We start from the raw sequence: 551,210 nt of genomic DNA, 5'->3' as shown, positions 1-551,210 counted from the left end.
TTATCTAAAGTGATCACTCTCCTTACAATGTGTATGATAATCAAGTTGGGTCATTTCCAGCACAAATCCAGGTTTTCTCCCCACCCCCCACAAACCCACTCTCCTGTTGGTAATAGCTTATCTAAACTTTAGCTACTTGCCTCAGGTCCTATAGTTATGTGTATTGAGGCAGCAGCTAGGTGACCTAATCATGGAGCAGAGCCCAATTGAGCTGGGGGGGTGGGAAACTGTCCATAAATTACATAATACATTTTTGGTGATTTTTCAAGACCCACCCCCTTGTAACACTGAAGCAAATACTCAGTCATGGAGCCCACCCATTCCCCCTTATGCAGTACACAATTTATGGACAGCCCCTTGACACTGACCAAACACAGCACAAAAAGACACCACTTTCCCCAAAGATCTTACAATCTAAGTATAAGAGGAGGCAATGTCTGGTTACAGACAGATGGGGCAGTACAGGAAAACAATGAGAAAATACTGGTCAATGCGCTAAGCAGCGGTCTCAGTTTTCTATAGGCATCACAGCAAAGGCGATTTGAGGGAGGAAAATAATACAGCAGAATGCAACATTCTTTACAAAGGCAGACAAATATAATTTTATGGGTAGGCAAGGCACTCTGTTTTCATGTTTTATTTTGTTAAATAGTTCCCTGGAATTTATTGGTGTTTGTTCAAAACAATTAAAGTTGTGTGCATATTGGTGCATAAAATTAAGTTAATAGTTTTCTGGGTAAATAGTGGGAGAAAGGAGCACAGGGAAAAAAGCAACAAAGAGAAAGGTAAGTGTACAGCTACACAGCAAAAAAAAAAAAAAAAAAATTCCCATGGTAGCAAGTCTGAGAGCCTGGATCAACTGAGCTCTGAGGCGATGGGCAAGGGTCTCAGTGCTTGGACTCCAGTCTGAACCCAAAAGTCCAAATAGCTATTGTTAGCCCTGTAATCTGAGCCCTGCCAGTCCAAGTCAGTTGACCTAAACTCTGAGGTTTGCTGCTGTGGGATTTTTTTTTTTTAGCTGTGTAGTGTTCCCCTAAGATTATTGAAAGTAAAAGCAGATAAATGCCATAGTTTATTTGCACATCTCTTTGTGTGTGCGTATACAGTAGCTTCTGCTACATTTCCTTACTTTAGTAGACAGCCTGGCATTTACACTTAGACTAATTTATTATTAACATAAACACAATTTCCTAATGTAATGTATTGGATTTTCTTAACATAATCAATATTTTCATGTACTTAAGTGGTCGAAAATTAAGGTGAAAATCGGTGGAAAACTAATAGCTTTTGTAAATTTTCTTTAAAAATAGGTAAAAACCAAAAACAAAGAGCCGTCTTAGGAAACAGATGCAGAATTTGGGACTTGCCCAGTGTCACAAGTGAGTTCGGACTAGATCCACAAGGGAACTTAGGTATTGGAACGCTGAGCATGCCTACCGAATCAGGCCCACATTCAAGATAGGTGGAGGAATGCCTATTTTCCCCTTGCTTTATGGATTGCTCTGGGGCTTCGGCATGAAATCGGCATCCAGATGCATAGAGTGAGACAGCAGTGCACATGCCCAGAGGCAGCAATTTAGGCTCTGAGATAAGTGTTTGCTGTAAAAGTTAGGTGGTGAGTGAGCTTTGACACCAACAGTGTTAGGCAGCAGCCAAACAAGGGTATGGGGTTCTCAGTGGTGCCTAAAACTGAGATTTGGGTGCCTAAATCACCTAAATCACTGTAGGTGTTTTTATGATAGTACTATACTCATCCATCTGATTATATATTTATTTAATCATTCTCACTGTTTTTATGATAAAGGCAGAGGTGGATTTACCATGAAACAAATCTCATCTGACGACCTGCTCCTGAGTCGCAGCCGGCAGCGCAGTAGGGCTCAGGCAGACAGGCTGCCTGCATTCCGTGGCCGGCGGCCCCATGTCATTCCTGGAAACGGCTGGCTGCTGGCTTGTCTCTGCATGCCCCAGGCCAGGGGGCAGCAGCTCCATGCACTTCCTCCTGCCCCAGGCAGCGCACGGAGAGCCGCTGCTCCCCTCCCCCAAAGGGGCACGCAGAGACATGCCAGCACCAGCACAGCAGGGCTAAGGTGACTCCCTGCCCACACTGCCTCCCTCCCTCTGTGCCGCGCCGCTCCCAGAAGCTGCTAGCATGTCCCTGCAACCCCTGGGGGTGTCTCCGTGCATTGCCACCGCCCCGAGTGCCGACTCTGCAGCTCCCATTGGCCGGGAACTGCAGCCAATGGGAGCAGTGGTGGCAGCACCTGTGGGCAGCGGCTCACAGAGACCCCCTGGCCCACCAGCCTAGGAGCCGCTGCCAGAGGGATGTGCCGGTCACTTTGGGAGCCATGCCGCCCAAGGTAAACGCCACCATCTGACTCCTCCTGCACCCCAACCCCCTACTCCAGCCCAGAGCCCACACCCCACAAGCAAACTTCCTCCCAGAGCCTGCACCCCTCACCCCCTCCCACACGCCAACCCCTTGCCCCAGCCCAGAGCCTGCACCCAGCACCCTCTCCTGCACCCAGCACCCTCTCCTGCACCCCAACCTCCTGCCCCAATCAAGGTATTTCACTTTATTTTCATTTACTTCCTATTACTTATAATATAGGAGGAGGATGAAGGAAAAAAAGAATGAAAAATGGGGAGAAGATAAGAGAGAATGTTCTTTTTCTTGGCTGGGTCCCCAGTGGGAGGGCCGAAAATGAAGCTGCACACAGGGCCCCACAAACTGTAAATCCGCCACTGGATAAAGGACATTTACTAACAAAAGTAGGATGTTGTCACCACTATGAAAGAGTTTAAGAACCTCTGTTCTGTGCACTGTGCATACAGAAACTGTAACATAGAAACTATAAATATAGCAAGACATAGATCAGTTACAGGAGACTTTAGGAGAAAACAAATATACCAGTTAATGGTGGCACTCTCTAGAACCCAAATCTGTCAATTATTGTTCTAGTGAGTCTTTATGTGGGTGCTCAATTTGTTTCATTTGTTTTTCTGTGGTCATCAGCTCTGAATTAAATGACATTTTTCTGCTATCTTCTCTGATAGTCTTAACATTGGAAAGCAAAGAATTTCCTGCCTTCGCCAAGAGACTCATATTTTAATTTCTTCATATATCTAAGTTTTATCTGCCGTCCCAAATCAAGAAGGCATACAGCTTCAGTTGAATGGGAGTTGGCCTCAGTGCCTCTTGTTATATCAGTCTGATTCAGTCCCACATCTCTCATAATGCTCTGTAAAATCTCCTATTCACTGTGGGTAGAAGCGCCAAAACTTGTTGGAGATTTTTATCAGTCCTCTTCCATTGTTTGCATTAGCATAGTGCCTACGAACCCTAGACATGGAGCAGGACTCCATTTTGCTTGGCACTGTGCAAACCCAGAATAAAAAGATGGACACTACTGGAGTTTACAATCTGACTAGATATGAACTTCAGTTTGACTTCCTCCAAACCATACCTTGATAACAAAGTCTTCATTCATCACAATAACATAATAATACCAAGACACCCAGTGAATCATCCAGTTTTCTCCCCAGGCAGTTCTTTTCTCTTACAAAGTTTGCTTGACTGAGTATAAAAGATCTTATTGATTTAAGGTAAAAGTGACAGATGTATCAGGACGTCAAAGTAATTTAGCAACTAAGTTTACAGTGTCTCTCGTACTAATGAGAGAAAGGATGCAGCTATCACCAAACGTGATATATTATTGCCACTTAAAACTATACATACACATACAGCAAAATAGTAAGATATATTTTCCCTTTTAACTATAGCAGTCACTACTTGCATTCACTATCGTAATAAACCTGTGTATTCAATCAGAGAAGGCAAGCAGGAAATAAGAAAGAAAGGTAAGGAGAACAAATGGTCTTCCTCCACATACAGATTCTCTGGATAACATCATGGCCCCATTTAAGTCAATTCTACAATTCCCATTGATTTTGGTGAGGCTAGGATTTCATCCTCTTGGACCAAGATGATTGCTGACTCTGGAGTCCATTGATAGCACATCACCTAATATTGATACCCTGTTCTTATAGGATTCTTTTCAGAATCCTTTGTAGATGTCAAAGTGCTTAGTAGAATCTTTAGTAGATGTCAAAGTGCTTTACAAAGGAGATATCATTATCCCATTTTACAGATGGGAATATCAAGGCAAGAAGAGGTGAAGTGACTGGCCCAAGCTCATCCAACAGGCTACTAGCAAAGCTGGGAATAGAACCCAGGTCTTCTGAGTCCCATGGTGGATGTCTTGTTTGCTAGGTCACACTGCCTCTCTCTAATTGAGATTATTGGATATGCATATTGCATAGTGTTAAACATGGAATAATTGTCAGACTACTCAAAAGGATTATTGTGATTGAGCAGAGAAACCTCACACCAGCAGAAAAGGGGATGAAGAGAGCCTGTGGGCCTAGGTGCCCTGCTATACCTACAGCCAGTGCCAGACTTGGAGAGGGAAGAAAAGGAGACAACCTGGTTTATTCAGGGAGAAAGGCTAGGCTGAGGTGGCTGGGCTGAGCTGGCTGTAGGAACAGAAAGGGAGAATATGGGCTGGCCTGAGTTTGGAGAGGGGCTGGCTGAACCGAAGTCATGCTGAGTGCGGATGTCTGGCTCAGAACAGCAAGGCTGGGCTGCAGGAGCAGGCTGGCTGGAGGGCCCGGCAGAAACAAGGCTGAACATTGACACTGACATGAAAGAGGGTGGCTTGGGAGAGAAAAGAAAAGGAGTCCTTGTGGCACCTTAGAGACTAACCAATTTATTTGAGCATAAGCTTTCACGAGCTTACAGCTCACTTCATCGGATGCATAAAAGTGGAAAATGCAGTGAGGATGTTTTTATACACACAGACCATGAAAAAATGGGTGTTCATCACTTCAAAAGGTTTTCTACCCCCACCCCATGCTCCTGCTAGTAATAGCTTATCTAAAGTGATCATTCTCCTTACAATGTGTATGATAATCAAGGTGGGCCATTTCCAGCACAAATCCAGGGTTTAACAAGAACATCTGAAGAACAGCGGGGGGGAAGGGGGTAGGAAAAAGCAAGGGGAAATAGGTTACCTTGCATAATGACTTAGCCACTCCCAGTCTCTATTCAAGCCTAAGTTAACTGTATCCAATTTGCAAATTAATTTCAATTCAGCAGTCTCTCGCTGGAGTCTGGTTTTGAAGTTTTTCTGTTGTAATATCGCAACTTTCATGTCTGTAATCACGTGACCAGAGAGATTGAAGTGTTCTCCAACTGGTTGATGAATGTTATAATTCTTGACATCTGATTTGTGTCCATTTATTCTTTTACGTAGAGACTGTCCAGTTTGACCAACGTACATGGCAGAGGGGCATTGCTTGCACATGATGGCATATATCACATTGGTAGATGTGCAGATGAACGAGCCTCTGATAGTGTGGCTGATGTTATTAGGGTCTGTGATGGTGTCCCTGAATAGATATGTGGGCACAGTTGGCAACGGGCTTTGTTGCAAGGATAGGTTCCTGGGTTAGTGGTTCTGTTGTGTGGTATGTAGTTGCTCGTGAGTATTTGCTTCAGGTTGGGGGGCTGTCTATAGGCAAGGACTGGCCTTTCTCCCAAGATTTGTGAGAATGATGGGTCGTCCTTCAGGATAGGTTGTAGATCCTTGATAATGCGTTGGAGAGGTTTTAGTTGGGGGCTGTAGGTGACAGCTAGTGGCATTCTGTTATTTTCTTTGTTAGGCCTGTCCTGTAGTAGGTGACTTCTGGGTACTCTTCTGGCTCTGTCAATCTGTCAATCACTTTAGATAAGCTATTACTAGCAGGAAAGTGGAGTGGGGGGAGAAAACCTTTTGAAGTGATAAACACCCATTTTTTCATGGTCTGTGTGTATAAAAACATCCTCACTGCATTTTCCGATTTTATGCATCCAATGAAGTGAGCTGTAGCTCACGAAAGCTTATGCTCAAATAAATTGGTTAGTCTCTAAGGTGCCACAAGTACTCCTTTTCTTTTTGCGAATACAGACTAACTCGGCTGCTACTCTGAAACTTGGGAGAGAAAGTTGCCAGGGACTGTGAAGGAGAAGCAGCAGGGGATGAGGAATGGTCTCAGCTCAGGAGAAAGAAAACAAGACTAGGTAGATCAGGATTTAAAGAAGAAAGAATGCATAGGAATGAAAAAACAAAAACACAATGGAAGTCAACGTTTCATAATTGTCAGATCGATGACAGAAGATTTGAAAACAGGAGATGTTAACCCCCTGAAAATGGCAGACTGGATAAAGTGAAGTGTTGGTGACATACAAAGAGCGTAAAGAATGCAGGAAGAATTGGCAGAATGTACAAATAAGGAGGGAGCTAAAAAATTTAAAACTCTAACCTTAGGGAAAACGGAAGTTACTTGCCAACTGCCCTACATTCCTGACAGAAGTCAGAAGGGTTGTGTAAGGATGATATTAAAAAGAGTAAGATAAAGATGAAGATAAAAGGTAAAGATAAAGTATTGTTTGTTAAATGGCTACTTAGTGGGAGAGAGGGAGAAAAACCAGCCATCTATGGCTGCAGGCATGACACTTTAAAGGTGGGACACTTCCAGATAGGATCGAAATGGGGTATCAGTCTTTCTGGGTTAAAACATATATTCCCCCTCCCCCCATGAAGTATATTATTTGTTAAAGGTTTAGACATGCAGCAGCCATTTGTAAAGGAACAATGAGGTGTATGAGTTCATATGAGAACTGTGTAGAAGGAACAGAACCTAAATGCAGCAATTGCAGGGAAAAGCATAATGCAGTGTATAAAGGATGTGCCGTAGCAGAATGAGCTAGAGAAATACAAGAAGTTAAAATCAGTCAAAAAGTATCATATGTGGAGGCTAGCAAAAAGGAACCCACTGCAGAAAATAGAAAAAGAAAAAGACTCAAGTAAGAAAAAAGATGTACAGGGCAGCAGAACTCATCTCTGGTCAGGGAGGAGAATTTAATGCATCTTGAAGATTGGGGGGGAAAATTGAAAGGATTAAAATCACAGCAAAAGCAGCAGAGAAATATCTAAAGATAGACACTCTCATGATAGACTGCATCCATTTGATTTTAAATGAAGGCAATAATACAGCTTAAATAACATGGCCTTAATGATCTTTAGCTGGAATGTGCATAGTGTAATAGTCATGGACAGGAATTTAAGAAAGCCATCACTGAAATGTGGGGGGAGGGGAAGCTTGATGCAACGTGTGTGCAAGAAACATGGCTAATAAATAAACTTGTGTTCAATCTTCTGGGATATGATAGCCTCTTGATCCCTCCAGAGTATGTCAGAAGAGGGTGAGTGGTCTGTATATTTATAGAAAAGGGACTCAGTTATGTCAAAATAGATGTGCCAAAACTAAATTTTGAATATAATGCTATAGAGATTCCCATGCAGAACAAAACCACATATACAGCTTTACTATATTTATAATTCATGTACAAAATTAATTATTTTAGAATTGGAAAAACTAGGTAATGTAAAAAAACCATTCATAATTAGCACAGACTTTAATAGTCATAATGAGCTATGGAGAAGTAAGAAAACTGACCTACATGGTAAATGCTTAGAACAATTTACTGATATACATAACCTAGAAATATTGAATACAGGAGCACCTACTAGATTTAATTCAGTGGATGAATCCTTTTCTCTTTTGCATTTGGGAATTACAACAAATAATATAGCTAGTAAATGCAGCTGGGAAATTCATAAAGATGATGAAATGGGAACGAACACTTCACCACAAATATTGAGTACTAAGGCAAAGGAAATGTCAAAAACACAGAAAGAGTTCCTAGCTGGAATTTTCAAAAAGCTGACTGGGGCCTCTTCAAGATTAAATGTGATGAATATCTATGCACAAGTGAAAACCTAGGAGAATTCTATGACAATGTTGTGACCGGTTGGATCACAGAAACCACCTTTGGGACTGCCACCTGATGTGCTTTGACTACCTCCGAGTCTGTGTTCCCTGCCAGCTTAGGACTTCAGTGCCCTGCCTGGTTTGAGCCAGACACACTTGCCTGCTACAAACACAGACCTAGGTCTGAAGTACGTCCCCTAAAAGCTGCAGGCTTAACTGAAAACGGCTTAAGAAGTGTTCCTGTCTCTAACACTCAGATGCCCAGCTCCCAATGGGGTCCAAACCCCAAATAAATCCGTTTTACCCTGTATAAAGCTTATACAGGGTAAACTCATAAATGGTTTACCCTCTATAACACTGATAGAGAGATACGCACATCTTTTTGCCCCCCCAGGTATTAATACATACTCTGGGTTAATAAGTAAAAAGTGATTTTATTAACTACAAAAAGTAGGATTTAAGTGGTTCCAAGTAATAACAGACAGAACAAAGTAAATTACCAAACAAAATAAAATAAAACACGCAAGTCTAAACCTAATACAGTAAGAAAGTGATTACAGATCCACTCTCACCCTCGGAGATGTTCCAGTAAGCTTCTTTCACAGACTAGCTTCCTTCTAGTCTGGGTCCAGCAATCACTCACACCCCTGTGCTTACTATACTTTTTTCCAATTTCTTTCAGGTGTCCTTTGTGGGTGGAGAAGCTATCTCTTGAGTCAGCTGAAGACAACATGGAGGGGTCTCCAAGGGACTTAAATAGACTTTCTCTTGTGGGTGGAGACCCCTCCTCTCTCCTATCCAGAATCCAAGATGGAGTTTTGGAGTTACATGGGCAAGTCACATGTCCATGCATGACTCAGAACTACAGGTGGCAGTCATTGTTCACATGCTACCTTGAACGTCCTCAGGTAGATTTCTTATGTGGATTGGAGTCTTCCAAGATCCATTGTCTGTTAAATGTTTCTTTACTAAGCACTTAACTTGCAAATTCCTTTCTAGAGAAGCTGACCAAATGCCTTACTAAGGCTACTTAAAAATCAAACAAATACACAGCCAATATTCATAACTTCTAAAACAAAAAAGATACATGCATACAAATAGGATGAACATATTCAGTAGATCATAACCTTTACAGAGATATGTTACATGGCATATGTAGGATAAAACATATTCCAGTTATGGCATATTTACATTCATAAGCATATTTCCATAAAGCATTATGGGATGCAACGTCACAAACGTAATAAAAAGAATTACAGCAACAGCTGATGTGGCCATCTACGAAACATCAAATTGCCCCAATTTAGAAATCTGGTTCCCTGATAGAATGAGGATTGCAAATTACCAATCAAGGAAAGAAATAAGGCATACAGGCAAGCAAAACACACAATGAATAGTAAAGACTTAATGAATTATAAAAGATGTAAGGTGGCGGCACAAAGATTATCATAAAGACAAAAAAAGAAAGTTGGAGAAATTTCTGTGGGAAATTGAGCAAATATTCAGAGCTTTCAGATGTGTATAACCAAATTCAAAGAATGAATGGAATTCGAAGTAAAAGTAAGTGTATACCTGATCTTATTGTAAACAATGAAATGGAGGTCTCCAACTTAGGAAATACCGCCATTTTAGCAAAAGAATTCCAAAAGGTCAGTAGTGACATGAATCAAAACAATGAGTGTCATGAGCAAAAAAGGAGGTTTATTGAGGAAAAGTGTGAACTATTAAATGGCCAGGAAAAAAATACTGATGATGTGTTAAACAAAAAATTTAGTATTCTGGAGCTTATTGCAGCCATCAGAAAAAGGAATAACACAGCTCTAGGTAAAGATAATACAAGTAATGAAATGCTTTAACACTTGTCAGAAGGGCATCTAAAGATTCTTCTGCAGTTATATAATGATATATGTGGAAAAGGACGGCTGCCAGTAGAAAGGAAACAAGCACTGGTGTGTACCAATTAGGAAATCAGGTAAGGTACAAATGAGACCTGATGCTTATAGTCCTACTGCCTTCATATCATGTATAGGAAAAATGAAAAGGGTAAGATGAGTGGAGTACTTGGGGAAAAATGATGTTATGACTGAGGTACAAAGTGGTTTCAGAACAGGAAGATGCACAGTTGACAATAAGGCACGACTAGAAACTAAGATACAAAAAACAAGAAAGACTAAGAACCTTATGATAACAGTCTTCCTGAATACTGAAAAAGCACATGACATGCTATAGAGGGAAGGGTTCCTATATAAACTAGCCAAGATTGGAATAAAAGGGAGAATTTTTTGATGGATAAGGGACTTTTTATGTGGCAGAACTATACAAGTCCAAGTAGGAACAGCTTTATCAAAAGCCTACATGTTTACAAATGGAATTCCACAAGGCAGTATTATCAGCCCTACTTTGTTGTCCATTATGATAAATGAACTACCAGAGAGTGTGCAGACAGGTATAGGTATTTTCCTTTTTGCAGACAACTGTGCTATATGGACTACTCATAAAAAGCAAAGTAGCCATGCAAAAGCTAAATGAGGCACTCTAGAGAATTTCCAAGGATTTAAATTCTTACTTGCAAAAACTAAGGTAATGTTTTTAACCAGGAAGATGATCAGGGAAGACTGGAACTTACTTCTTTATGGTGAAAAAATTCAGGTAATTCAAAAGTTTATGTTCGTAGGAGTAGTGTTTGATTATAAATTAACTTGGAAAGGTGACATAGATAATATCATACAAAAGTGTAAAAATAGGGTGAATAACTTAAAAGTGTACTTGGAAACACATGGGGTGCAGATAAGAAGTTATTGATGATGATGTATAGAGCATTGATAGACCAGTTTTAGACTATGCATGCCAAGCTTTTGGTTCAGCTTCAGAGAACTCTTGGAATTGCTCCAGGCTCAAACCCCGAGATTGGCATGCAGCACAATGATAACAACACCAGTGCTCTGTGTGTGCTGCCACTGGAAAAGCACCTATAAATCTAAGGATGAAACTATTAGACCTAACCTTTTGGGCAAAGGTAAAAGGGAATCATGAAAATAGAAGTTCACAACAGATTTATGAGCATTGGTGGTTGCTTAGTAGACAAAATTATATATATCGCCACAGACTTCCTCATACTATCAAGGTCAAAAAATGGGTAAAGGAGATAGGTAAAAAAGAAAAATTGAGAGAACTAAAACTTTTAAGTCATGGGAAATTAAATTATAGTTGGGCAGATATTCCCCCAATTGTGGATTTTGAGTTGTATGAAAATAACAAGGGGAAAAAACCACACATGCACATTATGACTAAGGCTACATTTTAGTGACGGGTATTTTTAGTAAAAAAGACATGGACAGGTCACGGGCAGCAAACAAAAATTCACGACCTGTGATCTGTCCATGACTTGTACTATAAACCCCTAACTAAAACTTGGGCCAGGGGTGATCTGGGGGTGTCCTGGGACCCCCGTTGGCAATGGGGGATGGGCTGGCAGTGGCACATGGCCCAGGATCCCTGCTGCAGGGGGGAGGCAGCAGTGTGCAGACCGGGACCTCCACTGGTGGTGGAGGGCAGGTGGTGGTGTGCAACCCAGGACCCCCACTGGTGTGTTGGGGAGGGGTGTTTGGTGGGCTGGCAGGCTCCCTACCCTGCTCCGCATGTCCCTGCAGCTCCTACGGGAATGGAAGGCCAGGGGGGCTCTGCACACTGCCCCATCCACGAGCTCTGGCTCCGCAGCTCCCATTGGCCAGGAACTGCAACCAATGGGAGCTGCAGGGGTGGTGCCTGCAAGCAATGATAGAGCACAGAGCCCCTGGCCACTCCACTTAGGTCAGGAGCTGCAGGGTCATGCCAGCCTCTGGGGGGGACCCCCCCGGGGTAAGTATTGCCCTGCACCCAACCCCCTGACCCAGCCCTGAGCCTCTTCCCACACCCAAACTACTGATGCTGCTGGCCCAGGGGCTGCCCGAGTGTTCGGGCAGCCCTGGAGCCAGCCATACTGGCCACTGCAAAAGTCACGGAGGTCACAGAAAGTCACAGAATCCGTGACTTCTGTGACCTCCATGATAGATATGCAGCCTTAATTATGACCAATGACATTTCTGAATTTATTTGTGAAAAATGGGGCCAGCTTTGTCAAGACTGTACAGACAGATGAAAAGATGACAGCACGAGTAGAATGGGATCAGCCTTCTGTGTTCCCAGACTTGGAATCTAGAAATCTCAGAAGCTATCAAATTATATGGCTGTTCTGATGGCTGAACATATGGGGATAATGTTGGCACTAACCTGAATTAGAGATATCTGACTGGCTGTAACAGTAATTAAGTAACTAAGACTTTTGCTACACTCAGACTATGTGCTTGCGAGAGGGGAAGTATTGCCTCTTGGAGGCTGGTAATAGCTCAACCTTACCTGATCACTCTCGTTACAGTGTGTATGGTAAAACCCATTGTTTCATGTTCTCTGTGTATATAAATCTCCGCACTGTATTTTCCACTGAATGCATCCAATGAAGTGAGCTGTAGCTCACGAAAGCTTATGCTCAAATAAATTTGTTAGTCTCTAAGGTGCCACAAGTCCTCCTTTTCTTTTTGCGGATACAGACTAACACGGCTGCTACTCTGAAACCTGTAGATTGAGTAAAAGGCTTTAAACAAACAACAAATAAAACTTAGCTAGAAATGAATGAAGAAAGTGGTGGTCATGGACTTGTATGATGAGTCTGCTGCACCAAAAAAACAAAGACAAAGATCAGGGCAGACTGGAGAAGAGGCAGGAGGTAACTGTGCCTCTCTACATGAGGGGAGTCTCACTAAGAGCCTGAAGGGCATGGATCAGTGTCCATGTCATGTTCCCTGTCACTGCCCAGCCCAGGCCAGGGAAGCTAATGATCCAACCAGTGGACCAAATTCAGTGATGAAGCCTGATCACATGCCACCTGGAGCACGTTGCACATACACTCAGAAGAAGACTACGAGCCTGACAGCCAGAACAACCACCTGGGGAGAAGCACTGTGTCCCTGACTGAGAGAGAGACAATTGAGGGGACTGGGAGCACCCAGCAGTAAGTGAACTTTACTGCTTCATCATAAGGGCATTGTGGGGCTAGGACCCCTCCAACCTTACATCCATAACTACCCAGAGGGACCTGAGGCTATGGCAGAATGCTGCAAAACGTCCACAAGGGGGTGCTACTCCAGGCGAGACACTACAGACTGTTTGGACTATTGGGGCTATGCCCCAAACAGAAGGGACGTAGGTAGAAAGTAGCCCAGGGCAGTTGACTTAGACTCTGCCTGGCCCTGGACTGGGAACCAGTGGACAGGAAGGGCCTGGGTCCCCCTAGCATATTCCTTTAAGAGCTGAGGCCCAGATGTGGGTGGAGAAAAGAAGGTTCCCGGCTTAAGGTCAGGAACCAGACACCTCTGCTGCCCCGTCAGTGAAACAAGCGGCTTGAAGTCAGGTGTATTAATCACTAGGCTGCCCAGCCCTCCAAGCACCCTATCACAGTGATCTTACTGACTGTAGCAACTGGAGAGGAGTTACACTACTCTCTGTTGTGGAGAAAGTCTTCTGCAGTGTGATACTATACAAGATAAAAGAGACAGTGGATGCAATGCTTACGGAAGAACGGGCTGGCTTCCAGCCCAAGAGATCCTGTGCAGTTCAGATAGTCACACTAGAGCCATCAAAGAAGAATGTATAGAATGGCAGACTCCCCATAATATCAGTTTCATTGATTTTCAAAAGGCATTTGGTGGCCTGCACAGGCATACATTGTGGAATATTCCTTAGTGTTATGGAATTCCAGTTAAAGTAATCAACATCATCTAGGCTATGTACTGTGATGCAAGGAGTTCTATAAGGGTGAACAATCTGAGAAGTGAGTGGTTCACTACGGACACTGGCATGAAACAGGGATGCATTCTATCTCCGCTGTTGTTTGGCATTGCCATAGACTGAATAATTAGCATCACAAACACTGGTCTAGCATAGGAAGATTGCAAAGTAAGACCTAGACTTTGCTGATGATATCACACTATTGAGTGACACCCCCGAAAATTTACAAACAAAAACAGACAGCTTGGCAAAAAGGGCCAACCAGGGCTCAAAATCACTTATACCAAAACAAATACTTTTGAAAACCAGACATCACGCAGTATTATATTAGAAGGCAAAAACATCAAGAAAGTAGAACAGTTCATTTACCTGGGCAGCACCATACTAGCCAATGAAGACCTCAAAAAAGAAGTGACATCCAGGATAGGAAAGGTATCTGCAGCATGCACTAAACTAAACGTATGGAAATTGAAGATACACAGCAGCAGAACAAAACTGAAAATTTTCAACTCAGATGTAATCTCAGTGCTAACCTACAACTCTGAGAGCTGGAGATCTATTAAAATGTTAAACAGAAAACTAGATGCCTTGGAAAATAAGTGCCTGTGAAAGACTCTGGGCATTGGATGGAGAGATATTATCACTAACAAAGAGATCTTAGAAATCACCAACTAGCAGCTCCTCTCCACTAGAATCAGAAGGAAGCACTGGACTTATCTGGGGCATGTACTCTGGACATTAACATACAGACTCCCATATGAAGCTGTCAAGTGGAAATCAACTGGTGTGAAGAAATGAGGGTGCCCAAGAGAAGCCTTAAGAAGAACCCTTAGCAAGGCAGGGCAGAACAGTTGATCAGAAATATGCTTTTAATATAAAACTCTGTTTTATCCTGAACTAGGTGAAATCCCCAATAATTGGCCAATGCTTTTGTAAAGCCCTTCAAGGAATTTCTGAGGAAAACTTTATGCCAATTCATAATAAATATACTCCTAGCTGTAATCATTCACAATCCTTAGTGAAGAACTAAATACAAACTTAACAATAAGGGCCAGATTCTGATACCCTTACTTATCTTGAACAGTATTTTATTCCACAAGTACATACATTGATTTCAAGTGGACTACCTGACGAAATCCCACTCAATGAGTACTTGAGTTCTACTCAGTGTGAGTATGGGTGGCATAAATTGCTCCCACCTGCTTAGTTCTAGCCTCTGCCCCACCCCCAAACCTGGAGCCCCCTCCCACATCCCTGAACCCCTCAGTCCCACCCCAGAGCCCACAGCCCCACCTGGAGCCCTCCTCCCTGCACCCTAACCCCTTGCCCACCCCAGAGCCCCCACCGACACCCTGAACCCCTCTGCCCCACCCCCCAGCCTGGAGCCCCCTCCTGCAGCCCAAACCGCTCATCCCCAGCCCCACTCCAGAGCCCTCACCCCCAGTTAGAGCCTGCACCCCTCCCACACCCCAGCCCTGTGAAAGTGAGTGAGGGTGAAGGACAGCGAGCTACTGCGGGAGGGGGAATGTAGTGAGCAGGGGGCAGGGTCTCGGGAAGGGGCATGGCTAGGGTGTTCAGTTTTGTGTGATTAGAAAGTTGGCAACCCTAATTGATGCTTGAAGTTAGTGAAGTAAGTTAGTGAAGTTTTTTTCTTTTGAACTTACTAAGCCTTGAATTTTTCTGCTGTATTGATTGTTGTTGTAGGTGATCGCTTGTCACAGCAGAACTGTGTTTAAAATTCTCTAAGGTGGGGCTCTGCTCAAACTTTATTAACTATATTTTACTGTAGAGAGGCATTTTATTTAGGTCTTACTGAGTTTATGTGGGTATAGTCTCCTGTGCTTCTGCACCCCCAGGACCCTTGGAGCAGGGGGACTGTGTCAGGGGCAGGTCCCCAGTCTCCTGGCCAAGGCTTACTCACAGTCCCGGTCTTCTCCTTGCAAATTGCTCTGCTTCAGGAGCTACTGACTATCTGCCTTCCTGCAGCCAATCTATCCTTTTCTCTTTCTCCCTGCCTGACTGCCTGCCAGAGCTCCCTTTTAAACAGATCCTCCATAGGGAGCATACCTGGCAGCTGCTGAGGGCTGGGGCCTTCTTGTCCAAAAACTTTTCCATCACTCCTTTAACCTTAGTGTAAGGTCTCCAAACCCTATCACAGCCATCTGCAGAATGGTTAGAGTAGTGGTTCCCAATCTGTAGTCCGTGGGCATTTGCTGTGATGCACGAAGAGCTGTCTGGTCACATAATGCTGGATGTTCTTGTTTCCTGCTGCTAAAATCACATGAAAAGAAGCTCAAGTCACAACTCAGAGCTTGAGGATGATATAACTTATTAGACCTATAGACAGAGAAGAATGAAATAAACGTGAACCAAATTGGCAACATTTGGGCCTAATTAATAAAAGATTGAATTTCAAATACACTGAGCATAGAGACTCTTTATGTGGTAGTGGAATCAGAGGAAAGCAGGCAATCGGACAAAGGAAGGGTCTCTGTAATCAGAGCATGCTTGTCCTTCAACAGTGGTCAAATTTATCCATACTATTACTTGATGAAGTCAGTGAAGTTACACCATGAATTTGGCCCACGATGCCCGGCTACCTAGCTATCTGTATCCATGGCAATTCCTACATTAGGAGCCTTTGTCAAACCAAGCGAGAAGCAGACAAACAGACTCTCTTTACTACATTTAAGCCTGTCTCATTATGGGCTAAATGCTACCCCTGGTGAAGGTGGCCATTGTAACTAGGATCAGAAGGGAAGCTGACACAAAAATGTATCTTGATGATGAGCATGTGTTGGGGGGGGGTTGTGCTTTGGAGTAGATTTAAAAAAGCGTAGCTAATGTTTAAGAATAGGATGCCACCACCGTGACTGGAGAGGCCAAAATGCTCATGCAACATCTGTTGGTAGGCAGCCTGCAAAGCTTATTTCCTGTTGGACTTTACTCGATTTCTTGCTAGTTATCTCAAACCAGACCTTCCCCTTTTTGCCTATCAGCACTATGCAAATTCTTCTCTCAATGGATTATTTAAATAGTGTGACAAAGTTCCTCCTCTACCTTGGTGGGTCTTGCGCTTACTGGTGGATTTGCTCGCCTTGGAGATTCACGGCAGCCCTCAGATTGGCCGTTTTCGTGAATCCACAGTCCAGGTCAACTTCTCTGGTATCAAGTAGGGAGTTGTGGAGGATGGAGGAACCCGGGCCCGCCCTCTACTCCGGGTTCCAGCCCAGGGCCCTGTGGATTGTAGCTATCTACAGAGGCTCCTGTAACAGCTGTGTGACAGCTACAACTCCCTGGGCTACTTCCCCAACACCTTTTTTATTCTCACCACAAGTCCTACCTCCTGATGACTGATAATGCTTGTACTTCTCAGTCTGCCAGTAGTACGCCTTCTTACTCTCAGCTTTTTGCACCTCTTCTCCCAGCTCCTCACACGCACACCACAAACTGAAGTGAGCTCCTTTTTAAATCCAGGCGCCCTGATTAGCCTGCCTGTCTTAATTGATTCTGGCAGCTTCTTGATTGGCTGCAGGTGTTCTAATCAGTCTATCTGCCTTAATTGTTTCCAGAAAGTTCCTGATTGTTCTGGAACCTTCCCTGTTACCTTTCCCATGGAAAAGGGACCTACTTAACCTGGGGCTAATATATCTGCCTTCTATCACTCTCCTGTAGCCATCTGGTCTGATCCTGTCACAATAGTCACAGTTCTGTCATTACGAGCTGCTCTTCTGCTCACCGCCCACATAGAACAGTCACACAAAACAGAAGCTGTGGCCAAATGAAAGGCACAGGATGTAGTATCTTAATGGGAGTGAATCCAAGCATACACACAGGTGCAGGGCTAGTGTTTTTTACTTGCAGAGCTCCAACACTCTACTCAACTTTTTCAAGTGCATGGACCAGCCTAAGATACAGCACCCATTATTACACAGGTCATCTGAAGTTACTTATGTTTTATGATCCACTCTTATCACACTGGAAATTATTTCCCCCGTTATTTATGGACTCCTAAAACCTAGGTTTCAACAGTTTTAGTGTGGAAATGGTGAAATTCACCCCAATGGTGAGAGCCTCCATGGGTATTCTACAAAACTAGATACCTGCAGCTGGCCCATGCCAGTTGACTCAGGCTCATGGGGTTTACGGGACTATTTCATTGCTGTGTAGACTTCCAGACTCAGGCTGGAGCCTCAGCTCTGAGACTCTCCCACCTCACAAGGTCCTAGAGCCTATGGTCCAACCCAATCCCAGAAGTCTACACAGCAATGAAACAGCCCTGCATCCCCAGCCCGAGTCAGCTGGCATGAGCCAGTTGTAGGTTTTTCTTTGTTGTGTAAACATACCCCATAAGTCCCTCCACACTTCTTGAGTCACATGGCATGTCAGGGTTTTGATATCTGAGCAGCTGCATGAGGTGGCCTCTTTACCTCATGTGTGCTGAGATTAGGTATCTCTATATTGGCAGTCCACAAACTGGTGCAGAGGATGGCAAGGGAAAAATAATGGTGCCAACTCAGGAAAAAGGGCCACAAAACCAATCTTTATGAAGAGCCAGCAGCCCAAGCACTCCTTTCACTTGCCATGAAGGGGATATGGTTGCTATCACAGCCCATAAGCAGGAGCCTAGGCCTCAGGTTGGGGGATGGATTTTTGTTTCCCCAATTCCTACACACTTCCTCCACCTGATCATTTAGCTGCAGAAGAGGATGCATGCACATTCAACTGAGGTGTGTAAAAGCACACACACTTCATGCATTTATGCACATCCAGTTTTTTTTTAAAAAAACCTAGTTCCTTATTTTTACGTGAAAGAGACAAATTCATCCTGCTTCTCTTAGGTAACTGTCTAGCAAAGTATGGTACATAGTCCTCAAGTGGGTGATGGGGTTGGGTAGTGGTGGGGAACATGGATAGACCTCTCAATTTTTCTCCAAAGTCTCAGTTTTATTTATTTATTTTTAAAGTGACTCTCTAGCTGTTACAGTTGTGAAGAAAACATTCACAATGTGAAACTACTATAAATGCTGCACTTCCTGAGTTTGCAGTAAGCCTGAAACAATAGCTCTGAGGTACAAACTATCCCATTCATTTCCGTGGGTGCTAATGGGGATACCAGTTATGATACCTTAAAATCAGAATTGTTAAGTAAGGAGAAGTAATATTATATTATGATGGTGTACACCAGTGCTTCCCAAAGTGTGTGTTTGTGGGGGAAATGTGAAGGGGGTGTGTGCCCCGCACTGGCCCTGAAGGGGTTAATGTGGACCCAGGAGTCCAATTAACATACCTGACAGCACCTTTAAGATAGGGAAAGCCAGGCTTAATAGATGCTAGAGCCCAGCTGGGGAGGGGCTGGGTGGTGATTATAAAGCCAGGAAATTTGTAGCAGATAGGGGCTTATGACACTGAGAATTTCAATGTAACAAAGGGATTGAGAGCATCAGCAGCTACTGTACTCATACCTAAGATTTTTAAGTACCCCAAAACTATGGTGGACTGAGAAGCGCAAAGTGACAGTTAAATAAAGGAACAAAGCCTATAAAAAAGAAAAAGAAAAACAAAAGAGACCCCTATAAAATAGTAAGGCAATAGCACAAAGAATTATTTAAAAAAAAAATCAAAGAAAGTAAGTTGTAGGAAGTGCTGTGGGCAGATAAACAAAGATACCAAGACATCAGAAATATACAGGAAAATTAGAAGAATGAATGGAATAAAATGGAATAAAAGCCACATCCCAGGTCTTACAGTGACTGACAACATCCTTAGAATTCTGGAAATGAGAAAAGCATAAGTTTTAGCAGAAACTTTTCAAGGGGTGAGTAATGAAGAAGCCAAAGTGAAGTGTTCCACCAGATTAAAAGACAATTAAGTGAAGAGAATCATAATCAATGATGTAGTTGGGCATAAACGTGAAGATACTATACTGAATGAATGGTTTTGTATGTAAGAACTTAAGAAAGCTATTGATATCAGCAAGAATACATCCCCAGGTAATGATGATAAATGTAACAAAGTTTAAATATCTCTGTGAAAGCAATTTGAGGGATGTCTTGGAATTATTTGACATATATGGGGAAAAGGAGTGTAGGGCAGAAACATGAAATAGTAATGCAATATGAAAACCAGACCAACTATCCAAGTGAATTTCTACAACAAGCCAATTGCCCTCACGTCCTTTCTGGGTACAATTATGGCGAGAATGGTGAATGAAAGATTGGTTTCCTTTGTGGAAAACAATGGCATTATGGATAAGGTGCAGAGTGGTTTTAGGAGAGGAAGATGCACCATTGATAACACTGTTAAATTAGAAACTGAAATAGAAAAAAGTATGAGGCACAAAGGTTTCATGATAGCTGTCTTTCTTGATGTTGAAAAGGCATATGACATGCTATGGAGGGAAGGCCTATGGTACAAAAGAGTTGCACTAGGCCTAAGGGAAAGAATGTATCACTGGATTAGAGATTTTTGAGTAAAAGGACCATGCAGGTCAGAGTTGGGAGGGTTATGTCAAATACATATACAGTAACTCCTCACTGTTGTTTCATTGTTACATTGCTGATCAGTTAGGAAACATGCTCATTTAAAGTTGCACAATGCTCCCTTATAATGTTGTTTGGCAGCCGCCTGCTTTGCCCACTGCTTGCAGGAAGAGCAGCCTGTCGCAGCTAGCTGGTGGGGGCTTGGAACCAGGGTGGACCAGCTGCCCCCCTATCAGCTCCCCGCTCCCCTCAGTTCCCTGTGTGGCAGTCACCCAGCAGGCTATCAATTGCCAGCAGTTCAGCTGTCCCTCCCCCCACTGCCATGTGCTCCTCCTGCCCTCTGCCTTGGAGCTGCTCCTGGGAGCTTCCTGCTTGCTGTGTGGAGTGGGGTGGGGGGCGAAGAGGGGGCTAATGTCTGGGTGTCCCCCTGCTCCTGCCCCCTCTTACCATATAGAGCAGGGTAGGGGACACGACAGGGCTCAGGACGGAAAGAGTTTGCTGGCTGCAGCTGCTGTCTCAACTTCCTGATCTACTTAAAAAGGCAGTGTACTTAGAGTGGGGTCAGCATACTTAAAGGGGCAATGCGCATCTCTCTCTCACACACAGGGTGTGTGTCTCTGTCTCTGTCTGCTATGCTGTCTCCCCTCCCTCCATTCGTGCTGCCTTGTAGAATGTTAGGCTACATTAACAAGAATGTGTTAACACTTGAGGGCTCAGAAGAATGTAGTTCATCATTTAGCAGTAAGGCATTCCCTGGGAAATATCCCACCCTCTTCCACCCTCTAACTTCACCATCTCAACCAAGCTTCACAGTCATCATTGCTGTGTACAGTATTAAATTGTTGGTTTAAAATTTATATTGTCTGTGTGTGTGTGTATATATATATATATATATATAGTGTATAACTATATATAAAATATAGTTTTTTGTCTGGTGAAAAACATTTTCCTGGAACCTAACTCTCCCACCCCCCCCCCCGGCATTTATATTAATTCTTATGGGGAAATTGGATTCGCTTAACATCGTTTCACTTAAAGTCACATTTTTCAGAAACATAACGACAACATTAAGCGAGGAGTTACTGTAATATTAAAAATGGTACACCACAGGGAAGTGTTATCAGCCCAACCTTATTTAATATTATGATAAATGATTTCCCAATACAAATAAGTTCTGGGGTAGGTTCACTCTATTCAGAGATGATTGTGCTCTGTGGGTTAGGAGCAGGAATACTGACGTGGCAGAAAAGAGAATCAATAGAGCATTAGAAGAGTCCTCTGCCTGGGGAAATACATGGGGTTTCAAGTTTTCCATTGCTAAAACCAAAGGATTGCTCTTCACAAAAAGGAAAATTACAAAGGAATGTAAACAGTGTCTGTATGGAGAATAGATATAGTTAAAAGGTTCAAATTCTTAGGGTAATATTTGATACTAAATTATTTTGGAAAGATCATATAAACCGGAAGGATTAACCTACTTAAAAGGCTTTCCAGGACTAATTGTAGGATGGATAAGAAAACACTGGTGATGGTACACAGAACCTTAATCAGCCCATTGTTGTCTATGGCTGCCAAGCTTTTGAGTCATCATGAAATTTTCTGTAGTATCTGGCTGATGAATCTTGCCCATATGCTCAGGGTTTAGCTGATCGCCATATTTGGGGTCGGGAAGGAATTTTCCTCCAGGGCAGATTGGAAGGCCCTGGAGGTTTTTCGCCTTCCTCTGTAGCATGGGGCATGGGTCACTTGCTGGAGGATTCTCTGCTCCTTGAGGTCTTCAAACTACAATTTGAGGACTTCAATAGCACAGATATAGGTGTGAGGTCTTTTTTTGGAGTGGTGGGTGAAGTTCTGTGGCCTGCATTGTGCAGGAGGTCAGACTAGATGATCATAATGGTCCCTTCTGACCTAAATATCTATGAATCTATGAAAATTCTGAACTTAAAAAATTAGATTTAATAAAAAGCCAGGCACTATGAATTGTGTGTGGTGCATTTCTTACAACACCTATGTGCACACTCCAGGTAGCTTCTAGTGAAATGCCAGTTACACTACAAATTAAACTACTGGACTTAACTTTCTGGGCCAAAAGTAATAACAATGGCAATGATGAAAGTACCAAACAAACTTATGAGGATGTGGTGGAATTTGATAGGCCAACTATAGCATACTATATTGGAACTGCACATGCCATTTGACTTAAAGTGTGGATGTAGGAGTTGAACTACAAGGAAAAGCTGAATGAAGTCAAAACTTTCAGTCATTGGTAAAATTAGTTATGGATGGAAAGTTGCATGTCCAAATGTGAATTTAGATTTATTTTATAAATTCAAGGGGAGAAAAGAGACCGTAGGTATTAAAAAATGAAATATACCAGTATATATATGAAAGGTGGAGTCAATCTTGTCAAATATATATAGATGGGTCCAAAAAAAGAAAAATAGGCAAAATAGGGATGGCATATTGTATACCAAAATTACGAATTAGTATATCTAAAAAGAATCTGCTTTTGCAGTGGTAATGACAGCTGAACTCGTAGCACTAATGCTAACCTTAAATTGGATCTGGGATGTACACCCAGCAGCAGTGGTCATTTTTCAGATTCAGTCTCAGGCCTTATGGTGACATAACAACAGAGTTAGTACAGCTGGGGATACAAGTAGCAGTACCTTGGATCCCAGCACGTCGGGATAACGGAATGAAATGGCAGACAGAGCAGCTAAAAACCCTGTAAGAAATGGAAGGGTTGACATAGAAATATTGTTGAGTGAAAAGGAATTCAAATGCCTAATATAGAAAAATTTAAAAAGAGGAATGATAAAAAATGTGGATTAATGAAAAAAGATGAAATATATATATATATATAAAAATTGTGCTCTAGAGTTGAGGATAATGACACACTTCAGGGCCTGGATAGGACTAATGAAGTGCTTTTGTTTAGGCACCTCAGTGGCCATGGTGGCATAAACAAAAATCTTTTTTAATAAAAAAAAGACACAAGGATGGACAATGTGCACTCTGTAAGGTGGAAGAAACAACTGATCCCCTTTTATGTGTATGAAAGGGCTTTGCTAAAGTAAGGGGAAAGTTTTCTGAGGCATTCAAATGTCTGAATTATGTTATTTAGTAAAACTATCAGGAAAATGGGGTAGCATAACAAAGTCGATGTTACATTACTTGAAGGACACGGTGGAGTGAAAGAATATAAACCATTAAATATTTAGGAATGATAGTTCGTGGCAGCTATAAATGTTCACTCAAGTCTGTTTCACTATTAAAAATAACGAAAGAAAAGACAGAAAGAAAAGGGCTGCAGGGAGAGAGTCTGCAGTCACTCTCTTGGAGGTAGAAGAGGTAGGAAGTGGTCCAGAGAGGCTGCAAGGCATCTGAGGGAGTAAACCTTGGCTGTCAGCTACAGTGGCTGGAATCCTGAAAAGAAGGAAGGCCTGGGTTCCCCTACCAGCCACCAAGAAAGATAGAGTGAAGCACCCTGAGTCAGGGAAGACCTGCTGTAAGGTCATTGGACTATAGTTTGGTTGAACTCTGTTACCCTAGAAGGGGTGACTAAAGTGTGATGTGGCAGACATGAGGCAAACTCAGGCGGCTGCCTCAGATGCCAGACTGTGGTGGGGTGGGGGGGCGCCACTAGCACCCAGAGTCTAAAAAATTGTGTCTGCTGCTGGTGCATATGTATTCTCTCTGCTCTAGATGCACAGAGATGGTGGAGTGCTGTGCTGGAGGAAGGGGAGCAGAAGAGATAAAACAGGCAGGCAGGAAAAAAGGTGAGAGGGAATAACAGAAAGCTGCAGGGAGAGAGAGGTTTCAGAGTAGCAGCCATGTTAGTCTGTATTTGCAAAAAGAAAAGGAGTACTTGTGGCACCTTAGAGACTAACCAATTTATTGAGCTACAGCTCACTTCATCAGATGCATACTGTGGAAAATACAGATGATGTTCTTTTCATACAAACCATGAAAAAATGTGTGTTTACCACTACAAAAGGTTTTCTCTCCCCCCACCCCACTCTCCTGCTGGTAATAGCTTATGTAAAGTGATCACTCGCTTTACAATGTGTATGATAATCAAGGTGGGTCATTTCCAGCACAAAGTGATCACTTTACATAAGCTATTACCAGCAGGAGAGCGGGGGAAGGGGGGAGGAAAACCTTTTGTAGTGATAATCACCCATTTTTTCATGGTTTGTGTGTATAAAAACATCTTCTGTATTTTCCACGGTATGCATCCGATGAAGTGAGCTGTAGCTCACGAAAGCTCATGCTCAAATAAATTGGTTAGTCTCTAAGGTGCCACAAGTGCTCCTTTTCCTTTTAGGGAGAGAGAGGACGACGAGCCTCTTATCTACCTCTCTAGCACCCCCAGGAGCCTGGACTGATTAACACCAGCTTCTCAGGGAGCTTCCTGTGTCCTGCTGCTTCCCTGAAGCCACTTGAGGAGAACAGGCAGTCAACTGAAGTAGTAGGAACCAGTTAGGCACTTAAGATGCTGATATCTTCCCTCACTCAGGCCCTGCTACCAGCCTGCTTATTTGTCCCCTTCAACTGAGTGTTGAGAGCCAATAGAGCTGGCGCAGGACAACAGTCATGAGTGAAAGAAGAAAACGCCCCTCCGGGGCAGCATTCAGAAAAAGAAAGCAAAGGAAGCTTTTCTATCTAAGCGGGAAGGAGCTCTCTTGAGATACATAGACACAAATGTTCACGGTGAGCCTTCCAGCCCCAGTGAGGATGTGAGTGGTGAGGAGATGCCTGATCTTCCAGTTAGTCAGAGTGCAGGTGACTAGGCAGCTACTGCAGCATCCATATCTCCATTTCAAATGGATGTAACCATGCACATTCCTGAAGAAAAGTGTAGATCAGAGAAGAGTGTGGTGGAGGCGCAAGAAACAGCTGCTGCTGAGTTTAGTTCCTTAAGTCAAGATGATCCAGAACTGTGGACCCACTTGAGCAGTAGCCTGAGGGACTTCCTTGTACTGAATGGGCCACGGCAAGTGAAAAACTTCATGTTCCCCAAAGACAATGAAAATAGAAGTTTCCATCCAACACATTACTGGCGTGAAATCCCCAATGGTGACAAAGTGGAGAGGGCATGGCTTACGTACTCAAAAACCCAAAATGCTGCATACTGTTTTTGTTGCAAACTCTTCCAGTCTAATGTTCCAGGCACACTGGTTTCTACAGGAACAAAGGACTGGAAAAATCTAGCTAGAAATCTGGCATGCCATGAGAAGGCAGCAAATCACCAGAGAGCACTCCATAGGTGGAAAGAGCTTGAGATGAGACTAAGGTTAAAGGCCACCGTAGATGATCAGCATCAAGAGATGATTGCATCAGAGTCTCTTTACTGGCAAAATGTTCTGAAAAGGCTCATTGCCATTGTGAGAATGCTTGCTGCCCAAAACTGAGCACTGTGGGGCACTTCAGATCAGCTGTATATGCCAAACAATGGTAACTTGTTTATTCCCCCACCCCCCACTGTTCCTCAGACGTTCTTGTCGACTGCTAGAAATGGCCCACCTTGATTATCACTACAAAAGTTTTTCCCCCCCACTCTCCTGCTGGTAATAGCTCACCTTAAGTGATCACTCTCTTTACAGTGTGTATGGTAACACCCATTGTTTCATGTTCTCTGTGTATATAAATCTCCCCACTGTATTTTCCACTGAATGCATCCGATGAAGTGAGCTGTAGCTCACGAAAGCTTATGCTCAAATAAATTTGTTAGTCTCTAAGGTGCCACAAGTACTCCTTTTCTTTTTGCAAATACAGACTAACACGGCTGCTACTCTGAAACTTTCCTTAAAATTGTGGAGCTGATGGCTGAGTTTGATGCTGTACTCCAGGAGCATCTAAGAAGAGTCACACCCAAGAAATGAACACACACCACTACCTTGGAAAAACAATTGAAAATGAGATCATACAGTTACTGGCAACAAAAGTCAAACAGAGATTGTGGCAGATCTGAAGTCTGTTATTCTGGATTGCACACCTGACATCAGCCATAGGGAACAAATTACTTTAATGGTGCATTTTGTAAGCACAAGAGAACCTAGTGAAAATGTCCCTGCAATGGTGACTGTCAGAGAGCATTTTCTAGAATTTAATGACATTGATGATACTACAGTACCTGGTATGACAAATGTGCTTCTTATAAAGCTGGAAGATACGGGAATTGCGATAGCTGACACAAGAGGTCAGGGCTATGATAATAGTGCCAACATCAGAGGAAAGAACAGAGGATGGATCCGAGAGTTAAACCCTCAAGCTTTTTTTGTCCCATGCATTCATGTTCTCATTCATGTTCTCATATTTTGAACTTGGTGGTTAGTGATGCAGCATCAGCTTCTAGGGAGGCTGCTGAATTTTTTAATGTAATTCAAAGCATCTATGTATTTTTCTCTGCATCAACGGCAAATTTTGGAGCAACATCTGGGAACATCCTCTCTGACAACGAAACCACTGAGTGCCACACAACGGGAAAGTCAAGTGGAGGCGGTAAAGCCTATCAAACACCAAATTAGGAAAATAGATGATGCCATAGTTGCCATTATGGACGATACTGCTATGACAGGAACTGTTCATTGGAGAACAGTGGCAGAGGGAAATGGAATCACCAGAAACATACATAATTTCAAATTTCTGTGTGGCTTAGTGTTGTGGCATGACATACTGTTTGAAATAAATGTTGTAAGCAAGAGCCTCCAAGGTGTTGACCTTGATATATCTGGAGCAATGGAACAAATGGACAAAGCAAAGTCATACCTACATCTTACCGGTCAGATGAGGGATTTCAAAACGTTCTGAAGAGTGCACAGAAGTTGGCAGAGGAAGCTATTTTCTGAAGCTATTTTCCCACCCATTCAAGAATACAAGAGTCACCGAAGAAGAAGACATTTTGATTACGAGGCACGGGATAATCCCATAAGAAACCGCAAAGAACAATTCAAAGTTAAATTCTTTAACCAGGTGCTAGATTGTGCAATACAGTCAGTTGAAGAATGTTTCATGGAGCTCAAGGAACACAGCAATATATCTGGGATGTTGTATGATATTCCAAAACTCCTCACTATACCTGAAGAAGACCTACACCAGCAATGCAGGGCACTAGAGACAGTGTTGACACATGATGACATGCGCGATATTGATGTGAGTGATTTAGGTGATGAACTGAAAGCCCTTTCAAGATACATTTCAGCAGGATCAACTCCAAAGGCTGTTCTGGAATATATGTGCACAAACAAGATGACCACCCTCTTTCCAAACGTTTTCGTTGCTCTGCGCATACTTCTAACACTTCCTGTAACAGTTGCCAGTGGAGAACGCAGTTTTTCCAAGCTGAAGTTAATAAAAACACATCTACACTTCACAATGACACAGGAGAGGCTGGTCAGTCTTGCAACCATCTCAATAGAGCATGAGCTGGCCCAGACTGTGGACCTTGCAGTTCAAAACTTCGCAACCAAGAAGGCAGAGAAAGCACCAGTCTGATTATTCAAACAGATAAAAATGCCAGTGTTTACTATACAGACAAGAAATGTTACATTTGCTGTTCAGTTCCTTAAAAGTGAAGTGTTACTTAAAATTTTTGAACAAGGCATTTGAAGTTGTTAGTTCTCCTTTATTGGGGTAGGTAGCAGAGCAGAACCATGAGAGAAGTAGAACAGGAAGAAGGCAGAATTGAGACCTTTCAAAGTTTTGGCCCAAGCGAGGGGGAATGGGGGTGTCATTTGAGCTCCCCACCTCAGGTGCCAAAATGTTGTGGGCCGGCCCAGGTGGCAGAAGGCCAAGTTGTGGGAAGAGATACCACTGCAGCAACTTAGTGAATGTTGGCACTGGGGCACCATGCAGGAGGCTGCTGCTATGCCATGCCTAGTCATGAGGAAGAGCTCCTACAGTGAGTGAACCACTTCACAGGGGGTGAGCTGGGGTACGTGGAAGATGTATACATTTAGATGGGTAGGCCTTTAACATCACACAGCAGGCCTACAGGGAGGAGTACAGTTGGTTTAGTTTTTCTGAAGGGAGACTCAGCTTTCATAAGTTTGGGAAATGCTGTCTCAGGTAATGAGCCCAGTTGAGGGAGGGGGAGACAGCATGAATCAACTGAAGAAAACACCAGCTTTAATATTTATAAGTTAATAATGGTCTTTATGGAACAGCCTTGAGTACTGGCAAAGATGCTATGAATAATGTATAAAAAGATCAAGTAAGGAAGGTGCTTCTTTCACATTTTCCTTTTACACTATTCCGACATTGTGGGTCCCTTCAATAGATATTTTAATTACAGTTTGCTTTGCACACAAGCATAAACCATGCTGCACTCATTAATAGTCAAGGACATTCGCCTCACATTTATATGTTTTAGCAGCCTCTTTATTCTCCTTTGGGACTTGGAAAGCCAATATTTCAGCTTAATGATGAAGGTGGACTGAACTGAAGGTTGGCTTTCCAGGTCCCAAAAGAAAAGAAGGAGTGATTTCTGAAATACATGTATGAAGAGAATGTGCTTTGAGGAGCACACAGTGGCAGATTAGGCACTGGGCCAATGGGGCTGGTGCCCAGGAGCCCCAGAAAAATCGGCACCCCTCCACGTCCCAACCCGCTCCGCTTGCCCGGCACTCCTGCCAGGGAGAAGGGGAAGCCCCTGCGCCCCGACCCTGCTCCCAGGCAGGAATGCTAGGCGGGCAGGGGAAGTCCCCATGCCCTGATCCCATATCCCGTGCAGGTAGGAGGGCCTCTCACTTGCTCTGGCCCAGGGGCCCCAAAAAATTGTTATCCGCCTCTAGGAGCACAGCTTCTCCACTTCAATATAAAGCTGTAAATGCATAAAACAAAACTGGGATTTTTTGTCATGCAATGTCCTAGTTATACTTTATACAGTTGTTCTAATGTCCTATTTATACTACTTTGCTTTTTACTATGCAATTTATACAGTGTCTTGCTTCTCTGCTTGCTACGGTATCTCTCTATGGTCCCACAATAGCATATGCCTATTTATGACACTGTTAAGGTACAGAGAAGAGATGCATTTCATGTTTATGGCGCTGATCCAGCATCATCAAATCTAATGGGAGTTTTCAGTGAGAATAGGATCAAGCCATTGGTGCTGGAACTAGGGTGCTGGAGTGCTGCCTCACCCCTTGGCTTGAAGTGGTTTCCATTATATACAGGGTTTACAGTTTGGTTCAATGGCTTTCAGCGCCCTCACTAAAAAAATTGTTCCAGCACCCCTGGATCAAGCCATGAAACAATATCTCACTTTTACTGGCATACCACATGTTGTTCAATTACAGGCAAAAACACTTCTCTGTTTACTTACTGTTTTCCCTTTCCTGCCTTTTTTCCCTTAGGCTCCTAACTCTTAAACCCTTATCTTCATAAACACAACAGCCCAAATTATTCTCTGGTGTAATATCACTGAGCCTGATTCTCTGGCCTGCTCTGGCTCCTCCTCTGTATATTTAGACTGGTGCATGGAGCTCAGAAACTGGCTAGATCTTGCCAGCTAAACATTTCCCTGGGATTATGGGGGGGCCCAGAATTCTGGCAGATCTGTGTCCCAGCTTGACTTAACCCCTCCCATGTAAAGGCATCTTTGCATGTGCCCTGGCACCTATCCATATATCAGTGAGTCACTTCATTTTCTTTTTGAATCAGATATGCCATATGTGTCCTGCCTGCAGCAGGAAGGATTCAGTAGAGAAATCATTTACTCCATTTGTAAGTAATTGTTTAATTGAATTAAATCCTTGTATAAGTATAACTGGGTTCATAGAAGAATTAGAGAAGTTCATGGGGGATTGATCCATCAATGGCTATTAGCCAGGATGGGCAGGGACACAACTCCTTGCTCTGGGGACCCCTAAACCATGGACTGCTGGAAGCAGGGACTGGATGACAGGGGATGGTTCACTGGATAAATTGCCCTGTTCTGTTCACTCCCTCTGACACAGGCCACTGTTTGAAGTCAGGATACTTGGCTACATGGACCATTGGTCCGGTCCCATATGGCCATTCTTGTGTCCTTAAGGGTAGTGGGAGAGAGGCTATGAGGAAGTTTTGGGGCTGGTTCCCACTCACCGCCCTGACAGCACCTGCTGCCCGGGCACCTCTGCACACACAGCCTCAGGGAGGGCAGAAGCAAGGGCCAGAGAGCAGAATGGCTGCATGCAGTACTGCTCCTCTGCTGCGGGGAACTCTGGGATACATCTGGAGGACTTCTGGGACCCAAGTCAAGCCAGGGCTGCTTGCACATAGGAAAGTAATAGGGCTCGGAACCTAGGTCCCAGCTTAACATGGACTTGGACCCTTTAGTCCTGCAGGGTTCTGCGACCCTCGGTCTGAACCCTAGGTTTGCACAATTGGTGGGTGAACGCAAGGGAGGTTTGTCTTGAGCCTTACATTGCTGTGTAGACATACCCTAAGCCTCCTGAATCTGAGGCCAGGCACTGCCCCTGGCTGGGATATCTAGGTACATCCTTGGGGTGCAGAACCTCTGTCTAGCACTCCCTTCTTAGAGCTGAGATCCCCATGGTCCAAGTGTCTAGGCCCCGTGATTAGTGCTTACCCCTCAGATTTAAGCTTAGGCACACCCTCCCCCAGAACTCCATCCACATCTGCATGCTGTGACAGCCTATATTCTTATGGTTAGCCTATACTCTTATGGTCACCACTTTTACAAGACTAGGATAAATTTTGGACAAAGTGTGCCTTGTGAAGTATCATTTGAAAACTCACACTCTTCTGAACATTATTGTCCTGGTAAAATATTTGTAGCAACATTCTATGAGACAGGAAAGTAATAAGTTTCTACTGTATAACATTGCTGTAACACGTTCCAGAGCTAAAAAGGCAGGCCCAAACCAGCTCTTCAGTGATAAAGACACACTAGCACCCCCAACCAGGTATCAGCATAATCAACTGGACAATCACCTAGTTAAATGTCTATTCCTTAGCAGGAAGGAAGATGTGAATAAGGAATTTACATTGCATCACAGGAGTGTTTCAAACCTCATGTCCACAAGAGACTACACTCTAGCTTGGGTTAATCTTGGAAGAAGGGAGAGGGATATAAAAATGATAGACAGTGACCTCCAACTCATCTCTCATCCTCCTGTCTCTCTGCTCATGGCATCAACCACTCTTAGAGAACTGAACTAAGAGGGGAGTGGTCCCAGGCTGAAAGGAGATGCAGCCTGTGAAATTTACTGCAACGTACAGTGAGCAAAACCTTTGCTTTTAAATTAACTTAGCTTGTTAAATTAGGTATTTGCTTGAATATTACTCTTATTTTCTTTTGTAACCAATCCTGACTTTTATACATCACTGATAATCTCTTAAAATCTACCTTTCTGTAGTTAATAAACTTATCTTATTGTTTTATCCTAACCAGTGTGTTTGGATTAGAGTGTGGGGAAACTCCATTTGGGATAACAAGGCTGGCGCATTACCATTTTCCTTTGATGAAATAATGGACTTTCTGTGGGCTTGCATTGTTCAGCAGTGTGCTGGACGTACAAGATGCACATTTCTGTGGGGGACAAGTGGGACTAGGAATTTGCAGGTGTTGCCCTGTATGTAATTCATGAATGACTGGCCAGAGCGCTCATGTAACTTAGCTGGGAGTGACTTTACATGCTGAAGGCTGTGTGAGCAGGCTAGGAGTGGATGTTCTGACAGCAAAGAAGTTTAAAAGGGACCGCAGGCTAGAGAATTAAGAGGACATACCTGTTCAACAGTCCAGATTATACCCAGGGGAATGTCAGACCTACCCATTGCTTTAGCAGAGTCATCATATTTCCAAGAGTCTCAGATGGAAAAAAGGATGAAAAATGTAATAATGAAGAAAACCAAACAGGTGCGAACGTAGCCAGTGACTGCATTTTTCACATTTTCTTGAATAAGCTGGTGATATCCAAAATTCAAATGTGATCCTGATCTTTTTATCTTTATGTATACATAATTCCACTAAGCACAATGGCAGCTTTGTGTGCACAGGGACATTGTATGCTCTCAGGCATACAATGAAGCATGAGATCAATACTACAGACTCCAACGTGGCATACTGAGATATTCTATAAAATTTTTCATACAGCTCTGCCAGCGTACCAATCATGATTATCCAGTCCTGAGCCTAAGTGTATATATTACATTGAATTGTGAGGTCATTTTATCATGTAGAAAGACTTCCTCTATGAGCTACAGTGAAACCAAGAAAATCACTTTGTTTGTGACTAAGCTAGATTTGAATATACTGTAGATGTCCGCTTGTGAAAGTTGTCAGTACATTGACAAGTAAGAATTACATAGACTTTCTTTTGAAATTTGCTTTTCCTCCAAATAATTTCTTCTGTTTGCGTTTTGCTGCTGCTGTTCTGACAGGAAAGATGCTTGTCTATTTTGAAGTGGAATATAATCAAACAATGCATCCGTTTTTCCTTGTTCATTTTTGTGCTCTATAGGATGTCCACAAAATGGTTAAAGTGTGACCGACCGTTGATGCTGAGAAGTTTGGCAAAAGTGTTATGCTCTTAATGTACTACTCCTGAGGGATTTTGGCATCAAAAAATTAAAAATTCTGCACACAATATTTTAAAATTCTGCAAAATTCTGCAAGTTTTGTCAGTAAATAAATGTGTAGGCTCCAGCGTGGCAGTGGGGAGCACAGGCCACTGACTGCGTGGAGGTGGAAGATCACCCTGCAGCCCCCTCCCCACCGAGACACAGACTCGGCAGTGAGACTGCACCTGACCTTGACACACAGCGCAAGGGCCAGCCTGCCCCAGAAACACCCCGGGGCCCTGCCCCTCCATGCCAGGTGTAACAAGCAGGCAAGAGGGACAGAGTCTCAGTCCCACCCTGCCCTGGTCCCCAAATCCAGGTGTGGGGCAGGCAGACTTAGCCTGCTAGGATCCAAGTGTGGAAAGGCTTATTGTGGGGGGATCCAAGTGTGGGTGAGAGGGTTTTGTGTGGGTTAATCTGGATGCGGGCAGCTCAGTGGGAGGAGAGGGGCCTGGATGCACAGGGGCTTGTTGGGGGGTTCTGGGTGCAGGGGTAATGGGACTCTGCAGGGGAGTCCAGGTGAAGGTTGTTGGGGCTCAGCAGCGGTGGAGGGATCTGGCTGTGGGGGACTCTTTGAGGGAGGGTCTGGATGCTAGGGGAGTGGGGCTTGGTGGGAGTCTGGGTGCAGCTGGCTGAGTCTCAATGGGGTGGGGGGTCTGGGAGCAGGGGGGCTCATTGGGGTGTCCAGGTGCAGGGGGTGGAGCTCAGCAGGGTGAGGCTCAGTGGAGGGTGGTCTAGGTGCACGTGCGAGGGGTTTGGTGGGGATCTGAATGCAGACGGTGTGGGGCTTGGTCTGGGGGGGTCCAGGTGTGATCCGGATGCAGGGGTTCCAGATGCAGGGGGTGAAGCTTGGTTGGGTGGGGGTTCTAGATGGGGGGGTGAGGCTCAGTGCGGGAATGTTGGTATGGGGGGGGTCGAGATGCCTGGGAGTTAGGCAGATGAGGGAGCAGTTCCTCGTACAGTGACCCCTCCCTCTGTGGCTGAGGAGCAATGGGAGCAGGACATGGGAGAGGGGGATGCGAAGCTTCGGAGAGATTTCTAGGGGTGGGTCTGACCCAGCCCCAGATGTTCCTTACAGGGGAAGAGGAGGTGAGCCTAGCTCAGGATAGGAGCTACTGGCTGGGACATCCCCTGTCCCGCACCCTCCTCCCTGCAGTGATTTACCTCTCAGCTGGCTGCTCTGGATGCCTGAACCGACATGCCAGCACTGCTTGGGAGGGATGCATGACCACTCTTGAGGCTTCTCTTTTCTTCCCCATCAGAAAGTCATTTTTTTTCTGTGAGGAAGCAAAAAAATATATGGGGGACATGAATTCTGCATGCACACAGTATCACAGAATTCCCCCAGCGGTAATGTATGACCAGTCAATGAGAATCATTTTGGTAATGTGATGCTTGTCATTTAGGGCCAGAACTTGCACCACTTAAAAAAAAAGGGTCAGATTCTCATTTGCATTCAGGCTTTCAGACTTCCAGAACAATGCCAAGTAGTCTCAAACTGGGAGTACATTTACACTAAATTTAAGTCCACGTTACATTGTTAGTATAATGTAAATTGGTCTTAGTTTAAGTGAGAATCCACCTGAATGGAGTATTTTAGTTTTTCCATTTACGTATGCAAGTCAAACCAAACAATACTGCTCAAATTCTGAAGCTGGGCATATCAAATCCTTGCAAAAATAAAAAACTGCTCATGAGAAATCCATAGCCCACAATTTTTTCACTGCTGGATCAGCCCACAGCGTATATATTGTTTCATATATGTTAAAACTTCCCAAGTTCACAGTTTAAAAGGGGTTAAGAATAATAGCTTTAGCCTTGTTTTTACCTTCCTGATTCTATGAGTTAGCATTTCTGATTTTAACGAGAGAGGTGGATCTGAGGAGTTGGGTGTGAATTTAGGTTACCTCCTCCTTTTCCAAAAGTCTGGGAGTGCTTGGGTTTGGACCCAGAGCTCAAGTTAATTTGCCGTAATTAAAGTACAATGTGTGGGATGGGGTTAATTGGGGGCTAAAAGAAAATCTAATGCTCCTACCTTGGGGCCTCGATGCTTATCCATTTTACACCATCTTCAGTGCTCCGAAGGGCTTAGTCCTCCCTCATCATATACTGTGCAAGCAGAAATATCGGAGTGAACTGTTGCCAGTGACTCAGAGCAGGGACGGGGTATGTTTCAGATTACAGTGCAATGGTGTTGTTCTGATCTGATTTCCTTTCTAGGGAGAGGCTGAGAGAGGCAGCTTCAGGGGATTTAGCACGAGCAGCAGCACATGATCCATCAGTCGCGTGATTCTCACCACTGAAGGCTAATGGGAAGGATCAAGTAAAAGCTAAATCTCCTTTGCAGAAGCAACAGCAGTTTTTTCTGCTCCTTATCTTCTACCACCACCCAGACCTCCCATGGCTTCTCCCAGGCTAGAGACCTACTGCTGCCCCAACCGGGATGCAGCCACGCAACTGGTGCTGACTTTCCAGCCTGAGGTTTTCTGTGGGGTTTGCATTGGCAGTGCCTCAATCAGTCTGTTGCTCAGCATCCTGCAGCTCCTTCCCAAGCAGGGACAGAGTTCCCGGAAGATGCAAAAAGCTTCCTCTTCCACCACCATTCTTCTCTTCATCTCCGTTTGTGACCTCCTTGGTGACCTAGGTAAGGACCAGCTTGCTGTGCCTTGCCCTAGAGTGGATTCCCTCTGCCTGGAGGCAATGTCGCTAAATGGATCCATTTAGCAGCCGAAAGAGCTCTGGAATGGAAGTGTGTTGTTTCTGTTTGGCTGGAGGATTTGGGTTAAGGGATGCTAGGAAATAACGGGTCTTTGATAGAAGAGAGATTTTTTTGAATGTTAGGTTTAAAAGTTCAAATTTAAAATCAAGCACTCTTCAAAATCTGCACCTAAAACTAACAAAATCCAATCAGACAGATGTTGGAAGTTTTTTCAATGGCTGACAGCTCCAAAATTTAAACTGTCCCTAAAGACTAACTTTTAAAAACATTCTTTTGATCCTTAAACACTCCAAACAAAGGCTGTAGCATTATGAAAATGCCAGCTTCTCCACTAGGCAAATCCACAAGTACTCCTCGTTTTTTTTTTAAACCCAAGAGTGCTGGTTTAGATTGTGCTATAGATAGGGTATTGAAATCTATAAGAACCTTGCTCATCCAATACCCTGCCTGGTCACAAGGACAGAGCAGGCTGAGGAAGTTGAAGAATGAGGCAACATGCATGGGCACCCATGTGTCAAAACTAAAGTGGTGTCTAATTCTAACCTGCCAGACTATGAAATGTGCTGCCAAAGTATAAATGAACACTAATCGCACCATATCCAGAGCTAAATACAGAACTTCCTCTTCGTCCAGGCTTTGCTGCAATCATATCTTTATTTTCACATTTTATATAAAATGATGAAATAAATAATATAAATACATAAATAATAATAATAATAATAATCTGAAGTCCTATGGCTGGGAAGAAGGGAGAGACACCTATAAGTATTGTTTTCTACCTTTGAGATTTGCTCAGATGATACAGTAAAGAGCACCTATATAAGAACCTGGATAGACAGCCTGAAAAGTGTTCCTTTAATTTGATGAGGCCAAAAATGTGATAGAGGTTTTTCTGTTTGAATTATATTGACAAATCAGAACCAATTGTCTTGTATCATCTTTGTCTGAGACCCTTTGTAATCTTTCCTAGGCAGGGGTCAATTCTCATTAAATGGTATATAAAGCATCATGGGTAGTGCTATCACACTGTAATAAGAATAGACATCTTCACTGATTGCAAGCTGTGATGTCTTTTAAAGCAGTATTGGGAAATGTTATTTGTTTCATTCATTTGAAAAAGAAGAGAGGATTTGTTTGCAAAAATGAGAATAGATTAAGAGTATAAAATACCTTTAATACTAAAATGTAAAGAGTTAAAGAGAAATGAATGTAAGAACATTGATATATGCAAATATAACAGTGAAAAGAAGTAAAAAGAAAGTGCTTTAATTATGAGATTACTTTCATTTGATGACAGCCCGTGAGACGCTATCCAGTTCATTTTAGAGAAATGTGTGTCAATGTTAATGAAATGAAGTTTTTTTTTAAATAGACAGAACATTTTAGACCACAGCAACTTTAAACTTTGGTGCAGCATTCACTGATAGATTATGGTGGAATTTAATAAATGGAGTTGTCTTGTGCTCAATTCAAGCACAGTTCTTGCTTTGTTCATGTGTGAAAACAGGCTAGTGCAAGTATGTGACTCAAAACATATTAACACACCCAGAACACTAATGAATTTTCCCGTTAGGTATCATCTTCAGATCAGCAGTATGGATAGGCTTCCCTGACTTCATCGCAAACATCTCTGTGGTGAATGGAACTGATGTGCTGCCTTCTGCCTTCTGTGTGGGAAGTGCCGTAAGTACAAAACTCTTTTTTTCTTGTTAGGGACACTAATCTGGTAAAGGAAGCCTGCAGGACAAACTCTTCCTGATCTAAAGAAAATGGAACTATCATTCAGATCTATAAGTATAATGGGTTTCTGTCTCTCCCAAAGCCATACAAGTCTTGCAGGGTACAAGCGATAAAATAAGAGGGAAATGTATTAATTGCTCACGAGGTACAAGTATTGGCACGCCAGTGCTATGCAGCACCAGCTTTGAGTGGGAGGAGTGCAAGCTATTTCCTGAAAGCTGAGGCCAAAATGTTCACATGTGGGTGCTTAAAGGTAGGTGCTTAAATCATAAGAGAGGTTTGATTTTCAGAGGTGCTAAATACACACAAGCCCAGTGAAGTCAATAAGGTAATTCAGATGTACAGTGATTTAGGACAAAATCAAGCTCTGGGTTTGTATGGGACAAAGATAAATGGGTCTCTGAGTGAGGTACTTTGTAATTACATACTGTACTGTATGCTGAAAATCAGACAGGAAATCTCAGGTGGGGAGTTTATCCTTTTTGTGAAATGAAAAATATGTTTGGCCTGAATAATTTTGGAGTGCTTGAAAATCTCTTAGGAATCTCAAAGTGACAAAACTGTTTGCACGGGTTTATTACACTGTCATTCATACTTTAACTGAATGTGGTTCAAATATGGGCTGATGTATAAACTTAAATGGAATATAAATGCTATATCTGACCAATAGTCGTTCAATTCACAGTTTTTACAGTAATATGGAGTCTGACAAATAGGACAGAACAAAGACTTATGAAAAGCCAATGAGAATATTGAGTACCCAAGGAATTTCTGACCACGCACGTATAATTACAATCTAAATGTTGCTAAAGTATCTGTTTCTACACTAAAACAAAAATCTGATTAGGTTTCAAAAGGCATAATATCATGGTGCTGTACAGAAGCCTGTAACCAACTGCTACAAATCTGAATGATAATTTCCACATTGAACTATATGTACCATACAGCCAAAAAACAATCACACTACAACTTTTTCTAATCCCCCTCTATTTCCCATCACACACCTTCTCATCCTTGCCAGGTACAAGTAGAAAAAACGAGGGGGAACCATTATCCCTTGTTCAGTGTGTACAAGCTTGTATCATAGTCCAAGCCTGATTTTTTTAAATAAAAAGAGAAAACTTTGCCAACATAAAAATTTTGCAACAGTGAAGTGCCATTCCTAAAACATCGTAATTTCACTGTGTTAACATTGAATGAATACTTGAAACAATTTTTTTTACCATTGATACTGTTTATTTTTTGTATTGACAAATAACCTGCTTCCTCCTCCCCTCTCCCACCTTATTCACATTCGAATTCATGAAACCACGTATAGTCACGTCAAATGTCTTTTAATCCTATTCTTGTTTTTGTTTAAAAAATAAAATGCCATGCATTCTGGCCTTAAACCAGGTACGCCTTGATTCGTCCCCTGAGGAGACCCCCCTATACAAGTAGGGGAAAGTGACTCCCAAGTAGATACACCCCCAAGAAAGAACAGATTGTGTTTACAATGCCACATTCCCAGAGGTTTCCGCCAGGACTGGTGGTTCTACTTGGTAGCCAGCAGAGGCTACCCAAGGGATGAGTAGAATGAAAATGCATCCATTTCCTGCTGACTTTTTCCCATAGATTCCAGGGCCAGAAGGGACCACCGTAGAGCAAATCTTTTAGAAGAATCACCACCAATCTTGATTTAAAAATTGCCAAGGATTGTGAATTTAACACAACCCTTAGTAACTTTTGCCAATGGTTAATTACTCTCATTGTTAAAGATTTATGCCTAATTTCCAACCTGAATATGTCTAGCTTCAGATTCCAGTCAGAGGCTGTGGAGCCTTTCCAAAAGTTGGGGGCGGGGGAAAGGGGGGGCGCCCTCCCTGCCCCTTCTGTCTGAAGCCCGCCCCTGGCCAAGCTAGAAGCCAGAGCAGGCCATGAACCGTGGACCCTCGGCCTCAGAGGGAAGAGGAGAGGCAGGGGTGGGGCCCATGGCAAAAAGTGGACAGGTAGAAAGTGGGAGGGCCATGGCTCTCTGCCCCCCCCTCTTCTGGCACCCCTGATTCCAACTATTGGATTGTGGTATACCTTTCTCTGCTAGATTGAAGAGCCCATTATCAAATTTATATTTCCCATGCAGACACCCTTAGTGTTCTCTTTTGTTAAGCTAAATAGATTGAACTCCTTGAGTCTGTCACTGTAAGACAAGGCACTAAAGGCACGAATCCTTTCATCATTCTCATTCTGATCCCGCTCCAATTTAGCAATGTTCTTCTTAAATTGTGGACACCATAACTGGACACAGTATTCTAGGAGCAGTCACACCAGTGCCAAACACAGATTCTCCTGTTTATGCATCCAAGGATTATGTTAACCCTTTTAGCCACAGCATCACACTGGGAGTTCATGTCCAGCTAGTTATCCACCTTCCCTGCCAAAATCTTTTTCAGAGACACTGCTTTCCAGGATAGAGTCCCCCATCCTGTAAGTAGGGCCTACATTCTTTGTTCCTAGAGGAATACATTTACAATTAGACAGATTAAAACACATATAGTTTGCTTGCGCCCATCTTACCAAAAAATCCAGATCTCTTTGAATCAGTGACCTGTCATTGTCATTTACAACTCTCCAAATTTTTGTGTCATCTGGAAACTTTATCAGTGATGATGTTACATTTTCTTTCAGGTCATTGATAAAAATGTTAAATAGAATAGGGCCAATAACAGATCACAGTGGTCGATGATTCCCCATTTTCAATTACATTTTGAGACCTATAGTTAGCTAGCTTCTAATCCATTTAATGCATGCCATGTTGATCTTGTAGTTCTTTAATCAAAATGTTGTGTGGTACCAAGACAAATGCCTTACAGGAGTCTAAGTTTATTACATCAACACGATTACCTTTATCAACTAAACTTGTAATCTTTATCAAAAAAGATGATGAAATTAATTTGACTGGATCTATTTTCCATAAATCCACATTGATTTGCATTAATTATATTACCCTCCTCTAATTCTTTATCAGTTGAGTCCGGTATTAGCTGCCCCATTATCTTGCTCAGGACTGATGTCAGACTTACCGGCCTATAACTACCCAGGTCTTTTCGTATACTCTTCTTAAAAACTGGCACATTGGCTTTCTTCTACTCAATGGGAACTTCCCCACAGTTTCAAGACTTATTTAAAATAAACATTACAGTCCATTTAGCTACTCAGGCAACTCTTTTAAAATTCTTAGATGCTAGTTATCTGGGCCTGCTGATTTAAAAATATCTAATTTCACTAGCTGCTGTTCAACATCCTCCTGAGATACAAGTAGAATGGAAAGAGCATTATAAGATGATGGCTACATCTGCTTTGTTCCCTAAATACAGAAAAAATATGTATTAAACACTTCTGTATTTTCTGTATTCTTATTGATATTTCTACCATTGATATCTAGTAATGGATGAATACCATTGTTAGGATTTTTTTTGTTCCTAATATATTTTTAAAAATTCTTCTTTTTGTGCTTAACTCTGCTGGCCGTAGATTTCTTCTTGTGTCCCTTTGATTCCATCACCAATTTTCTACAATTTCTAACTTCTCATTTGTATTTATTACTATCAACTTCCCTTTTCTTCTATTTGTTTTAATATATAAAATGGCTGCCTCACTTCCTTCCTAAACCAGGTTGATTTTTCAACCAATATGGCCTTCTTCCTCAATTGTGGGATTGTGGTTTTTTGGGCCATCTAGAAAGGCGTTCTTAAACAATTCCAAATTATTATTAATCTTTTCCTGATTAAATTCTTCCTCCCATCTTATTTGGATCATAATCATTTTCTGTTTTGTAAAATTAACCCTTTTAAAGCACCTATTATAAATATCATTGATCTGGACTTTATTCTGCTTGCACATTATAAAGATGATCAAGTCATCGTGGCTTCTACCTAAGTTACCATTAATTTTTATTTCTGTGATCAGTTCTTCTGTATCTGTCAAAATGAGGTCTAAAATAGAATTTCCCTATGTTGGATGCCACACTTTTTGCCATCTGTAGTATTTAGAAATCCCAAGGATGTTTGAGTTCTAGTAGCATGGACCTCCAGCATATGTCACTATGATTGAATTCCCCCAGGATCACAGAGCTTTTCCCCCCTACACATTATAGATAGGTGCATAAGGAGCCAGTCAGTCTCTTCCCAAGTGTGATTTGGTGGTCAGTAGCAGACACCTACTAATACCACATCTTGGACAGATGAAGCACAAATCTGTTTGAGGCAGCATTGACTAGCTCCATCTTCCCTAATGAAGTGGAAGAAGCCAGTGCAATCTTGAGCGAATCAAGCCCACAGATTCTTTTAAATGGAATTTTAAAAATATTATTTTTCAAATGGAAATCTTACAAAGAAAAAAAATGTAAAACTAAGCTCAAGTTATACACTGAATGCTATGAATAAAGTGCATTCCAGTGATGAATGTACTGGAGCCTGCAGGTGTATTGATTCATAGACTCATAGATATTAAGGCCAGAAGGGACCATTATGATCATCTAGTCTGACCTCCTGCACAATGCAGGCCACCGAATCTCACCCACTCACTCCTGCGATAAACCTCTCACCAATGTCTGAGCTATTGAAGTTCTCAAATCATGGTTTAAAGACTTCAAGGTGGAGAGAATCCTCCAGCAAGTGACTTTAGTGACTGAGCAACATCTCTCGGGAAAGGGAGTATTTTCAGATTGTGGAGGAGGGAATACCAGGGATTTGTTTTCAGAGCTGATGTTTGGCTTAATAGCAAGCATGTTGGTCTCTGCCTGGTAAAGGGTTGCTACTATGGACCTATGGCAAAGGATATTCAGATGAAAATGGAGCCAAAATGAAAGAGGGGCTCAGAGGAACATTAAATTGAATAGTAAAAATGTTCCAGACTAATGAAAAAGGGGGGGAAAGTATGCTGTAAAAGAACCAGTTCATTGGGGAAAGAATTTTGGAATGTGCAAACACAGCAGAAAAGGTCAGATATCTTTCTGTATACTCGTGAGAAAACATGAGAATTCTCAGCTGTCAAATACAGTGGAATGTAGCTTGCCTTAAACCTGTGCACATTTCTTTGCTTTGGGTCATTAGTGAAAAAAAACATCAGAGTTAAAGTGTGGACATTTCACTACCACTCTTCTCTTTTTTTGTTCCTCTTGGGAACAGAGATTGTTGACTAGATAATAATTTCCTTTTACATTCAGTTCCCAGAATATGAAGGGACAGTATAGCTACAATGATTAAGAGATACAAGTCCTTCTCTCATGTCTCAGGGGCTGGTCTACACTAAAGCTGTAAGTCGACCTAAGTTATGCTACTTCAGTTACATAAGTTAGGCCATGTCTACCGGGATCGGCGGGTAGTGATCGATCTATCGGGGATCGATTTATCGCGTCTAGTGCAGACACGATAAATTGATTCCCCGATCGCTCTGCCATCGACTCCGGAACTCCACCAGGGCAAGAGGCGGAAGCGGAGTCGACGGGGGAGTGGTGGCCATTGATCCCGTGCCGCGAGGACGCGAAGTAAGTGATTCTAAGTCGATCTAAGATACGTCGACTTCAGCTACGCTATTCTCGTAGCTGAAGTTGCGTATCTTAGATCAATTTCCCCGCCCTCCCCCAGTGTAGACCAGGCCTTACTTAACTGAAGTTGGCGTAACTTAGGTCAACTTACAGTGGTGTCTACACCATGCTGTGTTGACAGGGATGCTCTCCAGCTGACTTACCTTCCACCTCTCAGGGAGGTGGAGTACAGATGGTGACAGGAGAGCACTCTGATGTCAACTTAGCTTGTCTTCACCAGACCTGCTAAATCAACACTGATGCATCAATCGCAGCAGTGCTGATTTAGCTGTAAGTATAGACAAGCCCTCAGCTACAGGAGCGGCACTAATGTACAAATACAGTAATTTCAAACATTCTCACTATAAATCTCTTTATGAATGGAGCAAAAGATGGTTTACTTTTGGATGCACACGTAAAATTCAGAGTTAAGGTTAGGCAAGGTTAATATCTCTTCTGGGCAGGAGTAAAACAAGCTTATCAAAAGGGGTCAAATGCTGCTCAACCTACTCATGTGAATAGACCAGTTGGCTTCAGTGAGACTACTTCTGTGATTCTGAGCAAGATTTGTCCCCTCATGGATCTCTGTTGGAAAAACACACACATTCCATTAAACATGTTTGAATGAGGCCTCATCAGAGCTAGAAGTAACAGGGAGTTTTATTTTGTCCTGGTCACTTAGAGACTTTATCAGCAATTGTGACACAATGGAATCTTTTTCCTTTTGCAGATGTGGATCCAGCTCTTGTACAGTGCTGGCTTCTGGTGGCTGTTTTGCTATGCTGTAGATTCCTACTTGGTGGTTAGAAGATCAGCAGGGCTAAGGTACCAAAGTGAAATTAACTAATTTTTAATTTGAACTAATTAAAGATCTAAAAGTAGCTTTACTTCCTACATTAGGTGCACATGTTTGTATGCATGTATTCAGGCACATAAATGAAGCATGCACAAACATTTGATGTGCATATGCAAATCACGTATTAGTATGGGTGCATGGTATGCTAGGTGCTTAAAGGGCCATGACTATGCTCCAGTATTGATTACGAACTTGCATGCACTTGCATTCACCTAAACTTTGAAAATCTGGGGTGAAATCCTACCTCCATTGAAGATTCCAGTGGACCCAAGATTTCACCCCAGTCCCCAATCTACACCGTGAATTGAACCTTGTAGCAATAAAATGTTACTCTGAAAAAAAAAGTGTTGAAATACACCTAGAATTTTTGCTTCAGGATTTGAGGTTTTGTCTACTTTTCAAAGCTGTTGTTAGTGTCCTGTTGATATTTTCATTTTATAGAACATCTTTTTCAAGAAAAGAAAAAAATAATCTTATGTATTATATGTCTTCTATAGTGCCCATCCCTGGAGTATCTAAACACTCTGGCATGAATAGAATCATAGAAATGTAGGGCTGAAAGTGACCTCAAGAAGTCATCAAGTCCAGTCCTCTGTGCTCTGGCAGTACCAAGTAAACCTAGACCATCCCTGACAGGAGTTTGTCCAACTTGTTTTCAAACGCTTCCAATGATGACCTCCCTTGGAAGTCTATTCCAGAGTTTAACTACCCTTATGGTTAGAAAGTTTTTCCTAATACCAGACCTAAATCTCCCTTGCTGCAGATTAAGCCCATTACTTCTTCTCCAACCTTTAGTGGACATGGAGAATAGTTAGTCACCATCCTCTTTATAAAAGCCCTAAACATATTGGAAGACATATCAGGTCACCCTTCAGTCATCTTTTCTCAAGACTAAACATGCCCAATTTTTTCAACCTTTCCTCATTGGTCAGGTTTTCTAATTTTTTTTTAAATCATTTTTGTTGCTCTCCTCTGGACTCTTTCCAATTTGTCCACATCCTTTCTAAATTGTGGTACCCAGAATTGGACACGATACTCCAGCTAGTGCTGACTACAGCAGTGCTGACTACAGCAGAACAATTATCTCCTGTGGTATACATACAACACCCCTTTTAAAACACCCCAGCATATTAGTCTCTTTTTGCAGCTGTATCACATTCACAACTCATATTCAGTTTGTGGTCCACTGTAATCCCCAGATCCTTTTCAGGAGAAACACCACCTAGCCAGTTATTCCCCATTTTGTTGTGGTGCATTTGATTTTTTTCCTTCCTAAGTGAAGTACTTTGAACTTGTCTTTATTGAATTTCATTTAGTTGAATTCAGATCAATTCTTCCATTTGTCAAGGTTATTTTGAATTTTAATCCAGGCCTCCAAGCGCTCCCTCCCAATTTTGTGTCATCTGCAAATTTTTTAAGCATACTCTATTCTATTATTCAACTCATTAATGAAAATATTGAACAATACTGGGCCCAGGAGGAACCCCAGTAGATATACCCTCCCAATTTGACAGCCAACTTTTTGAGTACAATGGCCATGCTGTTATACTAGAGACAAAATATAAAGGTTTTTCTAAATTGGCTGCCAGTTTTTGGAGTTAGAAGAACAAAAAGACCTTCAGTTTGCTAGTACTGAGCACAGAATTATGTGATATTATACCCAGACAATATTGAGCAATCAGATATTGGGGACATAGTGCAATTGGCAGATGTTATTATGTGCATCTCCAGAACAAGAAAAAAAAATCTCTGATTTAAACTAGTATTAACCCTAGCCTGTGTAGGACAAACTTGAATTTTATTTGTATAGTGAAGCTTTGATGCCCAGGAATTATGGAACTGTTAAGCAGTAACAAGCTAGACTACTTGATTTCTAGTGTTTATTATGAAAATTCTTCACATATTTTACCCTAATTATTTCCATCAAGGTTATCTAAATTCCCAATGCCAGACAAGGCTATGCACTGTAATGACATTCATATTATTTCCTATGGGCAGTGATTCAAGTGTTCATAGACATGTATACATAAGTCACACCATTTTAACCTGAGGCAATATGGGCTTGATTCTGCTCTCACCAAAATCAGTGGCAAAACTTTCAGGTCCTGACTCACAGCCTACTGAAGTCAATAGAAAAACTCCCATTGACTTCAGCGGGGTCTGGATCAGGCCCTTGTTGATGTGGATGAAGCAAAATGTGATCATAACTGTTAAAATTTGTGATTTCCAAATCCCCAAAAGGGCTGACCATTCATGATGTTTGGGGAGCCCTTCTTCCTTCTCCGTGTAGCTTGTCCCACCAAGCTCCCCCTCCATGGGTCACAGGAAGGGAGGGAGCCTGGAGGGACGACTGAACGCTTGTGTGGGCGAGAATCACTTACAGCTCCGTTGAGAGGGAGGGACAGAGGCAGGGTCCCTTATCTCAATCTGAACAATTGCGTTGACTTAGCCCAACTCTTATTTTTCCCAGCCCGCTTTACCATTTCCCAGTTACTGTACGGACGGTGGAGCGTTGTTCTACTTGCATTTATGTACAATTCTTTTCCAAATGCACATGATGAGTGATATTAACAGCTTCTTTTCCATTTCATGGGCTTCCAGTACAATTGTGTTGTACCACATGATGACATGGGGCCTGGCAATCCTGCTGTGTGTGGAAGGAATTGCCATGCTTTACTACCCTTCCGTTGCTAGGTAAGCAAGGCATTAATTAAAAAAATCTAGCTCTGTGATTACTTGAATGTCTTTGTCAGTTTTGGAGACGGAGGGTCAAGTTTTTACACCAATTACAAGAGAGTAAATGCCAAATATTGGAGTCAATGAAGTTACTCCGGATTTACAGTAAGGAATGTCAGAGCAAATTTGGCCCTACATGAATTAAGCTATGTCTACATTAGAGACCTTATAGTAGCACAGCTGTACCGATGTAGCTGCACTGCTGTAAGATCTCTCATATAGCTGCTCTATGCCGACAGGAGAGAGCTCTCCCATCAATATAATTAAACCACCCGCAACGAGCAGTGGTAGCTATGTTGGCGGGAGAAGCTTTCCTGCTGCCATAGCACTGTGCACACTACCACTTATGCCAGGGAAACTTGTCACTTGGGGGGGCATGTTTTTTCACACCCCTGAGCGACATAAGTTTTGCCAACATAAGTGGTAGAGTAGCATGGCCTTAAAAATATTATATCCTACTTCTCTCATGCCCTATGCTCTGTCCATCCAACTCTTCTACTCATGACTCTCCACTTCAGTATCAGGCTAACTCCTATGCCTGAAACAGCCTGCCTATGCTTGTGTGACCCCTTCCTCTTTTAAATTCCTCCTCAAAACTCACTTTTCCTTCAATCGCTGATTATGCACCAGCACCATCTACTCCTACTTTAGGTCCCAATCACTGAAAAACCAACAACTAGTGAAGTCCCAAAGATGTTCTTATACTTGTTGTGTATGGTTTGATCACTGAATAACTTAACTTTGGTAAGTATCAACTTAAACGATTTATATACATAACTCAGAGTCAATGGCTATGTCTACACTGCAGTTGGGAGGCATGATTCCCAGCGTAGGTAGACAGACGTGAGCTAGCGTGCTAAAATAGTGGTGTAGACGTTGCAGTACGGGTGCACATTCACATTGCTATTTTTAGCATGCTCTCTCAAGCAGAGCTAGCACAAGTCTGTCCAGAGTGCTGAAAAAAATCACATCTCCCAGCTGCAGGGTAGACATACCCAATATGACTCTGCAGTTATCTGTTTGGGTTTCTGCCAGGACCAGAGGGAAACATGCCACATAAAATTGGTGCTTACTTGCCCCATAGCCCATCCCTGACATGGCCATGGAAAGTGGGGGCATTAAGGCTTCCACAGGCTCCTAGAGAGGGAGAAGATCATGCCAAAGAAGTCCTGTGTCCTATTATCCCTTCTTCTCCCATGCTGTCTTAGCTTCTTTTTTTTCCTTCCACCTAAATTGTTGGAAGGAAGCATTGGCTCACAAGGGCCACATACAAAGAAACTCGACTGTATTTCAATAAGAAAAGGAGTACTTGTGGCACCTTAGAGACTAACCAATTTATTTGAGCATAAGCTTTCGTGAGCTACAGCTCACTTCATCGGATGAAGTGAGCTGTAGCTCACGAAAGCTTATGCTCAAATAAATTGGTTAGTCTCTAAGGTGCCACAAGTACTCCTTTTCTTTTTGCAAATACAGACTAACACGGCTGTTACTCTGAAACCTGTATTTCAATAGTCTACTTTGTGACTCACTTGAGCTGGCCAGAATCAATGTGTCACGACATTTTTGGATCTGTTTATTTCATTCCATATTTTTAGCTAAATGTGATGCAAGTAGAATAGCCAAGACTACAAGGTGTGAAGAAGAATTAATCTTTTAATGGTCTCTTCTCAGTTGTGAAAACGGCCTGCAGCATGCAATTCCTCATTACATCACTACCTATGCTCCACTTCTGCTAGTTTTGGTGGCCAATCCAATCCTCTTTAGGAGGACGGTAACAGGAGGTAAGTTCCTAAATGCAACATTAGTTAGTATATGTGAGGTAAAAACATAATAATCATGTAAAAGCTATGTCTGTATATCCTGTTCTGTGGGGGAGTCTTTTATGAACAAAGCCATGGAAGGATGCAGCTAGTCCAGGGAAAGAAATGCACCACGCTTTTTTAGCATAACAGCTAGGTACCAAAAGCAAGGCTCTGTTGACATTGGGGATTTGCTCCAGGTATGGCATTGGTGGCCAACAACACCATCAACGTAGATGTGCTGATACAAAACACTATTGTAGAGGGCCAAAACTGCATTGCATCTTCTTGAACTTTAGCAGTCTGCCCTGGTACTTGTAGCAGTCTGAACTGTCTATGCTAGGGGCTTGAACTGGTGCAGCTATAGTTGGCCACTGAGAGTTGAAGTCAGGATTATTCTCTAGTGTAGATAAGGTCTAAGTCACTAAGATATTGTAATGAAATGCAACTCCATTGGCTTCTCTGCAGCCCTCTCATTAATTGCACCTGGAGTCAGTTATTAGTTTTATATGTGGTCAAATATGATTGGAATTTGGTTACTCATGACTTTGATGTTAGGAACAAAGGCCTGAAATTGGGCTTGTACACAACTTCATCAGGGGCCTGATGACCACATCTAACTTATTTTTACATTAGAGAGAGGAGCCTGAAATAAAACCTTGTAGCCAAACAATCCCAGACTTTGTATTTAATATTACACCCACCCAATGCTCAGTGTATTACATAATATAAATCCACAAGTTTGCATCAAAATATACACATACTAAAATATATAAAAAAACTCCTGAAAAACCACCAATCCCATTCCAAATGCAATCTCTGTCCCATCTTCCCTTCCATCCCTCATTCCGTAATCCCCACTTCCAAGAAAAGGCTGAGAAAACAGACAGGTTTTTAATAATAATAAAATAAATAAATAATAATAATATTTTGTATTGTGTATATCCTAGAGGCTCCAGCCAGAACCAAGACCTCATTGTTGCCAGGCACTGTACACACAGAACAAAAAGACTGTTCTGCCATATTCACCATACCAGGGTTCTGGTGAACCACAGAAGGAAGTGCGTTTCAGAGCCAAGAGCCCTCACCGAGAACATAGTCCATTTAGATGAGGAGGGGGCGCTCAGCTTATTAGTAGATCATAGCTACCATGGTACCATATGAGAAGGAAAGTAGTCTCTCTTTCTCAGACAGCCAAAGCCTTTAAATGGTCAAAAACTCTTTAAACCTCACTCAGAAATCTGCTGATAGTCAGAGCAGAGCACAGATGTAAACTGTTGTCTGATAATAAGCAAATAAAAGGGGACAAACTCCTTTCCAAGCACAGATGACTGACTTGGCAACTGCAGCTACCTGGGCATCCAGGAGCAGCTACATGTTGATCAAGGTGATGAAACACATTATCCACAGCCAATAAGGAAGTCTATTCTGCTGTTGCCTTCGTACCTGCAGTTCTATAGGTATATAGAGGCTACACTTCTTTATTTTCTCTTCAGTGAATACAGGTTACTTCAGGCTGCACCTTAGGCTTCCATGCTGTAAAGTGAACCAATATTGATTACTAGAGCAGCCATATACTTTCAGTCTCCCTATTTTACATTAATCAAAAGCAACAAACAAGACTAAAGTCTTCATGAGAGCGCACAAAGTGTGCCTGTGTCCCCTATGAATGTCTGTATTGTACACAACCTAGCTGCCCATCTCTGCAGGGGGAGTCCTAAGTGACTTACAGGTGCAGAACTCAGAAAACAAAGGCATAGGAATTGCATAGTTAAACACACTATTGAAACACTCGTTTCATGTTAAGTTTTTAAAAGGTAAAACGGTTATGACCCCTCCTGTTACTTTCCATTTTAAATGGGGCTGATAGAAAGCCAGTGGCAAGTTCTGATGCCACCACTCACTTTTGGATGACACTGTTTTCTTTAATTGTTAAATGGATAAAGGAGATTATTTAATGAGTCACCCTCCCTCTTCTAAACTATCCTACATAGAATTATAGAAATGTAGGGCTGGAAGAGACCTTGAAGTCATCAGGTCCAGCCCCCTGCGCTGAGGCAGGACCAAGTAAACCTAGACCATCCCTGGCAGGTGTTTGCCCAACTTGTTTTTTTAAAAACCTCCATTGATGGGGATTCCACAACATCCTTTGTAAACCTATATCAGAGCTTAACTAGCCTTTTGGTTAGAAATTTTTTCCCTAATATTTAACCTAAATCTTCCTGCAGATTAAGCCCATTGCCTTGTCCACCTACCTTCAGTGGACATGGAGAACAATTATTTACCATCCTCTTTAAAACAGCACTTAACAAACTTGAAGGCTGTTATAAAGATCCCACCCCACCACCGCAACTTTCAAGACTAAACATACCGAGGTTTTTTTAACCTTTCCTCACAGGTTAGGATTTTTAAACCTTTTATCATTTTTGTGCTCTCCTCTGGACTCTCTTCAAATTGTCCATATCTTTTCTAAAGGGTGGTGTCCAAAACTGGACACAATACTAATAGCTGGGGCCTCATAGTGCCAAGTAGAGTGGAATAATTACCTCCTGTGTCTTATATATGACGCTCTTGTTAATACACCCCAGAATATTAGGCTTTTCTGCAACTGCATCCCATTGTTGATTCCATCACTTTATGATACACTATAACCCCCAGATCCTGTTACCATCTAGCCAGTTATTCCCCATTTTGTAGCTGTTCATTTGATTTTTTTCTTCCTAAGTGAAGTACTTTGCACTGTCTCTATTGAATTTCACCTTCTTGAATTCAGACCAATTCTCCAATTTCTAAAGGTCATTTTTAATTCTAATCCAATCCTCCAAGTGCTCACAACCCCTCCCAGCTTGGTGTCATCCACAAATTTTATAAGCATACTCTCCACTTCATTAATGAAAATACTGAGTAGAACTGGACCCAGGTCTGACCCCAGAAGGACCCCACTAGATACACCCTCCCAATTTGGCAGCAAACCATTGATATCTACTATTTGAGTATAGTCGTTCAACCAGTTGTGATCCACCTTACCGTAATTTCATCTAGACCTCATTTCCCTAGTTTGCTTATGAGAAAGTCAAGTGGGACTGCATCAAAAGCCTTACTAAATTCAAGATCTATCATGTCTGGTGCTTCCTCCCTTATCCACTTGGCCAGTAAACCCATCAAAAAAGGAAATTAGGGTGGTTTGGCATGATTTGTTCTTCACAAATCCTGCTGCCTATTCCTTGTAACCCTATTTTCCTCTAGGTGCTTACAAATTGATCATTTAATCATTTGTTTCAGTATTTTTCCCAGTGTAAAAGTTAGGCTGACTGGTCTATAGTTTCCCAGATCTTCTTTGTTCCCCCTTTTAAAGATAAGTGCTATGTTTGCCTTTTTCTGGTCTTCTGGGACCTTACCTATGTGCTCCAGGAGTTGTCTAAGATAATTGCTAACATTTCTGAGATTGCTTCAGCTCGTTCCTTAAGTACCCTAGGATGATTTTGATCAGGCCCTGCCAACCTGAATACATCTAATTTATCTAAATATTCTTTAACTTGTTCTTTCCCTATTCTGGCTTGTGTTCCTTCCCCCCATTGCTTTGTTTCGACTATCTGGTCACCATTAATTCTTTAGTGAAGACTGAAGCAGATCAGGCATTAAACACCTCAGCCTTCTTCATGTAGTCAGTTATTAGTGCTCCTTCCCCACTAAGTAGAGCACCTACACTTTCCTTCATCTTTCTCTTCCTCATAATGTATTTAAATAACTTGTTCTTACTGCCTTTTATGTCCCTTGCTAGGTGTAACTCATTTTGTGTCTTAGCCCTTCTGATTTTGTCCCTACATGCTCATGCTGTTCTTTTGTACTCCTCCTTAGCAATTTGTCCATGTTTTCACTTTTGGTAGGATTCCTTTTTTGAAATTCAGCTTATTAAAGAGCTCCTGACTGAGCCATATTGGTTTGTTCCTATTCTTCCTCTCTCTCCTTTGCATCAGGATAGTTTGCAGTTGTGCCTTTAATATTGTCTCTTTGAGAAATAGCCAGCTCTCCTGAATTCCTTTTTCCCTTAGATTTTCTGCCCATGGAACCTCACCTACCATTTCTCTGAGTTTGTTAAAGTCCGTCTTTTTAAAAGTCTGTTGTCCTTATTCTGCTACTCTCACTCCTCCCTTTCCTTAGAATCATGAAATCTATCATTTCTTGATCACTTTCACCCAAATTGCCTTCCACCTTCTGTTGCTACCAATTCCTCCCTGTTGGTCAAAATCAAGTCCCACCACAGCAGGAACTTTACCTACTCCTCCTCCCTTTCCCACTCTCTGGATCCTTATAAATAAAAAAAATAAACCCACAGCCATGTACTCATTATACAGTTCTGTACTTTCCAGTTGCCTCATTGCTCAAAGGAAGACAAGGAATCTACACAGAGAATGAAAGACGCCTGGGGACGGAGATTCAGATCCGCTTTTTCAAAATTATGCTGGTGTTCATTATATGGTAGGAGGCGTATTTTTAAAAAAACCTGAATATTTCTCCACTGTGGAAGGTAGGGGGTGTGAATGGTATTGGTGGGCTTGCTATATTTGTTTGTCAACCTGACAGTTTCAAGGGGAGGAATTCTCTAGAAAGGAAAACGTTCTACATTATTTTATTTAGTAGCTGAAGCATTAAGCTGCCTCTTGCAGCTGGGACACAAGTTCCAGAATATATAGAAAAAAAAGTTTGAGCAACTTGAAAACAAAAGCCTCAAAGAAAAATGGCTAAAAAGATGGGTAGGCAGCCGCCTAAAGCAATGTCTGAAAAATACAGTGCTATGGTCACTCTCCACAAGAGTAGCCTCAATATGGTCTGGCTGTGGAATTTCAGATCACTTATTCCCATCTCAAATATGGTATCCTTTGAGAGTTTTCTTTGAAACACAGTTTTGCCTTTCTGCAGTGGCAGCTTCCTTATAAAGTATGCTTCAGCTAGTGCAAAAGATTCTGGAGTACAACTGGGAGTGACAGGTGTTGACTGACTGAACAAAAATAGAGCATCCTTTCGGAGGAAGAAATTATTATTTGCTATTTGTATTACATGAGCACATTTGAGATGAGATTGGGAGGCCATCATGCAAGGCACCACACAAACACATCGCAGCGGATGGTCCCTGACATGAAGAACTTGCTGTCTAAACAGACAAGACAGAAATAGGGAAGGAAAGGAAACAGTGTCAAAGAGGGGATGTGACCAGGGCTGGCCTTACCGTGAGGCAAACTCAGGTGGCCGCCTCAGGTGCCAGACTGTGGGGGGGGGGCGCCACTAGGACCCAGAGTGTAGAAAATTGTGTTTGCTGCTGGTGCACATGTATTCTCTCTGCTCTAGATGCACAGAGATGGTGGAGTGCTGTGCTGGAGGAAGGGAAGCACAAGAGACATAACAGGCAGACAGGAGAAAAGGTGAGAGGGAATAACAGAAAGCAGCAGGAGCTGCAGGGAGAGAGAGGACGAGGAGCCTCTTAATACCTCTCTAGCACCCCCAGGAGCCTGGACTGATTAACACCAGCTTCTCAGGGAGCTTCCTGTGTCCTGCTGCTTCCCTGAACCCACTTGAGGAGAACAGGCAGTCAACTGAAGTAGTAGGAGCCAGATAGGTCCTTAAGACGTTGATATCTTCCCTCACTCAGGCCCTGCTACCAGCCTGCTTATTTGTCCCCTCCATAGAGTGTTGAGAGCCACTAGAGCTGGGACAGAACAGCACTCATGAGTGAAAGAAGAAAATGCCCCTCTGGGACAGCATTCAGAAAAAGAAAGAAAGCAAAGGAAGCTTTTCTATCTAAGCGGGAAGGAGCTCTCTTGAGATACATAGACACAAATGTTCACGGTGAGCCTTCCGGCCCCAGTGAGGATGTGAGTGGTGAGGAGATGCCTGATCTTCCAGTTAGTCAGAGTGCAGGTGACCGGGCAGCTACCGCAGCATCCATATCTCCATCTCAAATGGATGTAACCCTGCACATTCCTGCAGAAAAGTGTAGATCAGAGAAGAGTGTGGTGGAGGCGCAAGAAACAGCTGCTGCTGAGTTTAGTTCCTTAAGTCAAGATGTTGTAACAACAACAGTACCTAGTGAAAATGTCCCTGCAATGGTGACTGTCAGAGAACATTTTCTAGAATGTATTGACATTGACGATACTACAGGAACTGGTATGACAAATGTGCTTCTTAAAAAGCTGGAAGATACAGAAATTGCGATAGCTGACATGAGAGGCCAGGGCTACCATAATGGTGCCAACATGAGAGGAAAGAACAGAGTGCAGACATGGATCCCTTGTCTCATGCAGTTCTCATTCATTGAACTTGGTGGTCAGTGATGCAGCATCAGCTTCTAGTGAGGCTGCTGAATTTTTTAATGTAATTCAAAGCATCTATGTATTTTTCTCTGCATCATCTCATCGATGGCAAATTTTGAAGCAACATCTGTGAACATCCTCTCTGACACTGAAACCACTGAGTGACACACAATGGGAAAGTCGAGTACAGGCGGTAAAGCCTATCAAACACCAAATTAGGAAGACAGATGATGCCATAGTTGCCATTATGGAGGATAATGCTATGACAGGAATTGTTCATGGGAGAACAGTAGCAGAGGGAAATGGAATCACCAGAAACATACATAACTTCAAATTTCTGTGCGGCTTAGTGTTGTGGCATGACATACTGTTTGAAATAAATGTTGTAAGCAAGAGACTCTAAGGTGTTGACCTTGATATATATGGAGCAATGGAACAACTGGACAAAGCAAAGTCATACCTACATCTTACCGGTCAGATGAGGGATTTCAAAACGTTCTGAAGAGTGCACAGAAGTTGGCAGAGGAACTTCACACTGAAGCTATTTTCCCACACATTCTAGAATACAAGAGTGTGACGAAGTGGGACTGTACTTAATGTTCTCACTGAATACTGTGTGGGTGCGTCAGTTTCCCCTATGCATTTCTTAAGTATCTAAGTGGTGGGATAAGGGTGTGTGATTGTTGCAGAGCCCTTGAGGGCCAGTGTGATGGTGTTTGCACAGAGAATGGTCGACACCCTGTCTCCTGGCAACTGATGGCCTGGGACCCTCACATGCAAGATGCCAACTGAAGGTTTTGGAGAACAAAGAGATCAGGTGGCCTCCTGGCCCAGGAAAGAGACAAAGGCCAGAGGAGGGGCAGGAGAGTTTCAGTTTGGAGCTGGCTGGGGAAAGCGAGGGAGGCCCAGACCCGGGGTCTGGCCTCCCTGGCCCCAAAAAGGACCTGACTGAGGGGTCCTGTTCTCTGTACCTACAAGCTCTGTTTTGGATTGTGTTCCTGTCATCTAATAAACCTTCTGTTTTACTGACTGGCTGAGAGTCACGTCTGACTGCAGAAGTGGGGTGCAGGACCCTCTGGCTTCCCCAGGAGCCCCGCCTCTGTGGACTCGCTGTGGAAAGCGTATGGTGGAGCAGGGGATGCTGAATGCTCCGAGGTCAGACCCAGGAAGGTCGAAGCTGTGTAAGCTTCTTGTCCTGGAGACAGTATGCTCACAGAGAGGCGGCTCCCCCAGAGTCCTGACTGGCTTCATATGGAGTAGTTCCAGAGCATCGCTTGGTGACCCTGTGAGAAAGAGTCACCGAAGAAGAAGACATTTTGATTACAAGGCACGGGATAATCCCATAAGAAACCCCAAACAACAATTCAAAGTTGAATTCTTTAACCAGGTGCTAGACTGTGCAATACAGTCAGTTGAAGAATGTTTCATGCAGCTCAAGGAACACAGCAGTATATTTGGGATGTTGTATGATATTCCAAAACTCCTCACTATACCTGAAGAAGACTTACACCAGCAATGCAGGGCACTAGAGACAGTGTTGACACATGATGACATGCGCGATATTGATGTGAGTGATTTAGGTGATGAACTGAAAGCCCTTTCAAGATACATTTCAGCAGGATCAACTCCAAAGGCTGTTCTGGAATATATGTGCACAAACAAGATGACCACCCTCTTTCCAAATGTTTTCGTTGCTCTGCGCATACTTCTAACACTTCCTGTAACAGTTGCCAGTGGAGAACCCAGCTTCTCCAAGCTGAAGTTAATAAAAACACATCTACACTCCACAATGACACAGGAGAGGCTGGTCGGTCTTGCAACCATCTCAATAGAGCATGAGCTGGCCCAGACTGTGGACCTTCAGGAAGAAGTTCAAATCTTTGCAACCAAGAAGGCAAGGAAAGCACCACTTTGATTATTCAAACAGATAAAAATGTCAGTGTTAACTATGCAGACAAGAAAAGTTACATTTGCTGTTCAGGCATTTGAAAGTTAAGTGTCACTTAAAATTTTTGAACAAGGCATTTTAAGTTGTTAGTTCTCCTTTATTGGGGTAGGTAGCAGAGCAGAACCATGAGAGGAGTCGAACAGGAAGAAGGCAGAATTGAGACCTTTCAAAGTTTTGGCCGAAGCGAGGGGGCATGGGGGCATCATTTGAGCTCCCTACCTTAGGTGCTAAAATGTTATGGGCCGGCCCTGGATGTACCTTAGGTCATGCATGGAGCAGCTTGTTAAAGTGGACAGGCTGGGGGAATGGAGCAGGGAAGAAATGAGGGGAGGAAGGTGGAGGGAGAAAAACATGAGGTTTTCATATAGAATGGGAACTTGATTGCAAAAAGAAAATGGCAAAATCCTTTTTTTTTTTTTTTAAACAAATGCTGGACTTAGGAAACCAGCCTGACCCATTTGACTATGCAGGAGAAATACAGAAAAATTGCACTAAAGTCTGTTCACTAGGGCTAAAACCTGGGCTTTCTGACATAGCCTCTCTTTGGCGCTGAAGATTATTGATTCATTTAACTTGATGTTTGCTATCTGACCATGAGCTGCCCTTGTTGGTAAGAACTGTTGGTACATTATGGCAATTTCAGAGTCATCTGTAATCCTCTTTTGATGTCACTTTTAAAGTCCATTTTAATTTAACTTTGAAGTTTGTGGTTGTTTAGGAAATGATGTGCAGCAATGTAGCAATGCTATATATATTTAGCGTATGTATGAACATTGCAACTCTACTTATGTGCCGTATTATAATGTGACCTTGATACCAGAATGCCCCCTTGTGTCAGGACATAATGTTGCAAGACTCTTCCTCTTTAACACCCCTTGTTGTCCCAGTTCTGCAATGGTCAGCTGCCTCCATGGCCCAGAGGCCAGCTCCTCAAGTCTCAGTCCAGTCCCCTTCCAGGGTTAACAGAACACAAATTAAATCCTAACTCAAAATAGCCACCTGGGCATTAAAGCCCACAATATAAACACTAACCCTTCATAGAGACCCAACATTGTCAAGGTTGGGCCTCTGACTGGGTCAGGTTACTTGGGTTAGGGCAGGAAAAGCCTTCTTTCCCTTTTCTGGCTTCACCCAGAATTGGCCTGTACTAGATACAGCCACTGCTTTTTATCTGGCCTGCTGGGTCGTGATTGGCCTCTACCTGCTTCCGGTCCTGCTAGATCTGGAGGACCAACTCTCTCTGGTTTTGCCTGCAGCTGATCATGGCAACCACTAAATGTCTGAACTCACTACCCTTCCCTTCTGGCAAGGCACCTTCTTCTGCCAGGGTATGCCAAGGCAGTGAGGCCTTTGGCCGGAAGCAACAAATGCCTGGTACACCATGTCACAGGCTGCAACTATAAGAAGGTGCTGATGATGACATTCTCCATTATAGACTGTAGTACATTCTAGTCTTGTATTTTCTAATCAACCTGATTTAATTCTGCATTTTATCAGCCTGCAGCAGGGTGGAATGCTAGGATTTCATTCTGTTTGGTTATGTCTATTTCTTTGTCTCAGGCTGGGTTAGGAAAAGGATTTTGTTTCCTGATCATATTCTCCCAGACCTGCTGCTCCTTCATATTGTTGGCCACAAGCTTTAGCATTTAAAAAAACCCAACAGATTTCTCCCTCTCCCTGCCAACAATCACCACAATTATGCTTTGGTAAAGAAACTACTGTATATACAAAAAAAAAAATCTGTCTTTTTCTTTTTCTCCTCTTTATCCCTGCAACAGCTGGTCATCGAACATCATCAATGAGAGCCTGTTGTTTTACCTTGAAATGCAGCCAGATATCAATGGAAACCCCCTGAAAAATGTCAGAAATGCTGCACTGATCACATGGATTATAATGGTAGGTCAACCATGATTTTTATTAGTCTTGGAAGTAGCTTTTGTCTGACAGGAAGCAGCACCACTGTAATGATTGTTTATTTCTTTCAAAATATAATCACCACTCCATACAAAAAAAATTGGAGAACATTTTCCAAGTCACAGGAACTATTCTTCATATGAAACTCTGCAAGAAGAATGAAGGAATGCATTTTGCCCTGACTGACCCTTCTGTGCATCCCTACTGAAGTCAAGGTGATTCATTCATTTTTAAGACCAGAAAGGACAGTTATGGTCATCTATTGTGTCTTCCTGAATAACAGACTACAGAGTTTCCACCAGTGATTACTGAATACAGGCTAACAACTTGGGTGCTTACTAGCAATTTCAGTCTGTATTTGTAATGAAGGTTATTTGCTTTGCTCCTTAAAGCTGCTATGTAGAAAACATCTGTATATAGAGAGAATAATTACTTGAGAGAAAAATATAGTGGTCTTTCAGAGCAATGATCTAAAATACTGTAGGAACACTACTAAAGCATTTTGGACCATTACTGGACTGTGATTTACCCATCCCCCCATAGCGTAATGTTCCTGGAATAGTCAAAAGGGGTTATTCTGGAGTTGATGATGCAGGTAGCTTCTTTGGGGAGATCTTACATATCTGCAAAGCCTCTTAGTAAAAACATGCTCTTTGTTTTTCTTTTTGAAATGACAGAACAATTTTCTAGAGGAGGGTCAAGGATATATTTGGATGAGTGTTTTTATTAAGTGGACATTAAACATGTGAAAGGCACTAAAACTCTTTTAGTTTGAGTTATGGCATAGCTCTAGCTCTGAATAATTCCCTCCCTTCCCACTTTCTGGGATTCTTATAGAGATTTAAAGAATCTGTGGCCAGACGGGCCCATTTGATCATCTAATCTGACCTCCTGTATATCACAGCCCATTACATTTCACCCACTTATCCATGTACTGAGCCCAATAATTTGTTTGGCCAAAGTGTATCTTCCAGAAAGGCATCCAGTCTTGATATGAAGATGTCAAGAACTGGAGAATCCATTGCTTCCCTTGCAAGTTTAACCCATGTTACCACCAATTTTTCTTCTCTTAAAACTGCCTCCCCTATTTTTGTGTCTATGTGCGCCTTGGCTACAGCCCTCTGCCCACAGAGGACTCACCAGGGCTCCTTTACAAGCATTGTTTCTAAATCTGCCAGTCAGTGGAGCATCAGTATTCACCTTTCAATTTTTGCAGCTGAGCCTGGCTAATCTGGCCTGCAGTATTATGGATGAATGTACGCCTCTTGTGTATGGAACATGCCCCCCACTCCCAGAACACACATGATACTCTGGCACCTCCATCTCCGAGGACCTATTTCTCTCTTTCCAGATTTTATCCTACATTAGTGTTACAAGGGTTAAATTACTCTTCCCACTCCCCCAGCACACTCTGCTTCCTTCTGACAAGCAACCAGGCACCCCCAAGTACCTACCTCTCCATTTCCAGGTTTCATCCTGTATTAAAGGAGTAAGTGATGCCACTCACATGGTGCCCCCTTCTCTCCCAAGGGCTGAACACACTCATGTGACACAGCTCTCGGCTTTTGCTGGCCTGGAGGGCAAGAGGTCAAGTCTAGGAATGAACTGTTTGTAGGCTGGCTATGAAAATAAAGTGCTGATTTCCCAGGAGAAAAATAGAAACATCCAAATCATTTACTTGCCAAATATCCAAGGAAGTGGGGACAGAAGTGATTCTTGAGAGACTGTCTCAGCTGGCCAGTTTTTTAATCCAACCATGATGGACTGGTTCATGAGTCAGCAGCAGTTACAAGCGGACTGATCACTGTTTAAGAACTTGGTTATCTGTGAGTGGCTGCTCTCAATATGTTTGGCTCTGCTTTCACTGAAGTTTTATAATTGCTCATGTAAAATAAAATTCATAAGACACAGTGGAGACTGTTAAAGCACATTGAGGGCCATATTTATCCCTGATACAACTCAGTGGAGTAGCTGAGGTCAAACCAGGCAAGCATTTGACCCCTTGTGTTCTCAGTGTTATTGTGTACCAGAACAAGGCCTTTGGTTTCTTACCTTGATTTGCTTGTGGCTAGAAGAAACATAACATGTACTTTCATCTGGATGCAGATGGGTGAGTTTTACAACATCTCTCAGAGGCAGCAATTTGTTCACTGTGAGGAAAGTCTCTCTGTCTATGCTGTAATAAAAAACCCGAGGCATGGCCAGGCCTGCAGAATTGGGCTTGTGGGGTTTGGGCTATACAATAGCAGTGTAGACATCTCCGGCCTGGTCCCTAATGTCTATACTGCAATTGTATAGCCTGCAGTCCTGCGAGACCAAGTCAGCTGACCCAGGCTTTGAGACTTGGCACCGTGAATTTTTTATTGCAGCGTAGATGTACCCTTAATGCACAGGAATGGTTTCACTTGGCTTGAAATTCACCACTCTGTTGATTTTAATTCCCATCACAATTCTCCTTTCTTCTCTTTTCCAGGGAGTGCTGAATCCAATGCAAGGCTTTCTCTTCACACTCGCTTTTTATGGCTGGACTGGGTGGAAACTGAACTTGAAGTGGCAAAAGAGAGAAATACCGTGGGAATCAATGTCCACATCAGCTGTTGCTGACAATGGCTACCCTTCTGCTGTTGGATCCTCTGTGAACTACCAAAGCAACATCCACAACTCAAAGAAGACAACAATAGCCAGCAGCCAGCAGACCGATGAGGCCTTAAGCATGCTGTCTGAAGGTAACACTATCAGTGATGACAGGTTATCCAGAAACTCTCCTATCTATCAGGGCTGGTAGTTTGCATAGCATAAAGCTGAATGTTACCTCTCCCATTGCCATGACCCTTAATTAACGACAGCACAGAATGCATCACTATTTGCTCCAGGGCTTGGCTGGGGCCTTGTCATCTGTCACATCCTACATATTTCCTGGAGGCATAAAAGATAACTTATGTCTTCAGTCCCCTTGTAGTGAGTGTGAGAGAAGATGATTCTGTTTGATGAATGCCTGATTGCTTTCCATTATGTTGGCAGCAGTCTTTTTGAAGCTCAGTGTTTCTTAATTAACCTCATTGATTTCTTTTCGTACATTTTTGTTTTAACCTCTCTTGTAAACTGTACTTCAGCAGAATATTATTTTGTTTAATAAACAAATTACTATTGTGTTGGGTTTTTCTAACTCTGGCCCCTTGCCTGACTTTCAGGAGAGCAGCTCTGTATCTGGAATTCTATCGCTAGGATTGTAGGGACGCAAAATTGTCATCCTTAAAACAATGTTCAAATGTTGGAAAGACACAACTTTGACACAGATATGAATTTGCATTGTTTGCATATAGAACCCTGCTTAATAACTCTTGTTTTACCCTGCCCATTTTAATTTTAGTGGGATATTTAACTGTGCTTTTATCTAAATGCGGTTGCAATTAATAGGAATATAGTCTTTTCGTACAGTGCAGTCTGGTATTTAAACCATTAAGGGATGCAGAGTATAATTTTCAGTCATCTAAATGACTTTGGTGCCTAAATCCAACCAAAAGACAGTGAAATGTAACCTGCAGTCCAGAGGAATGGTCTATTTGATTTCCTAGTTTACTGAACTCCAGGAAATTCAATCAAGAATATTTATTTCCTTCCTTAACTATTGTGCTCAGCACTGTGGTGTCTACGCACCTGTGCCCAAATACTTGTTAAAACAGGTTGATTGTTAACTAGCTATTGGGACTCAGTCTACAGTGCTTGTGCATGGTTTAAACAAGGGTTATCACTGAATGCGATGAAGTGAGCTGTAGCTCATGAAAGCTTATGCTCAGATAAATTTGTTAGTCTCTAAGGTGCCACAAGTCCTCCTTTTCTTTCTAGGTTACTGTGTGGTTATACTGACCAGTCCAAACTGAGCACCAGTTTTAAAAAACATGGTAGTCCAGGCATAGGTTAGAACAAATCTTTAAGTCAATTCAAACAATTTTGTACTGGCTGTCCAAACTGTGTTATAACTGATTCTAGTACAACCATGTTTAAGCATAAATAGATCATCGAAAACCGGTGTAACTTTTTTTAAATTAAAGAGTAGAATGATAATAGCCATACTGCTGAGAGTTCCAGGAAGGTCAGAAAAGCAGGCTTAGTTGGAGCTAAAAAAAATGTGATCTGACTATATTCAATAAAAAGGAGATACAGTAAATTGATAAATGCTGGGACTGATCTTTAAAGAGCTGCAGTTGCTTCGTAGAAAATCTTTAAAATCACACTCTTTAAAAACAATCAGTCTATCTTTTTTTCTCCCCAGCCCCACACCTTTTTTCTGTTAGTAGGGCCATTTGCATGTAACAGGATATTTTATTTTGTAAGAATTTCCTCTCCTCCAGAAGTTAGTTAGAAGGAAATTCAAAAGTAACATTAACAACAAATGTTTGAGAGTCAGGAAGCTAGAATGTGGGACCAGTAGTGTAAAACACCTACCTCACAGCAAGTCAGGAAATACAGCTATGTTTCCAATGCTGACCTGAACTCTGCTTATCCACTCTCACTGGGTAGGAGACCCACTACTACTTATCCCATGATAAAGAATTGTCTTCCCCATTTTGTAGATGAATTACAGTTGTATGGTCTTGGCTTTTATGATGGTAAATCATGCAGCCAGCCTATATCAGGTAGGGGGTTGTCTCAGGCTCAATTTGGGAGCACACTGGGAGTATTTTCAGGTTGAATGTGGAAATATTTATTGCTGGCCTATGTCTAGAGTGTTTGGTCTCAAATTAGTATTGGGAAGGTGGCTCAGGGAGAGTGGAGATAAAATCCAATCCACAGTAGGACAGTAGACTGAGTCAGGGTCTTGTGGAACACACATGAGATGTGGCTTCTGCCTTAGACCATGTCGGAGCAGGGCAGTCTGGGCTCTAATTAATAGTAATATCTACAGTTTACTGGCCAGTCAACACTTTTCTCTGGGACATTGGGGTGTCCGTGACTCTCAGTTGAAAGGTAGATGTGGAATGGTGATTGGGCCAGGGACCAAATTACCGAGCACTTATACATTCAAAACAATTGTCCAGCAAGTTACATTCAGCTCAAACAACATAGGTTAGGGACATACCCACAATTAATTGTACATGATCGTATTTTGCACACACCAGAGCATAACAAAGCCCAGCTGAATGAACACTTGAATAAATAACATTGTAAAATATATAAATAATATAACAAAGCTAGAACATAATTTGGAATAAAACGATTAATGCAGTGGAATCCTCATGATATGGGTATTTGTGCATCATGGTAGATGATTAAACTAACTATGTTCCAAAAGCTATATGACAACAACAAGCTGGATTATTAAACACAAATACACAATATATGTTCTCTGCACAAACTCGACGTTTGGTTTTAGGTTGTGTTAATTATAACAGTAAAATGCAAACGGTCAGGAACACAGTGTATCTTATCCCCTGCTATCATGGGATGTGCTTTCCCAAACCAGCCTGAATTTATCCATCGGGGTAGAGTGGGGCTACATTTTGCCCAGGCAGTTTCATACAGATGATCACGCTAATTGTATGGCTGAAATGCAAAGAGGTAAAGTTCTTGCACACCAAAGCTACACATTTGAGGTTCCTCTAGCTGTTAATTGTTTACGTGTTCTGTACATCTCTTAAATCCTTCCTCTGATCTCCCCGATTATATATACACTGAAGAGGCATTAGAATCTAAAATGCTTACTATGGCTTTGGTCTAGGATGCCTATTTCTTCTGCCATACTACAAGACTTGTACTCCTAAAGGCAGCATAATATGTATGTGAGGAGAGGTGCATCATCTTCCAAGATTCAGTTGACCTTGACAGGGGAAGGGTTTATCAAGATCAGATATACAGCAGTTACACATGGGGATGTTAGGGCAAAGGGTGGATAAGTTGGGAAAGTCTGGATGAATCCAGATGGTGGTTTGGTCACTCACCTGTTAAAGAGGTTTGCATTCTGTTAACAAACAATGTTCCTAACATCCATTTGTGCCTCTCTCTCTCTCTCATCTGAATGGAAATCACTCTCTTACTTACATTCCCAAGTTAAAGGATGGTATTCTTTTAGCCTGAGTAAAACCTCAAACCACAACAGACTTTAGATACATAGGATGGATTACACCAGGATGAATTTGGCCGAGAGAGAAAGGAAATGATTTAGCCTTTCATGGCCAATGGTAAAAACCATGACAAAAACAAAACTTTGGTTTGATTTAGAAATTATATCAATTAGCATGTAACTGTCAAATAAAAATAAACCCAACAGCTTGTGTTTCTATGGTATTCAGGCAACAAACAATACTGTTAAGTGCCACAGAAAGGTTATTTCAAGTTTTGTGTATGAAAGGAGCCTCCATCTTCCATTTATAAATGTGAAGATCTAGTTAAAGATGAACTAGAGAGTTAGTTTCCAAGATGCTGTTCTCCTTTGTAGTAGCCAAAGAGCAAATGTTATCATGTTCTACACCCCACAAAACACATTTTTTGCTAGGACTTTAGCAGTAGGAATATTGTTACAACTCCAATGCCACTGTTAAGTTATCTAGCAGTAGGAAATACAACAAAACAGAGCACTTTTACAGTGAGAATCTTCCAGTGGCTGGATTAATTGACTTCAGAACTACTTTGCACCACTCAGGTGGCATGTGCTGGATAATGGGGTTGATAGTATTTTGAGAGTGCAATGCTTTAATGCTTACCTAAAGAGAGTGTTCCCTTTGCGTAAAATTTACCTCACCTCAAAGCATGGATTAATGGGCTTTGAGCAGGAGAAGTGTGAACATAAGAACAGCCATGCTGGGTCAGAGCAATGGTCCATCCAGCCCAGTATCCTGTCTTCCAAAAGTGGCCAATGACAGATGTGTCAGAGGAAATGAACAGAACATGGCAATTATCTAGTGATCCATTCCCTGTTGTTCACTCCAATTTTCTGCCAGTTAGAGGCTTAGGACACCCAGAGCAGGGGGTTGGATCCTTGATCATCTTGGGTAATAGCCATTGATGGACTTATCCTCCGTGAACTTATCTAACTCTTTTTTGAACCAGTTATAGTGTGTGGGTTTGGAAAGGTAATGCCTCATCTCAGTCTGTGGGTGGGGAATTGTGGAGCTCTGGATCCATTACTCCAAATAGCAGGCTCCAGGCAGTAGAGACCATAACATCTATCCATCCATACAAGTTGGACTTGTAGCCATTGGATCCACAAAAACACAGTCAGTCTCTTATCCCACCTCCTATTCTAGCTTCTCACTCCCTTTCTTGTCTTCCCTGGCCTATTTGAAGCTGGTGCAGAATCTAGCGCTGATGTGTACAGGGTGTGTGGACAAAGGCCCCTGTACACCTGTTCTGCAGCATCCTGAGAAACCATGGAAATGTGTAAAGAACCTCTCTCTCTCTAAAAATAAGATAGCATTTTAAAACCATTTAGCTCTGAGACGTTTTGTTCAAGAAGCATAAAGAATAAATTCCATCATACCTGCATTAGATGAAGTGTTCTTGTCCTACTTGTCACACTCCCAAGTAGTACCAGAGCTAACAACAATATCTGAACCTAGGTGGATGTTAATTTCAGCTAGGAAAATGTACAAGCAACTGGCTGCAATGCGCTGTGGCCTATTACAGCAGATCTTGTGTGAACTTTCTTTTAAAAAGCCAACTATCTCCCTTCAGGCTACAGTGTTCAACAAAATACCACAGTTTCTGTGGAAATGTCATGAACTTCATCCCTCCTCCCCCATCATGTGCCCCCATGTGACAGGGAGATCCGCATATTTGTTGCTTTAACAAATATCTTTGCTCAAGGCACCAGAAATTATTGGCCAACGCTCACAGACTCTCCCACAATCACATTAAGTACTCTAAGTTTAATAACCTAGCTCCCCAATAGCTCACTGGGCAATGCAATCAACCATTTCTCTAGGAATGCAATTACACTGAAAGCAACAAGGCACAGGATAGATAAAGATAACTTTTGCTGGCCTCACATACTGTCTGTCTGAATACATAAACCTTCTGGCCAAAGAGCTCTGTGGTCTGAAAGCTTATGTGCTGAGACTCCTACCGTATATTGTTAAACAGAACTAGCACTTTGCCATCTTATTTTTTTAAATAACCCAGTCAATAATTATTTCCACCTATTCCTGAAAGTAACAGAGTCCTTTCTCTTTTGTTTTGCTAGGTTCTGATGCTAGCACAATTGAAATCCAGATCCCAAGTGAGCTACATGACTTAGAGGAGAATGATGCTGATGTTGAATAACTTGGAAAACTGTGAAAGGCATAAGTTGGGTATCTGGAGACACGAAGACGTTCTCAAGGATTTGCCTGATTGTTTCCCCTCTTTTATAATTCACGTATCTTCCTCCCCTGCCCCCCAGCGACGCCCTCAGTACATGTATGATTGCTGAGTTCACTTGCTCTTAACAATTTTCTAGCATTCAAATTGAAAGAGCACTTTTTTGATAGATTTAAATGGCCTGAGCTGTGGACTAGACACAGAGGGTCAGATTCAGAGATAATGTTTAAGGTGGTTTGAGTTAGACTTCTTTACATTCACTCATCCTTACACATGGCTAGAAAGTGTAAGTTAAAGTACAGAGTAACCACCTTCAAGAAGCACCTGCTTATGAGGTGCGTTCTCTGTTCAGCTCTCTCTTCTCACCCTTCAGTATGTGAACGTAACAGGGTTGCCACTTACCACTAGTGTGCCTCCTTGCGTCTTGGTCTGGGAATGTAGCTCTCACGGCATCCGGTGCCTCCTTGCTGCGTGTTGATCTGCGAGTTGCTTCTGTAACTTGGCTCTCTGGCCAGGTCACCATTTAATCCACCCCTTCTAGAGTTACAAAATCCAACAGGACAAATGACCCAAATGCCATCTCCTGAGGCTGTTCATCCCCAGCTTGGGGCTCTATGCCACTATACCAGTGGCTAGCGGGGGAACTCGAGCCTGCCCACTACTCCGGGTTCCAGTCCAGGGATTCTTCAAGCAGCAGCCTAGATCTGCTCAGTCCTACTCCCAGTTGCTGTTTTACTGGGCTCCATCCTACCCAGCCTCTCCATCTTCTTGCCTGTTTCTGGGTTTACCACTGGAGCTTACTCTATTCCCTGTGACTACTTCACCACCCCTAGCCTCTTGCCAGACTCTTTACTCTAGGGTAGGATATCCAGGCTTACTCTCTGCCTGGACTTCTTCCTTATCCCTGATGGTCTCCCTCCTCCAGGGAGTGACTGCGGACTCCTTCCCCTGCATCTCCCTTCTGCTTTCAGCCTCCTGGCTTTATAATGCTGTCCCAGTCCTTCCCCAGCAGGACGTCACTCTTAACTAACCCTGACCCTGCATCTTGCCAGGTAACTAATTGGCCTCTCAGGCCCTTGATAACCGTAAAAGGGCTGGTGTGGGGTGCACACCCCAGTACAGTGAATTATACAAATTAGGCTCCCTTTGACTCAGATTCTAAGGTGGTGTGCAAAGGGACCTGTAAATTACATAATAAGGTGGTGAAAGTCCAAGCAAGTAAATCAAGGGAGTCTAGATGGAATCTAAGTTGATATAACATATACATTGAAGGGCTGGATGTAAATTATACTCACTTTTACTCCCTCTTCATTTACTTAAACTCTCCTCTGAATTTGGTCCACATGGTCCAAAGAGATGATTCATTTGCCAAAAAAATAAAAAATAAAAGGCTAGGCAAAGACTTATTTTGAGACTGATGGATGTAATTATGATGATGATTGTGTACTCAAGGAAATTTAATGCAAATTCCTGTCGAGTCTAGATTAGCATGACCTAGGTTGTTTTAGGGTGACAGATTAATTCAGCATACTGGTTGACTGTAAAAAAAAAAAGTTTCTGGCACAAGCTGGGTGTATTTTTAGTGAGAAAAATCTGATCATTTTGAATTTGTACATCATGCACTGTATGTACGGTATCTTTCCTGCTGGTGGAAAATGCCATGCTTTTATTGATATAGCTTTGCTTCTTTTTGTTTTGTTAAAACCCCATGGGCCAGATCTTCATCATGAAGTCAATTAAACTATTCCAATTTACACCAACTGAAGATCTGGCTATGTGAGACATTCCTTCTGGTTAAGGTCCTTTTAACTAGTTGTTATAAAACTAACTGCAGCTTTTATGTATGTGTTGTCCTTTAATGTCCACAGTAAGACTTAGAACCTTACAAAGACTGTAAGCTACTTTGACCTATAGCTATCTGAGCTATAGTTCAAATTCTGTTGTCAGTGTATCTCAGCAGAGTTGATGGAGTCAGTGGAGTTACGCTGGTGTAACAGAAACAGAATTTGGCCCTACGTATTGAGTTTGGACTCTTCTTTGAAGATAGTTATATTTTCAGATTATAACAGGAACCATTCTTTTGGCCGAGTAGAAAGGACATATTTTTCCCTCTCTGGACAGGATGACTCAGGAAGAAGTGAAAAAGCCAATAGCTGCCTTTTCATTTACCTCATATCCCTAACCAACCAAATGAGTATTTGAAATAACTGTAGGTGTCACTTTGTGATGTTAGAAAGAACTCTTCAGGAAAACACTTCTTGGTGTAGAGGCAGAGGAGATCATATACCTTTCCCAAGATTCAGGTAGAATCCAACTCACTTTAGGAGTGTTTGCAGTGGGTTGGAAGAGGAGGTTAATCCCTAACAATCTGTAATCTGCATTGGAAATCACCACACTGACTTTAGCTCAGCCGTGCTTAAAACAGAGAAATATTGAATAGAACTGGAATAGTGACAGTCTCCTCCTGGAAACTTACCAGAGGTTGACTCATGAATGTCCTCAGATTCACAGTGCATCAACAGCAGTATTTCATCAACAAGAAATCTATCCACTGCTGTATAGAAGATCAGAGTAAAAGTAATTCACTTCCACAGATTGAAAAACAATATACAACTTCTCTTCAACAAATTGTACTTAAAATAGGCACCTAGCCACTGTACAAGACAGCTTCAGGTCATCTACCAATGACACTGGTTGAAGAAAGCCAGTGAAAACTAATTTGAACTTTGCTGTAACACACCTGTCAGAATGGCAGACATTTGAAGCTTTCCAGGACATGGACTGTGTATTCATCTGTGTTTGTAGTGGGCTCCCATCCTGGTTTGGGACCTTTGGCGGCTACCATAATACAAATGATTAATAATGAGTTGTTTCACCGTGATCCACGTGTCTGTTTCTTTACTGAAAAGTACTTTTTGAAATGGTCAAGGGGGAGAAAGCTGTATGACTGTGTGTTGCAGTAAGCTTGGCAGCCAATGTGCAGAAACTTCGCAACATATAACAAATTCCTATTACTTGATGTTCCTCTCAGTCACATGACAAGTTTGCCAAATAGAGATCAGCCTGCCACAGTCCCTCAAAATGGAGTAAATACTAATTAATATCAAGATGTTAATGATCTACAGCAATACTCCCCCACTGCAACCTGTTGCAGAGGAAAAGGGGGTCTGATCCTCCTTACTCTCCAGGCTGCCACCGCGACCCTCACCAGGAAAAGCGGCATAAAGAAAGAAAGAAAGAAGTAGTAGTTCCAATATGATCCTGAATCTCTTTAGAATCGGTTGACAAAGGGGTGGGGCTAACTCAGAGACAAAAGGGTTTTAAAAAGCCAGCTCCTAAGCGACCAGAGGAGTTAGCGAACAAGGGTGTTTTGTGAGGGAGTTCTCCAGGTCATAGGCAACGACTCTGTGGGTGCCTCCTAGGCAAGGCTGAGAGCTTCTTAACCAGGCTCTAGCCTGCCATCCTTTGATCCCTAATCCCTTTAGGATACTTTGACAAGGGGATGGGGCTAACTCAGGAAGAACAGGGGTTTAAAAAGCCAGCTCCTAAGTGACCAGAAGAGCTAGTGAACAGGGGAGTTTTGCGAGGCAGTTTAGAGAGGGAATGTGAGTACCAAATATACCTAATAAACAGTCTCTAAATGTAAACAAATAACGCCCCCCTCCAAAAAACCCCCTCCTCTCATGCAAAGAACAAACAAAACAAAACCTCTGCAAGAGTAAAAACAATGCAGGCAGAAGTCCAGCAGCACAGTGGGGGCTATCCAGTTTATTGCGCTGAACACAGCATGTACGACTACCTGCCCAGATGAACTGAAAGCCCTTTAAGACCGTGGAGCTTCAGGAAGCAGTTCAAATCTTTGCAACCAAGAAGGCATGGAAAGCACCACTTTGACTATTCAAACAGATAAAAATGCCAGTGTTTACTATGCAGACAAGAAAAGTTAAATTTGCTGTTCAGGTGTTAGAAAGTTAAATGTCATTTAAAATTTTTGAACAAGGCATTTTAAGTTGTTAGTTCTCCTTTATTGGGGTAGGTAGCAGAGCAGTACCATGAGAGGAGCAGAACAGGAAGAAGGCAGAATTGAGACCATTCCAAGTGTTGGCCCAAGCGAGAGGGCATGGAGGCGTCATTTGAGCTCCCCGCCTCAGGTGTCAAAATGTTATGGGCTGGCCCTGGCGGTGGGGGAGGGGTGGGGGGAAGGGGGGTTCAGTGAGACTCCAGCAGCTCCTGTCCACCACTGGGGGGTGGGGGAGAGGGCAGGGGGATCCCACCAGCTCCCCTCCGCCACAGGATGGGGCAAGGGGACGCTGGCAGCTTCCCACTATGGTGTCGGCAGGGGGATTCCAAGAGCTCCCTGTCACTGGGGAGGGGGCAGGGAAAACCTGCTGCTCCCCTCTGCCGCTGGGGGCAGGGGTACTCTGGAGCTCTGAGTCCCCATGGGTGGTGGGGGCCCCAGCACTCTCAGCCACCCTGCAGCCGCCCAGTCCCTTCCCATTTCATCATGGATATTTTTAGTAAAAGGCAGGGACAGGTCACGGGAAATAAAGAAAGTGTCACAGAAGCCAGTGACCTGTTCCTGCCTTTTACTAAAAATATCCATGATGAAATCTTAGCCTTACCGATGATTTTCTTTGTGCAACTGAGCTGTCTCCCAACACAGGATATTTGGACTTTGCCTCTTTTTGTGCAAAAACCAACACACTTTAGACTTGTCCATGGTGTTGAAGAACCTGGGCACCCCTCTTCTTCTCCCTTGCAAGATGAGCACTGCCAAAGCTGAATGAACACACTACAATTTTCAGAGGGGTAGCCATGTTAGTCTGGATCTGTAAAAGCGGCAAAGAGTCCTGTGGCACCTTTAGACTAACAGACATATTGGAGCATAAGCTTTCGTGGGTGAATACCCACTTCGTCAGATGCACGTCACATGCATGTGACATGCATCTGATGAAGTAGGTATTCACCCACGAAAGCTTATGCTCCAATAAGTCTGTTAGTCTATAAGGTGAAATTTGCATGTGACATGCATCTGACGAAGTGGGTATTCACCCATGAAAGCTTATGCTCCAATACATCTGTTAGTCTATAAGGTGCCACAGGACTCTTTGCCGCTTTTACACTACAATTTATTTTTGATTAACTTTACATTTCTTGACCATAACAAGCTTATTCAACTGAGTTAGCAAGGGATGGTTAAAGTTTCTAAATTTCAAAGTTGGTTTCATTTCAAAGTTTTTTTAAATGTTTTATGATTTTCTTTCAAGGATTTAATTTTTTAATCAAAAGTATTGAGATTATAAAAAATTAATATTACCCAAATCCTAATTTTTGATAAACAAAATACTGTAATGTCCTTTTTGATAATGTTAATCAAAATTTTGAGAAAAAAGATTGAAATAATGGCACATTTTTATGCCATTTTCATTTTTGTGCCATTTCAATTTTGTACTCAAAATTTTGATTGACAATTTGATATAAAAATATTAAAACTGTTGCTTGAAGGAACAGTACCACCTTATCTATCTTGTCCAATTATTTTTTTTAACAACCAATTTTTCAGCAACAAATTTATTTCCATGTACCTCTCAATAAAACACAGGCCTTTCTCTTTGCTTTTGCTAGCTACTGATGCTAGCACCATTGAAATCCACAGCTCGAGTGAGCTACACGGCTTACTAGATGATAACACTGCTGATGCTGAATCATGAAAATTCTCATTTTCCAAAGGCCAATGTTCAACAAAAAACACTTTCTACCAGTGCTGTTAATCTTATACATGACCCCTGAAGAGGCCATTGTAAAGATACCCAAGGAACTTATCATCAGGAGGAGTGGACTGAGAGAGATGTCAGCCCCAGAAAATAAATCAGGTAAACTGTTTGTTCTGGATAATAACCTCTCCCTTAGCCCATGACATATGAGGCATAGCAAGGAGCAAGAAAATATTAGTTGGGTGGGAGAGCTAAGTAGGACAGAAGGCAAAATGTTCATCCCTCTATCATATTAGTGGTAATCTATTTTGGGGGCACTGCTTTGGATACATCCCCGCTGAAGGATATTTCTGCACAAGAATGAATGTCAAGTATATTTTGCTTTAGAAAATGTCGCTGAATGGCAGCTTCAAAGATTTCCTCTGGGGTGGCGGATGCCCCTTCTGCCAGGGATACTTCTCTGGGCTCTGGTTTCTTCTGGAATCCACCTACCAGTGTCTGGTTTTCTTCATTTATAGACCAGCAGCCAGACAATCCTCTGAAGTGGATCCAGGGGTCTCTTCTTTTAAGTTGATCACATCCCCATGTGCCTAAAGAGTGGAGAAAGTCCGATGGGCAATTTCCTATGAAATCTCAGGGGACCATGCTCTGTGTAAGAATGGATACACAGGAGTCCCCTGGTTTTCTCAGCTGAGCTGTGGTAATCATCAGTACTAACGTGAATATCATAGGGTACAAAACAGGCTAAAGGGTAACCTTTTGTACTGCCAATTTCCAAAGGTGAACCAAAGGAATTGCTAGTAACGGGGCTTGAGTGGAATATGCAGCTAATCTTTTGTCAACTCCATCAACCTTAGGTCTCATGAAGCGACTGTAGTGATAGCAGAAAATATTTCCCTATCCGGAATTTTATTTTCTTCATTCTCTGGCTCATCCTTTATTGGACTGAGATACCCTGGACCCTTCTTGGTCTTCTTCTGACTCTGAAGATGGACTCAAGCCCTATGTATCTTTTGTCTTGAGGGACAAGCTCTATTGCCCCTACCTTTAGCAGGTGTGAGATTTCCTTCAAGAAAATGTGATGTTTCTTATCTGAGAAATGGGATATCTCACTTTATTGATACAGGCCTACACTTGGATGGAAGCAGGCCTGGTTGCAGTTTAGAAAGTGGTGATTAAACCCATACCTAAGCTCTGTAACTATTCTGTGTTGCCCTCTGGTGTAGCAGGTCCAGGCCATAACTGTGGAGAAAGAGAATACCCTTCTCTGCTGCCTTTGTTGTGGGTAGGAACAAAAGGATCTTTTGTGTATATGGGGTTCGTAGTCCTTGGGACTTTTGCTGGAATGGAGGCTGAATGGTTTGGCCTGTCTGTGTTACTGAGCACCACTTTCTTGAATTTCTCCCCAAACAGGATCTAACTGAGAACCGAAGCATTGTTCAAGTATCCACTGTCCAGAATTTAAAACAAAGTTGACACCTGGCCACTGAATTTTCTATCAGGGCTCTCACTACCAGCCTCACAGAGTTCGTGAATTGGTCCACGTCAAATGCAGTAGTTCAGAGTATCTTTTTCACAGTGCTGACTTGAATTAGTCAGGCTTATTAGGTCTTTGTACCAGGACATTATGGCTTTAGAGGCTGCTCCTGAAGCCTCCAAGTCCCTTCTCTGGTTGAATTCTATCTTTCTGTCCATGGGATCTTTGAGAGGGAAAATTCCCCTAGTCTACGCTGTCAGGATGCAGAGAGAATCTTTGGTTTCTCAGACGCTAGGATTTCATCAACTAAGTCTTCTCCCCTTTGTTGTGCATTTATACACTCGTCTCTAAAGACCTCTTTGAAGGAGTGGTGTAGAGGGACGGCGAATTCTGTCTCAGTGCTTGAGAGGAGATTTTTGCCATGGGCTTTAGCCACTTGTTCTCTCTAGGTAGATATCAGTAGCACCCACCATGGTTTCTTCCCCATTGTTTCAAACACATCTCTGGGTCTGTGTAAAAACCTCTTCCTGTTCTTCTATCTCAGTGTTATTATGGGCTGAAGTCAAAAGTTCTGCTTTCTGGAGAAAGGTGTTAGAGCTGATGTCAGGAAAACAGGACCTAGATGGATTTTTAGCTCTTTTCCTCTGGTTTTTAGATTTTGTTCTTTGCCTTTTTGTGAACATTTTTGTCATCTTTTGAAGAGATTTTAGTTGTTCTCTTTTCTTGTCTGGTGTTCCCTTTTTGGTAACAACCTACATAAAGAGAAATATCCCTGTTGCGAACAAGGGAAGGCAGTAAGGATGACAAATTCCTTGCCAAGTGACTCATTTACTCATGTAAGAATCTGGAATGGGCCTTAAAACTTTTAAAGATGCTTTTGGGGAGCTTGGGTCTTTATCCATGAAGTTGCATGAGATCTTAATGGGTGAAGATGTTCTTGTCCTTTCATTGCTAGTGTTACTGAACTATGAAAATGAATGTATATTCAGAGCTGGGAAGAAAGCATGGGTGGCTCTGGAAAGGCCACTACATTGAGTGAGACAGCTGCACTATTACATCTTCATAGCCATAGGTATCACAAATTACATCTTTTATTCTATTGCTTTAAAGATATGAGCATCTGCCAGAAGTACCTTTTTTATGAGGGCTCATTGTTGTAGGTGCTACTTGTAAAATGGTATTTTTCTTGCTAAGCAGAAAAGCAGAAACAAATTACATTTTTAGCTTAATAGTAATTAATTTCTTAAAATTTCTCTGAAATTGTTGCTCAAAAAAGTACTAATATAATATAGTGCTGACTAAAGAACCAGCTATAGTGCAAACAGGTATTGGGCAAACTTTCCATACTGCTGCAAATTACAGATTCAGACCAAACTTTCCACGCTGCCCAGATGTTATATTCCCAGTCCTCTCTTGAATCAAGAATGGCAGCCAGGCCTAATTTTTGGAGGAGTATTTGTTATGTAGACTATTGGCTGCTAAAGAGACTTCTGTGAGACCCACTGAACTCATTTTCACTAGTAGTCCAAATTAATACATTTCTTGTTTTAACTCATGCCATACTTCTTAGTATGGGTTGAAATAACCTGTGTGAAAAACAATATAACAAAATGTTTGAGGACATTGTTTGCCTTTTCTTGAGTGTCTATTGATGGGATGAAGGGTAAATGGACACCAAAGAAAAGTGATTAATAGGTCATGCTTACTTCTTGGCATCTAGAGGGTAACTAAAAAAAAAAAAATTACAAAAAAATTCTAACTGTAAGGGTAGTTAAGCTCTGGAATAGGCTTCCAGGGAGTTTGTGGAATCTGTTATTGAAAGTTTTAAAGAACAGGTTGAACAAACACCTGGAATCAGGAATGTTCTAGGTTTATTTGGTCCTGCCGTAGTGCAGATGGCAGGACTTGAGTTCCTGAGGTCTCTTCCATCCCTACTTTTTTATGATTCTATGAAAATACACCATATCAAAACCAGAGCCCAGGAAGGATGTAACTTGTGAAAGGAGGTCATTGGGCATGACAGTTAGGGTAAGATGGACGTCATGATGGACTATGAGCAAGATGCATACCATGCCCACTAATTGTAGCCTCCTCCAGTGACTAGGCAATGTGTTGACAGAGAATATTAGATAACCAAGGACAGGCCAGATAAGTGAGCATGCGGCTAGAGATGGTTGTGAGTTGTTGGTGCTGGAGTTAATGAGTTAGGCAACTAATTCCTTTGGCAGGCTTCTGACAGACCTTTCGCTCGAGTGAACAGACAGTGCAGTGAGGCTGTCACACAAAATCTCTTACTGATTATGTTCTCATACGTCACGCAGGGGCATCTTATGTGCACTGCAGGTACCAGCTTGCATGGGATAAAGCTTTTCAATATCCTACATCTCTCGCTACTATATGTACATTTTAAGGCTCTCCACATATTCGGAAAACCCAGATGGGTTAACATATAGGACCCCTCAGAGATTAGCCGCTAGGGGAACCATTAGAAGGAACTGATAGGAGGATCAGAACAGCTCCACTCTGCTTGAGCACCAAGTCCATTGGAGCACCAAGATGCTTTTCATGTAGTGGGGGTGGGTAGATAAACAAACAGCTCTGCTAGCCACCTCTAGATATAGCTAACAGAAAAGAATTTACACGCTTACTGCATGAACTTAAGTACTGTGGTTACATTTTTTAAAATCATCTTGGGGATTTATACACATCTTCTCTTAAAATTAATGAGAGACACAAGGTGGGTGAGATAATCTGTTCTAGTGGACCAACTTCTGTTGGTGAAAGAGACAAGTTTTCGAGAGCCACAGAGCTCTTCTTCAGGTCCATGGAGGTCAAAAGCTGGTCTCTTTCACCATGTCTCTCATATACCCTGGGACCAACATGGCTACAACAACACTGCAAACTTTAAAACTAATGTAAGATGTTTGTCTAAATCTTCTAGAGAGCTGTGAAAACTTCAACTGGCACCTGTAATCAAGGGCATGTCCCAGCTGCATTTATGACATCTATACTGGTCGTGGTGCCACACCTCAAGCAACGTGGTGGATTTAAAGCCTTGTCTATGTGAGAAAATTATACAATTTAACTAAATTGATTTAGACACTTATTTAGTTAGCCCCTTTTTATGGACACTTACTCTGGTATAAAAGTGCTTTATATGTATTTCACTTAAATTGATTCTTTACCATCTGGACTGCTCAATATTTAGTTATGCCCTTTTGGAAACAGAGTGTTTTTAAATAGAAGGGCCATTTGGGGAAAACAAAATTCTACAATAAATATGCTGCATTTTGACACATTCCTCCCAGCTCCTGAGCGTGGGAAGCTAAAAGTTAATGTCCGAAAAAGGAACAACATGCACAGAGTTCTCTAATATCAAAATATAGCAATTTATTCAAGACACTGAATATGATCTGTTGATTCTCTCCTTGAAACAAATGAGCTACAATACACAAGGTGATTTCTGAGAGTGTGCAGGTGGAGGGGAAACAAAACAGGGGTTGATGTTGTTTCAACAGAATCTGGGAAATGCTGAAATGAGAACCAAAGTCTGGCTGCAAGTCTGACACAGACAATAAAAACTGCAGAAACCAGAATTCAAAATTTCAGTGAGTGGCTGAAAGAACATTTCTGCAATTGACAAAGAACCACATTTTAAAAAAAAGTTAAAAAAAAGAAAAAGGAAAAGTAAACCGCAAAACCAAAGCAGACCCTTACATTTGACAAAGTGCACTTCACTTGGCTCTAAAATTACCTAGGTTTATTTTTTCTTTTTTTTTAAAAACAAATCAAAAGGAAATTCCTAAGATGTAGCATGGGGTTAGTGCGTGTTTAACCCTGTAACTGTCAGGCCCTTTAATGCCCCATAAGGGACCCAGTGTTTTCTACATTAAAGATGCAGTAACCTACATTAAAGAAGCAAAGCCTGGGCACGTATTCAAAGGTTGCTATTTTATCTCAAGGCCAGTTCCATGCAGCCAGTAAAGGTAAAATTCCTGTAAGCATCCAGGAAGGTTAATGGGTCAGTCTGCAGGAGGCTAACAAAACGTGTATGTATACAGAATTCTTCTTTGGGACAATAGCACCTTTCACATGAGAGAATTTGATACTTGCCAAATTCTGAAACTGTGCTTTACTCGCTTTCTTCTTTTTATGTAACTTAGCAGAGACAAGATGGTGTTAATTTAGATCATTTCAAAAATGAAACATGTTTCTTTGACACCCACAAAGTATCTCCCAGTTAAAATTCCTGGAACAGGCTCCATCAGATTTAGATATGTCTGTGTAACAAGAAAGCCAGGCCAAAAAAGCAACTGAACTAAAATCACCTATCCTGTCATCACATCTTGATGTTTGGCCTGTTCAAGAGTCACACAAACGGCAGACCCAAAAGAAGCACACTGCTGAGCATGTCTTCTGAGCCCCCCTAAATAGATGCTGCTTTCCTGTTATCCTTGAAAATTCAACCCAAGGCTCCTGTGCATCATAGGCACAGGCTTAAAATGAGAACCGTCAACACTCACAATGACACTAGTGAGTAATTACATCAGCAGTCCTTTATAAAACCTCACTGAACTTCTGTAATAAAGCTCAGTTCTCTCTTCTAACAAGGACTCTTTTTCCTATCATGAGCTTAAACAGGTCAGCCGAGGCAGCTATTATAAAACAGTTCAAAAATGTCATCTGGGCATCTAAAATCCAATGCTCTATGGATTTGTTACCTCAAGGAAAATAACTTTCCTTCTTCCCACCTTCCATTCTTTGGGGGTAAAAAAGAGCAATAGCAATCAACAACCAATATTCCACCTAAATGTTTCTACTTCAGGACCGAAACATCTGAATAGTTTAATTGTTTTAATTACTTTCTGATCTCCAATCGTACATCACAGTGCTTGTGATGAGTGAGCAGTGGTTAGTTCCTGTGAAAAGGCCAAGATAGTGTCAGCGTGTCACAGTAAAGAGAGAAAAACATCAGATGAAATAAAATATTAATTCCATATACTAAGTAACTTGGGCATTTTCATACCACTTTAAGCATTATGGGTCAGGGTCTTACAAATTACTCCTGTTGGGCAACCCCACTGAAAGAAACGGGTGAGATTCTGTGTGGCACCTCTGAGAGGCACAGCACTCAACTCGCTATGGAGGTGCTATGGTGGCTTTAAGCCACTTTTGCACTGTTCTGATCCTGGGCTGCTCCATGGGATGGAGAGGGCCCTGGCATGGTTTAGTTCTTAGGGCCTAAGTTATGGCCACCTCCTTGAACTACTCCATGGTCTACAGCACTGCCGGGAATCTCCACAGCACTGTATGCTGCAACCCTGCCCACGGCACACCTTTTCTGCCCCTAACCCTGTGCCCTCTGTCATCATGATTTGCAAAGCATCCCAGAAGGCAATCTGATAGCTGTCTTCTGCAGTGCCTATACTAGGGGAATCCAAAGGGGAAGAAGGGATCCTATTAAATCAGTGGTAAAAGTCCCATTGACTTAATGGGAAGAGGATCAGCCTAATGTGATGACTAGTGGAGTGAGGTATTATCTAGTCAGCATGGTCTAGATAATACTTAGTCCCCCCACGAGTGCAGGGGACTGGATTAGATGACCTCTTGAGGTCCCTTCCAGTCCTATGAACATGACTGAGAGTGACAGAATGCAGCCTTAATATGAATTTGGGACCATTTCTCCAAGAAAGAGCATATACAATTGTTTTCCTTTAATTACTACAGGTATTTGGGTATATGGACCCAAAGATATGAATTCTGTATATATAACCTCAAACTTCTGTATTCTTTTAATAAATGTATTTAGTTATACAGCCACAAAAATAAAAATTAGCCCATGTAAACTTCTGACTGCAGGAAGAGGTTATTGTTGTTTAAAACCTGATATTTGTTGTATGAATGACATTTTCTTACAGCACTTTATGAGACAAAGGAGAGGAAAATGATACTGCATCTTTAATGTACCGTGGATTCCACTTGAGTCATTCTTTTGCTTGAATTACACAAAGCAGTCTACGTTTGGTGGCTATTTTAGGCTTTTAAAATTATGTTTAACATAAAAAATATTTTTTTCCAAAAATACACTGGGTTCTCTCTCTTAAAAGTCATCTTTTGCCTGTAAAAATCTTCCCCAGCACTGCATTCTTATATAAAGCACTTATTACACAATTTGCTGAAAGTGCCCTTGAGATGCTAAGATCTGAAGCATGGAGGGATTTTAAAAAAATAGGCGGGGGGGGGGAGCGGAGAAAGAGGAGAAGCAGACTGTCGAAATTTTTTGTTGTCATGTCCAACTGGCTGCATCTACTGTGGGCACACAGGATGGGGAAGGAGGGAGAGAGAGAGAGAGAGAAACAAGAAGGAGAAGGGAAGGAAAAAGAAAAAGAAAAAAAAAATCAGTTCCAACCTAAGCCTGGGATACTCCAGGACATAATATTCCAGCTGATAGAAAAACCACTGAACAAAAAAGTAGTCTAGAAAATAGAAAGTGTTGTGATTACAAAGTTGCGCGTTTCATCAGTACAAACTGGTCTTTGAATGTCCTTTGGGAGAGCAACTGTAGTGTCCAAATTGGAAGGAAAAAAATACACCACCACATGGAGGATGATTTTTTTTTTCCCTTTTGGTTTATCACAGCATTTCGCTTAGTTTGTTTCTTTATTATTATTTTTTGGCACAGCTTTTTTTTTTTTTCCAGCCATCAAAGCAAGTTCTCAGATGCAAGTCAAACAGTGCAGTCTCTAGTTGGTGGCTTCATGCTTCCAAGGCTGAATATTCCAGGTGAAAACCATCCTCTCTCCCTCTCAAGTGACTGTGTTTTTACTCCTTGATGAAGGTTATGGGCAAAATACTAGACTTCTGTGGCCAGGGAGAGTTGGTTTCATTGTACATACTAACTTTTTTCAAGTTTGTACAGTTCTGGAGCTGTTAAGAATAGTTTTGAAGAGTGCTTCTCCCCACACATTCACTGCTGGTCCATTTGAAATTTCTCCTAAAACACTTCACCTTTACTTCCGCAGATCTAGAACACAAACCTAGAGGTGGAGAAAGAAAAGACCCACGAGTTAGAAACATTTCTGAAGCTTATTCCGAATTCTTAACATGTGTGTGCTCAGGTTCTAAATTTGTAGTAACGCAATTTACCAATAACTTAGATAATGCATCATGGAATACTGACTGGGGGAGAATTCTGCATTCACTAGCTAATGAGTGAGTTGTTTCTCATCTCTACTTGTTATGGTTCTACATGATAATCTGCAGGATTTACTCTTTAAGGGTCATGGTGGAGAAAGAAACAGTAGTGTTTGTATTTCTTTAATCATAAATATATTTCAAATAAAAGGTGGCAATCAAGGAAATGTGCGTTGAGGGGCCTGATACAAAGCCGCTTCAAGTAAATGGAAAGACACCATCTACTTCATGGAGCATTGAACTGGGCCCTAAATAAGGGAACACACCCACCCACCTCTGAGCTTTGTCCAGAGAGGGCAACAGTGCACAGAATTTGTGTTGGCCTTTGCACAGGATTTTCCCCAAAATATTTACAATGAATGAATACAAATGTTTACCGATCCGTCTGATGCACTTGCTCCCACTTTGTCTCCTCTAGCATTCCAACAGACTTCAAAGATCCCTCCAGTGCCTCTGTAGCTATGTACTAGAGTTCCGCTCTAGAAAGCAAACCAATTTGCAAGATTTGACGTTTAAAATATTTTATTTTTATGTGGGCACTTATGGTTGTGGGTTTGCTGTGAGGTGCATTGGTGCCTACACTGTGAGGCACAAATACCAGGGGTAAAATCCTGGAACTATTCAGGTCAATGAGAGTTTTGCCATTGACTTCAATAGGACCAGGATTTCACCCAGTTGTCCTGTGAAGAGTTGGGATCCATATTGTATACACACTTGTCTGTAGCCCCATCCCAAATCCACCATCCCCACTCACTGGTGGGAACCACACCAGTTTCACTGCCAGGAGGGTCCCTGTGGTTTCTAATAGAGAAAGAAATATTGAAAATTCATGTCCTGAACATTTTTACTTCTTAGGAAAAAAAGAACGCTGTATATAAACAAGCATAGCTCAAATCGTTCAGCTTGTTCCTGGAGCAAGCTCTGCTAGGAAGTCACTATCAGCCCAAAGAGCTTTCTGGGCATTAGTCTGCAAAGTAGTAACTCCAAGTATCCCACTGTTTTACAGAGCCCTGTTATCCTGTACAACATCAGATCCACGTATCTTTGTGATGATAATCTCTTCACAAATATGCAATACTCTAAAAAATTAGTCCTGTGCATATCTGAATCTCAAATGAACCCAGCTTGCTGCGTAATAGGAGCATCAATCATTTCTAAAGGCTGCTGCACTGGCAGCTTGACACGCCTCATATGCCCAGTGCAGTTTCATCTGCACACCAACATCAAATTGAGACAATTGATTTTCTTGGCACAGTTCCACATTCAATGAACCTTTGGCAAAAACGTGAAAGGACAGGCACCTCATTATCTCACACCATCAGCTCAAAAGGTTTTCATGTCACGGTCAGGTTCACAAATTCAGTACATACAGATACATACATTTTCCATTTATCATTTCTGTTATTAACGTTCCAGCTAAACCGCTTTTCATTAGTGTGTGTGAATCGAACGAGTACCTGAGTATTCCATATATGGACACATTTGTCAAAGGACCCACTGGCCAGGTATTTCCCATCAGGACTAAAAGCTACACTGTAGACAGGTTCTTGATGTTTGGTTAATGTATGAATGCAGACTCCTCGTTCAACATCCCACAGCCGAACAGTAGAATCGAATGAAGCACTACAGGAAAGAGTCAAACACAAGTGGGTGCTGACTAGGGAACTAGTTTATCTGCAGTTTGCAAAGATACTGTAAACAACTCGTGAGGACACATCCCATCTACAAACAAATGTGCACCAATACTTCCAACAGGAGAGGTATGGAAGGACTGAGATCTATCAAACCCTCTTAAGTGAAACAAATTTATTACGGTGAATGTGCATATTTGGAGCCTTTGGCTTCATGTGGGGGGGGGAGGGGGAAGCGGGTTGTGGGTAGAAGTAGGAATATAGGAATTGCCTTACTGGATCAGACCAGCTGTTCATCTAGTCCAGTATCTTGTCTCTGACAGTGGCCATTACCTGCTACTTTGGAGGAAGGCTGAAGTAACTCTATAGTGGACAGGTTTCGGATAACATGCCCCAGGGAAAGTTTCTTCCTAAGAGGATTTGGTCTCTTATCTAACAAATGAATTTTGCTTCATATTCTCTAGCATAGTGGTCCTTTACCTTCTTTCACCCTCTGCCAGAAATTACTCATCGTTTCTTACCACAATCCACCTAAATCCAACGTTGTGGACTAAGGGAACACAGGAGAAATCCCCTGTATTGTATAAAAAACCCTCAAACCCAACAATCCTCCCTCCAAACAAAACAAAACTACTTGACCAACAAAATAGATAAATTTAAGAGGCAACCCCGCTAGGATATCATACAGAAGATATGGTCATTATGTGCCAATTAGCTAATCAATCCAGTGGTCCAGGCATCGATTGACATTCCTAAGATTAAACCGATGTCTAAAACTGGACGAAGTTAAATCTTGAATGAATTTCTTTAGGTGAAAGTTTAACAGGCATCCAAGTTGTTCCACACCACTTACCAGAACTATAAAAAAATATCAATATCTATGCAGTTTTGCTTGATGGCTCTCATTAGAGTACATCCAATTGGTTTAATGGACTGCCAGATCCATACATTAGAGGGCTTCAATTAAACAGATTCATTTACATAAACCAGATGCCTGGGTGTTGGGTGCAGTGGCAACTGTATCCTTTTTTTACTAAAGTACACCTCTACCCCGATATAACACGACCCGATATAACGCAGGTTCGCATACAATGTGGGAAAGCTCCGACACGCAGCTCTGAGCAGCGTGTTGAGCGTGCCGGGCTGGGGCCGAGGGGTTGGATAAGGGGCAGAGGGTCTCGGGGGCGGTCAGGGGCTCCCCCCCCCGCAGAGTCTAGGAGGCAGGAGCTGTGGGGGGCACTTTTGGGGGCCCTGCAGTCCCAGAGTGGCCCAGGGGATTAGTGAGGGGCTGGGAGCAGCCTGCTCCGCTTCCCTCGCCCCGGCCCCAGATGTGTCACTCAGGGGAGGGGGCTTGTGGGAAGGGATCTCCCCCCGCACTCACCGGCAGTGGCGGAAGCGGAGCAGCCCGGCCCCAGCCCGCTCCACTCCACCAGCTCCCGGCCGTGGTGCTCTGCTTCCTGCTGCAGGTGAGTGCGGGACCTTTCCCCCCCCCCACCCCCCCCCCAGCGACACAGCTGGGGCTGGGACAAGGAAAGCAGAGAGGGCTGGGGCCGTGTCGCTCCGCTTCCCACTGCCGGTGAGTGCAGAGGACGACCTTTCCCCAACCTCTCTGTGCTCACTGGCGGTGGGAAGCAGAGCGCCGCGGCTGGGAGCTGGCAGAGTGGAGCGGGCTGGGGCTGCATCACTCCTCTTCCTGCCGCTGCCGGTGAGTGCCTGTCAGGGGGCGGCGGGGGGGGGGGGGGGGGAGTTTGGATAGGGGTCAGAGCAGTCAGGGGACAGGGAGCAGGGGGGTTGAGTAGGGGGTGCGGTCCTGGGGGTATTTAGGGATGGGGGGTCTCTGGAGGGGGCAGTCAGGGAACAAGGAGGGCCAAAGCAAGTTCGATATAACGCGGTCTCACATATAACGCGGTGAGATTTTTTGTCTCCCGAGGACCGCGTTATATTTGGGTGGAGGAGTAGTTTAAAAATTAAACACTATCTGGCTTAATTTTCCATGTTTGTTGTATGTTTCCTCCCTCTTTGGTCAATCCCCGCTCATCCACTAACAGAAATGATTTTCAGTCTTATTTGCAGATAGCCCAGTAACAAGCATCAGCAGGAGAGGAGGTGGTTTTGTTTTTACCTGGCTAACATGATGTTGGAGTTTGGGTTACTGGTGCCTGGTCCTGTAGGACTCCATTTGATAGTATAAATCTCTTTGCTGTGAGCCTGAAGGTCATGTACACATGTATCTTGCTTCATACTCCAAATCTATGCCAGGTGAATCGGAAAAAAATCAGCCAGGTATCTAACTTTGCAATCTTTTCTCAACTCCTGGTTTTCAATCCTTCCTTTTCTGTTTGTATATGACAATCATATATATATATTGCACACGCGCGCGCACTTACAGCATAGCAAAGGAATTTAAATATAGCTTATTTACATAACAATTTGCTAATTGCCATACGTACATCTACACACTTTACATTACATATTGTGAGAGAAAGGCCTTGCAAATTTAACTGTGTTTATTCACTAGATCAAGAAAGGCTGACAATTGTTGTCCTGGCCATGGAATCTAACCTGAATTTATATTACATGTTTCAATCCTAGTGTGAATTTGTCAAAACCATTTTAAGTATGGCTTAGATAAATCTTGATTGTTCCAAGCATCCTGCTGGTATTCTGATTTGTTTTACTGATGTCTTTAATAACATGTCTGATGGAATCAAATCAATAATTTATGCACTATTATGCAAGTCAATATTTCAATATCAGAGAAAGAATAAGTTGAATGGAAATGACATGTTTTATAGTGAAACTGCTCTGCAGCTGCCTGACAAACCAAAACCCCTCAACTAATTTTTAGGGGGGAAAATAATCCAAAATTACAGATATTCAGTGGTAGAGAGATGCTGGAAAAGCAATAATGCTCAAACTCACTGGATATAAATTAGCAGCAGGAGAACAAGCCAATGTGTTTGTGAGCCACATATACAGCAGTGTAGAATCAATAATGAGGAATATGAGACCACAATTTGGAAACAGCCCATGCTTTTGGGCATCTAAGTAACAGAAAGCTGTGGAGAAATGGGGTGAAATTCAGAGAAGAGCAACAGAAGTGATTAAGGAACTGGAGGGATTGAGTTCTGAGAAAATCGTTAAGAGAAATGACTAAATATGGATAAATAATTTATTAAAATGTATATGGGTGTGGGTGGACAGAAGAACCATCGAACAAATATCTGAGGTGTATAAAGCACCAAGGAGTTAGAGGGTGAAACTGAGCAAAATATTATTTAGGCTGAACATGATGATCATGATGGTCCCTTCTGGTCTTAAAGTTTCTCAGTATAGAATTTATAATTGAGAGATCCTTTCAGGGTTTGTCTGCACTTAAAAGTTTTGCCTCTTTAAATATTCTGATGCTTATACTGGTACAGTTTATTCTGGTTTGGGAACCAAAATAAGCTACACTGGGTAAGGCATCTTTACACTGGTATAACTCCATCTGTACTAGGGCTTTTGCCAGTATAACTACGTCAGCAAACAAAAACAAAAAACAAAAAAACACATTACTTACTGACAATTATATTTTTTAACTATTGAGTGTGGATCAGGCTTTAGACTGGAACAGTTTTCCAGGTGAAATGGTGAAAACCTTATTGGCGTATTCACTGTAAACTATGGTGATTAAACACTTGTTAATGTACAGTGAGGATCAGTCCTGTGTTGGCAGTGAGACAGGATGAACTAAAATATGGTCTTCAGTTCAAACTGCTAGAATTCCATCACAGTGACATATTGACAGTAGATCCTAATTGAAATAGTATGCTCAAGTTTTCTTTCTGCTTCTCTTTCATTCTTATTTCACTCAAAAATGGTAAGATGAAACCACCATTCATGCAGAGAGTTTTAATAGTATGGTAGCATCAGGCTGGGGAAAAAAATGTCAACTGAGACGAAAAGGTCTTTTTTAACTACATGAATGGAAAACCTTATAAAGTAAATTTCTCCAGGGGAAAAATACTGAGCAGTCTGGAGGCAAGCCATCAAATTACATTACCTTTAATGTCATATCATCAGAGCAGGACGCTAGTAGCATACCAGAAGGGTCCCATTTAATTGCATTGACTTCATTCTGAAATAAAGATTGATTTTCTAAGTGAACATTCCAAGTTGCCTGCATTGTGCCTGGCACCCAGCAGAGGGCACTCAAGTGTTATTACTCCTACAAGTGAAACTATTGAAAATTACATTCCATTCTTCATTACCTTACATGTGAAGACATCCCTTTTCACATCCCACTATCCAAATACATATGAGGAAGGGAAACCAATTTTTTGTGTCAATGAATGATCCACACAATTAGCTACCATGTTCCTGACATAACTGGTGTCAGGAGCAAAGTCTGGCAATCATCAGATTCTTCCTACACGACAGAATATTTGACAAACCCTAGTCCCAGACCATTTAATGGTGCAACAATTAGATAATTTAAAATAATTTCTGAGGTTGACATTCCATTAATCTAACAAATACTTTTCCTTAAGAATATATATGTATATACCTACGCACATACACACACAAAGTTCTACGGACTAGTCTCAAATAGTGCAACTCTTCAGAGGTGCTTTGTCTATACCAGTGTGTGTACTAATGTACTAAGACAAAATGCAACTTGGAGCATTAGCTGGTTTGTGGTCCTTAAACCAGATCAACTTCAAAACCACCTTTCAGTCTGAAAACTTTGTTATCCACTATTTGTACCAATAACACCTGCAGTGACGATAACTATATGAAGTTAGAGGACATTTTTTTCTTTGTTTTTCTCCAGTTTACTTTGTGTATTTGACTACACTTGGTGTGTAATCAAACCCACTGTTTCCCCTATCTAGTCAGCCAGTTCCCCTGTTTCCTATGGGTCTTTCACATGCTAACAGGGGGGAAGAAAAGCATTTTTAAAAGAGAAAAATGTGTTGTGGGAACATAGTAATTGGGCGGAGTACTTGGTGGCAGGGATAGTACCTGTAACTATTTTTAACTCATTTCCCCCCTCAGATACAGACACACAATTTCAGCTGTAGTTAACAGGAGTTGCACACATATATTTGAGGGCAGGATTTGCCCCATGTGCAGAACGGAGCAGTCAGTCCACTCAATAGAAAACATCAGCCTATGGATGAAGGCCTAATGTGGAGGCAGCATCACCTTTTGAGAAAACATCAGCTTAATTGAGAACTGTAGCCATCGTGATTAGCAACCAGTCTCCATGTGGACCAATTCTGCCTCAGGCAGAGGTGGCCACCTGAGGGGAGTTACGAAGTAATTTCATATGGTAGAATAGCTCAGCAGTGTTCTTGTGAAAGAAAATCTGCAGCATTAGCCTGTGGCTACCATTAAATAGTCACAAAGAGAGATAGTCAAGAAGAGAAAAAAATGAGGAGTCTATTTAGGTATATAGGCAGGTGGGGAATGGAGAGAAGGATGAGAGAAGTACCTATTAATGGATCTTATCCTACTCAAACCAATTCATTCTACAACTGAACGATGGTTAAAAGTAAATTGTTCCCTTCCTCCTTGTAATTCACATCACGTTGTTAAAGAGACTACAAAAGCGGTAGATGAAATTGTACTGATGTATTTTTGAGTCCTTAGAGTCGGTTACATGTAAATACCCTCACTGTGTAAGCTGTGGGTTTTGCCTGCATGTTGTGATTTAGAACAGTGAATCTCTTTTCAAAGACAGAGAGTCATTTTTACAGAGTACGTCTTTGGGGAAGGAAAGGGATAGAAACACTGTTGGTCCTAGAACACAGATGCTGTTTAACATCACCAGCTACCACCATGCTCACATGCTAGTAATGACTCCTAAAATTTCAAATTCTTTAAACCTACTGTGTGTCCTTGAAAGGTTTTGACTGGGCGATCACAGCCAAGTCTGCATACGTGAATGCACATGTCAGTACTGCAGGAGGCAAAAGTAGTGTTGTTCTGCCAGTCTACATCCAGAGCAGGGGCTGTGAAGCACAAACAAAAGAGTGAATGTTAGGAAATATGGCAAAGAAACAGCTACCCAAATCATTCTCCCCATGCCACCAACTTGACCAAGGGCACCAGTTAGTGATTGGCCTATTATAGATCTGGAACAGTTCATTGCTATGTGGATGTCAGATATGAAAAGAAATACACAGTAGTTCAGTAGTTGTTCTAGGGACTCTGTTTATAGCTACCTAGCAATGGGTACCATGGATGCTTCATATGGCACCTTCCTATTAGACTCCTTAGGTGATGACCAGATTTAAGCCTATAGTTGTATGCACTTTTGTTAATCTGGTTTTAACTTGTTTTATATATAGATGTAGTTTAATTTGGTAAGGAACCAACTTAAGATAAAGTGATTAAGTCAAATTAAAAATGTCACAAAGGTTTTTGCAGTGCCTTAACTAAATTGTTTTTGAAACCAATTTAAAGTTAAACCAGTACAACTTTGACTGTAGACAAGGCCTACCACAGTTGTTTTTTTTGTTGTTGCCGAAGACAGATTTTAGCCACCCCTCTGAAGGATGGAATGAGATCTGTTAACAGAGGTATTAGTTTTCATTCTCAGGACACTTATTATGTATGTGTCAGTAACAATGACAATCTAACAGGATTTAGGAAGGGGTTAAAGTTGAATTTATTTGGGGTGAGCATATAATGTAGATTTATCATTAAAATGGTGGCGAGACCGCCGAAATTTTTTATCCAATGTTTTTTACGTATAAAGATGGAAGTATGTCTCCTTTGGAAACCAAAAAATCTACTACATTTAATATATTTTGTTTTGACTTTATTCTCATGAAACTAAGCACCTTTGAGTAAATATATGTAATATCTAAAAATGACAGGAGAGCACATGCCTCGTGAACCATCATGGGGCTTTCTTCAACCCTCTCAATTAAAAAAAAATACAGCTACACTGGCAAGGCAGAAATGCTTCACAGAAAAACATCACGTATAGAATTAATGATGAAACGGAGGAATTCTGTGAAAGAGGGGAGGCATTCTGTTTGATGGAAAGCATGTGTGTTTAAGAGAGATCACTGTAGAGATGAGGGCTCAGTGTGATTAGAGAGAGGATCATGAAGCAGCCCAGGATTCTGTTTACACAATGTTTCTCTGCTATTATTTTTCAGCTGCACAATTTTGCATCATTGTTTTAAAGTCAATAAAATGTATCCAAATCAACATCAGTACCCTTTTTCTGGGGCTAATAGAAAGAATGAGAAATTGCGGTCCAAAAGTAATTTTCAGAAAGCTGGGTGCACCTAAAGTTATGGAATTACAAAGGAAGTATCATTTGAATCATAAACGTGTTGCTAGGGTGACCCCATAATATTGGTAGAATTTCATATTCACTGGTGGGGTTTATTTTATTTAATCATATGTTTACTCAGAATATAAGTAAATAAAATGTACTGGAAATAATAGCCAACTATGCTGTATGAAAATGAGTAACCTGACTATCAAAACAGATGTCTGTAATAACCACAGCGATTATTAGCCAACTGCTTAAAACAAAAGGTTACAACAACATTTAATAAAAGCAACAACTACACATTTCAAGAATTGCAGTTAGAAAGCAACAACTTCCTCATAGTTCAAGGCATTTGGCTTCTGCCCTCATGCCTCATTGCACATTTAAGCCATATGGGTATTCAGAATAAACACACACCTTGCTATGCATTACTATTTACACAGTGTTATCAAGGCATTTGGGGGTTTCTGCATGGCACTGAAAATGACAAGACCAAAGCTTTTCCTTGTACTCCTAGCTATGTGTTTAATACTGCGATTTATATGTTGTGTTAGGAATGACCTTTCTTAAATATGGGGCAGGCATTCACTGAAATTTTTCCAAATGAGCACCCAAAACAAAAGTATATTTGCTATTATAAGGCTACCCATGATATACTGTAAAAATCAATTAGCTAAACTCTTCTCATTAGTGACCCAGTACCAATTTATGCTTGGGTGGTGCTTTGTATGTGCGTCCAAATAGTGATCCCTCTGAAAACAGGATTCTCTCACTGAATGTTAATGAAATGAACATTGGGACCGGGTTCGAGTTGAAGTCTGCTCTGGTGGCTGGGAAGAATCGTAGTAAATCTTTATAAAAGGGCTAATCAAATCCTGGATGCATGCAAGATACCTACGAGCCCATTGTGAAAGTTATGGGAGTTTTAGGTTTGGAACTATAAAACTTCACCAATCTGTCAGGGAACTTCATGGGCCTTGGATTAGACCTATAGGTTATTGGTCAGGCAATAGTGGAGATCCCAGCAACATCCAGTATTCATAATTGTTCTATTCCATTTTGAAAATTAACATAATCAATCTGAAATGAATAATATTAGCGTCCACACAACCATAATTCATTCACACCTCATGAGCCCAATGAAAAGCAAAGCACAGACGGTGGAAGATATGTCCTGAACTCTTTGTAATGCAGCTAGAGATTATTACATTATGTTGGAAGACCTAATCAAGTTACCAATTAGCATATAAGGAAACCACGAGGTGTCTGTATGATGCAAATCATTCCTGAAGGATGACTTTGTTTCAAATGTACTCCTATCCAGTAAGAACACTATCCTAGGGAGCTAAGAGGGTATAGGTTTTTCATCAGTACATTGCTTTACAGTGCAGAGGGTGGTTCTACAGAATATTCCTAACAAAAAATAAAATTCCACAATAAATATCATGAGTTCATTTGCAAACAGAGACTGCTTTTTCCATGCAGGCAGCATAGTGCACAGTTTTATAAGATGAGTGGCAAAAAGCAGTGAAAATCTGATCGGAACATACACTATCAGAATACTTTGTATTTTCTGAAGAATAATAATTTTTACCTGCACCGGAGGCCAGTAATGTTTATCCGTTTGTCCACAATGGGAAAATGAGTGATGTTTTAAATATGTTAGCAAACTAAATGTTAGCTATTTAGCAAACTAAACATGCTAAATAACATGTGTTTAAACATCAACTTAGCACCTAGTTTAGATGAAGACAGTGATGTTTAAAAATGCATTAGCTAGCTGTGGTTAAACCCAAGGGAACTATAACACTTCTAGAGCCAGAATTTGGATTTTGTTACTAAACATAATGCCAGGTTGATAACAAGATATATATATATTTTCAGATTGCCAAAATTAAGGAAAAAAATATTTTGAAACAAAATGTAAATGGTAATTACCTGAGTGGAAAGGAAACTGCTGCTTAGCTTCCCCTGTGTGAGCATCCCAAATTATTGTTGTCTGTGTCCAGAGGAAGAAATAAAGATTAGTTACCATTCCTCTTGGAAAGTAACAGGAAAAAAAGAAAGCTCACCACAGAGCAATTCTAGAAGACACCCTGATAACATTATTGACTGTTGAGAGCCTTAGCTATTGCAAAGATGTATACATATATATCTGTTCCAATACACCTGTTATGAGAAAATAATACAACTGTAGATATTGAACTGTCACTACTACAGAGGCAGCAATGAACCCAATGAGCGTGGGTTCCCTCTTAAACGTATTAGCCAGAAGATAGCTCTGAGCAACTTTATGAGGCTGATCTTTCTGAGCATTTTGCTACAGTTATTTCAATTAGCACCTCTTTTAGATGAGACTTCCCCCCCTTTTACATGATGCAAACTGAGTTGTATTATGAAAACCCAACAGATACTGTACATATCATTACTAAGTCACCATGTGAGAAATTCATCTAGCAGAAAAATATAAATGGTATACTGCGGAGGAGGGATAGCTCAGTAGTTTGAGCATTGGCCTGCTAAACCCAGGGTTGTGAGTTCAATCCTTGAGGAGGCCATTTAGGGATCTGGGTCAAAAATTGGGGATTGGTCCTGCTTTGAACAGGGGGTTGGACTAGATGACCTCCTGAGGTCCCTTCCAACCCTGATAGTCTATGATTCTACTGTCATCATGGTGGGCCAGATGAATGTAGAAATTGCTTCCTATGGATCCATAGCAGAGCAAATTTAAGCAAAATCCCTATAGAACTAAGCACAATCTTTTGAGTGAATTGTAAATGTATTAGAAAAATATACTTCCAGAACATAAACATGGGATGCCTGATTTCACTGATAATGTAACCATCTAAAGGACTATTGGTGTTACAGAGAAAGTATGTCCACTGGATTAATAGTACTGCTGTTGGGAGATAAAAGTTACTCTAGCAATAGGAGTAAAACTCTAAGTTTCCGTTTACAGGGATTTATGGGAGGTTAATTCCCAGTTACAGTTCAAATGGGTTTGTGCCCCCCCTTCAGTAGTAATTTGAGTTTTCAATTTCTAACTCAAACAGGACACTCAGCTGAAGTTGTCACATTGTGCCTGATTTTGAGATGACATCACCAGATTTTGCTTGATTTGCAAACAAAACCATAAATTCTTTACTCAGATTTGTCTGATTGTTGAAATGAACTAGTGGGCACAAGAGAACTTAAAACAGATTCCCTCTCCTGAGGTATTTATAAGTGCTAGACTAAATGCATATACATAAATTGGGGGATGAGATTTTTACTTCCTTTGTCTGAGCAATGCTTGGGATTCAATGCAACAGACAGCAAAGTGAGGATTTGTTAAAAACATGTGTCACATGGTACAAATTTATCCAGCCACAGGAGAGTAGTTAGTCACTTACTCTGATGAAATCAAGACCCAACAAAACAAATTAGGCAAACTTTGCTGAATTCCCAAAGCAGGAGAAGGAGATGTTGAAATTCAAACGATATAAGCTCACAGCATCTGCATGTTCACACATCAAAGTTACATATTTTTAATACTAACTTTATCAACGCCAGCACTTAAAATGTAATTCCCCTTTTTGTTCCATTTCAGAGCAAATATGGGACCTTTGTGTTGACCTAAGGTGCTCGCAAGGTTACCTAAAATGTAAAAACAAAAAATGTTAATGTTATGATTTGTCTGGGAGATGGAATACAGTACTATTAATCATTTGTAATCACTGAAATGTTAAATGGCTCACCATCTTCTGTCCATATTCTTGCAAAACCATCATATGATCCTGTAGCCAATAGCGTTCCATCACTCTGTTGGATGTGGAAAAGCCAATATAAATGAAAGGTTACTACAGATTATACTGAATCAGCCCTGATTCAGTCATCTATTCCTCAAGTCAGTGTTTTCTGAAGTAAGGGAAATTTGACAACCCACAAAGAGAGAAAGCAAGTATCATTACTCAGTTACATCCTAAATTAGAGGTTAGTATTGCTGGCAACAACGAGAGAATAAAAACTGCAAATGAACCATTAAATATTGAGTTGCTCCATCACATAGAATAACTTAGCCAAAACGACTGAGACAAAACTGAGATATAATGATTTTTATGGGAATCTTTTAGTTGAGAAACAGGGATTTTAGGCATTTAGCAAATAATTTCTAATTTGCATGTTTCTTTATAATGTTTCTAACCCAATTCATATGAAAACAGAATGCAATAACTACTGGTTTTTAGACATTAATCAGTGTGAAAGTTTCTGGGCACTGGACGATGATGAATATTGTGGATTTAATTAAATAATGATGGCAGATGGTTTTATTAGCATCCAGAATAAAAAGTTGTTAAGAAAAGCATAAAGTAATCATCAACAGATGTGTCCATTCCTATTCTCCAAAAAAGAGTGAGACAGAATAGCTGTGCACTTAAATATAGAAAGATGTAGAAAAGAAATCAAAACCTAGGTTAGGTTTATTGGGACATACATTCAAGTTGCACGCTAGCTAATGCATAAGTGACAATTACAAAAGAGAACATGAATGAGGGGAAAGAAAGGTCAGGTGGAAGATGCACAAATACTGTCAAATTTGCATCTCATCGGATATCAGTTTCCTGTGTTTTCACTTGCCTTGGAAAACTCTATAACAATTTGGGATCACATTGAGTGTTTCATTAGAAAGGCTTGCTTACATAAATACTAGATAAATAAACTTCAGGATAAATATTGGCATCACAATAGGTCTGGAAATTAAATAAGATGATTGCCCATTGAAGGAGGCCCCTTCCTATTCATTTCTCCTACTTCTCTCATAATTGTCTCTGAGCCTGTTTTCATGCTTCCCCCATGCATTGAATTCTCTATTTCCTTATACTGGTATATCAGGTCACCACCATCTCTTTATTTAAATCCTTCCTGAAAATTCCCCTTCGCCACAGAGCCCACAGCAAAGGAATCAAGAACACTCACTATCTTTCATCTTTGTCTTCTTTCTTAACCATGTTGAACTCCCTGACCTTCCTCTACTATGCATCACCTTCATTCATTATGTCAAGTCTCCAATTTAGATGGCAAGCTGTTTGGGCAAGGGCCTTACCCTTTTCTTCTGCAGCACTCCTAGCTCACACTGGGGCACAATAATAATAGTCATGATTAACCAACAGATCAAGCTGGGATCTTGTGCTGATAGGGAGTGCCACTGACATTTCCCTTTTTATTCCCTCATCCTTAAAAACAGTTGAGCCATTTTTACTCACAATCCCCAAAATAAATATATAAACACTCTAATTATTAAGCCTAAGGAAAATCAACAGCCTTAGAAAATTTCAGCATGACAGATGAAAGTTTAGTCTATTATGAGTTTCTGAAAACAAGAAGGACGTTACTAGGGTAGGGAAGAAGTTCTGACCACCTTAACTATAAAGGCATAGTAACTATGATTGCATCTGAATTAAGTTTATTCAGTTAAAAACTGCAAATGGCCCAAGAAGTTAACTCACATTCCAGTCCAATGAAGTCACATCCTTATTGCTGGGCACATCATGTCCTCCTTCTCTTATACAGTGCCTCAAAACTAGCTGAGTGGAACCACCGTTGCTATTTTCATTGAGATTCCATATTCTGGCAGTTGAGTCTCCAGATCTACAAAAACAAACACACTGAGATGAACACTTTGTAATGAGATGATCTTACATAGCAGGTAGAAATCTCTGGTTACACTGAGAGAACACTGTAGGCTTAAAAAAAAAAAAAAAAAAAGAGCCACAAGTGGTGAGTTCCTCTGCTCTTCAACTCCCCCACCCTGCACCCTGATTCATTTATTTGGGATCTTTTATGTTTTTAATGAGAATAATCCTCATTCAAGTTCTTAAACTAAAAGTAAAGAAAGCTTTTTTTGAATCAGCTTCTCATGTCACCAATGTTTTTTCCAAAGCATTTTGCAAGCAAGACACTCTCTTGCCCTCAATATTTTGCAGCCCACGGGCTTATATCACACACAATCTTGCAAAAGTTATATAACAAACAAGTAACAATTTGTGAAAACCTGAATAAAAAGCCAATGCATACAGGCGGTCAGCTCCTCAGTCCAGGCTAAGTTCCCTTTACAGGCCACTGCAGTGGCAGAAAGGGGACTTAAAGCTGACAAATCAGCATTTGGAAATTCCCTTGTCATACAGCGGAAATTTGGTGATATTAGAACCCCAGCACAGCTGACTCTATGCCACTCATTCCTCCCCCCTCTATAAGGGCATTCCAAGGTATAGATTGGGGCAGGAGCATGCTGTGTTCCAGTGATGCCTGGCTGGCAGAATGGTCCATTTGCTCTGATGGGATTCAATGCAAGCAAGCCCCAAATCAGTCCCAGAATTAGGGGAGCAAAAAGGTGGTTTAGCTCCACTTTTCTCTCTCTGCTGTCTGCAAGGTGCTGTGCTGAGTGCAACTTGGACAGACCTGGTGATCTGTTCCATAAATTGCAGCAGTAAAATAGTTATTGTTCCTTGGTGCGGGATGGACAGCAAGCTAGGGACACTCATTTGCTAGAGACCAAAGTAAGGTGTAAAAGATCCATTGGATGGATTGAGTCTTATCTAATTTGGTCATTTTCCTGAAGTTTGAAGTCTTGACCCTCTATCTTGAGAAAAGCATGGAGAGGAAGTCATACTCTATACTAATCCTCACATTTGCATTGGATTTACATGAGACTATCTTCCAGTGGGAGAAAGTCTCTGAGGTTGGAAATCAATTTACAAGAAGATAGTAGAGATACCTCTTTCAGTTTATTGGGACTTGTCCTTTTTGCAATCAGTTTGCACAAAGAATTGCTCGTATTTATCCACTGGGTTATTTGCATTTATATGCAGAAAGTAGAATTTGATACAGAATTAGAAGATTTCTTATACTTTCAGGAATTCAGACATGTAAAGTAATTTTTATTGCATATATCTCCAGTCTGTACCTCATGTTTTAGGGCATCTTTTTAATCACGAAGTTTAGGAGATATATTGCTACGGGGAAAAAAAAGTACGTCTCTTTCATGACCGAATTCTTGAGATAAAATTCTTCTCTCCAAAACCCATGCTTTTAAGTACATTGAAAAGAAAATCCCACCCAACTGAACTGAATGCTTTCTTGGAGTTGATAACTAAAATGTTTTCAACATTTTTTTTTAAAAAAAGAATAAAGTACCAAATTAAGTTAAAAAAACGTCCCAAGTGACCAATATTGATCTAGCTAGTTTGAAATCTGAATGATGAAGGTCAATTGCTATATTAATAATTTTTTTTCATTATTTTTTGGCCCTGATTTCTAGATCAGTGTTTACAAATGCAATTAGTCTATAGATTCACATTTTGTTTAAAATTTGATTTACATAGAAGGGCTATCTGTGTTTCACTCCTAATTCATCACATGGCCATGTTAGGGCCCTGCCATCGGGCCCTATCAGACTGGACCACTGACAGACAGAACAGAACATTTCCAGCTGTCGCCTCTGCATTTTTTGTTTCTATTAATGACTAGTAAAATTTTTGGGTCAGGAGTTTTGCCCCCAGGAAGAACTGAGATTGCTGTGGCAAGAACTTCTAATGTAACTTCTCATGTCTACAGAGACACTGAAAATAGAGAATCAAGTTTAGGAAGATTAGCTAGATTACTTAATGAAGTTTAAAAGCGAAGAATCATTTTTAGTTCTGGTGCTTTATAATTGTTTATAGGATATAAATAATTTATTAATAAGAGTTGGATAATGGCTTAACATGCAAACTAATTGGGAAATTGCCTCAATGCTCCTGTTGGCTTCTCCATTATGTAAGATTCAGAGCTAACATTGTCCTAATTATAATAACCCAGTTTGTACCAATGTTTGAAATCAATTTTTTAGCAATATTGCTATCAAACTCAGTTTCCTATTTGCTAATTCTAGAAGAGCTGTACTTTCACTTTCAATGGTTTTATTTATTCAGTATTCAGGCTCTGCTTGGGCAATTATACTTTCCAGTATTTTAATTTTGTTTTTCTATTCTGTTCCCCCACTATATAAGCTATTATGTGTCCCTGCAGAGTAGCTCCATAGGCCTATCAGTGTGTGGCAGGGGTATTTGTGTGTCTTCCCTTTTGTTGCTGGGAGAACAGGAAAAGTATCACTATTTCTGCTGAATGATTCAGTGAACCCTGCATTATTAGAGGACCATGGTTCAAGCACGATTTGGGAAGATATTTAATCTCCTTAACTGTCGAGAAGTTGATTCCAGCATGCAAGTCCTGAACACTTGAGTAATATGAGTACTGTACTGTTTTTCTCTTGGGTGGAGTATTGCCAGACTTTAGGGAAGCTTAGTTCTGAAAGATTGTCTTTTCTTTTTCTTTTCTTTTTTTAAAATTGCATGTTTAATTCCAGTCCCCGTTATAAATCAGGGAAGAGGATCTCTCCAGAATTTTACTTATAGGGCAAATAAAATCCCCATTCCACGGCTGTCAGGATTGTATTAAAATAGCTCTAGATGTATGAAGAAATTGGCTTTTTAATTGTTTTGCCCAACCCCTTCAGATTTTGTTATTGCTCATCTTCAGATGCAAGTTTTGGGATAATTTTTGTTGTATTGTAGCTGACTTATCTGATTTAATTTGACTTGTGGTAATTGACAGGTTAGATTCCTTATTCGTTTATTTTTAACATATTGGCCAGGGCCCCCCGATCATTGGATGGACGCTCCCTTACTGCTGTTTAGTAAAAATGTGAATAAATAAAGACAGAAAAAATAAATAAATAACCAGATACAACTTTTTTTGTAAAAGTGAAAATCAAGTGTGAAAATGAATTGGTAACTCACAAACAATCAAAAAATGTCCTGAATCATACTTAGGAATAACTAATAATCACAGTTACATTGTCCGATAGCTAGTATGTAACCACATGTGCCTCTCCCTATTTTCCTTGTCCCCACTCTCAGCTGCCTGTTATAAACTTTGTTGTAGCTGGTCCTAATGCCCTGATCATGCAATTATCTGTCCTTGGGCAGACTTTTGTAGCCGTCACTGCAAGGTATTTATGTGCCAGATATGCTAAACATTTGTATGTCCCTTTGTGCTTCGGCCACCATTCCAGAGGACATGCATCCATGCTGATGACAGGTTCTGCTCGATAACAATCCAAAGAAAGTGCGGACTGACGCATGTTCGTTTTCATTATCTGAGTCAGATGCCACCAGCAGAAGGTTGGTTTTCTTTTTTGGTGGTTGGGTTCTGTAGTTTCTGCATCGGAGTGTTGCTCTTTAAGACTCCTGAAAGCATGCTCCATACCTAGTCCCTCTCAGATTTTGGAAGGCACTTCAGATTCTTAAATTTTGGGTCGAGTGCTGTATCTATCCTTAGAAATCTCACATTGGTACCTTCTTTGCATTTTGTGAAATCTGCTATGAAAGTGTTCTTAAAACGAACAACATGTGCTCGGTCATCATCTGAGACTGATATAATATGAAATACATGGCAGAATGTGGGTAAAATAGAGCAGGAGATATACTATTCTCCCCCAAACTGTCAGTCAATATTTAATTAATGCATTATTTTTTTAACGAGCGTCACCAGCATAGAAGCATGTCCTCTGGAAATGTGGCCGAAGCACAAAGAGACATACAAATGTTTAGCATATCTGGCACATAAATACCTTGCAGTGACGGCTACAAAAGTGCAATGAGAACGCCTGTTCTCACTTTCAGGTGACATTGTAAACAAGAAGCAGGAAGCATTTATCTCCTGCAAATGTAAACAAATGAGTTTGTCTGAGTGATTGGCTGAACAAGACGTAGGACTGAGTGAATTTGCAGGCTCTAAACTTTTACATTGTTTTATTTTTGAATGCAGGTTTTTTTGTACATAATTCTACATTTGTAAGTTCAACTTTCATGATAAAGAGATTGCACTACAGTACTTGTATTAGGTGAATTGAAAAATACTATTTATTTTATTTTTTTACAGTGCAAATACTTGTAATCAAAAATAAATATAAAAATGGTTTTTTTAATCGCTTGACAGCCCTTGTTATTTTTAAAATACTGTCTTCTGCAAAATGCCCCCACCTTCTGTAAAAAGTTTAGTAGTAGTAATATTGCTATAGTGTTTAGGAGCCCCAGTCATGGCCCAGGAGATGCTGTACAACACAGAACAAGAGACTGTCCCTGTCCCAAATCTAAATATGGCCAAGTCTATCTTAGGAGTGCTTTACAGTATAGGACTACTCATCTACTATGCTGGCAAAGGGCTCCTAGTGTGGATGCAGCTATACTGGCAAAGTTCTGCTACGTAATGATAGTAAAATCACCCCTTGTGAACAAAACAAGTATACCAGAAAAAAATGAGTTATTTTAGACCCCAACAGTTCTGTATTGGCACGTTGAATTACCTGAATGATCTTCTTTGGAAAGATGAAACTGTGAAAGAGAAAGTGCACTACTATTGTACAGTAGTCTGGGGAAATGTCTTGCCTCATATTTAATAATACCCTATAGCATAGCTCTTACCCATTCACGACAAATTTCATCATTGTGCTGAAGACAGTGTATCCTAATTGCTGAGCCATACTTTTTGTGCAATGGCACATTGTCAGACTCAAACCATCAGATACATAGTTTTACAGCCTGGTATTATTATTTCCATGTGTTATATACCAGTTATCTCACCTAAATTTTTAATACTGCACTCATCACTATAGTACCTGAATGCTGGCTGAACGGAGATGTACTATTTCTTGTGTAGGCTAAAATTGTATTTTTAAATTAGAAATCTAAATTACTTATATGCCCTATATTATTGCTATTAGTAAGCATGTCTCAGTATTATTTGATCGTATTCGCAAGTTATCCATGTATATGATTATGTGCTTCAAAAATCAGTGACAAAATTTATTAAAAAAAGGAATTGGTTTTACTAGCCTGTGGAGCACAGATTGAGTAAAAGACTATTTTTTCACTTCATCCCAATTGTATTACTAGCATTTATCTTCTAACTGAATTCCTTGTGATTTCAAATAGATGAAATGGGAATCTTTTATTTAAAAGGATGTCAGCGCCTTCTGAGTTTAAGCCTCAAACAACTTGTCCATACACATTTTCCTTAATTTGCAAGCCTGGAACTCAAGAGATGCTTTTCCTGTAGTAAGCAACATTCTATATTATTTCAAAACTAGAAGTTTAGGAATGTTTAGATCTTTTTATTGGGTGTCCTGACTATACCAAATTATATATTTAAAGCAGCCAGCCCCAGTTTTATATGAAGACTTTTAACTTTGATATCTTAAGCCCAGGAAACTATGCATTTAAAATTCTCATCTGTTTCCCCATTTGAAAATACTTAATACCAACTGTGTACAATTGTAGGTTTCTATGTTACAATGGTATTTAACACATATAGAACATCTATACTTGGAATTAATCCATACTATCCTTACCCTGGACTGATTTCCCTAAATGAATTAGTACAACTCCATTAACATCCAAAGATTGCCACAGAAATCAAATAGATGCCACTCTGGGTAAATTTACCAGTAAGAGAGCATTTATGTTTGGTAGATAGCCATCTACCAAAACAATAATTTTCTAAGGTTAATTTAAATTCTAATAGTTGCACCTTAATCCTAGGTTTTTCCTCTCTTCAAACATGCACTGTTAGATCATGGTTTAACTTAATGTTACTCATGGTTACCCACAGCATTTAGGTAAATATTGAGGTACTATCGCAATATTTCTGAAGAATTTTAATTCAGGTTCATTTAATGTTGTGAGGTTGATAGCTTTAGGTAAGTAACATTCTATGTACTTCACTGCTTCACTGGCCTCGCTAAAACCAAACCAAACCAAACCAAAAAAGAAACTCTTGTTTCTTGAAAATATCCATTCCGTTTTCTCTGGGAATACTCTGGTTCCTCAATACCAATCAAGTATTTTTGACATTGAGCAAGTCTCCTTTTCTGCACCTCTAAACTATACGCTGGGGGGCGGTATACTGAGTGGAATAACAACACAGGTCTGGGTTGGTCCTTGCTAGACCTGAGATCTTATCCCTACGTTGATAACTGAAGTTTTGGAAGGTGAGTGTGCGGAGGAGGCAGACTAGGGAGAGTGCTGCGAACACCTTATATGGGCACCCTCCTTAATTGTTATTACTATAGTGTATTATTTGTATTGTTGTAGTGTCTCTTATAAGTGCTGTACAAAAACATAACAAAAAGACAACCTCCACCCCAAGGAGTTTACAATCTAAGTACCAAGAACTTGGTAGACTCTAAATATGAGGGGCTGGTCTACACACAGTGCTTGTACTTCTATAACTGTATCAGTTTAGAAACCAACATAGATAAATCAGTAAAACCGTATAGCATGGACACAGCTATACCAATGCTTATAGCAGTATAGCTTACTCCTATAATCTGTAAGTAGATAAGCTGTCAAGTATTGTTAAGGCTGAGATCTTGAATTCTTTAGGAAAGAAGGGTTTTCTGTGGATTCCTCAAACTTCATACCTTCTGAACTGGCTGGTTTCTATCTGCACTGCCATATATATGTATTTTGTTCAGTTTCTCCCAGCCTCATATTTAGTTTTCTGAAATCAAGTTAATACATGTATTTATTTTTTTCCCTTCTAGTCCCTTGTTCTCATGTTTTATGATTGCAAGGACTCAAAAGAGGAAAGCTCTGATCCTCCTGAAATTCTGCTTCCTGCAGATTACAGATTTCCTCTGTCTTTGAGTGCAGAGGGGAAGAAGGTGTCAATTCTGTTTTCTAATATTCTGGGATAGGAATCTTTCATGCAGATTTGCCTCCAATGTCTTCTCTATGCCAATTTTCCAAAAGTGCCCAAGTTTCTTCAGTTTGGCATACATTATTGAGTACTGAGTGTGGATAAATAAGGATTTTGGCAACAGCTGCCAGGGTCTTGTCAGCATATGGATCTTACACAGAGTCTTACTTCAAAGGGTCTTGGTTCTTTTCCTCCCACTTAAAGCCTGGATGAACAAAGAGCTTTTCTGAGTAGTGAGAGTGCTCATGCTTGTGTAATAAAAGTGAATATGAGCCCAGTGAGAATTTTCCAGAGACATCTTTAAAATGTACTACAATAAAGTAAGCCACATGGTATGCACAAATGTAGAGTGGCCTCAAACCCAGTACATATTAACTCTGCAAATGTTTGAAGTGCTGGATCACCTCCCAACTCTTTCAAACAATGTATTGATACCGTTCTAGCGTGAGAAACTGTAGAAGTGGTCCATCAGACTCTAGTGGTCTCATGTTTTTGCATCTCTAATCTTAATTGTAACAGATGGTATTTTATACATCTGGAAAGTGGTTTCAGTCATTGTCTTACCCAGACGCTAGTAGGTCACTGACAGGGTTCCAGGCACAGATGAACACCTCTGATTCATGGCCCCGAAGGACTGTTGCTTTGTTAGGAGGTATTTCAACATCCCCGTCAATTTCCATTGGCTTTGAATGATTATCTGTAGAAAAAAGAAGTATCAGAACGTAAGTGCTCTGTGAGTTTTTGTTACAGACCATTCTCTGAGCACTGTCCATGCTTTACACTGGGACAAAACAGTTTCAGATCATATAATTGAAGGGTGTATCATAATGCACATGGGTGCTGAATTAAGGTTGGATGGGTGACGATAAATCTGGCTTTCTAACTTTTGAGTGCTTGGCTTTGCAATTGAAAGAGCTTTCTTTTGTTTTTGTTTATTAAAGAAAAACAAGCCACCCCCAAAAACCCAAATTATATTATGTGTAACTGTAACAACCATCACGTGTCATCAGCAGGATTTTAACCCCAAATGTTCAGCATTGCAGCGCAACCTTCTGTACACCAGCCACTAACACTGAAATAGTTGGTTAAAGTAGGTTAAAGATGTTGCATATGGAGGAGTAGCCCCTTTTTATAGAAAACAGAGCCAAGAGCAAATATTTGTCAGACTCTCTCTGAGAGACAGCATGGCTAAGTGGCTGAGATTTGGTCTGTCGTATTATAGATCTGTGTTCTCTACGCTGTGTGTGCGGAACCCATAAGGCTCACTAACTACTAAGGTTTGTGAAAGGCAAAGCACTACTAAAATCAATTAGGAGAAGAAATTAGCCTAGAACCCATTTTCTCCTGGTTGCCAGTACAGCACATATTCATCTAGGCCAGAGGTGGGCAAACTTTTTGGTCTGAGGGCTACATCAGGGTATGGAAATTGTATTGCGGGCCATGAATGCTCACGAAATTGGGGGTTGGGGTGTGGGAAGGGGTGAGGGCTCCGGCTAGAGGTGCGGGCTCTGGGGTGGGGCTGGGGATGAGGGGTTGGGAGTGCAGGAGGGTGCTCCAGGTTGGGACTGATGGGTTCGGAGTATAGGAGGGGAATCAGGACTGGGGAAGGGGGTTGGGGTGTAGGGCTCAGGGGTGCAGGCTCTGGGCAGTGCTTACCTCAAGCAGCTCCCAGAAGCAGCAGCATATCACCCCTCCGGTTCCTACACGGAGGTGCAGCCAGGCGGCTCTGCATGCTGCCCTGTCCACAGGCGCCGCCCTGCCGCTCCAATTGGTCAGTTCCTGGCCAATGGGAGCTGTGGGGCACCACTTGGGGCAGGGCCAATGTGTGGAATCCCCTGGCTGCCCCTATGCATAGGAGCCGGAGCGGGGACATCCCGCTGCTTCCGGAAGCCACGCGGAGCAGGGCAAGCCTCTGACCCCACTCCTCTGGCTGGAGCGCCAGAGCAGGGCAAGCCCCAGACCCTGCTCTCCAGTGGGAGTTTGAGGGCCGGATTAAAACATCTGGGGGCTGGATGCAGCCCCCGGGCCATAATTTGCCCACCCCTGGTCTAAGCCAACGGGTATTTTGTTGGTGGAAAGCAGCGGCGGTATGATGATGGTTCATTTTGTCTGTGTCCCATTCAGAGTTCAAATTGGGGTAAAAATAAGCAAAAAGCAGTGCTATTTTCCTGAACTCCACCCACTTGGGAGGATAAAATGGGATGCCATTCTTAGGAACCTGTGCAGCTGTTCAAAGTATGAACGTATTCCACCCTGCTAGGCTCCTCAGGCTTGCCTGCTTTTCAGTGTGGTTCAGGTACACCCATGAACAGGATGACATTAAGGCATAAACACAACGAGTATGTGCTTAGGGCCCTAGGTTTGAGAGTCATGTGCTGACATCAGAATCCCAGTTTTCATTTAAAAATATGATGTTTCTAATGCTCACGGTTGTGAAGAAAATCTTGAAAAAACTCTTTAAGTATTATTAGTGAAACAGTGTCTGCCTCAGTCTAAACACAGACTGCAGCAGAGTTAGGAGCAGCAACCACGGGGGAGGAAGGCAAGTGGCCTCGCATTCACTGCCAAAGCAGAACATAGTCCCCCACCCGCCTTATATCCTGAGTGTCCAAATGGGATGAGGGGTGAGGAGCCTGGCTGGGTGTACAGCTTGGCCTATATAAGCAACAAAGATTGTGACCCTCTCATTACTGCACTTGAAGAATTTGGTTTTTTGGTTACCATTATCGCTACAGAGACAAATACAATGGTAGGAGCACTATTTAGCCTCTAATACAAAATTGCCAGCTAGAATCTCATTATAAAATCTTTATTTCTCGTGGTGGCCTGTAATTACAGTAACTTGGATGCAGGAGTCCTGAGTTTTCTCTCTCAGTGTTTGTTGTTTGAACAGGTCATGAATGGCTGACAGGGCCAGATCAACTAAACAGGGATCCTAAAGTTTTGTGTGCCTCTCCCCCATGTATTCTTACACCTTCAGTTCTGAAGATGGCATATTGTGAATGGCTCGGAGAGAGCAAGTTTGCAGCATCCCAAGGTGGTGCAAGCACTTGTTTCACAGAGCCAGCTGTCCCCAGGTTGCTCTGCAGGGTCTCCCCATAGCCTACGTCTTCTTAACTTTCAGGCCTCAGCTCTTCTCTCAGAATGAGCAGCTGGCACAGCAGCAGTTGCTAAACACATGCCATCTGGCCAGCTGCTCCTCAGGGACCTTCTCCCCTCCCAAACTGTTGCTGTTCTTTTTACTGTCTGTCCGGCCAGCTGCTTATCCAAAACTAACCCCCAAATTTGCTGCATGCTAACCCATGCCCTGTTGGTTGATACAGCCCTAATTTGGCCTCCTCAATCCCTTTGTGAAATTTTATTGGAGAGCACAGTACCAGGTATTACCACTCCCCAACACAGAGAAAGCCAGAACGGCCACCTGGCGTGCTGTCTGACTGCTTCTTGGGTGCCCCAAGAAAAGGCTACAATTGTTAGTGAAACTCCCTCAGTTTAAAATCACTGCAATAGTTATGCAGCTAGAAAGCAGGGAATGGACAAACCGTGGCTCAGAGACCAAACGCAGACTGCAGAGATATATGATGTGACTTTTGTGACTTGCCTCATTTCTAATACCATAATGTGCTCTCTTCTCAGACCAAGAGGGAGGTGGCATGAGAAGATATGTAGCCTCTTCAGGCCATACCTCCATACTAAAATTGGGACTTGAGAGACTTACACTCGACTAAGGGATTTAGCCACACAATTTCAATGGGAGCTGCAAAATCCCCTATATAGCTTTGAAAATCTAAAGCAGGGAAGCCGCACTCTGTTTCATTGATCTTAACTGGGTGCAACCTTGAGGCACCTGGCTCGCTGGTAATGTGGGCAAAGCTTTGGCACCCTGCTCAAAGCAGAAGGCGCACACTGCTTCATTTTACGATGTCTCGCTGAGCTTGCAGTTTGGTAAAGCTTGTTTAGTCTTGTACCGGGAGATGACAAAACACTGACTATGTCAGCACTGTAGCATGCACCGCCGATATGTAAGGTTTACATAGGAACTGTTCTGACTATGCCCATGCTTTAATAGCTTCCAGGAATGATACCATCACAGTTCTGTCTTATTACAACTGTTGGGTGAACATTATGCTGCTGCAAGAGCATTATTCAAACCAAAGTCCACCTGAACACCAGACAACGGGCGCCGTGCTTTTGCTTACTTATTGCATGTGCCCCATTCTCCTCTCCATTCACAGTGGCTTCTCCGTTCTTTGGTGTGTTGTGCTGGGAAACAACTGTTGTGGTTGCTGCCGTTGTCGCCGTCACGGCTGCTGCTGCTGCCGTCGCTGCTGCTGCTGCACTGGCTTGTTGCTGAGCTAGTTTCTCTCTGAACGCCTGTTGCCTGGTCTGTACCACGTCAGGCATCACAGCGTCGATCAGAGACAGTGACTCTATGGGCCTGCCGTCAAATACTGTACCATCCTGGGGAACAAAATAAACAGGGGGGGAAATTGCAGGCTTAGAATCTCCCCAGTGCAGAAAGGTCTGTAGAGAGGGGAACATCAAAGAGAAACCAAACATATGGGTAGCGTGAGGTTACAGGACTTGGATATGACCAAAAAGTCAGAACACTAGAGCTCTCTCTTATGTAGAAATACCGTATGTGGATGGATAATTGGTTGAGAGGGTATGTAAATTCAGGCACATAAGCATTTGAATTTATAAAAGAAAACAGAGTTATGCAAAGCTTAATTATCTAAATCTTGCTAGAAAAGTTTCCCTTGATTTTATATTCCAAAATAAAAGGGTCAAGGGGTATGTGGAGACACAGACAGGGGTCCAATTGAGAGGGTATGTAAATTCGGTGTGCACTTTGATAAATAGTTAATGTTGGCAATTATATTTTCATAATTAGACTTCTGGGATACTGCACCATTGAGATTAATGGAAAAGTTCACACTTCTCTGAGCTATTGTTTTAGGCACCCTGCAGACTCAGAGAAAAACATAATTACATCAGTTAACATTCGGTTGAAGGTCATCTTCATAACCACAAGTGGGAGAGATTTAATTTTTTTAAATACCAAAGCAAGGTTGCAAGCCATCCCAGTCTGACTCTTGGAAATAGATGTAACTCATCAGCAGAAGGTTTCTAAAATGGCACTACAAAGTGGTGAGAGATTGGGTAGGGGAGGTGGTAAAATGAAGTAGCTGGGAAACAATTCTCACTTTATAACACCCGTCCACTACCTCAACAAATTAAAAGCTGAAATCTAAAGATAATAATTTGGCTGGCTAGTATGGACTTGTTGGAACTATCATTTTCAGCCGACGTCTTCCCCTTCTCCTCGCAAGATACGCGCACTAGTTCAAACCAGATTTTCCAGAGACCAACAGAAAAAGAAAAGACTTTTGGATAAATAACCTGAGTTTAAACGGACTCAGGGCCTTTTTCCTGATCCAGCAAAAGAACAAGATTTCTGGTCCACTGAAGGCCCCAATCCTTAGGGAAGATTGGAAGGACTTGGCCTACTGAGGCCCAATAAGACAGGGTGCTTTTTCTGAGCTGAAGCTGTTATGAATTTGTAACCCCAAGGTAATGCCTAAGGTGGGAGGGTTGAAGGACTTATCCTGCCAGAATCCTATCCAGAAGGCATACATTCCTGGTAAACTCATTAGCATGCATGCAGGTTCTTTTACTGTTTTTAAAACGTTTTTTTCTGAAGTGCTTTTTATCTTAAGAATAAAATGGGCTTGCTTAGCTATATCTTTGCAGTACATATATCTGCTCACAATCACTATCAGTCTCTGAAGAGAAACGAACGGGTGTCCTTGGGCAACCTGTCCATGCTGGGACAGTGAAGGCCGGGAACTGTGCAGCCTGGAAATAGCTCAGTCAGAAGGGAGCGAGATTTGGGTCTCCAGCCAAGAGAGGGAATAGCTGGGGAGCTAGAAGCCTGAGAATGGGTGCCCTTGCTGGACCACAGAGGGGAAATACAGGTGCAGCTTCCTTGAACTGTGACACATGGCATATGAAACTTTTAACTAAAGGCACATAGGGTTTGATTCTGTATTTATTGAAGGCAATGGCAAAGCTCCTATTGACGTTCATTGTGGAGGATCGGTGCTAAGTAGGGTTGCCAACTTTGTAGTCGCACAAAACCAAATACTCTAGCCCCGCTCCTTCCCTGAGCCTCGGCCCCCCCCACCCCCCGCTCACTACCTTCCCCCTCCCTCAGTGGCTCAGTCCCCTCCCACCCTCACTCACTTTCACTGGGCTGGGGCAGGGGGTTGGGGCATGGGCTTACCTCGGGCGGCTCCCGGTCAGCAGTGTAGCAGGGCACTAAGGCAGGCTACCTGCCTGTCCTGGCACCGTGCTGCACATGTCCTGGAAGCAGCCAGTAGGTCCGGGTCCTAGGCGAGGACCTCCATGCACTGCTTTCGGCCGCAGGCACCACCCACTCCAGCTCCCGTTGGCCAGGAACTGGCGAATGGGAGTGTGGAGCCAGTGCTCAGGGCGGGGGCAGCACATGGAGCCCCTTGGCCCCCTTGCCTAGGAGCCAGACCTGCTGGCCGCTTCCAGGGCACAGCGTGGTGCCAGCCAGGACAGGTAGGAACTAGCCTGCCTTAGCGCTGCAGCACCGCTGACTGGACTTTTAATGGCCTGGTCAGCGGTGCTGACCAGAGCCGCCAGGGTCCCTTCCGACGGGGTGTTCCGGTTGAAAACTGGACCCCTAGTCACCCTAGTGCTAAGAGCACCACAGTCTTAACTAGGCCTCTGTTTCTGCATGCAGAATATTGTGGGCACAATAATAGTCATTACTGTAGATGTCTAAGAACTTACTAAATACTTGCTGATGCAGTTGGACACTTAGACATATATGTCTAGCAGAACTGCAGGCATAAAAAATAAAGTTGGAATATAAAACTCAGGCCCATTACTGTACACAGAATTTTAGAATCAGATCGTTGTCCCTGATTTTGTGCCAGAATGGAGACAAGGGATTTACAAGCTGTAACAGACAAGAAGCTGAGGATTCCCCATAGCGCAGGGGTGTCCGTGGCAGGAACAAAACAGTAGAGAAGGCATGCTGGCTTGGGTAGGAGACATTTCTTCCCACCACACATTAGAGAAGGTGCATATTGGTTGCTTTCTTATTACTTTTTGCTTGTGTTGCCTTTTTAGATTGTAAGCTCCCACTCTTTAAAACAACCACCAGCAAAAATAGGTGATCATTGCTGGCATGAAAGAAAATGCTGAGGCATTTTAGGTCTAGCTCTAACCTTCTTTGAATGGCATAATTGGCAAGGAAATGCTTCCAAATCCCTCTAAGTTTTGTCTTCTATTGATCATTTCAGAACTCAGTGTCTTTGTGTGAGCATTTAAGTATGAAGTGCAAAATCAATTCATTAAAATAAAGGTGGAAAAATTATATTTGCAATTATAAAGCATAATTATATTAAGGGACATGAAATTGGAGATAAACTTATTAAGTAAATTAAATAGCACAATTGGACAAGAGAATTCATAATTAGTGTTTTCAGTTTGAATAAGTTAAAACACAGTGAAGCATACAAAAATGTGATTATTGGTGTTTTAAAAAAAGTATAAAAGCACCATAAATCTTGCGACAATGAACATATTTTTAGGGCATTTTCCCAATTTGGGCTGCGATCCGGAATAAGATCCACTTGGAATGACTCTCGCATCAGCACAGAGGCCAAACTGTCAATGATGATGTCCATAGGTGCAAGGGTCCACCCACCTGGATCCAATTACAACATGTTTTGCAACATCTAATTGCAAAATCTTAAGTGGCAGAAAATCAGAACAAATCCCTATGGGTGTTTTATTATTACAAACACATCAATGAGTAATCTGGCATTAATCTCATTGCTTTTATATTAAAAATATATATATATAACTGCTAAATATTGCTGGTTCTATTGAGAGAGTAAAATAAACATAACACTTTACCTCAAAAAATGAGTGATATACAACCATGCCCTATCTTACAGAATACAAGCTCTTCCTCACCCTCTTTCCCCCGTCCTTTTGTTCTCACCCTTGTGGCTCAGGCACAAATATTTTACAGTCAAAACAGAGGATAGCTTTCATATGAATTAATATATATTAAAGATTCCCACCACCCACGTAGTACCTGATAGAGGTAAAAATGTTCCCCTCCCTGTTTTAAAAAAATATTTATTAGCTTGGGTATTATAATGGATTTTTCCATGCCTGCTCAAAGTGCATGGGGTGGGAGAGTGGATGTGCACACGGGAAATTATTATTTATCTAGAATCAAGATCTTACTTAATTAAAAGTATACATGGTGAGTATTGTGTAATATAGTAAGACCTGGCTTGTCTCATTTCCTTTTGCTGTGGCACCATGTTTTTAAGTTAGGCAGGGCAGAACTTTCCTGTCTAGTCCCTTTGTTTTACTGAACAGTCCACCTTGTTGGGAGCTTGCAGCTTGATGGATTCAACAGTAGAGTCAGTATTAGAACTCAGGAATGCCTTGATTTTTGTGCCTTGCTCAGTCACACCATTTGGCCACCATTGGCCATTTGGTCTTTCTAGGGCTTGATCCAAAAGCCCACTGAAATCAATGGGAATCTTTCCATTGACTTCCATGAGTTCCCTAGCACTTGCTGGTAGTCTTCTCTGCTAACAGAGTATGCAATCGAAGTTTTAAGATACAATGCAGATTTTCCCCATTGAATGCTTGTGGTTTAGAAAACAAACACTTTTTTTTTTTAAAGGACATAAAAGGCTCCCTTGTGTATTTAACTTCTTTACTTAGGCACCAGTAACATCAAAAAAATCCATCCTCCAAGATACAATTGCAAATGGAAAGTATCTTAGAGCTTTTTCAGGTGCTTCTGTGGGGGGAAATGTATTAAAATGAAATGATCTCCAGACACCTCAGAAGCTGTCTCATGTTCATCTGATCTGTTGAGTTCAACCGAAAACGTGTGATTTCATATGCCAACTTCTAGCACGTTTGTAAATTGCAAAAGTGCACTTCCCGCTTGTGGCAATGAGTGTACTTACTTCATTGATGCTGATCTCAGCCTCCACATACTGCAGGCCTTTCTGAAGAATAGAGATGAGGGCAGCAGGTGGCACTAGTGTTCCATTGATGTTAGACTGACTAATGTGGCTTTCGATACCAAATGTAAAGGCCGAATGGGAGAAACCTGAAAGCAGGAAAGGAAGCCATGATATGAAATCTGAACTCATCAACGTGATAGGCACCCTTTTCAATCTAAAAATATACTGTTTAAAACTGTGAAAGGCACTGACACAAACGGAAAAATACAGTTTGATTGCATTGGGTCAGTTAGGTTAACAGAGCCATCTTACTGTTTCTTCTTCCCCTCCTCTCCAGCCACATTTAATTTGTAAACAAAATTTATACAGAAATGAAAAGCCTACATGATCAATGTTCAAGCAAAAAAATATACCATTTACAACAACTCATGCTGGTGGCAAGTGCAGCTATTAAAAACTTGACTCAAAGCTTCTGTTTCCTCTCTAATTTAGTATCAAACCTTTCAGAAGCCAAATACTTAAATCTTTATCAATGCACAGGTTGCATTTGGCCAAGGCATACTTGCAGCTCACACAGGGGAGCCATTCTCTTACAGAAGATAAGAAATAATCACTTCTCTGCCCACAGCTCTCATTACCGGCTATAATCTGACACACAGAGCGTAGTCATTATAATATGAAACAACACCAAAAAGATGGAGGCCACTCTCCTGGATCTATTTTCTGGAAGTGAACAGTAATAGCAAAAATAATGAATTGGAATGTATCACATCACAGATGACAAGCCAGTTCACTGGCACCACTCCTCTGTTAACTATAAGCCTTTCTCGTCCCCATTTAATTTTTGTCGTCTTCCTAGGAAACAGCTGATAATTAAGCACTCTGCATCTCAAATTAAAGTCTTTATTGGATAAACGTTGAAAGAAGGAGCTGCAGTTTAATCACAAGGGGAAACTAGTCCGAAGTGTTGCTTTGTGCAAGAACAAGCATTACAACCTGGAAAAGTACCTGGACTGTGCATGTGAGTGGACGTGCAGGAGGGGGAAGGGAGAACAGGATGTAGATATAACTGTAGGAACCCATTTATCACCGCATTGTCTCCAGAGCATTAATCTCACATTAAAAGCCTTGAGGAAACCACCATTGCCATGTCTCAAACAGGAAAACCCTCATACTCTCCGTCGACTAGACGAGTGGGAGAAGAGAATAGCAACTCTCAAATGAAAATACTTCCGTTATATATATCTACACCTCTTCCCCCTGTCAACAGCGGTTTAATTTACAGTTTTGTCCGTTGAGGGATTTCCCCCCATACCAATGCTCTGTCCAACTATGTGTGGGGAGTGGGAGGGGACTATGGAGTTATTCCAGAATTTCAGGAGGGTTGAGCGCTCTCTCTCTCTCGTTGAAAGATTATTTTGGCAACCAATCCAACCAACTATGATCCCAGTTAGTTGGATCAGTAGCAAAAAGAAACTCAGAAGTACAATCTCCTCAGCCCCCTCACACACCCACCCATGAAATTGAAATATTTGCTTTTTAAAGTTCCTTGCCTTTCCCCTCCACCCCCATTCTGTTATTTGTCTTTCCTTCCCCCACATCTTGACTTCTGCCATTGTCTCCACATGTTGCCCCATGTTCCCTGTTCCTTTTGGGTGTCAACATGTATGCTGAAGAGGTTCAGCTCTGGCTACAAGCCTAGTTCTGAAAAAGAATAATGGGTGAAGTAAATCACAGAAATGAGTAAGTGTGTGATCTTATTTATATCACCTTGGTCCTTTGCTACTGTGTCCTGCCCTTCTTTTGTTTATTTGCTGCCTGGCTGCCCATCAGATTAGATTGTAAACTCTGCAGGGCAGGGACTTTTTCTTATTTGTTTCTTCAAATGTGTAAAGCATATTTCTGGCTGGTGCAAAAATAAGTAAATAAGTGAGCACAGTTAGCCTGTGCTGGTGTGTGTCAGTCCAGAGCCCTGGTTTCATAACAGAGTCGCTTAACACTGAAATCTCCATATCTATGGTGTGTGACTATCCAATATTACCCAAACAGGTCCTACTTTATTTTAAATTTGTGCACATTATAACATTATTTTTTAAAGTAGGCTCTTTTCAGAATGGTGTCATTGATTTCATGGCCAATCTACTCATGCACTCATAAATGGAGAGTAATTGGGTGATTAAACTGTGGGTCAAAAAGCATTAAAGTTCACACAGAAGTTACTTTGTGATCCTGACAGGTAAGGATTTTTTAAGTGGTCTCTGGCGCAATCAAAGGACAGGTGGCATTAAAATTCCAAACCACCAAACTACTGCAGCAACAGATGTAAAGCTACTAGTGTAGATATACACTAGGTTTCTTTTTAACTACACTTTTGCACCTGTTATTGCAGCCCCTTCTCCGCTGGCTGTTGGCAGGCTGAGGGTTATACCTTGGGCCAGCAGACTGTAGGCTTTAATTTGGGCCTGCAGCTAATCACCTTGCTCAATACTGAGGGACATGACACATCACTGAAGGCTGCTAACTCATCATCACCTGCTCGAACATGAAAATGCACTTATTCAGCATGCAGAAGTCACATTAATACAGACAGCTGCAAGTTTTTCATTTTACATCCTGAAAACATTAGGCAGGGGAAGGGACTTGAAACCTGGATTTAAAAACAGATGTTTGGCTTCTAGCTTATATGAATATATAGCATCTCTGCAGATGTTTAAATAACATACCATTACAAAAGCAACTGCCAGACAACAAAAGTCATAGCTAGGGCATCATTGCAAAGCAATATTCAATCTTTTGAGCATCAGCCATATTAAAGAATCAAGACAGCTTTCCTAACCTTTTAACAAAGAAGACTGTAGTCTGAAAATCAAGGAGTTTATCAAACAAAGGTTGGCTGAATGAACAATGTCTGATGTCATAATCCCTTTTAGAACCGTCTTGAAATTAAACTGTATGTTTTAAAAAAGAAAAAAAAATTCTCTCCTCCTATACTTCTCCAGCAACATTTTATAAAAGTAACAGGGAAATGGACATTTTATACAGTGTATGCTTTTGAAGTATAACTCACACAACAGGAAAACTGAATGAAGCTGCACACACGTCAGGTTTCCAATGACATCGTAAATCACTTGAGCTTTGCTTTTATGGTTACCAGATGTCATCAGAGCTCTTTGATGTTTGTGTGCAGTATTACATAGTAGTGTTGTATCTCTCTATATTTCAGCCACATACAGAGATGATCTCCATTAACCAAAGGAAAGTTTCAAAGGTTAGCTATTTAAATGGTCATGTTATGTGGAGTTAACTTGGCCCCTCTTCTAAGATTCAGAAACCCATATTAAGGAGCTAAAAGCCAAGAAACTGGAACACCACTCCCTCTGATGACTGTATGCAGATTGTTGAGGCAGTTGGGGAGGGGGAGAACAGAGACAGAATGTGCTCTGCAAATGGTAGGTATGATTTGATGGGGACAATGTGAATTTGTAATTGACTGAAACCAGACACTGTAACAGTACAGAATAAAGCGGGAGAGAAAAGTTGTTGAATCTGTGGGCTTGGCTACATAGTGACACTCAGGAAAATCAATCCAAATTAACTAAAGGTGTGAATTTAAAGTGGATTAGTTAAACTGCATTAAACCCCTGCGGACATACTCATAAGTAGCCTTAATTTGGTTTAGCTTAATTGATATAAAACTAAACCGAATTAAGGCCACTTAAATTCCGAATGAGGCCATGTCTACATTACAAAATTAAGCCAACCTAACTTGCATCGGCATACAGCTGCCACAGTAACTACATCGCTTGTGCATGTCTACACTTTGCTCCTTGGGTCAGTGGTGTGTGTCCTCACCGCTCATGGAGGTGGAGTTAGGAAGTTGCAGCAGCAGGGCATTTATATTGGCAGGAGCAAAATTTAAGTGTAGACACTTCTATAGTTAGTTTGACATAAAGCTGCCTTACTCTGTAGTGTAGACAAGACCTGAGAGTGTCCACACAGGGTTTAATGCACTTTTCATTAATTTGATTAGTTTTCCTGAGTGTCCCTGTGTAGACAAGTGCTGTGTCTCCATGTGTATTATTTCCCATAAACTGGATTTAATTTTCATCATTGTAGTAATTCCACATTGTTCCATAAATTATTATTAATTTGTTATCTTGTAGCACCAAGGAAATGGGACCATGTTGTATTAATTCCTGCACAGACACGTAGCAAGAGATTGTGGACCCTCTGAGGTTGTGACCATCATTAAAGAGGTAAGAACAGTCAAATGGAGGGAGAGGGGGAACATAATGCCACACACGAGTTTCTTTCCTCCTCTCCTTCTCCCAGTTGAACTGGCTTGTCATCTATGAGTGACACATTCCAATTCATTATTTTGCTATTACTGTTTGCTTCCAGAAACCAGACCCAAAGGAGTGTTGTCCAACTCTTTTCATTTTTTTTTTCGCCATATTGTGAAAAGAGGAGAAAAGGTAAACAATCAAAATATGCGTAATTTATACATACATTATATACCTTTTAAAAAACACAGCAGCTCTACATTGGCAGCTCCTTAATATAGCCATTATTAGTTAGCTGATGTCTTGTAGGAATCGTGGAAGAACTGGGCCTTGAAAAAGGATTTGATGGAGGACAAGATAATGGGCTTAGAATGAATGCAATGGAAACAGAATTAAAAAAAAAACCCTAAAAATGTTAATATAAGGGCTACTTTGAAACAATGCATATTCCCTAATTCACACCAAAAACATATGTGTCTGACAATTTCACAAAATTCATGTTTTAGGCATTTTGCTTCATCCTCAGAAAGTGAGATAAACACGAATTTTCCTCTAAATTGGTTATACATTTTCTCATTGAATATGGTACTTCTTAAAACAGTTTTTGTATGTAATATTAAAGGGATTGGGTATGTCAATTAGCTGTTGCCTTTTTAATGAACACAGTTCTGTTCTTCATCGGTAAACTGTCCATGTTGCAAGCTTTTTGGGGCAAAGACCTTGTCATCTTAAATTTCCTGTAATGCACCTCGCACACTTTCGGAACAGCAGCAATGCATTTCCAAAACACAGAGAGAATAGTGGGAGAAAGTGATGCTGCCATGGCAATCTAAGTGAGAATTCCCTCTCTTCTGTGGATTTAGGTCTCAGCTGAAATGTGAGGTAAGGATTTTTACTTATAAACATACAAATGAGGTGCTGTTGAGTATTATCTGTCCTAGCTGATCCAGTAATCATAAATTCAAGTAGCTGACATACATTCAGAGCACCTTGCTCTTTCTGACCCCTTTAACTCTGTAAATAGCTGTCTAGTGTGCAATACTATCTTACGCGACAACAGCTATTGTACATTCTGCCGCACTTGGATGGGTGTACAGGATGACACAACTGCTCCTTGGAAGCAGTAGCTTCTGAAGCATCACAGGCCAAGCCTGCCATCGTGGGGGTCCTGGTTAGAGCTGGCTGAATTATTTGCTTAGTTTAGTTTTTATTTGTGTTTGTGAACTCCTCCAGAGCAGACTACATTTATTTACCATAATTTTCAAATAGCTTATAAAAACAAGTTTTAGCCTCTAGGTTTTTTGCAAACTGTTCATTTTAATTATTCACAGCGGGTGACTTGTCACCTCAGCACTGTTACTGCTCCCTGACTGAATGACATGGAGAACGAGGAATTATGACCACCAAACTGTGCATCGTATCTACTGAATATTCTTGTGACGGACCAAATCCCAGGTGTTTGTATGAAGAGCAGTCATTCTCCAAACATTTGGGAATAAAAACCCATTCTCACAAATGTTTATATAACTCATACTAACAAGGTGGTTCCTCATATGGAGATTTGTGTGGCTGTTCCTGCTTTTGCACTCGTGATCCTAGTCCTGTAGCTGAAATAGTAAAGGCTGATTGATGCTTTTAGATCCAGAGGTCCTGGGTTCATCCTATAGAGACCACCTAACAAGTGAATTTGTTACATTTGTTAATAATGGGGAGAGGAAAGGGGAAGAATGAACCCTGTCAAACTGAGCAGCCACTTGGAATATAAATGAATATTTGCCACATTCTTTTAGCAGGGTTTAACCAGCTCTATTCATAGTTAAGATAGCCAACATTTTAAAAATTTATTTATTGAGACCATGCTTTTTCACTGAACCCCCATCCCATTTCTTCCTTTTCTCTTCCCCAAAAAGCATTTTTGTTCCCTTAAAAGCTATTTGACAGGTAGGGGATACAAAAAAGAGCAGGGTTACAAAATGGTTTTAAACTAACTCTGGTTTTAAAATGGCTCTGGTTTGCATGATCCTGGCAATTTGGGGATTCTGAGTGCATGAATATTTTTTTAAGCAGCATAAGCACTGGCACCAAGACTGTGAATTTAACTGTTGTAAAAAATTGTGTAAGAGTGGAATGTGTATTAGGAAGTTGGCTAGTACCACAGGCTGCAGAAAAAAATTATCTGGGTATGAGGGGGTAAAAGAGCCGTCTTTATTTCCATAAATAGGCCTATGTGCAAATCTCACGAAGGATTTAGACGTATCAAGTAGAGGCATTCTGTAGAATTATAAGTGAATCGAAAGAAAGTGGCATTCAGAAGGACAAGACATCCCACACAGTCCCATCTGCAGCTTAACCGTGTCCCCAAACCCTGAGTAACTCCAAAGCTGCCAGCACAACCACTTGCGGAGCCTGCCAAGGGTCCAGATGTAACTTCTGGAAAAATATCTTCCACATTTTGACATCTGGGTCTTGGGAGTTACATCTCAGAGGAAGGAAAGGAAGGAAGAATGGTGTGATGTGATGCTTGGAAAGAAATAAGAGTCTTGCTACCACAAATGGGATGAGGGGAAGGAGGCACTGAAAGAATAACTAATTAGAAGCATGCACAATGAGGATGAAAATAAGTATTTTGAAGGGTTACTGGGGCAGGGAGGTGAAAAGCAGGTATATCAACTACTTATTTGCAAAGTACAAGCCAGGACCCTAATTAGAGCTGGGCAAATAATTGATTTTTCAGTTTGCTGGCAGTTCTGATTTTTTTTTTTAAGCCAGTTTAGTTTGAACTGGAAATTCCTAAAAATACCAGTGAATTGAAAAAGTCCATTTACGGGTTAAACAAAACCTGTCCTTTGACCCAAAATGTTTTGCTTCTAGGCATTTTTAAAGCACTAGATTCACAAAACAGCTGGTGGAAGCATGCCCAGTGGTTAGGACACTCACTTGGGATGTGGGAGGCCAGGGTTTGAATTCCTGCTCTGGAGAAGGGACTTGAGGCCAGGTCTCCCCTCTCCCAAGGCAGTGCCCTGCCAGTCTATTCTGGGGTGAATCTCTCTTCATCTCTCCTGGTGAAGCTGTTCCAATGGAGCAGGTCTTTGTAGTTGGGTGTTCCCCCGAAGAGTGACCGAACTGCCAGGCGATAGTCATTTGCTCTTTTTCCCTGACCCAGTCATATGTTGTATTATCGATGACATTTACGAGCAGAACTGTGGTTTTGATTCCGATTAAATCTCTACTTATCACAGGGCAATTCTGAATATACTTTTGTTCAGAGCCGAGTGTCAGTAAATTGGTGGCATCACAAGTGGAACCCTGGTATCTCTAAGAGACTATTTACATACGGTTAATATCATTCTGCTGCCTCCAGCCACTGCATGCGTTGTGTTTTAATGCAGACAGTTAAAAGGTGGGCACAAATCCTAAACCACATCTTGTTTATGATTCACAGCAGACTCCGATTTTTCTCCAAGTTGAGCTTTTTTCATTCTGTGTAATATGTCCTAAAGTGCCTCCCTCTTTTTTGGCAGCGCCTGCTTATTTTTGAAGACTTACCTTAGTGATTACATAAAGGACTTAACAAGGACACACATTAGCAATGTAAAATAAGAACTGCAGTCAAAATATATTTTTAGAAAATCAACTGAACAATAGGGCCTGCACATTTGTATTAAGATTAGGGTTACTGAACCATTAAAATGATTTCCAGAACCCTGGGAAATGGGTCCTGTATTACAAGTTCTTTCATAGTTCCTGGGAAATATAAAGAAAGGATCCTACGCTGTAGTTTATGTCAGCTGCCAAAATTACAGTGCGCATGGTTGCCTACTAAGTTTTGTAGAAGCAATTATTCACAAATATTAAAAGTTACACCCTTTTCCTTGGATATCTGACCTGCTCAGCATCTGCCAAGAATTCAGAGTGAAACTTTGCAACCCCAAATTATTTTATGATGTGCCAAAGAATGCTTTGGGCAGGGATTGTCTTTGTGAAGCAGGAAAATATGTTGGAAAAGATTAATAAAACTTGGAAATGATCTTTTGATGAGCAGTATTTGGCTTTTACCGTTTAAATCTATTTGAGAAATATGATAGGGGGAGAAGGCAGGACAAGGAAAATGGAAAGAGGTTTTTTTTGTTTTAAAAAATAAAGCTTGAAATAATTCTCTCTTTTAATCACGCCATATAAATTAGCCTGACAATCTGTAATTAAATGTCAACACTGATCTGGCATTTTAATGTAACTATTTATGCAAATCAGCAAGTTTTGCAATCTTCTCCGATGGCCACTACAAAAAAGTCATCTTCTCTTACTACATTAATAATATCATCGTCTTCCAGACCTGTCCTCTGAACCAAAGGTTAAAGGAGAGGATGTGTATCATTTCAAGACTCATTTTTAGGCAAGGGAGATCATATTTAGCAGGTTTTGCTCTAAGCTGTGTTCTTCTGTCAGTTACAATAACCACCTGCAAGCAGCAGTGAAAAGGACATTGCTGTTGACGCTCAGTAATGAACAAGCAAGGCTTTCAACACTGAGATGGTTTCTACAGATGGTCACCTTGGACTTTTCAGTTCCCAAGATAGTAAGGCCAGATCTACACTACAAACGTTTGCTGACATAGCAGAGGTGTGGTGACTTGTGACCAACACAGTTGTGCCAGCAAAAGCCCCTACTATAGATGTAGTTATACTAGAAAAACTGTGCTTCTGCCAGTATTTTGGGGGAAGGGAGGGGTGGGCAAGCTAGCTGGAATAAGATATACTGGCAAATGTGCATTATTGCAGGTGTGAGCTGCATCCAGACTAGGAGAACCTTGCTGGTATAGTATAGCTATGCTGGCAAAACCTTCCAAGTGTAGGCCCAATCCAAAACTTTTTCCCAGAATTGATACTGTAATTACCCCCATGCCTATGATATTCAGTAAACCCTTATTTATTCAGCAAGTCCTTCTAGAATGTGTCACGTCAATAATTTATTCAATACAACACAATAGATACATCTTCATTATAGACTAATAATTTACAAAGTCTAATTTAAAAACATCTATAAACTTTTTTGGAATTATGGTAAAAACACATCTGAAAAAGGGTGCACTTGTTTGCGTTCTTCTGTCTTCAAAATGACCATACAGCTCATATATGACACTGTATGCCAAGACACAGGCCAAAGAGAATTTAAAACAGCCAAATTTGTAAATCTGTGAAATGATTTAGAAGGAAATACTGACTAAAAGTAGGGCTTTGAGGATGGCAGAAGAACAGGATACTCAGTGTATTTCTTTTCCTTTTCAAGAACTTGCTAAATTCTGAATTGCTTTCCTTACACTACATTTTAATATGCCTTCCTGATGCAAAATGGATAAGAGTGAACGAAGACATACAGCAGGACAGGTTTTTAAAATTTGCAAAACATGTATTTACACATATGGGCATTTGTGCATATGAAATAAATATTTGGAACATAAGTAACAGTTTACGTACATAATGTTGATTATTTTTCACTCCAATACATACAAAATGCCAGGGTCTACAGTTGATTAGTTTCCTCTGAAAACTTAACCAGAACAAGGAATGACCAAACTGCTCTGCTTCTGTATCTATAGACAAAAAAAAATTGTCCTTTGTTTTGTTAAATGTGGGGTTTGGATTTCATAACAGGACTATTGATATATTGCCTCTCTATGTTGTCAGCCTATGAGAAAAGCGCACACTGAGATCATGATTCTCACATTATTTCATGTGACATAAAGGTGCTGTCAACATGAAAGCCAAATTGCTTTTATCTACAAGAGGTTGGCAAAACGCATTAGAGAAAAATTGCACATTTAAACCAAACCCTTTCACATCTGGATCCCAACCTGACTTTAATCTGGACCCAAACCTGACTTTGATCATAAGTGAAATGAACTTGACTTCTAATTATACTTCTGGATCTTTTAAATGTATTTCATCTTTTCAGAGTGAATAAAGACGGTGGCACGCAGAGTGAGGAATTATGGATGATAATAAAGTTCTAAACTGAGAAATAATGTTTATTCCCCATTAGTTATATAAATAAACTATAAATTAGAACGAAAATACATCTGGAAGGGCCATGTGATGTGCCATCAAAATTTATCAGGAAGTGTAATGATGAAGTACTCTTTTCATTTAAAAGGGACATCAACTGAAAAAAATCACATTTCTGCCTGAAAAATTTGCGCTGCTACTCATACAAGTAATACCCAAGATTACTATATTGGGGGGGGGGGGGGAATTGAAAGTTTTTCATTTTTAACTATGTACTTTTGACAATACTTTGAATACAGCCAGTTTCATGGTCTCCAATGTACTGTATAGTCAGTTTCCCTTAGTTTTAAAAAAGATAATAGAAGCAAAGGAGGGGATGGGGAGAAGATTTGTCAATGTTTTCAGAGAAGTTAAAAAAAGACTATATAAAGCATAATCTAACAGAAAATATTTCTTTTTAATTAGCCAATTTATAAAAATCCAATTGACAGTTTCTCTTTAAATAATCAGGTCAGTTATTGGGAGACATATCTATTTGAACTAATGCTGATTTTGTTCAATTTCTCAAACATTGTTTTCCAATATAGCAGATGCAACATCTGTACTAAGAACACTAAGGGCTCTGTGCATCTGAAATAAGCCCTGGAAGGTCACAAATCTTGGCTCTTAATCGAGCCGCCTATTCATCAGAAATTTGGCTCATCTGCAGAAGCAATTCTCTTTTCACTGAGTAGGTTGGGCCAATGGAAAATGAGACATCATGTAAATAAGCCTGTGCGCTCACAGACCAGCTCTCTGCTAAATCATGACAACTAAAAATTGACTTCACATTGCCACGAAGGCTCGTTTTAACGCTTGAAAAGTTGGATTCACCACCTTATTCTTGTTGTCCAGATACTCAGAATAAGTAACAAACTCCTGGCCCACTCTCCACCCTTATCTCACACTTTGATCAAATAAAATAAAAGCTACTCAACATTTCTGCAGCGCCTTCAACTAGAGGACTTCGGCGTGCTTTACAAATATTAATGAACAAAACCTCAACACTCCGTGTGAGGTGGGGTAAGTATTATTACCCTCAGTTTACAGGTGGGGAAACTGAGGCACAGAACAGTTTAGTTCTGGTCTAAACACAGTTTTTGTACAGACATAACTGTCAGTTACAGGTGCACTGTTTACCAAAATAATAAACACAGCATAACCCCTAGTGTGGGTACAATTATACTGGTTTATTTATTTATTAATTATTATGATGATCTATTTGCATTACTGCAGTGCCAAGGAGACCTAGTCATGGACTCGAAATAGGCTACGCATTGTACAAACACAGAATAGAACGATGGAATAAGCTATATCAGCATATAAGCACATTTATATTGGTATAACTGAGCCCATGCTAGGGAGGTTGCTCTGCTGTAACTATACTGGCATAGTTAAAATGGTAGGACTTTTGTGTGTAGACAAGGCCTAATTGAAAACAATATGTAATTAAGTTCTTTTCTACTGAGCTCCCTTGTCCTTTTCACTGTAATTTGAAGGCTTCAAAAGACGTGAATAGTACATGTTGAAATATAGCAGCTGATGTGAGCTTTGTACATGCACCAGGTAAATTCAGCAGCACTTGAGGGACATTGTTTAAAAGCATATTCCTAGAGAGGCTCTTTAAAAGGTCTTTGAAGCTAATGAATAGAATTGGGGGGGAAATCATCATCATCAGACTTCATACGTATGAGAATAGTGCACTATTTTTGTTGTCAAAGTGGTCCAGTACCTTGACTGACTTACGCTTCTTGTATAATAAATTATTCTTCAAGGTGTGTATTTGAATAATTTTGTCAAAACCCATACGCTCTATATTTCCTGTTCAACTAACAGCACAGTCTTCCTGATTTGCAAAGGATGAGGCAGGTAACGATGAAGCAAATGTAGCTGTCCTACATACACCAATATTTTTATTATTATTCTATGCTATGCTTCATCTGAAGTATTTTGAGGAAGTATGCACTTTTCATAAAAATGACAAACTCTGTGGTATACACAGTAGTTCACAGCACTCTGAATGCTATAAATATGTACCTAAGCATACAGAAAAAAAGTATGTTCTTTTCTTTGAGAAACTGTATGTGATCATGTCATTTAAGATTGTGTCATATGACATATATTCAAAAGGGACAGAGTATTAATCTACATTAAGTATTTTCTAACTTTCAATATCTTAGCTGTTCAACCGTAACATTTAATTTTTGTATAAAATGTCAAAGTTTAAAAAAAATTAAAAGAAAGTTCAAGACTTTGAAGTTCTGCTGGCTTTCAAGAAATTGTAAGGAGCACATGGAAATACTATAATCTTGAACTATTTAAATTGACAACATTAGAACTCCCTGTTCCATTAACTTTATGAGATCTGTAAAGAAAATATTCCCGTGCACCTTAGGAACTACAAAGGGGGAAGTGTGCCCCTCCAGTTCACCTTAGAAGATTTGCAGGAAGGAGCCCATCTCCCACATATACAAGTTTAAACTAATAACCGGGCCTTGTGGTTTCTATGATTCTGCAAAATCCCCTTTTATTGCATAACTTTTGCCTCAGTCTAAGCTTTAAATAACAGAGAATTTCCTAGCCCTTATAATTGCAAAAAAATCTCTCTAGCATGAGCCAAACACACAACACATTGCTGTTTTCTTGAGTTTCCAAACAGAAAATTTAAAACAGCTATTTAAAACAAGCTGTCCCATCCACCTTCATTGAGGAGGAGCGAATAACTATTCTGAAGTTGAATGGTAAATATTCAGACGTCAGCACCTAACAATTTCACTGCTGATCATTTTAGCAAAATCATCCAGTGAATGTTTCAATCCCACCATCAAGTTGGATGCAGTGGCAGATACTAATTGTACTCCAAAGAGTCTGCTATCCACCTTTGGAAGCATGGAAAACTTCAAGTTTAAAGTTTCAGAAAGCTATAAGTGTAAGAATGGAAACTGTTATGCAACCTTAACTACGACAGGCACTGCCAGGCAGCTGCTATGATATTTGTTTGTTTTTTAAGCAGTATAAGCCAGAGATAGATAGGGAGGTAATTTTCGGGCAGCAAAAACATATTGTGGAAAAAATTGAAGTGAAGGAACATCAGAAAAGAGCATTAGAAGCCAGAAGAGGAACACAAATCAATAAATAAAAATTATTAATTTTGAAATAGTTTTAAGAAATTGTAAGTGACAAGTGGCTGGGCCGTAGGGACAAAAAAAGTTTTATTTTGCTGCATTTGTGCCAAGTATGGATTTGTCACTCATATCTGAAGGCTTGTTTCAGTTTAGAGTATTTAGATTATACATATGAGACAGAATTAATGCAAGTCTCAGATATACCAATGCACCTGAATTTTCAATTTCTACTTCTTCTCACCATTCAGTTTGTCACTGGAATTCTTTTAATTACAACATGTTTCTAATTGCATTGTTCTGATGTCCTTTCTGGAATGTAAATAATCATCTGTTCTGTTTTGGACAGTCATGGCAGCATGTGGGAACTCTATATTCTGGATTCTAAGTGGTTGGGTGGTATTGCAACTCCTTCATTCTGGAAGAAACTAATAGCAAGTCTCTCTAACTTTAGTAAGCAAGGTCAACATTTTCACTTGTGGGTACATAAAGTTAAGCCCTTAAATTAATATTTAGGCACCTAAACATAAAGTGACCCAATTTTCTGAGGTCCTGAGTACACACAAATCCCAGTGAACTCAACCAGGGCTAGCGGTCTCCAGCCCTTTTGAAAATCAGCTGCCTAATTATGGATTTAGAAACTTTGAAAATTTTGGCCTGAACTTTTCATTCTCATGTGCAGTTCTCAGAAGTATTTTCTACTGGATAGGGGGAGAATAATACACACACAGTGCCACACTTGGAAAAAAGTAATGGAGGAGTGTGGAAGCACTAGAAATTTACTGGGTACCTGGAGGGGAGCAGAGCTGCAGCTAAATATTTTTAGAATCTGTGTGACACAGAGTTTAAGCAGACACTATCCATTCTGGGAAAAGGGGAAAACCTATTAAACATTAAAAAAACAAACAAACAGGGATTCCATGAAAAGGTTAAGACAAATATTTGAGGGTCCTATTAATAAATTTGTTTTCTGGTAAAGATAAGCAACATGTAACAACACTAGTATGCCACTGATGAACCATCTCACAGATCCAACACTGATAGGACAGCCCCTAGAGAAGCACTTTATGCTCTATATTTTTAGATACCATGCTTTCAAAAAAGAACTGAAATGTCAAAATGTGATTTCCTGGGAAATTTTACAAGCCACAGAAGTTTACTTTTTAATTTTTGGTAAACCTACTATCAAATGCCTGTTATATATTTAAGGCAACTAGTGCATTGGAGGGTTGACAGCGTAATTTAGGGTAGATAAGACCTATATGTTTTTCATAATAAGAGAAGAAATAAGTAGCATAGCATCTCTAAGATACAGCCTTTCATATCCATTCACACAGCCAAAGCCATTGTCCAGGTTCTCATAATCTCAAGTCTCAATTACTGAAACAACCTTTTTTCTGGCCTTGCCCCACTCATATCTGTTCAGAATGCTGTTGCAAAGATCATTCTTCTAGATCATTGTTTTGACCATGGCACCCTCTCTTTGCATTCCTCCACTGGCTCCCCCTTCTCTAGAGCATCGAACAAAAGCTACTTGCCTTCACCGCCAAGACCCTACATGGTCTATCTCCACCCTATCTACCATCTCTCATTCACTATCACAATGTCCGCTCTCACCTCTGATTGGCCAACAATGCTAGCCTACATCACCGACTTGTTAATTTTCAAGCAAGCACCCCTTTGTGTTTTCTCTCATGCACCTCATGATTGGGAGGTTGCTCCCCATAAACATCCGCGTAACTAACTCATTACTCTACTTCAAAATCCTCCTTTGCCATGAGGCCTACAAAATCCTGATAACGGTTAGGCCACTGGTGTGCACATATTACTGCCAGTCATGCTGACCAATATTGTCTCATTGTTTTCTTGTATCCCCCCATCTGTCTGTATCCCCCCATCTGGCTTACTAACGCCATATACAGTGGTAATATCCCCACCCTACTCTTATTTGATCTTCCCCTGCTTATACATCCAATAATTGTGTTCTCTTTCTTAGCTACATCACACAGGGAGATCACGTTCCATTAGTGATCTCCCTTGCCCCCTAAATTCTTTTCAGTGTCACTGTATTCCAGAATACAGGCCCCATCTTTGAAGCATGAACACCTACATCCTTTGTTTCAGACGTATAACCTTGAATTTTTCTGTATTAAAACTGAAACACCTGTTGTTTAAATGAGCCCACCTCACCAAGTTATCCAGATCAGTGTGTAAAACTGACTTGACCACATCCTTATTTACCACTTCACCAATTTTCAGGTCATCTGCAAATTTTATCTTTTCTTCCAGATCATTGATAAAAAAAGATCTTGAACATTGGTCCAAGAACAGATCCCCATGGAACCTGACAAGAAACACGCCAGTTGCATGAATATTCCATATGTATAACTTCTTTTTGAGCTGAAATTAGTTAACCAGTTTTTCAACTATCTGGTATGGGCTACACTGATTTTCTGTAGTGCTAATTTTTTACTCCCATAGAATCTCATGTGGGAGTAAGTCAAACGCCTTACAGAAGTCTAAATACATTTTGTCAACATAGTTACCTTTGTCAACCAAATTTGTAATCGCATCAAAAATTATATCAAGCTTTTTGACAAGATCTGTTGTCCATAAAACCACGTTGACTGACATTAGTTATGATTCCATGCTTTAATTCTTTAGCGATTGTGTCCCTTATCAGCCTTTCCATGAGTTTACCAGGATCAATGTGAGACTAAATGGTTTATAGTTACCTGGATCATCCCATTTGCCCTTTTAAAATATTGGCACAAGATTCACTTTTTTCCATTCCTTTTTGGAACTTTCCCAGTAATCCAAAATTTATTAAAAATTAACAATAATGGTTAAGAGAGATCTTCAATCAATTCTTTTAATTCTCTTGGGTACAAGCTTTCCGGTCTAGTAAGGTATTAAGCAAGAGAAAGTAACCTTTGAGGTTTATTGATGAATTTTTCAACTTTAAAAGGCTTGAACTTCCTCCATAATCATGTCATTAGAGTATTTTCATGAGGAAGTGCACAGTACCTACAAGTACCTTTGCCATGACAATGTTTGAATTAACCTCAAGCAACCTGCTGCCTCACAGCTGTGAAATATTTGTAACGATCCAGGAATATTTCTGCTTTATATGGCTTTGCCTACTTGTCTTGTGAGTGATTCCTTTTGTCTTTTCCCCCTACTCACACACATTTTAAGGGCAAAAGCTTAGAATTCTCACAAGAGAACATTAAAGGAGAGAAAAGGAAAATTGAGCACCTGTTTTCTTTTTAAATTACTCTGATGTTGCTATTTGATTTATATTCTTGATGTTTTGTGAGCTGGGTGGATGCTCACATTCCAACATACAATACCATTGATGGAAATCTAAAAAATTCCTGGTTTTGCAGACTCCATCAACTGTAGATGACTGAACTCAAACTATATTACAAAAACCCACAGGATATCAAATTTACAATCATTAGAAACTCTTGTTTAGACATTTTTAATTTACTATCTCGTCTTTCTATATTGTTTATGCTAGAAGGTGGCAAAGCATCTTACAAGCTGAGATTTCTTTATCTGTGTTATAAAAAATACAAATTTAAAACTCCATAAGGGAAAAGAGCATAAGCATGGCTCAGAAAGTCAATACCAATTGTATAGTACATGCTTCTTAAAAAACAGATCTGCTGGCACAGCATTACTTGCAGTTTCCTTTTACTGTACAACATTGTACCTGTATACAACTGGGTCAGATACTTCTACTAGGACTATGCATAGTGTCCAGGCCCAAATGGTTTGGTTTGAGCTAGTTTTTCCTTTAAATTATTAGTGCCAACTTCTGTTCTCAACTATATAATTTATATATGGAATAAATCCAGTGATGTCAGTGGAGTTATTCTATATTTACTCTCACGCATAATAAAGTTAGGGAAATATAACTTTCTATGTCAAATAAAAGTATATGAAGTAGAAACACAATGGTTTCCCCCCAGTAAATGGCTAAAAAATACTGTAAAACAGTAGAGGAAAAACATCCAGAAGAGCCTTATTCCACCATCGTTTCGATCTTGCCATTCATCGGGAGGTCCATAAAGTTTCCTTTTGAATCATTCCACAGCATTAGTGTGAGTATTGAGGGCGAGCAGGAAGGCGAAGACTGCCATCTTTGGTTTTTGCTGTCCCATAGGGGAAAACTATTGCACAACACGGTGATGTGGAATCATTTACATTAAAAACAATATATCAAGGCAAATATACAACAGAAAGTAATTTTAAGGATTCTAAGGTATGGCTGTATCCTCTATGCACCTTTTTCAGATGTTCAAAAGCCTTTTAGAGTGAAACCCCAGTCAGCTTGTTTTTCAAAATGAAGTTTTAGATCAAATTTTATTTTTCTCAGCCCTTGCTTTCCATCACCAGATCACAGACAGCAGCCATGTCCAGTTCCAATGAGCCAGATGATTAGAGGGGAAACAGGCAGTGAGTGCTGTGCAGATGGGGGAAAGAAGGCTGGTGCTAGCCTCTCAGAGGGCCGAGTATACATAGAAATTCCAATAAGCCTCAATGAAATACATGGGGGGATAACTAACAGGGGCACCTTGATCTCTCCAAACAGTGATCCAGATTTGAGTTTCCACTCCAAATAGATGCTGAGATTTTGATCCCATCTGCCTATTCTAATGGGGCCAGAAAGTTTTTTCCTAGAGCTGTTTTTTTTTTTAAAAAAGGGACGTTTTGCTAAAATGTATGTTTTTTAAATTTTGAAATCCAACAATTTTCAACTAACTCTGGTTATCTCTAGCCCAACGCAGAGACCAATTCTAGCCCCTGTTGGGACAGTGGGTGTCAGTTCCTGGACAATGCAGTTGCCCTACACATCAGCAAAGCAGCATTCCTACCGGCTGGTGTTAGCTAGGAAGTGGACGCAGGCTGGGAAAAAGAAAATGGATCCTCTAAAATTAAACATCAATTTGAAGGTATCTTTTAAAAGCACAGATTACAGTTTTACTCTAAAAGACCCTCCTATGTTTGAAAAGAGAGCGGTCAGAAGAGCAGAGGGAAGGGAAGACAAGGACAGAGTTCCACTTTCACCATTAGATTCATATACAGAGTGACATTGATTAAGCACAAAGATCAGATATTTACACACACAAATAACCATTTAGAAATGTACTTATCTGCAGCCCAATGAAAAGCTTATTTACAGAAAATCTCACTTCATTTGACATTTGACTAAAATATTCTTAAGTGGCTAAAAAACCCCAAGGGATTAAGTAATTGTGCTTTGTGCATAGGTTGCCAAAAATTACTTTGGCTAGTATGATATAATTCTACTCGACATTGTTAACATAATGCTATTTATTTTCTTGTTTTGCCTAACTACAATATTTACTTTTGTACCTTTGTATATCTGCCCTATTACCATGGGGAATGGTTTCAAAGACGTGGTTTTGTGCAGAGAATATTTAGCCTGGATTTTTCATTCTCTAATGCTCAATGCAATTTTGTTGACACAACACAATGCAATAAATTGGTTTTCTTCTCTCCCTCTCTCCATCTGTGACGCGTGTTCTGATGAAAGACAAGTAATTTACCTGACTCCTGGAGATAGCGATACACCAAGAAATTCACTTCGTCACTGGTTATGCTCATCTTAGCCCCACCTCAATATGATGAGGTTTACAAGAAGTGTGATCCACGCTCTGTTCAAAGAGGGGGAAGAAAACAGAAGAGGTTTTGTTCTATTTTGATTTACTATATTATTTGCTACCAGAACTGAGGAACATTATTTAAAGGGACACAGTTAATATTTTAAAGGCTAAAATATTTACATTTATTACAGTTGTGATTTAAACTGTATGTGAGAGATGCAAAGACAGCGTTGTTAAATGTTGAAAGTACTTTAGCTTTACTACAGTTCTCTTGGATACTTCCTTCAGTGTATGAGTACACTCTGATCAGCACTACTGGCAATTACAGTCAATGCATCGTACGCCACGCCACACCTAATCCTTTCCAGGCCAAACTTTATAATCTAGTTTTCTGCCTAGTGGTTTATCCATGTGAGAAACAGACAGTAACCTCAAAAAATAGCACAATGTTACTCAGAGAACTTAAATAAAATAGCAGTAAAATTACAAGCAACTCCAAAAAAAATAAAAGAACAAATAGTAAATGTATATTTATAGGGAGTTATGCAGAACACTTTGTGCAGAACAATGTATATGCACACATCTCTGCATAATAAAAAGTTGTAATGTCTCAAGTATTCGGTGGTTCATAAAGCACAAGAGTCAAGCTTGGATGATTTACTAAAATAACCATAACCTTTAAAAAGAAAGACAGCTTTGCATGACTAGTTTGGGTATACTTTGTGATAAAAAAAAGAAGCCGAATGCTATATATTAAGATGTTATTTTGTATTTGACTTTCTCTCTCTCTAAATCTCGATGACAATTTTTTTTTGTTCTGGTTTAGTTGGTTCAGAAAATTCACCATAACAGCTTTAAGTACTTTAAGTGAGCCTTACAGCTCTGACATCCACACCGAACACATAACCACCATGTAAAGGTTTGGAAGTAAGAGCATGCTTACACATTATAAATGAAGAATTTTGTAGGAGTCTGCTGTTTGTTTTAATTTCTCAAATGTCTCTTCTTGGCAGGCAGGATGGTCTTTGTTCACTGAAAACCTCTTCAGTAATTCCTGTTGCCTAGAGTAGCACCTGCTACTGTAGGCAGTGCTGATTAACTACAAGTTTCCCCCACTGATGATCTAAACCAGCAGGTCGTTCATGACTGTAACAGATGTCTTTGCATATTTATGTAAATAGAATTCTTCTTATGTCTTATATTCCCCTTCCCTGCTCTATTTCAGCAATGGCTCAGATGTTGTGTTTCCACCACAACCAATACCTTGGATCATTTAGCAGAAGTTCTTCTCAAGTATTTGGTTCTATATTACAGGCGTTTGCACCTCTCATGCAAAAGATAAAATACATAGTACATTCTCCTCCTCCTCCTATGATTTTGTGCTTAAAGCACTGGACTGGGATTCGGGCATCTAGGTTCAATTTCCGTTATGCTACAGTCTTCCTGTGTGTCCCTCGGAAAGTCACTTGGTGTCCCTGTACCTCAAGTTCTTCCTCTATGAAGTAGGGGTAAAACTTCCCTATCCACAGCAATGTTGAGAGAATAAATTCATTACTATATGTGAGGAGGTCAGACACTAAGGTGATGGCTATCATTGCAGACAGATAAATCTACCTTTGTAAACTACAGCATTTTGTATTTAATGGCAAAAATGCACATTAAGAGAGCACTTTTTACAAATCCCTATAAAGAGCCTACTTAAAAAAGGAGACCTTTAAATACAACTTTACTGCTGTCTACTAGCATAAATAGTATTTGAATAATTCTGAATAATTCACCAAGCGTCCCTTTTGTATAATACTCTCAAAACACTCAAAGCCCCCAAAGACGTTATCGATGCCTGTTAAAGCCATTTTTAACTCCATCTATTTGATTACATATAAACATATATTCCTATCACAGATGTTCATTCCTACAGCAATAGTGTAAGAAACTGTGACAGCGCTGGTTTAAAAAAAATAACCCACCAACCCTTTTTTTAGTATCTTAAAAATAGCACTTTCATTTCCTTGGTGGTAGGAAAGATGGTAAAGTTAAAACCTCTTACAAAAATTCAGTTTCAGTGATGACGTACATTATGCTGCTTTGAGTATTATTAATAATATCTCAAGAAATTACAAGAGCTGCTCCTGGGATGCATCTTATTAGGTTGAGTTATTAGTATCATAATCTTTCCTCACACAGAGGTTTTTTTTTTTTTTTTTTTCCCAGACAACACCTTTGTTAAATGAATTAAAAGCCAGAGGAAATAAGTCTGACTGCAAAATAAAGAGTTTGGCAACCACAGAGAAAGCCTCCACAGCAGCTACCTTTCTCCCTTTTGTATTAGAATTCCAAGCACACTAAGTAGCTGGATTTATAATGCATTTTTCCTGAAGTCAGTGAACAGGAATTACTTTGACGTATGTGTCAGATCATATCTTTATACACATTGTTCCCATCCCATAAATAACCAGATGATCCCCGCTCATGCATTTAAGCTCTCCCCCTCCTGCAGATGCCAATGCAGCAATAAGATACACAACCACAGGCTCCATCCATCTGAAATGATCCAGAGATCTTGGCTCTGCCCCAGAGTAATCTATTCATCAGAAATTCAGCTGAGCCATGAAAGACTATACTAAATTTCATTAACCCTGCCTTTTGACTTCCTCCATCCCCACACAAAAAATACCCCAAACCTGATATCAGACTATGGAAAAGATAGTCAGGAGGAGAGGAACATAATTGTCTCTTGTGTCGCTCTAAATCGGATTCAGGAACAAAGGAACAAAACAAAAAATCCTCCTCCACCCCCCCCAACACAATAAAACTCAGTCCATCTCTAAAATCCTGAGAAAACCTCCAGCGGAAAGCTGGGGTGGAGTGGTGTGTGTGTAGTAACCAAATGTGTGTAGTAACCAAATGTTCTCCTCGCATTAGTGGAGATCAATATTGTCTAGATTAATACTCCTGCTCTCTCCTTTTTTTAAAGTATTGCTCAGAGACAACATTACTGTGCTTATGCGGCTGTTTCACATTTAAACTGAAGTGATAACATTTGAGTTCACTGTGACATAATTAAGTTCACAACACACAACAACAGGCAGACGGTCAAAACACATCCAAGCTCTTTTTTTACCTGAAACACCTTTTCTCATAATCAGTTACATGTTATGGAGGGTTTGATTAGTTTCAGCTATACACAGAAAAAAATGGGTCCTCATCCTGCACATATGCATGCCTGGGCTTAAAGTGAAGCATATGAGTAGCACCAATAAAGTCAACCGGACTAGTCATATACTTAAAATAAGCCACAGTTTTGTTGACCCCACGCGTTTAAGAATAATGAGAGTGTGTTTGTAAGATCAGGGACTTACCTTGCATTATCAACAGGCAGGATTATTTAACTACCTTCAGTTATTTAAATTATAGAACTTAAAAGGGTGGTTATAATTTTTTTTCTTTTAAAGTGAGAGTTGGGGTGAACAAAGTACCAGGTTTGGGCCTTTTCTTTTCTCTCTTTTTCTCTCTGTTTTTTTAATCCTTAATTTGTATTTTACTCTTTTGTGGGATCCTGGAGGGCTGCACCCTTGCTCCAGGATGTGACCAGGGGGCAGCAGAGGCTGCCTGAGGAGAGGATTTGGGATTTGCATCTAGAAGCAGAGTCAGCAGCCTGTTAAGGGGGATGAGCGTAGGAGAAGCTAATCCTCCTTCCCCTTCAAAATATCGACAGTGATATTCACCTACATTGCCTCAAGCAGAAGAGAGATGAGCCAGCAAGTGAGAAGACCCACTAATATGGCCCCCTTCTATTTCCTTTCCCTTCTCTGATGGTGGCTAATCAGAGAGCCAAACGGCAGGGCTGAGGCAGTAGATAAGCTGGTCTGGCACTTACATGGCTCATTGAGGGAGTATGGCAGCTCCAGGGTGCTTTGAATGCAAGCTGAACATGTTTAGCTCCACCGGGCTCTTCCTTCTCACTCCACACCCCTCTGTCTCTCATTAAGTGAGGTTATACTGTTTATCTAGTTACCTAGTAGAGTTGGTTGGGAAATGGCATTTTTCTGCATGGAAACTTTCAGTGACACAACATATTTTTTCATTTTCTAAATCTTCCAAGGAAAATTCCAGATTTTCAACACAAATCTGAACACGAAAGAATTTCAGCCAAACATCAAAATATTTTGATTTGGAAACTCTGCCTTAGTGCCTTATGGAGTCGAAGTTCAGGTGAATCCTGCTCCCATTCTCCTCTATAGGATAGGTTCCCTGGTCAAGCTACACCTCCCTTGATGCACCACAGCCAGCAACACCCATGATGCTCCTCATCTCCTCTCTTGGAGGAGGGGAGGAAGTGCATCATGGGAAACAGCCTGGCCAGGACACCCATCCCATAGAAGAGAATGGGGTCTGAACCCCTCCCCGCCCCCGCCCCAAAAAAACTCCCTTGATGCACTGCAGAATCTTATTCTAATAAAAATATTTTGGTTTTCTGGTGTTTGGTTTTTCAATGAAAAGCAACATTTCCTGTGGAAAGCAGCCACTTTTCATGAAAAAATTAGTCAACCCCCCAAATTTTCTGTTGAAAAACAGTTTCAGCAGAAAATTTTCAACCAACCCTATCATCTGTTTCTAGGCTGTCTGTAACTAGAGTGTCTAAACACAATAATCATTGATTAAGAATCAGCATCTTCCTCACCCAGAGGACGGCATTGTTTTTGTCCCATACTCTGCGTTTTTGCTCCTTGTCTGTCTTTCATTCCAGATTTCTCCTCTTGAATTGGAACCTTTATCCTGTTCCACTCCCAGGAAGCCAGAATTTTTCGAGGGTAGGTAGTCTCACTTTTTTGTCTCCCCCTTGCCACGTAGGCTGCTGCTGATTCAGGCAGATATAATTTAAGCCACCTTTTCTTTTTAAGTAGCTTCTGATAATAGAACAAGTCTGCCGATGACCAGGGGTCAAATTGGGAGAAGAAAAAAGAATGGTGATGTACTCTTTCCAAGCTACGCTAAGGTGAGTTATCAAAATAAGATACCCTTCATAGTAGATTGTTACTTTATAGTATAGATCATGGACGCTCTCTGAGCTCCACTGAACTCGCCTCCTTCATGAGTCTGGAATATGCCCATGGCTTCTGCTGAACTTCTTGGACTTGGTTCCTTCTTGACAGGGGAAAAGAAATAACTGGTGGCATCTCCCACGTGCCACCCACTTGAGACAGCAAAATGAGATGTTATTCACAGTAAATTGTGGAGTTCTCTGACTCTCCTTTCTTTTTTCCTCTGTGAGGAATTAAACAGATAACTACATTGATATTTAAATCATCATCATTGGCCATGTAAGTTAACACCTCAGTGATAGGAATGAAGAAGGTCAAACCCGTCAGAGCTATTGTTCCAGGCTCTCTGTTGGTTACACTCAGTTCCTATTTTTGAGGCTTTCTTCACAACCATATCCCCTAGCAACTTGTTTTTTGTTTTAAAATCAAAGTTGAGTTTCTGGAGAACAAGAGAAGATCTTCAAATAAGTGCTGGTGTGGTATACCCTTATGTACTGACTCAGTCAGGGTCCTCTCAGTGACACTTATAGCAGCTCAGTAGGGTCCTAGACCTCCAAGAGAAAAGAGATGGGGCTTTCAGGGATCCCAAATAGCCCAACATTAAGACTAGCTTTTTAAAAACACCAGGAATTATATTTACCTGAGTCTTCTATTTTTTGTTTTGTATTTTAAATGAGGGTGAACAAAAATAAATGAATAAAAATCCAGCTAGCAAGATTGAACTCATCTTCATAAAATTCTCACTGCTACCCACAATCACACATTTTCATAATTGGAAGCAACAACTATGTCTATAATGTATACAATTATTCCTGATAATCCCCGATATAAACAAGGAGTGGTCCAGCTCTGATACTGACATGTTGAAGTGTATCTTGTACAATTAGTCACTGAATCTGGACTCGTTTTTTTGAAGGAAAAGGAAGTGGAGGGAATGAGAGTGGGAATTAAATACTTAATGAAAATAAACCTCCACTTTGCCTTGAAGAGATCATTCCTGATGGTAGGAGTTAATGGGTCAGATCCTACAATCAAATTCGTGTGCGTAGACCACTACACTCACGCAAAGTCCCAGCAACTACAAGAGGACTCCCTGTGGGACTCAGGATCTATCCGTATGTATCTGAATGCAGGAGCAGAGTCATAGCACTCTGAAATATCGATAATGACATGCTTTGGGGCAGACTAATCTCTGATGTGCAGGACACATTCATTGCATACCTTTAAAAGTATCTGCAACTGTACAAGGTCCCTATTAGAACCGGGCAGGAAAGGGTTTTCTGTTCTCAGAATTTGTGTGAGATTTTTGAAACATTTTCCTGTCTCAAATCAGGGTGAAAAGTCAAAAATCTCAAAAAAATTTGTGAACTGAAAGTAATAAAAAAAAATTTGTTTGACTCAATTGAAATGTTTTGGTTTGATCATTTCAAGGTGTTTCATTTCCAATAATCTTGTAACTTTTAAAATATTTTAAAATATAAATGATTGTAAAATTCAAAATGAAATGTTGTTTCAAAAGAGGCAAAGTTGTGCACCACCAAGAGTAAAGCCCATCCCTCTATTTAGGATGTTACTGATGTATAACTTTCCCCCCATTTTTACACTTAAAACCTATTAGTTTGCTTGGTTTATTTTTCAGTCCTCAGCTAGTTTTCTTAATGACATCAGCCTCCAGCATTACAGTTCTAAGAGCTCAAGTGGATCTTTTCCAGCTCCCTCTGCTCTAAAGTGAAAAGGGTTTTTGCTGTATTGATCTTTCCTTCTTGGCACTTTGCTAAGAAAAAAAAATACACCCTTCTTAATTAGTGGAATGGCGTTGTATTTCTTTCATGACCTACTTTGAAAAGAGGCAACTTCAATTAATTTGTTTTTTAAATATACAAAAATAACTTTAGTGTTTACATGCATACACTATATGAAGAGCTGTAGGAAACCAAGATAAAAGAAGGCTGATGGTAGCTCTAGGGCTCACAGATGAAATTAGCATCTGAAAATAAGGAGTATGGATTAGAGGCGTTAAGAATTGACTATACTATTGTGTTTGAGTTGAGAACAGAGATATTGGGTGAAATCCTGGCACCACTGACAAGCAAAACTCCCATTTGACTTCAGCGGAGCCAGGATTTCACTCCTTATATGCACACGAACGGCTAGATTCACAAAAGGATTTAAGCACCTAACTGCCACCTTAGACACCTAAATCCCAGAATCAGGCCCCACTGGGATTCCCAAAATCCCCATTCAACTGCTGTCAAACTGTGTAGGCACGTGAACTCACTCAGCACCTTAATTTTTGCACTAAAAGTTCCCTAGGCTCCTATGCTTCTGCCTCTGGACCTATATTCCCTCCAATTTTTTACGTCCGCGTGCGAAATGAAATTTGTTATATGCATCAATATGGAGGTGATGGGTGGCAGGGGGTGGGGCTGAGGGGTTCGGAATGTGTGAGGGGGCTCAGGGTTGAGGCAGAGGGTTGGGGTGCAGGGAGGGGATGAGGGCTCTGGCTGGGGGTGCAGGCTCTAGGATGGGGCCACGGATGAGGGGTTTGTGGTGCAGACTGCCCTGGGGCTGCGGCGGGGAGTGAGGACTCCCCCCAGCCCTCTCTCACTGCAGCAGCACGGGGCCGGGGGAGGGGTGCCTCTCCTCGGCCACGGCAGCTCCCGTGGGGCGCCCCCTGACACAGACCTGCCATACCTTGGCAGGCACCTCCAGCTTTGTGGGCTGCCGGCCAAGTGGGTAACTTTGCAGGGGTGGCGGGGGGGATGACTCTGCCTTCCGCCCCCTGCACCCACAAGGGAGGCACTCATGGGTGGGTTCGAACTGCCCAGCCCCATGGGATGGGTAAAACCACACTCAGCTGCATCAGCCACTGGAATTGTGCCCCCGGCCGAGCTCCATGCCTGGATACACATGGCCCATGGGCCATGCAGGGAATCAGCCTTTGCCTTCCCAAGCCCACCAGCTGGCTCGCAAGGCTGGGAAAGCTCAAGGGAGGACCTGCTGGGATGGGCGTCAGTGGCTGCGGGGGGCAGGGCAGCATGGCACTCCATCCCCAGGGGACGCAGTGGGTCATGGGGCGTCGGCTTGGGCACCTCCCGCTAACTCACAGTAGTTCATTAAACCCACCAGACAAGGTGGCTGCAGCACAATGGGCAGGGGGCGCTGCTTGGCTACGAGTTTTAATTTTGCTCCACTGCATGTGATCCCCCACCCCAGCCCCAGCAGCTCTGGCTGGGGCGCCTCTCCTGGCCTGTGTGGCCCTTGATAGCCTACTGCACGGCTTAGAGGGAACTTAGCTCTGGACATGTGCACTGCAGCCTCACTCTAGTTGTCTGGACACCTAAACTCCAGAGTGATGCACGAACGAAGGAAAGGTAGGCGTTCCTCTGTCTATTTTCGTTCAGGGACAATATACCCTGAGTGTATAAGTGAATATTTAACTTTTATGTACATTTTTTCATCCATATTGAAAAAGCACATGTACTATTTAGCATTCAACTGCAAAAAATTCCAGTAGAAGCATGTTCGGTGTGATTTTTAGCATGACATACTCAAAGCTTGCCTACCGGATCAAGCCCCTATACAAAACGGCCACGGAAGGACCTCCCTCATAACTTTGAGCCCAGTGACTAGGACACTCATCTGCAATGAGTGAGATCCTTGGTTCAAGTCCCCACTCTACCTGAGGGAGGGGGCTGGCAGAGGAAAAGGATTTGAGCAGGAATCTACTGCTTCTGGTGAGTGCCCTAACCGTTAGGCTATTCTGATGTGGAGCTCCCTCAGTTTATCCTGTTGAAGCTGTTTCACTGTGAATAAATAATAAAAGAATCATGGGTCCAGAGAGAACACACATGAGAATGACATTGTAGCCTGTTCGTTAGAGCAGTCTCCTAGGGAGACCCAGGATCCAGTCCCCCTGCTCCAGTGCCTTTTTTATTTTACATTATTTATGCACAGTGTGATTGGATGTTTTTTAAATGATTGTTTTATTATAATATTATATTAATTTTATTATTATTATTATTTTATTATTACACCAGGGTAAATGTTTTCTTTTCATTCTCTCATAGCTAAAAAATAACTGAAAGGATTGTGTTCTAAGTAAGTTAAAAAAACAAACAAACAAAAATAACCTTCAGGCAAACAACAAACATGGAAAATTTCAATCCCCAAAATAAATATTTTGAGGAATGTGTGAAAGCACTAGTTTATAATGGAAACTATTTGGACCCTTAAATATGGCAGACACCATTTGATACCTACTATTTTCATAGAGATTGGGTATGAATATAAATAAAGAGCTCTGTCTTCAAATATAACATTAGAAACATTTGGAGAGAGAGAAAGCATTTACTTATTTGATCAGTGGTAGATAAAAGCTGCCTATTATTTGTTAAAATGGATAATGTTAAGGGATTATCAATTTTAACTGCCGGAAGGACAACCAGTGCACAGAATAGGTGCCTATCAATGTAATAACATCAAACAAATACATGTATCAAGATATATTACTATCGTTAAGCATTTCTAGCCTTCATTATTAATTCCATGTACTGGAGATCTGATCTCACTACTAGTGTTATATGACTTCACTAACATCACTCCTGATTTCCCATTGGGGTGAGATCAAAATTCAGCCAAGTGACAGGTTCATACTCACTTAGGCACAGCCTACTTATTTATCTGTCCTTGTCAAGGCAGGCAAGAGTGACAGTCCCTCCTTGCCATTCTAATATTCCAGACAGCTGCTTCTGAGGAGACTGTATGGGTGAAACAATAGGATTTATTTTCTATTTCTCTTCAAGTCAGGAAAACAGATAATTCCCTTCCAAAAGGGATCTCAGTAGAAGCTTCTAAGTAGATACTGATCAATACTGAATTTTGTTAATTAAGTTATATTTTCCATATGCAAAGAGCGAGACATTTCATACAATAACTTGGTCCAATGTATCCCTTCATATGGATTTTGCTTCAGACAGAAGACTGTGCACTGAATACATATTTATCCCTTTGAAATGTTCTTAGTTCTTAGAAAATCCAGACTGTTTAGTAAACTGGTTTCTTTCATCCATTTGTTAATCATGGTCTGATTTTCTCTAAGTATTTAAATAAAAAAGATAATTCCCTCACAAAAACCACCATTAAAGCAGAACTGAGATTGAGACTGTATTGCCCCCCTAGTACTAAAGCTGGTAAACAAAACAAAACACACCCCATGCTTCAACTTCACAAACTGATTAATTTTGTAGTTAAGAGGGTGAAATCCTGGCTCCCCTGAAGCCAGTGAAAGTTTTATCGTTGACTTTAGTGAAGCCAGAATTTCACTCAGACTTCCAACAACATAGTTAACTTTACCCTTGTATCCCACCCTCCAGCTGGGACCCCCACCAGATGTTAAACAAAAGTTAAGTCTGACCTTTTAAGTGTATTCATTCCAATGGCATGACCTTTAGTTTTATGATACTAACACCCACATCCATGCTCCACTCATATATTGGGCTAGTGGGGGGTGGAGAAGAAGTTCTCTGTAAGATTAGACTTTTTGGCTAATAGGGTGGTAAGTGATAGACAGCCTGGGCTGTACGTGAAAAGTCAGATGATGTGTGTCTGTGACCTCTAAAAGGAGGACTGACTGGAGTTTTGAGTCTGGCCCATTTACTGCAAGAGGTATACAGATCAATGCAGACAATGTGGGGATAGCAGAGATCCGTGGCCCATACTGTAATTGTACATTAGATGGTGTAGGGTGGAAAGGGTAAGACACTTGTCTCTGGCCTGTAGGTCAAAGATGAGCAGGCATATGGGGACAGATTTCAAGGGGTTTATGTTGTTTTCTTAGCTGCAGTGCCATTCAGTATGACTTTCCTTTATTCCTTGGATCTTTGGATAGCTGGACTGGGAAGTCAGGAGTTTTAAATTCTATTTTTTTTTTAATTCTTCATAATCTTTGCTGCATAAATTGGGGTTTTATTTTTATTTGATGTCTTCTAGTGGTTGTTTAACAATTATTGAAGGAAACTCTGCCAGTGACGATGTTCTTTGGACCCTTTTTTAGGCCTTTTATATATAATGCACCTGGAGAGGAAAGAGACAAAACACTAGAGGTTTGATGGCATCATCATCACAGCTTCAGATATAAACTGGAAAATCTATGGTTGGGGGCACCATTGTGGAAAATTGCTTTGAATCCTACTTTCTATACACTTGTTGTACTAGAAGCTAAATTAGACTCTGACTCCCCAAGAATTTTTAAGATAGATATAACTGAAGTGTTTCAAGAAAATTTTCAAGCTGAATACTTATCTGGAAGAACTTTAATATATTATGATACCTATAAATGTTATAATTAAGAACTAGCTTAATTAACAGGAAAATATTTTACTGTAAAACAAAAAGCCTAGATGTTGAGAATAAAACTGAAGCTTTAAATCTATAAATATTGGGCTTGAGAGACATTATTAAATTCTGGAAAGTAATGAGGCTTAGAATTGTTATTCTTTCCCTGAGTATTGACAAGGTTTTAAGACTCTGACCTCCCCTCTGGTTTCTGCACCAATTTTTGTTGATTCTGGCAGAGCTGGAAGGTGGTATTCAGGGATTAGGAGAGGTACATGCATTGTTACTGCTGAGATTTTCAGAGGAATCTATGGGAGTGAGACTCCGAATCTCATTGAATTTCAGTGGGATTTGGGTGTCTAACTTCTTTGAAAATTCCAGCCTGCAGACTCAACAACCGTAGTATTGTATGGGCAAAGAGTCCATTTATTCCCTAATCTGGATTGCAATTGGAGCTTGTTGGGAATTTTTTAACAAAACATTTTAATCAAAAAATGCCAGTTAGTTGAACTGAAACTTTTTGTGGGAAAAAAATGGCTTTCAACAAAACTTTCTCCATTCCGGGAAGGGCTGAGAGAGTGTTCTGCCTAATAGCCCAGTGGCTAGAGCATTCACTAGAGGTTTGAGAAACCCATATTCAAGTCTCTCTTCTGAGTCAGGTACAGGACCTGCATCTCCCACATCTCCAACAGCTCTAACCACCACACAACTGGCTATTCTGGGGTGTGTGTGTCTGTGTCTCCCTGGTTGTTTGAGAGACGTTTTAAAAGGTCTCCATTTCATCCTGATGAGGAACGGAATAAATGTTTGAAATCTCAAAATTTTCATGGAACTGAAACACCATTTCCCACTCTATTTGCAATATCCAGTAACAAAGAAAATGGTTTGAGTAACTGAAGAATGACTTTTTGAATACTGGAGCAGTTCCAGTTTACTACTAGATTAGAGTTTTATTTGAAAGAGCGAAATGTTTTCAATAATAATACTTTGTATTTAGCCTTCCATTCAAATGTCTTAATGGACTTTACTAAAAATAACTACTAATTAAGCTTGGCAGTCCTCTTATGAAGTAAGGTTAAGTATTAAAATCCTCATTTTACATGGTCACATAGTAAGACTGTGGCAGAACCAAGAATGGAACTTCACATCTTCTGACTCACAGCCCTGTGTCTTCACCACAAACATATCCTTTTGTCAGTTCTTGATGAACTATGATGAAGCAAACAATTTTCTCGAGGCAGAGCTTAATATTTTAATGGGGAAGAGAAATAGAGGCAAATTATTTCTTAGAAGAAGCTTTTGCTCAGAACGTGCTCCTACTGGAATATTTGCAGTTGAGTACTAAATGGTATGTGTTGTTCTTTTTCAATATGGGTGAAAAAAATACATAAATGTTAAGCATTATTATTCATCCATTGTTTGCTTACAGATGAATTTGCATGAATCGTTCCTCTCATAGATAGATTTTATGGGATAGATTGTTTACATCTCTTCCCCCCCCCCCGTGCACCCTTCCCCCCACTGCTAACACAAACTGAAGATTTTTGTTATAGAGGAAGTTGGCATCAACACCTGTAATTAAAGTTGACATACTTTTCATTAAAAGACCCTATTTTTTCACTTGCTTATAACATGACCAACTTTAACCATTCGGGCTGTAATGCTCCCTTCCAGGTGTCTGCCTTGGACTAAATGTTTCTGGATGGCTTAAGCAAAAACAGTTTGGTCATTTCAAAAAACCAGATCAGGGGAAAAGATACAGATTTACTGATGTTTATACAAGTGTGCTGTTGAGACGCTCTAGCTGCTCCATGCTTTGGAGCAGGGGCGTAACATTTGTGAGAGGGTTCACTCTGGTGGCAAAGTGCCTTTTGCATTGCAGTGAAAATTCACCCAGAATTGGCTGAGTTAAAAACCTTTGACGATTACCATTTGTGCTTGCTCACCAGATGTCTATAAGAGGCTGGCAGCTAAATTTTCTGAATATTTTGTGTGCATTGAGCTTGCTCCGCTCCAGAGTTACAAGGTCTGGGGCTGAACCAGACTTTTCATTGAGGAGAAAGAAACAGTGCTGTGAATTAAATGCAGAAGGGGGTCTTGGAAAGAGACATGCTGTGGTGAAAGCAGCAGAGGTGAATAGTTACACATTGTTCAATTACCCACCCCAAAATGAAAACTTTTCATCAAATAAATGAAGACAAAATATTTCCAGATAAAAACTGAACATTTGATTTGCCTCATGGGGGTTTTACTTCATGTACCTCATGACCCCTTTCTCTTCTACAGACAAGGCTCCATTGCAAGACTTCATCTCCCATGATACACTGCAGCGGCATTTCCAAATTCTTTGTTGTTCATTTATGGCTGAATTTATTGGGTTACTCCATCAAAAAACAGAACACTATATATTTTTGTATAAGGATTAATGACTTTTCCTTGTCTCAGAAATTTAGTTTGAAAACACCACGAATTCTGAACCTTTAGCAATAGTGCATGCTGTTTGGAACAGCAGAAAAGAACACTAGCAAATGGTGATCCAAAGATGAACAAGTTTGGATTGCTAAATGTGTGATCATTTGAAAGGGTCACAGTCACAGTTGAACGTGGAGTGGAGCCTTCCTCACTTATCACGCAGAAAGTTTTACACCAATCTGAAAAAAAACATATGATCTTCCATTTCAGTTAGCTGAACACTGAGCAATGTGTTTTCCCACTAGGAACTGGACTGAGACAACCAAGTCATTTCAAATACGCCACTGAAGAGCCATCACTTAAACTTTCATCCATCACTGGGCAAGATGTGAACTGGTGATCTAGAAGAGGGTCATTCTGTACCCTATCACTCGAGCCATTCAAGTCCACATATTATGTACCATAGAAGTAGAGATATTCTTGCTGCTTGGGATTTTCAAAAATGAGGCTCCTAACTCAATTCATAGACACCTAAACAAGTGGTCTGATTTTCACGAGTGCTGAGCACCTAGTAGCTCCCACTGACTTTTTGCCACCTGGCTTAGTGGTCCAGTGTTACTCTTTATGCCAAAGTTACTGTCCTGGGAAACATCAGTGAAGGAGGGGAAATAAGAGTACATCTTTTGTGTGAGCTCTGGCTCAGAATTATTAAAATTTCTGTGACATCCAGAATGTAAAGGGGGCACTGGTGCAAACACCATGCTTTTTTAAAAAAATAAAAAATTAATAGGCAACCAACATGGTGGTCTGTGTTTCGGAATGGCCTTGGTCATCCAATGGAGAGTGTAAATAGATTTGAAGGTAATTATTAAAGGTCTTGTTCACAATTATTATTTCCTGTTTCAGTATATTCCTATTTTGTGGAGTGAAAGCAATGATCTTTCATTTTAAGAAACTCTGGAGACAAAAATAAAAATGTTCTGTAATGTCCATTTCATTTTGGGGCTAAGGATATTTTAAATCCACACCTGCATGTATAAAAGGCGTCATTTCATACATTTTTTTTTAAATTTATTTTTTAAGCTTTTGGGTTTGTCACGACATCCTCAGTCATCTTAGTGAATACAGCCATGCAAATTTCATTTGGCAAGTAACCAGAATAAAGCAGTTGAGACTTTTTCAGAGTAATTATTTCAGCATCTCTCATTGAAAGAAAAAAATCAGTCCATTCTTCACCAATAATATTTGTGTATTTTTTTTCTGGATGAAGCAAACTGTAAAACTTGGAAAAGGAAAGTTTGATGGAAGAATATATCCCTTTTACTGAAACAAAAAGGAACTTTTCATGACCTCACTCAATCAATAATAACGATCCAAGTGTAAGGGAAGTAAAGCATATGCCCCATTTTTGACTCTTTGTGTGTGTATGTAATGACAGACTTCCCCCCGAGGCTAGGGAAATAAGGGCTTATGTATTAATGAATACCACCCCCATTTAATAGTTCTATATTGCTTTTTATCTTCAAAATGCTCTACAAACATTAACTAATATGTCTGAGACATTTCTGTATAATTTTTTTTTTGTTTTTATCATAGCAGAGTATGTCATGTTTATATTAAAATTCAATGCTTTGTTAACGGATACAGTTAAAAATGAATGAATCCCTTCTCCTCCAAAATAAGGAAATGTAATGCATCTGTGATTGACTAAAATTTAAAGCAAACATTTAGCAGATTCAACTAACTTTTTGATCATTTCACAGTTAGTAATAAATACAATGTCATTCTGATACACAATCAGCAAGGCCAGATACAATCCTTATAATTTCATCTGATGTCAATAAGGTATACGATCATACAATTTACCAATAATGGTATTTTGTAAGCATGCCTTTTAGAAGATTTCTAGTAACCCATCTATCACAAACTATTTAAAAGGATCAAAAACATTCACCCATGTGTCAGCACAGTTCCCTTTCCTCACCAGCCCTGTTTTCATCCGACATTCAGCCCTGAGTGATTTTGCATGCCATTACAGCAGTTTAAGAACACTGAAGGGCCCAGCTGCAGATATCTTCCCCAATGAACTTCTTTGAGCCTCCTGATAATTAGCACACTGGGTGGTTGATGTGCTCAGGGCAGAGGCCTCAAGAATTAGATAATCTCTAGTTGATTGATCTCTGCACTAAGGTTTATACTGTAGAACACAAAAAACAGAGGAGGTGGAGGGGAGAAAGACTTGGGGAGGAGGGGCAGAACAAATTAGCCCAAAAATGGAACTAGAAACAAGTTAACAAACATATCACTAAATCCAAGTGAGTCAAATAGTCCTATGACAGAGTATTCTGTCCCCTGTAAGAGGTAGTGGGGACCAGGGCCAATCACCCCTGCTCCAGGACTAAGCCCCTTCAAGGTTCCAGGAGTTCCAAAGCAGACAGGGGCCTAGGAAATAGCAGATGATGATGCTGGGACAAAGAAAGTTGTCCTAGGGTAATACAGCACTTAGTGTCTGGAGGGAAAATCTCCAGACTACTGTTTTGTTAAGGGTGAGAAGACTTGTAGTGTAGGGTGGGACAAGGCTCCCCTCTCCCATCCAAAAATAGCAAGTTCTCGGAAGGAGGGCAGCATGGGGGGAGGGATAGCTCAGTGGTTTGAGCATTGGCCTGCTAAACCCAGGGTTGTGAGTTCAATCCTTGAGGGGGCCATTTAGGGATTTAGGGCCATTTAGGGGGCCATTTAGGGATCGGGGCAAAAATTGGGGATTGGTCCTGATTTGAGCAGGGGGTTGGACTAGATGACCTCCTGAGGTCCCTTCCAACCCTGATATTCTATGATATAATCTGCATCTTCCCTCATAATGGGACAGGCACCAGCAGAAGAAAGACAGCATAGCTGCTGGACTCTCCCAGCCTATGGCAAAGGACTGAGGTACACTGACCTGAGTCCAAGTGGTGAGAATAGCAGGAAGACTGGACCCCAGCAGACACAGCTGAGAGGAAAGCACTTTGTTATGAAGGTGTTATTTTGAGTTTTGTTTGTCTGAAACACCTGCGTGTAACGAGGTGAGGATAGTTCAAATGGGCCTCTGGGGAGAAGCTGGCTCAGGGCCAGAGCCTGCCTGAATCACAGCACAGTCCCAAAAAGGAGGGCTGTGGGGCCCTTGAACCAAAGGGTAGGGGGGCTATGGAATCCCTTAACTAAGAGCAAAGAGTCAAATCCAGAGACAACCGCAGGAGAAGACCAATGGGGATTTAATTGGGGATTGGTCCTGCTTTTGAGCAGGGGGTTGGACTAGATGACCTCCTGAGGTCCCTTCCAACCCTGATATTCTATGATTCTATGAAAGGGTCTTCACTGGCGCCCCTAGCCTTGTTGGGACTGGGAGAACTTCCTGGGAACTGAAAGGGATTGAGGAACCTGAAGCTCTTCTAGAACAAGCAGTGAGCTGGAAGCCCCAAGATGAAAGCACTGGGAAAGAGCTGGAATTTTGTTTTAAGTACTCTGCACTATGACTGAGTTATTGGGAGGTCCAGAATGGAACTGAGGATGGATTGGCTGCAGGGCCATGTTGTGCTTAGAGGGGCATGCTCTGGGATGATACCCTGCCACAAGCCTGATGACTGGATACTTTTACTTATTCCCCACATAATCTTTTTATTTATTCCACAATACAGTACACTGTCCATCATCTTATGATATTTAATTCTATAAAGCATTTTTATATAATCCAAAGTTATATAACTTGCAAAGAACGCGTCTATTGTTATTAAAAAGCATGCTTCTCAAAGCTCCTCAGCCTAGACTAATCTAACCTTGCACGTAGTAGTTTCACACTCTAGGTCTCACCACATCAATTCTCGTAACTATTTTTTTTTTTTTTTTTAGACTTCGCTGCAGCAGAATTTTCTTTAAAAGGTAACACAAGCTCTTTTTCCTTCCTCTTTGATGACGTACCAGATACTCCACGATTATCAACACAGTATGTATGTGCTAGGATAAGAAGAGACAGGAGGCATGACATTGTTTTTTTTTTAAAATGAAACAGCAAATGGTAATATTTTTCTTTAAATTTTGTGCTCATCCAAAATTACTTAAACTTGAGTTGCTGGAATTTCAGGAGGTGAGACTGCATGAGGGAACTTCTTATACTTCACTTAATTCTATATGAACTAGAGGACACGAACACATTGACCAACAACATAATATTTCCATAACATCCTTCACACATCTCATGATGCTTTACAAGAGGGGACTATTACAAGAAACAAAGAAAAAAGCAAACATTATGCTATCATGGGTCAGATTACACCTCATTGGGTGTAACAGCTGCCTTTTGTTCAGGATAAGTTTAAAGAGCAGCTGAGTTCCTTTCAGATAGCTGAAACAATAGGAGCACCACCCAAAACACAGGTACATGTGGCCCAAGGGATTCCCCTAGTGACTGATATAGCAAATGCTGGGGCTAGGGCATTGACTGATGGAGCGGTGTGTGAGAGAAGCAGTGGAAAAACCCCACAGAAACAACAGAGAAGGAGCAGAAACCCAAGCAAGCAGCCAGAACAAGCACTGGGAACATGGCCTTGAGAAAAAGCCTAGAGAGATTATTGGGCACAGTGCTGGCTGAAGAAGCTTGGAACAATAAGCAAAGAAACTATCCCCTATTATTTAATTCCTACTGTGTTCAGGGAAACAGGACTTTGTACATTCTTTGTAAAGAAACAGGACTGCATCAAAGAAATACTTCTCTCCATCATTATTTTCTCCTTCTAATGGATACAATCCATAAGACCTGGATTTTGACTAATCTCTCAGGCCAAAAAGGGTAACAACATTATACACTCATTTATATTCTACAGGTAAGGTTGCAAACAGCTTCCACTATAAGTCCCCTGTTTTAAGTAATTTAGAACTTTCTGAAACACTCACCTTTTTGGTTGTAATTCTCCCTGCTGGTAAATGTTCCCCCCTCCCACTCCTCAGGAAACTGGACAAGAAGCTTTTAGACTCAGTCACCATCTGACTATTATGGTAAAATAGTAGGGCTGTCAAGCGATTTAAAAAATCAATCACGCGATTAAAAAAATCAATTACAATTAATCGCTGTTAAACAATAATAGAATATCATTTAAAAAAATATTTTGGTTGTTTTCTAAATTTTCAAATATGTTGATTTCAATTACAACACAAAATACAAAGTGTACAGGGCTCACTTTATATTTATTTTTGATTACCAGTATTTGCACTGTAAAAAAACTAAGAGACAGTATTTTTCATTACACCTAATGCAAGAACTGTAGTGCAATCTCTTTATTGTGCAAGTTGAACTTACAAATTTAGAATTATGTACAAAAAACCTGCATTGAAAAAAAAACCAATGTAACAAGTTTGTTTACATTTGCAGGAGATAATGCTTCCTGCTTCTTGTTTACAATATCACCTGAAAGTGAGAACAGGCGTTCTTGTGGCACTGTTGTAGCCAGCATCACAAGATATTTACATGCCTGATGTGCTAAAGATTCATATGTCCCTTCATGCTTCAACCACCATTCCAGAGGACATGTGTCCATGCTGATGATGGGTTCTGCTCGATAACAATCCAAAGCAGTGCAGACCGACACATGTTCATTTTCATCATCTGAGTCAGATGCCAACAGCAGAAAGTTGGTTTTCTTTTTTGGTGGTTCAGGTTCTGTGATGTTCACATTGGAGTGTTGCTCTTTTAAGACTTCTGAAAGCATGCTCCAAACCTCGTTCACCTCAGATTTTGGAATGCACTTCAGATTCTTAAAGCTTGGGGTGAGTGCTGTAGCTATCTTTAGAAATCTCACCTTCTTTGCATTTTGTCAAATGCAGCAAAAGTGGTCTTAAAATGAACAACATGTTCTGAGTGATCATCCAAGACAACCAGAGCATGAAATATATGGATGAATGCAGGTAAAATAGAGCCGAAGTCATACAATTCTCCCCCAAGAAGTTCAGTCACAAATTTAATTAACACATTTTTTTTTAATGAGCATCATCAGCATGGAAGCATGTCCTCTGGAATGGTGGCTGAAGCATGAAGGGGGATAGGACTGTTTAGCATATCTGGCACGTAAATACCTTGCCGGCTACAAAAGTCCCATGCGAACGTCTTTTCTCACTTTCTGGTGACATTGTAAATAAGAAGTGGGCAGCATTATCTCCTGTAAATGTAAACAAACTTGTTTGTCTTAGCGATTGGCTGAACAAGAAGTAGGACTGAGTGGACTTGTAGGCTCTAAAGTTTTGCATTGTTTTGTTTTTGAGTGCAGTTATGTAACAAAAAAAATCTACATTTGTAAGTTGCACTTTCACAATAAAGAGATTGGACTACAGTACTTGTATGAGGTGAACTGAAAAATACTGTTTCTTTTGTTTATCATTTTTACTGTGCAAATATTTGTAATAATGAACATAATAATATAGAGTGAGCAGTGTACATTTTGTATTCTGTGTTGTAATTGAAATCAATATATTTGAAAATGTAGAAAAACATCCTAACATATTTTAATAAATCTCAATTTGTATTCTATTACTGAACAATGCAATTAAAACTGCAGTTAATCTCGATTATTTTTTTATTTGTGATTAATTTTTTGAGTTAATCACGTAAGCTAACTGCAATTAATCAACAGCATTTACTATAAAATAGTATCAGTATCTGCTAAACTGTCTACACGTGTACTTCCTGCTAGAAAAAGCCACTCATCCGAGAAAGGTACAACCACACGCTCTCCTGCCTTAAACGGTCTGCCCACTCCTCCAATTACATGAAAACCCAGGGACATAACAGTGAACAGAACAGGAGGGAATAACGTTGCAGGTAAAAATACCCACAGCAGAATCTGAAATGTCACTGGTGATGGAGGTAATTATTCTGTAGGTCCACAAATACAGTTACTGAGGCCTTGTGCTTACTACAAAAAAAAATTGTGTTCTTACCACATATTAGGTACACATGGTAACTACATGAGGAAGAATGTAATTTTAAAATATATTTACAGGTCTAAGTAAACCCTAGGCTCCCCTCTCTATAACAACATTGTAAATCTCTCACTAAAAACACACACACCCTTTTTCCTAGTGAAGCCATTGCCAACACTAAAATTACAACCCTCAGGAAGACTCTCTTGAATTTCTTAGGAGATGAGATACTGTACTGATTTAACCATTTCAAGCCCAGGATGGAAAGGTCTTTTTCAGACCTTTTGGATACAGTGAATTAACATTAAAATGCCTGTCCATTATTTGGCTGAAGACATTAGAATAGCTGTGTGAATGCCTTGCAAATGGTCCACTGAATCTAGGAATTCCAGTTTTTTTTTCCTGGGGAGTGAAACAAGAAATATTCCGTGGAGCAAGAGCAAGTCAGTCTACAAATTATGGAACAAACCCAGGTCAGAGATGGAACCTCTAGCAGTTAAACCACTGTGGATTTACTTTCTAAACTCTCTGCAGGCAGAAAGTCAATGTCTTGAAGGGGACTGTATGCCCTGACATCACCTGGTTAAAGTGTGATGGAATATTTTGTATAGCAATCCAAACTACACTGTAACAGGAATACTAAAAACTTGGTTCAGATATACAGTACTACAGCCACAAGATACATCAAAGATCTTGGATCTTCTGATTGGCTAGCACAAGTACCTTTATCCCAGAGACTTTCTGAACAAGACACCTCCTGCTACATGGATGGGGTTTGAGCCTGGATTTAATAAACAATCCTTCCATCCAGGAAGACAGACAGGAGGCTTCTCATTTAGCAGTAATTCTAGAAAGAGATGAGATGCAAGGGGAATATGGTGCTACTGTTGTCGAACAATGTAAAACTAAGAATGCCCAGAGGATGGCCTGGCCCTTGTTGTGTTACATCCTGGACTGGTGCTGTATAAGCAAGTAGAGAAACACTTTACATCTTAGCTTTTCACTGGTCCTACACATTTTGTATAGCATTACTGCTGTGCACACGTTACAAACTTATTGGCTATCACCTTCTGCTCCAGACAGGGGTTTCATTCTTTTGTGGTTTATAAAGAGATTTGAGATCTTTCAGGAGGAAAGGTGTTATATTATACCTTGCAGAATATTTGCTTTTGTTCTGCCAGTTAATACTATAATTTATTAACTTGTCAAGTTTCCAGTGATCAAATTTATTCTTGTAGGGAGACATTTTCAAAGTCTTTATGCCTGAAAGAAGACATAGCACTAAGAAAACTGCCCCTACCCAGAGCAAAGGTAAATAAAGATCCTCCTGATATGAATATATGCACACAGATATGCCCTACTTTTCTTTTAGAGTACTTTGGAGCTCATTAGTTGGAGAGATGAATATGTCTTATTCTTTACACAACAACATGAAGGAACTACATGGGGACAGTGGGGTCCAAAGATGCACAATATGCAAGGCCTACACTAAAGCTGTAAATCGACCTAAGTTATGCTACTTCAGTTACGCAAGTTACATAACTGAAGTAGACGTAACTTAGGTCGACTTACAGTGAGGTCTACATCGCATTGCATTGACAGAAGATGCTCTCCCACCTACTTACCTTCTGCCTCTCGGGGAGGTGGAGTACAGACGGTGATGGGAAAGTGCTCTGCCATTGACTTAGCTTGTCTTGACCAGACCTGCTAAATCAACACCTGCTGCATCAATCGCAGCAGTGTTGATTTAGCCATAAGTATAGACAAGCCCTTACTTACACCCACTGCTGCATGGGCAGGTGTATAAACAAAAGATAGAACGCCACTAGTGGGCTCACAAACTAAAGGGATAATTCCCAGTCCCACTCATCACATATTCCTCTCCTTTAATGTAAAAGGATATTTTAAAATGTTATAAATGCATTACCATTCAATTCACAATATGCTACAAATTAAGTCTGAGAGGTGGATTATGACTTCTGCCTGGATAACAACTCATAGGCATCACAGCAGCATCTGGAACAGTGTCTATAATTTCTTGTGTAGCTCTCTCAAGAACAACTTCCTGATCTGTAGTATAGGGACCCTTGTAGGAGGGACACAAAGCTCACCAGTACTACCACAAATCACTGTCTGCAGCTGTACTGTAGGCTTGGTATTTTCAATGTGTCACCAGTAGTGGAAACACATCCTGCCAAACTTGTGGTTACAAGCTGGTTTACGTGTCATCCTCATGACATGTTCCATGCCACTTTTATCTGATAAAATAGAGGAACAATCTACGACAATCAATCCAGAATTCTATAAATTATTTAAGGAATCTCTTATTAATTCTTTTTCTCTTATGTAAAAACCGTGCAGTCAGGCGTGACTATTTGTGGCCACTGCTCACATGGTTTATTGAATGTCCCTTTGTAGATTGAAGTTTCAGTTCCATAAACAACATCGCTAGCTTCTAATTTGTAGAAGCATATAATGTATATCTATACACCAACAGAAAATTAGTAATCTTGTGTTGGAATCTACCTCTATCCAGAGTCAATCTTTTGCTTGCATGTCTAGATAAACCTTTCCATTAATCCATTCATGGCAAGATGGTAAGAATTGATGTGACATGTTTGATACCATTTTTTCCAACAGACGGTTGGAACTTTGCAGATGTGGATGGAGTTTTACTGTTACTATCTATTCATGAACTTCCATCCTTGAAAACAATAGTCTAAACACTAGCGCCATCTGTGCTGAACTAGTGGAATTCATACAGAATACTTCAGGACATTTAGAATGGGCATCAACTGTGATCAAAAACCTATGTCCTATAAATGGTCCATGTGGATTTAAGGCCATGGGATACTTGGCCACTTCTAAGGATGCAACAGAGAATGTTTAGGCATGTCTTGTATTTGTTGACAACCTTGAGAATATTTTGCCATTCCCTCTATTTGAGTATCAATCCCTGCCTACAACACAACTCCTGGACAGGACTTTCATTTTTTACAATGCCCAAATGGCCTTCATGTTGTTTATGCCTGATGTGAGCTTCACAGCAATAATTACTCTCATGCCACACATTAGGCAACCTTAACTTATACTAACTGTTGTTTTTGAGAAAGGAGAGCTGGAAGTGGTTGTGTGTGCATAAATCCATCCATTCACAGTAATGTCATACACTTTAGCCAGTACAGGATCATTTTTTACTTTCACATTGTATCATGTTATTTGTCACTGGCAAGAATTCAGTTTGTGTCCTACATATCACACTGACTGTCTGGTTCCACTTCAATATCCTTAACCACTGCCCCCAACAATGAGAGTGACAGTCCTCTGGATTCACATGTTGGTGAATATGGTTGAATTCAATTTCTTAACAGTCAGTGTTCAAGAATATTGGCTATCTCTAATTGTGCTGCAGACATTACTGGTACTCAGAGTTACTTGGTCACTGGATCTTGTGATGAAGAGAAACTTGAGAAACCCCGAAAGGTACTTGTGAGGCTATCTGAGCATGGACTTAGAGCAAACAAGGAAAAATGTGAATTTTTCAGAATGAAATATCATGGCCATGCCATTAATAAAGATGGCTTACATAAATCACAGGACAAAGCTGAAGCTACCATTAAGAAGTCCAACCATAAAATGTGCCACAATTATGTTTCTTTCTGGAGATGGTCAATTATTACCACAGATTCTTGCCTAACATAGCAACACTGTTACATCCTCTAAACAGTTATACGATAAACAGAAATGGTGTTGGTCCACACAGCGTACTAAGGCTTTTGATAAGACCAAGAAGTTCATAGCATCTGAAAGGGTCCTTTCACACTACAGAGACTCTAAAAGAGCAGTAAAGAGTAAGTGAGGATTCAGGTTTGGAGACCAGAGAGGTGGGTTGTTTACCCCCAAAAAATATTTGCTATGGTGAGGGGTTTGAAAAGTCTCCCTTGTACTACAACTGCTTTTCTCAGCTTATTACTGCCTAGCTGCAGGTCATAACTGAAACCAAACTGCACATCAATGAATGATTTTGACATATGACAGAAGAAGCTTTATGGAGTTGGAGTCACAACAAAGACAGCATATACCACTTTCTATGCAAAGAGCTATTACAATTGCTTGTTACAACTATTATTGTAACCCAGTCCAGTTCTAAGATCTACAAGAAACTTAAAATAGGTAAAAAGAAGGCACGCTAGGTGGCATATTTGTATCAAATAGGTTTATATTTAGAAACTGAGAAGTATTTTATGTGAATGGCAACTGTGATTTGAGTTATACTACATGTAAACCCAGATGACATAAACAAAACAACGGCTGCAATGTGCCTTCTGCCTTTTATAGAACAATTTCTACAATTTTAACATTGTATTATTTACAGAGTGTACCACTGCGAACAAACCCTGTTCCCTCTTCATTCTGACTATAAATACAGCAAGCAGGTTTTTTTCCCCAAATTATATTTTAAAGTGGCAAACAGTCTCTATATATTTCAAATGGTTATTTAGAAGGTGCCTTTGTATGCTCAAAACTCACTACATTTTTAAAAGCAAGTGTGGTAACCAGTACAGTCACATGATAGCATCTGCCCTCCCCCACCCATCAGAAAACCTTAAAATAAACCAAAACTATAAACACTAGTCATAGATATTTGAAAATCACCAAAGCACACAGCAAAAATATTCTTGATCAAAGGCTTCCATTACAGATAGCACAAGATTTTGTTTGTTTTTAGTTTATAGTACATTGTAATGATTAAAATGAGTCATAAAGGTCTATCATTGCAACAGTGGTACATCATAAGCTTTTTGGGGCAGAGACCATCTTTTCATTCCGTGTTTGTACAGTGCTTAGCACAATGGGGTCCTGCTCTATGACCAGGGCTCCTAGGTGCTACCACAGTACAAACAGAAAGAATAATAATAGTTGAGATAAATCACAGGAGTGGAAATTATGAGATTTGACTTCTAGTTCTGGCTCAGCCACAGAGCTGTTCTGTGACTTTGAGCAAGTAACTTGTGGCCTGTGATCTGGAGTTATGTCAGTTCCAGTCAATGGGAGTTGACATAGCCTCTCACAGGACTGGGCAAAGCAACTCTCTGTGTGTCACAGTTCACCAGCTGTAGAACAGGAACAATAACAAGTGATGCCGGGCTAAATTAATTCATGTTTACAGAAGTGCTGTAAGACCACCTAATGAGAGTTACTATAGAAGTGCATAATATTATTGTTATATTGACTAGGGTGTGTGTGTGTGTGTGTGTGTGCATATACATATTTACACTCTCTCTCTCTCTCACACACACACACACAAACGAAAACCAAAATAAAATAAATTTGCAAGCCCCTTAATTAAGAGTTAAATTGTCCACAAGCATTTTCATATTATAAGGTAATGACTCTAAAGAAGCTGTTATTTATCTATCACATCAGTCTGCTCAAGCTAAATTAATTCAGCTCCCATTAACTAATTGGTGGCAGTTCAAAGCACCACATTTCCAGGAAGATTGGTATAAGCTTATTTACTTAAATGTATATATTGGCCATGGTAAAACAGGGGGAAATAATAGTTTATTATCATGCACTATAATAGACTAGATTGGAAAATAAGCTTAAAAGCTAAAATGATGTGGTCCTCTTCTGTGATTCAAGATTGTCTCAGTGGATCAATCCTACATGTTCAGGGTCATCAGTCTGCTTACACAAAATCACGTTTAACCCTTTGTGGTTTATGCTGAGTTTTAAGTATTTTTTACTTTCCACCATAGCTTTACTAGATGGGCAATGATCAGTTAGGACAGTTTGTATTACAAGAATTTCAGCTTTAACTGAAAACATTTCCTCATAGCACCTCTTTATTGCAGCACCAATAGTGCCAAGCAGAAAATCCCTTTGAATAAATACTCTGGCGTATCACTGAACTGTAACCCACATCTTCTGAATAAAAAGAAAACGTACAAACATGACATTCAAAAGGTCCATGCACAAATAATTTCATTTTCACTATTTTCTTTAAAAAAATAATGCCACTGTGATTATTATTTCATTATAGTTCTACCGTCTCTCTCTGCCAACCTCAGTATCATCATCTGGCAATCCTTAGCAATCAAAGAGTGGTCCATAGTGAATGCAAGGACAGCTAATGGCCCAATTGTAGGTTTTTAGTATTTGTTTATTTTCTTTTGTACAAAACAAACATAAAAAGGCATCTCACGCTCTGGGTAACCTGCCATTCCTTAAAAATGCAGATCTTGAGTAATACACAGCTGCACACCTTTCCAAAACAATTTTCAAGTAAGACGAACTCCTACTCCACAATGCTTCAAAGTATGCACTTTCCTGTATAAACTTTAATCCTTCCTAAATGCCAGAGAAAATAAATAGGTCATGTTAATATTGTTTTAAACCATAATATGTTAGGGAAAATAATCCCATTTATTTTTTACACTGAAACATAATTAGACTGAATTTTTGCAAAATTATTCCAAATAATTTGTGTACTGTGGTTTATAAATCAGAATAATGAGAGGGGAGAGGTCTAGTAGTCTGAGCTAGGTCAAGAACTCCTGAATGCTAATTTTGACTCTGACACCGACATCCTCCGTGGCCTTGGGCAAGTCACTTAACCTTTGGGTCGCCATTTTCCCCATCTGCAAAGTGGATAATAATAATATACAGGTTTAGCAACCTTGCTGGAGTGTTGCAATGATTACTTGGCTAATATTTATAAATAATATTAAAAAGGAAGAGTTCTATATAAACACAATGTTTTATTAGAAGATATACACCTCCAACTATTTTTAATTAAAAATTCCATGAAATAAATGTACTTTAAAAAGGCACTGATTTTGAATTGAAGGATGACTGAATTTTGCTGCATCCTTGACTTTCCAGATTTCTGCCAACACAATCATTAATTTGCATGAACCTACAACATGGGAAAAACCTAATTTCTGTCTGCAGTTACACAAATAAAAACTCTCTTTATAGTTGCTCCTCTTTCCTTCCTAGCCTTTCAGATCCCAGAAATAAATGTACAGGAATATGAATAAAATTTATTTACTAACGACAGAGATCTGCATCTTCCCTTGCTTCCTTCCCCCTGTCCCCCCATGATTTTTTCATCACAATCACTATTACTGTGTACTTTTTTCTGGGAGGTGCTTGCCACACTATAATTTAATCTTCCACTCAAAAAGTAAAGACCCACTCTTTATCCCTGTTACATTCATGGCATACACACAGTTAGAAAAAACATGTATACTCTTCCTGGAAGGTTACAACTATATTTCTCAGAATCCACAAATCTAACACACAACAGTTCGGTGTCGAGTTGGCAGCCAGTATCAAGTGGAGTGCCCCAGCCGTCAGTCCTGAGGTTGGTTTTGTTCAACATCTCCATTAATGATCTGGATGATGGGATGGATTGCACCTCAGCAAATTCACGGATGACACTAAACTGTGGGGAGAGGTAGATAAGCTGGAGGGTAGGGATAGGGCCCAGAGTGACCTAGACAAAGTGGAGGATTGGGCCAAAAGAAATCTGATGACTTGTCCTGCACTTAGGATGGAAGAATCCCATGCACTGCTACAGACTGGAGACCGACTGGCTAAGCAGCAGTTCTGCAGAAAAGGTGCTGGGGATTACAGCGGACGAGAAGTTGGATATGAGTCAACAGTGTGCCCTTGTTGCCAAGAAGGCTAACAGCATATTGGGCTGCATTAGTAGGAGCATAGCCAGCAGATGGAGGGAAGTGATTATTCCCCTCTATTTGGCACTGGTGAGACCACATCTGGAGTACTGCAGTTTTGGGTCCCCCACTACGGAAAGGATGTGGACAAACTGGAGGAAGTCCAATGGAGGGCAACGAAAATGATGTAGGGGGCTGGAGCACATGATTTATGAGGAGAGGCTGAGGGAACTGGGCTTATTTACTCTGCAGAAGAGAAGAGTGAGGGGAGATTTGATAGCAGCCTTGAACTACCTGAAGGGGGGTTCCAAAGAAGATGGAGCTCAGCTGTTCTCAGCGGTGGCAGATGACAGAACAAGAAACAATGGTCTCAAGTTGCAGTGGGGGAGGTCTCGGTTGGCTATTAGGAAACACTATTTCACTAGGAGGGTGGTGAAGCACTGGAATCGGTTACGTAGGGTGGTGGTGGAATCTCCATCCTTAGAGGTTTTTAAGGCCCGGCTTGACAAAGCCCTGGCTGGGATGATTTAGTTGGGATTGGTGCTGCTTTGAGCAGGGGATTGGATGAGATGACCTCCTGAGGTCTCTTCCAACCCTAATCTTCTATGATTCTATGAACAGCCAAATATGGGTTGCGGGGAATCCTTCCTAAGGCAAAGTGTCAAAACTCAACCCACCTTGCTCCTGACTGACTCTTTGGCAGACTCACTGCTGAAGACCCAGATTGCATGCTTCCCTGCAGAGCCCCCAACCCTGCAAGCGGGACCAGGAAATCCCTTACAATGTAGCTGACTGGAATTTAGCAAACCACTCCTTGATAAGCAAGGAGGATTACGATCCAGCTCACTGTCTCTTAGCTGTGTTGGTTCTACATGGCTAATAGTCATAAAAAGGCAGTGAAAAGTCACTTGTCACTAAAGTCATCAGTACTGGCTTTGAATAGATACAGGAAGCATGTCTGATGAGAGAGAATATGCCACTGATACAGTCACTTTTCAGAGGACAAAGCACATTAAAAACCATAATCTCACACTTACTTTTAACATAATAAAACACCATTTAAACATGACATGAAATAACAGTTTATTTAAATGGTTAAACACACAATCCTAACATTTAAAAATAAAATCTATAATTAAGTAAACTCATTTTTTTAAAATTACTAACCCCTTTAAACATTTTAAAATAATTCATGCTATTCCATCAGTTATGGCAGCTAAAGAATTTCAAATCTAGTTTAACTAACTAGGAAAAAGATGCACTTTCACATCACTTTCCCAAGCCCTAGGATTCCACAAAGTCCAGTCGCATCTGCAGCATCTACAGTGAGCAATCATATCTTGTTGTTAACCACAACCCTTTAACCTCCTCTTAAGTTTGCCCTCTAGGACTGTAACCAAAGTAGTGGTTTGTCAGTTAAAAGAGCAAGCAATAAGAGCTCAGACATAAACAATCTGGAATCAAGGCCCCAATTTCCCTTCAACAGTCGAATTTCTTTAGTTGCAAGATCAAAGGCAACTATACAGCAGGGCACAAACAAAATTTGAACACTTGTAAACAGTTAATAAGCAAATTATGTCTAATGATTACGTCTATTATACATTGTACAAAAATGAGAGGGTTCTTTATCAAAGCCATCCATAGTACATTCTGTTTTCATCACTAAAGTTCCACTTTCACATTTGACTAACTGGCTGGAGTCAGGTTTACTGAGTACATATAGAAATGGATAAAAAACTACCATCAAGAATAATATTTTAGAAAGTTTTTGTGATGGACAGAATACCAGACATTTGAAAATCATGTTAGATTAGAAAGCAAATATGATTTCTTGATGGAGGCTATCAGTTGGTATTACTGTTAAACTGGAATATTGAGAACAAAATGTCACTGTAGCTTAAAGTAATGACTAAGAGATTAGTAATCTATTGTCTATCACCCCTGGAAAACAGAAGAGACAGTCATCAACATGCAACTCCCACAGATTTGTAAATTCCAGTGTGAAATTTACATGGCTTCCTGGTGTCAATATGACACTCAAAGAGTTGACTAAGAAATTTTCAGTAAGGTTCATAAACAAAAGTATCCAGAATTTGGTTTTGCTTTTTTTTAATTTCCATTTTAGGCCCTGTCAGTTTCGGTTTAGACCACACAAAATAGAACAGAGTGAAAACACTAACAGCTACATGAATTATTGGTTGCACCAGTTCAGCTTTACAGTAGAGAAGTTCATTTATCAAAGATAACTTAAAGCCAATGGAAACAGATCACATGGTGTCGGTGATTTGATTAGCTTTATGCTGACTTTCATGTATAAACCTAATGCAGAACTGAGTGGAGAACTTCTGACTGTTTTAAGTGCCTTTGCATCTTCCTTTCACAATGATGCCCTCGTACAAAAGAGATCTTTGATCCTTGCCAAGATTTAGTTAAATCCCCCAATTTTTCGAAAGCTATTTCAAACGTTTGATATCTTCTCCAGAAAAACAAAAAGAACTACATGAGTTTCTATAACATCAAGAAGCCACTTCATGAATACAACCCGCTGATTACTTTCTCTCTAAATTGACTGAAAAGTATCATTGAAATTGTCTGAGCAAAGCCTGAGATTGAGCCTGTAATAGTCAGTTACAGCAATTGGGACAAAACCACAACAGAAACCCTGCACTTAAATACTGTTAGCAAATATTACATCAACGCTGGAACAAGGGTTGCCAACATTCTTGTCACAGGAAACCGAACACCCTTGCCCCGCCCCAGCCCATTCCCTTCTCCGAAACCCTGCTCCTGCTCACTCCATCCCCCCTTCCTCTGTTGTTTGCTCCGATTCACTCACTCACTCATTTTTCCACTGGGCTGGCTCAAGGGGTTGGGGCTGAGGGCTCTGGCTGGGGGTGCGGGCTCAGGGGTGGGGCCAGAAATAAGGAGTTCAGAGTGCAGGAGGGGACTCCAGGCTGAGGCAGTGGCACATAGGAGCTGGAGGAGGAACATGCCGGCGGCTTCCCTGGAGCTGTGCAGTGCAGAGGGTAGCAGGGAGCCTGACAGCCCCATTGCGTGGCGCCGCCGACCGGACAATCAACAGCCCGGTCAGTGGTGTTGACCAGAGCCACCAGGTCACCCTGCATAGCAGTATTAGGAAAACCGGACACCTGGTCACCCTGCATAGCAGTATTAGGAATTCTGCTCTTAATCATCATAGAGGAAAGAGCATTCAACTTTTTGTACTGTCTCAACCAAAGCAGCATATATGCTCCCTTCACTGCAAAGTCCTAGAGGCTGAAAATCTAAACACAAACAAAAACTTGCTTGACTTCAGCATAACACTAGTGTCACACATCAGCCACACTAGCCACAATATATTGAACTGGACATCCTCACCAAAAACCAAAGAATGCTCAAGCTACCAGCATTGTCTGTACTAAACAACACTTAACACACCAATGTATGAGTCACTGGGAACAACAAATTCAGAAATGAAGCTAGTCTTCTACAAATCCCTCAACAAAGCTATCACAACACTAGCAGACTACTTCATCACAGTGTAAGGTGCAAAGGCAAGGCAGACACTTATTAAATATGGTATCAGTGACCATAAACTGGAAGTGGAAACTGGGAGACATAGCACAGCACAGCCTTGAAAGAATGACTTTAAAACTACTGCAGCAAACAAGAGACTGAAGCAGACTTTCTCTATAGCCATTTCCAAAGCATGAGGGAGTACAGAAAAGATACAATACATCCTCAAATTATCCAATGATCAAAAATCTAATACTAAAAAGTAACAGAGAAAAATGGGCATAGTTCTTGGAGGAAACTAAGGGGTTGGCAGAGATATCATCACACCTCTCAGAAAATCAGGAAAGGCAACAACTGAAGACAGGGAATAAAACACTGTGAAGCCTGGGAATACCACTTAATCTTCCTCTGATAGATACCCACAGTCTTTCTCCTTTCTATACTTGGGCAGCACTTGCCAATAGAACATTAAATTTATTGAAAAACTAATTTGAATTGAATTTGCATTCCCCCATCTCTGCCTCCCATCCTTTTAACTGCAGCTCAATCAGACCCTTCTCTCTTCCCTTTCCATTCAACGTCACTGACTTAATTGCTGTTACTGATCCTCTTCCTCATTCCCTCAGAGAACAATTGGCACATCCGTGCAGCACAGACAGCTCTGACTGCCCTTGCTTTTGCTATTTTGACCTTGAGCCAACCCTAGCCTTATTTGATTTAAAAAACAGATATTTTTGTATTCTCCATTATTCTTTTGAATAATAAATATATATACATAATCTACACAGGGACTCCACTTAAGTCTAGAGATCAGCTTGGGGAGATCCCTTTGTAGATTTGGGGCTTTGAATTACAGTATATCAATAGACAGTTTTTAAAATGTGTATTACGCACTTAAGACTACAGCAGATCCTTCAAAAATAATTGGGCTTGTCACCAAGCAGGTAATTAGCAAAGGCATATTGATATGCAAAGTAAAAAAAAAAAATCAATTGAAAGTAACTATATACATGTGCCGAAGTACTAATAGCCAGTAGCCAGTTTGAAATGTTGATGTTTTTTTCCTACTTCATATAGGCTAATCAGCTCCAAATCCTACGTTTTAAATAAAAACGACTTCTAGTTTTCTGACTTTAAAAAAAGAGAATGATGAGGGAATGGAAAAAATGGAGGAATAACAAAATTATACTATATATGCTTATATAACCGAGAAACGTCAAAAGCAATGTTTTATGGAAACCAGGCTGAGGAAAGGCTTCACAGAATAGGACCTTGGATACTAAGTTTAGCTTAGTGCCATTACCATGGCTGAATTTTAAACTCAGAAAAGAAAGGACTTCCAAAACAATGTGATGCAACTTTCGATACAGCAGTGTAAACAAAAGCGATTAATACCTAAATTAAAACTTTCTGGTTTTGCTTTCCTTGTTTTTAAATAAGCCCCTTAAATATTAGAAGTAATTTACATTTGAGGTTCACAAACTTGTTGAAGGAAATAATTAAGTCTTAAATGGCTGGAGATCTTTGATTTTTCTATTCTTGGAACAGAATGGTGCAAGTGAAATTGCCACAGTCTCTGTTTTGTATTATCCAAAACTGCAGTGTTGATTCAGAATAAAGAGACCAACCCCTTTCCTCAGCCACTGAGAAGATTAATGTTTCATGATGCTTAGTCTGAAGTTGGACTTTTCCTGTATATTATAATGTCAAAGCAAATTCACGTCAACTCTCTTTTGGAACAAGTCTCATAACTTGAAGGCACACAGCACAAATAAGGGTTCTTCCCATTTCATCAAATTTCATTTTTCTATACATAGAGATCCTAATGTTAAAAACATTTACAATTGCATAAGATTAATGGAATCATAGATTTCAAGGCCAGAAGGGACCATTATGATCAAGCCTGGCTTCTATGGTCCTCAGGACTTTCTTTAATTAATTCCTGCTTCAAGTCCAATTGCCGAGGCTGAACTAGAGAATTTATTTTAGAAAATAATCCTATCTTGATTTTAAGGTGTCCAGTGAAAGAAAATCCAAAAACCCTTAGTAAGTTCTTCCAATGGTTAATTATTCTCACTGTTAAAAATTTGCACCTTATTTCCAGCCTGCATTTATCTAGCTTTACCTTCCAGCCATTGGATCTTGTTATACCTTTGTCAACTAGACTGAAGAGCCTTCTATTGTCAAATTTCTGTTCCCCACGTATGTACTTATAGCCTGTGATCAAGTCACCCTTTAAACTTCTCTTTGATATGATAAAAAGATCAAACTTCTTGAGTTTCTCACTATAAAGGCACTATAAAGATTTAAATCCTTTAATCATTCTTGTGGATCTTCACTGAACCCTCTCCAACTTTTAATATTCTTCTTGAAGTGTGAACAACAGAACTGGACACAGTATTCCAGTAGTGGTCACACCACTGTCAAATACAAAGGTAATATAAGATTTCTACTCTTTTTTAATATTCCCCCATCTACGCATCCAAAGATGTATTAGCCCTTTTAGCCACGGTGTCGCATTGTGAGCTCATGTTCAGCTGTTTAAGAGGACACTATATATTCAAATTAGAATGTTGAATTCCTTAGTGAAACTGACAGGTTTCAGAGTAACAGCCACGTTAGTCTGTATTCACAAAAAGAAAAGGAGTACTTTTTGCACCTTAGAGACTAACCAATTTATTTGAGCATAAGCTTTTGTGAGCTACAGCTCACTTCATCAGATGCATACTGTGGAAAGTGTAGAAGATCTTTTTATACACACAAAGCATGAAAAAATACCTCCCCCCACCCCACTCTCCTGCTGGTAATAGCTTATCTAAAGTGATCACTCGCCTTACAATGTGTATGATTATCACGTTGGGCCATTTCCAGCACAAATCCAGGTTTTCTCTTCCCCCCCCCCACAAACCCACTCTCCTGTTGGTAATAGCTTATCTAAAGTGACCACTCTCCTTACAATGTGTATGATAATCAAGGTGGGCCATTTCCAGCACAAATCCAGGGTTTAACAAGAACGCGGGGGGGGGGAACAAGGGGAAATAGGTTACCTTGCCACTGACTTAGCCACTCCCAGTCTCTACTCAAGCCTAAGCTAATTGTATCCAATTTGCAAATGAATTCCAATTCAGCAGTCTCTCGCTGGAGTCTGGATTTGAAGTTTTTTTGTTGTAATATCGCAACTTTCATGTCTATAATCGCGTGACCAGAGAGATTGAAGTGTTCTCTGACTGGTTCATGAATGTTATAATTCTTGACATCTGATTTATGTCCATTTATTCTTTTACGTAGAGACTGTCCAGTTTGACCATCAATAACATCAGCCACACTATCAGAGGCTCGTTCACCTGCACATCCACCAATGTGATATATGCCATCATGTGCCAGCAATGCCCCTCTGCCATGTACATTGGTCAAACTGGAAAACGAGGTATTTTTTCATGCTTTGTGTGTATAAAAAGATCTTCTACACTTTCCACAGTATGCATCCGATGAAGTGAGCTGTAGCTCACGAAAGCTTATGCTCAAATAAATTGGTTAGTCTCTAAGGTGTCACAAGTCCTCCTTTTCTTAGTGAAACTATGTGCCAACTCCTGTGTGACCAGGCGCTGCCAGGTCTTTGTTGGGTTTTCACTGAGTATGAAACAATTTGATGCAGAACTTTCCTCCAAAAAGGAAGGCTAGTCACCCAGCAAATCCCAGTTTCTCAATTCGACTCTCCTCAGGGCACACTGTGGCAAGTAAATACTAAAGAAGGGATTTTCAAAAACACACATCATTGAACCAACTCTGCTCCCGCTTACGTAAATTGCGGTCTTACTACAGACTTCAAGGAGAGCAGAATCAGCACATTTTAAGCATGTTTGAAAATCCTACCATAAAGTTACATGAGGGGAAGGGAAGGAGGGTATTTTAGTTTGATGCCATTGCTACACTAGCCTTGTTTCCCTCTTAAAATGTCTCATTACTGCTATCACCAATGCAGGAGGAGCTGTAGTGCAGATGAGGTGCCAGCTTTTTAATAAGTCAATGTGTCATATAGACCTGCTCAAACCTGGGTTAGATGACAGAGAAATTAAAACACTGGTAGGCTAGTCCACATTAGCCCTGGTGAGTCACACAGATGGTAGAAACAGTGACATGGGGCTGAAGTAGACAGTGACACTGTCTCACAAACAGTACAATAATGTTATAAGCATACAGCAAGTTGATTATATTTCATATATGCATTCACATAATATTTTTAAAATAATTACATACTTTGACAAATGCGAGACACAAATAACTACTGTGATACAGCAGGACCAGGGAGCAGTGGGAGAGTGGTAGAGGGGAGATAATATAAGCCCTAGGCCAGGGGTCGGCAACCTTCAGCATGCGGCCCAACAGGGTAACCCGCTGGCAGGCCGCGAGACACTTTGCTGACGTTGACTGCAGCCACTGGTAGCTGTGGGGGGCCATGCCTGCGGATGGTCAATGTCAGCAAAATGTCTCATGGCCCACTAGCAGTTTACCCTGATGGGCTGCATGCCAAAGGTTGCCAACCCCTGCCCAAGGCTAATTAAGGTCTGGTTCCCTGTAGACCAGGAAAAGTTACTACAGATTAACTGGAGCACCTGTAGCTAATTAAGGCCCTGTCAGGAACCTAATTAAAAAAAACCTACTTCAGGCAGACAGGGTGGAATGAGGAAGGAGAGAGGACTGGAGTTTGGAGGTGTGATGCTGAGAATTGAAAGGCCAGAAAACCGGAGGAAGAGAGACCCTGCCCCAGCAGAGCAGGGAGACTCCCTCCCCCAGTGTCAAGGACCGAGGGTAACCCTACCCAAGGGGGAAGAGGGTAAGAAATCCACAGGGGTTGAGAGGGGCTGGGGCTCAGAGTGAGGAGCAAACCCAGACCCTTCCCCCACTTCCCTTCTTTACCACCTTCCCAGGCCACTAGCGGGGCCCTCAGTGCACCAAGAGCAGGGGCAAGGAGTGGCATCCTAGCCCCCTGCCAAGAAAAGTCTGGGACCCACCATACCAATATAGGCCATTTTGTCACACTACATAGGTTGATACAGATACATTAAAATATACTAATTCATTATCTGAAGGTTAGAAAAGAGGCAGTTAATTCATACCATTTCCCACTACAAGTATTTGAGTGTAAAGGCCAATGTATTATTTCAATGGACCACCAATTCCAATTTTGTTGAGAGAGAGACACGTGTGTGTGTATGTGCGTGCATGCGCACACACATAAGTGTGCATGCAGGATGTGTGCACATGGGTACACTCTTAGTAACCAGTGTGGTTAACCTGCTCAGGCGCTTCTTCAGGCATGTAATTCTTTTAGTGCCACCTGTCACAGTCACCCACCATTTCCTAAAAGGGCTTAGCACCGTAGTACCACACTACAAGAGGGATAGAAAAGTAGTGAGTGGAATCCTGACCCCGTTGAAGTCAGTGGGAGACTTGCCATTGACTTCAGTGGAGCCAGGATTTCACCCATAATCTATAAAGAATATAGACTACAGTACAAACTGTTCAGAGTGGATTTTTATGCTTCCTACCTATGAACAAATCTTTAAGTCAGACTGATATCAATTTTCCCCATCTCGTCTGTAAAGCCTTTATTAGTACAGTGGGAAACAGGATTTTCCTTTAAACGTGTGAAGCCTCAATTGAAACCCAAATGAGATAGCACTTCTTCTCTCTAAATTTCAGTAAGTGATTTTTTTAAAAGATTGATTTGAATAATTAAATAAATCCAGACAGATGAGATTGTTAGAGGGGGAAATAAAGATTGTTTTAAGTTTCCTTGATCAGAGAGGCACAGTCATCTTATAAAAGAGGGCTCATAAAATTGATTACTGTGTTTATTAGGTCTGCAAGGAGACTAGATAAAAAGGAAATTAATTTGAATTTGTGTATGCACCAGTTGAGCAGAGCTTACTTAAATTGATTTAAGTAGACTGTAAATACAATTGATGTTTACAGAGCTTTGGCACATTTGCTAATTTATTCTGTATGCTATACAGTAACCACAACAAACCTTTAACCACACTAATATTTAAGGACACAAAGAAAAAACGCGAGGAGGAATTGTTTTATTACAATGGATACATTACATTACTTACATTCCACCCCCATTTTGTTTCTCAGTAGATAACAGATACAGCACCTCAATCCTCTACCTTTTAATCAAATATCAGGAAAATGTAAGATTTTCACATGGGGTAGAGGAAGTATTTCTCTTCCAGAAGTGAAGTCTGAATGTAATGTCAGTCTTGTGATGTTAGTCCATTTGTCCACGCCTAGTGAGTCCAAACCACAACCGGCCACTAGCTATCCCAGCTTTCTTAGTACTACGCTGTACTACTGCACTTGGGCAAGTCAGTGAAATCTTTATGAAGGAAAAGACTTACACTAAGATACTTCATTACGAAGTTCAGTGAGTTTGGACAGCTAGGTGTACAATTTCACCTGCAGATAGCAGATAACAAGTAGCTTGTTAAATATAAAAACTTTTTTTAAAGTGGCATATTTTTACAAGAACAGCTGGATGCTTGGATTGTAAAGTTCCAGAAGCAGATTTTGGGCATGTAAGTGCAGGGGAGGAATCCAAAAAGTAGTAAGTTTGTTCAGAGATAAAAATCCAATTCCGGTGTTATAATTTATTGGCTTGTATTCAATAACTGCTATCTTCAACTATCTTGTGGGGATTTTCATCTGACATTTGATTTACGGTTTTTACCTTACCTGCAATGCAACTGAAAAGAAACCAAAATATCCTCCCCCAAATGAAATTAGTTGTATTAGTGAGATTTAGGATTAGGGCCCTACCAGATTCACAGTCCATTTTGGTCAATTTCACAGTCATAGGATTTTTTAAACTGTAAATGTCATGATTTCGGAGATTTAAATCTGAAATGTCATGATGTTGTAACTGTAGGAGTCCTGGCCCAAAACGGAGCTTTAGCGGGGATTGCAAGGTTATTGTCGGGGGCAGCCAGAGAGCAGTGAGTGCTGGCTGGGAACCCAGCTCTGAAGGCAGTGCTGCGGCCAGCAGCTGTGCAGAAGTAAGGATGGCACGGTATGATATTGCTACTCTTATGTCTGTATTGCTGTCTTCACACCTCAGCCCTTGGCCAGCAGCCTCCACACTCCAGCTGCACAGCTCTGAAAGCAGCAGCACAGAAGTAAGGGTGGTAATACTGCAACCCCCCTACAATAACCTTGTGACCACCCTGAAACCTCCTTTTGGATCAGGACCCCCAGTTTGAGAAACACTGGTCTCCCCCATGAAATCTGTATAGTGGAGGGTAAAAGTACACTATAGACCAGATTTCGTAGTCCATGATGCGTTTTTCATGGCTGTGAATTTGGTAGGGCCCTACTTGAGAGACAGGAATCTATATGAATGTGTGATCTATTTGTATAGGTATTGTACATTTGTGCGCACACTCACACAGAGTATGTACTGTGACAGATCCAGACCAGTGGGGTACAGGAGTCTTGTAGAAGACAAATATACTGGCTACTGGATGAATAGTTTTCTGTTCCCTGAGTGACTAGAGCAGGGGCTGCCCTAGAGCAATCAGGAACCTGCTAGAACCAGTTAAGACAGGCAAGCTAATCAAGACACCTGGAGAAAATTAAGAACTTTCCAGAATCAACTATGGCCGGCAGGCTAATCAGGACACCTGGTTTAAAAAGGACCTCCCATCAGTGGGGAAAGGGGGGGGGGGGGGCGTAAGGAGTTGGGAGTGAGAGGACGTGCTGCTGGAGGACTGAGGAGTACAAGCATTATCAGACACCAGGAGGAAGGTCCTGTGGTGAAGATAAAGAAGGTCTTGGGAGGAGGCCAGGCGGAAGTAGCCTGGGAGTTGTAGCTGTCACGCAGCTATTTCAGGGGGCACTCTAGACAGCTGCAATCCACAGGGCCCTGGGCTGGAACCCAGAGTAGAGGGCGAGCCCAGGTTCCCCTGAAACCTCCCAACTCCTGATCAGATACAGGAGGAGTTGACCTGGACTGTGGGTTCCACCAGAGGGGAGGTCTCTGGGCTGTTCCTCGACCTACATGGTGGATCAGCAGAGACTGCGGGGGTTGTTCTCTTTTTCCCCATGCTGGCCAGTGATGAGGTTATCTGAGTGAATGGCAGATTTGAGCCACGAAAGGGCCAAACTGAGGGCTGCCGTGAATTTCTGAGGCAAGCAAATCCGCTAATAAGCGCAGGACCCACCAAAGTAGAGGAGGAACTTTGTCTCCGTATGCATACTAGGACTATGTAACAGTATGTTTCGCATCATGTTCTTCCATGAAAATAGGCAGCAGAGACAGCCCAAGATTTCCTCCCACAAGCATTCATTCATAGGAAAGTATGTTCCTGTGACTTAATTCTCACATTCCTGGACTTACATGGAGATCCAGCTACTCAATCACAAGTCCTTCTTTCACAGAATGCATATTTCAGAGCCTTACATTTAGATGACGTGCTCTCTTGCCCTCCCCTCCTCTTTCCTTGTCCCATCTCCTCAATAGATCTGTGAACCAGTTCAGTTTTCTCTTTATTTTATTAATAATAAAATATATTATGTAAAGATAGATGAATATGACTAAACAATAAATATAATACAGGGAATAATCCAATCTGGGAAGAGAAAGGAGGAAGGAACCCAGAGCAGTCCTAATTGTAAACTAAAAAAAGACTTTAAAAATGTCAAAAGGAAAATCTAGTTTCAATTGTGGTCTTAAAAAACCTCTGATCAAAATGTTTATTTTGCCATTGTCAAACTGTGAGTGCTTGTTTTCAATTCCCATCCCAACCTCTATTTAAAAGATAAACACTGCAATGCACTTACATGACATTTTCCTTTTCTAGCTTACAGTTAGGAAGGAAAACATTTAACTAAGGCTATGTCTACATGGCCCCACAGTTTGGAATTAGGGGGCATGAATGAATGCATACTCGTGTGCTTCGCTGTTGATCCTCCCTCCTCCCCCACCTCAGTGATCACTATGAGCAAACTAAAAGATACCTATCAGAGTAGCAGCCTTGTTAGTCTGTATCTGCAAAAAGAAAAGGAGTACTTGTGGCACTTTAGAGACTAATAAATTTATTTGAGCATAAGCTTTCATGAGCTACAGCTCACTTCATCAGATGCATCCGATGAAGTGAGCTGTAGCTCACGAAAGCTTATGCTCAAATAAATTTGTTAGTCTCTAAGGTGCTACAAGTTCTCCTTTTCTTTTTAAAAGATACCTAATTCGTGTTAATACCATCTTCTTAAACAGGCCTAAGTTAATGCAAAGGAGGTATCTTTTTGTTTCTGCTCGCAAAGTCCACATGGGGGAGTTACAGTGTATCACTTTGTGGTCCTAACTGCAGGGTTGTGTAGTCAGGTCTTAAGACATCCATAGAACACTGTATTGGATCCACGCTAGCAGACCCTGATTCAGGATCAGGGCCTAGTAGAAAACTAAAAGGAGCTTTCTTGATTTTTTTATCTGAAATAAACTTACCAGGATTAAAACACATATTATTTCAGCCATCTTCTGGGAGCTTAGCATCTCCTTGCAGAAACCTCCAAGAGGTCATTTATTTTTTAAACTGAACTGGATTAGAAGTTCAGTATGTGTCTGTGCATGGGGTTTGGGGAAGCTGGCTTTAAGACCAGCAATTTGGGGGTATATTTATTTAGTTGAATTATAGTAACTGCAGTTTTATATCCTAACGCAGGGATTCTCAAACTTCATTGCACCACCACCTCATTCTAACAACCAGAATTACTACACGACCCCAGGAAGTGGGACCAAAGCCCGAGCCCCATCACCCTGGGCAGTGGGGCAAAGCCAAAGCCGTGGCACCAAAGCTTGAGGGCTTCAGCCTTGGGCAGTGGGGCTCAGACTGGCTTCAGCCCTGAACCCCAGCAAGTCTAACCCCAGCCCTGGAGACCCATTTTGGGGTCCCGACCCACAGTTTGGGAACCGCTGTCCTAATGTAAATATCAGGATGACGATCAATATAAAACAAAAACCCAGTGAACAAAACTTTGAAAAGCAATCATTCAGTTCTTGTTCTGAGTAATTAAACAGGATCAAATTAGGGCTAACTAGGAATCCTGGCGCACCCAACATGGTACTCTCCATTCCCTTACTCCCATACCCCTCTTTTGGGCAGCAGCAGGTTTCAGAGTTGAGATACATGGTAGAATTCACACCTCTTGGAGCTACTGATGCACACAGTCTGCAGACTCAGGCAGATATTAGTTACACGAGGTTCCTGTTTTCAAGATTTTCTGCATATCCACAGAAATGTCTACACTGAGCACTAAGCCCAGGCTCTGACTTGGGTTTGAGCCCAAGCTCCCCTCCGAGCCACACAAAAATCAGTCTGACTTGGGTCAGCAAGCACTCAGAACCCAGATCCTAGATCCTGCCATGGGGATGGGTAAGAACCTGAGTCCTGCTGTGACTCAGGTCCAAGCCCTATCATTTTGAAGTAGGGAGGTATCTGGAGTCAGAAAGTCTGTGTAGTGCAGAACGGAGGTGTTAGCATGCCTGTGAGACCTAGGTACAGCCATTGTAAACCCAGGTTTACAATGCAGCATGGATGCTCAAGCACAGGCTTGGAAACACCAAATCCATAAACTTGGGTCCCACAGATTCAGACTGAGTGTGAAGTGTAGACATACCCCAGTAGGGCTAACAAGCAATTTTTTTTTTAAATGAAAGCCAAGATTTTGTTATTATTCTGTGACTCCAGTATTGGGATCCTAGGCACAGGCCTACTGTACCCTATGCCTTAATTTCTTAACTGCAGAGCCTGATTATCATTTTATTAACTTTACCGTAGAGGTATTTGTTTTGCCCACACTGCTCTCTTCTCATCAAATTTCACAACTCGCAAGTGATTGGTATGTTGAACTCTGAATCCTGATGAACCCTACAAATCAAATGGAGCATAGAGAACAGTATTGAGAAGTCACAATGTTCAAAAATCATGAGCCATGCCCCAAACAATCATGAGCTTCATTTAAACATCATGAACTTTTAAAAAGAGTACATTTTGCGTTCTCTATATTTTCAGGTTTTTCTCAGCAACCCACTTCTAATTTTTTAATTTTTAATTAAAGCTGGAGAGATTGTCTGGTAATAACCTGATTCCAGTAGAAAGAAAAACACCATATATCTCATGATAAAAATTGTGCAAGTTATTAACAATGGAACAGTAGGGTTTCTTTTCTTTTTCCTTCCATCTCTTCAGTGCAATTCACAGGAATAAAAAAATGTTTCTCTAATGGAGACGTTCAAATTCTAACCAACTACATTTTTGCTAGAGGTAGTTGGGTGCTAAAAGAAAACGCTGATCCATTAATACTTCATGAATAACTAGCATTCGCTAAGTTATGATTCATGGATTGCATGAGAAGTATTAATGATTATATGGAGTGTCACAGTATATATTCCTGAAATATTTGAAAATGATGAAAGTTTAAACAATGTTTATTTTTAATGTTTTAATGTTTATTTTTCCAAAAGTTCCTAGCAGCAGTTAATTATTTTCCACTCAGCAAACAGAAACAATTTAATGTGACTTATGTGAGTAACCATACATTATGAATAATGAATACTGAGTAGTCAAAGTGCATAGTTCATGAACTGTCCCATAGGCTTTAAATTATTTGTTGAAACTTGCTGACAAATACATTTTCAGAAATCAAAATCAGTTTATGAATGGTTCATTAAATAAAAAGGGACTATATTGATAATGAATATAATTACAAATGAGTAGTTTGACCATTTCTATTTCATCATGTTTATATAGACATGAATGACCACAGTGCTAAATCAAGTTGTCTCTGTGATTTTGGAAGCTTCCCCAGCTGCCAATGCGATAGCACTACTAATGTTCCAAATAAATAAAACAAACAAACCAACAACAAACCCCAGTTATCCTTTGTTTAGAAAAATCAAGATTCCTGAGTAACAGCAGCGCACTAACATGTCACATAACTTACAAAACTCAAGCACTTAAAAACAAGACAATAGTTAATTGCATGGTAAATCTTACACTGCCTATATCACATAAATCACATTTTTACCAAGTACAAAGACATGTACATTGAATTAGAACAAACAACCTTAACTCTGACTCACAATGAAATGTTTTCTTCATTAATCTCAAAACAAAGAGAAAAGCCATCTGAAAACCTACCAAAATATTTATATAACTATGATTCGACTCACACACACACACACACGTATGTGAGAATCGAATTAGAGAGAGAGAGAGACAGAGAGAGAGAGAGAGGTGACCTTAACATAAGTCCATGCATGAACATAATTTTACCATAAATTAATGTTACATATTTTGCTATTAAACTTCATATGCAACATTCTAGCAGTATTCAAGAAACATCATTTCTAAGCAATTAACAACAACAAAAATATAGTATCAACTGACATAAGCACAAAATCTTTATTACTTACTATCTCTAAAAAGAACCTAGATATCAAAATTAAGGTATTGAGATAATACATTAAAATTAAACAACAATCTAGACAGGTGGCAATTTGTGAGTACTCTTTGACGTGCTAAGAATTGAGCACATCATCTTATTTTTGTTACACCACCTCCCACAAGCCCCATTCAGGCCTACTTGTTTGGCTCATCCATCTGTTATGTCTACACTTTTAGACTTCAAGCCCTTTAGAACAGATACTCTCATTTCCTATATATTTATACAGCACTTAGCACAATGTGGTCTCAACCTGGGGGGGCCTCTTGACACTACTGCCATATCTATGATAAATATTGGCCAAGATTTTCAAAAATGACATGTGATTTGGGGGTCTTTAATTTTCAGAGCCCAACCTGAGACACTACAAACTGATTTGATGCTCAGCACTTGAAAATCAGGCCTCTTTTAAGATGTCTCAAGTTGGACACCCAAAATCACTAATCGCTTTTTAAAATCTTCACTAATGTGTCTGCTTGTTACATCAGCAGTGTAAAATTTATTCTCTTTCCATAACAGGTCAGATACCTACATAACTGGAACTAGAACTCTTACCCTACAGCCCCATCAGGGCCAGGATCATGAAATCCAGACTGAGAACTAGCCTCTGATACGGTTAGACACTTGTGGTGCAAGGAACCTTCTTTTAATGGATAGCTGGGTCAAATCTAGTAACAGGGCTCTCTTGGCCATATGAGAACTATGAGGCTGACATCGGTCATAAATTCCAAGATTCCAAGACCAGAGGAGAACACCACTGTGATCATCTAGTCCAACCTCCTGTATAACACAAGCCATAGCACTTCCCCCAAATCATTCCTAGAGCATAGTTTTTAGAAAAAACAAATTTTCAGTGATCAGTGATGGAGAATCCACCACAAGCCTTGGTAAATTTTTCCAAGGATTAATTGCTCTCACTGTTCATAGCTGCTAGTCTGAATTTGTCTAGCTTTAACTTCTAGGCATCGCATTATATTATACCTTTCTCTGTTAGATTGAAGAGCCCATTATTAAATATTTGTTCCCCATGTAATCAAGCCACCTCTTTAACTTTGTCTTTTTTGGTCCAAATCTTTATCACCATGTTATGCACAGGATGATTTAGGGAGACAATCAGCACTGGCTCTTAAATAATATAATTAAGAAGATGTGCACCTGACTGACTGAACATTATGTGGGAAGATGAAGAGATCTTCAATGGACCATCTATCCTCACTAGTGTATGGGCAGAGACAATCCAGTAGCAGAGAGAGGAGCTCATATTGTGAGCAGGTTGAGCCCCATGACATGGGCTCAGTAACTCTCAGCGAGATTTTTCTCTGTCCCTTGAAACGATCTTCTTGACTCAGACAGAAGCCTGTGGCTTTTTATTTCCCTCTTACTGGTTCAGGTAAGCCACTGGTATGGAATTTTCTGACCAAACTTGCACTGGTTCACTTGTTAAAACCCACTGGAATGCAAAAAGGGCTTTTTACAGATTTTGGCTCGAGAAAATTATGTGAAGCTTTACTAGAACTGTTTTTTCTTGAGCCATTCTATCATTAAATTGTACAGACTCATCTGCCTTTAAGGTAGGTCAATATAGATTGGGCAGACAGATTCCCTTTAACAGATTAAAAGACTCCTGGGGCTACCGCAAAATGGAAAAGTTCAGAGGAAGATATATCAATGCAAGTTATGCTCTTGGGTAGTTCCAGTTAGTAAAAGTACAGCTTCAGATTCCAAGAAGAGAAAAGTCCAAGTGATGTTGTCATTTCCTTCCAGTCCCATGAGCGAGAAAAGGCCGAAAATGCTGGAGGTAAAATGTTGGCTGTTTCACTGGTGTGAAGATGAAGATTTTGGTTTTATGGAAAATTGGGCCACATTCCACTAGAAGTGGGGACTGTATGAACAGGACAGCCTGCATCCCACAGGTGTGGGAGTGGAGGGTGCTAATCTTCTGGGTTGTAACTAGCTGGAGCAGCCAGAAGGGCATTTAACTAACAACAACAGGAAAGCTTTCTAAGGAGGCAAATTCAGTACAACTCAAACACAGCTTACAGTGAACAAATTGAACTGACAGGGCAAAGAATGTTATGAGAACCAACTGAAAATTTTCATATATACTAATGCTAGCCAATGCTGGGCAAAAAGCAAGAGGAACTCAAATTTCTCATTGATGAGAAGAAATTGGATATAATTGACATTACTGAAACCTGGTGGAATGATTCACATGATTGGCATGTTAAGGTCACAGTGTAGTAGGTAACACCTCCCTGGGGGCCCTGGGTAACAGGGTGGGTACCACTCTTGCCTCAGAGTTTGGAAAACAGTCCTCTTGTGCCACACTCAGAGCATTTGCTCCCTTGTGGGGGAGATAGGAGGGGCAGGAATTAGTCCAGAAGAAGAAGTCAGGATGCTCCCAGAGCCAATAAGAGGCAGAATCGAGGTACTTCAGAAAGCCAAAGAGAAAAGAAAAGAATCGGTCCCATTCTTTCCTCAGAGAACTTGGGCCCCCAAGGCTCTTAGGAGGTTTCCCCAGTGAGCAATCCCTTCTTCCAGAGGCTCAGGGAGCTCTAAACTACAAACCAGTCCTTCAATGCCACTCCCAAACTGAGTAGGGAGTCTCCCTTTTAAAGCCCCGCCCCTCTACAGGCTTGACAGACCTTGCAGGTCTGCCAGGTGAGCTGATTGTGCCTTCAACCCCATCTTGACTAAGGTGGGGATACACCCCACCGCACATTAGTTATAATTTATTTAGGAAGGATGGAGGGGATAAGAGAGGTAGAGGTAGCATTTTCCATTGAAAACATCGTTACTCGTTTAGATTTATCGATAACTCAGAACCACAGGATCTTGAACACATATGGATCAATGTCCTAACAAAGCTCCAGAAGGAGCATGGGTGGGGGGGTCTGTTACAGACCAGCAACTCAAACCAGAGAACAGAATCAGTTACTCCATAAGCACCTGTCTGTAATGTGTGAAAAGAATAATTGCGTAGTGAGGGACTTCAGTTGGGGAAACATATGTTGGAGGTTTCATGAAACCAGTTAAGAAAACCAAAACTTTATTGGTTTTTAAACATTATAGATGACAATTTTCTAATACAAAAAGTATTGCGCTCAATCTGAGGTAACCCTATTTTGGACCTCATTATAAAGACTAATTTATTCACTTGCCTAGAAGCTTGTGGTTGCCTGGGGACCAGTGATTATGACCTGATCACATTCAATATGGGCACACACTGGATAATAAATACACTTGGTACTTCAAAAGGGCTAATTTCCCAAAGATGAGAGAATTTATGAGTTAAATTCACTGGGAAGAAAAATCTAGACCAAAAAATGTGAATGCAAACTGGGTTCTTTAAAAAGAATTTATAAGACAGCCAATAAGCAATGATTCAAAAAAATCAAGAAAGAGAACAACTTTGGCTAAAAGCCCAATCTGGTTCAGTGGAGTGAAGGCAGCAATTAGAAAAATAGCATATAACAACCAGAAAAAGGGGGAAATAGATATAACTCATATAAATTATAAGTTATGAAGTACAGAAAAGTAATATGGGAAACTAAGGACATCGGGAAAAAAATACATGACTGGCAGGGCTAAGGACAATAAGGAATTAAGGCAGTGGTTCCCAAACTTGTTCTGCCGCTTGTGCAGGGAAAGCCCCTGGTGGGTTGGGCAGGTTTGTTTACTTGGATACGTGCCTCGGTCCATGCCGCTTCCAGCAGCTCCCATTGGCCTGGAGCAGCAAAACCGCGGCCACTGGGAGCCACGATTGGCTGAACCGGCCAATGCAGCAGGTAAACAAACTGGTCTGGCCCGCCAGGAGCTTTCCCTGCACAAGCGGCAGAACAAGTTTGGGAACCACTGAATTAAGGAATTTAAGTATATTATATACAAAAAATCATAACAAAGATCAATAGACCCATTGCTAAATACACATGGTAAAACTGTTAATGATGCCAGAGGCGGATTAAGGTTTCCTGGGGCCCTGGGCCAGATCACTCCTTGTTCCGCCCCTTCTGCCTGTGGCCCTGCCCAACAGCTGCACCCCTTTCTGCCCCTTCCCCAGGGTCCACCCCTGTTTCACAGAGGGTCTTGGCTTGGGGACCACTGAGGAGGGGGTTCTTCCTCCATCCCACAGCTTCTGCCAGGGTTGGGCTGAGGCTGCTGGGGGGGAAGGGGTTTCTCTGTCCTGCAGCTTCTGCCAGAGATGGGGTCAGGCCGTGGCCGGGGGCTTCCCCCGTCCTGTGGCTTCTTCCAGGAATGGGTTCAGGGGTCACGGGGGGAGAGGGATTTCTCCTCCCCACATGCCTGGCACTGCTGCTGGGGAGCGGGGTCACGGCGCAGGGGTTTACTCCGCCTGGCACTTCTGCCACAGAGCAAGGTTGGGGCATGGGGACTTTTCTCACCCTGCCTGCCCGGCGGCTAGGGCTCTGGGCTTCCACCGTGGGTGGCAGATTATTTTTCCAGGGGGCCCCCTGTTGATGCAGAATCCGCCACTGATGATGCAGAAAACACATCAATAAATATTTTTGTTCTAAATTTGGAAGGAAGCAGAATGATGTACTTGTATCAAATGAGGATGATCAAACTTTCCTGTCCATTAGTAACTAAGGAGGACATTACACAACATTTATTGGGATAAACGTATTTATATCCGCAGGCTTGGATAATTTGTATCCAAGAGTTCTAAAAGGGTTGGCTGAACAGACCTCCAGCCCACTGATGTTAATTTTTTAGTAAAGCTTGGAATATCAGGATGACTGCAAAAGACTGGAACACTTCTAATGTTGTGCTAATAGTCAAAAAGGGAATGCCCCAGCTAACTATAGGCTGGTGAGCCATACAACAATCCCAGGCAAAATAGTGGAAAAAGCTGATATCAGATTCAACTGATAAAAGAATTTAAGGGTAGGAATATAATTAAGGCCTGTCAACATTGTTCTATGGAAAATATGTCTTGTCAAAGAAATCTGATTTAATTATTTGATCAGATTACAAGTTTGGTTGATACAGATAACTGTGTGATTATAATATACCTAGACTTTTGTAAAGCATTTGGCTTAGTACGGTGTGACATTCTGATTAGAAATTCCTCAGAAATTTAATTTTTCAATGAAACAAATTCCAGCAAATATTTTTATTTTGAATTGAAAATCGGCATTTTATCTTTTGTCCCTCCCCATCCCTTTCTCCTTTTTTCCCCAAAGGAAAAAAGGGAGATAAAAAAGGGAAGGAAAAAAAAGTCTCTGGACAATGGTGAAAGGAGAAAGAACAATCTGCAAAGAAAGGCATATGGAAGGAAACTTTAGAAAGTTTATAAACTAGCCATAATCACAATGTTCCCCAGAAGCTAGAGATGCTGAGGCAGGAACACCATTGTTGAAAAGGAGCCAGCTGGCCCCTAATATGGAGTTGCCAGAGAGCTAGTCAGAATTCCCTGAATGTATAAACTGCTACACCTGCATATGATAGCCAATCCTTCGTTTCTGTAACAATTGTGAGCCAACATATTTTGGATGAGGAGTAGGTCTGTATGTAAAAGTCTTGATCTTCCCCTATATTGAAGTTACATAGGTCTTTTTCCCAAACAGATCTTTAAGGCCTTGATCTACATGTTCCCTCCATAGGAGTCCACCAATATAGAGAAGGAATCAAAACTTAACCAAGAATTCTGCACCAGATCATTGACAATGTGCCCTGCAGGCTCTCGTTGGCATAACCCCCAACCCTGCAGATAGATGCATGACGTCTTGGAAAGTATCATGCAAACATTTTGATACCATACCCAGCAAAATGGAAATTCTCCAGGACCCATTAAGACAGATCTCATGAAGAGAGAAAAATAATTTTGTAAGGACTCTAGCCTAATGTAAATGGACAGACAGTTCTAAATAAATGTAAGAAAATTAATACACTCTCTTTAACAGCAGTTGTCTGAGAGTTGATTCCTTCCATTGTAGAGAATTTTCTGGAGCAGCTAGCTAACACAGAATCCACTTTATCAGTGATAGCTTGCTTCTTTGCTCTTTTTCCTGGCAATATTGATAATTTGGAGACGTTTATAAAAAGGAATTTCAGGAAAATGACCAACAATATTTATAGACCTTTTATCAAATGAGACTGAGGGAGTTGGAACTGTCTTAGCCTTAAATGATGGTGCAAGTGGAGACTTAACAACCAAACTCTTTCTACAAAAATGCAGGTGTGCCCATGCTGTGCTCCAGCTGTGACCAGGATTTAGGCCAGCAGAGAAAAATCTGAAAGTGGGGAGAATGGGAGAATAGCATTCTCAAGGTAAGTCCATGTTTGGAATTACTTTGGTTTACCTGGTCGTGAGACCTTTGAGCTGCTGAATGCTGTTCCTCGCAGGCTGCTGTCGAGAGTCTGGGGGTTTGCGTTACCATTGAGATCACCACATCCGACAGTAGATAAGTCTGGAATGAGAGGCAGAGAGACCCAGTCAGACCGGGTTACATGGCCTCAGAAGAGGAGCACTTGTCAGTTTTCCTCTTGGCCTTCTCCAGTTTATCAATCATTTTTAATATCCTTTGAGATGGGAGGCTTATCTGAACCATGGGGGAATAAAGCTGTGACAGAAAAAGCTATAGAAGAGAGACACACAAAGACTCATGCTGCTCAACTGATGCACGTGTGGTTGTGAGGCAGGTTGTAGCAACTCAGGATGCTAACAGGAGCCTCAAGACGACCTGGATCAGAACGCAAAATTCTGCCATTTCAATGGGCACTTGCACTGTTCAAGTCTGACAACAGAGTTGCAGCTGAATAAAATACAGACAATTTCCCTACTGCAAGCAGAGCTTCCCCCTATAACGGGAATTTCCAGATGGTTTAAGTTCACTTTGTGCCAAGTAAGTGGAACAAAATGAGCTTGGTAGACCAAAGCATCCATCCCTTGGTCTTCTGGGAAGGTCAGGGTGGAAATCTTTATGGAATCAAACATGAAAGGTGTGCCAGAATTTTTATATCCACAAGAGCCTTTTTCCTGCACTCTTCAAATACCAGACGTTTCTGTGCCTTCCTTTGTGTCTTTCCAGTGGAGCCTTATTTCATAGCCCCCTTCTGGAACAGCCTTCATGTGCCTAACTTACTTCTTGATGTTACCCCAGGCTACATTTCAAGCCTCATTTCTTCTGCCCACCTTATGTCTTGTGTTCTTTCTAATAAAACAATAAAATGTATCAGGATAAAATGATTTATTTAATTTCTTAATGAGTTATATTATTTTCCAAAGACTTTTGATAGCTCCTAGAATCACACATTAAATGTGTTTTTTTAATGAAACATTTAATTCCTCAATCAATTTATAAAATAAAGGTATTTGCAACATCATTAGAGGTTAGCTTTCATGAATCCAGTCCTGATTTTCCACCTGTCTTGAACAACATACTCATTCTCATTAGTACAAGGTGACTGTAAAACATAATAAATTCCAAATTCTATACCCACATGCATACTGTTTTACTACACCCATTTTGCACAAGTGTAAATGATTCCACAAGGGACCAGGCCATAGGGAAATCAGGCCTTCCATGTTGTTCCAATTAACTTTGATATGAACAACAGATGAACTATTCCTGAATGGACAAAAGCAGGGCTATGATTGTCACAGAAATTTTGAATACATTTAACTGCAGAGGTGTGGGGAAAAAACGAGTCATGGAAAGGGGGCAGTAGGACAGGGTGTTGTAGAGTCAGCCCACACTGCACTCACTCTCTCAGTAGTGCCTCCTGTCCTTTGGGGCTGGACTCAGCTCCCTACTCCGGGTGCTGCAACCTAACGCACAAGATAGCAACACCACTGAGGTTAGGATGGAGGATAGAGGGAGGGACAGACGGGCCAAACCTGCATGCACGAGGTCACATCATCACTCAGTTTGGAAACATTTCACTCAGTTTGGGGTATTTCATGGACTTCCTTCAAATTCACAGTTTCTGTGACCACTGTGACAAAACTATAGCACTAACTAAAGTCAAAGCCTTTTGAGTTTGTCTAATGAATGTGTACTCCCATATATTTATAGAATAATGAGAGATTTAAGCTATTTCATGCCATCTAGCCATCTTGACAGCTTGAGGTTAAGCTGTTTTTCTTTCATTTCTTCTCTTGTGAACATTATGATCCCCTTCTACAAAACATCTCCAAAAACTGTGACTTTGTAAATATGGAAGGCGGTACCCTAAATATGTTTGGAAGACTATACTGTTATAATCCCTGTTTCCATACTTAACTGAAAAACTCATAGAATATTAAATATTAAATTTTTAGCCCATATTCAATATCCTGATACTTGTGCATGCAACAAAAGACAAGTTATAATGGTGCTGGTCTAGACAACAATTAACTGATCCATGTTCTATCCCTCTGCAGGAATCATTGATTTTAACACATCCTGTAAAGCAGATAAAGGCTCCTACTATAGCTCTGATTTATTTAAATATTGTGTGACTGCATATTTAATGCTTTCCATTCTTATTATACTCATAAATTTGTCAGACTAAGGCTTCTTACAAATGTTGGTGCACTGTATCATTGCCTGCTTTTATCAATAGCTTTCTCAAAAAATACTATTAGCAAAGCAACAGACCCATTTAAAGGCCATTCATCTTTTCACTTTTGCTATATAGAAACAAGTATTCATTATGATTTATATTATTATTGCTTATTAAAGGCATTAGACTTGATCCAGGTGGCTCCCCTAGCCCATGTAGTGCCTTGCAGACTTCAATGGGGATCTGTCTACAATGGGGGTCTGCTAACAGATTAACACTGTTGGCAACACATACTGATAAAGGAACAACCAAGCTTTTGCTGGAAGAGAGGGGTTATTGCTGGAACACGTCAGCCATATTACTGACTACAGTTGGGACCCAAATGTTGCCATTTCTATAAAAAGTCGGGAGGCTATTTTATTTGTTTGCGTTGATGTGAAAACAGGTGGAACAATCGTAATTCAAGGATATTAGCAGAAGGCCAGAGACCTTCATCTCTCTTTAGCTCTATAAGTATTTAATGTCTCCAAGTTATATTAACCCTTTTTCCTGCATCTAATTTATGGATACATGAAAAAAAAAATCAAAGTGCTAATCACAAGATAATGTTTTGGTTTTGTATTTTGATCATTGCAGTTATGAGAACAGTTATTGTCAAGTATTAACAGTAAATTGAAATGGGATATTTAGTAATGTGTTATAGAAATCTTTTATGGAGAAGACGCAGTGGACTCCTGGAAGCAAAGCAAGAGACTGATCATAGAATCATAGAATATCAGGGTTGGAAGGGACCCCAGAAGGTCAAAGGGACCCCAGAAGGTCAGATCCTGCAGCATTGCTGTTAGTGGTACATTTTCATGGACGTCATTACTGCAGGATCAGGCACCAAATCAAGGGATCAGAATTCAGGAAGTTAGTAGCACTGGAGTGGCAAAACACACAGCCCAGGAGGCGAGAGCATCCTGTGTTCTTGGTGCTAATTTAGCTGTGTTCTTGGTGCTAAGGACTCCAGCAGATTTATTTTAGCTGACAGACTGGAGGAAACTACGTACTGATAACTACTCAAGAATAGAATGATAATCTCCTCACTGGCAGAGCAAAGGAACAAAAATAGGTGGTAGTGAGGGGGGTGACGGTGTTAGTGGGGGAAAGCAGAATTTTACTATACACAGTTTACTTTCTGAAAAGCAGATTTTCTCTATCAAATTTGCTGTGTGGACTAGAACTTGGGACAGATGACTTCCCACAGTGCCACTGGGAGGCCATGCAGAGCCAGAGCCAGCGAGCACTGCAGAGAATAGGTGTTGCAGGAAGTACCACCCAAGGGAGACAGAGGGACAGTACCCTGCGGCCCTCTACCGGCCAAGCACCCTATTTAACTCTGGGAGTTGCCCCAGGAAGTTGTCTGGCTAACCACACAGACTTTGGCCTGCTGTGACTCCAGACTTTATCTTGTCTCCTGATCTTCAGTTTCAAATCCCAAGCCTGACACTGACTCTTGCCTTCTGACTCCAGTCTGGTACTCTCTTTGATCTCAGACTCTGGCCTGACTCTGACCCTGATTCCAGCATGGTACTACCTCTGACCTCTAGTCTCTGACTTTGGACTGCCTCTGACCCTGATTCTTGCTTACTGAACCTGGCTCTTGCAATTCCTCTGACTCCTGCTCAGTGACTACTATCCCTGATGTGTAGACCCAAGCCCAGCAGCAACCACTAGGCCAGACCACCAACACCCTGGTCCCTTACATGCTGTGGCAAAAAGGGTGAATGTGATGCTTGGCTGTAAAAACAGGGAAGCAACAAACAGGGAGATGATTTTACCTCTCTATACAGAATTCATGAGACCGATACTGGAATATTGCAGCCAGTTCTTCTGATTACATTTTAAAAAGGATGTTGAAAAATTGGAGAGGATGCAGAAAACAAAAGTTGTTCAAGGGCTGTAGAGAATGCCTTGCAGTGTGAAATTTAAAGAGCTCAATCTCTTTAGCTTATCAAAAAGAAGACTTACAGGTGACATGATTATAATGTATAAGTACCTTCATGGGGAGATAATACTGGGTTTAAAAGGGTCTTCCATCTCTTGGAGAAAGGCACAATAAGAACCATTGGGTGGAAGCTGAAGCCAGACATATTCAAATTAGAAATTAGGCACAAATTTTTAACAGCAAGCATGATTAATCACTTGAACAAGCTACTAAGGGAAGTGGTAGATTCTTCATCTCTTGGTGTCTTCAAATCAAGATGGGATGCCTTTCTGGAAGACATGCTTTAGTCAAACACAAGTTATTGGGCTCAATTAGGTGAAATTTAATGGCCTAGGATATAGAGGAGGTCAGACTAGATGAGCTAATGATCCCTTCTGGCCTTAAACATTATGAATCTATGAACTGCCTATGGACAGAGACTACAATCTAGTCTTGTGGTTAGGACACTGGATTGAGTTACAAGGTACGGGTTCAATTGCTGGCTCTGCCACAGACTTGTTGTGTGACCTTGGACAAGTCATTTAGTCTCCATTCTCTTCTATATAGGTCCTTATACTGCACTCATCACCTTAGTATCTGGGCACCTTCCTGTAGCACATTAAGTAACATGACTAACAGCTGTCATGTGTTTGTTCTCTCATTCTCTCCAAAGGGGGAGTGTGTGCATGCAGTGGAGTGGTTTGTTTTTGAATATTTTTTATAATATACACACAGCTCTGGTGCTATATGTTTAGGTTCCAGAGGCACTTTCTTTCTCTAACACGCTCTGTGACTTGGCTGTGAAATGACAGTTAATACTTCCTCTCTCTCACTCTTTGTCACTCTTCTCTAAATAGATGGTAAACTCTTTGAGGCAGGGACCATTTACTAGGGTCTTGGTCTGGTGCCTAGCACAATAGGGCCCGAGTTTCATCTGGCATCTAGCCAGCTAGTAATATAGGTCAGAGGTTCACAAACATTTTATAAAGGCAACGCACCAACTGCCTTTTGCCTTTTTTGGGGACCCACCATAATCCTTGCTCCCTGCACCCCACCCTCAACCCCACTCAGACCTCTAGCCCCCTGCTCCCCAATCTCCCTTCCTCTTCTCAGCCCAAGCCCCCTGCTCCACTCCCCCCAGGCCCCTTGCTCTAACTCCTGCAACCCTGTCCCACTCCTGCAGCCCCAGCCAGCTCCTCTCTCCTTGTGGCTGGGCTACAAGCGCTGCCAGGCTGTGACTGTCCACTCGCCAGCTATGGCCGCTTCCTTATGACCAGCAGAAGAGAGAAATGGGGGAGGGAGGGGGGCGGAAAGAAGGGGAGAGAGGGATAGGTAGTGCCTCCAGGGCACACACAACCCATCTCAACCCTTCTTGCAACCCACTGTTTAGGGAACATTGATACAGGTAATAAAACAATCATACTTTCTATTTGCATACTAACTTACTGTGATGTATATAAAAAAAAACCCTCTGATTTCTGAGACCCAAAGTATCCTGGCATGTCCTTTTACAACAAAATAAAAAAAGAAATACTTCAAATGTTAGCTTTAACTGCCATATATTGCCACATAACAATAGCCTGGAAGTTTTAATTTTTTTTCTGCTTAAAAAAAGACGTCAGAGAGACGGCTTTAACTCTCTTTTCTGTCATTATTACATCTTCTGCGGCGAGAATGCCAAAGAAGTTGACTGTATGTAAACAACAACACAGGAGAGCAGTTCTCATATGCCTCTGATACTCTATAATCATATGTCTGATGCTTGTGGTTTGGAATTAGACTTTGCACCATTCCTAAAAATATGAAAATCAGCCATCAGAATATGCTTGAGCATGTCTGTCAACCACCATTACTCTCAATCTTTAATTCACATTTATAAGACAACACTGTTGTGTCATGCAAAACAACAGGAGAAAAAAGCCAAGAGATGATATTGGTCCCACTGAAATGTATGACAAAATTCCCACTGAGTCCAGTGACTTCAAGATTTCATCCAAGGACTCTAACCTTTTATTGGAGAGAAGGACATAGATATTCAATGGCTATACACTCTATATGTAAAACTTTGTGTGAAGACTGATTTTATTTCTCTGTTCCCCGTGGCCTTCATAGGCATAAAAGACCACCCATTTGGGGGAGGGATTTTTGGAGAGGGACCGGTATCTCCGGCTTAGATCTAGCATAGCACAGGGAACACTGCACATAGTTCTCTACAACTCAAAAATCATAATTTATCTGACCATATGTAAATATATTTACTTCCACCATTCTATCTACATCCAGATCAGATACTTACATCCTGGATATGACTGAGCAGAAATCTCTATTTGGGCCAAACTCTGACCTAGGCCTTTAATCTAGAAGTCACTGAAGTTAAATCCACTTACCCCAAGTCTGAATTTGGTCCTGTCCATATTTATTCAGAAGTGAAAGGTGAGTACATCTATCTACTGCACCTTTGCTCCTTATCTAGTCTCCCTTTAAATCCTGCATACATTCATTTCGGATCCACAGGCCAGGTTTACAAAGGTTTTTAGGAGTCTAAAGTTGCAGACAGGTGCCTAATGAGATTTACAAAAGCACCTAAGCAGGTTAGGTGCCTACTCGCATTGAAAAACTAGTAAGAGTTATGTGTCTAACCTGCTTAGGTCCTTTTGTAAATCCCATTGGGCACCCGTCTGCATCTTTAGATGCCTATATACCTTTGTAAATCTTGCCTCATGTTTCAGAACAGCATTTAAACACAATTGTGGCACAGTTCCAACCAAACCATTTCTTACCTGATTTGACCAGCCACCATAGACAGGGCAAACCAGATGCCAATTTTACTGGCCTAGTGTTTAAATACATTTCCCTAGCACTATTCCTTAAACCATTATATTAGTGTGTGTGGGTGTGTGTCTAATTTATATTTTCCCCTTCTAGCAATGGATTTTATTTTATTTTTTATATATAAGTTAGGCAGGCCACTTTCAGTAGTACACAAAACCAGAGAAGCCTCACAGGAGGAATTTAACTTTCAGCCTCTAGAAAAGATGTGCCGTCTACCTAATACATGAAATGAATGTTTTGTATCCTTTCAAAGTGATAAGCAGCTTTAATATTTTCAAACAGTCCCTGAGGGGTAACCTTTAGTACTTGTACGGAAACCAGAATATATGGCAAACTGCAGGATGCCATCGTTAAATATGTCACAATCCGGCAAACTAAAACCCAAGATATCATGTCTGAAAGATGCTTTAAAAATATATGAAGCGATTCCTAAAAAGTATATAAATCAAGAAGACTAAATGTGCTGCCACCTGCAAAGCTGCTGAGAGTGATTTGGGTTTTTAATTTCTTTTTTGGATTAATATTTTACATAAAACCACACCAGCAGCACTAAAATGCAGCCACTTCTGGGACACAGGCAACAACCAACTTGTTGCCAAAACCTCCACCCATACTGTGCTGGGCACGACTACTCTTACAAAAAAGGGGCAATGTTTATACCCAGGCTAGTCAAGAGCTGGGTTTTTAACATCTCAATAAAAATCTCTCCCTAGTAAACTGCATGGTGTTCATAAGAATATAAGAATGGCCATACTGGGTCAGACCAAAGGTCCATCTAGCCCAGTATCCTGTCTTCTGACAGTGGCCAATGCCAGGAGCCCCAGAGGGAATGAACAAAACAAGTAATCATCAAGTGATCAATTTCACTTTATTTTTCACTTTATTATTCATAGATCAATTTATTTACCTGAAAAAGATGAACAGCTAGCTGAACCGTTCCTTGTTTGATGTACTAGTCATCTGTGTGTCTAGGTTCTTATACTGCCCCATCACCATAGCACCTGAGTCTCTAACTGCTAATCTACACGGATACTTAGCGTTCAGAAAGCTGGGGTGTGAATGTATAGCACAATAACTTGCTGGACAAAAAAGGTCATATGGACCCTGTTACCGCTCACTAGAAGTTCTGCAGTGTGCACTGAAAGAGCAGGTCAAACTGCACTACAGAACTTTTAGTGTGTGGTAGCAGAGTCCATATCACCAGTTAGTGTGCAGCACGCTAATATGTTATACATCCAGACCCTGGCTTGCTAAATCTCCACGTAGACAAGCCCTGAGTCATGCATCTACTGAATTTGGAAGGGTGTTTTGACCTGGTTTAGCATTGATGAGACATCTTCAAAGTCACATCCGGTGAAGAGGGCAACATAAAATAGATATGAGTCAGCTAGATAAAAACAAATTATGAAATCAACTTTGAGACGAATAATTACAATATGATTGAATAAAAGCTTTCCCTCATAAACAGGTTAACAGGAAAAACACCCTTAAAATGTTAGTCTTATTCTTGAGGACCAGAAGTGATGAACTGGTATCAAGGTCCAATCACACAGAAATAATTCAGTCTCTCTTTTCATGTATAGTTGAGAGAATTATTATTCATGTTTCAATTATACAATAGATGTAGCAGAATTCTGTTCTGCATTATTCAGCTAAGGTGTCAAAAGAGCCTTGCTGAGCTAGAGGCAGATGTATCTAATACAGAGAAAGCTTATAGCTGTAATTCCATTGCCAATAGGAAGCCTTTCTCCCTTTCACCGGAACAGCCTCTCTCAAATGCAGGAAACACCTGTTCAATTAAGTGAATCAATATCACAACAATGACATGTCTTGAACCAGTTTGGGTACCCTATTGTGACCTCCTCTTACACAAGAGCCCTATAGGAGCCAAAATAGGTGTTCACCATCGGAAATCTTAATTGCAGAGTCTTTCCTAAATACTTATTCTGCTCAACGCTTTACCCATATGGAGACTCAGTAGGTCCAGCCTTCTCTTCCCTGTGCTACATCTTGATGTAGTAAATACTGTATTTGTTGCAGCACATCATAGTTTTGGAGGAAAGATAATAAACGTGTCTGGGGAGGCTTTGGCTGTCTGGGGGTAACTGAGAGAAACAGTAACATCATGATTTGTTCAGCCTGACAAGAAAATATTACAAAAAGGATTACTGGCAGCCAAAAGTTGATGTGTGATGTTGCATACCAAAAATCAAAAACAAAACAAAACAAAACCAGTAAAACCCAGAGTGAATTTGATCTCCACTGGAGGAAGAGAGTATGTGAAAGGAAATGGAAGATGGAAATAAGGCTAATTTCAAAATATGAGACAGAAAGTCCATGAGGATTTTGAACTGCAGTTGCCTCTTGTTGATACAATTAATTTAGGATTGTGTCAACAGAAGGATATATATATATATAATATATATATTAGTGACAAGGTTCCTGCTCTACCTTGGTGGATCTTGCGCTTATTGGCGGATTTGCTCGCCTTGGAGCTTCACGGCAGCCCTCAGCTTGGCCGTTTTTCTGAATTCACAGTCCAGGTCGACTCCTCCTGTGTCTGACCAGGAGTTGGGAGGTTTGGGGGGAACCCGAGCCAGCCCTCTACTCTGGGTTCCAGCCCAGGGCCCTGTGGAATGCAGCTGTCTAGAATGCCTCCTGGAACAGCTGTGCGACAGCTACAACTCCTTCGGCTACTTCCCCATGGCCTCCTCCCAACACCTTCTTTATCCTCACCATAGGACCTTCCTCCTGGTGTCTGATAATGCTTGTACACCTCAGTCCTCCAACAGTCCGCGTTCTCACTCTCACCTCCTAGTGCCTCTTGCTCCCAGCTCCTCACACACACACCACAAACTAAAGTGAGCTCCTTTTTAAAACCCTGGTGCCCTGATTAGCCTGCCTTAATTGATTCTAGCAGCTTCTTGATTGGCTGCAGGTGTTCTAATCAGCCTGTCTTAATTGTCTCCAGAAGGTTCCTGATTGTTCTGGAACCTTCCCTGTTACCTTACCCAGGGAAAAGGGACCTACTTAGCCTGGGGCTAATATAGCTGCCTTCTATTACTCTCCTATAGCCATCTGGCCTGACCCTGTCACAATATATAAAGATAGATAGCTATAGATATATAGGATACACATGATATATAATATATATTAATATAGGATATACATGGACAATGAGTAAGGCACTTTAGACAATGGTTATATTCACATAACTCATTCGCAGCCTCGGGGTTAGTAAAATAAATGTTAATTTCTATGCTTAAAAAATCCAGCTCCGAAAACAGTTCTGTTTCCTGGTATTTACTCATGAGTAGGATCGCAAGATTTCTAATTGCTGGTAACTGTACACCTGAGGCCCTGCCCCTGTTCCCCACAAGGCCCCACCCCTTGCTCCTCTACCCCCACCACCATCGCTCACTGGATCATCTCAAGGAGCTTGCCTGTAGGTAGGAGGCAGCACCAGCTTAGCAGGGTTTGTTATGGGTTAATCACCTGGCACCTCTCACCACCCTGCAGTAACTGTACTTTTGGTTTGAGTACCATTTAGGGATGCCAGGTCCCCTTTTTGACAGAACTTTCCAGTCAAAAACCAAGCACCTGGCAACCCTAAATGGCACCTGGACAAAGAAGTCAAAACCTGGACACGTGGCAACCCTATTCATGAGATTTATTTCTTAACTTATAAAATGGCCTGTTAAGAGTTACAGGCACATATACAAAAGTTAATAAAATAAAAAGAAAGAAAACAAAATGCTCATTAAAAATCTGAGGGGGGGGGAGAGGGACACTCCCCTTTCAGAAATATCAAACCGCATTCTCCACTGAACCCCACCTGAAGTAAAAACACGAGGAACAAGATGAACCATGCACCATTCATTAAAAAGACTGGAAGACTTGGTCCCAGTCTACACACACAAATTGCATAAATTTTATTAAATCCATTTCTAAATTGATGTAAAGGGCTGCAACCTCCTTTTGTGAACACTCTTAAATTTGTTCAAGTGTGTCTTATCAGCCATCCGTTAAAACAATTTAAGAGAGTGTACACACAAGTAGAAGAAAAGGAGTACTTGTGGCACCTTAGAGACTAACAAATTTATTTGAGCATAAGCTTTCGTGAGCTACAGCTCACTTCGTCGAATGCACCCGATGAAGTGAGCTGTAGCTCACGAAAGCTTATGCTCAAATAAATTTGTTAGTCTCTAAGGTGCCACAAGTACTCCTTTTTCTTTTGCGAATACAGACTAACACGGCTGCTACTCTGAAACCTACACACCAGTAGGTTGCACTGTATTAACAAAATCAATGTGGAAAATGGGTTAATTAAATCCACGCAATTTCTGTGCATAGATAAGCCCTGGGACTGCCACCCAGCAAGTGAAGTGAATTTGACACCTCAGAATGCTCCACCACTGAGAACTGTCTGCTTTTGATCTCCAGAAGTTTGGATGCGGGGAGGGACTTTTAGCACTCTCACCTCAGCTGCAACCAACCAGTGGGCGATACACGGTGAGAGAGTTTGCTTCCAGATGCAATTCACATTATTGACACTGATCTATAAAGCTTCATACAGTTTCTGTCTTGACTGGGAAACAAAGAGGAAGCCAGCATAGTCATCTGATAACTGATGTAATGTGCTCCCTGTAGCTAGCACTGCCAAGCAGGCAGGCAGCTGCATTCTGCACAAGCTGTGATTTCCAAGAGGTCTTAAAGGGTAACATATAGCATTCTGACAGGATTTGAATCCAGAAATTGCAAGGGCATGGATAACGGTTGCAAGATCAGGCTTAGACAGAAACAGCTGCAATAAACTTACCAGACACAGATAAGTAAGACACTTTAGGCAGTTGCTGCCACTTGGGATTCTGGGTATGGACAGTCCCTTTATAACTTTGGCATGGCTGGAGCTTAACTTGTTCTGTTTTGCTGCACGTCATTATAAACAGATTTGTATGGCCAATACCTAGTGAAGTTAAATAACATTTTCCCTCATATGTAGTTATTGTATAAAACATTACAGACTAGCAGCTTCTGAATCAGGAAATGGATCAGAAGCAAATAAAATGTCTTTTCAGATATTGATTCCTGCTCTCTATTTCATGTCAGCTTCCTAAAATCCATCTAACACGAGCACAAAAGGGTAATGAGTTTCTGAACACACACTCGAATGGTACACACAGCTTCAAAGCTTTCAGCAACTGCCTGGATGCTGCTTCCTAGCAGTACTAAACAACTTAAATATAATTAGCTGGAAGCCCTGTGGGCTACATTTCCCCACTGGAATTTATCAGGCTGACAGATGACTGAATCATTGGTACTGTGGGTCCTATTCTATTAATATTTCCCAAGTCAAAATGTCAGCTTGCTACTACATTTTTTTTAAAAAAAATGTGCATTATTTGGGGTGAGGAGAAAAAACATACAATACCATAGTCTCCCCAGCAGCACTGAATAATTATATCTGATTGACGAGCCAGCTATACACAAACGTTGGAGATGCAATACAGAAAACACTTACTTAATGCATACATACTATGGAATTATGTGATGTTAAAAATAATGCAAAAATATATAAATGGTGATTAAACTATTGGAACAAAATGAAAATTCTCCAGTGGATCAAAATATTGTTCTCTCTCCTGAAGAGAATTCTACCACTGCTCTCAAGGAAAACTTTCCGATTATTATTTTTTCATAGAATCATAGAATATCAGGGTTGAAAGGGACCTCAGGAGGTCATCTAGTCCAACCCCCTGCTCAAAGCAGGACTGATCCCCAATTAAATCATCCTAGCCAGGGCTTTGTCAAGCCTGACCTTAAAAACTAAGGAAGGAGATTCTACCACCTCCCTAGGTAACGCATTCCAGTGTTTCACCACCCTCCTAGTGAAAAAGTTTTTCCTAATATCCAACCTAAACCTCCCCCACTGCAACTTGAGACCATTATTCCTTGTCCTGTAATCTTCTACCACTGAGAATAGTCTAGAACCATCCTCTTTGGAACCACTTCTCAGGTAGTTGAAAGCAGCTATCAAATCCCCTCTCATTCTTCTCTTCTGCAGACTAAACAATCCCAGTTCCCTCAGCCTCTCCTCATAAGTCATGTGTTCCAGAACCCTAATAATTTTTGTTGCCCTTCGCTGGACTCTCTCCAATTTATCCACATCTTTCTTATAGTGTGGGGCCCAAAACTGGACACAGTACTCCAGATGAGGCCTCATCAATGTCGAATAGAGGGGAACGATCACGTCCCTCGATCTGCTCGCTATGCCCCTATTTATACATCCCAAAATGCCATTGGCCTTCTTGGCAATAAGGGCACACTGTTGACTCATATCCAGCTTCTCGTCCACTGTCACCCCTAGGTCCTTTTCCGCAGAACTGCTGCCTAGCCATTTGGTCCCTAGTCTGTAGCGGTGCATTGGATTCTTCCGTCCTAAGTGCAGGACCCTGCACTTAACCTTGTTGAACCTCATCAGATTTCTTTTGGCCCAATACTCCAATTTGTCTAGGTCCCTCTGTATCCTATCCCTACCTGCCACTGTATCTACCACTCCTCCTAGTTTAGTATCATCCGCAAATTTTCTTATGCAATTTTGAGTATAATACCCAGGAGTGAAAATCCAAGAATACTCAGACCATGAGCACAAATGCTCTTCGGGAGGGTAACAGTGTGCCACCAAAGAACTACTGGTTCTGAGAAAGCTCATGGATTTTTTGTTCGGGGGTTTTGCTTGTTTGAAAATCCACAGACAATTTCCAGATGTTTCAATCCTTGGCCAGATAGGTGCAATGGCATAAAATAGACTATTGTTTCTTTGTACTGGCCGTGGCTTGACGCTGCAGTCAGATCCTCTCTGGTGGACCCCTGCACATACTTAAGTCAGTGAGACTACATGGGTTACAAGTGTCTTCCTAAATGGATCAGATTGCAAGATCAGAGCCTTTGTTTGTAAAAATATAAGCTCTGCTGAATGTAGCAAGAATATTTTTAAATAAATTTATTAAAAAATAATTTTAAAACTATTTTTCCTGATTTAAAAGCAAAGCTGCTAAAGAATAATGTATTTAGATCTTGTATAATTGGGGTGTGGGAAAGAGAATGAGATGGGATAGAACAGGGAATGGGCTACACAGAGAGGGGTTGTTTAAACAATTGCCTTTCTATTAGGCCCATTACACTTTAAGTCAATAACCCAACTTGTGCTTGAAATCATCATGATCCAGCTAATGTACTAACATTGTTTTGTTTATTATTTTTTCCATGCCCCTGGCATGGAAAAATGGAGATGTTGCAATACAATGAAACAAAAAGAAATAGCTTATTACATTACTATTGGTTCAGAGTATGTTGTCTATTTTGAAGCTGAATTTCAACACTCAGGAGTTGTTAAAAGACCCAGGTAAATGTGAACCTACAATTTTTTTTTATTGCCTTTTCCAGTAACGTATTAAAGATTATTTTTTTAAATGGGTAAAGTTTGAAAACAATCTTTGGATGTTTTAAATACTTGAATTATGGCTGTAGGTCAAGGGAAGGCACTAGACCCACAAGAGAAGCCTGTGGCTGGTATGGAGTCTGCTTCTCTCAGCAAGAAATGATATGGATCTTCACTTCAAGCTAAGCACTGGGATATACTCAAAAGCTTAGTAAGAAATTTTACATAATCTGGGTCAATGCCAGCTGAATTCCTTGGTAAACGGGGACATGGCTAGCAGAGCTAGGATGCTAATAATACACAAAATGCACTACTTTACCCAAAACAAAACACTGGAATACGGCAAAAAGTTCAGTTTTATACCTCTCCTCACACCTCGACGCTGTTTCATTTTTATGTGAAAGGGAAAGTATCAATGTAGATTCAATTATAATTTTTTTTAAATAGTCACACAGATAAGTATATATTTCAATACTTAACCAGGGAAAAAGTCATTAAATATGATTATTCAGAAGCAGTAAGTTTCAACTGATCTGGTTTGTGAATCTAAAAGGAAAAGGCAAGAAAAACCTACCTAGTCACAGAAGCAAGTTCCAAGTAATGTGTGTGCACTGCCAACCAGTAGTTTGGAATGCAGCTAACAAGTGGCGGTTATTATGACAGCACTGGATTTGGTTTTGTGCCAGGGTGTGACAAGGAATTCGCCCCCCACCCCCATATTAACAATAATAAAAACGGTCATAGGTGTTTAGCCGGTGTAATAAAGTATATTGTAGGGCATTAAATACTATGCAATTTCCTTGTGTGAATACAGTCACAGAAATCTCAGTTTCAAGTGCTTTCATGTGAAACTCTTTGTTCCAATCTCTCCCCCCAACCACTACTTAAGAGACAGTGAGATTCATTTAGACTAAATGGCATGACCCAATTTGAGATACAGCTTGAAATTTCAAAGATGAAAAAGCTGCTTCCACATACAATCATTGTTAACAAAACAGTTCATGGTTATCTGCTTAAAGATATGGAACCCTGTCTTGGGCAATACAGTCTAACACTATCTTCATTTAAACACAGTAGGAGGAATCTGAATACACTGTGTTCCCTGTGTCCTACTTCTGAATGGAATTCATTCATTTCTTCCTGAGAGCAATGAAATATCTTTCACATATATGTACATAGTTCCTAACTCAACAGATTCCGCTCCCCACACCTTTTATTTTAAACCAACAACAAAGTATACGGCAGCTTTATCGTTAGAGCTCCACTCAAAACCCTTTAAAAAACAGAAATAAATGGAGCACAAAAGTAAGGAAAGAAGAGGAACTATCTATGCAATGAAGCCTGCTGCCTAGATCACACATCAAATTTATAGTAGCTTCTGTACAGTTGCTAAGTAGATACATATTGCAAAATTGAAAAAGGTGTTCATAACCACAAACGAATAGACTGGTGGTACTTCAAAGCTTTTATTGGAAATGGTGTGCCTTATGCATGCAACCAGAATACTTTTTCAATAACATTTATTTCAAAACCTAACTTTTACATTGAGAGAAGAAATTTTCCCAACATCAGTGTGGGATTGAACCCTCTATGTTTATAAAAAAAAGTGACATTCCTACTTATTGTAGTGACAGCACAGAAAAGATGTAGCTTATTACAATAGTGTTACAGACAACCCCAATATAGGTCTAAACCTTTAACACATGTCAAACAGCAGATGCCATTCTGTGTTTCACACACAAATGTGGGTTGAGTAACTGTTACAGCAGCTACCTAGCTAGGCTTAACCACAAATTCTTGCTAAGTTTTGAATTAACCTACTCTTTCAGCTTTTTCTTTTCTATTTTATATGCTTTTGCCTATATATTTGGAATAAAGATATGGGAGTGATAACTTATTTAAATTAAATGCTTTTCAGTAAGTACATACCTGAGTTAAAACACACAACAATGAAAATATATGATATGTACTTGCATTTCACTAAAAAATTAGTCTTAGTTGTCTAGATATAGGAATTATGCTGAATCTCTAGCTCTGTCAAGAGTACTGAGGCTGGAGAAACTCATTACACTAAGTCTCACACCATTCTTAACAGGAATCTGCGTTTACCTGTAGCAAATGTCGGCTGCAAGAAACCTTGAGTGTTTCAAAGAGTTCAGCCTACAAAATCACACCAATTTTATGGTCAAGAGAATTTACAGCTTCCTAGATAAAGAGGAAGAAACTCTGAATTGGCTTGTAAGCTAAAGATTTTACCACTATTGAACTTTTGCTTAAAGTGGCATAAGAGTTTACAGTACCGGTGAAACTCCAGAGAAATTAGAATAGCTCCAAAATTACTACCATATATTATATATTGGGTTTAAACTGTGACAGTCTTGTGCATGGATAAATTGCAATACTTAGGCTGCAATTATCATCTGGGCACATTAACTTTGAACTGAACTGACATTCTTTGATAATTAAGTAACTTTTTCTAAATTCTGGCCAACTGTTTGGTTGAACTGACCTGGGAAGGCCCATAATTCTACTGGCAGATATGCCTGACTGGAGATAAATAAGGATCTATATTTAAGGATCCTTACTTTCATGTTGATACCAAAATCACCTGTCTAGACTAGTAGAGAACTGGGGAAGTTTGCCTTTATAACAAGACTGGAATAAAACTTGGACATAATTGAACTGATTATCTCTTGATAATTGTGTAACTTCCGAGGTTGAGTTCAATTTAGACATTGTAAATACTATCATCTAATCACTTTATTTTGTTTTCTGTAGTTTCTTATCTGCTTTGAGTGTTATTTTGGCTAACAAAACTCAAAATTTACAATAACTCTCCAGTCTCTACTTTAGCTAAGGAACACAGATCCAAAGAACAGTGAGAAACTTAGTACAGGTATCTGGTTATTTAAATTATTTAACCCAGGTATGTTTTATAAACTGTCTTTTGAAACATTATGATTGGATGTAGTTAAGACTGTAAAACTTGTATCAGCAACAATAGGGGGAAAACATATTAAAGTTCTATTAAAATATTGGGCCTTAATTTAAAAAAAACCAAAAGAACACCAAAGACGAAGAGCCAGGAAATTCAACATTAAAGTTACAAAACCCAACAAACATTAGAAATTACTCACCAGCAATTACACACCACACAACAAAAACACTAACTCAGGAAGCAAACCCTGCAACAAACCCCAGTGCCAACTCTGTCCGCATATCTATTCAAGTGACACCATCATAGGACTTAACCACATCAGCCACACGATCAGGGACTAGTTCACCTGCACATCTACCAATGTGATATATGTCATCATGTGCCAGCAATGCCCCTCTGCCATGTACATTGTCCAAACCGGACAGTCTCTATGCAAAAGAATAAATGGACACAAATCTGACATCGAGAATTATAACATTCAAAAACCAGTAGGAGAACACTTCAATCTCCCTGGACATTCAACAACAGACTTAACAGTGGGTGGCAATTCTTCAACAAAAAAAACTTTAAAAACGGTCTCCAATGAGAAACTGCAGAACTGGAATTAATTTGCAAACTGGATGCCATCAAATTAGGCCTGAATAAACACTGGAAGTGGATGGGTCACTACAAAAACTAATTTTCCCCTCCTGATACTCACACCTTCTTGCCGACTGTTTGAAATGGGCCACCTTGATTACATTCAACTCATTAGCACAACAAAAGTGATTTTTTCTCCCTTCTTGTCAACTGTTGAGAATAGCCCACTTCCACCTTAATTGACCCCCCACTTGGTAAGGCAACTCCCATCTTTTCATATGTTGTGTATTTATACCTCTCTGCTGTATTTTCCACTCCATGGATCTGATGAAGTGGGTTTTAGCTCACAAAAGCTTATGCCCAAACACATTTGTTAGTCTCTAAGGTGCCACAAGGACTCCTCGTTGTTTTTGCTGATACAGACTAACACGGCTATCACTCTGAAACCTGTCATTTGAAATTGTGGAAATGAAGAATTAAGTTATCATCAACTTCCCTTGTTGCTACTCCAGGTGAAACATGGAGATCTCCTGTGGATCACCAATTCTGTTTCTCTGTACAAATGGCAGCATTCCAGCAAAGATAGAAGTAATATGGGTATCGGAGCAGGAAAGGAAGGAATGCTTGTTGTCCTTGGTATGCTGTTCTCCTCTGCTCCTCTATGGCACTTATTTTTATGGCACTTAATTATAATACTTTGATAGACTCTCCATTATGCTACACCAACCTTAATTAATCTTCACAGCTCTGTTCACTAAGTATTATGCCTATTTTACAGATAGAGAAGTAAAATTCAGAAATTAAGCAATTTACCTAGACTGTCAGGATCAGGATCAGAACCTAGGTCTCCCAATTCCTACTGTACTACCTAAAAAGGCCTAGTGGATAAGGGAGAAGCAGTAGAGATGATGTATCTTGATTTTAGTATGGCTTTTGACACAGTCCTGCATGACATTCTCATAAGCAAACTGGGGAAATGTGATCTAGATTAAATTACTATTAAATGGGGGCACACCTGTTGAAAGACTGTCCTCAGAGTAGTTATCAATGGTTCACTATCAAATTGGAAAGGTATATCTAACGGGGTTGCACATGGGCCAGTCCTCGATCCGGTACTATTTATTATTTTCATTAATTACATGCACAATGGAGTGGAGAGTACACTTCTAAACTTTGTGGATAGGACCAAGCCTGGAGGGGTTGCAAGCACTTTGGAGGCAGGATTAGAATTCAAAACACCCTTGACAAATTGAAGAATTAGTAGTCTGAATTCAGCAAGATGAAATTCAATAAAGATACATGTAAAGTACTTTATTTAGGAAGGAAAATATCAAATGCACAACTACAATCTGGGGAATAACTACACAAAAGGATCTGGGGGTTATAGTGGATCACAAATTGAATATGAGTCAATAATGTGATGCAGGTACAGACAAGGTTAATGTCAGGCTGGGATGCATTAACAGGAGTGTTGTATGTAAGACATTGGAGGGAATTATCTGGATTTACGTGGCACTGGTGAGTCCTCAGCTGAAGTACTGTGTCCAATTCTGGATTCCACACTTTAGGAAAAATATGGACAAATTGGAGAGAGTCCAGAAGAGAACAACAATAATGATAAAAGGTTTAGAAAACCTGACCTATAATGAAAGCTTAAAAAACACTGGACAAGTTTAGTGTTGGGAGAAGAAGACTGAGGGGGGACCTGATAACTCTCTTCGTATATATTAAGGGCTGTTTATAAAGAGGATGGTGATCAATTGTTCTCCATGTCCACTGAACATAGGACAAAAAGTAATTGACTTAATCTGCAGCAAGGGAGATTTAGGTTCGGTATTAGGAAAAAATTTCTAACTATAAGGCTAGCTAAGCTCTGGAACAGGCTTCCAAGGGAGCTTGTGGAATCCCCAACATTGGAGGTTTTAAAGAACTGGTTGGACAAACAACTGTCAAGGACGGTATAGGTTTACTTAGTCCTGCCTCAGAACAAGTGGGCTGGACATGATGACTTCTCATGGTCCCCTCCCGCCCTACATTTTTATGATTCTATGGTTTATCAGACCACAGCACCCTAATGCAAGTTACTTAATCCTAAATTTTCAAAACTCTCCAGTCATTCTGGGTTCTCAACTTGATACTTAAAGCCTGATTTATGCAGGGGATGAGCACTCACAATTACTGTTCACTTCAGCAGAAGCTGTGGGTACTCTGCAGTTCTGAAACATGGCTTTGGTGTTTCAAGGTTGGGCAACCGTGCCATATCTTAGAAAATTTGGAAAGTAAAATAAGTCAGAACTGATTTTTCATGAAGAAAGGGGATCTGTCCCTGTATTTTTCTTTATTACAGGAAGTAACATCTTTATCTCATACTGGAACATTTTGGCTTTTTGTTACAAATGAGTGGCTTCCATTACATTAACAGGAGATATTGGCACTGGCAGCAACTGGTCATGAATGTCAGAATGGGAATCAGACTGATAGGTTCTGTCTACACTAGGGGTGTAATACCTCAGCTCGTGTACATGTACTTGCACCAGATTTCATTGAGTTACACAAGTATAAATAGCAGTACAGTGGCACTGGTAGCAACAGTGGCTAGTACATACTGAATTCAGGGAGGTTTGTACTCAGCACAGCTCAGCCAGCCACATCTCTGTGTACCCTGGGAAAGGAATCATACCCCTACTTCATAGTGTAGACATAGCCAAAGTGTCAGTGACAACTAAGAGAATAGTTGGGAGCTTTGTTTTTGTCTCTGCTTTGGTTTGTTCTTTTCATGCGGCTTTTTGTTTGAGGGTGAGATGATGCTGTTTTATTGCTCCAGCTCTTGAACTTATTTGGGCAAGTTACCAATTTAGGGGTAATTATGTTCACAGTGTTTTCTTATTAAGCCAGGTAGAGGCCTTGGACCACAGGCATCCAAAATTAAAATTTATCATCAGGGCAGTAGTGGAAAATTTAACTGAGATCTGCATTGTATCTTGTCTAGTTTGTAAACTCACTGGGGCAGGGAGTGTCTTATTGTTGTGTGTTTGTACAGCGCGTAACACAATGGGGTCCTGGTCCAAAGCAAGGGTTCCTAGGCACTACTGCAGAATAGTTAGCAGCAGCAGTAATAAATAAATAAAATAAAATAAAAATAATAATATGGATAAGCAATTCTAATGCCCCCCATAATGTCATATTTTAATGCTTTAACTTCTACAAAGAGAGGAGGTGAGGAGAAGATGCAGACTGACATTGCAGCCACCAACACATTTGAATGACGGTTGCATGGCTGTCCTCAGTACACCTTCTCATCACACCTCTGCTTATTGCAGCACATATGGTGCGTAACATTTCCCTCTGGCTGGAGACTCCCCCTAAAGGTGAACCATATGTTTTGCAATACCTAGACACACCAGGGTGAGATAAGGAAACCCCTGCAGCCTCAAGGCAAAACTGCTTTGGTTTCACTGCTTTGTGTCCCAACCTTATTTATTTTAATGAAGGATTTTGTAATTTAATTTATATGGGATAGGCCTAGATAAACAAAAATACAAATACTGGTATATAAATGGGTAATAATACGGAAAACTTTTCTATTAGCTGTCTTCAGAACATTAAAATTATATATTTATCTAGTGGAAGGTAAACAGCTTAGAATCAAAATAACATTCTCAGGATTCAAGACATTCTGTCATCACTGCCCATTTGCTGCCCTCCAGGTTGCTCTCAGCTGGCAAATCTCCCATTTTCAATATCTCAAGATGAAGCAGAGCACTTCAGAACAGAGGCCAGAAACGAAGACAAAGTGCAGCGTCAGCTCTGACAACATGGATCAGGGCATAATGATTTGAAAACATATGTACTGAAGCCATGTAGCAGCCCTACACATTTCAGATACCGGTACATTCTACAGTTATGCCGTAGATGTTGCCTGTTAGCTGGATTAATGTGTTATCACGGTTTGTGGGGGGAACACCTGCAGAGTCATAATAAGCAGTAATACATCCAGATACAATCTCAATAGTCTCTGAGTAAAGACTGAGGACCCATGGATCTATTTGCAAAGGAAAAGAAGAGCCTCGATAACTTCCTAAATTGCCTGATCCTATTTAAGTATAAGGCCTATGCTCTTCTAATATCCAGGCTATGTAAACTGGACTGTAGGCTTCAGGAAAAACACTGGTAGAGGAATGAATTGATTAAGGTGGAACTCAGACAGAACCTGAGGTAAGAATTTAGGGTGTGGAACTAAAGAGACCTTGTCCTTAAAGAACTCCATAAACAGGGGAATTTGCCATCTCCCCAACTGTAGGGGCTGATAAGATGGCTACTAAAAAAAGGCCACCTTCATAGATAAATGCAACAGAGAACAGTTTGACATTGATTCGAATAGAAGTCTCATAAAGTAACTGAGTACCAGGTGGAGATCCCAGTTCAGGGGAGGGTTCCTAATCTGTGGATAGAGATTCCCCATGCCCTTAATAAACCTAGACAATACCAGATGAACAACTATGGAGAATCCTTCCACCAGAGGATGAAAGACTGATATTGCGGCCAAATGGACCTTAACTGAACTAACTGATAACCCTGATTTCTTTATATGCAACAGGTAATCCAGGATGACTACAAGTGGCACTGAATCAGGCAAAAGGGAGCGACGACAACATCAATGGAAGAATCCCTTCCATTTCTGCAGGTAAGTAACATATGTTGATATCGTTCTATTATTCAGTAATGCCTGCTGTATTTGCGCAGAGCAGGAGGATTCTAACCCTGTGAACCATTCAGGAGTCACATCCTGAGGCAGAGAACATCTAGGTTGGGATGAACCACACAACCTGCATCCTGTGACAGGAGATGAGGAACTGCAGGGAGCTTGAACAACAGTTGGACACACAGATGAGGCAGGTATGAGTACCAAGCAGGTCTCAGCCAGGGCGGCACCATAAGGATAATCCTGGCCCTGTTCTCTCTGATCTTGATTGTCACACATAAGTATCAGTGGCATTGGAGGAAACATATTAAACAGACCTTTCTTCCAAGATGGAATAAAAGACGTCTCCCAAGGAGTGGAGGACCAGACCCCTCTTGAGCAGAAAAGAGGACACTCCCTGTTCATGGGTTGGTGAAGATCCACCTCTCGCAGTCCCCATCTTTTGAATAGGCTGTGGAGAACATGGGTGCCTAGCTCCCATTTGCAATCCTGTGAGAAGTGTCTGCTGAGGACACTGACTGTGGCGTTCTGAATACCTGGGAGGTAGACCACTGAAATTTGGATTTGATGAGCTATGCACCAATTGTATAGTTTCATCACTTCAGCACTCAGAGGGGGGATCCCGTTCCTCCCTGCTTGTTGATATAGAATATGCAGAATACATTGTCCGTCATGATGCTGATTGATTTACCCCTCATAAGGGGTAGGAAATGAAGGCAAGTGTTCCTGACAGCCCTGAGCTCCAAAAAATTGATGCAGAGACTGGTTTCTTCAGTTGTCCATCTGCCCTGAGTCGTGAGGGTATTGAGGTGGTCTCCCCATCCCAACAGTGATGCGTCTGTTGTTAAAATCACTGATGGGGCTGGATGACAGAAAGGAATGCCTGCACACAGGGTCGTTCCTAGGGAGGTCGATTTTTTAAAAATGTAATTACACATTTGCAACACTGAGAGCCCATGTCTCAGGAACTGGGTGGCTCTTGGAGGGCCTGGTGCTGGGGGACCCCAGGACCCTCCAGCATGGAGGAGGGGCTCTAAGATCTGTTTTCTCTTGGGGATTGGGAGGGGGGGGTGGAAAAGCAGATGGTTGGAGGACCCCAGTCCTGGTGGGTGGTGGAGAGAGCACAGCTGTGGGACCCCAGGTCCTGGTGCTGCAGGGAGGAGACCCCAAGGCTGGAGAGCTGAAAGGCAAGGAGGACCCTGAGGCACGGGGGTGATAAGGGCCCTGGAAGTGGCATTGGAGGACTCCACCCAGTGCTGGGAGGGGGAGAAAAGGCAGTGGAAGGGGGAGGTATAGGGCACTGGGGGGACAGGCAAGCGACAATGGAGACTGCTGGCTGGCACTCACCTGTACTAGGGGTGAGGGGGCCCTCTGTGTTGGTGGAGGGTCCCGCTAGAAATGGGGCCGGGTTGCTCGCTGTTGCTGCTGCAGAGACTGAGCCCAAGCCTGGGGTGCTGAGGGCAAGAAATAAATGCGTAGGGTGGTGAGTGTGGGGCACGGGCCCGACCCCTGCTGCTGTCGCCAGGACCCCTGCTAGCCTCCAGGCTACCCTGCCTCCCCACCCTCCTGAAGCGCAGGGCCCCCCAAAGTGCAGGGCCCAGGGCAGTTGCCCCGGTCTGCCCTATGGACAGGATGGCTCTGTCTGAACAGATGTTGAGCTGAAATCAGGAAGTGAAATCAGGAAGGCCAAATCACACCTGGAGTTGCAGCTAGCAAGAGATGTTAAGAGTAACAAGAAGGGTCTCTTCAGGTGTGTTAGCAACAAGAAGAAAGTCATGGAAAGTGTGGGCCCCTTACTGAATGAGGGAGGCAACCTTGTGACAGAGGATGTGGAAAAAGCTAATGTACTCAATGCTTTTTTTGCCTCTGTTTTCACTAACAAGGTCAGCTCCCAGACTACTGCACTGGGCAGCACAGCATGGGGAGAAGGTGACCAGCCCTCTGTGGAGAAAGAAGTGGCTGGGGACTATTTAGAAAAGCTGGACAAACACAAATCCATGGGGCCGGATGCGTTGCATCCGAGAGTGCTAAAGGAGTTAGCGGATGTGATTGCAGAGCCACTGGCCATTATCTTTCAAAACTCACGGTGATTGGGGGAGGTCCCAGATGACTGGAAAAAGGCTAATGTAGTGCCCATCTTTAAAAAAGGGAAGAAGGAGGATCCTGGGAACTACAGGCCAGTCAGCCTCACCTCAGTCCCTGGAAAAATCATGGAGCAGGTCCTCAAGGAATCAATTCTGAAGCACTCAGAGGAGAGGAAAGTGATCAGGAACAGTCAGCATGGATTCACCAAGGGCAAGTCATGCCTGACTAATCTAATTGCCTTCTACGATGAGATAACTGGCTCTGTGGATGAAGGGAAAGCAGTGGACATGTTGTTCCTTGACTTTAGCAAAGCTTTTGACACGGTCTCCCACAGTATTCTTGCCAGCAAGTTAAAGTAGTATGGGCTGGACGAATGGACTATAAGGTGGATAGAAAGCTGGCTAGATTGTCGGGCTCAGCGGGTAGTGATCAATGTCTCCATGTCTAGTTGGCAGCCGGTATCAAGTGGAGTGCCCCAGGGGTTGGACCTAGGGCCGGTTTTGTTCAATATCTTCATAAATGATCTGGATGATGGTGTGGATTGCACCCTCAGCAAGTTTGCAGATGACACTAAACTGGGAGGAGTGGTAGATACACTGGAGGGTAGGGATAGGATACAGAGGGACCTAGACAAATTGGAGGATTGGGCCAAAAGAAATCTAGTGAGGTTCAACAAGGACAAGTGCAAAGTCCTGCACTTGGGACGGAAGAATCCAATGCACCGCTACAGACTAGGGACCGAATGGCCCGGCAGCAGTTCTGCAGAAAAGGACCTAGGGGTTACAATGGACGAGAAGTTGGATATGAGTCAACAGTGTGCCCTTGTTGCCAAGAAGGCCAATGGCATTTTGGAATGTATAAGTAGGGGCATTGCCAGCAGATCGAGGGACGTGATCGTTCCCCTCTATTCGACACTGGTGAGGCCTCATCTGGAGTACTGTGTCCAGTTTTGGGCCCCATACTATAAGAAGGATGTGGAAAAATTGGAAAGAGTCCAGCAGAGGGCAACAAAAATGATTAGGGGACTGGAACACATGACTTATGAGGAGAGGCTGAGGGAACTGGGGATGTTTAGTCTCCGGAAGAGAAGAATGAGGGGGGATTTGATAGCTGCTTTCAACTACCTGAAAGGGGGTTCCAAAGAGAATGGCTCTAGACTGTTCTCAGTGGTAGCAGATGACAGAACAAGGAGTAATGGTCTCAAGTTGCAGTGGGGGAGATTTAGGTTGGATATTAGGAAAAACTTTTTCACTAGGAGGGTGGTGAAACACTGGAATGCATTACCTAGGGAGATGGTGGAATCTCCTTCCCTAGAAGTTTTTAAGGTCAGGCTTGACAAAGCCGTGGCTGGGATGATTTAGTCGGGGATCAGTCCTGCTTTGAGGAGGGGGTTGGACTAGATGACCTCCTGAGGTCCTTTCCAACCCTGATATTCTATGATCGTTCCACCAGTCTAAGGAGTTTCCAAACGGTAGAGGAATTGTCACCTGTCTGTCCAACGTGTCTCTGACTAGAGAACAGGTCAACCCTGTAAGCAGTGGGGACCTAGCCTTGTTGACTGTTTATAAAGGTGCAAGCAGTCATATGTCCCAGGAGTTGAAGACAGTTATTGTGGTTTGAGGGTTACCCTGAATTACCTATACGAGACCTGACAAGATTATGAATCTGCCCAAGGGAAAGTAGTCTTTGGCTGTCAACAAGTCCAAATTTGCATCTATGAACTGTGTTCTCTGTACAGGGGTTAGTGTGAACTTGTTTACATTCAGTTGTCGACCCAACTCCTGGAACAGAACAAGGGCCGCTTCGTAAGAACAGTCCTTGAGTAGCCAGTCATTGAGAATAGGAAGACTAGGATTGCTTCTTATTACAGAGGTCAGAAGCCACTACTGTCAGGACTTTTGAGAACACCCTTGGAGTTGAGGAAAGGCTGACGGGAAGCACTCAGTATTGGAAATGCTCCTGGCTTATAGCAAAGCATATGTATGTCTTGTGTGATAGGTGTATGGTTATATGGAAATGGGCATCTTGTTGGTTGAGGGCTGAGAACCAATCTCCATTATTTAGTGAAGGAATTATAGCTGCCAGAGTCACCATCCTGAATTTACGAGACTTTACAAACTTGTTTAGAAGTCTTAGATCTAAGATTGGTCTCCACCCTCTGTCTCTCTTTGGAATAAGGATATACTTTGATTCCTTGCCCTTGCGAGGAGGAGGAACTGACTCTATTTCTCCTAATCAAAGGAAAGAGTTCACTTCTTGTCTCTAAAGAAACTCATGAGAGGAGTCCTTGAAGAGGAACAGGGAAGGGAGGGAGACAGGTAAAATGTATGGTGCAGCCTGATGTTATGATCTCTATGACCCACCTGTCTGTAGTGATCTGCCTCTAAGCATATTGGAAATTGACAAGTCAGTCTTCAAAGATGATCTAATGGGTGCAGCTTTAAATCCACAGGTGTGGGAAGATTCAATCCCCCCAGCCAACCCATCAAAACTATTGCTTTGAAGACGGCTGGGAGGTCATGGAGGGCAGATGGGCAGCTCTCTTTCTCTGAAATCTGTCTCTCTTTCTGGGGGGTTTGCTGCTTATATGGAACCCAGAAAACTGAGCAAGACACAAGCTCTGGGCAGTCTGTGACTTACTAAACATTTTCTTATTTGTAGGTGTAGATATATGTCCAGGGATTGTAAAATGCCCCTAAACCCTTTAAAGCATGTGAGCACTTAACCCTGGTTTTTGAGAACAGTTTACAAAACCATGGAAAGAAAAGTTTTTCACGGTGTTCTGTATTTCTCTCAGAAATCCCAAGAGGTGCACCCATGGTGCCCTATGCATAACCACTACTATAGAGACAGACCTGACAGCAGTGTCCGCGGCATCTAAGGAAGCTTGAAGAGCAATTCTGGCCACCTATTGTCCCTCTGAGATGATGGATTGGAATTCCTCCCTATGTTCTTGTGGCCACTGGTCAACAACAGCTATGAATCCGCTATAATCTGTAAAATTATATGTGGCAGTGACCACCGGATAATTTGTGATCTTGAACTGCAAGATTGCTGATGAACAGGCCTTTCCTCCAAAGAGATCCAGTCTTTCTGGTCCATTTCATATGTCCCAGTACACTTAGAGAAATGTGGCCTACCACATTCATTTACCGCATCCACCACCAGGGAGCTAGGTGGAGGGTGGGAGAACAAAAAAAATCAGAATCCTCAGGGGAACATAATACTTCTTATCTGCACATTTACACATGAGTAGAATAGTGGCAGGTGTTTGGGCCACCATATTAGCCGGATTTCGTAGCACCTCATTGATGAGTAATGCCACCCTGGAGGGTGTTGCTGACTGCAAGATATCCAGCAGTTTGTGTTGTGAATCCTTGACCTCTTTGAAAGGAACCTGAAGAGTGTCAGCTACCCTTTTTATTAGGTTTTGACATTGCTGAAACTCATCAGCCATAGATCATGGTGGAGGCATAACCACCTTGTCTGGAGATAAGGATGAAATAGGTGTTTATTGGGTGGCCTCCTTATCTACCTTAGCTTCTTGCTCCTCAAACATCTCCTCCTGGGGGATGGGGGTGGGAGACTGATTGGGGAGGGGAGGAGAGGGCTGTACAACTCTGGCCTCCCTATGCAAATTGTTGTTGATAGGCAGCCCAGGGGTCCCAGTATGACCACTGGGGGGCCCATACAGAAGTGGAGGTGGCATGCAGGGTTGGTTCCACCACCTTAATAACTGAGCCCCATCTTTCCTATGACCTTCAGAGAATGGGTTCCTGAAGGCATATGCTGGAGAACCCTGAACAAAAATAAAGGAGACTGACTGGAAGGCCCATTCACTCTCCTCCATCTAATCCAAAGGAGGAACCCCTACAGAAAATCGTGGAGAGTCCTGCGGTACCGGAGCAAGGTAGTCGAGAGACTGGCGTCTCGGTACCGAGAGATGTTGGATTCCCACGAGGAGCAAGGATTTCAGTTAATCTGTTATTGAGAGGTCCTTAATATAGCTGAACCCCTGTGGTATCAAATAGAGGATCGGTACAGACACAGTAACTGAGGCCATGATCACTGAAGATACCACTGATGGTGGGCATATCAAAGTAGATGTCGATGTTGCTTGCTCGGTGCCGAATGCACGGGTACCGACAGCTGGACTAAATTGGACATTACCAGTGCCGAGCATCTATGCTTGCCCTCCTTGTGGGTAGAAGGTACCCAACGCCTTATCAGAGCTGTGTCTGCGAGAGGAGCAAACCAATCCTCTCACTACTTCACTAACGAACTATAGCTTTAACTCTACTAGCAACTAACTATAAGAACTATCTTAACCACTATGAAATATTAGAAAAGCTGAGGCACGCTTAGCCTGGACAGGCGAAAGCTCCATCTCAGGCCGAGACAGTTGAGAAGGACTCAGAGGGCAGTTTGCCTGTGCTTCCCTATACAGCCTCGGTATCCCACACAAGGAGGCACAGGGAGCGTGCGGGGGCTAAGCGGACACTGTTAACTGAAACTGTCCAATCAAGAGCTCGAGCTGTGCACGTGCATCTGAAATGCACCACCCATGGGACACTACTCGAAGAAGAAGAAGAATTATTTCTTTCCACGCTGCCATTTCCCCCTCCAGCCCATTTTTCATTGAGCACTGCAAGCCAGTAAACAAACAACAGTGAAAATGATAAACAACAAAAATGAATAAAGCAACACTCTCCTTTGCCAAGGCATTTCACACGCCAACATTGGACCTAAAGGCAGAAAAATAAATTGACTAAGTCCTTCATATCGTGGGAGAACATTGTGGATGCTTTATCCATAACACATAGTACTTATCTATCACTTTAATAATGCTCTTGTGAAAATATAGTTAGTAGTGGTATTCACAGTTTGCAGCTGGAGATATTGAGTCATATGGTATGTCCTCACTGATGAGTTAACTTGGGTGCAAGTGGCCAAACTGCAAAGCCATATCAAGTTACTGGAGCTGCATTCATTTGTGCAAGGCGTTAAGACTTCTGGGGTCACATTCCAGAGTACTTAGTGTTTCAATCAGCTGAGCTAGTCTGTGTGGTCCTAGTGAATTGTGGGATAACTTGTTTGTACTTCTGGACACAGGGGAGAGAGGGGGAATTATTATAGAAAGGTTCTGGAGAACTATCAGCATGCAAGTGGTTTAGCCTGCAAAGTGGAGAGGTAAAGCAGCATTTGGACTTTACCCCAAACAAGAGATCTGTGTGTGTGGATGTAGGCTGTTAGGGACAACACCCACATAAGAGCCCAGGTTAACTCTGCAGTGAAGACATACCCATAGTCAGAGGCGGATTTACAATGAAAACAGTGCCTTGGCACAGGGCCAACTACATGGGGTCCCAGGGCCAAGCAGCCCAGCACCTCTGGAACCGCTGCAAGGGCAAAAGCTGTGGGGAGAGCAGGGAGGGAGCCATTTAAGAGCCGTGCTGGAGGCGCGGTGTGCGGTGTGCTCTCCCAGGCGGTGAGCCAGGCTCCTGCTGGCTCTCGGGACTCTTGCTGCAGGCTGGTGCTGGCGGCCCCATGCGCTACAGCAGGCAGCCAGGTGAGGGGCCAGCTGCGGGCACGCTGTAGGGGAGGTGTGTGCGTTCCCCTGGTGGGGCGTCTGTCCGCACCTGTCCTGCTGCCCTGCTCCTCTGGATGCCGGGCGGCACAGGTGCAGTCCCTGGCGCACACTGCTGCTGGCGGCCCCTGGAAAAAAGCCTGGGGAAGGGAGCAGCAGGCCAGGGGGTCTCCGCTCTCACATGCTGCTGCCGCCACAGCTCCCTTTGGCAGTGAAAAGGAGCAGCGGCAGGGCAGGGATGCATCCATCAGCCAGTCAGGTAAGGTAACCCGGAGGCCGGGACTGGGACTGCCCCAGCCCCACATACATCTGGCCCACCCCTCTGCCTTCACTCCTGCACCTACCACAACCCCAGCACTGACTCCTACACCCCCCTCATACACTCCTAGCCTCCTGACCTCTCTGACTCCTGCACCCCCCGACACCCAGCCCCCTCCACACCCTGTGCCCTGACTCCTGCACCTTCCCATCCCCATCCCCACCCCTGCCCTGAGCACCAAACGGGAGCTCCTGCACCCCCCCATCCCCACCTGCACCCCTCACACCAAACAGAAGCTGCCCCAGGTAAGCTCTCCGCACCCCAACCCTCTGCCCCAGCCCTGAGCCCCCTCCCACACCCTAACTCCTGGCCAGACCCTGCACCCCAACCCTCAGCCCGCTCCTGCAACCTAACTCCCTCCCAGACCCCACACCCCAACCCTGAGCCTCCTCCCACATCCTAACACCTGGCCAGAGCCTGCACCCCAACGTTTTTTTTATGTTTTTTTTTTTAATAAAGCGCTCTTATCCAAAGCACTTTGCAATCGTTAGCTAACGGTACAAACAATATTTGGAAAGATCATTAAGTGGTCCGCCTCAACCCTTAGCAATTTTCAAGTGGTCTGTGAAAAAAAAACAATCAAGGTACCTCTCTTTATTTTCATTTACTTCCTATAACTTATAATACAGTAGGAGGATGAAGAAAAAAGAATGAAAAACAGGGATGGGGGAGATAAGAGAGAATGTTCTTTTTCTTGGCTGGGTCCTGAGGGGGGGCCCCAAAAATGAAGCTGAGCACAGGGCCCCACTAACTCTAAATCCGCCACTGCCTGTAGTGACCTTGCCCAAAGCCACAGAGCAAGTCAATGGCAGAGCTAAGACTCACACTCAGGATGCCCTGACACCCAGAATTGTGCTCAGTTCCTTGTCAGACATTGCCTCTCATACTAGAAATATACTTCTAGGTGTTTTTGGTCTGATAACACCCTTGACCTGTCAGTTTCTTTTTAGAGCTTCCTTTTAATCTTAAAATGCATTGGTTTGGTTTGATTTTGCTTTAGTATTTTGTAAGGCTTCTGTCTATTTTTATTTTGAAAGTGTGAATAAACTTATTTGCTCTATAGTGGCTACAAATATGGGATATTAAAGATCCCCATGTAAGATCCTACAGATAAAATACACTAGTGCAGAGCCATCTGATTGCTTTCTCTTGAACACTCTGCTATTCCTAAAGAAGAGGAAAATAAACCCTCATATACACTGCAAACTGGCAATTTTGTTCACTTATTTTGAAGCAAGTTGACATGACCATACTACGTGTGCCAAAGACAAAAAGCTGAGTTCACAAACAGAGGGGCTAAGGTGCAAACAGGATGTAATATTAGATTCACAACACATCTAAAACTGAAAATTTTGCCATATGCTTTTCTGGCTCTGGTCCTACAAACCTGTACTATAGTTTAGAAGAATCAAAACTTTTACGAGTTGATGTTATAAAACGAGAATAACCAAAAAGTGTGCTGCGTTCAGAGTTCTGAAGTGTGATCAGTGCTAGCACTCAATTTAAGTAGCTTCTAACCTCTGCTCCTACTTTCTTAATAGCATCTTGTTCATTTCTAGTTCAATTTCTATTAATACAAGTCTGGACATCAACAAATGCTAGCTAAGTACTATCTTTTGCTATTCTGACAATAAAGAAAGGTAATACAAATTTCCTGTCTTAGTAAGAGTGAATCTATCAAGAACAGAAATCACAAGAGATGCAAGATTTACAAATACATTTCAGTGTTATTGAACACAGCAAGACATATTAGTGTACTTTCCCATTAAAGATCCTACCACCCTCTGGGCCATAAATAATATAATTCTATCCCATCAGAAACTGTAGCTTTATTCATTCTACAATATAGCACCTGATAACATAGTGTAATATATTGTAATGTAATACAAAACATTATAAAAAGAATAATCTATTAAGGTTTCTGTCATATGGCTGGGTAGTTTTATTAAGAGGTTCTAGCAACATAAACCGGGGTGACTGAGTAATTTCTTTGCCACTTGAAGCTAGAGATAAAATTGTTGTAATAAATACTTTGGATGTATAAAGTTTGTTACGGAGAAGTTAAATGAAGAAAGACTTGCTTCTTCCTGTGCCTTTGCTGGTCCACTCAGCTATACAAAATGACATTACTGAAATGGACTGAACTACTTCTGGATGGGGAGGGGGGAATCTTGGTTACAAGAGAGGCACTAGTATAATTTTTCGTAAATATCACAGATTTAAAATAGACTATCCTAAAAAATTATACTGTAATAACGGGTGCCATGGGAAAATGCACTGTCTGCTGGCACTACTATTAAGGGTGGCGAGTAAGGTCCTGTTCCACTGGTGTTTTTCATGATGTGCACATCTGTCCACCAACTGTTCTACACCTATTCCTCACAATTAACATATGCAACCGTGCAGTCATCAGATGACAATGTCTTTCAATGCACTAGCAACTTAGGCCACATGCAAACCCCTGACCTGGCAGTAAAGGAATCTTTATTGTAATATCAGTCCATTGAGACATCCAATCATTCTACAAAGTTCTTCAGAGCAATAGCATACCATAGTTTCAGTGGACATTAATTTTGGTATTCATTACTTTCTGTGAGAGGTGAATGACTCAACACTGGAAATGGCTTTGCAATGGCATTCAGTCCCTGTATAATGCTTATTCACTGCATGGTGTATATACTATGATAGCATACTTACCCCACAGAACAAATTAAGCAATAAGACATGACAGCCAGTTCATTTGTAGGCAATTTACTCACCACCTGAGGCATGCCACAAAGGCGTAAAGCCAAAGGCTGAGTAACTTTAATTATTCAATAAATGCAATAATCATCACACTGAAATACACAGCTTTGAGTATCTTATTACTACCATGAGATAGAATTTATATTTACAAGAAACCAGGTCTGTGCATTTAGAGAGCATTATCATGAACATGACATTACTGACAGGCAAAAAACAAACCAAAAAAAACAATATAGTTCTGAGGCTATTTTGTAAAAAAAAAAAAAAGAATAAATAAAGATTTTATCTTGCACCTTTCCTTTCCCACCCATTGCTTGTGAAACCACAAATCTGCCCACAGACTTATGGGGCAGTGTCAGTTTCTTGCAAAAAACCATCAGTCAGTCTATTTGGAGATTTAGTGACTGACCTGCATTGTTATGTTTAATCATTTTAGGGGAGATGGTGGTTACATCTTTGTCATTCTTACCAAATACTCATTAATCAATACTGATGTGTGAAAGCAACAAAGAATTAAGTTAAAGGAGAGCTCATTCGCTTATTTTTTTTAACAGCAGCAACTCATCCTATGCTAACAAAACTGAGTGAGGACACAGATGCCTTGCAATTGGTACATTTTATTTACTTAGCTGCTTTAAGTATAATGAGAAAAACAATTACATTGGGTAATAGGTCACTGAACCTAAACAAAGTCAAAATAAAGCTCACCTTTTCAATAACAAATGTGGCAGACAGCCTTTAATTGGCATTCAGTACACTAACATTTGACTCTCCTCATAAAGCTCACGGTGACTCTTTCTGCTATGACTTGTCACCTGTCAACCCTGAATAATCCAACTACAGGCTCTTGTCCCACTACGAATAAATTGTTACACCTGGGAACATGGGCCAGGTAAGGTAGTATGTCATTATTAAGCATTGTCTACAGTGACCTGCACGCCCTAAGTGAGTGATCCAACAGGTCCCCGCTCTCATGGGAAACACTGGTTTGTGTTAGCAGGTTTGAATACAGGAAAATCATACAAGATGCAAACACAAGCATGTGTAATACAACAGATTCAGCATATTAATCACAAGATTGTATGTGCTACTATAAAACACCTAGTAGAGCATTCGGTGTCTGACAAAATCAGCTTCCCCATTTAATATGGTAGTTGAAATATCAACCATTTACTCCAGGTATCAGACACTTTGCTGACTTGCTTAACCAAGCCATAGGAACCCCCTAGCCAGCTACCTGAGCTCAACTACATTCGCTCAGAGAAGCCAATGTGGCTGAAAGATAAAGGATGAACAGAGGCACTCAGCAGTAGGAGAGACTGCCGGATCTAGTGGACCGCCACACAGAGCAAGAAATTCCTGCATTCTAATCCCACTGTTCACACCAATTCATCCTGTGGCTTTTGCCAAAGACACTTAAGTGTTCTGCTGTGATGCTTCCCCATCTGTAAAATGGTATGAATATCACTTGCCTAACTTATAGGCTGGTTGAGATAGGTAGTTGTTTGTAAAGTGCTAAGCTTTTTAAGAGCTAAAATTCACACAAAACCCTGAGATGCATGGGAGCACAGCAGGCTTATTTTATATTTGAGCAACACAATAACATTTCTCCCGCAACATGAGGTTGGTGGAAACCCAAAGTTGTTCCCGACTTTTTACAGTGAATGAGCTTTAAAAACAAACAAACAAACCTTCTTTCAAGAACCTATCTGCACTAGGCTTCATAACTTCAAAAATGTGCAAAAAAGAGAGAGAAGCACCACTGAGCACAGTGTATGAACACATGGGCAAACCACAAAGAAACAAAACCCACATCTAGATATATATCAGCAGCCTGGCCTCTGCCATTTTCATTATATGTTAGAATGGCATTGCACCAAGCCCAAAACGATAAGGAGAGAGTAAAGATGGATTCTCTGATGTGGCTGCCATTTTTATCTTGTGCTAAACTAAAACACATTAGCAAAAAACAAACACCATGCCAAAATACATTTGCTTTTCACAGTTTGTATTAGAAAACAGATGATTCCTACAGAATAACCATGATGTCTATACAACTGATATTCCTGTGTCAAAAAGCCAGCTACTTGTGTTCTCATTTTAAAAGGAAAAATGCTTATCCTCTATTCTCGCATTTTCAAATTCTTCATTGTGAATCGTGTTTCTTAAGGTTACACTCTGTTTACTCTAATTATAATAATATGTTAATGAAAAAATTAAATTAAAAGACGTGAATCACAACAGCTGAGAGACACACCAGGATATGTTTCATAGGGCTATCAATGCACACCTTCAGGAGCTGAACCAATTCCTGGTAACATATTTTTGGTTAGTTTTGTAATGCAACATTTTGTTTGAGTGTCTATGATTTTGCTTATATAAATGACATTAGCTAAACATGTACCTATTTCCCTTAATTTTGGATTATTCTTTTCAGAACGTTAATACGGCACTAGGGCACAAGTCCCGCAAGTAGGGTTGCCAACCCTCCAGGATTGTCCTGTAGTCTCCAGGAATTAAAGATTAATCTTTAATTAAATATTACGTCATGTGATAGAACCTCCAGGCAGATGTCCAACCAAAATTGGAACCCTACCTGCAACTGGATCCATATAGTTTTCAAAAGGACCTAAGCTCCAGGATAGTACAAACATGTTTACGCAATTCCATACTTAAATTGCACAGGTAATTACCAAGTTATATGAAAACTGGAAAATTTTGCCACATATTTACTAGTTAGATGTCCAAATGGTTATTTGTATGTGCAAATATCCAATTTACATGTGAGGTGGTGGTACCTGTCTATGAAAATTAGGTGTATGATTGCATATGTAAACTTCCGCCCCTCTGAAAATCTGGCCATGGAGCATTGCATTTCTGGGTGACCACTGCTTTGTTTATATGATTGTGGTCACTTGACTTTTTGCTAAGAACATACCCAAAGCATGCAACGATCTCTGAGGTACAACCTGACTGCTTACCTATATATTCTCAATGCACTTATACCTAAAACTATGCCTTTTAAAGAAAATACACTGAGACCCTAAGCTAGTTGACAGAATCCATTAAAATTATTATTGAACAATCCCTAAATTTTACACTTAAATGGCTACGGTTCCTTAGGTTTCAATTGCTGACTCTGTAAATTCTAACTTCATTCTGGTGAAATACTTTTAAAAACCCGTAGTTGTTCCTACAGTCCCAGCCTTAGCATGGCCATTAATCAGCATCACATAAATCGAGACTGTATCATAAATCAGATTGGGTCAAGCAGGTGTAAAAGGGAATCTCAGAGTACAAGACTGATTTTTTTTATTTATTTATTTTTGTATTTTCCTGTGTATCTGGAAGTGTATGCACATGTGTAAGGAGACAGACAGACAGAGAGAGTGAAAGTTCAATTCAAAGACTGAAACCTTTCATTTCATCGTAATGGCAACCAACAGCCACTTCTCATTCCATTATTTTCTAACTTCCAGCTCTTCACATGTTCCAGTGTCTGAGGCAAACACTCAGCATGAAAGTATTTAGCGTATTCAGGATATTCAGATAAATTAGACTAGCTTGCAGCTTTACTAAGTCTTTAACCTGTGGTCACAATAAGGGAACACCAACAAGAAAGCAATAAATAAGCATTACGTTGAATCTGCCTTGAATCAGATATGAGGGGGAGGAAGTAAGAATAAAACCTTCTGCAATAATTTGAAGCTAGTTCCTAGATTTTCTAACTTGACCATGAGATTTGAACTCTTCTATGTTTCCTTCCTTATTCTTCAGGGAATTTAGTGCTGGTAGCCAGAGGAAGATTAGCGGTTTGTGGGGTCCTGGGCCACAGCAAGTGGGAGCCCTTTCCCACTCCTTCTGCCTGGAGTCCTCCGCCCGCCTCCACGCTCCTGCCAGGGAGTGGGGTCAGACCACAGGGGCTTGCCCTGCCCCGCCTGCCCGACGCTGCTGCCAGGGAGTGGGGTTAGGGTGCGGAGGCTTCTCCCACCCCCCAGCAGGAGCGCCGGGCAGGTGGAGCAGGTTGGGGTGTGGGAGCGCCCGTTTTTCCAGGGGCCCCGCAATTGGCCGGGGCCCCTGGGCATGGGATTGGCGCAGTGGCTAATCTGCCACTGCTGGTAGCAGATATGAGATGGACAGCCCTGGAGAATGAAGTACTCAGAATAGAAAGTACCTGAAAAGAGACTATGCAACTATCCTTACTCTGCTCTGTGAATATGTCTTTACCCTGATATATAAGGAGCATACAGATCTAAGAGGTAGGTGTATAGTTTCACTTCCTTGCCCATTAAATCCTTGTCTTTTCTATTGATGCTGCCAAGGGATGTGAATTAGTGCCAACTAAGATGGCCATTACTGAAATGTTGACATATGTCCAGTAGGAATTGAATTGAGATCACTTAGGACTTTCAAAGAGTCCAACCACTGAACCAAACAGCTAGCAGAAGGTAGCAACTTTACGTGATTAAAAAGTAGGAATATTGACAAACTGCAGCCCTAGAGGTGAAAGGCTCTGTATTCCTTTCCAATCCCTTAAGCTGGGCAGCCTCAAAAGTTTCTAATGATCTAATAACTTAATGATCGGATTGATACCAGTCAGCTCTGTGTTCTTGGGGAACGAGGGCGCAGTATCCAGCCTGTCTGACTCATGAAACACGCCCCCTCACTCCTGCCTCTGCTTGAACCAAAAGCAATCAGAGAAAAGATTTGCAGAGAGCAACGAAGGGCAGATTGGAGACACAGCTAGACCCCTGCTGAGTAGGCAAAGGCAACTCCCCTAGACCCAAAGATGGGACAGGGAGACATCTCCATTAGCATACAGAATAGAGAACAGAGATTCCCATGCAAGAACCACACTGAACTCTGGGACCAGAAAAGCCGGGAAGCACTGCATCATGGGGATCTCTGCTCCAGATGTTAATGAACCTATACCTGCACACACCCAGCTCAGCAGTTATCAGACCAATTCTAGTAATGGATCCTTGATTGATATCCAAAATACTGAAGCAGCCTAATTTCATTGTGAGCTCCCTGGAAGAAGCACCACCCATAGCCAAGAGTGATCAGCTCCTATTGTCTAGCTTAAAGAAAACCCTGGAGTCATCAGTTTACCCATAAACAAATCCAGTGTTCTCCCTTGAACCATTTTTTCCCCGGACAAAACCCCCTGCCTATGTTCAAGTAAGTATTCTGATGCTTGGATCCAAACTATGCACCAGTTCCACTGGGACTCCATCTTCTCCTGACTGATCATGCTGGGGGCTCTACCTGTCTCCAGCACTCAGGACCCTGAGCTACCACCATCACCTGGGAACCCCGACCAGTTCAAGCCTCATGGAGTGGGTGAGATCCCTCCCTCTCTCTCTCTCTCTCACTCTGTTTTCTTTTCTACCTCAGGTATTAACCTTTAATAATGTAACTGTTATGTTGGTTTAGGCTCTCCTTGTGTAGTTATTATTATTCAATAAATAACTTTTATGGTTAAGCTGGTTGCTTCTGTCTCTCTCTGAACTTTACTCTTCTGTGTTTTTAGATTCCCCATTCACTCTGCAGCAATGCTTCTTTTCCCTAAGCTAAAGATCCCTGTAGCACCCAAAATACTGTGGGGTTTGCTTATCAAGTGGGTTACTACCAGTATAAGTGTAACGTGGAAGGGGGGATAGGGACATGCTGAACCTGTGGCATATAAGGGGGCAGCTTGAAAGTGCTGCTTGACCCTGCCCACTGAGTCCCGGAACATATGAGGGGGTCAGCTTGAGAGTGCTGATTGACCTGGTCCACTCAGACTTGCTCTGTTAGTGTGTGTGTGTTCATCTGATTCTGGGCTGGAGAAACCCAGTCCTGGGGAACCTAGATCCTGCAGGATAGCTCCACTGGGAGGGGACTTGCAGAAGGGAGAAGTAGAGCTCCACATAAATACACAAGTGACACAAGCAATGCATTGATAGAATTATAGAATCCTCCCCCCTAGAAGAGTAACCCTAATAAATGAGTGTACCCCAAAATAATGGGCACATCTGGTAACAGGATAGTTACAAACCAAACTAAATCTGCTTTGACCCACGTAGAGTGTGAAATGAATGCCCCTCAGAGTACTGAGAAGCAGATAGTAGTTTAATGGGAAACATGCACTACTTGATATTTAAGGGATTCACGCATTCTTAATATTGTGCTTTCTGATGAGTTATTTAGTTGACATTCAGTGTTGCTATAACTGTATCTAGCATTTCCCCCCTCCATCTTATTTCCTGTTACATGACAAGCTCCCTGTCTTCCAACTGTGTGTATAATTTATATTATAATTCAATGATTTTTTTCACAAGCCAAAAAGATTTTCAGCAAGCTCCAAAACATGTGTGTCAAGCTAGCACCTTTCCCGATCTCCTTTAAAAACACCTTCCACATGCTAAGTAAAGTCCAAACTCACATTTACTATCTAACAGTAAGACAACAATTTAGCTCAAGCTTTCACCACAGGCTTGGCTGCTGCTCAGATCCCTTCCTCGGGTCTGCTCAGGCCACACCTTAGATCTTTTCCTTAGGAAAAATACACACCTACATTATTATATTCTTGTGGGTTAACAGCGCACCTGCCTCAAGGATTTAGAACCCTCTAACCCTTTTGTAGTCGGATCGAATGGGTGTCCTGTTCCAGGCAAACAATGCCAGCCTCCTACAGTATGTTTATTTAAAAGCATATCCAAAGAACTAGAAGTGGTGGGTGCAACACTAAAACAAGTGCACCAGGAAATAATAATATGAGACTGAAGACAGAGCTCCATAAATAAATGCACAGCTCAGCTCCCAAAATAGCTTGCATGACTGAACTAATCTCTCCCTCAGGAGGGTCACAGCCCAATGGCAATGCATTTGGAATCTAAACTGAAGCCAAAAAAAGAAAAACAAAAAAAAGACTGGAAGCAGTATTTAAATGGACACATTTCAAAGCTCTGTTTCCTACCAGTATTCCAACTGTAGCATGGATAGGGAGGCATAATAATCATGCTGAATAAGAACATTAATTATGTCTTAAAAAGGGATCATCTCTGAATTCTTCCCATAAACCCAGTGCACAATGAAGGGGAATAATATAGCTCCGTATGGAAACAAAGACATATTTTTTTCCCCACCCCAATTTGGGATGTCGCTTACATGACAGACTGCTCTGCACATCTCTCCCCACTCCCAGACTATTTTTCCTTTTGGCATCTACCACTGCTCCAACTTATTGTGCTTCTGACTGGGAGAGCAAGCTACAGTAAACAGACCTTTCTTTAACCAACATAGAATGCTATGCTATGAATCAACAAAGACACATTGCCAGAGCTATTACTATAGTCTTCTTTGTCTCAAAGTCTCACTTGTTTGCCTCCAGTATGCACGGGACCTCAGCTGCCTTAATCCTCCATATGCCCCTCACCCCGTTACATTGCAAGATGCCAATTCTTCATGCAAAAAGGCTGTCTGTGCACGTATGGCATTTTTTATAATTATGTATCCAATCTACCAGCTGTCAAACTCTACTTGACATTTTCAGTAGTGTCTTCAGTATAATCTATATCTATTTAAGTTCTTTCACTCTCTGCTATCCTTGCTTATTTTACATTTTATGAAAGCAGTTTCACTGTATACTCCTAACATAAAGCACTGTCCCTTTTTGTAGAAATCTATAGCAGTGGTTCCCAAACTTGTTCTGCCGCTTGTGCAGGGAAAGCCCCTGGCAGGCCAGGCCAGTTTGTTACCTGCTGCGTCCACAGGTTCAGCTGATCGCGGCTCCCAGTGGCCGCAGTTCGCTGCTCCAGGCCAATGGGAGCTGCTGGAAGCGGTGGCCAGTATGTCCCTCGGCCCGCACCACTTCCAGCAGCTCCCATTGGCCTGGAGCAGCGAACTGCGGCTACTGGGAGATGCGATCGGCCAAACCTGCAGACACAGCAGGTAAACAAACCGGCTCAGCCCAGCAGGGGCTTTCCCTGAACAAGCGGCGGAACAAGTTTGGGAACCACTGATCTATAGTATCCTTGGATAAGAAATAGAAAATATGGTAGCAGTACGTTCTCAATTACATGAGGAGGATAAATTACATACCATGCATTGACCCTCTTATAGATCATATAAATGTATTGAATCTGTAATCTGGGAGGCAGAGAACTAAAACAGTTCCCCATCTCCACAGGCATTTTAGTATCATTTTGGACTAATACCCACTATAAAAAAAGACTAAGGACATGACTACACTAGCGAGCTTACAGCAGAACAACTATACCAATGCAACTCCATCACTGTAAGATCGCACATATAGCCAGCCACTATATGCCAGCGGGAGAAAACTCTCCCGTCGACATAGTAAAACCATCTCAATGAGCAGCAGTAGCTACATCGGCAGCTATGCCAGCGGGAGACAAAAGACAACTCTTTCTTAGTTTGAAAATCATATGGAATTAAATTGGTTAAAAAATGAATTTATTAAAGCCTGGACAGTTTTTTCAGATTTTTATCTCCAGTTACTTAATGAGTGGAGAGAGGTGGTGTCCCCCAAGTATCTTTACTGGGCCCAGTCCTATTTAACATATTTATAAACAATCTGAAAAAGGGGTAAACAGTGAGGTGGTAAAATTTGCAGATGATCTAAAACTACTCAAGATAGTTAAGCCCCAGGCAGACTGTGAAGAGCTACAAAAGGATCTCTCAAAGAACTGGGTGATGGCAACAAAATGGCAGATGAAATTTAATGTTAATAAATGCAAAGTAATGCACATTGGAAAACATAATCCTAACTATACATATACAATGATGGGGTCTAAATTAGCTGTTTCCACTCAAGAAAGAGATCTTGGAGTCATTGTGGATAGTTCTCTGAAATCATCCACTCAATGTGCAGCGGCAGTCAAAAAAGCGAACAGAATGTTGGGAATCATCAAGGAAGGGGTAGATAATAAGACAGAAAATATCATGTTGCCTCTATATAAATCCATGGTACGCCCACAGCTTGAATACTGTGTGCAGACATGGTCGCCCCATCTCAAAAAAGATATACTGGAATTGAAAAAGGTTCAGAATAGGGCAACAAAAATAATTAGGAGTATAGAATGCCTTCCGTATGAGAAGAGATTAATAAGACTGGGACTTTTCAGCTTGGAAAAGAGGCGACTAAGAGGGGATATGATAGAGGTCTATAAAATCATGAGTGGTAGAGAGAAAGTAAATAAGGAAGTGTTATTTACTCCTTCTCATAATACAAGAACAAGGGGCCACCAAATGAAATTAATAGGTAGCAGGTTTAAAACAAACACAAGAAAGTATTATTTGTCACGCAATGTACTGTCAACCTCTGGAACTCCTTGCCAGAGGGTGTTGTGAAGGTCAATATTATAACGGAGTTCAAAAGGGAGCTAGATAGATTCATGGAAGATAGGTCCATCAATGGCTATTAGCCAGGATTGGCAGGAATGGTGTTTTTTACTTCTGTTTGCCAGAAGGTGGGATTGGGTGGCAGGGCATGGATCACTTGATGATAACCTGTCTGTTCATTCCCTTTGGGGCACCTGCCATTGGCCACTGTCAGAGAACAGGATACTGGGCTTGATGGACCTTTGGTCTGACCCAGTATGTCCGTTCTTATGTTCTTATACTCCTAATGTGTAGTTATTTTAAATACGTATTATATTTCTTATATGTCAATAATTAATTGTAAACTGCCTGATGCTTTCAGCTACCCATGACTATACTGATCACAGTCAGCTTCTTTCCAGTACCATTTGGTGAAGGGTCTGGAACCCATTTCACTCTTGCCCCAGCGGGTACTTCATCTTATTCCACTTCCCTTGGACCATGTCAGTTTCCTTCTCTCAGGAGATGCCCAATGGTAGTTGCCCCAATTTAATAAAATTTCTATTATGAAAAATATAAACAATGTTTATTTGGCATAAGGTAGAAGATAAAAAGTAAAATGACAAAAAAAATGTGAAGCAAGATGGCTGAAACTAGTCATGATGGAAGGCATAACAAGCGAGGTTCTCAGTTTAGTTAAACAGAACACTGGTAAAATTAACACAAGATCTTACATTTTACAGAATAGCAGGAAGGCGGTGGGGGTGGGGATGCAGAAAGACAGTCTCCCCCTTTCCCTAACCAGCATAGTTCCAGTATGTCTCTCTGGACGTCAGAACATAAATTCTCATAATGTTGTTTTTCCTCCTTTTGGAAATATGGATAAATCTCATTTGTCTTATGCAGGCTACGGAACCTATGATGGCACAGCTATGCCAGCCTACTCCCTAGTGTAGACACAGAGTATGCCAACAGAAGGAGTTTTTCTGCTGGTGTGAGATCCCGCCTCCCCAAACAACATTAGTTGTATCAATAGAAGATAGCAGTGACAACCCTGAGGTTTTTGTTAACATAGCTATGGCAGTCAGGGGTGTGTTTTTCAAATTTTAGGTGTCGACCAAGCCTCAATTGGGTTCAACTGGACTTCATGTATAAATACACTGAGCAAAAATTAACCCATACTCTTTTCCCCTTAATAGAAAATTTCCCCAGTTTTCCACCATTATTTGAGTCAATGACTCAATATACTGTAAAACAAAGTATTTCTTTCTAAACAGCTGCTGTAACAAGTGGTTCATACTGAGGTTAGCTTCTGCCCCCTTACATCCCACCATTGTTCTAGTGTTTACCAGAATACTGATTTGCATTTAATAAGAGGTTTTCTTTTCACTGCCTAACTTTGAAACTTGAATGTTAGAAATATCAACTTATTATTATCATTTTCCTTCACACCTTTTGAAAGACAATGTCTTATCACATCCTTACTACCCAGTCACAGCACTCATTTTTTACAAACATCCAATAACAGGTTCAAATAATAACTTATTGGAAACTAAATATTAACACTATTATAGAACAACAAAATCATTTAGTGGTAACCATTAAACTAACTACGGCCTTTTAAAAATCCTAACAAACAAGCATGTAAACATGTGCAACAGGTAAAAAACGAACAAAACACTACCTGTTGGCAATTTTACAACTGTCTGGTGAATTACATTAAGAGGCACTGTCTTTTCAGTGTTTGGGTTTCATTCTTTACATTCAAGGCAGGAATTAACCTCCAGCACTATGATAAAATTTGTGAGGCTTTTTTTTTTTGTTTAGATTACTTGAAGGGGATTATCTCTTTCTCTATTTTATATACAAAAACAGACTGGCATGCATGCCTAGAGAGAAAAGTGCATCCTTGACTATACTGGGGGGAAACTACAAATCGGTCCCCTAAGTTAGAAAAATAAAAATAAAATGGAGGCTACGTAACTCACCAAAACATCAATTTTAAAAAAAAATCAACTTACACTGCAAGAGTGTAATTACGACTTATCAGGTTACTCACCTGCCTACCTCTCTGTAACCAAAGAATCAAGGCTTGCTTTTCAGCAGTGGTGAAACAATTATTCATTTCAACTAGTTATTTAGTTGAAAAAGTAGCAGATGTGGTACTGAACAGCCACAAGCATTTTACAGTTTTCAATCCTATAGGTTTCCTCCTTGTCTTTTCTTCCTTTTCTCCTCATTTTTGCCCCCCCAACTGGAAAAGAGCGGGCAAAAGGGAGAGAGAGATCGAGCATACACAAATGGGAAAAACCAAACCCAATTTTCGTTTTGTTTTTTAAACTGAAGCAAAAACATTATTTTATGTGAAACTAAATAGGGTTTTTTTGTTCAATTTTGTCTCAAAAATGGGACAATTGTAAAAAGAAATGAAAATTTCCCTTGAAAATTTGTGTTTTAGTAGAGAAACTAAAATTTTTACCTGTTCCATATAACATAAGCCACCTAAGAGAATTACATTTTTAATTATTCAAAATGTTAAGCTGTATCATTCTTTGAAATGTGGTTCTGCTTCAAACAATGACTTTATTAGGGATCCACGTTTAATCTCAATGGCTTTCCACCAAATTTGGTCAGCTTACAAGCTACCAGCCTGCAAACTCAACAGCGGATCTGAAAGTCCAGCTGTTTTTTTTTCCTGTCATGCATCACCACTAATAATAAAGATTCTGTAGGTCAAATTCTACTCTCACCACACTTGTTGAAACTCCACTGACAATGCACAGATACACACAATGTAGCATTGGTCCCAGGATATTAGATAGACTAGGTGGATGAGGCAATATCGTCTATTGGACCAACTTCTGTTCGTGAGAGAGAAAAGCTTTTGAACTATATGTGGCTTGAAAACTTCTCTCTCACCAATAGAAGTTGGTCCAATAAATGATATTACCTCATCCACCTTGTCTCTCTAATGCACAGATATGGCACAGCAAAATTTGGCTCTGTACTTGGAACTGAGTTAATAATTTAGTTGATTTGTGAGCCAGAACAGAATCTAGCTCATACATCACATACACACATCAAAAAGGTGTAAACACTAAATTGACAGGAAACTCACCAAATTTGATTCAGTATACAGCGTGAACTGACCCACTATTAATCTAAATAGTTTAGGATTTCATAGTCATGAAACAGGATGTTTCTGCCAATTGCATTTTTTGTACTTCATGTTGTCCTCAAAGCTGCTTGAATCCTTGCTTGTTCACATTTTCATTATCTCTGATTTAATTTCACACAGGGATAAAGGCTGGAATTATTAGACTGCCACTATTTCCAAGTTGCCAAGAATTGCACCTGCAAGTTGGTATTCTGGCACCCTCCCATACTCTGCAATTGTCTGCTGACATAACACCCAAGTTATTTCATGTTTACTGTACATAACCAGTGTTACCAAGGGAGGAAATTCCAAGGCCAAGGTTTAACCTACCACAGTTGCAAGAACCCGCCAAAGAAAGAACATTTTTTTAAGCAGATGTTTTACATTGAACGTGTTTCCCTGAAAAGAGTTGCAATAGTCTTGAAAAATGTTTAACTCAAAGACCTATAACCCCTTGAGAGAATTTCTGTAAGGGTAAGCCATGCAAGGCTTCACGAGAAAGCCTTTTGATCTTAAGCATCGGAAACCCCAGTTTAAAAACAACAGTCTGCTAACTGCTTCTTAACCTGCAGTGGCCACAAATGAAAACTTGGGCTGACGCTCAAAAAAAGTGCCACTCCTCAGTAGTAGAGTACCAAACTTCATGCAACATTTACAGTAGGTTCTGAACCAAAAGAACATTTCGGAAAATCAAAATGACCTTTTAAAATAATCAGTACATTTCCAAAAACTTTCATTTGCCTCTCTCTCAAAATGTGCAGCCTACATAATAACACAATGGACAAAAAAGAGAGAAAGAAAAGTTGACACAGCACATCAGTATGAACGGTCAGTCTGAAATGCTGGCGATAAATACAAAATACCCCTGCATTTCTTAGGGGTAGTGAAGTAAACTGTCTCATCCATAGATCTTTATTCTGCTCTCTTTCCTTTAAAATTCAGGTTTTTTCCAAGGGCTTGTCTACACTTAAAATGCTACAGCAGCACCACTGTAGCACTTCAGTGTAGACACCACGTATGCTGATTGAAGGGGTTCTCCCTTCAGCATAGGTAATCCACTTCCCCAAGAGGTGGTAGCTAAATTGATGGAAGAATTCTTCCATCAACCTAGCCCTATCTACACCGGGGGAAGAAGAGGGGGTAGGTCGGCGTAACTACATTGCTCAGAGATGTAGACTTTTCATAACCTGCAATGACGGTACCTGGGTTGACCTAACTTCTTTGTGTGGACCAGACCCAAGACACAGCTGTTCTGGATTCAAACAGACTTATTATTAATTAAACCATAAAAAGCCAGCTAATTTTTCCTCATGTACTTTTATGGAAAATAAATTGCATAATTAGACTATTTCCTTCCTAAAATACAATTAACAAGATCGAGAGAGGAATCCTCTCCAGTGACTGACGCTAAATTAACCCCTAACTAAACCCTATGGATTTTACTGAACTAAACATAACAGCACCCAGCAACATTACTTTACTGTCATAAATTCTGCTTTAAAATATCCTCTTCTTTAGAAAAGATTAATCTTGAATTTGAGACTGAGGTTCTCTCTTATGACCAAGTTATTTTCAGTATTCAGTTTAAAACAACTACACTAACCTATCAGAGAGAACTCCAGCCCTTTCCCTTTTAAAGGAGATAGGCCAGATTCTCAGTTAATATAAATCAAGGTAGCCCCCTGGGAGCTATGCTGATGTATGCCTCCTGAGAATCTGGAGAGTGGGAGGGGGAGATTAGGTTCTATGGCACACTTCATAGTATATGACATATATTTGCACAAAATAGAAGAATATGCAGAAAAATATGTTTCTAAAAAAAGGCAAACAAAGCATCTGATTGATTATATCTTGTGCTTTAAATCAGATGGTCTCTTTGGGGTGTGATGGGGAGGAATGAATGCATCACAAAATGCTGAAAAGCCACCACTATCTTTCTCAAAAAATTGTTTACAAAGACAAAGGAAGGGTGAACATTGTCAACTGATATCTTCCTCCTCCCACCCTTTACACCTCTCAGACCTACATCAATATCTTAATCCTTTTGTCCTTGATAGACAGCCAATAGCACCACAGAAATGAGAGAATGTCTCCTATACAGGCACTGTCAATGAACTCAATTGGGCAGCTGTATGTGGAGGTCACCATCACAAATTCAGTCTTGGAAATAAATTAGAAAAAAAAACGTTTCCAGATGAGAGGGTTTTTTGAGACTTGAAGTAATCCAAGTTTATTTGGGGCCAGTATTGTATCCTGCAAGTTCCCCACGTATAATTAAGGCCTTTTCCATATTAGAATTGAAGATGTTCTAGCTGCAATTACATTATAAACAACACTGTTTAAACATGATAGCAGCAAACATGCTTTCAACCTTACAATTGGTCAGAGACTTGCAAGCAGTTTGAAGCCACACCATTTTATTTATTTTGATTTCTAACACTAAAAGGCACCCATCCAAAAGCTCTGGGTGTCCTGACATTACTTTAAAATAAGTTACAAATTTCATAATACAGTAAAACGTCAATTAGCCTCATCCCTGAACAAAACCAAGCTATAATCAAACAACAACAAAGCAAACCAATCTCTCATTATGCCTCAGATCCTCCCCTGTCCTTTCTAGCCCCGACCCTCCAAAAGCCTGGAAAAACAGATGGCCCTTCCAGTGTGCTCTGAAGGTCAACAGACTCACCATGTCTCTGAATAAAGAAAAGGTATACAATTTCTTTTATAGTGTTCCCAGATTAGGGAATAGGAGAACACCAGAAAAGCAGACAAAGAATGCTACAGCTAGAAGATATATAAGCATTTTTACTGTGTTAAATAACCGAGATACCCAAGGAAAAAAGAATAAAGCAGTGAGCTTTTATTAATGCTATGAATTACAAATAATGAGTGAAAAGGAGATTAATTTAAAATCTTACATTACGATCCATAAAATGAGGAGGTGGCTTGATAACTCAGGGGATTGGTAATGGATAAGACTGTTTATTTGTCATGGCTGTCATAATTTATGAATTCATGATTTTCCTTCTTTGTAAAACGTGCCAATGTCTTTTGCGGGCAAGTAAGTGAGCGAGTGTACAGGTGAACGATTTTCTCCTGAGTCTGTTGGCTGGATTCTGAACTCAGTTAGAACAGTGTAAACATGGCGAGTACACTGATTACAAATTAAGCTATTCCAGATGTTCACTGGTGTACCTGAGGTCCAAATTCACCTCTGTAAATACGAATAATGTACATAATCTTATGCTGAAAAGTGACTACTAATGACGTTATGGAGTGTCTCACTGATTCCAAAGCAAATTTGTTCAATTTACAAGTAAAAACATATTCTTCCCATTTGCCAACCCTGTCAATTAAACCTGGGATCTGACAGTCAAGTGTGAAGTTTCCTTCTCCTTAATTAGCACCTATAATTTTTTTTTTTTGCAGGATTTATTCTTGCCCTCAGTTGCACCTGTTAAATACCATCATCTTCATATTATACCATGAATTACACCTGTATAATCCCATTATATTCAGCAGGGTCGCAGAGCTGTTATTGAGGGCAGAATTTGGCCCAGTACTGGATTTTGGTTAAGAATTCTTTTTATGAGACAAGAGAATGAATAGAACCCAGCTCACTCTCCCACAGCAGCTAACGAGAATAAAGCGTAGGTGTTAGTCACTAAATTAAGCAGATACGCACACGGAAGAGATCTGTTGAGTAAAAAGGCACCCTTTTTACATAGTGACTCAGAGTACAACATACTTGAAAAGAACAGCTGACCGAACTGCACAATAAGTGAAAATCATACAGGGACACAAAAGTCAAGGGCAGTGGATTTTCCATTGGTTTCAAACCCTGGATTAGCAAGGCAGTACAGAACCACCAGGCTAATGAAAGGAAATGGCAACAAATAGTACCTATAGCTGTAAGATAACAGCCTATTTTTAAAAAAACAAAGGTTAGATAAAGCTTGACCACAATCTGTTGCCAGGGCTCTCAATCCAGAACCTTTCATAAGTAACAAAGAAACTTCATCTAAAAGAATGTCCATTCACACGCTGTTCAGCACTTAAGAATATCCTCCCTGAGCATTACTGGTAAAATTAGTGTCTGTGTTGGAGCTATGAACCACAGTGCATCTGGGTCATTCAACCCATTCAGTCTCCCCCAACCCACCAAACCCAACGTCAACTGGCGCTCCCAAGCAGTTGTGGTGAATAGCGTGTATGGTAGCTGTGGAGACAAGAGACAATCTTTCTCCTGATGAATAAGTCCTAGAGAATTTAAAAAGCATAAGGTTTTTATGTTTGTTTTTTTAAATACCATCCTATATAAGTTAGTAGAGAATTATATCCAAGTGATAGTATTAGGGCAGACATTCAAATGAGTGGTCATCACCAAGGGGGATCATGCTACAGAATTCTATTAAAAACGAATTTGTATTAAAAACAAACAAACAGAGAGGTTATCGTTCTCTATTAAATTAATGAGGTTAAGAAAAATTGCTACCTAATCCTACCATATCCTATTTTTCCATAAGGGTCAGAATGTGCACAGAACACTGCAACTGCAGAGTCCAGTTCTGGCCAACCTGATACACCCCAGTCAGGACCACTATAGTGTAGTATGGCTAGTTTACTGTTCAGCTTTAAGAAAAATCAGATGGAAGTATACAGAAACTTGAAGATACTGGGCCAAATCCTGCTCATCTTACTCATTCAGGAAGCCGCAGCATGTAAAGTGTCTGGGATTCTGGAACATGCTAGGTGGTTTTAATAGATTTTCTGGTGTAAATCAGGAGTAATGCCATTGTTGTCAATAGAGGAACACCAGTGTACAGGAAAGCAGCATCTGGCCTAGTTTGTAATACCGTCTTTGCCTTGCAAATTATTTTATTGGACTAGTTTGGTAGTGAAACATTTATTTCCTGGATTTTGAATGTAACTGAACCTAGAAAAAGATTCTCCACCAGCTTTTTCAGGCCTCAGACTGTTTGGCCACCACCACTGTCAGTGATATCGCCACACTCTGGGATAGGGTAGTGTACCTACTGGTACAGAGTTCTCAGTGGAACAAGACAGCATGGTGGTTGGCCCAGAAAATACAAGTGGCTGGTTTTTGGTTTTGATGGTGAGAGATTTGTTTTTGTTTATCAATTGCTCAGTAATGGGAAAGCAGAATATGAGAAAACTAGACAACTAAAACCGCACAATATTTTGAATACAAGCTTACCATACTGTAACATTTTTACAGTAGGTCAAAATGGGGCCTAAAACATTCACTGTCTGTCTTTAACATTTATACTGTGTAACAAAAATACCAAAGACCTCTCAGAAAGCAGCATGACCTGAAATCATTTCAATGGTTTAATGCTTTTGATTAAATAGCACATCAGTATAATAATATCATAAATGTATATTGTTAAATCAACCTTAGATTTAATTTAGGCTAGACGGATTCTATGTGCATTATGGTAACATCACAAAGTGCTTTTTTCAGTAAATATGATAAAAATGAGATCAAGATGGGAATTTTTCTTTAACAGTTATAACTATTTTTTCATCTTTCATTTTTTCATGGAATTGACAGCTGGTGTATTGACAATGAGATATTTTACTCATCTTAAAGCACATGTGGAACCCAACCCATCAATTTGTTTTTAACATACAAAAAGATATGAAGATATGAACAATAATAAATTATTTTTATTGGTATAACCGCTGTGCCTAGGAGTCCTAGCCACAGACCGGGACCCCATTGTGCTAGGCACGGTACGAACACAGCACAAAAAGCCGGTCCTGCCCCAAAGAGCATCTTACAATTTAAATATAAGACCAGAGATAACAGAGGGTTATAGACAGATGGGGAAATGCAAGGTAACAAGAAGACAATATTGGTCAGCATGGTAGGCAATGATCTGAGTGCACTAGCGGCTTAACCACTGTTAAGTTTATTATAGGCATCACGGCAGAGGAGATTTTTAAGGAGGGATTTGAAGGAGGACAATGAAGTAGCTTTGTGGATGTTTAAGGAGGAGCTCCTCAGCTCTACTGAAAAAATGACTTTTGTGATAGACCCAGGTCAGTTGGGTACAGCAGAGTAGCAGAAAGCAGATCTACTGGCCACTGGATTAACCGTTTTCTGTTCCCTGACTGACCAGAGCAGGGGCTGCTCCTGGCTAATGTGACCACCTGACTCTAATTAAGGCCCCCTCTGATAATATAAAAAGGCTCACTCCACTCAGGCAAAGAGAAGCCAGAGGAGACGAAGTGTGGCTGAATGGCTGGTTAATGAATACCCTCAAGCCTTTAGTAAGGGAGCCCTGAGGTAAGGGTGAAGAAGGGAGAAGCAGGAGAACTGTGGGGAAGTGGCCCAGGGAAATGTAGAGACTCTGGCAGTAAAAGGTTGGCTGCCAACAGCTGCTACCATAAGGGTCCCTGGGCTGGAACCTGTAGTAGAGGGTGGGCCCGGGTTCCCCCCAACCCATCACTACAGAAACACCTCTTGGGAGGGGAAAACAGGCCCCTGTCAGGACAGGAGGCTAAACTGTAGGAGCAACAGAGTCTGTGGGAATTCTCTCACGAACCTCCATTGCTGGCTTATGATGAAAAGGGCTCAGTAGACTGTATCCCTGGCCCTAGAGAGAGAAGAGCTAAGCAGTAAGCCTCTGAAGCTAGCATAAACCGCCTGGAAGTGCGGGACCCATGGGGACAAGGTCGGAGCTCTGCCACACTTTGTAAACATGGCTCCTGCTTACACAACTTGTCTTAGATTCACATCAGGTGACCTTACTGACAAAGTCTTTCTACTACCTTTCACGCCTTTTACCACTGGAGTAGAAGAATTTTTCTGGAGGAAACGCATCATATTAGAGAACATATTAATTGGCATGATGTCAAACATAAGTTTGAGTCAGTATTGACGAGGACAGGTGTGTTGAAAAATGCCTACGGTTAATGAGGAACAGCTTTTTCATTTTTACCCCTAACTGTCTTTGTCTACACTAAGGGCAAAATTATGTTGAACACTGTCAGTTACAATTTGACAGGTTTCAGAGTAACAGCCGTGTTAGTCTGTATTCGCAAAAAGAAAAGGAGTACTTGTGGCACCTTAGAGACTAACCAATTTATTAGAGCATAAGCTTTCGTGAGCTACAGCTCACTTCATCAGATGCATATCGTGGAAACTGCAGCAGACTTTATATATACACAGAGAATATGTGTTTTCTAACACCTATTAATTGCAAACTGAGTATATTTCATCTGGAAATCACCCACATGAAATATCACCCACATGGCCCACTCTGCCATTTTTCAGAGTAGAAATGAGATTTTAAATATTTGTTTTATATTTTTAATTGTACTAAAGTGAGTTTTCAGTAAACTTCCAAGATTCCATCTTATGAGAAAAGAACAGCACACCCTGCTTACTGGCACATTACCAAAGCTGGCCCGAGGATTTGGCCCTATCCAAACTAAGAGAGTAGGGCTCTGAACAGATTTCTGTGACAGTCTCATCTAGAGGTATGAGGCAGGGCATTGCACCTGTTTCTACTTGAAGAAGGAACGTGAGCCCCATGTAGCCAGCTCCTGTGTCCACAACACAAATTACTAGAGCTGGTTGAAATATGGTAGCTATTTCCCACAAAGATTTAAACGTGAAAATTTTAGTTTTGTTTTTAAATCTTTTTTCCTACTTCCCCTCCCACTCTCTTTTTCAATGGAAAAGAGGGAGGAGAGGTTAAAAAAACCACACACACACAAATAAAATATTTTATTCCAGCTGACAAATTTTTTTCATTTTGCTAAAAAAAAAAAAATGCATTTTTAATCCCTTTAAAAGAAACCATTTTTCCATTAAAAAGTTTTTGACCACCTCTCCAAAATATATTTAGGGTTTGATTCACCAGAGTGTTTCTCCTGTCTGATGCTGGTACAAGTCCACTGACAGCAGTTTTCAAAACTCAGTCCCTAGGCTGGTATCCAGGTTGGCAGTGGCAGAAACAGCAGCACGCTTCATCCTTGGGTAAGGGAAATAGCCATATTAACGCTCTAGTATGTTCCCAGCTGATCCACAACATAGCATGGATGGAGTCACCAGAATTTTAACATAGACCTCTCCCATAACAGCTCCACTGCTGTAAGGTTCAACAGTACGTGTAATCAAAAAAGAGGGGGCCAGAGTCTTTTTCTCTGAAGCTTCCCATTACAAAATAAAAGAGGGGACACTACCTTCCATTTTCAACTGCTCAAGCATCATCACAGGGTGTGTAATCTGGAAGATAGTGGCAGCGCTTCCAGAAAAGATTACTGACTGACTAAATTCAAGAGGTGGTGAGGAGGAGGGGGGGGAAAGCCCACATGAGGGAAGAAATGAACCCTTACACCAGTACGTTGAAATAAGCTCTTAGAAACCCATGTACGTCAATGTCGCAGTATTGACATTGCCAGTAGCAACTCCAAAGACAAAATCTACTGTGATTTTTTTCCCCCCAAGATTTTAAAAATGGTAAAGGATGGTTGGTCTTCTGATTAAGTTAAAGGACTAGGAGTCGGGAGTTCTGGGTTCTGTTCCTGGCTCTGATTAAAAACTTCTTCTGGGACATTGCATAAATGACAGCCCCCTCTCTGCCTCAGTTTCCCCATCAATAAAACTGGAATAAGGACCTCCTTCATGGGGATGTTTGGCATCTTAATTCATTAAAGCATTTTGAGATTCTCTGATAGAAGGTGCAAAGCACGGCAAAGCAATAGTGCAACCTGTTAACTATTTTCTTTGTGTTATCCCATTATTGTGTGAGAATGTATGAAGAACAGTTTAGAGTTTCTCAGCTTTTTGTTCACCAAGAATTAGGAATGCTGTCTTTGACAGATCACATGTGCATTAATATGGAAAACTTCTTGGCCTAGACATACTTCATTGTACCTGTAGTATGTAGTTCTATATTGTGTCACCTCACACCTGCTTATATGATGCTACATTGTTCATGTTTGTTTCGCACTGAGTAAAGTTCTTTTCAAGAAGTAAGGCACACTATATTTTTGTAAAATATTTAAGTACTATAAATGGTTGAATTCATTTATTATGCTACTAGTATTTTAGATTAAAATACAAAATTCAGAGTCTCAATCTATTATGAAAGAGAGGTTTCCAAAGAGTATTTATGACATCTCTGGAATTGCTCCGCTTCCGCCTACATTCACAACAAGCCATCCTTCAAACAGCTCAGCTGGAATCATTGTGCTGAATGGTAAATCTTAGAGGACTAAGTCATGCAGCTACCTGGAAAGAAGAAGAATCCTTCATATTGTATTTATAAATGCTAAATGGCCCGGCAAACTACTCTGAGATTTCTCATGCTCAGCTCCTCATTTTCTCTTGCATGGTCATCTGTAGGACAGCTCTGGAAAACAAGGCAGCCATTTTCTCTTAAGCTGTTACACTCAGCAAACCAGATTGAAGTGCTTGATAAGCCGCTGTTCTCTTCCGAGCCTGCAGCAATCGGAGGGGAAAAACAACCAATCAACCACAAACAGGTAGCAACCACATCCATTTTTGTTCTTGCCTGATATGACTCAGACTCCACAGATGGGGACCAGGAGGAGGAGGGGTGAGGAAAGGGAGGCCTGGATACAAACAAATCAATATGCATGTCACTCCAGCATTATGTGATTTACTGATTTTACAGTTTATCCCCATAATACCTTAGCAGTTGAGCTTCCTTTTAACACTGTGTTAGAGAAAGAAAGACAACACTTTCTTGTCTTTTGAAAAAAAATGTAACACTGTATAAATCGTCCAAAAAAGGCTCTTTACAAACATAATTTAAAGAAGCCTAAAAAAAAAAAGCCTGGGTAAAGGTAAGGAAGCAAAATTGTTAAGATGTGCTCTAGACACACACATATATATGTATACATGTGGGTGACATTTTCAAAAGTGCCTAGAGATTTTCAGTGCCCAACTTGACACACCTTAAAGAGGCCTGATTTTCAAAAAGTGTTGTGCAGTCTGGCTCCTTTTAGAGAGCCCAAATTGGGCATCCAAAATCACTTGTCACTTTTGAACATTTAAGTAGTGTGTGTGTGTGTGTGTGTTTTTACATACACCCACACTCTAGGTGGGTGAGAAGTAATAATTTAGATTGCCTAACACTTTCCTTTATAAAAATTTTACTGACCATTTTTTTAAGAGCTGTAACATCTCCCTAGTTAGCAGCAGGACCTTGAAATTTGGCAGTGGAAGACCTGGAATCAGGAAGGTATCCTTTGCAGTCCCCACAGTAAATGTTAACCACGTTGTAAACTGCTGAAAAAGACGCCATTACCCACTCGTGTTTTGCTTACTAGAGTTTACTAGAAGCTGGCTGCTAAATTCCCTCAACATTCCATCAGCACCATGCATGTACTGCCCTGGTTTCTTTCTTTAGCGTGCAAAGCACACAAAACTGCTTCAGAAAGGACACAGACAAAATGGATCCTCCTCCTCCTCAAAATGGACCCTTGTCATCCTCCTCTCCCTGCTACTTTCCCCCTTTGGTCTAAGGAAAATACACTGGGTTTGGATCCAAGAGACAGTTAGTTCAAATCTCATTTCTTCTGTTGACTGGTAATAATTCTGGGTCCTACACAACCCTCATTAATGAGCAAGGCACTGTACTCCACTGAGAGGTTACTCAAATGGGAATAAAACCCTAAGAAAATCTTGCAGCCCCTCCCCCCCATCACTTAGCCATACTACCTCTCAGAAAGAATCTGCCAAATCTATGCACGTGGCTCTTGAGTTTGCAAAATGCATACATAACTCTCTGTTTCAGAGTTATGCATTTTTCTCTAGTGGCTGGTCCTCAGAAGATAACAGTCTAATCCTACTGCCAGCTATTGTGGTTAACCTTTTAGGTCAAGTTTTAGAGGTCTGATGCAGTGCTGAAGGTGTAGGGTTTCCATCCTGCTGATAGCACATGGTGGGTGGGGATGTGGTATAGCTGCACATAATAAGAATTACTTTTTCCCTTTTTCTTTATATAAAAAGACCACTTAGGAAATTAGATACAAAAATCCAAATGATGTTGTTAAGATTGTAAAGCACTCAAATGTTAGGAAATTCAAGAATTAAGTTTGCCCACACAACCTCAATTTTGCGCCCTTTTGTGTATGCATTCGCAATCTTTAACTGCATGATGATACACTGCCCTCCCATCCTAGGAGATCGTTTAATTATATCCCAACATTCCTTTATATTGGATGAAGCCTGCTAGTTTAAGGATTTCCAGTACGTCTTATTTTTTTGTGCCTGAAGAACAGTTCTCTGTAGCTCAAAAGCTTGCATCTTCCACCAACAAAAGTTGGTCCAATAAACGTTATTACCTCACCCACCTTGTCTCTCTCTTTAAAATGGAAAGTCAGCGTAAAAAAAGTGGGATGTCTGTATTTCAAACACAAACACACAAATTCCATCACCCATTGTAAAAGTTATTGATACACAGCTGACTGCTACCACTAGTGAATGAAGACCGTTTTCACTACTGTAACTTTGGCTTTTTTTCCCCCATTGGGGTAAAAACATAAGCCTTCTCTATGACAGAAATATACGTGCATCATGACACTTTTGGGGGGGAATACAGGAAAGTAGAGGTCTGAGCAGTGCAAAGTATTCTCACTCCACTATAATTTAAAATATGTAAAACCACAGTTCTAGCAATCATGTCATTGCATCACATGAAGGTGGCAACAAAAACAAACAAAAAAGATGCAAATAAAATCACCCACTTGTTTTTCATTCATCCCAGTAACACGAAATGGGCCAAAAATCAAAATAGCTTGTGCATTTTGACACCATGGTCTTAATACATGAAATCCTTGTGGTATGATGCCATTTTCACAAGTGAAGACTATGGGTAAGATCCTCACCCATGATCCAGAAAAGGCTTTACACTAGGTAAAAGGTCTGGAACAGTATAAAAGGGCATTAAAAGCCTGGATATCTCCAGGGGAGGATTCCTCCAGTGCAGAAACTGTGGCGACAGCTGTAAGACTGCCTTCCAAGGACTCCTTTGCAGGCCCGAGTATAGGGAATCTGCTGCAGACAGGATTTGGGGCACAGGGTGATGGGTGCGTCTGCAGCATGCAACACTGCAGTGATTCCAGGCAGTGCTGCACTATGTGGCAGGCTGGGGAGAACAGGCCCCCACAGCTGTCTGTTACATCAAGATCCACGGAACAGTCCAAGATGGGAAGGGCACAAAGGTGGCTTCTTAAAGCCACCATAGCCCACCTCCCTTAGCTGTAAATTCTGTACCACACCTCTGGAAGGTGCAGCTTGGAATCTCACCCAATAAAGCAATAAAGAACCACTATTCTACAATGCACCAGTTTCAAAGCTGTTATAACCACACACCGGGCAATGGTAAGTATAACAAAGACATTCCCAAGTGGGAGGGGAGAATAAGAAAGCAGCATGAAGAGGGGAAGGGCAAGGTGGATCAATACAAAACAAAACAGTTACGGGATTCTGAGCACATCTGTATTTCAGGGTATTCCACTATATCTTCTTTAGTTACTCAGTATACGCAACCATGCATTTCCCCAGGTATATGTACACACCCCCAGATCCTTCGTTATTTTATATAATGCTATAGGAGAAGTCCCATTTTACTAGCACGTTTCACGTTTACAATTCAATTTTTGATATTCAAGAAGAAAGAGGGCTGTCTGCAATTATTCTAATCTTTACCCTGCCAAAGGTAAGGGAATACTGAAGTATTACACAGAATAGGGAAAATAAGTTTACAGTAACATTTCACCGGGGGGGGGGGGGGGGGCACATTTTACTGTTACTGCTCTGTGCTGCACCAGAGTCCATTATAACAATATTAAATTTGTAGAAACTAAATTTAAGACTGCACATTCTATTTGTCAAATTATGGAGTTTAATTGGACTACTGGCAGTTCCTGTTTGTTGCCTCTAAATTAGCATCCTTTACTTCATGTTTCATTGCTATTTCCCTTTTAGATTTTTGTTGTGGCTGTTATAGTTTATGAGGTATTATTGATCTAAGCAGCTTACACTAGGTGTTATTCATGCAAAATGATGTACTTACTTGAGGTATAAAAATAAATGTGTTATTATCTTTGAGTGCAAGATACTGTAAAGGTGTCATCTGCTCTGACCCTTTCATCCATGAGGATCCCTTTTGCAGATTCAGAGCTATAGAGAGTTACACCCAGCATATCAGGATAGTTCACCATAGTGGCCACACTATCAGAGGCTCGTTCACCTGCACATCCACCAATGTGATATATGCCATCATGTGCCAGCAATGCCCCTCTGCCATGTACATTGGTCAAACTGGACAGTCTCTACGTAAAAGAATAAATGGACACAAATCAGATGTCAAGAACTATAACATTCATAAACCAGTCGGAGAACACTTCAATCTCTCTGGTCACGCAATCACAGACATGAAGGTCGCTATCTTAAAACAAAAAAACTTCAAATCCAGACTCCAGCGAGAAACTGCTGAATTGGAATTCATTTGCAAATTGGATACTATTAATTTAGGCTTAAATAGAGACTGGGAGTGGCTAAGTCATTATGCAAGGTAGCCTGTTTCCTCTTGTTTTTTCCTACCCCCCCCCCAGATGTTCTGGTTTAACTTGGATTTAAACTTGAAGAGTGGTCAGTTTGGATCAGCTATTACCAACAGGAGAGTGAGTTTGTGTGTGTATGGGGGTGGGGGGGATGTGAGAAAACCTGGATTTGTGCAGGAAATAGCCCAACTTGATTGTCATGCACATTGTGTAAAGAGTTGTCACTTTGGATGGGCTATCACCAGCAGGAGAGTGAATTTGTGTGGGGGGGTGGAGGGTGAGAAAACCTGGATTTGTGCTGGAAATGGCCCACCTGATGATCACTTTAGATAAGCTATTACCAGCAGGACAGTGGGGTGGGAGGAGGTATTGTTTCATATTCTCTGTGTATATATAAAGTCTGCTGCAGTTTCCACGATATGCATCTGAGGAAGTGAGCTGTAGCTCACGAAAGCTTATGCTCTAATAAATTGGTTAGTCTCTAAGGTGCCACAAGTACTCCTTTTCTTTTTGCGAATACAGACTAACACGGCTGTTACTCTGAAACAAAAAATGCTTTCAGTGTTGCCGGGAAGAATGATAGGAATGCATAACAGCTGCTGGGGATACCCATGTGTAATAATAAAACTCGCACCTCATATGGCCCAACTCGCACCTCATATGGCCCTCATATGGCCCAACTCACCTTTGCATCAGGTTGATTTTGGGAGAGGAATTGTGCCTTTCCATAGTGCTTCTTGCTCAATGTTTAATGGGCACCTGGGCACAATTCCCCATTCTACTTCTTTGGTGACCAACCAGCAACCCAGTTTTCCCCAAACCATCTTCTAGGCCAGGAATCAGCAACCTTTGGCACGCAGCCTGTCAGGGAAATCCGCTGGTGGGCCAGGATGGTTTGTTTACCTGCAGTGTTTGCAGGTTCGGCCGATCGCAGCTCCAACTGGCCGCAGTTCGCCGTCCCAGGCCAATGGGGGCTGTGAGAAGCGGCACAGGCCGAGGGATGTGCTGACCGACATATCCCACAGCCCCCATTGGCCTGGAATGGTGAACCACAGCCAGTGGGAGCTGCAATCGGCCAAAGCTGCGGACGCTGCAGGTAAACAAACTGTCCCAGACCGCCGGCGGATTTCCCTGACAGGCCGTGTGCCAAAGGTTGCCGATCCCTGTTCTAGGCCCTGGCAAACAGCCTGCTTGACCCCCTAATTATTCCACAGAGGGAACCAGGAAATCCATGCTGGATGCTTCTGCTTTTCCTTTAAACCTTGCTCAGACTGAGATGCCCCCACTTCAGTGGGGTTTTCCCCAATTCACTATATTGCATTCTAGGATATCTCAGGATCAGAGCAAGGTTTCAAGAACTAGCAGTAGTGCCACCGAGCAGGAAATTCCCAGGTTCTTCAGCAAAATACATTACCCAAATTCTGAGGAAGGGGAAAGTAGGTCTACTAACTGGCCCCTTCAAACAAACCAAACCAGACTGGATAAAATGGAACTGTAGTCTGCCTCTCCATGCCCCCAGGGAGCTAAAAATGGAGCAGACCAGCCAAGGTGCTCCTGAAGATGTTAGTGGTTTCGGTGGATAGAAAGACAAAGGTCCTCTCTTCGGAAGATACTATGAGGTAAGCGTGGAACTTGAGCCTGCTGGGAACTGTATACAGAAGCAGGGGCTGGTCTTGGCCCAAGCTTCATCAAAGGTCACCAAAACAAAGGCTCACACAAAAATTGAAACCCACCATCTTTTTTGAGGGTTCAGATTTTGTGGTGAAAGTTCAGCACAGCTCTAGTCAGAACCTGCTATACTAGCAGGAGCTTGAGGTCTTGTAAGCAGGTGTGAGGAATCAGGAAATAAGATTGAGAAGAGATCCTTACTGGTAGTTTGTTGTAGGGTGTCTTTCCTCCAACATATTGCTGGAGCCAAAAGGTTTTTTATTCAGCATAATAAATTGAATTGAGATAAATCTGCATACATTGTACTATCAACAACAGTGCAGTGAAGGAGCCAAAGTAAAGATGTAAAGTAAAGATAATTTTGTGATATCCAGGTCACAGCAGATCAGCCATTTGAGGATATGCAACGGGCAGAGAGGACAAGTGCCCCCTCTCACAAGAGCAGTTATTTCAATGCAAACCTTCCCCTCCCCCACACAGTAGAAAGAGAATTTAGTGTTCAAGAATTAATACTGACACCCCTTCCTATACTGATAATACAGCTTAGTGCTCTAAAATATTTAATTCTAGACTATTATTTGCAATTCACCATTAAGGGTTAAAACAAAAACAAAAATAGGGCAGAGCAGATACAGTAATAAAAGGGTGACATTTTTAAGGTGTTTGAAAGTACATGCCCTTTGCTGAGATTTCACCAGGACAGTTTAGCTAGGGTAAAATGCAATGAGGCTTTGCAAGAAAAAAGCCTCACCATCATGAAGACTAAATATTATGGAAAATTGGGTGTACTAATTCCATGATTCAGCTGCCACAGAATCCACCCCCACTGCAGAACTGTGCTCTGAAGTCTGAGCTTGCATTTAAAAAATTGTTATCTTATGTTTGGGAAGTTTATCTTCAATTCATATTTGGAAGAGTTAATATATGCAGTGCTGTCTTCCAGAGTCTGCAGGTTCAGAAAAAATAACTCTAAGAGAGGGATAAAGTCCCATGAACCTCATGGGATATTAATGCTGCCACTGAATATAACATCAGGATTCTGACTCAAATATTCTGAGTTAACTAAGACTGCATCTAACTGGCATATATAAACATACGTGTTTGTAAGCAAAAACAAACGTTCCACAATAATAGTACCATACAGTCTATTTCTTATGGTACATGAACAGATATCACTTGTTGGCCAAGTTCATTAGCAATGGAAACCTGGAGTTAATCAGCTTAGTTTTCACCCTGCAGTTACAGGGAATAAATAATTAAAGATTATTTTAGAAGGTGAGAAAACTTTATTTATATTTATATATTTATAAACTCTTCTTAGGTTGCCACACTAACAAAAACAAAGGCATTTAGAGAGCTGTTAAGATAATAACAACAAAATTGGGCTCTAATGATCTGTCAGATGTTGGTTAGGGTAGTCGTTTTAAGATCTGGCAAAAAAGATGGGAAAATCTCTATAGGCCACCTATCCAAAGTGTTAGATATAAGAGAAATCAGAAATGTTCATGAAAATACTCCTTAGAGTGGTAATTCACAAAGATCCTGATTCTGATAGATTCTAATGCCACAAGGAACCACTATGATCATTTCATCTGGCCTGGTATCCTTCCACTGCCTGTATAAGTAATACAGAATCAGCCCCTACATGATCATAAAATGTATTCTATACCTAATATTTAAATAGGGCACCTGAGTCTCTGTTGCTTTGTATTTTGTATAGTCATTTACAAGTGCCAAGAGTGAGTATAAAATGCTGATTCTGCAGTGTTTTAACACCACTTTATACTGGTTTTGAACAGGTATAAATGACTGTGCAACGTCGTGGAGAATCAGGCCCCAGATACGTAAGCCCAGAGCAATTCTTGAATTTGTTTTTGTTAAAATGGAAAACAGGATGTAGTGAGAAATAGAAATAGTGACCATAATCTGATTAGGTGTGTAATTAAGACTAAACTGTGAGATCAATAAAGGGAAAGATAAGGAAGTTATTTTTCAGCACAGTATGTTGAGGGGAATATAGGAAATCTGGTGGAAATTTAATGGCATAAAGTAACAGATGGCAGACACCCACATGACATGAAATATGTTTGAAGATTATTGGCTGAACAGCATGATTAAGAATATATGCTATCTAGCAAAATACTATGGGTCAAATTATGATGTACAGAGTTAGGTCTTAAAAATACTATCTTCAAATTTAGACAACATACTTTTTAAAAAAAGAGACAAGCTCAGACAAATGGGAGAAATTTAAAAGGAAAGCAACACAAATGACTAAGCTTTGGGAAGTAAGGAAAAGGGAAATTTGAGAGAACAGAGCATGTTTTGGCTAAATAAAAGACTAAGGGGAAACACAACTGTCTACAAAAATGCCACAGGGGCCAATTAGATACATTAATCAGCAAAGATGGAACAAGAAATAATGGGCTCAGTACAGAGAAGAAAATTTGGGTTATCTATTAGGAAACACGTTGTAAGAACAGTTAGACAACAGAACAAGCTACCAAGGGAAGTGATAGAAACACCATCACGTTGGGTACCTAAAGCCTGCCAGGAATGATTTAGGGATAGTTAGATCAATCCTGCCATGAAGAAAGGGGACAGATTAGATGATCCATAGTATATCTTTTCCAATCCAAATGATACTATGGTGGATACACTTCAGCAGAAACTCTTCTGGAAGCTACTCCTTCCTATACAGTTATACTACACTAGGATAAGGTCCTCACACTTAAGTGGTACATTTGCCAGGCCCAATTGGATAATACCAGGCTTGCTGTACCAGTCTTTGCTGAGCCACTTGGGGTGATCCTGTCCCCCCTATCTGCCAACAATTAATAAATCCATGTGTGGAACTCCTTAAGCCTCAGTAAAATAAAACACTTAAAAAAAACCCAGAAACTTTATGCAGACTTTACCAATTCCAAAGGAGATGGGAACCGGTAATACACAGTTAAGTGGAGTAGACACAAGCCCAGGTTATCAATGTGGAATGACCATTAGCTGTTTATTTGTTTAGACTTATTTAAAATGTCTCCTCTTGTTGCACACACAACATTTATTAAGAAATCACTATACAGTTAGACTAATATTTAAATTAAAATCCTTCCCTTAAGAAAAATCCTTCAATTAAAGCTTTCCACCACTCCTTCTCTTCCACTTTGCCCTCCAACCCAGGAATAGAGAATAGCAAAACTTTGCAGTGTGACCTGAAGGTCAGCAAATTCTAGCTCTGATACACCAACAAGGTAAATTATTTCCAAAGGAAGGGGCCTCTCATGACAAAGCCTTGCCTCAGTCCCCCACCAATGTAAACTAGGGGACTGGTAGCCTGAGCACCTCAGCTGATATCAGTTACCACTGTGTCACACAAAGTAGTCTCCGAAGTAATCAGGAACCAAACCGCTTAGGGCAGTAGGTTAAAAACAACACCTTAGATTGCAACAGAAATGAAATGGAAGCCACTATGGAGCACAGATGTCACATGCTCCCTGTAAGAAACACCCCTTAAATGAGAAGCTGCCAACTGGAGTTTCTCTGAGTGATCTTAAGGTGAAGCCCCATGGAGAAGTAATTGTCATCTCCAGATTGGATTACTGCAAAAGCAGGGATAATAACTACAGTTAGGAAACAAGTGGATGCTGGGCCATCATAAAACAGCTTGGAAACAGAAGAAGAGAAAGCCAAAATGATGCTGACTTCAAAGCAGCTTTGGAAAGGGCATTGACCTTTGACTGGCTAAGAAAGCAAGCAAGCAAGAACCTCTGTTGTACCCTATATCAGGAGAGGGGAAAGAGTTCTTGGATTTAGGCCCAGTTAATATGAAATAGGAACTGATAGTAAAGCTACCTTCTATCAGGCAGCCTGGACTGATAGTACCCACTTGTGTATTTGAAAACTTGTGCTGTGTGTTTCCCCTTGGAGCTCCACTAAATTCCCTTTGTTCATGTACAAAACATCTTGGTTTAAGGAGTCTTAAACCAAACACTCACATTCTGTCAGAGAGAGTAGAAGCTCCCTCAGTTAAGAAAGTCAGCTATGGTCAGAGATCACCCCATACTTACTCAAAGGATGGAGCAGACGTCAATAGACTTCTTGGCATCCATCCATAGTACAATTTCCTACAGCTATTACACTGATGATTCAAATCTAATTTTAACAAGCAAGCAAGCCTTCTGCTGTCAGCAACCATTGTTCCAAGACAGAAGAAAAATACGTGAAACACATTTTCATGCCTTTCCACACCTATATTTTTATATTGTTTTGTATTCTTGGGGAGGGGCACAGGAAGGGGGAAAAAAGAGAATTTTTCCCCTTGTGGAGAGAAGCTAGCAATTTTAGCACTAACCAACACATAAATCGTTTTAAATTCGTCCCCCGAATCTTTGTATAAGAGGTGGTGCTGTCTAATTTCAGAATTAAATCTTTAAAGCACAATGCTGTCCTAAAATTTTCACTGAAGAAAGTACAGAGAAGCAACAGGTTGCTATGACAATGGATCAGATTCCAGAAATGTTTCCCCTATCTGAGGAATTAAGAGTCTTTTAATTAAATCATACAAAGCCAACATGTTCTTAACATCCATTAGTCAAATTTAGTTCTAAATGGGAGGCTCTCATCCAGCTTTCAAACAAACAAACAAAAACAGAACGTGCACATCTTCTCTTTCCTGTTGAGTTTGTGCACATCAGGGTAAACACAATGGGCCATGATGCTAAGCTGCAAAGAAACAATCAATCTACATGACCACACATTGTCACATGAGATGGGTTTGTCAGACATGTTTCTGAGCCCAGATACGAGACAGACCAATAGGTTCTTTTCTTTTTTGGTTTTGACCATAGAAGAGAATAGCCTATGTCTTTATGCCAACAAAAAAAGTTTATATACAGTATTTATGGACAAAATAGGAACCGAATGATCATATGGCAAAAGGCAAAGTCTAATCTATTGTACACCAACCTGATCATAAAGAACTAATAGGCATGGAGTGGTCATTAATCATCATCAGTTTTGGAGATTACTCAACAAAAATACTATACATGTGGCCTGGGATTCTGTCTATACTCAGGGATAATAAGATGAAGTGGACAAACCTTTCTGACAACATCTATATGATTAGCCAAATTTGCTCTCAGTTGCAACAAAAATCAAGTCAGCCATGTGGCACTTCCTGTTTATCTGTGGCATTTTTTTAAAAAAAGATTAAGCTAAATAGAGATGTCATTAAAACAAATGACATCCTGTGGTATTGATGCGATGAATTCCTATATTTAGAATGCATACTGCAGTGAGGTATTTATACCTTGCCATGGAAAATGTTTACTTTTTAATGGAATCCACTGTACATTTAACTGCAAAACAGGTATAGAAAATACTACTTATGTCAACATTGCCTGGTTAATCACTCATTTAAAAAAACACAACGACATTGTCCAAAGCTAAGCAATGTCCACATTTGTGAATGGAGCTGTTAAAACATGAGAAATCAAGTGCTGTGTGTCTTCTCAGATGGACCTTGTAGAACATCTGAGAGGTATTTAATCTGATCTCTTTTGTAAACTTGAATAGGTTCATATTCTATAGATTGGTTTCAGAGTAACAGCCGTGTTAGTCTGTATTCGCAAAAAGAAAAGGAGTACTTGTGGCACCTTAGAGACTAACCAATTTATTTGAGCATGAGCTTATGCTCAAATAAATTGGTTAGTCTCTAAGGTGCCACAAGTACTCCTTTTCTTATTCTATAGATTCTCCATCTAAAAAACCCTCAAATTTTTTCACTCTCTCCTCCCCTCAAGCGCCAAAGGATTTTTTTTAAAAGCAGTAGCATTAATTAAATGTTGTATTAGAAGTGTCTGCAACATTACCAGACAACTTCCACAGTAAATAAAGACTGAGAGAACAATTCTGTAATTCTGGAAACAATAAAATGTAGTTTGTTTGGTTTGTATTTCCAAATTCTCTCTATAAAGAAATAGCACCAAGCATTCAAATAGTTACTCACATGGGCATATATTAAGGGTGGGGGAGAGACTCTCACCTAACGACATATTAAAATGTCATATCTGCCATGGGATGCTTCAAGAGAAGCACTTGATAAATCCTGCGTTCCAAGAGGTAGCTCTGCAACATTTCCTGCCATGTTACCAAACTTGGTTCTCAACTTACATATAGTACTTACAACACTGTAGTTCTCACATATCCTGTTACCAAAATAAGCTATCGCCCCAGCTCAAGAATATATACTTATACAAATACATCTACCCTGAATCAGAGACCTTTGCATATTTTAAGGCCAGAAGGGACCATTGTAATCTGACCTCCTGCATAACACAGGCCATAGAATTCCACCCAGTGGTTCCTGCATTTAGCCCATAGCTTCTGGTTGAACAAAGTATAACTTTTAGAAAAATATCAAAACTTGATCTAAAGGCTTAAAGTGATACATCCCTAGAATAATTGTTCCAATAGTTAATTAACCTCAGTGGAAAAATTTGCCCTTCATTTCCAGTCTGAATTTGTCTAACTTCAATTTCCAGCCATGAGATCTTGTTATATCTTTGCCTTCAAGATTAAATAAACCTCTACTGTCAGAAATACTAACATAGGTATCCACAGATTGAAAGGTGATAAGGTAATTAGATTGAGCTTCATTGGTCATTCACTCAAAGACAGGTTCTCCAGAATAGTTCCTTCTTGAACTATATTCTGAATACTTTCCAATTTTTTTAAATTTAAAAAAAAAAAAATCCCTGTTAAAGTATGGATACCACACCTGATACAGTATTCTAGCAGTAAAATCACCAGTGCTATATACACAGTCAATACTACCTCCCTACTCCTTACTCAATAGTCCCTGTTTATAGAACCAAAGATTGTATTACCTCTTTTATCCACAGCTTTGCACTGGGAGCGTATGGTTCAGGTGGTTATCCACCATGACCTTGACTGTACCTTTATTATGCACAAATGACAAAAAGACAAACAAAATTGTAACGAAGGTTGGAAAAAAGCATGCTTTCAGGGCTTTTAACTAGGGCTGTCGATTAATCGCAGTTAATTCATGCGAGTAACTCAAAAAAATTAATCACTTTTTAAAAAATTAATCACAGTTTTAATCACACTGTTAAACAACAGAATACCAATAGAAATTTATTGAATATTTTGGATGTTTTTCTACATTTTCATATATATTGTATTCTGTGTTGTAATTGAAATCAAAGTGTATATTATTTTTATTACAAATATTTGCACTGTAAAAACAAAAGAAACAGTATTTTTCAATTCACCTCATACAAGTATTTTTCAATTCAATAGTGCAATCTCTTTGTCATGAAATTGCAACTTACAAATGTAGATTTTTGTTGTTGTTACATAACTGCACTTAAAAACAAAACAATGTAAAACTTCAGAACCTACAAGTCCACTCAGTCCTACTTCTTGTTCAGCCAATTGCTAAGACAAACAAGTTTGTTTACATTTACAGAAGATAATGGTGCCCTCTTCTTATTTACAATGTCAAAAGAAAGTGAGAACAGGCATTTGCATGGCACTATTGTAGCCGGCATTGCAAGGTATTTACGTGCGAAATATGCTAAATATTCGTATGCCCCTTCATGAATGCCCAACATTCATGCTTCGGCCACCACTCCAGAGGACATGCTTCCATGCTGATGACGCTCATTAAAAAAATAATGTGTTAATTAAATTTGTGACTGCACTCCTTGGGGGAGAATTGTATGTCCCCTGCTCTGTTTTACCCACATTCTGCCATATATTTCATGTTATAGCAGTCTCGGAGGATGACCCAGCACATGTTGTTCATTTTAAGAACACTTTCACTGCAGATTTCACAAAACGCAAAGAAGGTACCAATGTGAGATTTCTAAAGATAGCTACAACACTCGACCCAAGGTTTAAGAATCTGAAGTTCCTCCAAAATCTGGGAGGGTTAGTGTGGAGCATGTTTTCAGAAGTCTTAGAAGAGCAACACTCTGATGTAGAAACTACAGAACCCGAACCACCAACAAATAAAATCAACCTTCCACTGGGTGGCATCTGACTCAGATAATGAAAGTGAACATGTGTCGGTCCGTACAGCTTTCGATTGTTATCGAGAAGAACCAGTCATCAGCATGGGCGCATGTCTCCTGTAATGGTGGTTGAAGCATGAAGGGACATAGTGCATCTGGCACATAAATATCTTGCCACACCAGCTACAACAGTGCCGTGAGAACTCCTGTTCTCACTTTCAGGTGTCATTGTAAACAAGAAGCAGGCAACATTATCTCCTGAAAATGTAAACTCGTTTGTCTGAGCAATTTCCTGAATAAGGAGTAGGACTGAGTGGACTTGCAGGCTCTAAAATTTTTACATTGTTTTATTTTTGAATGAAGATTTTTTTGTACATAATTCTACATTTGTAAGTTCAAATTTCACGTTAAAGAGATTGCACTACCGTACTTGTATTAGGTTAACTGAAAAATACTATTTCTTCTGAGGGGTTTTCAGTGCAAATACTTGTAATCAAAAATAAATATAAAATGAGCACTGTACACTTTGTATTCTGTGTTGTAATTAAAATCAATATATTTGAAAATGTAGAAAACATCCAAAATATTTAAATAAATGGTATTCTATTATTGTTTAATAGTGCGATTAATCATGCAGTTCATTTTTGTAATCGCTCAATTAATTTTTTATTTGCTTGACGGCCACCTTTAAACTATAATGGGGCTGAAAATACCAGGATAGAGGAATGCCATTCTGCTATTATCTTTATAATTTAGTTGGGGTTGGTCCTGCTTTGAGCAGGGGATTGGACTAGATGACCTCTTGAGGTCTCTTCCAACTCTAATCTTCTATGATAATTCATCATAACTGATGTGAAGTCATTTGAGTTGGAGGTTGCTCCTTCAGTGTGCCTTTTGGATGACTCTCCTCATCTGCCTTCCAACTTTTTATCAGGGTTTCACAGGGCTCTGCCATTGGTCCCCTTCTCTTCTCCCTCTATCTCTGATCTCTGGGTAATCTCACCTGCAAAAACAAATTTAACTACTATTTCTACGCTAATAACTCACATATCTAGTTCTCTACTCCAGACCCATCTTCCCCTACACAAACTAAAATTTCAGCCAGTCTCTGACATCTAGGGTGACCAGATGTCCCGATTTTACAGGGACAGTCCCTATTTTGGGGTCTTTTTCTTATATAGGCTCCTATTACCCCCCATCCCCTGTTCTGATTTTTCACATTTGCTGTCTGGTCACCTTACTGACATTTCCTCACGGCTGTCTAGGCTTTGGCTCAAGATAAACATGGCCAAAACAGAACACTTAATCTCCACCCCCATAAGCCCTCTCTCAATCATTGTGGACAACACCACCATTCTGTCATTCAGGCTCATAAAATGGCTGTCATCTTCAACTCTGACCTTTCTCTAGGTCCTCACATCCAGGTTATGTCTAAACCTTGCCAATTCTTTTTCCATAAACGTCTAAGATATGGCCTTTCTTATCCATTCACACAGCTAAGACTCTCGACCAAGCTCGCAATCTCAAATCTCGATTACTGAAACGTCATTCTCTTCGGCCTTGACAAACACAATCTTCCTTTGCTTATATACATTCAGAATACCACTCTCCTAGCCCCTCTCTTTGACCATGTTACCCCACTCCTTACATCCATCTGCTGGCTCCTCCTCCTCTGTCAAATAAAACAATCTACTTGCCTTCAAAGCCAAGACCTGTTATGGCCTAGCCCCTAATTTATCACATAACACTATCAAGATGTTGACTCACCTTTGATCGGCCAGTGATGCCAGTCTCCAATCACCCACATAAGTTTTTAAACAAGCATCTTCATGCTTTCTCTCATGCTGCCCCTTATGCTTGGGAGAAGCTCCCCATAAATATTTATAAAACTGGCTCATTATCCTCCTTTAAAATCCTTCTTAAAACTCTCCTTTTCCATGATGCCTACAAAACATTGATAACTGTTAGACTACTGGTGTGCTGAGATCATTGCCTATCATGCTGACCAATTATTAGTCTCATTATTTCCTAGTATTATCCATTTGTCTGTAACCCATCTGTTGTCTCTTGTCTTATACTTAGATTGGAAGGTCTTTGGGGCAGGGACCATCTTTTAGTCCTGTGTTTGTACAGCGCCCAGCACTGCGGGGTCATGCTGCACGACTAGGGCCCCCAGGCACTACCACAATAAAAATAATAAACAACAGAAATATAAGCATTTAGCATATTTAATTACTGTAAAAATATTTTGCTAATATCTAGTAATAAGCTTAGGACCACTTTCAAAAAAGCTTAACATCCAGCTGCTTCCATTGTCAGCAAATGCAGCTGTGGGCTGCCGAACTCTTCTTTGAAAATCTGGTCATCAATGTTTGGGGACCAGAATATGGTCAGGCTTTTGAGAAATTCTAGCTACCCTAAAAGTACCTTAAAGATAATTTCACAACCAAATCTTTAAGCATTATTAAAATGTAGCATATTATACATGACATCTTGTTTGAAAATATAAATGCTGTCTGAAGCTGAGATTATGGGTAGGTGCCTAGGCTGGCTATCACAGAGGAGTAACATTCTGGAGCAGCCTTCCAAGGGGAGCAGTGGGTGCAAAAACCCTAACTTGTTTCAAGACTTAGCTTGGTAAGTTTATGGACGGGATGGTATGATGAGGTTGTGTACAATGGCATGTGGCCCATCTCCTATTAGCAAAGATCTCCAAAGGTCACAGATGGCACACTGGAAGAGGAGGGCTCTGAGTTACTACAGAAAATTCTTTCCCAGGTATCTGGCCCGTGGGTCTTGTCCACATGCTGAGAGTCTAATTGATCTCCATATTTGGGGTTGGGAAGGAATTTTCCCCCACGTTAGATTGGGGGCGGAGGAATTGCCTTCCTCTGCAGCATGGGGCATAGGTCACTTGCTGGTTAGTAACAGCATGTTAATAAAATCTGTAGATTATACTAAACTGGAAGTCACAAATACAAGTGAGGACAGAAAAATAATGCACAGGGATCTAGAAAGATAAAAATGTACAAAAATAAATGAGATTTGATTTTGAAAAATGAAAGGTACTACACATTTGGAACAAAAATAATTCTCGACATACTGAATAGAAGGGAGAAATTTGGCAGAGAAATAGAAGAGATTATGGACAGCAAACTATACTGGAGCTTGCAGGAGAATTTGGCAACAGAAAAAAAGCAAATTCATTTTCTGGGCTGCATACACAAAGAAATCAGATCATGGGCGAGAAAGTAATAGTCACTTTTATATTTATATATGTCTATAGTATGATCAGACCTAAAATTTTGTACCTATTATCAGAAAAACATTGGCAAGTTGGAGGAAGTTCTGTGACTGGCAACAAAATGGGAGCTAGAGGAACTATCTTATGAGGTTTCAGAGCAGCAGCCGAGTTAGTCTGTATCCGTAAAAAGAAAAGGAGGACTTGTGGCACCTTAGAGACTAACAATGCTTCCGATGAAGTGAGCTGTAGCTCACGAAAGCTTATGCTCAAATAAATGTGTTAGTCTCTAAGGTGCCACAAGTCCTCCTTTTCTTTTTATCTTATGAGAAAAGATTACAAGAGCTAAATATGTATAGTTTGGCTAAGTGACAACTAAGGGAGGGAAAAGAACATGATAACTGTTTACAAGTATCTGAGGGTACACCCACCAAGGAGGAAGAAAAATAATTTTTCATACATGAAAATGCAAGTAGGAGTAATAGAATAAAATTAAGAAATGGCAGATCTTCACTGAATATCTGGAAAGGCTTTCTGGACAGACAGGTCTACTGGCCTGTGGAATAATATCCTAACGGGAACAGGGGAGTGCCACTCCTGGATAAAATATTAGAAAGCGTACTGTAAGAAACAATCCTGCACTGGCAGAGAGGAGTGGAGTGGGTAATCTAGTAGGTATTTTCCATCCCTATTTCTACAAGATATGCATATTTTAAGCAAATATTTACCACCACTGCCCCAAAAATACACTTCTATATATTCTGTTGAATAATTAAAATTATGTATTTTATTATTTTAATATAGTAGCTCTCGTACAGCTTTTAACATGAAGAAATGTTCTATAATTTAATTTATATGGCTTGAATGTTAACAATAGCCATCTATGTTCTAGTTTACCTCCCCTCCTTCACCTTATCATCAAAATTAATAATAAAAGGAGCAAGATATGCTTTAGAATTCAAAGCATTGCTCCCTCCCCGACTTCATAGCCTGGCTTGTTAGGATCTGTATATCCAATCTAATTATTTTGGTTCCAATTTCCAACCCTATCAATGGTGCAAGAAATCAAAATGCTAGTCTCCTGAACGCATTAGGATATAAAAGCTAACCGCTCCGCATTTCTGAGGCACCACTGTGTGGCCCAAAGCTCCCGTCACAATACAATTTATGTTCCCTGTTCTGGATGTGACCTGAGAGGGTTTTCCCAATGTACTGATATTGAACATTTCATAGATTTCAAATATGCTGCAGCTTGTTGCAGCATTTGGCTCTGTCACACTATAGCCAATTTTAACAAGAAGCAGCAATGCTTTGTTAAAAAGGGAACTGGGTTTTTTAAGTCCCTTTCCCATCTTTTAGGTGTTGGTTTTTTTAATAGAAAAACATTTGTGATTACTTTCTGTACAGCATTTTAAAACTGACACTAAGCAGCATCACATACAGTGTCTGCAAATTAGGGGATCCCTATATTGAACGCTACCTAAATTCCTTGGGGTCTGTTTTCACTGACTAATACTCTCTCCCCCTCTCAAATTACAATCTTACTTAGATTTCTGATGCATCAACTCCTCAAAAAAATAATCGTATTCATTTCTACAGCTTTTACAAATATAATAAATGATTTGTGTTTAAGTCTGAGTCACTGTTTTATTTTTTATTACGAATATCATATGTTTGGCAAGCTGTCTGACCTTCCTTTTGATGATGAACGCTGCAACAAACAATTTGCTGTATCTTTAAAGAAATGGCCAATTCAATTACATAATGCCAGAAGCTCTCAAATCCCTCTCTGCCAAATGTCTTCCCTGTATCCTGCCACAGACAGGCCATTTGTATTCCAGCACAGTAGGACACTTGTTTTATTGAAGCGTACAGTTCTACTTAGGTACTATCAACAAAACACCATTTCAGTTTTCCAGTTCTGTGTTCCTTTTCTGCCTGCTCTAGCCATGGTTATATTAAGATTTTCAATTTTACTGACCAAAAGTGTGTACGTTGCTAATTATGTGCCTAAAATCTAGTAGCTATTGACTAGTACAACAAAATACATCAGTGACCAATTACAGTAGTTTTTGGCAGCATTGGTTACCATTTTAAAGGATTTAATCATTGCACTAAAAGTGAAGTTTGAGATTCCCTTTGAGACTACACCACTAATTGCTTCTGTTTTGCCAGTTATTGCATGAGATGGTTTGCAAAAAGGATCAGTAAAGATGCTTTCTAAATATCAGAGATTAACCAAACAAAATAAGTCAGGTCGGTAATGAGTCTTTTTTCATCCACCTAAAGAAGATGCAGAAATGTTCATTCACATCACAGAGCATCCTCCACATAACCATCTCCCCCTTCATTTCCTCCAATACCTCCCAACATTTGGAGAGACAACAGTATAACAGTATTTGCTGTTCATGTGTACTGCACATTAACTGCATTTGCATTTCTATTGACGGTTAGTGTGAAAACTGCACCTGCTCTAAATAAACCCATTTTTTCCTGTGTGATAGGTGAACAATATGTGGGAATTCATATGGCGATAGTATGTTTAAAAGGAATTAGGCTCTCAAAAAAAAGAAGACAAATATTGAACTAGATCATCATAATGTAGCCTCCTGCTCTCCAGGAATCATTAAAAACAAACAGTCACCCTCTAAAGGAACTTGTAATATAATGTATTCTTCTTTAAAAGCCAACATCCACCTGCAAGTCCCCTACTAGTGATCAGTTCTCATTTACAGCCTTGTAAAGTAGCAATGTCTATATATTTTAATGCTGAGGCCAAACAAGGGACTTTTCTGCCTTTCAAATTTAGTGAGATATAGTTTTCCAAACCCCAAGGAAAGGCTGTAACACTTTGCTTCAGACTGTGAAATAAAATGGAGATTTAATTTCATCAACATTTTAGGTTTGATCAGAATAAGGGATTGTATGCTGAAGATCAAAAGTAGTCTTCCTAGCAACTATCTAGTTCTTCTACTTCCCTGAAAAGCAGTAATTTCAATAGATGCAACTGTTTAAATAAACTAATTTGTTTCATTTTCATGAAGTTTTGGGTTAATTAAACTTCAAATGAGTCAACCCTTATCCTGACCCCCATCCACATAAAACACCCTACGAAACAAGTTTCTTCATAATATAAAAGAGAAGAAAACCTTCTAGAAATAACTTATAAAATGTCAGTTTCATTAAGAATTTCTGTAGATAAATTGATATAAATATAATTGTAAATACTTAATTCATCTCCATGAGAAAGAAAGAGCCCTAAGTCCCCAGATAGTGAAAGATTATCCATCATACTCATTGAATACTAGTAACACAGTATCTTAAAAAATTACTGTCGTAAACCATTGACTGTAGTTCACAATAGTAATAATCCCTCTGAAATTAGCTGTTAAACACAGCTAAAATGCTACATGCTACAGCATCAACAGGCTTTGCTTGGTTTCATCTTTGCCTATTAGCTAAAAAAATCAGACATTAAGTTCTGTTAAATTATTTCTCAGGGACTACAGTATAATTTAATACCACACACACAAAGTTGCACGAAAGAATTTTTATGTTGTTGCAAACTAGGGGCCAGATTTTCAAAAGAGCTCAGAACACTACAGCTTTCATTCAGAACAACGTTCCCACCAGGAGCAGCTGGGTACAGCATATGTACAAAAAATATCACCCTTCATTTATTTGCCAAATAGGGAAAATCTGGCCTCAGTGCACTCACTTTCAATTTTAAAAGGAAATGCATGGGTTCACAATGATCACAAGTGAGTAGCAAATATATGAGTAGGCTGGATAAAGCACTTGATAAATCACTGTAGGGAAGAATCCTGTACCAATAAGGGGATAAACTACATTACTTAACTAGAGTGCCTTCATCTTCTAATTCTGTGGTGGACTTTTTGCCTTTTTCATACAAACCAAGTACATATATGGTCTTCCTGGCCTACTGTTCCAGTGAAAAGAATCAAAACATCTACTTATCTCTGTTCCAGTGCAGGACAAATACTACTACATGTTCTTTGAAAAGCACAGAATGACAATCTTCCTTTCCACCAACAAGCTTCTTTGTCATGTAAACGATTGAAACTTTTAAACTATAACTCCAGAGAGACCACCTTTGTTGCTGCCCTTAAAAATGACCAAAAAAAGTGAACAATGCAGAGGAAGAAAATAATCTTAAAATGAATGCTTGAATTTATACAGAGTCCAAGATACTAAAGGCCAGGAAATACCTTGTCGGTCATCACTATCAATAGCAACAGACTAAGTACAAAGAGAAGGACAGATGACTTAGGGTTTATAAATGAAAACTTTTGATGAGTATTATTATAAAAGTTAAAAGAAACAAGAAAACATCTCTGAACGGTCTATATCAGATTGAAAACAGAAATGTTAAACTAATTTTGATTTTAAAATATGCAAACTATTATTTAACAATATGATATTTCTCCCCTTTAAAAAACCTTACACCTGCATACTGGGAGTCTTTAGGGTAGATCCTGGATATTCATTGGTTCAGGGGTGTGCCTGGGCATATGCATTTGCAGGAACCAGCCCTTAAACATGAACAACAAATTCACATGAAAACAACCACCGAGTTTTAAAGCTGCAAATGACAAACAATGTGAGATTACTTGTGTTACAAAACAAAAAATGACCTTAAGTGGGGGTCTTACTGTATTTCACAAAGATAAGAATAGATTCTTATGCTATGTACATGTGGGTGTGTAATGAGTTTAAAATCTTACATGGTGTTGTAGCTTATGAAACTTAGTGATTTGTTATAAGAGGTGTCATGTTTAATTCTCTCTTTATACCACAAGTGATTAAAAAGGCAAAAAAATGTATACTTGCACTATAAAGAAATAATCAGTTAATACCACTGCAAGCTAAAATATGCTTGCCTACACAGCTATCATACATTTATCAACTTTTTATTATTTTCATTCGTTGAATACAGGAATATGATTAAGCCATGGCAATGTTTTTGAATCAAACACACTGATATCTGTCTAGGTCAGACATGAACCTAAAGCAATGATCTTCGTAAGAGACAGTTTCTCTAAAATGTAACATAGGTAGAAATCAAGAATCTTTGCCTTACATAAACAACAATAAACCTCCTCAAACTAAAAATAACTTTTATGGCAATAATAAATTCCCAGCATGGAGAAGTGCTACAATTTTGGTATTCATTTCAGAAAACTCAATGACCTTTGCCTCTATATTAAGAATACATACTGGGCAAGAAAGGGGGAAAAAGTGGTCAATGCTAGAGTTTGCTTATCTGCTCATTCAAACTACCCCAGTTTACATGGGATCCATTTGTATTTTAAGGAGTATCTATTGTGAACCACCTTACCCAGTAAAATGAAAAGTCTTGGGGGTGGCATAGGGGAAACATAAATTTGGTTCTTGGATTCTCACTTCCTAAGAAACTGCCAGCACCTTCAGTCCTGTTATGGAAGGGAGTACCCTTGCATTACTTAATGACGACTCTTTTAATTGACTCTGCAGCAGCTTTTCCCTCAATTAACATGGCAAAGAGCAACAACGGTCTGCAACTTAGGGCTTATCTTCACATACACTGGTGCAGCTGCATCGCTGTAGCACTTCCTTGTTGTTTTTGTGGATACAGGCTACCCCCGATACTTGACACTTTAGTAAAGACACTATTACACCAATACGAGAGCTTCTTCCATTGGTGTAGTTAATCCACCTCCTCGAGAGGCGGTAGCTATGTCAACGGGAGAAGCCCTCCCATTAACAAAGCGCTGTCTACATGCAGGGTTAGGTCGTTGCTCAGGGGTGGGAATGTGAATCCAGAGTCCTGTCTCATGTGCTCTTTTCTACCTATCTCTGCTCTCTGGTGCTTGACTGTTTCTGTGCTCAAACCTTCCTCTATAAGGCCCTGATCCTACAAAGTGCCATGCAACCGGGCCCCAATCCAGCAAAGCGTGTGCTTAACTTTAAGTCAGTGATAGTTCCATTGCACTCAGCAGTTATTCTCACAAAACTAAATCAGCAAAAATAAAAGGCCAAGAACAACAGAAGATGTTTTAGCTATAATCTTTTTCTTCGCTTAACTTTATATAGGCTTTGAGGGTAGAAACAAAAAACAAGGCCTTTTATGAAGTGCCGAAGGTAATACACAAGCTCTTAAAGAAGCAAGCCCAAATATTCTTGCCCTGTTTTATTCCAAGAAACCTTGAGTCATCTGCATAGTTTCCAGGGATTAAAGCCAGTACAGTTAATATTTATTTTTCAGGCACAGAAAAGCTAAAAAAAGCTGACAGTATTTTAATTATTTAAACATTTACTTACTCAGGGGCAAATGTAGCCAAATACCCAGTCTCCCCCAGATTTTCCCTTCAGGCCAGTTTCCTATCCTTGGGTACCTGTCAATGACGAAAAAAAGGAAAGTTCATACCAGTCCTCTTCAAGAGTTCATGACTTTACCTGAATGCTCCTTGACCCAAAAACGTCAACTAAAAGTGCTAGATATCCGGACTGATAACAGGATTCTCTCCCATCAATTTACTTGACCAGAAAAAGGCTAAATGGACTTTTCTGTGCAGGGAGACTGCTCTCACTTTGACCAGTTCTGCAAATCATTCTGTCTGTAGAATCAACAGAACATCAAAGATTTTTTTCTGAGTGAAAACTAGTGTAAATTCAGGCTACTGAAAGGCAAGTTTGATGACACAGGCATCCTTTATCCTTTTTTTAAAAAGGGGGTATTAATTGAAAGTGGCACGATCAAGGTTTTATTGGCCACAGATTTAATTTACCTTAAAACTGTTATTGCCTGAAGCGGAAATCCTACAGATTCAATTACCTTTTTACATATCGTGAGAGTTTTTGTGATTTTATTTACTTAATTAAGGTAGGGCCCAATAAAAATATTGATAATTATGACAGTATGACATAACAGTTGAAATTATTATCGCTAAGCAATAACCATCATGTTACTTGGAACTATATTCAGAGCACAGGGGGCCAAATGCTGATAGCCAAGTGGAAAAAAAGAACAAAGTTCGTTTAAGTCTGAATTTCCCCTGTTAATATGGTAGAAAAAATGATACATGAAATGAAGGGGGGAAATTATTTAATTAATTTCTTATATTTATATGATAAAAGTAATTAAAGAAAATTCAAAACAGTGGTGAGTTGAATATACATCAAACATTTTTAAAATGGTTAAATAAAATTTTAACCATATTCTCTCCAGTCTTATTTTCTTTCGCACCGTCTATCCAGGCTCTTCCAGAAGAAATATACAAAAGGCATGGCAGCATCAACCCTCAGCTCCCTCCATTCACCGATCATTAAAAGAAAGTTATTTAAGTTACAAAATCAAGCACTTAAAAGCTAGGAAGTCCCAGAGTCAAGGTTGCCTGTGCAACCAACTTGTGCACTGAATAAGGCAGGAGTCCTATGGAAAAAATAGCAGGTAAATATGTCATTAAAGAATGTATCGTAATGCAGAGGCACATCAATATAAGCCCCAATTTAAGCATTCCTAAAACAATTGTTCCTAAAAATTCTTTACTACCCATTATAAAATGTAACTGCATCAAAAGGATACATTTTCAATTTCTTTTATTATTTATTATTATTATTATTAATTGTAGAATAGTTTTAGGATAAGGAGCAATCAGCAAAAGATGAGAGGAGAGTAAATTAGATTATTTTTTACCACCATTAGGGTTACAGTATTTTATATAAAAATTCTAATTGCACAAAGGCCTATTGAATAAAACATAACAAATATACAACTGTCCATGGACTGGTCAAATTCTGACCCTGGTATAATATGGAGAAAAGGGGCACAAAGACGTTACTTCCACCCTAGAACCACAAGTGCTCCAGAAAGAATGAGGGAGGACTCTTCTTCCATTACCACCTGTCTTACAGTGCAGGAAGGGATCTGAAACCTAATGGTCCCCCATATCAGTGCCCTGAGATGTAAGTCTATTACAGAAATTAAAGAGACAATGTGGATGAGGTAATATCTTTTATTGGACTAACTTCTGTCGCTGACAGGTACAAGCTTATGAGCCACACAGAGCTCTTCTTCAGGCTTGAGAAAAATACTCCGAACATCACAGCTAAATGAAAGGTGGAACAGATTGTTTAGTATAAGTAGATAGCACATGCTGTAAGGGACCATTCAAGGCAGAGTGGCCTGTTAACGCTACACTGCATCATAGAAATGTCAGCCATGCTGGGATCTCTAGGTCATACAACCCACTGAGCGTCTACTCAGCTCAATGTCCACCAATTCGGTAGACCCGCTACCTCCATCTGGGACATCATGGAAGCAGCATGCATGCTCATTGCCCCTCTGCTAATACCCACTATGCTTTCTCAAATACCTAATGGTCATAAATGGGCAGAGTCCAGGAAGAGTTTGGTTAACATGTAAGCATTACATAGTCATCTCATGGATCCTAAAACAACCAGGCTGTGCTTACATGGCGGCACTGAAGAGAAGAACGATGGTCTAAGTAGTGTTCAATTCCCTCCTCTGCCACAGACTTCCTCTCTGACCTTGGACAGATCACCTAGTCTCTGTGCTTAGTTCCCTATCTGCAAAATGGGGATAATAGAGCTTTGCTAACCCACAGGGACTTGTATTTATCCTTGCATTAAAGATTGTGAAGCATGAAGATACTGCAATAAATGGGTGCCATGTAAATACCATAGATAGACAGGTGCACCTCCTGGGCTCAACAGCATTGAATCCACAGAATTTGGCCCTCTGTGCATAAGCACCAGATAACGAAAATAAATGCTCCCAATTAATTTCAGCTGCTTTTTTAAATCAAAGCAAAAATGGTACCATTCAGTGACAACCAGGGCTGTTGACTTCCTACAGGCATATTAGTAATAGCAAGCTCCCACTCCTGACATTTTCTGGACCCCTGAACACAACATTGCCCTTGATTCTGTACTTACATTTTAGATTTGAGCAAATACAGTTTCCTTCTTGAACAACGTTTCATTTGGAATTTTTGCCCTCTGCCCTGTCCCTGAGGGATGAGCCTGGATCATCTTCCCCCCACGGAGAAGGGAAGTAGCTAATAGTCCAACTTCACACGTTCTTAGGGAGAAAACAAAAAACAACCAAAGAAATGTTCCAGTCTCTTCCTGCACTGTATCTATTGTGTGTGTATTTATGGGTTGAATTTTGATCCTGAGATGATCTCACAGAAGGTGATTGGGGGGCGGGGGGTGGGGGTGGGGAGAAAGACATCAGTGTTTTCCCCATGAAAAGTGTGTGTTTGGGAGGGAACCAAAAAGGCAATCAAAAAAGCAACATGATTGATTGCTTTTGGGATTTTTTAAATTATATTTTTTAAACCAATCCAAGTTTTAAACATCTGGGATTGGCAACAGTGGAGTTCTCATTAACTGAGCTTGGCTTTCAACAAACCAAACCAGAACTGAGAAGTTTCATTACAAAATCAAATCCCATGAGAGCTTCATGATGAAAGTTTTGCCCACCTCTAATTCAAGTCGCACACAAAAATAACTTGGGAGAAATCTCCACTACATGCAGCTTACCTTAGATCAGTGTTTCTCAAATGCGGCCATGTCATAAAAATAAAGGGAAGGGTAACCACCTTTCTGTATACAGTGCTATAAAATCCCTCCTGGCCAGAGGCAAAACCCTTTCACCTGTAAAGGGTTAAGAAGCTAAGATAACTTCGCTGGCACCTGACCAAAATGACCAATGAGGAGACAAAATACTTTCAAATCAGGAGCAGGGGGGGAAGCAAAGGGTCTGTCTGTCTGTGTGATGCTTTTGCCGGGAACAGATCAGGAATGTAGACTTAGAACTTCTGTAAAGTTAGTAAGTAATCTAGCTAGAAATGCGTTAGATTTCCTTTTGTTTAATGGCAGGTAAAATATGCTGTGCTGGAGGGAATGTATATTCCTGTTTTTGTGTCTTTTTTTAACTTAAGGTTTTGCCTAGAGGGATTATCTATGTTTTGAATCTGATTACCCTGTAAGGTATTTACCATCCTGATTTTACAGAGGTGATTCTCTTACCTTTTTTTTTAATTAAAATTCTTATTTTAAGAACCTGATTGATTTTTCATTGTTCTTAAGATCCAAGGGTTTGGGTCTGTGTTCACCTGTACAAATTGGTGAGGATTTTTATCAAGCCTTCCACAGGAAAGGGGGTGTAGGGTTTGAGGGGATATTTTGGGGAAAGACGTCTCCAAGTGGGCTCTTTCCCTGTTCTTTGTTTAACATGCTTGGTGGTGGCAGCATAGGGTTCAAGGACAAGGCAAAGTTTGTATCTTGGGGAAAGTTTTTAACCTACGCTGGTAAGAATAAGCTTAGGGGGTCTTTCATGCAGGTCCCCACATCTGTACCCTAGAGTTCAGAGTGGGGAAGGAACCTTGACAGGCCACCAGAGGCTTTTCTTGTGGCTACAGCCTCCTGGGTAGTGGGGGCGGGGAGGCAAAACAGTGGCCCCTTCCCTGGGGCCACCAGCAGCAGTTGGGCCCTGCCCCCCTTTGGAGACACAAACACTGGAGGAGCAGGCAGCCAGTGAGTTTCCCACCTTCCCGAGGATGGTGGGGTCAAGCTTCAGCAGGATGCAGGCTCCAGCTGTGGGGCTTTGGGCTCCATTCTAGGACCCAGGGTTCATCTCTGGTCCCCGTCCCCTGGAGGCAGGACTTTGGGCTCTGTCCCCAAGCTGTGCAGCAGCAGGCTCCGGCCCCAGCCCCTGGCCGGGTGTCAGTGGGCTCTGGCCCCAGGCTCACCTCCCCATTACCCCTGGCCCTTGCTGCCTTCCCCAGCCCCCCATCCATTCCCCCTATCGCCTCTGACCCTGCTGCCTCCCTACCCACCTCCCTATACAAAGCTTAATTTGTCCCCTGGTATACGGGAGCCGAGTAGGTCTGCCGTGAAAAGTGATATTCCTATGTTTGTTAATATCACTTTTCACAGCAGATTTAGCAGCTAGCTGAGAGGCTGTGAAAAGTGATATTAACATACAAGTATCACTTTTCACAGCAGCAGTCTTACTAGCCAGTAAGTCTTTAAAAAGCAACCCAAAAAACCCCTAAAGAAACAACAAAAAAGACAAGAATGTACAAAGCACTTATTTGTGTTTCTATTCTGTTTAGGTCCAGCAAAGGATAGAGACAACTGTATATTATTTTTAATATTGAGTCTGCAAAAAAAAAAAAAAACCTCAAAACCCCCCTATGTAAATAAATGACAATGACATGAACATGTATATGTGCATATTTATTTGTTTTTTTCCTAAAGTTAATTAAGTATTTTAGGAAAATTGTCAGAGTAGCTACCAGCAAGAGTTGATGGCTACACTCTGAGGCCACCAAAAATTTGTTGTGAGAAGCCCTGCCTTAGATCAATATATAGAGAGGGTACATTGCCTATTTTAAAAAGATACCTTAGGAGTGTGATGAATTTACAAGCGGTCATTGTCGCTTTATATTTGGGCCCAAAATTTAGGTTTTCAAGGGTTTTTTTTTCAAAGGTAGGTGAGGAGGGTTTAAAATGTGTTTATAAATCCTAATATAGAATAAGCAACTTCAGCTTTCTGATATCAACACCCAATGTTATTAGAGGCTTTTGCAATTAAGCACTTACAAATCTACTTCCATTACAATATACACCAGCCTCCCCACCAAATCTGCTTTTCTACCTCTATTTCTCATGGCTCACATTTTACATATTACCCCCTCTGTCCTCGCTGCTCCTCGACCACACCTGTCAATTCGTTCCCCACTTTTTTGCTTCTTCCTCTTAATTGACATCCATCCACACTTTCCTCACCTAAACACCGCACAAATTTCAGCTGATGCAGAACGCAGCTGCCTCCTTTTGCCTAGTGTAATCAGTACTTCTTCAGGGAATACATCACACATGTGCTCCACAGACTGCATGAGCTTCCAGTTAGCTTCAGGGTGCAATTCAAAACCCGTGTATTTCAGTCTGTAGGTCAAAGGCAGAGATGAATCTAAGGGAGGAGTCTAAATTGGTATAAATTAAAACAATTTAGATTCTCTTAGGATTTCCTTAAACTAACAGGACCTTCCAACATCACCTCTGCAATTGGCTCCCTGAATCTAATCTGATATAATTTGTGTGCTGAGGGAGCAGAAGACAGGATTGCAGCAAGAATATAAAACTGTAAGATAATGTTTGATATGCAAACAGGTCTTTTATTATTGCTACATAGAGTTTGTTGTTGGAGCATTTACTTTTTTCTGCTGTGTTTGGAACAAAGAATTATTTTTAAACAAATATTCTTTTTAAGTAGACTCCACACACCAATTTTGCTTTATGCACCAGGGATGAAATTCATCCTTGAGCACAAGCATGCCCCTCCTCACAGGGCTGAATTTGTAACTGTTATCCAAATTCAACTCACCCCAAGGTTTATTGATCCTCTGATCATATACTATATAATACGAAGTATTATGATATTCAGAATGTTGAGCAATAGGAAAAAAATTGCCAGCCAAAAATCTAAGGGACTTCGAGAAGAGATTTTCAAAGCCAGCTAAAGGATTTAGCGATACAACTCCCATTGCAAGTAATGGGAATTACGAAACTTGGCTAAATCCCCTAGTTAACTTTGAAACTCTCAACCTCAGTCTAGCAAAATTGATTTAGGAGGGTAAGCCTGCTTCTTTCATATTCTGCTACTTCAGCAATGAACTGCCATTTAATAATGCTGCACTTTGCACACATGTACAAACAACTGCTTCAACATTAAGAGAGATGTGCTGAAGGTGAATTATTATTACATCTACAGATACTTTCAATGTTAAAACCAGACCCAAAACAGCTAAGCTATCTTAAATAACAAAAACAGTCCACTGATGTTAGTCATTTTTCTATTTAAATATTAAATTATAAATAATTAAAGTTTACGTATATCTGAACAAGACGGGAGTTCAACGCATACATTTAATGCTTGATGTAACTGCAACCCTCCCCCCAATGTATGTACAGCATTACCAATGTACATAGTGCCTTCAGATCACTTATTTCTTTGTGCAGTAAGTTAGTGGAGAGCTATATGTTAAATCCTGGGAGTGACATATAATTACAGAATATCTTTTTCACTGAGCTCCATGAATTCACACGAGAAGAAAGTGAAATTCAGACCGATCAGCGTGACCAAAATCATCCAAAAGATAAAAGTGAGAAAACATGGCTTTAGTGTTTCATAACAGCATCCATCATATATGATGTTTAGCTTTTTGTCTCAAATAGATATGGCAGTATCACAAGCTTGTATTGTCTCTTTCTTCTCTGATTTAGCTTAGCTGTAACAGATGGAGAGTATAAGTGATTAAAATATGTCCCAAATATTCTGTGTCCTCCTGCTACCTCAAAGTCAAGGACCTGAACCTGCAAACCCTCACTCGCATGTGTCAGTGGGACTAGTAAGGATTTGAGGCCCAGTCCTGAAAATACTACGATCTTGTCCACACAGTGGGGTGGCACATGCTGTGAGGATGTGATCTCTAAAGCACACTAATGTGTTGCACAATAATTGACCCGTGCAGACCCTGCTTGTTGGCACTAAAGTTTTCCTAGTGCGCTTTAACATGATACAGTTTCAAACAGCACTATGTTGAAGCTCAGCAGAAAGGTCCGCCCAGACCCACTAATGCATAACACATGAGTTCACTTTAGAAATCACACCTCTGTTGAGCGCATTACCCCGCTGTATGGACAAGTCTTAAGTGGTGCTGAGCGCTTGCAACCACTGCTGAACTCAGCATGACCAGGTGCTCAGCACGGGTCAGAAACTGGTGCTGTAAGCCGCAAGGATCTTAATGCTATGATTCAATTGTTTTTGCTAGTTCATGACGACTTAGTATAATCATGCATTTTGTAGGATACTGATAGGGTTGCCAACCTTCCAGGATTGTCCTGGAGTCTCCAGGAATTAAAGATTAATCTTTAATAGAAGATGTCATGTGATGAAACCTCTAGTAATATGTCCAGCCAAAACTGGCAACCCTAGCACTGACGTCGTGAAGACACTTGACAGTGGAATAAGAGTGGTTTTTTTCAGGTTAGTTTAAACCTCTTCCAAAGTGACATAAGCTAAAGCATTAACAGGCACTCATACTGGAGTAAGATTGTCCATATGGGGAGTTATACTGGTATAAATATAGCAATTTAAATTCACACTCCTCCTTGTATTGGTATCTTTCCCATGTAAACAAACAAACCCTAGAATTTCTCAGCAGCCCTCTAAACACAACTTATATATGTATACTTGCCTACAGCCAATGCATGTAACATTTCTTTGATCTGTGAACTTCACAGTTCATGGAGGAAGTGGGGGAGGCAGGGCGGTGAGAGAGAAGAGGACGCACTCGGCACCTGCTAGTTTCAGTAACCACTCATCACAGCAACACTTCATGCAGGGCAGTCCCAGAATTACATTTCCAACCATCCAAAAGTATTAAAGACAATCTGATTCCTTACATATTGGAAACAAAATCCACAACATGAAACACAAGTTACCGGTGCACTTTTGTTCAGCTTTACGGTATGTGATACGTTAGTTAAACAAGGGAGAAAAAGATTTGCCACAAAAGGGTGTGCCAACAATTTAATAAATACTTATATAGCGTTTTTCATCCTTAGGCCTCCAAAGTATACTACAAAAGAGGTAACAATAACACCCATTTTACAGTTGGGAAACTAAAGCCAAATTAACATCTCTGGCCAAAAAATTCAAAAAGGGTTACTGATTTTGGGTGACAAACATGACAAACCTTTACCTAATTTTCAAAAGTGCTCAGTAGCTACATCTCAAATTGACTTCAGCAAGAGTTGTAGGTATTGCACACCTCTGAAAAATATCAGGTTCAAGTCATGTAGCATTGAGAAAAAAACAAAAGCCATCAAAAACCACTGGCCTCTTTTTAAAATCGGACTTTTTCAAATAATTTGTGTAAGATGAAACAGCACTTAATTGGCAAAGCTGGGAATAGACGCCTGGTCTCCTAACTCATGGTCTCGTGGATTCTCCACTAGACTTTATAAATAATTATATTTATATTACAGTAGTGCCCATGAGGCCCCAATCAGGATCCAGGCCATATAATGGTAGTTGCCAAACAACACATATAAGAGACAGAGTCCTCCCTTAGTCCAATAAAAGTTGGATAAAATGTTATAAAATAATGTGTTCCCGATGTTAGAAAATACTAATTTAAGGATTTAACTTCTTTTTAATCAGGATCTCTAATGAAAGGTTGAAAGGGATTGTCTCTTTAAACCCTGTACTGTATAAAGTCTAGAAAGCTTTACGCCATCCATTACCAGCTGCTTTCCTTGTGACCTTAACCTACTAATTTAGGAACCACGTTTCTTCCTGTTGTACACTTAAACAGGAAGCAGCTTTGTCAAAACTGTGCTGTAAACAAAGCAACAAGTGTATACGGTGCTGTGGTTTTTCAACGACCAGACAAGCTAATGGCAATGCTGCTCTTTTTCATTCTCCACTGCTCCAGACACCACTTCCTGCCTACCTTCTAATGACTTAATTCAATACCAAGAGTAAGTCCAGGTCTATGCTTAAAAGTTAGGTCGACCCAGCTATGTTGCTCAGGAATGTGAAAAATCCACACCCCTAAATTGCGTAGTTCAGCCACCATAACCCCCAGAGTAGAGAGCACTAAATTGATGGAAGAATTCTTCCATCGACCTAGATACCACCACTGAGGGAGGTGGAATACCTACACGGACAGGAGGTAAACCTCATCTCATCTCATTTCCTTTCCATACTTTCCTCTGTTAACTTGGGGTCTTAGTGGATCTACTGCACTTCCTGAAAATTCACTTTCTCATAGAAATTCTGGGAGGGGAAAATGGGAGAAGAATGGAAGGGGCCATAAGACATCTATATACTAACATAATTCCTTCCTGCGCTATATGTGAAGAGTATATGTTTCTCAGTTAAATGAGGAATAGAGGGAGGGAGATGTCTTGCATAGAATAGCAAAACCCTCCAGAGCAGAAGGAATGTGGCACTGCACCTGGATCACTAAACTATCGCATTGCAACTTCTTGTATTGGAACAGCGTTTAAAGGAACTGGAGCATTTAAATAGCATTTTTCACATTCAAAGTGTTTTATTATCATTAAATAATTCACATAACATTCCTATGCGGTAGCTGGAGTTGTATTACTATCCCCATTTTACAGATGGAGAAACTGAGGCTAGGATTAGCGTGACATGATCAAGGCCACATAGTGAGAGAGTGGGATTAGAAATCGGCATTTTCTGACTCCCGATCCTATGCTTATTCCTTCAGAATGATAGAAACTTGAACTAGCTTTAAGCCACCTCTTCCACATATTTGTTCAGGGCAGTCAAAGCAGGAAATATTCACCTCAGAAATGTCTCTAGATATAGCTTCTTGCTCCACTATCTGTCTGTAACAAAGGCACTGTTTAACTCTCCTGAACAATTTGTTTCAAAAATCACATTTTTAAACTAACCATTTGGGTTTCCATGGACTGTTTGGATATCTCCTTTTTTAAGCGTCTTGTTGAAACTAAAATAATAGGTCCCACCAAAATTCAGACTTCACAGTGAATGACTGTAAAATTGCAGAGTACAAATGATAATCATGATGGATACAGTAGATGACTGATAGTCAAGCAAAAAAGCTTTGTTTATGGCTCCTATGGAACTGAAAAATGTAACACAGGCTAGTGCAATTCTAAATATATTATGCATCTATTGCCAAAATATTCTAATTAACAAAACATACTATATCAGCAGGAGACTTTGGACCATGGTTTAAAACCGAACATAGTCTAAATTTCCCTCAATATGTAGTAGCTCTTAATTCCCTCAAAATGTTGTGTCTGTTTTGTATTCCTGATATCACAATCCGGAAATATTTTTTTCTTCTAAGCAATATATGGAGCCATCATTTTCTTCTGAGCTAGTATTTAAATCATGCAAGCATTCAAGCCAAACACGACACAGCTACTTCTGCTAAGAAAATAAATATCCTGATTTTTTTTATTTTATTTTTTTAATACACAAATTATTTTATACACATCCTTTAAATCTGCTGTTGAGCTCTGTTATGGTTTTCCCTCCACAAGTGAGAGGAATACTAGTAAGTCATGAGGCAACCATGATGCTGCTCTATACACGCTAGAGATGAGAGGTGGGAAAAGCCAGCCTGTTAGCAGTGCTGCAGAAAACGGAAGCAGAATGTCTGGGCAAGATATGAGCATGGCTATAGCCTTACCCTTCAGCTAACAGTACACGCACTACACCTATTACACAGATGCAGCAAGTGCCAACTTCCAGAAGAGTCCAGACACCGAAGCAGCATTTTGCCTTATGTTGTCATAATATTTCCGTCCATTACTCGGGAACTCAAGCTGGTTCTCCAATACCTGCACCTTGCATAATCAGCCTCTCAGAGCTACAATTTGGCCCTCGTACTTTCATTGATATTTTCCCTTGTCAACAATTACATTAACTGAAATTGTAGACAAGTTCTACGTACAATTTAAAATAGTTTCTGGCCAGCATTTGTACAAAAACAAACTAGATCTCGGACAGTTTGAATGCTCATCTGAAGTAAAACTGTAAATAGGTATGGTCAGACTAGAAACACTCCTACAAAAATGATTACTTTGACAGTCGAGGCAAAATTATTCCATTGACTTTTGCACTTGTGATCCAGGTTGGAGTGAGAGAAAAAAGCTTTTTACACTGCAGATTACATAGGTCTCATTATAAAATAGAACTAGATTTCATGTGTCTAAATATGAAACTTTCATGCAGAGTTAATCTGATTTTCAAGAAGACTTTAGGAATGTATTTTGCCTGAATGTAAATGCATGCTTACTTAGCACATGCATCACCAACTGTTTGCATTAAAATTCCTAGTTTGCATGTACACACGACCCAACAGACATGAAAGTTAGGCATTCATTTTGTCCATTCACAAAGGCACATACATTAACTTGAAAATCAGGCCCTATACTTTAACCAAATGCGGTGTATTTGGAGCAAAAATGAATAGGCAGGTGTTTCACAATTGACATTTTGTTGGCAGTGGTATCAAGAAGGACAAGAATTAAAGGTATTTGCAGTATACTACTCCCATTAGTCAGGGTTGATACACGATTGTGAGACAAGGTGAGGAAACTTTCATTGCCACTGCCTTGCTGTAGTTAAGCTCTGGATTAGTTTTCCAAGGGTACCAAGTTATCCTCTCTTTCAGCACTAAATTCACTTCATTTTTTTGGATGAGGGCAGTAAAGGGACTGGACATAATTTAAAAAATGGACAGCACACTTGCATAGTTTCCACATCAATAACTATAAATGTAGTGAACATGCCTTACCCATCCTCACTGACTAACCCTCACTTCACCTCTTTACATTTTAATCTTTTTTAACATTTCTAAAGCCATCAGCAGAAAAGAAAAAGACATACTCTTTCCAACAAAGGCACAAGTGCATCTTGTGATGAATATATTTTGTTAGTAAAGCAATGTGTCCACATGTGTAAGAAATAAAGTGTATGGGGATATATAAGGATGTCTCAGCAAGTGATAACTGATAATCCATTTACAAAAAACAAAATAAGAAAAGGAGGCAAAAAACCAAGAATAGGGTTGTTTGAATAGCATTACAGCTAGATTTTATCTGTTTTGCTGGGGACACAGTTTCAGTGATTTTTGGCTCATATAGCAAAACCTAGATAACTGACTGTAAATTGAAATTTGTTTAGATGTTCAAAAAAAGTGCAAAACCAAAATCATCCCCTTCATCTTACTGTCTTGGATTTTGCATCAAAGTGTAAGCTTAGATAATTCCTTGACAAAAATCAAAATTTCCCCAAAACTGGCCATGCCAAACTTCCACACATAGTAAATCTGTGTACAAAATAAAAATATGGCCATTCAGATACTGAGTAACGGCAGTGGATAATAAAATATAGGTAATACAATATATCTTTATTAGACCACCCCTGGGATCCCAGTGAACGTATTCACATGACAGGAACCATCACTGCCACCAAATGGCAGTTGGCCTGGCCAAAGATTGGAACAAAACAGCATACCTCGCCCGTATAGCTAGACCTTGCTGGTCATGGATGACTAGGCTTGGAAGAATTCAATTCTTTTTTAACATTTTGACAAATAGGTGTTTATTTTTAAGCATTTTTCTTTTTTTATTGATTTAAATTTTTCACAGTTGCAGGAAATTACAGGGAGGGAAAAAACAATTATTTAAAGTAACATTAAGATTCAAAAAGTTAAAGCTTTATGAATCTTAAAACACTAATTGTAACATCTCATCAAAATATACAAAGCAAATATCTTAAACTCAAAACTCTAATAAGTTCTCAAGCAACATTTTTCTTACTTTGCCTATCTGTATATTTTGATTATTGTGGATGGAAACATTTTTTCATCGGTTTATGAATGTATGGTCAAATCACCATTTACTGATAAAAATCTAATCCTTCCAAGCCAATGGATGAGGTACAGCGGTGGGACCAGTGTAGGGAAGCTTACACTGAACAAAATATCAGATATTTTTAATGGATACTGTCAGGTCAATTTAGATACAAAGTTTGTAGAGAGATCAACCGATTTAAAAAAAAAATCCTAATGTGAACAGTCTGTTTGGAACTAAATATTTGCTGAAGTGTTTGCCACCCAAACAAAGCAATATTTATTTAGTTTCACTCTCTGGTTCTCATGCGCTAACAAATCTATCCATTTTCATTGTCTAAATGAAAAGCAAAAACATCAGTGTGGAAGAACAAAAACTTTTTTAAAAATCTAATTTTGTTTTAATAATCTGAGGTTTTATTGGTAACAAAGGCAATTATTTTCAAATACATTTTAATCTATGTAAATTTTATTTAATATACTCTTGTAGTTGTAGCACGTTTGTCTAAACAGAGCAGTTGAGACCTCACAACATTTGTCTAGACACCATAAGTGTCTCATTCTGTATGATGAGAGTGACTTTTAAAAGGCTTTTGGAAGGGAATATGCTGAAGAATTTTTATTGCTTCAAATAGTGTTCCTATACCATTTTTCTCCAGATGGAAATCTGGATATAAAAAGAAAGAAAAAGTTTAATGCATAATTTTAAGAAGTCTTTATGCTTCTGAGAGTTTATGTCTCTGTTCACAGATTTCTTAATATATAGCTACTCCATTCAAGCCTGAATCCACAAACACTTCAGCAAGAGAGTAACTTTATTCACTTTGGCAGTCCTAAGTCAGTGGAACTGCTTACCTGAGCAACTGACTCAAATGCTGTGCTATTTGCAGGATCAAGCCCTTAGTTTGTGGTTAAATGAAATATACCTGACGAGACTTTGGGGAATGGTCTGATCTTTTCTGTAGCACAACACCTAACTCAAAACAAATCAGACCTGGGATTGCCAGTCCTTAATTCACAACTTCTTTCCTTGACTATTCGTTATTTACATCAGGGCTTCTCTGCCTTCATGGCAAATTGCAACGGTAATGATAACTTAGATCTGCTGGATATGGAACATAAAATAAACCAAACCAACCACACCATGTCTCCTGAAATGGCTACAAATCACAGGACAGGAATCCATCATAATGTCAAACTGCCACCTTTAAAGCTTAAAAATTTCAAATGCTCAATATTTAGAGTTAAAAAAAAAAGATTTTCTTCTCTCTGAAATGACACATGCACTGATTATTAATGGCGCCTCCTCTGCACAGACACTGGAAAGAAATCAAATACCATCAGTCATGGACACTGGGTCAGATCCTAGACTGATGGGGTCTATATAGGTATTCAGACAGTCGGTAAGTATCATTTTCACCCTTGCAGTCTTCTCCAGTTTTCTTCCACAATGTGTTACTTCTGCTCAAAATGGAATGGCTCATACAATAGTAAAAAAGAACATAAGGAGTCAAAGCTCAGAGCTCTGATTAGTTCTGTGATGGATTTTTGCAGTTTGTTTAATCCATTTCTCAACAGGAAGGTCTTACCTGTCCTGGTCCTAGATCTTACCCTCCTTGGGTAATCGCAATAGGAGGGGACTTAGGGAAGGAAAAATCTTTTTCATGGATTCTTTCATGGAGACACCACCGCACACACAGTGCCCTGGCTATGTGGGAAACACAGTCTATACCCCTCTGACTGTATTTCTCTTTTTCAGCTAAGCTCTCTGAGGCCAAGGATGGGATACAGAAAAGAGAAGAGAGGCAGGGCCAAAAAACTATACTCCGAAAAGGTGGTTGGATCCGTTCAAGCAGGAGATTCACATACATTTCAAATATTTGAGCTGGTAAAAAAAAAAAAAAATCCAATGAAAAATGGCATTCCAAAGGAAAGGAAATTGTTCAAGAGAAAATTCTTTTGACATTTTTCAGTGAAAAGAATATTTTAGTTTAGTTTGGAAATGTTTCATTTTGTTTTGATTCAAACACAAAATTTCATTTCAGATTTTGACTTTCTGGCTCCCCCTTCCTTTCCTCCCGCACCCTTGAAAAAAGAGGAAGAAAGTTGGGGGGGGAGGGGCTAAAAACTGAACAAAAACAAAAAACATTCAAAATTACAATTGCCATTCTGATTCCATTCCATTAGTTGAAAAATAAAAATCTCCCTAAAAACGTTTTGTTCTCCGTTTTGCTCTAATTCCCCCCCCCCCCCCCCAGAAAATATTGACACCATTTGTCAAACAGTCCTATTCAGAACATATGCGTTTTAATCATCAGTCATTCTGCCCTTGTTCAAGCTGCAGGGTAAGTCTGTGTCATTGTATTTGAATAAAAGAATGAGAAACACCTGACCACCATCCCCCTCCTATTACATTATTTTTGAAACTGTATTTTGACTTCTCTATGCAGAAAAATGTTTGGGGTAACATTTCCCTGGGCGGGTAGAGAGTGAACATTTCTGAATATTTTTGATGGTCAGAGTTGCACAAGATTTCAGCAGTAAATCATCCAGGCCTCATCAGTCAAATTGTTCTACTGCAGATCTACTACGCTGCTACATAAACCTGAGATTCCATCTTTTTCTGACATGGCCAAGATTTACGGAGGTCACGGTTACAAAAAGGGGGCTCTTGTGTTGACCCATTCTCTCAGCAAGTGCTAGACCCCTACACAAAGCTGCTGACATGTGACTCAGTGAGGAAGGCTATGTCTACACTGGTACTTTCGTCGCTAAAACTTTTGTCACTCAGGGGTATGAAAAAACACCTTTCTGACCGACAAAAGTTTTAACGATGAAAAGCACTGGTGTGGACAGCGGTTTGTCTGTGGGAGCCACGCTCCCGGGAACGAAGCTACTGCCCCTCATTGGCGGTGGTTTTATTTGGTCACCGGGAGAGCACTCTCCAGGCGATAAAAAGTGGCCACACAGTGCACCTTACAACAGCGTGGCTGCAGCTGTGTAGACATGGCCGCAGTTGCAGCTAATTAGTTATTGGGCATTGGGTCTCTAAAACTATAAAACTAAAAATTATAAAACTAAAGCTATAGAGCTAGGTGGAGGTTGGTCCTGTATGGAAACTTCAAGGAAGGAAAATTAGGCTGGAGTGCTATGTTTAAGATCAGTAAAGCCAATATCTCAGGAAGGAGGTGAGAGTTTGATCATTAAGGCCTTGTCCGCACACAAAAGTTGTACTGCTTTAAACATACACCAATATAGTTAAAGCAGCACAACCCATCTTTTGTAGATGCAGCTTATACAAAATGTGCTTATACTGTTAAAACTAAGTCTCCTGTGAGAAGGAGAATCAGTTATACCAATACAACTGTTCACACTAAGTGCTGTACCAATGTAAGTATATCATTAAAAGAAAAAAAATCACAACCCTAACTGAAATAGCTACACTGATACAAAAATTGTGTGCAGATCAGAGCTAAATCAGGGTTTGTGTGCTCTCACAGTAACATAAATATTACATTGGCATTGCTATTTTTAGTCATCCTGTGGACAAGAGATTAAAAAGGGCAGCTGGAAATGAAGCCTGTATAAAAGCAATTTTCTTGACTGGTGGACTTTAAAAAAAAAGAAAGGAAAAAAAAAAGCAAGCCCTCTTGTATCTATTTGACCCTTTGTTCCCTCTGATCCTTGTTGCAGGCTTGATGCAGAAATATATTTTTGTCCCATGACTTTAAGTGGAGCATTTCTAGATATCAACTGTTTTGGCAATAAATTGTACATGCCAGAAGCTCAGGGACTTTTGGAAACTGGAACACAAAATGCATACACGGGCTTTTCATTGATTCTCCCTCATTAGCAGCTCTTGCTGGATCAACTTGTTATACTGTTTCAATACTGGAGAAGCCTACAACAGATATACATAATTAATTTCCTGCAGCTACTTCAGGTATTTCTAGGGCAGTGACTAATACTTCAGGCCAAAGTCTCCAATGCGATCTCACCCTTTGGTACCACTCAAACAATAAAAGAGGGGCATGTTCTTGCTATAACTGGCCAGCTGAGAACTCCTCTGATTTTGGGGGCAGCTGGCATAAAACCAGGGACTCTCAGATGGTATGAAATTGGTGGACTAGCTCCTGTGCCAACTGTCCCCTGCCCCAACACCTCTACAGGGTATGTCAGACAACGGAGGCGTGAATTGGCGGTAGGATACAGGTCTGCTCTGCAACTGATCTTTCACTAGCATAGGATTATTTAGAGAAAATATACTAGTGACATATTTAGAGAAATCTTTAGGCTGCTCTGATTTACGCCTGGGCTGGAGTCAGTGCATAGCAGGGAGCTATAAAACTAGCTTGACTCCCCCTATATGCAGCACACATTTCTGCACTGAGCAGAGTTCAACTGCAAGAGAGAATCTGGCCCAAAAGAGGTAATGAAAATCAGACAAAACTTAAAAAGGAGAAAAAAATATATATATGCTAACTATCTATAAAGTATGAATCTTATTATAAACTAGTACAATTTTGGAGAGTCTAGACCAAACACAGTCACTAAACTTTCAAAGAAACAGAAATAAATTAAAAATATCACATCTATAGCACACATATATATCAGTTATATTTTCCTCATAAAAATCCATACAGGCCAAGTAACATTGTGTCTGTCAATTTAATCCCCATAATTTTAAAGCTCTAATTTAGTGCTTGCAAACTTATTTGCCAATTCTTGTTTCAGGGACTTTTGGTAACTTGCTCAATAGACAGGGAAACCTGTCTTCAGTGACCACTCAAGGGACCAACAAAAATATTTTCCTTTCTTGAAAAAAAAAAAAAAAAGAAGTGACCATAGGAAGGTCCTGGCCAGTAAGTGCCACCACATGGCATTGTTCGTTTATTTTGGGAAGAAGGCTCTGTTCACAAACCACAAACAACCCCCATCCCTGCTATGACACCTTAGGGCTTGTCTACACTGGCATTTTACAGCGCTGAAACTTTCTTGCTCAGGGGTGTGAAAAAACATCCACTTGAGCGCAGCAAGTTTCAGGGCGGTAATGTGCCAGTGTGGACAGTGCACCAGCTCTGGTAGCTAGGCCCCTCGTGGAGGTGGGGTTTTTCAGAGCGCTGGGAGAGCTCTCTCCCAGCGCTCTGCCATGACTACATGAGCTCTGTTAAAGCGCTGCTGGGGAAGTGCTTTAACGTTGCCAGTGTAGAGTAGCCCTCAGATCTCCATCCTGGTAGCAGCCGGGGCAGGCAGATGAACAGCTACCACTGTGGGGCAGAGGAAGCCTTGTCAAGGACAACACTACAACTCGGAAGGGATAAGAGGAGGGTAGGATTTAGCACTCCCAGCATCTGCAAAAAGCCTGCTTCATTAGTGAAGAGCAAGACATGCACATTGACTTCCACTCCCCACCTCAGGTATCTATTATTGTGGCAAAAGGGTGGGTGGGGTGGCTGGCAGAGGTGGCGTTCTAATAAAGATGGAGCAGAACATGAGCGCACACTGTATTAATATTTGTATTTTACACACTTTAACTGTATAAAATACAAATATGAATGATAAAGCCTATTGCATATTACAAGACTCAAGATCACTGAGTGGCTATAACTGAAAGATAAAATAAAACATTGCTTGCATAGACAGGGCTTTAATTTTAGCTCATCTGGAAGAATCTCCTGCTCACCATCTTTCAAATGGCCATGCTGGAAGGGCTCAAATACTTAAGGGAGTTCCTCCCAGAGTTTCGTTCAGATACTCTCCTAATTAAGAGTGAAAGGTAGTTGGACTGGTATTAAAAAGTTCAGATATAATCCACATTCTAAACATAAAATGTAGGTAACCCTTACCCCAGATCTGCAACAGACCATGATGCAATGGCAGAGCTTCCCACACTCAACTCGGACCAGAACAGGATAATTCTGCCAGAGCAAGATACTGGAAGTAGAATAAAATTTAAAAAATTTAAAGCACATCAGAAGCAGGAAGCCTGCCAAACAATAAGTGAGGCCACTGGATGATCAAGGTGTTAGAGGAGCACTCAAGGAAGACAAGGCCATTGAGGAGAAGCTAAATTAATTCTCTAAAGTGGTCTTCACTGCGGAGGATGTGAAGGAGCTTCCCACACTTGAACCATTCTTTTATGTGACAAATCTGAGGAACTGTCCCAGACTGAAGAGTCAATAGAGGAGGTTTTTGAGCAAATTGATAAATTAAACAGTTATAAGTCACCAGGACCAGATGGTATTCACCCAAGAGTTCTGAAGGAACTCGAATATGAAATCAGAGAACTACTAACTGTGATACATAATCTGTGACTTAAATCAGCTTCTGTACCAGATGATTAATTGGACGCCAATTTTTAAAAAAGGATCCAGAGACGAACCAGCAACTACAGGTTGGTCAGCCTAACTTCAGTTCCAAGCAAACTGGTTGAAACTATGATAAAGAACAGAATTATCAGACACACAAGTGAACATGATTTGTTGGGGAAGAGTCAACACAGCTTTTGTAAAGAGAAATCATGCCTCACCAATCTGTTACAATTCTCTGTGGGGTCAACAAACATGTGAATAAGGGTGATCCAGCAGATACAGTGTACTCAGACGTTAAGAAAGCTATTGACAAGGTCCCTCACCAGAGGCTCTTAAGTAAAGTAAGCAGTCAAGGAATAAGAGGGAAGGTCCTCTCATAGATCAGTAACTGGTTAAAAGCTAGGAAACAACAGAAATAAATGGTCAGTTTCACAATGGAGAGTGGTAAATAGTGGGGGGTCCCCCAAGGAGCTATACTTAGACCATTTCAGTTCAGTGTATACTGATGAAAAAAAGGAGTAAACAGTGAAGTGGCAAAGTCTGGAGATGATACAAAATGACTGATGAAAGTTAAATCCAAAGCTGACTGTGAAGAGTTATGAAGGGATTTCACAAAATTGGATGACAAAATGGCAGATGAAATTCAATGTTGATAAATAAATAGTAATGCATGTTGGAAAATATAATCCCAACTACACATACAAAATGATGGGGTCTAAAATTAGTTGTTACCACTCAAGAAAGAGATTTTGGAGTCATTGGGGATAGTTCGCTGAAAACATCTGCTCAATGTGCAGCGGCAGTAAAAAAAAAACCTAACAATATTAGGAACCATTAGGAAAGGGATAGATAACACAGTAAATATCATAACGCCATGGTATGCCCACACCTTACATACTTTGTGTAGTTCTGGTCACCCCATCTCAAAAAAGATATATTGGAAATGGAAAAGGTACAGAGAAGGGCAATAAAAGCGATTAGGGGATGGAACAACTTCCACATGAGGAGAGATTAAAAAGACTAGGACTTTTTAGCCTGGAAAAGAGATGACGGGGGGGGGGGGGTGAGGGGAGAATGACAGAGGTCTGTAAAATCATGAATGGTGTGAAGAAAGTGAATAGGGAAGTGTTAATTACTCCTTCACATAACACAAGAACCAGGAGTCACCCAACAAAATTAATAGGCAGACGGTTTACAACAGAAAAAAGGAAGTACTTCTTCACACAACACACACTCAGCCTGTGGAACTCATTGCCAGGGGACGTTGTGAAGGCCAAAAGTATAACAGGGTTAAAAATATTACATAAATTAATGGAGGACAGATCCATCAGTGACCACGAGCCAAGATGGCCAGGGATGCAACCGCATGCTCCGGGTGTCCGTCAGCCTCTGCCTGCCAGATGCCAGGACTAGATGACAGGGGACAGATCACTTGATAATTGCCCTGATCTGTTCATTGCTTTTGAAGCATCTGGCATTGGGCACTGTTGGAAGACTGGGTACTGGGCTGGATGGACCATTGTTCTGATGCAGTACAGCCATTTTTAGATTCTTAATCATGGGGTATTTAATAATCTGTATGATCCCCACCATAATAATCTGTATGATCCTCAAACCTGCAAAACTTAATCAGTTTACCAAAGAAAAGATGTTAAAGAGTAATAAAGGATCTAGGTTTGAATCCCAAGGAACATCTTCCATTTAAACATGAGAATAAAACAAAATAGTTTTACCAAAAATGAAACAATGGAACAGATATCTGAAACCAAGGAAAGAGATGGCACACAGATATAGCTGATAGAGATAAATCTGACAGATAAATCCAAAAGAATTAGAGTTGATGATAAACCTTGGGTTTCAGCAACAACTCATATCAATGCTCAATAGGAAAAGTCAAGGACAGAGTGCCTCTGCTTTGAAAGTCCTCCATTTTATTGGTTTGTGTCACCACTTTATCACTACTTTCAAATAGCCTAACATGTTGAAATGTGGCCTTCTGATAAACTGAATCTTTGAGATCTGATATTATTTGCATTGCCTTACAGAACTTTTCTAACAAAAACAATGATAGGTTTTCCAGTGCGCTACAGAATATTGTACATACACTACGTCCGAATAACACCTTAAATAAAACAGTCAGCAAGTGGAGCGTACGCTGCCAACACAAACTTTCTTTGTGACCCTGGATGAACAACTTAACTCCCTGTGTCTCCGTTTCCTCACACTTGAAAGGAGGATAATACTTTTCTACTTAAAGAGGTGTTGTGAGAATTCATTCATTAATGTTTACAAGATAATGTGAATTTCTGAGAGAGATTCCCTGCTGCATCTGCTCTCCTCCAAATGTGTAGAGAGCGGGGAGCAGGGCAGGCAAACCATCAGGGAGCTGGCTACAGCATCCTAATTCTCTGCCCAGCCCTGGGCAAAAATTTAAAGGAGAACACCTACGCTGCTTTAAGATGTATCAACTGGCAGTGGCCACAAAGGGACCATCCACTGTTTGAACCCATCCTGCTTCAGCCACTCCCCTTCACAAAACCCCTCCCACAGGATCTGCAGGGAGGGCAGCTTGGAAATCAGCAAAGGAGTTGCAGCCAGTCTCCATTCACGGAGACAAAGGGGAAAATCTGCTCCTCTGTGTCTGAATGTACTATAGGAGTACAACAAATCAATGAAGCAGGCAGGTTACCAACCACTTAGGCCATGTCAAAACTACAGAGCCTGTGTTGGCATAGCTAAGCTGATAGAGCTCCCTAATAAAAATCTGCAAATGCCAGCAGAAGGAGTTCATCTCCCAAAACTACAGTAGCTATGCTGATAAAAGCACTCTTTTTTCAGCTTACTTGTGTCCGCACAAGTCCTGCCAGCATAGCTATGTGCGCTAGGAGTATGTGGGGGCTGGGGGGGGGGGAGCGGGGAAGAGTCACACATACCCTCCCACATCCCTGGCTGACATAGCTATGGCAGCAAAAACTTTGTAGGGTAGATCAGGCCTTTCAAAAATATGGTGCATATTCAACAAAATGTTTATTTAAAATATTAACAGTTGCATTGAATATATGTAGTCTCTGATTGGCATGAATACTAATTATTAGCTCAGTAGTTCACCAGACACCACCCACAATACAAGGGCGCAAGAACCAAGTAATACAAGTCTGATCATCTGCCCTAGAGCGCTTCATAATTATGAGAAAGTTGGAAACCAGGGGAAAGAGTTCAAGAAGTATTTACAATTAATATAGTGTATGAAGCAGAAAAAGATTTATAAAGTAGATTTATAAACCAAATAGGTTTATCTGAAATACTAATTCTCCAAGGAAAAGCTAGACACTTAGGCTAGCACACCACATAGCATAGTAAATAATCTCTCTATCACGTGCACATGCCTTTCCTGTCTTGCTCACTACAGGCCAAATCCTGTTCCCATTAAGCCAATAGCAAAATTCCCCTTGATATTGAGTCATTCCAGGGTGCAGCTTTACAAACTCATTCCCTGGATATCACTTCATTAGTATTGTGAGTTCACTGAAAATAAAATATATCTCCTTCTCTTTCCATAATTCCACTGCTTCATCTTCTTCACGTGGCATCACCTACCTAATAAATCCAGCAGTAATTAATAGGAGGAAGTGGTTAGAAAACCAACTTTAACGTATCAAAATATTTAAGAAAGCAGGAAAAAAAGCCAACAGCATTATTTTGTATACTGGAAAATGTATGTGTCGCGTAAGAGTTAACGGAATGCGAGCCTGACTTTCATTCCTTGCTTTGCTCCCCTACTGTCTCAGCTGGGTAATTTGAAGCATTGGGCCTCTGCTTATTACAATATTTAACCAATCCTGAAAGAATGAAACAACAAACAAAAAACCTACACACAACACATTCACCACAACCAGAGCAATGTGGCATGGAATTTTTATCAGAGGGCTATCTTTCAATTCAATTCTAAAAACAGTTTCTTCTACATCAAGCTGCAAATTATTTCCAGCACAATCATAACATGGTAAGATTAAGTTAAATCACATACGCAGCTGAAAGCCTGTTTTTTTTTTCTGTAGACAATCTACATCATGATTTTCTCAAAATAATGCAGCTATCCTAATACACGTTTTTCCACTTTAATTAAAAAAAGAGAAACACTGCAAATGAAAGGCTTTAGAAATATATTTAAATATTCATGCAGCAAAGACTTGTCTTTTTTTAAAAAATCTACTTTTAGTTTTGCTCCAATCTTCTCTGGGATAAAAAAGAGAATACAGTAGCATTAGAGTGAGGAGGAATAGGAAGGGGGTTGATACATAAACCCTGAATTGTGAATCATGTGTTTGATGAAAAGAAGAGACACGTTGGAGTTAAAACCTATTCTTAAGTTTTTTGTTTCTAGAAAAATTCTTAAGTGGTCAGTAAATAGAAGGTCAAAGTAAGTACAGAACAGAGGGGCAAACAAAAGAATATAACTTTGCAACTATGTTTCTTACAGAGTTACTGGGTTCAACCTAGTTTATACTAAAGAAACCACTTAACACTGATGGCTATCAATTTTAAGTCATAAGAAATAAAACAGCATCACTTGCTATAAAGTATGTACTTAGAACAATAAGGTGAGTAATAACAACTGTTCAAAAATGTTATGCAAAAGCATGAGATTGCCCTTCCGCTCCCTCCAGCAAAACAAAAACAAAACAAAAACCCTAAAGCATTCACAATACATTCTGTAGGAATATAAAAACTTCCTTACAAGAAGATGATCTTGATGATCCATCCAACCCAATACTCCAATGGCCACAATAGCCTATATCACACTCACAAGGTGATAAAAACAATACAACTAATGCACCTGAAACGTCATTATTAGTTGGTAGGAGATACCAGACATGCAGCCCAGTCTTTCCATCGGCTTCAGTGGCAAAAGAATTGGGCTTTTCCTGTGTGAGAGCAAGTTCCATCTCCCTCATTGATGCCTCTTCCTATCCTGCACAGAAGAAACAAACACAACTGCAGCATGTGGGAGAGTCGCTGCAGAGAGACTTCACATGTGGTGGGATTGTGAAGAGAGACTTCACATAACCCGGGTACCACCACAAAGCACTACTATGAGGAGACTTTCTAAGAAAGTCTTACTAGAGTGGGTATAGCAGGGGAGTTTGAGAACTACAATCAATCCGGTAGCTAGCCTCCCTCCCCTATGGTCATAATAGGGAGGTTTGGCGAGGATAAAAAAGCCTAGTGATTATTTCAGGGTTTAGGATGGCCCCTAAGTAGCCTCCCAATGTCCTGAAGGGGAGGGGGGACTAAATGATCCTAAAGGCTTGTGTGGGACTGATCCCACAACAAGCTACCTAAGGCTTTGAGGGGGAATCAATGATCTCCTTACAGTTTGCCTGGGGTTCTTTCCTCCCGCAGACCTCATGGAATGGGATGGGAGATGGTCCACCAATCATCCCAGGCTTCCTCTTGTCCCCAGTCTCAGATCTTAGGCTCTCCTCTACACAGATCTGAGGTTAGTGAGAGCCAGGGCTCCTTTCCAGTTGACATGAGGGAGGTACTATGAGGGAGATGGTGTTCTTAGTTTTTCTATGGATCTCCCAAGGTTGCAGAAGGGGAGAACCTTTTTGTGAGTTTTTTGACTGAGGGTGGAAGGAAAGTATTTTTTCCATTGACACATCTATCCAATGATCGGATTACCCTTTGAGCTCTATCTCTGCAAGTTAGAGGGTTAAGTTGTTTTCTATTTAAAAAGAAAACGTCATCCAGACCACCCTTTGACTAGTTAGGCTAAGATCACAGCAGCTGACATTCCTTGGCAATATGACTACATTAAAATGTACACACTCTTAAAATCAGACTTTAATCAATTAAATTATGGTCTTGGTCAGGAGATCTCTACTAGGGGACTCCTTTCTCAATTTATATTTTTTATTTTTACTACACAGTGACAAAAATAGAAGAACTTTGGGATGGCATTTATCATCTCTAATGTGAGGGTGACTTAATTCAAGAATCTCTTCTTGGATTAACTTCAAAATTTTGTAGATAACGTCACTTGGACTGACATCGGTCCTACCAGTTAAGAAATTGGTAGTGCATTTTGATTTTAGACAAGGAACCAAAATTAGGCTAGAAATGGAAATTCAGTTGCAACCTTAACTAAGAAGTGACTGCCATTGCACCAGAATGCAGAAGAAAAAAGCTTTGTTTATGTGTTTTGTATATGCTGCTCCAGACCTGCAAAACTATTCTACCTACATCATGCAGAAAACTTTACTGCAGGAAATAAAGCTTTGAGGCAGCCATTAGAGTAAGTCTACACTTTGAGCTTATTAAAACAGGCACAGAGCTCCAGTGTCCTTGAAGGGACACTGCCCTGGTCTAATGACATCTCGCTCTAATTGAAAGGGAGATTTAAAATAAACAAAAAACACATTGTTAGAAAAATTACCTACAGAGTCAAATAATAGAGGAATTACTCTGAGGTCAAAGACCTTCTACCTGTATTTCCATAGGAAGGAAAAGTAATTTTACAATGTAGCTTTTCAGTTTTGTGAGGTTAAATTGAGGATAAAGTAATTTGGGTGATTTTAGATTTGAAGAGGAAGTTGTTTTGATGAGTTTTGTCATTTTAACCATTTCCACTGATTCAACCCAAAATCTAAATTTCAAATATAGTGAATATTTATACCTAGATCCAACCACTGAACATAATGTTTTAATTAATGTTTGAGTAATAATGAAGGGAATTTTTGCTTAACTATGTGGAGCATTTTTTATAACCGATTAAGACTAGATCACAAAACTGTTGAAAGCTAGACTTTGGAAAAGGGAAATGTCAGGAATATTTATATTAATACATTTCTTTAAACCTGTAGAATTGTCTTAGTACCATTGGCTGGTTTTTTTGTTTTTTCCTAAAAGAATTTCTGTTAAAACTTTCCGATAAGAAAAAATACATACTATACTTAGAGCCCTGCAAATCTGCAGATATCTGCTTTACATCCACGGACCATTTTGGGGGATCGTGAATCGGATCTAGATACAAATTTTGTATCTAGAGTCCTGCAAATCTGTGGATATCCTCTTTATATCTGCGGACCATTTTTGCGGATCAGATGTGGATACAAATTTTGTATCTGCACAGGACTCTAACTATACTGTTCCAGAGAACACTTCTCCAGGTGTTCTGGTCTGCTTAACTTAAAAAATCTAACCATCCCTTGCCCTAGCTACCTACTGAAAAAATTCTGGAAAGAACCTGATTATGAAGTCATAATTATGACTTTAGCTGACATCATCAGGCTTAGCAAGAGCCTCCACAGGTGCAGATCTCTGTTGCAGCTTCTAGTCATTACAGTTACACAAATAAATAATAAGCATACAAGGAAAATGGAGGAGGAAATGAAAGAGAAATCAACTGTACATAACCAGAGCCCAAGATGGGCAACTAGACTCCAGCAGGGGGTGGGAGCTGGCTGTTGGAGATTTTGGTCCTGTCTACTTAAGTAAAATGATACAGATACCAGTATACTTATAGAAGATGGTTAAAATGAACTACTGTACTATTTTTGATGAAAAATAGATTCCTCCATTGAAATGTTGAGGAAGGGGGCATTTTCCCTCTCTCTCTCTCCATTGAAACTGGGAGGTGAAGTTTAACTCCCAAGAGGACCACTGTTCTAGATTCACAGGGTAATGCTGAGAGTCAAGCAAGAGGAGGAGCTGGGTATTTTATTGATTCACCCTGTGTTCTAAATAGTATAGATTTTTGTTAATTTGTTTAACTCTTAATTCTTAGGGAAATGTCAAAGCTCCTTTAGACTGTAACAACTGTGATACCGTAAGATAAGAAACTATACAGTTTATAACTTCAGTGAAGGCTGAAACATGGGACTTAGTACAGTTAAAAGCTCTGTAGGTTATATTGGTGAAGTCTGTAACTTCTCTGAGGTCATCTATGTGGTTCTGCTCACTCTAGAAACAAATTTGTGAATTTCCTGATAACCGGGCCAGAGGCTTTGTGGAAGTTACAACATACTCTCTGAGAGCACAGTCCCTGACCCTGCACATGTTTACACACAACTAATCTCATTCAGTTCGATAGCATGCATTAGAGTTTGTCGGATAAGGGCCATAGAAAGTACAGCTACTAACTCCCATAAGCATGACTGATGAAACACTGGTCTCGCTAATTTTGCAAGCAAAATCAATTTGACCATATTATTATTTAGGACTGTGAACACATTAGCATCTCTCACACAGACACACATATACATTCTGGGGCAACAGTAATAGCTCCATGGTTGTAAATTATACTAATTAGTTCATGTGTGTAAAGGGCTTTCAGTATAAAAGCTTCTATATATACACACACGAAGGGCTTGTCTACACTGCCCTGCAGTGGACTACAGGAGTGTGAATAATAGTGCATACCAAAGTGCTGTGTTGTCATTCCCCCACATGGATGCTGCAGGCTCAGAATAAAGAGGGTCCTAGTTTGCGTTAATGTGGTCTTGTTTGAAGAGAACTACGTTATCGTGAACTCGGAACCTTTTCGTTTGAGCCTGGAGCATCCACATGGAGTTACCTTGGTGTGCAGTGCTACTCACACCCCTGTAGTCCAAACTGTGGAACAGTGTAGACATAGCCTACATACTATTGTCCATAATTAAGAGCATCACTTCCTTTCCATTGTAAGACAGATCTTAGCCATCACTAAAAATATATTTCCTTTCTTCCTAAAATTTTGCATGTGTGGTCTCTAGCCACAGGGATTTTTTTTTTCTTTTTAAATCTGGAAATTAATTAGACAAAATATTTCATTAGGAAAAATTGGTCCATCAAAAAATGTTATAAAGCCAGTTTGGACTAGAAACTTCATGTTTGTTTTATTGAATAATCCGACTTGCAGTCTGGTGCATAGGCCTAACAGGGCCAGGTGATAGACATTCTGAAACCGACACCCAAATCACTCCTGACAGCTTCACTGGGTCCCAATGGACTTTATAACTTTTACCAATGGTCTGGCAGAGTTTATAAATTCCACTAGATGAAAGGAATTTAGTCTGGTTAGATGCAACAGCCAAACTTTTCAAAACTCCCTCGTGATTTTTGGGTGTCAAATGTGAGACTTTAAAGCACGTTGATTTTCAAGAAAAAAGTCAGGCTCCTGTAATACACAGTGTTGTTGTAGCCGTGTTGGTCCCAGGATATAAGAGAGACTAGGTGAGTGAGGGAATATCTTTTATTGGCCCAACTTCTGTTGGTCTTACAGAGTGCTAAGCTCCTGTGGAAGCTCAAAACCTTTTCTCTCTCAGCAACAGAAGTTGGTCCAATAAAAAAATATCACCTCACCCACCTTGTCTCTGTAGGCTCCTATAAGGTATTTCATGAGCACCATTATTACTAGTAATTTTTGAAAATTTTCGCCCTATTCCTATAAAGAATAAACTAATATAATTGAGAGAGAGTTTATCTACATTATTGAAGAGTTTGCTAGGTTGAAACCCTACTTCAATTGTGGAAGAAAAAGGAAATGCCTCATCGTTAAAAATAAAACAGAGCTGGTCACATTAAAGTCACAAAACACCAGCCATAGGTGACTGTAATATGGTAGAACCATCAAAGCAAAAATTATTAGGTCTGTTAGACTTGAGAAAATTTATATAATCATACATCCGGTAACACGCACACCCACATACACACTAAAATACAAGTCCCCAAATCCTGGGGGTTAAACTAGACCTCACTGTTTGATGACTGAGTCCTGCCCATCCAATGGAATGCCTCTCTTCCTTACACCTCCCTGACAGAAGCCCTTCCCACAAAGCACCAATAAAAGAAGAGGAAAAAGTGAATCCAAAGTTAATCTCTTGTGTATTCAGAAGCAGATAGCACCCCTACCCACTGACACAATGCGTTTACAGATGCTAACCCCAGAGACTCCGTAAAGGGAGGCGGAATATAGAATGAAATGCAAGTTGGAGAGTGCAGAAGAGTTTTAATTGATTCTTTAATAATTAACTGATCAGCTTTCCAAGTTTTAAGTCAAGAAGATCTGGAAAAAAAATCATATAAAATTAATTGAGCCCCAGATTTATTAAAACACTCAAGCATGTACAAGTCCATCTCTCAGTAACGCCAAGCCTAGAAATTCAAAAAAATCACAAGCCAGGCACCAAAAGGCACTTTTTAAAAAAGATTATATTGGATTTTTTGCTCTGTGTTTTAATTTTTGAACTCCCCCTACCCATCCCCAATGTGCGTCTGGCAATTAGAGTATTGCCAGTTCTCTCAAGTTCACACAATAAGGTGACTTGCCCCTGCTGCAGGAGCTCTTGCTGGTTGCCTGATGGTGCAGAGCTTCCAGCTTCTCTCCAGCCCCTACCAGCCCCACATCTGCCCATCCTCCAGCCCATCAGTTATGCTCTTCCCAATCCCACATCTGCCCCATGCTCCTCAATGCACTGCTAGGAATTCTTCAATCCCAACCCTCAGGCCTGAGAGTGAGCAGCTGCAACAGGGTCCTCTTCTTCCCCTTCTCACATCTGGGGGAGCAGAGTCATGGACTGAGGGGAGAGGGGCGGACTCATTTTTCACAGAACAGGAGGAGTGAGCTGGGCTGCCTAAAGCTTCTGGGCTTTTTCTGCTCCCTCCATCCCCCTCCCGTCCTCTGACCATGGCATAAAGTGCTCCCTCTCTTCACTCTTTCCTACCTGACAACTTCTCCTGGGTCCTCATGGGATGGGGAAGAGAGCTTCAGACTCCTGCAGCAGCCCTGTTTCCCCAGAAGGCAGGCAAGTGGGGAAGGCAACCAATCAGAGGGGGTTTCCCATCCCCATGGTAGCACTAATATTTACATAAAGACTGGAGTGTCTCTTGTCATCATGAGACTGGCTCCAGCAGGGGCCAAAAATTGCATAACTTCACAATGAAAGTTAGCAACACTGATTATCTATTTAAGTATGTCAGCATTTTCCTCAGTGCTCTCCAGGGTCTTTAAACACTTCAGTAATCTTTTCTTTGGTGGTTCAGGGGCAAGCAATTGGCTTTAGAAGAAGCTTTTTTTCCTACCTGGGGGCCTTCCTGAGGACACTTCAAACAACTTCCGAGCGATGGCTGCTGTGACACTACAGGGCCATGTGACCAGGTCACCTGGTGCTGGACTCCATCTTGGAATATCAGTGTTTTTCCACTGACTGGCGGGGGAACCAAGCTTTGAAACAAAGGGTTCCCGCCATACGTGAAAGCTATTTAAGGCAGGGAACTGACATCATCGTGGTTCTTCACTGACTGCCCACCCAAAGAGACTCCTGGAAACACCTGAGGAACAAAGACTGAACTGGGGGAAGTGGTGGACCCAGGCTAAAGGGATTTTTAGCCTGTGAATGGAACACCTGGGGATTCAAAACTGTACGCTAGTGCAGCTTGCCCCTTAAGAATCTGCAGCCTGCTTGAATCATCACTTAGGGTGAGGATTTGTTATTCATAGCCGATCTACGTAGTACATTAAGCTTAGTTTGTGTGTTTTGTTTATTTGCCAGGTAATCTGCTTTGATCTGTTTGTGATCCCTTATAATCACTTAAAATCTGTCTTTTGTAGATAATAAACTTGTTTTTGCTTTCTCTAAAATGAGTGTGTGCGAGAGTTGTAACTCGGAGCAGAAAGCTGCTGTATGTTTCTTCTCCACATTGAGGGAGGGGGAGAATTTCATGATCTTACGCTGTACAGTTCAAGATGATATAATTTGGGGTTTACACTCCGGAGGTGGGTGCGTGCCTGCGTAGCTGGGAAGTTCCTTAGCTGGAGCCTTCCCATGCAGACGCTGTGTCCAGCCCCTACATGTAACTGCAGCTGAATGTGCCCCTAGCTGTATGTGTGCTGCTGAAAGTGCAGGCTGGACACAGCAGTACAGTGTAAAGGGAGCCACAGTTGGTGGGTCGGGGGGCTCAGTGGTACCCCAGTTCTGGGTGGCACCCTGGGGGGAACTCATCACAGGGCCAATACAAATGGAAAGTAGTTTGAAAGTGTGAACTGAGATGAACCTATGCTGTAGCTACACAGTAAATACACTACCTGTGTTTTATTCCATGCACTTTAAAAGGGCTTTGATATAAACATTTTCTAGTCTGCCTCACTAAGTTTGAAAAAAATATATATGTAAAAATATGTCTTTTCCATGTCAGATTCAGTAAACTGATCTAAGGTTTTCAAAGACTGTAGCAATTGGATGAAGACAAAGGATAGAGAAAATGGGGCATTTTTCACTTAAATCAGCACCTGAACAGACTCCACCAGTGATAATTCACTTTGAGAACACAAGTATTCTTTTTAAATATTTAAACTGCAGTAGTATCCAGAAGCCTACCAAATTGGGATCTCATTGTCCTAGGTGCTGTAAAAATATAATGGCAGTCCCTGCATCAAAAAATGTACAGAATAAAGAGACAAGAAAACAGTGGGATGAGACAAACCAGTGGGCCAGAAAAGAGAGACGGGAAGACAGAGTAACACACGTCATAAAAATAAAGGGAAGGGTAAACCCCTTTGAAATCCCTCCTGGCCAGGGGAAAGCTCCTCTCACCTGTAAAGGGTTAAGAAGCTAAAGGTAACCTCGCTGGCACCTGACCAAAATGACCAATGAGGAGACAAGATACTTTCAAAAGCTGGGAGGAGGGAGAGAAACAAAGGGTCTGTGTCTGTCTGTAGTCGTCTTGGCCGGGGACAGAACAGGAATGGAGTCTTAGAACTTTTAGTAAGTAATCTAGCTAGGTATGTGTTAGATTATGATTTCTTTAAATGGCTGAGAAAAGAATTGTGCTGAATAGAATAACTATTTCTGTCTGTGTATCTTTTTTGTAACTTAAGGTTTTGCCTAGAGGGGTTCTCTATGTTTTTGAATCTAATTACCCTGTAAGATATCTACCATCCTGATTTTACAGGGGGGATTTCTTTCTTTCTATTTACTTCTATTTTTTATTAAAAGTCTTCTTGTAAAACACTGAATGCTTTTTCATTGTTCTCAGATCCAAGGGTTTGGGTCTGTGGTCACCTATGCAAATTGGTGAGGCTTTTTATCCAACATTTCCCAGGAAAGGGGGAGTGCAAGTGTTGGGAGGATTGTTCATTGTTCTTAAGATCCAAGGGTCTGGGTCTGTAGTCACCTAGGCAAATTGGTGAGGCTTTTTACCAAACCTTGTCCAGGAAGTGGGGTGCAAGGTTTTGGGAAGTATTTTGGGGGGAAGGACGCGTCCAAACAGCTCTTCCCCAGTAACCAGTATTAGTTTGGTGGTGGTAGCGGCCAGTCCAAGGTGTAATATTTTGTACCTTGGGGAAGTTTTGACCTAAGCTGGTAAAGATAAGCTTAGGAGGTTTTTCATGCAGGTCCCCACATCTGTACCCTAGAGTTCAGAGTGGGGGAGGAACCGTGACAACACATAACTAGAACTTAGAATATAGAAGTCCTAAACATGGCTAGAAAAAGTTAAATTGAACTACAAGAACCCCATTTTGTGCAACACCTTGCCTGGCAGCAGTAGAATTCTGATTCCATGAACAACAGGAAGGGTTGTAAAGATAAAGTATCCCTGCTCAGCAGCAAGAAGGAATGGAGCAGGAATAATCATAGCAGGAATACGACGGGATAAGGTAGTGGCCATTTAAAGGAAGACGGACTAACTGATGAAAGTTAGAATAGCACTGAGCAGAAAACAAATATTTAATGATATATGCAGATATGTGCTGCAGGCTGATGGTATGACTGAGGAGGGGGGAGAGGAATTCCATACAGCACTGGACCAAGTGATGTGTGAAGTACCACAAGCTGAGTACTTGATTATCACAGCAGACCTCAATGGACCTGTGGGAGAACATGGTGAGGACTACGATAATTGTCATGGAGGACAACACTTTGGAACCAGAAATTAAGTCCCTGAAGATATCTTAGAGTTAGCCATAGCTTATGGCCTGCTTCTTGTCAGTTCATACTTGGTAGAGATGGAGGAGCACTTAGTTATGTACAAGAGCAAGGCCAACAGGTCCAGATCAACTATTTCCTGCCCAAAAGAAACATAATGGACTGTAAAGTGATCCTGGGAGAGCAGACAGTATAGCAACAGATTGCTTGTAATAGACTTCTAGTGTGAGGACAAAAGATGTGAGTAGGGAAGTCTGGGATTTAAGGATGATGTCCATTGAAGGCTGGACAGTGACCAAACCAACCACAATGATATCAATGAGGTTTGAGGGGAAATATCCACTATACCACAGAAGCTTCATATGCTGCCTGTGGCCAAAAGAAAGGAAGGGAATTTCATGGGAAGGAGAGGTGGTAGTGTTCCAGCGATGTGCAGGAGGCAGTGAAGAAGGGCTAAAAGTGTAAGCAATGGCAGAAAGTACAAAAGTAGAAAGTTATGAGAAATACAAGCTGGGAGAGAAAAACAATGAAAAGAACAGTTGTGGAAGCTAAAGTTTAGACTTTCAAAGCCTTATATGCAGGATTACTAATGAAGAAAGGGGGGAAAGGACTATATAGATTAACCAAAACTAGGCAAAGAAGCACAGAGGATTTCAGAGTTGTAAAGTGTGTAATAGAAGAAAACAGAAGAGTACTGGTGGAAGGTGGTGAAATTAGGAGGTGGTAGCGGTTTTATAAGAAACTGCTTAATGAAGAGATGCAAAGAAACTACTGAGGGAAATATGCACAAGCAACAATCTCGCAAAACCTACCATCATGGTAGAGATTCAGACCATGCTAAAGATGATGAAACAAGGGAAAGCAATGGGGCCAGAAAGTATATCAATTGAGGAATTTAACTCATTAGACTATGAGGGAGTAGTGATGACGAAGTTATTCTACTTATTTTTCCGTACTGGAAAAATGCCTGATGAGTGGAGAAAGAGCTCATTGATCCCTATCTTCAAGCATAAAGGAGATATAAAAGAGTGCACTAATTACCAATCCATCCAGTTAATGAGTCACATAATGAAATGGCTTGAAAGAATTATCAAGAAAAAACTTTGGAAAGGACTGGAGCATCCAAGTAAGTGACAACCAATTGGGGTTTTATGCCAGGGAAGTCAACAATGGATGCAGTGTTTCTAGGCCAAATATTGCAGGAGAAGTACAGTGAGAAATGCAAGGAACTGTACACAGTGTTTATGGATTTAGAGGTTTATGACACAGTTTTTACGGTGATGCAATCTGCCAGATACATATGTTTAGACTATGATGGACCTGTACAAGGGTAGCACAACAGTAGCAAGAAGCAGCTGCGGATACACTGTAAAGGTCTACATCAAATGATCAGCCCTAAGCCCATTCCTATTTGTAGTTGTAATGGACACCTTGATGCAAGAGATTAGGGGAGTGGCTACAAGGAGCATAATTTTTGCCAATGACATTATGTTGCATCGTGAAGATAAATACAAAGTAGAAAGGGACCTAGAACTATGGATGTCTGCCTTAGAAGAAAATGGCTTATGAATCAGCTGACAAGAAACGGAATACATGTAATGCTTCATTGAGAGGGTCAATGAAAGGCCCATAAAACTAGATGGCATAGAGTTTAAATTGTTGTACAGACTTTAATACCTCAGTTCAATGTTGAACTGTATGGGAATGTGGATGCAGATGTTGGAAGCCGCATGAAGACTGCTTGGTATAAATGGAAGGAGTTGATGGAAATTCTCTGTGATAAAATATGCCAAGTAAACTAAAGAGCAAAGTGAGTAAGTTCACAATTAGGCCAGCTATGACATACAGGTCAGGTTGGAATGCTGCTAATGAGGAAGGGAGAACAACTACTTCACACTGCCGAAACGAACATACTAAGATGGTCGCTAGGTAAGATGAGAGCTGATAGGCTACACAGTAAAACAGTATGAGCCATGATTCAGATAGTGTCAGGAACCAGGGCCCGCAACAGAGCTTGTCTTCAGGCACCTCATCAGTACAACTGACCTGCAGGAGTTGCCTGATTAGCCATGCAACCTGATTGTCTTCCGGGACCAGCAACAGCAGCAGCTTGCTGGCTTCTCAAAGCTCATGCCTACCACTGTGCCAGTTCCTGCATTACCTTGTTCCCACTGCTCCTGCTCTGTACCCAGCCATGCCTCTGTCCTGTCCATGCCTCAAACCTTTCCTTGCTGACACCTTGCTCGTTACAGTTCCCAACCTCCAGTTTGGACCTCTGATTCTGGCTTCTTATTACGGACTCCACCTCGACCTCCTGGCTCTGGTATCCAGTTCCTGATTTCCGGTTTTGACCCTGGCTCTGGCGACTAACTCCAGCCACTAAGCCTGCTGCCTCCTCTGGCACTAGTCTAGACCGCCCTTATCTTGGTCAGCTGACAGGCAGCACCCATCACAGAAAAGCTGAGGGAGTGTTGATTGAGATGGCTGGGTTGGTCATGTGAGATATGTTGGCCAGAGAGTACAAGAACTAGTAGTCATCATGAGGCGAAGATCAAAAGGAAGACCTACAATAAGCTGATTCAAGACACTGAAGGAGGACATGAAGAAGGTTGGGATCAGCTTGGAACAAATGCTTGACAAGAATACTTAGCGACAAAGAACAAGAGTCACCAACCCAAACTAATGGGACAAGGTGACGAAGAAGAAGTAGAGTTCAGATGGCGCATACTGTACAGCATCATGAGGCCCCACCACTTTTTCTATGCGCCTTACTGCTAAGAAGGGGAGGAGGAAACATTCTTTCTGAGCCCTGGTTCTTTCTCTACACCCATTCACAGATGATAGAAAACCAAGCAGAACTCCCTACAAACTCTCCTAACAAACACACCTGTGGTATTAACATAACTGATACAATATTAGTAGTAGATTGTATTGAAAAATATACCACTGCACGTGAGTAATGCATGTTTTTAAACCTCTATAACTGGATTGTCACTAAATCAGCAAAAGGCACAACTATGACTTAGAAACTATTTCAAGTTCAGGGTACCTATGACTGGGGCACTAGATTGTTAAAAGTAAAAAATCACAGTTTCTTTTCTAATTTTAAATAATGGTGCAAATTATATTCAATTCTGACTACAGTACATCATACTCTTCATTTTCAAAGACAGATTAATCCTTTTTTCTCAAAGTGTCCACAAAAAGTTCGCTCCAGGACTGAGAACAATCCCTTCAAAGTTCATTCCAACAGAATATGCAAGTGAACATGACATTTTACAATGGAAATACTTGTGCAACCAGAACTATAGGCGTCACTATATGTTCCGCCTACAGTAGCTGAGTGTTTACTGTACATAGTAATGTAGTATGCGTAGCACTTATCAGAAAACGCAGTCAAGTTCAGTCCCAAACATCTTTCGTACACAGAGCCATGCATTAATTGTATATGGGTAAGTTTCTAGTTTATTTATATCAGAGAGAGATCTCAGGAAGATAGACTGTGGTGGATTTCATGTTTTGTTTTGAGGAGCTTTTTTGTTTTTATTTTTTTAAAAAAACAACTACTAAGCAAAAGAGGTGGGGCCTTATTTCAATCATTTATTACAACTAGAACTCGCTACAAAGTCATGTACCAGTGAACAGAATTCTGACCCCTTATCAAATTTAGTTCTAGTTTAAACAGGGGCAGCTCATATGGTAGCCAGTAGGCTTGCACCAGCTAACACCAAAGGTGAATCTGGACCTCTCCTGTTCTTTAGATACATATCAGCCAAATATTTATTGTAATTCAAATCACCATCAATATCTCACAAGTTCCTCTAGACCAGGGGTTCCCAAACTTGGAATAGTGAACCGCAACCACTGGGAGCTGCAAGCGACCATACCTGTGGACGCTCAGGTAAACAAAGCGTCTCGTGGCCTGCCAGGGGCTTACCGTGAACAAGGCGCGAACCAAGTTTGGGAACCCCTGCTCTAGACTTATTCACCTTATCGTTAAGAATTCTCAAGGGGGTAACAGGACTCACACTATTCTGTTATCTGTGTGCTTATATAAATACTGACTTATTTATAAGTTGCAGTCTACTCTTCAAGTACTAAAACTCTGTAAATATATGTATGCATATAGCAGTATTAAGGAGTGTAATTTCTGCCTCAACCCTGTCATGCATCCATTGGGGCTCTGGAAGGCTTGAGCATCAAAAGAAAGATCTAATTAAAGCGGATTCACCATTCCCAGGTACACAGTAGCAGCCAAATTTTGAAATACCACACCTCACTATATTGTGAGGGTGGAAGCAGACTGGAGATCCTTGAGAAATCTACTGTCAAGTTTACACATGAAAATTAATTGGTTTAACATGGTATGGCAAGTATTCTGACTTCCTTGGGAAAATTCAAATGAGGAATAATTAGCTAAACTGTGGGTGTGTATAAAAACAGAATTACATATTGACAGTACATATACATTTCTTATTCTTCTACGTTGTCCTTTTAATTCATTTTTTTTAATTATACAGTGTTATGTAACTGTAAACATAAGCTTTGAGAAGTATCTATCTGTATTTTGTTACTTTGATTATTTACCTACTGCACTTAACTTAAAAAAATTGTCAGTGCATGATGAATATGTAGTACTTACAGTATTGTTGATGATTGGGGCCTGAATCACTTTTTAAAATATTATAATTAAGGCTACGATTATGTCACAGAAAATGTCATGGAGGTCAATGGAAGTCATGGATTCCATGACTTCCATTAACCTCCATGACATTTTCTGCCCCGGGGCTGGAGCTCCCAGCTAGCCCCACCCCTGAAGCTCCCAGCCCCCACCTGGTGGGGGGGACCCTGCAGCTGCCCAGCCACCACAGAGGTGGAGGACCACCTGCAGCTGCCCAGCCGGCAGGCAGTGGGGACTCCCCAGGGACCCTGGAGCTGCCCAGATGCTGTTGGGCGGCCAGCGGACCCTGCAGCTGCCCAGCCCCGCGGGTGGGGGGACCTGGGAGCTCCCAGCTGCCCTGGGGGTGAGGGGACCCCACTGCAGCCTAGCTCCGTGGGCAGGGGGATCCTGGAGCTCCCACACACCGCAGCAGCGGGGAAACAGGCAGCCCCAACAGCAATTGGTGCTGAACCCACCTACCCCTTTTGCCAGGGATATTTTTAGTGAAAGTCAGGGATAGGTCATGGGCTTCCGTGAAATTTTGTTTATTGCCCATGACCCATCCCTGACTTTTACTAAAAAATATCCATGACAAAAACGGCCTTAATTATATTATACATATTTTAATGGTGAAGAAACTTTGCCTTATGTAACTCCTGGGACTTAGGTTACTTATACGATGATATGGCCTCTTTTTCTGGTAGAAAATCATACAATCAAAAAGGTGGGCATGACCCCACAATTAATTAAAACTAAATACTCACTTCTTAATAAGTCTGGGGAGAATTTAAAAAACAACCACCTCCAAAATAATGGGAGGCCAGTTGCTAAGGGCATGGATATTCAAACGCTTAAAAAAATCAGCTGCAACACAACTTTTCTCAAACCTCAGTATTAGAGAAGCAATTTTAATGCTCCTTTCTAATTTCCAGGTGAGGATAACAAATACATCTAGATGTAATGAACTGGTGATATTCTCACATCATTGTGAATAAGAGGATGTATTTTTAAGAGCTAACGGGAAGCGCTACACGCCCCCTTGGGCATCCTTCCAATATGCTTTTACTCTCCCCCTTTTTTTTTTTCCTTGACTTGCCCTTTCAGCTCCCCCTTGTATTATCCGCTGTAATCCTTACCAACACCACCTGTCCGATTCTCTACATAACCTACATACAAATCTCCATACGTCCACCTACTTCATTTCACACAAGAGCCTGTCGTGGTCTCTTTACATAACTTGCACTGAGCTGGGCTTATTAACTATTTGTTGTTATTGACAAATTCTGTCAGGTTAAAATAATTTTTTTTAAACTTAACATTCTTACCAGTTTCAGAGGAACAGCCGTGTTAGTCTGTATTCGCAAAAAGAAAAGGAGTACTTGTGGCACAAGAATTTTGATGGTTAAAATCCTTTAATAATCGCATTTACTATCCACTGTACATGCTATTTATCATAATAGATAATAATCATAGGCTTCTGCATTTCACTTCTGTTTATATCAGTTTCTAGTGAATTTCACTTTTAGGCTCTCATGCCTTAACAAATTCTACAATATTTGGGTTATAAATACTGTTAGCAAATCCTTGTTTAAAGAACCCGTATTCAGTGGAATTTTGAGAGACCACGGAAAAATTTTGAGTGGTCTTCGGTTTTGTAAATGCTTGTTTAAGGAAAACCTAAATTTTAGGCAAAATTAGACCTGACAGCATCCCAAGTTACATATTTAAGAGTAGGAGACTGTATCAGTTTCCCCATATGTAAAACTGGATAACTATATTCATCTACTTCATAGAAGAATTGTAAGGCCTGCTAATATGAAATTCATGAAGTGTTTTTATATGCATAAAAATTAGCAAGGCATGGCACGGCACAATTAGGAACAGAGCTAAGGGACTCCATTATTCAATCAGGTAGGATTAACACCAGGAGTTCTGGGCTTCCAGCTATGCACTCATTTTCCTAGGCTAAGTGCCTCTTGCAGAGGCAGCACCATTATCTCTGCCTCTTAGTTCATACATCCTAAAAATCCACGTAGTGCACACTTCGTCCATCCCAACATTCAAACCCATGCCTAAGCAGAAAAGATCAACAACAAAGTCTATTGTGTATGTCTGTCCCACTCGCCCCAATGTTTTAAAGTCTATATGAGCAAAGATTCGTAATAGAAAATCCTACCATACATGCAAGGAAAATATTTTAAACACTCAACATTTCTGAACCCATTTGCTCCCCTTTTAGCTTGTTCTTTATATCTGTGCCCTGCAATATAAGGCAAATTTGATCGAAAACACTTCAGGTGTGTGAGTGTGAGAGTAACACCCTGATTGAACATAAGGGACAAGGGTTTGTTTCAAAAATGTTTTTTAAAACTGAAGAAATAAAAAGCAGCACACCATTTAAAAAGTTCATTTCTGGTTATGGATTATGTACGCATGGGCAATTTCAGCCCCAAAACTATTTTTCAACCTTAACTATAATGGTTGCTACTGCAATAACCACCTCATCCAGTATGAATGTTTGATCTTCCTTCTCTACTGTATACACTTTATCAAAGAAATAAAGCTTCAAAGGGATTCAACTTTGGGGTCCAGAATAACTCATTCATCTTGTGTGCTGGCAAACACAAAAACTGAAAAGGAGGAGGGGAAAAAAACAAATATTGAGCAGCCACCCTACCAGATGGATGTTAGGTCAAATATCCATTTCATTCTAGAAGAGCTCATGTTGACATTTTGTTCATGTGAGGGTTTGGTTTGTTTGTGTTGCACATATTGCGGGCATTTTTTGCAACACGCCCATAAAAGAGCAATAGAAGATTAGACTAACGTCCATTTACCAAATCTTCCAGTAAGAAAGTCTGACCAACGCTTAAAACACACACACTGAAAGAAGTAGCTTCATCTTGAACTTCTTGGGAGCAGCTGTGTTCTCATTCCCCCTCCCCCAACACAGGAAACAGACCTAGAAACAAAAATAAAACAGGAATGCTCCCGTGCAAGCTTATGTTGTTGGCTGTTTAAACAGCCACTCCTCCTGTGCCAAAAAAATGAAACCCTAGGAGGATTTAACACTTCAAAGAGAATTGGGGAGACTGCTTTAAACAGAAAATCTGTCTCTGGTAAGAAAATTCTTTCATTTTGTAAACAAGCAAGAAAAATGTTATCATGTGTGCATGTCAAGACAGATTTCATTTATATCTCTACACCTACTATACACACTTACTGCATATTATATTTTAACCTATTTATACCTACACTGCTTCTATAGTGAGACTTATGTTATCCTAAATCAGAAGACATTAAATGACAAGAGTTGATTCTCCTAAGATCTTCAGAAATGATCCATTAAAATCTGGAGTTAACACTGCAGTTTAGTGGTTGACAAAAAATTCTCTCTATAAGCAATGATATAATAATTATATGCTAAAGGGGAACTCAAATAACATCTTGCCAAAGGAATGTGTGGCCACATACACTGCACACAGTATTCTCAACTACAAATTATAGCTATGTTTTCACTTGCTTTATTAGAAACTTGGCCCTTATTCATAAACATTTCATTTTCTGGAAAAGGGTGGAGAATGGGAGGGGAAGGAAAGGGGACGTTGTAACAGCCAAGTTCTCTATTTGTTCTAAAGAATCTTTTCTGCTTTGGGCGAGGACAAAACCATATGAATGGCTTGCTCTGCTTAGCTCAGCCAAGAAACCCAGCTCATGTTTTCAACGCTTATTAAATACCTTATAGACTAATGGAAACTTTATAGACTGCATTTTCCCTCTCAAAACTAAAATGTCAACACAGATGAGATCAAGATCTCGATATGGGGAGAAAGAAAAATGTTATCTTTTTGAAATCTGCAGCTTAAAGAGCATGAGGGGGATGGATGAATACTGATGAGAGGTGAAGGAAGAGAGGAAAATAACCTTTGGGCTTGTCTACACTTAAAAGGCTGCAGCTGCGCAGCTCTCGTGCTTCAGTGAAGACACTTCCTAGGCCGAAGGGAGGGGTTCTCCTCTTTGCACCGGTAATCCGCCTCCCCGACAGGCGGTTTTGAGCTCAATGGGAGAATTCTCCTGACAACATAGCATTGTCAACATAGCGTGGGTTAGGTTGGTTTAACAGCATCATCAAGGGGTGTGGATTTTTCACATCCCTGAGTGACATAGTTATACTGACCTAATTTACAAGTATACACCAGGCCTTATGTATATGGGAGGAGTGTCTGTGTCCCTCCCTCAGTGCAGCAACCCAAGCCAATTGTGCTTAACATTTGATAAAATAGTGTCATGGGCCCGCCTCATTCTGTTAATGTTGTTTCTTTAGTGGCACGACATGGAAAACAGATGGAAAAAATCACAAATAGGTTGATGTGACTGTAACAATTATGGTTATTTTTTTCCCTCCCAACTCATACCTACTCAAGACGGTCAATGCTATTCCTCTACAACAAATAGCCCCAACTTGGGGGCGGGGGGGGGAGTGGTTTTGTTTGTTTAATTCTTTGATCTTTTATTTCTACTCTGAGATTTCAGTGGGATGCAACAATTATGCCCTCAGCACCTGTTAATAATTCTTCAGGGAAAGTGGAGAGAAGGAGGAGGAGAGAAGAGAAGCAGGCAAAAGAAAGTTTGTGAGTTTAAATCACTTAATCCATGGATATGGATGACATTTCATCCAAACTTGTATGCAGGGTCATCAACCGAAAGCACTGTGCCTCTCTACAATGCCTAACAAGAGGAAAGTACCTGCAGTGGGCATACACTTGGGAAAGGATCCTAAAGGAATTGCTTTTCCAATTAAGGAAGTTGCATTCCCAAACACAGTTGATTAAATCTGAGAGCACAGTGTAGAGACATACTTGAAGTAGGTACTGGTCTCACTCTGGGTGTGGGATCGAAGGAAGAACACCAACAGAGGGGACAATTTTAACCCCCAGTATCCATTTGTCTCCCAAGGTTTGTTCCATTCCCCAAACTAATTATGACCTTTGGCTCAAGAACAGTTGTGCCATGTTTTTCATTTTCTATATTCACTTGCAACCTTTGCCACTTGCCTTAAAGGCTGGAAAATATTTTACATAAGGCACTGCTCTGTATCAATGGATACAAATCAATTATTTAAAATAAAAACATTTAAACATCAGATATTTAAAATTAAATTTGAAATTGATAACCTAGGTTAAGACTTAAGCTTAATATATTAAAATAATTTAAATTAAACACAAAATATAATAATATTAAGCGGTATATATTTGCTGCTGAAGATTTAAACAAAGTCAAACCACTGAACAGGTGGAAGTGACTGGCTGAGAACCTGTATCAGAGTTTGCTGAACTGCTAAACTAGCTTTTGACAGCAGAAGCCTGTTCTGCAAGTGTAGAGAGAATATTTTCTTCATTTCAGTTTATTCAGATAAGTCAGTTCAATAACTATTTCATTCAAAGTTAAGGAACCAATTGGAATTTGAAAAAGCAGAAAAGCTTTTTTTCTTCTTCCATTCTATAAATTAAAATGAGACATGAGGTTGAGATCTACTAGTTCTAAAATCTTGAAGGACTTGGTGAACAGAAACAATCAGTTCAATTCACCAACTACAAATAACACTTCCTTTAAAATATGTTAGTTTTAAATGCAAAAAACATATTTTGATGAACTTGATAAACCTGCTTTCCTTATGTATCCAGGAGATTTAAAGATAGTTTTATTTAATTAAAATATAAATGTTTTGTATATTTTAATTGAATTTGAATTTCCATGTGAATGGAGCTTGACACAAATCATAAGTAAAAATTAATTTGATACATAAATGTCCCATTCACCATTTTCTACAATAAAGTAAAAATTAAGAATATGCGTAAACATAGGTTAAGCTATATAACTGCTTAAATAAATGTGTATAGATATAATTTATCTTACTGGTTAGCAAAAGCAACCACCAAATGTAGTGTAAAGGCTATAGCTAGTTGCCAATCCACATGTTTTAAAAAGTTACCAACCAGGGAGAATCAACCTTTCTTGGGGAAACAACTAAAAAGTACAAATACATAACAATGTTAAAATTGACTATTTAAGGTTGTCTGCTTGCTGATTTAAATCATGTTTAAAATCAGCTGTTTAAAATCACTGATTTGAAATCAATCCACCTTTCTCCTGATAGTGCAAATGGAAAGGAAATAGCTGTTCCACGTTAGTTGCTAAATTGAGCACTGTATCCTCTCCTGACAAATCTTTTTTCCCCTGGTCCTGGTTAAAGAGTTATGTTTTCTCCCCATATCAACTCCTAAAAAAAGAATAATCACTGCTCATAAAAGACTCCTACTTACTGGAAAAGATTTACAGTAAGAATGCAACTCTAGTTAAACCACTTCATGCTGTCTGACTCTCAGTCAATAGTACAGATAAATATACCATGTCCTAAGCACAAGTCAACAGAGTGAAAAAAACAGAACCCATCACTGACCAGTATTGATCTGCATTAGTAAGGTTAAGGGTTAACACTAGGATAGGCTGTGTACTGTTCCAGCTGGGCCATCACAGAACTTTTCTAGCAGTATTATCACTAAAGTAGTAGCAATTGTCACGAGGTACAAGATTTCTTGTGTCTATAAAAACTTTGAATTTCCTGCAAAGTACAGAAATTGGAAAATGCCTTTACTGTTGCATCCCAATGCTAAAAGCAGCAGACACAGGTCCCCAGAATTTCCAATCCAAAAGGAACTCCTGTTTTCTTAATTCCAGAAAACAATTACATGGCAATAGGTATACTTTCAACTTGATCTGTGAGGCAGTAAACAGTACAACCTACATTATAATTAACAGAAGTTTTTGGGCTAAAGCCCCATAGTATATGGGAAACATACCTCAATTACTACTTGGAAAGGCTGTATATATTCATCAGGCTCATGAGGTATAGGCATTTTGGTTGTACAAATGTATTTTCTAATGCTTCTGAGGCCATGTAAACGAAACAAACAAAATCAAAGAATACAACATAAGCCTGTATTTTTATCATGAGCTATGAACTAAGAAAATCCTTAAGTGATTTATATAGGTCACCAAAACCTCAATATGAAAGTATGGCCTTCTACATAGTTTTAATAATAATAGGAGAAACTCCCAATATAAGTTTTGCATAAAGTAAATGAAGTAAGAAGTGCTAATGATTGACACAGCTAATCTTTCTAGTCATCTGAAACAGTAAATAAAGGTAACTTGGAAGACATTTCATTTCAGCACGTAATGGATTATTTTTAAAACATTTGGAGTTGTATGACTTTTCTGTAATGATATACTATTGCAAGTACACTATATCATTAGCTTTCAAAACATCACATTGCAAACATAGGGTTTTTTAAAGCTTGCAGCTTTAAGCTGTTTCATATCCTGTATTATATAAGCTAATTAACATCCCCATCTATTATATAAGCTAATTCTCATGTATCTAAATATGCTTTTATGCATCTAAAATGGAAGTAACAATTGCTGAAGTGCTATTAATATCAGCTTTAAAAAAAAATTTAAAAAGCTTTTTTTTGGTTTTTTTTACATTGCACTTGATTTTTCAGGAGTTTGGCCTGAATTTCTGGAAAGGAACATCACTTCAGGTTGCTGAAGACAATTTTTTAAAAAAATACATGTTATTCCTTGCAATGTACTGCATTATGAAATCAGATGAAGTTGTATGTAAAACAATATTTTTCTAAGTGCAGAGCTTCCATAAATCTAATTGTTTTCCTAAATAAAAAAAAAACCAATAGGGAATGTGATGCATTTATGTTAAGAGAGATAACTTTAAGTAAATTTCATTTGTTATGTGTGTATTGGGGTGGCTGCTTCATGGATTTCTTTCCTACTTTTGATAAAGCCATAAACATCCACTGTGTAAAAAGCAGTTCCAAAATCAGGGGCCATAATTGTGCCACGAGTTTTTTAAGTGAAATTCCCTATTCTTTTGTACAGAGTTTCCCTTAAACATTCATGGCACTCAGAGTTTATGAACAGAAGATAATCCATTTAAAATTGTCTCGTGGAGGAGAAGGGTAGGGAGACCGGCTCAAGAGACAGTCAGTTTGCTGACTGCGCTGTTACTTTCTCATCTATGTGTATTTCACAATTAGTTTCAAAGCATATTGGAAAGGAAATCAACTCATTCATTCCCTTTTCTAACTGGCCATCTGCACTTAAGTCAGTGAGTCTAGTCTCTACCAGACTGCAGTCCACATAAAAACACACAAAACAATAAAAACAAAACACATTTACATGCCAACTCCAGCACAATCTAAGAATTGATTGGCATCTTTGCCCTAGGGAAGTTTCTGGACTGACCTACCATTAGCCCTCACCCTAGAAACCAGGGCTTCTACTGGTGAAGATTAAAACCATTCAGCAAAGGTCACCCTGCAGCTGTCTATCCCATGCATGTCTGGTGCACACAAAAAAACCTTCAGTTTCTAGTTTCTCTCATCCTTTTAATCGTCTTAAGTACAAACAGCCAAAGTTAAGAGCTATTACATAAAAAGGGCTACACTAGAACTTTTGTCATCACATAGCAGACCTAGGGACTTCAGGTTTCCATTTCTGTAACCATTTGGGACATTTCACGCTGGAAACAATATAGTTTTTTATATCCAATTCCTCACTGAAAGGTAAAATATTAGGCTCTCAAGAGTACATATTGGACTATTTATTAGCTCCTTCAGCCAGTTAACAATATAGAGGTTATGTGAATGACTAGGTGCTACTCAAATGGATAGAACTGACAAGTTGTACAGAACACAGTTGCTGATACTGTATCATTCAGTCCTATTTATGACCTTTGGTACACATTTTAAAGAAGACCAGTCAGCCTCACCTCAGTCCCTGGAAAAATCATGGAGCAGGTCCTCAAAGAATCAATCCTGAAGCACTTGCATGAGAGGAAAGTGATCAGGAACAGCCAGCATGGATTCACCAAGGGAAGGTCATGCCTGACTAATCTAATCGCCTTTTATGATGAGATTACTGGTTCTGTGGATGAAGGGAAAGCAGTGGATGTATTGTTTCTTGACTTTAGCAAAGCTTTTGACACGGTCTCCCATAGTATTCTTGTCAGCAAGTTAAGGAAGTATGGGCTGGATGAATGCACCATAAGGTGGGTAGAAAGCTGGCTAAATTGTCGGGCTCAACGGGTAGTGATCAATGGCTCCATGTCTAGTTGGCAGCCGGTATCAAGTGGAGTGCCCCAGGGGTCGGTCCTGGGGCCGGTTTTATTCAATATCTTCATAAATGATCTGGAGGATGGTGTGGATTGCACTCTCAGCAAATTTGCGGATGATACTAAACTGGGAGGAGTGGTAGATACGCTGGAGGGGAGGGATAGGATACAGAAGGACCTAGACCAATTGGAAGATTGGGCCAAAAGGAATCTGATGAGGTTCAATAAGGATAAGTGCAGGGTCCTGCACTTAGGACGGAAGAACCCAATGCACAGCTACAGACTAGGGACTGAATGGCTAGGCAGCAGTTCTGCAGAAAAGGACCTAGGGGTGACAGTGGACGAGAAGCTGGATATGAGTCAGCAGTGTGCCCTTGTTGCCAAGAAGGCCAATGGCATTTTGGGATGTATAAGTAGGGGCATAGCGAGCAGATCGAGGGACGTGATCGTTCCCCTCTATTCGACATTGGTGAGGCCTCATCTGGAGTACTGTGTCCAGTTTTGGGCCCCACACTTCAAGAAGGATGTGGATAAATTGGAGAGAGTCCAGCGAAGGGCAACAAAAATGATTAGGGGACTGGAACACATGAGTTATGAGGAGAGGCTGAGGGAGCTGGGATTGTTTAGCCTGCAGAAGAGAAGAATGAGGGGGGATTTGATAGCTGCTTTCAACTACCTGAAAGGGGGTTCCAAAGAGGATGGCTCTAGACTGTTCTCAATGGTAGCAGATGACAGAACGAGGAGTAATGGTCTCAAGTTGCAGTGGGGGAGGTTTAGATTGGATATTAGGAAAAACTTTTTCACTAAGAGGGTGGTGAAACACTGGAATGCGTTACCTAGGGAGGTGGTAGAATCTCCTTCCTTAGAGGTTTTTAAGGTCAGGCTTGACAAAGCCCTGGCTGGGATGATTTAACTGGGAATTGGTCCTGCTTTGAGCAGGGGGTTGGACTAGATGACCTTCTGGGGTCCCTTCCAACCCTGATATTCTATGATTCTATGATTCTAAGACTAAAAATAAAAATGAACTCATGCTTTATAACTCAGTGCTTTATAATTCAGCACAATTCCAATTGGTTACTTCAACTGGATGCCATATTTTTCTCCCTCACCCCCAATACAGATTTCTCTCAAAATATGGACATTTTAGCTGTATGACCTGTGGTGAGCTATATAACTGACTAGGATGACATGAAGGAGAGAAGACCATCTACAGCAAAGTGAAATGCGTGGGGAGAGGGATTCCATCCTGTGACAGGTTAGAGTAAAGAATGTCCAATAAACACTGGTCTTCATCAGGAGACAGATTTGCGCCCCTCTTTGTTTGCAATTGTCATGGACGTGATAAGTGAGAACATACAAAGGGAGCCACCGTGGAACATGCTGTTTGCTGATGACTTAGAGATATATGCAGAGGATTGTGAGACCCAGCAAGCCATCTTTGAACAGTGGCAACATAGTTTTGAGCACGCTGGACTTGGAGTGAATGTTGGTAAGACCAAGGCTATGATAACTGAGGGAGGAGGACTCACCACAAAGCAGGGGTGGCCAACCTCTGGCTCTGGAGCCGCATTCGGCTCTTTAGAGGTTAATCTGCCGTTCCTTGCATAGGTGCTGACTCCGGGGCTGGAGCTACAAACATTAACTTTCCAATGTGCCAGGGGGTGCTCACTGCTCAACCCCCTGCTCTGCCCCAGGCCCGGCCCTGCCCCCACTCCACCCCTTCCCCTGAGCCTGCCATGCATTCACTGCTCCTGCCCCAAGCCTTCTGCGTATGCAAAACAGCTGGTTGTGGCAGATGCTGACTGACAGGGCTGCTGGCGGGTAGGAGGCACTGGAGTTGGGGGGAGCTGACGGGGAGCTGCTGACTTATTACTGTGGCTCTTTGGCAGTGTACATTGGCAAATATTGGCTCCTTCTCAGGCTCAGGTTGGCCACCCCTGGCATAAAGGAGGTCACAGATGGAAAGGTTAGAAGAGTGAAAGAATTTAAAGACCTAAGATTAATAGCTGCTGCTGATGGTAGGACACCGGGAATCCTACTAAAGCTGTGTGTGGTGCAAATGATGGCAGCTGACCTCTGTTCTCTGAGACACAAAGAAGCCAATAAAGTGAAAAGATAGAGAGTATAAAACTGTAATGCAACCCATCCTAATGTACAGAACAGAGACTTGGCCACCCATAAGAAAGGAGATTAGTATGCTCGCCACCACAGAACTGAAGATGTTGAGATGGTCAAATGGTTGGATGCTTCATATTAGGAAACCAAACCAGGTTTTATGGGGCCAAATGTGAGCTGCACCACTTGAAGATAAGCTGAGGGAGGCTAGGCTACATTGGTATGGGCATATGCAGCGGAGACCAGAGCCCTCTATCGATAGGATGGCTCTTGCAATGATTGTGGATGGAAAATGACCACGGGGGAGACTTGATACAAGACTTGATACATGGACCAGATATCAGTGGACCTCAGAGAGACCAATCTGCATGACAGCCTGGCATATGATCACAAGTTTTGAAACAAGGCCCCACATAGGCAGCAGTAAGAAAGATGACAACGACGCAGCACCAGAGCACACAACAATTAAATGCCTACCTCTGACAGTCTTTCATTTCTGCCATTATCATAATCAAAAGAAGAAAGTACATTCTATTGCACATTAAGCTTTCAGCTGCAAGTTTTTTTTTCCCCCTCACCATTTTAAAAAGACACTGTCAGCCTGAAAGCTACTCACTTTTAAATAAGCAAGTTAAAAGTAGTTTTAGCTACTACTACTTCAACTCCCTTCTGCCAACTGTCATGGTTTTACAATTGTATCTTATATTTTTATAAAAAAAAAATTCTTCCTGTTGCTCTGTGAAATAGTCAAACAGGAAGGGGGGATGGAGCCACCAAGGAAAACAATTAATCTGACTGTACACACAGGTCTGCTATTAGCAAATTTATCTCCAATTGCCAAAGATGGGACACTAGAGGAGGAGGGCTCTGCATTACAGCAGAGAATTCTTACCCAGGCGTCTAGCAGGTGGTTCTCACCCACATACTCAGGATCTAAATGATCGCCATATTTAGAGTTGGAAAGGAATTCTCCCCACCCCCAGTAAGATTGGTAGAGACCCTGGGGGAGGGGAGTTGCCGTCCTCTGCAATGTAGGCAAGGTCACTTGCTGGTTTGTACTAGAGTAAATGGTGGAATCTATGTAACTTGAAGTCTTTAAATCATGATTTGAGGATTTCAGAAATTCAGCCAGAGGTTAGGGGTCTATTGCTGGAGTGGGTGGGTGAGGTTCTGTGGCCTACAGTGTGCAGGAAGCCAGACTAGATGATCATGATGGTTCCCTCTGACCTTAAAGTCTATGAGTCCCTGAAATCCATAGACCAAAGAGAACTATGTCTATTTCTACTCTCTCATAGTAATCTTAGATATTACTTGTAAACACATTTTTAGCTGTATGGGGACTCTGAGTTTGCTGCTATCCCTTTAAATACTTTTTTTCTTTTTCTAATAAACACAAAAAGTTCACATTCTTTTAACTTCTAATTGTGGTGGTATCTCCAGCTGTGTGCATGTTACTCACGGTACATACCATTGGCAGTGGCGAGGAGGAGCAGTGCTGGCCACCCCACAGCCCACTCAGGTTTGGCCCCTCCATTGTGATGGAGGGTTTGTAGGAACAGCAGCTCCTCCTCGCTGCCGCTTAGGGGTCAGGGTTCCTGCACCAAAGCCCTGCCCAGCCTCACTCCTCTTCAAGCAGCTCTCAGGGATGAGGAGTGTCACTTCACCTGGGTGGGTCAAGCTGCAAGACGAAGGCTGAGCATGGTCTGGACTTGGTGGGTGAGGCGCTGCCCTGAGGATGGCTCCGCAGGGACTGACAGTATGTCCCATGGGAAAATATTCTGGGGGGGTGGGACCCCTGATTAATAGTACCTTTGTTATTGCAGCAGCCTTCTAGGCATTTAGAGGGCTTAATTGCAATAAACTTAAGGTACATAAATGAAACCTATTAAGGTCTTCTTAGTCAATAAAACCTAATTGCATCAGACAATAGCAGTGAACCGGGGATAACCTTTGCTTAGGAATTGTAGAAGAGGAGGTCACAATGTGATGTCCCAACCATTCAGTAAATGTTGAAATCACTTAGGAAGTGTAATAGCTTAACAGCCCCTCCTCTTTTCTTTCTCCTCCCCCAGAACACACACACCTGGGTTCTTGCCTCAGTAACAGGAAGCAATTTGACAATATTTCAACAGCCATGTGATGGTGTAGCCAAAGTTTGGCCTTGATGCCTATTACTGTTGCTATTAACCTTTTCACTGGCTTCCCAAAACATCCCCAGACAGACTGATTTGGCCACAGTAAACACACTCACAAAAGTTTCTCCTCCACACCCCACATACAAACAAAGGCGTGACATACCACTCAGGCAGACATACCACTTCTGCACTAAAATATGCTTTCTCCATATTATAGAAGATTTGCATGAACACACATCTATTTTTAAAGGCTGGGTGGCATGAAGTCCCCATCAACACTACAAAATGTGCTGTGTATCAAAATAGTTGTTTTGGGTTTGTTATTTTTTAAACGGTTTCACTTAAGACAGTTTTGCCACACATACGTACACCGCATAATTCTATTGAAAGATTTTGGAAAACATTTCAAGACTAGATAGATCTGTTTTGAGAACAGTTTTCAAAAAAATATCATGTTCCAGCCACATGTGGCAAAGGATATGAAGCATTTTAAGAACTTGGTAATAGTATATTTTGTAGCATAAGATGGGGTCTAAAAATGAAAGCGATCTATTTGAAGATTCATTTGAGTTATGTTATTTGTATTACTGTCTTTTTAATATGCCCTGTGCATAGGCCCAAGTAGAGTCTCCCCAATATCAGTCCTTAAAGACATTGGTATTTTGCTTCTATTCTGAAGACAGACTGTCTAAGCCAGTGGTTCTTAACCTTTACCGCAGCCTGCACCCCTTTGGTTCTCAAAATATGTTCTCGCTCCCCTTATCAAAAATCATTGAAGTAGGTTAGTTCTTTAAACTATCTTTAATATGTCTTTAAAATAGATATATTTTTGTTTGTATATTACAGTAATTGTTTAAAAAATGTATAATGTTAATACATAGGTTTGATTAAACAAAGTAGTTGTACTTACATGTCTGTGCTTAATTTGTGTTTTCAATGATTTACCTTCTAAAAAAAAATCTGGCATGTCTCGCACTCCCAGGGGATGCGTTCACCCCAGGTTAAGAACCACTGGTCCAAGCTAAGGACACTTAAATGCTACCCTGACTGTAATGTTTGCGCTGCCTGTTCCTTGCTATTAGCTGTGGCATGGATGTTAGTGGAAATCGGAATTCAAGGAGAGAGGGAGGGAGAGGGATGAACTGATGAATAATTTCATACTTTAAGTATAATTTTATACTGGTCTTTCTTGTGCACAACTGACAAAGCTACTGACTCTCTCCCATGTGATATTGCCATAGCCCATTTACACAAAAGGAGCACTCGGTGACCTCCCCTCCTCCACACACAGACAGACATTGCAGACTACAGCCAAATTTATCTTTCACACAAGCTTCTTTTCTAGAAAGATTAAGAGGTGTATGTCATGATAAAACATGCAATTTATTCCTGACTAGAGTCAATGGCACTGAAGGTCCAGCAACAATTTTTTCCCTGTCCCCATTTAAAGCGTTTAATAACTGATTTTTCCTATTTGAAAGTATCTGAGAGAGATACGATGATGTTGATGTTATTATAAAATACCTATATCCTATGTAAAGGCCCCAGCCACTAAACTGTGAAAGATTATAGCTAGCAATTAAGGCCCTGATCCCTAAAACACATTTAACTTCACGTACCTGGGTAATATTATTGAATTCCATTGGACTTACGCTTGTGCATAAAGGTAAGCATATCCATAAGTGTTTACAGGATGCTGCTCTAAAGTATATGGTGTACTCCTATAATAAGATACATACTTATAATAATCTAAAAACAGATAAAGTATAACAAATACATACTTTTTTGTGGGGAGGAGAGGGAAATCAAGACAGAAGCTTAATAAACCAAGCTTTCTAATATTTAACTCAAATGCATTCACCAGTGTACAACTAACAATGCTCTGCTTCAATACTTAAAAACATAAGAGGATATACACAATGAATATGTGGTGGTTTTGTTTGTTGTTTGGGTTTTGGGGCGTTGGTTTGTTTTTTGTTTTTGGTTAATATTTATTAAAATAATTAAAAGGGTGGGAAACTAGCCCTGGTGAAGATAAATGTGTCCATCCCTTGATCTAAGCACAGCCATTCTCCATAGCACACAGCATCCTATTTACCTTCCCTCAGACACAACAGTAACTGTATCAGAGCAACTGTCAATAGCAAATGTTCTCAACTTCATTAATAGGTATGTTTTTCATGCTGAGTTCACTTTGCATCCTATCCATATCAAGCTGACAATTTATGATCAATTCTCAGTGCAAGCACCTATGTCCTGAGCTAACCTTCAGTGCACATTAACAAATTGGTCATCTGTTTAATTTTAGTTTAGAGCAGAGTTTTGTTATGAAGATGTGTCACTCCACAAATTATTTGTAGCAGTTTACTAACACTTATAGCACCAATCTCCTCTTTTAAAAAAAGATCACATCACAATTAAATCCTTAAAATGGTCACTCCATTATGTGGCCATAGTAAAACTGGTAACAGGCCCTTCAAGCTAGTGGGAAAGGCCTAGAGATACTTAACACGCTATCTAGGTACAAAACTGTTTTCAGATTGCAGTCGACAGAACACATTCTGAGAAGGATTAACATAGCCAAAAGCTGGCATGTGAGCCTTTATTTCCTACAAAACACCATTGCATTATCATTATCCCTCACTGCTTTGAAGGTATATTACATAGAACGGGTACATGATCTTCAGTTTCAGAAACCTTTACAATTTAGTTCATACCAGCCTGATGTGGCAAATATTAACATTTCACTAAACATTACTCTTCACAGGAAGCATACTGGCTCAGAATAAAACTTGACATTGCCATGTGTTCAGGTTAGAGTTCTGTGAAACCCCTGTCTTAAGCAACAATGCAAACAACTGACAAAAATCTGTCTATCTTATAAGGGGAAACAGAACTGTATTAGTTTAGTTTGGGGTTACTTTGTGGTGGAAAGATCTCGTAAAACAGGAGTTTGCCTAACAGCAATGGGACAATTGTACAGAATTTGCAGTGTTTAACTTTCTACTGTTGTTGGTCTGGGTGTGTGGGGGCATGGCATGAAGGGACATGGGACTGAAACGTGCATAGCCATAAAATGTACATTACAATGGTTTGGGTAAAAAAAAAAAAATTAATTTTCGACGCTAAAATGCCCTCTTTCTTTACTGTAGGTTGTAAGCTCATTAGAGCAGATACCATCTTTTTTTTCTGTGTTTGTACAGCACCTAGCATATTGGCGATCTGATGCATGGCTCCTAGCTGCTACCGTAATATAAATTAGATTTTTAATAAATTAGTATCTTTATTTTTATACAATTAAGTCAAAACCCTGGCTTCTAGGTCTAGTATGTAAATTTGTTATATTTTGGTCTGCTGACTTATCGCTAGAAAGAAATTTCAATATTTAAAGTTTTAAACATGGTACAATTAAGTTAAAGCAATGTAAGCTGTGAATTGAGATTTTGGACATACATGTAAACAGTCCAGTCTCATACACATACTTTCCTAAACAAAAGGAATAAAGAAATAAGGAGAGAGCCCAAGCTCCAGTCTTATATGACAGAAGGTGCAGAATAAAGTCCTCTCCAAGCACCAACCCTTCATCACATTCTCTTTTCCTCTATTAAATTCTCTTTACTAGCATTCTCTTTAAAAGCATTCACTGAACCAAGGTTTTCTTTCAAGACAACAGCCCATAAAATTCCTAACCAAAGTACTGTTTGGGTTTTTTTGGAACAAAACATTAATTTATATAGCCAAAGTGTGATGCCACTATGTTTTCATAGTTTATGTTTAAACTATGTTTAATACTTCAGAACTGCAAATTCTTATCATTCAAATTTGTTTAATTCTGGCATACATAAAATATTTTCTTGCAGTCAGTTACTTTCGCTTGTATTTTATTTTGTTTGTTTTTAATTACAAAAAGGTTCCTAGGCCCTACAAGAATACAAATACTAACAAATGCAGAACATTTCAAGATCCTCATAAAGGAAATCTTTGTAACAACTAGTAAACCAAAGGAACACCACAACAGTAGTGCACTTTACTGAAGCTTCAGCAAACGATACTAAACAAAAACACACATTAACACAGTCATATTGCTTGTTTTCACTAAAGGGCCTGATTGCTTCAAGCTGATCCACTCGCGGTCCTCTTCACCTACACATAATTGGACGGTGTGCAGAGAGCAGCTTGCATGGTTAGGAGCAAATTTTGCATCCAATTTTAGAATTTTTTTAACCATACCTTTCAATGATTATCATGGGGGGTGGGGGTGGGAAGGCGAGTTTGCTTTTGTTTTCATTTTGTTGTTTTGCTTTTGTTTTCTGACTTTATTTAACTGGCCAAAGCAATATGGAACTGAAATTATCTGGCTAGTTTTCAAATGTATTTGCCTGATGTTGGGCTCCTAACAAAGAGTGATTTTGAGTGCCCAGCACCCATTCATTTCGATTGGCGTTGTGAGTGCTCAGTGCTTCTGAAAATAGCCAGGCTACTTAGACACCTACACTTGAAAATGTTGGCCTTTAGGTTTAAAGCTTTCATATCATAATAAATACATGAGCTAGGGACACAAATTATTAGCATCATATCCGGCCAATGCACAAATTGTCCTATTGTCATAAAAGAAGAGCAATAATGAGGCGCAAGTAACCTTACCCTTTAATTACGTTTACGCTAAGGGGAAAAACCTGATCCTGTCTGACAGCAGCACAAAATAACCTTTGACTCCAACCTCTGTCTTTAGATTCAGGTCACTACATGACAGGGTAATACTCCGTTCCTAGAGATGAAATGAAGACAAATACCACCATGTGTTTATCCAAGTTGCTGGTGGTCTGGCTGATACAGCCACATACTTTTGAGAACTTGGTCAAATGCCTCTAACTGCTGGTTAAATGGAAGTCATAACAACGGGGCAGGTTCCAAGTAATTAACTTCCTTTAGAGAAACTGTAAGGCCTGAATTATGTCTCACATCACACGTATTAGGAGAAGTCTTAAGGGAACAGCTGTGAACCCAATGGGATGGTCTAAATTCTTGTGCATAATTTTATGTTAATATTTCTGGAGGACAACAAATTCCTTCTAGAAAGCAGAAATACTAGCAAATTGAGATATGTCCTTTCAGGGGGACAGAACATGTTGCTGAAGCAACAAAGTAGCATTACTATTTCATTGAAAAAGTTTAACACCAATAATAGTATACATAGCCCATAGCTTTAAAAGATCTGAATAAGTGACATCAGACAAGAAAACAGGTATGTATAAAATGTTTATAATAAATAATATACAGAAGCTCCATTCAATACATTATACAGACCCTGAAAGCATTCACACTCTTAGTGCTGCATGCAGAAAATTCCTCCCAGGCTGCAGAATAAAATAAATAGGCCACTACGGCTTTATACATTTGATTCTACATAGGACATCAGAATTCTGAATACCAAGTGCTTGAAAATATATTAATCTGATGAAAAGACTGCATAATGGATTAAAAACACACCCCCAAAAAGTACACATGTACACATACATCAAGAACAATTTGGCATCAGCGATTTGAACTAAATGGTTATCATGCTGAAAAGAGAAAATCTAATTTGCAACAATATTTTGGCCACGTGGCTTTCTTTCAGGAATAATCTGGTATGAAGAAAAGACTCAAATGTGGCTATCTCCTTTTATAGGCAATTCCTGAAGAAGGTATCCTAGTTAGAGCATTGCTAATAACTCTATGCTAGTCTATTTTCCATGTGAATTTAACCTTTTTGTCATGTGTACACGCAGAAAAAGATATGGTTTATTACATTTCAGTCTAAGTGATTAACAGATTATTATTTATTTGTACTGGAGTGGTGCCCAAATGCCCCAAATCTACAAGATTGATAGTCAAAAGGAAAATATTTGGGGCCTCAAAGAGACCAGGACCATTGCTGATTGGAATGCGTAAACACCAGGGGCCTGTTTCTCACATACGTAGCACATACACTATTTAATGTTAATGGGAGTTACCCAGGGGATATGGGTAACACTTACCATGCAGGGGAAGAACAGGGACTTTAGAAACTAAAAATACCAACCCCTAAAAATTTCAAGATGCAGGCCCATGGGGTTATGGAAATGAGATGGCTACAGCACTGAATTATAGAAATGTAGGATTGGAAGGGACCTGGAGAGGTCATCTAGTCCATTCCTCCTCCTCCTCTCCCCGTCCCAACCCTCACTTCCACGGAATCCACCCTTGCAGAAGCAGATACCTAGACTATCCCTGAGAGGTGTTTTTCTAACCTGGTGCTAAAAACCTCCAATGACAGGGGTACCCCAAACTTCTCCTGGTAACATATTGCAATACACAGTTACCCTTATAATTAGAACATTTTTCGTAATATCCAACCTAAATCTCTCTTGCTGCAGATTAAGCCAACTATTTCTTATCCTGCCTTCAGTGGGCATGGGGAACAACTGATCACCATCCTTGATATAACAAGCACTTAACATACTTGAAGACTTATCAGGTCCCCCCTCAGTTTTCTTTTCTCAAGACTCAACATGTCCAGTTTTTTTAACCTTTCCTCATAGGTCAGATTTTCTAAACCTTTGATCATGTTTTTGCTGTCCTCTGGACTCCCTCCAATTTAGAAGGCTTGAGCCTAAACTGATATTAGAGCTGGTATAGAGGCAAAAGAGGACCACTTGAGTAGGTTGGTGAAGTGACTGTCCTCCTGACAGCACAGGATAAAGGATTCCAAATGATCATCTCTACATTATTTTCTAAAAAAAGAAAAAGGAGGACTTGTGGCACCTTAGAGACTAACCAATTTATTTGAGCATAAGCTTTCGTGAGCTACAGCTCACTTCATCGGATGCATTCAGCGGAAAATACAGTGGGGAGATTTATTTACATACAGAACACGAAACAATGGGTGTTACCATACACACTGTAACCAGGTTTCAGAGTAACCTGTAACCAGAGTAATCACATAAGGTGAGCTATTACCAGCAGGAGAGCGGGGAGGGGCGGGGGGGGGGAACTTTTGTAGTGATACATCAAGGTGGGCCATTTCCAGCAGTTTACAAGAAAGTCTGAGGAACAGTGGGGGGTGGGGGTGGGGAATAAACATGGGGAAATAGTTTTACTTTGTGTAATGACCCATCCACTACCAGTCTTTATTCAAGCCTAAGTTAATTGTATCCAGTTTGCAAATTAATTCCAGTTCAGCAGTCTCTCATTGGAGTCTGTTTTTGAAGCTTTTTTGTTGAAGAATTGCCACTTTTCGATCTGTAATCGAGTGACCAAAGAGATTGAAGTGTTCTCCGACTGGTATTTGAATGTTATAATTATCGACGTCTGATTTTGTGTCCATTTATTCTTTTACGTAGAGACTATCCAGTTTGACCAATGTACATGGCAGAGGGGCATTGCTGGCACATGATGGCATATATCACATTGGTAGATGTGCAGGTGAACGAGCCTCTGATAGCGTGGCTGATGTGATTACGCCCTATGATGGTGATGGCTAGTGGCGTTCTGTTATTTTCTTCGTTGGGCCTGTTCTGTAGTAGGTGATTTCTGGGTACTCTTCTGGTTCTGTCAATCTGTTACATTGCCATTGTTACAGCCAAGCTCTACAATACAACTGCATTTGCTCCAACCCCTCAGACAGAGACAAACACCTACAAGATCTCTATCAAGCATTTTTACAACTACAATACCCACCTGCTGAAGTGAAGAAACAGATTGACAGAGCCAGAAGAGTACCCAGAAGTCACCTACTACAGGACAGGCCCAACAAAGAAAATAACAGAACGCCACTAGCCATCACCTTCAGCCCCCAACTAAAACCTCTCCAACTCATCATCAAGGATCTACAACCTATCCAGAAGGACGACCCATCACTCTCACAGATCTTGGGAGACAGGCCAGTCCTTGCTTACAGACAGCCCCCCAACCTGAAGCAAATACTCACCAGCAACCACACAACAGAACCACTAACTCAGGAACCTATCCTTGCAACAAAGCCCGTTGCCAACTGTGTCCACATATCTATTCAGGGGACACCATCATAGGGCCTAATCACATCAGCCACACTATCAGAGGCTCGTTCACCTGCACATCTACCAAAGTGATATATGCCATCATGTGCCAGCAATGTCCTTCCTATAGAAGCAAGATGTGCAGGATTTATATATTACTGCATGCAAATGGGATGATTGATATGTGGCCTAGGTATAGTATATAATATTCATAACCCTAAACAATATGGCTGGCACCAGACGGTCCACTAGAAGAGTGCAGAAACTTCTATATTAGGTCATGGTTCGCAGAACAGTGTGTAGATCATACAGCATGTAAACTGCAGGAGGACAATGATGGTAGGATCTTGACAGTGACTGCAAGAGTAGTGATGTATTCTGAGTGGCTATTAGGGTTTCTTTCTCAGCCTATTGGTGTTGGTTGGACATGAGTTAGTGGCAGAAGAATTAAGGTGGATGGTCTGATCTTAGGAAAAATAGTTTTAGTAACTTTTGCATTCTAATTTGGTTTTTTTTTTTAAATAAACTTAAATTCTCTTAAGGAAGATTTTTATCCCTGAATGTTCTCAATGGACATTTACTGTGAAATATTAAGCCTGTACAAGGTCAGTCATGGCAAACTTGCTGTTTGTATAAACTTTAAATACGGGGGGCACAAATCTTGTGTTGTCTACTGTACAAATCTCAAAGTACATTGTTGGCACTCAAATAAATAAGAACAGCCTGCAAAACAGTGAATGGAGATTATATATGAACCTCCTGCTCCCTTCATGAAAGGGAGCTTATGCAAGGGGGAGCAAAAACACCTACTTTTCTATGTCCCATAACTCAGAAAACAGCTTGCCTGATTAACCGCTAACAGTCAAAATAAAAGTCTTCTCCAGCTCATGATAAAGGACATGAATTTTCAGGACAAAAGAAACTGTTTTTGTTAGATACAAGGGAAGAACAGACAGTAGGGTTGGCATAGACACTTCTACAGTCTTAATTGTTGTTTAGTTACTTAACCATGGCTCCATAATACACAGTATGTAAATACACCTGCAAGAACATCTATGTGGGAAAAGGACATATGTACAAAAAATGGAGACTTGGCTAAGATTTCTATTTTTAGTTTTTCTTTTCATTTACAAAGTAAGAAAGGAAAATCATTAAGATGTATATGTAATCACACATTTCCAGTGAAGCCTACCACCTGAGACCAGAAGAGGTTGTGATATATACATATCTAGAGGAGATGAGTTTTTCAAGCAATAGCTGAAAACTGAAATGAAACATTAAGAATAGAGGGTTTATAGAATTAAAGCAAGAAATCAGGAGTCTTTAGCTAGTTAATAAATAGAAAAAAGTGTTCACATAATCAACCGAGAATCTGTACCACAAACGCTTGGTCACATGGACCTTGAACCTGTAAAGATTTCTATGCATGAAACCAATAGAACCATTCACATCTACAGAATGAAAAATACCCACAAATTTTTGCAGGCCTGGGGCCATCGCTACAATGGGATCACTTGCATACGTCAGAACTACCTGGTTGATGAGGGTTTGCAGGATTGGAACACAAATTCACACTTTATGTATTGGGTTCTCTTTCATTTGGTATCAGTCACACCTTGGGGAAGTGGCAGGAAAAAAAAAAAAGACTGCGGAGCAGAGAAGAAGCCTGCTAAACTTCGACCTCCATTGGGTCATGATAGAGAGCCAGTAGCTGTTTCGCACCAGTGTCCTAGCAGAGGGAAGGAAGGCAGTCTCTTAGCCAAGGAAAGCATTAAGATGTCATCTTGATGGAGTTCAACAAAATAAAGCAACAGGAGCTATTAAAAACCCCATAAAGGAGATAGAAATGGTTTTATTTATTTTTGCCATCTTTCTAAAATAGTTTACAACTTGGCAGGGGAGGATGTAGAGTGTGTTTGCATATAAAATGTTACATTTTTAATAAACTGGCAGTAACAATTAACGTTTTTTGTTTCCAATCTTAAAAACCCTTTACAAACATTAACTAATCCTCCTTGCACTTCTGTGAGGCAGATTAAGTCATTTAAAGTCCACTATAAATTATCAAATTGTGAAAGTGAGTGCCCTAACTACTGTCTTGCAAAGATTATTTGGAACACTTTCTTTTTTTTTTTTAAATTATTATCTCATTAGAAATTCAACACACACAAAAATGCAGCTGTGTTGTGGTGCCTGGTAAAAACAAAAAGAGAAGTTTTAAAAAAACACCTTAATCTAAAAGAAAAAGAAAAAGTCAAAGACAAGCCACCAGCTTAAAAACTTGGAAGCATATAAAGTGAACAAGTTGTGAAAATCACAAAGAATTTGGTGTGATTGAATAGGCCCATGTTTCGAGCAGTTTAATCAACAAACGGCTTTCTTATTGGTCTATGGGCCAGGGATAGCTCAGTGGTTTGAGCATTGGCCTGCTAAACCCAGGGTTGTGAGTTCAATCCTTAAGGGGGCCATTTAGGGATATGGGGCAAAAATTGGGGATTGGTCCTGCTTTGAGCAGGGGATTGGACTAGATGACCTCCTGAGGTCCCTTCCAACCCTGATATTCTATGATCTATTTCATGTGTGCACATGGGCAGGGGCAGAAGGGGTTAAGAGATGTTTGTTATTGTCAAAGGTACCAGACAGATATCCTTGGAAAGTAATCTTTACAACGTGGGTACAGCATAGGCACCGTCTGAGCTAGGCTTCTCTACCCTACCCTTGGTCAGTGATTTTCATCCGTAGTTATGAAAGAGAACCAATCAGGTGAGAGGATAATTCAGCTTCTGTACCTATTCAGATCTTGGCCTCTACTGAGACTGCCAGCAAGAGTGTTAATCATGATGGGGGGCTCTGTCCACTAGAACTGGATTGAAACCAACTGTGTACATGCTCTGTCCACTAGCATTGGATTGAAACCAACTGGTGTATGCCTGTAAACCAACTTATAACTGCTGAAATTTGTTTTTAATCAAATCTTTAATTCATACTGGCTTCCACTGAGTCTATATTTTTACTTCATGTTACAAAAAGAAAGAAATAAACCTGTGTGTGTACATTTCACTGTACACTATAAAGGTTAGTACTTTTGGCAGGACTGTTTGAATCATTCTGCTGTAGGTGACTGGAATGTGTTGAAATCTGTATAAACTCAGTGCACTTTTTCAAGCATAAACCTTATGTAATAAAAATTGCACATGTGCTAATCATGATAATATGATAGTGTCCTTTCATCAGTGCTATCATACCTCATGATTATTCATTTTTGAAGTATTAAGTTGTAAATGGTTGGCTTTTACTATTAAACTACACAGACTACTCTCCAGAGTGCCTCTTCTCTGGTCTAGGATTAATGAATAGCTGATAATGCTGTGTTGCAAAATACAGCAGAAGCCAAAGTTAAGTGTCCAGTGTAGTATGCTGAGTTCCAAAAAGGAGCATAAGAAAATGTGTTATTCTGCAGTATGACAAAGAGAATCTCCCACTAAACGCAAACCCTCTTCCTGTTTGTTTTCTTAAAGAAAACTTTAAATGGTATTTTCTAAATGTCATTTAACTGCTTGAAATGACTTTGCAGCTTCATTGAATTAATGTATCTGCCAGTGCGGGAAGTTGTGCTTCACTAAAAAGACAGAACTCAAAGTTCAATGTTACCATATTTTCCAACAGAAGAAATTTCTGTGTGTAAAATCACATGTTACAAAACATATTTGAAGCCTTGTAGGATGTGAAGACAAAGTACATTACAACTAAAAGCAGGAGACGGAGAATGAAATGTAGGTCAGAAAATGAAATCTAATTTCGATTAATACTACTCTGGCTATTAGTAAAGAATGCTGCTTAAAAACAAACAAACAAGCAAACAAACAAACCACATCATTCTACCCTCCGATGGAAGATGAAAAAGATAACCACACATTAACATAGTAAAACTCATAACCTGATGAGACTTAATGATTTTGACAAGTACACATCTACTTACAGTACACTATTAGTACTACTAATCTATTCATAAGCAGGCCATTGGTCTTATCAATTAACAAATCTAGTGCACCTTGTACTTTTTGATAATAAATTACTGTAGTTAGCTTCAACACCCAAGTGAATATATATTTATGCAATGCACCTTCAAAAGGCATTCAGAATAACTATTCCTCTTCCATTATAGGATACTTTACTAGATAGACACACTTTAAATTATGTGAATGCCATACTTCTTTGAAATAAGATGGCGTTATATCCTAAAAACTGCACACTACTTAGCCATTATTAAGAAATTCTAAATACTTACATCCCAGTCTCAATTTAAATAGGACAAACCAGACATATTGATTGTTTAACCATATTACTTAACCTGCTCTACTTGCAATACTGACATTGTGATGCACCCTTCTATTGAGACCTGTGCGAAGTCAACAGAAAATAAAGATCATCTGAGTCTATCATGCTCCTAAAACCAAATCTCTTACCCAGCCTGTGTTATTTTGGCAACATAATTAATCTAAACAAGGGAACTGGGGGGGAGGGGGTGAAAGTAAGGTACCCACAGCCATATATTCCTCTATCTTCAGCAAATAGAGGCATCACCAAATACTAATGCAATGCAATATTTATTAAGGCCATGACATCGCTGAAACCAAGGTCAAAGCAGATACATGAGTGAAAAGTAATATGAAGGACAAAATGATCTCTGGGCTGTCTTACATATATGTAGGCATGGCATAATTAGATTTTATGTGTATAATTTTTAGGGCTGTCGATTAATCACAGTTAACTCACGCGATTAACTAAAATAAATTAACTGCGATTAAAAAAATTAATCGTGATTAATTGCACTGTTAAACAATAGAATACCAATTGAAATTGTTTTTTAATATTTTGGATTTTTTTCTACATTTTCAAATATATTGATTTCTATTACAACACAGAATACAAAGTGTACAGTGCTCACTTTCTATTATTATTTTTATTACAAATATTTGCACTGTAAAAATGATAAAAGAAATAGTATTTTTCAATTCACCTCATACAAGTACTGTAGTGCAATCTCTTTTCATGAAAGTGTAACTTACAAATGTAGATTTTTTTTTTTGTTACATAACTGCACTCAAGCAGTGGCCAGCACATCCTTCGGCCCACACTGCTTCCCGCAGCCCCCATTGTCCTGGAACGGCAAAACGCGGCCAGTGGGAGCTGCGATGGGCCAAACCTGCTGACGCTGCAAGTAAACAAACCATCATGGCCCACCAGCGGATTTCCCTGACGGGCTGCGTGCCAAAGGTTGCCAATCCCTGCTTTAAAGCCTACAAGTCCACTCAGTCCTACTTCTTGTTCAGCCAATTGCTAACACAAACAAGTTGTTTACATTTATGGGAGATATTGTAAATCAGAAGCAGTGAGCAGTGTCACCTGAAAGTGAGAACAGGCATTCACATGGCACTTTTGTAGCCGGCGTTGCAAGGTATTTATGTGCCAGGTATGCTAAATGTTCATATGCCCCTTCATGCTTTGGCCACCATTCCAGAGGACAGGCTTCCATGCCGATGATGCTCATTAAAAAAATAAATACATCAATTAAATTTGTGACTGAACTCCTTGGGGGAGAATTGTATGTTTTACTTGCATTCTGCCATATATTTCATGTTATAGCTGTCTCGGATGATGACCCAGCACATGTTCGTTTTAAGAACACTTTCACAGCAGATTTCACAAAACGCAAAGAAAGTACCAATGTAAGATTTCTAAAGATAGCTACAGCACTAGACCCACAGTTTAAGAATCTAAAGTGCCTTCCAAAATCTGAGCAGGATGAGGTGTGGAGAATGCTTTCAGAACTAGCACATAAATATCTTGCGATACCAGCTACAATAGTGTCATGCGAATGCATGTTCTCACTTTCAGGTGACACTGTAAACAAAACATGGGCAGCATTATCTCCTGCAAATTGTAACCAAACTTGTTTGTCTGAGCGACTGGCTGAAATAGGACTGAGTGGACTTGCAGGTTCTAAAGTTTTACATGGTTTTATTTTGAATGCAGTTATTTTTTGTACATAATTCTACATTTGTAAGTTCAACTTTCATTATAAGGAGATTGCACTACACCAGAGGTGGGCAAACTATGGCCTGCAGGACCGCCCTGCCCAGCCCCTGAGCTCCCGGCCTGGGAGGCTCCTCTCCGGCCCCTCCTCCACTGTCCCACTTCCCTCGCAGCCACGCCGCTGTACGGGCAGAGCAGCTTGTGCCCGCCCACCTCCCAGGCTTTCCAGTGAGCCTGTCCTGCCAATCTGAGTGGCATGGTAAGGGGGCGGGGGAAAGGGGGGTTGGATCAGCGGCAGGAGGTCCCAGGGGGCAGTCAGGGGACAGGGGGTGGTTGGATGGGATGGAGGTTCGGGAGGGGGGTGAGGGCGGTCAGGAGACAGGGATCAGTCGGGGTTGGATAGGGGGTGGGGACCCGGGGGGGTGGTTAGGGACTGGGGGGATCCAGGGAGGGGGCGGTCAGGGGACAAGGAGCAGGGGGCTTGGATGGTTCTGAGGGGGGCCATCAGGGAGCAGGGGCCAGGCTATTTGCGGAGGCAAAGCCTTCCCTACCCAGCCCTACATACCATTTCGCAGCCCCGATGTGGCCCTCTGGCCAAAAAGTTTGCCCACCCCTGCTCTACACTATGTGTATTAGGTACATTGGAATACTATTTCTATTGTTCCTTTTTTACAGTGCAAATATTTGTAATCAAAATAGCTACAAAGTGAGCACTGTACACTTTGTATTCTGTAAATTAATATATTTGAAAATGTAGAAAGCATCCAAAAATATTTCAATAAATGGTATTCTACTATTATTTAACAGTGCGAATAAAGGCGCGATTAATTTTTTTAATCACTTTATAGTCCTAATCATTTTGTATATGGATAGTATCAATGTTTATTTTAAATATTTTTAGATGTTTATCAATTTAAATTTTCACAGTTATCATAAATCACAGGGGAGTCAGACAATAATTATTTAATGACAGTAGTCATTGAGATTCAAAAAGATGAGGTTTCATAGCCATTAAACATGAATTGGCAACATTACGATGTCAAAATATACAAAGTTAAGTATAAACTGTAATAAGTTCTCAGGAAAAGTAAAAACAATTTATCTGTAAATTTCTACCATCATCTGTGGAAATATTTTTTCATCTCTGTGTGTGTACAGTGAAATCTATATTTACCAACAAAAATCTAATCCTTCCAAGCCAACATATAAGTTTAGACCTGAAACTATAAGAGCCAAGACAAACAGCTTGAAAAATCAGGTTTCACACAGCTGTGTAACTACCATGTTTTAATAGGTACAACTTTGAAATCTCTGTTAGGGTACGTTCTGTTTGATATGAGAGAAGGTGAAGGGAAATATTATCCTTTCCTATGAAAACAGATATCCTTCTTTACTTCCACATAGGTACAGTGCAAGTGGGACTCCTAGCATTCTTAACACTGAATATAAATTACATACATCAATTTTAAATGAAATCCCACAATATTAACTTTCAGATTGCCACAAATACCCTACAATGCTGACTCATCTACCAAAGGGGAGAAGAATGCCCCAAAGCCACATTTTCACCTTCAGATATTTCTCTCAGATTTACTCAAGTTAAAATTATGTATATTCAGAAGAGGCTGTTCTTCCTAGGCAGGGCTGTAGCTCCAGTGTTTTTGTTTAATTTCAACCAACTTGTCCAAGTAGGCCATGTGGTAAAAACCTATAAATGGTACCCAAGGGCTCTGTGTTCCTGCTGCAAAGAGGTCAGCTATTTCCTTCTAACTAAAAATAGTCAAGAGGTGGGGGGAAGGAGGGGAGCTTAATTTAGCACCTGAAAAGCAGTTTACAAAATAATTTTCATCATGAGGCAAGATGGAAGTAATGAAAAAAAAAAAAAAAAAAACTGAGCCTGCTCATGAGAGTTACAAATTCTTTGTGATTTTACAAGGTTGGCTGGAGTATAACCAGCCAGTATTAAAACAGTACTACAAATTAAAATAATAAAAAATAATGAAAACTCAAGGTAGGCAAAATGCACAGCAGAGATGCAGGGAAATCTACTCCTTCCCCAGACTGAATGGACTTACTTATCATAAAACCACCATAGAGTGCCACAGTTTAACATCACACCCACAAAGAGATGTAGAGATAATGGGTTACAACGGATAGAGCACTGCACAGAGAGTCAGGAGCTCCAGCTGGGTTCTCTTCCGACTCTGCCGCTGACCTCTATGACCTTGGGTAAGTGACTTCACCCCTCTCTGTTTTCCCCATCCACCCTTTATCTGTCTTGTCTATTTTGATTATAAACTCTTCAAGGTGGAAACTAACTCTTAGTATGTGTTCAGTTGGGGCCAAACAAACATACATGCAAAATCATCTAGAGTGTAAATTCTATCACCCGATTTAAAAACAGTAGGAAATAACAGAAAATGTTAAAAGTGCGCGGACCCAAGGACCAAGCAGTACCATACAGAATTGCTGGGTCAATTTTCCCCGTCTGGTGCCTCGCTCCCCAGATGGCCAGAGCTCAGAATACTGCTGAGTGTTCCTGCATACCTCAATACTGACCAAACTGGACCATTAAGAAACAATATTATTTAACTCCAAAGGATGTCTCATTCAGTCCTTTTCAACTTCAAGGATGTGGGCCTTTGAGAATTGCTGCAATCTAAGGAGCCACGGCTCTTCCAAAGAGGCAGGTCATATTATGACCCTTTGAAGGACTGGTCTGGTTCTGGCCCTGTAACTACAGAGATGGGGAAAAACTCCTTTATAAATAAGTGAGAGAATGGAAAACAGGAAAAACTGGCAGAGAGGACATCTCAGGGCTCTGAAAGAGAGAAAAGTTCTTCTCCGCCATCCTCAAAACTAAAAGTATAAAAAACCTAGCCTTATAAAAGGCTTCAGAGGGATTTATGATCCATGCAATGGAAGAGCAAGAAGATGAAGTCCCAATATCATTATGATAAATGTAGGATATATAAGTAACTTTCTTGGGGGAGGGGGAAATGGATACAGAAGACAACTTACTGTCAGAGATTTCTTCTCCTAAGGGCACTTGGACTATTGTTCAGCTGCCAATGTTTATATGCATGTATAATTATTATCCTCTTTAGTACTAAAAAAGACTTTTTAATCTTAAAAATGGCCCATTTGTTCTTTAGCCCTCTGAAACACTTACATTGAGATACAGTAGCTCTGCCAGTTTTACTATTACTGCATGTAGCCCAAGAAAGGTTTAATACATTTTTAATATGTGAGAGTCTATTTCTCAGTCCACCCCACCCCCACTGCCAGATCTACATGGGAAGGGTTCCCTATTTGAATATGACTGTATTTGTGATGTTGCAATTAACAACTGTCATTTACCAAAAAAAAAAAAAAAAAAAAAAATTAAGAAATCTGAAATGGTGCTCTTGCTCCAATCCTGTTTGATATCACAGAAAAAAGAATTATTTAATTTGAAAACTGAGAGATGTCTCGAGGTTTGGTAACACTTTGTCCATATAGTTCTAGGCCAACCAAGAGGCCTAAATCCACCATGTGCTATAATGTGGTAAGCAAGGTTTACTGCAGTTAATCTTGTATATGCTGTGTGAGCAGTCTCAGTTAAAGGTTCACTAATAAATGGGTCAAGGAAGAAAGATGTGACATTACAAGCCTTCTTGTGTAATATGCTAACTCATTTTCTTTTCATTTCATGTGGCCCTACAAAATAGATTGCTTCTCCCCCTGCCTCCTACTTTAAAGGTGAATTGTATGTAAGGGGGGGGGGAACATACCAATAATACAAAATCCTCAGGCAGGAAGGTGAAAGATCTTTTAAGACAACATGAAGAGGCCAGACTTTGCGAGAAAATTGTATCTACTATAAGTCCAACTTTTAGGGTGTGGTTGTGTGTGCAATATGCCTATTTGAGATTTGAAGAACATGTAATTAAATAGGCCAAGGGTCATTAGCATGACATACTGCAATGCTGCTTGACCTCACACCCGTTTAAAACAAAATAAACTGCTGAGATTAAAACAGCAACACAAAATAGGGAACAGAATCATAAAAGGATTATAGTTGGGAGGAACATGCCCACTATCCTGTGCTGCTAAGTATCTATGCTGGGCACACTAACTTAGTCGAACTGTCCTGTTGTCCTAATGTGTTAATGATAAATGATCAAGCACGTATTATTTTTGCCTCAATATATATGCAACAGGTCTGCAATTTTATTTTCTTGCAAACACTGCAGTAGTACTCTGCTTGTAAGACAAGTCACACTGAATATTTTTCCCATAATGCCAGCTCTTGTCCATCACTTTGTTAAAGGACTGCTTTTCAGTTAATAACAGTAGTACAAATCATAGACAAAAATTAATTTGTTTACCTACTTGGAGCTAAACTTCGATTTACCAGAGAGTGATCAACTCCTGTGCTTGCTGATTCAAACACTAGATGAATGGGATTCCCCTCCCCCACCCTGGGTTGTGCAAACTCCACAGTCCCTACAGTGTGAATATCTTTTATTTTGTTAGTGAAATACTAAGGGGAAATGTGAGTATCTTAAGGCTAAGTTATCATTTCAAAAACTCCCCTCCAAACTCACTAACCCTTCCCCTCACAAATCAAAAAACAAACCTCCAAACAAACAAGTCTCCTTTCCCTCATTCAGAGGAACACTTCTAAAGCCACCACATTGTGTTACCACCACTCTCTGCCTTAACCAGGGTTTAGAAACTCCAGCAGAATTAACATTCATAATAAACCTTCCAACGATGCAAGACTTTTTAGCCTTTTCCAGTGACTTTAGGGTAAAACACACACAATCGTGACACACTTGAGAGAAACACACACAGCAAAATGTGGGAAATCCTAAAAGAAACAGTCATAAATCCAGCAGAATCAGATACAAAAGAAACAAATAAGAAGAAGAGGGGAACACGAGGAAATTGATTCCATGCACTGAAAAATATGGCAAAGGCAAGCCGTTTTAATCACTAAACTGCATGTCACAGACGCACACAAAAAGGTCCAAATGATGAATAATCAGTCCTCCAAACTCACCTCACTCAACGTGTATTAAAGGCACAGCTTTCACTTCTGGAAGCAGCAGAGAAAAGCCTCAACTTCTGCAAGAAACACACACAGAGACTTTTTCACTTGCAGTACATGGTGTAACTCTTCTTTTCCTAGGTCCCAGCAAGCGTTAAAGGAGACTGTAAATCCCACCACCACACACACACACACTCCTCCTCCTCCTCCACACAGCAAAATCAAAAGGAAGTCCCAGAGAGTGGGAAGAGGAAAATGGAAAGTTTTTGGTGCGGAATGGCGGTCAGGAGGTGCTGCTGCTCACTACTTCATTAGCAGAGTTAATGTGTTTGGTGTGAGTGTGTGTCTAAGGCTTCCAGAGACAAGCAGCAGCAGCAGGAGGAGGACTGAGAGAAAGACACACAGAGATAGTCAGTGACCTGGAGGGGGGGGAAACCAACCAGCCACATTGACCTGAACTAGGGGAAGATAGACACACACACCCCCTCTCAATACTTCTCCCTTCCTCCAAAATCAGCCCACTCCCCACACTCCCCCAGAAAACTTCAAACAAAAGCACGCCTACCCAAAAAATGCTTTGTTTTTTCTTCCAAGTACCTAAGGTAACTTGTTTAATCACTTAAGGCTTATTTTTGTCATTATTTTGAATCCCAGGGATTTTTTTTATCAACCCTACCCCATCTACTAGAAAAACGAAATATTAACCCTGTGGACTCAGCAATAAAAAATGTCAAAGATGCACGAACACTCCTCTGGCGCCCCCTCCCCCCGCACACACACACAGTTGGTCTGTGATAGTGTGTACATAGATATGAGTATATACTATATTCCCATGAAGGTCTGGGGATACCTAGTTTACACTAATTGTATTAAATTCTGTATTAGTGTAACACTATTATTATTTTGCAAGTTTCAGACTGCTGGAAGTGTCTTCGGATTTCAAATCTGAAAATATTCACAAAAATCAGTTTTGAAAAAGTCAGTGTAAAATAAATCTAATTTACATTTCCACAATCCTCCCAGGAAGTAGATCGGGTAATAATGTATAGTTATTGAACACCAAACCATTAATGTGTTAACCCAATTGGAAAAATACTCCAGAACCATCTTCTATTTTTCTACCTATTCCTTTTTTTTTTAAGTGTTTTCCTCTATAATATGCCAGACAGCAAGAGCCTAATTCTCAGTAATTTGAAACATAACAATCTGATCAAAAGACAATGGATGTTTTTCAAATTTGAAAATAGCTGGGAGTTCCACAATCAAAAGAGTACATAAGCAAAAATAAATTCTTATATATCTTATGTTAAAACATGAGTAATGTAAAACTAATGTTTCTATAGCACATTAAATATGGACTTACACAGTCTCCATACTTGTGAATCAGCAGAATGGATTTTATTATATATCAGTTGAAATTCAACACCCCCAAAAATGTTGTTGTTCTTTTGCCTTGAACATGCCCTTCTTATTTTTCTCTGGATTTGTACAGCATGATACTGAGATATTACATTCAATCGAGAAAAGAAGGGAGCAATACAAAAACCAATGCAAGTAAATGATGCAACATTGCCCTGGTTACATGTGCTTCCCTTCCCCCAACCTCTTACTGGTGAGAGTGCTGTGTTTTTTCCGCCTGTAGAGTCACACCGTGGTTGATTGATTCTCCTTTCGCCTTGCTCAGTCATTCAGCTTTGGAAAGTAAATAACAAGTTGACATCATTACAGCTCTCTGCATTACTGTGACACATTCCTCTACTACCACACACTGTCTATTAGCTGCGCAGGAAAACCCACTCTTTTCAAGCTGGGATTCCAGTGTTGGGTTGCTTGCTCTGGCACAGCATAGAACTTTGTAAATAGTCTACTGCTATGTTTGAAACATAACATGCTTAACCAGTGTCAATATTTTAAATTATAAAACGGTTTATATAGATATACAGATATTCAAAACCAGTTTTCTGACTCCCTGTCAGTAATGCAAGGTCAGTGTCAATAATATCCAGTCAATGCCCTGGCCCTGGCCTATAGCCTTATTTTACTCTTATGAAACAAATTGTCCATAATCAGACTATAAGGCCTGCTGCAAGTATACATGATTTATTGCACTTTTCTGGTGGTTAAATTGTGTCAATGTTTTGATCTGGTACCTTATCCCACACAATGTGAAAATCACGCAAATGCATTGCCTCATGGAGTGTCTGTTTACATACACTAATCCCTTTGGTGGTGATGTTTATTTTACACTGTAATTCATATTTTTTCAAGTGGCCAGTCTTCTTGTTCTTTTGACTTATTTTTACATTACAGAGGTTGTTATGCTAGTTATATTTTCAGTTCCTGTTGCAGATTTAAATAAATCCTCTATGTGCTGTCATTGAGAATTCTCATGGTAAAGGATTATGATGTTGTGAACAGAAGCTGCATGGAGATCATCGCCATGCACATTAAAACATGATACTGAAATGGCAAAAAAAAACCAAAAGCACACACACCAACAAATTCTGAAACATTATAGCCTAAATTTAATGCAAGTCATATTCAGCATCTAGATATATGATGCAAAATGATTATTATTAACAGAGTCGGATTAGCAAAAGTCTTCCTATTTTAATGAGTCCCTGTTTGGGTTTTTTGTTGTTTGTTTTCTTAAGAAAAGTTACACCAGTGAAACTCTTGATACCAGTGTAGTTTTGGTCCTATGAAAGCTAATCTATTGAGACTAAATGTAAATCAACCATTCAAAACATAAACCCCAATGTATCAGATGTCGAGGCAACCTCCTGCATACATTCCAACAGTGGGAAATTTATGGCTGTAAAGAAGGTGAATAATGTCACGAGGGAATATTGCAGCACAAGAGGATTTCCTTGGTAGAACAGAGCCAGTTTAGTGTCTGTACTCAATTTTACCTCTAGCACATGGGTGTGGGGAATGGCCAGAAAGGAGAGAGCAAGGGTGAAGGCTGGAGTGTCCCAGCTAATCCTAGCTGCTAACATGGTTCATTTGGACCTTATCCTAAGTTATTGTTTCAGCAGTGGAGTCTATATAGAGCAGTTTCAGGGCCGCTCTAACTTACACTGGGGACCAGCAGGCCAGCAGTCAGCCCCTGAATACCTGGGGCTGGACACCTGGGAAGAGAAGACCCTGTCACGGGTACTAGCCTGATTCTATTGGCCGAGCATGTAGCCGGAAATGAGAGAATACTGTTCCTCCTGCCCACCAGGCCAGCTGTCTGGTGACAAAGGGACTCCCGAGGACCCGTCGAGCCCTCTGCCATGGATTGAGACACCCTTTGAAAGAATGGGGTTAGACATCATCGGGCCCCTGGAAAGGACCACTTAGGGATACCAGTATATATTAGTAATTGTCAACTATGCAACCATGTACCTGGAGACTTTTCCACGTCACTCAGCAAAAACCACAGCAGTAGCACCAGAGCTCCTGAAGCTCTTCTGATGTGTGAAATTTCCCAAAGAAATACTACTGGATCAAGAGACTTACTTCATCTCCAGGTGATGCACAAATTATGCACACTTCTGAAGGTCAACGTCCCTGAAAACCTTGGCATACGTCCCACAGCCAGCCAGCCTCGTGGAGCGATTTAATAAAACTGTGAAGGGAATTTTTTTTTTTTTAGTTACAACCATCAGCACTGGGATCAGCTACTCCTTCTGATCCTGTTTGCCATAGGGGATGTCCTTCAGGCCTCTATGGGGTTATCTCCTTTTGAGTTACTTTACGGCTGCCAAACATGGGGAATTTTAGACTTGCTGCAAAAAGCCTGGGAGGAACAAGATGTAGGTGTCTTAAGTGTGACCCAGCATATCTTTCAACTAAGGGAACAACTCAGGGACATAGGGGTGTTCACAAAAGAAAACTTAATAAAGGCCTAACTCGGGAGCAAAACTATAATCATGGGGCATGACTATGGACCTTTTACCTGGGTGAGAATTCCTTGGCTGAGTCAAGTTAATGGCTCGATGGCAGAGTCCATATGAAGTTGCTAGGAAAGTAGGGCTGGTAGACAATGACATAAGAGACTAGGCAGAAGGAAAGAAACCAAAATTTACCACTGAATCTTCTTAAACCTTGGCAGACATGAGATGCCCTGCTGAGCTCCCTTCCCTATGGTGCTTGAATTAGGACCCAAGTACCCACAGGGACTTACCCCTGTACAGAAGAAGCAACTCCTCCAATTGACTGAGGACTTTGCTACTGTATTTCCCCCCTGTCCACAAAGAACACAGTTAACCCAACACCACAAAGCAATCCCCTTGGCCAACAGGTAGGGAAAACCCTTCGCCCCTACCAGGGAGGATGTGGGACACAGTCCGAGAAGAAATCTGAGCAATGATGGAGATGGGAAGGGGGGTAAATAAGGATTCCAGAAGTAAATGGAGGTGCCCATAGTTATGCTTCCCAAACCAGACTGTTTGGTTTTGCATTGATTTCAGGAAAAATAATGCCATCTTGAAATTCAGTGCCTATTCAGTGCCAAGTGTAGATGAGTTACTAGAGCAGCTGGGACCGGCAAAGTACCTGATCCGACAAAGGGTTATTGATCTGACTGGGTTACTGGAAAATCCCTTTACTCCCATCCTTACAAGAGAACTGCTTTCTCAACCCCGCTCAGCATTTCCAATGTGAGACCATGCCATTTGGACTCCATGGAGCTGCAGCAACTCCCAGGCAGCTTATGAATAAGATCCTCAGTATGCTGCTGCATACATAGATAAAACTGTTTACAGCCCTACTTCAGGAGACCACCTGCAGCACTTAAGAGCACTTCAAGATGCAGGCCTCCCAGCCACAGCTTGTGAAATGTAGACTAGCCATGAAAGAGGCAGTCTGTTTAGGATATTGTGTGGGGGCAACCTACTGAAACCAGTAACTGATAGAGTACAAGCCCTAGCAGCATGCCTGATTCCCCAGAAGAAAAGGCAAGTGAGGCAGTTTCTAGGCCTGACAGGGTATTACTGGAAGTTTATCCCTGGTTTTCCCTCAGTCACGCCACCTCCAACCCCCACTCTCGACACACACACACACCTTTACAGACCTCATAAAAGGTATTAACTCAAAGAAGATCTGATGGGATGGGAACTGCAAAGAAGTTTTTAATGACCTGAAAGCAGGACAGCTGGGCACCTATGTTCTTCAGCCCCGACTTTTTCTGGGAATTCATACTACACAAAGACTCCTCAGACTTTGTTCTTGGCACCTGGCTCTCACAGGACTTTCAGGGGCAAGAACATCTGATTCTACACCTGAGCACGAAGCTATTCCTTACAGAGAAGGCCTACTTCATTATTGAAAAGGAGGTACTAGTGGTTAGGTAGGCTGTGGATTCTCTCTGGCATCACCTGCTGGAAAGCCCCTTCTCCCTGATCAAGGATCAGGCTCCTCTACTCTGGTTTCATACCATGAAAGACTCAAACCCATGTATTTTGCGGTGGTACCTCATGCTACAGCCCTATAGCTTCAGGGTGCACAACCAGGCAGGAAAGGACCAAGCTAACACGGTTTTTGCCCCTTCCCCAGGAAATCTGAGAGCCAGGTGATCCCACCCCATACCCTCATCCTATTAAAGAGGAAACTAATGAGCTCTCCTGGGCCTAGCCAGCACTAACCAGATACAACTGCAGGGCTTGCTCTGCCTATAGAGAGGAAGCTTTAAAAAAAAAAAAAAAAGGGAAAGCCTGGCCCAAGAAGGGATGGTAATAAGGGGAAGACTGCTGTGCTTCAAACAGCTGGTTACAAAAGTAGACCAGCAAAGAACAAGACTGCCTGGGCCAGGAACAGAACTGGTCTTACAAAAAGGGGAGGTATCTAAGGAGAGACTCTAACCCTGATCAGGACACTAAAAAGCCTACAGACAAGCTGGGTCCCAAATGGGTGACTGAAGTGGCTGCCCAAAAGACTGAGCACTTGTTTTCTCTTTCTTTACTTGATCCTCCCTGTCCGCAGGGAGGGAGAAAGTACCTGGTTTGCTTGAAGACACTCTGGTATACCCTGACCGGGGGACGGACTCCATGTGTGCCAGAGAAGGGAAGTTACCCAAACTGTGCTCTCGTTGAGACGTAGATCCTCCCCCAAACAAGTGGTCTCCAAAAGTATTGTATGTCCACTGTTCATATCCTCTTCTCTGCTTACTCCTCATCTTCACTTTTGTTTGCAATGTCCGGTATAGTTGAGACTAAATCCTTTATACTGGTTTTGTGCTGTTCCTCTCTGCCAAATGCAGCTTGCAGTAAGCAGACACAATTCTCGGTGGACCCGTTCTAGCCACGTTATACTTGGCACAAGAACTGAGATGTTGGCGTGGAAAGTCCATGGGCTGTGACGTGAGAGCTGCAACACTGTCTGGTGATACTTGCACTGCACCAGCGGTTGTCTTTACGGCCCTGGTTTGTGGATCTCTTTCAATTCAGCAGAGGTTCCCTTCTGCAAGCATGAAGCGTGGATACTGCTTGACTTGCCAAGGCTCCATTACTTTCCCATTTACAGAGGCCCATTGGTCATATGCACTACTCCATGAAGGGTCACTCCTCTGTCTCTGCACAAGACTCCCACCCTGCAGGAGAGCTTCCAGGTCCAGGTTGAGTCTCTCTTCCTTTCCTGTGGAGGAGGATAACCAAGTTGCTCATAATGTTCTCTCCTCAGGGTCTTCCAAAACCAGGCTTTGGGGTTCATTCGCAACAATGGACCTGGACCCCATTCACTGTGTGGGCCTGTTTGTTACTGTCTTGTCAAAAAAGACAATTTGCCAGTCCTGGCCTATGATTATGGCGTAGGCCAATTTCTCAGCCAGAGCTACAGTTATCACTTTGGTACGTGTCTCCATGGTCAATGGCAAATGTTGCCTGGGGTATGTTTTCATATAACCATTTATGCACTGTAGGTGAATTGACCTTTTAGGAGTATCCTTGTCTCCTACTAAGGAGGTTTGGCCCCCTCCGACTACAGCCAGGGCAAAAGGGTCATTGAACTCTCTTCTTTTGGCCCCTCACTGGCCAGCTTGATTCGTGGGGAGCCCTTTTCCAGGCATGAGTTTCTGCAGTCCAGCCCTCTGTGTACCTGCAGTCCCTAAGAGAACATTCTTTCTTCATATGTCCTGTCTTCCATCAGAAGTAGCAAATCACCGGGATGGCATTGATGGCAACTTTCCTACCTGGGGATGAACCTGGTTCTTAAATAGTGTCTGGACCCTGTTTTGCAGGTCCTAATTTGGTTGCTTGCACTGCCTGGTTGTCCCACTGGCAGTGTTGTTTCCAAGCCTGACAGCCCCACTTATCCCACCTGCACTTATCACAATCTAGCACCTAGTCTGATTCTCATGGAGGACAACCACAGAGGTGGACCCCTCAGAATGAGTGTTGCCAGTTTGAGGTCATCCATCTTTTCAGATCTGCCCTGCATGGCATTGAGACCCTAGGGAATCCTGAATCTAGTGACCCTTCAGCCTCTAGAAAGCTCTAGATTAACCACAATGCATCTGACAAGGTCCCCAGGCAGTGCAGTAGTATCCACTGTCTGTCTTTTGTGGTAAGATCCTTCTAAATCGTTCAGTCACAATCAACTTGGCCACCTGGGACAGACTGTTCTTTCATGTGGAGCCACTTCCAGCAGTGTTCCTTCAAATGGTGCCCTACTAACCAGGGTCTGGTTCCTGTGAGATAGATTTTGGATCTGAAACATTGGTGGGGGGTTTCCTCAGAAATGTCCAAGCAGTCCAAAATGGTGGACTTTACTTGTTTGTAGTCCCTAGCCTGCTCCAAGTCCAAGTTACAGGAGGACATCTGTTCCAGAGCCATCAAGTATGGAGCCCAACATCCAAGCCCATAGGACCACCACAGTGCTAGTGCTACCCTCTCAAAGGTAATTCAAAAAAAACTTAGGCTCATTGTCCAGTCCCATCTTTGTTAGCATCCCAAGTTTTGGTGAAGGATGCACTTCAGAGGAAGCTTGTCGTGCTGGGAGTCCTGGGAAGCATAGGGTGGCACTATCTTTTGTATCATTTCCTGGTAGAGCTCCTGCTCTTGGCTCATCAGCTCCCTCAGCAGCTGTTGCATCACCTGGACTTGGTGCTACGTAGCAACCACTTGCTGATGCTGCATCTCAGCTCACCATTTGCACCTCTGCTCAGGTTCCATTGTGCTCAGAACTACTGAACTCCATCTCCCTCTGTGGCTTTTTTGTTTGACTGTTTTTCTTTTCTTACACACTTGTGTCAGGTATACACGACCCACATTCTTTACCACTTGTGATGGGTAGGAGCTCTCTGAGTCCCCACCAGGCTCACAGAGGGCTTCTCCAGCTCTAGGTATACCGGAGTCTCTCCAAATAAACCAGGTTCTTTCCCACTCCCAGAGGAGAGGGAGGATCAAGTAAAGAAAGAAAGGAAAATAAAGTGCTTGGTCTCTTGGTCACCCCTCTGGGGCCCAGCTGGTCTGTAGGCTTTTTAGGGTGAAAGTCAATTCTTAGACACCTCCTTTTTGTAACACCCATTTTGTACCGGCTTCAAGCAGTCTCAGGAGGGCAAGGTTCACTATCTCCCTCTTTGATGATCTAGTCCTGTAACCAGCTGTCCAAGGCGTGCCCCTCACTCCACCGCATAAATATTTGCACAGGGCCTTTTGGGTAACTAGGAGAGTTGTGCTCCAATTTTCAGAAAACAACCCAATTTTCAAAGTCTTATTGCTGGAGATTCTCAGAAGTGCTGAGCACCTGCAACTCCAAAGGAAGGCAATGGGAATGGCGAGTGCTCAGTACTGCTGAATGTCAGACCCAAGGTGTCACCCAAAGCCAAAGCAAAGCAATCAATGCTTTGGAAAAGGTTGGGACTCATTTTGTACATAAAAGGGGCTCTAAACAAGTCCTTCATTACCCTCATGTGTTGTTTATATGCTAAGGGCTTCAAGCTATAGCCTCCCCCACACCATATTTTCCTGTATTCTCTCTCTCTCCAAAGGAAATGAAATTGCTTTGCATAAATGCTATGAGTAATTTTTAAATAAATTCTATTATTTAAAAAAAAAATCCTGGTGTTTTCCCTCACAAAAACACGTCAAAAACATGTGTTTAACAGAATGAACACAATACATTTAACGTAACAGGGAAAAATAAAATCAAGCCAAAGCCCAAGTGATTTGGCCATAGTTCATATCCCCATAACTGTTTGGACATAGCTATGAAAATACATATAACTCTGATCTTGTGATGCGAAGAAAGTCTATATTCTGAAGCCAGGACATATTAGGTCGGGGTGGGCAAACATTTTGGCCTAAGAGCCACATCGGGTTTCCGAAATTGTGTGCAGGGCCAGTTAGGGGCGGCTGTGCCTCCCCAAACAGCCAGGCATGGCCCAGCCCCTGCCCCCTATCCAATGCCCCCCGACTTCTCACCCTCTGATGGCCCCCTCTGGGACTCCTTCCCCATCTAACCTGCCCTGTTCCCTGTCCCCTGATGGCCCCCCTGCCCTATCAACACCCCTGTTCCCTGACTGCCCCCAACCCCCCGCCCCTGAATGCCCCCCGCTGCCCCATCCAACCCCTCCTCTCATTCCTGACTGCCCCCCGAGGACCCCTGCCCCATCCAACCACCCCTTCTCCCTGACCGCCCCAGTAACCCTGCCCCTAACTGCCCCCTGCCGTCCCATCCAACCCCCCCACCTCCTTCCTGACTGTCCCCCCAGGACCCCATCCCCATTCAACCCCCCTGTTCCCCACCCTCTGACCACCCCGACCCCTATCCACACCCCTGCCAACTGACCACCACCCCGCACTCCCCTCACCTCTATCCAACCCCACCCGCTCCCTGCCCCCTGACCGCGCTGCCTGGAGCACCAGTGGCTGGCAGTGCTACACCCACACCGCCCAGAGCACCAGGACAGGCAGCCGCGCCACACGGCTGGAGCCAGCCACGCCACCGTGCAGCACAGAGCACCGGGTCAGGCCGCAGCTCTGCATCTGTGCTGCCGGCAAGAGCTCACAGCCCAGAACATTGCACCAGCGGCGCAATGAGCTGAGGCTGCGGTGGAGGGGGAACAGCAGTGGAGAGGCCGGGGGCTAGCCTCCTGGGTCAGGAGCTCAGGGGTCGGGCAGGACAGTCCCGCAGGCTGGATGTGGCCCACGGGCTGTAGTTTGCCCACCTCTGTATTAGGTCCTGATCCTTGTAACACTTATGTATATACTTAACTTTCCTACCGTGAATAGTCCCATTGACTTCAACGAGACTACTTGATAATGTCAAGGATATGCATTAGCATTTGTAGGACTGGGGCCTTATTTTACTTTTTTATAGGGCCAGATTATACACACCTTGCGCATACCTGTTTGTAGTTAATCGCAGGTGTATTCCTATTAACTTCAATGGGACAACTCATGTGAGTAACTGCTCACTAATGTGAATAACGGCTTTTCACATAGCCCTTCATTAACTGTAGGAGTTTTAATTTAAAAAGAAAACTGACTGTGAAACTTCTAGGAACTGAGGGCACCCCTGGCTCTTCTCAGCTAGTTTTGGATTAGATTGAGGTACCCTTACTTAACCCAGGAAGAGCTTATGCAAGTAGTCCCATGGTAGTCAATGGCACTACTCACTTGAGTTAGTGCTCAAAGTGAAGATGGCAGCTCTACAATCTCTTCCTTTTTTCATTATGATCTCTAATTATGAAATAGGAGGGGGGAACTACAGTCCTTGAAGTCAATGTTTCGGTTGCATAAGGAAGGCAGGATAAGGCCTCCTTATTATCTTCAAGGCTGTCATTTCATGTCTGAGTTAAATGTGTATATACCAAAGTTTGCTCCCTATTACTCATAAGATGTGGATTCTGCCCTGGTATTTTGCTCATCCAGATTTTAAAATGTGAAGATCTGTTTTAGCTTTTAGTGGGAGTTTTGATGCTTTTACATTTTAAATGAGGTTACAAACAGAGGTGCATGCTATAATCTTGCTTTCCTTGAATACTGTGTGCAGATGTGGTTGCCCCATCTCAAAAAAGATATATTGGACTTGGAAAAGGTTCAGAAAAGGGCAACAAAAATGATTAGGGGTATGGAACGGCTGCCATATGAGGAGAGATTAATAAAACTGGGACTTTTCAGCTTGAAAAAGAGACGACTAAGGGTGAATATGATAGAGGTCTATAAAATCATGACTGGCATGGAGAAAGTAAATAAGGAAGTGTTATTTACTCCTTCTCATAACACAGGAACTAGGGGTCACCAAATGAAATTAATAGGCAGCAGGTTTAAAACAAACAAAATGAAGGTTTTTTTCACACAACGCACAGTCAACCTGTGGAACCCCTTGCCAGAGGATGTTGTGAAAGCCAAGACTATAACAGGGTTCAAAAAAGAACTAGATAAGTTCATGGAGGATAGGTCCATCAATGGCTATTAGCCAGGATGGGTGACGGATGGTGTCCTAGCCTCTATTTGCCAGAAGCTGGGAATGGGCGACAGCGGATGGCTCACTTGATGATTACCTATTCTGTTCATTCCCTCAGGGGCACCTGGCATTGGCCACTCTAGAAGACAGGATACTGGGCTAGATGGACCTTTGGTCTGACCCAGTATGACCATTCTTATGTTATGTTCCTTTACCGTTACAGTAAAACCTCAGAGTTATGGACACCTCAGGAAATGTTCATAACTCTGAACAAGACGTTATGGTTGTTCTTTCAAAAGTTTACAGTTGAACATTGATTTAATGCAGCTTTGAAACTTTTCTATGCAGAAGAAAATGCTGTTTTTACCCATCTTAATTTAAATGAAACAAGCATGGAAACAGCTTCCTTACCTTGAATTTTTTTGAAACAACTTTCCCTTTATTGTACTGTACCAGTGGCGTAGTTAGGACAGGAAAACTGGGCAGGCTCCAGCTTTCGGGTGGGCGGGCAATGATGGGAGGAGGCAGGAGGGATGGGGGGTCCTGAGGAGTGGGGGCAGGAAGGGGAGGGGGCGAAGGAGGGATCCTGTGCCCTGGGGAGGGAGCGATGTGGTAGCCCGCCTCACCCCATCCACCTTACCACTCAGCAGGCACACAGGCTGCACCGTGCAAACAAGGGGTAGAAGGGGGCCCCGCCGGGGCTCGAGCTTCACCCGCCACTCCCAACCCCGGCTCGGCATCCGTCAGCCTGGCCACGTTCCCCTCCTGCCAGCGCTGTTCGCTGCTGCCCCAGTCTCTGGCCCCGGCACTAGCCCCACCCGGACCCGCCCCCATGAGGCACGTGCTGGGGTTGAACACTGGGGCAGCAGTGTACGGTGCTGGCAGGAGGGGAATGCGGCCGGGCTGATGGACCCTGATCTGGGGTCGAGAGTCCCAGCCTTTGGATTCAGGGAGCTCTGGCCTCGATTTGGGTGGGCCTGGTTGCTAAGTGGATGGGCCATGACTCACCCATGCCCACCCATGGCTAAGCCCTTGTACTATACTTGCTTTTTTTTTTTTTTTTAAATCTCTGCTGCTGCCTGATTGCGTACTTCCAGCTCCAAATGAGGTGTGTGGTTGACTGGTCAATTTGGAACTCTGGTATTCATAACTCTGAGGTTCTAATCAATGTACAGGTCCCATATTGACTAATTCTCCCCAACTGAATGCGAAAATCTCATACTTACATGATTTAGGAAAATACTCCTGTGTAATATAATATATGCACATGTATATATTTATTTTTTAATTAAGGTCAAATAGATCATATTCTTTCATGTATATAATGCTACATCACCCACTTCCCTGCTCTATGTAGCTAGCTCCTGCACAGGCAGCTTGGATCCTATGGGCCCCTTTGGATCCTTACCTGGTACAGTGGTCTCTAGGTTGCTTTAGTATACTTCCAGAGTCATTTTGGCCCCAGGCAGTCCAGGATTGGGGGAAGGGGGGGCGGAACAGAGAGGTTGCCACCTCTTTCCCTTCCTTACTCCAACCTTGCTCTATGTGGACTCAGCTGTGTTAATATTCAGCACAGCAGAGGATACCTGGCCCACTTCCTTTTCCCCAGTGTAATATATTTCCCTTAAAACAGAGTATCTCTAACTAGGGACCAAGTGAGAAACCTGAAGAGCCATGGAAATAGAAGTACTATTTCGAGGACATCATTCTGCTTCCCATGCAGAAGCCCCTCCATGTGTGCTCCACAGGGGTATGAGTTTATGGCTAAGGATGTCTGTCTCCCCTAATCTCTCACATTTTGTAGGTATGTTAATTCTCACCCTCTGAAAAGTTATCCTCTTGTCTCCCTTCTTGTTGTGAAGCTCCCCCACCATACATTCCTTTCCAAAGGGGTATTCTAAGGGAAGCAACCAGCTGGAGTGGCCCTAGTAGCACTGGTCCAGGAGCTGGACATGACCACTGTTCCCTCTAAGCTGTGCACGTGTGTGCGCGCACACAGATCCTAAACCCCGAGCACACAGCGAAACACCGCACGCACAAAAATTTGCACAGAAGCACAACAATTTGCACAGAAGAAATTTTTTGCGCGCACGGCCTATGAAAAATTTGCACAGAAGAAATTTTTTGCACACACAACCTGTCAAAAATTAGAGGGAACATTGGACATGACTAAAATGAGCCCACAGCGAGCACCCACAGATCCAGGAATCCACCAGTATTGGGGGATAAGGGTTTCAAACCTCCTGATGATTCCTAGGTGGTACAAACTCCGTATGTTTCAGAGGATCCAGTGGGAAAAAAATCTGTCAGGAGACCCTCAGAGTTGTAAGTCCCTTACATAGGAACAGCACGTGTAAATGATATAGTGACCTGGAAGGTTTCTTATAAGCCAGCATCTGTCACCATAGGCCCCAGTTCTGTTGCCATTACCCTGTTGAATAATAGCTTGAGCCCAGATCCCCAGTGGTATTTAGGTGCCTAGTTGCCAATACCTTTGAGGATCTGGGCCTTACTCTATGACAAGTCCCATTAAAGACAATGGGATTGCTCATGGTGAAAGGTGTTTCTCAGCATGAGTAAGGGTGGCAAAAGTGGGCCCATAGCGATATGGTTATATGGCCTTTTCCCTTGCGTCACATGCAGAATTTATAGTTCAAGACTTGCATGATGGATATTTGATATCTTGTCCAAACATACATGCATACAAATGAAGTTCTCTGAACTCCGCAAATGATAGGAGTTACAAATAGATGTCTGGCATAGAAATCAGCATATTTTAGACATTATTTACTATTATTTGTATTACCAGAGCACCTAGGAGCCCTAGTTATGGACCCCATTGCACTCGGTCCTGTACAGACACAGAACTGATGCAAACTTTCATGAAGGCTTAATATTGGCACCAGTGATTAATAGTGCTGATTCCTACACAAAATACTTTTACAAATTGCTGAAGATTTTTTTCCCATTGTGTAACAGAGATATAAGGACATTAATTTTCCACAGTTCTCCTCCTGTTGCAAAATTCCATCTCAACATCAAATCCATAAAGATCATCCTACCTTAGGTTTCCAATCTTAACTCTACTTCTTTCAAAGACTCATCAGGACAACCATCTCTCCAGAAAAATTGTACTAGAAGGAACAATTTCAGAGCCAACTAGTGATGTTCTTCAATCATGTGGGCAGCCTCATAGTTGAGCATCATGAACAACTCCGTACTCTTCGGGAAGGCCTTCCTCAGCCTTCCAAGTTCTACACAGCACAAGGAGACACAGGCTAGGAGCAGAAACTGAGCCCAAGTCTTCTGCATAGCAACAAGAAGCACTACTCTTAGGCCAGTGGGTCTGTCCTGCTTTGCAGTTTATACATTTTAAACTTCACATAGGTGTAATCGATGAGCCAAATTCTAGTCTCAACAGCACCTGTGCATCTCCCTTGATGTCAATAAGGAGATTGTGAGAAGAGATTCACCTCATTTTTATGGTCAGTCATATATATGTACAGTATTAGAAAATATTTAAATATTTGCTAGTACTATTCATATGGTACTTTCTTAATACTATGCTACCATTAATTATGTTTAAAGATGTGTCTTACTTTAAATAGACAGGTTCAGGGTCAAGGAAATTAATTAAATAGTTCTGGTTACAAATGAAGACATTTTAAGTACCAGTCCTGTTTCGATTTAAATCCATAGAAGTTTTGACTTAAATAGGAACAGAATAGGACCCTTGAACTAAGTAAAATCCAACTGTCAGAAAAAATGAATATACATTACACAGCAGGGATTTTACCTCTTTATGTATGCTTGATTGTATTACAGACCTTTTTGCTAAACAGTGTAATTAGTAATTGGCAGGGGTGGGTGGTGGAGGGGAAACTAGCTTCAGTAACCCAGTTTAAATCTCCTGTAGAACAAAAGTGATTCCCTAATTCTCCACTGTCCCTGGATTTTACTTTAGCATTCTCTGTGTCCTCCTTTTAGCTGTCAGTGTTAATCAATGAAATGGGAGTATGAAAGGAGAGATTTTCAGATTTGAGAGTAAAACAGTGTTTTTTCATATATATGAAGGAGAATCCTATGCATGTGAAATTGGGGATTGTTTTGAATGATATCTAAAAAGGTGAAAACCTGGTGCATACAGCACGTTAACACCCTCCTACCCCCCAGGATTCCTCTTTTTAATCAAGTTCCATGATGCTGGTCTTCTGATACTCATTTTTGAAGGTTTGATTTCATTTATATATTTGAAACAAAAGTGAAGGAAGATAATAGGAGATAAGGGAATTCCCATGTGCCTCTTAGCCATCATGTTCCTCGAATGCCTCCCCAATGTGTCTCCTAGTTTAACCATACAGAACCTTCCAAAACAACAAGACTTGTTAGTTTGAAGCCAAAATCATCACTACTTCTGCATTATGTCATGACAAATTTGTGATTGGCAGTATGTTCACAAGCTGCAGTTTCTTAAGAGTCCCCTATGCAATTTGTTCTGTATAAATGTGTTTTGTTTTAATACTGAAGAGGAGTAATATTAAAGAGATGCATGTGATTCCATGATTTTTTGCTTATGATGTTCTACACTAAATACAGCGTTCAAGTGAAAGTGTTAATTGTGAGTCTCTGCAAATGGCAGAAGTTTCATTTAAATTGAATTATAATTAAACACTCTCTACTTAAGGACACAAAGGAGGCATTTTTAGATTTATGAATGATCCAATTTTAAATGACGTGGGTCATTTTAAATGGAATTCCTGATTTTAAAGTTATTATATTTAGATCAGATAAGATCCTTAAAACAGGATTAGTGTTCATTCAGAGACCGCTTTTTTTTTTTTTTTTTTTTTTTAAATGTGGGCTGTAAACCTCTAATTCTGGCTTTGATACATTACATTTCTTTAACTCGGTCAGACAGGCAAGACTGAAAAAAGCACAACCAAGATATGAGGAAAGTTCAGAGTAGACAGAAATATGCCAAAAATGAAACTGAAATCAGGTATAGTTATTTGGAATGTGACCTTTATAATATATACATTGTTTAAGTCTGGAAAATAGAACTGGATGCGAAATCACAAACATTCATTTGAAAAATGTTGGTTACCATATAAGCTGAAAATTCAAAATATTTAGACCAGGTGTAACATAAAACATGCCTCAACTTCCTCTCCATAACCAGTCAAACAGAAAAGACTCAAACTAACAAGAATGCAGCCGGTATTTTTAAAATGTTACCTATTATGTGTTGGGTGTTTATCTACTCACATCCTATTAAACGTTAGAAAACTCTCTCATAAGGGGCCCGATACTGGCAAAACTGCCCGTTTAAATAAAAACACTGAAACATAATATTTAATATATGCATTATTTATGTAATGGTTAAAATACATTCCTCATACCTATGTTCAGCGCCACACTCCCTAATAAGCATATGAAGAGTTAGGCTCAAAACTTGGGCCTGATCATGTTCTTGTTGAAATGGAGGGCAAAACTTCTATTGCCTTTAATGGGCGTGAGATCAGGCACAAGATTTACAAATGTCACAGCAACTTAACAATAATGGTCTATATCCTACTGGTGAGTGTTTATTTCTGTGATAGCACTAGCAACCAGTAGCCCAATAGATCTTTTACTCTATTCTTAAACCTAGCTGCCAGCTGGAACCATTAGGAGCCATTTGAATATTTTCAATTGGAATTTCCAATAGTTCACACTACTCACTGAAGCGGATACAAGTTGTGAGATCAATGCTGTATTTAGCTATGTTGCTGTTATGTTTTTCTTTTCTGTGTGAAACACCTTTATATTTCTAAGGAACCTGCTGTCTGCAGAGACAAGCAGCAATTGTGCTCCTTGCTGACTGTTGCAGACATACACTGTGTGCTTTTCCATTGATACTTTATTTTAGAGTGAGACAAGAACAAACAAACACCTAAAGGCCATTCTGACTGAAAAGATCTTAGTATACTGAAAAACTTGATATCATCAGTAAATGTTGCTTTTTGCAACATTGTTAAGGAAGATGGTTAGAAAAAATATGTACTATTGAAAAGTGCTTCTTGTTCAAGCAAATTTAGGGCCCAATCCTATAGCTTTTAATCATACAGTAGAATCTCAGAGTTATAAACACCAGGAGTTATGAACTGACCAGTCAACCACACACCTCATTTGGAACCGGAAGTACGCAATCAGGCAGCAGCAGAGACTAAACAAAAAACCGCAAATACAGTACTGTGTTAAATGTAAACTACGAAAAAAACAAAAGGGAAAGCAGCATTTTTCTTCTTCATAGTAAAGTTTCAATGGGTATGTCTACACTACGGAATAAGGTTGAATTTATAGAAGTTGTTTTTTTAGAAATCGGTTTTATATATTCGAGTGTGTGTGTCCCCACAGAAAATGCTCTAAGTGCATTAAGTGCATTAACTCGGCGGAGTGCTTCCACCGTACCGAGGCAAGCATCGACTTCCGGAGTGTTGCACTGTGGGTAGCTATCCCACAGTTCCTGCAGTCTCCGCTGCCCATTGGAATTTTGGGCTGAGATCCCAATGCCTGACGGGGCTAAAACATTGTCGTGGGTGGTTCTGGGTACATATCGTCAGGCTCCCGTTCCCTCCCTCCCTCCGTGAAAGCAAGGGCAGACAATCGTTTTGTGCCTTTTTTCCTGAGTTACCTGTGCAGACGCCATACCACGGCAAGCATGGAGCCCGCTCAGGTAACCATCACCGTATGTCTCCTGGGTGCTGGCAGACACGGTACTGCATTGCTACACAGTAGCAGCAACCCATTGCCTTCTGGCAGCAGATGGTGCAATAGGACTGGTAGCCATCATCGTCATGTCCAAAGTGCTCCTGGCCGCGTTGGCCAGGAGTGCCTGGGCAGACATGCGCGCAGGGACTAAATTTGGAGTGACTTGACCAGATCATTCTCTTTAGTCCTGTAGTCAGTCCAATTGAACCATCTTATGGTGAGCAGGCAGGTGATATGGATTGCTAGCAGTCCTATTGCATCATCTTCTGCCGGGCAGCCATGAGATGTGGATGGCATGCAGTCCTTCTGCACCTTCTGCTGCCAGCCAAAGATGTAAAAGATAGATGGAGTGGATCAAAACAAGAAATAGACCAGATTTGTTTTGTACTCATCTGCTTCCCCCCCACCCCATCTAGGGGACTCATTCCTCTAGGTCACACTGCAGTCACTCACAGAGAAGGTGCAGTGAGGTAAATCTAGCCATGTATCAATAAGAGGCCAGACTAACCTCCTTGTTCCAATAAGAACAATAACTTAGGTGCACCATTTCTTATTGGAACCCTCCGTGAAGTCCTGCCTGAAATACTCCTTGATGTAAAGCCACCCCCTTTGTTGATTTTAGCTCCCTGAAGCCAACCCTATAAGCCGTGTCGTCAGTCACCCCTCCCTCCGTCAGAGCAGCGGCAGACAATCGTTCCGTGCTTTTTTTCTGTGCGGACGCCAAACCAAGGCAAGCATGGAGGCCGCTCAGCTCACTTTGGCAATTAGGAGCACATTAAACACCACATGCATTATCCAGCAGTATATGCAGCACCAGAACCTGGCAGAGCGAAACCGGGCAAGGAGGTGACGTCAGCGTGGTCACGTGAGTGATCAGGACATGGACACAGATTTCTCTGAAAGCATGGGCCCTGCCAATGCATGCATCATGGTGCTAATGGGGCAGGTTCATGCTGTGGAATGCCGATTCTGGGCTTGGGAAATAAGCACAGACTGGTGGGACTGCATAGTGTTGCAGGTCTGGGACAATTCCCAGTGGCTGTGAAACTTTTGCATGCGTAAGGACACTTTCATGGAACTTTGTGACTTGCTTTCCCCTGCCCTGAAGCGCATGAATACCAAGATGAGAGCAGCTCTCACAGTTGAGAAGCGATTGGCGATAGCCCTGTGGAAGCTTGCAACGCCAGACAGCAACGGGTCAGTTGGGAATCAATTTGGAGTGGGCAAATCTACTGCTGGGGCTGCTGTGATGCAAGTAGCCAACGCAATCAAAGATCTGCTGATATCAAGGATAGTGACCCTGGGAAATGTGCAGGTCATAGTGGATGGCTTTGCTGCAATGGGATTCCCTAACTGTGGTGGGGCCATAGATGGAACCCATATCCCTATCTTGGCACCAGAGCACCAAGCCGGCGAGTACATAAACCGCAAGGGGTACTTTTCAATAGTGCTGCAAGCTCTGGTGGATCACAAGGGACGTTTCACCAACATCAACATGGGATGGCCGGGAAAGGTACATGACACTCGCATCTTCAGGAACTCTGGTCTGTTTCAAAAGCTGCAGAAAGGGACTTTATTCCCAGACCAGAAAATAACTGTTGGGGACGTTGACATGCCTATAGTTATCCTTGGGGAGCCAGCCTACCCCTTAATGCCATGGCTCATGAATTCATACACAGGCAGCCTGGACAGTAGTCAGGAGCTGTTCAGCTACAGGCTGAGCAAGTGCAGAATGGTGGTAGAATGTACATTTGGACGTTTAAAGGCACGCTGGCGCAGTTTACTGACTCGGTTAGACCTCAGCAAAACCAATATTCCCACTGTTATTACTGCTTGCTGTGTGGTCCACAATATCTGTGAGAGTAAGGGGGGGACGTTTATGGCAGGGTGGGAGGTTGAGGCAAATCGCCTGGCTACTGGTTACGCGCAGCCAGACACCAGGGCGGTTAGAAGAGCACAGGAGGGCGCGGTACGCATCAGAGAAGCTTTGAAAATCAGTTTCATGACTGGCCAGGCTATGGTGTGAAAGTTCTGTTTGTTTCTGCTTGATGAAACCCCCCGCCCCTTGGTTCACTCTACTTCCCTGCAAGCTAACCACCCTCCCCTCCTCCCTTTAATCATTGCTTGCAGAGGCAATAAAGTCATTGTTGCTTCATATTCATGCATTCTTTATTCATTCATCACACAGATAGGGGGATGACTACCAAAGTAGCCCAGGAGGGGTGGTGGAGGAGGGAAGAAAAATGCCACACAGCACTTTAAAAGTTTACAACTTTAAAATTTATTGAATGCCAGCCTTCTTTTTTGTGGGCAATCCTCTGTGGTGGAGTGGCTGGTTGGCCGGTGGCTCCCCCCCCCCACCGTGTTCTTGGGCGTCTGGGTGTGGAGGCTATGGAACTTGGGAGGAGGGCGGTTGGTTACACAGAGGCTGTAGTGGCAGTCTGTGCTCCAGCTGCCTTTGCTGCAGCTCAACCATACACGGGAGCATACTGGTTTGGTCCTCCAGCAGCCTCAGCATTGAATCCTGCCTCCTCTCATCACGCTGCCGCCACATTTGAGCTTCAGCCCTCTCTTCAGCCCACCACTTACTCTCTTCAGCCCGCCACCTCTCCTCCCGGTCATTTTGTGCTTTCCTGCACTCTGACATTATTTGCCTCCATGCATTCGTCTGTGCTCTGTCAGTGTGGGAGGACAGCATGAGCTCAGAGAACATTTCATCATGAGTGCGTTTTTTTTTCTTTCTAATCTTCACTAGCCTCTGGGAAGGAGAAGATCCTATGATCATTGAAACACATGCAGCTGGTGGAGAAAAAAAAAGGGACAGCGGTATTTAAAAAGACACATTTTATAAAACAGTGGCTACAGTCTTTCAGGGTAAACCTTGCTGTTAACATTACATACATAGCACATGTGCTTTTGTTACAAGGTCGTATTTTGCCTCCCTCCACCGTGTGGCTACCCCCTCAACCCTCCCCCCTTCCTGTGGCTAACAGCGGAGAACATTTCTGTTCAGCCGCAGGCAAACAGCTCAGCAGGAACGGGCTCCTCTGAATGTCCCCTGAAGGAAAGCACCCTATTTCAACCAGGAGACCACGAATGATATCTCACTCTCCTGAGGATAACACAGAGAGATAAAGAACGGATGTTGTTTGAACGCCAGCAAACATACACTGCAATGCTTTGTTGTACAATGATTCCCGAGTACGTGTTACTGGCCTGGAGTGGTAAAGTGTCCTACCATGGAGGACGCAATAAGGCTGCCCTCCCCAGAAACCTTTTGCAAAGGCTTTGGGAGTACATCCAGGAGAGCCGCAAAAGCCAGGGCAAATTAATCCTTTCACATGCTTGCTTTTAAACCATGTATAGTATTTTAAAAGGTACACTCACCGGAGGTCCCTTCTCCGCCTGCCGGGTCCAGGAGGCAGCCTTGGGTGGGTTCGGGGGGTACTGGCTCCAGGTCCAGTGTGAGAAACAGTTCCTGGCTGTCGGGAAAACCGGTTTCTCCGCTTGCTTGCTGTGAGCTATCTACAACCTCATCATCATCATCTTCGTCCCCAAAACCTGCTTCCGTGTTGCCTCCATCTCCATTGAAGGAGTCAAACAACACGGCTGGAGTAGTGGTGGCTGAACCCCCTAAAATGGCATGCAGCTCATCATAGAAGCGGCATGTTTGGGGCTCTGACCCGGAGTGGCCGTTCGCCCCTCTGGTTTTCTGGTAGGCTTGCCTCATCTCCTTAAGTTTCACACGGCACTGCTTCGGATCCCTGTTATGGCCTCCGTCCTTCATGCCCTGGGAGATTTTCACAAAGGTTTTGGCATTTCGAAAACTGGAACGGAGTTCTGATAGCACGGATTCCTCTCCCCATACAGCGATCAGATCCCGTACCTCCCGTTCAGTCCATGCTGGAGCTCTTTTGCAATTCTGGGACTCCACCATGGTCACCTCTGCTGATGAGCTCTGCATGGTCACCTGCAGCTTGCCACGCTGGCCAAGCAGGAAATGAGATTCAAAAGTTCGCAGTTCTTTTCCTGTCTACCTGACCAGTGCATCTGAGTTGAGAGGGCTGTCCAGAGTGGTCACAATGGAGCACTCTGGGATAGCTCCCGGAGGCCAATACTGTCGAATTGTGTCCACAGTACCCCAAATTCGACCCGGCAAGGCCGATTTAAGCGCTAATCCACTTGTCAGGGATGGAGTATGGAAATTGATTTTAAGAGCCCTTAAAGTCGAAATAAAGGGCTTCATCGTGTGGACGGGTGCAGGTTTACATCGATTTAACGCTGCTAAATTCGACCTAAAGTCCTAGTGTAGACCAGGGCAATGTGGCATTAGTTCAATATTCAGTAGTAAACTTTTGAAAGAACCACCATAACGTTTTGTTCAGAGTTATGAACAACCTCCATTCCCGAGGTTTTCATAACTCTGAGGTTCTACTGCAGGGATCAGCAACCTTTGGCACGTGGTCTGCCTGGGTAAGCCCACTGGCAGGCTGGGCTGGTTTGTTTACCTGCTGCGTCCGGAGGTTCAGCTGACTGCAGCTCCCACTGGCCGCGATTCGCTGTCCCAGGCCAATGGGGGCTGCGGGAAGCGGCAGCCAGCACATCACTCGGCTCACGCTGCTTCCCGCAGCCCCCATTGGCCTGGAGTGGCAAACCGCAGCCAATGGGAGCCATGATCAGCCAAACCTGCGGACGCGGCAGGTAAACAAACTGGGCCGGCCCAACAGGGGGCTTACCCCGGTGGGCCACATGCCAAAGGTTGCCAATTCCTGTTCTACTGTATGGAGAATCCAGTTGATGTCAATGTGACTAATGTGCAGGCAGGACTGGTCCTCTATTGTATCTTAATACTTCAAACAGAAATACTTTTATTGTTTCAGTTGCATTGCAGCATTTGTATTGTTTAGCTTTATGCAGTCTCAGGCCATTGTATACATCCATAAAGTGCTCTTTACATTTTGGTACTAATCAAGCCTTGAGGTTTGAAATTAATCTGAGTGCAGTCCCAGACCTAACCTGAAAGTAGGAAATAGAGCAACAACCATTTCCTTATGTGTCCTCTAATGCTCATTTGGAGGGAAGCAATGTAAGCTTACTCAGTGTCATGTCCCAAAATGCTGAAGCAATGTGAAGAAGTTTACCTCTAGTTTTAACTTTTTTTAAGAAAAAGTGCGTGTTCAGATTGTAATAAACTAATTTTACTTTTAACAAAATTTGAAACCTTAAATTTACATTCAGTATGATCTGGGACCTGTAATTATAAATATCATCTCATGCACTCATGGGGATCTCCTTGCAGAAGTCCTCTCTCAGACTACACAGCGGGGCCCACCTCCATGCCTGGCAGATCCACAGGCAACTATGAGAAAGGAGGGAGGTTCATGGAGGTTAGGACCAACTGTGAGGAAGTCCTGCATTACTGCACATGATTAACAACAAAGTCTCTATTTGTACATATTATTTCATCATCAAGCACAACAGAGAGACTTTGCACTTGTACAGCACCTTTATACAAGGATCTCAAAAGCAGTTTACAAACATTAGTTAACAAATTACTGTAACAATGATGGGAAGTACAGTAGCAGCATGCTTATTTTTCAAAGAGGTAAATCAAGGCATCTAAGGGCCTGTCCACGCTCAAAAATTTTGACACTTTAATTCTAGTGGGATAAAGGACAAAACCCTCCCAGTGTTGATGCAGTTATACCAGTATAGCTTACTCTGATTCAGAAAGCAAAATAAGCTATAACAGTAAAATTGCATCCACAGACAAAACCAACATGCCTCTAATCAACACAGTAAGTTTTTCTAGTTTAAACCAAGCCTAAGCGACTTATTCAGAGCTACATATCAAGTCAGTGACATCCAGAAGTAGAACCAATACATCTGAGTTTCCAATCTTGGTCTCTAACCACTAGATTTTTTCAAAATGGAGTGAGCAGACCCAGGGCAGGATACTCAAGTGGTGTAAATTGGCAGAGCTCTATTAAAGCCAATCGGGTTCTGTCAATTTTCGCCAGCTGAGCATCTGGCCCCTAGTTTCTTTCTGAAGATGAATGGGTGAAGCAGAATGTTTCAAGTGCTTTTTTTTTTTTTAAAGGCAGTCATGCTTTAAGATTACCATACACTAGGGTTGTGTTGCCCATCAACTGGTCCATGGACTGGCACTGGTCCTCGAGGTCTCCCTGTCACAGTTTAGGAAGGCAGCAAGCTGATTGCTGATATCAAAAAAGTTGAAAAACACTGCTCCAGGGGAGAGTAAAAAGACTAGGACTGCCTGGAAAACAAGATTTCTGTTTCATAAAAATTGTGATGGTTTGACATTTGTTTCTATTCTGAAGCAGAACAAAAATCAAGAGCTACTGAAATGAAGGAGAGAGAAACTAGCCCAGAATAGCCAACTGTCCAGTGTCTAGAACACTCACCCGGGCTGTGGAGAGCCAGATACAAGTCCCTGCTCTGAATCAAGCAGTGCATCCTAGATGAGTGTCCTAACCATCAGGCTATTGCTCTGAGGTGGATCTTTCTTTCTTCTGATCAGGAATTCCATCCCAGACCTCAGAAACCTTCCTGAGGAAAGTTTCATAGGAACTCCTGGGTTTCCACACACACACAAAAATCCATTTCAACAAAGGGCTTTTTCCAAAAAAAACAAAAAAAAAGTAGAGTAAAAAAGTTCTTGAGGCACTCTAAAAAAACCACAGTGAATGAGATACAGATCTGGGAAGGGAAGTTAGATATAGCAGTTGTCTTCCGAGGGAATCCTGGTAGGTAATCTCATTTGCATTTTCTTCAACTTGAATTTTGTATTTCTTGCAGTGAACATGACTATTGTGTATGAATGGCAGAGGTCATTTGTTCCTAAAATGGCTTGCTAATATTTGGGAAGTGCTGCCAATGAAAAACAGAGTTACTTAGAAAATGCTTATGATAAGTATCTCTAAAATTAGCACCCTCTCATAGAGTAAAAAGAAAAGGAGTACTTGTGGCACCTTAGAGACTAACCAATTTATTTGAGCATGAGCTTTCGTGCTCAAATAAATTGGTTAGTCTCTAAGGTGCCACAAGTACTCCTTTTCTTTTTGCGAATACAGACTAACACGGCTGTTACTCTGAAACCTCTCATAGAGTACATTCCCATAAGCCATCAAGAAAACAGCGAGTTACTTTGGATTCATTTTACTTGTACCTGACAAAATTTAAACTGCTTTGAACCATATCAATGAGTAGCACACAATATAGTTAATAAGTGACGTGAAAGTTATTTTGGGAATTTGCTTGTGCTAGTGAAGGGTTCCCCCCCTCCCCCACTTACATTTCCAGATTAAATACAGTGAAAAGATCTCACCGATCATCCTCTCACTAGCACTGTTTTTGCAAAACCTATGTGCACCTATACTTTGTAATAAAGTATAGACTTAAAAAATACCCTTGGAAAACTCTTAACTATGGAAATGCCCCCAATAGCTGTTAAGTCTTAGGGTGAAGTTCTGGTTTCATTAAAGTCAGTGGCAAAACTCCCGTTAACTTCAACACAGTGGGCATTTCACCCATAATGTTGCTTTCGATTTTTGTTTGTTTTAAGTAATAAGAGGTCTGTGCACTTTGTGAATGAACAAGATTCCATTCTACCTATGAGATGAATTAAAATAATAGAATCGTTTAATGGATGAGGTTACTAAAGCTCTATCATTAGAGTTGTTCAAGAGTACATTGTCTAAAATGTGCAGGGACAGATTTTTCTCTCAAATGCTTGCACACATGTAACAGTTGTCAGTAATGTCTCTCCCCCTTATATTGGTTTCACACTTGTGGAAATACGTTGATTTCAGCAGAATTATTGTTAATTTACACCAGTGTAAGAGATACCAGAATCAGACCCAATAAGTAAGATAATGGGAAACTGTCCTATTCGTGTGGAAGACTAGTGCTGATACATTAACAGTGGGTTCCCGCTGGGATAACTAGGCCTAGCTGCCTGCCTGAATTTATTATTTGATTAAATTCTGATGTGTTCCCTTTCAGTCTGTGCCTGCATATGCACAGATCAGATGTAGCAATGCTTTGGATATGGCTACACAGTAATAACAATGAGAGCCAATTTGAGGACCAGGCCAAGACCTCAACTCAGCTGCTCTGGCATGTGTCCGATGGTGCATTTATCTTCCCACCCAGATTCTGCCTTTTTAAAAAAAATCACTTTATTTATACTTTAACAACTCATAGACTAAAAACATCCCATAAACATGTATGTTGTGACAATCATTTTTCAAACAAATTAATTCAGTGTATACAATCTAAAGAAAGAGACATCGTCAGAAATATGCTCTTTACTTATTGTGGAGACGATCACCCTCTCAAGCAACAGCAACATGGAAAAAAATCCTCTCTCTTGGGAGCTTTTCTATAAGAGCTCAGATCATAGCTCATCCTCTGTTTCTACTAAAGCTCTTCCATCACTGTAGGAAGCATCTATACTTCAATACTACAGCACATAGCTGTAACACCATAGCTGTGCTGCTGTAGTGTCCAGAGAGTAAACACAACCTTAATCTCCAGACAGGAGCACCGGAAGCTCCCTAGAAGTGGGGGGCCCAGCAGCAACCAAACTGTGGCCCCACCCTTGCACCACCTCTTCCTTTGACACCCCACCCTCACATCCCCTCTCCCCCACCCGGAGGCCTCGCCCCTGCTCGCTTCGCTCCTCTCCACCCTCTCTCCCCATTGGGAGGGCAGAGCCCTCTCACTTTTAAAAGCGATGGGGCCATGGCCCCCTGGCCCTCCCCACTCCATTCCGGAAGCCCTGTCTTCAGGTACCCACTTGAGTAACTCACCAAATAGCAGCATACGCTCAGGTAATAGTGTAATACAATAGCACCTTATCCATGGTGTAAAGTCACTTATCTTTTGCTCATGTGCATTAACTTTGTAATTATTTCAGCTGCTAGTGCTGTGGTACACCAAACCTCTAAGGTACCAGTAGTACACCTGGGGTCCCATGACTCAGAAGCAAGTGCTGAAGTGCTTCAGCTGCTTGGCCACATAGGCTCTAGCCCTGGTGGGTCCCAATGACCATTCAGAGGTATGGCTAACGTGAAGAGGTATTTTGGTATTTAGTAATGACAAGATAGGGAAAGGTTGCAAATACTGTAGGTACAATGGCTTACACAGTTACAGCTTTGTAGCAGTTCTTATTTGGGCCCTCGGGGAACAGTCCACTGGAGGGTTAGGGCTCTTCAGGACCAGCGCGTGGGGCATCCTCTCCAGTCCAGTCCTCTATTAAAAGCAAATAGGAGCTTGCAGATTTACAGGCCAGCATCAGTAAGTAGTGTGTTTTGTTGGGGCCCCCTCTGCCCTGGTTCCCTGCCCAGACTCTGCTCCTTCCCAAGTTCCACACAGACCTGAACCTGACTGCAACGTCTGACAATCATACCCTGTAACACATGTAGTTCCCGGGCTCCTGTTGCAGACTGCTCTCCACATGGCTCCCAATCTCTGGAGGTTTTCCTTTGCATTCAGCTTCCCTAATGCTTCTGGCTTGTCATATAGTTGCTGCTTCCCCAAGCATGAGGTTAATTCCTAGGTCAGGGTCTTCCACAGAGTTTTGGTCCGCTTCCCCTACTGGTCAGGGGAAGGGAATGTGCCTGCCTGTCCACCCCAGAGGGTCATAGATCAGTGGGAAGGGGGCTCATGGGAGTGGTAGTTTCCTGCTTAGTGGATTCATCATGAACTTTTTAGTCTTCTACTATGCAAAAAGTGAATTTTTGTTTGTTAACAATCAATTATTATACCTGCACCCATTATTTAAAATACATTTATGGGTGAGGTAGTATATAACAGGACAAAAGTTTCACATAATTATAAACCTCTAACCATTCAAAGTAATATTATATTTTCTTAAAGTGAAGGCAATAACTACAGTCAAAAAGCTGGAAGACAGTTTTAGTCAGAGCAGAAACATCAGCTTATCTTCTCCATCAGTGTTCTCTTCTCCTGATCACATTTAGATTTCAGAAACCTTATGGCCCAATCAAGATCTGTAAATATATATGGTTTCCTTTAAAATTACTTTCATTTGTGCTGTGGAAAAAAAAGGACAGCTACCTCTGCCCCTATTTTAATAAAACCAATTCTTAGTAATTGAAATCTCACCTGCACTTTCTTTTGATGCTGCTGTGGCTGCTGGTTGTATTTGCTGTTGAATAATGCAATTGATCTCTGGGTCCCGCCTGTCTGCCCCTGATCCTCCTTTTGAGTACCAAGCTGACCGAACATGCTAGCACTCGGTTTACTAGCATTTTCATTTTTTGATTAGGTACATGATCCAATGAGTACTGAAGTCAATGGGAGTCTTTCCATTGATTTCAATGGGAGCAGGACCAAACCTTGGTAAGCTATGAGGGGAAGACAATTAATCACACTGCATTAGTCCCTTGCTCCGTGAGTAGTCCCAGTGGCACTCAAGTCCAATTGGGTGTTAAGCAAATACTACCCTAGATAGAAAGTTGACTTTCAGCCCTGAGTAAAAAGCAACGTGTGACTGCTCCGCTCCAGGAGGACCTCCTGAAAGGGATTGTGACTCAGACACCCATCTGCAGCATAGTTCCTCCATGGCAACTGTTTTGCCTACAGGAGAGAGAAGGATGCTCTCTTGGCCCATAACAAGATACTGCAATACTCCCCTTCAACTTGCAACCAGTTAGCTCTGCTGGCTGATATATAGCAAAGCATAGCCATAGCTTTGAAGGGGCGAGGGATAGCTCAGTGGTTTGAGCATTGGACTGCAAAATCAAGGGTTGTGAGTTCAAAGGAGGCCATTTAGGGATCTGGGGCAAAAATTGGAGATTGGTCCTGCTTTGAGCAGGGGGTTGGACTAGATGACCTCCTGAGGTCCCTTCCAACCCTGATATTCTATGATTCTAAATAATCCCAATCCTTCCTAGCCTCATCCCATCCCTTTCCTGACTCCTAATGTGTGAGTATCAGACACTCAGCCCCTTGCCCCCCACGTGGATTCATGGGTAGGTCCTGCATACAGGAGTGGGAAAGTCTTACACCCCGTAGTCCTCTGTGATGTCACAGTCTTATAAAATAGGCAATATTAGAATTAGCAGAAGATATTTCAGTTTAGATGTATGTATTATATTTGTGTGACCCAAAAGAAGCCTTTCCAGCATTAGCACATTTAGTATGAGATACAGGAGCTACAGATTCCATATGAAAGTGAATAGATACGCAACACCAGAACAGCATGTCAGCAGCGTTGCCGACCTGGACTATGGTAACGATTGTACCCTCCTTTTGGAAATGCTTTCAGCAACTTTCAGAGAGTGTGAATTTAAAAAGTGCTTATTTGGGTTGGCTGGGGGTGGGGGGAGGTTGCATCAAGAAAAAGTGTGAGTGAGATCAAGCCAAATCTTACTCAATTCATTAGATGTAAGCAAGGACACTCCTGAAGCTGTGTAAAACAAGGTACTGTTTTTAATGATGACCTGCAAAAGAAAGAAAGCTCCCTTTTGCTTCTATTTGATTTATAACAAACAGTGAAAGGTTTCTGTTTCACAGGGAACAGGACTTGCTGTTTGTTTTTTTAACATTAGAAATATTGGTCATGTCTACCCTGCCTCTGATGGAATTCTCTATGGACAAAGGAAGAGCAGGTAGGATTATGACCTCAGAGAAATCTGCAAATGAACCCTGATTAACTGAGAGGAAGAGGGAGTTTTATTCCAAGTGGGTGGTTTTAATTCTGTTAACGCCTGGTTAATTCAAGTGCTGAGAAACATTCATGAGAAAATATGGCACTCCCCTGCTCCTACAGGGCAGAAAAAGTTGAAAGTGAACACCCGAGACTTCCAAGGAGGTAGGTCTCCAGCAGAAGCAGGGAAGGCCAGTTTTAGGCTATGTCTACACTACCATTTATGTCGGTATAACATATGTTATTCAGGGGTGTGAATAAACTACCCCCAGAGCGATGTAAGTTATACTGACCTAAGTGTCGGTCTGGACAGTAGGTACCGCTGCTTGGTGGGGGTGGGTGAATTATGTTGAAAGGAGAGCTCTCTCCCATCAACATGGAGCAGCTACACTAGAGATCTTACAGTGGCGCAGCTGCATTGGTACAGGTGTGCCACTGTAAGCTGTCTAGGGTAGCCATAGCCTTGGCATTCCTGATAGCTTTCAGGTAAAAAACAAACAAAACACCTTTTATAAAACCTGTTAAGCCTCTTTATACATTATTAAGAAACAGAAAAGCTGCACACCTAGGTTTTGTTTTTTAAACATCTTTATTTGTATCTTTGAATGAATGCTGTGTGGAGTGGGGCCATTAACCCCCCTCTATTCTACCCTTTCCAACCCATTTTGGGGCACTGTGCACTCCCATGAGCCTTACCAAATGAGATCAAGAATAAGGTCACAATCTCATTTCCTGTCTTCAATGCCAGAATTCATTTTTTTTTAAACAGTGAGATAGCTGCAGGTGCATTAGTTATCTTGCTATAAAATCCTAATGGAGACAAGGCTTGGCTAGTTTTTAGCATGATGTAACTAGGCAAGGTCAACACTATATCTCCCCCACCCACAGTGAACTTCACCTAGCTACATGGTGATAAAACCTGTGGCACCTTGCCTTCACAGATAGATAGGTAGCATGCATTATTAGTTTAACACACTTTTTTTTTTCTTTTCTTTTTTTTGGCAGTTGGCAGAACCTGTGGCTGATCTTTTTAGGTGGGCTAAACAAGGAAGTAGACCCTCCCCTCCTTCATGGTAGCTGCAACATTGTTGTAGCGAACCCATTGGCTGGATTCGAGATTTTTAAAATTATGGCCAGATCCTCAACAAGTGTAAATCAATGGAGATCCATTGAAGTCAGTAGTGTAACTTACACTTACTTACATCTGCCCCCTCCCCCTTTAATTTCTGCCTTTGCAAAATTGCATCACTGCATCTTCTCTAGTTTTCTATGCAAACACAGTAAAAGGAAAGAGTTTTAAAGTAGCTAAAAGATTTCAATATTTTCAATGGAGCTGAAAGAAAGCCTGAAAATTTGGGATTATGGAGTGATTGTTTCAACACTGAAGAACTACTTGGGCTCCGTCCGAGCCTCTTAATTTCAAACAGGAAAATCTGTTTTTCTTCATGAGTATTTTACCTTCATTTAGCCTGTTCTTTGGTCATCTTAGCCAACACCAAGCTACATCACAACAGAAAATACCTTTAAATAATTCATAATACTCTGTTAGTGGCAAAAGTACTGTTGCCAAAGTCCTGAATCGGCTCTCAGAAATATCACCGAGAAACCTACATAAAAACAAGCTTGAATAACAGAGAAAGGAAATATCATTGATATTCAAGTTTGCTTTTTTTTTTTAAATGTGAAGCAATTAAAAAGCGGAGCTGTAACTGTGGTTCAGCTCACCCTGCTCTAATCTAAAGAGCTGACAATGATAATTATTGTTCATAAATGGATTTGTGTGGGAGATTCATTCCCAGCTTGTCTTGAAGAAATTTTTTTTTGTTTTGATTCCTTTTCAAAATTAACTAAATATATACATTTCTGGGTTAACAAAGAATGCTACTAATCATAGCAGATATTAAGTAGGGGCTCAGTTCAACACCTATTGAAGTAAATGTGAATCACTCCACTTACTTCAATGGAATATGGGTCAGGTCCCCACAGTCAATATCCCTACATTTTATGGGATGTACTAAAGGCCTGATCCAAAGCGCTGGAAGTCAATGGAAGCCTTTCCCATTTATTTAACTGAGCTTTCAGTCACACCCTAATACAGTGGTTACATCCCCTCTTGCCCCCACCCACACCCCCCTCCCCGGAGCTGTAAGGTTTCTAGTGTAGACATAGCCTAAGACTGTAAATTCTTTGGGGCAGGGACTGTCTTTTTGTTCTGTGTTTGTACAGCGCCTAGCACAATGGGGTCCTGGTCCATGATTGGGGCTTCTAGGCACTATGGTGATTCAGGAATTTAATAATAAAAGCATGTGCACTAATTTGAAACAAGCTTGTTACAAAGGCTCACATTCAGCAAGGTACTGAAGCAGGTACATAACTTGAAGTCTGAGAATAGTCCTACTGAACAAAATGGGACTAGCCATTTGCTTAGGGACCTTACTGAATAGGGCCAAAATACAGAATTGTCTGAGGAAACAGGGAAGAAATAGAGGCTGAACCCTTTAGACATATTTAGGGTCAGATCTTCATCCTCAGCTATCACCCTTTGTTTTGTGCTGTGGCCAAAGCTGGGGCTAGCCCATTGGGGGACCTATGCAGGAATATCCCCCCCCCCCCATACTAAAACAGGCAAATTCTTATAATAAAAGGCAAATAGGGGCCCCCCCTTGACCTCCTCATGGCCCTAAGCAATTGCTTAGTCTGCCTTAGGCCTAGCCCCGGCTGTGGCACAAAGCGACCATAAAACTGATTCAGCAGGGGAAATCCCTAGCTGTTGTAGAACCAGCATAGCCAGTTGTATGCAAACTCCTCCTGACCCACATTGGTGTAGTGCAGGAAGTAGGAAGGCCAGAGTGAGCTAAACTCTAGCAATCCCTGGCTGTATAACATTGATGGGAAACTGAGGTGCTTCCTTAGCAGAAGACAAGGCTTTAACCTGAGATTGCAGCCTCAGCCTGGTGATATTAATGTTAAGATTTTGCATCATGTTTTGTGCCTCCACAATGCTTTTGTCCCTCAAGGAATTATGGGAAATACCTGTCTTAGGATTTCAAACTTGACCTCAACATATAGAAGAAATGCTTTGTGTTTCCACTGAACAAACAACAAAAATGAAGATGCCAACAAAAAACATATAGTAAATACATAGTTTAGTCCTAGATAAAGAGTACTGTTTGTTATCCAGTGTTTTACTTTTGTTCAGGATCGTGCTAGGGAACTAACACCAGGTGACACAGAGTATAAAGATCAAAGCATTAGTGTCTAAATCTGTTTTCCCTTTCCTTTAAAGCCAAAGGCCTAGAACACTATTCTTGTAAGCTCCTGGTAAAAATGCTCTTCTAAATGGTCATCCAAGCCTACTTTTCCTTTAGTAAACTGACCTGGCTAATGTAATGACATTTGATGTTTGTACACACTTTGGCTTGCCTTGTGTTAAAGTAGCGTCCACAGCTCAAACGAATCCATGAACTGTTTACTGGAGAGTGCCAAGCTTACTACATCTGCAGTTTCTTTTCCAGCATTTGAACTGTGTTCCACCGTTACGTTTCAGTGAAGTGGACAGAAAAGGTGTTTCACAAACTCTGGATAAGACATTAAGCCAAGATTATCAAAACTGACTAGTGATTTTTAGTGGCCTCAGTTTTTGGATGCTTAACTTGAGATACCTTAAAAGGGCCTGATTTTCAGAGGGCAGGTGCTCAGAAATTCCTGAAAATCCTTTATGGTGAAAATCCTTTTAGGACGTCTCAAGTCGAGGAGTCAAAAACTGAGACATCCAAAATCATCGGCAATATTTGAAAATTTTGGCCTTAATGACTTTGTTACATGAAGGGGGGAGGAGGGAATGTAGCTCCTATTGATGGACACCCAGCCAGCCAGCTAGCTGTAAAATCCCTCTTGGTCTGTTCTCTGCTTACTTTACCTGTAAACGGTTAACAAGCCCACAGGTAAAAGAAAAGGAGTGGGCACCTGACCAAAAGAGCCAATGGGAAGGCTAGAACTTTTTAAAATTGGGAAAGAAACTTTCCCTTTGTTGTTGTTCTCTGGGCTGCAGGAACACGGAGCAGTAATGCTATAACCAGCTTTAAACCAGGAATGATTATAGATTATCAATTCATACCTCAAACCTACTTATCTTGAGCCTCAGATATGTAAGTAAAATTAGGGAATGACTAAAAAGATGCGATTAGGGTTATATTTCTTATTGGTTTGTGGACTCCTATGTGCTAACACTAAATGCTTTTCTTTGCTTGTAACCTTTAAGCTGAACCCCCCCCCCCAAGAAAGCTATTTTGGGTGCTTATTTTTTGGAACTGCTCTTTTAAAAATCTAACAAAAGCCTAAGTTCCAGATGTATTTTCTTCCTTTTTGTTTTGATAAAATTTACCTTTTTTAAGAACAGGATTGGATTTTTGGTTTCCTAAGAGGTTTGTGCATATGTTGTTTGATTAGCTTTGTTTTCTTTCTCAGCTCTTCCCTGGAAGGGGGTGGGGGATGAAAGGGCTTGAGGGTACCTCACAGGGAGGAATTCCCAAGTGCTCCTTCCTGGGTTCAAAAGAGGTTTTTTGCATTTGGGTGGTGGCAGCGTTTACCAAGCCAAGGTTAGAGAAAAGCTGTAACCTTGGGAGTATAATACAAGCCTGAAGTGGCCAGTATTAAATTTTAGAATCCTTGTGGGCCCCCACCTCCTGCATTCAGAGTGACAGAGTGGGGAATCAGCCTTGACAAGGCCTATCAACAGATATCAGTCCATTTCTGCCTTCAGTTACCTGGGTAGGAATCTCAGGAATCCTCCTGGTAAGTTGCTTAATACCCATATAACTCAGGCTATGCCACTGTAGCATAGTAGAGATGGTGTTTTTCCGTCACCGTAGTTAATCCACTTCTCTGAGAGGCAGTAGCTAGATTGACAGAAGAATTCTTCCATCAATCTAATAGCATCTACACCAGGAATTAGGTTGGGTTAACTACATTGCTCAGAGGTGTGACTTTTTCCACACACTCCTGAACAATGTAGTGAGGTCCACCTAAATTTTAAGTATTGACCAGGCCTAAGGACTATACCTCTCAAGTTTACCCTGTTTTGAGGGACTTTATTTTAGTCCAAAGTTACCTGTGTTCTACACAAGTTTGGTGTCCTCTCATTTTTATTGTTGAAAATGATTTCCATCAGAAATAGAAATGATGCCATTGAAGTTATGGAAAGAGTTATTTACTCTAAAGGAATAAATCCCACCACATTTTAGTTTTCCTGTATTATTAATTTTATTGGGTTCCTCAGTTTGGGCTTTTGTGACATATTTGGATCTTGGGAGACTGAGAAGAATGCTATAAAAATACTCCCTTGGGTTATTTTAAACAGCAATCAGCCTTTCTTCTAGATTAAGGAGATGGTAAAAGATAGCATGTATGAGCATGTAGCAGAAGTTAGTTATAAGGAACGATCTGGATATTATGCCATTTAACTGTTATAGCTAGAATGGTCATTGTACATGAGTTGAGTCAGCATGGCAGACATCGGTTAACGGTACATCATTCTAAATTATTTTTCAATGTCATGCTTTAATACTTTCACATATGGTTTAAATAACAGGATAATAAAAGTGTAACATCAATTTGATGCTTTATTGGAATGTGCAGCCAATTGTTCTGGGCCAAACCCTGCAATACTTGCTCAGGTCATAGAATCATAGGACTGGAAGGGACCTTAAGAGAGCACCTAGTCCAGTTCCCTGCAGTCATGGAAGGACTACGTATTATCTAGACCAGTGGTTCTCTACCAGTGGTCCGGGGCCTCCTTTGGGGCCTCAAGCAGGTTCTAATTCTGTTCTTGTTGAATTTAACAGGAAATCTTCCACTGACTCCATTGGAGCATAACTGCATCTTCAGCCCTTTCTTTGGCAAAGCAAAGTGCTTGCTGAAGCTATCTGGGCATTAGGCTGACTGAAACAGGAAGACTGCCTGAGTCAGTACTGTGGGATTTGTTCCTGGAAGTGTGAAGAAGAAAGTTAAAAATGAGATTTAAAACAAGAAGTACTGTGTGAGAGCTCTATATGTCACTACTATTCTTAGCTACTTTACATTATAGTAAGCAATTAAAATCCCCACAATAATTCAGTATAGCAGAAATAAATTAAAATGACCCTCAAAGTCTACAAGTTACTAACCTCCCATGAAAATATAGCTTAAAGATATGGTTAAAAAGGTAAGTTTATCACAGTATAGAGTTACCTGCATGGAGAAATATTTCCTATAGTAGAGGGCTCTTTAATCTAGCAGATAAATGCATAACAAAATCCAGTGACTGGAAGCTGAAGCTAAACAAATTCAACTTATTCAGAAATAAGGTGCACATTTTTTATAGCGAGGGTGGTTAGCTATTGAGGGGTTCTCAAACTTCACTGAACCATGACCACCTTCTGACACCAAATATTACTACATGACCCAGAAGGGAGGACCAAAGCCCGAGCCCACCCAAGTCCAGCTGCCCTGGACTGGGGGCCGAAGCCAAAGCCCAAGCCCCACTGCCCTGGGCAGGAGGGCCAAAGCCCAAGGGCTTCGGCCCCAGGTGGGAGGCCTGCAACCTGAGCCATGCCACCCAGGGCTGAAGCCCTTGGGCTTCAGTCCCAGGCCTCAGTAAGTCTAACACCAGCCCTGGCGACCCCATTAAAATGGGGTCGTGACCCACTTTAGGGTCGCAACCCAGTTTGAGAACTGCTGAGCTGTTGGAACAATTTACTTAGGGGTGCAGTGGATTCTTCAGCACTTCGAGTCTTTAATCAAGGCTGGATATTTTTTCCTAATGGATATGCTCTAGTTCAAACAGATGATAGGCTTGCTGCAGATATTACAGAGTGAGGTTCTTTGGACTACGTTACACATGAGGTCAGACTGGATGAACATAATGGTATCTTCTGGCCTTACCAAAAAAAAAGAAAAACAAAAGAAAAAAAATCTATGAAAAAATTAACGATGCACGACTGTGAACTAGCACTCCCAGTACTGGCAAGCATGTGGACTATGCCCAGAAAATATGTTGAGCCACAGCTGAAACAATCCTCCAAACCTTGCAGCTTAAGTACCTTTCTGTAGCAAAGGGAAGTTCTATGTTGTGCTCAGCAAATACCTTCATGATGAGGGTAGGTTTTTTTTGCTATTGCTGGTTCAGCTACATGTTCTGTTTTTTTTCAAGCCAGTCAGTAAATTTGACTTCAGTCATCAAGGCATTTCTGTTGCTTCTGTAGGTAGGTGTAAACCCCACAATATATTTACAAGTAAAAAATTTTTAGATTTGGGTACCCAATCTTGAGGTCCCTAAACAACATATTTAGGGACCTAGAAAGAGTCCCCATTTTCAGATGTGCTAAAAAGCCCCAGATACCTCTGAAGTCAATAGAAGATATAAGCTTTCACTGCTTCTGGAAATCAGGACAGTTTATTTCTGTGACTAAGTCTGGATTCAGGTGCCTAACCTTAGGCACCCAAGTTTTAAAATGTTTGCCTTAGTAGGTAATGCAGGCAGATTTTAGCTTATCAAAAAATATCTTGTAGCATCCTTTATAAGTTTAAAGTTAAATTATACTGTTAAACTATCATTTGATATTTGCATTCTGTGACTGGTAGGTCTTCCAAGAAGTGCAGACAAATTAGTTTATATATGTCATCCAGTGCATAAAGAGCCTTACTATCGTAATTAAAGATGGTCAACACCTTTCAGATAATTGACCAGGCAGGACATAGCCCCAGAATGGAGAGCCCTTCATGAAAGCAGAAGATTAATTTAAAATCTGGAGTTTTTAACACATTTACAAAAAGTCTTGCTAGTTTAAAAGTCCAATCAATAAAACTCTCACCCCTTCAACATCCTTAGAGCTAGAGGTGTATTTAGGGAAATCAATCATATAAAGATTTGAGTACTGGCTGCTGCCTAGCACAGGAGAAGATTTGGACAATGCTTTGGAAAAGGAGAGTGTTGTGGAAAATATTACAATGTTGTGGAAGAAGCAATAGTTTATTAAACATACGGCCTGCACAAATGAAATCATGTGCGGTCTGGCAAATGTTTTCTTTAAAAAACTATGCATCCCACTCATCCAAAAAATATGTTAGAGGAATCTAGAGCTAGCTGAGGACCAGCAGCTGTAGGTGCCCTGCTGAGCACAGCAGTCACGGAGAGTTACTGCAAAGCTGCTTTCAGTGACTTTCTAATGAAAACTAGAGCCCTCTTCATCTACAAGTAGAATAATACTGATGATAAATATGCCATCTTCAGAGAACTGCCATGTTCCTTATTGGATTTATTTTAGCATGAGTTTGTGCCAAGCTTGTTTATCAGCTACAATTGTCACTGCTATCAGAAGAACAAAAATAATGTTCTTTAACTGCAGGTAGTTATGTGATCAATGTTTGGCCACATTGGGTTGTCTCAGGGTAATGAGCCAGAGCTGCACATATGTACACATGCCACAGTGGTCAGCGGACCACATACATGCAGCGTTGGGAGTAGAATTCATGACCTGCAATTCTACAGTGAAAACAAAAACTAAAGCGGTTTTCTAAAGGCTGCTGACTCAGTTAGTGCCTTGAGTACCTTCTGTGACAAATCTGTAGTCCTGTATGGGCATAGTAGCGTCACTATTGATGAAGGCTAGTGGAAATTCCTCTTTAGTTCAACTAGTATCAACATTTTAGTATGTTAAAGTGCTCCACTCAAATTCCATATTAGACAAATGGTGGTTACCGTGAATTAGACTTGTTGAATAACTGAAAATGTTTTGCACCAAACTTTCTCCCATTGTTATTGACATTATTTTCCCTGAAATTATTGATATTCATCTTTAAAAAAATGGTCAGAAAAATATTCTGATGATCTCGAAGAATCTTTACCTGAGTTTTGTGTGTGTCTTCAGGAAGTGTAAGTAAAACCGCAGAGTATGCCACATACACACTGTGCTGGAACAGCTTGGTGTGTTTGCGCAATAGATTTTGACCACTTCATTAAACCGGTAGGAATTACGTGATGAACTTGCTGATGAATGATATACCTTGGAGAGGCTAATCTTCAGAGCTAGACTACTCAGGGTGTCTGTCTCTCTCAGCAACTTTCTAAGCTGTCTTCCCCCCAAGAGCTGTTGATTGTGGTGAGAGGTTGAGATGTGAATCTGGAGGAAATGAATGAAGACAGAAGGGGATTCTGAAGAGAAACAACGGCTCTCTAAAGCCACAATGGGCTTTATATGCACCTGAAGCCAGCAGACATTGATAGGGCTATATATAGCGTTCCCCAAAACATATGCCAATAAGTAAGACCAGACTACCTGTCTGAAAACATAGTCTTCTCATTTTGATGACAAAAAGCCATCCAGATTTCTTTCTGATCCCTCAAAAAGTTGGAAAACAAATTTTTTGTCTTAAAAAACTCTTTCAGACAGACACCACCCACATTCTTTATTTCTGCCTAATAAAAACGATTGTTTCAAAACCGCACAGAGAAAGGCTGTGCCTGTTATTTCAGCCAAATCACTTGGTCAGACTTAACAAATGCCATACCTCTTTTGCGAGTCTCAGATTTATGCCAGGGATGGAGACTTTGGAAAGGAAATATAAAAAGGCTCTTTGGATGTCTGTCGGCATTTCTTGGTGATGCCAGGTTAGTGCCAGCATTGTCGAGGAGTCTAACATAACAATGTAATACTTTACAGGTGACCTTGAAAATAGTTTGTACCAGGGTGAAGCCAAAAGAGTGAAATCTCGTGGTCCTTTCTAGACTTCATTTGCCCTCTATAATAGTGAATGATTAGAAGAGATATTAAAATAATCTCCAGATGGCTTTTGTAAAAGTGAAGACAGAAATTGCAGCATCCAAGTCACCTGTTTCTTGAGCAAACTAATAGCATTATCATTCAGTATCTATTTATGATACTTGGCTTTGGATTTAGTAATGCTTAAATAATGTCACAGTGGGATCCTGCAGTTGATAGCATTTGTTTGTCTGCATCCTAAACAAGGTTACCTTGTGGTCCTTCTAACCCATACTGTGGTAGAGGAGGTGCATAAGAGGCAGTGGCTGCAGGCATTTTGCCTGTGCTGGAGAGGTAGGCAAAGTGTCTCCAGTATGCTGGGGAAATGCATGCAGCAGCAACTGCTACACAGCCCGTACACAGATGCTGCAACATGGACTCCCTCAAGCGCCAGCTCTGCTCGTCACATAACCCCAGTGTGGAGTGTTGGTGTAGAGCCCTGGCCTACCCCCTTTGTCTAGTACCAATGGGACTACTCTGCTGGGTACATACTACAGTACTCAACATGAATAAGGGTTGTGGAATCTGACCTCAGAGAAGGGGGATATTTAAAGAAATGTCATCTTTCTGAAACAAATGCATCCTTCAAGTATAAGGCCCACCAAGGATGAACCCAGAGGGTGAAGCTTGTTGTGATCCTGGATGCACTGCTGCACTCTGCCTTGTCACTTTCAGCACTCTCCCCGCTTACTGAGCTAGAAGTACAGGGGCATTGGTGTAGGGGTATGATACTTGCTTTGGGTGCCAGAATTTTCAGAATTGATCACAGAAATAGAAAACTTTTCTATACCTTTACTTTTGAGTTATTTAAAACTAGACTGGACAAAATATTTAAGAAGATAGTTCAATCAACAATCCTGCACTGATATTGGGATGGATTAGATGATTTAAGTTGCTTTCCATCACTAAATTTCTATAATTTTGTAAAAAATTGACAGGCAGAGAAAAGAGGAAACTTAACATATGTATGTAAATCCAGGGTCACAGCACATCTAGTGCTTTGTGTTTATTGCCAATTAATTCATTCAGCTGAAATTTTAACAGTGTTGCAGTCCATTTCCTAGGACTCATTTCCCCACCCTCATTCCTGAGTAACAGAGAGACATTCCAAAAGACATTATTTTTAAAGGCAGGTTATCACTGTCATTGGTTTGTCCTCTGTTCATATGGTAATAACCCTCCCCTCATAGGAAAGAGAATATCTAGATATAACTATGATTTATAATTTCCTCTGATATTTCCTGATGGAGGTTATACATTGTGCAAAGGACTAGCATACAAGATACTGTATCATCTCTCTCTCATCCTATTTTGTATCTTTTTTTCCTGCTTTCCCTGTGTTGCGATTTCCTATGTAGCAGCTGTGAATTTGTGCCACCTTTTAGCTCCGATTGCTATTACCTAGAGCAAAAGAAGCACTTTTATATATTAAAACAAAGGAAAAAAAGAAGAACCCGTCATACTTCAGGTGTTAAGTGAGGGAAATAACATGCAACTATGAGAAGAGGGATATATATATATGAGAGAGAGAGAGAGAGAGAGAGAGAGAGAGGTGGATAGATAGATATTACATGTACAGTCTAATATATGCATCCGATGAAGTGAGCTGTAGCTCACGAAAGCTTATGCTCAAATAAATTGGTTAGTCTCTAAGGTGCCACAAGTACTCCTTTTCTTTTAGTCTAATATATAACATTTTATTTGAGCCCTTACAATTACAAAAAGTCCTCAGAAGAGTTTACAATTTAAATTTCAGACATGAAACAACCAAGAACTTCTCATTAAGAAATCTTATTGTGTTTAGTCAGGAAGGTGAGGAGTTGAGTTAGCCGGTTGCATCACAACTGGGCAGCATTGCCAGAGACAAATGTTTTAACTACAGTGGCAGAAATAACAAAGGCGTATAAATGAGAAGACAGTTTTACAGAGCAGGAGCTGCATCCTATAAAAATGGCTGACATGATTACAGAGCCATTTGAGGGAAAAACTGTGTTCACAAATGTTAGTCTCTCAGACATCTGAAGCACCTCTCCTGTTTAGGAGGAGTGGCTTTATTATAAAATAAATGTCAAAGGTTTACATTGTATTGTCCAGCCTATAAACAGAGTGGCTATCTGACACACACAGTTGGTGATAGTATACTGCCAAGCTACAAAAGTAAAGAGTAAAATTTACTGGCCAAACCCAACAGTGGGGTGGGTGTGCCCATGCAAACGAGATCAGCCCCTGAAGTCCTTTTCCACAACTCACCACCAGATGTCAGGGTAGAGCTCATTCTGACTTTTCTTACACACATAATCCCACTCTATGTCACGGGGACATCACAACAAGCATCTCTTTGTAGGAGCAGGATTGTATAATTGTACTAGAAGGAATGAAGGTATCAGTGTATGTTTTGATTTCATTCTAGTAGCCACCCCATTTTGAATAGCACAAAGGAATGACCCTCTGGAACTATGAGAGATTCTGTTTCCCATGCATCACAAATTAGGCCCTTTTAGTTTTTGTTTTAAGGTTTAGTTAGTAAGACATAGGATCTTATATCGTGTGTATGTAAAGTAGATTAGAGGAATGTTGAAGACCTGGGCCCCAGTGTGAATTGTTTTGGTTATAAGATGTAGTAAGCCTTAATTTACAACGAAGATTTAATTTACAATGTCTTTTCCCTTGATATAAAATACTGCTGTATTCTTAAAGGTCTCTGTGAAAGACTGTTCGTGTGAAAGAGGAATGTATGCATCAGGAAAAGATAAGGTGTGAAGGCCATTGTTAAAGTTAGACAGTCAAGGAAGGGGTAGTGAAGAGACTTAACACCAGAGAACCATCAATGCACATCCATAATCAAGGAAGGGCAGATTGAGGACCCTGATGTGGATGCTGGCAGCCCTAAAGACAAGATAATTGATTAAATCAAAACCAGGACAGGATGACCCTCTCAGAGGTGTTTTGGAATGTTAACATCAAAAGATAACACCAATTAAGGAGTAACTGGTCACAAACTGACACAGCAAGATCCATAGACTTCAACAGAAGAAAAAAAGACTATAAGAACAGGGTGCTTGGCCATGGGACTTTGGGTTCATCTTGCCATACTCCAAGAGCATCGAATCGCAACTGACAGAACCCGGCTCCCCTCTGCGACCAATCTGGCTGGCCACTAGATTGATCCAGACTCTGGACTGCTAATTATAAACATCAACTGGAGGGACTGTGTGCATGGTGTGTGTGTGTGTGAGAAAGATTGAAAAGCATATGCTAACTGTTGTATTCTCAATAAATGCGGCATGCTGCCTTCTCCCCTATAAAGATCCCATGTGCTTCTTATAAGTATAACATCTGGAATGTAAGGGCAGTTCAGTCTGTTCCTCACAAGTCCCAGGCCTCCTGCCCAGGCCCTGGCTGTGATGCAGGGATGCTATGTGTTGGACACTTGCTCTGGCAGGGGCCACACACTCTCAGGTTCTAGGTAGCAGGACCCTTCTTCCCAGCATGGCCCCCCAAGTCTGGCCTGCAAGGCTTCTTGGCACTCCCTGCACTGGGCCTGCTGCCCAGGGTCCCCCCTCGCTTTCCCCAGCTGCTCACTGCACCAAGCTCCGGACTGCTCCAGCCCCAGCTCCACTCCTCTGCCTCCAGCTCCCTGGGCTACTTCTCTGGTCCCTGTGGCTCTGGTTACTGCAGCTTTCCCCATAGGCACCAACTTCCCCTCTTTTCCATGGGTGCTTGACCCCCCACCTCTGCCCTTGCCCCCACTCCACCCCTTCCATGAGACCCTGCCCCCATTCCAACCCCTTCCCCAAAGTCCCCGCCCCATCTCCACCACCTCCCTGCCCCTATTCCAACTCCTTCCCCAAATCCCCCCCCCAGCCCCGCCTCTTCCCCGCCTCCTCCTGGAGCTTACTACACTGCCAATCAGTTGTTCGGCAGCAGCCAGGCAGGAAACACTGGGAGGTAGGCGGAGGAGCGGGGACGCGGTGTGCTCAAGGGGGTGGGGAGAGAAGCAGGAGGTGGGGTGAGGGGAGCTTGTGTGCAGGTGGGTGCAAAGCACCCACTAATTTTCCCCCCGTGGGTGCTCCTGCCCTGGAGCACCCATGGAGTTGGCACCTATGGCTCTCCCCACAGGACAGGTCTGCTCTGTGAGCTGCTTCTGAGACTCCACTCCCAGCACCAACCTGCTCCCTGGGCTGCTTTTCTGGTCCCTCTGGATCTGGCACAGCTCTGCTCCCCACCTCACCTTGGGCCCCTGATTTTTCCTTAGCTCGGCCCCACTCTGTCTGACCCAGGCAATTCCAGCTCACCCAGAGGATGAGACCCCCTGGCCTCCTGACTCCCGCCCTGTCAGTCAGGCTGACCTGGAGCATTGGCCTCTCCCCATTGTTCCTGGGGACTGTCAGTCTCAGGGTCCTGATTTCCCATTGACCCTTCCCCTTACTTTTGGTACTGGGAGCTAGCAACTAAAACACCCCAACTGAGTTTTAGCTGTAAAGCTGGCTGCCATGTGCCTAACTGAATGGAGATACTAAGTGCTGCCTGCCTACCCACCCCTTAAGGCATAGGGGTGGAGTCAGCTATCCCTTTATGAAGATAAAAAAGGCCACTGAAATGGTCTAACTAAAATCGAGCATGGCCTATTGTGGGATCAGGGAGTGTGGGAGATTTCCATTAGTTTGGTTTCAAAACTTATTAGATTCGTCCCTCAGGTGAATGTCAGACCTATTTCCTTGTCCTTAGGTAATACAACCACTGACTTGGTTTCCCTGCCCAGCTGTTCTTCTCCATCTCAGGTGATATGATCCAGATTTTCTTTATTTTTAAGAAATAAAATTACTTTCAGCAGACAACTCTTGGCCTATGTTTCAGCCTTTTGCTATTTGAAACATCTGAGAGATTGTTTCCATTATAAATTGCTAGCAGTTCCAGCACTTAAAGAGTAGTGATATAAAGATACGTCAAAAATTCTTTGAAATCTCTGAATTACTATCCCGTCTGCATCTATAAGATAGCTGGGAAAATATGTACAATCCTTGCACTTCTTCCAAGTGAAAAAATATTTATTTTTGTCAGCTACCTGAATTTCCTTTTCAGAATTTTGCAGTATTACAGTGCTTGGGATGTTGTTGCTATTGAGGTGGTTCAGTACTGTTGACTATATTTACAGTAGGTAAGTGTTCATTATTCTTGCTTCCTCCCATCTACTGTGTGGTTGTTGGACATTGCTTTCATTATGCTCCAGATGTAATGAGATTCTAACACTGCTCCCCCCCCGCCCTTTTTTTGTTTTTGGTTCTGCTTCTTCATAACTGGAGTGAGGGTTCTCCCCCCCGCTTTTTTGGCTTTTGCTTCAACATAGGGATAATTACCATGTGGTCTCCATTTGTCTGTACATTCAAGACCCCACACTAGATCAAAAACAAATCCAGTCGCCTAAAACAGCATTTCCCCGCAAAAGGCATTGATGCATATCTGGCAACTTTTCAATGCCAAATGAGTCATCAAAACATACAGATTGTAAGAATCCTTTTTCGCCTAATCCAATAATGGGTAGGCAGAGGATATAACTTCATCTTCAATATGCTTGCAGAATATATAGGAAAACAAAAGAAAGACATGATTGCAAGGCAGACAAGAACATGCTCTTGTGGAGACAGAAAGTGAGAAAACAAACTATTTGAATCAGGCTGGGCTGAGATTTGAATTGCAGCAAGCTATTTGCCAGAGATTCAACCGCTGGGGAGCAAGTTTATTCCTTCCTCAAACATACATTCACACTCATATCCTCTCATATATTCTGGTGTATGAGTCCCTTAACAGGGTCAGTACCACCTCTTGTGTGTGCCCCCTTTTCTCTGGCCAATAGGGCCTGCAAACACAGTTTTTCAGGGGGGGCCACACCCACCTGTCATAGATAGCCCTCTTTGGTTGGGTGTGAGTCTGCTTTTGGTTTTAGTTCTTATATTGGGGTGGCACTCACCTCTCACTAGCAACCCTCTGGCTGATGGTTCTCTTAGCAGTCTGTGGCAGCTCAGCCCCCTGGCTGAGCCACACATGCTGTCCCCCCTTCCAGGGTATACAGTCCAGAGTTCTTATCATAGCCCTGGCATGGGGCCAGGGCTCTTAGGCTTCTTCCCAGAGGCACTGCCTTCTTCAGACACCTAGCTGGGGCCATCTTGGTACCCTCAACTAGTCTCCTTTTCAGCAGTCCCCTCCCCCATGGCTCTGTCTGCTATCAGACCAGCAGAGTCCATCTTGGTACCCTTGTCTGCCCACATTAACCTTTCAATGGCTCTGCTGCTATGCTATTCTATCCAGCCAACCAGTCTTTGGCAGCCTTTGCTGGGCTCAGATCTGTCTGGTGAGTTCTCTGCAGTGAGCAATCTACAAGCCTGCTGTTCATCTAGCCATCCAGACACCTAGCCCTCCCTCATCAAGCTCCACACAGCAACTGAAGACTCTGCTCTACTGCTTGCCTTTTATCTGGCCTTTGTGGCCCCTTATTGGTCACTCCATCAGCCCCTCTGATTGGCCATTCTTCTGCAGCCTCTCTAGGCTGCCTGGAGGACTTCTCGCTGCTCTATTCTCAGACAGGGTGATGCAGGGCTGTGAGGCCTCCAACAGGGGGCCTCCAGATGTAGTCCACGCTGCCACAGTCCCACATTAGGCTTGTGATAAAAGAACAAATTTATGAAATCTACTGATAATCAAAAGCTGATTCTCAGACTACAGATGAAAAGCAAAGTTTATAAAAAAAACTCTCAAAAATTCCACCAGAAAGTCAGTGAGGAAATTCAATAAGTTCCTAACACAAAAGTCAGGGAAGCTGCTGTTACCACAAGGTGATATTCAGGACAAAAATTATGGAGTCATAATGTGGCTCTAAACACACGTTAAAAAAAAAAGTATGTAAATTGAGTCTTGAGATTCAGAGAGGAAAAATGCATGTGAAACATGAGCCCAAAGGGCATAAGTTCCTTTTTATTAATTTGGGTACCATAGATTGAAAAAGGCAAAGAACTTCTTCTTTAGCTCCCAACTGGTGCTATGGCTACACTACGGTTTATGTCGGTACAACTTATGTCGCTCAGGGGTGTGAATAAGCCACTCTCCCTGAGTGACATAAATTACACCGACTGAAGCAGCAGTGTGGACAGCGTTAGGTTGGTGGAAGAGCTTTTCCCGCTGACAGAACTACTGCTGCTCATTGGGGGTGGATTAAATAGACATGAGAGCTCTATCCATGGGAGATGCAGTGCCTATTGTCTGAGATGATTGTCAATATCTCCTGGAGGTAGGGGGTGTGCATAGGTGCTGGAACTAGTGGTGCTGGGGGTGCTCCTGCACAAGCTGGCTTGAAGTGGTTTCCATCATATCCAGGGTTTATAGTTTGGTTCAATGGCTGTCAGCACCCCCACTATACAAATTGTTCCAGCACCTGTGGTAGGGTGCCAGTTTGTGTTAAAGGAGAGATGGCTAGACTCTAGCAGAAGAAACAGCCCATTATCATAGACAATCCTCCTACTTAGCTCCCAGTCATGCATCTCCCAGTTTTGGGTATAATTATCAAGAAAGTTGTGATGAAACAGCTCCATCAGGATTTTCATGTCTCTGATCCTGGGTTTTAGGCTCAAGTAGAACACAAACACTGCTTTGGCTATTGTGAGGGATATTCTCCTCCTGGTCATGGAGGAGATTAAGAACCAGGTGTCCAGGCAGCTTTTCTGACATCTATCCAATGCCTTCTACACCACTGGTGATAAGGTCTTGTTGACATGCCTGCTGACACTATCTACGCTCATTTCTTTCTAAGAGATCCACAGATTTACTCATGCTGGGTTTCCCCAGTGGTCTATTTTATTGATCCGCTTGCTCAAGTGAGTATGGGCCAGGAGAAGTGTTCATAAGGAAGCATGGGTAAGAGGGTCTTTAGCATGCAATGACACATGGATTTATAATTAACTCTTTAGCTTTAGCCATGTCAGTAGAACAATGTACTAAAATCTAATAAAGATTGGAGAATAAGGTAAGGCTAACTGGGTGACTGTGGACTTGATCTTCAGATGGGGTCAATTGGTATAACTCCATTGAAGTCAACTGGCAATTTACATAAACGGAGGTTCTGGCCATGTGTTTTTAATATATATAATGTGCTTAGAGTATGGGATAGTAGTGAATCATGAACTGAACACAAGTGCTAAGTAGTGTTAAAAGAATCAGGAGCACAGAAAGTATCTGTCTCACACCCACCATTGCCTTTTTTCTTGATTTCTCATTTCCCCATGATAAACAACCGCCCCCCCCGCCCGCCACGACCTCTGGATACATATATGTTTGCAATTTATATATTTTCTACTTTAATTTTTAACTTTATCTAGGAGATTTCCTTGGTTTGTTTTTTAAAAGAATGTTTAGTTTTCCCTATAGTTGGACCCTGTAATCCATGTTTTTTGCTTGAGCGGGTGGACCGGCTTTTCATGTTCTCCCTTGTTGTATAAAAACTATCAAAACTGCCACTGTTAATTCACAGTTTGAAAAATCAACAGACAAAAGGAGCTCTCTGTAACCCATGCACTTGGAATGCGAGGTGAGAATGGTAGCTTTTTGCAGCCTGCACATGCCAGGTGGCATTCCTCTGCTACAATGCAAGTTAGAAAAATTTGTTGTAAATGTCATATGTTTGATACATTATTATGGCAAGTGTTTGAAAGGGATGATCTTGTTTTATGTTGATTGCATGTTTCATTTTTAGATTTAACTAATATTTTGAATAATTTGGACATTTATCAACAATGCAACAACAGCAGCTTCAGCTTGCTGCAGAATTTTCCACTGGTGTCCTACACATATTAGGAGAATTTTGGTCCAAAATACTGCCAAACAGAGTTGTAACAGGAATACAGAAAAACAAAAAGGCATCTTTCATCTTAAACCAGTAAGGTAGAAAAGGAAGAGATTAAAAGTCCATTTACCTTTTATATTGTAAATGCATTACAGTTACTAGTTCCCTACTAAAAAAAAGATTTAACAATTCAACTTTGCGAGAATTTTATATTGCTCAGCTGTCACTTAGGGCTTGTCTAGACTGGCAAGTTTCAGCGCAATAAAGCAGCTTTTTGCGTTCAAACTGCAGACGTGTAAGTTTGACTGCTCACTGCCAAGCCACTTTGTGTGCAAAAACTCCTCAGTTGCAGCGCTGCAAAAAACTGACCTTGACGAGAGTCGTAAGGCTATTTGCACAGAGGCTCCAGCGCTCAATTGCTAGTGTAGACACTTGATAGATTTCTGCACTGTAACTGGCCTCCGGAGCTATCCCATAATGCCTCAAATGACCGCTCTGCTCATTGTTTTGAACTTGGCTGCCCTGGAGACATGCGCTCCACCCCCTTCAAAGCACCGTTTCTGACAGCCATTGAGTGCTGTGCTGATCTGCTCCAGGACACAAAGCAAACTATTAATGTGGAATGCTTGTGCTGTTGAACACAGAGGCAGCTCTCTCTCTCTCTCTGTGAGCCCAGGGAGGGAAGCGGGGGTTGATGTAGGGGTTTTCCCCTCCCCCTGCCTCAGGACTGGTTGCTTCCTGCCACTATCTGAACTTACAAGACAACATGCTGACACACTCTCTGTCCCCCAAAACACACTGTCTCTCTTCCCCCATCCATACACACACGCACTCCCCCCAAACTTCAGTTGGAAAGCAGCTGGCAATGTAGTAGGATGCCCATGGAACAATGGGATTGGGAAACCTGCATCATGTGATGCTGTGCCTGCCCCATGAGGGATCCCAAACCCTTCCCGAAGCACCCTGCAGCCAGTTGCACAGTGGGATAGCTACCCACAATACACTGCTGTCTTTGCCGTTGCAAGAGCTGCTAACGTGGATGCGCTCCAGCATCACAAGGAGCACAGTGTGGACACGCAACAGCGGTTTAATTCCAGCATTTCAATAAAAGTGCTATAACTTGTGGTGCAGAAACTTGCCAGTGTAGACATAGCCTTAGAAAGAAAAGGAGGACTTGTGGCACCTTAGAGACTAACCAATTTATTTGAGCATGAGCTTTCGTGAGCTACAGCTCACTTCATCAGATGTTGAATTGGTTAGTCTCTAAGGTGCCACAAGTCCTCCTTTTCTTTTTGCGAATACAGACTAACACGGCTGTTCCTCTGAAACCTGTCATATAGCCTTAGAAGGTGCTCACAATCCATTACATATAGAAATCTATCTAGATTCCAAAAACCCTACAAGTTATTTCAAAGTTAAGGCCCTGAGCCTGCAAATATTTGCACATAAGCTTAATTTTACTTACATGATTCTACCCTTAGTGAAGTTCTGTTGGTTTGAACCTATAGCTTTGCACTAGGAAATTGAAAATGTACTTTTTAGCTAGGATTCCCCCTTATCTGCTATCAAAAACAACTATGTGTTAAGATAGACCAGATAAAACTATTTTCTATACTGTTTTAACAGGCATCTTTGAGAATTGGTGGAAACAAAGAGCCAAGATATAGGGCCAAATCCTGGTCCCTTTTAAGACCATGCCAAAACTCTCTGTGACATCAGTGGGACCAGGATTATCCCCATATCGCATCTATCTCATCAGTACCTCTTACTTTATTTCCTTCAGATTCCTCGGATAAGTACTATCCGGTCCTGGTTATTTAACGCCTTTGAATATCTCTACTTGCTTCTCAATTTTCTCTTTAGAGACCTCAGTTTCTATCAAGGCCACATTCTGATTACCTTTTAAAGATGGCTTTAAAGTTTCCTTGTTGTCTTCTACATCACAGAGGAGGCAAATGTGTAGTACTGAATCTGCTAGCTTGCCAAACCTTTTAACCTTCAGGTCATGCTGCAAGGCCTATCTGTTTTCCCAAATCTCTTTTTTTTCAACTTCTCTGGGCTGAAACAGTCTCCAAGGGATGGTCTGGTAGCTTGGGTGACCAGACAGCAAATGTGAAAAATCGGGACGGGGGTGGGGATGGGGGCTAATAGGAGCCTATATAAGAAAAAGACCCAAAAATCGGGACTGTCCCTATAAAATTGGGACATTTGGTCACCCTACTGGTAGCCCAGCATAGCTGGAGTGCAGTGGAGTCACCTATTCATGCCCATAGGGCCATCTCCAGCAGGTGCTCTATTGGTGGATAAGGTGGTCTGGGGGCATTCCACCAGCCCAGTGTCAGTGGGGAATCTCTATTATTCTGGGGAATTTCCTGCTGGGGAGATCTGTCTGTCTTCTAACCTCTTTACAGCACAGAAGCAGAGTAAAGGATCTGAAATCGAGCCCAGAACTAGGATTACTGTCTTTATTATCTTCAATTTTTATCAGTCTACTCCACTTGTAGTTGCTATTAAAGTGATTTGCAAAACTTTCTTTACAGACAATTTATTCTCTTCTTCTTCCTTCCTCCCCCTCCAGTCTTCACATTTAGCTATTAAGTTTTGTTTTCTCAGCATTTGGTAAAGCTTGTGATGTTTAGATCCCCTCTGGGTTCATATACTTTTATTTCCTCTATTTTTCTGGTCCACTTCATGCGTTTATAGTATATTTAACCTCCCCCCAGTGACCTTATTACTTTCTTTTGCATGATTTTTAAAAACATTCTTCTCTATTTACTTCTCTTTTGATCTTATTTTATCTGTTTCAGTGCTCAATATTATTTCCTCTTTGTCTGCTAATTTTAGCAGCTTCTTCCTTCCTTCTTTCTGCTTCAAAATAAAGTGCTTCATATTCTATAATCACTATTTTTATCTTTGTCTGTAGTAGGTAAAGCTCTCTGGCATAGCTTGGTCTGTTCTTTCAGCTAGAGTACTGACACCCCTTCTGTTCATGTGTAATCTATCCCCACCCTCCATATGGTTCTTCAAAGAGCTACAGCACCATTGGAGAGTCAGGGGATTCTGGGAAAAGCTATCAACAGAGGCGAAAGAATGTCACTCCTTGAGAGCTACTGGGTGGACTAAAGAAGCTTTGTTGCAGCTCACTTCACTTAACGCCCAAGACTCCAGACTTCACTACAGCTTTTTGAATCTCTTTTCACTTGTTTCAAGTCACTTGATTTTTATTGTCACCAGGTTGATTTTACACTACTGCATTGTCTCACCATGCTACCTGCCTTTCTCCTCCAACTCTTTGTCTCTTCCATTTCCCCTCTCGCATCCATCTCCCTGTCCCATCAATCTCCCTGAAAAAGTTCTACATTTAGAAATGTAGTTGAACCTTCAAGGCATGGTCATAACAAATCTGAGTAACCACTCAATCTCATCCTTCTCCTTCTCCTTCCCTGCCTCATCCTTCCAATTTGTTACACTAGTTATGTCTATAATTAGCCTGTACACTCTGTGGAGAATTATCTATGAAGTGCCTCGTACATTTCTGGATTCTCTATAATTAACAAATAATAGTCACTGAGGACAGGATTAACTGTTTAATCTTGCTGTTTTCCACCCTTCCTGGATGACTACACCATCTTATTTTTCCTCTGTTATCAGTAGGCCATGTGCCTTCTATAGTATACAAAGCAGAGACTCTCCTGCTTTGTGTGTGTTTAGTCTCCAAGTGGTAAAAGACACAGATTGCCTCAGTGATGAACGTTTCATTCTCCTCTGCCATTTTACAGCCTTGCTTTCCCAATTCTACACTAGCCAACAACCCCACCCCTGCCTGCACACATGTATTATAGACATATAGAGAGGGAAGCCAGAAGCCCCACCTGACACTGTCTGGAAATCACAGATTCCCACTCTGTTTTAGTCGACAATATCTTCGACCTTTAAGTTGTACAAACAAAAACATCAAAGAAGAAGAGGTAAGGAATCTTGATATAAAGACAGCAAATTAGACCATAATGCTTCACCCCATACTTTCCATGCAGTCAGAGTCATCTATAGTGCAATGGAAGTCAGTGGTCTAACAGATTAGAAGAACACAAATACACTTTACCCAGAGTATTCCAATTCCACAAAAAATAAAATAAAATAAAATAAAATAAAATACTCTGAGAATTTGAGCAAAGAAGTACATTTCCCTGACTGTCAGACATATTAAATCCCACTTTATTTCTTTTATAATGATCATCTGTTGTAATTGTTAAAGTTAATGATTTATGCTGCTCTTGAAAATAAAACCCAGGAATGTTAATACCCAGAAAATGTATTAAAATTTCTCATCTTTGTTTTCAAAACCAGCATAAATCATTATCTTTAAATATATGGCTATGTAATGCTTTTAGGGCTAACCCCATAGAAACCAATGTCAGCACTAAGTAGAGCATTTGTTAAATTCAGTAGAATACAGAACATATACTGGCATAGCTAGTTAGAACATGTAGAATATAGCTATGCCAGTATAAATTTCAAGTGCAGACCAGGCCTAAGTGTGTTCTGATACTCTCAACAGAATTTAGGGTGTTTGTTTTCCACAGAGTTCAACCTTAGATACATGCAATTCCACTACTGTCTCGCGTCCAGTCCCACTCCTACTGAAATTAAAGGGAGTTTTGACATTGACTTAAATTGTTTGCAAAGAACTTTGGATCCTTTAAGTTGAAAAGTATTATATAAATGTAAGATATTCTTAGCTCTATAATCTAGTCATACTTTACATCTCTGAACTGCCTCACAAAGAGGAGACTGACTAAAAGATCAGGATTAATTTAAATGCCAGAATAGTATACTAAATAATAACGCTGTGCAGTGATACAGATCTCTTCAGCTGGGTGCCTCAGAGCACTCTACGGACACCAACATCAGCTTTACGGAGATGCTGGGAGGTAGTGCAGTGGGACAGACTAGATGTTGAATTCCTAGGAGACCTTCTAGATTATTGGTACAGTCCTAAGAGGTCTATAGGCTATAAAACTAGATTGGCAAGGGTTAAATGACTGATGAATTGATGCAGTTGGGGCTCATTTAAGTTGCAGGTCTCAGCTGTCAGATATAAAAATGAAGAAGACTGAAAGGTGTGGCTGGTGATGGGGTATGTGGTGGTTCTCAGGGCACCCAGGACTCTGACTTACCTTGTTATCCCCTGCCTCCAGCGAGAGGGATTCTTATCCATGGGAGCTGCGTGTTGGCTCCCTAACATCACTAGCCTTTCAGTTACTCAAGCACTCTCCTCTGGCCCTGCCAGTCCTGCCTTCACCTTGCAGATTAACCATAGGTGCAGCCCAATCCCCGAGTTCCTTTGAATTGTTCCCCTGTGACGTTGTTTGCAATTGTCTTTAATGGTTTTCCATCGATAGTCTTGAGACTGAGCAAGGTTAGACCATTGAGCCTTGCACTGCATCACTGACTAACCAGGAAGGGATGACAACTCCCTCCAGGTTGAGTGAACCGTCACAGAGACGTATTATCCCCTGGTGACTAACTTTTACATTAAGACTACACAGCATACTTTCAATATAGTTCCATTATTCCTTAAATACTACCCATGCATACATTTCATAATGGTTATGAGTCTTGATAAGTTACAAGCTTTATGTATATACCTTACATTACCTCTTATGGATAAATATCCTGCAAGACGTGTTTGGTGTAGTGAGTTTGTCAGGCCTGAAACAAGAGTTCGCAAAAAACAGGGGACCCTTTGCCAAAAGGCCTGTATGTCATAGGGGAGTACTGGTTTTAAACTGGAAGGTCCAGTTTTTACTTTGGAGAGCTCTATTTTGCTTTTTTTTTTTTCTTTTTGCTTGAACCCCAAAGGAGGAAATGTGGTTGTTGTTTTTTTTTTTTTCTGCTTGTACCCCAAAGAACAGAAGGGAGGGCCGTCTTTAAAAACAAACAATTATCCCAAGATGAAATAGGGGAAAGGGGAAAAAGACAACTTTATTGTGTTTGCTTCTTTGTTTACTTGGGTAGCTGCCCTTGCAGTGGGTCAGAGGCAGCCCAGCCGCTGCCAGGTAATTAAATATCCTTACACTGGTTTTAGAGAATTGTAAACAGAGACACCAACAGGTGAAATGATTTGCTCAAGTGTACACAGTAATGCCCAGATCCTCAAAGATATGTAGGCTCCTAACGTCCATTGATTTAAGTGGAAATTAGGAGTCTAAATACCTTTGAGGATATGAGCCTAGATCAATAACAGAGTTGGGAAGAGAACCCAGCAGTCTTAACTCCCATTCCCCTGCAAGTCAAAAAATGAAAAAAAAAAATCTCCTCTGTCCTTTATTGTTATTAATTATTTGCACTGTGGTAGTGCCTTGAAGCTCTAGTCATGGGTCAGGACCCCATTGTTCTAGGCTCTCTGCAAACACAGAACAAAAACACAGTCCCTGTCCCAAATTGCTTACAGTCTATATGATTAGGAACACTTGCAAAACACACTTGTACTGGGTAGCGGGAATAATTGTTGTTATGGATTTAATTTTGGTTTCTGGTGACCAGATTTGCAACTAGATTATATTAATGCTCTCCTTGGTTTGCAAATCTAGATTTTAGTTTTAAAAAAAGTGATTTTTTCCAAGTTTTCACAGCTCTTATTTCAGATGTCAGGAAATTCTCCCCCGCCCCCATTTTTTAATTCCATGGTAAATATTAGGTTACATCTGAAAATCCAAGTGTTCATTTTGACTCTCACCTTCTGTGATTCCCTTGTGTGTGCCCCCACCCCTCATTCAGACTCTCTATTTGGGGACAAAAACATAAGTGCTATTATGAGTGATGTGTTATCCTTAGGAGTTTGGCTCAGTTGGTAAGTGCTATTTCCGCAGGATGAGGCAGTCTTACACAAGAACAAAACACAGTGCTGCACTGTTGGAGCTGCCTTCTTCCAAATGAAATGTTAAAGTGAGATCTCGGCAGGAATTAAAGATCCTTGTGGAACTTTTTGAAAAGAGTGGAGGATAAACCTGATGTTCTTGCCAATATGCCCTCCCTTTCCATAAAACAAGCTGTAGGCTTAAAGTTCCAAAGGGGATTCAATATAGCCTTCTTTTGTATGCTTGAAAATCTCTTTTGTACCTAGTTTTTGCACACTCTCACTTACACAGTGTATTATTTGTGTGTGTATTCAGAAACCCCTTTCGTACTTGAGCTGTGTGCTTAGATGGGTTTTTGATTGTGTACATTCTATAATATACAAATGAAAAGCTATAAATAGTTTGCAGGTAAGTGATTTCTGCACAAATTATATACTCACAAATAACTTAATTTTGAAAATTTGGCCTCTAATGTCCAAGTCTATACAAGTGCTATTTGTGGTGGGGTTCTTATTACATCCCAGAAAGCCTACGTTAAAAGAACATTACAGTTACAAAGTCAAGCATGCAAAAATTAGAAAATGACTGAATTAAGATGGCCTGTGCAGCTTTAATTTGGTCCCTTTGTGCATACACATTGTGAGACAGTCTTTAATTATGATCAAATTCTATTTTTTCTAAGGGACCCCCTGCCTCATTCAGAGCACAGGACAGACATTGATCACTGAATGGGGAGCTATTTAATGTGTTTTTATCCTCACCATACTGTGTCACCCCATTCATTGTGTATTCTGCACCATCCTGCATGGAATACAGAATTATTAATTTAATCATGGGCTTTTCTCTGCTGCTCGTATCATAGTGTCTTACTGCTTTACAAACATTAATGAATTTATCTTCACAACACCCAGGTAAGCTGAGATGGATTTATTATCCCTGTTTTATCCATGGGGAACTGGGCACGGAGATTAAACTCAGAAGTGTCAACTAATTTTGGGTGCCCAATTTGAGAAGTCTACGATCTGATTTTTAGCATTTTATAGCACTTTATATATTAAAGCACAGCCCCCACTGATGTCAGTTGCACAGCTGTGAGTACTCAGCGCTTCTGAAAATTATACCCCAGATGTCTCAAGTTGGGTATCCAGAAAAAGGGAAATACACAATGGCCACCTGTGAAATTTTTGGTATATGTGACTTGCCCAGTGTCACATAGGAACTCTGTGGCAGAGACAGGGATAAAATCTAATTCTCCAGGGTAGCAATTAACTGTCTTTACCACAAGACCGTGCTTTCTCCTCTGTAGTCCTTTGCCTCGTTCATTACACACTTTTGTAGAGTGGGCTCTGCCAGGGGTTCTCTGGTCAGCGTCCCCCTCTGGATCCCTCGTTATTACCCTTTAACCCCACTCCCATCCCTGCTTTTTCATCTGTTGTCCCCTGTCATTGCTTGCCCCACCCCTCACCCTTCATCTCCTCCCCTCCCCTGACTTTGTTCCTCTCCTCTCTACTTTTGAGTTAGGCAACCCCCTTCTTTTCCTTCACACTGTTGGGTGGCACTTGAAAGCACAGGAGACGCTGTCTCCCAGCACTCATTTACAGTGTCGGTCATCACAGCAGCCACTGGCAGCTGGATGAGTATTGTTGGGCAAGTCCTTCTCCACCCCTGCAGGCCTGGGCTAAAGCATACCCAACGCTCTGTGGAGATGGTGCATGCACAGTCTGGTCATACATAGGAACTGTAATGGGATGGAATCATTCCCAGTACAGACAAAATCTCTGGAAAATTTAGCTGCCAAACTGTAAAACGAGTCTCTTCTGAACATGCGTGGGGTGCGATTTTTCCAGAGGTTTATAACCTCGTGACAGCGGCAAAAAGGACCAGATTCAATTTTCTTAGGGTTTCCTTAAAGATTTAACTAACACTGGCTTGAGTCTCCACTCAGAAACCTGGAAAACTATATCTTCAACCCAGGGTACCCCGATGGGCAATACTTCCTGACTCACAAATGCTAAGCCCAGAGGCTTATAACAATGAGAACTTGATTAAGTGTGGGGAAAGGAAAGGACAATAAAACAAACTTGGGAAAACCAGCAATTAATAAATCCACCAATTCTATGATGTAAGATGCTCACCCCTCCCCTCAGTGGGCCCGTTACTCACAGTTAGCTGTCCTGGGTTGGAGAAGTCCAAGGATGCAGGCAGGCCAGTGCTGCTTGGGAAGCTTTGGGGCCCTCTACCAGCTGACCCAGCTGGGGAGATTTCAGCTTTAATTGATGGGTAGGGAGGTTAACCACACCACAGTCCCTTAAGTACACTGCTGGGGCTTCAACCTGAGCTACATCAGCTCTGTTCCAATCACCACTGCTCTACATTGTCCATTGCCTTAAAGTGGCTGCTCTGTGCCAGCCATTACCCCAAAGCTACCACTCTACACTGTCCATTGCCTCAAAGCCATTCTCCGATCTGTACTATCCACGGTTCTACAGCACTCTCAGCTCCTCTCTTTAGAGAGGAATCAGAAATATGTAAGACCCTTTACAGAGTTCTCATCACCACAAAAGCACTCCCAGCCAAAAGCAGCTCCCTAGCCCAACTATGCCTGACATCATTCTTGGTCAGGATGACACCAGGCACACTTGATGTCAGTGTCTTGTCCTGGTACTTCCCAAGAAGGCATCTGGCACGTCATTTTCCCCAAATGCAAAATTTAACCAAAATGTCCCAAACTGTCACATCAAACTGAAATGCAAATGAGTCCTGGCCCATTCAGTCGATTCCCTTTGCTCTCCAACAGACGCCAGCAGAGAGCTTCCTCCCCAGTGAAGCTCCTGCCCACTTGCAGTTTTTACGCTGCTCTAGGCTGCTTTTTTCCCATTTTACCAACAGGTGACAATAAAGAGCTCTTTAGTCTGTCTGAGGCTTCAGGGCGCAGGGCTTACGCAAGTCATTGCCCCAAAGCATGGAGGTGCTAGAGCTTCTCAATGAAACAGTTGTAAGAATGTTTTTTACCATGGACAACACAATACATTTTGCCTAATTTCATTGTCAGAAATGGCTGAGTGCTTTAGCTGAAACTTTCTAAATGATTCAGAGGCAGATACCCAGTGTGGAAAATTTCAGTCCCAAAAATTAATACTTGGCAAAGTTATTAGCAACTGAAAACAGAGTCTTACAAAGGGAAGCGTAGGGCAATGTTAACTACAGGTGACATTATATGCTCTGCCTATAAGTAAGGCAGAACTAAATTATTTTTATTTAAACATTACATAACACAGCAGTGAAGCCTGTTGTAAGCTGCAGCTGGCTACACTTTTCTGTTTGCTGCAGTCCAGAACCCTTCCTTCCAAAATGAAAGATGATCTTTGATCCCTGCAGCCACACTCACGTTCTTAAACCATAATGACACACATTTGCTTAGCACATGCCAGGCCCTGGTTAGTGACAACTTTTAGGCACTCAGACCACATGGACATGGTGTAAGAACCTATAGATTAGTGTTACTGCCCTGTCATTACCCCACTTGCTTTATACAATGCTTTGGCATACTGCATTTTAAATATGAAGAGCACTTCTTAAAAACAAAATGTATTCTTATTCTGTTTTGTTAGCATTCATGCTAATGCATGCTCAGTGGCTCTAGTAACAAGGTTCTCATATGGGAAGTAGGCAGATGCAGGAAATTTGCTCTCCCCATGAATCAAACAGAGCCAGCATTAATGATACAGCACAGGGAAAAAAAGAAATGTTTAACACTCAACACTAGAGGAGAGTGAAAACAGAACACACTTTGAAGAATTTCCTTATTGCTACATAGTCCTGCACAGGAGAGGAGCTACAGTCAGACTCAGAATGTTCTGAAGTTTCTCCATTTGTTTAATCTTTGGTTCTTGGCACTGCTGTGATTGACACAATATAAAAAAGTAAAGGCCCAAACAAGGCAAAGGAGGAAAAAAATGTCCTTGGGAAAATGTGAGACACAGTAAATCAAACTAAAAAGTAGGCCAGCACAAAGGCTGGTGCAAAGATTGCACTGTTTAGCTCTGTAAGCAGGGAACCAGAGATGGTTTTCCTTCTCACAACTGAATGCAGTTGTTGGGGTTAAGGATGTGAGTTAAGGAAGGATTTTCCGAAAATCAAACAGATGCAGGGCTAGTGGAAAGTAGGGAAAAGCTTATGAGCACTAAATAATGTTTTGCCCAAATTAAGCATTTTCCCCAAAAGTGTTTAAAAAGCAATAAAAAGCAAAACAGAAAAATGATATGCTCTCTAAAATATCTGAAAAACATGATTTTTGAAAAAAACTCTATACCTTTACAGCTACATATATTAGACATCCAAAACTGCATGAGAAAATTCATACATGCTCAGATTTATATTTTTAATTATTTTTTATCAAAAATATTTGTCAGAACAGAACCCGAATGTTAAAAAAATCTCATTAAAAGGAAAAAGTAGCATAGCCTTAAACAGAAAATGTGCCATCAGAATAACCAGCTCATTAGTGTAACTATAGCTACTTACACCTGGTGACTTGGTGGCACAACTCAACTGTCTTTCCTTCTAAACCTGACCCTCTGGGAAAGGATGTATAACAGCAAAGTAGGATCACAGGGATTCAGAAACCCTTGTCTCAGTTTCTTGATAGTGGAGAACAGCTTCCTTTGTTTCCCCTAGTGGAATGACAACCTATTCGGACACTTTGGGTACATCTAAACAGGGATAAAAGCCCCATGGCTGGCCTGAGTTAGATGACTCAGACTCTTTGGGCATGGGCTGCAGAGCTAAAAATTGGCATGTAGACATGAGGGTTGGAGTCTGAGTTCTGGGACTGTCCCCGACTGGGGATCCCAGAACTCAGGCTCCAGTCCGAGCTCAAAAATCTACCCAGCAGGTTTTCAGCTCCAAAGCATGACCCTGTGTCAGCTGACCGAGGCCAGCTGAAGGTTTTTAATCCCTGTATAGACATATCAATAGTGAACCCATGCGAGGTAGCTCCCACGCTGTATAGAGAGGACTAGCTCAGCATTTCTCAAATGCACCCACTGTGGCTGCATGGGGCCACCAGGGGGTTTTCCTGTGGCCACGACAGCCTCCTGGGCAGAGATGGGGGAGGAGGCAAAGCAGCAGCCCCTCCCTGCAGCGCCCAGGGGCTCCAGGGGCAGGCTTCAGCCCTCCCCCACAACCCATCTTCAGCTGTGGTACTCCAGGGGTGGATCAGCCCCCTTCTCTTGGTTCAGCCAGAGGCTCAGCTGGCAAGCTTCACCCTCCCCCCATTCAGCTTCAGCCGGAGGCTCCAACAGTGGGCTTGAGCCCTGCCCCTGGCCTCAGCCACATGGCTCTGGGGGCAGGCTTCAGCCTCCCCCACCTAGCTTCAGCCATGGTGCTCCAGGGGCAGGCTTAACTCCCTTCTCCCCCTTCAGCCTTGGGGCTCTGGCGGTGGGCTCTGTGCTTCAGGGCCCCTTTGCCCCCCATCTTCAGCTGCGGGACTCTGGGGGTGGGCTTCAGCTCCGCCTCCCTTGGCTCAGCTAAAACCTCTGGCTCTGGGCTTCAGCCCAGGTTGGCGGAGCCTCAGCAGTGCTGGTCTTATCCAGTGCTATGGTCAAGAGGCAAGGAGCGGGGTGAGCCTGGGGTGCGAGGCTGCAGAATAGAGCTCAAGGCAATGGGGAGGAGGGGGTGGAAGCAGCAGCACCCAGGGGAGTGATGGGGGGGCCCAAGAGGGTGATGGGGGCCCCAGGGGGATCTGTCAGGGGCCCAGGGGGAGGCAGCGAAGGTCAGAAGTAATGGGTTGGGGGTCGGGGGAGGCAGCGGGGACCAGGATAGTCCAGAATGGGGAAGGTGCAAAGTTCTATGTTGTGTCATCAAGGTGCCCAGCATAGACTCTCATTGATGGTGTCTGGTTCTCTGTAGGCAGCAGGCTAGTTTATATTTCTGATGTCACATATCAGAGATCAAGGTTCTAATTTTAGACTTATCAAAGTTAATGGCAACAATCCTATCAACTTTAGTGGGCCTGGGACTTGTTCCCATTCCCTAAATAATAATAATAATAATAATTTTAAAAATCCCACAATAAAAAAAAAGTCAGTCAATCCTTTGAAGCACTTGATAAGTCTTGGTTCACTGGTAGAAATAATGTTGGCTTTAGCTAAAGGCAATTATCTTACTAATGATTATTTTTGCTACTGCATTGTCCCAATTAAATTTAGGCAACACATTTAGGTATTATAAAGACACTGCAACAGATAAAATATATAGGGGAGGAATGTTCAAAAACATATACCAAAACTATTATTTTACCAGAAAACTGAAACACTTTGAAATAAATGTCCATGGAGTTTTTTGATTTGTCAAAAGTTTATGTAAAATGGGAGCATTTTAGCTTGGCTTGTATCCAGTATATTTTAAAATATTAGCAAGACTGGTTTGTGTTTTTTTTAGCCCATTATACATTTTTGTTCTTGCCACATACTTCTGACTTTGACACCTTACAGTTTTAAATTATTATTATACAATATCAGCATACAGGATATAAAGTATATGAAAGCCAGAGTGACAAATGTTAGTCTTAGATACACTGGAGTAACTACCAAATTTACTTTGGATTTACATCAGTGTGACAGATCAGAATTTGGTCCAGTGTCCGTATAGCTGTTGGGAGCCTTTTTTCATAATATAATCACTGAAGGGTCAATAGATTGTAAAATTCAGATTTTTCACTTCCAGACTGGAAATATTCAAATGAATAATAATTCTATTGGAACACTAAACCTTATTAGGGTGGTCCAGAGCACTAGTTATATCCTTTAGTCAGTCAATTCATAGAGTGACCCGGACTTTTTTATGGCTGAACTGTAAACCCAGCTAGGGATTTGAACACATGATGATGACTTTCCAAGTTGCCTATGTGTTGATCTGGATGGGCTCATTTGGGTGCTAGATCCATAAATGGGACTTGAGTGTTGCTACCCTAATCCTAACTTTAGGTGCCTTCGTGCCTAATTGAATCCATGGCTTCAAGATAGGTACCCCAGCTGCCTAGAAGGGAGAATTAGGCACCTAAGTCAGCAAACTGAGTGGGGAATTGCCTAAACTAGTCAACAGGAAATGCCAAGGAGAGGGGTGTGGCCTAAGTGTTTGTATCTAAGTTGGAGGGAGGTGCCTATCTCTGCTTGGGATTCATAGTCATGAACCATCTCCTGGAGTTAGTTGCCTATGCTCTTTAGTACAAAAAACTAAGAAGGTGGTGTGGGTAACTTTATACCTTCTAGCCCAATGGTTAGAGCACTCACCCACAATATGAAATACCTAGGTTCAGTTCCAACCTCCTGCCTAGTTTGGAAGAGCAAAGCAGAGACTGGAACCCAAATCCCAACTCAGTGTGTATGGGATATTCTGGGATGGATCGCTCTTGATCTCTCCTGTTGAAATTATTCCACTTTTTATAAATAAGTGTTTGAGTAGGGACTTGAACACTGATCATCCATACCCCATGTAGGGTCTGTAACTACTGGGCTATAGAGTCACTCATGCCTGCTTTGGCCCACACATATCCCAAATTCCGGGCAGGACTGAACTCACAGTTAGCCCATGCCACCATGGCTACACTGCTATTTTTAGCACACAGGGTCAATTAAAGCTAGCTTGGACATGTCTACATATATGGCAATCACACATTCCAATTGCAGCATAGACATACCCTAAGATAATTTACCAGGATAATGAGCAACATTTCCCCACCTGAAATTGTCTGACCTGCCCCCTATAATCTAGAGGGATTATGGCCAAGGTATATGTCTGGGAATCCCCAGGAACAGAGATGAACCCAACAGGTAAAGCCGTCTGTAATAGTTCATATTTTATTAATCCCTTCTGTGTTAATGTGGGCACACCCTGAAACTGCTTAGTCTAGATACTGTTACTCTTTCCATTCAGGGAAAAGTGCGATCCCTAGGAGCTCCAGACCCTGTGACCTCAGCAAGACCATATATCCCTCCTTAGTTATGTTCCCCGTAGTGGTAGAATTTTGTTATGTGCCTGTGCTGATCATAAGAAAAAGAGACAATAGGAGCAGATGGCAGATCCATCCATATTCTGAGAGAGCATCCTTTTCTTTTTAGCTATCCATTGTAGGCGATAAATCATTTTGTTTCTCTTTGTCCCACACACTTCTGTTTTAGATTGAACCTGCATTAAGGGCATGTCCTCAGGTCACCTTTAGCACTCTCAAATCATGGGCCCAGCTGAGGGTGGTTTGGCCTTTAAGGTCTTAAGGCTGCTTTAAGTTGTGTCCAACTACTTTTGGCCCCGGGAGCCATTCCAGAAGCTAGGGAATGCTGGAGCACAGCAAATTAGACCAGCTCTGTATCACCAGGGGATTCCCAGACAGCTGGTTAAGCCATCTCTCTGACTAGTTTGCACCACCAAAGCAGTGCAAATCATCCAAGGATGCTGAGGCAGAGGTAAGAACGTGACTCCTTCACTGGCAAATGTACAGCACATATTTGCACATACATTCTCAATATGCAATTTTGTTTTCCTTATCTCTGTATTATATCTTTTTTTCACAGAGGCCCAGTCACATCACATTTGAAGTTACAAATCCTCTGTGAAAATATGGCAGTTTCCAGCAATATCCTGGACAAACCTTATTGAATTAAGTTTAAGTAACTCAGGTTCTCACTGTATTAAAAATGCAAATGGTTATGTATTATTGTGGAATTGCATGAATGTCTCTAGTGAGGAGACGTGACCAACGTAAACACTGGGAAGTGTTATGAGCTTCATGCAACAATTCAGCCTTTTGATGCTTCACCCTGAAGATGACATCTTTGTCTGCAGATCACCTGTTACATGAAGATTAGATCAGAGATGCAGACTGTATAAAGGAAGGACTCACAGATTCATGGGTGGGCTTGTTTTGAGCTAACAGCTCTTATGAACTTGTGATCACAGAAAAAACCCTTGGCAGGGTTTGAAGGAGTGGTCACTGGCCAGAGCCCTTGTTGGAGTTGGGTGATCTCTGGTAAAGTTATTAGCATGTATATAAGGTTTTTAAAAATTGTTTTAATATGCTTTCTCGGTAATGTTTTCCCCTTAAGAATAAATGGGCTTGCTTAGAAAGAGCTGTGTGGTATCCTACACTGTTGACAAGTATGTTGTTTATAGCCTCTGAGGAGAAAAGCAAAGCATGCCTGCTTAGGCAGTTGGGAATTCACAATGTAGGCAGGGAACTGTGCAGCCTGAAAATACCCTGGCAGGGAGGGAGAGAGATGAGGATCTCTGCCCAAGAGAGGTGATGGAGTCGGAAGCCTGAGAGGGGGTGCCCATGGTGACCATAGAGGGGAAATATTGGTGCAGGTGCCTAAACTGTGACACTCTCCCCCAGAACAGCTGAGTTATTTGAGCACAGAGGGAAAAAATAATTGTCCTTATAAACAATAATTTATGAAATACCCACTAAGTCAAAAGTCGCTGAATAGATTTTGTTCAAACTTTCTGCAAAAGGTCATCCATCAGCTGACACCACGCCTGAGGAATTTCACCCCCAAAGGAGAGGTGTTTTATAGAGTACATGATAGAGTCTCCAGGGAGGGATTTTAGATGCAGATGCCATCTCAGTCTTGGCTGGAGTGCTGCTTCAGTGTTACAGAAAAGATTGCATTATAGTGGCTGGGTTGGTGACAGGATAAGCTGTGAAGCTTATTTGTGACAGCGTAAAAAAATTCTGTTGATAATCAGCTCTTTTTAAAAAAAAAAACACCTCTGGTCTGCTTGACACTCTTTGCTTGGCCAAATTACTAAACTGATAGGTTTCAGAATAGCAGCCGTGTTAGTCTGTATCCGCAAAAAGAAAAGGAGTACTTGTGGCACCTTAGAGACTAACAAATTTATTTGAGCATAAGCTTTCATGAGCTACAGCTCACTTCATCCGAGCTCACAAAAGCTTATGCTCAAATAAATTTGTTAGTCTCTAAGGTGCCACAAGTACTCCTTTTTTTTAGACTGATAGACATTTCTATTTAATAATCACACTTTGAAACTTAAGAAGTATCCCCTCTTCAGCTTTGTTAACAGGGAATCATTTAACACTGAACAAATAAAATATATATGCTCAATTGTTTGTATAGAAATAAACACTCTGGGCATCCCCTGCTGTTTAATGAACATGCACTGGGTTAACTAAGAGAGCTGCTGCCACTGACATCTTTGATTATTTGCTAGTGGCAGATGAAAGCTTAAAACTTGCTTGTTCCTATGACAATAAATATGAGTTCACCTTTTGGTCTCCCACCCCAACCCTCCTATTTCCCTAGTCAAAGTGGGCCCAGCTGGCAAAGGCTTTCAGACTCAGGCTAACAAGTTTGCTTATTCTTTCTGGGAAAAAGTCTGTAAACAAAACCTTTAGGCTTCTGTCTACTAAACAATGCTTGGGAATATTTCCAGGCCACAATTTTAAGAAGTGGCTCCATTGACATCAGTTGGATCTGTGAATGCTCAACACAGACTAACATGGCTGCTACTCTGAAACATTTTTTGAGAATCAGGCCACTTATTTATGTACCTAAATATGGTCTGAGGAACCTAATCCTATTGGGATCCAGTTTTTAAAATGTTAATCTGTGTATCTTGCAAGCATACCCCAGCCATTTGAATGAAATCTTTCCTGTACCCCATCCAGATGTCGTAGGGTGTATTTCAATGCAAGAATTAGCTTCCTGAAGCTGACACACCAATTTTTGCTCAGGACGTTGGGTAAGATCTTGCTAAACTCATTTATCTAGGTCTGACTTCCAACTCCCATGCTTCCTCCTCTAAAGCCATGATTCCTTTGCCTCTGCTGTGGTGACTCTTGGAAACCTGCTGGTTTATCTACCCTTGTTATGAAGAGTGTCCTCTTGTCCTAGGAGCAGGCACAAACATTTCACTGCTTTTCCCTTATGACTCTTTTTTCCAAAGACGATTGCACTCAACACAGACTACCCTCATTCTCATGTGAGAAAACTAGATGAGAGTACCATAGCCAATGCTTTTAGCTAGATAAGATTGTAACAGGATGGCTTGCCCGGTAAGGGCTGGAGGGCCTGGGGCTAACCAATTCTGGTCACTGAAAGAGCCACATCTGCTAGGAATCAGGTGATTGCCCTATAAAGAGCAGCAGGCAGCTGCAGTTAGTGGGGATTTTTAGAATGGGTTATATTTCAGCAGAGTCTAGTCATTTGGGATTAAGACTCTAGCTAGGAATGGCTGGGGGTAGCCTGCTAAGGCAGGAGAGACCCTGAGCAAGTGGAAGAAAGACAGCAAAAGGTCTCCTGGCAGGGATGCCTGGGAATAGGAAGGGAAAATATTTGGCTGACTTTACCTTGGCACTTTGAGTTTTATTTTGAGTTTATTTTCTGTGAATAAACCCAGACTCCAAGGAGGGGTATGTTGCCATGGGAAAAAGTGTGTGGAATCTGTAAGCAGCCCTGAAAGGGGGAAACAGAGGCTGGGGATTGTTAAGTGACCTCCGGCCATCGGGGATGCTAAGAAGGCAGCTGACCCTATTACAGAGACATAGAAAGAAAAAATGACAATGTGACATCTCCTCATACAAGTGAGTGTTTCTCCTAAGGGGAGGAAAGGCTAGCTCCTCTCTTCAACATTCATAGAGGGAGAAAAAATGATGCTCCACTCCCCCATCTTCAGTAGCCTTTCTATCAGGCACCTTGAAAATCAAAATATTTCTCACTAATCAGGAAGGCCTTGAGACCTTTGCTTTGGTCCTGAAAGCCTTTTAATCCTCCTTCCCTATTATTGAGGCTTACGCCAGAAAAAGGAAATTACTAGACCCCCAAAACTGTGGAATAGCATTTTAAATTAATGTTTCATTCTGGTATGCTTTTATACTCACTCTCCTGCAGCCCATTTAACCTTAGTGCCTTCTCTTAACCCTCTGCATGAACACTATATTCACCAAGTGACTGAGAAGTCAAGAACCTTTCTTCAGGGTCTACTGCAAGGCCCCTGCACAACAATTTGTTTGAGGTTATAAAAGACACTCTTCACTCATACTCTAAATCAGAAGGAGATCCCAGGAAACCAACTTGCTCATGAACCTAAGTGTCTAATTCAGATGGCAGCATGGCATTGCTAATGGATATATTAAAATGCACAGTAAGTTTATTCATAGAAATTCAAGTACATACCTGTGTAAGTTGCGGAAAAGTGGCCATTTTAAAAAGACTTTCTATTCTTATATCTGAGCAACAGTTAATAAATAGAGTATGATGTCAAGCTATCAAACAACCCCAAGGGCATAAGTGGTTACAAATATCCTAAGAGACTCTTTAAGTAGGGTATCCTGGAAGGCAAGGAGTGAAATGGACACAGGGCAGGCAGGGCAGATTGTCCCACATCATTCACCAGAAACCTCTGGAGCTTACTAAGAAGCAACAATTACTTGCTCCAAAATCATGGGAGTCCAATTCATAACTCCTTTCTTGGAAAAATGGAGTATGAGAGGCTTCAGGTTAAGGAGGGGGCGGGGGTTCTCAAAAGGCAGTCACATAATTTGAGGAAAACCTGGGAGAAAATAAAATTATAATGGATAGACAGGGCTTGTCTACACCTACAGTGCTCCAGTGGTGCCACTGCAGGGCTTCGTGAAGATGCTACGTACATCAACAGGTGAGCTTCTCATGTCTGCCTAGTTAATCCACCTCCCCAAGAGGTGGTAACTATGTCAACATGAGAAACCCCATAGCACTGTGTATGCTGGGCGTTAGGTTGGTATAACTACATCGCTCAGGCCTGTGGATCTTCCACACCCCTGCGTGACACAGTTATACTGACAGGAGTTGGTTGTGCAGAGCAAGCCTCAGAAACTTTTCTCAGCTATAGAAATTTTTTTCTAGGTTTCTACTCTAATTACCATCATGTCTGAGCCCTTGTGAGAGCAAAGGACTCACATAGAGACATAAACCTTAAAAATTCAGACCCTGTCCATGCTCAGTCTCCACGGTAAAAATATATGTTTAAAATATAACATGTATGGTTTTGTTTTTCCTCCTGCTATCTGAGACTTGCTCATCTCTCTACCTTTAACCACCTTAGTCTTAATCTACCTGTGTTGCAATGAGGGAACTGACCAAGAAAAGCCAATGTCTGCTTTGCATTGGCCATCCAGAGGATTTAAATTTAATGAAGTTACTTTAATTCAGATTTAAAACAGTTGTGTGGAGATGTGCCAGAGTAGGCTAATAATGTGGTTCAGAATGTTCGGATGAAGTCATATTTTCTTTTATTTTAATATCACCTTTCAATCAGCTGTTAAAATACTTTTTTCTCCTTTATCCATTAGATAATTAAATGTTTGGCAAGAAAGTATATTTATGACAGAGAGCAGTGTCTGGAGAAAGTCTTTAATATTTACTCACATTTCTGAATCTCCTCAGAATGTACAAAACCCTATAGTGATTATCTTAATAGCTCACTTTCATTTCAGGGACTCCTGGTTGCTCTGAATACTCAGCATTCTGTGTCCTTTTAGGTTCTGTCATTTATCCTGAAGCACATCTCCCAGATTACAGCCACTGAGTCAGGACAAGCCCAGTCAGTTTAAGTGCTTTCCATCATTATGAAAATTTCAGAGGCATAATTTTTATGCTATGAGGTCCCTGGTGGTAATCAACACTCCGTCATTCCATATTTAACTATATTCTTCTTAACCTCTTCCTTGCTGCAAGATTGTGTTTGTATCTTAGTATAATGTCCATTCTAAAGGACAGATATTGATGACTTATATTATATAGAACCATTCATCCCAAAATACTCTACATGTGTGTGTAAATTCCGCACCATTGAAATACAGCCATTTCTAAACTGAAACACTGCAATTGTTTAACAATGCACATCTACACTAATGTTTAGGAGAGTAAAGAACAATAGCATATCTAACTAAAAACCTTTAGGGTAAACAAGTAGACCGAAAATAATAGCTGATGTGATATTTGGTCAAAATATTGAAGATGATAATCTCTGCTATTATGAAAAGTGCTGTAGTATTTCTAATGAGCACAAGTGGTCAGTACTTGAGTTCCTTGAATCTTACTGAAAGATCTTTAGTACCATTCTGGGGCAGCACTGGGGTGAAGTTCCATTTACTGAATTACAGGCACCATTCTCATAGACTTTAAGGTCAGAAGGGACCATTGTGATCATATAGTCTGACCTTCTGCACATTGCAGGCTACAGAACCTCATTCACTCCTGAAATAGACCTCTAACCTCTAGCTGAGTTACTGAAGTCCTCAAACCATGGTTTAAAGACTTCAAGTTCCAGAAAATTCACCATTTACACTAGTTTAAACCTGCAAGAGATCTGTGCCCCATGCTGCAAAGGAGGGTGAAAAAACCTGTGTCTCAGCCAATCTGACCTGGGGGAAAATTCGTTCCCTCTCCAAATATGGTGATCAGTTAGACCCTGAACATGTGGGCAAGACCCAGCAGCCAGACACCTGGGAAAGAATTCTCTGTAGTGACTCAGAGCTCTCCGTATCTAGTGTTCTGTCTCCAGCCTTTGGGGATTTTTGCTACTGGCAGTTGCCAATGGGCCACATGCCATCGTAGAGAGTCCCATCATACCATCACCTCCATAAACTTATCAAGTCAGTCTTGAAGCCAGTTAGGTTTTTTACCCCCCCTGCTTTCCTTGGACAGCTGTTCCAGAACTTCACTCCTCTGATGGTTAGAAAACTTTGTCTAATTTCAAGCCTAACCTTGTTGATGGCTAGTTTATAGTCATTTGTTCTTGTGTCCACGTTGGTGCTTAACTTATATAACTCTTCACCTTCTCTGGTATTTATCCCTCTGATGTATTTTATAGAGAGCAATCATATCTCCTCTCAGCCTTCTTTTGATTAGGTTAAACAAGTCAGGGTCTTTGAGTTTCCTCTCATAAAGTAGGTTTTCCATTCCTTGGATCATCCTGGTAGCCCTTCTCTGCACCTGTTCCAGTTTGAATTCATCTTTCTAAAACATGGGATACCAGAACTGCACACAGCATTCCAGGTGAGGTCTCACCAGTGCCTTGTATAATGGTACTAACACTTCCCTGTTTCCACTGGAAATACTTTGCCTGATGCCTTCGAGGAGTGCATTATACTTTTTCATGGCTGCATCACATTGACAGCTCATAGTCCTCTTGTGATCAACCAGTACACCCAGGTGTTTCTCCTCCTCTGTCATTTTCAACAGATAAATCTACAGTTTATAGCAAAAATCCTTGTTGTTAGTCCCTAAATGCATGCCCTTGCACTTTGCATGATTAAATTTCATCCCATTTCTATTACTCCAGTTTACAAGGTCATCCAGATCTTCTTGTATGTTATTTCGGTCTTCCTCTGTATTGGCTATACATCCCAACTTTATGTAATACATAAATTTTATTAGCATGCTCTCACTTTTTATGCCAAGGTCAGCAATAAAAATGTTAAATACGATTGGTCCCAAGATCGCTCCCTGAGGAACTCCACTAGTAACCTCCCTCCAGCCTGACAGTTCACCTTTCAGTATGACCCATTGTATTCACCCCTTAAACCAGTTCCTTATCCACCTTTCAGTTCTAATATTAACCCACATCTTCTGCAATTTAACTAATAATTTCCCATATGGAACTGTATCAAATACCTTACTGAAATCCAAGCAGATTAGCTTTACTGCATTTCCTTTGTCTAAAAAAAATAAGTTATCTTCTCAAAGAAGGAGATCAGGCTACTCTGGCATGGTCTACCTTTTATAAAACCATGGTGTATTTTATCTCAATTACCATTCATCTCTATGTCCTTAACTACTCTCTCTTTTAAAATTTGTCCCATTCTGGGGTAAAGGACCATTTACTGAATTACCAGCACCACTGCTCACCTGGATTTTCTTTTGGTAGCTCTCATTCATATGGGAGATACAGAATGACCTGTTTAGACTGTGAAATCTGAGGTAAGGCACATGGTCCTATATGGCTGCTATATGTGTTACTGTCAGAGATGGCTGGGAATTTTCCATTTTGACAGGAAATGCAATATGGATAACATTTAAATGTTGTCAAAAGGTTTTGATTTTTCAAAATATTTTGGTTTGGGTTGCTTCAACCCAATTGGAATATTTTGGTTTGTTGAACTGACATGAAACATTTCCGTTCAGATCAGTTTAACATTGAAGTTAATTTCCCTATCAGGCCCATTGTCTCATGGAAGTTGTAGTTCTGGTCCCCATTCTCCCCTACTGGCTGACTTCCTGGCTGAACAACATCTCTTATGATGCAGTGTGGACTTCCCTCTGACCAAACTTCATGATGCATTGTGGGAATCACATGACTGCAGATATAGCATTTTGGGATATATAAGTAGGGGCATAGCGAGCAGATCGAGGGAAGTGATCATTCCCCTCTATTCGACATTGGTGAGGCCTCAACTGGAGTACTGTGTCCAGTTTTGGGCCCCACACTACAAGAAGGATGTGGATAAATTGGAGAGAGTCCAGCAAAGGGCAACAAAAATGATTAGGGGTCTAGAACACATGACTTATGAGGAGAGGCTGAGGGAACTGGGATTGTTTAGTCTGCAGAAGAGAAGAATGAGGGGGGATTTGATAGCTGCTTTCAACTACCTGAAAGGGAGTTCCAAAGAGGATGGCTCTAGACTGTTCTCAATGGTAGCAGATGATAGAACGAGGAGTAATGGTCTCAAGTTGCAGTGGGGGAGGTTTAGATTGGATATTAGGAAAAACTTTTTCACTATGAGGGTGGTGAAACACTGGAATGCGTTAGCTAGGGAGGTGGTAGAATCTCCTTCCTTAGAGGTTTTTAAGGTCAGGCTTGACAAAGCCCTGGCTGGGATGATTTAACTGGGAATTGGTCCTGCTTCGAGCAGGGGGTTGGACTAGATGACCTTCTGGGGTCCCTTCCAACCCTGATATTCTATGATTCTATGATTCTATCTCTTCATAGATATAGTCCAGGCAGGGAGCTCAGTCCAGGTGCTACTACTCCAATGAAACACCATGGCACCATATGAAAATGTAGACTAGCTTCTTTCCTGGATGTACTTGGTACAAACTGGAATAGCTCCTTTTCTGGAAGAAGCTCAGGCCTGCTTCACCCTTAATAATGTTTGTGTCCCTTTTTATGAAGAGGGAATTTATTTTGGAGAGATCTTTGGGCATATATTAAGAGAACTCAATTCCCATTTGAAATTTTGACAATGTTTTATTATATTTTCTCTGTGTTGCTACAATAGAACATATCATGAAAATTGAATGTGCAGGTTATAATTCACATTATTTAGATGAGTTGTCTTTGTGTTGCTTTAATGTTTCAATCTGTTTTGAAATGAATCTAACCATCAATTGTTTTATGCTGTGTCCATTTTCTTTGTATTATTTGGACCAAATTGGTTGGTGTTCCTGGCTGGAGCCAGATTAAGGGTTGCAAGGAGACATTTTTTTTATTTATATTTTCCAACTTGAGGTCTCTGTTACACTGAAGGTTTGTGTGTAGGATCATGTAACTTTTGTCTTAATTGATTAAATGGGTTGTTTGGAGTACCACCATAGAATTGGGCTAATTAAATATTGTTCAAATTCACCACTGGGGAGTTAAGCAGCCACTGAACCACAAACAAAAGTACTGCAGCTCAGAAGCTATGTAATTAGAAGTTTAGGAGAATAAATACCCCTTCCTTTCTTAGAGGAATGGGGTAATCAACTCCTAGCATTTTATCGACACATGGGAATGACAATGTAACCAACTGGAGCTGTCTAAGGAAAGCTTTTGTTGCAAAATAGACATGTTTTTCAAAGAAGTAGGTGAACTCTGGTAGAAATGACACTTTTATCTCATTGACTCTGTCAGTGAGAGACTTTTGAAGGGGTGTCCATTTAGGGCTCCTTGCTGTTTAAGACGTTCTAGTCATTTCAATTGTACTCATATAGCCCCTATCATCATAACATCTGAGCACCTCAAAATCTTTACTGAATTAATCCTCACAACACCTTGGTAAGGCAGGGCAGTGCTATTATCTCCACTTTTCAGATGGGGACCTGAGACACAGAGCTACTAAAGAATATTGTGGCACACAATAGCTTAGTCTCCTGTGGGTTGTAATACTTTGGTCTAATTTCAGTTTGTGATAGGTTTCTTGGGGTGCAACCTAAATGGTGGGACTGCTGAGCCCTCTGTCCCACCAACCTGGGATCCCTCTCACACTGTGATGCTATTGCTTAGCCACAAACCTCTGTCAGGTACTGTACTTACACAGACATCTATAGACAGGGACACAGCCAACTGAGTTACATGAATGCTTCCCCAACCACTCATGAATCAACAAAAGAGAGGCTCCAGCCAATTCCCCCCAGCTCACCAGCCTTACACCCAAGAACTGTACCTTCTTGCACTAGTCAGAAGCCTGACCAGTGTAAGTTCATTAAGGTCACCATTTCTACAAAGTGGACGTGCAGCAGCCTTTGTAACCTAAGCAGATTTCCCAAGCACTTCAACCAAAACACACAGTTTTAGGTAAAATATAAAACAGATGTATTAACTACAGCAAGATAGATTTTAAGTGATTATAAGTAGTGAGCACAGAGATCAAAGTTGGTTACCTAAGAAATAAAACAAATTTGCAGTTTTAGTTCTATAAACTAAACAGGATTTGAATCAAGCGGTGTCTCACCCTGATAGATGGTATAAACAGGTCACAGATCTTCAATACACAGGCTGGGACTCTCCTCCAGCCCAGGATCACCTCCCCAGTTCAAAATCTTTGCCTTCCAAACATGTTTCCAGGTGTTGAGTTGTGGGGGGAGTGAGGCCAAGGGATGATGTCACTTCCCCTCTTTTATGGTTTCTTCCAGCTTGCTAGAAAGATCTTTGCTTGTGACATGGGGGGTCCGCCCCCATTGGTCAAGCATTCTCGTCTGAGAAGTTTCCATTGTATACAGTTTCTGGGATAGTGGATTCTCTTTAATGGGCCATCAGCACATCTGGCTGCTCCATTGTTGGACCTGAAAGGCTGGTTGCGAGTGTTCCCAACCTCACAACTTATTTCAGTAACACACACATAGCAAAACTTCATAATTTTACATACAATGATAGCACTTACAATCCAACAGGATATTAATGTTCTACAGATCAATACTTTTAAAATGATACCTGACAAGGCATACTTTGTACAACACATATCATAATTGTATGACAGTGGTGAATATGGCGGGTTCCAGGGTGTTGCTTTGAGGCACAGAGTGCCACACAGTTGTTGGGTTTAGTGTATGGGTGTTGGGTGGTGTTGGTGCCCTGTGAAATAAAGGAGGTCAGACTAGATGATGTGGTGATCCCTTTTGGCCTTAAACTCTATGACTTGCCCAAGGAGTCAACAGCAGAAAATTATACCGGGGTCTCCTGAGTTCCAACCTAGCACCCTAAGCAAGCTGGGAACATTTAATCTCCACTCCTGGAACCTGGTACTGGGGGATGTATGGGATGGGGAACTGCTGAAGCCCAGTGTCCCTAACTGGGTTCCTCATAGTTCCGACGATGCAGGACTGAGTAGTCCCCACTTTGCCTGCCCCTCTCCCCTGCTATTACCACACCCTGTTTGTAGTGGATGTGGCTGAACATTTTTAAATGAAAAAAGTAAAAGGTCACTTTGTCATAACTACCTCAAGGCTTTCAGGGATCAGTGTTATGGCTACAGCACTGGGAACACCTGAGAAAGAGAGAGAGCATCTTGCAGTGACTATTCTTAGGGTGAAAAGCACAGAAGAACAGACTCCTAAATGACAATAAAAACAAACTCACATGATATAAATTATGGCCTTTCAACAAAGGAAGATCTCATGGTACCATAACGCCCCTTGGGGTTTAGAGACAAAGACCCCTTTCAAACCTTGTCCTGAGGAAGTGCTGGCTGTTCCAAGGGAGAGTGACAGGATGTGTGTGTCTGGAGCTCCAGACAAGAGGGCCTACAGTGAACCGACTCGCACGTACTGAAGCAGCCAAGAACCAGCCCAAAATCTGGGAGGGACAGAGTGGCTGTCCAGGGACACCCTGGGACATGAATTAGGAGGAGCACTGTGCCAGGGAGAAATTATCCAAAAAGGACAAACTAGAGCTGGACCCAGTATCACTGTCGCCCAGAGCTGTATGGGGCCATGAGTACTGGGACTTGTAACCTTGGATTGGGAATAAGGAGTAGGTAGGTATCCCTCTGTAAATAAATATTTCCCTTTACTACGTTCATTGTACTAATCCAGTGTGTGGGTCTGTGTGTGTGTGTTTATGTGTTTACTCTGGGAGGTCTGGAACAGGTGCCCTGGGTGGAAGGGAGTTTCCCTGCTGCATTTCTGCATGCACCTTTTCTTGGCTGGAGCTGGCTGCAGAGTGAACTCCAGATTGGGCTATGATGGTGCTATAGTCACAGTACTTTTTAAATTATCAATGAAAAACATTCAGGAACCACTGTGAATACAGACATTAAAATAAGAATTTATTTTTTACGTGTTTTAAAAAAATCCTCATGAGCTCATTCTTCAAAAATTTGTGTTCAGATCAATCCAGATATTACTACTCCCATAAATACAGAGCTGGCCAAAAATTGTGTCAGATGCAGACTAAGGAGAGGCTGAAAAAACAGTAAGGACAAGTGATTGATGGAAGAGAACAGATACTGTTTATTTTAGTGAAATTACATTCAGGTTCAGACTTGTGACTTCATCAGTCAATCTGCGTGGCTGTGAATTTTTGAAAACATATTTGAACACACTAAAATTCTGCCCTGAACAAAATATTATAAATAATAATTGTTATTAAAGAGAACTTTCCATCTCTTCTTATTCAAAATAATTTTAAAAAACCACTGCTAGGCTAAGCATGTGACTACAAGCCAAATTCTGATCTCAGTCCAGTGTAAATTTGGAGTAAATGACTTCAGGGGAAATACTACAGACCTACTTTGTTGTAACTGATATCAGAACCTAGCTTATGGTTTAAACTCTTTGACAATGGTCTCTTTCCAGTAGATTGGCAGTTCCTGTAATCACAGAATCCAGCCATGCTTGGCAACCCTACCTTGGCTGATTTTTCCCCTTATATGTTCAGCCCATTATAAAAAGTTACTATATGCAAACAGACAATCTAGTTAATGCTTAGTCTAGTAGCCGAAGGAAGAATTTCCCATGTGTATTTTACTTTTAAAAACATCTGTCTGCCCTTGAATTAGTTTGTTCTTTGAACAGCAATCACTCTCTTATCTGGAAAAAGAAAAGGAGTACTTCTCTTATCTGGAGAATCTCTGACACACCCTTCATTTCTAACAGTGCATCCTGAATCCAGCAGAGATTTCTTAATGTATAGAATAGATGCTAATTTGTTTTTACCCATTTATTACATCTGGAGCATTCCTCAAGAGCCCCTGGACATTTCCCGTTTTGCTGAGTCAAAGTAATAGCAGGGAGTTGCAAAAGCAATGCAAGTAATCTGAGCTGTTCTGAGGCAAGAGTGAAGGCCTGTCAGCGGTAAGCAAGAGCTTCCTCCCTCCTTGTTCAAGTGTGAATTTTGACCTCTCTGCTGTTGCCAGCTCCTTTTGGGGGCAGGGTGAAGGTGGAAAGAGTGAGAGGTGACTTAATTACATAAAAATGGCCATACGGGACAGACCATTGGTCTGTCTAGCCCAGAATCCTGTCTTCTGACAATGGCCGGAGCCAGATGCTTCAGAGGGAATGAAAAGAACAGGGCTATTATCGAGTCAGTCATCCCCTATCATCCAGTCCTAGCTTCTGGCAGTCAGAGATTTAAGGACACGCGAAGCATGGGGTTGACTCCCTGAACATCTTGGCTCATAGCTATTAATCTGTCCTCAATGATCTTATCTAATTATTTTTTGAACCCAGTTATACTTTTGGCCTTCACAACAACCCCTGGAAATGGGTTCCACAGGTTGACTGTGCATTGTGTGAAGAAGTATTTGCTTGTTTTTGTTTTAAGCCTGCTGCCTATTCATTCCAGTGGCTGACCTCTGGTTCGTGTGTTATGTGAAGGGATAAATAACACTTCCTTATTCACTTTCTCCCACCATTTGTGGTTTTATAGACTTCTACCATATCCATCCTTAGTCGTCTCTTTTCTAAGACACATAGTCCCATCTTTTTAATTTCTCCTCTTATGGAAGCTGTTTCATACCCCTAATCATTTTTGTTGCCCACCTCTGTACTTTTTTCAATTCTAAAAAATCTTTTTTGAGATTGGGCAATCAGAACTGCATGCAGTATTCAAGGTGTGGGCCTACCATGGATTTATAAAGTGGCATTATGATATTTTCTGTCTTATTATCTATCTCTTTCCTAATGGTTCCTAACATTCTGTTAGCCTTTTTGACTGCCACTGCACATTGAGCAGAGAAATATCAATAATGACTCTAAGACCTCTATTTGGTGGTTGGTGGTAGTGATAGCTAATTTAGAACCCATTGTTTTGCATGTGTAGTTGGGATTATGTTTTCCAATGTGCATTACTTTGAAATTATCAGCATTGAATTTCATCTGCCATTTTGATGCCCAGTCACCCAGTTTTGGGAAATACCTTTGTAACTCTTTGTAATCAGCCTTGGACTTAACTTTCATGACTAATTTTGTATCGTCTGCACACTTTGCCACCTCACTCTTTACCCCTTTTTCTACATAATTTATGAATGTGTTGAACAGCACTGGTCCCAGTATAGATCCTTGGGGATCCCTGCAATTTACCTCTCTCCATTTTGAAAACTAACCATTTATTCCTACCATTTGTTTCCTATCTTTACTGATCCATGAGAGGACCTTCCTTCTTATCCCATGACTGCGTACTTAAGGTGCCACAAGTACTCCTTTTCTACTTTCCTTTAGAGCCTTTGGTGTGGGATCTTGTGTGAATGTAGTAATGTAATACACATGATCGATATAAAGAGATTAAGAAATAGTTTATCATTGCAATATATTTACTGTTGAATTCAATTGTGAAAAATTGCTTGGTTTCATTTTCTGTTATATTTGTGTGAAATCTACATATTTTCTTCATTTTCCTAGAATTTAATTTTTTTTACCAGTTTTTAAAAATGCCATTAAAAATAACTACATAGTATAGAACAAACTTTACATTATATGACTTCTAGAATTGGTATCTGGGTAAACGAATGAAAACTACCACAAAATCCCAACAACGCTAATGAACTCTAAAGAAACTAGGATAAGCTTGCATAGGCAGAGTCTAGTACCAACCACAGCAAGGGCAAGGTTAGGAATGGATGTGGTGGGGATTCTCTTATTCAAGGTAAAATTGGCACCTAATGGGAACAAGGAACCATTTTAAATACTCAAGAAATTGCTGTCAAGACTGACAGACTTAAACTTTTGCCTAGGGTGGGATTTTCAAAAGTGCTTAGCGTTGGCCTAACTCTGTTGAAAGGAGTTTTCCTGCTGGCTTCAGCGGGAACTGAATGCTTTTGAAAATCCCACCCTAAAATCACCATTGTTTATACTATCCCTCATGCCTAGACTAAAGATTCCAAGATGGATAATATTCAAGTTACTTTGTTGGGATACCCTACAGTAATAATCAGAACACAATGAAGGTGTTTTTAGGACTGGTCTACACAAGCTTTTCAGACATTGTCTCATCTATAGATGGTTTTAATTTAGTTACAAATAAAACCCTGTGTGTAGGGCCAACCAGGTTGAAATTCTAGCTTAGAACATGGTTTTTGAACTCTGACAGAAGAAGTTTTATCTGGAACTGAGTTTAAACTATGGTGCTCATGAGACATATCATCTCTTCTCTCTACCTCTCTGGGCCAGTTTCAGCCTGACAGTGACACTCAAACGAGAATGTGTGTAGTGGAGGGACGAGGCCCAAGGAACCATCCACAGACCATGTAAGGGCCAGGCAAATATGCAGCCTGTGGATTGAGTGGACTGCTCCCTCCCAAGTTTCCTGGGGCATCTGGTTCTCCAACAGAAGAGAGGGGAGGCAGACAATAGGAGAAGGTATACCTCCATCCACTCTATGCACTGGCCTGCAAAACTGTCCAACTACATGGAGTGGAGGGGTAGTAATCTGGACCCCATTAAGTGTTGTAGCAGTGGGCACACTGCATCTTAGTACCTGGGAATTCCAAAAGGCATTTTGCCTTCCTGAAGCAGAATGCTGCCAGATGCAGCTCCACCTCACCTAGAGAAGAACAGCTCCTCACTTCATCCAGCCCAGGACTGTGCGTACCAGATCCAATCAAGTCATGCTTGTGACTTGTCAGCAGACTGATACCGAAGGGATAAAGAAGTCTTTTCTCTGAAACAACAGGAGGGAAGTATATTTCATTATCTGCCTGCATTTAAGAATGGCAAAAAGCAGAGGAATAATATGACATGAGCACCTATGCAAACCATCCCTGGTGGGTCTAATTTTCTAATCTTCACAGGATCCTTTTATACAGGCTCAGACCTAAAAAACCCAGCCCAGCAGTAGGCCACAATGGTTCTTCAAGTAGCCACTGGTGTAAAAGCATGCACTGTACATTTAAGTAGAATCTTACCAAAATTTGCATTAATATAAAGCTTCCATTTTCACTCATTAAAAAAATGCACATACATTTTGATTCTGGCAGTGTGAAATTTTTTGCACACCTGTGTCCACAAGTTTCACATTCAATCTCTCTCCCTAGCTGCTTCTTTCTTATCTTCTATAACACAAGGCAGTCAGAGAGCTTTTGCCAGAAGAATAAATGAAGAAATGTATTTTTCTTAAAGGAAGAGCCCAAAAGTAAAAACACAAACACCTCCTTTTCTCCTCCCCACCATGGAAAGAAACAGTAAAACTTTAATTATATGTTTTAGTAGTATAGGTCAGTATGTAGGTGAAAGTACATAGACCTGCTAGTACTGTAGAGTCAAACTATGAGCACAGTTAAGTACTAATTTCAACCTTAAGAAAAATGAGTGGTATAATTCTGATAGTTTTGCCATAAGGAGTGGAGGGTATGAAAAAACGGTAAAGATAGATTTCAATTTCTCCTTGAGCAAACTTCAGAAATTCTGTCTGATTTGAATCTGTGACTGACTCATACAAGGCAAAGCTGCAGCTCCTGTCCATATTGATATCATGAGTTTTGTATTCTAGTATGCGCAGGTCCAAGAAGGGAGAAAACTCCCTTCTTGAAAGTATCTGATTCATGAAGAAGAGCTCAGTGTAATCTCAAAAGCTTGTCTCTTTCACAACAGAAGTTGGTCCGGTAGAAGATGTTACCTCACCCACTTTGTTTCATTGGACAGAGGTAATTCAGGCCCAAATTCTCACCTCAGGTTTTTTGCATAGCTTTGAAAAATCCACTCATGCTATTCTACATGTGTGCAAATATCTAAAACCTTAGTGCCTTTTTGGCTTACATATTAAAGCTCTGAGAATTAGGGGTGAAACCAAATAAGTTGAATAGTATCAAGTTTAATGATTAATCACTGCTTAAAGTAACAAACTGACTGTTACTTGTTTATCTAATTCACACCATCTGCCTTTCTATTCTAATGTTACAGCATACTGCTTTAGTAAATAAATTAATTCCACAATCATGAGAAAACATACATGGAATTTGCTTTACTTCAAGACAGAATGTAACTTGGTAGGTGACCCAAATGAGTGAGCAGCAGAACTATGGGGAACTTCAGCAAAATTACTGGAAAGCTACCATATTCAGTGCAACAGTAATTAGGCAAGAGCTGGCAGGAGGTAATGGTTCTGCACTTTTAAATAAAACTTGATATTGATTAAAATGCCTTGGCTAGTGATTAACTTTCTTTGCCTAATATTCATTATTGTTCCAACAGCCTTGACATGAGAACTGGCAGAACTTTGAAAAAGCTCCCATAGAAACAGTGGAGAGTCCTAAAGCTAACTGCCACTTTTTGCACCTAAATCCCAGAATCTGGCTCCATTGGGGTACACAAATCCCTGCTCAACTGCCACTGAATCCTGTACACACTTGGTGCCTAAGTTTGTGCAGTAAGAGTTGCTTAGGTGCCTATGTTTCTGCCTCTGGGCATGTGTGTTGCTGTCTTTTTCTAGGCATCTGGATGCCTAAGCCCCAGTGCGATACATGAACCTGGGGAAGACAGGCATTCCTTTAACTCACCTATGGGGCCTAGTCTGTTAGGTATGCTCTGAGATCAGGTTTACAAGCACCTCCCTCGTAACTCTTACCCAAGTGCTTAGGACACTTAGCTAGGATGTGGGAGAACCCCCGCTTCCCATTCAAGTCCTCCCTCAGTTTGAGGGGGAGGAGGAGTTTGAAAAGCGATCTGCATTCTCAGGAAAGTACATTAGCCACTGAACTATGGGATATTCTAATATGGGCCTTCCTCAGTCTTTTAGTTATTGCAGCCTTCAGATTTTGCAGTTCTGTCCAATATTCTCTTAACAGCTAGCAGGAGATGCTGTCATTATTTTGGGGATCTTGATACTCTAATCTAAAAAAAAAAAAGCTCACGTAGATGCACGAGGATGAGCCCTGGTCTACGCTACGAGTTTAGGTCAAATATAGTAGCGGTGGATCAATTTAACCCTGCACCCATCCACACAACGAAGCCATTTACTTTGACTTAAAGGGCTCTTAAAATCTATTTCTGTACTCCTCCCCCAATGAGAGGATTAGCGCTGAAATCGACCTTGCCGGGTCAAATTTGGGGTTGTGTGGTTGCAATTTGACGATATTGGCCTCTGGAAGCTATCCCAGAGTGATCCATTGTGACTGCTCTGGACATCGCTCTCAACTCAGATGCACTGGCCAGGTAAACAGGAAAAGGCCCGCAAACTTTTGAATCTCATTTCCTGTTTGGCCAGCGTGGCAAGCTGCTGGTGAGTGCAGATCTCATCAGCAGAGGTGACCACGATGGAGTCCCAGAATTGCAAAAGAGCTCCAGCATGGACCGAATGGGAGGTACGGGATCTGATCGCTGTATGGGGAGACAAAAAGACAAAATACCCAAACATTTGAAAAAATCTCCAAGGGCATGAAGGACAGAGGCTATAACAGAGACCCGCAGCAGTGCCGCGTGAAACTTAAGGAGCTCCGGCAAGCCTACCAAAAAACCAGAGAGGCAAACAGTCACTCGGAGTCAAAGCCCCAGACATGCTGCTTCTATGATGAGCTGCATGACATTCTAGGGGGTGCAGCCACCACTACCCCACCTCATGCTTTGACTCCATCAATGGATTATGATGCAACAGGGATGCGCATTTTGGGGACGAGGAAGGTGAGGAGGAGGAGGTTGAAGATACGCACAGCAAGCAAGCAGAGAAACTGTTTTCCCCGAGAGCCAGGAACTGTTTCTCACCCTGGACCTGGAGCCAGTACCCCCCGAACCCACTCGAGGGCTCCCGGACCTGCCAGGTGGAGAAGGAACCTCTGGTGAGTGTACCTTTGTAAATATAATACATGGTTTAAAAGCAAGTGTGTTTAATGATTAATTTGCGGCCAGTACAGCTACTGGAAAAGTCTGTTAATGTGTCTGGGGATGGAGCAGAAATCCTCCAGGGACATCTCCATAAAGCTCTCCTGGATGTACTCCCAAAGCCTTTGCAAAAGGTTTCTGAGGAGGGCAGCCTTATTCCATCCTCCATGGTAGGAGACTTTACCACGCCAGGCCAGTAGCACGTAGTCTGGAGTCATTGCATAACAAAGCATGGCAGCATATGGTCCTGGTGTTTGCTGGCATTCAAGCAACATCCGTTCTTTATCTCTCCGTGTTATTCTCAGGAGACTGATATCATTTATGGTCACCTGGTTGAAATAGGGTAATTTTATTAAGGGGACATTCAGAGGTGCCCGTTCCTACTGGGCTGTTTGCCTGTGGCTGAACAGAAATCTTCCCCGCTGTTTGCCACATGGTGAGGGGAAGGGTGAAGGTGATCATTCCAGAGAATTGGGTGTGTGTGTGGGGGGTTTAGTTGGGTTTGTGCTGCAGGTTAACCTGAAAACCGCAGCCCCTCCTTTTAATTGCCAACCCTTTTTAAATGGCCAACCCAACGGGTGCTTGGTATGGGAAATGAGGGCGCGGCTGTTTGAAACCATTCCCACATGTTATGAAGGTTAAAGAAGCCAAAAGACTGTGGCTTACCATGGCTGCCTGCAAGCCAAATTCTGTTGCCCGCAGGCCCTGCATGTGTGATCTCTCACACCAAACCGGCAGACCTTCAATATAAGAGGCAAAATGTGACCTTGTACCAAATGCACATGTGCTATGTAATGTTAACAGCAAGGTTCACCCTGAAAGAGTCTACCCATTGTTCTCTAAAATGTGTCTTTTTAACTACTACTCTCCCTTTTTTTTTCCTCCCACAGCTGCAAATGTTTCAACGCTCACACTATCATCTCCTTCCCAGAGGCTAGCAAAGATTAGAAGGTGAAAAAAACGCACCAGCGATTAAATGTTTTCTGAGCTCATGCAGTCCTCCCACACTGAAAGAAACCAGCAGAATGGATGGAGGCAGACAATGGTAGAGTCCAGGAAAGCACAATATGAATGCGAGGACAGGTGGTGGGTTGAAGATAATAAGAGGCAGGTTGAAGATGATAAGTGGCGTCAGCTTGCTGACAGAAGGCAGGATGCAATGCTGAGGCTACTGGAGGATCAACCTGATATGCTCCGGCATATGGTTGAGGTGCAGGAAAGGCAGCATGAGCACACACTGCTGCTACAGCCCCTGTGTAACCAACCGCCCTCCTCCCCAAGTTCCATAGCCTCCTCACCCAGATGCCCAAGAACGCAGTGGGGGGGCCTCCGGGCACCCAATCACTCCACCCCAGAGCAACAGAAAGCTGGCATTCAATAAGTTTTAAAGTGCAAGTGTGGTCTTGTCCTTCCCTCCTCCCCCACCCCTCCCAGGTTACCTTGGTAGTCATCCCCCTATTTGTGTGATGAATGAATAAAGAATGCATGAATGTGAAGCAACAATGACTTTATTGCCTCTGCAAGCGGTGATCGAAGGGAGGAGGGGAAGGTTGTTAGCTTACAGGGAAGTAGAGTGAACCAACGAGTGGGGGTTTTCATCAAGGAGAAACAAACAGAACTTTCACACCGTAGCCTGGCCAGTCATGAAACTGGTTTTCAAAGCTTCTCTGATGTGTACCGTGCCCTCCTGTACTCTTTTAACCGCCCTGGTGTGTGGCTGCGTGTAATCAGCGGCCAGGCGATTTGCCTCAACCTCCCACCCCGCCATAAACGTCTCCCCTTACTCTCACAGATATTGTGGAGCACACAGCAAGCAGTAATAACAGTGGGAATACTGGTTTCGCTGAGGTCTAACCGAGTCAGTAAACTACGCCAGTGCGCTTTTAAATGTCCAAATGCACATCCTACCACCATTCTGCACTTGCTCAGCCTATAGTTGAACAGTTCCTGACTACAGTCCAGGGTTCATATGTATGGCTTCATGAGCCATGGCATTAAGGGGTAGGCTGGGTCCCCAAGGATAACTATAGGCATTTCAACATCCCCAAAGGTTATTTTCTGGTCTGGGAGGAAAGTCCCTGGCTCAGCTGTTGAAAGAGACCAGAGTTCCTGAAGATGCGAGAGTCATGTAACTTTCCCAGCCATCCCACACTGATGTTGGTGAAATGTCCCTTGTGATCCACCAGTGCTTGCAGCACCATTGAAAAGTTCCCCTTTCGGTTTATGTACTCACTGCCTTGGTGCTCTGGTGCCAAGATAAGGATATGGGTTCTGTCTATCGCCCCACCACAGTTAGGGAATCCCATTGCAGCAAAGCCATCCACTATGACATGCACATTTCCCAGAGTCACTACCCTTGGTAGCTCAGTGATTGCGTTGCTACTTGGATCACAGCAGCCCCCACAATAGATTTGCCCACTCCAAATTGATTACCGACTGACTGTTAGCTGTCTGGCCTTGCAAAGTTCCACAGGGCTATCACCACTCGCTTGTGAACTGTGAGGGCTGCTCTCATCTTGGTATTCTGGCGCTTCAGAGCAGGGGAAAGCAAGTCACAACTTTCCATGAAAGTGCCCTTATGTATGCGAAAGTTTTGCAGCCATTGGGAATCGTCCCAGACCCGCAACACTATGCGGTCCCACCAGTCTGTGCTTGTTTCCTGGGCTCAGAATCAGCGTTCCATGGCATGAACCTGCCCCATTACCACCATGATGTCCAAATTGCTGGGGCCCGTACTTTGAGAGAAGTCTGTGTCACTCTCCTCACCGCGCTGCCGTCACCTGCTTGCCCGCTTTTGCAGGTTTTGGTTCTGCAGATACTGCTGGATAATGTGTGTGGTGTTTAGAATGGTCATAACTGCCGTGGTGATCTGAGCGGGCTCCATGCTTTGGCGTCTGCAGGAGAGCAGAAGCGGCGGGTGGATGATGATGCTGATAGCAATATGGCGCCCGCATGAAACGATCGTTGGCCATTGCTTTCACGGAGGAAGGGGTCAGCTGGCAGCAGACAGTGCAGTATGACTGCTAACTATCATTGTCTCCTGGGTGCTCCCGGTGCTGCTGGCTGTGAGAGCAGCCTGAGGCAGAATGGCCCCCTCAGGGATTGAACTCACAACCCTGGGTTTAGCAGGCCAATGCTCAAACTACTGAGCTATCCCTCTGCCAATATTTCAGGGAGGACTGAATCTCCATTAGACAAAACTTAAAAAAGAGAAAGACCTGAGTCACTCCTGTTTATGTCCAGGCTCCCCTGACAGACCTCACTGAGATCTGCCAGGAGCATCCATGTCTGCCCAGCCACCACGACTGACCTCACCGAGGCCAGTCAAGAGCACCCAGGAGACGACGAGGACGGCTACCAGTCGTAATGCACCATCTGCTGCCACAAGGCAATGAGCTGCTGCTGTGCAGCAATGCAGTCCCGCGTCTGCCAGCACCCAGGAAACATACGGTGACGATGAACTGAGTGGGCTCCATGCTTGCCATGCTTGGTATGGCGTCTGCATGGGTAACCCAGGAAAAAAGGCGCAAAACAATTGTCTGCCGTTGCTTTCACGGGGGGGGGGGGGGGACCTGACGACATGTACTCAGACCCACCTGCGACAATGTTTTTGCCCCATTAGGCATTGGGATTTCAACCCAGAATTCCAGTGGGAGGCGGAGACTTCAGGAACTGTGGGATAGCTACCCACAGTGCAGTGCACTGGAAATCAGTGCTAGCATCGGTACTGTGGACGCACTTCGCTGACTTAACGGTCTTAATGGTCTAAGTGGGGGGGGACACAATCGACTGTATAAAATTGATTTCTAAAAAATCAACTTCTATAAATTCGACCTAATTTTGTAGTGTAGACATAGCCTTAGTTTTAGAAATGTCTAATACTCAGTAATGCTGATGATATAACTCCCTGCACTGCTGTCTTATCAAGCTTTGTGATCTGAGGAAATAAATTAAAATAGATAGCAGGCATGTCAGTCAGAGCTCAGAAAGTCTTCTCTTCTCTTCTGTGTACCCCCGGTTTAGCAACGTTTTGGCATCTCTTCTTTGTACCCCCAGTTTAGGGACATTTTGACGTTTCTGATGGAGACAAGGAGCTTAATTCTGCCTTCAGTTACATTAGTATTAATCCAGATAATTGTACTGGAGTCAGTAGAGTTAATCTAGCTTTAAGAAGGTTTTAAAAAGGCTTAAGTGGGAGCTGAATTTGGCCCAAGGTCCGCAGAGTGAGGATCCTTAAAAATGTGGGGCTGTTTGTGAAACCAATAAAATAAAAAATAAAGTTCTGGATTTGAGAGAAACAGTGTTGTTGTGGGCCTAAGGGCTTGTCTATATGACAAGGTAGCGTCCAGCAAACTGGGTATATGCCTAGAGCACTCCAGTGTGCTGCCCACTAACTAACTGTCTATGTGGTCCCTGCTGCCGCATAGTCCACGTGAAGCTTTCACTGTGCAGCAGTAGGGTCTACATGGACAGCTAGTAGGGCAGCACACTGAAGCGCTCTAGATTTACACCCCAGCTTGCCACGCATGAACTCATAGTATAGACTTGCCCTGAGACTCTGAGGCCTTGTCTACACTACAGTTCTTTCCCCTAAAATTTCTAACTATTGTTAACATACACTGGTGTAGCTTCACCAGTGCTAGTGTAGACAATACTCTGGTGGCCACTGATGTTTTTACCATCATGTAATCTAGACCTGAGTCTTGTCTACGCTTAAAAAGGTTTAGTGGTATAGCTATACATGTGGAGGTATACCAGCAAACCCACCAAGCAGAGAACCAACTTATACTGGCAAATGAGTTCTTTTGCCAGTATAGCCTAAACCCAGTTCCTCAAAAGGAGTAAGCGATACCGGCAAAAGGACTATATGGCTGGTATAACTATCTACACTAGGGCTTTTGCCAGCATAACTATGTCGGATACCGGTGTGATTTTTTTTTTCCACACTCCTAACTGCCAGAGCTGTCAGTAAAACTTTTTAGTGCTCTGAGCAAATTGAGATGGCACAGCAATAAAAACACTGAGAGTGCCAACAACTTGTTTTTCACTGGCATGCCCAGAGTTGTTATCACTGGCACAGCTGCATCAGTGTTAGCATTGTGGGGGGGGGGGCATTTCAGGGTAAAAAGACTAGTGTAGACTAGACATGGTTAGAAACTGCCAAATGTTTTTCACAGGAAATTTCAAAAATGTTTTTCCAAAGCCTCCCATAAAATTACAGTATTCTGGATTTTCAATGAAAAATCAAAATCAAAATCTAGAAAATATTCAGCTTTAAAAAACGATGAAGTGAGCTGTAGCTCACGAAAGCTTATGCTCAAATAAATTGGTTAGTCTTTAAGGTGCCACAAGTACTCCTTTTCTTTTTGCGAATACAGACTAACATGGCTGTTACTCTGAAATCTGAAAAATCAATTTTTTTCCTGCCTTTCATTGAGAAACAGGAAACATCTGAGTGAAACAAAAATGTGCTGTGAAAATTTTCATTAAAAAACGAAGTCTAGTTTCTGTAAACAAAAAAACAAACAAAAAGTTTTGATAGAAATTTTTCAATCAGCTCTAGTGTATACATGGCCTGATAGCTTGAAGAGACTTTTCTCTTTACGGTGATCTTCATTTGTCAGCTTGCACTACAGTGGCAATTGGAACAGTTCAGCATCAACAAAATAAATTTATATAGAATCCTCCATAAGAAAGTTGCAGGAAAGAGTGCAATTAACTTCTACACTATTATTATTTAAAACAGCATAGATAGGCCTAAATCTGCTGCCACATACATCTGTGTAAACCAGCCATAACTCCATTGACGTTGATGTAGGCACATTGGTGTGAGAAGAGAATCAGATCCATAATTCTTCAGTCTGATTTTAAATCTCAAGAGGACTACGCATTCCCAATAGCAACAGGAAATGAATTCTATAATGAGGCTAAAATCGTTACTGTAAATGCCAAAAAAAAAAAAAAAAAAGCCCAAAGAAGGTATGCTGTGTTGAGGATCCCTTTATTAATTAATTTATTTTTAATGTTATTGCTTCTTCCAGCTAAACTGTTTAAGAAGAGCTCAAGTATTCCCTGTGCCACTCCAAATAAATTTAGAACTGTCCTCAGCTCCCATAAAGTCAGCATGTGCAATCCTGAGGGAGGTGGAAATTCCCATAAAAGGATCATTCTAAATCCCCAGGATAAGTTTATTTGGCATGCTATTCAAGCAAAAGAAGCATTTCAATTGTTTTCCTTGACCTTTTAACCCACTCTTCTATCTAAACTGAGGTCAAAGGACAAGAATTAGCTTCTATTTTAACATCCCCTCCCCCTCCCTTCCACAACATTTTCTACTTCAAGCCCAGAACATACCAAACAGAAAAAGGAAAGAGTTTAACTGATGCAGTGAGAAACAGATGTCTGTACAGCTTACAATGAGAGGGCTGGGGGAGGGGAGAAAGAGGAAGTGGGAGAAAGGTGTCTTAAAGCTAGTATAATGACAGGTTTCAGAGTAGCAGCCGTGTTAGTCTGTATTCGCAAAAAGAACAGGAGGACTTGTGGCACCTTAGAGACTAACCCATTTATTAGAGCATAAGCTTTCGTGAGCTACAGCTCACAAGTAAGTTGTAGCTCACGAAAACTTATGCTCAAATAAATGGGTTAGTCTCTAAGGTGCCACAAGTCCTCCTTTTCTTAAACCTAGTATTTACTTAATTGATCATTAAGCCTGGAATAGAAAAGAAAAATCGAAGAAAATGTTCTTGTTGGCAAAGAAAGTAACAGGGATTAGAGTACTTTATGTAGTGATATTGATATAAAAGTATTTTTCTCTGCTATTTTCAAAAGGTCAAATCCTGCAATACACAGGGTGATTGTGTCTGTCTCTGTGCTGCTATATAAGAGGCGGGGGTGGGAAAGAGTGCAAGGGAGATTTCTCCAATCTTGCATTGCTATATAGGGCCCAGACACAATCCCAGGCCTTGTTTACATTTTGAATTTGGCCCAGTTTCAGCCATCAACCTAGCTGCAAACCTGTAGTGAAGACAAGGAAAATCTACTTGAAACTGGGGTAAGCCCCACTAATACAAATCACAGCTTTCCTTCTCTACAGTAGGCTGATGGCTGAAATCAGGGCTAATTGCATGTACAGACAAGGCCGAAGTCTTTGCGTCTGACTGGGATGTAACCCCATGCATGTAACCCTGATCAGAGCTTAATCGATATGGTGGATAAAACGGAAGTGGAAGCCGCAGCAGCCTGGGGCCCACGTTGCCAACATTAAGCTGAGCTAGTGGGACATATATGAAAATTTCCCAGCTGTAGACAGGACCAGAGTGTGCAAGGATTGTTCCAGGCCTGTGCTGATTACAGTGCAAGCTTTCCCAAAGGAGCCGGGAGAGAGTCAGGGCTATAGTACCAAAGTGGTGGTCACTCCTTCCCATGCTTTCCCAGAGTTCTTCAAGGCATTGTACACATTACAGAGGGGTACAGAGTGCTGCTGACAGGTCCCATTGGGGAAGTGCATCTACTGATTCCCAATTCTAGAGGCTCTGCCTTAACTTCCCATTCACTTCAGTGCGAGCGTTGACTAGGTAAGGACTTCAGGAGCTGGCCCTGCATTTGGCTCTGGGGACTTGTCATGTGCTAAGGTCACAACAACAAGGGCACTTAAATGCACATTTGTAAGGACAAGGTGGGTGAGGTAACAGCGTTGATGGGGACCCACAAGGCTAGAGCTACACAGCATACAATATTTGTAAGAACATCAGTCAGAACTACTCAGCCCTGAATGTGTTGTTTTTTTTAAAGCAAGATTCTCTCTGCCTCTGAAGCAGCATTCCCCAAAGGCCAGCTACTGTAAATCTCAGACATATGAGGTGCCCTGCTGCAAAAGTGCATTGCTAAGACTCTGAATTTGCTGGTTCCTTGCTTGCAGTTTTAATTGCAGGTCTTCTTAGGTTAGACATGTATCACCAGGAGGATCACATTAAAGAGAGCAGAGGATTAAATCCTCCTCCAGTCAAGAAAGATATTTGCTTGCAAGCAGCAGAGAGTGCCCGGCTTTTCGAGAGTTGCTGGTAATTCCTCCCCTGCTCTGGGAGCTGACGTTGACCTCTTAACAAAGAACAGGTTCAATCTGCTTCCCCTCCTCCACCCCAGGAGACTGATGAGGGTCACATGACCTTTCTAGACAGCACAGAATTTGGATGGTAATATGTGATGGTGGGGGAGGGGAGTAGGCAGCTCACACACTGCCCTGCTGTACTGAAAGCTTAGTGGGGGAAGGGACCAGACCCAGCTTCATTCCACAGATTCATTAAGATGCAAATGCCAAATATGTTTACCAGACTGTATAAATTTACAGTTTCCTTTTCAGCTCAGGCAGACAATGTTAAAACACATTAGGTTTTCTGACTGCAAATCAAACAGGGGCTATCTCTGCTGAGGCCTAATTAAGGGATTATAGACAAACGTTGGGAGGGAAAAAAGATTTAAAAGGAGAAAAAAAGAGAGAGAGAGAGAGATCTCCACTCCTAAAGAATCCTTCCTGGAATACAGATTATTTGAAAAATAAAAAAAGATGTGGAGAAATAACCAATGTTTAAGGGTTTTTAAAATAAACCTGGATTTATTCACCACCTAATATTTATCCATGGGGCCACTATTTCCCCCCCTCTCCCCCAGAAGTGTATTCACCCTGCACTACTGTTAAGGTGTCATCACTACTATAAATGTTTATGAGCCCCGGTTTCAGGGTGCCATGACGTGATCATGAAAATTCACTCTGAAGTACAAATTTACATCTAAAGTAGCATCTTGGAGGTATCCAGGCAGCCCCTTTCACTCACAACCCCAAATAGGTTTCAGAGTAACAGCCGTGTTAGTCTGTATTCGCAAAAAGAAAAGGAGTACTTGTGGCACCTTAGAGACTAACCAATTTATTTGAGCATGAGCTTTCGTGAGCTACATCGGATGCACTTCATCGGATGAAGTGAGCTGTAGCTCACGAAAGCTCATGCTCAAATAAATTGGTTAGTCTCTAAGGTGCCACAAGTACTCCTTTTTTTTTTGCGAACCCCAAATAGGAAACAACATTGATTCTTCTAGCCAATTATTTAGTTGTTTAAGACTTTAAAACGCTATTTTGTGCTCATATGATTTCAAAATATCTCTGACATTTAAAAACAAAAAGGCAAAGGGTGAGTCCATATTCTGCTTCAATCATTTAAAGCCAAGTTCAGTAAAAGCTCACACTGCTGTGCCAGGTTAAGCAAGCACCCTCTCAAATTGAGTTTGTTTTCTCGTTCTTGAGTGGGCTTGGATGCTGCAGAAGCTGAGCAGGATTTTTACTCACCCTGGCCCTTAATTATTTCTTGTTAATGGTTAAGATAGTAATGTTTCACAGTGAAATAAACATATGCTGTAGCCTCATTTTAATTCTCTATGCTTGCATGTGTTTTTAAAACATTGTAAATACATATTTGTACAATTGGCTGTAATAGCTCTCCCGGTGCACCTACCATCTATCATATAAATAAGAGGTACTGTAAACATGCTCTGATTAAAGTATGTCTTTATATGATAGGCACAGCCATTGGGTCAATACTTTGCCTGTATTTGTGTACATAAATATGTATTTTTATGTGGTAGACTCTCCATGGTTCCCAGAAGATTCTAAACTCCAGTTAAGAGGTGGGAAGAAAAAAAAAAAAGAAGGGAAATTACCATGGAAAACTTGGTTTAAGTAATGGGACACAATCCAACAATATCACATAAATTCAGGCTGACAATTCTTTAACTCATATTCTGTGCTTATATATCACAGGGCTCTCATGTCATGGAGAACTTAGTGGGCCTGTGCTATCCTCTGCATATGGGTGAATAAAAAGAGGACTTTATTTCCCAATAATGTCATCCTGTCACCTTTTGTGTACCCTCAAATTCACTTAAATGTACAATAAATTAAAATAAAAATACTGGACTAAGTTCTCCCAAATATAGATTGTAGTAAATGGGTGCAAATCCCATGGAAGGTCCTGGCCAAATTGTGTGTGAATTAAACAGTGTATAACGTCACACCACAGAAGTATACTATTTGGCATTTGGTGGATGTGGAAAATAAATCTCTTAGACCTGGAGCACCAGTTTCTCTGCTAGTACATTGATGCAGCTCCATGAACTTCAAAGGAACTGCATTGATTGACACCAGAGAGAATTTGGCCCTGAGGTGATCAGAGAGGAATAGTAGGAAAAGCAAGTAAAGGATGGTATAAGATAAAGAAGCCATCTAGGTACTTATGCAGATGCTGTGCCATCCCCAACAGTACTTGGCCAAATTCTAGACCTGGAGTCAGTAGATCGTGATGGTCCCTTCTGGCCTTAAAGTGTATGAGTCTATGAGATACAACTTGTATTCCCTTCAATTGTAGTTGCATCTATGTATACCAGGGGCTAAGTTTGGTGGGTACAGAATATCAAACCAGTGTATGGTATGCTCATTTTGTACATCCATTGAATGCCATACTGGCACAAAATAAAATACTTTACCATTTACACCAGTTTATGCTGCTTTTCTGCTCAATTTAAACTTAATGTGTAACTTAAATGCCAATTTATGTCACTGCTGAATTTGGCCTGTTACCTTTTGTTGACCTAGTTCACAAACTTAATAGCGCTAAATATACAGTGGAGTCGCATCTTACGTGGCGGTTAGGTTCTAAAGTCAGCAAGTAAGGCGAAAATAGCATATAGTCAAAATTACCCTTGAAAATCCCTTAAATTGCCCATAAAGTACAGTATTCTGTACATGGTTTTGTGTATACAACCCTGTACAGTAATATGTATAAATGTATAATGTATACAGTAATGTACAGTATATAATAAAGAGTACATATGCAAAATATAATTTTAAAGTACTGTATTTTTAATTACAGGGGGGTAATTACAGAGGGTCGTCAGGGCTTGATGTCGCTCCAGGAGACGGAGGTGACTGAGAGCTTGGGTAACAGAGAGCGAGTCGTAGATTAAGTGGTTGGCTCTGGTTCAGCTCGAGAAGTTGATTGTGTAGGCTTATCTGCTGCTGGTTGTTTTTCCTTGAAAAACATGATGATCGGCAACTGTCACTGTTGTCTCTTGAGCAGCTCAAACATTTCTTGATATGGTCTCAAATGGTCTGTAATACTACGTGTGATTTTGAGACTTTGTTCCATAGGGGAACTGTATTCAGAAATTAAATCATTCAAGTGTTTCGCTGCTTGGAACACTTCAGCAAATTTATGAAGATTCCAACTTGCTGGCTCTCCCTGTTCGTCATCATCATCTTCATCTTCTGTAGACGATTTTATCAATTCCTCTAACTCTTCGTTAGTTAATGTTTCTCTATGGCTCTCAATTAATTCTTCAATTTCTTCCTCAAGGATGTCAACGAAGCCATCACCGCCCACTTGCCTGGCCAACTGAACAATGCATTTCTCTTCTTTCTCAGTGGTCGGGAAACCCATAAAATCATTCACACATTCTTTCCATAGGTTTCGCCAACATGCATTGACTGTTTCAGGCTTGATTGCATCCGTTGCCTGTTTAATATAAGTGATGCAATCAGCAATGTTGAAGGACTTCCAACACTCCATCACATTAAGATTGGGATCAGCATCCATAGCGCTATGTATCCGTGAGAATGTAAGTCTCTTGTACGTGGCCTTGAAACAGCGAATCATGCCTTGGTCGAGAGGTTGCAGGATGGAGGTGGTATTGGTGGGGAGAAAGATGACTTCAATGTTGTTATGTGCAAACCTGAGAGCCTCAGGGTGGCCAGGAGCACTGTCTATGATCAGCAACACTTTAAAGTCAAGTCCTTTCTCTTCGAGGTACTGCTTGACCTCCAGAATGAAACACTTGTGGAACCAATCCAGAAATAATTCTGCCATCACCCAAGCCTTTTTATTTGATTGCCAGAACACAGGCAGGAGATTTTTGTTCTTGCCTTTTAGGGAACGGGGATTTGCAGCCCTGTAGAGCAAGCCCAGCTTTATTAAATGCCCAGCTACATTGCCACAAAACAATATGGTCACATGGTCTTTAGCTGTGAAGCCAGGGGCTTGTCTTTCTGATTTCGAAATGTAAGTGCAGTTGGACATTTTTTTCCAGAAGAGCCCAGTCTCGTCAGCATTAAAAACTTGTTCCGGAAGATAGCCCTTTTCTTCTTTGATTTCCTTTAATTGTTCGGGGTAGGCTTTTGCTGCCTCTTAATTGGCAGATGCAGCTTCACCAGTAGTCTGCATGTTTTTGAGGTTGAAGCAGTTCCTAAAACTGTTAAGTCAAGCTTGGCTGGCTTTGAATTCCTTCTCATCAGAAGGCTGTCCCTCTTCGGTGGGAGGTTTGAACAGTGCGTAGAGGCTAAGAGCCTTTTCTCGCAACGTGTTGCCATCGATAGGCACACGTTTATGGTTCGTGTCTTCCAGCCATAAGTTTAATGCCTTTTCAGTCTTCACTAAAGTCTTATCATGCACCTGGCTCGTCACCTTAGCAGTTATTGGAGCACTTGATGCCACGGTTTGATGAATTTCTCTCTCTCGAATCTTGATGGCACGGATGCTAGATTTGTTGCGGCCATACTTACACGCCAAGTTGGAGACCGACATACCATCTCTCAAAAAGTCCAACACAGTCAGTTTTTCCTCCAGCGTTGGAACAGATCACAGTTTCTTCGGTTGAGCACCAGATGAAGTAGTTGGCTTGCGTTTAGGGGCCATGTTGTATGAAAAATACGTAACTTTAAACACTAGAATCACACTCAGTGCAGCAACATGCTTATACTATGAGAGGCACACAGGAACTGAGACCGACTGAATGAACAGCAGATTCACGTCTCCCATCTCACGCTCACTCCGGGGCATAAGCTCATTGAGAGGAATGGTGGGCAGAATCGCCCACACTATTTACATGTATCTTGTTATTTTTCTTTTTTTTTTTGCAGACTGCATATAGTTGAATTTGTGTAAGTTAAATGCGTGTATGATGCGACTCACCTCTAACTCTTTCTAGGATGGAAGATTTCTCTAAGTAAGGTATGCTGGAGGAGACCCCACTTGATTAACCTAGTGACAGAGGATGCGGAAAAAGCTAATGTATTCAATGGTTTTTTTTGCCTCTGTCTTCACGAACAAGGTAAACTCCCAGACTACTGTACTGGGCAGCACAGCATGGGGAGGAGGTGACCAGCCCTCTGTGGAGAAAGAAGTGGTTCGGGACTATTTAGAAAAGCTGGACGAGCACAAGTCCATGGGACCAGATGCGCTGCATCCAAGAGTGCTAAAGGAGTTGGCGGATGTGATTGCATAGCCATTGGCCATTATCTTTGAAAACTCATGGTGATCGGGGGAGGTCCCGGATGCCTGGAAAAAGGCTAATGTAGTGCCCATCTTTAAAAAAGAGAAGAAGGAGGATCTGGAGAACTACAGGCCAGTCAACCTCACCTCAGTACCTGGAAAAATCATGGAGCAGGTCCTCAAGGAATCAATTCTGAAGCACTTAGAGGAGAGGAAAGTGATCAGGAATAGTCAGCATGGATTCACCAAGGGCAAGTCATGCCTGACTAATCTAATTGCCTTCTATGATGAGATAATTGGCTCTGTGGATGAGGGGAAAGCAGTCGACAAGTTGTTCCTTGACTTTAGCAAAGCTTTTGACACAGTCTCCACAGTATTCTTGAGAGCAAGTTAAAGAAGTATGGGCTGGATGAATGTACTATAAGGTGGATAGAAAGTTGGCTAGGTTGTCGGACTCAACGGGTAGTGATCAATGTCTCCATGTCTAGTTGGCAGCCGGTATCAAGTGGAGTGCCCCAGGGATTGGACCTCGGGCCGGTTTTGTTGAATATCTTCATAAATGATCTGGAGGATGGTGTGGATTGCACCCTCAGCGAGTTTGCAGATGACACTAAACTGGGAGGAGATGTAGATACGCTGGAGGGTAGGGATAGGATACAGAGGGACCTAGAAAAATTAGAGGATTGGGCCAAAAGAAATCTGATGAGGTTCAACAAGGACAAGTGCAGAGTCCTGCACTTAGGATGGAAGAACCCCATGCACCGCTACAGACTAGGGACCGAATGGCTAGGCAGAAGTTCTGCAGAAAAGGACCTAGGGGTTACAGTGGACGAGAAGCTGGATATGAGTCAACAGTGTGCCCTTGTTGCCAAGAAGTCCAATGGCATTTTGGGATGTATATGTAGGGGCATTGCCAGCAGATTGAGGGACGTGATCGTTCCCCTCTATTGGGCATTGGTGAGACCTCATCTGGAGTACTGTGTCCAGTTTTGGGCCCCACACTACAAGAAGGGTGTGGAAAAATTGGAAAGCGTCCAGCGGAGGGCAACAAAAGTGATTAGGGGACTGGAACACATGACTTATGAGGAGAGGCTGAGGGAACAGGGATTGTTTAGTCTGCAGGAGAGAAGAATGAGGGGGGATTTGACACCTGCTTTCAACTCCCTGAAAGGGGGTTCCAAAGAGGATGGATCTAGACTGTTTTCAGTGGTACCAGATGACAGAGCAAGGAGTAATGGTCTCAAGTTGCAGTGGGGGAGGTTTAGGTTGGATATTTGGAAAAACTTTTTCACTAGGAGAGTGCTGAAACACTGGAATGCGTTACCTAGGGAGGTGGTGGAATCTCCTTCCTTCGAAGTTTTTAAGGTCAGGCTTGACAAAGCCCTGGCTGGGATGCTTTAGTTGGGGATTGGTCCTGTTTTGAACAGGGGGTTGGACTAGATGACCTCCTGAGGTCCCTTACAACCCTGATATTCTATGATTCTATGATTGATGCAATAACAATTGGAAAACTTGAAAGATCGTAACAGAATCTAACCCTTAGGGTAGCCAGATGCCTGGTTTTCGACTGGAAAGTCTGGCCCAAAAGGCGACGTGATGGTGTCTGGTCAGATCAACTGACCGGATGTCCAAAGTTCAGTTACTAGAGGCGAGGAGGCGCCAGGTCATCACCCACTGCAGCCCCTACTCAGCCGGGGCCATCTCCTATCTTCGTCAGGCGGCTGCAGCTCCAAGCCCTGGCTCTGCAGGTGAATCCCTCCTGATCCAGGGATGGGGCTGGTGGTGGGAGGGGAAAAGCAGCGAGTGACAGGAGGTAGGGGGGAAAAGGAGTGGATGGGGGTCAGGGCCTCAGGGGAAGAGGCAGGGCAGGGGTGAAGCCTCGGGAGGAAGAGGCCGGGCAGGAGACCATCCGACATTCCTGCTGGAGGATCTGTTTTCTAAATAGTACCCGGTTGGCAACCTTGGTTAAAAATTCTTATAAACCATATTTTGTGGAAAGTAAGAGCTATTAATATATATTTTGAAGATTTTTATTTGTACAGTCTGTTTGATCTCTTCCTGCTTCAGCCACTTTACTCAGTCTGACATCTGAAAAAAAAAACCCATTGTAAAATGGGCACATTGGCAGGAAAATAAGACCTAATAATGGAGCAGATGCAAATGAAAAGCCTGCTTACAGTTTGTTGAGTATCCATCAGAAACACTGGACACATTACAAACACCACTAATGCTCACATTTGTAATGCAAGTAATAAAGTAAAATAAAATAATAATAATAAAAAGCCATTGAAAATTCCTTGTGTATCCAGACTGAGTGCAATTATTCTATGCCACATAACTGAGTTTTAGTATTCAGTTGAACTCACTAATGCATGTACAATTTTTGTAACTAAGCTAAAAAAATAACCCTCAGTTCCAATACAGTTACTGTATAATAGAATGATGCTAATGCATCACAACAACTGAGATCTAAAAGGAAATTAACTTGAAGAAAGATTACAGTGGAAAAGGTTCTCTCTCTCTCTCTCTTTGGTGAAATAAAGTTTCTTTCAGAAAATTATCAAGAAGGGTTTAAAAAAGTGCATAATTGCAGCTGCAATTAAATTGATCAGATTTTTCTTTGTGTGTGCATGTCTGCCTTCTTCACTCATGTTCTAGAGAACTTTCACACCACGCTACAATTGATAAAGGGATTAGCTCTCTTACTGAAAATCCCTGACCCTGACAGTCAAACCGAAACCTTCTCCTAACTAGTCATCACAGTCTTTTGAAGCATATCTTTCTGTTTTGTTTTTGTTATTAATTTTATTTAGTAGCAAGGAAATATATATAGTCCTTTGGATTCACTAGCGTTGGTGCAGTGAGATGCATTGTGCCCGAGGAGGCATATGACTGTGACTCTTCTTTTGAGGTTTTGCTAGAATGGGGTGGGGATGCATACTCAGCTTAAGACCAGACGTTGTAGCATCCTCGCCAGTTGACATTTGTAGGGGGATGTGCGGAATCAGCAAATTCTCTGGCTACCTGCTCACACATCCTTCCCAACTAGTACTACCGAGTTTGGGGGCTGTCCTGGCTTCATCCCTCCAGTGCAAAGAAAGCTGGGACTTCATGTCACTTCCAGCTTCCTCTGGCATACATTCCACAGTTGACATAAACCAATGAAAATCCAGGGTGTATGTGGGATCCAGCCATCAATGTGATCAATATATATAATACAGTATAACCTGACTTCTAGCTTTATTTATAACTACTGTACTATGAAAACACTTTAAGGGCAAAACTATGACTCTCTGTTTACAACTAAAATTAAATTCTGCTCATTTTCTTTTGAAAGCTAGGAAAATTGTTGACCTACTTTTTAGGTGGCAAGAAAAAGAGACACAGAGACAGCAAGCTGTTTTGTAATATATGATAAAAATGATTTTTCTTCACAAGGTCATAAACAGTTATTTGTATTCAAATGGTTTTGGCCTCACCTACTTGAGTGTCTCCTTTGATTTCTAAGATGTTGCTTTTGGAAGTGAATGGCCACAGATTGAGGGAGTAGATGTGTTCTAATTCCTTTAAAAAAAAGCTTAGCATGTGTGTTTTTCTGCATCTTTGAAGGCTGATTTGTTGTTGTTGTTGCAGACTCATATTTTGAGGGGATCAGGCAAAGGCTTGGTTATGTGATCCTTCAGCCCTCGAGCCAAGATGAATGTAACAGTAAAGCATTTATGAGACCTATGGGTGTGCTCAAATAAGCAGGTTTTCAGACTCAATTAAATGATGACTTGCTGTGCAGGAGAGGGAGGCAGAGGATCAGAGCTGAGCCTGAGTCCCTCAGCTGCTGATATAGCCAGGGTGGGGTCCCTGCCAAAGAGAGACAGCAGTTTGTCATTTAATGCCTTCCACTTCAGTTTTACCTAATCAATGGAAAACTGAGGCTGGAGCACAAAGGCTACTCTCTCCAATTTCCCTCTGGGTTATTTAATACTGTGCAGAGCTTCAGCTTCTTAACTGACAATTTCATCACCTTTCCTTATCTCACTCCCACATCCCCCCTTAGTTACCTAAGAAAAACACAAAGAAAATATACATGTAAGCGGGGGAATAGTCCCACTATTGTGAGGAACTTTCCTGGCTCCTACACTACCCTGGTGAAGTGGGCTAGCGAAAGGATCTGAGTCCTCGCTCCCACTTCCTTTACCCAGTGGCCTCCCTGCCCTTGAGGACTCCTTCTCCCATATGGCTCCCTTCAGAGTCTTTATCTTTCAGGATGAAGATGCATTTCCCTGGCAGTGTCTGGCCCATGTAGTCTATGTCTGCTTCGAGGCATCCCACCACTGGGATTGCCAGTCCATTAACTGCTGTTAGACGTACAAACTGTGTGCTGTGCATGGTCAGCTCCTCGTCTTTCAAATATTTTTGAAAATGCGACTCAGTAATGGTGGTGACTTCTGAGCCAGTATCTAACAAACATCTGGTCTTCACCGCTGCTATATATAGTTCAGCAGTTAGACAGTTTCCAAATGCTCGCTTACAGAAGTCACTAGATATGCTGACACTGCCCACATTCCTTTCAACACTGTATGCAGAGTGATTTTCCACCAAGGAGAAAAGGAGTACTAGTGGCACCTTAGAGACTAACCAATTTATTTGAGCATAAGCTTTCATGAGCTACAGCTCACTTCATCGGATGTAGCTCATGAAAGCTTATACTCAAATAAATTGGTTAGCCTCTAATGTGCCACTAGTACTCCTTTTCTTTTTGCGAATACAGACTAATAAGGCTGCTACTCTGAAACCTTTCCACCAAGGAGAGGCCTAGGAATCCTTCTGCCACTGCTTGGCCTTGTACTGTAGATGGACCACTTGCTCCTGGTGCCTCATTGGTTTTCAGTGGGTGGGACTCTGTTCTCCTTCTCAATGGACATTCCTGGCTAGTATGCCCTGGCTTTTCACAAGTGTAACAGATGTACCTTCCCAACTTATCCTTTAGTGGGGCTCTTCGGGATTCCGGTGCTCTTGGATACTTTGACATACTAATGGGATTTTTTTCTTTCATTAACTCAGTCATCACTTTTATCTTCTCCTCCTGTTGGACAGCCAGTTTTTGGACAGCCTCACTTAAACTTTCCAGTGTTAACTGTGTTTGGGGCAGAGCCTTTTCTCCAGCAGCTGTATTCACTAGGTCCCCACTTTGTGTACGGGGGTTAGGCTTGGCTGTCTCTGTCACAGGAACTTCCTCTTCTTCTGACCACATAATGGCAGCCTGCATGAGTTCATGAAACTTCTTATTGGGCTCTTCCTTAAACCTCCTTTTTATTTCGCAGTGGAGGGAATCATCCTGAAGCCCCAGCACTAACTGCTCCTTCAGAACTGTATCTGGGTCTGGAACTCGTTGAGGGTCTCGCCGCTCCACTTTGCTCATCCTCTCCTGGAGGTCATATGCATATGCCTGGATAGTTTCACTGGGCTCCTGCTTTTGCTCAAAGAACTCCTTTAGTCGGGTTCCAATAGGTACCTTATCTCCATACACTTCCAGGAGGAGTTCAAATACCTTTTCCACATCTTTTTGTCTGCCACTGCCATGAATTTTACTGTGGCCTCGGCCTGGCCCTTGAGGTGCTCCTCTACGAAGTCTACACAATCTTCTTCAGGTACTCTTAGCACACGCAGAGCCGCCTTCACAGATTTGACCCACTCCTCTACCATAATGTCTCCTGGTCTAGTCGGGAAGCCACCAAACTCCATGACCTTCCGCTCCTATGGGACATCAATAGTAGGGGGTTTCTTAGCTTCTGCTGCCTGTTGGTCTATTACCTCCTTAGCCAGTGATAAGGCTTCTCTCTGTTCTGTTCTAGCTTGTTGTAATGCCTCAGCTTGATCTGACAATCTGCGCTGAAGTTCAGAAAACTGGGCCCGTAGTTCCTCAGTTCCAGCCATGGCAGGGTTCTTGACTAGGCCTGGACAGTGCTACCAGAACTCAACCAGTAAACCAATGGGGTGGACCCTGTGGATAGGATCCTGTTCGTGCTGCCAATTATGTAAGCGGGGGAATAGTCCCGCTATTGTGGGGAACTTTCCTGGCTTCTGCACTACCCCGGTGAAGTGGGCTAGCGAAAGGATCTGAGTCCTCGCTCCCACTTCCTTTACCCAGTGGCCTCCCTGTCCTTGAGGACTCCCCTTCCACTTTCCTGTCTGGCGGAGTCCTCATAACCCCAACAAGGCTGGGCCCAGGATTCCTGGGGGGCTTGACCCCCAACCCTGCTGTGGTCACCTAGGACAGGGGCTAGGGTGTCCCCACTCTGGGGTATTCTCTCTGCACTAGGTACTTCTCTGACCCACTGACCATTACATACAAGTTAAAGCAAATGCAAGTTATATATCCTATTGTACTGGTGCTGTTATTTAATCAACAATTAATTTTAAAAAGAATAAGGAAAAATGGGAAAGGTTAAAGGAAACACATCAACCTACACTTGCTCTGGTAGGACCCCTCTACCCAGTGTCACCCCCGCCCTGTCGGGGTTACAGTTCAAGCCTGGCCTGCAGAGCCTCTTGGCTGAGGCGTCTCCCTGTGCTGGGCCCGCTGCCCAGGGTCCCCCTCACTCTCCCCAGCTGCTCACCACACCCAGCTCTGGATTGCTCCAGCCCCAGCTCCACCACTCTGTCTCAGCACTGCTGCTGCTGCTCTGTCTCCAGCTCCCTGGGCTGCTTCCTTGGCCCCCTCTGCCTCTGGTTGCTACAGCTCTGCTCCCAGGACAGGTCTGCTCTGCAGGCTTCTGTGACTCTGTTCCCAGCACTGACCTGCTTTCTGGGCTGCTTTCCTGGCCCCTCTGGCTCTGGTTGCTGCTGCTCTGCTCCCAGGGCAAGTCTGCTCTCTCTGGGCTGTGCCTCTGGTTTTGGGGCTGCAGCTCTGCTCGCAGGACAGGGTCTGCTCTCTCTGGACTGCTTTTCTGGTCCCTCTGGATCTGGCATAGCTCTGCTCCCCAGCTTAGCTTGGGCCCCTGCTTTCTCCTTAGCTCAGCCCCACTCTGTCTGACCCAGGCAAATCCAGCTCACACGGAGGACGGGACCTCTCTGGCCTCCTGATTAGCCTGCCCGCCCTGTTATTCAGGCTGATCAGGAGCATTGGCCTCTCCCCATTGTTCCTGGGGGCTGTCAGTCTCAGGGTCCTGATTCCCCATCGACCCTTCCCCCTTTTTAGTACTGGGAGCTAGCAACTAAAACACCCCCACTGAATGTTAGTAAGGGGGCAACAGTCCCCTTACATACACATGAAAAATAATTTAACTAAATGGCCCTCAACCCAGGGGGCTGAGATGTTCAAAACAGACGAGCAAGATTATGCAGCTATGCAATAGGAATACCATAGCAGGGGCTCAAGGGAATTACATCAGCTTTTTTTTTTTAAGGAGGACGAAAAATCCTGACGAGGGTTACGAGCTGTCTGGGTCTAATCTGCATGGTCCTCACTGATGTCAAAGCATCCTGAATGAAATAACAGGGGGAATGTACAGGGCTGTTGTAACCCACTGTTTTGGTGCTGAGAAAATCCCAGGCACATACTTTCATATTAAACCCTATAGAACTGAAAGGAAGATTTGAAGCACAGGTTCTTTCTAAATAATCCTGTTTAAATGTAATCTATTTCACCTTCATGCCCTCTTTGTCTGTCTCTCTCACTCATGACTTGGCAATGCCTTTCATGTCTCTTTGTATGCCTCCCTCCTCCAGTGCTCTGAGATACCTTATTCTCCTGCAAATCCCTCCTCAGAATCTACTTCTTCTGCCTGCCTGCCCTCACTAATCTCTACTTGGTTGCTGCTCTTTGCCACTTTTCTCCTTAGACCACAAAATAGAATAGCATTTCAGGTGGAAAAAATACCAAACTCCCCTCCCCTCAAGATGTTCAACATTACAAGATAATGCAGCTGATTGCAAATCAAATTAAGAACCACATTGAGTCAACTCTGGGAGCAGATATGTCTTGGAAGGGGTTGGGACCATGCTTCCCAGGGACTGACAGAATGAAGGTCAATCTGCCCAGTCCCCAGCGAGACTTCAGGGAGGAACTGTACCTCAGTAAGGCTCAATCTCTCTTGGTTCTTTGCTTGATGTAGCCACAGTCTAGTCCAAAGAACAAAATAACTTTTTCACCTCTCCCATCCTGCACTGACAACACCTTGCTTCCCTTTGTGTGGCTGATGTTGTCATTTGTTTTCACACCAATTGGAGTGCAAGCACTTCAGGGTGGGGGGGCTCTTGTTTGACTTTATATCTATATAGCACCGTGCACACATAGGGCTCTAAGTAATAATCATAACTAAGACTACAATTTAGTCAAGGGTATTTTTAGTAAAAGTCATGGACATGTCACAGGCAATAAACAAAAATTCATGGCCCGTAACCTGTCCATGACCATTACTATAAATACCCCTAACTTAATCTTAGCTGGGGAGTCCCGAGGGGGCTGCTGCTCTGGAGTGCCTTGGGGCGCTGCTGCTCTGTGGGGCCTGACACCAGCCTCACCGTCCACTGCTCGGACCATCTGCGTGGCCAGTGGCACTAGTCACTGCTTGGGTGCCCCCTGCTCTGACCATCCCCAGGGCTGCTGCCCAGGTGGTCCCTGGGGCCAACTGCCAAGAGCCACTGAGCAGCGGGTGCTCTGGCCACCCCCTGGGCCATTCACTGGCCACTGCTCGGGCGGTCCCCAGGGCCAGCTGTCCGGGGCCGCATGGGTAGTAGCTGGTGCTGCTGGCCCCGAGTCTGCTCCAGCAGCGGCCAGCGTGGCTGTCTCAGGGGCTGCCTAAGCAGTGACTGAGAAGCATGACTTCCGTGACCTCCGTGACAGACACGCAGCCTTCATCATAACAGTAACCAATGTGATGGTTCTGACATGCACACAAAGTAAAGTAACTGAGAAGGAAATTGGTAAGCAGCCAACAGCAGAACCACATTGATCTGGAGAGAAAATTTAATTAAGCCCTAGAAAAGAGGTTGATTTTACAAAAATGGAAATTGGCAAATAAGTTATATCTTGGAAGATGGCAGAGTGAACAAATCTAAAATGTCACTTTCAGTTGTATCTTAATGAAAAAAGTTGGTCATAAAGAGAAAAATAAGGTCTTTAATCTTAGAGTATGTCTTCAACGGAGCTGAAAGATGTAAATTCCAGGTCCAGGAGGCATATCCATGCTGGCTCTAATCAAGTTAGCGTGCTAAAAATAGAAGTGTGGCCACAGCAGCATGAGTGATGGGAGAGGCTAGCCATCCTGAATACATGCCTATAGTCTCAATGGGACAGCAATCAGGGCAGCTAGCCCCTCCCACTTCCATGTTCTATTTTAGTGCAATAGCTTGATCAGAGATGGTGTCCTCACAGTGGAATTTATAGAGCTGGGGGCAGTGCAGACATACCCTTAGTTATATTTTGAGCTTGATCCTCTTCAGAGCTTACTTGTCTCATTGACTAGCTTTGTGAGTGGAGGGCTGGCAGAATCAGACCATGTGTGGTGAATGATTAATCCTACAGTAGTGTGATAGTTGTGCACTTTGTGGTAATAGTGTAATAACTTAATACTTCACATGGATATAGCTTTTCAGTAGATCAGGAGATCTCAAGGGCCCAGATTCTCAAAGGGATTTAAGTGCCTAACTCCCTTCCACCCTATTTCCCTTTCCCCTCCCTGAAAAACAATACATTCATCTTTTAAAGCAGAAAGTATTTTTAATTATTAGTATTTGTATTGTGGTAGTGCAGAGGCTCCTTATGTTATATAATAAAATCTAGCTCTTATATGGCATATTTCCTCAGTCAGTATCATTATCTCCATTTTTCAAATAGGGAAACTGAGGCACAGGGTGTGACTTACCTAAGGTCATCCAAAGGGCCACTGGCAGAATTGGAAATAGATCCCCAGCTCTAAGATTCTGGTCTGTACCAGAATTCAAAACCTGAAATTGATAGGGGGCACCAAAGATATTTTTAAGCCACTCTTGCACCCAACCCACCCTGCACTGCGCCAGGGACTGGAGAAACCTCTCACATAATTTAGACAGCTGTGGGGGCCTAAGTAGCCTCCCTCAGTAAGGTTGAGGCTTTGCCCCTGACACAACCCACCTACCCCCAGCCCTGTTCCTGGACCTTCCCTATGCCCCTAATTGCTAGGGGATTCTCAGAAGGCAGCCTTACAACTGTCCTCCAAAATGCCTGCATCATTGGAATCCTCCCCCAGCCACAACAAGGGCTTTTAGAGCCCTTTAATACTTCTCAAGACTTTTTATCTGACATAAAAAGACCTGAGGAATAGGGCTGCCAGCTGTCCAGTTTTCAACCAGAACGCCCAGTCGTAAAGGGACCTGGCGGCTCCGATCGGCACCACCAACCGGGCCATTAAAAGTCTGCTCAGCGGAAGTGGGAGCCCGGGGTTAAGGCAGGCTCCTTGCCTGTCCTGGCTTCATGCAGCTCCCGGAAACGGCTACCAGGTTCTTGTGGCCCCTAGGCGCATAGGCGGCCAAGGAGGCTCCGCGAGGAGCTCCCTTCCCAAGAGCCAGCTCCGCAGCTCCCATTGGTCAGGAACTGCAACCAATGGGAGCTGCTGGGGCGGTGCCTGCAGGTGCAAGGGCAGCATGCCGAGCCTCTCTGGCTGCCCATGTGCCTAGGGGCTGCTGGGACGTGGCGGCCACTTCCTGGGAGCTGTGGTAAGTACAGCCGGGACCCCATCCCCCAACCTCCTGCCCCATCCCGAGCCCCTTCCTGCACCCCAAATCCCTCATCCCCAGCCCTGCCCCAGAGCTCAAACTCCCAGCCAGAGCACTTACCCTCCTCTCACACCCCAACCCCCATCCCAGCTTGGTGAAAATGAGTGAGGGTGGGGTAAAGCGAGTGATGGAGGGAGGGGAGATGGAATGAGGGGGGGTGGGGCCCCAGAGAAGGGGTGGGACAGGGCTGCAGGGGAGGGGCGGGGCAGAGGGTGGGGCAGGGGTGTTTGGTTTTGAGTGAATAGAAAGCTGGCAACCTTACTGAGGAATGGAGAGAGGATGTAGTTGAGAGTCCCTTTTTTGAAGGCCTTATAATTTAATTACTGGCAATCACAAATTAAGCATTTATTTATCTTTATTTTTTCCATGCATGGGGTAAACTGCCGTAACAATTTATTTAGTAATGTCACTATGTCAGTAGTTATCTGTGTGTCACTGCCCATAGGTGGGTCAGCATGCAATGCAGGGGAGGGGAGGGGAAAAAGCAGCAAAAGAGAAAAAAGGGTAAGAATTGGCATAAAAGGAAGCACTTATACCCAATGTGAAGGGCCAAATTCTGCTTTCAGATACACTATTGCAAAAAAGCAGAGATTCATAAATATTAATCCAAATAATTTGAAATACCACAAAAGACTTTCACTCTCAACTAGCTAGGCATGGGCAGTTCCAGCCTCCACAACTGGAACTACCTGCCCCCCCCCCCCACACACAGTTGCACTGTGGGCAACATTACTACAATCAGGAACTGTTGGACAATTTTTAACTTTGGTTTTGTAATGGAAAGTTCCTTCCCAGATGACTGTGGTCCAGACAGGCTCTTCCCTATTCACTCCTCCTATGGCCCTGCCTTACTTTTTCCTTCTCAGACAATAGTAGGGAAGGTGAGTACCCCTTCAAGAGATTATGCCAACAAAACTATATTAGATTAGATTAGCTGTTATCACCATCCTTCCATGTGTGGGCCTGAATTTTTCTATCCAGGCAAGAGAGTAGCCCCATACTGTGACCTCAACTTGTAGTTTCCTGCACTGGGGATGAGGCCTTCAGACCTTCTAGCTGGTCAAAATATTTCCATTCCGTGTGGCATAAACTTTGTTTTTCCACATCGAACATGCAAGACACTTAACAAAAAACATAAAAGGTTCTGGTGGCTAATGCAAAGGAATTAGTATTCTCCATCTGTGTTTGAAATCCTCCTAAAAAGTCACACTATTCATAATGTAATCTTTCCTGTCAGCTTTCTCGAGCTGGTTGTTTTTAAGAAAGCTTCATCTTTCAACTGCTGGTTGCTACCTTAGATGGTTAAAGAGGGGATTTCCTCTGTACATCTAGGTCTGTGAATGTCATTCTTTTTTCTACCTATTTTAAATGTTTGGTCAGACCAGCAATTTGTGTATTGTCTTAGAAGAGAGATAGAAAGAGGTTTTGTTTTTTTATTTTAGTCAATAGATTCATTTTCTAATGTAGAATGAGTTTTGAATAAAATGCTGAGCTAAACTGCACAGAAAGAACATGCCTGGGTCTAAGCAGCTAATCAGAACTACCAGTACATACCAGACACAGCAAAGATTACTAAACGCTGCTTTTGTGGCACACCTGTGTTCTTCCACATATCTGAAAGTCAGGAAATAAGATAGAAGCCAGAAAGTAAAACAGAAATATTACCCTGTTTATATTTTATTATGGTCATAATGATGTAATTCAATATAACTTTAATCACAGTAATAGTCAGTATAATAAAACAAAGCACATGACAGAGTTGAGATATTGCTTCAACTCCCCTATTAATAACTCTGGAAGCCCCATGGAGCCTTATGTTTAGCTGATAGACTATAAGAATAGCAGAATCGTGCAGAAGGTCTAACACAAACTATGTTTAGTAACTCTTGCAGTCTTTGGTTTTTCTCCTCATCATCTAGATTTCCTGCCGGCATTGTTTCTTATTTTCCCGCTGACAGCCCAAGTGTAGCCAGTTGCACTTTAAGTTAAAGTACCATATATAAATGTCATAATTAGTCATGCAACGACCACCACCACAAACAGCAATGTGCTTAAATGAAGAATGAAGAAGCATTTTGGCAAATACAAGTAACAAATGTCTAGCATAACTATGATAACTGTTATAACATACATATTCCATCAAAAAACCATAAAAGAACATTCAACCATGTTAAACTGCACTCAAATCTCGCCCCTTCCCCATGTCATTACAGTTAACATAGAACCCATCATGGATTTTGTACGTTTACCTTGCAATTGTTTACACTGAATTTGATCTGCCATTGTATCTGTTCCCCAGTTGCCTAGATTAGTTGTGCTTGCTTGAAAAGCCATATCATAGTCAAAGAGGGCTGGAGTTTGCCTTGCTTTCTGTCATCTTTTACATCATCCTGAGGGCCTCCTGTGAGATTTCTGTCTTTTTAAAGATAAAGGATTTAGGTTTTAATTAAAGCCTTTTTCCAACTGGAGCTGAGGAACTGAGCTCATGTAATCAATGGATTCTCCCCCTTTCCTGAATGGAGAGCAGTAATGGGTTATCTGATTTAGGTTGTGTAGTACTACCAGATATATCCCAAAACTAGGCCCTCTGAACACTTTAGAGTTTTGGAGGGAGAGGTGAAGCATCCCATTCAAATATCTCAACCCAAACTACATTGATATGGTAGGATTGGGGCCTGAGTTCCATGCAGCTAGGCTAGTATTGGCTCTAATGGTGATCCATCTGGTCAGAGCTCCTGTAGGATGGGTTGGACTGTTCTCATGCTGTCTATCCTCACTGAAGAAAAAGCCTGTACAACTTTAAGCAGATATCAAAAAATGTAATTTTAAAAAGCTACCCATTGTCCTTACTAGAGTACTTTTGTGGGGAAAAAAGGAACTATTTGATAACTAGCCTGTAGTGGTTTCACAACCCAGTCCTTGTAATATCATCATCATTTCCATGTTTCTGTCAGGCTAAACATTTCAGTTTTCCTTTGCCTAAAATTTCTCAATTCCTCCTACCCCCAATCATAGCACACAAACAACCACTCCCCCTCAAAAAATCCCTCTCCCAAAACCTGAGGTTTCATGCTTTTGTGAAAGTGTCAAAAAGATTTTATTATTTTTATTCTCTGAAATTTCTCTTTCAGATCTAATTGTGTGATTATTGCCACCAACAAAGGATTGTGGCAGCGTGAAAAGAATGAAGCAAGAGGGGGAGAGAAAGAAGAGGAGGTGGCTGATTATCAGTGTGAATACACACATACATCAGCAGTCAGCAGCTATGAGAAAAGAAAAATAGAAAGAGCACGCGGCTATGTTTTTAACATTTCCTTATGCATAATGAAGCTCTTAAAGAATTAACCTATTTGGCAATTTTGGGCCACAAAAATCTTTTTGTTACACTTGTAGAAAATTTGTATTTTGAATGGAGTAAACTTTTATGCATAGTGCTGATATTAATAGGTAGATTAGATAAGGATGGTTTTTAATGTACATTTGTACAGCACTCAGCATGATGGGATGCCATAGGGCATGCCTAACCTACCCTGTATTACCCCTTGATGAGTTAGTGGAGTGTTGTACAAGCTTCCTGCCCAGGAAGCCAAAAATTTCACTTCAGGTAATCTTGACACTTGACTCAATAATACCCTCATTTGGGTATGTTTGTTACAAACCCACATACAAAAAGGGCCATAACAAAGAATTCCCAAATAAGCAAAAGGTGCTTCTAGCTTTCAGGGTTCCTCTGAAGCCTGCCCTCTAAGCCATTCCCAGGCCTCTCAGGGTTCTCGCTCAGTCTTTGTGTCTCTCCTTATGGCAGAGTCCCAGCTCTCCTCCTGGAGCTTGGAGAGTTCAAACAATTATTATCCCTTTCCTTGCCAGGAGTCCTCAGTTCTCTTCCTGGAGCTGGGTTGAAATTTATCTCCTTCAGCTGGTCCCATTTAGTCCTCAGATTCAGAGGGTTTGGCAGCCCTCTTCTGAGGGTGCCTGTTAACTCAGAGCCCTGGAAGAGTCTTCTTATTCCCTTTAGTATCTGCAGATAGCTACTCTACTGTGAACACGGAGGCAATCATTTATGGTGGCCCCTTCTCCCATCTCATTCCTCATTGGCTGGTTGAGACAGGAGCCCTGCCTCACCCTGTCTGCAAGGCTCCAGGTTGCAGATCCTTAAAGATACCAATACCGGGATTCCTTCTAAATACTACTTCCTTCTAAATACTACTTCTTCTTGGGACCTTTTTCCTCTCTCCACATATCTTCTCAGGCTTTGTGTAGCAGAGCACCCCAGATTCTTAAAGGGCCATGCCGTGTGATGGGGAGGACTGACCAGTAGGTTGTATTGCCCTTAAAGGGAAGAGTACCCCATCACAGGGGGGTTGGTCCTGATTGGGTTCAGGGGGCACTACTCTAATGCAAATTATAAATAGACTAACTTTATATTGAAATGGATTAGATTTGTCACTTTTCTTCTGGATTGTCTCCATCATATAACAAGGAATTCTAGAGGGTTATTGTCTAGGTTATAGCCTACTGTACTGGTGCTGTATTTTCTTACAACACGATATCTGATTCTTCAGCTTACTCTCATACACTAGCATATGCAAAGACCTGATACAAAATAGCAGGTGATAAGGAAGATGCAGGCTATGGCTATGCTAGACTTCTCCCCTTAAAGTTCCCTGCCATTGCTACTAGTGATGCAGCTTCACCAATGGCAGTGAAGCGGCCGGTGTAGGCCAGCCATTTGGCATTTTTATCACTGTGTGGTCTAGACATGCAGCCTGTCTGTGTTGGTACACACATCACTGGTACCACAGGTGTAATATCACGGGTGGTAACAATGGTGAAAACATTTTAAAAGAAAGCTGGTGTGGCATAGTCTCAGTTGTATACAACTGTGGTGTACAACCTTTTCAGTTTGGGGGAGGAGGGCGGGTAAACATATTTCCAAAGGATCAAGGCTCCACAATCCACCCGTTGGGACAGATTCTCTGCCCTGTTCTGCACTTTTGCACTGCTTGGGTGCTTCAATGGAAGAGGAAGCCAACCACAAATCTCCTACTGATGATTCCTCCTGTATGGGGTAGTCCTTGGTGGGTGTGTAGCCAGAATAGTCAGCAGAAGGAATGTTGGTGGCAAAGAGGGGGAATAGATGGAACATGGTCCTCCTTTCCCCCCTTCTCCTTGTCTGCCATGGATGACTGTGGCCCGGGAGAGAGCCATTCTTTGATAGGTGTCCCCTGGGCTCATTCAAATCTAGTCAAGCGCCTATCCTACTTTTCCTGGGGCTCCCACCTCCGGGCAATGAAACAGGCAATAGAGCAGCCACAGCTACCATCTCCTCCTTGGGATGCCACAGGTGACCACTAAGGGGGGTGCTGTAGCAGGAACATGACAGCAAGCCATCAGAGCTGCTTCTGAGATTTGCATTATGTTGTCTACAATTGTGCTAGCTGCAAATATGATAGTAGCCGTATTGGTTAATTATCAAGCTGTAAAAAAGACCTATCAGAGAAGTGGTGTTTGTCTATTGTGAGGAAGCCAAGAAAGGACAACTAGCAACCATGATAAATATTTTGCCCAGTTAATGCTGGTAACTATAGTTGAAACAGTTGTAGTTCTTTGTAGCCAGCTTAGGGTTCATTGGGTTTGGTGTCTTCTGCTAACCTGGAGAACTCCATAATAACAGTAGAGAGCTTTTCTACATAGCTTTTCATCAGTAGATCTCAAAGTACTTTACAAAAGAGGTCAGTATAATAATTCCTGTTTTACAGATGGGGAAACTGAGGTACAGAGAGGTGAAGTGAGTTGCCCAAGTCACCCACCAAAGCAGTGGCAGAGTCTGAAACTGAAATCAATTCTTCCAAGTCCCTGTCTGATATCTTATTTACTATGCCACGATGTCTCCCAGTGTTTGTTTACTGTGAGTGAGGCCAGAATGAGCTGCCCTTATTCCAGTGGATCTCTAATATATTACTTTATGCTTTGAGTTGCAAGGTTTTACCAAATATACAGTATGTATAAATATATATATATTTGTGTATTTTTGTAGCCATATATTGCAAACATCTGATCGTTGCAGCAGTATTAATAAAAACATAATTAAAATATTAGGCCAAATTGTGCCCTCAGATGTGTGTGCAGAGCTCTTATTGGGAGTCAATGTGAGTTGTGTGTATCTCAGGGTAGAATCTGGCCTACTGTATTTAAAAATATTATATACACTTAATATTGTTTTGTTAGCCTTTACTTCCCTCTCCTTTCTAGTTTGTCACACTTAGAAACAAAACAAGTGACTATATGGTGCTGCAGTGGAAAGATATGACGATATTTTTTAATATGCAACCCCCTATGCAACAATGAGAACGCTATAGTCCAATACTCTACTGAATAGAGACATGACAGACAGGAGGCATATTATCATGGCAACAGAAAACATGTACACTATGCAAAATACAGTGCAAAATAATAGACATAAAGAATTCTCTGGTTTCAGAGGAACAGCCGTGTTAGTCTGTATTCGCAAAAAGAAAAGGAGTACTTGTGGCACCTTAGAGACTAACCAATTTATTTGAGCATGAGCTTTCGTGAGCTACAGCTCACTTCATCAGATGTTTACCGTGGAAACTGCAGCAGACTTTATATACACACAGAAATCATGAAACAATACCTCCTCCCACCCCACTGTCCTGCTGGTAATAGCTTATCTAAAGTGATCAACAGGTGGGCCATTTCCAGCACAAATCCAGGTTTTCTCACCCTCCACCCCCCCACACAAATTCACTCTCCTGCTGGTGCTAGCCCATCCAAAGTGACAACTCTTTACATAATCAAGTCGGGCTATTTCCTGCATAGATCAAGGTTTTCTCACATCCCCCCCACCCCCATACACACACAAACTCACTCTCCTGCTGGTAATAGCTCATCTAAACTGACCATTCTCCAGGTTTAAATCCAAGTTAAACCAGAACATCTGGGGGGGGGGGGGGGTAGGAAAAAGCAAGAGGAAACAGGCTACCTTGCATAATGACTTAGCCACTCCCAGTCTCTATTTAAGCCTAAATTAATAGTATCCAATTTGCAAATGAATTCCAATTCAGCAGTTTCTCGCTGGAGTCTGGATTTGAAGTTTTTTTGTTTTAAGATAGCGACCTTCATGTCTGTGATTGCGTGACCAGAGAGATTGAAGTGTTCTCCGACTGGTTTATGAATGTTATAATTCTTGACATCTGATTTGTGTCCATTTATTCTTTTACGTAGAGACTGTCCAGTTTGACCAATGTACATGGCAGAGGGGCATTGCTGGCACATGATGGCATAGATCACATTGGTGGATGTGCAGGTGAACGAGCCTCTGATAGTGTGGCTGATGTTATTAGGCCCTGTGATGGTGTCCCCTGAATAGATATGTGGGCACAATTGGCAACGGGCTTTGTTGCAAGGATAAGTTCCTGGGTTAGTGGTTCTGTTGTGTGGTATGTGGTTGTTGGTGAGTATTTGCTTCAGGTTGCGGGGCTGTCTGTAGGCAAGGACTGGCCTGTCTCCCAAGACTTGTGAGAGTGTTGGGTCATCCTTTAGGATAGGTTGTAGATCCTTAATAATGCGTTGGAGGGGTTTTAGTTGGGGGCTGAAGGTGACGGCTAGTGGCGTTCTGTTATTTTCTTTGTTAGGCCTGTCCTGTAGTAGGTAACTTCTGGGAACTCTTCTGGCTCTATCAATCTGTTTCTTTACTTCTGCAGGTGGGTATTGTAGTTGTAAGAAAGCTTGACAGAGATCTTGTAGGTGTTTGTCTCTGTCTGAGGGGTTGGAGCAAATGCGGTTGTATCGCAGAGCTTGGCTGTAGACGATGGATCGTGTGGTGTGGTCAGGGTGAAAGCTGGAGGCATGCAGGTAGGAATAGCGGTCAGTAGGTTTACGGTATAGGGTGGTGTTTATGTGGCCATTGTTTATTAGCACTGTAGTGTCCAGGAAGTGGATCTCTTGTGTGGACTGGACCAGGCTGAGGTTGGTGGTGGGATGGAAATTGTTGAAATCATGGTGGAATTCCTCAAGGGCTTCTTTTCCATGGGTCCAGATGATGAAGATGTCATCAATATAGCGCAAGTAGAGTAGGGGCTTTAGGGGACGAGAGCTGAGGAAGCGTTGTTCTAAATCAGCCATAAAAATGTTGGCATACTGTGGGGCCATGCGGGTACCCATAGCAGTGCCGCTGATCTGAAGGTATACATTGTCCCCAAATGTGAAATAGTTATGGGTAAGGACAAAGTCACAAAGTTCAGCCACCAGGTTAGCCGTGACATTATCGGGGATAGTGTTCTTGACGGCTTGTAGTCCATCTTTGTGTGGAATGTTGGTGTAGAGGGCTTCTACATCCATAGTAGCCAGGATGGTGTTATCAGGAAGATCACCGATGGATTGAAGTTTCCTCAGGAAGTCAGTGGTGTCTCGAAGGTAGCTGGGAGTGCTGGTAGCGTAGGGCCTGAGGAGGGAGTCTACATAGCCAGACAATCTCAGGCATTGGCACCCTGACAGCAGGATTGTCTGGCTATGTAGACTCCCTCCTCAGGCCCTACGCTACCAGCACTCCCAGCTACCTTCGAGACACCACTGACTTCCTGAGGAAACTTCAATCCATCGGTGATCTTCCTGATAACACCATCCTGGCTACTATGGATGTAGAAGCCCTCTACACCAACATTCCACACAAAGATGGACTACAAGCCGTCAAGAACACTATCCCCGATAATGTCACGGCTAACCTGGTGGCTGAACTTTGTGACTTTGTCCTTACCCATAACTATTTCACATTTGGGGACAATGTATACCTTCAGATCAGCGGCACTGCTATGGGTACCCGCATGGCCCCACAGTATGCCAACATTTTTATGGCTGATTTAGAACAACGCTTCCTCAGCTCTCGTCCCCTAAAGCCCCTACTCTACTTGCGCTATATTGATGACATCTTCATCATCTGGACCCATGGAAAAGAAGCCCTTGAGGAATTCCACCATGATTTCAACAATTTCCATCCCACCACCAACCTCAGCCTGGTCCAGTCCACACAAGAGATCCACTTCCTGGACACTACAGTGCTAATAAACAATGGCCACATAAACACCACCCTATACCGTAAACCTACTGACCGCTATTCCTACCTGCATGCCTCCAGCTTTCACCCTGACCACACCACACGATCCATCGTCTACAGCCAAGCTCTGCGATACAACCGCATTTGCTCCAACCCCTCAGACAGAGACAAACACCTACAAGATCTCTGTCAAGCTTTCTTACAACTACAATACCCACCTGCAGAAGTAAAGAAACAGATTGATAGAGCCAGAAGAGTTCCCAGAAGTTACCTACTACAGGACAGGCCTAACAAAGAAAATAACAGAACGCCACTAGCCGTCACCTTCAGCCCCCAACTAAAACCCCTCCAACGCATTATTAAGGATCTACAACCTATCCTAAAGGATGACCCAACACTCTCACAAGTCTTGGGAGACAGGCCAGTCCTTGCCTACAGACAGCCCCGCAACCTGAAGCAAATACTCACCAACAACCACATACCACACAACAGAACCACTAACCCAGGAACTTATCCTTGCAACAAAGCCCGTTGCCAATTGTGCCCACATATCTATTCAGGGGACACCATCACAGGGCCTAATAACATCAGCCACACTATCAGAGGCTCGTTCACCTGCACATCCACCAATGTGATCTATGCCATCATGTGCCAGCAATGCCCCTCTGCCATGTACATTGGTCAAACTGGACAGTCTCTACGTAAAAGAATAAATGGACACAAATCAGATGTCAAGAATTATAACATTCATAAACCAGTCGGAGAACACTTCAATCTCTCTGGTCACGCAATCACAGACATGAAGGTCGCTATCTTAAAACAAAAAAACTTCAAATCCAGACTCCAGCGAGAAACTGCTGAATTGGAATTCATTTGCAAATTGGATACTATTAATTTAGGCTTAAATAGAGACTGGGAGTGGCTAAGTCATTATGCAAGGTAGCCTGTTTCCTCTTGCTTTTTCCTACCCCCCCCCCCCAGATGTTCTGGTTTAACTTGGATTTAAACCTGGAGAATGGTCAGTTTAGATGAGCTATTACCAGCAGGAGAGTGAGTTTGTGTGTGTATGGGGGTGGGGGGGATGTGAGAAAACCTTGATCTATGCAGGAAATAGCCCGACTTGATTATGTAAAGAGTTGTCACTTTGGATGGGCTAGCACCAGCAGGAGAGTGAATTTGTGTGGGGGGGTGGAGGGTGAGAAAACCTGGATTTGTGCTGGAAATGGCCCACCTGTTGATCACTTTAGATAAGCTATTACCAGCAGGACAGTGGGGTGGGAGGAGGTATTGTTTCATGATTTCTGTGTGTATATAAAGTCTGCTGCAGTTTCCACGGTAAACATCTGATGAAGTGAGCTGTAGCTCACGAAAGCTCATGCTCAAATAAATTGGTTAGTCTCTAAGGTGCCACAAGTACTCCTTTTCTTTTTTTAAAGAATTCTCTGTTTTATTTCTTCCCAGTCATGGCTGAACTTCACTCCTCCTGACTACTGAACTTTCTAACCCTTGTCCTTTCTACTGTCACTCATTCTTTAACTCAAGTTAAAGAACCTCTTAGTTTTTTAACTTTCTTCCATAACTAATGTCTTCTCTTTCCTTATTGCATAATTGCCAGCACTCTTCCCAAGCACCATTGACATGCTCTTTCCACATATCTTTCATTGCCTGGTGAGGCTGGAGAAAACATTGCATGGGGGAAGAGGAGCACACTAACATTGATTTGTTTAGGTCCTGCCCAACGTTCAAAGGCTTTGGGTTTTTAGATGCTCCCTGCTGCAAATGGAGCAATTTCTTGGCATATTCCCTCCTTTATTAATAGTATCAAGGAGGCTGGGATGGTGCCTCCTGTAATGCCAGAGGTCCATTGCAAAGGCAGCAGTTGAAATATATTATGCTTACTATTTCTTGGCATCTCCTGGACCGCTTTCCTATTCCATTCCATCATTAAATATGTGCCATTAGGGAAGTCTGTTACTATGACATATGGCAGCATTCCTAGCTGTTTGAGCTGATTATAGAAGTCAGATTTTGGAGGTGCTGAAAGTACTGTTCTTCATTTCTACTCAGTGGTTATAAATATTATAGCTAAATAGCTTGTCAGACTGAGTACAGTTCTGCTGCACATCCTCCACACAGCTGTACTGTGGAGTAGAGCAATTTTGCAATCAAAAACAGTTTATGTAGAGCAGAGGTCAGAGCTGTAAGCAAATCCACAATGTAACAGGGATCTACTTATCACTGGGTGTCATGAATTATTTTATACTCCTTCTTGGAGATTGGTGCAATGTATTGTTGAACAGTACAGCATATCTAAACAAAATGGCCTTAGTTGGCAACCATTTATTCCAGGTCAGAAGGGAAACAATAAGAAGATGCTAGGAAGGAGGGGAGATGTCCCTCCATACACAAATGAAACCCTGTGGGACATGATTTAGAACAAGTTAATTATATGAAGTTTCTGGGCCAGCTCCTCAGAGGGGGGAGCAGAGGGGAGGGCAGGGGGGAAATCAGTCTAACTTCAGGTTTCAGAGTAGCAGCTGTGTTAGTCTGTATTCGCAAAAAGAAAAGGAGGACTTGTAGCACTTTAGAGACTAACAGATTTATTTGAGCATAAGCTTTCGTGAGCTGCATCCGATGAAGTGAGCTGTAGCTCACGAAAGCTTATGCTCAAATAAATCTGTTAGTCTCTAAGGTGCCACAAGTACTCCTTTTCTTTTAGTCTAGCTTCAGTGATTTCAGTAGAATACTGCTGATTTACACCAGCTGAGGATCTGATCTCCTATCAGAGATGAACTTGAACTAAAACCTCAGATCCAAAACCCTCCTATTTTTAGGTGAGTTCAAAATTCAGCGATCTAGAACAGAATTTGATAATTAGCTACTAATGGGCTAAATCATAATATCAGAACTGAACAATCCTGGTTTTGGGGTGTTCAAAATCTAGATCTGAATATTGTGGCTTCATACCTGCCTTAGGCCAAGTCTGCACTAAAAAATTAGGTCGAAGGAAGCCTGTTAATGTATGTGTCTACACTACTGGGTCCTTTAAACCCATCTAAGTCTCCCCTTATGACGACTTCTGTAATCCACCTCTGCGAGAGGCGCGGTGCTTAATTCGATTTTCATGGGTCAACTGTGAGGTAGTGCAGATGTCGCATTGTGTAATTTGACTAAATTGGCCTCCAGGTGGTGTCCCACAATGCTCATCTGTGACTGCTCTGGAGATCATTCTCAATTCGCTGCACTGCAGCCAGGTACACAGGAAAAAGCCCATGCTAAAGCCCCAGGAATTTATGATTTCCCATTTCCTGTTTGATCAGCACTGGGAGTATGCCAGCTTGACCACAGCTGATCATGGAGACTACATGCCCAAAATGCGCTCCAGCCTGGTCTGCACAGGAGATGGTGGATCTCCTCGCTGTGTGGGGAGAAGGTTCTGTGCAGGCAGAGCTCCGATCCAGCAGAAGAAACGCTGACATCTATGCAAAGTTCGCTCGTGGAATGGGGGAGAAGGGCTACACGAGGGACACACAGCAGTGCCGTGTGAAAATGAAAGAACTTCGCCAAGCGTAGCAGAAGGCAAGGGACGAAAACAGTCGTTCTGGTGCTGAACCCCACACATGCCAGTTCTACAACAAGCTGCATGCGATTCTTGGGGCACCAGCACCCCCACAAGCAACGTGGACACCTCACAGGTGTGTGAGTCTAGGGACAACAAGGAGGATGATATGGTGGGTGAAGAAGAGGAGGAGGAGGAGAATGGGAGACAGGCGAGCGGTGGATCCATTCTCCCCGAGAGCCAGGAAATATTTTTAACCTTGGTGCCCTGTGGGTCACAGGACATCATGATGGCCGACCGTGATGCTGGGGAAGGCACCTCTGGTGAGTATACAGTTAGAATCAAAGCCCAGTTAAACCTTAGTGGGCGCGCACGTTTCGTGATATTGCATGTTTGCTGGGAAGAAAAAGTGAGGTGCTGTGGCTCTCTGCTTACAAGAGGCCACTCCAGCTACGCAGAGGCTGGCCCCCGGAAAAGAATGATTAAGTGGACTGGGTTAGCTCAGGAATTCTCCATGCATTTCTCTAGGAAACTTTCATGGAGGTACTCTGCAATCCTTTGGAGAAGGTTTCTGGGCAGGGCAGTGTTATTTCTTCCACCATGGTAGGACACTTTCCCACGCAACTCCTGAATTAATTCTGCTGGCATCATTGAGGTACACAGCATAGCAGTATAAGGACTGGGTCTATACCCAGACACTTGCAGCATCTCCTTCCTTTCCGGCTCTGTTACCCTCAGGAAACTGATATCACATAGGGTCGGGTAGGGGAAACAGGGGAAGTTCTCATTAAAAGTTCTCTTAAAAGGAAAAAAAGGGCATGTAGACCCACCCCACCCCTGACATTCCAGATCGACAAACCACGTGGCTGCTAATGTGCTCAGCATGGGTCGGCAAGTAGTTTAAAGTGGCTGATAGGGGACAGGAGTCCCACATGTGAGATTCTGCAATTTGGGAGTGGAAATGTTCCCACCTGCCCCCCCCCCCCCACCCCGTTTGTAAACAGCTTCCCGTGGAGCTATGGGGAAGGGCCATTGTTCAACTAGCTCCCTCTGCCTCCGACTTGAGCCTGCCATAAACGTCATTGAAAGTGTGGTCACCAATGACCTGCGGGGGGCCTACTCACCATGGCTGGAGCAGCAAAACAGCACAGTGAACGGTTACGGATTCTGATTATGTTATGGCTTGCACCCAATGTAATACGTTTTTTTTTTTTTAAATGAAAACGGCCTTGCTATGGAAACATTTTATTCAGGTACAATGGCTCTTTTATTTTTTCTCATGACTAACAGCTGGAAATGTGTCCTCCAGCGTGTCATCAACACCTGAAAGCAGACTTTTGCTGATTAGAAGGAAGAGAAAGAGAACGCGGGTGGATACGTTCACCGAGATAATGAACGCCTACGGGACAACTGACGCAAGGCTGAGAGTGTGGAGGATTTCACTGTCCAAGAAGTTAGACATGGACATGGAGAGCAGGAAAGCTTCCAAAGAGCAAGAGCGTGTGGTGCAGGATGAGATGCTTCGGATTTTGAGGGATCAAGCAGACATGTTGAGGCATCTGGCTGAACTGCAGGAACAGAAGCAGGAAGGTAGAGTCCCTCGGCAGATCCTGGTGGACAGCCAGCCAGCATCGCCTAGCGCAGAATCACCGTCCCCCAAGCGTTCTATGAGGCATGGGCGAAAAGTCCGTTATCCCTTTCACTTAACTCAGGGGGAAGGTACAAGGAACAGAAGGCGCCCATTCACAGATCTTTGATGGTCTGGAATATGGTGTTATGTTGCGCAGCTGAAAATGTTTCTCCCCTTCCAAGTTTACAAGCTCTTTTCCCCAAGGTTCCCTTTTCTTTCTGTTCTCCCTCTTTACTTATGTTTGTTAAATAAGTAAATGGATTCGAGAAATAAATGTTATTTCTTGAGAAGAAGCTGTGGGCTTGGGCCAGTGGTTGGATTTGCAGGGACAATGATACAAGCCAGGTGAAGGTCTGGGAAAGCACAATGCAGACAAGCAGCTCACATTACTGTGACTCATTATTGAAATGGCTCTTCAAATCCTCGTGGTTACGCAGAGCCCTTTGCTGTGCTCTTCTTATAGCCCTGGTGTCTGGCTGCTCAAAAATGGCTGCCACGTGATCTGTCTCAACTGCCCACCCCTGCAGAAAATTTCCCCCCTGTATTTCAGATATTATGGAGCACACAGCAGGCAGCTATAACCATGGGGATGTTCTCTTCACTAAGATCCAACCTTGCTAGTAAACTTCTCCAGCACCCTTTCAAATGACCAAAGGCACATTCAACCACCATTCTGCACTTGCTGAGCCTATAGTTGAACTGTTCCTTACTGCTGTCCAGACGGCCAGTGTATGGCTTCATGAGCCATGGGAGAAAGAGGTAGGCTGGTCCCCCAGGATAACTATAGGCATCTCAACATCGTCAATGTTCATTTTGAGGTCTGGAAAGAAAGTCCCAGATTGCAGCTTTTTGAATGGACCCGAGTTCCTAAAGATGCGCGTGTCATGAATCTTTCCGGAGAATCACGTTGATGTCAGTGAAATGCCCCCTGTGATCCACCAGCGCTTGCAACACCATTGAAAAGTATCCCTTTCTGTTTATGTATCCTTCAGCAAGGTGGTCTGGTGCCAAGATGCGGATATGCGTGCCATCTATCGCCCCACTGCAATTAGGAAACCCCATCGTGGCAAAACCATCCACTATGTCCTGCACATTTCCCAGACTCACTACCCTTCGTAGCAGAAGTTGATTAATGGCCCTGCACACTTGGAGCACAGCAGCTCCCACGGTTGATTTACTTACTCCAAATTGATTCCCCACTGACTGGTAACTGTCTGGCATTGCAAGCTTCCAAATAGCGATCGCCACTCACTTCTCCACTGTCAGAGCAGCTCTCATTTTTGTGTTGCTGAACTGCAGGGCAGGGGAAAGCTCTGCACAAAGTTCCTGGAAGGTGGCCTTCTGCATTCAAAAGTTCTGCGGCCACTGCTCATCATCCCATACCTGCAAAACAATGCGGTCCCACCAGTCGGTGCTTGTTTCACCGGACAAGAAATGGTGCGCAACAGAATGCAGGTGCTCTGTGACTGCCAGCAGTAACTGTGAATTGTTTTTTTCAATGGTTTGCAGCAGGGCTGCTTGCAGTTCCGTGCGGTGGACCCTACTTCGGCTCTGGAAATACTGCAGGAGAAGGTGTGAGGTGTTTGAGATGCTCACAGCAAGAGTGCACAACTAAGCAGACTCCATGCTTCTGGGGTTATGGCGTACATGCAGCAGTTTTAAGGTGCAAAAACCACTGGGTTGTTTGCCATTGAGCACAGTGCATCAGGGGATGCCGATGCAATGATGTTCCTATACTCCCCTGTGACAATGTTTTGGTCCCATGAGACATTGCACAAACTTCCCAAAACATACTGCGGCAAGTTGCACTTTGGGATAGCTACCCACGATGCACTGCTTTGTGCATTGATGCAGACGGTGCTAGTGAGAACACACTCCATCAAGACAATGAGCATGCTGTGGCCATGCACAATTGACTTAAATAATTCAGAGGCTCGAGGTTGAATTAGATAAAGTCAACTTAATTTTGCAGTGTACACAAGTCCTTAGTTTCCTATTTCTTAGCAGACGGCTTAGTAGGGAATGCCCTAAATCTGAAGGTCACTAGCATTTGGCCTCATGCTTTTGTTTCGCTGCTGTCTCTAACTCCATCATCCTAATTCACAAGGAAAGAGCTGGGGGTAAGGTGAAAATGGAGGGCACTCAGATATATGATCGCAAAGTACTAGAATGGGCTTCACATTCCATACACTTTATTCTTTTTCTTCCAGTGGTTTTAGACTTGGTTGGCTAGAAGAGGTCAGTGAATTTTATACCTTCTTTAAACATTTGTGCCTTAGATGTGCATCTCCTACTTTACTGTGCTGACTCCTCAAGTCCTCTTCCAGGGCTTCTAAGTGATCATAGCACTGAGCTTGCATTCCAGAGTTGGAAATTTCATCTTAGTAACAGCATCAAGGACTCGTTTAAATTACAGCAGTAAACCATGGTAGCCACAAGCATGCAATGAAACAGTTGTCAGACATAGTCCTGCTGAACATGGATTGCTGTATCCATACTGCTGATCCCTGGTAAATAGAACTATTCTGAAATGGTGCAGTGTCTCCTCACCAAATGTGGTTCAGAACTGTGTCTGGTGTAGACAGTCTGGATATAGGAGCAGCGAAAACACAAACCACCACCTGGGTTTCCAGAGATGGGGCACAGAGGTGGCTCTTCTCTTCTGCTTAGGGACAGAATTAATTTTTCTGTCCAGATGGACATGGGCATGGGCACTAATGTAACAATGGCTCTCCCTATCCTAAATAGGGAGCAGCTGAGTTACATGAAAAGGATTCTTCCAGAATCATACTATGGCTTGATTATAGATTTATAATAGTAGTTCTCAAACTGTGGGTTCGGGACCCCAAAGTGGGTTGTGACCCTGTTTTAATGCAGTCGCCAAGACTGGCTTAGACTTGCTAGGTTCCAGGGCCAAAGCTCAAGCCCAGACCCCACTGCCTGGGGCTGAAGCTGAAGCCCAAGCCCCACCACCTGGGGCTGAAGCTGAAGCCTGAGGTCTTCAGCCCTGGGTGGCAGGGCTCAGGTTACAGGCCCCCTGCCTGGGGCTGAAGCCCTTGGGCTTTGGCTTTTGCTCCACCACCCCATCCAGGACAGTGGGGCTCGGGCTTTGGCTTTGGCCTCCTCACCCTGGGCAGCTGGGCTCGGGCGGGCTCAGGCTTCAGTCCCCCTTCCTGGGGTCGTGTAGTAATTAATATTTGTTGTCAGAAGGGGTCGCGGTGCAATGATGTTTGAGAACCACTTACACATGGTCACGGCTGTTCCTCTGAAAAATGGTCATTATGTGATTTGGAAACAAGTTATGTGTAGCCAATACTAAGTCATCATAGCTTTTCCCTCTAACCTGATCCCTGCACTGGAGCTTAGGATGGAGTAGCATAAAAAGCAGCTATGTCATTTCTATACCTCTGGAGTATTTCCTCAGGCAAATCCTAGTTTTATGGCTGCTTTGTGCCACCAGAGCAGTGCAGAGCAGCTGGATCAGACCAGAGCATCTGGCCTTTGTATTTGCCAGGGCTCTTACCAGAAGTAGATATCATAATAGTTAAAAATCCAGTGGTTGTCTGGGACCCTGTCTCTATGCTAGCACTCCCATCACTGCTACCACTGGTTGTACTGCAGAGAGTCTTCTCCTGCAAACCCAGCTGGGAGGTTACTCATAACTATCTGAGATAATATGGGAGGTTATTTTAGCAGTAAAACATAATGAAACAGTAGCAAATATAGTAATCAGGAGATCACTTCATATCCTCATCTGGTGTAGATCAGTGTAGCTCCACTATCTACAATGAAGCCGTACCAATTTACATAAGCTGAGGATGTAGCCCTCTGAGGGTAATGTATGGCTCTTGTACGGTTCACTGTAAAGTGCAGCTGACCATCAAAACAGAACTGCTTATATTCAGAAATACTCTAGCTTTCTCTAGGCTATTTCTTAGCTACCTTTGTTTAGATGGTCTCTGCCTTTTTTCTTCCTCATTCCTAACAGTGACGTGGAAACCCTGTGCTTAGGTATTTCTCACAAACAAACAGCCTCTGCCACTTCCAAGTGTTGAATGTTGATTTACTGTTCATGTGTGAACAAATAAATTCCCCAGAAATCTGTTTGTTTCAAGCAGAGTGCACACAGCTTGTCTCTGCACTTGTGTGGTGTGCAGATGAGGTCATCCGCATTACAGAGCCAGCCATGTCTGTAGGCCTGCTGCCGAAAACCTCCAGACAGCCTGGAACAGGAAGTATGCATGGAAGATTGAACAAGGTGTTTTTGATTATGATAAAATTCTGATTATTGCAAGCCATGGGGATTTGTAATGTGTTCTTGGACAACAGTGACATAGCCAACTCATGAGACTTCATATACACAACAAACCAAAATTTCTAAAACGAGGGGAAACATCGCATTCATTTAACTTTCAGTGTAAAGCCAGTGCACCTTCACAGGCATGCTTGCTGTTTGTAAATAGATTCCCCGCCTTTGGGTGCTTCATATTCTGCAGTAGTGCTTTCAAACCACTTCCTCACCTGCCACAAGAGAAACTGTGCAGGAATATGAATATACTTACTTGTGTATAGACTGCACTGCAAAGAAAAATATACCAAAGCAAGCAATTCTTATATCTTTTACACATCAGAAAAATGCATGTGAAAAACACTGATCGTGCAGATAATGTTGATATTAATCCTACATTAAACCACCCCTCAAAAAAGCAGAATAGCTTTTATAATATGCCCTGACTTCAGACCCATTACAGTTGAGAGGACAGAGGTTTGTTATATGGGGGCTGTATTACAGATGGAACTGAGTTTGATTTGGCTGGATATTAGTAAAGCCTGGACCAGTAACTGTGAAGTCTGGGACCCTTGCTGGGTAAAGGGTTATTTCAGGCACAGCCAGCCTGCCTCTCCATCATGCAGAACAGTAAATTATTGCTGCATCATGCTGAATGAGAAGCAGCTTACAGAACATCCTGCTTCTTTACATTTTAAATAGCTACTAAGCTTATTATTACACAAATTGTAGTGTATACTCTGTAAGGGAAACTGGTAGCTCCCCCTTTAAGTTTTTCAGTTCCTGTTGCAAGTGTGAAACAGGGATGAATAATTCTACTGGGGCACACGTAGAATTAACCCCTTTCCCTGCCTCCTGCACACCTGACCTGTTCCCTCCATGCTTAAAAACAACAGCCTTATTCCCAAGGCTGCATGGCCTTGCTTTTCAGAGAGCAGGGAGGCTGAAACCCAGAAGTGGACAAGTCTGTCAGATTCATTTTCCTCTCAGCTGTGTGGCTGTGTTTTGTTTTGTTTTCCAGAGCCTGAAGGAAGTGGAGTGGCCACACTTCCTTGCATCTGAGACCTGCTGCCAGTCATACAAGCTTGGGAATTCATTTGCTACCTCAGGAATGTCCAGCATTTCAGTTTCCAGCAAAGTAGCAAACATCTGTGTATGCCCAGTACTTTACTGGAAAGTGAAAAGTATGTATGTTGCTGAGTCTCAAGCTATTCAGGAAAAGTAATCAGCTGTTTCTGTGCCTTCAAAGCCAGATGAGGGGGAAAAATGTCAAGTGCCTGGCTAGTCCCTGGATATCTTATTTGAGTCAGCCAATAAAATATTGTTCCCTCAGTTTTTTTGTTTGCTTTCTAATTGAAATGAGCTATTTTTAAAAATTAAGTTATACTGTATCTACATTGCACTGTGGCTGTGTGTCTTGTGTGTGTGAAGCTATGTTTTTATGATTAGGTTTGTTGATCGTTATCATTTGTCCCTTTTCATACCTAGTCATTTGAACTCCTCCCAGCGTGAAATAGGGTGCAACAGGCCAAAGGAGGAAGTGAGTAACTTAATAACTCAGTTGCTGGTTGCAATGGAGAAGAAAAGGGGAAATCATCCATTTTTGTCTGTTCGGTGATAGTGACGAGAGGCCAGTTTTGATTTTCAGCTTCAGGTTAGCTGTAATGATGATTTAAGTGCACATCCAGAGCTTCTTTGCGGGCTGGAAGAAATGCAACTTCACTTTTCCACTCCATATTTTTGGTAGCCCTATGCTGCCAACAATATGATTTTCCTAGTTTGCACCAGGCTGTGCCACTTTGGATTTTGGTGCCATGTGGTAGCACTATGTCAGAAATCAATGCCAATAGCTAGAGCAACTGTGGCAATCGATGAATGCCTGGGTTCAGGATCCTATGGGACTGCTTACACTCTCCAAGCCAATAGCTGCTAGGAGTGCTGAGGAATGGCAATCTTGGTCTCTGATGTTCTGTACATATTGCTACAAACCAGGTGTCTCTTTATTTCTGCAATATTACAGGCAAAGAAGAGACTGAACCAGACAGCCATCACTGAACACCTCTGAAATTTGGAAGTGAGGGGGAAGAGATCTGGAGTTTGCAAGTGAATCCTCTTTCTACAACTGGCCAAACCAAACCAATGCCCCATATTTCAACACCCCAAGATCAGAAATCCAGACTTGGATTCACATTGTTTTGGGGCTGAGGCTGCTTATAATTACAGTACTGGAAATATTTCAAGGATATGGGCCCATTTGCAACTGTAACAAGAAACAACACAGCTTTGATGCACCCCTAAAAAAACTGTATGCCCTGGGAAGACATAGATATTCAAATATTTGTTTTCTCTGCAACAAATGCATTACAGTATGTGAGTTAATAACTTTCAATTATTTTTGCCTATTTGAGTTTATTTTGGAATGCCTAAGGCCTTTTGGGTATAGAAATAATATAAACATTTTTCATGCTGGAATTCTTGGAAATATTCCAACTACTGTATAAGGCATTTTATATATAAGCAGAGAAGCATTTCAATTGTAAAGTGCTCCTAGTGAGTCATGCAGACCACATTCCTGAGTTGTGGTGGAGGTGAATAACTGGTCTTAATGGGACACATATGTGCCTACATTTGCAGCTGCATTTACCATGATTATACATGTATTTACCACAGTTGTGCATGGAGTTATGGTATCTGCACATGCAGTCAAGGTAAATGTTTATATAAACATAGACATACAAATATGCTGCAATTTGAGCATGTAAGTGGATCTCTAGCCCCTGAAACAATGGCTTAATATGTCCAGTGCATTATCTCTATTCACTAAAGGCCCACTTCTGCAACCCTGACTCATGCTATTAAGAAAGTACTCAGGCAAGTAGGCCTATTGCATGCAGTAGAACTACTAATCTATCTAAATACTCATATAGCTTCCACCGCATTACTGCCTAAGTGCATGGGAAAGAACTAATCAATGTGAGCACAGAAATAGGGCCTACCTCTATTCTCCTGTTAAAGAAATCAGTTCCATTATTCTGGAATCACTCCTGTTGATAAATTCATGTTGACTTCCATTTATCATCACCTTGTGTTAGCAGCCGGGTGCTTGCAAATTGACAGTCTCATTAACAGTTTACCAGTTGTAAGGTGGGTGATGTGATATCTTTTATTGGACCAATTTCTGTGGGGGAGAGAGTCAAGCTTTCCAACCTTTTGCAGAGCTCGGTGTAAGGGGGAAAGCTTGTCTCTCATGCCAACAGAAGTTGGTCCAGTAAAACTTCTGTTATTACCTCATCCACCTTGTCTCTCTAATATCCTGGGACCAACGTGGCTACAGCGACACTGCATACCAGCTATTAAGTCACATTTACTAAGCTTCAATTCCTTAATTCTCCTTCCCCTCTCCTCCTCTACCATATATTGAAGAAAGCAGGTATATTGGTTCTTTTTAAATCTGTAAAATGCAACACTTTTGGTGTAACTCAATGACCTGTGATATTCAAAAGACTTTTAAGTCTGATGGAAAAAATGTCTGGGACTGTTCTGGTGGAACTTAGAGGTGTTTGCAATGGAATTTAGATAGAAAAGTAGCAGAAATCACTTACTGATTATGCACTGTGCAATAGGACATAACGGCAGGTCCTGTATGAGAAAGCAGGAGAACAAGTCTTAGAGAAGGAGAAATGGAAATGAGAATCTGACACATATGCTCAATCATGAACTCAAAAGCTTATTAAATAAAATCAGGCAAACAAAGTGAATCTACCTTGGTTGGCATTGATTTTCATCGGCCAGCACTTATGTAGCAAGTACCTCAAGGACTTGCTGACCTTGGCAGAAGCACAGAGGTAATGTTTGCATAAGGATGAACTGTTTTTAGAGAGGCAACCACAGTTACTCACATGTGTCCTCAGACACTGTACAGAAAATATTTGGCGTCTCCTGAATTACTTGAGCCTTCACATAGCTGAAACGGCAGGCTGGATGAGGCTCCCCTCTCGAAGATAAACTAGGTCTCCCCTATGTGGTAAAGGATTCAGAATGCCAGCAGTGACCATTTCATAATATCCTACTGAAACTGCACCTCAGAAAAGAAAATGTTTATTGCAAGTATTGCTCAAACAAAGAATGGGTTTTGGATGATATTCAAACTTGGAGAGTAAATGTGCAGAGACTGATTAATGTTCTGACACTGGAGAGCATTAAATGGCCCTCTGAATTAATAGTTTCTTTGAGCTGAGACTGTTTATTGCTTAGGGGGAAAAAACTTTGTATATATCAGCGGCAGGGGACTCCACTATAAAGGTTTGAGTTCTGTTGGTTTCTTTTTTTGTTGGAGTGCTTGTTTTTGATGGAGACTGTTCCTGTCTGAACTGACTCATCTGAAAATTGAATTGTGACTTTGTTTTGTCCCTTGGAGGTTTGTTGTGAAAGTACAACTTTCCTTTGCAAGAAGAAAGTGTGGTGAGATAGGGACATGCAATCAGGTTCTTCTAAGAATTCTTTTGGTGGATTTAATTATAATTTTTTTTAAGGAACTACACAATAAGATAGAGTCTCTATGTATACAAACTGCTAAATTTATTATTAATTATTAATCATTATTACTATTATTATTATTATTTTAACAAATTATTTTGAGTTGATTAATTTTGGTTGAATGTCCAGTTGCTGGTGGCTTCTATATTGTTTAGACTCTTGTTTTTCAAAAAATATTTTGGGGATTATTTTCCCCAGGATATGATAAATTCATTGTGTGTATGGTGTACAAATGGGCCTTTTTCTTTCAGTATATTTGTCTTCTCTTCCTGTTGTTCTTCCCCCAACTCTTGGACTAATTTAGAATGACCAATCCCAAGATTTTCGTTGATGTGGATCCTGGTCACTTGGGATATCCGAGTGCCTTTTGTTGTGTGGCTGCTCCTGTGAGCCCCACCCACCCTAAAAGGGATGCATTCATAAAGATCATCCTGTCTGGTGAGGGGGAAAGAAATGGAGAGGGGATTCCTCCATCATAGTAGAGGTGATGTTACTTTGGAAGGCACACTTACTATGGCATTCATGGACTGTTTGTTTGGTGTGTATAGTGTTTGAAGCCACGCTTGCAGGCAACAAAGATGGAGTCTGGTGAATGGCGTGACACAAGTGCATGAAGCCATATGTCCCAAGACAGAGAGAGAAATTTTTCTGATGGGCGTTCAAGGGTTGCTCATGATCTTATCTATGAGGTTGTTCATCATTTGGAATCTGACCCTTGGCAGATAAGCCCTTGCCATGACTGAATGTAGAGCCACTCTGATGAAGTCTAAAGTCTGTGTTATGGCATTTCCAGAGCCCACACTAAGGTTAAAGGAGCAGTATTGGCCAAGAAGGCCCTGTTCCTCAGCAGCTGCCAGGCATGCTCCTGGAGGACCTACTTAAAAGGGCGCTCTGGCAATCAGACATGCAGGGAGTATAGAGGATAGATTGGCTGTAAGAAGGCAGCTAGGCTGCAGCTTCTGAGGCAGAGCAATCTACAGGAGAAGGACTGGGACTGTGAGTAAGACACAGCCAGGATCACCCTTCCCCCTGACTAAGGGTGGGGGACAACTGGACTCTGAGGGTGACCTGGGAAGCATTCTGCCCCCACCAGCTGAAGCCCCAAACTATGAAGTCTCTGCAAGAAGGCTGGGGTCATGTCCCAAATTGAAGGGAAATCAGGGAAGGTAGGAAGCAAGCCAGGGGATCTACAGTGGCAGCTAGAAGGGACTGAGCCACCTATTGCCTCTATCCCCTGGGCCCTGAGCTGGGACCTGGTAGAGAGGGAGGGCCCAGGTTACCCTATCATTCCCTCTTCCCTGGGCCTCCTGAGAGATCCTGGAGGACTCTGTGGAGGCAACAAACTGTTGCTTGGCCAGAAAGCCCCCGGACTGCCAAAAGAGCTATCTCTAGGCTGTGACCTGATCACTATGCCTGATGGGCCCTGAGTGATGCCTGCTACAGTCCGTGTTGGAGCGACTTTTCTAAATTTACATTGATTCTTAGGGGACACAGGGATTGGAGCATTGACAAATATGATTCATGGGCTTCTTGATGTCACCTAAAATGAGAAGCCAATCAAGATATGGAAATACAGTGAAGCCACGATGTCTGATATGGGCTGCTACCTTGGTAAAGACCCTGGGGGTGGTAACAACACCAAGTGAAAGCAATCTGTATTGAAAATTGTTCGGGTCCTCCATGAATCTGAGAAAGCATCTGTGAGCAGGATGAAAGTCCATGTGAAAATATGCATCCTTTCATGGGTGGTGGGTGGATCTCCCCTGTGGGAAGGCTAGCCCCCAGCTCTGCTCCTTTTGCCCGTGCCCCTCCCCCTGGGCCAGAGCCCCATGCCTGCTGCCCCTCCCACAGCCGAAGTCCCAAGACCCCCTCACCCCCCATGGCCGAGCAATGAGCTCCCACCCATCCAGAGGAGCCCCGAGTGGCCCGCCTCAGCTGGAGGAGCCTCAGGATGGCCAGAGGCCTGGGTGCTGAGGCCGCCCCCCGCCACTTGTCCAGAAGAGCCCCAAGCCAGCAGCAGCCGTGCCTTGTCTCCTCTTCACTCCCCTCCCCAGACCCCAAGCCACCCAGAAAAGCAGCAGCATGACACCATCTCTTCCTGCGCTTTTGATGTGCTCTGTGTAGGTTCTGGGGCAACTGAGGAGGCGGTATCTGCTACTCAGCTTCCTGGGTTCATCAGTAATCTCTCTGCAGTCCAGGGAGATTACCGATGAACCCAAAGAACTGAATAGCACATACTGTCTCCGCAGCCACCCCGGAACCTACATGGGGTGTAATAAAGCAAAAACTTTCCCCGTCAAGCCAGCAACCAGGTGTCTGGCAGCACCGGCAGAGCCTCCCCTGGCCTATTATACCCACTGCCCACACATTCTTTGTATCAAAAGCTGTAAAACACATTCATTTTTCCAGAGGCTGGATTATAGATGCCTGTGTGACCATGTGAAATTTCAGCTTTTGAATAAAGCAGTTGAGGTGGTGGAGATCCAGGATGGGAGTCCAGCTGCTCTTTCTTTTGGGTACTAGGAAGTAAGTTGAGTAAAACCCTTTCCTTGGTACTGAAGAGGTACCCACACTATTGTTCCTCACTGCAAGGAGTCTACTTCTTGTTTGAGAATCTCCTTGTGAGAATGACTCCTGAAAAGGGATGAGGATGGAGGGTTTTGTAGGAAGCAAGGAGGTAAATTCTATTGCATAAATGGAATGGATTATGTTTAGTACCCACTTGTCCAGATGTGAAAAAAAGAGTGCTAGCCAGCCCCCAAAGTGTGTGTGGGAATCAGCAGGTGTTGGCATCATTAGTTTGCAGTTCTCAAAATTAAAAGAAAAATTGTTTTAATGGAAGCTGGTATTGGGAAGATGATGTTGCCACAGAAGGTGCAGGGAAACAGGACTTCTGAACCCATTGCCTTTTACTGCCCATAAGGTTGTTGTTGGTAAAATTGTTGAGCCATTGGTCTAGGCTTGTATGAATGCTCTACCTTCTTGCAAAAGCTTGTCAATAAAGTCAGTGAATTGGGAATAGTTCAGGTAATCATACTTGGCCGACAGTGCTGGTAGTTGGCTATTCTGAACTGAAGACTAGTAGAAATGAAAATCTTCCTTCCCAATAAACTGAGTTGTTCATCCTCTTTATTGACTGGAGTAGAACGAGGGTGTTGCTGTCCAGATTTCTCTGTGGCAGCCTGCATAAACAAAGAATTAGGAGAAGGACAAGAAAAGAGTAATTCCGCCCCCAGGGCTGGGACAAAATAGCTACCTCTGGAGGGGTAGGAGTACAAGTGGCAGGAGTATGCCAGACTATTTTAGCTGGTTCCAGAATGGCATGATTAATAAGAAGTGGACCCAGAGGAAAGGAGGATGTCCTGGAGCTTGTGCTGGGGATTCTGAACTTCCTCAAGGGAGATCTGTAGCTCCTTTACAATGGTTCCTAGAAATTGCTTATAGTTGCTGGAGACATTGGGGTAACTGCTTCATCCAGAGATCATAGAATCATAGAATATCAGGGTTGGAAGGGACCTCAGGAGGTCATCTAGTCCAACCCCCTGCTCAAAGCAGGACCAATCCCCAATTAAATCATGCCAGCCAGGGCTTTGTCAAGCCTGACCTTAAAAACTTCTAAGGAAGGAGATTCTACCACCTCCCTAGGTAACACATTCCAGTGTTTCACCACCCTCCTGGTGAAAAAGTTTTTCCTAATATCCAACCTAAACCTCCCCCACTGCAACTTGAGACCATTACTCCTTGTCCTGTCCTCTTCTACCACTGAGAATAGTCTAGAACCATCCTCTCTGGAACCACCTCTCAGGTAGTTGAAAGCAGCTATCAAATCCCCCCTCATTCTTCTCTTCTGCAGACTAAACAATCCCAGTTCCCTCAGCCTCTCCTCATAAGTCATGTGTTCCAGACCCCTAATCATTTTTGTTGCCCTTCGCTGGACTCTCTCCAATTTATCTACATCCTTCTTGTAGTGTGGGGCCCAAAACTGGACACAGTACTCCAGATGAGGCCTCACCAATGTCGAATAGAGGGGAACGATCACGTCCCTAGATCTGCTTGCTATGCCCCTACTTATACATCCCAAAATGCCATTGGCCTTCTTGGCAACAAGGGCACACTGCTGATTCATATCCAGCTTCTTGTCCACTGTCACCCCTAGGTCCTTTTCTGCAGAACTGCTGCCTAGCCATTTGGTCCCTAGTCTGTAGCTGTGCATTGGGTTCTTCCGTCCTAAGTGCAGGACCCTGCACTTATCCTTATTGAACCTCATCAGATTTCTTTTGGCCCAATCCTTGAATTTGTCTAGGTCCCTCTGTATCCTATCCCTACCCTCCAGAGTATCTACCACTCCTCCCAGTTTAGTATCATCTGCAAATTTGCTGAGAGTGCAATCCACACCATCCTCCAGATCATTTATGAAGATATTGAACAAAACCAGGGGAACAAAACCTGGAGTGCCCCAGGGGTCGGTCCTGGGGCACTCCACTTGACACCGGCTGCCAACTAGACATGGAGCCATTGATCACTACCCGTTGAGTCCGACAATCTAGCCAACTTTCTACCCACCTTATAGTGCATTCATCCAGCCCATACTTCTTTAACTTGCTGACAAGAATACTGTGGGAGACCGTGTCAAAAGCTTTGCTAAAGTCAAGAAACAATACATCCACTGCTTCCCCTTCATCCACAGAACCAGTAATCTCATCATAGAAGGTGATTAGATTAGTCAGGCATGACCTTCCCTTGGTGAATCCATGCTGACTGTTTCTGATCACTTTCCTCTTATGTAAGTGCTTCAGAATTGATTCCTTGAGGACCTGCTCGATGATTTTTCCGGGGACTGAGGTGAGGCTGACTGGCCTGTAGTTCCCAGGATCCTCCTTCTTCCCTTTTTTAAAGATTGGCACTATATTAGCCTTTTTCCAGTCACCTGGGACTTCCCCCGTTCGCCTCGAGTTTTCAAAGATAATGGCCAATGGCTCTGCAATCACAGCCGCCAATTCCTTTAGCACTCTCGTATGCAACTCGTCTGGCCCCATGGACTTGTGCACGTCCAGCTTTTCTACATAGTCCCTAACCACCTCTTTCTCCACAGAGGGCTGGCCATCTACTCCCCATGTTGTGATGCCCAGTGCAGCAGTCTGGGATGATGAGATGATGAGGACAATCTCATTGATACCAGTGGAACCACCAGATCCGGCTCATGCTTTTCTCTTCCATGGGGTCAGGAGGAAGTTCTAGCTTTCCTCTTGAAGAGCAAGCATGGACTGACTTCATAGCAGATCATGTCAACTCCACAGAATAACATTGGTCCCATGGCCCCCTGCATGGCTAGTAAGATGGGTCACAAGGTGGCTATGGAGACACCATGGCATGGGGTTCCAAAGCAGATAATGGGGGATGGAGGTTGGTTCCAGACTTCTCTGGGTCCCCTGTGTGGGAAGGTGTGCCTCAGAGGTGGAGACGTCATTTCATTGGGTAGTTAAGAGTATCCCAAGAAAGAAAATGCCTATTCTGGATCCATTGGCGGTACCAGTAGTTCCGCTGCAGAGAAACCAAGGCTAGAAAATGCAATAGGAGACAGCTTCCTTCCATAGATTGCATCTCTTGGTGGAGTCAGGACCTCTCTTGTAAGGGAAGGATCTGATGGAGATGGAGATTGGGGATCTGGGAGAGCAAAAATGTCTGTGGATGGAGCATAAGACTCTACTCTCTCTGGAGTGTGGTGGGTCTTGTCTGCCCCAACTGAAGGGACCACATAGGTGCAGACTCTGTGGGTGCTCCAGGGCTGGAGCACCCATGGGGAAAAAATGGTGGGTACTGAGCACCCACCGTCAACCCCCCCATAGCTCTCCCCTCTCCCCCAGCACCTCCTGCCCTCCGGCAGTCCCCACGGATCAGCACCTCTCTCCCAGGGGTGGCTCTACCAATTTTGCAGCCCCAAGCAGTCGCTGCCGAATTGCTGCCACCACAACAGTGGCGGAGCTGCTGCCGAATTGCTGCCGCCCCCGGAAGAGCAGTGGAGCTGCTGCCCAAAAGCCGCTGCGGCGGGAAGAGCGGCGGAGCTGCTGCTGAATCGCCTCCGTGGGACGCGGACTGCCGCCCCATTCTGAATGCCGCCCCAAGCACCTGCTTGGAAAGCTGGTGCCTGGAGCCGGCCCTGCTCCCTCCCCTCCCATCTGCTATGATCAGCTGTTTCGCGACATGCAGGAGGCTCTGGCGGGGAGGAGGGAAGAGCGAGGATCTGGTGTGCTCGGGGGAGGGGGCAGAATGGGGCAGGAAGAGTCGGGGTGGGGGTGGAGCGGGGGTGGGAAGAGGTGGGGCAGGGATGGGGCTTTGGGGGAAGGGGTAGAGTGGGGGTGGGGCCTGGGCACAACTGTGGGTCGAGCACCCCCCCCCCCCCCCCCCGGAACTTTGGAAAGTCAGTGCCTGTGAGGGACCAGAGCATTTACTGTTTGTGTTGCAATTTGGCAGGGCACAGCTGGTACTGTCAGTGGCAGAGAATCTTGATTGTCTTTTGTCGGTGCTGTCGGTTCTTGAGTTTAGGCTTCATTGGTGCTGGAGGTATCGCTGCTAACGGAAGGTGGTCTGGTTCCGACACTGCTTTCAAGAAGTCTCCAACTCAGTTTGCATGCAGCGTATGTGACCCACAGTGGAACACACAGGGGCAAGCACTCGATGAATAGCTATCTCTTCAACATTTATGCAGGGAGAGCATGGAAAGGGATGTGCCACCCTCATGGCATGCTTTACCCTGCAAAAGACCCCCGCTGGCTTTTTTCAGCTCTGTGGTTTTGAAATGGGCAAAACAGGACTATGTAGGCTAACAGATGTCTGCCTGATGTTCTTCTAGACCGTGGGGAAAACAGTGAAGTTATTGCAGAGACTGCAGTAAGTTTTGCTGTTTCTCTCCTCCAGACAGTGGAAAATTGGGCCTAGTGAATATTTAGCAAACCTTATTTTTGCTTGCATAATACAGCAAACATTACTAATTGTCACCACATTATCCAGATCTTTTAAAACCCAGCCACATTACTGAAGCTGACAAAGTAGTTTACTTGCTTTGTGAAAAACAATTTCCCTTTAATTATTCTAAACACCTGCTATACATTTCATTGAGTGATCCCTTATTTCCTATTTTGTCACAATGGAAAATGGAAAAATGGATCAAGCTGCTGTATCCTGTGCAATTATGAATAAGTCAGTCAAGTTCCCTCTAACTCTTCTCCTTTCCAATCTGAATATTTCCAGTTTTTGAACTCTCTCTCTCTCTATATGCCCCTCTATACCACTGTCTAGCTTCATTTCCCTTGTTACTTATACTGCAACAACAGTGTACGTACTACCTGCTTTATAAACAAAAGACACAGCTTGCCATGAAGAATGTATTGTTTACATTTGAGGCAAGAAGCAGTGAAAACAACAAACAGTGGAGTAGGAAGAGGGAAAGGAAGAGGATTGCAAAAGAAAGGAAAGAAAAGGTACTAAGGTTTATTATGTGTTAAAAGAGATGCCTGTATACATGTAAATGGTTATTTAATAGATTAAGTGCCAGTAGATGGTGCACAAGAATATGTAGCAGTGTTCCTGGATTTTGAAGGATCAATAAAACTTCTTGTGTGCACTGCTAATGGCTTCTATAATGGAACAGCTAACGTGTGCTTTTTGGAGGCTCTTTTCTGTTCTTTTTCAGTGTTAGCTGCATTTTCCTTAAGGGGAGATGACCAAACTGGGCACTGCACTAAATCGGTTGTGGGAGGAATTGGAGGAGGACAGGAGAGTAACACCATGGTTTTCTGTTCTATTTTTAATGCATCCAAGCACTCTCGTTGTTTTTATAACTGTTGCTGCAAACTGGAAAGATACCTGAAATGAAGTACCGACAATAGCCACCCTTTCCCTTAGCATCTCTGCTTGAAAAACACCCAGATGCAACATTTAGTGTGATATAGTAAACCTCCTTCCCCTCTGCCTCATTTGATGAAATTTCAAAATTTCCAAACAACTTTCAGGAGGTTACCACAAATTTAGAGTCTATCCGTGTATATGAGTCATATTGGGGGGGAAAATCTATGGTAGCACAAAGTGGATGGAGACTGGCTGCAGATGCCCTGATGGGGATTTCCCTGGTATGAGGCCAGGAACCCCCAGAAGACATACAGTTGATGCAGGGAATATGTCAGGAAGGGGAGAAGGAGTTGCCAGAGAACAGTGTGCTTCAGCTATCCCAAGATGGTGTATAGTCCTTGAAGCACCATGGCCAGATGAGAGCAATTTCCCAGGGTGCTTTAACCTGCCCAGTTAATCAAGACACTGTAACTGGTTTGCAGCGATGACAACACATGTCCTTCTGCTATACCAAGTGGAAATCTGGCCCTAATCTTTCTATGTTTGGTACTCATCTAGCCTCCATCTTCATGGTATCTGAGAGCCTCATAATCTTTAGTGGATTTATCTTTGCAATATCCCTGTGAGGTGGGGAAGTGCTATTATCCCTATATTACATGCAGGAAACAGAGGCACAGAGAGATTAAGTGACTTACCCAAGGTCACACAAGCAGGAGAGAACTGAACCTGGGTCTCCCAAGTCCCACACTAACACCCTAACCAAAAGACCATCCTCCTCTTCTAAGGCTGTTTTTCCCAATACATAGAATCAAACACTTTTCCAAGATGGATTTGTATCTGCCATTGCATGAAATGCATTTAAATCCATTTGGAGTTGTACACAGTCCTCTATAGCTTTTGTAGCTAAGTGAAACAATTTAGACTCCTCAGCAGATGGGACTGCAGGGATGTGACCAAAAACATTCACATTTTATGAAAATTCTCAAATAGCATAATGCAAAATGTTACTGGCCAGACTTTGAAATGTATATGTTTAACTGAACAAGAAAACCCCCAAACAGAGCTGAGTATTCAGAAGAAAAATGGATGCACGTAGGATTTTGCTATTCTTTTTCATTTATGGATATTTATAGTCAGTGCTCCTCTGAGGAGTTATGAACAACATGGATGGAGGAAGAGAACCCCTCCTGTCATTCCCGCTATAGAAACAGCTAAGGAACCTAAGAGGAAGAGATAACGATCTTGTCAGTAATTCTGTCATTGCTTACTCTCCCATCCTCCGGCAATGTCATTGGACCCTTTTGCATACTGTATAGTCAGAGGATAGATGGGGATTTTTTTCTCCTAACCCCCTCTGCAGATGACATGGAGACTTAGTGGTCTAATACTAAAATGGGGGCTTAACTCTAGCACTGACATGGCTTTACCTTGAAAATACGGTGTTTCTACCTTCCACAAGCGATACTGTAAAGCGTCACACGCCACTTTCAATCCAAAATTAAAAGCTCCAGCGATATGCTTAACTGTGCCAGCAAAGCTGCTGCATCTTCTTGATAATCTTATCACGAAAGGCAAAAAATCTGATCTATAAAATATGCACAGCACAAACCGCTGCAATTTCAAATGACAGCTGTCTGAGTATTGACCCATGGATCATTTCGGGTTATCTGCTTTTATAGGGACACATGAGCCACTACCAGTCTACCACAATTTGGTTCAGATATCGGAAGTGCAAGCTGAGAGAAATGCATCCTCTAAAACTGCTGACATGCTGCCTCAGTGATAACTAAATTCTAAAAAATGTCATGTTAGCTTGCTGTGATGTGGTGAAAAGTTACAATATATATTACAAAAAAAAAGAGCGAACATTTTCCTCTGCTGTTTATACCGTATCAGTCTGGACAATTCAGACCCAGTATGAAGCAAGTCTGAGTCATTGGTGCTGTAGTTCACACATCAACATTTTGAAAGCTGAAAGGGGATCTCAACGGTTATAGAAAAGGAGTACTTGTGGCACCTTAGAGACTAACCAATTTATTTGAGCATGAGCTTTCGTGAGCTACAGCTCACTTCATCGGATGCATACCGTGGATACTGCAGCAGACTTTATATACACACAGAGAGCAGTATCCACGGTATGCATCCGACGAAGTGAGCTGTAGCTCATGAAAGCTCATGCTCAAATAAATTGGTTAGTCTCTAAGGTGCCACAAGTCCTCCTTTTCTTTTTGCGAATACAGACTAATACGGCTGTTACTCTGAAACCTGTCAACGGTTATAATTATGAATATTTATTTGATCACATATATTCCAGGAGACAATAGATCAGAGGTAATCAATTATTTTTGTCAAGATCCAAATTTCTTGGTCAAGGTATAGTCAGGGTCCAGACTCCAGGAAAATAATACCAACCCCCCTAATAATGATAATAATAAGTACTGTAAATAAAAAGATTTTGCAGTCCGTTCAAAAGTACCTGGCTGTCTAGATTTGGCCGCCGGTTCACCTGTTCACTGTCCCTGCAGTAGATGAATTAAATTCAAAAGAAGAGACTAACTGTAAGTACAAGTATTTAAACTGACAGTTTTCAAATAGTGCAAGATAAGGATTAAGTAGCAGCTTTCCTTTGAATTTCCAGGATCATGCCTGTCTGAGGGAGTGATCCAAACATTTTGGTGAATTTGTTTTCAAATTCCTTGTTTTTATATGTACAGGCCTTGTTTACACTTGGAAGTAGCACTGTTTCAGCAGTAATCAGCTAGCTGAACTGGTGCTAAACTACAATTAAGCTGTAAGTGTAGATAATGAAAACCATGGTCAGCCTTGGTTCAGTGGACTGGGGTTAACCCTGGTTAGCTGAACCAGGACTGACAATGTTTTGCCCTTGTCTACATTTACAGCTAAACTGTGACCAGTATCAGTTCAACTAATCTAATTGCTGCAAAGGTGCTCTTTCCAAATGCAGACAAGGCCACAACATATATTAATGACTTGAAAAATTCCATTCTGGTCTCCTGGGGAATACTGAATAGAATTTGTTCATATAAGCATTTCCAAGCCTTTCATAATAACAGATCCTGATCTTGTGCTGAACCACCGGCTTGGGGAGGCTAGCCCCCAGTCCTGACCCTTCCGCCTGAGGCCCCACCCCTTCTGCCCCAAGCCAGAGCCCCCCCCCCCCCCCCCCGCCACAGTCACCAGCCCAGTCCCGCCCTAGGCTAGCCCCTCAGCTCCAGAGCTCCCGGAAGGCGGGCGGCATGCGGCCCCAGCCTCCCCAGCTCTGGAGCAGGGGAGGGTGGCTGGTGCATGGCCTCAGCCTCTCCAGACCCAGCCGCAGCACTGGGGGGCTGGAGCGGCTGCACACAGGGAGCAGTGGTAAGCAAGGGGTGGGGCCCTGCCTTGCTGTTTGGGGAGGCACAGCCTCCCCCAGCCTGTGTGACCTGCTGCCCATGCAGGGAAGATCTCACCAACTTCTGTTGCTTAACCCCTACTGCTGGTGTAAGGGGCACGGCCTGAACTTCCTTACACACTGGCATACAACTAACTCCTGAATCAGAAAGCACAAAGCTTGCCATCTCCATTGAGACCTGTGTTCGGTGCTCCTCAGCCATAACCAAAAAGAAAAGGAGGACTTGTGGCACCTTAGGGACTAACCAATCTATTTGAGCATGAGCTTTCGTGAGCTACAGCTCACTTCATCGGATGCATACCGTGGAAACTGCAGAAGACATTATATACACACAGGGACCATGAAACAATACTTCCTCCCACCCCACTGTCCTGCTGGTAATAGCTTATCTAAAGTGATCATCAAGTTGGGCCATTTCCAGCACAAATCCAGGTTTTCTCACCCTCCCACCCCCATACACACACAAACTCACTCTCCTGCTGGTAATAGCCCATCCAAAGTGACCACTCTCTTCACAATGTGTATGATAATCAAGGTGGGCCATTTCCAGCACAAATCCAGGTTTTCTCACCTTCCCACCCCCATACACACACAAACTCACTCTCCTGCTGGTAATAGCTCATCCAAAGTGACCACTCTCCCTACAGCCATAACCAAGGACCTAAGCCAGTAGTAGGTAACCTATGGCATGCGTGCCGCAGGCATGTGAGCTGATTTTCAGTGGCACTCACACTGCCGAGGTCCTGGCCACCGGTCCAGGGGGCTCTGCATTTTAATTTAATTTTAAATGAAGTTTCTTAAACATTTTAAAAACCTTATTTACTTTACTATAAACTATAGTGTAGTTATATATTGTAGACTTATAGAAAGAGACCTTCTAAAAACGTTAAAATGTATTACTGGCACGCGAAACCTTAAATTACAGTGAATAAATGAAGACTTGGCACACCACTTCCGAAAGGTTGCCGACCCCTGATCTAACAGCACCTCTGGGTGTAATTTCAGCTGACACAAATAATATCGAAATCGCTAATATACTTGTTCAGATTTACTGTTGAGTTCTAATCCCTGAAAACTGGGGTTTATAACGGAAGCAATGACAAAGCCATAACTAGCCCCCCACATGATTCTGCTACAATTCTGACCTCTTGCTCTAGAGCTATCTTACATTTTAATGGCAGTGCTAAAGATGTATGGCAGGCACTGTGACAACAGGAAGAATTCTGGCAGCTTTACCGTGTCATTTTGCTGAAAATACACTGGAGCTGCTTCTGGAATACATTTACATGAGACCAAAGAGGAATTAAATAGAGATGAAAGCAAAGAGTAGCTTGTGATGAGAATCACTGTGGGAACTGCACAGAAGATTTAACTGTATATATCCCTTCTGTTATTTTTCCTTTGGAGTGATCTGCAGATGCCACTGGTGATGAGTTAGATGAGGTGGGTGAGGTAATATCTTTTACTGGATCAACTTCTGTTGGTGAGAAGACGCAAGCTTTTGAGCTTCCACAGAGCTCCCCCTCCCACCTCACAGGGTCCTAGAGCCTGGGCTCCAACTTGAGCCCAAAAGTCTATACTGCAATTAAACAGCCCCTTAGCCTGAGCCCCGAGAGCCCATGTCAGCTGCATGGGCCAGCTGTGGGGTTTTAATGGCCATGTAGACATACCCAGAGTGTCACAGCTAAATAAAAGATGGAGGAGATTGTTTAGCATAAGTAGTTAACATATATTTCAAGAGACCATTCAAGGTGAAATGGCCTGTTAACACCCCTTCAGTTTTAGAGTGAAAGGAAGGGAAGGGGGTTGTTAGTGGGTTATAGATTGTTGTAATAAGCCATAAATCCAGTGTCAGTCCATGATTTTTAGTGTCTAGCAAAGTTATGAATTTAAGCTCTGAGGCTGGCCTTTGAAAGCTGAGAGAACCTAGTTCAATACAAGGAGTACTTGTGGCACCTTAGAGACGAACAAATTTATTTGAGCATAAGCTTTCGTGAGCTACAGCTCAGTACTCCTTTTCTTTTTGCGAATACAGACTAACACGGCTGCTAATCTGAAACCTAGTTCAATACAGAAATAAAGTCCCATCTGATCACACACCCTTAGTTGTCCCCTACCACCCCACACTGGAACTCATAATGGGTATCAACAAGCAACTACAACTATACTCGAGGGGGACCCCATTCTGAAATAAATTTCCTGAACCCCCTCTTTTGCCCTTTAAAGCCTCCCAGCCTCTCCAAGCTCATCATCAGAAGCAAGCTCCCTACAGACCAGGACACACAACTCAAAGCAGCACCAGACTCTGCCAGAACGACAGATGCAAAGCTGCAGACATATCTCCACTGTTACAATGAGCAACAACTCCTACAACACACCTTTCGAGATCCATGGGTCCTACATATGCCTTTCATAACATGTGGTGTACCTCAACCAGTGCATTAACTGCCCCAATAGCAACTATGTGGGTGAAACCAGACAATCACTACGCTCTAGTGAGAATGAACTTAGACAGGAAAAGGATAAAAGACAAAAACACCTCCTCACCTGTGGGTGAACACTTTTCACAAAGGGATCACTCTATCTGTGACCTATCAGTCCTCATCCTCAATGGAATCTGCACAACGCTTTCAAAAGACGAGCCTGAGAACTTAAATTCACAACTTTGCTAGACCCTAAAAATCATGGAGTGAATAGAGACACTGGATTTATGGCTTATTACAACAATCTATAACCCACTAACAAAAAGAAAAGGAGGACTTGTGGCACCTTAGAGACTAACCAATTTATTAGAGCATAAGCTTTCGTGAGCTACAGCTCACTTCTTCAGATGCATATCGTGGAAACTGCAGCAGGCTTTATATATACACAGAGAATATGAAACAATACCTATTCCCACCCCACTGTCCTGCTGGTAATAGCTTATCTAAAGTGATTTCCAGCACAAATCCAGGTTTTCTCACCCTCCACCCCCCCACACAAATTCACTCTCCTGCTGGTGATAGCCCATCCAAAGTGATAACTCTTTACACAATGTGCATGACAATTAAGCTGGGCTATTTCCTGCATAAATCCAGGTTCTCACATCCCCCCCACCCCCATACACACACAAACTCACTCTCCTGCTGGTAATAGCTCATCCAAACTGACCACTCTTCAAGTTAAAATCCAAGTTAAACCAGAACATCTGGGGGGGGGGGTAGGAAAAAACAAGAGGAAACAGGCTACCTTGCATAATGACTTAGCCACTCCAAGTCTCTATTTAAGCCTAAATTAATAGTATCCAATTTGCAAATGAATTCCAATTCAGCAGTTTCTCGCTGGAGTCTGGATTTGAAGTTTTTTTGTTTTAAGATAGCGACCTTCATGTCTGTGATCGCGTGACCAGAGAGATTGAAGTGTTCTCCGACTGGTTTATGAATGTTATAATTCTTGACATCTGATTTGTGTCCATTTATTCTTTTACGTAGAGACTGTCCAGTTTGACCAATGTACATGGCAGAGGGGCATTGCTGGCACATGATGGCATATATCACATTGGTGGATGTGCAGGTGAACGAGCCTCTGATAGTGTGGCTGATGTTATTAGGCCCTGTGATGGTGTCCCCTGAATAGATATGTGGGCACAGTTGGCAACGGGCTTTGTTGCAAGGATAAGTTCCTGGGTTAGTGGTTCTGTTGTGTGGTATGTGGTTGTTGGTGAGTATTTGCTTCAGGTTGCGGGGCTGTCTGTAGGCAAGGACTGGCCTGTCTCCCAAGATTTGTGAGAGTGTTGGGTCATCCTTTAGGATAGGTTGTAGATCCTTAATAATGCGTTGGAGGGGTTTTAGTTGGGGGCTGAAGGTGACGGCTAGTGGCGTTCTGTTATTTTCTTTGTTAGGCCTGTCCTGTAGTAGGTAACTTCTGGGAACTCTTCTGGCTCTATCAATCTGTTTCTTTACTTCTGCAGGTGGGTATTGTAGTTGTAAGAAATTGGTTAGTCTCTAAGGTGCCACAAGTCCTCCTTTTCTTTTTGCGAATACAGACTAACACGGCTGTTACTCTGAAACCTGTCATTATGCAAGGCACTGCATTTAGCCGTATGGAGTGGAAATCTATCAACTGCATGAAAAAACTTGTACAGATACAGACAGACATCATCTTCCTTTCCAAATGCAAACAGATGGACATCGTACCAAAAGGACTGAAGGTAAAAAATCCATTACAATCTACATACCACACAGACTATGCTGACAGCTTATGCCACACGCTCTCAAAGAAACTGCGGAATCACCTGATCAACATCCTCTACAGCAAACAGGGAAAGATTAAGAATGAGCTCTCAAAAATGGATACTCTCATAAAAAACCAACCTTCCACACAAACTTCCTCGTGGCTGGATTTTACTAAAACTAGACAAGCCATTTACAACGCACACTTTGCTTCTCTACAAAAGAAAAAGGACACTAAACTTTCTAAACTACTACATGCTACAAGGGGCCACAGCAATGGTTCCCTCAACCCACCTAGCAATATTGTTAACCTATCCAACTATACTCTCAGCCCAGCAGAAGGAGCTGTTCTATCTCGGGGCCTCTCCTTCTGCCCCTCCACCCCCACGAACATGATACAGTTCTGTGGTGACCTAGAATCCTATTTTCGACGTCTCCGACTCAAGGAATATTTCCAAAATACCTCTGAACAGCATACTAATCCACAGAGGTCTCCCAACCAACACTACAGAAAGAGGGATTCTAGGTGGACTCCTCCTGAAGGTCGAAACAGCAGACTGGACTTCTACATAGAGTGCTTCCGCCGACGTGCACGGGCTGAAATTGTGGAAAAGCAGCATCACTTGCCCCATAACCTCAGCCATGCGGAACGCAATGCCATCCACAGCCTCAGAAACAACTCTGACATCATAATCAAAAAGGCTGACAAAGGAGGTGCTGTTGTCGTCATGAATAGGTCGGAATATGAACAAGAGGCTGCTCGGCAGCTCTCCAACACGAGTTTCTACAAGCCATTACCCTCTGATCCCACTGAGAGTTACCAAAAGCAACTACAGCATTTGCTCAAGAAACTTCCTGAAAAAGCACAAGATCAAATCCGCACAGACACACCCCTGGAACCCCGACCTGGGATATTCTATCTACTACCCAAGATCCATAAACCTGGAAATCCTGGGCGCCCCATCATCTCAGGCATTGGCACCCTGACAGCAGGATTGTCTGGCTATGTAGACTCCCTCCTCAGGCCCTACGCTACCAGCACTCCCAGCTACCTTCGAGACACCACTGACTTCCTGAGGAAACTACAATCCATCGGTGATCTTCCTGATAACACCATCCTGGCCACTATGGATGTAGAAGCCCTCTACACCAACATTCCACACAAAGATGGACTACAAGCCGTCAAGAACACTATCCCCGATAATGTCACGGCTAACCTGGTGGCTGAACTTTGTGACTTTGTCCTTACCCATAACTACTTCACATTTGGGGACAATGTATACCTTCAGATCAGCGGCACTGCTATGGGTACCCGCATGGCCCCACAGTATGCCAACATTTTTATGGCTGATTTAGAACAACGCTTCCTCAGCTCTCGTCCCCTAAAGCCCCTACTCTACTTGCGCTATATTGATGACATCTTCATCATCTGGACCCATGGAAAAGAAGCCCTTGAGGAATTCCACCATGATTTCAACAATTTCCATCCCACCACCAACCTCAGCCTGGTCCAGTCCACACAAGAGATCCACTTCCTGGACACTACAGTGCTAATAAACAATGGTCACATAAACACCACCCTATACCGGAAACCTACTGACCGCTATTCCTACCTGCATGCCTCCAGCTTTCACCCTGACCACACCACACGATCCATCGTCTACAGCCAAGCTCTGCGATACAACCGCATTTGCTCCAACCCCTCAGACAGAGACAAACACCTACAAGATCTCTGTCAAGCTTTCTTACAACTACAATACCCACCTGCAGAAGTAAAGAAACAGATTGATAGAGCCAGAAGAGTTCCCAGAAGTTACCTACTACAGGACAGGCCTAACAAAGAAAATAACAGAACGCCACTAGCCGTCACCTTCAGCCCCCAACTAAAACCCCTCCAACGCATTATTAAGGATCTACAACCTATCCTAAAGGATGACCCAACACTCTCACAAATCTTGGGAGACAGGCCAGTCCTTGCCTACAGACAGCCCCGCAACCTGAAGCAAATACTCACCAACAACCACATACCACACAACAGAACCACTAACCCAGGAACTTATCCTTGCAACAAAGCCCGTTGCCAACTGTGCCCACATATCTATTCAGGGGACACCATCACAGGGCCTAATAACATCAGCCACACTATCAGAGGCTCGTTCACCTGCACATCCACCAATGTGATATATGCCATCATGTGCCAGCAATGCCCCTCTGCCATGTACATTGGTCAAACTGGACAGTCTCTACGTAAAAGAATAAATGGACACAAATCAGATGTCAAGAATTATAACATTCATAAACCAGTCGGAGAACACTTCAATCTCTCTGGTCACGCGATCACAGACATGAAGGTCGCTATCTTAAAACAAAAAAACTTCAAATCCAGACTCCAGCGAGAAACTGCTGAATTGGAATTCATTTGCAAATTGGATACTATTAATTTAGGCTTAAATAGAGACTTGGAGTGGCTAAGTCATTATGCAAGGTAGCCTGTTTCCTCTTGTTTTTTCCTACCCCCCCCCCCCAGATGTTCTGGTTTAACTTGGATTTTAACTTGAAGAGTGGTCAGTTTGGATGAGCTATTACCAGCAGGAGAGTGAGTTTGTGTGTGTATGGGGGTGGGGGGGATGTGAGAACCTGGATTTATGCAGGAAATAGCCCAGCTTAATTGTCATGCACATTGTGTAAAGAGTTATCACTTTGGATGGGCTATCACCAGCAGGAGAGTGAATTTGTGTGGGGGGGTGGAGGGTGAGAAAACCTGGATTTGTGCTGGAAATCACTTTAGATAAGCTATTACCAGCAGGACAGTGGGGTGGGAATAGGTATTGTTTCATATTCTCTGTGTATATATAAAGCCTGCTGCAGTTTCCACGATATGCATCTGAAGAAGTGAGCTGTAGCTCACGAAAGCTTATGCTCTAATAAATTGGTTAGTCTCTAAGGTGCCACAAGTCCTCCTTTTCTTTTTGCGAATACAGACTAACACGGCTGTTACTCTGAAACCCACTAACAATGTCCCTAGCTGCCTTCCTACCCCCTTACTTACCTCTCCCCCATAACTGGAGAGGTGTTAACAGGCCACATCACCTTGAATGGTCCCTTGAAATATGTGTTAACTACTTATGCTAAACAATCTGTTCCACCTTGTATTTAGTCCTGGCATGCTGAGTATGTTTCCCAGACCTGAAGAAGAGTTCTGTGTGAGCTCAAAAGCTTCTCTCTCTCCCACCAACAGAAGTTGGTCCAATAAAAGATATTACCTTGCCCACCTTGTCTCTCTCATATCATGAGACCTACACTGCTACAACAACTCTGCATACAACTGGTGATGAGTTGCATGAAACCGGCATTTCATTCTCAGGAGCAGAAAGAAGAGTATTTAATTCCTTGCTGGCTTGAGAGGGAGACATCCAAATGCCAATGGCTTAGCTACTGATGGTGAAACTGGGCCAGTTAATACAGTATAGCTGTGTAACCAATAGTTCAGAAGACTGATACCTGATGATTAAATCTTCCTTCACATTCAAGCCCTCATAACAGCAATTATAATTTAACAAAAAAATGGCACTTAACTGTCACTTACTATTTTTTCCCCATGTAAATTTAATTCTTGTGAAATGGACCACATTAACGGCTGTGGAGATCTCTAGCCAGAGGCAGACTAGGAAAAAAACACCCTATTTTCTAGAAGCCTATGGGGCAAGTAGAAGTGCTATCTAGAAAAGTAAAAGCATTGACTTTCCTGCCTGATGATAAGGACACATTTGTATTAAGAACTATTTACACACAGACTTGGCTGATTTAAATTATTTTTGCAGGACTCTAAAATCAGCAGACCAAAAATCTTGGCTCAAACTATATTAACACCCACAGAATGAAAGACTGTGTAGAGGCAATTGCAAAGTCTCTTAGAGAAATTATTCAGAAATGTACAGACATCAAGGCTTATTGCTGTGTTTATTTATTGATGGATGCCCTAACAGATCTGTAGCTGACAGGAATTGATGTACATCAGATTCAGGCAGGGAAACCTGGTAGTGTTTGCTGATGTCGCTATCTTGGCATCTGAGATAACTGATGGTATTCAGAAAAAAAATGAAAAACAATTAGGAGTTATGAAGGATCAAGGCAGAAGCACTCAAATTGAAGAGGAGAGGCTTGCTATTCAATAGTATAGCAGTGCACATGGGTTGTTTGAGGGGGTGCAGGTCAGCTACTGTTGTGCACTGGCTCAGCCACAACCTTGAGTCTGCAATTTTGGATCTCAAAAAAAAAAAAAAAAAATTAAGAATTTGAATTTACTTGGAAACGTTTAAGTACTAAAAAGCAATAGTAACTTTACATTCTTGCTGATACTTTGAGGCAACTGAAGACTACTTCTGAAAGCATCCACTATGCTGATAGGTTTCAGAGTAGCAGCCGAGTTACTCTGTATCCGCAAAAAGAAAAGGAGTACTTGTGGCACCTTAGAGACTAACCAATTTATTTGAGCATAAGCTTTCGTGAGTTACAGCTCACTTCAGCGGATGTATTCAGTGGAAAATACAGTGGGGAGATTTATATACACAGAGAACATGGAACAATGGGTGTTACCATACACACTGTAACGAGAGTGATCAGGTAAGGTGAGCTATTACCTTACCTGAGAGCAGGAGAGCGGGGGGAGGGGGGAACTTTTGCAGTGATAATCAAGGTGGGTCATTTCTAGTAGTTTACAAGAACGTCTGAGGAACCACGGGGCGGGGGGGGAATAAACATGGAGAAATAGTTTTACTTTGTGTAATGACCCATCCACTCCCAGTCTTTATTCAAGCCTAAGTTAATTGTATCCAGTTTGCAAATTAATTCCAATTCAGTAGTCTCTCCTTGCAGTCTGTTTTTGAAGTTTTTTTGTTGAAGAATTGCCACTTTTAGGTCTTGTAATCGAGTGACCAAAGAGATTGAAGTGTTCTCTGGCTGGCTTTTGAATGTCATAATTCTTGACATCTGATTTGTGTCCATTTATTCTTTTACGGAGAGACTGTCCAGTTTGGCCAATGTAGATGGCAGAGGGGCATTCTGGCACATGATGGCATATATCACATTGGTAGATAGAAAAGGAGTACTTGTGGCACCTTAGAGACTAACCAATTTATTTGAGCATCAGCTTTCATGAGCATCCGATGAAGTGAGCTGTAGCTCACGAAAGCTTATGCTCAAATAAATTGGTTAGTCTCTAAGGTGCCACAAGTACTCCTTTTCTTTTTGCAAATACAGACTAACACGGCTGTTACTCTGAAACCTCACATTGGTAGGTGTGCAGGTGAACGAGCCTCTGATAGTGTGGCTGATGTGATGTGTTGCAAGGATAGGTTCCTGGGTTAGTGGTTCTGTTGTGTGGTGTGTGGTTGCTGGAGAGTATTTGCTTCAGGTTGGGGGGCTGTCTGTAAGCAAGGACTGGCCTCTCTCCCAAGATCTGTGAGAGTGATGGGTCGTCCTTCAGGATAGGTTGTAGATCCTTGATGATGCGTTGGAGAGGTTTCAGTTGGGGGCTGAAGGTGATGGCTAGTGGCATTCTGTTATTTTCTTTGTTGGGCCTGTCCTGTAGTAGGTGACTTCTGGGTACTCTTCTGGCTCTGTCAATCTGTTTCTTCACTTCAGCAGGTGGGTATTGTAGTTGTAAGAACGCTTGATAGAGATCTTGTAGGTGTTTGTCTCTGTCTGAGGGCTTGGAGCAAATGCGGTTGTATCGTAGAGCTTGGCTGTAGACAATGGATCGTGTGGTGTGGTCTGGATGAAAGCTGGAGGCATGTAGGTAGGCATAGCGGTCAGTAGGTTTCCAGTATAGGGTGGTGTTTATGTGACCATCACTTATTAGCACCATAGTGTCCAGGAAGTGGCTCTCTTGTGTGGACTGGTCCAGGCTGAGGTTGATGGTGGGATGGAAATTGTTGAAATCATGGTGGAATTCCTCAAGGGCTTCTATTCCATGGGTCCAGATGATGAAGATGTCATCAATGTAGCACAAGTAGAGTAGGGGCATTAGGGAACAAGAGCTGAGGAAGCGTTGTTCTAAGTCAGCCATAAAAATGTTGGCATACTGTAGGGCCATGCGGGTACGGATGGCAGTGCCGCTGATTTGAAGGTATACATTGTCCCCAAAGTGAAATAGTTATGGGTGAGGACAAAGTCACAAAGTTCAGCCACCGGGTTTGCCATGACATTATCGGGGATACTGTTCCTGACGGCTTGTAGTTCATCTTTGTGTGGAATGTTGGTGTAGAGGGCTTCTACATCCATAGTAGTTAAGATGGTGTTTTCAGGAAGATCACCGATGGATTGTAGTTTCCTCAGGAAGTCAGTGGTGTCTTGAAGATAGCTGGGAGTGCTGGTAGCATAGGGCCTGAGGAGGGAGTCTACATAGCCAGACAATCCTGCTGTCAGGGTGCCAATGCCTGAGATGATGGGGCATCCAGGATTTCCAGGTTTATGGATCTTGGGTAGCAGATAGAATACCCCTGGTTGGGGCTCCAGGGGTGTGTCTGTGCGGATTTGTTCTTGTGCTTTTTCAGGGAGTTTCTTGAGCAAATGCTGTAGTTTCTTTTGGTAACCCTCAGTGGAATTAGAGGGTAATGGCTTGTAGAAAGTGGTGTTGGACAGCTGCCTAGTAGCCTCTTGTTCATATTCCGACCTATTCATGATGACAACAGCATCTCCTTTGTCAGCCTTTTTGATTATGATGTCAGAGTTGTTTCTGAGGCTGTGGATGGCATTGTGTTCTGCACGGCTGAGGTTATGGGGCAAGTGTTGCTGCTTTTCCACAATTTCAGCCCATGCACGTCGGCGGAAGCACTCTATGTAGAAGTCCAGTCTGTTGTTTCGACCTTCAGGAGGAGTCAACCCAGAATCCTTCTTTATGTAGTCTTGGTAGAAAGGTCTCTGTGGGTTAGTATGTTGTTCAGAGGTGTGTTGGAAATATTCCTTGAGTCGGAGACGTCGAAAATAGGATTCTAGGTCACCACAGAACTGTATCATGTTCGTGGGGCTGGAGGCGCAGAAGGAGAGGCCCCGAGATAGGACAGATTCTTCTGCTGGGCTAAGAGTATAGTCGGATAGATTAACAATATTGCTGGGTGGGTTAAGGGAACCACTGTTGTGGCCCCTTGTGGCATGTAGTAGTTTACATAGTTTAGTGTCCTTTTTCTTTTGTAGAGAAGCAAAGTGTGTGTTGTAAATGGCTTGCCTAGTTTTTGTAAAGTCCAGCCATGAGGAAGTTTGTGTGGAAGGTTGGTTTTTTATGAGAGTATCCAGTTTGAGAGCTCATTCTTAAGCCCTGTTTGCTGTAGAGGATGTTGATCAGGTGGTTCCGCAGTTTCTTTGAGAGTGTGTGGCACAAGCTGTCAGCATAGTCTGTGTGGAATGTAGATTGTAATGGATTTTTTACCTTCAGTACTTTTGGTATGATGTCCATCTGTTTGCATTTGGAAAGGAAGATGATGTCTGTCTGTATCTGTATGAGTTTTTTCATGAAGTTGAAAAACAAAAAAACTTCAAAAACAGACTCCAACGAGAGACTGCTGAATTGGAATTAATTTGCAAACTGGATATAATTAACTTAGGCTTGAATAAAGACTGGAAGTGGATGGGTCATTACACAAAGTAAAACTATTCCCTCCCCCCCCTCCCCCGCGGTTCCTCAGATGTTCTTGTCAACTGCTGGAAATGGCCCACCTTGATTATCAGTGTGTATGATAACACCTATTGTTTCATGTTCTCTTTATATATAAATCTCCCCACTGTGTTTTCCACTGAATGCATCCGATGAAGTGAGCTGTAGCTCACGAAAGCTTATGCTCAAATAAATTTGTTAGTCTCTAAGGTGCCACAAGTCCTCCTTTTCTTTTTTCTTGTTGATGGGGTTGCTGTTCAGGCCACTTCACTGAAGGCAATAGTCAGAAATCATCATTTTGTTGTCAGCCATTTGTACATAGTGCAGAGAACCAGGTGGGGCTGATATAGCCCGACATGGGGCATTCTTAAAGAGTTCAGGACAGGCAAATGTTGTGGGCACTTAACAGATTTTTCAAGGAGAGGATCTCTTTTTGTCTGAGGCATAGCAACAGCTAGACATTTCTGTGGTAGAACTCAAAGCAATTAAATACAATCCTGGCCGTTATACCCAAAAAGATGGCAGATTTGAAGAGAATAAACACTTCGATAGGCAAGTCTACACTACTTCTCTACATTGGTGCAGTTGCACCGCTGCAGCTGAGCCGCTGTAGTGCGTCTGGTGAAGACGTGCTGTGCCAATGGGAGAATGCTCTCCCATCGGCATAATTACTTCACCTCCACCACAGATGGAAGCTATGTCAGCGGGAGACGCTCTCCGGCCTACATAGTGTGGTGTGGACACTGCTTTAAGTTGATGTAACTTACGTCGCTCGGGGTGGGGGGTGTTGTTTTCACACACATAAGTGACATAATTTACATAGACTTAAGTGGCAGTGCAGGCCAGCCCTGAGTCTTTAAAGGCAAAGCTGCAGAAAATATATGCTCTAAGTTGCCATTTAATGTTTGGATGTCAGAATTATTAGGCTACTTCAACCATCATTCACATGGCACCGGTGCTTTGACTCACAATAGCCTAGTGATAAATAAGAATTGCCCCACTACGGCAATGTAAAAATTGACAATATGCTTGACCACTTTGCACTAGTATTAAGTGAGGAGGTAAAGGACAGTGCTCTGAATCCATATTTATTTCTCATGTAGGTATTTATAGATTGTGACCAAGTCACCCCATAACCATCTCTTTGTTATGCTAAATAGGTTAAGCTCCCTGTGACTATCACTACAAGCCATGTTCTTTAATCATTCTTGTGGCTCTTCTCTGAACCCTCTCCAATTTATCAGCATCCTTCTTGAATTGAGGGCACCAGAACCGGACACAGTATTCCAGCAGTGGTCACACCACTGCCCAATACAGAAGTGAAATAACCTCTCTACTACACTGTTTATGCATCCAAGGATTACATTAGCCCTTTTAGCTACAATATCGCACTGGGAGCTCATATCAGCTAATTATCCACCCCTGCCCCCTTTCCCAAATCTTTTTCAGAATCACTGCTTCCCAGGATAGAGTCCCTCATCCTGTAAGTATGGCCCACATTCTTTGTTTCTAGATATAAACATTAATATTTAGCTTCATTAAAACTCATATTATTTGCTTGTGACCAGGTTACCAAGTGTTCCAGATAACTGTGTATATTAGTAACCTTTCCTCTTCATTTTTTTACCACTTCTCCAATTTTTGTGTCATTTGCAGACTGTATCAGTGGTGATTTTATGTTTTCTCCCAGACCATTGATAAAAATGTTAACTAGCATAGGGCAAGAACCAATGCCTGTGGAACCCCACTAGAAGCTCAACCACTCAATGATGATTCCCCATTTACAATTACATTCTGAGACCTATTAGTTAGCCAGCTTTTAATCCATTTAATGAGTGACATGTTAATTTTATATTTTAATCAAAATACTGTGCAGCACCAAGCTAAACACCTTTCAGAAGTGTAAGTATCTTATATCAACACTATTACTGTTATCAGCCAAACTTGTAATCTCATTAAAAAATATCAAGTTAGTTTGACAGGAGCTGTTTTTCATGAACTCATGTTGATTTGAAATAATTACATTACCCTCCTTTAATTCTTTATTTATCAAATCCCATATCAGCCACTCCATTATTTTGCCTGGGTTCGACGTCAGCCTATAATCACCCAGTCATATCATTTACCCTTTTTAAAATATTGTCACAACATAAGCTTTCTTCCAGTCTTCTGGAACTTCCCTAGTATTCCAAGATTTATTGAAAAGCAACATTAACATTAACAGTATAGATAGCTCCTCAGCCAGCTCTTTTAAAACTCTTGTGCAAGTTATCTGAATATACTGATTTAAAAATGTCTAACTTTAATAGCTACTGTTTAACATCCTCCAGTGATACTGGTATAATAAAAAAGAGTTTTATCATCCTCCTCTGATGAGACTATATCATCTGTTTTCTTTCCCAAATACAGAACAGAAATATTTATTGAACACTTCTGCCTTTTCTGCATTATGATTGATAAGTCAACCATTTTCATCTCGTGATGTACCAATACCATTGTTAGGATTCTTTCTGTTTCTAATATATTTAAAAACTCCTTGTTGTCCTTAACTTGATTGGCCATAGATATCTCCTTGCCCCATTGAAATCAAGGGGAGTTTTGTCACTGACGTCAACTGGGACCAGGATTTCACCCTGTGTGAGGGAAACCTTCCTGTTTTTTCTGAGCCCTTTAGGTTAACTATGGAAGAATCCAGTGTGGTCCAAAGTTCTTATTACCCAAAGCATCCTAATGAATAGGATGCTATGCTGGGGGAACTCATTTCTGCTGTTGCTGTCACTTCACAGCCAAGACTTAAAAATAACTGAATTGATAATATGAATGTATACATTTTTGATTTTTTCCCCCTGTGAGTTCTGTCTCCTTACATTTTGAACTGAATTAGCTTCCATTGATATTATTGCCTTTATTTGTATGAGGCATTTTGCTGCACAAATCACTAGCAATTATTTCACGTTTGCTTTGATCACATATCTTGCTAGGCAGTTTAACTACCATGTATTTTCAAATGTGGTTTGCTTTAAGAGAGTATGAAAGATCTTCAAAATCCTTAACAAAATGCCATGAAGCCAATTTACTGTTTGAAGCTTATGAGCTGGTGTTGCTATTCTAAATATAAATGTTCTATAATATTAGATGCTTTTAGTATTTTCAGGTAAAGATTATTTGCTAATAAATTAGGTACAATCATGGGCAATATGATACTGTCTAGGTTAAGGATTTGGTAACGGGGTATGGAGCTTTTTGCCTCTAAGTCTTTTAAATCTGGGCCTTGATCAGAATTTATAGTTATCCAAAGTCCATCATCTAAAGGCTTTTGGTGGTCCATTTGAAGGTCTCAGTTCCAAGTGTCTATTTGTTTATATCACAAAAGAAATAGGACACCTCCTTCCCCCCACAAGTTTTCTAGTTGCTACGCTTGGTTTTTTTAAATCTCAGCTGTGAAGTGACAAGAACAGCAGAAATGAATTCTCCCAGCACAGCATAATATTCATTAGGATGCTTTGGGTAATAAGAACTTTGGACCATGCTGGACTCTTGACTTCAGCTCTACCACCTGAATTGCTGTGGTTCCTGGCTCTGGCTCCAGCTCCAACCTCTGGCTCCTGGCTCTTAACTTTGGCTCTTACCCCTGCTCTCGTTCCTGGCTCCTGCTCCAACCCCTATCTTTGGTTTCCTGGCTCCTGGCTCTGGTTTTGACTTCTGCCTCTGGTTCCTGAACCCTGAATCCAGGTCCGACCCTTGGCTTCCACTCTGGTTCCTGGCCATCCTCAGCCTGGTTCTATCCATTGTGTCAGGCTCCTGGCAGTCTGAACTATCTGCAAAACCTTGTCCAGCTGTTAGGACGGACCCCACTACAGCCAAACAGCTGTGCATATCTCTCTATCAGTGTTATAGAGGGCGAACAATTTATGAGCTTAATCCGTATAAGCTTTATACAGGGTAAAATGGATTTATTTGGGGTTTGGACCCCATTGGGAGTTGGGCATCTGTGTGTCAAAGACAGGAACACTTCTTAAGTTGCTTTCAGTTAGTCTGCAGCTTTGGGGCATGTGGTTCAGATTCTGGGTCTGTGTTGGAGCAGACTGGCGTGTCTGGCTCAGCAAGACAGGGTGCTGGAGTCCCAAGTTGGCAGGGAAAGCAGGGGCAGGAGTCTTGGCACATCAGTTGGCAGCCCCAAGGGGGTTTCTGTGATCAAACCGTCACACCCACCACCCAGACCTATCCACCGCCAGAGGATTCAGTGGTGCAAGTTCAGTGGTGACTGGGGGAAGTATTGTGGTTTTCTCAATGAATGCCTCCTCCTGTTTCTGCTGCACTCACAGATATTTCCCACCAACAAGACTAGGATAAGGCTTATCATCAGCTTGCTGACAGGCGAAATGTTGGCCCTGGTCTCCTGACTCCTTGAAAAATCCAGCCTTCTCTTGAACCAGTTTAAAATATTTGTCTAAGCCATGGTGATCCATGCTGTGTACACATGGCCGAGGCCAGGGTCCAGAGTCTAAGGGATGTTGGTCGGCTGCTAACTATGCTGCTGACTTCTGGCACCTAGAGGCAGACATGGAATGGAATGAGGCTACTCAGTACCATCATTTCTGGTATAGCCTTAATGACGACATTAAGGACAAGCTGTCTTGGGTACAGCCTCTGGCCAGCCTGGATGCTTTTATCAATCTGTGCATCAGAACTGACAATCTCCTATCCAAATACTGCCAGGAAAGGAGGATGACACTCAAATCTCCACCAGTTTTGATGGTTCTGCCCTGTCAGTCTCCTGTGCCCATCCTGCAGCCTGAACCAATGCATCTCAATACAGCCTGGACCCACCTCTTCAAAGGGGAAAAAGCTTGATGATGGGTAAGGGGATCTCAGTTTTGTGGACAAGTTGGGCACTTTGCTCTATCCCTCCCATGGAATGCCTGACTCACACCTTGGTCAGGAAATGCCACACCACAGCCCCGATAGAGGGGTCTGGGCTATGCCAGTTCCCTTCCCCTCATTTTAGCTCTTGCAATGCCTAGCTGGCAACCTATACTTCTCCAGCTTCCACTTTGTCTGAAGCACCCTGCCATGCAGAAGATCAGATGTGAAGTGCTGATCAATTCTGGTGCCTCCGGTAACTTCATGGACCTAAAGTTAGCCTGGGCACATGGATCCTGACACAGCACAAGGCTGTCCCTGACCTTGTGGAGTCTGTTGACAGATCCCCCCTCTCATTGGGCCCAGTCACACAAGAGACGTTGCAAAACTCTGCAGTTCCACCTGGTTTGCTCCCTGCATTTCCCAGTTATTCTTGGCAATTCCTGGCTCATTATGCACAATTTGCGTACTCGCCTCGGGGGCGGGCATCGTCCATTTTTGCTTGCCATTTTGCTGGCAGGCTTGTCTCCCCAAACCCAATTCTGTGCCAGAGGCTATCCATAGTTTAAACCTGATAAACCTGGCATCCTTGGGGATCCCAGAACAGAGGGGATCAGGTCAGCAGAACCTCCATCAGTGCCTGCATTTTCCACAGTAGCTCCAGCAAAGTACGGGACTCTGGCAAATGTATTCAATAGGAAGAAGGCTGATGTACTACAATTGCCCCATTGACTTCCAGCCAGGAGCCGAGGTTACTTTTGGGTGCATTTATTCTCTCTCAGAGCCAGAGCTGCAGCTGAGCTGAGAATAAATCCAAGAGAATCTGGAAGAGGGGTTCATATGCCCATCCATGTCCCCAGTAGGAGCTCTGGTTTTCTTTGTGGCCAAAAGGATGGTTCCCTGCACCCCTGCATAGGGCTATCAATCCTTGAATCAGGTAAACATCCAGAATTGATACTCTCTACTGGTCATCAGTGAGCTCTCCAAGACACTTCTCTCTGCTAAGATCTTTACCACAGTTCTTCCATGGAATTTATAACCTGATCCATATTCAGGAAGGGGATGAATGGAAGATTACCTTGTGCTCCCAATATGGGCATTCTGAGTACTTGATAATGCTCTTCAGACTGTGAAATGCCTCTGCAATGTTCCAACATTTCATCAGTAATATTTTTAGAGACATGTTACATCAGTTCATTGTGATCTACATGGATGATAGCCTCATGTTTTTCAAAAAACTGGTCCTCCATGATCAATATGTGTACCATGTTTTGGAAAAATTTCACCAGAACCACCTTTATGCTAAGTTAGAGAGAACAATCAAGTTCTATGGGTACATTATTTCCCCTTCAGGGCTGACTATGGATCCATATATGGTATCTGCTATCACTGAGTGGGCCACTCTGTGGGACATGATTCCTCAGTTTTGCCAACTTTTACTGGCATTTTATCAAGGCTTTTTTTTCCCTACTGGTAGCCCCAGTGATGGCACTCCTCTGGAAGGGAGTCCAATTTGGCTGATCTCCTGAGGCTCAATATGCCTTTGACCAGTTAAAGAGAGCCTTCATCACAGCTCCCATCCTCATCCATCCAGACACTATCAAGCCATTCACTGTAGAGACTGATGCATCACTTTCTGGCATTAGAGCTGTACTGTCGCAACTAATGGAGCCACATAATCAACTTCACCTATGCGCCTTTTATTCTTGAAAGTTAACCCCAGCAGAAAGGAATTATGACATTTGGGATAAGGAGCTACTGGTGACTGAGGCAGCGTTGGATGAGTGGTGTCAACTAGTTGGCAGCCGGTATCAAGGGGAGAGCCCCAAGGGTCGCTCCTGGGGCCAGTTTTGTTCAATATCTTCACTAATAATCTGGAGGGTGGCGTGGATTGCACCCTCAGCAAGTTTGCAGATGACACTAAACTGGGAGGAGAGCTAGATACACTGGAGGGTAGGGATAGGATACAGAGGGACCTAGACAAATTAGAGGATTGGGCCAAAAGAAATCTGATGAGGTTCAACAAGGACAAGTGCAGAGTCCTGCACTTAGGATGGAAGAATCCGATGCACTGCTACAGACTAGGGACTGAATGGCTTGGCAGCATTCTGCAGAAAAGGACCTAGGGGTTACAGTGGACAAGAAGCTGGATATGAGTCAACAGCGTGCCTTTGTTGCCAAGAAGGCCAATGGCATTTTGGGATGTATAAGTAGGGGCATTGCCAGCAGATTGAGGGACATGATCATTCCCCTCTATTCGACACTGGTGAGGCCTCATCTGGAGTACTGTGTCCAGTTTTGGGCCCCACGCTACAAGAAGGATGTAGATAAATTGGAGAGAGTCCAGCGAAGGGCAACAAAAATGATTAGGGGTCTGGAACACATGACTTATGAGGAGAGGCTGAGGGAACTGGGATTGTTTAGTCTGTGGAAGAAAAGAATGAGGGGGGATTTGATAGCTGCTTTCAACTACCTGAAAGGGGGTTCCAAAGAGGATGGATCTAAACTGTTTTCAGTGGTAGCAGATGACAGAACGAGGAGTAATGGTCTCAAGTTGCAGTGGGGGAGGTTTAGGTTGGATATTAGGAAAAACTTTTTCACTGGGAGGGTGGTGAAGCACTGAAATGCGTTACCTAGGGAGGTGGTGGAATCTCCTTCCTCATAAGTTTTTAAAGTGAGGCTTGACAAAGCCCTGGCTGGGATGCTTTACTTGGGGATTGGTCCTGCTTTGAGCAGGGGGTTGGACTAGATGACCTCCTGAGGTCCCTTCCAACCCTGATATTCTATGATTCTATGATTCTAACTCTTGGAAGGAGCCCGGCTCCCAATTCTGGTCCTTACAGATCACAAGAACTTAGAATATCTCTGTATGCCCCAAAACTTAAAACAGCATCAGATACACTGGGCATTATTTTTCTCCCAATTCGAGTTCGTCATGACTTACTGTCTGGGTACTTAAAACAGAAAAGCAGATGCCTTATCCCACAAGGATGAGTACATCAAATCCTGCACAGAACCTCTTTCAACAGTCCTTAATATACCTTATTTTCTCAATGGAATGGTGGACAAGAATCCAGTATCCACCATTCAGTCCCTGCTGCCTCATGTCTCATTCGCTACATGGATCTGCAAGGCCTTGGACAATGCAGATACCCAGCCTGGTTCAATTGTGGGATAGGATCCTCTATCATGGGGAATACATTTATGTCCCAAATGATCTGCTACAGCTGGAAGTTCTGAAACTTTTCCATGATTAAAACATGGAACTTGGTTTCACTGAACTTCTGGTGGTTGGGTAGGCATCCTTTCATCAAGAAATATGGTAGACTTTGTGACCTTTGCTCCAGAACCAAAGACCATGTGTGATGCTACTCAGTGTCCTCCAGCCCTTGCTTTCACCATCCCAGCTTTGGTCCACTGTGTCTCTGGACTTCATTGTGGATTTGCCTTGTTCCCAAAGTTGCACCACAATGGTAGTTATGGTTGATCTTTTGACCAAAATGGCACATTTTCTCCCTTTCATCCCTATTGCTCTGGTGACATCCCATATTTTTAGAACAGATCTTCTGGCTACATGGATATCCAAACAGAACTGTGTCAGATTGAGGCTTACAATTTATTCCCACTTCTGGTGTGAATTTGTTAAGCTCCTAGTTGCAGACAGAGTGGATAGATCAGATCCTGGAGCAATACTTCCATTGCTTTCTGAAATATCTTCAGGACAACTGGGGTCTCCTTGCAGCTTTATGAAGAATTTGCCTACAATAGTTTGGTCCATGCCTCTCCTCAGCAGAGCCTGCTTTGTGCCAATTATGATTTCCATCCAGTGTTTCCTAGGTCCCTGCAGTGGTTACCTACCTGTACCATGTAAAGCAAGAACTCATGGTACATCTGGAAGCTGCCAAAGAGGCCTAAAAGTGCTATGCTAATCATGGCCACCAGTCTGTACCCTTACCATGGGGGACAAGGTCTCGTTGTAAACCAGAAACCTCAGGTCAAGGCAAACATTAGCCAAGTTAGACCACCCATATATAGGTCCATTCAAGATAATTGAGCAAATCAATCTAGTGACATTCACACTGCTGTTATTGAAGTCAATTAAGACCCACCCGGTATTCCACATCTATCTCCTAAAACCTTATGTGGAAAACCTACTCCCCAATCAGTCCAACCCACCGCTGCCACCCATAATGGTCCAAGGGCAAGAGGAATACCTAATTTGACAGACTCTAGACTCGAAATGAGTGTGTAGTAAGTTTCATTACCTAATAAGTTGGGAAAGCTATGGTCCTGATGACCAGTCATGGGAGCCAACAGAGAATGTCCATGCACCAGATCTACTCTGGGACTTCCACTGAGCTCATCCCAAGAAGGCTGGGATGAGTGCTCCAGAAGGTGGCCCTGAGAGAGGGATACTCTTAGAAAGGAGCACCTTCAGCTGACCCTGAGGACTAATCAGGCCAGCCTCCAGGTTGATTAATGAGCTCAGAGGGGTTATGGTAGGATTACGTGATTGGCTGGCCTGCCTGATTGGCTGAAGTGATCAAGCAGGTCTACTTTTAAGCTCAGCAGCAGCAGCCCGCCACTGATTGCTCAATACTTCTGCCTGCAGCTGTGATTGCTTTTGTTCCTGCCTTGTTCCGGTCCAACTCCAGTCCTGCCCCTGCCTTTTTCCTGTCCTGCTTCAGCCCTGCCTTCCCTTCCTAGTTTCTGGCCCTGCATCTGCCCCCTGCATCTGCCCCCTGGCTCTTGACTTTGGCTTCATGCCCTGGCTTTGGTTGGTGGCTCCTAACTCCTGTTCTGACCCTTGGCCCCTGGCTCCAGTTCCTGCCCAGTTCTCACCATTGAGATGGACAGCTGTTGCTTGCCTCTGACACGCAGGAAAGATGTGCAGGGAGGCTGGCAGTGCTGCTGCCTGTACTGTACCTGCCTTGGGGATAAATAAAGAAAACATGTTTCCAGAACTATCTATGTGACACTTTTAATGTACTCTATTTTACTTTTCTTAAAACAACAACAACAAGAACAACTAGCTCATCAACTATCTACTGGCAAGACAAATCTGAGGGATCATATATAAACTATGCCAAATTCAGTGGCACGACTGAAATTCAGAAACATATTTCAAAAAGATTTCTAATAATTATTTTAGGCAAAGTGTATACATGTGTAGCATATCTAGGGCCAATGTTTATCTTTAGTTACATCTGTCCAATCCCATTGAAGTCAATGAGGTTGGATGACTCTAATTGAGAGCAGAATTTGGCTCTTGAAATGTGTGTTTGTCTGCTCAAATGACTTATTGCACTGGTTTAGATTTTAGATTTTGGCAAAAAACCCACAACTGCTGTCAGGAAAGAGGCTGATGTGCATCTTATAGAGATTTAACAATCGCTACGATGTCTTTAGTATTTAATTCAAAACAGATACAGAATGAAACCTTTGCTAACAATAAGCTTTAAGACCATTCCAAGCTATCAAAAAACTCAAAGATCACAGTTTATGCATCTCTGATATTGCGTACATTAATCAATGCAATGTGTAAGTGACAATATTTGGTAAACTGCATCTTCCACTAGCCAACATTGAGCTACTGGAGAGGGATCAGTCGGTACCTCTTTTCAGCACCAATAGCTGTGAGCATTGTCCAAAGAGATCTGTGGTGAACCTGAAGGATTTTTTTTAGACTTTTCTGTTTCCTTTCCTCATGGTTAACCTACCTACTTGTTTGATAAGGATATAATTATAAGTCCCCCCCCCACCTGCCCTGAGCAATGAAGAGATGTGACAATCTGAAAGTCGTGGAAAACAAAACAATTAGAGCAACAAAAAACAAATAAAGAGCACAACGCTAAGTCAAGGATGTAGAAGTGCATCTTTCAAATGCTCTGGCTGGACTTTTCAGAAGGGCTCAGCAGCCAGAACAGCAGGACACATAGTACTCAAGCTTTTTGAAAAATCTGGTCCTTATTTCAGTGCCTAAATGGGAGCTGAATTCTTCTGAGAATCTGGCCCCAACTCTGGGATCTGGTACCAGATAGACCCACCTCTGAAGAAGAGGGAAGTTGAGGGGTGTCTATCAGATGGTCCCTTTATGAAAGTTACAATGTGGATGAATTCCATGAGTGGCCAAACAGTGGGAGGCATTCTCTGCTGTACCTACCTTGGTGCAGTATTAGCAAAAGGCAAACATTGAGATAAACCAGCAAAAATGATCAGAAATAAAAAGCGAATACCATACTAAACTTTGTATAAAACATTATTGTGTAAGATTTGGTGGGAAAACAGCACCCTTGCACCTAGAAGTTTTTCTTTTTGTCTCAGACATCATAAACAGCACTAGGCTTCTTCAGAAAAAACATGCCCCTTGTCTTGCTTGATCTCTTCTGTTGTCTTTCTTAGAAATCAAGAAGCTCCATGAGAAAGGAAACATTAAAAAAGCATGTGACATAACTGTGTGCAGATACAGATTTTCAGAAGAGCTAATGACAGCTGAAGGAAGACATGAATTTGCCTCATTTCTGGCATTTATGCATCCCTGAAGCTATATTTTAAAGCTGTGGATGCTAGTTTCATGCTCTCAGAACTCACAGGAAGGTATGGCTTTGATTGACCTCATGGACCTCTGTGAACTGGAAAAATGGAAGCTGACTTTCCAGCTGACCGTGAAGCATTTATTGAAATCAGAATAGGATCATTTAGTTTGCTGTGGAGAAATCTGTAGAAACTTCTCCCTGCATGCTCCCTTGAGACTACACAGAGCCACAGGAAAAAATGAAGTGGCAAAGCAAGGAACACAGAAAAGAAAATGCAGTAGCTGCAATTAAATAGACAACATTGACTTCGATGTGCGTGTGTATAAACTCAGAATATCCTCTACTTAGCTTAGAAATAACTGTGGGCAACTCTAGGTAGTGGTTTTTTTTGTTTTTTTTTAATGAAACCATCATGGGCACATGTAACACTGATGTATATTGGGAGTAATTCCAGTCTAGTCTATGAAATTACAATGGTAAAAGTCTGGTGTCAATCAATGGAAAATTGGGCCCTGTGGATGCTAAAAGTACAGTTAAAAGTAGCACATCGATTAGTTACAATCAGTCAGAACAGACAGAGCAGTAAAAGCCACAGAAAGGAATCTGTGCTTCATATGTATTCCTTTCAAACACAAGATGGTGTTATGGTGGCACTTTGCTGCAGCAATGTTTGCTGCATACTGCAACATAAAATTACTGATTATTAAATGGCAAAGAACTTTGAGAGTTAAGTTGCTGGGGTGATAGTTTGTGCCATTCCAGAATGATGAGTTTAGCAAAACTCAAGCTTGTGGAAACCAGGAAGTACGGAGTTAAGATACACACCCACGATCTGGAAGGGAATGAGCTATCACCTGACAACTTTAACTGTGCACTAACAACATTCTTTGTCATTTAATTTCCTTGCTTTTTAAACAAAAATATTTTTCTTTTTTTTATGTAGGGGTTAGTAGCCATTTAGGCAGTTGTAATTCTCAACTGGTTTTACAGTTAATATCCTACTGTGACTAGGAAATGATCAAAAGCCCTAGCTTTTATTCAATGCTTTTTATCAGTAAGTCTTAAAGAACTTTACATCATTATCCCCATTTTACAAATCAGAAACTGAGGCACAGAGAGGTGAAAGCGTCTTGTTCAAGGTCACCAAGTAGGCCAGTGGAAGAACTAGGAACAGTATCAGTCCAGTGAGCTTTCCACTAGGCCATATGGTTGATAACATGGATTCCTAAGTACTCCTCCTCTCTCCTGCTCAGATGTCTTCAGATACGCACGCTCCACTTCTGTTGGTTCCAATAAGAGATGAGTGTGCAGACTAGGGGGCAGTCAATTTGATCTAGACTTTGGAGAATTATCTCCAAGCAATTTGGAATTTGATCTCATGAAGTTCATGATCATACTGAATATTCCTATTTTTGTTTTGAATAAAATTTTCTTTTTTTGATACAGATGTGAATAAACTGGTTTACATTGGAATGAACACACTAGCAAATCTATACATTATTATTTTTTGCTTGAAAGACAAGATAGTGTGGGAGAATAAAATCTGGGTTCCTAAGTTTATATGTCTAGAGTAAGAGCTAGGGGTGTGATTCCCAGCTTGCATAGAGAAAAGGAGTACTTGTGGCACCTTAGAGACTAACCAATTTATTTGAGCGTAAGCTTTTGTGAGCTACAGTTCACTTCAGCTCACGAAAGCTTATGCTCAAATAAATTGGTTAGTCTCTAAGGTGCCACAAGTCCTCCTTTTCTTTTTGCAAATACAGACTAACACGGCTGTTACTCTGAAGCTTGCATAGAGATACTCATTGTAGCTACCATCTGAGCTGGCACGTTATAAACAGTAGTATAGCAGGGGTAGCATGGACAGTGGCAGTGGTGGCACAGGGCTAGCCGTGTGGAGTACAAACCCACCTGACCCCCCTGGGGGCATACTAGTCTGTGTTGCTGCTGCCTGTGCCACTCTGGCTACACTACCATTTTAGCACGCTAGCTTGATGAGAGCTAATGTGACTCTCTCTACACGAGCTGGGAATCACACCCCTAGCTCATAGTCTAGACATAGTTCTGACACAAAGGCCCATTTGTGGTTCACTAATCTGTGTCAGCAACTTTTATGGGGCCTCACATACTCACTACACTTAACAGAGTGTTGTCATGATATATACCCAAAAGATGGCATGTAACGTATCGTTGGACAACTCACTGATCATTAATATTCTTGTGTGAGGTATGTACGGGGTGTGTACAAAGAGTTACGGAATGTGCTAGAATTATGTTCTCAAAATGTGTTTGACAAGCAATGCATAAGCCCAGTCTGCCCTAGACAAAGGAATGTGTATTGGGTTGTCTGACAAGCCTGGTCCTCAGGCAGAGATAATGAAGGCACATTTACATAAAAAATAAACAAAGCCATCAACCTAGTGGGTGGGGGAAATTGCCTTTGGACTGAACCTCAAATGATAAGTAATTAAATCAAGCAATTGTATACAAGTTACTGTATTATAAAAGTGTATCAAGTAAGATCTTTAATGAAAGCTAATGATACAATGGTGATTAATATTATTGTAAAATGCATGTATTAACATTATATGAGGAATTATAAATACTCACTGATATTATGCTTTGAAGTCTGTGGTTAAACAAAGGGAGAAACAGGTTTTCTTTCAGACAGGAGGGAATTTTCTTGTGTCCAAGAAAATTAAGCAAGGTGTGACCAAACACAATGGAAGCCTCATTTACATATGAATCAGCATGGGGAAGGAAGTCCACAAGCAGAAAAGAAAAGCATGAGGTAATCGTGAGTCGGGGGAACAAAAGAGTGAGTTTGAGAAGATATAAGAAGAGAGAAGAAGCCGTCTTGACATCTATCATTGGACAGACACAAGGGGCCAGAGCTCTCACAAGCTGAGAAAAATGGGTCCTTCAACCAAGGTGGTTGAAGTTTCTGGAACCTTAACATAAGTGAGAAATCTGCTTATGCAAAGATCTTTCACCTAGGAAGACAAGGAAAATAGGCACCTTGTCCTTCTGGGGAAGGTCCTGACTGAGACAAAGTCAGCCATGGCTGGAAAGAAAAAGACTGGTAAGAAATCTACCTTGAACAAAGGCTGCAGTTTACTGAGTTAAGTCTGAGCCCCTAGGAAGTATATTTTATTTGTATTTGCTTGTAAGCATTCTGTCTTTATCCCTTGCACTTGAACTCACTTAAAACCTCTGGCTTTTTGATTAAATAAACTTGTTTTTCTTTTATTCTAACTCAACCCAGTGCCATATTTGACATGAAGTGATTATTAACTCCAGTTAAAGTAACAAATTGCTGTACTTTTGTCTCTTTAAAGGAGAAACAGATATCATTACGCCTCTAAATGTTCCAGGAGAGGACTGGGCATTTCAGAACAGATGTTTTTGCGGAAATTCAGGACTGGGGGTGTATTGGGGTGACCAGCCAAGTAGTAACCAAGACTAGTGGAGACCCGGGTGGGGCTGTTGTGGTGACAGGCTATTGGGGTCAGAGTGCTGAACCAGGGCTGCACAACACACAGATTTTCATGGAACTGCGTGTTTGTTTGGTGGCTATTGGTATCCGGGCTGTGAACCACAGCAGTAGGGCATTTAAGGCTCACAGGGTTACAAAGGAGAGGGTGACACAACCTCTCACAGGTCTGGGTGGTGCCCAAACTAACAGAATATTTTATAAGCTCCCATCCTTTTCTCTTAATTAAGTTAATGGCAAAATTCTCATAGACTTCACTAGGAGCAAGATTGAACCCCAAAATATATATTGTGAAAAACTCTCTCTTTAAATTTGATCTGACTTGCTATACATTGTGTCTGGTATCACCTAACAGACATTGAAATGTACCCTGTGATTTCCCTTCCTCCATCCTTTCCTCTCAAAATCAAATGAAATATTTGAAACAGAAATCTAATTCTAAAATTCATATGTTTGGATTATCTTTTCCCATATGACATATTGTACAGCTCCATGTGCACTGACAACACAACACAAGCCACAAATAACAGTAGCAAAAAGGAGTCAAGTAGCTTAGAAATATATGCCAGGCAAGGGAAGATTTCTTTTCTAAAATATCTTACCTTTGTAAGTGACGTTTAAAATACAAATGACTGACTTTTCTCTTTTTTTAACCTGAAACTCAATATATTTACCAATGGTTGGCAGACAAAAGTACTATAACTCTAATGGTATTGTGGATTGCACTGAACCTCAGTGATATTCTAAATAGAGCTCACAGGGATTTTTTAAAACTCATTTTTGGCAGGAGCCTCCATGTCATCTTTGTTTGTCTTCTCCGTTGTATCCAAAGAACTCAGGTGACAATGTTATTATTGAGCTTCACACAAACTAAGGCATATGAGACTGATATATTCCTTCACATGAAGGGCGTAGTCACATCCAGTGAGTTTAGCAGATGCCCTCTGGCTCCTCATGATGCAGTCAGCAACCATGAGGCAAAACCAGACATTTTCCCAAGACAGAAAGCAGTAAAGGTCTACACGAAACATTTTTTCTGGTTTTCCATGGCGGAATTTCGGTGCTGATTCTAAGAAATTCAGCAAATCCAGTAGACAGAGAGGAATGGGGGAGAACAAATGGAAAATGGGCGGAGTTAATATTCATGCAAAAATACATAACTCAATGAAATAAAAAAGGAAATAAAGTCTTGCAATTTTAAAAAATCCAACCTTGATATTTAAGCCGTTGTATATTAATGTTATACATTTAATCCGTATATAGGAGCTTAATATTAAATCAAAAATAGTACAATGGGGACAGAGCCAGAGAGAAATCAGGCTATGTGGCACAATCCCCTGGGCTCTGTCAAGTAGCTGGGCAGAGATTAATTCTGCTCCTTGCAACATGAATATGTACACGGTGCCAGCACCCTGCTCAAAGAGGGTGTTTTAGGAGGCCCAGATGGAGGAGTTAGTTGCAGCACAACTTCTGACTTTGTCATTCTACGAGAGGGGGAGGAGTAGGCCAGGCAACACTGCAGAATGGCAGACACTGCTATTTTTTCTCTCTTTCTAACGCACCGTTCACTCTAGTCTCTGTGCACCAAGTCTGCTGGATCTTTTGTCTCCCTGCTCTGGGATTTGTACAAGGGAGGTTGATAAATACACCTTATATTCAAATGACGTTGAATAAATATGGAAGAAAATGTAGTAGGAGAAATAAATGGAAGAGATGGAACCTAAGATTACAGTTCCAGGTGGCCTTCCAGAGCAATATTGCTTCGGTGTTTCTGTACATAGTCTCCTTAAATTGACTTTCTTTCTCTTTCACTCTAACAAATGGAAAAGAAACCTAATGATCCAAAGTATTTTGCTCCTTATTGTGAAATACAGAGGGTTTTTTTTCCTGAAAGAGTACTTCAAATTCAAACTGCTTTTTAACCCACAACAAAACCCATATCCCAGTGACAAAGCATCCTTAGCTCAGCACAGAACCCAAGAGAAAAAGTGCCGTAGAAATTTTTGGTGTAAAAGAAGGACTGTATTATGAAAAGAATCACAGAATTTGGTTTCTACTCTGTGGCTAGAATTCCTCCCCCTCCCTTAGTAAGCATTCAGTTTTATTGTACAGCTGCACCTATTTACATGGTTTCTTGGAACTGTTAAAAATTCTTTGCCTAGATTAATAGGTTGGCCTGTGTATAGTGGCTTGGCCTTTCCTAACATTTTCTCCCTGAAACAAACCCAGCTCCTATTAGTATATGAAATGCCCAGGGCAGAATTCAATCTGTGTTTTGTAGTCTCACCAACACATCAGCATTTCTCCCCTTCCCACCAGCTGAAAGCTGTTGATCTGAACATAAGCAGGTGATAAATCACTGCATTGTTTTCTCAGTTACAGGTAATTAGTCTTGTTCTTTTTGATGCAAGAATGCTAGCAATAGCATCCTCCATAAATGCTTCATTATACAGCAGTAAGCCTGCTTCTAGATGAAGAAATATCATTTACATGCAATTTGGTTTCAAGAACTGTGTATGGGGGAGCAAGGAGGAAAAAGAAACAGGATGTTTTTCAAATTCCTATTTTTAAAATGTCAGTTATAACAAGGTTTATAGCAACTTTAGATATCAAAGGGGCATTGGCGAAGGGCACCTGATTTTGGGATGTGTACTCTTCAAAGCTACAGCAAGAAGCTGGCAGGGGAAAGGAAGAACTGGGTAAGGTTCTAGGCAGGGCCATCCCTAGCCATTTTGGTGCTCGTGGGGGTGTGTGTGTGGCCCCAGGCCGCCACGGGGGGGCAGGAGCAGGCTTGGATGGTACGGGGGAAACAGCCCCCAAGCATGAGCCAGTGGAGCAAAGTGGGTTGGGGCCAGATCACTCAACTTCCTGCTGCCCGGTGATTGCAGGGCAGGCTGAACCCCTCACTCCCGGGGCGGCGGGAAGTGGAGTGACCCGGCCCCAGCCTGCTCTGCTCTGTTCCCCTGGCTCCCAGCCTTGGGACTATGTGGGGCAGAAGGAACTGCCTCCCAGGCACTCACTGGCGGCGTGGCAGGAAGCAGGCAGTGTGGAGCGGGCTAGGGCCAGGTCACTTCACTTCCTGGCGCCCGGTGATTGCAGGGCGGTCCCAACCCCTGCTGCAGTCCTCAGGGGAAGGGGTGGAGTGGGAGCGGGGCTGGGGCGGGAAGAGGCAGGTCTGGGGCGGAGCAGGGGTGGGAGCTTTGGGGAAGGGGTGGAGTGGGGGGTGGGGCTGGGGCGGAGCAGGGGCTGGAGCAGGGCACCAGGAAATTTGGTGCCCCAAATTTTCTGGTGCCCTACACAGCTGCGTACTTTGCATATGGGTAAGGAAGGCCTTGGTTCTAGGCAGAAGCTCTGCTCTGAAGCAAAGACAGGGTCAAAGTATTTTCTTTATTGTAAAGAAGTTCCTTGTTCTGTGTTACAAGAGAGTAATACTTTCTCTGACTGTTTTTCCATGATCACATAAGTGTTTTTTAAATAACTGTTCAGTATTGCCAACCCCAACCATTCAAAAATAACGAGTTAGGCCCCTCCAAAATCATACAATTAGCTTAAAAATCATAAGATTACTATAAGGATCTGTGGGACTAGAACCCATGCCTGCAACAGCTGATCTTCCCACGTTGCCACCAGGAGCTCATGCAGCGCTACCTTCAAGGAACACTGGAGATTAGGAGCTGCAGGAAGTACCGCCCAAAGGGTCCAGAGTGACAGCACCCTGCAGCCTTCTGAGTGGCCCGTGCTCCCTCTTTAACCCTGGAGGGTACCCCAGGAAGTTGTCTGGGCAACCACACGGACTTTAGGCCTGCTGTGTCTCCAGACATCACTTTGCTTTCTGATCTCCTGTCTCCAACTTCAGCTTAACTCTGAACCTGACTCTTGCTTATTGATTCTGGCTTTAATGATGACTCTGATCCCAGCTTGTTGACTACCACCATGTGGGCATACTTGCTATCCTGTGGAGACCAGCCTAGCTGTGACCACTAGGCAAGACTGCTTATATTGTAGTCCAGTGGTCACCAACTGGCCGATCGCAATCAACTGGTCAATCCCAGAGGATCTCCCAGTCGATCGCAATCTCCGGTGGTGCAGTGGGGCTGCCAATACGGCAGGCTCTGTGCTTGCCCCTGCCCCACGCTGCTCCCGTAAGTGGCCAGCGTGGCCCTGGGGTCGGGGTATCCCTCTATGAGCTGCTCCTGCCTGCAAGCACCACCCCCGCAGCTCCCATTGGCTAGGAACAGGGTGCTGCAGCCAATGGGAGCTGCGGGGAAGGTGCTTACAGAGAGGGACAGCATGTGGCGCCACAAGACCCCCCCCCCAGGGGCTTCAGGGGCACATTGGCCCCTTTTGGGAGCGGCGTGGGGCTGGGGCAGGCAGGGAGCCTGCTTTAGCCTTGCTGTGCTGCTGACCAGGAGCCACCCAAGGTAAGTGCTGTCCGACGCACCACAGCCCCCTCCCAGACCCAGCAACCCATACCCTCTCCTACACCCTGAACCCCTCCTGCATCCCAGCTCTGAGCCCCTTCTCAGAACCAGCACCCCAACCCCCCTCCGGCACCCCAAACCCCTGCCCCAGCCCTGATCTTCTCAGAACCAGCAACCCATACCCCCTCCTGCACCCCAAACCCTAGCCCTGAGCCCCCTCCCAGAGCCAGCATCCTGTACCTCTCCTGCATCCCAACACTCTGCCCCAGCCCAGAGCCCCCTCCAGCACCCAAACTCCCTCCCAGAGCTTGCACCCCAACTGCCTACCCCAGGCTCAGCCCAGAGCCACCTCCCACACTGCAAACCCCTCGGCCCCAGCCCAGAGCCTGCACTCCCTCCCAAACCCCAACCCCAGCCAGGTGAAAGTGAGTGAGGGTGGGGAAGAATGAGCGATGGGGGGGCATGGAGTGAGCAGGGGGGGATTTGGGGAAGGGGTGGGGCCTTGGGGAAGGGACAGGGGAGATCCTGTATTGCCCTTAAATTCAAAAAGTGATCCTTACAGTTTGCCCAGATCCACTTTTGACTCCCTCTGCAGAAGCCCCTTTCCTGGGATATGGAAGGGATGGATCTACCGCCATCCACCATTTATGAAACTGACCCTCCTGGGGTACCAGATCTTCAGGAGTGAGTCACTTAACTCTAAACTGAGAAGCATGTGCTGTGGTCCCAAGTGGTACAACTCCTAGCAGAAAGTCAGACACTCTGCAAGCAGCTAGCATGGTTCCAGGAAGCGAAGTCCACACTCCAGGCTTGGGCTGGGGTACTGCCACTGTACCACTACCCAAATGTTTTGACAGGAACCACGACAAGTTCAGGGAGTTCCTAAACCCATGTCATCTCCTTTTCCTGCTCCACCCTCAAATGTATCCCACCAACGAGGTCAGGGTGGGACTAGTGATTAGTTTGCTAGATGGAGAAGCGCTGGATTGGGCCTCTCCATTGCTGGAGCAGGACAGCCTGGTGTTAATGGACTGGAATGCATTCCTGTGAATGTTTTCCACAAATTTTGATGACTTCTTATCAGGGGAAGCCTCACTACAAAGGCTCCAGCCAGGGTGAGGGCCAGCTGTCTCATACACTACCCAGTTCTGGCGACTCGTGGATGACATTGCGTGGAACAAGGTGGCCCAACTGCACCAATTTCAGAGTGGACTTAGTGAGGAGGTAAAAGATGAGCTAGCCCACATTGAGACGCTGACCAGCTCAGATACTTTTATTGACTTCTCTCTCCATGTCAACAACTGGCTGTGCGAACGAAAGGAAGAGAGGAAGGGAATCATGTTGTTGTCTCAACAGCATTCCATGCTGAAAACGCCAGGGCCCAACTATGAACCAATGCAGACTGACCGGGTCTGCCAGTGCTTGACCCTGGAAAAAAAGGAATAGAGATGATGCAATAACTTATGCTTTTATTGTGGAGCACGAGGACATGCCCTCGCCTCTTGCCCTTCGTGGACCTTGACCAGCAGGGAACTGGGAAACAAGTGAGCCAAGGCTATATTGAGGGGGCCAGCCTTGGCATCCTCAGGGCACTGTGCTCTGGAACTGTGCCCCCAGCCCCAGCCCCAGCCCTCAAGGGAAACCCAATCCAGGACATATGTGCTTAAATATTTGACTACCTGATCAGAAGGATGTTTGGAGGATATCATCTGTACTTTTAAAAGACACATTGTGGAAGAAAGATTATTATTATTATTTATTATTATTTTTTTAGCAAGGCTTTGTCAACACTACAAATGCTCTGCCGATACAGCTATACCACAAGTGTATTGACCGTAGGAGTTTTTCTGTCAGTATAGTAACACCATTTCTCTGAATGATATTAACTATGCCGACAGAAGCACTGTGCTGTCAACATAGCTGCTTCTACACTGGGATTTTGCTGGCATAGATATGTCCGCTGGTGTGCGTGTTTTTTTCACAACCCTGACTGACATAGTTATGCCAACAAAAGTTTGTACTATAGACCTGGCTGGAGCATGCTTTCCAAATGTAAGCAGTGTTCAGAAACAAAAAGCAGAGAGAGACCGTCATCCTGCAAACAATGACGCATGCCCTTAACTATAAACACATGAGTAGTCCCAAAATTCGGTACGTGCATAAATCTTTGTAGGATTGGGATCTTAGTTTATGGAGAGCTGTCTTTGCCATCCTCATTGTTGATTGATAGAATTCTGATTAGGGAAAGGCTAACCATTTAGAAACAGTGGGAAAAATTTGCAGAGGATGTAAGTCAGGAAAGAATTTGGCCCTGTGTTTAGATCTGTCAGATTAAAATTTGTCTGAGAACTGCATTACTTTTCTGTTTCTGAGGTTTATTTTAGCAGCTTACAAATGTGACTGTTTATGACACTGGCAACATTTTGAACTGGTAAAATCATTGCAACAGAAATTATTTTTATAATTTACAATAGTTCACTTTCAGATGGAGTAAATCAAGAAGAAACAGTAAAATTATAGCTTTACTTTGAATACATAAATAAAAAATCTATATTCTTCTTTGTGCCAAACTCGAAGAGCTGAATTTGAGCCCAAGCAACCCTTCACCAGCAATCAGTTGTGAACAGTTCTCAGATGAGCCTGAAATGACCCCAATCCTATTTCCTTTTACTTGGGTATAACCATTTGGCCTAATGGATTAAAGGATTCTTGTTTCCTAACTGGTTTGACCTTCACATATCATGTGTATTTCTTGAGCTTCTTGCACCAAAGTCAAGCAAAATGTCAAACTCTATTAAAAAATGTCCTGATGAGAAACAAATGATGCATCTTAGTTAAGTTAATTGAGGAAAATAAAATTATTGCTTTGCTGAAGAAAATGGGTATGGCAGGAATAACACTAACAAGTATTCAATGACGTATGGGAAAAAGAGACCCTGCCTGACCAGTGGAAATATGGAACCATTGTCAGTATACCCAAAATGGGTGATGTTGCTGCCCATAGGTGCTGACTTCCTCAGTTTCTGGGGGATGCTTGACCCCCGTGCCACTGCAGGCCCTGCCCCCACTCCACCCCTTCCCAAGCCCCCACTCCCGCCCTGCCTCTTCCGGCCCCCGCCCCTCCCCCACCTCTTCCTGTCCCTGCTCCTCCTCCTCCCCTCCAGTGCCTCCTGAACACTGCTGAACAGCTGATTGCAGTTGGGGGAGGCACTGTGTGTGTGTGGGGGGGGCGGGAGGGAGGAGCTGATCTGTGGGGCTGCCAGTGGGTGCTGAACACCCACTATTTTTTTCCTGTGGGTGCTCCAGCCCCAGAGCATCCCATGGAGTAGGCACCTATGTTATTGACTGTAACAGTTGGAGAGGAGTTACATTATTCTCTGTTGTAGGTAGGGAAAGCCTTCTGCAGTGTGATATACTACACAGGCTGAAATGGGCAGTAGATGCTAAGCTTAGATGAGAGCATTCTTACTTCAGGTTCAATAGATCTTGTGTACATCAAATATTCACTCTAAGGACCATAAGAGAAGAATGTATAGAATGGTAAGCTCCCCTCATCATCAGTTACATTGATTTTCAAAAGGCATTTGTCAGCCTGCACAGACATACATTGTGGAATATTTTCAGTCCTACAGCATCCCAGGTAAAGTTGTCAACATCATCACGGCCACATACAGAGATATGAAGTGATGTATAAGGGTGAACACCCAGACAAAAGAGTAGTTCATTTTGGACACTGATGTGAAACAAGGCTGCATTTTATTTCCAGTGTTTGGCATTGCCATAGACTGGCTATTGAAGAAGTTTACTAGCAACACAAACATCGGTGTAGTACGGGTAGACGGCAAATGCCCAAAAGATGTAGGCCTGGTGTACACCCAAAAATTAGATCAACCTAGCTACATCTCTCGTGGATGTGAAAAATTCCACACCGTGTGTGACATAGTTGGGTTGACCTAACCCTGGTTGTAGATGCAGCTAGATCAATGGAAGAATTCTTCCATTAAACTAGTTAAACTACCACCTCTCAGAGACATGGATTTACTACATCAACAGAAAACCCTCTTTTGTTAATGTAGGAAGCGTCTACACTACACTACACTGCAGCACTGCACTGTAGTGTAGACGTGGTGTTAGACTTTGTTGATGATATTATGCTACTGAGCATAGTTACAAGCAAAGACAGACTAGTTGACAAAAATAGCAGGTCAAGCAGGGCTCAAAATTAGTTATGCTAAAACAAACAGCCTTGAAAATCAGATGTCAAGCAGTAAAATCACATTGGAAGGCAAAAATATCCAGAAAGTAGAATGGTTCAGCTACCTGGGGAGCATCATATTAGCCAATGGAGACCTCAAGAAGGAAGTACCATCAGGGATAGGAATCCCTGCATTTACTAAACTGAACAACGGGTGGAAGTCGAAGATATATAGCACCAGAACAAAACTGCAAATTTCCAATTCAAAGATTAATCTTTATGCTGTGAGAGCGGCAGATCTACTGAAATGTTAGACACAAAACTAGATGCCTTGGAAAATAAGTGCCTGTGAATGATTCTGGGCATTGGTTGGAAAAAACTTTATCACCAACAAAGAGATCCGAGAAATCACCTACCAGCAGCTCGTTTCCAGCAGAATCGAAATAAGCTCTGGACACATTTGGTGCAGGTACTTTGGATGCCAACACAGAGTCCCACACGACGCTGTCAAGTGGACACCAATGGAGTTACCCAAGAGAAACCTTAAAAACTCCTAGCAGGGACAGCAGAACAGTTAATCCCACTATGATGGAGCAGATGGAAGCAGCAGCAGTTATGATAGAGAGAGGTGGAAGACTGGTTTCTGCCCTTTGCACCAACATTGGAAAAAAAAAACCTAACAAAGCGACATTTTAAAATAGTGTAATACATTAATAAGGGCACATTTACAAAGAAATGGTTGCATTACTAAAAAAGGAACCCAAGAATTTAATCAAGCCACTGGGTGAAAGTGAAATAAAAAATTCTTTATCTGTCTTTAAATTATAAGAAGTAGATCTGCCTTTGTAAGTCAGCTACCTTGCTGAGCAGAGGAGTTAAATTACTGGAAACTCACTTCAAGGCAATCACAACTTTCATTGAATTTTGTCCATAAGGAACTGGAAGTTGGAATTAGCAGCTCTTTGCTGAGCTATGTGTGGACTAGAAGCACAAAACTCTCAAGTTGCAAAGTATTATTATTTTTATTTAACATTTATATTGCAGTAGTGCCTACAACACACAACCATTGGGCTAAGCACCCCGATGTGCTAGTTGTCCAAACATACTGTAAATGATCGTCCCTGCTTCAAAGAGTTTGTGATCTAAAAAAATTAATAGTATAAACTTAATTAAAATAGTGTATAACTTTTACCCCTTTAAAGCATTTATTAGGACTGGCCGATCTTGAGCAGTGATTAAACTCCTCTCATATTATCATTTCAAACTACCTTCCTGTCAGGGCCAGCCCTAGACCGAGTAGCATCTTTGGTGCCCCACTCCCATTTGTTAAACTTTTGAATACCTTATTTTTTATTGCAGTGGTAGTTCATTTCATGACTTCGATGCACGATTTGCATGCATGATTTATCCCTGTCATATAAGACGATAAATTTGCATGCTAGGATTTGTAAATTTGCAAGCCTGGCGCCCCCCAAGTCTAGCATCCCAAGCAGTTGCCTGCCCCTAAATCTGGCCCGGCTTCCTTGGAAAACATTTCTGCTTATCCATGCAAGTTTATTTTATTCATTGTCTCTCTTTTTGGTACTATTAACTTTGTGTCTGGGAATCTTGCTCATGGTGTTCATTTGGGGATATTTCTGCTCAAACTGAAGTTGTACACATGGCAATAGGAGTTGCTGTGTGTTGGTTGTGAGAAGCAATGTACTTATTCTGTAACACAGACCAAATCTAAAGAGTGGTGTGATTTGTAATAGAACACTATTATGCTGTTAAGTATATATTTTGTCTTTCGTGTGCTCTCTAATCTCTTCTAAAAATATAAGACATTTTTAAAAAGACTGTTAAATGATTTCTCTGTTGGCCTGAAAGCAGATATAACCTTGACATTATGACTACATTGCTTAGTTCTTATGCATTGTCCCCTGATTTACTGTATCTGGGGCTTGCAAACAGAGATAATGGTGGACAAGAGATGTGATGATGACAGTACATTCTAAATGGTTGGGAGCCTCTCTGGGGGAACATTGCAAAGTCCAGGGTGAAAAAAGAAGAGAAGAAAATTCCCTCAAAGCTTCAGTTTGAACATAAAATCAGCCTCTCTGATTAGGGGTTTAAAGAGTTAATCTAAACAGATACCAATTTGGCAAAAGTTTCTGGCTGGATTCCATCTATTAGAAGCAGTAAACTCAAACACACAGAACAGAAGTACTGCCTATGCAAAATAACTCCCATGCTTTCCTGCCTTAGCTTATGGTCAGCACAACCCAATTAATTGTCTGCCTGTATCTTTCCCCTTCTCTGTGCATAAAACAACCTTATTTTAAGGTGTTGAGCCCAAATAGGCTCAACTGCACCTAATCACCTCCCAGCTGGGAGTGTTTCCCTGAGCTGCCTCTGATCCCTGCTGGGAATTTATCCCTGAAACCATAGCTTTCCCTAGGAGTGCTCAACCCCTGCTCCGCCCTGAGGCTCTGCCCCCACTCCTCCCCTTCCCTCAAGGCCCTGCCTGTCTCCCTCCCGCAAAGCCCCACCCTCACTCCGCCTCTTCCCGCCCCTACTCTGCCCCCTTCCTGAGTCTCCCACCTGTCTGCTGCTGGTAACTCTCCACCCTTCCCCACACCCTTCCCTGAGCTGCCAAATAGCTGTTTGGCTGCACCACTGATCAGGTGCTTGGCGGTGTCCCTGATCAGCTATTTGGTGGTGCCCTGGATTAGCTAATCGAGGTGCTGCCAAACAGTTGATCGGCAGTGCCGCCAAACATCTGTGGCTGATGGGTGCTGAGTGATCACGGAGTCGGCCCCTATGCCTGAAACACAAGACTGCTGTTTGGTTTAGGGTGGGAGGAGGAGAAAGGGGGAGAACACCTCCTTGACACAAGTAGGATGGGATGCAGCAGGATTTTGGGGGTCCTCTTCAGGGGGCATCAAAAATCCAGTAAAGCCTGTTTCAGAGAGAAATACTGTGGCCTACTTTCAGAGGCTAATATACTAGTAGTCAGTGTTTCCATTCTCCTTGTTGCTCTTTGCTAAAATGCTGATGTTAGCAGCCATCTAGTGTTTCTCACATAGCAGATAGAAGGCTACAGTAACTCTGCAAGGTAGGTTTTGTTGAAAGTATTTAAACAGGTGGGAGCCTGGCCTTACTTTTTATAAGATTTGGAGCCCACCATAGAACTCCAGCAGAATCAGTGTGACATCTGACTCCAGCCTTGTGTTAAGATGGAACTACATGAAGGCACTGTTTGAAACTTGCCAGGGTAACCAGGAAGATATGAGTACAAGTTGTTTTTTGTCATTTGCTTTAAACAATACATTTTAGCAACAAATGTAGTTTATTGCTTGGTCCTTTAATCATACAAGGGGGTAAAAGTTGCCCTGCTCTGTGGGGAGCTGGAGATTGGTTTGGCACCTAATATAAATGCAACCTCAGGGCTGCTCTAATTTACATTGGTATGTAACAGCAGCCCCCTGAGATATGCTCCTGGCACACTATGATGGGGAGAGTTGAGAAGGAATGAAAAAGAACCAACTGCAATAGCTCTGTGCCAGCTGAGATCCCCTACCATTGACTCTAGGACCCCTTTGCGCTGTCATAGCACAAAAGGGCCATAGGAGTCCTATGATAGGACAGCAATGAAAGAGGCCCACAGATCTCTAATAACTGATACCTGTACCTATTTCAAATCATTCTGTCTTGGAAAGTCAGGTTTGCAGCCCTGATGCCTTGTTCTTTTACATAGTCATTCCCAGTCATTGAAAACCTGAAAATTCAGTAATTGCAAGGACAATTGTGCAGGGGGATTCTACTTAATTAACTAAAAAGAAAAGGAGTACTTGTGGCACCTTAGAGACTAACCAATTTATTTGAGCATAAGCTTTCGTGAGCTACACCTCACTTCATTGGATGCAAACTGTGGAAAGTGTAGAAGATCTTTTTATACACACAAAGCATGAAAAAATACCTTCCCCCACCCCACTCTTCTGCCGGTAATAGCTTATCTAAAGTGATCACTCTCTTTACAATGTGTATGATAATCAAGTTGGGCCATTTCCAGCACAAATCCAGGTTTTCTCCCCACCACCCACCAACGCACACACAAACCCACTCTCCTGTTGGTAATAGCTTATCTAAAGTGATCACTCACTTTCCACAGTATGCATCCGATGAAGTGAGCTGTAGCTCACGAAAGCTTATGCTCAAATAAATTGGTTAGTCTCTAAGGTGCCACAAGTACTCCTTTTCTTTTTGCGAATACAGACTAACACGGCTGTTACTCTGAAACTTAATTAACTGTTCCCCGCCCCAGTAAGTCGGCAGAACCATCATTGAGTCATATATCACTGTATTGGAAGCTATTATTTCCGAACTATGTTGGTTTATTTGAGATGTGTCAGGGTTAGCAAGAGAAATTGGAAGAATGGCGGCAAGTCTGAGTCTAATTTTAATTTTCTCTTCCTTTTTATTTATTTATTTATGGTTCTAAATGGCATCAAACAAAAAAACCTGTCATCCATCAAAAGAAATTAAATTATGGTGCCAACCTCTGTTTATTATTATTGGTCTTTAATATATTATTATTTCTGGGTCTTAAGCAGCAATTTTCAGTTTCTGGAGTATATTGCCGTAATCTACAGATTTTGCACAAACACAACGTGACAAGTTATAGAGTTTACATATTTTGAAAAAAAAAGAGTTATACGCTAGTATCTTTCTTTTAGTTTGGCATGGGCTTCTAAAATGCCTTTGGTTCTAAAATGGCTTTACATAAGATTTGGAGTCTATCTGAGGACTGACTTGGTTCCAATCTAATTTGCATCTCTCCACTTCTAGGTAAGGACTGAGGTCGTTAGCAGGGATGTTGAAAGGAACTGGCTTGTAAATAAACACAAAACGTTATATTTTCCCCTTGCTCACAGGCAGTGAACCTTGAATGTAAACAAGTATTCCACAAAAAAATAAACTTAAATAACAAGGAACAAGGAACTCTAGCTGTTATAGACGTATTTATCGGACAGCCGTGCTTTTGCCAAAGATAGCAAACCTGGTGAATGCTCCCAAGTCACTCTTACCTGGACCTCATAAACCAACTGGTCCTCTACATAATAGTGTAGACTAGATGCCAGCATATTTGTGTAAGCTATTGAGTACAGCAGCTAACCACAATGGCCACTCGTATAACAGATGTCTGTTTACAGCACAGGTATAGTCTATCTGGTTTAGTTTGAAAATTGTGTCCTCTCAATTATATTTCCTCTTCATCATCCTCTCCTGTTAGTGAATACGTGTGTCTGTGCTAATGTATGGCATGCATGTCTGGCCACATTCTTGAACCTCCACAGACTGCATTTCTCTCCTTACTATCAGTTTATGTTCTCAGTTAGGTTTAAAGTAGCTGTCTGGATAAAGGGGACAATGACCTATCTGGGAAGAGGAATAGCTAGGAGGTTGAGGTTGTAGTGGCCTCTAGTGGAAATTCCTATGTCATCACCATTGCCAGACAACAGGATTGGTTCTCAACATGAAAGAATCTCACTATCGTTGTGAACGTTCTGTATAATGAATGGAAAACGGCAGAGAATTTTTAAAGGGATAAAAAGCTCCTGTGATACTTTTAAGTTTTTAGTTTGCATTCCTGAAAATTCACTTTTCAGTCTTCAGAGTAACAGCCATGTTAGTCTGTATTCGCAAAAAGAAAAGGAGTACTTGTGGCACCTTAGAGACTAACCAATTTATTTGAGCATAAGCTTTCGTGAGCTACAGCTCACTTCATCGGATGCATACTGTGGAAACTGCAGAAGACATTATATACACAGAGACCATGAAACAATACTTGTGTGTGTAGTTTTTGGAAGGGGGGGTGAGAAAACCTGGATTTGTGCTGGAAATGGCCCACCTTGATTATCATACACATTGTAAAGGGAGTGGTCACTTTGGATGGGCTATTACCAGCAGGAGAGTGAGTTTGTGCGTGGGGGTGGACGGAGGGTGAGAAAACCAGGATTTGTGCTGGAAATGGCCCAACTTGATTGTCATACACATTGTAAGGAGAGTGATCACTTTAGATAAGCTATTACCAGCAGGAGAGTGGGGTGGGAGGAGGTATTGTTTCATGGTCTCTGTGTATATAATGTCTTCTGCAGTTTCCACAGTATGATTCCGATGAAGTGAGCTGTAGCTCACGAAAGCTTATGCTCAAATAAATTGGTTAGTCTCTAAGGTGCCACAAGTACTCCTTTTCTTTTCACTTTTCAGTCTGATTTTCTAAATGACATCTCCATTAGCTAAATTTGAGTGATAATAGGTGGTATAAAATTTTACCTAGAAAATGCAAAACAGCCCAACTGTATTGGGTTTCAATATGCACCTGGCTTTCATAAATGGATTTTAACATACTTTACAAACATTAATTAATGAAGCTCAACAGCACCTCTGTAAAGTAGATACAGAAAGTATTAGTAAGTCCCAGGAAAACAAATCTACCCTTAACAATATTACCATTCAGTCCCTAAATAGAATCAGCCCTTTCAAGTAATATGATGCTTATTTTTTGTCCTAAGCACTTGCCTTCTATTCTTCCTTGGAGGATGCAGGTGACTTAGTCCTGCTGATGGAGAAGTGTCCAAAGGTCTGGAAAACCATGTAATTTTAAAAGAAAGGTTGTGTGATTTGTTGCTCACTGAGTGCATGTAGGGAGGAAGCAGTTGTTTTTCTTGTTATTTTAAACTCTCCTCTCTGGTGGCTGGAATTACAAGCTGAAGGAAGTTCCTTAGCTCAGTAGTGATAATCTCCTACAGGCAATTCCAACTAATTAGGGGAGAAATGTCTTAATTTACAGGGGAAAAGATGATTATCTTGAGAATATTTAATTGCTGCTATGAAAAATACATTTATTATTATGGGTACCTTTAAACATTAATTATTTCACTTAAAATATTTGTCTTTTCTGGGATACAGCATACTTCACAACGTAATTAAAACACATAGCACGTAGCGTGTTGAAAGTCATTGAAATGCTGGTTGCAAGCCAAGGTATGGAATAGAAAAGAAGCAGAAAAGATAGTTTTTGTAAATGAGCAAAAAAATCTGTTAATTTATTTCCCCCTTGGAGTATGAAATATTAGTCACTGGGCAAAACACTTTCTCAGATGTGAACTGTGCAAAGTTCTTGATGATCCCTAAAGTCATTTTGTAGTCTATGGAGGGTTTGAAAAGATTTCTTATGAGAAATAAATTAAGTTTTATTAAAAGAAAAACATTGAGAAGAGCAGTTCAAACTTTCCAGCAGCTTTAATCCAGGCATCTGTATTTTTAAAATGTATCATTGTTCTACTTTTCTCATTCCCAATCCAGCAAGAAGCCCTTATTACACAGATGTTGCCCTAAATAATATGTTGGAGTTCTTCCTGTTGATTATATCACTTTGGAGCTTCATATTAAGAGGCATAGTTCAACTGTGACCAGTCAGAGCCTGTAAGATTCCTCTTTTGAGGAAGAGCCTGATTTAATGCCCATCTAAATAAAAGAAAAAATTCTGATTAACTTCATTAGACACTAGATCAGATTCTATATGCCTAGTAAAGCATCTGGTACAGTTTCTAAAATTGAAATTGAAATTGAAAAATAGACTCAAATTGGTTTGGTTGCTAACTCAGTCATATAAAGCAGATGCCCACTAAACAAACAGTGCAGATAAGCGCCAGTGTTTAGGGCTGAGAATAGGGGTAGCACAGTGATCGCTATTAGGAGCCATCTTATTTATATCCTCTCTAATGCAGTTTGCAGATTATACCTAGTTGAGAAGAATCACAAACACCAGTGAGAACAACTGCTATATATAGGGCCTAAAGAAACACAGAAACATAGCCAGAAAATAGACCAAGATTCATCTTGAAAAAAAGAAAATACATGTATCGGGGGGAAAGTAATCTGAACCATGTTTACTCCGTGAGAGGGAACAAGCTGGGGTGCTGACTGGGACAGACCTAGAGATGATAGTGGATAGCAAATTAGACATGACTTTGGGTGTCATGTGATATGGCTGCTGTGTGATAGGACAGTAACAGAGGAAGATATAGTTCTGGGCTGCATATGCATAGGTATATCACAGAGAGGTAAGACTCCCTCTCTCTATGTAACAATACCTGGAACATTTCATGAAGTTCGGTACATCTTATTGCCAGAAAGACACTGACAAACTGGATGATGGGGAGGGCCACAGAAAAACAAAAAAAATTCATTAGGAGATGGGCAGAAGGGGGCAGGGGCTAGAATATGAAAGATGAATATAAAAAACTGGTTATGTCACAACTAAATGGGGTCCATAATAATAGTCTAGATCTAAAGGGTTTAAATGCCAAGGAGGGAGATGTGATTAAAAGTAATGGCAGGAAAGTAAGGAAAGAAAAAGTTAGGTCAAATACCATGACTAGAAACTTGAATTGAACAGACTGCACAATAGTGGGGAAAAGGGAAATTTTGACCAAAGACACCAGAGCAAACCTTCACTCTTACATATTTTTAATGTTCACCAAACAGACAGGATCTGCTTTTTAATGCCTCATGTGAATGATACGTACAGATGGTGTCTTTTCATGCATTTGAAAGACGAATTTTCTGCATTTTGATTATGTTGTCATTAGCAATAGCCTTACTCAGTAATTAAGAAGCTAGCATGTGGGTGAGAAAGATATATTGAGGAAGAAGGATGTTATCTCCTTTGTTTCCATAGGGATATAATTAAATTCAACTAAAAAAAATTATAAACAGTAGAAAAAATTAAAATAGCAACTATGCTAACTGGAAATGGTTTATTGTTCATTGAAAAACAGCTGATCTTCATCAGAAGAGACCATAATATCTGCCAATGCACTTGCTGGCCAAGAAAGAAAAGGATTTTCCCTGTAATAAATCCTATGTCTTTGTAACTTTGAATTAATACTGGGTTTAGCAAATTTGTTTCATCCTTCGGTAACTTTTCCAAGCAGGGAAGGAAAGCCAAATACCATGAACCTGGCTGTGTAGCACTGAAGGAGGAAGGAGAGAAAGGATGTGCTGGGAATACTGCTCTAAGGAAAGCAATGCTGTTTCAGGAACATAGTGTTCCAACTAAGTGTAAGGGGACTGTTGGGCCCTTATTAAAACTTAGTGCGGGTTTTTGGTTGGCCATGTCCCAGTACTAAAAGAAAGGGGAAGGGTTGATGGAAAACCCTCAGACTGACAATGGGGAGAGACCAACACTCCAGGTCAGCCTGATTGACAGGGCAGGCAGGCTAATGAGGGAGTCAGGAGGCCACCGTATGAGCTGGAGCTGCCTGGGCCAGAGACAGGCTGAGCTAAGGAGAGAGCGGAGTCTCAGCTGAGCTGGGGAGCAGAGCCACACCGGCCAGAGGGTCCAGATTCAAGGAGCTGTACTGGAGGCAGAGCAGCGGCAAGCAGAGGGGCCAGAGGAGTAGCCCAGAGAACCGTGCTGGGAGCAGAGCTGCAGCAACCAGAACCAGATGGGCCAGAGAAGCAGCTCAGGGAGCTGTGCTGGAAGCAAAGCAGCAGCAGCAGCTCTGAGGCAGGGTGGAGCTGAGGCTGCAGATGGGGCTGGATGTGGCAGAGGGCCCATCTAAGGGAAGAGGTCAGACTTCGAGGGGGATCATAACCCTGACCGGGTGTGTATGTAGGGGGTGCTGCTGGGAATAAGGTTCCTGCCACCTAGAGTGTGTGGCCACACAGATCTCTGCCATGTGAGCTAATGGAGTAACTGACAGCAGTAGTAGATTGTCATCCTCTATATGGAGCAGGACCAGAATGGGGATGAGATACACATGTTGCTGGTTATTTTCACAGATTTTTTTTCTGATAGAGGAATGGTGAGATTCTGGAATGTTGGGTTCCATTCCAGGCTCTTGAGGGGAGTCTGTTCTAGTGGGCCTATCCCTGCCCCCCAACTTTGACGTCTTCTGTTCTATTCCCTCCAACCTGTCCCAGTCCTGTCTCTTTCTCACCTCTGACTCCTTGCCCAGTCTACTTGCCCAGACAGTCACAGTTCTTGTCCTACACCTCAGTTCCTTTTCAGATCTGCTTTCCCTGCCCCCATGCCCATTCCCTTCCACACTGGTTGGTAGTCCCAGTCTCTCCCCCCTCCCACCTGCTCCTTGTATGATCTCAGAGTCTCCCCACCTCTCCCAATTTTCCTTACCAGCTCCCAGCATTCTTGTCCAGTCAAGTTCCAGCTTCCCCCTGGCTCCCAGTCTCCTTGCCCAATGAGTCCCAGTCTCCCTGACTACTTCTCCCTATTGATTCCTTTCTGTCCTTTTTAGGTTGGATTTTTGTCCCCCTCTGAAATCAGTTCAGATGTTTTTCTCCTCCTTGCTGCCTGGGTGCCAGCAGGGGTCACTGAGAGAGACAGGTTCACTGCTTTCAGATCTAGTGTCTGGTCCTACCACTGAGCAGTTGTGGGCCGCAGCTACAGGGAAAGTCTGGCTTCACCCTTAAAGCCCTGTTCTGTGGGGATGGTGAATGTGCAGTCTGGTCACACATTCAAGCTGTGTGTGACTTGGGATAGTCAATCCATGGAAATTTCCCTAAGGATTACATAAAAGCTGATTAATATCCTCCATTATTTGGGCCAATATAAATACAGTATATATTACACACACAAAACTATGCTAAAATAACATTATTAAAGTTGCCAAGTCAAACAATCAAAAGATAGAAAAGGCCAGTATTAAGGTTGTCTGTGCAACTTTAATTCACCCTCCTTATGCATTATGAGAAATATTTAATTACCTGATCATTACAATTTTTTCCACAGCTCCCAGTCTCCTTGTCTAGCCAGTCCCACTCTGTCCCCAAAACCTCTAGTCACAGATACCCTTCCCCCTTCCAGTCCCAGTTTCACCAGACACCTTGACCCAATCTACGCCTTTCCCTCTACTCTGCTCTGGCTTTTCTCACCTCTTAATTCAGATCAGAGGGCTTTCTCCTTTCTGCTGCCTGGGTGAGAACACTGAACTGTTTTGGCTGAAATTTTCCAAAAAGAATCAAACTGAGGCAGAGGCTCAGTACATTTCAGCTCATATGGTTCAAGTTTGGAAAAGGTATAAGCAACTGCAAAAACATCTTATCATTGGAAGTTTTGGGTGACCTTAATAATAGATGGTTCTGCCAGCCCCACTTCTAATATGTAAGAGACTGTCCCTTCCTCAAGGAACTTAGGCTGAAATGCTGGACTCATTGCAGCCAATGGCAAAACTCCCAATGACTTCAAAGAGGCCGGGAGTTCACCCTTAAAATTGAAATGGACAAGGCAGACAGAGTTAAAGGGATGCAACATACAAGCAGCTTGAACAGAGTGATAGTGGGTGACAAATAGCTAGTTCCACAATTCTTTCTGAAGGGGGAGGAGGTTTCACTTTTGTTTATACGTGCGCCTGCACACACGGCATGTGTAATGCAGCAGGTGTGGGGTGATGAGGGAAGGCAGAAGGGAATTAGTTAATAGGACATGCAAGGGAGGGAACTGGCTGTTGAAGAGATGGAGACAAGGAGTATAGAGAGAGGACAAAAGAGGCTAGGACCAGTGGAGAGGAGCACCGAGGACAGGGATAGTATGAATGTAGGTGAATAACTTACGAGGGAGATGAAGAAATGGTTCAGGTCAAGATACCTACACAAATCAGATTTAAGGGGGAAAAATCATAGACATAGAAACTAGAGATGATAAGAGATCAGTTAGATTGTTTTGTTCATCCATGAGCCAGTGTAGGGTTTGTCTCTTTCTATACAATGTTAGCAACCTCTGAGCTGCTCATACAAAACTCATCCCCTCACTGTTCTCACTGCTAAAACAAGTGTCCATGTCTTGGTCATCTCTCACAGGATTACTGTAATTTTCCCTCTATCTTCACTGCTTTTTTAAAATTTACCCTACCTTTATTCTGTCCAGAATGCTGCTGCCAAAGACCTCTTTACTTCCTGTTCTAGCCTTTTCATTTTTTTCAGTTCACTGAATCCCAGTAATTACTTTCAACCTCTTTCTGCATAACTTCAAGCACTTTGACCTTACCTAGGAGGATGAACATAATTTTGTTTTCCCTACTCCTGTGCTGTAATTAACTAATTTTCATTCCCCTTTATTCATCCTCCTATTTTCTATGCTCTTCCCAGTTCTTTCACCCAGTTTCTCCCTTCATCTCCTTCTCTAGCTCCATGTTCATGCCTTCTTTCATTGTGCTCCCTCTGTCTGAAACTATCTTCTTCTCATGGGCGGTGGGTATCGTAGGCCATGGGAGGCTAAGCCTCCGCTAACCCAGGCCTGTGGCCCTGCCCATGCTCTGCCCCACCCTTGCTCCCCTTTTCCCCTGAAGCTGGCAGGGGCTCTGCTCCAGCTGGTGGCCCGGTGGTTGGGCCAGTGGTCAGGCTGGCTGGTGTGGCAGTGTGGGCCAGCTGGCACAGCTAGGGCTCCTCTGGGCATGAAGGGGGGTCCCTCAGGCTCCTCCAGCCTGAGGGCTCCAGGGGGCAGGGCCTTGGGGTTCCAGTGTGCGGGGTCAGGGAATAGCCTCCCCGAAGTGGGGGTTCACCCACTGCCCATGCTGCCTCTTCTCCTCTGGAGGCTTCATCGCTCTTTCTTCATATATTTCTTTCCTTCTTATCATTAATAATTCTCTTCCTGTTCCTAGGCTGCTATCCCTTGTCTCCTTTTGTGTTTGTCTGCCTTGTGTTATTTAGACTGTAAACTCTTTTGAGCAGAGACTATATTTTTTATGCTTTAAAATACAATTGTAAATCTGCTTTATGAATGTAAAGTACCAGGTAATTTAAAAATATTCATTGCACTTTTAAATAACTGCCCTCAAAATGCTAACAACACTCACTGCTCTGTATTAAGACAATGGCTATAATCAATTCTCATGCTTCAGAGCTGGCTGATTGTCTGTAGGGATCAGGAAGAACTTTTTTTCCCTTGAAGCACAGTTGGCCACATGTATTCATGTATTCTGGATTTTGTTTCCGCCTTCCTCTCAAGCACCAGAGATTGGCCACAGTTTAGAGACAGGACATCAGATGGGGTAGACCTGTGCTCTGAAGTGGCACAGAAAATCCTCTTAGATGCTTGGCTGGTGTGTTTTATTCACTACTCACCATCAAACTGGAATCAGGAAGGAATTTTCCCCTAGATCAGATTGATGGAGATCTTGGATTTTTTCCCCCACCCCCACCTTCCTTTGCAGCATGGGACATGAATTGCTTGCCAGGATCACTTAGCATAGTTCACCGAAACAATTCTGTGCCATTGCAGGGGCCTCAAGCACTGGTAGACCCTTGGTCTCTTTTGTTCTCTGCCTATGGCATACAACAGTTTAGTCTCCTGAGGACTGAAATGCTTTGGTCTAACTATGGGCGGCGGGTGAACACACTATTGGGGGAGAATAGCCCCTGTCCCCTCCCCCTTTGCCTGAGCCCTGCCCCTGCTATCCCCCTCCCCTACTGGAGCCACCGCCCCTCCCCCCCGCACGTCCCCAGATCCAGCGTGTTGAGTGGGCAGCATGGCTGGAGTGCCCCCAGCCCCGGAGCTCCCCCAGCCCCAGTGGCGTGGTCCCAGCACCCCCAGGGCCAGATGGATGGGTGGCTCAGCGTGGCCTCAGCCCCAGCGCCCCCAGCCCCGGGCCTTGTGTGCACCAGCCCCAGCCTGCCTGCCCGAGCTTCTCAGCCACAGAAGAGTGCTGGCAGGACAGGAACTGAAACAGGCAGGAGGGTGTCTGGGGGTGGAGTGTGGGCAGGGCCATACAAGGCTATTTGGGGAGGCGAGGCACAGCCCTCCCCTGCCTATGCTACCCACCGCCCATGGGTCTCACTAAAGTCATTAGGCTTACTAGAGGGTTATCTGGGTGAAATTTAACGGCTTGTAGTATACAAGAGGTCAGACTAGAAAATGTAATGGTCCTTTCTGGTCCTAATCGCTATGAAATTAAATCACAGAATTAATGCCTCAAAAATTGTGGATTATGTTAAGAATTATACACGCTCGTTCTCCATTTTTTAGGACAAGGTTTTGCATAATGCCTCTGCTCTAGAAGTTACTGAGTTAACGGAGATTCCCTTTTTGCTGTATTTTACTAACTGCAACCATTTGTGTTGCGGATACCACGCTCTGGAGGAAAGAACAGGCATCTCTCCACTCTGTTCTGTTCTCCGTTTTATTCAGTGCTGATTTTCCAGCAACATGCTCCGGGGGTGAGGAGGGGGAGAGATCATGTCCGTCTCCATATTGGCAGGCTGTCGCGGGACACCATGAGCTGCGCGAAAGCATCAGCGGAGTGGTGGAAGTTCCCAGCATTTTTTCCACAGAAGGGCTGCCGGGTGGGCCTGCGAGCTGCATTCCCCCCACCACAGCAACACGCGATACACTTTGGTTCTTCCTTTGAATGGTCTCAGGTTACTGAGCTTTTCGAGAGCCTCCTTTGAGGCCGACCTTCCACCGTTGGGGGTGCCGATGGAGGTGGTGGTGGGGAAAGCAGGCATCATGCCTTACAGAACTGTCTCACTGCTTTCCCTTGCTGAGGAAATCAATGCTATTTTTAAAGCAAACCGCACTCCCAGCAGAGAGAGTTCCGCACAAATTTTTTTCTAAGAGTTGCCGCAGCAACACAGATACCCCTCCCCCCCCTCAAGTTCCCTAAAACCTGTTTCACGAGTTGTCTTTGGAAAAAATGCTGAACTAATAAAAGTCAGGTTTCAGAGTAGCCGCCGTGTTAGTCTGTATCCGCAAAAAGAACAGGAGGACTTGTGGCACCTTAGAGACTAACCAATTTATTTGAGTATCAGCTTTCATGAGCTCCAGCTCACCTCATCGGATTCGATGACGTGAGCTGTAGCTCACGAAAGCTGATGCTCAAATAAATGTGTTAGTCTCTAAGGTGCCACAAGTCCTCCTGTTCTTTTTTTGATAAAAGTCAGTGCACCATTATCTTCTAGATTGTTAACATTGTAAGACCAGCCCCTATGGCAGCTGCAAAGAGCACAGATTTTAGGAATCTGATGTTTAGAAAAGGCTGAGAATGGTCAGTTGAATTCAGTTCCACACAAACAGCTGTCTCCTTTTTGGCGTTTGAGAGCCAGTGGTGCGCTGCAGCAGTCAGTGTGAGGGCTGCTGTGTTGCATTCTCCCTAGAGAGGACAGGGTCAGGCAGGGATGCATGGAGAATACAAAAGCACAAAAGCACAGCTATTACAGCACTGAAAATGTTGTAAGTGCCCTCCCCAATGCTACCCTCCAGCTGTTAGTAGAGGTGCAGGGAGACCTGACCATGCCTCTGACCACAGTTGCCAACTTTCACGCAGTAAATAAGCACCCCAACTTTCACAAAAAGCCAAAAATCAAGCTAATCCCATTTCAAAACAAGGCCAAAACAAGCCAATCCCTAAAAACGCCAACACTCTATGTGACTAGATCCCCCCGGCATGCAGCCTGGGACTGTGGTGGGCCTGCCGTGAACCCCTGACTCTCTCCCCCTCTTGCCCCTGCTTGCCCCTTGTGCTGAGCCAATCAAAAAAAAGAGAAGCAATAAGCTACAACAAGCTACAAACAAAACAAGCAACAAGCTACAAGCCAAAAACTAGCTAACAAGCAACTCGCAGGCCAATTAAGCAAAAAAAAAAAAAAAAAAAAGCCCAATTTCTGCATTTTTTTCATGGGTTTGCATGTCTGCCTCTGACCTGACCTGCCTGGTAATATCTTGGAATCCTCAATACATTCCAAATACACTTTGAAATGTGGAGTAACTCTGGCCTAGCAAAGCATTCCCACCCATATCTTATGCGCGGAGAGTACAAGCAGTCTCAGGCTATGTATCAGAGGGCACTTAGGGGTGGAGGAAGAGCTCCCTTCATCCTTTTCTTCCATACCTGTGCAAGATCAGTTACAATTTAGTCCAACATGTTTTGAAACCAGATTCATTACACAGTCATTATTCTGTGGCAGGTGGAGGGGGACACTATTAAAGAGCATTGCAGAGAAATGCTGCCAGGTCTCCATGTGGTACATACAGGTGAAATTAATAAGGTCTAGGTATTTGGCTGGTTGGAAAATGAAAAACTAGTTTCACAACAGATTTTGAAGCTGTTCATTTCAAAAGGTTTGATGCTGACCCACTTCCAAAAATGGTCACAATTTTTAAAAATTGAAAACATCATAACGGATATCAGTATTGTTTGTTTCTGAAATACTGGGTGCTATGGTGTGGGAGCACTGGAAAGGAGAGGAGGCGGGAGTACAGAATAAACCAGAATTGCATCTTGCCAGCTGACGTGCAGGGGTTTAGCAGCAGCACTTGTGCTGCTGCCCAGTTTTAAGGAGGAACTGCCACCATGGACTGCTTGTGCAGAACAGAACAGTGGGTTGTAATGTGCAATAAGTGGCCAGGACTATTCTGAATCCCAAGCCTCACTGGGCCTCTCGGACCATCCCTTTGTTGAAAGTATTTTGCTAAGGATTTTCCTCATGTTTTCCTTGGACATGATGCTCGCTCTTACCAAGGGATCACACCACTGTGAATATAGAGAAAGGTGGATGCCCTTCCTCTATATTCACAGTGGTGTGATCCCTTGGTTGTCTCATGAAAGCAACAATTTTAATCCATGCTGAAGCTTGATGAAGCCTGTGGTTGTATCTATTTTTGAGCCATACAAGCTGTAAATAAAAAAATAGCTCAGTCTTGAAAAAAGCTCAGAGGAGAAATATTTGCTGTCTTCAGCAACAAAAAAACCACACAAAACAAATCACCTCTCCAGAAAACTCAGCAAATAGAATAAACTCTTCCCCACTAGGGTCATCCTTTCTGCCTAGCTCCCAGCCCCGGTACATGAACATCCTAGGAGGGGAAAAGGTGATTCTCTTCTGTCTGGTGATAAATAGAACATTTAGTAGTGGACAAATTGGGGAATACTGAATCTCCGGGGACCTTATCAAATGTGAATCAAGTCACTGAGTGTGGGATAAAATGCCAATTTGTGTGTGGCCTTTCCATGCCAACTAGCATTTTCTCTTTTGTGTAATGGATTGTGAGTGGCTTTATGTAGCTGATACACTGAACACTACATTTAAAAAAATGTCACAAATTCTATTCTTTGTGGAATTGAATAGGAGTATGTGATGGGGTTTACAGACTAAAGGAGTGATGGAGCAGTACTGGGCTGAGAAGGTCCCACTCCTCAGCAGCTACAGAGCATGCTCCAAATGGAGAAGATACTTGAAATGGGACTCTGGCCCTCAAACAAGGGGAAAATGAAGGAGAGGCTGTCTGCAGTAAGGAAGCCAATTAGTACCTTTTGAGACAGAGGAATTCACAAGGGAAGGGACTAGAGTGTGGGTAAGACCCAATTGGGCAACCAGGGGCCTGACCCCTTTTTCCCTCCCCTTGTCCCTGACAAGGGGCAATCATTGGATATTGAGAAGGGAGCTGAGGAGCCCCTACTGACCATCTGAATCACTGAGACTGCTTGAGCAACTCTTTGCAGGGTGGGAAGCAGAGTGCAGTGACTGTGCCCCAAACTGAGAAAAGCACAAGGGAGGTAGGAAGTGGCCCAGGGGAGGCTGGTCTGGGGTATCAGCTAGAGGGGACTGAAACACTCTTCATCCCTTCCCCCTTGGGCCCTGGGCTTGGCCAGTGGAGAAGGAGGGCCTAGGTCCCCACTACCCTCCGCCCCTTGTCTAGCCAGGGAACCCAGATAAGGACAGACTGTAACTTGCCTGCCAGACCCCAGATTGCCCAACAAGGCCCTCTGGACTTTTGGGACTGTTGAACCTTGGCCTTCCCACTAGGCATGCTGGCCCATAAGTGAACCCTGCTACAGGGTAGAACTGATAAGTTTCTAGGGAAAGTATCCTAAAGATCCATGGCATTTTACAGAATTATGGCTCTAGTCCTACAACTGGAACTGCATGGACAGACCTTTGTGCCCATGCCAAGTCCCATTGACTTTGGTAGGAGTCTGCATGGCTGAAAGGATCCACTAGCAAGGATCTGATTGCAGGGTCAGGGTTTACATGTCCATTGTAGAATTCTGTCTGTTCAATTCTATAACAGATATTCTCTATTAAATTATGTGGTGCTTTTCCATAAGGGGAATAAATTCAATAGATTTATTGTTTCCTTATAGCTTTCTATCATCATTGTGGCTCAGTTAATGTTACAAAAAAAAAAAAAGGGTATAATGTGGGATAACGGATTTTAGGTGGAAAATAAATATCCCCCTCCCCCGCTCCCCAACCTCCTGGAATAGCACTGTATTACAATAATTTTCCCCTGGGGGTTTTACTGCAGATTGTAAAAATAATTACTTTTTTTACTGCATGCATAACATTTGAGAGGAATAAAAACTATTATTTAACCAGAGCAGATTAACAGTCTGGGCTGGGGATGGGGAGAGGATGAATGTTGTGTTACTTTCAGCAGTTCTGAATGACAAGCATGAAAAAATATTTAAAACATTTTTAAAGACATTGTCAAGCCCTAAATAAGACACGTCTTCCTAGTTCTTTTAAATTCTAAATTAACTAGTTTATACATGGCCCACCTGTCCTCTAAGAAAAGTAAGTCCCTGAAGAAATCCTTCCAGTTTTCACTCTGACTTTCTCATCATGAGAGAATGTCATGAAATAATATCTTCATTAGGAGGTGGGTACTTACTTGTCTTATTCTGAAAATATTTTACATCTAAGGTACCAATTTTGCAATGGTCTCTGGGGTTTGCAGAGCCACAAGGGTGCAGAGCCCATCACAGGATCAGGGCCCCAAAAGGGAAAATAATGGTCATTAGTAAGACTTGAAAAAAATTGAACATTTTTTGAAGTGTTTTCCTTTTTCAGGTTTCCAAACGGATAGCTCTCATTTTTTTGTGATTTTTTTAAAATTGCAATGTTATTTTGTTTTGTTTATGGATTTTTTAAAAAAAAATCACTTGGTGATTTCTTTTTAAAGTAGTTTTTCAGTGATTTTCATGAAAAAAAGTTTTTGGATAAAAAAGCTCTTCATTTGAAAAGTGTTGACGAGATGCATCTATCTTATTTATTTAGCAGTAACAATGTGTTTGGTTTCAGAGTAGCAGCTGTGTTAGTCTGTATCCGCAGAAAGAACAGGAGTCTCTAAGGTGCCACAAGTACTCACAAATGTATTTGAGCACAAGCTTTCGTGAGCTACAGCTCACTTTATCGGATGCATGCGGTGGAAAATACAGTGGGGAGATTTTATGTACACAGAGAACATGAAACAATGGGGTGCTGCACAAGACATAGAACACACCAGGTGAAATATTTTCCCACAAAGTGAATGGTAAAAAAGTCCTATTGACTTCAATAGGGCCACAATCTCTGTCCCAGGAGCTTACAATCTAAACAGAACAGAGGTTTTCCATTGGAGGACCATTCAAATTAATGGAACATTTGTATAGTATAATTTGCACTATTACAGTGCCTCCAGCTAAGGATCCCAAAGTGCTTTTACAAACAATTCTTCTTTATCAAACCCATGTGGACTTATTGGCTAAGGTAGCTTTGTCCAACCGCACTGAAGGGACACCTTTCATGAATGTACCATTCAAATAGGTTAAATTATACTATAAAAACAAACTTATGTCAGACCTCAGAAATAACGTTGGCTAACACAGCTATGGTTGCCACTAATGAGAGTATTTCTGACAGAACAAGTTCATGTATCGCAGAGTCACAAAGATGTTATGTGGAAACATTGCATCAACAAGTTACACTGAAATGTCAGTATACAGCATCAAAGGAGAAGTATATTGTTATATACTAGTAGTTTCTGACTCTGACTCTTGACTTTCATAAGTGAAATGTACTAATTTCTACACTCTTTGGTACGTGGGGCTTTCCAGAGCTTTAAAATGTGCAGCTCAACTTTCTGAAGTGATTCTTAGCAGATACCTGCAGGAGAAGCTAAAGCAAGAAGTATGGCAGGTTGTCTGTGTGGTCCCTGGCCTATTATAATGTTTCTTTAGTCCCCTCATCATGATGCCCTGTTGGAGATAGTTTCCTATACTGTGATATCATCCCCAAACTTCTTTACACATAAATAAAGACAACTGTGTGTATTTACAGCACAGTATCCATTACAATAGCAGTCACTCAGTCACAATCGCAATAGACATGGCTACTTCGCTGACAAACTCGTTTTCATTTTTTTCATTCCAAGGCCCTTATCCTGCAAACACTTATTGCACATGCATAGCTATTCACCTGAATAATCACACTGACTTCAATGGGGATTACTCACATGCATAAAGTTAAGAATGTGAACAAAGTGGTTACATGACTGCAGCCTAAAATTGTACGTCTGTGATGGGAAAATGAGCAGTAACACTGTAAGCTACACATTCAAATACAAAAACATGAATGCAAAATACAATATTCATTACTACAGGTGCTTCAACTTTAGCAGTTCCGGACTCTTCCATTTCCACACTGCAACCTCATTATTGCATGAAGGGCCTGATCCTGCTTCATTGATATCTGTGGAAACAGTCCCATTGACTGCAATGAGTCTTCAGTTCCTAACTGAATTACCCTGTATATAAATTATATTTACAGCTGCACATATACAATTTTGCAAGCAGATTTCAGTGGTACAGTGATTAGATAAGTTTGAAGGAGATCTTGAGGAGAAAACCCAGCACTTAAGAAGTAATATGTATAGACACGGAACCAAACCAGCAAACTGAACTGTGTAGCTCACCTGAGTATCAGCTCACCCTGATGTTCCTAGAAGGCTCTGCTCCATTGCTGTCTCCCCCGGTTCTCTCATATTAACTGGTAACGAAGGCAGGCATAGCCTGGAAAGACTGCTTTTTCCACAACAGACTAGTCTTTAAAGGATAGTTTGACCTCTCTTTTTAATGACTTTCTACCTCAAAGATTCTAACTTTTTCAAACTAAGGATGTAACATTGATTTTTCTATTCCTTTGTAACTCAACAGGGGTGTTATTCTGATAACAAGTAGACAGGAGATGGCCTGTCACACGAATCTCCCACTCTTTCTGCATATTGCATGGAGGTAAAGCAAGAACCTCTGAAAGCACTGAAGTTATATGATGTTGTAGTTAACGTAGTTTATGGAACACATACATTCTCTCTCAGATCAATTGTTATAAGGAATACATTTCACAAGAAAACAGACAGACATCACACATTTTCTCTGCAGACACCTGTAAAATACTACGATCTTTGCAGATTGAGATGCACCCTTTGGCTCATACTGGAGCTGGAAAGCCAAGCTATAACAAATATTGGTTCAATTGTTTGATAATTGATTATATTTTTCATTGAATTAATTCTGAGGATGCACAAAAAACTGTCCATCCTTCATGAACTCCAGACCAGACCCCAACAATTGCCATGTGCCAAAGTACAGTTTTGCTTATTCAGGCTAAAACTATTGCTATAACGTATATAATTCCCTTTCTAGTGGTTACATTACTAAAAATCAAAAAGCCCTGAGACTTGAAAAGATGAGGAATAGAGACTCTAAATGATCTAACACAAAGGAAATACCTCCCATTGCCATATAATGTGATGCTCCTCCCTAGTTCAACATTTCTCCTTAAAGACACAAATGTATTTCAAAGTGGGTCTGTAATAATGATCAGGATAAAGCTCAACTGGAAAAGAGGTGTAAGAAGATACATACATACATATATGAGGTGTAAGAAGATATAGAAGGCTGGATGCTACTTTAATGGAGCTACATGGAACCACCAGGTGAGGTTGGTCCAACATCTTTTCAATCTGTCTAATTCCCAAGTATGGATGATTATGTAACACACTTTTATGAGGCTTTTGATGATAAATTATGGTTGCTGAGTAATCTTTCAAAATAGTGTTTGTGTTTGTTTGAAAGCACTTGCAACTCCCTCACGCGACTTCCCATATTAGTGAATAAAATACTTACTGAATTCATACAGGGATGGTAAGTAGCAAATAAAGTAAGGAGACCATTATACCTCACCTACTTGGTCCAAATGCCTATTTGATTTGAAGTTTTAAGTAATAGAGTTGGGTATACATACTGCATTGCAAAAACTGCATGGTTGTCCAGTGTCTTCCATAATAAATTACCATAATAGACAACACTCCCAGAATTAATGTAGCACTTTCCCCCATACATCTTAAAGCACTTCACAAAAGTGAAAGAGCATCATTATTTCCATTTACAGGTGGGTTTAAATGACCTGTCCCAGGTCACACAGTGAGTCAGTCATAAAAGCTTAAACAGAATTAAGGGCTTGAGATCAGACCAGTTTAATTTATTTCTAGGAGGAGATAGAGTCCTTTCTCTCTGGCTGGAGTCATCTGGACTGTTAGAGGGTCCAGCAGCCCCTCTGCTGAGCCATACTTTTGCTCTTAAGATCTTCTGTTGCTCTGCCTGCATAGAATGCCTTTGAGGCCTCAGCAAGCAGGAGATCTGAATGAGCCTGGAGCTTCTGAGGTGCGTGACTGGGCTGTCGCTAAAGGAGAGTAAAAAAAAGTATGTTAATGAGCAGCAATGGGACCCTGCAGAAAGGTTGTTAGGCCTGCTTGGAGGCTAGGAGGAAAGAAATTAATTAAGGATCCTGTTATGTTTATGGGGTTGCTTGCATCTCTGTCCCCTTTCTGACTCCTCTGGGTACGTCTACACTGCAATTAGACACCTACGGCTGGCCTGTACCAGCTGACTTGGGCTGGCAGAGCTGAGGATAAAGGGCTGTTTAATTGCTGTGTAGACGTTCAGGCTTGGGCGGCAGCCTGAGTTCTGGGACTCTCCCACCCCTCAGGGTTCTAGCTCCTGGGCTCCAGCCTGAGCCCAGACATTTACACTGCAATTAAACAGCTCCGTAGCCACATAAGCCTGAGTCAGCTGGCATGGGCCATCCGTGGATTTTTAATTGGAGTGCACCCCTCAGGTGTTAGGCCTCTGTCTAGAGTGGAATTTCACAGTTCTCTCACTGGGATCTGGGTACAACCCACGGACTAGGTACTGTTTATTACTGACAGGATGCCTGCGTCTCTTCCCTTGGGCAGTTTGTGACCATGCAGTACCATGAGAGGCAGCACTCCTCAAACAAGTAAGTTAATCTAGTAACTAGACCACGGCTTTAGAGAATATGATTTCAGAAGGACAGAGTACACACATATCGAGACTAATCTAATCTGACACTTACGACAAGCTAAGTTGGGCCATGTCTATCTGTACAGTAGTGCAGTTGTACTGAGACAGCTGCACCGCTGCAGCGCGTCCGGTGAATATGCTCTGTTCTGACAGGAGAGAGCTCTCCTCCTGGCATAAAAAACCCCCACTTCTGCAAGTGGCAGTAGCTATGTCCGTGGGAGAAGCTCTCAGTGCTGTGTGTATGAGCGCTTATGTTGGTGTAACTTCTGTCACTCTGAGGAGTGGAATATTCACACCCCTCAGTGACATATGTTTTGCTGCCCTAGGCTGTAGTGTAGACATAGCCTGAGGTGGGCTTCCCTCTTCAATTACAGGGCTAGAACAGACCCAACTTACATTCTTCCACCAAGCACTGTGTAGAGTCAGTTTTCCTTCCAGAGAATGTATTCCCTGTCTCCTTCCCCTCCCTTCAGGGAAACTTCTTTTACTCAAAGCCCACCCCGCTGTGTAAGTCTGAGTCCAGTTACCATATATCTCAATGGCTTTTGTTACAGAGCCTAGATCTGAAGTCTGCCTTCTGCCTCAGACTGTTTTTTCCCCCGGTTGATCTGGGGGCATAATGTAGTAAAAATCTCATTGCATGGGCAAGTGTGCTTACATAAACAAACAAAAACATTGATCTTTGGTAATCCCTGGTAAATAAGCCTTGACATACAGGATTGAAAACATTTATTCATCAAAGTCATCATAAGCATCATCTCTGTCTAGGGCATCACTGCTACACATGTTATCACACTTATCCTCATCTGTGACCCACTTGCATATCACTGTATAAGGCAGGCTGTTAGCCAAACATTTTCAGGGTGGTGAGCAACTGGTCTTTGCACATGAACATTTGATTATCTGAAGGATTGATTTGGGAGCACATGGTATTTCACACATAACTGGGTGTGATCAATCCATCCTCCAAGACCCATCCATGCCCAATAGGGGAGGACAGTTTTGGATGCACTTGATCATCCCAGGGCCATTCTATTGTTTGATAATTTGCCCTATTGATAGCAGATATAAATGCACACCTTGTCAATGGCTATTTTTTCCATTTGTCTGCTTCTTGGAATACATCCGCCAGCGTAGATAATGTCATAATGTTGGTCTTCAAATGATGTTCATATCCTGTGATTTATGAACTCATCAGTGACTGTCTCAGCCGTTCTGAGCACCTTCAGAGCAGGGAGATAGTATTATTGGCAGGAGGCATACACAGGTCATTTGGTTTGGCACCTTGTGTAGTGCTGAGTTAAAGGCTGACCATGCTGGAATGTACTTTTCTCCTGAAATGGTATGGTATGGTAAGCCCTGGGTGTCCCGATCATTTGAGGTACATCTTCTATCTATTCAGCTGAAGCTGTACTCAGTGATGTTTTGCTTGTGGAGTGCATCTCACTTTTGCACAATGACCAAGTGAGGTCAAGTTAGTGCACGTAGAAAACTCTATAGTTGATTTAACTGCTGCTTCACTGAAAACTGGATGACTTCTTGGCTTCACAATTTTTGGAACTTGGTAGGAAATTGCGTGTGTCATGGGGGCAGAAAAGCCCTTCAAGGAATGGCTCTTTGCTGGTCCAGACAGCATCTGAGGCTGGGACGTGTCCCCATTAATACACTTCTGATTGCAGACCATAGCAGAGGCATGAAGGGTACCTGTGCCATTTGCTGTATCTTCAAGGAAGTCTAAGTTATCGGCAGGACCTTTGAGGAGGTCTGGGGGAATCTACAACCCTTCATTCAGTTCCATGCAGTGAAGAAGCTAATTTGTAATTGCAATCTCCACATGGAGAACTTTGTTGTAGTCAATGAAGGAGACAATGCTGTGCATAAACTGCATGAGGAATTTGCTATGGGTTTTGGAATGAATTGTTAAACCAACAGCCACCAGTAGTGGTAGATTACGCATATGCTGCATAGTTGTTGTATATGTTTTGGAAACCTGTCTTTCACTCAAGCACTCATAAAATCATGGGACTGAAAGGGAGCTCAAGAAGTCATCTTGTCCAGCCCCCCGGCACTCATACATCGGGCTTTATGATAAAATGGCAGCCTTGTGCTTCACTTGCTTGCTGTTATAGGTGCTGGTGCTGAAGTCACTGCGACCACTGATGCCCCACGTAAAGTCGTAGTACAGGTCACACAGTATTTTTTTTTTTCCAGATTTGGCATCGGCTATGGAACCCTGAAACTCACATGTACTGCTGGTCAAAATGCTTTCTGTAAAAATTTAGCAGCTGAAGAGTGTTCATCTTATGGTTGACATCAGGTTTTCTTCCACTTCTGATAGTGCCACATCTTTTGTAGCTTTTAAGGATATGTGTTGTGATTCATTTCTGCAGATAGGATGACTAAAAACTACACCTGATCTGACAGTTCATCTGCAATAAGTACTTTAAGAGCCCTTCTGCTAAGCATTTGTTCCTCTTCAATCCTATTCAAAGCATTTATTTCTCTGTATTTAGCCTCTGTATTGGTCATTGCCCCCACTTGCCCAATCATTAGAACTTCTTTAAGGCAATTTACAAATTCCAGCTGAGTGGCAGAATTTGCAGTAGTAAAATCAATATTGTTTCTGTTGCTTTTACCTTTTGACACATTACATACATTCTTGGTCTAGCACCCAGTGTGATATGCAATGTTGTATACAGTCCTTTGGGTAAATGCACCCCCTTTACTTTACTTTCCATGCACCAATCTCACATGCTTCACACAGTTTCTCACCTGTCTCACATGTTGACACTGTGCTTAATGGATGCCTTTGGGGTTCCAGCTTATGGCAGAAGAAGCAGGTGATTTTCTCAAAAAACATGCCATGAAACCTAGTATAAGGATAATCTTGCCCAAAGCTGGCACTTGTTCCAGCATCTTCAGATTTGTCCTGGTGCTCAATGTACTTCCTCTTCAACTTTGCCAGATTCAGCTTATGAGTGCACTTCTTACAGCATGTAAGATGCCACCAAGCATTGTGTTAAACCAGGTCCTCTGCAGTGTTGTTCTCCAAAGATTAAGCTACTAGTCAGGACTCTTTGTCTCCCCATGGTGCCTAACTATGATCAAGGCCAAACTAAAAATAAGGATTGTATGATAAATTAATTTGGGATTGTAATTCATTATGTTATGCAACTATGTGCATACTGTTTGTAGAAAGATGCCAGTAATTTCTGACTGTATGCTGATGTCTGAACTTGTGCCTCGTTACCAATGTTTTGGCATAAGAAACAAAGCTGATAATCAGTACCTCTGAATGTTTTTTTCTCCCCAATGATGACAAATCAACCTGAAGCACTCCTTCCATTTATAGTAATCTGTCACATTAAAAAAATTAATCAGGTATCCTGTTCTGAGTATTAAATAATAACACAGTACTGGCAGTTGCGGGCACATGTGTGTTAAAATATCATTTAAAATGCGGATTTTTAAAAATTCTCAACTACATATCTACATAATTGTCCAAGGTTTGTCATGTTTGGTGCCATTGTGTTAGTTGGAGAAAGGGCTCAAACCATTTCCAACAACATTGCATTATCAAACTAGAGGGAGGACCTGGAGGTGGGATGGAGTGGGAGTGGAAGGCAGCGAGTCACCTTTGCCAGGCCACAGAGGATGACACTATTGAAATCATGATTCTGTAGATTTTTATGAATCAAATGACACCTCCCTTACCTTTCTAGCATTAACTTGCCCACGGAATTACACACGTTCCCCGACTAAGTTGGCCAGCCAGGCCATCTCAGATAATGCTCCTGTAATGACTATTCAGTTGTTTGCTAGACCCATTCAGCCTTAATGTCTTGCAGTCACAGGTCTCATGGGAGAGTGAGTTGAAATGATCTTCTCCCTCTGACATTCCAACACACCACATGAGGAATTCTATGCATAATGCATTTTGGGGTCCTGATCAGTGGTCATTACCAAGCACCCCACATCCATCACAAACCCAAATCAAGAAAGTACGTAAGCACATGCCTAACTTTAAGTATATGAGTAGCCCACTGAAGTCCTCAGGGCCGATGGGGTAGGTCTTCACTAAAGCTGGGTGAAGAACAGATTTTTAGCTTCACTGGCAGTATAAAAAAGGTATAAAAAAAGAAAAGGGGGAAAAAAAACAGTGTTGAACTGAATCCAAAAATTTAAAAAAAAAAAAAAATGTCAGTGACTTCAAAAAATCTGTTTCAGGTTGAATGAAACATGTCCTTCAACCCAATTTTTTTTTTAGGTAAAAAATTTTAAAAGGCTAGATTCACAAAATGGCCAGAAGAGGAGATGTCTGGTGGTCGATCTCCTTTTAACTTTTAGCCCAATGGTTAGAGAGTACTCACCTGGGATGCTGGAAATTCAGGATCAACCCCCCTCTCCCTGCTGGAGAGATTTTAAGTAGGGTCTTCCCCTTAGATGAATACCCAAACCAACTGTGGGACTATTAACTGTGGGGTGAAGGGGAGGGCTCTCTCAATCTCTCCTGTTGAAGCTGTCCTACTTTTTATAATTAAGGTTCTGTGAAAAATTGCTGAAATCATTCTATTAGCACTGTCAATGACAATGACAGCACTTTCATTTTCCCAATATTCTTTAAAAATTTAAATGAAATGAAAAGGAGACCAGGGTCACATGATCTTGTCGCCTTCCTTCCATCTGCAATTTTAGGCTGCATTTGCACCATTTAAGTGGGAGAAAGAGGCACAGTAACCAGCGCCACCATCACCTGGAACACAAGCAGCCTCGGCGGGGAGGTGGAAGCGGGCCTCTGTGCATGCTGATCCACTGCTGCTGCTTGGAAGAAAGCCACTGTGGCGTCAGCAGGAAGGCGGAAGCAGGCAACCGCATGCACCAGTCTTATGCCTGCTGTGGATCGTAGCGGGCAGCAGCGCCCTGTTAGAGCAGGAGTTTGCGGGGGGACTTGGTGACTGGTTTGATGCGAAGGAATGCAGCAGTAACCTTGCGGTGACAGCATTCCAGGCATATTCTGTGAAATTCGATAGTTAACCCAGGACAATGTTTGAATTTTTCTTAAAAAAAAAAAAGTCTGAATTTCACAAGGTCTTATTTGTAACCACTTAAACATTCGTGGGAGCTGTGATGTGAATGTGGGTCTTTCATATCCCAAATGGGTGCCATATTCACCAGGCTATAGAGCCATTCTCACTGTCTCTCTGGAGAAATGACTATTCAAGTATTTTACACGCAAAGGACTAGCTTTAATAGGAGAGCTGGAGAGAGACCTGCCCCAGAATAGCCTATAACATAGGATGTGGGAGAACGAGGTTCAAACCTCAGCTGTGGAGCAGGGATTTGAACTCAGGGTTTTTCTTGTTTCCTAGCAGAGTGCCCTAACCACAAGGCTGGAATTGAGCACTACCACCTCCTCTTCCTCCAGCTATTCTGTCAAAAAAAATGTTTCTGGCCAAAACTATTTGGCAAATTTGCATCCAATTTGCAAATAGTTTTAGCTCAACCAAAACTGCATTCTTTGGTGAATAAACTGTTCACCTGAAAATTTTCACCCACTCTAGTACTCACTGCAGAGTAAACTAGGGTTCTTGAGTGTAGCCCCTAAATTTCTTCCCATCCTTACATAAAGCCCTCTGACCCAAAGTTCATGATTCTCTCGACCCAGGCGTGGGCTGTTTTGTAGTTAAGATGTAGGCTAAAAATCACACAAATCCTGATAATCCTCCAGTGCCTTCCCATAATTCCTCCGTGGGCACAGAGGGACAGACAAGTTCTCCCACAATTCACTGGGGAAGAAGAACAGCTCAGCTTACTGCTTACATGGGATATGCTCACAGACTAGGATATGCATAGGATATGCTCACAGAAATCTGACCCACACCAGGGTGAATGCAGCACCAGTGAGGACATAATAATTTGGGTAGGGCTTTTGCCATGTGGCTGCCCACACGTGGGGTAGTCTAACCCATGTGCTTAGATCCAGGTGCTGATCACTTTCAAGTTAACTCTGCAGTGAAGACATACCCTGTAAGTGACATGACTCTAAGTAAAGCCTGAGACTGATGCTCATTGATATGGAGGATGAGAGATGAATCAGGCCAATCCCTCCTTTACTGAGTTCTGTTTCTTCAAAAAACAAGATTTGTGATCACCACTTATATACTTCCTATCACATAAAGGTCTAATAAAACTCTCTGAACATGAAGTTCTGTTTGCTAGTTAAACTGCATCAACCCGCTTGAGTTGGTAGGGTGCGGGAAGTGGGATGTAATCAATTTGGATGTTAAAAATAAATAAATAGCACTACGAATAGATGGTTTTGTTAAGAATATTCCTGGCACTTATGGTGTTTCTTTTTTGAGCATTGGGAAGAGAAGAGGGGAGAAGAGGGAGAGTGTGACTAAGAAACCTACATTTTTCATGGTCATTGGTAAATCTAAAATACAGGCACTTTCATGGTGATTTGCCTGTTTAATCAACTACACAGTTAATTAGGGCTCAGCAGTGAAAGTTGTAAGGGAATACCAATTAATAAGACAAGACAAGACAGAATCAGAGTCAATGACAAGACACAACAATGAAATGATTATTGTTTTCATGCCTGAAGCTTGGCCTTATAGCCTTCCAGGTTTTTTTTCTTGCCTGAAATACAGGCTCCAATCCCAAAGCCTGAACACTATGTTCTGTTTCATAGAGCATCCTGTGTCTGCAGATTCTTTTTGGTAAATCTTTCAGAAGTGGGAGGGGGAGGGAGCATATTTTATTTTATAATGCTCTGGGAAGGTTTTCAATCAGTTTCTTTTTTTCCTCCTGATGAGTCACTTATACAGTGTGGCTGTTTAAGAAGCAACTATAATAAATAGCACAGAGCTAGTATAGACTCGAACGGTGTGGAAATAGAGTGGTGTTCACCCTGTGCATCAGTTGTCACTGTTTTTAAATGCAAGACCCAAGTTCAAACCCCTAGGGACCTTTGTTCGATGGTTGATTATATCATCACAAAATCTAGTGCAAAGAAAGGAGCTGAGTTCTTTATGCCACTGTAGTTGCTAGTGATTGCAAGTGACAACAGCTATACCAGAGGAGACAAAATGTTGATGGGCCAACTGAACTGGAACTGCAGTCTTGACAGGCAAGTAAGGAGGAAATGATTATCAACAGTATGTTTTCAACTCTGTAACCTAAATGGAGACAAGGCGTCAAAAGTCAAGGCATTTTTACTACTTTCTGAAAAGAGTGAGGTGTGCAAATTGCTGATAGACCAAAACAACCAACAAGAACCTCATATTCTTAGGGTATGTCTATACTAAGAGCACGACAGTAGCACAGCTACAGCTACGGGGCTGTAGTGTAGACACTTACTCCAGTGATGGAAGAGGTTTTTCCATCATTGTAGTAAACCCACCACCTCAAGAGGGGTAGCTAAGTCAAGGGAAGAATTCTTCTGTCACCCTAGCTGCACCTAATGTGGGGGCTAAGTCAACCTAACTACATTGCACAGGATGTGAAATTTTTCACAGCTCTGAGCGATGTAGCTAGGGCAACCTAAGCTTTAATTGTAGACCGGGTCTCCGTGTCAAAGTTCAAACAACTTGAGATGGATTTGCTGAAGTCACCAAGTGGTGTTAGTTCTGAAGCAAATGTTATATGACATTCAGAAATGGAAAAGAGGACTGCAAAGGTATAACAAAACAGCATGTGTGTGTGTACTAGCCAGTGGGCTGAGAAACCAGAAACAGCCAGAGCCTTAGCATTGCTACACACAGCAGGAAAGGAAGCACTAAAGATTGTAGTTCTATCCAGTGGGATCAGGAAGGTGAAGAGTTAAAAAGTGACCAAAAATTGAAATGCAACAATTTCAGTTCCATGAAATATCCGACATGGGAGAGGCAGAAGTTCTCTAGCCAAAATAGTAAGGGTGAAACAACTGATCAACATGCAGCTGTGCTAAGAAGCAAATCAGCCTCCTGAGGGCTTGAGCAACTCAGACAGTTTAATTAGAGGCAGAATTGTTGGAGGCACAACCAATAAAAAAGTAAGAGCAAGGCTATCTGGAGGACCTAATTTAACTTTAGCGCAAGCAAATGACTACAGTAAAACTGAAGTACTAAAGCATTTGTTAAGGCTCCCAGCAACAGTCAGTGCACTGCACTGTAAAGGAGCATTCACCAAGTTGTACAAACCAGAAAAGTCTGCACACAATGCAATCATCTGTGGTGGATGTGGCAACAGCCCTATGGAAAAAAAACACATGTTGTTTGCATGTAGTTACATGAAGAACATGCTGCAAACTTAATCATTTTTTTAAAGTGTGCCATTTTACCAGTCTGTCTACACTGCATGCTTCTTTCAGTGGTGTGTAGAGTTCATACCTGCCTAGCCCCTTCAGCCTGGGTATAAATAGCCGTGTAGCTGGCTTGGGCGAGTAGAGTAGAGAGATGCCTGCAGGGCTGGGTATGTATGCATACTGCACATCACTGATGCTGACTTTCTTTCTGGGTGAGTGCTCCACCCCTGAGGCCCCACCACCACTCTGCCCCCAAAGCCCCACCCTTGCTCCACCTCTTCCTGCCCCCTCCCCTGAGGCCCTGCCCCCGTCCTGCCTCTTCCCACCTGCCCAGCATGCACCTCCCTTGCTCCACCTCTTCCCGCCCCCTCCCTCCAGCGCCTGCTGCCAAACAGCTGATCAGCAGGTGGCTGGTTTGTGCTGAGCACCCACAAATTTTGCCCCGGAGCACCCATGGAGCCAGTGCCTCTGCTGCACATGCTCTCGACTCACCCAAGCTGTACCTCCCCGTCTGTCCTGCTATTTTGAGTGTCCCAATGCTTCCCACTGCTGGACCCTTTCTCCTCTCCCGTAAAAGACTCCCCCAGTGGGAAAGGTTTGGACAGCTCTCCACTGCAAAGCTCTTCCCCCACCATGGGGAAAGGCTCTGGCAGTGGAAGGGTGCAGTGGGGGAAATGGCTCCATCGTCTGCACACTGCTGGAGCTTTCCCCTTCTGTGGGGAAAGACTCTGGAAGGGGGGGAGGCGAAAGGCTCTTCCAGCTCCCCATTGCTGAAGTCCTTCCCTGTCATTGGAAAGACTCCAGCGTTGGGGAAAGGCTCTGGCAGGGGGTAGTCAGAAGGGAAAGGCTCAGCCTTGCTTCCCTGCTCTCCCTCTGCCAGAGCCTTTTCACTGACCGGTGAAGCTACACACCACAGTGTCGACATGGCATGCTTTTCACTGCAGGGTGTAGTTATATGTACAACTACACGCTGTCACCAGTGGTGTGTAGTGTAGACATAGTGAAGGGTAAAAAGGGCTGTATCGTGCTTAGTACAATGGTGCCCTACCTTGAGGCATCACCACACCATAATAACGGAATAATAATAATTTGGTGTCACTGGTAAGAGAAGAATGACTACAAAGGCTGCTAGACTCCCAGTAAACCAGACACCTGAGAGTCTTTCCCTCCCAGTCAGGAAGGAACGCAGCTATTTTTAAATTTGGGGTTCATGAGCATAGCCAAATAAAATGCTGGTTCTTGTGCAAAAGGGCACAGGCAAAGATTTAAAATGTTATCCTCAAATTCCCTGCATCTGTCCTCTCCTTGACATGACACATTAAAAGATTATTATAAATTTAGTTTGTTCAGTTGGGGAATGGAAACAATACCACATAAATTGCATCACCAATTACATATAACAAATAAGGATAATCAATAAAGAATCAGTATTAAATCATTAGTAAAGCAGACAGATAATCATAGCACTCAATTCACAGGCTATCTAGAGGCTGCCATTTGTTCACACAAATGATTCAATGAACAATAATGAATAAAGAACAGATTTTTAAAGCTATCACTGTTCGTGGGCTATTCATGAACAGGAAAAAATGGCTACATTTGTCATTAATAATTCAATCAGATCCAGTTGGAAGGGTCTCCTAGAAAGGCATGTCAATTACAGTTTCTAGAAATCAGAAACTACAACGGTAGCTTAAGCTGCCATAAACACAATTATTTGGGAAAGCAGCACTGGCCTGGCAACAGAAAGGGCAATATTAGTTTGTAGAGTCTGAGATCCAAATAATCACTCACTGCCAGGATTCAACAGGTGTACAATTTATTATACTTAAGAGGTTGAAGGCACATGGTGAAAGTTGAAGATAATTCACATGAACATTCCTCTCAAGGGATATTAACATTATTTTTGCCCCAATGCCTAGAGTGCATAAAAAGAGTAGTCAGTCATATCTACATGGATCCTAAAAATCCCACCATATAAAACACCAGGACAACTTCTCATAGTTTTAAGGCAAATTATTAAGAAACAATTTGACTGCATCTAATGAGAGTGCAGTTGAATTTAACAGACCTTACTGATTAGGTTGACAGTATAGTGACTGTGAAGAATCCTAATAAAATGTCACTCTACGCGAATCTAAAGGGCCAGATTCTACTATCAGTTTATGCTAGTGCATAATCATTGAATTCAATGGGATTGCATCAATGTAACGGAGAAGAGAATTTGGCTTTAAGAATTTAAACAGTAATTTGAAGCAAAGAGTATCCCATGAGCACTACTGAGATGTTGCTTCCATATTTCCTAAATCAATACAGTTCATGAATATAGATGCCAGTCATGGTTCTTAGCAAGTGCCAAAGTGCTGTTTTGTATATGTTTACCACCTTGTATGGAAGTTATATGCTTCAAAACTACCCTTTGGCATTGCATCATCACCAGAAATATATCAGATTATGTCAGAATTGCTGGGTGTCTGGATGAGGCAGGTGCAAGTGCAGATGCAGGCTAGAGTGGGGGCTGGCTAGCATGGAAGAGAGCATGAGCAATCTGTCAGAACTACTAGGTAACAGAAGTGTTCCTAGCCAGATAGTGACATTGACCAGACAGGAGAGACTGTTTCCCTTAGGTGCTTATATACCTGCTTTGGGATCACCGGAGGATTGGCTGAACCCTGGTTGCATGGTCTGGGGCCTATCACAAGTCCTGCAGGTAATTGCCTCTGATGATGGATCACACTCTGGCTCACGGATGACTCATCAGGCTCAAGTGGGCTCAGGTTCAGTAATAACGCAGGAATGACGCATTAGAGATTATGACTCAGATTACTTCTGATAATTTAGAGGGAGTAGAAATCATTGTGGAATACCTGCAAATATGGACAGTAAGTGACGACACACAGAATGAAGGGCTATGCAAAAATGTACTGGGAACACAAGAAATAAAACTGAATAAAGCATAGTGAAAAGCTGACCTAAAGGAAGACTCCTTTGAAAGCTATAAAGAAGGGGTGAGATTCTGTGCTCTGCCTCTAAGACGTGCAGCACAGAATTCACAGCCCAGGTAGGAGAAGGGCTATGGTTGTTTTAAGGCACAGTTATGCCCTCCCAATCCGGGGCTGCTCTGGGCTCTGGAGAGACCCTGGCATAATTTAGACAGTCCTGGGAACTGCCTAAGTTACAGCAGCCTCCTGGGCTGCCTTATAGGCCACAGAACTGCATTGCTGTTCTGTGCATTGCTGTATACTTTGGCCCCACCCCATATGGCTTCCTTGCTTATAGCAGGGCTTGTGAAGGGAGTCAGACTCAAATGTTTCTTCTTTTTTCTCTGCATTCTGTCAACATGCTCAGCTGGCTTTTTTTTCTGCTTTTTGTGTTTTTTCTAATATGGTTTCTTTTGCTTTGCCTCGGAGTCTTCTTCACCAAGCCCAATAATAAGCCCAGAGTGGTGTTAAGAAGCCATAAAGGCCCCAGTTCCCACTAGGGGAGGATTTTCTTGGCACAGACTCTGTGGAGACTGCCATAAAGCTACCCGCCAAAGGCCCTTCCCATGTGAATTTTTGAGATGGGAACATTACAAGAAAATAGAGAACTTCAAATTTTCACAATCACATATCTTCATACATTTGTTCTAACTCTGTCACAGAGAAGAATACTATTAAAAATGCTTCTTGTTATTGGGGTAAACTGGAAAAACAAGTTTCCAGGAATTTGTAAACAGCAGTGAGTACAAGTACACATGGTCTAGAAGCAGACTGAAAGTCACTGATTTCTGTGCTAACAAGTTCTATTCTACACTGTGTTCCTGTCGACTAATAAACCTTCTGTTTTACTGGGGGGGAGGGGGAAATTACAGTAGCACACCAACCCACTAGCATATGCTTCAAAAGTATTAACAAGGTCATGACAGAACCATGGCAAGAGCGAAAAAAAAATATGATTGTCTGGTTGATAAATTCTGCCAATATATTTATGGCCAAGAAAGAGCTGACGTGGAAATAGATCATAGACTACCATAAAGGGTTTCACTAGGGTTGCTGAGATTATAAAGAATGCTTCAGAGACTGCAGTAATAAACCCGGAATTGTTGGCTTGGAGAGGAACTAACGTTTTTAGCAATTATATTATCAAGACCTGTTTTGCCTAACACTGCTTCTGTACAGGATGACACTGATACAGACTGTGAGCTTAATGTGACAAAGATTCTATCCCTGCCTATCAAAACACACAACAAACTTAGGCATGAAACTCTTTCCCACATGGTCTTGCAATAGCTGAAAGAAATGGTTGTACATGTTTGGCTGAAATCAAGCTTTCTGAAATCAGATTTTCTGACTAGTGCGACTTCCTTTTGGATTTGCCTTGATGAAATAATTATGTACATCAGTGCAGTCGTGAAACTAGAAATGAAGACTTCCAGTTGTATAGATATTCCCGGGGAAAAATGAATAGGGAGTTAGGTGAAGATGAAACAAAATGAAGGTTCTAATTCACCTGCAATGCTTTTGGTTACTGTTGGCTGGAAAATAGAAATCCCTCCCTGCAATTTTTTTTTTTTGGGTGCATTTTTCACTGGAAGGGATTTCCAGAAAAATTCCATATTGGGAAAACCAAAATGGAATTTTTCAGCTTTCTGGCTGCCTACCTGGGAGACTTGTCAATTTTGCTTTCTCAGCCTCCCTGCCTTGCCTTGGGTCTCTGCACCTCTGGCAGCCAGGCTGTGGAGGGAGGTGGGGAGGCTGAACACCCTAGCTTTTTTCCTCTTCAGCAGCGATAGCTGGTAAGAAGACAGAGTTGGAGAGGCAGAGAACTGGAGTGTTCAGTCTTGGCCTGGGGGGGTGACAGGGAGACTGAAAAGGGAGAAAGTGAAATTGACAAGAGCCTTCCAGGTGGGCAGCCATCATTTTGATTCCCCCAATGGAAAATATAATTTTTTCTTCTTTTGGCAAAAGAGCAATTTTTCTGTGGAAAATTTCATTTTTGCCAAAAGGGCATTTTCCATTGAAAATCATTCCAGTTCCTCACCAGCTCTACATTTGCTATCCTTTTCCCTTGAAAGAGCACCTGACAGCTGTGCCACGTGGACACACATTCGGTTTGTTTTCATAATCTGAAGAACAAGTTTTGCTGGGGTTGTGGGGAGGGAGAAGCAGTGGCAAAAGCTTGGAAAACTGAACTGGTGAATAGTGTTCTTTTAAAAAAATGAAATAAATAAGTGGAAATATTAGTTTGCGTTACAGGATCATCTTTTGGAACAGCCCAGCTGGGACAGCCCAGCTGGGTACAGGTTGGTGGCTGAAGTGAATACCTGGAATGTGAGCCTGAATATTCTTAGACCATTCTGGAATCGAATATAATGCCATTGTAAATGAATAGGGGAGTTGGACAGTAAACTCTCCAGGGACTAAAACAAGTTATATTAGACCTTGGCATTGTAGAATAGCCTTTTACATAAAGCGCTCAAAGCACTTCGAGAACACAAATTAATTCTCAACAAACCACTGTAATATAAGTTCTATTAACTCTATTTTATAGCTATGGAAACAGTTAAAGAGGGTTAAGGGCTCAGTTTTTCCTGTCTGTCTCCATAAATATGCTAGCCTGAGGAGAAGGGAAAGGAAGATCTTTACCTTAAGCACACCTAGGCAGGATTACAGCCATAATCCTTGCCTTAGCCCAGGGAGTGTAAGAGATGGACCAGCTAGTACAGCCTGTATCATTCACCAGCTCCAGGGCTGAGATTGGCATGGGAAGTTATATCAGGATCTGCTCTGCCTTGTGTTGCCTTGCTCTGTGTTCAGGAGACGTTATACTCCTGACATTGCTTCTCAAATTGTGAAGCTCTTCCTCTTCCAACCCTCTAACATGGCTCAGACTCACAGGAACCCTAATTGAGCTGCCCAAGGTCCCTCAGTGGGTCAGTGGAAAAGCTGGAAAAAGAACTCTGCTTTTTGACTCCCAAACCACTAAACCAAAATCAAATAGAGTGCATTTTACTTCATTTGCAGTGGAAAGGGAACATGACAGGTTCCTTTGCAGATTATAGAAACACAATTTTAAAGATTGGTTTCTCTAGCAACAAGAATGAGGAGAAGATTCATGAGTTTCTCCCACCTACTCATCTTTTATGCAGTGAAGCAGATGGTTTGGATAATGCAGGTATTAGAGATTCTAATTTACTGAGCGTGGAAAGAAATATAAATACTGAAGTTTATGTGCTCCGCAGCATTCAATATCACAGTATAACAATAACTTCACATTCATGCTTCTCCAAAGTTCTGGAAGTCTGTATTGATACTCATAATACTTATACAGTGGTGAAAAAACCCCTAAACACTATATTAATGCAGAGTTAAGATTGCTTGGCAGTATGTCATCCCCTTACAGAACAGTGAATTGAGAAAAAAAACCCTCAAGCTTCTGAAAACCAAGAAATAAACTGTTAAGGATGCCCATGCAACTTCAACTCTGCCTTCTCTCTCTCTCTCACACACACACACACTCTAAGATCCAGCAGGAGGTGAGAGGCAGACCAGTTGAAAGTCTCTGGGTAAAGCTAAGAGGGGTAAAAAATAGGGGTGACATCACAGTAGGAGTCTACTATAGGACAAAAAGAACAGGAGTACTTGTGGCACCTTAGAGACTAACAAATTTATTAGAGCATAAGCTTTCGTGGGCTACAGCCCACTTCATCGGATGCATAGAATGGAACGTATAGTAAGAAGAAATATATATACATACAGATAAGTTGGAAGTTGCCATACAAACTGTGAGAGGCTAATTAGTTAAGATTAGCTATTATCAGCAGGAGAAAAAATTTTTTGTAGTGATAATCAAGATGGCTCATTTAGACAGTGGACAAGAAGGTGTGAGGATACTTAACTTTAGGGAAATAGATTCAATAGATAGTCAAGCATGCTCAGTGTAAATATAGGATAAAGGTTACAGACCATAATACTAAACAGACCATAATATTCAAAAATGGTAAACAACAGTGACTCAGCAGTTATGTTCCAACAGTTGTGATTGGAGAACAAGAGAAGGATTAAGAAAGAAGTAGCCAATAGCATAACTGGAATGATTGGAATGCTCAGAATGGGTGTGATGGCTGGCAAAACTGTATAAAAGGGAGTGCGCCAGAAGGGATTTTTAGGTCATTAGAGAAAGAGAAGTCAAGGGCAGGAGGAGGAAAAGGAGGAGCATTTAGAAGAAGGAGAAATCAGAAGCAACAGCAGAAGAAGAAGCCACAAGGTGAGCAGCAGCAGTACGAGCTGCTGGGGCAGAGCAGAAAGGACCATGACAGAGCAGAGACTGAGAAGCCAGCAGAGAGAGTAAGATTGCTGATAGATTGTTATAAGCTGGTGTGTACACATGTGTATGTCTGAGTTAATAAAGGTGTGTCTATGTATGTATGTGTTTATATTAATTGACATTTATAGAGTTTAAATTACAAGCAACTGACACCGCATGCAGAACACAGCCATTTAGTATTGCTCTAACTGTATGTTATTGCGGTTCCGGTGCTTTTAGCCTGTACCCAAGGGTTGTGTTAATAAAAGGGTTTTATATTTCAATTATTACATCAGAAATTACTATTTACATCAAAATAAAGAAGTGCCTTGTTTTTGAAAAATATTGGCTGGGTGTCAACCATTTCTATTGGAGGGCTGTATCCCTGACCTCTCAGGGTCTGTTTAACCCAAGATTCCTTACCAACCCTGGGAACCCATACCTGACAGAAACAGATTAGCAGACAGGTGGGCTGTCTTAGAGAGGACCCTTGGCAAACCTGGGAGGGGGCAACAAGTGAGCTATTCTGAGGGTACCATAAATCTGTTTTTGGGGTAACAATAGGAAGATTAGTAAGTGGTCAATATGGCTGCAACAGGAACTTTTTAATGACCTGAAAAAATCCAAAAGAAATCCTACACAAAGTGGAAATATGGACTAATTGCTAAGGTGGAGTACAAAAGAATAGCACAAGCATGGAGGCACAAAACATAAAGCAAGGAACATAAAAGGCAATAAGAAGAGATTCTATAAATACATGAGGAGAAAGAGGAAGGAAAGTGTAGGTCCTCTACCTAGTGGGGAAGGAGAGCTAATAACTGACTACATCAAGAAGACTGAAGTTTTTAATGCCTATTTTACTTCAGTTTTCACTAAAAAAGTTAATAGTGACCAAATACTCAACACAATTAATATGAACAAGAGGAAAGAAATGCAAGCCAAAATCGGGAAATAACAGGTTAAAGAATATTTAGATAAATGAGATGCATTCAAGTCAGCAGGATTTGATTAAATTCATCCAAGGTACTTAAGGAATTACCTAAACCAATCTTGAAACTGTTAACAGTTATCTTTGAGAACACATGGAGGATGGGTGAGGTTCCAAAGGACTGGAGAAAGGCAAACATAGTTCCTATCTTTAAAAAGGGGAACAAAGAGGACCCAGAGAATTATAGATTAATCACCTTAGCTTTGATACCTGGAAAGATACTGCAAGTTATTATTGAACAATCAATTTGTAAGCACCTTGGAGATAATAGGGTTATAAGGAGTAGCCAATGTGGATTTGTTGAAATCAAATTATGTCAAACCAATCTAATTTCCTTCTTTGACTGGGTTACTAGTAAGGTAGATCAGGGTGGGGAAAGGAGTAGACATGATCTATCTTGGTTTTTGACATAGTCCCACACAACATTCTCATAAATAAACTATGGAAATGTGATCTAGATGAAATTACTTGAAGGTGGGTGCACAACTGGTTGAAAGACCATACTCAAGGAATAGTTATCAATGGCTTACTATCAAACGGGGAGGATGTATCTAGTGGGATCAGTCAGAACTAGTCAATATTTTAATTAATGACTTGGATAATGGAATGGAGAGTATGCTTATAATTTGTGGATGACACCAAGCTAGGAGACGGGTTGCAAGCACTTTGGAGGATAGGATTAGAATGCAAAATGACCTAGACAAATTGGAGAATGGGTCTGAAGTCAACAAGATGAAATTCAGTGGAGACAAGTGCTAAGTACTTCACTTAGGAAAGAAAAATCAAATGCAGAACTACAAAATGAGGAATACATGGCCAAGTGGTAGTACTGCTGAAAAGAATCTGGGAGTTATAGTAGATTACAAATTGAATATGAGTCAACAGTGTGATGCAGCTGTGAGAAAAGCTAGCATCATTCTGGGTTGTATTAAGAGAAGTGTTGTATGTAAGACAGGAGGTAATTGTCCTGCTCTACTTAGCACTTGTGAGACCTCTGCTGGAATGCTGTGTCCAATTTTGGGTGCCACACTTTATGAAAGATGTGGACAAATTAAAGGTTGTTATAAAGAGGATGGTGATCAGTTGTTCTCCTTGCCCACTGAAGGTATGACAAAAGTAATAGGCTTAATCTACGGAAAGCTCTTGAATAGGCTTCCAAAGGAGGTTGTGAGAATCCCCATCATTAGAGGTTTTTAAGAACAGGTTGGACAAACACCTGCCAGGGTTGCTCTAGGTTTATCTAATCCTGGCTCAGTGTAGGGGGTCTGGACTCAATGACCTCTTGAGGTCCCTTCCAGCAATACATTTCTATGATTCTGTACATTTACTTTGCCAATCCCACAGTTACTGAAATGTACAAGCTCTTCATCTCCTTTTACAACCCATTCACTTCATGTCACCTTCCCTCTACCCTCTTCAGGAATGCAGTCACTCACACTGGCCCTTGGCACTGTAAAATTCAAGATGTTCCAGATCCTGGCATACACTAATATACTTAGCCAACTCCCCAGAAAGAATACCACATGAATGATAAAATGTTACTGAAAAGTGGTTGCAAATACATCTGCCACTGGCGATTTTTGTGATTCTGTGACCTTATACTCAGGTATATTTAATTTTTTCCTCTTCCCTGTCACTGTGTGAAAGACTCACAAACACAATTAATTAACTATACAGGGGAAGCAGCATAACTCACTATGCACACAGTCTTGTAAAATGCACAAGGTAACCAGATTAGAATAAATGGGAACATTTTCATTTACATTATATTAATCTTAATGTATGTCTATATCTATGGCGGCATGTAGACTTACAGACACGGCATGCCCGGCTAGCATGGGTTTAAATAGCAGCATAGACAGTGAGGCACAGCTTAGGTGAATAGAGTAGAGTGTCCTACAGACCTGAATCCTAGTGTTTATATACCCAAGCAGTGCCTCCCACATCTACACTACTCATTTTTAGCAGTGTAGCATCCCACTGTTTCCCTGCTGCCAGAGCCTTTCCCCACCTCATTGAAAGGCTTTGACAACAAGGAAAGACTCTGGCATTGTGGAGGCAGTGGAGAAAGGCTCCAGAAGCAGGGAAAGGCTCTATCCTGTCCCCACTCCTGGACTCTTTCACTTCTGCTGATGCCTTTTGCTGGCACCTGTAGGTACACACCGCAATGACAAGCATGGACCCAGACTGCTTTCACAGTTGCAGGTCTCTGCACTTGTAGTGCCTGTACTATACTCTGGTGTAGACAAGTCATTAAGTATTAAAATTTACTGTACTAAATATAACATGTTCAGACAGAATGTGATTTTTAAATGGACAATAACCCTTTAATCACTGTCATCATCAGTAGAAGTTAAGATCAGACCTGACCCTATTTTTTAGATTAATGGTTTATTATATGTAATGTTTACATTCCTGCAAACCTATCCCCCAAAGAAGGATGGATACGAAAAGGATGGGAGGAGAGAACTCAACAGGAAACGTCAGTGATTTCGTTTGTTGTTTGGCACACATTCTGTTAAACGTGAGTTATGTTTTATGGTCATAAGGCTACTTGCCAGACAGTGCCTCTTTTGCCAGAGTACTTAAGTGTCTGATTCTGCACATTGCTAAGCATTCTCAACTCCCATCAACTGTAATGGGAGACAGAGGTGCTCACATTTGGCAGGAGGTAATCAGAATCTCACAGGATCCTGACCTTATGTGATCTTCCCTTGGAGAAGCAAAAAGACTCGCATCACTCCAATAATAAGTGGTCATAAAAAATATCTGATTGCATAAATATGGAAAATGCCCAGCTCAGAGATGTCACATTGCCTAGAGTAATTGATGCCTTCACATTCTAAGCTGCCCCTATGCATCTAACCAGAAACATGTTATTACCCCTCACCAGTTATATTTATATCCTGAGCCTCATTTTCAAATGTGAACACACAAGTTATTGAAGGTGCTTGTATCCTTCATGAAAAAAAGAACCAACAGATCACTTGAAAATCAGCAAAATAAATAGATTCAGGGATATTTCAGCTTTCACCTCTGCCAGCCAGGAAAACAATTTTCGTGATTTATAACAAACTGCAAAGCAGAATGAGAGTGCACTTACACTGATGTTGCAGGAATCTCTGCAAATAGGAATGTTTTCATGCAAATGCTAAGTGACAAATAATAGAAACATCTCTGCCTTTAAAATTTCCAACAACTTTATAAATAGTTATTTTCATCTCTTTGTGTTAGGAACTGAATTGTTCAATTCACTTTCCAGTACCAAATAAGAATAATACAAAACCTTATGATCAATAAAATATTGTCTAACTAGTGGAAATATTCAGACACAGTTAGGTGTCACAGCATGTTCCCATTAATCATAGTTGTTGCTCTAGGTTTCTAAGCAAGGCACAGTCTGTAATTTCCTTCTGATTTTACATATTATTTATTACAGGTAGGATGGTGAAACTGTGTGAAGGAGATGAGAGGATCAAGCCCATACATTAGGCTAGATTGCACACTGTACAGCTTATACCTGGTGAGCTTTTCTGAAGTCGAGTTCCTTCTAAGTGATCAATTCATTTTCTTCTAGTTACAGTAGTGAGACCCAAGATTGAAGACAAACTATTTTAAAGCTGCTCTTAACAGCAACTTCTGTAGAAAAAATGTTGCTGAAATAATATGGATGAGGATTCTTGGATTGCTTTCTGGAGATTCTTAACAAGCGATGGATGGCTATTTCTTTTCCCATGAATAAAAAATAATGCATAAGAGAATGTGATTTCTTTGCTTTGCAGATGTCCTCTAGATACCTGTACAACATGCCTAAAGGGTCTCTCTACAAATGGGAATCACAACAGCCTGATTCACATACTTGTACAAGTTCTTTACATCTTCCTAATAGAGTATTTTTTAGATATATTAAACCTCAAGAGGGAGGGAGGATATAAATACATGTTATATATGTCTGAAATGGAAAGAAGATCATGTACACATATAGAATGGCTGCAGAAAAACCAAGATAGGTTCTAATAATATTTCTGCACATAGTAAGGAGAAGAGCTAATAATAGTTTCCCACCTTAT

General features: G+C 41.8%; 2 protein-coding genes and 1 long non-coding RNA gene across 9 annotated transcripts; 2 read left to right on the top strand and 1 right to left on the bottom strand.

Moving 5' to 3' along the window:
- Positions 1-35,153: 35,153 nt before the first annotated feature.
- GPR143 (G protein-coupled receptor 143) lies at positions 35,154-61,121 on the top strand. Its single transcript, XM_073327905.1, has 8 exons — positions 35,154-35,397; positions 37,046-37,155; positions 43,506-43,600; positions 46,233-46,325; positions 48,039-48,148; positions 52,537-52,645; positions 58,201-58,318; positions 60,810-61,121. Exons 1-8 carry the CDS (start codon positions 35,154-35,156, stop codon positions 61,119-61,121), a joined length of 1,191 nt encoding a protein of 396 aa, XP_073184006.1.
- A 16,066-nt stretch (positions 61,122-77,187) lies between these two features.
- Positions 77,188-332,426, bottom strand: TBL1X (transducin beta like 1 X-linked). Of its 7 annotated transcripts, none has more exons than XM_073354501.1 (18): positions 332,197-332,426; positions 330,846-330,910; positions 260,285-260,358; positions 181,581-181,688; positions 130,767-130,874; positions 111,742-111,887; positions 106,903-107,164; positions 103,268-103,400; positions 95,413-95,554; positions 93,664-93,727; positions 93,465-93,562; positions 91,865-91,925; positions 88,525-88,646; positions 86,693-86,767; positions 84,770-84,897; positions 82,474-82,639; positions 81,394-81,495; positions 77,188-80,859 (listed from the first exon to the last, which is right to left on the bottom strand). In XM_073354501.1, exons 5-18 carry the CDS (start codon positions 130,822-130,824, stop codon positions 80,833-80,835), a joined length of 1,584 nt encoding a protein of 527 aa, XP_073210602.1. In that variant the 5' UTR covers positions 130,825-130,874; positions 181,581-181,688; positions 260,285-260,358; positions 330,846-330,910; positions 332,197-332,426; the 3' UTR covers positions 77,188-80,832. The 7 variants fall into 7 exon arrangements, with proteins under 7 accessions (XP_073210602.1, XP_073210611.1, XP_073210584.1 ...); XM_073354510.1 differs by lacking the exon at positions 332,197-332,426 and adding an exon at positions 262,922-263,066 and having other exon boundaries at positions 330,846-331,254; XM_073354483.1 differs by lacking the exon at positions 332,197-332,426 and adding an exon at positions 140,526-140,625 and having other exon boundaries at positions 330,846-331,254.
- Positions 332,427-546,019: 213,593 nt separating this feature from the next.
- On the top strand, positions 546,020-550,888 carry LOC140905156 (uncharacterized). The gene is made up of 3 exons (XR_012156771.1): positions 546,020-546,193; positions 549,577-549,664; positions 550,580-550,888. It is a non-coding gene; the product is annotated as an uncharacterized lncRNA (long non-coding RNA).
- The last annotated feature ends 322 nt before the right edge of the window (positions 550,889-551,210 follow it).

This window comes from Lepidochelys kempii, chromosome 1, assembly GCF_965140265.1.
Source record: "Lepidochelys kempii isolate rLepKem1 chromosome 1, rLepKem1.hap2, whole genome shotgun sequence".
Lineage (NCBI taxonomy): Eukaryota > Metazoa > Chordata > Testudines > Cheloniidae > Lepidochelys > Lepidochelys kempii.
The sequence above is the reverse complement of the archived record's forward strand: the minus strand, read 5'-3'. Positions and strand labels throughout refer to the sequence as shown.

Excerpts from the sequence above, each read along its gene's own strand:
- GPR143 (XM_073327905.1), top strand. The coding sequence starts at position 35,154 with ATGGCTTCTCCCAGGCTAGAGACCTACTGCTGCCCCAACCGGGATGCA. Across the intron at positions 46,326-48,038 it reads TACTACCCTTCCGTTGCTAG|TTGTGAAAACGGCCTGCAGC; the intron begins GTAAGCAAGGCA and ends GTCTCTTCTCAG. Across the intron at positions 48,149-52,536 it reads TAGGAGGACGGTAACAGGAG|TTGCCTCATTGCTCAAAGGA; the intron begins GTAAGTTCCTAA and ends TGTACTTTCCAG.
- TBL1X (XM_073354501.1), bottom strand. The coding sequence starts at position 130,824 with ATGAGCATAACCAGTGACGAAGTGAATTTCTTGGTGTATCGCTATCTC. Across the intron at positions 111,888-130,766 it reads TCGCTATCTCCAGGAGTCAG|GTTTCTCCCATTCGGCCTTT; the intron begins GTAAATTACTTG and ends TCCTGCTTTCAG. Across the intron at positions 84,898-86,692 it reads CTGATGATATGACATTAAAG|ATTTGGAGTATGAAGCAAGA; the intron begins GTAATGTAATTT and ends CACCTGGCATAG.